This window comes from Lissotriton vulgaris, chromosome 6 (genome assembly GCF_964263255.1).
Source record: "Lissotriton vulgaris chromosome 6, aLisVul1.2, whole genome shotgun sequence".
In the NCBI taxonomy this organism is placed as follows: domain Eukaryota; kingdom Metazoa; phylum Chordata; class Amphibia; order Caudata; family Salamandridae; genus Lissotriton; species Lissotriton vulgaris.
In genome coordinates this window covers 464,906,117-465,482,832 of record NC_141694.1, presented here as the reverse complement: position 1 = coordinate 465,482,832, position 576,716 = coordinate 464,906,117, and positions in this window count along the sequence as shown.

Below are 576,716 nucleotides of genomic sequence, written 5' to 3'. Positions count from 1 at the left end.
TGGCCCAGAGTAGTCTGTGCTCCATTTTTCCACTATCTTTGCTGGATAGTAACACTATTGATCATTTAAATGTGTCATGTTTATGCACACCATAAATGATGATGTGGTTGAACCACATCACCCCTGAGTGGCACTAAATATGGCATTTTGGGTGTTGTGGTTGCTGGTGGGTGCTACACTCATGAAGGGCGCAGGGTGGAAAGGGAGCCTGAGTAGCCTGCTTTCTCCAGTGGATTCTGAGGTAACCATGTATTAGGAGGGTACTTTATTTTTGGCAACAACAACGTCTCAACAGATATCAATAAAAAGACAAATAAACATGTATGTACAAAATATTATTGGAAGGAAAGAGGGAGACTCATAGTAAGCTTTTCAAAAGTGCTCTTGGCATCAAATATTCAGAATAACAATGTATTCAAGGGCAGTTATATTAGCACTGTGGGCATAAATTGCAAGGGCAACCCAAGGAGAAATGGATGCACTATTGTGCTCTTGAAACAAGTGACGCCGCAAGTGACAAGTGAGAGAACAGCGAAGGGCACAATGTGACAAGGTGATGAAAAAGATATATACAGAAGAAAAATGGTTCAACAGAAAATATTATTTATAGTGATTGGTCATAGATTAGACATTTATGTGAACCACAAATGTGCGCTATAAGTTTGCGCTGGTAAATTGGTCAATGGTGTTTCGATCCTATTTAATCAGGATAATCATCAGGACTGGGTTGCCAGTTAGGTAAGGGAGCTTTGGGGGACAGGGGCATGTATCGGGGGCAGTCAGGCTTATCCGGAGACAGGACAATGTTCCAGAGGGGATGGCGTGAGCCAAGGATGAGGTGCAGAGGAGAGGGGTGTCTGCGTGAAGATAGGAATTAGATTTCCTAGAGGTACCGTGTGGCCAAACAAATTGGAACTGGCTTAGAAGAAGAAACAGGGTCAGAGCTCTGATCTGCTGTTAGTTGGTAGTGTTCCAAATTGGAATGCCGTGTTGGAGGCAGTTGTTTCGATCTGTGGAATAAATCCAGGGACAGGATACGTCTTTTTAAAAAAAAAAAAAAATCTTTTATTTTCTACAACATCAAACATCTGACATTTGTTGTACAATAATATTGTACAGTATAAACCTCAATATAAGTTCTATTTGGTTATGTTGGACAGATTTGGTTAGAGTGGTTAGCAAAACATTTTCCGCCATTACCTACTCATCTGTTATGCCCCATCAACCTAGGAATATCCTGAAATCATATTTATGTGTATTCTCCGCCTGTTTTTCTAAACAGGCATCTATGATTGTACCGAACTTCGGATGTATGTTCATCAGAAAAGGCAGTCACATTCACATAATCTCCCCCTCCTTTTGCCACCGATGTATTCAGTGTACGCACAAAGGAAATTACAATATGTTGGTCCATTCTAGGTGAGTGTAGTACTTCAACCTCCAGCCTGCTCACTCCAATCTGACATTCCCCAATTTTATAGCAATGTCCCCCAAGAATGCTAGGAGCTCCCCTTATTCTCGTCAGTTTGGGATGCCCTCAGTGGTTCGCTCAGTGTTGACTCACTGTCTGACTCCGCCTCCAGAGTCTTGTAATGTCACCACCAAGGCCTCCCACACCCTCGCAGTCTCCAGCGCTTTATCATTATTAGACATCTTAGCTTGCCGGAACTGAACTGTGCTCTCGCTGGCTGCCCACTTAAGTAATTCTGTCTTCTATCCAATAATGCTGGACCCTCGCCTAGATTTCCAGTTTGACGTAAGTTCCCTTTTGGCGAACAGCAACCCCAAGGCAAAAAATGTACTCGTAACTTTTGTCCTAGATGTATGCGGAAACCAGTGTAATAAGCACGTACCATGTCCAGCTCTATCTGTCGGTCCGTAATCTAACAGAACATGTTAACCACCTCCTCCCAATACGTTCCCAACTGCGGGCAACTCCACATCATATGGTGAAACAGTGCCCCCACCAAACTACAATGTGGGCATTGCACTGTATCCACTGTAAAGTATCTGTTGATCTTTTCCGGGGTTAAATAGGCCCTATGTAGGACATACAAATGAATCAATTGAAACCTGGTATTGCGCATGCCCTTCCACGCTCTTTCAACTAGTCGGGCACACGTTGTCTCTGGAATCTCCGTGCCAAGATCTGCCTCCCACTTCTGTTGCAACTGGGTTAGGGGTTTCGTCTTTTTGCGCACCATTCATCTATGAAGACATGTAATAGCTTTAAAGGTTCCCGCTGCCATCGCCACATTGGCACACGTGCAATGACTTTGGTTCCAACAACCCCCCTCCACAATGATGCTGAATTGCTGACACTAAGGCTGGATGCCATAAGAAATCATCCCTGGGGAGGTCATATCTATCCTGCAAAGCCTGGTACAATATAAGAGTACCATCTTCATAAAGATCTCCCAGTACTTGTATTTCTAGGTCCTCCCACATAGCCAGAGCAGTCCAATTCCCCCCCATGTGGGAGAGCAGTACACATACCAAGAGGAATCTCCGGGGCTTATGGTCGGGCAATCCCACCTCTGGTGCGGCTCCGATTCCAGCATAACTACAGCATACGTTCGTCATGGGTTAGCGACCCAAGGTGTAATCGCTGCTGAAGTATAATAAAAGACAACACATGCTGTGGTATCCATCGACCCACCCGCCCATCAGGGCCGCTAAACTCCCTAGCCACTGCCTTCGTAAGCCACTGCAGCTGGGCCACCAGGTAGTACAGTTCAAAGTCAGGGACTGCTCATCCCCCTCAGCCCGCGGTCGCATCATTGTGACCGGGCCACCGGCCGTCTGCCAGTCCCCCACAAGAATCCACCCACCAGTGATCTCATCGTTTTGAAGAATGAGCTCGGTATCCAAATCGGCAACGTTCTAAAATAATATAGCAATTGGGGAAGCGCCACCATCTTCAGGAGTGCCACTGGGCCTGCTACTGATATTGGCAGAGTACTCCAGAAAGCCAAACTGGTCCTTAGATCCTCTCATAGCTCTAACAGGATACGTGCTATCAATAGCACTGGGCCGCCACAGATGTGTGCGGTGCAAGCAGGTGTTGGAGACCGCCCATCTCCGATGCGCCTCATCCGTGGTTCACATCATCCCCTCTGGAACATTGTCCTGTCTGTGTACAAGCCTGTCTACCTCAACCATCATTCTTCATTACAGACTTGATTTCCATGAGATCCAGAAGTAGCTGTGTTAAGATTCTTGGTCATTCAAATAATTATTGTGTGAATATTTTGTTCAATAAGTCAACAGTGTGTCTTTGCGATGCTGTAAATGTTTCTTTCTTCATGTTTCTGTATGAATGTCCCCAAATCAGCACTGATCATCCGAGGTGCAACCTCAATAGTAGGAAAGGCGACATTCAAGAGATACAAGAGAGAAATCACTTGAACAATTGGTATCATTCGTCACTGCGCCACATCTCTCCTGTCTTGATGCATTTCTAACGTGGTGGCTGAGGGATTAAGCCTAGGAGCTTGGAATAGGCAACAGAATGAGGTAAAGATCGATCACAATGCATAGCATTAAAGCTGGAGTGTAAGGTATCTAGGAAAATCCTGGGACATGTTTTCAGCTAGTGCGTCAAAGAGTGTCTATCTGGATTGTGAATGTACACAAAATAAGCAATATAAGGAGAAAAACGTTATTTTGTAATGGGAATGACCTGATTCCTTTAAAGTCTTTACTTATGGAGTGGTGTGGCTCACTGGTGTGGAGTGGTGTGGCTCACTGGTTAGAGGCGGCAGACCCGAGAACGGCCTTGACCAGGGTTCGATTCCCGAGGCGGCAGGGTCTTGGACCAGGATCAGCGGACTTGATAATTCTCACCTTGGTGCCTACTCTAATCAGGGAACACAGTCGGCAACTCTGGGCATTAAGCTTGCATCATCTCCACAACGCTGGGGATGCCTGGTTTCACCTTGTAGACTCCCAGGAGGGACTATCTCACAAGGAAAGCCAGGACGGGTGCCCCAGCGGTCTATAGCGCTCCGAGGCCTGCGGTGCAGGTAGCAGTGCGCTTTACAAGACACTTAATTAATTAATACCCCAACTATTTCTTTGGTATACACTGGACAGCAAGTGGATCGATTTCAATGAAATAGCACTTATCCCTGTTTAGCGGTTAGTTGTTTTACAGAAAAAAACATGTCTAATTATATTTTAAAAATATGTACACCTGCAATGATGTTAACTATATTCTTGCTGCTTACTATATATATCCTATATAACTATTCCGGACAATAATTTCTCGAAATATGCTTAACCACTTGGATGCTAATGACAAGGGTAACTTGTCATGCACTGCCCATTCATTTCAATGGAAATCTCATTATATGAGCCTTCCAAGCCTTAGCGTCCAAGTGGTTAAACCCCACTTCTGTTACATAAAAAAACATTGGTGAGAACTACAGATGTTTTTCATTCGACTTTACAAATCACATGTCATCTGTGAAGTCTCATAAACGTTTGGGTGCACATTTCATGGGTGTCCAATGTGCGTTCAGAATTTAAATGAATACATACCTCGAGGTGCCTTAGCCAAACATATTTGCAATATTCAAGCTTCTTTATGCAGTTCCTGAAGTAAATAAATACTGATGAGCTACGCATTCCCTGTATTATCACAGATATTGTGATGGCCGCAGTTTATTCGTCTGGAATAAAGCTGACATCTCAACAATAGTTTTTTAAGGGTTTCATTACTGGGCGCACTGCCTAGTGGAATCTAGAGTGATGTGTATCTCTCATGCATTATTGAATCGCTGAGAGACACCATCCACCCCAGGACAGATGAGATCAGCACTGCCGTTCAGCTCAAACAGAGAAGATGCACCGAGGCAGTCCTGCAGCCAGCCGACTGAAACTCTTTTGATTCTTTCTTTTTGATATGTTTCCCCAGCAGAAACTACATGTTTGAACTGCTACTCTGGCAGAAAATGTATTTTCTTCAGACTAACGGTTGCATATCAATCTATACTCATACCACCATCACTGTGATCTCTCATCTTACCTTCATTTGGGATTCGCAATCTCAGTTGTTACCAATGCTTTTGTTGGGAAGAAATGCGTGAATTTTCCTTAGGTATTAACGTTGTTTCCAATAAAACCTGAATCTGATGCTTGATATGCTTTCCTATACACGCAAATCATTGTTTTGTACTTCAGTGCACCGTCTATTGTGGTAATGTTTTTACTATAATAATTGAATATCAGCGCCGCATTCTGGGGCAGATTTATGCAGGGCTTGCGCCACGTTTACGCCGCCGTTGCGTGATGCAACGGCATGGAAACGTGGCGCCTCCCTGCACCCTATTTACAACGTGACGCATCTAGGAGATGCGTCACGTTGTACAGCACTGCGCCATGAGGAGGCGTTCCTGCGCAGGGGGGGGCGTTCCTGCGCAGGAACCCCTCCTGAAAGTGGCTGAGTAAAATCTATGAGATTTCACTCAGTCACTTTCAGGGCAATGCTGCGTCAAAACCCTGCGCCTGCTTGAAGCAGGCGTAAGGCTTGAGGCAGCATTGAAAGAATAGGCCCCCCCAGAGCATTGCTGGAGCTGCGTCGCGCTTGCGACGCAACTCCAGCAATGCGCCACATTTCCGGCACAGATGCGTCACGCATCTGTGCCGTTTTTGTCCCATGGTGCGCCGCATCATAAATGCGGCGCACCATGGGTGGCGTAGCTGCGGCGCACTGTGGCGCACGTTAACTAGCGCATCCCTGGGGATGCGCCAGTTAACATAAATCTGCCCCTCTATATTTTGTTTACTAACAGGATAGGTAGGAGGAGAGAATCATGTTTGCTCCAAATTCATTCGCTGTTGTATGGCTATTGGCACCAAAGCCATGGTATTCTCAAGCGTCCCTATACAGAATCCGCCGCATGAAACTAAAATGTTCGTAGTAATATGACACCAAGCTTGAACGTAACAATGAAGGCGTCACAAAATGCTGTCAGTCTCTTGATGAAATTGACCTGTTGTGTCATGTAGATACACAGGTTGCAACCAGTGTATTTGGACATCTACGTAACTGTTATTGGCAAAAATTGTGTCAATTCCAAATACATCATGGAACGTCTTCCTAATTTTTGTTTTCTGACAACTGAGACCTCTCTTCGCATGCAGATTTCCTTTCAGGTGAGCCAAAGAGGTGGAGTTCAGACACAGAGCGCTATCGGTGTGATCCCTAGGGGTCTCAGAGTATCGGTCCAGGACAAAGAGGAAAGGAGAAAGGTCCTTACATAGCATCGAGGAGTTTGCTCAGCGGTAGGGGTACTATGTGGGGGTGCTAATTTGTAACTTTGCAAATGGACTGAGCCAGCTTCCTCAGAGAGATGATAAGATGGGGTAATATTGAGGCTTGTTTTTCTTTTGTTTTTGTTCGTTTAAAGAGACATTAGCGAAGCAGGAGTATTGGGAGTGGGGTCAGGCCTATGAGGGATCGCAGCCCTTTTTTCTTGCTAGCATTATTACCAAAGCGCAGGGATCAAGGCTGAAGCAATAGGGCATGAGAGATTAAACTTTCCCCCCTTATATTTATGATTGTTTTTACACAAAGAGGCACACAGCCTGCTTTGGGCATCAGGCTTAGGAGTGATGGCACATTTGAGTGGACAACAGACAGGCTGCTTTGCAGGGCTGGGGAATCATTAGTGATGCAAGTGCAGTGACATCAGCGTTCAGGGAAGTAAAAGGCCATCTAAACTCAAATTATGGTTGTTTTGATATCCTTTCTTGCTTGCACTAGGGCCTAGTACTCATTTTTCTTGGCACCATTGCTTTGGCTTTGACCTACAGGATAGGTGAAATTGAAGGCAAGGAAATATCTTAGCAGGACCTCAGAGAGATGGCAGAGAGAGGAATGGGGCAATATGGTGAGTGTCCAAGAAATGAAAAAATGGCAGAGGAGACTGCCCACTTTGCAAGACAGTAGGTATTATTAGTGAAGCAAGGGCAGTGGGTAAAGGGCCCAAAACTGTGGAAGTCCCACTGCATAACAATTATTTGTGTCTGCCTTTTCAAAATGGGCAGTATGGTCTAATATTCTTGTAAATGTTAGGAGTGAGGGAACCTGTGCTGTAAAAATGGGGCAACACATGGAAGCTAATTTTTATTCTGAAAGAGACAGGGTCTGTTTCGAGATTGGAGCGATGGCCAGGCATGACGGGGAAGGGAAACAGCAGTAAAGGAAAAAGCCTGATTCTCAGGGCCACAGTTATAATTAGAGCAGTAAGTGCAGTTGCATTGGGTCAAAAGTGTTGGAGCGGCTCACATCATCCCAATTATGGGGCATAGTTTTTTTTGGTCCATATCTAATTTTATTTGATATATTTGATATATTTGCCCTTTCATAAGTGCTACATTTAGTGTGGATCATGAGTTATAGAAAGGTACCCATTAAATAATTTCATAAGCTCCAACTCCTGATCTTAGCCCTGCCACTTCGTTTCCCCCTACTCTTGCCATAATATTTTGTATGGAGGTTTCAAAACATTTCGCTTAAGGGGACCCAGAGCAATAAATATATATATATATACTAGCAGCCAGTCCCGACCTTGTCCGGGAGCAACAGGCTTCCCTGACACCCGCCAGCCCTGACATTGTCCAGCAGCCCAGGCCCCAACCTGCCCCGACCCCTGACTGCCTCGACCCCCGACTGCCCTGACCCCTGCCTGCCCCGACATGGGTCCCCTTACCTCAGCCGCCGCTCCTCCCGCCTGTCCGCTGCTCGCACCGCCACTGGCCTGTCCGCTGCTCCTCACGTCACCGCTCCTCCCATCACCGCTCCTCTCCCGCGCCATGTCCACCTCTCCCTTACCTCAGCCGCCGCTCCTCCAGCCTGTCTGCTGCTTGCACCGCCGCTGGCTTGTCCGCTTCTCCTCACATCACTACCCCTCCCCCGCGCCATGTCCACCACTCCTCGTCGCGCTCCTGGACGCCGCTCCTCCCCGCGCTCCTGACGTGAGCACGCACATCGCGGCCGGCGCTACTTCGGAGGGACTACTTTTTTTTACTGTACATTTTAAAAAGAACGTTTTAAAAAAAAAATTATTTAGCCTATAACTATCTACACACCCTGACGATTCCAACGGTGTATCGGGTGTGTGGATTGGCGCTGTGGTTCCTGAGTTTACCCGCCTCAAAGGCTGAAAGTTTTTCCTTTATAATAGTGGTATAGATATATATATAAAGCCTCTAACTTAGGGAGATCTACACCACAATTGCAGAAGCCTCTGCCCAGTATGTGGAATTTAAAATACAGTTGTAAACTTACTACTAATAGTAACTTTATAATCGAGTATGACTTTTTTACTGACTCCACTCCATGCTGCAGGGGGTGATGAAATATAAGTCTACATTAACACTGGTAAATGGTTAATAGTCAAAGGTAATAAAGTTACTCCAAACTGTCATCGTAAACATGCACATGTTGATTAACTCATGTGTAAGTTTACCTTTGTGAATAGTAAGAAGTGAGTAGAGAAGAGTGAATGAATAATTATACAAGACTTACTGGCACCAGGTGAAATGCATTACGGTGTGGTAACATCCAATAGGGGCGGTCCCTCTAATCCAGAACCTGGGGCCAATAAATATTGTGAAAACCACATTGGTTCCAGAAGAAATAATTTCCCAAATATTAAGTATAACAGAAAAACAACAAGGAAAAGAGGTGCCAAGTGCCAACATGGAGACTTTCAAAACAGTAAAATTATTATAGAGTTTGTTTTTTTAAACCAAGCATCATAAAAAATATATACACACTAGCAATCTGTGCTCCTATTGTTACAGTAAGCAAACATATAGAGACCATCCAGTAAAGTTGTCTGTTTTAAAGCAGGAACAGAACACAATCAATGCTTTATCCCAGTTTGCCACAGGTGCATTAATGGATTTTCGACCCTTGCAAATTATTTGTTAACATCCGGACAAAGAATTAGTTTTTAAGCACCCTAAAACATAAAATCTGAAAACAAAAAAATTAATTATATATATATTTTTTTCTGCACCTCGTTTTACCTCCTTCACGCACTCCCATGCGGGTGCTTTTCCCGGGTGGTGCGCCCACACTTATAACAGCTCCAAACTCCGTATTACTCCTTAAACACAAAGAAAGCACTCTTGGAGCGAGTCCAGAGCATTTATTTCACGGACTCATGGCAACCAGGCGCGTTTCGGCAAATGCCTTTATTGATGGTAACATGGTGCACCTGAAACGGCCCTCTTTAATGTCAATTACAATTAACTAGACACTAAGAAAGGCATTTCCAGCCGAAAATGCCAGACATCTTGTAATGTACATAAAAACGTTTCTTACATATTTTAACGATACAGTTGTCCCGAATAATTGTACAACTCAAAATTGTGTTGCCACTCTGTGAAATAGATGAATACATTTGTCGCCCACAGATGGACCCAGCTGCAATCATCAAACTTTATGTACGTTTGACAATTTTATAAATATCAAAACTTCACATTTCATCCTTAAAATCTGCCCTGAAAGGGCCTTCAAAACAAAGGTTTTAGCCTCAGTACATTCAACAAATTTTTCTCAGTGAACCCATCATTCATCCCCAAATTTTTTTTTATATAATCAAACCCAGAATATTATCAGAATTTTAAAATTATTGTTATATTATTAGTACATTCAACAAAACAAAGTCTTCTCAGTGAACCCATCATTCATCCAAAACATTTTCTTTACATAATCAAACCCAGAATATTATCAGAATTTCAAAATTATGGTTATATTCTTAGTACATTCAACAAAACAAAGTCTTCTCAGTGAACCCATCATTCATCCAAAACATTTTCTTTCCATAATTAAACCCAGAATATTATCGAAATTTCAAAATTTCATGAGGTTTAAAATCAGATCCTAATCCAGATTACTAATACTCCCATCGCCATGAAATTTCACAGCTAATCCCCCAGATCTACAGTGAGTTCCTCAAGAGAATTAAGGCCAGCAGGTACTTTCGTCTGAAGATCAATAATGTACCAAGATTCTAGTCTTCTCAGAACGCTGACCCTATCTCCACCTCTTGGATTTACCGGTACATGATCCAGAACAAAGAATGTTACGAGGGACCTATTGCTATTATGTTTCACCTTAAAATGGCAAGCTACCAGGTACGTCAAATCTCCATTCTTGATAGCCTTTGAATGTTCTAAGATCTGCATCGTAGTCTGATGGATTGTGCTCCCAATGTACTTGAGCCCACAAGGGCAAACAAGGCAATATACCATATATGGGGTACTACATATGAGTGATGAAGCGTATATCGAAATAAATTCACACTAATGGATTGAAAAGTGTACTGGAAATCGTTTTTTTTTCACAAGTGAAAAAAATTGTTTTGGATTACTGTGAGTCGCAACCCCGTCTGGGCCCGCGGCTGCTAGTGGCAGTGGTTTTTGCACAGAGGAAAGAGGCTGAATATATATATATATATTCCTCCGTACTCTCCCTCGTGCAGTAACGGCCACCACCAGAATGAAGGTTGCGTTGTCGAAAGGACCCCGCAAGAGCAGGTCCCGTTAAATCCAACTTACTCCTTGAAAAAAGGAAGATAATGCCATGTGCCATTTTCAGAATGTATTCTCGGCCACCATTAAACTCGTTTTGACTGCACAGCAGTCTTGCTCACTGATACTGAATTATTGAGCGCGGTTATTTTTTAAATATACTTCCGTGATTCAACCGTGTCACATGACAACTGCACGCATTTTGCTAGTGAAGACAGACTTGTAGTTTTTCACTTTTTAGCGGCGTTTGCAACATCGTATTTCACAATTATTTTCCTGCCAGTTGATGTGAAATGCGTAAACTGTAATAATTAATTTCCTTAAATAGCATTTATTATAAACTAGCATTAATCAATCTAGATAAGGTATTCAACATTATAGCGCAATATTGATGTAAATATATAATTTACCGTCTTAATTTCTATGCAGGTAAGTACTTAATCAATAATAACTCAAATCGGAAAGAAAAAACCAGAGTCCGTGGTGTTAGAGTTCTTAGGGGTTTTATTCCTCAAAAAGGAATGGTCAAGACCAGGATATCATGTTCTTCCCACCACAGGGGTGGAAGAAGGGATAGAGCGCTACATTTTATTGACAATACATAGCTTATATACTTAATTCATGTCATAGAAAGCAATGCAGTAGGCGTAACAGCTGAGAGAAGACAAGATAACAGTATCCACGTGTTACTAGTACGTAATCAGAAGGCGTGGACTAGGCGTGAACTGGAGGTGTGTGCTAGGAACGTCACAGGTAGGTGTCACAAAGGGGGGTGGCACTAACATAAATGTTGCAATGTCAGCAGAAATCGGAAGCTTGGATGCGCGCGCAGCTGCATGACGTGTGATTGACGTGAAACTAGAGGGTGCAGGGGACTTGACATTTACACTAACGGAAAGAGACAGAAGTCTGGCATGTCAGATCAACTCGTACTTCTATCATATCTGATATCTGATGTTTGGGAACCATATTATCTGGACGGAAAGGTCTCTGGGGCAGAAGCCATTCTATACTGACTGTGAGTGCGTGTATATGCGCCTGAGTGTCTGCATGAGAAGCGTGGGGCATGGGGCCTTCCATGATAGCATGGTAACAGAGGCTATGAATTACTTGCACTGAGACAGGTCAGCCCTTTGGCTCTGTAGCTGAGGGGGATGTTTACTGAAGCTAGTAGGCAGGAATGTATTTTCGAGGAGCGGAACAGATAACTCGAAGGTTATAGTCAGTCTTGGCAGGCAGCAGGCTGAGCGGAGTGCGGTGGGCCGCGCTGGAAGTAAGTCAGGGTTCACGGGTACAGAGGCAGCCTGGGCTGAGGCTTTCAGAGTCAGAAGCCAGAAAAAAGGCTCGATGGCAGAAATTCAGGGCCTACTTTGCCAGAGCAGAAAAACATGTAAAGTACACTACAAAAAGACAGTGGCATAGCATACTTAGGAACAGACTAATTAACCCATTCAGGGTGGGTCTGAAAGAGGACATGTTGACGTTGGACGCAAATGTATTTGCGTCTTCATAGCTGGCGCAGGAGGGAAGTTACATGCACTTTAAGCTGGTACATGGAGACGGTGGGGTACGCGCTAGGGAACACAACCTGACCATAAAATTTATATTTCCTCATTCCCTCCTTGTTCCCTAGGGACCCTTCATGATATATCGATCCTCATGAACCGATCAGTTTGTTCTTGTAACATCATTTGCTCCTCTTTCTTTCTTTTGCGTTTTGAAAGGAAACTAGAATGTTCAATGCATTACGTGGCACACAGTCCACAAATCGCTGGCCCACACTGCAGGCACAGGCAGCAACTGAATACTAGGACTAGGCCAATGCCTAGGAAGGATAGGATCTTCCATCCACAAGCTGTTAACGTTGTCCAGAACCAACCGGACCAAGTCCAGGTGCCTGGATTCTGATGTATCAGATTAGCAATTTTATGAAGACGTGTAATAGCTTTGTATACAGATGGCGCGTTTTCTGGAATGAAAACACAGCAACTTGACCCGATGACCTTACAGGCTCCACCTCTATCTGCCAAGATGACGTCAATAACAAGACGATTCTGAAGGACAACAACCCGCATGGCGGACTGCTCTTCGGTTAAGTTACCTAGGGCGGAGGCAGTTTCATTCACTACTGCTTCAAGTGTTCTAGTTAATCTACGTATTAGTTTACTATTTGAACAGGTCCTAAAAAGAAAAAGAATCCTTTATTAAAATCGGTGTACTGTTCCCATGCCGTTTCTGTGTAGTCGACAAGTGGGATATCTCTTCTGAGTCTATTCTTTACTAGATTTGTATTTCTGTGGTAATCAGGAGGAGCTAGAAAAACAGGTGGCAGAAGGAATGCAATATAACAGGTACCATCCCAGTCTGGAGGTAGGCGTATGTATGCGGTATGACCACAAACAAAATAGGAATGACGGATAGCTTTAAAGGACGATTTACCATGATCACTGAATTCGACCACAGTAGTACATTTACTATGACCTAAGTGTACTGAACCTTTCTTCCTGATACATAATTCACCAGTAACGGGTAATACTGACATGGCGGGCAGAACTGGTGCAGCTTCGGACTCAACAGTAAGAATCATAAGGTTAATTGTGTAATTACCTAATCCATACACTTCATTTTCTAGATCAGTTCCTATTCGAGTGGGGAGTCCCTCTTTATCAGGGTAACAGACGTCGAGCAGGACCAAGTTCAAGTTTCCCCAAACCCAGCCCCCGTCGAAAACAGCAATGTCAGGATCTAAGGAGTTAATTATTTTAAACCATGCACCACAGGAGCCATTGTGAGTGAACGGGTACGGAAAGAGGGGCAGAGCTCCCTTGTAATTCTGGTAGGGAGGGAGTCGGCCACATATCCAGCAGTTTGTAGCATTGTTAGTCTGATGGGAATGATGTAGCATAATAATGAAAGTGTTGTTGCGCAGCGCAAGTCTGTAGGAGAGTTCATGTGGAGGTAACTCGCTAAAAGAATGTTCAGCAGAAACATTGTAAGCAGATTGTTCACGCTTGAAAATAGGGTAATAGATAGGGAGAAGTATACTTGCAACTATTATCAGAAGACTTAGAAAAAACATTATTAACAATGTCACTATACAGTGACTACGCAGTGATTTGCAGTATGTACGTTTCTTGAATTGTCTCTCTCTATCTCGATCTAGGGGATACATGTCAGAAACTATTTAACCGATTCACCTAGGGGAGGACTTAAACAATTAAACTGTCTGACTTGCTAGATCGAAGCTTGAGTCGGTACTCCTCTTGGGGAGTTTTCTCTCGTTCGGAAACTTTAAAGTCACTGGGCTCGATACAGTCTTTGGAAGGGGTGGATGAGCCTGGGTCGGATTTCAGTTCATTGCACAGTTTAACATGGCTCATGTGGACCCACCCCTTCCTGCCCTCAACTTTCACCGCTGTCCTCGTAGTAAGTAGAACGGTCTTCGACGATTTCCAGCGGGGCTCCAGCGGACTTTTCCGATCAAAGTTTCTTTTAAGAATCAGATCGCCTGGACGGACATCATGCGGCTTTACATCAGTGTTGTCAGGGAAGGCTGCGGCAACCTGTGAACGACATGATTGGAGTGCAGACATCAAGGAGGCAAGGTAATCTGTCAACATATTGCAATCAACATCAGTAATCTTCTTAGGAATGGGCGTCCCCCACATATTCGGTGGTCTACCAAAGACCACTTCGTACGGGGATAGTCCTGATCTCGAATGGGCAACCATTCTCATATAGAACAGTGCCACTGGCAGGGCGACTATCCAGTCGACCCCTTTCTCTTGACATATTTTAGCAAGACGGGTCTTTAATGTCTGATTATGCCTCTCTACAAGGCCTGCGGCTTCGGGATGTCGGACACAATGGAATTTCCATTGATATCCTAGCAGTAAGGAAACCTGCTTCATTAATTCGGAGGAGAATGGCTGACCGTTATCTGAATACACGACACAAGGCATGCCGTATGGTGGGAAGAATTCACGAACCAACTGCCTGGCAGTGGTCGGGGCAGTATAATCTGGGACTGGATATGCTTCGGTCCAACGGGACAGAGCACAAACAATTACGAGGACATATTTGAATCCTCGACAACGGTCCATCTGGATATAATCCATCTGGAGGACTTCAAAAGGGTGATCGGGAGGATGAAATCCACCTTGCTCTACAGGGACGCTTTTACCTGGATTGAACTGACAACAGATCATGCAAGTACGCACTTTCTGTTTTGCTGCTGCTCGTAAGTGTTTATTGCTCCAAAGATTTTGTAAACTGTCTAACATCGCTTTTTCTCCTAGATGTGCTGGACTATGTGCTGTATTAATCATGACTTGAACCATAGAGTCAGGGAGAAACCATGTAGATTTTCCCTTAGTCATCCAACCTTGATCTGTCTGGATCCCTCCTAGTTCAATCCATTTCTTTATTTCTTCTGGGGTAGCATGTGTCTGAATATCGATAACGTCTAGTGTGGGATCCCTGACTGTCATGCAATTTGTCGGTCCTATTGTCTTTGTTATGTCAGTTGTCTGAGTGTGAGTCAATGCTGTATGTTTTGCTGTCTGGTCTGCCAGGTCGTTACCCTGGGAAACAGAATCTGTAACTTTAGTATGTGCTTTACACTTCATGACGGATATGCCTGAAGGCAGATGTATTGCTTCTAACAGTGCTTGAATGAGGGGACCGTGTTGGATCTTGGCAACATGAGAGGTCAGGAAACCTCGTTCTTGCCATAACATGCCGAAGTCGTGTACAACTCCGAACGCATAACGGGAATCAGTGTATATGTTGACATTTCTGTTCTTGGCTAGAATACAGGCTCGGGTCAGAGCAATAAGCTCTGCCGCTTGAGCAGACAGTGTGTCAATACGATGTGTTTCTTTTACTTCGGTTTCAGTGGTCACTGCATATGCGGCCACTAATTCTCCTGTACTTGTTCGCATACATGAACCATCCACATAAAGTGTCAGGTCTGGATTTGTCAATGGAACATCTGTTAAGTCTCGTCCGGGCTTTGTTACTGCATTAATGATCTCTATGCAATCATGCGGGGCTGGATCGGTCATAATTGTAGGTAACAGTGTTGCGGGGTTCAGAATGCTGCAGCGTCTGATTTCTATGTGTGGCTGGAATAGTGTTAATTCGTAACCTGTCAGTCGTGCTATAGTCAAGCGTTGAGTCTGGGTTCTGTTTAACAGAACCTCTACAGAGTGTGGAACTTGTACTGTTAACTGATGTCCTAAAACAATTGAATCGCTCTGTCTTATTGCTAACGCTGTTGCTGCTACTGACTTTAAGCACGCAGGGAGTGCCTGGGCTACTGAATCCAATGTACTTGAAAAATAAGCGCAAGGTTTATGTGAAGCTGCTCGGTCTTGAGTGAGGACCGACAATGCTGTACCATCGCGTTCTGTAACAAAAAGTGTAAACGGTTTGCTGTAGCATGGTGTCGCTAAAACTGGTGCTTGACATAATGCTTTCTTTAATTCCTCAAAGGCTTGTGTATGTTCCTGAGTCCAAGGGAGGACAGTCGAAGTCGCTGCCTCCTGCGTCGTTAACTGGATGTGTGGTTTAGCTAGAAATCCATATTGAGGAATCCATTGTCTGCAGTACGAGGTGAGGCCTATGAAGGCCCGCACTTCCTTTTGTGTCTGGGGTCGTGGCATATTTACAATTAACTGAATGCGATCGGGAGTGAGCTGTCTCCCCACTTTGGACAGCAAGTGACCCAAGTACACAACTTGCTGAACACAGAATTGAAGCTTCGAAGGAGACACCTTGTGTCCCTTGTCGGCCAGAAAATGCAAAACTGTCAATGATGCTTGTTCACATTCGGGCTCACTTTGTGCGGTGATCAATAGATCATCGACGTATTGCAGTAAAGCGGTGTTAACTGGCATTTGAATACAATCCAGTTGTCTTTTCAGTGCTTGACTATAGATGCTGGGGCTTTCTGTGAATCCTTGAGGTGCGCGGGAAAATTTGAAGCTTCGTCCATTTAAACTGAATCCGAAGAGATATTGGCTCTCTGGATCAATAGGTACACTGAAGAAAGCGTTCTTGAGATCAATTACAGTAAAGAACGTTGCTTCTGAATCAATAGCAGTCAATAGGGAAGAGATATCGGGGACCACAGGGTACTGTGGTACAATACATTTATTCAGCTCTCGAAGATCAATCACCAGCCGATATACTGGCGGTGCATTGGGGTCAGTACGTTTAAGAATTGGAATGATGGATGAATTACAGATATTGGAGTCGGTCTCTACGACCACTCCTTGGGCTATGAGCTCTTCAATGATTTCCAGTAAAGCCACTACAGCATCGGGGGGTAACTTGTATTGTCTGATTCGTGGTAGAACAACTCCTGTCTTGAGTGTAACACGGTATGGTGTGATATGCATACAACCTACATCAGTTGGGCCTTTTGCCCTCAGGTGATCTGGTACATTTTTTAATCTGACATCGAATTCTCGCAACACATAATGACCCTTGAAATCCCGCAGAAAGAGTCTAACCCCCTCCGGGGAACAGCAGATTATAGCTCCTAGAGCCTTCAATGTTTTAATTCCTAACAGATTTTCTGGACATGATTTTGTAAGTAACAAGTCTGTAACTCGTGATAATGGACCCACAGCCAAGGGTACTGGTTCTGATACTTCATTTACAATGGGCTGTCCTGAAAAACCAAGGGAAACATTCTGTGAGCCTGAGAGGGGTGCCCCTGGGACTTCATTATGACTGATCGTTGTGCGGCTTGCCCCTGTGTCAATTAAAAACTTTCTGTCTTTTCCCAATACTTGACTGTGTACATAAGGACCTTCTTGATCTACAGGAATTTCAATAAGAGGCAAGCCAAACTCCCTCTCTAGGCTGTTTCATGTGTATCGTTGATACTCAGGGTAAGCAGATTGGGCATACTGGTACATCTGTTGGGAAACTTGTTGAGTCGTGGCAGTGGGCTGTGGTACTGCTACTGTCTGCGCTGTATGAGATGTAGCATGCATAGGCTGTGTGTTCTGCATGGGCTGTACATTCTGTGAGGTCTGTTGCTGGACCTGATCTTGTCTAGGTGGATGCGGTCTCTCTTTAGTTTTACCTGTAGCTATGTTATGTTTCAGGACTGGACATTCATGTACGTAGTGACCTGGCTGCTTGCAATAATTGCATGTCCCTTTAACGGGACCTGCGGCGTGACCTGTCTGGTTCGTACCCTTTCTGTTTCCGTCGGTATGGACCGACTGGGCTACTAACATTTTCATTTTCGTGTCTTTCATACGTTTTTGTTCCTGATCTTGTTCTTCTCTAATTCTATTCTGATGGTATTGTAACATTTGTAACATCTGGGATGGCGTATTTGCTTGCCATGTACTCTCAACCTTGTATACACGATTTTTGACTGCTAACAGGGAATTCTCAACTAACTTTGATACAAAAAGATGCGGGTATGACTCGCTACTTGGTTTAAGACCACTATTAATAATAAAACATTTCTCGAATCTTGAATAAAAGTCGCTAGTATCTTCGTCGGGTTTCTGTTTACATGCTGAAATTGCATCCCAGTCTTCTTTTCTAGTTGTCAATAATCTTGGCAGAACCTGTACTATCAAACCTGGTAATGCTTTAGTTTTGTCCCCAAGGCCTACCCCCGGGACACGTTTGTTCTCTTCGTCTTCTATTTCTGCCCATACAATCTTTTTCTCTCCCACCTCCCATTCCTTTTCCTTCAGTTTCTCGTAGATGCCCGTGGGCAGCAGTACCTTTAACATTTTCATGATATCTTCATAGGTGTAATCCCCCATCAGTAACATGTCTTTAAGCTCTCTGTGAAAACCTGCAGGGTCTTTATCATGGCTCGGGACTAGTTTCTTCATTTCTAACAGTTCTAACTTAGTCAGTGGCGTGTGTACATATACACGTTTCAAGAGATGATCCTCACCCATAACTGGGTGCACTTCTCGTAAGGGGTTCTGACTTTCAATGCCACTCAGGCGTTGCATTTGATACATTTTCCTTTCTGGGGGCGGAGCGGGAACATATTCAGAGCTTATGAAAGCGTTATATCTATGTCGTTGTTCTAGAATTATTTGTATTAACTTGGTACTGAGACCTCTCCATCTATCCATGAGTAGTGCTTCTAATGTTTCATGTAAGGGACCTGGATCAGAATGTTGGTCTCTGTATTTCGTGAGGAGGTGCTGAATCATGTATACACCTGCTAATTTCTGCTCGTCTGGGGAGAGGTTCAGAAATGTCTGCGCTACTGTGTCATCATTATACATATCCGGGTTTTCAGCCCATAATATGGCTGACCGGGCTAGTTCTTGTTCATCCATCGAATTGAGTATGTGGTACCCCACTCGGTCTCGGAGTCTTTTATCAGTCTCCTGGAACTGATGTTCCGAAGAATTCGGGTTTGTTAAGGCAGAGAGAAAAACTCTCTTGCTTTCCGGACGGATACCTTTCCTAAGGTAAGTTCCCTTACCTACATACGCTATAGTATCTGTAGTCTTTTCTGGTTCTTCAAGTTCTTCTTTCTCCTCGGAGGAAGCCTTTTCTTTCTCTTTTTGGTGTATTTCTATCACTGCTTTTCTAATTTTCTTGTACATACTGGCTATACAAGTCCCCTTATCATGTTTTCCTTCAGATATATTTTGACCCCACTTGTTTAGTGCATCTAATTCACTCTGATCTGTCCCAGGCCTGTCTCGTTCTCTTATTAGGCAATTTATGAAAAAACGTAGTATCTGTGCTTGAACGTCAACTTTCTGACGCTCCATGGCCTCCTGAATACTGTCAGGGTCTTTCCCCGTCTGAACAAACTCATATATTCTATCTAGGCGCTCCTTCATTCCTGCATAGCACAGCAGGAAATCAGTAGCAGATCTTAACCGTAGTGATGCCATCATCATTATATTGTCTTTACCGGGTACTGGATCATATCTGCAAACTGAAAGGTTTTCCTTGAATATGTCAAGGCGGGGTGACTTGAACGTAAAAGGATTCCGCAAATCCCCGAGCTGTAACCTGCGTGTTAACGGCGGTGTTTGGAGACCCCCTGCCGCACCCCCTGAGGCGGAAGCTTGGGCATTATCTCTCGGCGGAGTCTGTATCTGAGCTTGAATTTGTCTTTTAGTAGGATCAGGTAGAAGTGGTTTCGGTAGATCAACTTTAGGTGCGGGAAGTGGTGGTGGAGCAGGAGCATTCTGTTGTGGTACTGGCGGAATATGATCTTGGGGCGGGTTACCCCCCCCGTCCCTGTCGTTAGGCAGGGCGCGGACAGGGAGGTTGGTGTAAGCGGGTGCTACATCCTCTAGATAGGAATTCAGGAATATGTCTTTAGTAGTCTTATGCATTACTTTAGTTGGAACTAATGGTGGCGGCAGATTTTTCGGTATTTCAGAAATGGCCTCAGGCGAACCCTCGGCCGCGAGATACATACCGTTTACGAGGTAATTTCGTGCGCGGTCTACTTGCTCTGATTTTACTCGGATGCCCTCGGTAACTAACTCGTTTTCTTGGGCCTTGTCTGATTCTTTAAGTCTGTTTTCTCCACGTAGTGCTTTTTCAGCACGCTTGTGTGATTCCTTACGCCAAAACTCTATGGCGTCTTTCTGAGATTGTCTGGCTTTCTTTTTCCATTGTGCTTCCTCTACCTTCATGATGCACTCGGCATCCCATGTTCCGGTAACAGGCCATCTGTGTCTTTCGTCTAGATGCTTAGTATAGTCAGCCCATAAATCTAGATATAATATGGCATCTATGCCATGCTTGTGGTACATAAAGTTTCCTGGAGTGTCCCTAAGGGGGATAGGAATTTCTTCCTCTAGTATCCCTTTCCTAGTTCCTATCTGCTTTAACTTGTTGAAAAACGGCATCTTGTTTACTTGGTACTGAAGGCTCAATCCTAACTACTTAATACTGGATACAGCTAGTTATACAAGAACACAATAATGCACATTAAAAACGGTCTCATTCATACCACAACATTTATCACATGAAAAGACATTTGAGACATATATGACTACCCTCTATACTGGATGTACTGCTAAACAGTACAGATACACTGGTGAAACAGTGCAGGAATTCAGAATACTAGATATACTGCTAAACAGTACAGATACACTGCCTAAAAACAGTGCAGACCGGACTTGTGTACCCAAACCCGTCTAGATACGTCCCAGCAATGGTACTCACCGGGAAGCACGGAAACAGAAGGCCTCGGAAAACTCGACTGGACTCGACTCGACACTTTGGAAAACTTCGGAAAACTTCGGAAAACTGGTGGGCCTCTTGACACCTCGGACCTTGCTTCTTTCGGCTAGGCTCTGGTCGGGATCCTCCGCACTCCTCACCGCCTCGTCTGGGTACTGATCGCAGTCTTCATCACCTCCGTGGGCCAGAGGGAGATGCAGGAAATCCTGCCGGTACGCGTAGTTTTCGTCTAACTGATGGCAGGGGACAGAGCTTGCAACGCACCAACCGGCGCGTGAGGTGGGGGAGGGGTCCCTATTCGGGCGCCAAAATGATGTAAATATATAATTTACCGTCTTAATTTCTATGCAGGTAAGTACTTAATCAATAATAACTCAAATCGGAAAGAAAAAACCAGAGTCCGTGGTGTTAGAGTTCTTAGGGGTTTTATTCCTCAAAAAGGAATGGTCAAGACCAGGATATCATGTTCTTCCCACCACAGGGGTGGAAGAAGGGATAGAGCGCTACATTTTATTGACAATACATAGCTTATATACTTAATTCATGTCATAGAAAGCACTGCAGTAGGCGTAACAGCTGAGAGAAGACAAGATAACAGTATCCACGTGTTACTAGTACGTAATCAGAAGGCGTGGGCTAGGCGTGAACTGGAGGTGTGTGCTAGGAACGTCACAGGTAGGTGTCACAAAGGGGGGTGGCACTAACAGAAATGTTGCAATGTCAGCAGAAATCGGAAGCTTGGATGCGCGCGCAGCTGCATGACGTGTGATTGACGTGAAACTAGAGGGTGCAGGGGACTTGACATTTACACTAACGGAAAGAGACAGAAGTCTGGCATGTCAGATCAACTCGTACTTCTATCATATCTGATATCTGATGTTTGGGAACCATATTATCTGGACGGAAAGGTCTCTGGGGCAGAAGCCATTCTATACTGACTGTGAGTGCGTGTATATGCGCCTGAGTGTCTGCATGAGAAGCGTGGGGCATGGGGCCTTCCATGGGAGCATGGTAACAGAGGCTATGAATTACTTGCACTGAGACAGGTCAGCCCTTTGGCTCTGTAGCTGAGGGGGATGTTTACTGAAGCTAGTAGGCAGGAATGTATTTTCGAGGAGCGGAACAGATAACTCGAAGGTTATAGTCAGTCTTGGCAGGCAGCAGGCTGAGCGGAGCGCGGTGGGCCGCGCTGGAAGTAAGTCAGAGTTCACGGGTACAGAGGCAGCCTGGGCTGAGGCTTTCAGAGTCAGAAGCCAGAAAAAAGGCTCGATGGCAGAAATTCAGGGCCTACTTTGCCAGAGCAGAAAAACATGTAAAGTACACTACAAAAAGACGGTGGCATAGCATACTTAGGAACGGACTAATTAACCCATTCAGGGTGGGTCTGAAAGAGGACATGTTGACGTTGGACGCAAATGTATTTGCGTCTTCATAGCTGGCGCAGGAGGGAAGTTACATGCACTTTAAGCTGGTACATGGAGACGGTGGGGTACGCGCTAGGGAACACAACCTGACCATAAAATTTATATTTCCTCAATATTATGCACATGATTTTGTTTTCCATTACACTCAAATGAGTCTATGCTGACATTTAATGTATGGCATTATAGTACCATAAACGTTAAATGAAATCATTTAATTTTTTTAAATTATGGAAAAGAGTTTATGCAATTTACGTTTTTCACCAATAATGCCCCAGTGGGCTTACTATTCCTGTTGACTCAACATGGACAAATGGTATTTTATTTTCAGTTTTTTTATGTCTAGCCATAGTGGGCATTTCACAGTTTAACTCTTAGTTATATCAACTTGATGTGTGTTTCTACAAGTCTGTGATAAAAAAATCACCTAATTTACAATTACAAAAGTCTCCTACTAAACCTTTCAAGGCACGAAATCAATGTTCAAACATGCTACAGATGTGTGTGTAAATCTTCTTCCACATTCAGACCACTTGGTTGTTTAGAATCTAATTCTATAATATAGAGAGATTCTAATCTCCTTAGTGTTTTCTATCTGTTCCCACCTCTAATATTCACTGCCACAGCATCTATCACAAAGTATGTTAATCCCCCAGCATCGTTATTATGGAACCTCTCGAAGTGGCGAGCAACAGTATATGTCTAATCGCCAATTATGGACCTTAGATGCTGCAGGACCCTTTTGAGAACTTCCAAAATTGTGCTTCCAACGTACTGCAAGCCACATGGGCATTGCAGCATGTAGATAGCATAACTTGTCTTACAGGTATATTTTCCTTTGATGGTGTTTATCTTATTAGTTAGGCCTGATTTATATTGATCCATGTTTACACTGTGTGCAAGCTTTACACTTTTCACATTTTATAAAACTTTGTTGTTTACTCAACCAAGTTGCTTTTGGCTACAGTTTTCTTAAGTTGTTGCCTGTTTGAAGGACCTAGCCCTGCAAAATGTGATCTGTGGTCTACATGAACAGCTTTGCATAGGAGTGGATCATTCTTGATAATATGCCAGTGCCTGTTCAAGATGATTTTCAATTTATCCAGCTGTTTGCTGAAGGTTGGAATGAACCTACACTGATCTTCTTTTTCCTTCATTATCTTTTTGTCTTTTCCAAACAGTATTTCCTCTCTCTTTCTTTTAGATGCCCTGTTCATAGCAGTATTAATCCATTCTTCTGGATAACCTCTGGTCTTAAACATTCTTTTTAGAAAACTGAGCTCTTTAGTAGTTTCTATTTCTTCACTGCAATTTTGTTTAGCGCAAAGACATTCTCCTTAGGGAATACTTCGTTTTAAATTGCTCGGAAGAAAACTCTTTGCATGCAACAGTGTATTCCCTGATGTTGGCTTCATGTATAATTTTGTTTCCACTTTTCCTCAAATGATATATACAGTGAGGTCAAGAAAGTTTGCACTGGTTTTACTAATGTCACTAGTGAAGATTTGATTAAGATCATGTATCTGTATTTTATTGATGAGGTTCTTTACCTCTTCTTCTGTGCCTTTCCATACCAGACTTACATTTCAATAAAACAACTCCAGTGCATTATGTGGCCCTCCCATTATTTTTGATACTGAGTTTGGAGCACCGGCTCCTCCCACCAGCCCACATGCAAATTAGCATAGCTGGGGGCGAAGCAGGTGCCCATCGCAGTTCCATATATCTGGTGGAACAGTTCGCAATTGAACAAGAAAAAGTTGCTTGTTAAAACTTTCTCAATCATTCTATTATTATTATTATGTTTCTTATATAGCGCCTGAATCGACCCCCGAAGGGGTATCTCCGCGCTTGCCTTGGGAACCCGTCCTGGCTTTTCCCTGTGAGATAGCCCCTACAGGGCATCCCCAAGGTGAAAGCCAGGCATCCCGCCGCGGGGGGCCGTTGTGGAGATTAAGCAAGCTTAATGCCCAGAGTTGCAGAGTGTGAACCCATGATTAGGTCAGGCACCGAAGCGAGAATTATCGAGTCCATGGACATTTGAGCTCAAGGCCCTGCCGCGTCGGGAATTGAACCTTGGTCCCGGGTCTGACCTCTGCTTCAGGGTCTGCCTGCTCTAACCAGTGAGCCACACTTCTCCACACACTTCTTCTAACAAATATTGCTGTATCTGCCCAAAATCCTATTGGTCTAGCTCCTAAAAAGTATCTGGCAGCTCTTAAGCCATCACTAAGCCTGATGCTAGTATACAGTATTGATACATCAATAGTGACCAATAAGTAGTGTTCTTCCCAGAGTAGATCATAGATCCTCCTGAGGAAGTCCCCTGTATCCTGGATGTAAGAGGGCAAGGTTTTTACCTTAGGATTAAAGAATGAATCAACATATTTAGATGTGTGTTCTAGGGCACTTCTATTGATGAAATTATAGGGCACCCTGGCGGATTCACTACATCTTTATGAATCTTCAGAATCAGGTAAAACACTGGTGTGACTGGCTGTTCAAATTTCGTAAATACAAATTCATCATGGCTTAGCAATCTTTGCTCATACCATTGTTTAATTTCAATAATAACGTTTTCATGATTTAAAACCTTAAAATTGTAATTGATTTTTATATATCAATTTCTGTTGTTTAATTGCTTATATGCTTCAGTTAAATATTTCTGTTGATCCCAAAGGACAACATTGCCCCCCTTATCGGCATTTCGTACAAAGCAGTTGTCGCTATCTGACAGTTTCTTAATTAAAGTCTGATAGGCTCTTTTGTTTTGCAAGATTAGATCTATTCTTCCTCATTTTACTTTTACTAGTCTCAGTGCTCAGATTTTTCAATTGATTAGTGACCAAATCATTGAATACACCAGACACATCCCTTGTTATCATAGGTACAAAGCAAGAGTTGGGTATGAAATTTGTTGGTGCTTCTTCAAAGATATTTAAACGTTCCTCCCGAGCCACTGTTTCAGCATTATTTCCACTTCTTTCTGTGGAGTTATCTGCATCCATTTCTCTCAGTTCCAATAATAAATTAATAACATCAACTGCCGGTCCACTCTCCCCAACTATGGGCACATTTATTACTTTCAATGATCTTGGCATTGGATTTGAAAGGAACAGTTTTTTCAATGTTAGCATCCTGCTAAATTTAAAGAAATCTATTCTCAATTGAACATAGTCCAAATCAATTTCTGGGCAGAGTGACAGTCCCAGCTGCAAGGTTTCTTTTTCTTGATCCGTGCGTGTGACACTTGTTAAATTTATTATAGAGGCTTCATTGTCAACCTCTATTTCTTGTTCCCTTCCTTCTTCTCTTGCACACCTTCAACAGGCTGCCCCCTTCCGCCTCTATGTCCTCTGCCTTTTCCTTTTTGCGGTTTCGGGATCTGTATTTCTGGCCTTGGTCTCAAACTGAACCTCCGTTCTTTGTGTAAAAAAATGAATTCCTGAATGACGGATTGTATTTGCCTTTGTGCACTTAGATCTTCCTCCAGATCCATATAAACCTCCGAACTTTGAATGCTACTTTGTTCTGAGTGGATTTCTTGTGTAGGTCTACTGGCTTTTGTCATTTTTTGCCTTTTTATTGTTTTGAATTTCTTGGCAAATGTAAAGATCTGACCCATGTCATAATCTTCTTTATATCCTATAAACTTCTGGTCTTTCTTCTCTTTTATCGAGCCTTCCAATTTCTTTATTCTCTCTTTCATTTCATTTTTGAATTGCATGATTGCATCTTGTTCTGCCTACTTGCTTAATATTTCAGAGAGGGCCTCTATTTCCACCAGGTTTTTCTGTCTGTCAATATACGCATATTTTATGAGGATGCCTAACATTCTGCTTGAGGCATAATTGTTGTTCATTGCCCACGCTCGTTTTTTTAAGTGAAAAAAAAGGAGGATGCGCCATTGAAAAAGAAAAAATACATTTCAAAAAGCTGGCATCACGGTTATACCACGCCCCCTCCCTGAGCCCTCAGGGTGTGCGTTTGCACCGTGGTGCAGGGAGGGGGTGTGGCCTGATTTGACAAGTGTGCAAATGCTCCCTATGATGTGCTTTAAGTTAGGGAATTAAGTCACCTTGAATCCTGAGGGTCCCTGGGGGCCAACTAACACACCAGGTATGTCCAATAGGTGCCACAGAGTTGCATAGCACAGACGTGTTAAAAGGAGCGCAGTCTTGGACCACCTCTCTGCAACGCAGCTCTGTGGCACTTACAGGAGGTACCTGGTAGGCTAGTTGGCCCCAGGGACCCTCAGGATTCAAGGGAAATTAATCCCCCAACTTAAAATCCACCAGGGCGCTTGTTTGCACAGTGATGACTGGAGGGGGCGGGCCTGAGGTGACATGTGTGTACTTATTAGATCACTCTGTCAAAACCCAAGCACTTATACATTCACCATGGACTCTCCTTGCAGCACTCTACCACCCAGTCACCCATGCACTCATGCAATGAACCATGCACTAACTCATGCACTGCTACCATATACTGAGCAGTACCCATGCAGTCCAGCCATCAGCCTGTCACTACTCATGAACTCCTCCAATCACATAGCCAGCACCATGTACTTATCCAATCACTCCACCAAGACCCACGCACTAATAAATTCACCATGCACTCTCCTTGCATTACTCTAATCTTCCAGTCAGTACCCATGTACTCATGGAATGACCCAGGAACTAACACATGCACTGCTACAATCCCCTGTGCACTACCCATACAGATCTCTAACCACCTACACAGTACTGATTCACTCCTCCAATTATCCAGGTTATACCCATGCACTCCAGAAATCCCTGTGTCACTACCCATGCACTCCTCAAATCAACCATCCAGCATCATGTACTTATCAAATCACTCCACCAAAACCCAAGCCCTTACACATTCACCATGCACTGTTCTTGCAGCATTCTAATCATCAAGTCACTACCCATGTGCTCATACAATGACTCAGGCATTAACACATGCAATGCTACAATCACCTAAGCACTACTGATGCAGTCCAGCCATCTACTCGTCACTAGCCATACACTCCTCAAATCACCCAGCGAGCACAATGTACTTATCCAATCACTCCACCAAAACCTAAGCCCTTATAAATCCACTGTGCACTCTTCTTGTAGTACTCTAATCATCCACTCAGTATCCATGTTTTCAAGCATTGACCCCAGCACTAACTCATGGCAAATACAGAGGCGGTCATGCTAATCACAGGGGTGCCCCAAAGCATAGTGTTCCCTAGAGCATGTAGGTGTTTTCACTGTATTCTAAGTGTCTTTTAGCATTGCATTGGCTCCAGTCCTGGTTGGTCAGTCAGTTTCCACCAGTACCCGTCTGTAAAAAGTTGGGGGCACAGGAGGACTTTCTGCTCCTCTGTTGGTTCTTTCTGCACATCTCTCGCTTCTTCCTGCACTTGCCTTCGTCTTTCCGGACTTCTGTAGCCTCTTTCTGTATTCGACTTGCTTCTTTCTGCACTTTTCTTCCTCTTTCTTCACATGTCCTACCTTTTAAGGCATAGTTAGAAATTAGCATTTAAAAAACCATTGAAATTTACTGAAAAAATCATAGGTTTCAGGCACGTTATAGTTAGAAATTAGCATTTCGAAAAAAACATTGAAATTCACTGGAAAAAACAGGTTTCTTGCACGTAATAGTTCGAAATTAGCATTTAAAAAACCTTACAAATTCACTGAAAAAACCATAGGTTTCAGGGACGTTATAGTTAGTTGCACATTTCACTCGTACAAAACCATATAAATTCCCCTGTTATAGTTAGCTAACTATAATGCCCTCTCATAGAAAACAACAGTGTCACAGGGGTAGGTACCCCGGGACACTGCAGGAGCCAGCTCTGAGTGGTGGCGGTTCCCAGGGCCCTCGAGGGCTCCCGGAGGGGGGCCACACAGCCCCTCTCCTACAATACGGAAAGCGCTGGGGGGGTTGGGCCTGTGGGCTTGGGAGGTCGTTGAGGCCCCCTACCTCTAATTTTGCCGGGGGGGCCTTAGAGCTCCCCCAACCCTTTATTTTATCGCCCCAGGGGTGTCTCTCACTCCTGCATAGCAAACAGCAATGTTGAAAAACAAAGGATGTTGATGTCCATTTTTGTCGTTTTTGGTGTAGTTTGCTGCCGTTAAAGCGGCAACAATTTTAACGCTGTCTTTGTAAATATTAATAAACACCACTGGGTATGGGCTCCCAAGCAGCAAGGCCAAGCCACTGCCTTATGTACTATATAATAGAAAAATGCCAATGCTGCCTATCTCAATTCACTGTCTATTGTTCATCTCACCTTTGACTGAAACATAACATAAAGTGAGGGGACATTAGTTTCTTGAATCAATCCTAAGTTTTATTTTATTTTACTGCATTTGAACTACTTTGATCATTTTTTATCAGATTTTTACATTTCAAAAGAACTTATGACATATAATATAGGAAATAACATTCTGTACAATAAAACATTCCCCTCCAAACAATCACACTCACTATCACTACAAATGTCAGTCAAGCACTCTCAGACATACTTTCAATCATACCATTCCTGTTTACATTTATTGATCCAATAATTTTTCACAAAACAAACTTTTTTTATATATAGATATAGATTATAATGTAAACATGACTCTATAATCTACAAAATTCCATTCATTAGTTGATGTTTTTATGGCTTTGATAAACACAAGGTCTACGCATTCCGAACTCTTCTTATTGTGGAGTACTCATCGGGACCACTCACTCCAGATATTGAAACAAATAAAACACAGCATTGGCGTTTTTCTATTTATATAGTATATAAGTCTTTGTAAATATGCCCTTAAGTTTTGTAATGTCAACAATCCTGTCTCCCATTTAAATAGGCACAAAGTATTTATTGAAGTGCATTGTGAATCGTGAAGCAACACTGTTTTAATTGTGATCGATAAAGAATTGAAAGAGTTGTGTATTTCTTTTGCTCATAATGTGCATAGGGGGAGATTTACAAGTTCATTGCGTTGCTATTGCATCGATTTTAAGATGGAAAAAGTGACGCAAAAGTGGCGCAAGGGGCTTGTAAATCTGCTACAGAGTGTTCTGTCTTACTTTGCTTTCCTTTCTTTCATGTAAAGGATCCTCTGTAAATATAACGGTTTCTGTACAGTCAGTACCTTGCAACCCTACCTTGAAACTGCTTACTGCTGTTACCATAGTAACAGTTCATGGAACACTTAAGTGAGCACAGAGGTTTGAAGTTCATCACACACTGTTACTAATCGAAACAGTTACTGTGCTGGAGTTTTAAAAGTTTTCCATAGGAACTGTTAGTCTTAGCTATAGACTCTGTTAAAGAGCTGGTAAAGAATTAGCCTCAGTATTATACTTCTACTTATACATATCATTTCTATTCTAAATGTTTTCTAACTATATGATTATCACACTAAATAATAGTGAAATGTTGCTAGAAAAAGAAGACGTATATACTTTTTTAGCCAATAAATAACTAGAAACGTAACTTTAATAAAACAATATAATAAACAAAATGTGGTATGGACTCCAATAGTAGTAGGGTAGGTAACCTGCAAAACAAAAATTAACATAAGTGTTTAATATTAGATTGATGTGACTGAAGGAGGTCAAAGATTACAAGTTAATGTTATACTTAGCAATATTTGTTAATTGACATGTCTGCAGTGTGCCTGATACATTCCACCTCTCTTATAGCCTTGCATTCAAAGGGTGTCTGTAGGGGAGTGCCTACTGCATCAGATTTACAGTATGGACCAACAGGTCCTTAAAATGATTCAGAGATGAGCTAGAATTAGGGGAGAGAGCAAGTCATTATGCAGGACAATATTCTTTGGGGTTTATTTACATGTCCCTTGCACCACTTTTGTGTTACTTTTTCCATGTTAAAAGTGACGCAAAAGTGGTGCAAGGGGCTTATAAATAAGCCCCTTTATTTCTAACACATTTAATGGTAGGTATTTTGTATCTAGGCCACTCTGCTTACCTTCTGTAAACACTGTGGCAAACAGAGTTCACAACTTGAACTCAGCTTTGGTTGTACACTGCAGACTGTATTACAATAAGCCTTGTTTTTTTTATCAGCAGAGTGGACAGCAGCATCCATAACTTTAAAAGAGAACGAGAAATGATAGGAGAGAGAGTGAAAGAAAGAAAGAGAGAAAAAACGACATTAAAACTGTGAGAGAGAGTAAGGTATAGATGGAGCAGTTAATACTGGAGAAAATCATTTTGCCTACATTGTGTGTCCAAGCACGTACCGGTTCATAGTGCACCCTCTAGTTTAGTGATCTGAAAGATAGTATAGAGTTAGTAATAGCAGAGTATATACAACTGTACATGTATAATTTCACTTTATGTCTTTGTAAAGGCAGGATACTGTATTTCATCAACTTCCACTGTAAGGAGGTGTCTGTGCGCTGTTTTTCTTCCAAAATACTATATCCCATGCACTCCCTCTGCATAGCTGTGAGTTCTCAATACTGCATACCCAGACTGTTGCACCCCATTGACTCCCAGAGTCCGGAGGTGAGTGCTTTTTCTGGAGCACTCAGAGGCAGATTTACAAGCTCCTTGTACCACTTTTTCCCATGTTAAATGTGACACAAAAGTTGTGCAAGGGGCTTGTAAAGCTGCCCCTCAGACTGTTGTAACCTTTCTATTCCCACTGCTTGGAGGTAATTGTACATTCCTACGCAGTGAAGCTGCTGCACACTACCCACTCTCTCCGTCCACAGATGACTTGTCATTGTTTTGGAAACAAGCTTCTTTGCTCACCTAGTGTCATTGGCATGATTCAAAGAGGGTGCACCACTTGTTGAAGCAGCCTTCTTAGATGTTGTTACGATGGCCAAGCATCATCCCAGAATTCACGAACGTTAAACTTTGGAGGTGTTTGGGGGAACGCCAATTTGTGAAACACAACCTGTAAGATAAAAAGGAAGTTAACATTGTGAGTTATTTTTTATCAAAGGAGAGAGGAAGTGAGAGACTGCCTTAAAAGAATATTTGCAGCTCACCTTTCTGTCACCGGTGTGTTTTTCACCACGTGCCAGGACATAATGTACCCTGAATCTCTACATCTAAAAGATAGTAAAAGAAAGATGCTATGATTGGTGGAGAAGTGTGGCTCACTGTTTAGAGCAGGCAAACCCTGAAGCAGAGGTCAGACCCGGGACCAGGGTTCAATTCCCGACGCGGCAGGGTCTTGAGCTCAAATGTCCATGGACTCGATAATTCTCGCTTCGGTGCCTGACCTAATCATGGGTTCACACTCTGCAACTCTGGGCATTAAGCTTGCTTAATCTCCACAACGGCCCCCCGCGGTGGGATGCCTGGCTTTCACCTTGGGGATGCCCTGTAGGGGCTATCTCACAGGGAAAAGCCAGGACGGGTTCCCAAGGCAAGCGCGGAGATACCCCTTCGGGGGTCGATTCAGGCGCTATATAAGAAACATAATAATATAATAATAATTGGTAATTGTTACTATCTTAATGTGGAGTAGAATTGCATTGCCCTTTCACACACCTTCCCTCACACATTTTAAAAATACTATTTGTACAGTTCCAACTTGTTTAATAGGCTTCAATCTTTTAATAAATACTGAAGTAGTAATTTTTTTATCCGGTTGTGAAAGCAAGTGGTGCGAAGTGATACATGTGGCTTCGATCATCACGAGCGTCGTACATTTGACCGATTATAAAAACTTTCCTGCTATTGGAAAAAAATATATAAATGCAATAAGATACGGTATTAAGGACTGCGTATGCCTAAATCGCTGCGCCGCCTTTTTGTTTCCAGTCTGCTGCTCCCCATCGACTCCCTCCGATGCGCACCCAGGCCTCATTATCACCTTTTTGTGAACAGGACACCTTCTACATCATGCAGTACTGCTCTTCCACCAAGAAGTCTGACATATGGTGCTGAGCCTTGATATTGTTATGGGAAAGGACATACTCCTGCACCTATCTTCATCGCAGGTTCCTCACCCGCTCAGTCCTTGCGGAACTAATAACTCAGTGATCAAAGAGGACATGCACGTAGTGGTGGGCCCCCTACTCGCTGGTTTGGGCCTACATGAGGCATCCAAACCACTAGGATGGGCCATCACAGCGCTTCCGATGGGAGAAACTGTAAAATGGCATAGAGCACGTGCGCCCCCCTTTTTTTTATTGGTAGGGTCACGTGTGTAGTGACGCATGTGCCTGATGGGTGTGGTGTGGGTGTATAGCAGGCATGAGGAAGTGTGTGTGTGCCGTTCTGACAACTAGACCTGGAACTAAGAAATCAGTACAATGGAAATCTGGGCAATGTTGTGTGTTTTTTTTTCCTGGAAGCGTAAGCGGAGTGGGCTGGCCTGATGTATGCCAGTACTGCGCGAGGCTCTGAACCATGATTCCGTAGCAATGAGCGAGGTTCCGTCATGAGCTATATGAGTGATTCGGGTATTCGTCTTGTAGTGCTGATGTCACCCGGGTCTTAAACGCAAATGTGTTATTATATCTATAATGTTCCACAACATGTCCAAAATGGATGGTACGGGGTATCACTGACTCTATATTCATTCATAGTTGCATACATAAACATTAGTGGACCTGACGCATTTCAGTGGAGTGTTGTAGCTATAGTAATACACGGCTGTGAAAGGTTTAAGTTGCAGTTTTGGCACATGAAATGCAGATAATATATATACGTATGTTGTCATTCAGATATATTGTTGAACTTGGTGCTGAAAACCAGTGTTCCAGGCTCAGAGTCCTGCTATTGTAGAGTAATGATGTAATCCACGCGTGCCTGAAAATGTACTGTAAATACGATGCTCATGTAAATTGCTGATATAGTTTGGGTTGATTTTGCGCTATATAAATATGCTAAAAAAAAATGTTAAAGGAGGATTAGCCCACATTTTCTGTCATAATTAAGATGGTTGTATATGTTATTTATATCACAATATAATATGGTAGGGCGTAGGAGCAGCATTTTACAATCATAATAAATACACAGACACAAATAGATAGTTGAAGTGTGTACGGGCACGTGTGCTCGACTCCAATTTATTACATTGCTGTTGATAACAAGTAGAATAGTAATCATGATATCATACATAGACATTCAATTGTAAATGGTTTATGATTTCTGCAGTACAAAGGTAGGAGCACTACATGTGAAATAATACACAGAAGATTCTATTGTAAAGGGTTCATGATTTGTGGTGCACTAAGGTAGGGTCCGTTTTGTGTGGAACATGCGATGATGTGTGGTTCAGACAGACAGACTGCTAAGAATGTCTTTTAGCTACTGAATTTTACCTTAATAAGGCCATGTGGCAATTATTTATGGTGCACTGAGTTAGTGGTACGTCTGGTAGTCAGCATGTTGCCTACTGGACAGCATATTTTGTAATCACAATTGAAAATAAAAGATGAAACGTGTATGTTTCAGGGACATTATAGTTCAAGTTGTGACCTGTGCTGTCCGCAGTGTAGACTGCCATTGAGTGTGCCTTTGCACTTGCAGCGTGAATTTTGTTTTTCAGCAAATCCTAGAACTGATATAAAAGATGTTTTTGAAGGAAGGCTACTAAAGGGATATTGTTTAGGGCTTAAAAGACTTTTTTTTAGTTTGGTACTGCACTCTGCAAATAATGAGTGAAGAGTCAGTTGAATTCTATCCGAATATGGCCACGTGGTGATGATTTATGGTGCACTGAGTTAGTAGTACCTTTGGGACTGTGCGCGTACGTAACCTGCGATGACGCGTGGTCTGGACAGGTTGCACTGTGGGTATTGTTTTTTGACGACTGAATTTTCACTTAATAAATCCTTGGGCGATCATTTATGGTGTAATGAGTTAGTGGTACATCTGGTGTTTAGCGTGTGCTCACCCATGTGAGCCCTACTGTTCGCAGTATAAACAGGAGGCAGTCGTCAGGCAGGGCCCACAGCCATGTGGCATTGACTTGAGATGTATAGAGTTAATAGTAGGTGTGGCTCTGAACATCTACGCAGCCAGCGATGATGCGTGGTGTGGGTCAGCCGAACTGGGAGCAACGTTTTTTGCCTAAAGAATTCTGTCTTAATAATGCCATGGGGAGCTGACTTGTGATGCAGTGATGCGTGGTCTGAACGGGTTGCACTCAAAGCATTGAATGTTGCATACTGGATTGCATGTACTTTGAGGGGAAAAAATAAAATACCATTGATGGTTATGAATTGTTCTGCAAACTAGGTCTACTGATTGCTCCCTATAACAAATTAAACGATTGCACTTCACGCAGTGCATTATAACTTTCTCAAAATGGGGACGTATGTCTGGTGGCGATGTTGCAGATTGGGAGCATTTGGTTTCCTTAACCGAATATAGTCTCTTGCACAATTTGCATTGGTACTAATTTTGAAATGTGAGCCCTACTGTTCGCAGAATAGACAGGAGGCAGTCGTCAGGAAGGGCCCTCAGCCATGTGGCATTGACTTGAGCTGTATAGAGTTAATGGTAGGTGTGGCTCTGAGCGTCTACGCAGCCAGCGATGATGCGTGGTGTGGGTCAGTCGAACTGGGAGCAAAGTTTTTTGCCTAAAGAATTCTGTCTTAATAAGGCCATGGGGAGCTGACTTGTGATGCAGTGAGTTAGTGATACCTGGAGAACTCAGCGTGTGTGCACCCTACGATGATTCGTGGTTCGGGCAGGTCGCACTGGTACAATGTCTCTTGCCTACTGGAATGCGTCATGTGGAATCGCCATTCCAACTGAATCGTGAGCCCTCACAATGTATATCGAAAGCCGTAGTCATCACAAACATCAAGAAATTCTTTTTGTCCTATCCTTCAACAAAATCTGAGGACATAAAGTACAATTATCTCTACCTTAAATAAATCAAGGCGAAATTTCATGCTGTCCGTAGTATTTATTCAAAGCTGAATTAAAGTTGTGAACCCTGCTGTCCACACTGTAGATCGAAGGCAGTACGGAGCACAGATATGGATGAATGATTTTTGTCTCTTATTTTAACAAAAGCTGAACACATACAGTACAATTGTCTCTGCAATAAATAAATCAAGGGTGAATTCCCTACTGTACGTAGTGTAGATGCAAAGTTGAATTCAAGTTGTGAACCCTGCTGTCGGCAGTGTACATTGAAGGCAGTACTCGACACAAACATCGATGAATGCTTTTTTGTCACAGTTAACAAACTGAGGACACAGTAAAATTGTCTCTGCCTTAAATAAATCAAGAATGAATTTAATGTTGTATGTAGTGCTGATACGCCACAGGTATCAAGTGGCAAACTCTGTTGATGGCTGTGTACATTTGAAATCAGTGCTCAGTACAGATATTGAGAAATTTTTTTTTGTCGCATCTTTTAACAAAATTGTCTCTGGCTTACATAAATGAAGGCTACCTTGAATGCTGTCCGTAGTGTAGATGGAAAGCTGAATTGAAGTTGTGAACCCTGTTGTCTGCAGTGTAGATCGAAGGCAGCATTTGACACAGACATGGAGGAATGCTTTTTGTCACTTATTTAAACAAAATCTTAAGACATATAGTAGAATTGTCTCTGCATTAAATACATTAAGGCTGAATTTCCTAGTGTTGATACTTTAACAAAATTTGAGGACATAGTACAATGGTCTTTCCTTTAAATAAATCGAGACTGAATTCAATGTTGTCTGGCTACTGGTATCAAGTTGTAAACTCTACTGACCGCGCTGTAGATTGAAGGCAGGAGTCACCACAGATGCTGACAAAGATTTTTTATCACTTATTTTAACAAAGTCTGAGGACATAGAGTAGAATTGTCTCTGCCTTACATAAATGAAGGATAACTTCAATGCTGTGCGTAATGTAGATCCAAAGCTGAATTCAAGTTGTGAACCCTGCTGTCAGCAGTGTAGATCGAAGGCAGTAGTCGCTGCAGACAAAGGTCTGCAGTGCTGTTGTACTGAGTTCGCAATCGGCCTGTATCATGGCGGCAGCCACGTGGCAGCGTGAGGACCTTCGCTGTGGCAGAGGCTTTTATCTTTGCAGAAGTGAACCACGCCCAAGACGTAGGGTAATTATCTATACTCTTACGCTGGAGTTGCATACGTTGGATCAGCCCACTCCATTTCTGCTTAAAGGGGGGGAGACAACACAGCAACATGACCGCGATATTTGCCAGAGTCTGAGATAATATGGTGGCATCCACAATGCAGTACACATGTATCAATGGTATATCTACAAATGGAAAAGTTGTTAGTTTCTATAGTGAGTTGTGTATAGCATTTCACTGGTAGTCTAGGCATTGTGTAAATTATTGTTGACGTGCAAGTTTGTCCCTTATACATAGTTGGTTACCACATCTCTGAACATAGAGTTTATGTTTATGTTTATTAAAACTTTTATAGCGCGCTCTGTTACCACGGGGTATCCTGGCGCGGTGAGTGGATTGAGAACAAAAGTGCAGGAGCAAGACCTGGATGAACTATACGAGAGGGACATTGAACAAATGGGTCTTGAGATCCTTCTTAAACACAGTAATGGTTGGCGAGGCTCTGAGGGAAAAGGGGAGAGCATTCCAGGCAGAAGCTGCTTTAACTGAAATGGATTGACCTCCCAAACAGGCATATTTGAATTTAGGGGTGGCTAGTAAACATAGATTGGCCGATCGTAGGGCACGGTTGGGAGTGTAGAATGAAAACCGTTTCTGCAGATATGTTGGTCCCTGGCCGTGAACTGCTCTGAATGCCAACACAAGAATTTTAAACAGAATTCGATGTGGTACTGGTAGCCAGTGCAAACTACGTAGGTGGCTACGCACACTCGACCTCCTAGGGAGAGAGAAAAGCAAACGTACTGCAGCGTTTTGTATCACCTGTAGGCGATGAACCATGTACGCAGGTAGACCACTAAATAAGGCATTGGCGTAATCGAGCCGAGATAAGATCAGAGCTCGAAGAACAGACTCCTTGGCTGCCCTAGGCAGAAGAGGAAAAAATTTCCTCAGGGCTCGCAAGGTACCAAAGCAAATGCCAAATAGAGTTAGTGTGCTGTTGATGGAATACATTATCTTGGAAAGGTCAGTTGTCCTGTTTTGCGCTGCCTCTGAGGTAGTAGAGGGAAAGGGGTGAGGAGGGGTGGTTGTAGTGGTGGTGACACTGGGTATTGTGATTTTGTTTGGTGTTGGAAGTGTATAATTCGTACCTCTATCACTTATTGCTCTTTAAATATGGGTATGAGTTGGATGTAATTCCTGCAGTAGATAGTCGACGTCCTTACACTAGTTAAATGTTGTAGTTAATTTGTTAGTGGTAAGTGAAACTATTACTTGTTTTTTTAGGTAGCATTGCATATTTGGTTTCTTGTTGAAAATATGGGGAAGTGTTCAACATTATAATTAGGAATTGTCATTCAAAAAACCTTTGCAATTTAATGAGAAAAAACATAGGTTTCAGGCAGGGTATAGTTATGAATTATCATTTAAAAAACCTTTGAAATTCACTGAAAAAACCTTAGGTTTCAAGCAGGTTATAGTTAGGAATTATCAATTAAAAAACCTTAGAAATTCACTGAAAAAACTATAGGTTTCAGGGGTGTTATAGTTAGCTGGAGAAGTGTGGCTCACTGGTTAGAGGCGGCAGACCTGGAAGCAGAGGTCAGCCCGGGACCAGGGTTCAATTCCCGGCTCGGAGGGGTCTTGAGTCCTAAAAATGTCCATGGACTTGACAATTCTCGCTTCGGTGCCTTCTCGATTTACGGGTTCACACTCTGCGACTCTGGGCAATAGCTTGCTTAATCTCCACAACGGCCCCTCGTGGCAGGATGCCAGGCTTTCATCTTGCGGATACCCTGCTGGGGTTATCTCACAGGGGAATACCAGGACGGGTTCCCTAAGCAAGCGCTTGGAAACCGCTTGGTGATGTGCGCTATGTAAATTCCTGTACATTTCACTAATGCAAAACCATTGAAATTCCTCTGTTATAGTTAGTTCTGCTAACAATAACTTGCGCGCTCACAATGCACTCCTGATGATATCACATATTACAACATTCATGACATGCTCAGTGATATCACTGATGACATTACTGATGACATCACTGATGACATCATCCACGTGACAATCTGATACATCTCGTCATACACTAATATAACCTTTTATCACTCACTGTAAAATACAGAGTACCATATTTGAAACCATTAACACACCAATACCAGTTATTACATACCCACTCACCGATTCCTAAGTTTACACACACAACTATCCTTTCAAATACAGAATCAATTATTCATGCAGTCACTAATTAATAGAACACTATGAAATGCACTTAGACAAATATATAGACATTGACACATCAGCAGTCATCTTATTGGATTATGCAGTAATTCTACTCTCTCATGAAAAAAATTAATCTACTTACATTTACTCACTTACACAATTCTACACACAACACCTCATTTATTCAAACACATAGTAATTCATAGTTAATATGTTAAAAAATTATACACTCATTCATATAGTTACTCTCAAAATAACTGACTCTTACATATACTTATTTATATACACCAAGTCTCACATACAATGCTGTTTATTTTTTTACTTTGTTGAAGATGTACAATTAAAACATATATTTGGTCACCAACACACAAATAAATACACTCAGTCACCCAAACAACTGTTTCCATATGCACTCCTAAACCTAGTCAATCAACCATTCACACATTTATACATAGAGTTACACACAACCCATCCAACCACATACACAAACTCAGTGTCCCATACAAATACTCACCTAACTAATCAATTACTAATAAACACAATCATGTAGTTAGTGACCAACTGATGCAGCATGTTATACAACAACAGATACAGTGATGTACACATTCACATTGTTTAGTTACTAATCCATGTATTACGTGAGACACTTTTAATTACTCAATTAAACAGACAGTCAGACAGCTAGTAAATCTTCCAACCAGACAGTTATATATCTACTCAATCTTCAATACAGATTTATATATATATATAATACATATTTAAATTTCAAACTAAACCACATTCACTGGATGATGTCATCAGTGTTGTCATCAATGATGTCATTTGAGATGTCATCAGTGATGTCATCAGTGATGTCACTGACCATGTAATGAACGATGTAATATGTGACATCATCAGCAGTGCATTGCGGGGGCGCGAGGTATAGTTAGCAGAACTAACTATAACGGGGAAATTTAAATGGTTAAATGGAAATTTCAATGGCAGGAATGAGTGCAGCGCCCAGATGCAAACAAAGTTTCTTTTGAGCCTGAATGCCGACGCGTTTCTGGAGATGTTTCTCCCTTCCTCATGGCAGACTCGGGAGGCTAAATCCAGCTGCCTCACAGTGTCGTTTAAATGTTAGTTCAAAGTCCCACCCTCTGGGCGTGCTTCTAAGTAGCATTATGGTCGTTGTAGTGTGAGGTAAGTATTATCCCATAGTGGGGCAGGCAGCTGTCTTTTTACCTTCCACAATCACTTCCCTTCGGGTTGCTGTCACCCCATGACGCCACACGCATTGCTTTTCTTGTGCCAAGAAGACAGGCAACGTTGTTCCTCTCAGGTATTCTCAGAAGTAAAACACCCGGACCTGTAATGTCAACAGGGGGGCTGCTTCGTGACCGGAGCGGGCCACTTAATATTCAAACACGAGAGTTGCTCTCTAAATGAAGCGCCCACATGACGTTGTTTTCTCTTCGCCTTTTAATATCTTCAATGGCAGGAATGAGTGCAGCGCCCAGATGCAAACAAAGTTTCTTTTGAGCCTGAATGCCGACGCGTTTCTGGAGATGTTTCTCCCTTCCCCATGGCAGACTCGGGAGGCTAAATCCAGCTGTCTCACATTGTCGTTTAAATTTTAGTTCAAAGTCCCGCCCTCTGGGCGTGCTTCTAAGTAGCATTACGGTTGTTGTAGTGTGAGGTAAGTATTATCCCATAGTGGGGCAGGCAGCTGTCTTTTTACCTTCCAAAATCACTTCCCTTCGGGTTGCTGTCACCCCATGACGCCACACGCATTGCTTTTCTTGCGCCAAGAAGACAGGCAACGTTGTTCCTCTCAGGTATTCTCAGAAGTAAAACACCCGGACCTGTACCGTCAACAGGGGGGCTGCTTCGTGACCGGAGCGGGCCACTTAATATTCAAACACGAGAGTTGCTCTCTAAATGAAGCGCCCACACAACGTTGTTTTCTCATCGCCTTTTAATATCTTCAATGGCAGGAATGAGTGCACCGCCCAGATGCAAACAAAGTTTCTTTTGAGCCTGAATGCCGACGCGTTTCTGGAGATGTCTCTCCCTTCCTCATGGCAGACTCGGGAGGCTAAATCCAGCTGCCTCACATTGTCGTTTAAATGTTAGTTCAAAGTCCCGCCCTCTGGGCGTGCTTCTAAGTAGCATTATGGTCGTTGTAGTGTGAGGTAAGTATTATCCCATAGTGGGGCAGGCAGCTGTCTTTTTACCTTCCACATTCACTTCCCTTTGGGTTGCTGTCACCCCAGCAATGTGGAGTCTAAATGAGGATCCATTAATAAGAAAGAGGAATGGAAGATGACTGAGAGTGAGTGAAGGGGAGTCACAGAGTGAAGGGATGAAAGGAATGAGGTTAATATAGAACGATAGAGGAAAACGGAGTGAGAAAGTAAGTACACAGAAAGACAAAGGGAAGGACTGAGTGAACTGCAGTACAATGAGTGAAGAAAGGAAAAAGAGTAAAGGAGCAAAAGAAGGAAAGATAGGGGAAGAGAACTAAAGCAGTGGCACTGGGAGAATGTGAGAAAGCTGAAAAGTGGTGCAAGGGAGAGAGGAAATGCAGACAGTTGAAATTGGATGGAGGAGTTGTGAAAGAAGTGGAGTAAAGGAACAGCGATGAAACAAAGTGAAAGAAAGACAGTGTAAGTGAGTAAAGAGAGCTAAATAAGGGTGGAAAAAGGAAAATGAGTGTGAGACAATGGGAATACAATATAAATTACACAATGCAAACTATAGAATGACTTATACAATATGTTACATGGTTTATTTTTGCTGTTCTCAGAATATATTGACTTTCACTTAAATTAGTGAGTTCAAACTCTTCATCATATAACAGCGGGAAAAAAACCACAATCTAAAAGATTGTGTTTAAAAAAAACATAAAAACTTACAAATCATATATTTACACTAATCTTTGATTCACTTACTTTTCCTTGAGGCCAAATAGTAGATAGTGAAGATCCTTTTGGTGGAAAAAAGTCTGCTGTTCTCAATAACTTCCATTTCATCGACTTCCTATGAAAAAAGATCTAAGAACATCATACCTTACACTTTCCTTACGGCCAAATAGTGTCAGATATATGAGTATTTTTTTAAATTTCTCTAATTAAACTCTGAAATTACTGTTTACCCAAAGTTTTCAAAGAAAAGCTCATATAACATTTTCACAATCTTTAGATATTCATATTCCCTTTTTTGATCACTCATGTTCAACATTTCCTATAAAACTGATATCACTTACTATGAGATCCACTTACAGTACCTATATGGGATAAATAATTTTAAACATTAGACTAATTAACTAACTAACTAACTAACTTTTATTAACTACTCCCGTCTTCAAAGGCCAATTACCTTTACTAAAACTTTGGTTTCAAAAACACTAGGTAAGAATTTTTAAAGTCATAAGGCAAACGTTGTTTATAAGTCAAATGAGAATCATTACAGTAACTCCAACCTTTTTGACATTTTAAGTAGCATGTATAATGTCCTGATGTTGTCGAAGGGCCGTCATGATAAATAATAGCTACAGTTATTAAGGTTCTTCCTGAAAGTGATAACTGAGAAGCCACAACATTTTTGATACAAGTTGTCAATTTAGTTCCATAAGGTCTACATCGTTGGAAAACTAAAATGATATACTGACCATAACTTTGTATAAATAATGTGGATAGCATTGGACACTTACGTTGGGTACACACCATATTATGATCTGCTGCTTTAAATAGATTATTAAATGACACTGATTTACAGTCTGGTAAAGTCAAATATATAAATCTTTCAGTGTCTATTCTAGTAGTACTTGATGAACTACAGTTGTGGCAGTCATGCTGCCATTGGATAAGAAAGGCTAAAAAGATTATCTACATCTACACCTTCATCTTCCAAAACACCAAACATATACATTAAAAATTCCTGACAATCCTGCTGAATGTTCTGTGAAAATCTATCTTGACCAGAACACATATCTAAAATGTTTCGAATTTCTGTTATACTTTCTATTTTTGCTCTATCACTGCTACATTTCTCAAATACAGAATTCAATAAACAACACAATCTTTGATCCTGATTTTCAACAATCTGTTCTTGTAAAGTTTGAAGAAAAAAAACAACATTAACCACTACATTAGCATAGCAGTTGACACCAGAACTGTTTTCAAACTGAAATCCAACAACATTTTTATCAGAATACTCTTTCTTTCTGTTTTGAATTACAGTTTCATCTACTTTTTGTCTTTTTGCTACTACCTCACTGCAATTATTCTCATTTCTTCTTTTTCGGCCTACCACACGTTTTTCAAACAGAGGATATTGAGGCAAATGTGGAGCATACTCTCTTCTTAACCTATTGTATTCTTTAACACAATCTAGATCTTCAAAAATCTTTGTCTCATCACACTCCATCAAGTACAATCCTGATAAAGTTCTGACTCGTGATAATGCCACATATGCCATACCCTCTTTAAACACAGATCTTCCAATGTTCACCAAAGCACTATCTACACTTAAATCTTGAGATTTATGAATTGTCACTGCATATGCCAAACAAACAGGAAACTGTTTTCGGCGAACATATAAGTCTTTTACAAGCAAAAATCTAGCAGAACAATGACTGATTTGTTGTACTTGCTCAATGCCATCAAATTTTATTTTTAAAAATTCAATTCTATCTCTATTTCTATAATTCACAAAATCAACAACATAACCCATTGCTCCATTTACCAGACCTCTTTCAACATTTAAAATTCCTTCTCAAAATGATACGACAATTTAAACACACATTCAGAGTCTTTTCAAAACCAGCTGTTTTAGAAATACTTTTCTCTAATGAATCCAATTTTGTTTTCAAATTTTTTGACAAAATAATTGTTGCACCCATATGCTCTATTTTAACTTTTGCTTCCAGTTTCACAATTTCTTCATTTTCTAACTTTAACATTTTGTTGTTGAAGATGGAACATTCTTGCAGAGTTGGCATCAAACATATCCCAGATTTCTTCTCAGTTATTTTTTTAAAAATATTCTCTGGAAGAATGTTTTCATTTGGATACAAATTTGAAATTAATCAAGCATATAAAGCTTCTTTCCCAAGCTCACTTACTTTTCCGATTCATACATCTTATAGAATATTTTTATAATCTTCATCCTTTGACCTTTCGCATATTTTGAAGCAGTTCAGCATAATTAAGATTTAACCATATATTAACGTTTCCAATGCTTCCAAGGGACTTCCTGGTATCTTCATGCGTAAGCATTTTAAACACTGGTTGTCCTTTTACTGGAGTCAACTGCAGTAGATCTCCAAAAACAATAATGTGTTTTCCTCCAAATAACACATCATACTCTGTTCTAAGAATTTCTTGCATTCTCAAATGCACAAAAGCAAGCATTAGATTTGAGACCATGCTTACTTCATCAATGATAAGAAGTTTCATTTTCTTCAAAACTTTGGAAACTTCAGAACACGCATCTCCAGATAGCTTGTTGTAATGCAATTTATTATCATGCTCAACTGGCAGCATCAGTAAACGATGTAGAGTAATCCCTTTAATGTTATGTGCTTCCAGTCCAGTTGGAGCGGTTACAACACAAGACAGCGGTGATTCAGTCCTTTTCTGCAAATAAGTTGCAATGGCTTTAATCAGAAAACTTTTTCCTGTTCCCGCTTCTCCACTTACGTACAGTCGAACATGCTTAAATGATGTACATGAGCACACTTTTTTCTCATGTCTGAATCCATGTTCAATCTGTTCTGTGACTTCGTCATATATCTTTTTCTGCTCAACGTTTAGTGGCTTTACCAAATCTTTTAAGTTAACTACATCTTCTTGAGCTTGTTCCATAGCTCTTTCCACCTCATCCATGGCAGTTGCAGCTTCATTTTGGATAATTGGTCCTCCTAGTGGATCCTGACTCACTGAAGTAGAACTCTGACTGTCTTGAGAACTGTCTCTAGCAATCTCTTCAGCAATTGTGGTTTCTTGCTCTTTTTCTTCGTTCAACATTTGCAGATAATATGGAAAAACAGGACATTCTATGGTATCCTTAGTTGCATTAAAAGAGTCTTCATAACAGAGAAAATCTCCAAGTAGTTCCTCTTCTGTACGCCATGGCTTAAAGAGTAGCAAAAGAGCTAAATAGTAAAATTCTCTTTTGTCTGGAGCTTCGCAACTCAATTTTCGATGATTAATCAAATGGCCTTTTCTCTGCTTCACTAGACATCCTTCATACCCAATGACAGCATATTTTCCATTATTGATATCTTCTGTGATGTTCCTCTTATAACTGTAGTTTTGCAGAACTTCATACAAACATGTGTTCTCAAGGTGAGTACTTCTATTTGGATAGTAAGTATCCAACATGTTTGTCTTCAAAATATCTGTACTGTTTGGTTCTTTCTCCGCCAAATATTCAATTTCTTGTACAGATTTCAAAACTCGGTTTCGTGTTGCAGCAAGACCTAGACTCACCCAAATGATTGTTCTTGATTTGGAATAGAGACTTGCTGATGATAACCGATCAGAACATTCATATGCTCCAATTTCTCGATGCGACAACATCTTCAGACTGAAACTGTATAATTTCTTGCTTAGACTCTTTTCATGTGAAATGTCCTTCCACATTTCCTTCACTTCTGTCTTTTCTTTTTTTGTGATGTAAGATGTCACATATCGAGCCACAGCAATAGAGTTGTCAGCAACGAACTGAATATCCATGTTAGCATTCCACATGGACAAAATAACTGGGTTGTAGTCGTTGATGTACTTGGACTCTTCGTTTCTTTTTAAATTATATGTATTTTTGAGTGATTTCCTCGTCACAGTATGTCGTAGAGATGACATCAAATTATTTACTCTTCCCTTAGAAATCACTGGTCGTGGAAACGCAAAACGACATTTCGTGTAATACTTTTCCTTGTTTTTGAATTTTCGACAACAGTACTTTCCACAACGATGAGATTGAAAACGTTAAACTTGTTGCCTTAAACTGTTTTCTTCAGTAGTTTTCGGAACAGCACATGTTGAATATTCTTCAATGAAACTCATAACTGTGTCATCCAAATCAATTCCAAATTTGGGTGCATCTTTAATCCATAACAACATATGTATATGAGGAGCACCTCTCGCTTGATATTCCTTCCTCCAAAAGAAATCCAAAACCTCTCCAAGGGGAGGATTTTTTTTGTCGGTAATAAAAGACATCATAGCTTCAAATCTATGATTAAAATATCTGCAAACATTCACTGGATCCAAAGAACACAGTTCTCCAGGTGTTTTCAATTCTATATTTTGTATGTTTCCATTTGCCTCTCGTAGAAATTGAAGTAAGTCGTCCCATGCATACTCAGCACAGCTAAGAGTGAGGAACCATGTAGGAGTTCCTAAGTTTCTTAGCATACATTTCAATTCCACATGACGACGGAACCAATACTCGTTTGTTCCACGCTGACATGCCATGAGATTGATTAGCTGGGATTCCAAAATACTGTCTTGCAGATTGACTTTCTCCATAAAGTCCCTCGCCGAAACATTTTGCAGATGAGCCCTACTTTTCAGTATATGATTAACTGCATAAGAAAGCCCAGACAAATCACTTTCATACAGTAGATGAACAAATACGGAATGCATTGACGAAACCTTGGATCTTTAGCATATAATCTTAAAGTCCGGTATTCAGCTGCAGGAATTTGAACTGGTCGTTCGTCATATCGTCCACCTCGACCTGTTGGAAATGACTGTCGAAAACAACGAGCTTCCAAACTTTCTTCGCATACACTAATAGAACTTCCTTTTGCTGCTTTTATTTGAAACAAGTCAATTGCATTCCCCATTACTTCTTTGGAATGCAAAGGATGAACAGTATAATGTTCATATATTTCTTCACTTCTAGACACATCAACTTTTTCAATTTGGCCAACTGAACAATCACTGTCTTCTTCTGTAGCTGTTTCCTCTGCTCCAACACTTACATCTTTATAGTACTCATTGTTTTTGACCAAATACAACGTTGCCTTTTTGACTTTCCTAACATCCACTAAATCTTGCCTGATTTTCTTACTCTTTGTCGGAACCCCATTAACTAGAATAACCAGAGGATCATCTTCTACTCTTTCTACACCAATTGTATCAATATTTTTCTTGACATCTAGATGCAAATAAACAACTCTTCCCTTTAATCCTCTTTGTAAATCTGTAGGAGGTAATTTCCCTATCTTAGGCTCCATGCGAACAATAGCTTGAAAAGGATGGGCACATTGAATCAAAATTGATTCATAAGTATTTAAATCCATCAATTCAGAAGGAATATCTATCAACTGAAGATTATTATGAGCAGCTCTAGCAGGCATTCTATTTTCATTTAATTTTTTCAAACAATAATTACAAATACGCTGATCAAAACTCAAATCAAAAGAATTCTCCACCAACAAATAACTTACAAAATCCTTCCATTCACTATTATTTTCCAATTCACATTTTGCATATAAATCAACTAACCTAGTCTAAATCTTATAATGAGTCCGTCGACAACACACACAAGTTAAATTAGGCCTTTCACTTGATTTCACCTTAAACTTGGTAATTTCCTCGTCAAACTTTTCTGTACTTGAAATCTGTACATTGTCTTCCACATTACCATCCATTACCATATCCATTTCAACACTGTCCTCTTTGTTCCCAAAATAACAAAACTCAATTTCTTCACAAATAGTCTTCACATCTACTTCAGATCCATGCAAAAGAGCACTGTTTAACTGTTTAAGCTTAAGAGCTGGACTTTTTGCATAATACAACCTTCTCACTAATTTCCTCACCTTATTATGATGCAGTGCTAACATCCTAAAATGATGAAAAACACTCTGACATACTTTTCTAGAAAGACAAGCCAGTGAATGCCCATGCAAACCTGTGTTTTCTCTCACTCTGCAAGGATCTAACTCTTGCAAGATCTTCACTTTCTGTTTTACACTTTTCTTACTATATGTACGTAAGAAATTTCGAAGCAAATTGATTGAATCCTGTCGCACACTACAAATACTACTGCACTTCCATGTGTACACTGGACCCTTAGTACATCTCCCTAAAACTTCATCAGCTAACACCTCTTCTGCATCTCTAGACACAAGTTTCTCTTTTTCCATCACACAACCATCTTTCACCTCATATGCTCGACCACTGGTGTCAACTGCATGCACCAAATCATTTTCCTGAAAGAAACTCTCCTCATTAAAAAATGGCTCTGAACTTGAACTATGCATCCGTTCTCCAGAAAATACTTCACAAAAATTAGTCCGATTAATTATTCTTTTCCATCTACTGTTCGATTTGAAAACATCAATTGCCTTATTAAGTATCCTAATTCTATTGATTACTAAAATAAATAATTTTTTCTTAACTTCAAAAGCCTGATCAACAATCTTCTCAACACTTTTCTTTTTCTTGTAAAAAGCAGCTCTCTGTTTACCTTTCTTTTCATTTTTTAGCAAATTTAAAACTACCCTATTTCGAAACATTCGTCTACGAATATCCCTAAATTGATTTAACCTTCTACTGCTATCCATATTCTTCTCTCCTGCTCCAATAGAGACATTTTTTAGGGCCTCTCCTTCCTTTTCAAATTTGCTCTCTCCTTCTGGATCTTCACATTACCGTTAACATTTGTTTTTGTTTTACATATGTTGAGAAAAAAAGACTTAGTTGTCTTACCAGGACTTTTTTGGGTGTTTTTTGAAGTACTTGTTGTAGAGGATTCCTTTACTTCAGTTGCTAATTTTGTAATTTTCCGTATGGTATTTTTTCTTTTCCTTTGCCCTGACGGCATTTTTGCTTACTTTTTAAATGTTGATTTCAATCTGTGGTAAAGAAAAAATAACACATTATAGACCACTATTAGCAAACAACAAAGCAATCACAATAAGCAAACAATATAAACACTAATTTGCAATATATCTAAGTTTATACCACAGCAACTATATAACTAGGAGTAAGACAAAGAAAAACAGCTAGAGGGAGTAACATAAAAACACAGAGAGACTCAGACAAAGAAACAGGTAGAGGGAGTAAAACATACAAAAGGACTAAGACAAAGAGAGTGTATAATATTTTGAAAGACAGAAAAAGGATGTAATAGGGAAAGGAAGTAAGTCAAAAAAGGGAGTAAATCAGAAAAAGGATGTAACAGGGTATAAAACAGAGAAAGGGTGTAACAGGAACTAACACAGAGAGAGGGTGTTAGAAGAGAAAAGGTTGTAAAAGAGACTAAAACAGAGAGAGCTTGTAAAGGAAGAGACAGAGAGTAAGTTTCAGAGAGGATGTAAGAGGAAGTAAATCAGAGACAGGATGTTACAAGAAATAGGACAGACAGAGGGTGTAACAGGAAGAGAGAAAAAAAGTCAGAAAGAAAAAGAGAAACAGTATAAAACAGACAAAAGGTGTAATAGAGAGTAACTCAAGACTAGAATATTACAAAGAAAAAGGTTGATTAGATAGTATCTGCATGATTCAAGAAATATATATTAACACATTTCAAAATCATGTCATCTATGTTTCCTCAGATTACTCATATTTTTGCATAATGCTTGGTTAAAACATTTTGCTGGTTAGAGAAATGATCTTTTTAGAAACACAGCACAAGACCTATGTACAAGCATTCAATTTCAGTACTGAAACCTCACTGTTTCACAAAATACAAATCCCCTATCTTTCAAATGTTCATAGCAAGCATTATCAAAAGCAAGACACAAACCAACAGCAAAGGAACTCAGGGCCTTATTTATGAAGGCCTTGTGCCACCGGTGCATCACTTCTTTCCCATGTTAAAAGTGACGAACCAGCGCCACAAGGCAGTCATAAATAAGGTCCAAATGTAAATACTATTGATTTGCCACCAAAATCGTTTTTGGAATAACATTTAAGAAACATAGCACAGGACCTATGTACAAGCATTCAATTTCACTACTGAAACCTCACTGTTTCACAAAATACAAATCCCCTATCTTGCAAATGTTCATAGCAAGCATTATCAAAAGCAAGACACAAACCAACAGCAAAGAAACTCAGGGCCTTATTTATGAAGGCCTTGTGCCACCGTTGCGTCACTTCTTTCCCATGTTAAAAGTGACGCACCAGCGCCACAACACAATCATAAATAAGGTCCAAATGTAAATACCATTGATTTGCCACCAAAATCGTTTTTGGAATAACATTTAAGAAACACAGCACAGGACCTATGTACAAGCATTCAATTTCACTACTGAAACCTCACTGTTTCACAAAATACAAATCTCCTATCTTGCAAATGTTCATAGCAAGCATTATCAAAAAGCAAGACACAAACCAACAGCAAAGAAAATCAGGGCCTTATTTATGAAGGCCTTGCACCACCGGTGCGTCATTTTTTTCCCATGTTAAAAGTGACGCACCGGCGCCACAAGGCAATCATAAATAACACCCAAATGTAAATACCATTGATTTGCCCCCACAATCGTTTTTTGAATAACATTTTAGAAACACAGCGCAGGACCTAAGTACAAGCATTCAATTTCACTACTGAAACCTCACTGTTTCACAAAATACAAATCCCCTATCTTTCAAATATACATAGGAAGCATTATCAAAAAGCAAGACAGAAACCAACAGCAAAGAAACTCAGGGCCTTATTTATGAAGGCCTTCCACCACCGGTGCATCACTATTTTCCCATGTTAAAATTGACGTACTGGCGCCACAAGGCGATCATAAATAAGGCACAAATGTAAATACCATTGATTTGCCCCCAAAATCGTTTTTTGAATAACATTCTAGAAACACAGCGTAGGACCTATGTACAAGCATTCAATTTCACTACTGAAACCCCACTGTTTCACAAAATAGAAATCCTCTATCTTGCAAATGTTCATAGCAAGCATTATCAAACAGCAAGACAGAAATCAACAGCAAAGAAACTCAGGACCTTATTTATGAAGGCCTTCCACCACCGGTGCATCACTTTTTTCCCATGTTAAAAGTGACGCTCCAGCGCCACAACACAATCATAAATAAGGCCCAAATGTAAATACCATTGATTTGCCACCAAAATCGTTTTTGAAATAACATTTAAAAAACACAGCGCAGGACCTATGTACAAGCATTCAATTTCACTACTGAAACCTCACTGTTTCACAAAATACAAATCCCCTATCTTACAAATGTTCATAGCAAGCATTATCAAAAAGCAAGACACAACTCAACAGCAAAGAAACTCAGGGCCTTATTTATGAAGGCCTTGCACCACCGGTGCGTCACTTTTTTCCCATGTTAAAAGTGACGCACCGGCGCCACAAGGCAATCATAAATAACACCCAAATGTAAATACCAATGATTTGCCCCCAAAATCGTTTTTTGAATAACATTGTACAAACACAGCGCAGGTCCTATGTACAAGCATTTCATTTCACTACTGAAACCTCACTGTTTCACAAAAGACAATTCCTCTATCTTGCATATTTTAATATCAAGCATTTCCAAAAAATATGCCACAAACCAACAAGAAAAAATCTCAATCTGCTTCCTAATTTGAGGTAACGCAGGTGACATAATTCTAAAACATTCAAATATATTTCTTTACAGAGGCAGACACCAATAATTGTTTCTGAAAAAAATAAAAGCCATTATTTTACCCCAAAATGTTTTTTAAATAACTTTTTACAAACACAGCACAAGTCCTATGTACAAGCATTCAATTTTACTACTGAAACTTCACTATCTGCTTCCAAATCTTCTCCATAGAGCAAATAATTCTCTATCTAACTTAAATGAATCATTACTTACCTTTACAAATGCTTTGGGAGATTAAGAACAGTGTCAGACACACACACCAATGTTTCTTTAGCAGAGCAAAATGTGTGCACTCAATACACTGAAACCAAGACTGGCAGAGAAAACCTCCAATTCTACACACATATGCCACATTTCAACCAATCAAAACTCTTCCCTCACTTTTTTCAAACCAACACCCTTCCCCCTCTCAGACCTTTCTATCTGTTACCATAGCAACTCCCTCCTAACTGAACTCTCAGGTTCAAAAGTTTATTCTACAATGTTGCAAATTAAGTCAGCAAGAATGTTTGACCTCTCAATACACCAGCTTATCCAGGGCATTATTGCTTTTAGTGACTTTTTCTTAACCATTCAAATTGCTTCTTTCACAAAACACAACCATGCACCCTAACTTTCAGTTTTCAACTATCTGAATCCACCAATCATTGTTGTGATTCAAGAGCAGAAAAACTCCACAATTATTCTTTTGTAAAATCCTACTGTTCCAACTGCCATTTCATTCCCACACTTCATCTGACTGCACCAGAACCTTCTCTCATCATGAATTCTGTGTGGATTATTGGACATAGCTACATCCACTGGGCTCAAAGGTATGCAGCTAGCAGACATTTTCACAACCTTGATTTATCAAATGTGGAAATCAAGTGGATTGGCCAGAGAGGATTGAGATGTCACCAATTGATACCATTGGTGAAAACTTTTATGCATCTGCCAGAACCTGACCTTATAATTGTGCACTGTGGTGGGAACGATCTAGGCACATTGACTGGGGTAGGTCTGGAAATGCTTTTAAAGGACACTTTTGATCAATTGATGACACTTTTTTCACAAACTGCCTTGGTATATTCCAATATCTGCCAAAGACAGAAATGGAACTGGTCCAACCAATTTTTATTTATTTTTTCTATTTTTTTTATAGCCTCATTTGCGTACATGGCTCCAATCTATCAAAACAAAAAACTGCAGCAGAGCAGAAAATCAGGCAGTGCCTCTGTACTGTCTCAGCGTCAGCTGGCAGGGATAGCGTAGAAGGGATGGTGGCCGGATCCCACCAGTAACATCTGGCAAGCCATGAAACTCTAGCATGCGGGCTGTTTTGTTGGACAATAGTGCCCGAGGTACCAGGGCCCTTAAAGCACCGCCACTACTGTAGCAGAACCAGAAGGTGAGCCATGTCTGCGTTAATCATGGTCCAACCAATTTTGTCCACAATTTGAGAAAGCACAGAAACATGTGAATAAATCTGTTTCTGCTTACATGAGAGACTATGGAATGGGTTCAATATACAACAATAACTTGTGTTACAACATGCAAGACATCTACAGAGGAGATGGTATGCACTTCTCAGATGAGGGGAATGGAATATTCCTCCTGAATTTAAGACTGTGCATTGGAACCTACTTGTAGGTACTTAAATCAGCCACAGAACCCAAAAGCTCTTTTCAGGGCTACCCTACCTCTGATCACTCATAATGATATTCTTTTTCTAACTTTTTTCACTATTTTTCACCAGAGTACGCTCCCTGGTACGCTTCCCGGTGTGCGTAACGGGCGCTCAGCCCGTGAAAAATTTTAAAATGTTTATTTGGGAGGGGACATAAATGGGCCTCCTAAACTCCCCTCAGAAAACCTAGATGGTCAGGAAGTGTCTACCGTGCCCCCTTCTTCCCATTCCCAACATTGTTTGTCCTCCATCTTGTGTCTCAAATTTACAGAAACACAAAATGGCGGACTTCTGTAGCGCTTCCGGTGCGCGTACTGGGGCGCGCACCGGTAAGCGCCCCCAAAAAAATGTGGGAAAGTAATTTACATAAAAACCACTGGAGACACTTACACCAAATATAGAATAGGCCCTACTACATAGCAGTCCCTACCATTTACCCGAATTTGGTGGTATTCCATTGAGCCATTTGGGCGGTAGCCCTGTCTAAATATCCTGAGGTAAATTACATGACAAAAACACATATGAAACTGTTTGAATTTTCAACCAATTAAAATGTTACTTACATTTTGTACTTTTATGTGCTGACATTTGATTGGTTAAGTACATGAATATATATGAAAAATGAGAGGGAAACACAGCCATTTTGACTAACACTACCTAAGGTACATTTGGAAAGAATTTTGACAGAAAACTTCAACTACTTTCAAATAGGTAAGTTGTTAATTTGAAAGGAGAACTATGTTATACACTTTAAATTAATTTTTGAAAATGTTTTCAGATAGTTATATACTGTCCCTTTGTAAGAGTTAGAGATTGAGATAGGCTTCTCTGTTATAATTATGGATTGAGTTAGGCTTCTCTGGTATAATTATGAATTTACTTAGGCTTCATCACAGGCACTATTTAATAGTTCTACTTCCTGCCTGAAACCATACACTGCCCAAAGATACCTTCACTGTTAAAAACTCACAAGTACCTGACTAAACTTAAACCCAACAGTGCCCTATCTCTACTGATATATTTATTTTTTATGCAATTTACAGCAACAAAATGGAAGGAAAACAGAATATTTCTTTCGAAATTGTTTTGGACAACAACCCTGAAGAAAAAATTGCTGAGAATGATAACTTTGATTTTATGGATGAGTCTCTGGACCATCAATTAGTTCAGTGTGTGGAATCAATAGAATCACAGAATGAAAATGAGGACATTCCAGACAATATATTGTTAGAAGTTTTATTAAATTTTGAAAAAGAATCAGAAAAATAAATGTATATTTAATAATCAAAAATTGTAGAAGACATTATTCATTTTTATATGTAATTCATCAAGTAGTTCCAAATGTTTATAATATTAAGTGAGACTTATAGTATACTGTGCAGCTTTTTTGTGTTACATAGTAAGTTTGCTCATAGTTACTTCCTTTCTCCCAGTATATTATCTCCAATGTGTATTTAACATCTCTTTATCATCTCCTGCCTCCATGTTGTTTCTGCTTTCCTGACAGACTATGGTATGAATTCCATATACCACAATAACTTCTGTAACAACATGCAAGATATCTACAAAGGAGACGGTGTATATTACATTTTAGACTCTGCATTGGTACCTACATGTTGGTACTTAATAGAAAAAAAAACAACAAAAAGAACAATTAATAAACATACAATTTTTGAAAAGTCTGTCATTCTTTTTTCCCCATGGTACGCTCCCCGGTACGCTCCCCAGTCCGCTCCCCGGTGCGCGTACCGGGCGCTCCCCCCGCGCAAAACGGAAAAAAAAATGTTTTTGCCCCGCGGGGCCCTTTTAAACCTAGGGGTTCAGGGGGGTCTACCCTGCCCCCTTATGGTCATTTCCCCCTTTGTTTTGGCCACCTCTTGTGTCTCGATCCTACCGAGACACAAGATGGCGGCCACTCCAGACTGTTTCGAATGTTTACAGACACCTGAGAGCCAATCAGCTTTCCGTGCGCAAGTCGCGTGGCGCGCCCGGTGCACTCCCCATAGATATATAGGTTTTTTTAACCTAAATTACTCAAAATCCACTGGAGCATATATCTTGAGACATAGCAAAGGCACTAAGGGTGGGCGTAAAATCCGTTTCGCGGGTGAATTGGCGGATTTTCCGCAATTTCGCGATCCGCTAATCTCGCGAAATCGCGGTAAAATCCGCAAATCAGCGGGGACGAATTTTCAGCCAAGCAAGGGTTACAGCAGCAGGTGCAAAAGTTGAACCTAAGTTCTTTGTAACGTTTTACAAAAGGGTTACAAACAAATTAACTTCAACTTGGACACCTGCTGCTAATTGCTTCCTGGCGCCTCGTTGCCTACTTGCAACTATTCTCTGACCCTGCTCTGACCCTTGAAGCAGGGTCAGAGAATAGTTACAAGTAGGCAACGAGGCACCTGTCCAAGGAATTAAACCTCATCAGGAAGCACTTAAAGATATAAAAAACAGGAAGAAGGGAGAGGATGGCAAAGACACCCATTTTGAGTTGTCAGGAGGGGTTAAACTAAAAGAGACCTTTACAGCACCATTTTCATATGCATTTTGCTAAAAATAAAAAGCTGTATGTTCTGTAGGGGCAACTCAGGAATCTGGCCCTTCAGAGATCCGGCCTCTCTTTCTTTCTCTCGTTCTCTCTCTCCCTCTCTCTTTCCCTCTCTCTCTATCTATCTATCCATCTATCTATCTATCTATCTATCTATCTATCTATCTATCTATCTATCTATCTATCTATCTATCTATCTATCTATCTATCTATCTATCTATCTTTCTATCTATCTATCTATCTATCTCTCTCTCCCTCTCCCATAAACGACTGCATGGGTAACTTCGCTATGCAAGCGGCTCGTGAAGACGCAAAAATCCCTGCAAACACGCAAAAAAACCCACGAACACGCAAAAAAGCAAAAACCCGCAAATTCGCACAAATTCGCGAATTTTGCGGATCGCTAATTCGCGAATTCGCAAATACGCAAATTCGCAAATTCGCGAATTCGCAAAATTCGCCCATGCTTAAAAGGCACATCGGGCTACCAGTCCCTACAATTTTGCCAAGTTTGGTGGAAATCCATTCAGCCGTTCGGGCTAAAGGTTAGTTCGACCGCCCTATGGAAATTAAAATGGGGAAAACACATTTTGGGACCCCCCTCTTACCCTGCTCGATGACCGGAGCTTGACGAGGCAAATTAGAGGAAATTTTCAGGCAGATTCGTCAACCAGCGTTAAAGTTATTCCAAATAGAATTTTGAGATTTTGCATTGAAAAAAATCCTAACTATAACTACCTACTGGCGACCGCCAGTAGGTAATATATATATATATATATATATATATATATATATATAACTACCTACTGGCGGTCGCCAGTAGGTAGTTATAGTTAGGATTTTTTTCAATGCAAAATCTCAAAATTCTATTTGGAATAACTTTAACGCTGGTTGACGAATCTGCCTGAAAATTTCCTGAAAATGGCCTCGTGGAGCTCCGGACCTTCCCTGAAAGTTTAGGGGGGATACGTCATGCGGGGGCCGAGATAAAAGGGGGGTCCCAAAACGCATTTTCCCCATGTTAATTTCCATAGGGCGGTCAATTTCACTTTTAGCCCGAACGGCTGAATGGATTTACACCAAACTTGGCAAAATTGTAGGGACTGGTAGCCCGATGTGCCTTTGCTATGTCTGAAGATATGTGCTCCAGTGGATTTTGAGTAATTTAGGTTCAAAAAAATATATATATCTATAGGCGCTCTCCGGTGCGCGCACTTGAGTGCGCTCCCGGCGCGACACGCGACTTGCGCGCAGAAAGCTGATTGGCTCTTGGGTGTCTGTAAACATTCTAAACAGTCTGGAGCGGCCGCCATCTTGTGTCTCGGTAAAATCGAGACACAAGGGGTTTGAAAAAAAAAGGGGCAAATGACCATAAGGGGGAAGAGTAGACCCCCTCTGACCCCCTAGGTTTGATGTAGGGACTAAAATAGGGTCCTGCAGGGCATCAAAAAATTTTTTTCGTTTTGCGCGGGGGAAGCGCATGGTACGCGCACCGGCGAAGCACGGGGAAAATCCAGGACCATATTTATGAAGGACTTGCGCTGTTAGTTTTGCGCCTCCTGTGCGTCAATTTTTGTGACGCACCAGCGGTGTAAAAAAATGCGCATTGTTATGCAATATTTAAAAAGTGACGCATCTATCTAGATGCGTCACTTTTTAAATATAGTGCAACGAGGTACATTTTATTACACTGCTGGTGTTATGCGTCACTTTTCTGTGCGCACTCCTTATGACATTCCAGATGTGTCATATTTAATGTATGACGAATCATGTTGCAAGGAGTTACAGATACGTCAGTATTTCTGACATATCTGTAAACATAAAAGTGATGCGAGGTAGGTGCAAGATTTTGACGCAACAGCATCCTAAAAGTGACGCAGAGAAATCTTATAGATTTCAGTACGTCGTTATTACCAAGCTTTTTGCGGGGGAATGCCCCCTTTGCATACATTATACCTGACGCAGATATAATGTGGCGCAGAGTTTTAAAAAGTGACCCATGTACCTAGATGCGTCACTTTTTAAAAATAGCGTCAGGTATAATGCATGCAGAGGGGGTGTTCTCCCGCAAAAAGCTTTGTAATAGCGACGCAGTGAAATCTTTGAGATTTCACTGCGTCAGTTTTAGGATGCTGTTGCGTCAAAATCTTGTGCCTGCTTTACAGCAGGTGTTAGACTGAGGCAATACCTTTCACATGCTGCTTTTTACCCATTTGAAAGGACACATTACTGGAGTTGCGTCACTTTTGTGACGCACTCCAGCAATGCGTTACTTGGAATGTCATAAGGAGTGCGCACAGAAAAGTGACGCATCGCACCAGTGGTGTAAAAAAATGTGCCTCGTTGCGTTATATTTAAAAAGTGATGTATCTAGGTAGATGGGTCACTTTTTAAAATCAAGCGCCACATTATATCTGCGTGAGGTATAATGCATGCAGAGGGGGTGTTCCCCCGCAAAAAGCTTGGGTGTCTGTAAACATTCTAAACAGTCTGGAGCGGCCGCCATCTTGTGTCTCGGTAAAATCGAGACACAAGGGGTTTGAAAAAAAAAGGGGCAAATGACCATAAGGGGGAAGAGTAGACCCCCTCTGACCCCCTAGGTTTGATGTAGGGACTAAAATAGGGTCCTGCAGGGCATTAAAAAATTTTTTTCGTTTTGCGCGGGGGAAGCGCATGGTACGCGCACCGGCGAAGCACGGGGAAAATCCAGGACCATATTTATGAAGGACTTGCGCTGTTAGTTTTGCGCCTCCTGTGCGTCAATTTTTGTGACGCACCAGCGGTGTAAAAAAATGCGCATTGTTATGCAATATTTAAAAAGTGACGCATCTATCTAGATGCGTCACTTTTTAAATATAGTGCAACGAGGTACATTTTATTACACTGCTGGTGTTATGCGTCACTTTTCTGTGCGCACTCCTTATGACATTCCAGATGTGTCATATTTAATGTATGACGAATCATGTTGCAAGGAGTTACAGATACGTCAGTATTTCTGACATATCTGTAAACATAAAAGTGATGCGAGGCCGGCGCAAGATTTTGACGCAACAGCATCCTAAAAGTGACGCAGAGAAATCTCATAGATTTCAGTACGTCGTTATTACCAAGCTTTTTGCGAGGGATTGCCCCCTCTGCATACATTATACCTGATGCAGATACAATATGGCGCAGAGTTTTAAAAAGTGACCCATGTACCTAGATGCGTCACTTTTTAAAAAATAGTGTCAGGTATAATGCATGCCGAGGGGGTGTTCCTTGCAAAAAGCTTGGTAATAATGACGCAGTGCGTCACTTTTAGGATGCTGTTGCGCCAAAATCTTGCGCCTGCTTCACAGCAAACCTTTCACATGGTGCTTTTTCCATGTGAAAGGACACATTACTGGAGTTGCGTCACTTTTGTGACGCACTCCTGCAATGCGTTACTTTTGTGTTTACAGATATGTCAGAAATACTGACATATCTGTAACTCCTTGCGAATTGATTAGTCATATATTAAATATGACATATCTGGAATGTCATAAGGAGTGCGTCCAGAAAAGTGACGCATCGCTGTTTTCACGTAGCGATGCGTCACTTTTCAGAAATGAGGCCTCCAGTTTATTCACTGTGTCATAACTTTCTTTTCTAACACTCACCTTCTTTCATTCCTCCTACTTCACTTCCTTTCACCTCTCATACCTTTCTGTTCTTTCTTACTCATTCTCCTTTCAATTATCAATGCACTATATTTCACTTACTCTTCATTTTTTAAGATTATAGCTCTTTGATGAGAATTGGAGGTAGTTCTGAAAAGAACTTTTGGTTTTCTTCTTTTAACTGAACAGGAACAAAAACAGGGAATAGAAACTGCTCAACAGGAGCAAAAAGAAAAGAAAAAAATTAGGGGTGGGAAGGGCAGTGATGGTTCTCCAATGCCCGAACCATGAGCAGGACACTTTGCTCCCCATAGGTGAGGAGTTGATTGCAGTATCTGCATCTGACGACCCCATGGTTAAATGCAGGTTGAATGTTTGCTACCTGCCCCTGTGATTGTTCTCTTCCAGAAGAAGTTGCTCCTCCTGTTGATGTAGAGGCCCCATCTCTGGGAACCTCTTGTGCCAGAGCCCTGACACTTTCCCGGGCAAAATTCTGGGGGTGCCTCCTCTCCACATGGCGAATCATGGTGAAGTTGCCAAAAGAGTATTTTTTGGGGGGGTTACCCCGTGACAGGACCTGTTTGCAGATCCTGCACTCTACTTTTGGTGCATTCACCTTCTTCTGGTCTGCTGGAAACTTAAAAAATTTCCAGATGAAATGTTCTTTGACCTTCGGCTGAGGAGGCTCTTCATCAATGAAATCATTGGAGTCATCTTCACTGCTGGATGGTCTGGCAGCCATGATGAATCCAGGAATATGGAGCAGCAAAAAAGGCAGGTCTTTCAGTCACAAAAGTGAAAGAAGAAGTGAAGGAAATGGGTGGGGATTTTATTCATTGTAAAAAAAAACTGTTAGCAACCAATGAAAAGTGTTATTTTAGGGTCACATGACCCGACGCGTTTACGCTGCGCGCTCCGGAGCACTTCCGGTGCGTTTACGCAGCACGATCGTAGGCGCTTCCGGGGCGCAAACGTGGCGCGATCGTAGGCGCTTTTGCGTGCGTTTATGCGCCGTGCACGTAGGCGCTTCCGAGGGCACTTACGTTGCGCGCCGAAGTGACGTCATCAATCTTTTATAGAAATGCATAATCATTTTCCTTATTAAAAAAAACAAATTTTATTTGTATGGTACGAAATGTTTTGCATTATTATTAACTTTTCATTCATATTTTTTTTCACGAACGACAGTTGCGCTCTGGGTGCGCTTTGAGATGAGCTCTCGGAAAAGCTTACCGGAGAGCTTAGCTGAAAGCTTCCCGGAGCGCGCACCCAGAGCGCAAAAGAAAAAAAATTATATAAAAAAAATGAATACTTAAAAAAAAACAGCAAATTGTAAAAAAAAAAAAAAGGTTAGAAACTCGATATACAAAGGAATTAGCATTTAAAAAACCTATGAAATTCACTGAAAAAACCATAGGTTTCACACCAGTTATAGTTAGGAATTAGCATTTAAAAAACCTATTAAATTCACTGAAAAAACCATAGGTTTCACACCAGTTATAGTTAGCTGGAAATTTTACTGATATAAAACCATTGAAATTCCCACGTTATAGTTAGATGGACTCACTATAACTTGCGCGTGCAATGCACTGCTGATGATGTCTTATTAAGCTAGTTAACCAATCAATTTTTAAAAACCATCCATTTAGACACTTATTTAAACATTTATTCTTCCATCAACTTTTACATATACATATATAAAATATATTTATTTTTCAGAAAGACACACATTCACTGGATGGTGTCATCAGTGATGTCATGAGTGATGTCACTGACCATGTCATGAGTGATGTAATATGTGACGTCATCAGCAGTGCATTGCACGCGCAAGTTATAGTGAGTCCATCTAACTATAACGTGGGAATTTCAATGGTTTTATATCAGTAAAATTTCCAGCTAACTATAACTGGTGTGAAACCTATGGTTTTTTCAGTGAATTTAATAGGTTTTTTAAATGCTAATTCCTAACTATAACTGGTGTGAAACCTATGGTTTTTTCAGTGAATATATATATATGTATGTATATATATATATATCGTTCACCAAAAAGAATTAATGTCCGCACTCGCTCAGTTACGTTTGTTTGGTTTATTAAACCAGAGACTCATATGTAGCCCCCTTCACCTACGCGTTTCGACCGCAGGTCTTGTTCACAGTGTTGCCACTAGTTCTCATCCTTATTAGCGATGGCCCGTTGGTGCTCTAATATCCTTAGCTTCACTGCTTTTGTTGTACTCCCTACGTAACGGTGTCCGCAGGGACATTTCAGGCAGTACACTACATACGTGGTAGAGCAGGTTATAAATTTAGGGATTTTGATCTTAGCTCCCTTGCTGGGTACCTGCTATGATAGCACCCTCTGGCTGGTGCTACAAGCCTTGCATTTGCCACATGGGTACGATCCATGCATGGCATGTAGTTCTGCTTTAGATATTTCTTTGGACAATTGGCTTTGTACTAACTTGTCCTTTAGGGACTTGGTTTTCCTGAACGCTATCATTGGATGATCTGGTGGATCCTTGCCAATGACAGCATCTGATTTGAGAATGTCCCAATTCCTTAGTATAATGGCTCTCACCCTATTCGCTGCCACCGAATAGTTGGTGATTACCACCCTTCCTTGCTCTGCTCTGCCTCTTAATCAAGAGTGTCTGCCTGTCAGTAGCTAACACTTTGCCTTTTGCTTGCTGGAGCACCGTATGAGAATAGCCACGTGATTTGAAAAGTGTTATGCTTTTCTCAGCTGCCTCCTCAAAGTCCTTATCCAGAGAACTGTTGTATTTTATTCTCAAAAATTCCCCGAAGGGGATACTTTTCACGAGGGATCCGGGGTGACTGCTCCGTCCATGGAGAATAGAGTTCCCCGCTGTCTCCTTTCTGTAAAGCGCAGTTTGAATTGTGCCTGAGTCCACAAAGACCCTAAGGTCCAGAAAATTGACCTCTTTCCTTCTCATGTTGTGGGTGAAATCCAGATTCAGATCATTGATGTTTAGGGCTGCTATGTATTCTTCTGCTGAGGATTACGATCCTTCCAAATAAGGAAGAGATCGTTGATATATCTCCTCCAACAGATTACCCTGTCCACCCATTCGGCCTTGTCATCCGCCCAAGCCACCTGCTTCTCCCACCAGCCCAAAAATAAATTCGGGTAGCTGGGGGCGAAGCAGGTGTAGAAGACGGTGGTAATGGATTTGTTGTGATTCAAAGTTTATAACTAGAACAACAGACACACAAATAAAGGAAAAAAGGGAGGAAGACAGTAAGTGCAAGCCTAATTGTCGAGAAAATATAGCTTGTCCTCAAACTCTGGGGGTTCAGCCAGTTTTAGGCAATCATGATGTGACACACTACTTCCGTCACCTGAGCCGCTGTCCTTATCTTTCTCGCTTGACTCATGTATTGTGTAATTCGGTGGTATGAAGTGCTGATTCATTTTGATAATTGTTAACCTCCCCATGTTTTTGGGCGAGAGACTGACCCTTCTCACTGTTACAATGGAACCAGCAGCACTAAAAACACTATCCGAAGAGACACTTCCAACAGGGCAAGGAAGATAGCTTATCACCAGCCTGCTGAGCAGAGGCCATTCAGACCTTTTCCTATACCAATACTGCAATGGGTTTTGACCAATATAAACCTCTGTTGGGTCGTCCAGATAGGCCTGGACCATTCGCTCAATGTTCAGGGGTGCTGCTGTTAACCTTTCGGGCTCTATTATCTGTTTATCAGCACTGTGCGTATTAATGCCTAACTGTAAATACCAATCGTGTAATGATTCTACTGGGCCTAATGATCCAGTTATTGTTGCTGTTGTTGATAGTTGTGGTGAGTGTTGTGAGCCAAGCGCACTGCCCTCAGCCTCCGAAGTTGCACTTGATGCTGCATGCCCTGCTGCAGTACTTCTTGTGGGTTGATCTTGCAGGTTTTTAATTAGCAGCAGTTCATTTTCCAACTTACTTGCTGCCTCAGCTATCCAAGTTTTGTAGCGGGCAACATCCATCTCTTCAGTCCCAATTTTGCCTCTGTATCCAGAATTGTGGCAGAGATGTAATGTTCTTGTGACAAAATCTTATTGTGCACCCTTGTATTTTCAGCTAAGTGACGGGCTAAGCTGTCCACCAAGTCAAAGGCTTCCTTTCTTTCCTCTACACTTTTGTATGATTCAGACACCTTCTTCAGATGATGCTCTAGCATTTGCGATAATGGGATAGCTTGGCGCATTGTACAGTCCTCCTTGCTGACTTCATGTGTGAAGACCTCAAAAGGACGAAGCATCTCAGTCTTGCATTTAACTAGGCACCATTGATCCATCTGAAGGGGTATGCCTTTCGCAGTAGCATCCAGTCTTTGCATGACATATTTATTGAGTGGCCTTTATTGCTCAAATAGACGATCAAGCATGTAAAACGTTGAGTCCCAACGTGTTGCCAACTTGCCACCTCCTGGATGAGGGCTTTGACTGGCATCTTATATTCACGTTGAATGATCATCAGCTGCTTCCGAACTTTAAAAAATTGATGAAATTAGTGCATATTCTTTGACAGATGGTCAATAAGTTGCTGACTACGGGTTCTTTTTTCAGAAAGTCTTGAACTATAATGTTTATGCAGTGTGCCAAACACGGACCCCTGAAATAGGAACAAAGGTCCATGGCCTTAAGTACATTACTGCCATTATCTGTGACAACACAACCAATACTAGGCCCTCCTGGGCGCAGCCATTCAAAAACCATACTGTGAAACTCTTGCAAAATGTTTACAGCAGTATGAGATTTGTCCATGGTGAACATGGCTACAGTTGCATATTTCCGAGTAGCTTTAAAAATCTCAGCTGTGTCAACATCACTTTGTTCAGATAGCTTATCTCTAACCCCCACAAAAGAGACCCAGTGTGCAGTGATGCACATGTAATCTGTAGCTTGGCAACTGGTCCACATGTCTGTTGTCAGGTGGATATTGTGAACTGCAAAGCTTGTCCAACCAATTCCAGCACATCATTATGTAGTGCCAGAACAGCAATTCTTACAAAATAGGAACGGCTTTGAACCTTAAATTTAGGGCATATGGCTGACACAAATTCAAGGAAACCCACCCCTTCCACAAATGAAATAGGGAGAAGGTCTAGTGTTAACATTTTAGCCAGCTTCGCATTGTACAACCCTGCCATTGGGTGGTTGCATTGGAACTGCCCCTCCAACCTAAGTATGCTCTCAATGGTAGGCTGGATTATTTTCCTTTGTGGTGCTGTTGTTTTCATTAACCCACTTAAGCTCAACAATGCAGTTTGTCCCATTCCGGTACTCGGTCGCCTTGGTGTCTCAGCCTGACTCGGAGTATGGCTCTTACTGCGGTGCCACTCAGATGTTACAGAGGAGGATGTAGGCAGTACCACTACACTACTGGGGACAGGGCTAGAAATGCCTCCCTCTTCTTCACCTTCCACCACAATAATATCATCCCCTGATTCTTCTTGACCAACTTCAATGGGTTGAGTTTTTCTACTTTGTTATAAGTGAAGTAGGTGTTTCTCCCACACAATAGTGTGTTGTATTCTGAGATGACTTGCTTGGCCTCCGGTACCATAGTTTGTACCAAGCTTACCCCGCCGAACACCTTGTCAACAAATTGACCATAGAGTAACGTTCTCCTCCTTGGTACTAACAGAAAAGAAGTCTGAAACTAGAGAGGAGAACTTTCTGGCACTGCTGGATGTGCCACTTTCAATACCGGATGAACTGGAGGGTGTGCTTGGAATGTGACTCTGTGCAGCTACACTGTGACTTTCACTACCACTACCTACTCAGATGGTTGAGCTGGATGTAGGTCCCTGCCGGGCCTTGGAAAGTATGGCAGCTGGAGGTCGCAGTGGTGTAACCTGTGTTGGTGGTATCCGTGCTACATCCCGCTCAGTAGCAGCCTTTCTGGATAGGGTGAGAATGTCGGGCTCCATCCCCTTTGGGGGGGAGAATGTGTGTCATGACTGGCTATTCTTCATCAACATCATCCCCCTCTTCTACATCTACCTCCATAACTCTATGATTTTCTGGAACCTTCCTTTTCAGAAGCATTGTCTTGTGGTGTGCATCACTCTCAGACTGAGCTGGTGGTTCCCAAATGGCATCACGATCATCAGAAACAGGGCTTGAAGAATAAGATGATGGACTAAGCCTCCTTTTCCTTGCTGGTGGTCTGGAAGGCAATAGATCTTTAGAAACAGTGGTTTGCTCCACTTTGTCTGTAGGAAGCTTGATTTCCTGAAATGCCCCTACTTCAGGAGCAACAACTACTATTGTGGGCTGTTCTTGCTGCTGCTGTTCTTGCGGCTTCTGCTGCTGTTCTTGTGGCAGCTGCAGCTGTTCTGGCAGCTGCACAATTATCTGCTCAGTTTCGGCCTGCGTTGGTTGTGTAGTTCTTTGCGATAATGACATTTCAACATTGCTGTTCGTTAGTGTACTGGCTACCTCTGTGACACTCAAGAGCTTGGGCCTAGGTTGGTGGGGTTGGACCGCTGGTGCGGAGGTGCTGCTCCCAGCTTGGTTCACAGACAACACTGCTGCAGGCGTAACTTTTTTGGACCCAAAAAAAACATTGGCCGGCACACCAGTCGTGGTTAAGTGCACTTCCTTTTTCTGTTCCTTCGTCTCCCTGGTAACTTTCTTGGTACTGGACCTGGTACCTTTCTTTGGGGCTATCTTCTTTGGATGTCAGGCAGGACGCAGGTGCACAAGTTGCAGAGATGTTGGTGGTCACACGTGGACGTGATGTGGTGAGAACCGCAGCAGGACTTCTGTCTGGCAGTACAACGGGTGATGATGATGACACCTCCTTCTCGGTCTTTTTGTGCACCTAAAAGCAAATAAGCCAGGAGAAGAACATCAGTGAAATGTTGCATTTGTTGTTGTGGTTCAGTCCACTTAGTGTACTAGTGCAAACAAAAGATATATTCTAGCCATTTCTTAGACTTTGTCAACAAGGGCTATGTTATACTACTGTGTACACAGACTACACTTCCAGGAAGGATAGGAAAGAGAATAAGAACCTCCAAAATAAAAATGTAATGGAAGTGGGGTGTACCCTATTTGCCATTAAATTATTTGAGCATCACATCATTCATGGAGCTGCTGCTGGCAAAGGGTGTGGATGGATGGAAGCAGTAAGCCAATAGGAAAACCATGCAGGCCTATATGGCAAAAGCAGGACACTAATACCTCCCAACACAAAAAAAGGCCACCAGTCGCATGGACACTCACAAATCACAAGCGACAAGCAGGGGGTCTAGCAAACACCAGGAGCTGACAAAACGCCTATAAAATCCAGGCAAATGATTCATGCTAAAGCACACTGCTCTGCCTTTTTAATGCAAAAAAATGCAAATACGAAAATTAACAGGCCCCAAAAAGGTCTGCAGGGTGTGCATGCATTGCACACCAACACACACCAGACATACACAAGAAAGGCATGTCTTTAAGATGCCCATCATCAGAAATCCTACCCCAAAATAACACACTTCCTAACTCAATCCAATTCCATCCATGCCCTAAATGATTTCTAATTTGAACAGACCACATAGAAACACTTGAATAATAAAGCTGTGGCTACCTGCTCTGAGCCTACTGGATGAAAGCAGGCCTGTTGGCAGACAATGCCAGACACACTTGCAGGCCCAGGCTTCAAAATGGCCACCAGCCACATGGCCAGGCCCAACAACATCAGAAAGCACATCCAAAAAAAACACACTTCTCAACTCAATCCAATTCTATCCATGCCCTAAATGATGTCCAAATTCAACAGACCACACTGAAAAACTTGATTATTAAAGATGTGGCTACCTGCTCTGAGCCTACTGGATGGAAGCTGGCCTGTTGGCAGACAAGGCCAGACAAACTTGCAGGCCTATGCTTCAAAATGGCCACCAGCCACATGTCAAGGTCCAAAAACATCAGAAAGTCCACCCCCCAAAAAACACATTTTCCCAACTCAATCCAATGCCATCTATGCCCTAAATTATGTCTAAATTCAACAGACCACAAAGAAACACTTGATTATTAAAGCTGTGGCTACCTGCTCTGAGCCTACTGGACAAAAGCAGGCCTGTTGGCAGACAAGGTCAGACAAGCTTGCAGGTCTATGCTTCAAAATGGCCACCAGCCACATGGCCAGGCCCAACAACATCAGAAAGCCCACCCCAACAAACCACTCTTCCCAACTCAATCCAATGCCATCCATGCCCTGAATGATGTCTATCCAACAGACCGCACAGAAAAACTTGATTAATAAAGCTGTGGCTTCCTGCTCTGAGCCTACTGGATGAAAGCAGGCATCGTGGCAGACAACAAGGCCAGACAAGCTGCAACCTAGGCTTTAAATTGGCCACTAGCCACATGGCCAAGCCCAACATCCGAAAGCCCACCCCCCCAAAAAAACACTTCCCACCTCAATCCAATGCCATCCATGCCCTATATGATGTCTAAATTCAACAGTCCACACAGAAACACTTGATTAATAAAGCCGTGGCTTCCTACTCTGAACCTATTGGCTGAAAGCAGGCCTGTTGGCAGACAAGGCCATATACGCTTGCAGGCTTAGGCTTCAAAATGGCCACCAGCCACATCAGAAAGCCCACCCCAAAAAACACACTTCACAGCTCAATCCAACGCCATCCATGGCCTAAATGATATCTAAATTCAACAGACAACACAGAAACACTTGATTAATAAAGCTGTGGCTACCTGCTCTAAGCCTACTGGATGGAAGCAGGCCTGTTGGCAGACAAGGCTAGACAAACTTGCAGGCCTAGGCTTCTAAATGGCCACCAGCCACAAGGCCAGGCCCAACAACAGAAAGCCCACCCCAAAAAAACACATTTCCCAACTCAATCCAATGCCATCCAGGCCCTAAATGATGCTTGAAAATGAAATACATTAAAAAAACACCAAAGGAACAGTTGCTTCATCATGCGCACATCCACAAGGCCATGACTAGGTCAGGCCTACCGACTACTATTCTACTACCCACAACATTTTTTAAAAAAGGAATGATAGTTACCAAAATTAAATTGTAGTTGCAACAACTGCAATGCCCCCCAATCAAACAGACACAACAACCACTTACTTGTAAAAAATATAATTGCAAATATGCAGCAGACAAAAAGAGTGATCTTTCCTGCTCAAAATCCAAAGGCAATATGATCAGGAGATGGACAAAGCACTGGGAGGAGCCTGCTGAACAGGAACAGGAAGTGGCACTTCTTCCCTCTCCCCAACTTTAAAAAAAAGGACTCCTTGCACAAAAAAGGACAGAATTTTCTTTTTTTTTATCCAGATCATCATTTGCAGAAAGTTTCATGCTGCTAGAGCTAATATTCTTCTCCAAATTGAAAATTTTACATGTTCGAGATTCACATTACTTATGCTGGATGTCGATGGCACGTCCAAAATGACGTGATCGCATTCTCTCTTTCCCTGTCACGTTGGATATGACGTGTTTGGGGTCTCTGGCTCCTTGTCGTGTTTGATATGACTTGTCCGCGTCCTCGCGCTCTCGCTCGCGGTGGAGAATGACATGTTCGAGATCTCATACTCTCGTGGTACATCATCGCAAGACAAATGACGTAATCGCGAGACGAATGACGTGATCGCGGGCTAGCTAAAATGGCTACCAGCAATCCAACATCTCGTGGAGAACGCAACCGGACGGGAAAACTTGTCGGCGAACGCGGGGGTTCAGGTAAGGCGATCGCGTGCGCAAGAACATATTTTTACAGCGCAATCAAGAAAAAAAATTTCGGGACGATGCGGATTGCGGAAATTTTGACATTTTCGCAATTTCCGTGAGCCGAACGGATTTTGACGCCCAGGCCTATTTTTAAGGGTTGCATAGATTTCTGTCCTAAGTATGTTTCTACTTGTATATGTATTTTCATATGTTTTATACATTTTAAGGTGCATAATGTATAACAAACAGCTGTTTTTGCTTTTTATGTGGTAGGGTCAAGACTGGGAGTACTAGTAAAATGGTGATGATGCAGGACAAAAGTGTGGTTTGATGTTCTTTCTGCACTGCTCTGTCTTCTTCCTGCACCTGTGTTCCAAAATGGTTGCATCACTCTTCCTTTTTTCTGCACCAGTCTTCCCTCTTTCTGCACCTCCATTGCCTCACTCTGCCCACCTGTTCCCTCTATCTGCACCTCTTTTGCAGGTTTCTCAAACGTTGTTGCCTCTTTCTACAGTTCTCTTGCTTCCTTCTTTACCTCATTTGCCTGTTTTTGCACCTCAGTTGATTCTTTTGCACTGCTCATGCTTCTTTCTGCACCTCTCTTGAAAATTTCTGAACTCGTCTCATACAGGTATAGTAGTCGGCATGCAGTCTTACAATGCTGCAGGCACTGGATATGTAGTGCTGTAATCAATCAGGCATTACTGCTGCAATTTTCTTTCAGCACCCCTCTTCACTTATTGTGCAGCTCAGGTATAATTATTACCATATTACAAAAACAAACCATAAATGCAATTGTTTGTCGCTTTTAAATAGAAAGTGTGTCTTTAGTAAAAGATAAGACTATTTGTATATAATTATTTTAATAGTATTACATTATTTTTAAAATTGTTTTTTTCAGATATTCTGCATTATTATTAAGAAAGATTTACCATGACTAAAAAAGCGCAAAAGATAAAACAAGAAAAATACAATACTATTTAAAGAAGAAACAAAAGCAACATTACATGAACTACAACATGTGGCAAAAAAGAATAAGTCTTGTGGTAAGGGAACAAAAGAATGTATTAAAAGAATATCAAGGACTGGAAAGGATTTTGGAAATGCTGAAAATAGAAAGAATACTCATAGATTGAAGCAGAATGAAATGAAAAAATGACAAATTAATGTACATTCAGGAAATGAGAAAACAATCTATGTTTTTAAGAAGGATTAAACAATATCATTATATTTGGAAACATATGTATAATAGGAGAATACAACAAAATGTATTGAAAGATGGCAAGAAATATAATAGAAGATCTACATTTTATAAAAAGAAAAAAGAGATTGAAAGTATAGTCGAAAAGGCCTTTGAATTGAAGTTTAGTTTTAAAGAGAATGCGAACATTAGATAAACCAATGCATTCTATAAAGAAGAAAGGTAAAAGGAAAAGACTAATAAACAGAACTAACTTTTGTAAAAATGTTTTGGGTGAAAGGAAGCATACTTCAAGTTCAGAACCTTTTTTTAAAGAAGAGAGCTATTTTCAAAGCAATACATTAGTTCACAAAGTTGATACCAGTGGTCTTGCTTATGAAGTGAAGAACGGTTGTGCCATTGAAAAAGAAAAGATGGTGCCCAGAAATGTGGAAGAAGTGATAGCTGAAGAAGTTCTAGGGATACGTACACAAGCTACAGTGTTTACATGGGATTGTAGAAGTATTTGTAGTATACAACAGGAGTCTATTGATATTTTACAAAATTTCCTACGACAGTATACTAAAAATAGTATTGAACAAAATATTAAGAGGTTGCAAGGACTAGATCCTTGTAAAGTGAAAAAATACTGGCTTTCGAAGTCATTCTCTGGCTTGTCTTTCTAGAAAAGTGGGTCAAAGTGTTTTTCATAATTTGAGAATGTTAGCAGTACATCACTTTGCAATGCGGACGTTAGTAAGAAGATTGTACTTTGTAAAAAGTCCTACATTATTTTTAAGTGAAATAAATACTGCTCTTTTGCATGGGACAGTATTGGATGTAAAAAAAGTTTGTGATGATATAGAGTTTCATTTCTTTAGTACTGGAGAAGAGTGTACACAAAGTGAGAATTTGGTAAGTGTAGGTATTGAAGAGGAGGTGGAAGATAGTACTACTGAGAAGTCTGTGGAGGAAATTACAAACTTTGTGTTGTGGTAATTTGTTCTGAAAAAACAAACTATGGGGCTGATTAGGATGGAGGATTTTCCGCATCCTCCGGGCCGGCGGAAGACACCGCCGGCCTGGAGGATGCGGAAAATCCTCGTCAGACCCACCAAGACCCACCACCACATTAGGATGGCTGGTGGGTCCTTGTTTCCGTCCACAGCTTTTCCTCCGCGGTTGGCTTACAACCGCGGCGGAAAAGCACTAATATGGTGACGGTGTCTCTCAGACACCGTCAGCCAGATTAGGATGTGCTTGGAAACATGCTTTTCCGCTGCGTCTTTTCCGCAGTGGAAAAGCATGTGTAACTTCACTGCGGGGGCCCGTTGCTGGCCCCCTAGGTGAAGGGGGGTGGGGGGTGCACATGGGGGGTACCTATGGTACCCCCCTGCATTTGTATGCGGTAAGCGGCAGGCACCGCATGGTGCCTGCCACTTTCTACATACAAATGCAATGCGTGCATTTTTAACATTGCTGCGGGTGCAGCTTGAAGCTCCACCCGCCGCAATGTTAAAAATAGAGGATGTGACCGCCACCCTGGTGGTCACATCCTAATCTGCACTGAGGGAACGCCGCAGCCCATGCGGACGTTCCCTCCTACTCAGGGGTCGCAGACGGACTTTGAAGTACTCACTATAGAAATCAAGCTGGAAATGTTGATCTGTATTTAAAAAAGTGAAAAGGAAAACAATGATAAGTGGGAGGAATTTGGTGCTTATTTGTTGGTGGAAGATCGGTTTGAGTTGGGTAGTGATCTATGTATTTGTAAATATTTTTACTGCAAACTAGAAGAGAACAAAATGCCAGCTAGAGATGTACATAATAACCTAGAGTTGGAACCTATTCCTTTCAGAACTGGTAGATTTAAATGCGTATCAGTCCATTCTGATACAATCTGTGCACCCTTTTCAGGCTATTGTTCTTATGGAGCCTAAAACAGGTAAGCTGCCTCCATTAGATTTACAAAGAAGATTAAAAGGAAGAGTTATGTTTTTACCTTTAGATTTAAAGAATCATATTGAAACTGTTGGTGTAGAGAGAGAGGCAACTGAACCTGTAGTTATTCTAGTTAATGGTGTTCCAACAATGAGTCGAAAATATGGCAAGAGTTAGTAGATGTAGGCAAAGTTCAAAAGGCTACGTTTTATTTAATAAAAAAATAATCTTTATTGCAAAAATGTATATCTAGAATAAGAAGAAATAGTCATAGGAGATGATAGTGAAATTTCAAGTGGCCAAATCGAAAAAGTGGACATCTCCAGGAGTGATGAAATTTATGAACATTATAGGGTGAATCATTTACATTCAAAGGAAGTGATTGGAAATTCTATTGAATTATTCCAAACGAAGAAAGTGAAGTGAACTCCTATGAGTGTTTAGGAAAGAAGTTTAGAAGCCCGTTGTTTTCCACAGCTCTTCCCCACTGGAAAAGGTGGATGATATGATGAATGACCCGTGCAGATTCCTGCTTCGGAATATAGTACAAGATTGTACTCAGAAGATCCAAGATTTTGACAATGTATTCCACCTAAATTACATCTTTTGTTTTAGAGTGACTTGTCTGGACTTTCATATGCAGTGAACCACATATTAAAAACAGGAGTTCATCTTCAACATGTTTCTGCAAAGGAATTCATGGACAAAGTGGAACAGAGAGATGATAATTTAGAATCTAAGGGTGGGTGGAGTATGCGTAGTGCTGCTCGTGTAGTTCCACAGAGCAAAAAAAAACTCAGTGGGACTACACGGAGCTCCGCTCCACCCCGGCACCAAAAAGTAGGATCAAAAATTTAAAAAACACCACTTATCTTGGCTTCTGCCTGCCTTGCTCCTTGCTGTGGTATCTCTCTTCTTCCTGCATCATCCTCCTTGGGTCCGTGTAGGAGTTACGTCTTGCGTGAACTGCGCATGTGCAGTGTTCACATTGTCCACTTATGATACAATACCTACAGAGACGTGAGGAGGCCGATGCGGGAAGAAGGGATACACCACGGCGAGGAAGAGGGCAGGCAGAAGACAAGGTGAGTGGTGTGTATTTGGGTGGGGCTAGCCACGTACTCTGCTCCACCACGGAGGTAGAGTTTTGCCCAACTTTGCGTTCCCAGCGGAGCACGGAGTTGATATTTCTCCGCAAACTCAGCTGTTGGAGCGGAGTACGATGCCCAGGGTTAGTGGAATCTCAATTGATTAATTTGATGGTGTGTCAATGTGGGACTAATGAGTATTGGTATCGTCGTCACGGAGAACATAAATGTACGTTAAGGAACTTAGGAACCCCTACATGGTTTGCCACGCTAAGCTGTGCTGAATACGCATGGGAGGATGAAGTTGAATTTCTTCAAGAAGCAAATTCAAATATTAAAAACATTGAATTCATGACAGCTGGATCCTTGGATCCTGTAAATGTGGGCAGATATTTTAATCATCGGTTTCAAGCTATGATGTTTTTTATTTGCAATAAAATACAACCCACCTCTTGGAGAAGGTATTGATTGGAGAAAGGAGTACCAAGCTATAGGTGCTCCTCGTATACATATGCTTTTATGGATCAAGGATGCGCCTAAATTTGGAACTGATTCTGATGAGACTGTTTTATCTTTCATCGAAGACTATGTTACATGTAATATTCTAAAAACAGGAGAAGAAAATACCTTAAGACAACAAGTTTTATGGTTTCAAATTCATCGATGTGGGAAGTATTGTCGACGGAAATACAAGTCAAAGAAATCATTTGATACAAAAAGACATTTTGCATTCCCACATCCAGTCATTTCCAAAGGAAGAGTCAACAGTTTCATGTCAGCAGTGAGGCATACTATAACTCGAAAATCTCCAAAGAATACTTACAATATAAAAAGAAGTGATTTTTCAAAGTATATTAATGATTACAATCCAGTGATTTTGATGATGTGGAATGTAAGTATGGATATCCAGTATGTTGCAGATATGTTACGTCATGCATAAAAAACTCTGAAAAGACGGCGTTGAAAGGAATGTGGGAAGAAATTTCACAAGGGAAAAATCTTAGTAACAAATTGTACAGTTTTAGTTTGAAGATGCTTTCTCATCGAGAGATTGGATTCTACTAATTTTCAGATCGGTTGACATCTGCAAGTTTATATTCAAAGTCAAGAAAAATCATTTTGGTAAGTCTAGGTCTTGCTTCAACACAAAATCGAGTATTGAAATCTACACAAGAAATAGAATACTTAGCATTAAATGACCCGGAAGGTACAGATATTGTTAACACAAACATGTTGGATATGTACTATCCTAAAGAAGTCCACATCTTGAAAACATATGTCTTTATGAAGTACTGTGTTATTACAGCTTGAAGAGAAATTTTACAGAAAATATAATTTAAGAAAACTATGCAGTTATTGGATGTGATAAATATGTATTGAAACATACCAAAGGAAATATCATTAAACACAGGAAACTCAGTTGTGATACTCCGATAAAACAGATTTTTTCTATTTAGCACTTCTGCAACACTTCAAGCCTTAGTGTACTGAAATGGAATTACTTGGAGATTTTCAGTGCTATGAAGATACTTTTAATGCATGAAAAGATAGCATTGAATGCACAGTTTTTTCAAAATATCTACAAATGTTGAATGAAGAGATTGAACAAGAAACTACTATTGCAGCTGAAATTGCTAGAGACAGTTCTCAAGATAGTCAAAGTTCTGCTCACTGAGTCAAGATCCACTAGGAGAAACAATTCTTGAAAATGTAGCAGCAATAGCCATGAGTGAAGTAGAAATGGCAATGCAGCAAGCACAACATGATTTTATGGAGTTGATAAACTTGGAAGAACAACTAAATATTGAACAGAAAGAAATATCTCAGCAGGTTACACAACTGATAGACCATGGTTTACTTCATGAAAAAAAATAATGAAAATGCACATCATTCAAACCTATTCAAATGCATATCTGTGGTCAAGCTGGTACAGGAAAAAGTTTCTTAATTAAAGTTTTGACCAGTTATGTACAGACAACCACTGAATCACATGTATTTTGTTTGTAACTGCTCCATCTGGGTTAGCAGCATACAACATTAAAGAGATTACATTACATTGTTTACAGATGCTACCAGTTGAACATGAAAAATGGTTGGAATATCACAAGCTATCTGGAGAAGCTTGTTATGAAGTTTCAAGAGTACTAAAGAAAATGAAACTTCTGATCTTTGATGAGGTGAGCATGGTCTCAAACGTAATGCTTGCCTTTGTACATTTAAGAATTCATCAGATTAAAAAAACATATGTTGATGTTTATTTGGAGGAAATATGTAATTGTATTCGGCGACCTACTACAATTTACTCCTGTAAAAGGACAACCAGTTTTTAAATCATTTGTGCACGAAGACACCAGGAAACCTGTAGGAAGTATTGGAAATGTTAACATTTTGTCTCATTTTGAATATAAAGAACTTTTGAAGAATATGTGACAAGCAATTGATGAACATTATAGAAGCATTCTTCAACATATAAGAATTGGTTTTTTGACAAACCATGGTAAAGAAACCTTGCAAAGACGACTACTTACAAACTTGTTTCCAAATGAAAATATTGGTCCTGAAATAGTTTACAAAAAGATTGGAGAGAAGAAATCTATAATTTGCCTTATGCCAACACTGCCAACACTGCAAATGTGTTCTACATTCAATCAAGAACTTTCGAAGGTGTAAAAACAACAAATAATGAAAATGAAACCATTGATAAAATAGAAAATGAAGGAATTACTATTATTTTGTCAGAAACATTAAGATCAAAATGTAATTCTTTGGAAAAGTGTATATCCAAGGCTGCTGGTTTAGAAAATATTTAGTATACTTGTGAAAACTGTCGGGTAATTTTACAGCATAATTTGGATATAGAAAAAGGTTTAGTAAATGGCGCAATGGGGAAAGTTGTTGATTTTTTTAATTATCCAAAAAATGATGGAATTGAATTTTTGAAGATTAAATTAGATCTGGATTGTATTTTAATGATTTTGATGAGATAAAACAAATGCAAATTGTGTAATAGAGTCTAATCGGTTAAGAAGATTGTATGTTCCCAATTTAGCTGAATATCCTGTATATGAAAAGTGTGTATTATGTCCAAAACAAACATGAGAAACACTGTAGTGAAGTTGGAAAGTACAAAAAAATCAAGAGAATGTTCAGGCTCCAAAGAAAGTGAAAATGGACACAGTTGATGTTATTGTAGGATGCCAGTTAGAAAATAGTTTAGGTATAAACTGTTATGCTAATGTAATTGTGAACGTCATGTTTTTTCTAGAAAATCTTCATCATTAAATTATGGAGAATTGAGAAAAAAGATTTTCTTCTTTGTTGCATTATATTTTTGAAAAATTGACAACTGTTAATACCAAAATCCAAACTGGTTCTGGCATTCGGCATCTTTTTGAATATATGTTCTGGTTCTTCACAATTTACACTTAGAGGACAGCAAGAGGCTCAAGAATGTCTTAAGTTTATGCTTGCAGTATTGGAAGGGGAAGCAATACAAACTGAAAATCTGTTATTTAGTACATTACAGATAGGATCATAATTGTGAAGGCTGTTCATTTTCTTCTACCACTGAAATAGACACTGAAAAATTCATATACTTGACAATACTAGATTGCAAAACAGTGTCTTTTAACAAATAATTAAAATCAGCTGAACAAAATATGGAATCTACTCAATCCAAACCTGAAATGTTGTCAACATTATTTATTGAAAGATTTGGACAATATGTAATTTTAATGCTACAACGTTGTAGAGCAGATGGAACAAAATTGGAAACCAAAATAATGTATTTTGTAGCAAGTGAATTTCAGGAAGAACCTTTAAAGCAGTGGCTAATATTTTCCACAATGGACCTTCTACAACATTTGGAAACTATACTGTGTATTTAAAGTGCAATAAAGAACGGACAAATTGTAATGATGCCCATTTGGAATTCCAATGGCGGTTGCCTAATGAATTTCTGAATTCATATCTGATATTTTTGGTGCAGAGGTTTTGAAAATATCATTTGGCCTACTGGGAAGACTTAAACTTCAATTAACAAGTTTATAAAGAAGGTAACCAAGCAATACCTATGCACTTAGAAAATCATGCTGACACTGCTCCAATTACCCGTGCACTACCCCTTGCACTCCTACAATCACCCAGCCAGAACCATGTACTTAACCAATCAGTCCGCCAATACCCAAACACTTATAAAATCACCATGCATTAGCCTTGCATTCCTCTAATCATCCAGGCAGAACCCATGTACTCATGCAATGACCCAGGCACTAACCATATGTTCAACCAATCCTCCGGACATTACCTATAAACTCATTTAATTACCCAGGCATTAAGCATGCACTCATAAAATCAACCAAGCTATACCCTTGCACTTAGAACATCATGCAGGTACTACATATGTACACCTGCTATCACTGAGGCACTACTCATGCACTTATGCAATAACCCAAGTAATACCCATGTGCTGCTCCAATCACCTGTGCACTACCCCATGCAGCCCTCAAATCACCTAGACACTACTCATTCACTCCTTTAATTACCCAGGCACTACCCATGCACTCCAGCAATCACCCTGTCACTACCCATACACTTCTTGTTAAAGCATGTTTTTTTTAGGGTAAGTAAGATGGACACACACAAAGGCTTCAAGAGTGGCTCTTTATTGCCAATGAACTGCAGTTGAGGCGATTTTCCAGTAGGACTGCAAAGAGATCTAGTTTTACAGAAAGGAAATCAGTCCTTATATACATTTTACAGAACATGGATATATTAATCATTAACACCAACATCATGGTGTGAGCATTTCACAAATATGTCCACGTGTACATGGACACATTAATCATTAACAACAACATCATGGTGTGAGCATTTCATAAATATGTCCACGTGTACATTTACCTTATACATGACGCATATGACCATGCTAATATTTAGCCGATCTCTTACGCTACTGCCTCCTGACCTAGAGCCTAAGTCTGTTATCTTGCTTTTGTCAAACATGCACTGTTTGAGGTAGTCAGCAGATGCTTGTGGTCTCTGCTTTCTACGCACAATTTCCACACACGATATTTGTCCTAAGCAAACACTTTAACCAAGCAAGGGCAGAGCAGATTGCAAGTGAATTTCAGGAAGAACCTTTAAAGCAGTGGCTAATATTTTCCACAATGGACCTTCTACAACATTTGGACACTATACTGTGTATTTAAAGTGCAATAAATAACGGACAAATTGTAATGATGCCCATTTGGAATTCGAATGTCGGTTGCCTAATGAATTTCTGAATTCATATCTGATATTTTTGGTGCAAAAGTTTTGAAAACATCATTTGGCCTACTGGGAAGACTTAAACTTCAATTAACAAGTTTATAAAGAAGGTAACCAAGCAATACCTATGCACTTAGAAAATCATGCTGACACTGCTCCAATAACCCGTGCACTACCCCTTGCACTCCTACAATCACCCAGCCAGTACCATGTACTTAACCAATCAGTCCGCTAATACCCAAACACTTATAAAATCACCATGCATTAGCCTTGCATTCCTCTAATCATCCAGGCAGTATCCATGTACTCATGCAATGACCCAGGCACTAACCATATGTTCAACCAATCCTCCAGACATTACCTATAAACTCATTTAATTACCCAGGCATTAAGCATGCACTCATAAAATCAACCAAGCTATACCCTTGCACTTAGAAAACCATGCAGGTACTACATATGTACACCTGCTATCACTGAGGCACTACTCATGCACTTATGCAATAACCCATGTACTGCTCCAATCACCTGTGCACTACCCAATGCAGTCCTCTAATCACCTAGACACTACTTATTCACTCCAGCAATTACCCAGGTACTACCCATGCACTCCAGCAATCGCCCTGTCACTACCCATACACTTCTTGTTAAAGCACGTTTTTTTTAAGGGTAAGTAAGATGGACACACACAAAGGCTTCAAGAGTGGCTCTTTATTGGCAATGAACTGCAGTTGAGACAATTTTCCAGTAGGACTGCAAAGAGATCTAGTTTTACAGAAAGGAAATCAGTCCTTATATACATTTTACAGAACCTGGATACATTATTCATTAACACCAACATCAATGGTGTGAGCATTTCACAAATATGTCCAAGTGTACGTGGACACATTAATCATTAACAACCACATCATGGTGTGAGCATTTCACAAATATGTCCACGTGTACATTTACCTTATACATGACGCACATGACCAATCCATAGAAAATTGCTTACAGAAGGTTACAGGGATATTAACACATGACAAATCCATAGAAAATTGCTTACAGAAGGTTACAGGGATATTAAAATTAGGAAATAGTTTTAAAAAAACACAGACATTCAGTGAAAAAATCATGCTTGGATTGGGGCAAGATGGCGGCTGCGTGAGGTTCTGCAACTCACCACCCATATGACTCCTGGGAAAACTATGAGATGACACCAGGTAGAGTGCATTAGAAAGCATTAGATGACCACGCATTGCTTGATACACGGGCTGAGGCGAGTACTGGAGAGATTGCATAACAAAGTGAGCATCTTGGCTTACCTGCTTATCCAGACTACAGTGAGGGTACTTTCGGCAGCTGGCTGCCAGGGCCGTCACCCTCGACGAATCAACATCTCAGCCAAAGCACCCAAATCCCTATGGGATCATGGAGGCTTCAAAAGACTCAAAAGGCTCTAAGTGGAAAGAAGGCAGGAGACGCTACTCCCACAGCGGCAGAAAGTGCGGAGGCAGCCCTCACAAAAGTGAAAGCTAAAAAATCAGCTTCTAGGGTAGGAGGCAGGCTCTGCATCAGGCAAACTACGGGTGATTCCGGGAATGTTTTCTGGCTGTGGGAAGATCCAGGAGAAAGGCAAACAGAGCTCTGAAATTGCTGCAAAGAGTAACATTGAAGATACACAAGGGATGGCTGCAAATAGTGAGAGTCATAAGAATGGCGAACAGTGTGCTGGAACTGCTGCAAAAAGCAACACTGAAGCTTCAAAAGTGATGGCCGCTAGCGGTGAGTGTCTTACAACCTCGGCTACTGTAAGTACGGGACTTGTCCCCCTTTTACCAACAAACTCAGACCAAGGGGTAACTATACAGGGGGAACTCCAACATGTGGAGGCAAATGGATGGTTGGGAGAACATGGGAGTATGGAATTGGAGCAGGTCTCTAAGGATGTTTTTTGTGCTAACCATAGACCCTTTCTGGTACAATATAAATAGTAGAAAACCCCTCTTTTCCCTCAATGAGGACTCAGAGCCTTGTAATGCTAGTGCTGGTGGCGATGAGATTTATTTGCTGGAGGAGTCGGTGGCGGATTCGAACAGCTCTCGTTCTAACCTCAGCACACAAAAGCGGCTTCTCACTCAGACATGGCAGAGCTAAAAAAAAGGGGGAAAAAAGAAAAGTATGCAATCTGATTCAGCTCAAAGTCAATCAGTGCAATTAAAATGGGACTACTCTAGTACGCATTTTGATATTGACAATGGGCTGACACCTGATGTTGGCACTCCAAGGAAAAACTATTTACCTACTGAGGCTTCCCCCTCAATAGATCTTATACATTGAACTCTTAAGCAGATTCAATCTGAGGCTCAACAGGAGCACAAGAGGGTTCACCATGCAACTAAACTGATACAAGGGGGCCTTCCGGAAATCAACAAAACTTGTACAGAATTTGCTGAAAGAACAACAGTTCTGGAAGAGCGAGTGTTGACATTAGAGACAGGAGCAGAGAACATTGCCCAATAAGTGACATCGAAAGTATCCAGGATTACAGATGTCATGTGAAAGCTTGAAGATTTAGAAAAACACCAGCAGCGCAATAATCTAAGGTTACTGAGCATTCTGGGAAACAATGAGGTGGAAGACATCCAAGGGTTTGTGCTACGATTGCTGAAGGGCGGCTTTCCCAAACTTTCACGTTGGGATTGGGATTCAGAAGTACAACGTGTACATTGTTTTCAACTCAAGTGGAAGAAAGGGAAGAGTCAAATGGAAGGGGACAACAAACCCAGAGCTATACTAATTTGGGGCAATTTTTTGCTACTACAAGCAATTTTTGACAAAGCACGCCCGGAAGCAAGATTCTCAGGGGAGGGACACTCCTTTTTGTCCGGCCGGACTTCTGCCATGCTTAGGTGGAAAGGAGGTGGAGGTTTACGTCAGTTTATTGCTCCCTTCCAAAAGGTCGGCTGTGAAGTTTACTTGTTGAGCCCAGCCCACCCTAAGGTTATTCATCAGGGAAACTCAAAGGTCCTTTCTTCAGAGATACAAGCACAAGATTTTCTACAAGAGTTATCAGGAGCCTCTGGTCATAAGGAATCTTTAGGCTGAAATACTCGGATAATAAATACATTTATTTTCTGGTGTTGGTACCATGGAGTTTGATGGGTGGTGGTGGGAAGCCGTATCATGCAGGAGGCATCTCAAGGGTTTTTGGACCTTTCTTGCCACAAGGTAGGGTGGGGGAGGGAGGTCGTGTGGGGTTTCTTCTGGAGTCATGGCTGGTCCACTGGGTCAAGGTATATGCAATGGCATGGAGATCATATGGTATGTTAAATGAATTTTTATTTAAGAATGTTGTAAATTGTAAGGGGTATGATATGAATTGCCTCAGTTACCATTTGTGAATTGAATTGTATTGAAAAACGCAGAGTTAATAAGGATATTCAGCATCTTAATGCAGATATATGTCTACAGGAGACACATACTGAAGCGGGGAGGCAACAGTTGGCAGAATTAGCAGGCTATCAGCTAATTTCCTCTACATCACAAGGCACACGTACAAAGGGGGTAGCTATCATGGCTCATAGAAAGAGTTTTAATTTTTCATGCTCTATGGCGGATCCCTTTGTGCAGATGGTTTCTTACTTTATGTAATGCGAATAACATTTACTTCACGCTCAGCTTAGTTTATGGTTTAGTGCTGGATGAAGCAACTCTGTTTAATTGGTTAAATATGGAACTTGTTGGGTTGCCGCTGCCGATTATCATTAGTGGGGACTTCAATCTCATCTGAGAACTAACATGATGAAGCTGGGGCTGAGCTTATACAGAGGACGCAAACCCAAAGTCTTCAAATTACTGTTGGATCTATGTCAGACTCATGGGCTTATTGATGCCTGGACTTCTCAAGAACCCCATGACTATGGCTTCACCTTTTTTTCAGCCGAACACCAGACACATGCTAGGCTTGATTATTTCTTTGCGTCCCAGAGTCTTTCGATTAACTGCCAGATTTCTAAATTCCTTCGGGTTATGTCTGACAACAACCCGTAAGTCTGTGAGATTCCACTCCAGGCCCTAAAGAAGGATGTACCATGGTGGACCTTTGATATAGCACTCCTCTATGATCAAGAGTACATCACACATATGAGAACATGGATTCCTAGATTTATATCTGAGGATAAGGGAAGCACCCGGATGGATATCGTATGGGATACTCTGAAAGCAGGGATAAGGAGGGAAACTTCAAGGTATGGCTGGAGGTCTCAAAAAGCGGCTACACTCTGTCTACAGGAACTTAATGATAAATTAGGGGACGCAGAGACGCAATTGGTCAAAGCTATTATGAATATTTGAGAGGTGGTCCAGGTACAAACTAGGGTCGCACTAGCCAAATCTACAATTTTAGAAGTTTCAACAAAGAAAGCGGCAAGGAAATATGTGGCATGGAGATCTAAAATGTATGAATGTAGTGAGAGAGTCGGACAGACGGTGAAACAGGGAGCTATTTTAGCAATCAACAATCTTCAAGGTGGGAAAGTCTCGGAGGCTTCAGACATTCGGGCTGTATTCCAACACTTCAACCAACTACTCCACACTGAAGATACAACAGGAAGCGAGGAAGACATTTGGGATTATCTAGCAGAGCTGCGGGGCGAAAGACTAACCAGGGAGGAAAGAGAAGCATTAGAGGTACCCTTTACGGCTGAAGAGTTTACATTTGTCATTAGTTCCTTCGCTAACAGGAAAGGACGGGCTCCGATTTTATTCCAGGGGTATTTTATAAAAAAACTGTCTCCCTGTTTACTAGAATTATTGATTGATGTCTTTCTAAAAGCCCAGTCTGGTCAGAGGGCACCCGACTCTTGGGGATCGACCAATATGGTGTCTTTCCCAAAAACAGGGAAAACGATTAAAGAGTATAGGCCTAAAACACTAATAAACTGCAATGTCAAGATCTATGCCTAGATTTTGGCAAATCAGTTAGCCGCAGTGATTAAAAACTGGTCTCTCCTCATGGGTTTGTTCCAGGTAGTAGCACAATCAATCATATCCAGAGGGTGACTGCTCTCTTTGAGGCGGCTGAGATTACGGGAGACCCTATCGGGCTAATCTTGCTTGACACGGAGAAAGCCTTTGATAGGGTCTCCTGACTGTTCTTATGAACAACTCTCGAGAGCAGAGGGTTTGGTGCTGGCTTCATAAGCCTATCTAAATAATGTAAAACAACCCAGTGGCCAGAATCGCTATTATGGGGGAACTGTCAGGTCCTATGTCCATTAGCAGGGGGATGTGCCAGGGGTGCCCCTACTCGCCCATGCTAATCACTTTGTACATTGACCCTCTGGTCAGGAAAATTATGGATAACAATCAGATCTTAGCATTACATTGCGATGGAGGGAGCACAAAGATCTTGGCGTATGACGACGATTTAGCCATCATGACCCCTAACCCACTTGGTGCACTAGCTGACATTGAAAGGGTAGCAGAGATTTTTGGGCACATCTCAGGTTATCGACTCAACTCCAACAAAACTCTTGTTGTAGTTGGTAAGGGACTCCAGGTTAATGATCCTTGGGTCATACAGAAAACAACTTATCTGGGGATCGAGATAATGGCAGAAGTGTCTAAGATTGTGGAACCTAACCTGGATCCATTGCTTCCAAACTTTAAAGCAGATTTTCATTGTATAGATAATCTTAAATTAAGTCTTGTGGGGAGGTACAATGTTTTCAAAATGGTGTTTTACCTAGAATCTTATATTTTTTTAGGGCAATTCTGCTGGCTATTATTACTTGTTTTACAATTATGAATTTACTATCCACTAAATTTCTCTGGGCCAATTGTGGAAGCCCTAAAGTTTTTGATGCTACCCAGGGATCGAGGAGGATGGGCGGTTCCGAACCTTCAACTATACCACTGGGCAACCATATTATTTAAAATAGGAAGCTTAATTGGAGTGGAACCTGATCAAATGAAGGAAGCGGGTCCCGCATCTATCTATGATTTATTGTTGGGGTCTGGGGATAGGGGCTGTCTCCTACATTATACTGATTTTAAGTACTACAAAAGAGAAGTTCAAGACACTAATGTGTGCTTTTAAAACCTGGGTTTCTGTTCGAGAAAGGCTCAGTATGGGCCTAATTTATGCTTATACCCCATTGTATGTTAATAAATCATTCCCCAGTATTTTTAAAGATGGATTTATGAAAAAATTGGAATGACAGAGGAGTTAGGATGGTTGGGGACATCATGGATAAAACAGGGGTGATTACCATTGACACGATTAAAGATACTTTTGGGGTTGATAATAGGCAATTCTTTAAATATCTCCAGATAAGAGATTTCATAGGGAGGAATGCTGGAGGCAGCAGTGGCTTCGATCGGGTGACGTCGATTGAGATGCTACTCAACGGGTTTGGCACACTTGGTGGGATCTATAAAAACTAAATGAAAACAATGACTGATGATTTACCCAAACATCTAGAACAATGGCATGAACAGCTACAGGTTGAAGTGGGGAGGCAGAAGATTCCTTAAATGTGGTTTTAAGACCTGGTTTAATCTTTACATAACACCAGGGAATATTTCTAAATGGGGAGAAGGTGCAGGAACAACATGTCCACGTTGTAGCTATCCAGCAGCAGAATGTGTGCACATGTTTACCTCCTGCCCAGATCTGGGCTTGATTAAAAGGGAAGTTGGTACCATCCGTAAATCCCATCTGGGACAGCGAGTAGAGATGACATCCCAGCTGATAGTATTGGGAGTGAGCAGCTCTCACCTACCAGTTCGGGTTGAGATCTTTCTTTTTGTTGCTGTGACATTTTTTTGATTCTGTTTGGCCACTCACTGGCTTGATCCTGTACCTCCTATGCACAACAAGGGCCAAGGAGATTCCTGGCTGTTTTAAGGTTAGAAACTGCAGTATATGCTAAAAGAGGGCAGAGATCAAGAGTCAAAGGGATGGACATATGGGCTCCTTAGACAAGATGGTTGGAAAATAGCTAAGCTGACGGGATTGGGAAGTCAAGTATATGCGTATTGTTTATGTACCAACTTGGTGCTTTATTAAGGGCTAGATATTGTTTGTCTCCATTTTTGGATGGTGTTTTCTCGCTTAATGTGCCTTTTTTCTTCTTTTTCCCCTTTTCCGTCCCTTTTTCTTCTGTCCTTTTCTCATACCAGAGGTTAAATGCATTTAACCTCAGGATAAACCATTGTTTCTCTTCTTTTCTTTAGTTTTTTCCTCTCTCTTTATGGACCAGCCAGGGTTGGGTGGATGGGAAGATTCTTAGGGGTGGGAAATATGATACACCTGTATTTCTTTATATGCTGTATATTCTTGGTTATGAAAATTCAATAAAGAACTTTAAAAAGAAGAAAAAATACAAAGGTGTTATAATTAGGCTCAGATTTCACTCATACAATACCATTGACATGCAGCAGTTACAGTTAGTTACCTGAGCTAACTATAACTTACACCCCACAATACACTGCTTATGACCTCCCATATGATATCCGTCATGATATGGTCAGTGATATAGCCACTCATACAATTAGTTACTCAACCACACAGCCATTCACACTATATGTATATGTTGGAGGAATGGAGAGACAAGGGGCTCATTGAGTGGGAAGGGTATCTGTTTTTAAGATGTACCTATCCCAAAGTTTCTATATAAAAATAATTTCTTGCCCCCAGGGACACTCAAGAGGTAAGGGGACTTCATCCCTCCAACAAAAGAATGCAAGGAGGCACATTTGCAGAGTGGTGGAGAAAGGGGGCATGGCCTGCAACCACCTCTCAGCAATCCCACTGTGTGGGGCTTACTGGAAGTAACAAGTAGGCTAGTTGGTCCCTAAGGACCCCCCAGCAGTGAAGGGGACTTCATCCCCCAACCTAAAGTGTGCCAGGAGAAGAATTTGTAGAGTGATGGACAAAGGGCATGGCGTGGTGTCAAACTCAGCAATCCTGCTGTGTGGGATGTCCTTGGGGGCTAACTACCCCTCCTGTTATCTCCAGTAAGTCTCACACAGTGGGATTGCTGAGAGGTTTTCAGAGGTCACATCCCCCTTTCTCCACTACTCTGTAAACACACCTAGTGGTGCACTACTGGTTGGGGGATGACGTCTACTTTACTCCTGAGGGACCTTCGATCCAAGAAACCCTCCTGGTACCTTCTGAAGTCCTACGCAGCAGAATTTGTGAGTGCTGTTCCTAATGAATGTGAGAGTTTTTAAAAAAGTTTATGAGTGTTAAATATATATATATATATAATATATACCAAGGTGCATTGGTGAATCAGTGGGTTTATGAGTGACTGTATAGATGACTTAGTGTGTGCGTGGCTGACTGTATAAGGGAGTGATTAGGTGTCTCAGTGAATGTATGGGTGAGTGACTGGTTGTATGAATGTGTGTATCTGTCTCTGAGTTAATGTCTTTGTGGGTGTATGAGTGTGTTAGTGGATACATGAATTTCTAGATGGGTTATTGATTGGTTGTCTGACTAAGTCTACGGTTATCTGGGTGTCAGTGAGTGGGTGAGTCAGTGGCTGTTTGGGGTACTCTTGCATGTGTGGAAAGTTGTAAGAGTGACTGGGGGGCATATGTACAACTGAAGTGGTGGAGTGAGGTGTTAGCCATTATGGCTTAATGTCACACTCCGCTACTTCATAAACGCAAGGCTGCATAATATTTATGAGAATATGGTGCAGCCTTGCATTCCCCTCCTGTGCTTGGCGCTACACTTAGCAGTGTAGCACCAGCGCAGGCACCAGTTCACCATAGTGCAAGGGTATCTGCATGCAGGGGAAAGATTGTTTATGTACAGGAAGGTGATCCTTCCTGTACATAACAATCTTTAAATGACAAGTTGTCACTTCTATGTGTGCTGCTTATTGTAGTACACATGGAAGTCACAGAACTTCATTTTTGTTTACGGATTGTTTATGTGCAGGAAGTATCACCATCCTGTACATAAACAATCCAAGGCTTTTTGCTTTTTCCATGTGTGCTGCACAAAGCAGCAAACATGGTCTTAATTTTGGCGCTGCCTCCTATTTACGCTGTAAATAGGGGGCAGCATCAAAATCAATGCGTGTTGCAGTGGAATGCCCACCACAACATCCACTGCCCACCCCTTTCATGCTCAGCATTGCAAGACAGGGGGCCTTATTTACAAGGCAGCGTTAAGTCATGTTAAGTGGCTTAATGCTGCCTTGTAAATATTATCACCAATGGAATGTAGCGTTCCTGTGGCAATAGGGGCTTGTACTTATACCCCTGAGTGTCTGAATGCCTGTGTCGGTCACTGAGTGCATGTGTCAGCATAGGTGAGTAACTGATTATGTGAAAGACAGTTTACATGAGGGACAGGGTATTTGAGTGACTGTATGCATGAGTGAGTGAACGTGAGAGTGGCTTTATAAATGAGTGCATGCTTCTGTCTGTGACTGTATGCATGAGTGAGTGAATGTGTTTCTAATTCTATAAGTAAGTAACTGGGTGGATGTCGAGCAGTCTGGGTGAGCAGATGGCTGTATGATTGACTGTATGGGTGAGTCTCTAGGTGTGTGAGTAGTTGGATAGGTGACTCAGTCAGTGAGTCAACACCTGTATACCTGTATGAGTGATGTCAATGGCTGTATTAATGAGTAAGTGGGTGTATGAGTGGCAGTATGGGTGAGTGAGTGGATGTGTGTAAAGATCAATGAATCAGTGAGTAGGTATGTTAGTACTGGTATGGCTTTGTGAATGGGTTTGTGAATGGTTGTGTAGGAATGGCAGTAGGTGTATACAATATTCTACAGTGGTGTGAGTGGTACATCTTTGTAAACATGGTGAGACATACAACAGTGACATGGGAAGGGTTGTTGTTTCTTATTCAGCTATGCCCAACAATCTGAGTAGCACGCTACTCACCCTTCAGGATGTCAAGGCGCTGGTGGTGGGGGTTAGCAAGTCTGCTTAGCCAAAGAGCCAGGTTTTGAGGGTCTTCTTGGAGGTGTTCAGGGAAGGGGCTGTCTGAACTCTGCCAGAGAAAAGTGACGTTTAAGACATGTTGGCAGAGGGATTAGGCTACTTCATATGAGTCTTCAGAAAGGTACACTTGAAGTAGGCTATATAAATATAGGTGTGTGCTTGCATTTAAAGTGTAATGGTCGCATTCTCTTTTGATTTAGGTATGTGTCTACTTGTACATGTATTCCGACACTGCTGTGCGTCTGAAGATCCTAGGCAAAAACCTGGTAGCTTCTCACACAGGTGCACAAATCTTCTCAGTTCTGCTCCATCATTCGGTTATGGAGTAATACCTTTTTACCTATGTAGGTGTCACAGGACCCCTCAAATACACTGTTAACAACCCATGTGCCCTGTATTATGAGCAAAAAGAAATACCCCTTCTTAGGTAGAAACGTAGAGAGCATGCAGTCTGAAACACAGGTATTCTACTATTTTTAGGTTTCTTTTTATGTATCATGTCTCTAGGAAAAGGCACAGGCACACATTGAAATGGGAAACATGGTGAGACTTACAACAGTGACAAGGGAAGGCTTGCTGTTTTATATTTGGCTAGGCCCAACATTCTGAGCAGCCGGTGAACAGTGAAGCTGCCAGAGGGAAGTGTGGTTTAAGACATGTTGGCAGAGGGATTAGCATACTTTGTATGAGTCTCTGGATAGGTACACTTAAAGTAGCCCATATAAATGGAGCTGTGTGCTTGCATTGGGAAGTGCACTCTCTAAAATGTAATGGTCTGCATTCTCTTGTGACTCAGTAATGTGTCTAGTTGTACATGCATTCTGACACGTGCTTCGCATCTGAAGATGCTAGCTTAAAAACCTGGTAGCAACCTGGTTGCATATGGGTGAAAAAATCTTCTCAGTTCTGTTCCATCATTTGGTCCCAGACGTGTTCTACCTATGTAAGTTTCACAGAACCCCTCAAATAGACTGTTGAATACCCATGTGCCCTGCATTATGAGTAGAAAGGAATACTTTCACCTTCTTCTATAGAAACTTAGAGAGCATGTGTTCTGAAACACAGGTATTTCACTATTTCTAGGTTTCCTTTTACGTATCATGTCACTAGGAAAAGACACATACACATGCATTGATGCCTTTGAAACATGGTGAGACTTACAACTGTGACATGGGAAGGGTTGCTGGTGAATATGTGGCTAGGCCTAACATTCTGAGCAGTTAGTGAATAGTGAAGCTGCCAGAGAAAAGGCTCTGCTATTAAACTCAATCACTGAATCTTGCACTCAGTCATTCACTTAGATACTACCCATGTACTCATCCAATAACTCATGCACTATCCTTGTACTAAACCAAGAAGTGCGGCTCCGCGGCTAGGATGACTGACTCCGGAATCTGGGGATCACGGTTCGATCCCTAGCACCAGCGGCAGATTAGCCCAGCACCATGTGACTCTGGGCAATAGCTTGCTTAATCTTCCCGACGGCCCCCAGTGCCTAGAGACCCTTACGGGTGATTGTGCGCTTTACAAATAATGATTATTATTATTATTATTATAACCATTCGTTCAGGCGCTATGTATACACTCCTGTATTCTTTCAGGTATAACCCATGCACTTATTCAGTTACCTGGGCAATTCCCATGCACACATCTAATCACTCAAGTACTACCAATGCACTCATCCAATCATTCAGGCACGACCCATGTACTCATCTAATCACCCAGGTACTATCCTTGCACTCATCCTTTCACTCAGGCAAAATGCATATACTCCTGCATTTATTTATTTATTTATTTATTTTATTTTTGCAATTTTTAAAGCGCGCAAATACCCATACGGGTGTCTCGGCACTAGTGTATACAGAGCTCACTGATGGTGTGACGGGGGAGTTAGGAAGAAGAGAACAGCCATGTTTTAAGGCTCTTTCTGAATTTGAGGAGCGTGGGGGCAGTTTTGATATGGAGTGGTAGGGTGTTCCACAGTTTGGCCGTGGCGGTTGTGAAACATCTGTCTCCCCAGCTGGCCTTTCTTGTCCTAGGGACGTTCAGCAGGTAGGCAGAGGAAGATCGAAGGGTCCTGCGTTGTTCCAGTGGGCGGAGAGCTCTTTTTAGAAACTGTGGTCCTGCATTATTCAGAGTTTTATAGGCTATGCACAGAGCCTTAAATTTGATTCGGCTCCTAACCGGAAGCCAATGTAGTTCTTTGATATGAGCGGAGGTTGAAGTGAACTTAGGAATGGATAGTAGAGTTCTGGCCGCCACGTTTTGTACTGTCTGGAGCTTGTTGAGAACCTTTTCTTGAGCATTCAGGAGAAGAGAGTTACAATAGTCGGTTCTTGAGAACACTAAGGTGCTGATGAGTGTTTTGCCCGTGGACTGTGGTAGGTAAGGAAGTAATTTTTTTATTTTTTTAGAGTGTAGAAGGCAGATGATACAACAGCATTGGCGTGGTGGATGAAAGTAAGTTTATTGTCAAAAATTACTCCGAGATTTCGGACCTTGACCACCGGTTGGGGGGGGGGGCCCATCTGAGGTGGCCACCATTGAGGGGACCATGCTGGGTGCAAGCTCCCGAATGTCATCACCTCCGTTTTGTCGGAGTTAAGTTTGAGGCAGTTTGATGACATCCAGGAGCTTATCGCCTTCATTCCCTCTTGAAAGTTGGCGGCGATAGATGCTCCGTTGTTGTGCACCGATAATACTAATTGGGTATCGTCGGCGTAAGTTGTAAGGGCAATTCCATAAGATTTTATCACCCTCGCTAAGTCCGATACATAGATATTAAAAAGCGTTGGACTTAGCGAGGAGCCCTGTGGAACGCCGCATGGGAGGGAGAAGGTCTGGGAGGTGAAATTACCCATCTTGACAGTCTGGGGGCGATTGGCTAGGAAAGAGGCAATCAGGTCTTTAGCTTTGCCTCTAATTCCTAGAGCTGAGACACGGTCGATCAGAGTGACATGATCGACCTTGTCGAAAGCCGCAGAAAGATCTAGGAGTATTAGGACTGCCGCTCCTCCCATATCCATTGTCGTTCGAATTTCGTCAGCGGCCTTTAACAGTGCTGTCTCCGTCCCGTGTCCCTGTCTGAAGCCAAACTGAGTGTCATCAAGTAGATTGTTGTCATTGATGAATTTCGAAAGTTGAATGTTCATGGTTTTTTCGAAGGGCTTGGCTGGGAAGGGGAGACATGCAATGGGTCTGTAACTGGAGGGGAGCAGAGGGTCCAGGGTTGGCTTTTTTAGAAGTGGCTTGATGATAGCCTCCTTCCAAACTGAGGGATATATTCCTGTTGAAAACATGGCATTGCAGATGGTAGTCAACGCGGGGGAAATAGCTTCTGGAATGAGGTTCAGGATAGCAGGGGGACATGGGTCTAGGGGGGATCCGGATTTAGTACTGGTTATCAGACGTTGAATATGCTTCTGGTCAATGGTGTCGAAAACTGATAGAATGGGCAAAGTATTCATGGGGAGTGCCATAGGCGAAGGTGAAGGGGAGGAATGAGAGAGGGTAAGGAAAATGGAACTGACTTTTTCCTCAAAGAAGCGGGCCAGAGCATCTGCTAAAGACTGGGAACCTTCTAGGCGCGGGGCAGGGGGGTTAGACAAAGTGGTAACCACCCGAAATAGTTCTCCAGCTGAATTTTTCGCCTGATCGATTTGGGAAGTATAGTAGAGACTTTTTTCAGCAACTATTAGTCTTTTGTAGATGGAGAGGGCATTTTTGTAGGTCGTTTTGTCTGCGGAGTTGTAATTGCGACGCCACTGCCTTTAAAGATTCCTGCAGTATTGTTTCTGCGTCCGGAGGGCTTCAGTGAACCACGGGGCTGAAGGTATTTTCCTGTTTCGATGGGAGGATTTTATCGGAGCTAGTATTTTACAGGCCGTATCTAGATTCGTCAGATAATTGGAGGACGCTATAATGGGGTCCTGCTCATCGGGAATATGATTCTTCTGCATCCTCTCTGCTAACTGAGTTGTGTCGAGGTTTTTCCAGTCTCTATAGGAAGAGTGATTGGGGGCAGTGGGAGTAGGTTTGGTATGGTTTGTTTCAACCGTAAAACAAATCGCTGCATGGTCTGTCCAAATGAGGGGGATAGTTTGGGTGACAGTTACAAGGGGACTATTGGTAAATATACCATCTAGTGTGTGGCCTGCCTGGTGCGTAGGAGAGTTTATCAGTTGTATCAGGCCTTGACTCATTTACTACCCACGTACATATCCAAAGATGCATATACTACCCATGCACTCATCCATTCTCTCAGACAATACCCATGCACTCATCTAGTCAATAAACTACTACCCATGCACTCATCTAACTACTCAGGCATTACCCGTGAACTCAGGCAGTCTCTCAGGCACTACGTATGCACTCATCCAATCACCCAAGCACCACAAATGCATTCATATAATCACTCAGACACTACCCATGCACTAATCCAATCACTGAAGCATCACTCTTTACCTCAAGCATTCACTCAGGCACAATAGAACGTATGCATTCTCTCAGGCACTATGCTTGTACTCATCCAATCACCCAGACACTGCATGCACTCATCCAATCACACAGACACTACCCATGTACTCATCCATTTACTCAAGCACAGCCCATGCATTCATTCAATCACTCACATACTTCCATGCACTCATAAAATTACCCAGGAACTACCCCTTCACTCAACAATTCAATCAGGTACCATCCATGCACTCATCCATTCTCCCAGGCATTACCCTGTAGTGTAGTTCCTATTTTCCCAATAGGCTCTGCGCATTGGAATAATATATTCAGCAGTGTAGACGTAGGACTGCGGTCGACTAGGTCTCTACTGACTGTATTAGACTTAAGGTTTGCCACCTAGCTCAGAGGTCACTATAAACGTTCTCAAATAAACGAGGAGGAGTTTAACCTCCCTGGATAGGCAAGAAGGGATTAGCTTCTGACAACCATATAACATGACAACTTTGCTCCCTCAGAATAGGAGTGTATCTCTAGAGTCGTGTGAAAACAATAGACAGCTATTTCACTCAGTCAATTGTGCGTACTTAGTTTCACCAGAGTGCAGAGAAAAGAGAGACGGGCATTTTCAATAAAAAGGTGTAATTTATAGAGCAGTCTTCTTTCTCATGCAAGAGAAATGAATTGCCATAATTGCAATACTTAATGTAAAGTAAAGTGCGTACAGTAAAAAGAGTATCATGAAATAATACTGTAAAAGCATTAATATGGTTTCTTAGCCATAAGATACTTTAAAATGGATAAAAGAATCTGACTCAAGAAATCTCTTTAAGGATCTAGTCAGCTCCGTACCTGGGTAATAGAATGCAGGAGGTCTGGTATCTCTCTTTCAGGACTCGATATCCCAGCAGCCCCCGAAGGCGGCTGAGAACACTGGAGCTGGATTTCTCGGCAGGAGAAAAGACAGCGTCTCTCTCAGTGTGTCAAAAGAGAGGGGCAGCGTCCGTGGGCTCTCGCATCAGCTAGGCTCTCAGGCAAGTAGATAGTTGCTCGGCTCCAAAACCACCACGTGTGTTTGCTTAAGGCAACGTTGGTATATTTACACCTGAAAGGTGCAGAGTTTTACGTAAGGTTTGGACATAAGACGTCAATAAAGATGTCACTAAGAACTGACTGTTCTTTTAGTGTTCGCAGGAGTTCAATGACAAATCAAAACAAAAGCAAATGGGGATTTCCCAGGTTGCTGGAGGTTTGGTGTGTCAAAAGAACTTGTTGTCCTCTCTAGGAATCTAAGGAAGTAGCTTTGCCGTGCTTTGGACTGCAAGGGCTATTTACTAAATATGTATCTGATTCTTATGCATTATAGGGATATTATTGATTATAGCCGTACAAGGGCATAAAATAGCAATATTGATTTAGGTTCCTAGATAAAAACACAATAAGCCATGCACTTATGCAGTGACACAGGCACTGCCCATGCACTCATCGATTCACTCAAGTACTGCCCATGCACTCATTCAATCTCCAAGGCACTTCTTTTGCACTCATGAATTCACTGAGACACAACACATGCACTCATCCAGTCATTCAAACACTATCCTTGCACTCATCCATTCTTTTAGACACTACACATACACTCTTCCTTTCTCTCAGGCACTATCCATGCACTCATCCAATCAACCAGCCACTAAGAATGTACTCATGCAATCACACACACACTAGTTATGCTGTCATCCAATTACCTAGGCACTACTATTAAAGTCAACCATTTACTCAGGCAGTACCCATGCACTCATCCAATGAGCCAGGTAGTGCCCTTGCAATAATGCATTAATCTATATACTCAGGCACTACCCATGCACTCATTCAATCATTCAGGCACTACCCATGCACTCAGCCAATCACTCAGGCATAAGCTTTGCACTCATCATTTCACTCAGGCACTTCCCATGCATTCATCCAGTCACACAGGCAGGACCCATGCACTCATCCTATGAGCCAGGCACTACCCATGCACTCATCCAACCATTCAGGCAATATCCTTGCACACTCCTATTTATTCGAGCACTACCTATGCATTCATCTAATCACTCAGGCACTACTCATGCACTCATAAAATCACCCAGGCAGTACCCATGCACTCATCCAATCATCCCCTGTATCATGGCAATGCAGCATCTTGCAGCCCATTTTTATATTGAAAAATACCTATTTACTGCATATATGCATAACTGATATAAAAAATGTATCGAAATACATTACAATATATTAAACAAATCTTTTTTGTATAGGTCTATATATATATTCACTAAAAAACAGGTTTCAGGGACGCTATAGTTAGCAATTAGCATTTAAAAAACCTTTGAATTTCACTAAAAAACCACAGGTTTCAGAGACGTTATAGTTAGCAATTAGCATTTAAAAAACATTTGGAAGTCACTGAAAAAAACACCGTTTTCAGGGACGTTATAGTTAGAAATTAGCATTTAAAAAACCTTAGATATTAAAAAAAATAGGTTACAGCAATGTTATAGTTAGGCTGACATTTCACTCATTCAAAACCAGAGAAATTCAGCCATTATAATTAGCTGAGCTAAACTTGAGCCGCCGCAATGTGTTGCTTATGATGTCACATATCACATCACTCAGGACAAGTTCAGGGACACCACTGATGACATCACTGATATTCAAGCATATTTTTATTGCAATTTGTGTTCCTGTTTGAGACCTGCCACTCCACAGTGCTATGTTGTGGCACATATTTCTTGGGTCACAAAGAGGTCCCAACTCCCACGTTTTCAAACATAATATCCAAATATATACATAGACATTGTTAATTTCCATAAAAGGGAAGGAGTTTCACTAATACTATATTAAAACTAGAACATCTAGAGATATCTTGTGCAATTAAAAATGGTTTAATATATTTTGTGTGGTTGCAGCCCAGGCACTAAGTGCCACCCCATGTGAAATGTATTTGATTGGTGTAACTCCATTCAAGTCCCACCTGTTTCGAGACTTTTCAGGCAGTTTATCACTATTCCTCTACTGTCCTTTGGATAGGTAGCAAGGAGGTTATGCTTGGTGGGTTTGTGTGTAATTTTTTGAATATCATAGAGGGCATCAACATTACAGCAACAAGAGGATGAAGAGCTGACTTTGTAGGAGTGGGCAGAAGTAGCACCCAGGAAAAAAGAAGAGTATTGTCTGGCAATTTTTTGCCGTGCCAAAGGGAGAAAATAAAGTAAATGCTAGAAAACTGTGGTGCACCTTGGGTAAAACAGCTCTTTCCCAACGGAGTGAGCGCAAGTACTCCTTTAGCATGTCAGGTATATACAAACATTTACTTACCATACACAGCACCCATTTGGCTTGTGAAAAGATAGAGAGGCTGAAGAAAAAGCAGCAAGGAAGTGATGCTGCTAGGTCCTTTTCTGCTGGTAGTCATATAACTAATGTTCCAGTTCCCATTCCTGTGTTTGGCCTTATTGCCCAAAATGCAACACTTTGTTAAGTGTGGGAGAGCAGGCTGTTGCAACACTGATCCAAATAATCAATGCACACCTACTCATTTCTTTTTTCTAAAGCCCAGTTTGTTTGCTTATGTGCTTCTTCTGAAAAGGAAATTGCTTTTCAGAAAATAGCAAATAAATCCCCAATTTAATGAAAGAAAATATATATTTTGAATGTCTTTTGTAAGAATTTCAATATATGTTGGTAAGTTTCTTAGTATGTTATTGAGTGTTTATATGAGTTTATATTTCTGGAACATATTGTAAGTGGTTAGATAGTAGGTGAGTGGGTGTGTTACAATATGAATGTATCAGTGAGTATCTATGACAGTGACTGCATAAGTGTGTGAATAAGTGTGTATGTTTATGTATATTTTTGGGAAAGGGTGTGTGCTTGTCTGTATGGGTGAGTGAGCTGTCGTATCAGTGGTTCCATACCTGAGTGAGTGGATGTCTGACTATTTGTATATATGAGTGAGTGGGTGTGTATGTGACTTGCTGAATTAGTGAATGAGTATATCAATGTTTCTATGCATGAGTGACTGAGTATATAAGTTGTGTATGGATGTCAGTGAGTATTTTATAGATTTCATACATGAGTGAGTTGGTGTGTGATTTTTTTTTGTATTGATAAGTGACTGGGGGCCCGATGTAGGTCAACAAATACCGGTCAGTAACGGCCAAATTCGGCCGTTACCGACCGGTATTTGGTGATTGAGATGTAGGGGCATTATTTTACAGAATCGGTAAATTTACCGAATAGGTACATTTACCGATTCTGTAAAATACCGAATCGGTAATTTTACTGATTCAGTAACTCCCAGATGTAGGTAGCACTGTTTACAGTGCTACAGGCCTTCAGAATTCTGTAGTTTACCACCCAATACAATTGGGTGGTAAAATACCGAATTCAGGTGTACATGCACATCTGGGCATATACCCCCGTGCCATGTGACACACAGACATGCCCTTAGGGCATGTATATGTGCCACATGTCACACAAACCTGTACTTGGGGTGCTAGAGGGTGTCAAAGTGACACCCCCTGCACCCTTGCAGGATTCGGTATTTACCGATTCGGTAAATTCCGAATCGGTATTTCCCCTTGATTCCTATGGGCTTCAAGGCCCATAGGAATCAATGGGCAATACCGATTCGGTATTTACAGAATCAGTAAATACCGAATCCTACCGAATCGGTAATTCAAATATAAGAATTACCTGCATCTGCCTACTTCCGATTTACTGACTCTTAAATACCGAATCGGTATGATTCGGTTTTTAAGAGTCGGTAAATCGGATTTACCTACATGGGGCCCTGGGTGAGTTGCTGCAGGTATGAGTAAGTGTGTGGCAGTGTGAGTTTGTGCATGGTGACCAAATGGGTGTATGAGTGTTCGTATTTGTCAGTGAGTGGGTGTGTGAGTATTGATGTGGCGGAGTAAATGAGTTTGTGAGAGAGTATATGGAAGGGTATGTGTTTGTCTGTGTGATTGTGTATGTGAGTAAGTATGTTTGTTAGTATATGTATGAGTAAGTGAATGGGTGTGTGCCTAACTGTATGGGTATGTAAACAACTTTGTGAATGATTCTATGGATTAGTGAGCAGGTATGTTATTAGCTGAGTAGCTGAATGATTCACATTGTGAGTGGTTGTGTAGGTGTATGACTGGGTGTATGAATGTTTATCTGTGTGGATGTGTAAGTCACTGTATTGGTTAATTAGCATGTCTGCGAGTAGCTTTGAATGTGTATTAGTGGTTGATTTGTGGCTGTATAGATGAGCTGAAGTATAAGTGGGGGTATGGATCACTGCAAGCATGTTTACAAATATTTGTATGTTGTCCAAGATGGCACCCGTGTGGTAACAGAATCAGGGAGTTCTGCCACGCTGGAGTGGTGTTTAGCAGTACCCGGGTGGGGCTGCAGCCCCCAACCTGCAGGAATGATAGTGGAAGGTCTGTGGAGTGGGTTCAAGAACCCAGGAACCTAGGCGGTACATCTAGGACTGCCGCAGACTAGTGTTTAAGATCACCCTGGTGGTGAATGGGACAAAATGGTGGACACTTAGACCTTGGGGCTGCGGAGTCCTGGGACAGCGGCAGTGGTTGTAAAGCTGCATCACTTTCTCTGCCTGTGGCGACCGGCTTCGACATGGTGAGATCTTGCGCTGAGGACTGCGCAGAGCTGTTGGCAGTGCCTGGGACTGGCTGGGGCACCTCGGCATCCGGACCAGGAAGCGGAGAGCAATCCATCCTGGCAGGTGTCCCAGGAGCCCCGCTTCATGGTGAGGTGATTGCGGGGGAGCAGTGATCCTGAGAGCGCCTGGGGGGCGTGATGGCTTTCCTCACCGCATTACCCCTGAATAGCTGTTTCAGTGGGAGGGGCCAGCCCACACACACGTGGACCTCGTGGCAGGTAGGAGCAAGTCCCCTCAGGCAGACTTTGTGGCTTGCCTCCTGGTGGATTCAGATGCCAGGCTGGGGCTGTAGGAAGTGATCCTGAAGTGGAAACCTTGGGTGAGTGTCCCCCTAGGCAGGGGAGTCCCTCTTGTGGGAGTTGTCAGAGGGCACAGTTAAGTGCCTAAATCGTGGGACATAGCAGTTTGGCCACCGTTGTCTACCTGTCCTTTTCATCACAAGGGTCCCGCGGCGATGTGCCTTGTGGTTGGACTGTGGTGGGCGTTGCAGCATTGTCACTGGTTCTGGCCTGTGGAAAGCTCACCAGGGACTGGTTGCAAAGACTCTCCACATGGCATTGTGGGCAGTGCTGGCCTCTGGTTCAGGACTCTTCGCATAGCGAGGCTATGCCCCTTTGCTGGGGGACACCTGGATATTGCATTCACAGTAGCCCTCTCAGCACTGGGCCCACCTGGAGTGGGGCATTTGCAGAGCCCTCTCTGCCCCATCATAGCTTCTTCACAATCCAAGAAGGACTTGGCTACTATTAAGGACCTCCTGTGTAAAGGCGCTATCAAGAAGGGGGTCCTATGGCGGTTCCTCAGGGGGCGAGTGGCGCGCACTCACTGGCCTGTCAGGACGCTGATGACCAGGCCCGATAACCAAAGGCTTTATGGAGGCACTTTTCAGTACGCTTTTTTACTTTACCGGTTGCGGCGGAGGTGGTAGTTGCTACTCTTCCACTCCTATCCCGTTGACCACCGGTGACATGGACCCTCTCTACACAATCGCAAGTTGTGCACCACTAGGTGCTTTGTTCCTTTTTGTTGTTCTTGTTATAATGTTTTCGGAAAAGTTTTTGTGCTCTTTTTTCTTTCCAGCAGGCTCACTGTATTACGGGATTTGGGGTGGAGATGTGCGGGATGGGTCGGGAGCTCTTACGGCGATCTTGCAATTGCTGAACTATTGTGAAGGTGTTTAGCATGAATGTATGGGGTCTCAACTCGCCAGCCAAAAGAGTAGCGGTTCTCAACATCCTTAGGTCAGCCCGCTGCGAATATTTGTCTTCTACAAGAAATGCATCTGGTGAAACAGGACTGCCATAGAAAGAGTCTGAGATGGTTTGATCGCCAGTACTAGTGCCCCGGTCAAGGGAAGAAGGCAGGGGTTATGATTCTTGTGGCCATACACTTTCAAGGTAGGGTTTAAGGAGTACAATCTGAGATTCCTGGGCGGATGCTATCTTTGAGGATGTCCTCGGCACACTTTAAACTCACCATAGCCACCCACTATGCCCCTATGAGCGACAGGACTCCTTTATGCAACAGGCCTCAGGTGAGTAACTATCGTCTCCCGATTCCGATTTATTATTGGTGGGGATTTTCATTTAATCATAGATGCAGCTATAGATAGGCTCCCTCCACGTTCAGTGTCTGCGGGGATTTTTTCTTCACAGGGGGTCAGCTGGTTAGCGGAAGCAGGACTCACTTACATTTAGCGGGTATTGCATCCACAGTTGTGCTTCTACTACTTCTCCCCTGCGGCACAGCAATCCCACGCTAGATTCGATTACTTCTTAACCTCGGCCTCCTTATGTCCATGAATAATAGGGGCCATGATTGATGTAGCAGCCATATCGGACCATGCTCCGAACCAGTTAGTTATTAGTCTTTAGACTACTCACCAGACAGCAGAATGTGGAGGCTCAATCCTCGGTTATTGACTTATGATGCTGCGGTGAAGGAGGTAGAGAAGGCCATTGTAGAATATCTCTCCATAACTGATACACCAGACCCTGCCATCACAACACTTTGGGAGGCCTTTAAGGCAGTTATTAGACAGACATATATTGCAATAGCGTCCAGACTTAATAGGGAGCGGGCCGCAAAGCGCACCACACTTAAGGCCAATGTCAAGGACCTGGAGGAAGAATCAAGGCGGGTAGCTACACAGAAAAATCGGCGAAAATTGAATGTAGTGCAGAAACAACTTAGAGCGTTAGATAAGAATGCAGCTGTGCATGTCCTGTTGCGAACACAGCAGAAGTGTTATGCTGGAGGCAACAAAGCAGGGAAATTGCTGGTGCATGAGTTGAGGTCTCAGACACACTCAAGGCATGTACAAACAGTTCTGGATAGTGGGGAAAACCTCTTACGAGGGACAAAGATATAGAAGCAGGATTCGGCCGCTTTTACACACAAATGTACACTGCTGATGACATTCCCCAAATAATTTTACAAAATGGGGTAACCCTGTGTCCCTCAGAACCTGGGTATATGTGATTGACAAAAAAGTGGTTATGTTCAAAAGTAAAACTTTTGAACATTTGAACGTTCCCCATCCCCATCGCTGTTCCCTCATCGCGGAGGCACCAACGCATATGTTTGCATATCGAGGGTTGACCAACGGGCTACCCTCTGGAACGCATTAACTTTTGAACATTCCCCATCACCCTTCTGTCTTGATAAAGACCCGCCGCGACCACCAACTGGGGCTCAACCTGGGTCGAAACGTCGACGCTCTTCCTTTTTGGCCAAGATAATCCCAGGAATATGGACAATAATTCCTTGCTTTCCTTGGAACTTTTACTTTGATGAAACTGGCTACAAAATGATAAAAAAACATATCGTTCTACCCTTTCCCTTCCCTTTGTTGCAAAGTGTATTGATTTAACGTTCTTGTATATAAGTGTCACTACATGTTTCACATTTGTCACTGAAATCACCACAGTCACTGCACTTATGTTTGTTAGCAATGTAGTGGAATGAAGTAATTCCATCTTACTGTTTCATTGGTCTTTGTTTTTAATATATATAAAAACTTTGGATATCAGAGAGTTTTGCTTGTTTGTGTTTTAGAGCTATCTTTAGCCTAACCAAAAGAGATTGTACATTACCCGACAGAACCACTTTTTTGTCGATGACATTCCCCAGGCAGCTGCACACCATACATTGGACAGGCTCCCATCACAAGACTGCTGCCCTTTCACGCGGACCAGTTAGATACAGACATAACGTCTAGGGAGGTGCTGGATGCTAAGGGTCGCTGACAAGTAGAAAAAGCATCGGGTCAAGACGGGTTAATCGCGGCCTTTTGTAAATAATACGCATCTTTGTTGGCCCTCATTCTGACGTGCCTTTATAACTCCTATAGCGACTCAGGGGATCTCTCTGATTCGATGCGCAAGGCAGTCATCACGGTGTTACCAAAACACAGGAAAGAACCTCAATTGTGCACCTTTTACAGCCCTATATCCCTCTTGAAATTCAATGCAAAGATTTTCACTGGGATCTTAGAAGGGGCGATTAGGCAGGATAAGATTGGGCGTTCTCGAGTCCCAACGCTGTTTCTGTCCATTGATGCAGAAATGGCCTTTGACCGTGTGCATTGGCCTTTTTTACACAGCGTGCTGGAGGCAATTGGTTTCGGTCCCATGTTTTGGAGATGGGTTGGGGCGGGCTATGTTGCTCCTAAAGCGCGGGTCTGGGTGAATAACACCTTATATCAGATTTTTCCAGTTCCCCTTCCCCCTTCTATTTGCGCTGTAGATGGAGCCCCTGGCAGAATGCATCCGTCACCACCAGCAAATTGACAGTGTTTGTATGGGGGGCCAATCTCATAAAATAGAGCTGTACGCAGATGACTCTTTGCTGACTCTCACTAACCCGCGTGGTTCCCTACCTCCTCTCCTAGAGGATCAGGCCCGTTGGGATAGGTTTCTTGTTTTAAAGTAAACACCACTAAAACACAAGACCCAAACATCACCATCCCTCGAGAGGAACAAGCCCATCTAGAATCCACGTTCCCCTTCCAGTGGTCACAACAAGGAATTCCATACCTGTGCATTCACATACTGCCCACGGTAGAAGGCTAGAGCAGCCACAACTACATGGCCTTGTTGTGTACTGTGCGATCTCTTATACAGTCGTAGCAGGGGGGGTCCTCTCTCCTGGGTGGGCCATATTGAAGTGGTAAAGATGACCTTGCTGCTGAATATCCTATACCTCATGCAGGTGATGCCACTGCCACCTCCCCCGGCCATCCTGAGGCAATTGCAGGAGGCACTAGAAACCTTCATTTGGGTGGATAAGTGGGCTCAATTTGCGAGACAGCGTACCTATTTGCCAGTGGCCAAGGGGGGACGGGCAATACATAATCTGAACAAATACTATAAGGCAGACCAGCTGCGATATATCATTAAGTGGCAGTGCCTGCTGACAGAAAAGCATTGGTGCTCCTGGACCAGGCCTTAGCGGTCATTCATATTTGGAAAATTCCGGTGTTTCCCTCCGGGTGTTTATTTCTCAACAGTGGCCCGAGCAACTGTTGGGGTCTGGGACGCAGTGCATTTCACCCACCAGTTATCCACAAATATCTCCCCTCTCCCGCCAATCATTGGAAACCCAGATTTTCCCCAAGCAATGTCTGAGAAAGCGTTTGCACCCTGGCAGGAGGCAAAATGTAAGCGGATTGGAGACCTGTTTGATGTGAATGGGCTGAGGGACTTTACATACCAAGTGAAATATCCCGATACACTGGGCCCCAAAATCCACGATGTGAAGATATTAGGTAACTTTCTTTCGAATCCAAAACTATTAGGTTAATCACTAGGGGTGTCGACCTATTTTTGTTGGATCCTAAACAATATATATGCTGACAGTTTTCCCTTGATGAGTTTCTTTCTCCATGTTCTTCTTAGCCACAGTGATATTCAGCCGATATTTATACAAACAATACTGAACCTCTTTTGAGTACTCTATTTTCTTTATATAGCACATTATGACATGCATGTGAAGAATTAGTTGGAATAGGTGAAGAAGTAGCTGTAACAGGTAGTTCAGTGACCATGTAACTATATCATCTTCTGCGCTATACTTACCAGTCCCAGAAATCCTTATATCTTCTTCATTAAATACAACCTTGACCGCATCTAGTTATACATTGAATGGCTCATTGTGTTCAAAGTGTCTTCATTCATTTACAACCATGTTGTTGATTATTATATATTTTGTTTGATCAGGTATTAGCCTTTATCAAGTGGCCCTGTGTATTTTTTTAAAGAAGTTATCATCGATCCCTTTAAACTAGTGAATTGAAAGACAACACTGCAAATGTAAGTTGATTGATTTATATCATGATGTTTCACAGTAAGATCTCAATATGTTATTCTCTATCAGCTCCTTTGTTGAAGAATCTACTCAGAAACACCCTTAAATGTACTAAAGATATCCAACCTTGACCTATATAAGTAATGAACCCTACATGACTTGTTGACCATTTATCCTCCGTCTAGCTAAGTACTGCACTGACATTGTATACTTATCTGTCTATCATATGACAATAAGTGACCAAATTTTATGTCTAGACCTGCTAGGTAGAATAAGTGTTTTCGAATTCTGATTTGTGTAAAAAATAAATGTTTATGCAGTTAGTAATATGTATTAACTATGTGAAATAATATATGTATTGTGATTTATAATATTCTTCCTATAATGTTCTTTCAGAGTTTCACCTATGACTCCTAAGGAAGGTGTTTTTTTCTCTGCCGAAACGCGCGTCGAGTCTTTATAATTAATTTCGCAGTATTTCTTATGTCATTTTTGGATTCTGAATGTATAATCATTTGCAATTCGTTGTGATTTATAATGTTAATATGATGTATATGTTTTTTACTTATTGTCTTTTGTGATTTTTATATGTTACTATTTTAGTGTATCATATAGTTTGACTTATATGTTTGAGTCTCTATATGATTTTTATCTATGTTAAATTAAATATATATTTTTTTAATATACACACCATTTTTCGATAATTCTTTTCTTCACTGGTCCTAGACTCTCTGGTCACTCACTCTGCGGATGGCCTAGGATTTTCTACCCACACTGAGGGACTTTTCAGCCATTATACAGGATTTTGGGCTCCCAGAGTCGGAATATTGGCACTACTTGGCGGTTCGACACTGGGTATCTCTGCCTGCGGTTCAACCTCATGCAATTAGGAAACTGACGTTGGAACGTTGGCTCTTAACTCGGATGGACGATTCTCATCTTTTATCCGACATCTATTCCTTTTTAAATACCCTGCCTGTGCTGCTACACACCCCCAGCTAGAAAGAGATGAGAGCGGGATTGTGAATGCAGTTTCATGGACAAGGAGTGATGAGATATATTACACAGGGCACGCACAGGCCGAGAAACTCTCCTAAAGCTGGCGCACTCCTGGTATTACACCCCGGCTTGTTGGTCTCGTGGCAGAGGGGAGACCTGGTGAGTGCTAGAGACACTGCGCCCACTCAGGCATGCTTAACCACTTATTATGGCTCTTCCCCAAACTTCACGGGTACTGGGAGGAAGTTTTAACAGATATCGACACAATGTTCAACAACGAAATACCACACTTTCCAGCTTATATTCTCCTAGGGTTAGCCAATGCCTTAACTTTTCCCCTACACTCAGAGTGGGGCAAGGCCATTACATTGGCATTATGCGCAGCAAAGCAGGTCTTGCTGGCTAAATGGGGCGCTGATGTGGTACCGACCCACTCCAATTGGCTCCATAAAGCCTGGGTTCTCCTAGGGATGGAGAAATTAACAGCCATGGTTAATCATGCCTTACCTAAGTTCAATAAAAGATGGGGCTCCTGTAACACACACCTAGCAGGAGACTTTCAACAAGTGACCTGCCCGATATACCTAGGTATACTGCACATAACTTCCCCCACGCACTCCGCAGACTCAAGTGAGAAGGAAAAGTGAAATCCACGCATTAACATCATGAGCACATGTTCTTTCTCTTCAGTTCCAGGTTGGAAGTGATATTGAAGTATGTTTCCCTTCCCCTTTTCTCCAACACCCCCTCCCCTCTCTTATTTTTTGTTAAGCATACCGTACCGTCCACTGGATGTAGGTGCAGGATACTATAATTTGAACTTAAAATGCTACTGTGTATTCCTTGCCAGCCACTGGATGTCGGTGCATGCTGATGTTTCCTGCCCCCCTTTCCCTCCGAAACTAAGAAAAATTACAATCCTAACAATGTTTGTATGGGTCTGTAAATGACTGTGTCAGTGGTTGTGTGACAGTGGGAGTATGAGAGCTAGGTGTCTCTATGCATTTATGAGCTTTTTAGTGAGTTAGGTTTGTCGTGACTAAATGACTGTGTCTGTGAATATATGTAAGACTGTCTTCATAAATGCCCTAGGTAGGCCTTAATAAAAATGATGTATTTGTAAATCTCAATGACTCATTAGTAGGTATTATCAGTGAGCTGTTTAGTGTATTAGTGATTCTGTCCTTTTTTAGATTGTTAATTACAATGTGACTGTCAGCCTTGATATATAAATTGGCTTAGGGTATGACTATTAGATACATAGAAGTTGGATGTGTGTGAGTGAGTGAATCTTTAGATACTTCTTATACTGTTTCCGGGGGGTATCTCCTTTTGCTTATGGTTATATGAGTGGAGAGTGGATATAAAACTGACATAGCTCAGTGAAACGTCTATCTGCATGTATTAGCTTTTATGTACAAAGGAGTGTACCCTATGGTCTATCTACAGGCTACCTTATCTATACATGTGATTTAATGTTTAGATGCAGGAAACAGTGCCTGAGTGGGTTTACTAGTAGCTTTCCACTTTTGTATGTGCTTATATGAGATTCAAATTAGGATGAAAGACTGCATGTTTAACTAAACCATTCAGACCTGTAATTGTGCAGGTAGCTTAGTGCAAATTCAAAGGTACATGTGTTAGCTTTAATGCACTTAATAGTGTTACTTATGGACTAACTACAGGCTAACTTTTTGGAGGGTTATATGTGATAGAACAGGAGGTTAAGGCTTCTAAAGGAGAACTGCTTACACAGGTTTACCAGACCCTTGGCATATTTCAAAGGCTATTTCTCTGGATGGTTTACTTTGTACTGCCAACTGTTTACTATATATCTGAATGATTGTCTCAATATCGATGTGGGTGTATGTTTCTATGTGCACAAAAGTTTCTTAGTACATCGTTGGCTCTGTTTGTAACTGTATGGCACTGTAAATCTATATGTAAGGGGTGGAATTGATTTACTGTTTGGTGAGTCAGTCACAAATGGGTGATTTAAGTGAATGTCTCACTGCCTCCATGAGTGCTAGATAAATCATAGTTGTGTCTGTGCATCTGATTGAATGTTTAGATGCCTCTGACACTTTGTCAGGAGATGTATTAGTGGTTCTCTCTTGTTGCATGTACTTATAACAGATTCAAATTAGGGTGGGAGAGTGGAAGTATAACTGAGCATATGGGCCTGTAATTTGAAAAAACCTAATTGAAAACATGTGTTATCCTTTATGCACTTTCGAGAGTATGGTAAGGACTAGATACAAGCTACCTTAGGGGTGAATTATATGTGGTGAAGAGCAGGATAAGGCTTGTAAAAGTGTTATAATGCCAAGTCGGCCTAGCAGTGGAACTTCATGCGCAAGTGTATTAGGACTGAGACATGTTTAAAGCATTACTTTTCAGGATGAGTGACTTAATAGTCTCAGATCTTCAGTAGACATCTGAATTGGTGTCTGTGTCCATATGTAGGGATGTGTTTCCATATGTAAGTGAGGTTGTTGTAATACTCTGTAAGGGAATGTATTAGTAGCTCTCCCCTTTCTTATGTGCTTATTAAGCATTCAAATAAAGGTGGAATACTGGATGTATAAATCAGCATATGGGCCTCAAAATGTGTGTGTTGTAAACTTAAAACATAAACTACATGTGTTAGCATTTATGCACATAGGAAAATACCCTTGAGTACAGCTACAGGCTACCAAAATGGCTTCGAATGCCAAGACGGACTAGCAGTAGAACTGAAAGCAGAGCCTCAAGTGTACAAGGCCTGAGACTTGTTTAAAGGGTTACATCTCTGGATGGGTGACTTTGGTAAATATCAGAATGAGTATATATGTGGGGATTTGCTTCCTTATTTACCAGATTTTGTAACACATTCCTAGCTCGAATTATAACTATATGGGTTTGTAAATACACATTTGATGTGGAATGCATCTTGGGTGTGTTAGTCACTATTGGCTCATTTAACTGATTGTGTCAGAGCCTTCCTTACTACTAGATACATAAGAGTTGTGTATCTGCGTGTGAGGTAATGTGTAGATGCTTATGATATTGCTGATGGAGTATATTAGTGGTTGCCCTCTTTTTTCACCTTATATGAGATTCTCATCAGGATGAAATACTAGGGAGGATTATTTACAAACTCCTTGCACCACTGTGGTGTCATTTGTATTATGGGAAAAAGTAATGTACTGGTAGTGCAAGTGGTTTGTAAATATGCCCCTGGATGTATAATTTAGCACATCAGTCTTTAATGGCCAGATGTATCCACATTCCCTTTTGCGATTCCTAAATAGCGATTTTTAAGGAATCGCTATTTAGAAATTGCAAAATGGTATGTATGTAGAAATTCGCTTTTTTTTTGCGATTTCTTAAAATTCCTTAATTGCGATTAGCAAATTGCTAATCGCAATTAAGGAATCATTTCCCATTCATTTCTATGGGCCAGGAGGCCCATAGGAATGAATGTGAAATGATTCTCAATTTGCTATTCGCAAATTGAGAATAATTTCAAGGGCGCAGGGGTGTCTCAAGAACACCCAGCTACACTCCTGAAAATGACATGTGTGCGCATATGGCGCATATACATGCCCTAAGGGCATGTATGAGCGTCACATGGCACCTTTACAAATTGCATAAAGTGCATTTGTAATAGAAATCGCAAATTAGCACCAACTACAAGTTAGTGGTAATTTGCGATTCCTTAAGGGCATTTTGGTTTTTTTTTTGGTTCATACATTGCATTTAAGGAATCGCAAAATTTGCGATTCCTTATTTTGCACCCAAATTCTTTCATACCTACCATTTTGTGAAAATTTGTTCGTAAAAACCAAAATTCTGCGAATTTCAGCGTTTGCGAACCCATTTGGCCTTGATACATATGGCCCCAAGTGTTTAAGTCTTTAAGAGTGAAAATAGCTCATTCAAACATCTAACTACATGTGTTAGCTTTTGTGACATAGGATCATAGCCTATAGCCTCACTACAGGCTACTTTAGGGCTCAGTTACATGTGGTAGAACAGCAAGTTAAGGGTCCTAAATGTGTAGCTGACCTAGCAGTAGAACTGGATGCACTGACTCAGTGTACCAGGCTTAACACATATTGAAAGGGCTACTTTTCTGGATGATTAATCTGGTAGTGTCAGTTCTTTACTAGATATCTGAATGAGTGTTTCAGTCCGTGTGTGACGTTCTGTTTCTACATGTATGAAAATTTTTTTTATACATCACTGCCTCTATTTCTGACAGTATGGCTCTGTAAATCGTTATGTAACTACATGTCTTTGCTTTTATACATTTAGTAGAGTAGCTTGTGCTAGTGTCAGAACCGTGTAAATATTCAGTCACGTGAAAAGCGAGGACTTCTTTGTATCTACTAGGAATGCAGATTAACAGAAATGACCCTATACAAACTAAGAGACCCAGGAGACTATCCATGCTGCTCCCTACAGATAGATTTACAGGCGCGTACAGTAACAAAGTTAGGAAGTGGTGTACCAGTAAAGTTAGTTATATATAGAAAGACAATGTGACAAAGAAACAGACACACCAATTTAGATATTTACTAAAGAACTGGCACTACCAAGTCATCCATCCAGCTCTGGTACATTTAAGCTTGTGTATGTAGGTAATCTGCTAGGACGTTTTCGTGTTTACTCACAAAATAGGCAAAAATGTAATGAGAAGAGTACACTTCATATATAAAAACCTTTCCATCAATAGCTTTAACTAATATGCTTATGATACAAAAAGTATTCTGCAGCATCTTAGAATGTTGAACTGTAGCCACTATAAAAAAGACATATAACTATATTAGTATGTGATCTTGAAAAATACAGTATTGTAACAATACATTTTTCCTATACCCTACCACTGTATTGCAATGTGATATAAGTATTAGTTTTCCTTTTTTAATGTGCTCAGTTTTCATACTAATTTACCATGCAGTGTAGTTTGCATGTAGTATTATTTCTGAACAGTGTATGAAAAAACCATTGCATGGATTGTAAAAAAAAACAGAACTGCACAGTACATCATTGTAAACATGTTACTATTCTTTGCACTCACTACAATTTGCTAATCACTTGTTTTACCTACTCTAGTAATGTAAACAAATGCATCTGAAAACCTTTTCTATTATTATTATACCTGGTACAGTACTACCAATAAATGTACACCACAGTTGAGTTTTACAGATGTTTTTTCAAAATATTACCCCTAATGTCTATCTCATGTTCTGTGCCAATAAAATACAATAGATTTGTTTTCTTGTAGAAATAGTACATAGAACTGTGATTGAAGCAAGAAATCAGAACAGTTTCATACTTCCAAAGACATTTTTGGTTTATTTATTTATTTTTTATTTATTTTGAAGGTTTTAAATAGCGCGAACATGACCCTTATGGGTAACAGAGCACTTTACAAGTAAGGTAGTTAAATAAAAGAGACAAGGTACAAAGAAACATAGTATTTCAAGGTAAAGACTTATGTTACAGCTGGTTGTTCTACTTGTACGAAATAATGTTCAAGTAAATTTTGTCATGAGAAGAGATTTCACTTTTTTTTAAGGAGGCAGTTGATGGGTTGAGTCTGATTTCTGGGGGTAGTGTATTCCAAATCCTTGGCGCAATTCCAGAGAATGCACAATTATATGTTTTCTTCTTGCCAAATCTTTGAGGCTTCAAAAGAAGGTTGTTGGAGGATCTGTTTCTACACGAGAGCTCCAGTTTCTGGGTCAGGTACCTCGTGGTGTTGTGATGTAGGGCTTTGTGTGTCATGCAAGGGAATTTTTAGATTAATTCTTGCTTCGAAGGGTAGCCAGTTAAGCGCTTTGAAGTCGGGGAAAATGTGGCAATGTCTTTTGGAGCCAGTGATGAGCCTGGCCGCCGAGAGGAGTGATGCTCTTAGCGGGGCAGTTGTCGATCTAGGGAGTTCACAGAGAGTTGCACTACTATATTCTAGTCTGTGAATTACTAGTGCTCAGACTGCTAGTTTGAAAGCATTTACTGGAAGGAAGGGTTTTAATTTTCTCAGGGTGTGCATCTGAAAGTTTGCACCTTTTGCTGTGACACTGATATGTTTTTGCATGTTTAGGTTACTATCCAGAGTTACTTCCAGTGATTATGCTGAATCTATAATAAGAGGTTGGCAGTTGAGCACTGTAAGATGTTTAAGCCATTCTTGTATGATGTCTGTTTGGTTAGGGGGGCGATTAGTAAGAATTCGGTTTTGATGGCATTTAATTTGAGGTAGTTTTCAGTCAACCTAGACTGAGTTTTTTGTAGAGTTAGATCGAGAGCTTTGATGTCATCTGGAGAGTTTATCTTTAAATATAGTTGTGTGTCATCTACGTACATGTGAAAGAGGATATTTGCTGAGTAGAAGATCTCAGTGAGTGGCTCCATGAATATGTTGAACAGTGTAGGTGGAGGGAGGAGCCCTGCTTAACACCTAATGTGACTGGGACGGTCCGGGACAGGGATTGGTTGACCTTTACCCTTTGGGATCTATTACGGAGGATAGAGGTAAACCAATTTAGAACTGACCCTGATAGGCCCATTATGTGTTGCAAGAAGTCTAGTAGATTATCATGTTTGACAGTATCAAATGCCGAAGATAAGTCAAGTAAGATGAGTAGGCAGGCTTCGTTCTGATCTAGGATTTTTAGTGCATCGTTTACTATGTGGGTCATGGCCGACTCTGTATTATGACCTGCCCGGAAGTCAGATTGAAATTTATTGAGCAGGTTGAAGTTGGTGATGTGGTTGTCTAACTGTCTGAGAACACATTTTTCTAGGAGTTTAGCCGGATTTGGGATGTTGGAAATTGGTCGGTAGTTGTTCCTCTGGGTCTGCAGTTGTTTTTTTCAGGATGGGGGAAACTTGTCCCAATTTGAGAACATCCGGAATAACTCCTTGGACTAAGGAAGCATTGATGATCTTTGTCCAAAGTGGCATTAGCACTGGCATGAGATGTTTGAGGAAGTTAGCAGGGAGGGGGTCAGGGAAGTGGTTAGAGGGGTCTAAGGACATGGGTAATTTTAGGATTGTATCTTCGTTGTAGGTAGTGAAGGAGGCCCAGGAGGAGTTGTTTTTGAGGGCGAGCTTAGCTGTGCAGGTACTTGGGGTTGCTAGCATGTGAGATGGCCTGGTCTTCCGATAGTCAATCTGAGCTAATGAGACCTTAAGTGGGTCAGTTTTCAGGAGTTTGGTCTTTCTCGTGAAGAAGGAAGAAAATTCATCGCAGTTGGGTGTAGAACATAAACCATCTTGGTGAGGGTGAGCTACACCAAGAGATTGAGTTTTTACTAGTTCAAATAGTTTCTTGGGTCTCTTCTTGGCTTGGTCTAGCTCATTTTTAAAATAATTTTTGAGTGTCTGATCTGTCTATAATACGAGTTTCTGGAGGATCTGAGAGGTTTAAGGTGGTCTGTGGATGGTGATGACCTCCTTCTCCATTCAACTAATCTTAGGGCTCGTCTATCCTCATTGAGTCTACCATCATACCAAGGTTTAGAGTCTTTTGTGGAGAGCCTCTTCAGCTGTAGAGGTGCAGTTGTAGGATGCTGTAATTACATTCTGTTCTTCAAGTTTTACAATGTTAATATACATTATTATATATACATATTATATGAACGCCTATGCAGTAGATAAATGACTGTTGTATTGTAGACTAACTTTGAAGGACATCACCATTAATAGGCCGAATGATGTCCTGAGGTAAGGGTAGGACTTGTAGATGGAAGAGTCCAGCAGCAACAGACAAATTTCAAAACGTCTTTTGTGTCCCTGAGACTTCAGAAAACAGGAAGAAAGCCCTTGGAGTCACTCTGGGCTCAAGTGAGATGGGTCCAATTCTCATCATCAGCAGGCAGCAGGGCAGCTCATCAAAGCAGAGAAGTAGTTCTTCAGAACAGTCAGTCCAGGCAAAGTGGCAATATTTGCAGCACAGTGGAGTTATTCCTAAGTCCAATGGTTTACTGATTTGGTAGGGTCATAGGCTCAGTACGTATACCCATATGTGCATTTGAAGTGGGGAGTGAATTCAGAACAGCACATTGAAGTGCACAGGTCCCCTTTCATCCCATCCCTGACTGCAAGTCTGCCTGTTGGGGGCAATCAGTCTGTTGTGTGGAGACAGAACACAGCTTATTAAATGTAAGTGTTAGCTCCTTCTCCCCTCTTCCTGCAAGAAAGGCTATCAGAATGCTTATAAAAGCAGCTGAGTTCTCTGTCACACCTAGACCTCCTCTATTTGTGGCTGTCTAGAGTGACATGTATTGGAGACAGGCTGCAGGCACACAGAGCTAAATTAAGAGCAGAGAAATGTTCACTTTCTAAATGTGGCATTTCTAAAATAGCGATGTTAAATCCAACTTTACCACTAAAGAGGATTTATCATTACCATACCAAAGAGATATTAACCTGATTTAGGTACCCGTTTTCACAGCTTTAAAGTGTTTTAAGGAGCTCCCAATACCAGCCTGAAAGGAGTAGGACTCACAGTATTGAAAAACAAATGTAGCCTGTTGTCACTACAAAGACATGTAGAACTTAAAAGTGCAAGTCCTACCTTTTGCTCACATAGCACCTTGCCCTTAGGGCCACATAGTGCCTACCTTCAGGGTGACCTATGTGTAATAAAAGGGGAGTTTAAGGCTTGGCAAGTGATTTTAAATGCCAAATCAACGTGGAAGTAAACTGCACACACAGGCCTTGTGGTGGCAGGTCTGAGAGAAGCTTGAAAGGCTTGAAAGTGCTGAAAGCCCACTAGTAGCAATTAATGTCCAGGCCCTAGGGATATTGTATACCACTTTACAATGGACTTATAAGTAAAAGAAATATTCCAAACAAGTGTAAACCAATTATAACATGTTTAGAGAAGAGAGTACATGAACTTAGCAGTGGTAAAGTTCTCAGAAATCTAGAGCCAACAAAATGAAGGTCTGAAAAATTAGAAGGAAGGCAAAAGTTTGTGGTGACTCTTCAGACAGGACCATTTTCCAACAGAAGTGCATCGTTACCCTTAGTCCCCATATCGCTCACACAGGGAGGCACAGTATGCAGCATGCTGAAGTATTGTTGGGTTGGTGAATTTCAGTAGACAGTAGAGAATATCCAACAAAAAAGTGGAGGTTTAGAGTATTGGGGTGAAAAGTAAAGTGGGGGATTTTGATTAAAAATGGTGAAAATCTTATGTGCGGCTCTTAGGAGATTAAAAGAGGGTACATGGAAAATGTGTGATATTGAACAACAATTGGCTACGGGCAGACTGATAAGACAGCTCTCTTTAAGTGTACATCAGTCAAGCTTTTTCTATGATCTCACTGCAATATTAATAAGTTTTCCATTAGTTCAAACTAAATTCAACTATATTCATTGTCATCTTCTTCCACTCAGTACTAAATTTCAATATTGTTTGTACATATTAATTTTATTTTGTGATACTGATCAATGTATCTCAAACCCTTTTCATTCTCTGTGTGCCGTCCAATTCACAATGATATAGGTCAGTTAGCTTTGTTACATTGTTTTCAGGTCTCCTTCAGTGCTGAGTAAGCATGGGCGAATTTTGCGAATCTGGCGTTCGCAAATTTTGCGAATTTGCGAACTCGCAATCTGCAAAATCCGCGAATTCTCGTGAATTTGCGGATTTTTTTTTTGTTCGCAAGGATTTCTGCCAGTTTGCAAGGATTTCTGACAGTTCGCGAGGGTTTTGTAACGGTTCGCAATCGCGAACTTACATGTCGGCTCGCAACGGTCACAATTATGTTGTTTCTACGTCTCGTTCATCATCATAGGTTCCCAGCACCCTCTGTTTCACCCCTGCCACCCTCTGTTTTACCCATGCCACCCTCTGGTACATCAATGCCTTATGCCACCCCCTGGTTCATCATCACTGTAGATTATGGGGGGAAAAAAGCAAGCACACCTGCCTGCTTCAACTGACATGAATTAATTTGGGGTTGATTTATTAATGTGTCACTGTTTTAAAATTCCAGTCTGGCACCTGCATCCTTATCTGTAATTTGCTTTCTGTTGCAGTGCAATTTTTTTTCCAGGACCTTTGTGGCCTACTTGTAGCTATTGTATGAGCCTGCTGTGAGGGTCAGAGCAGGGTCATACAATTGTTGCAACTAGCAACTGAACAATTGTTGCAACTAGCAACTGAACTTTGGAGGGGCCCTTGTCAGGAAGCACTACAGGGAACGGTTACTAATGATGAGTTTGAACTTTTGAACCTGCTTTCACTTTTGCAAAACTCGTTTTTCTGCAGAGCAGCATTACAGCAACTTTAATGCCCCACCAAGCTTATATGAGAAAGTTGATTTCTAATCCAAAAGTTATCCAAAGAAAATCAAAAGGCCTCAAATCTAAAAAAGTGCAGGCAAATGTCAACCTGAGGAGTTATTCTGATAAAAATAATCATTTTCAGAAGGTCTATGCTGCTTGCTAGTAGATTTCTTGTGCTGAATTGCAATTTTTGTAATTTCGCGAGTGCGAGATTGTTGCTGCCCGCCGCACCTACATGTTCGCAATTGCTAACTTACACCGCAAAGAAAAAAAATCCGCTGCGTGCGAATTTGCGGATTTTGTGGGAAATTCGCGAATCTCGCGGATTGCGAATTTACCGAAAATCCGCAAAATCCGCGAGCATAACGGATTTTCCGCCCATGCTTAGTACTGAGCTCCTCTCAGAAACAACAACAATTGTCTTCATTGCTGTTCCATTTTGCTGATCTGTATGCATCTACTGCAACATACCAAGCTTCACATCACAACAAATGTACAGCAGCAACAGCACAACCTTCCCTAAAATACAGAATATGTAAAAGGCAATTCCCAGAAACAGCAGGGAGATCACATGGTTCTCTATCACAGACAAAACAGGTACAACACTCACTAAAGGAGTGAGAGTAGTTAAAGTTATGTGGTACACTGGCAATGAACACACATACACATGTACAAGCTACAACAGTCCTGGACAAAACGGTAATCCTCTCATGGGATTACCATACATTCAAGTGTTCACATAGGACGATGAAACCTCACCTACCTAGTGTAGTATGATTCATCAATGGGTGGCATATCTAGCATGTGGTAGCCTCCAAGCATTCTACTGTTCACTGGTAACTATATTAAAATTGGTGCATGAGCGAGCTAAGAAATGTTTTTTACAGGTGTCTCCCTACCATAAGATTCAAAACAGGAGAGTTGAGCAACATCCCTTATCTTTGTTGGGACCATCATTCAATGTTTGAATATTTTCCCTACTGGATGAGACTCCTTCCTCGGGACTAAAGGTCTTAATATTTCACATCAAACATTGTCTCTGATTCATAGGACATGTTATACAAATGCAATCAAAATAGACTTTTTGGGGGGCAATACCAGTGGAAACATCCCTTGTTCATAGACCAGGCACATCTTGGGCAGAAACAGTACAAGCTTCATTCTGTCAGAGGACAGGTAAATCTACAGCAGTGGCAGCACATGTTTTCCCCAATACAAGGCATGTCCAAATCAGGTAGGACCAGTGCAAGTTTTCCTTCCTTACTGAACAGGTAAGGCATGGCCGTCGCAAAGCAATCTTCTTGCTCCAGCAGAACGCAGCAAGTGCAATCTTCCAAGCAATGCTCACGAAATTCAGTATGGCAAACTAATTCAAGCTTTTATTGCACATAGAACATGAACATTTAAGGCATAAGTGACATGGGGTTTACAGGTGGATGAGTGAGCAATTTTACAAGTACTGACACTATTCTCATATAAGTGATATTCCAGTTCAGAATCCTGCACGTCCTGCTGCTGCCACTTGGAAACCTGCTGTCACTGCTGTGACTACTAGTGTAATATTTTGCAGAAGTGTTCTCCCTTCCTGCAGGTTGAATTGCTGTCATTCAAATGCACTTTTGGCAAAGGCTTTGACTTGCTATACCAGTACATAATCCTTCTCTTATATTGTGTGAATGGGGATGCAGGGAACAACATACGCTCAGTATGGCTAGTTTGCAAGAAATATAAAAAATGAAAATATTTGTATAAATTATTGCCACTTCTGTCTCTATATCCTTCCTTTCTCTATTAGATATTCCTCACTCTCTAGCAAGCCTAATCTACATCTATCCATTCCCTCCTATCCATCCATCCTTCTAATCTCTTTCTCTCTCATTTTCTTTCCCTCCATCTCTCTCATGAGCACCTTTTTAGCTTACATTTCTATATCTTCTTATTTTCTCTTACTTCACCTTCACCTTTAATGCTTATTTCAAATCTGCCACCATTACGCCCTTGACTATCCCTCTTAAATATTAGATGCATACTTGTGTCATGTTTCCATTGTTCCCACTCTAGCTCTCACATACCACCTCTCTTTCTTAATTGTCTCTTCAAGATCTATCACAGTCTGCCCTAAACTAGGGACAGCTCAAAGTCTGCCATCCCTGGTTCAAGGCTCATTTTATGGTACCACTTTCTCTAGCAATACTACCACATTTGATCCTTGTACTGGAAATATGACATGTCTAGCTGGTGGCAGCCTAGGCATCTACCTAGTGTTCTTTTCTCCCAAAATTGCCCCAGCTCTCTTGTGTCTCACACTATCCTTTCTTTTTGCAGATTCTCTCTTGAACTCTTTTAGCATTCATCTACTTTATTGGTTTAAATGCATGAGTCTCACTCTTTTTCCTTCTCCACCCTGCACTTCTCTTTCTCTATTTCAGATACCATCCTCATACACGTTTTACATGTCCACACATTTCTGTCCATCCTCTGATACCCTGCTCTCTCTATTCTTCTCACTTCTCTCGAGCGATTAGTCTTCCATCTTATTTCATTATAATTTCCCATACATTCCTTTGTCACATCGTCCTTTCACAAATCTACTAGTTTCACCTTTTCCTAGCACAATTCTCTTAAAAGACACTCTTCCCTGTACCACACAGTCTTCTTACAGTCCCATTTTTATTGACATTAACCCCCTCCTTCACCTCTCAGTGAAATGCTCCTCTCATTAACACATGCACACATTCCATTCTCTCTTTTAAATCCACCTTTCCCTTGCAACCCCCACTTACTTGCCTTCTTTCTCCACTCCTAATCTCCCTGCCACTGAGACTTCTCTTCCTCATATCATTCTCTTTCCCGACTCCTATGTCCCTCATGTACGTTCACTTTTTCATTCTTTCTCAGAATTCGACGGCTGCGTTTTTAATTGTTCCTGTAACCAGATTGAATGTTAATCATTATTTTTTAAACTTGCCCTGCTGCAAACCAATCTCTGTTCCACAATTTGGTAGTGCCAACGTGAAGGCACTGCTAAGATCTGAAAAGAACATCCCATGAAGTATTGTACACTTACATCGATGCAGTGATGGTTTCAAGCTAAAGCATGGATATATAGCTGAGGAACAACTCCAAAATGAAAGTTTGAGGCCCTTACAAATTATTGCAGTTTGTGTTGATTCTTTGGTTCACCACATAGTGAGAAGTATTTAGTAGGACATTGTTATTGAGGACTTCCCGGTCACACTCTAAATGATTATGCTCTAAAAAAGGTACACTGGTTTTGAATGTCCTTGTACCAGGCACTGTGCTGCACCTGTTTAAATATTTGAGTCACTCATCATTTCCAAACTACATTCACATCAACTTGCTCAGATTTTACTGTAAATAACACAGGAACTTGGAGATGTACATCAAATATTGTTCGCACACTACTTATCTCCATGAGCCGTTGTGTAATGCTCCTAATTTTCATGTTTGTCATTTAATAGCTGATCCAACACAGTGGTATATTTGCCTATTCATCATGATCTTAAAGCAGGTTCTGATTATCAAAAAGAAGAACAGTGAGGCTCAGCAATCAGAAGCAGTTTAAGTTTAATTAAACAATAAGGGACGGAAATAACAGCCACATCTCTTACAGGTGCATGCTGGAATTCAATTTGCATTAGGTACATGGCATGCTTTAAACTGCACAGTGAGTGCAATAACGTGAAATTTGTCTCCCGTTATACTGCAAATACTGCTACAGTGAGTCATAAATTGTGTGTTTAGATGTTTGATCCCACTGATATAAGGGGCCATAAAAACCAATGGGAAGTCACCATCTGAGGTGGTCCAGTTGATCAGGTGTGTCATGTGTGTTATCTAGGGTCATGCTTACTCCTGGGTATTTTTTGGGCTTTATTTGATTAGTGCAACTGACTGGCTGCTCTGGCATTGTGTCTTTGGGCTGGATGTTTCTTGAAATAGGAAATATTTGTGTTTATGAATGTGTGCATCTGACTAATTTCTTTAGATATTACATCCTAATTCATATGTGAATTACTGCGGCAATGTTCCCGGCGTTTTTGAGGACTGTTCCATAACTGGTGTCCCCATTGCAAGAAGCGCTAAGGGTAAACAGAGGGCAGCTGTGTTATTTTGAATTAATAAGGGTGAGTCTGAAACCATAACTAGTGTGTTATTATGAGTTTGGGTAGCGTAAGCAACAGTTGTTCCTTGGTGTGCCGGACTCCTAAGAACGAGGCCTTTCTATTAATGAATCTTACAACGTTATTGTAGAAGCCTTGTAAAATAGGAATTCTAGGAGTCTGCCATTTTTAAAATAATTGGATGACATGAATATTACTTCAAATGTCCGTATCTGATAGCTTCCTTCCACAAATTGACTTTATCCAAGGGGAAACAACCATTACAATGCGTCTGTTTCCCCACATGCCACTACATTCCAAGCATTGTAAAAGCACATGCGATGTAACAACTCATAACCATTACTACGCATTTTCTTATATCACATGTGCTTTTACAACTCTTGCGATGTAAAAAAGAAATGGCGCTCCACCTCGTTGTGAGAAAACAGAGGCTCTTCTGTTTTCTCACAACAACGTGCACTGCCCCTCAGAGCCGAAATGAAGCAAGAACCATCAGGAGAGAGGAACCACCAGGAGAGAGAGGTAAGGGGAATTGTACCTGGGGTGGGGTTACCTTTTTAGGGTAAAAGGGTTCCTGGTGGGGTGTGCGTGTAGTGCTAGGTAGTGTTTTAGGGTTAAGGGTAGTGTCGGGGGTCGTGCAGAGTAGTGTTTAAGTGTAGGTAGTGGATGGGGTCGGGGTAGGGTCATGCTGGGTGTAGTGTTTTTGGGTTTAGGGTAGTATTGGGGGGTCATGCAGGGTAGTGTTTAAGTGTAGGGAGAGGACAAGGGGGTTGTGGGAGTGTCATGCAAGGGGTAGTGTTTTAGGGTTGAGGGCAGTGTTGGGGGGCATGCAGAGTGGTGCTTAAGTGTAGTGAGAGGACTGGGGGTCGAGGGAGGGTCGAGCAGGGGGTAGTGGTTTAGGGTAGTGTCAGGGGGTCATGCAAGGTAGTGTTTAACCCCTTGGACGCTCATGACGAGCTCAGCTCCTCAAGAGCCAAAGTGCTTGTGTGCTCATGACGAGCTGAGCTTTTCATGACCGTTGGAACGCTCGCACGCTGGGCTAATTCCCCTGCTCTGCGAGCGTTCTAAAGAAACGGGTGTGGTCACGAGGAGCTCAGCTCGTCATGAGCACACGACCACTGTGGCTCATGATGAGCTGAGCTTGTCATGAGCACCGGGGCTCTGTGTGCGCCCACCCCTCCCCCCAGCACAGTGGGGGAATGATCCCTGCATGCAAGGGGTTGAGTGTTTTAGGGCTTAGGGTAGTGTTGGGGGTTGTGCAGGTTAGTGTTCAAGTGTAGCGTGAGGACTGGGGGTCAGGGGAGGGTGATGCAGGGGTAGTGTTTTAGGGTTTGGGGTAGTGTTGGGGGTCGTGCAGGGTAGTCTGTTAGGATATGGAGAGGACTGGGAGTCGGGTCGTGAAGGGAGTAGTAATTCTGGGTTTAGGGTAGTGTTGGAGGTTCGTGCAGGGTAGTGTTTTAGGATAGGGAGAAGAATGGGGGTGGGGAGGGTCATGCAGAATTACTAAATTAGGGTTTAGGGTAGGGCAGGGTAGTGTAACTTACCTTTCATACTTTTACCATGAGTATACCTCTACACGCATGCCTCTGCATTGTAATGGCATGAATGGTAAAGGCATATTGGTGGTAAAAGATTGCGATGTAATGGTAGGCTGTTGTAATTGACAACTCGCAGTAATACCCGCGTTGTAATTGCACGCGTGGTATTAGTATGCGTTGTAATGAGTCATATTCAATCTAAGTTCCCTTTTATAGAAAAAATTGTATACATCCTTCTTGTTTTGTTTCTGTGTAGCTAAGCCAGGGTACAAAAAACACAAACTGCTTAATTATTTAAGAGCGCGTTTTTTTAAACAATCTTTTTAACAGACTCACTCATAATTATACATCACCACTATTTTGCAGTTGGGTAATGTTGCATTCAAGAATATTACTACATTTGCTTATCTAATTAGAAAGGTATTACATTGAGATAATTGCAACTATTCACGGTTTGCATGCTCTCCGATTCTTGTGACTTACAAGGCAAACTCTTTTTTAAGGGATCTTGGCTGTTCATGTTTTTGCTCATTCTTTTTTCTGTTTCGCAAACATTTTCAGAGGTTGGTGCATCAATCATACTAACGCGCAAGCTCTCAACTGAAGCACGCTTGATTCTCACAATGGGGTGCAGAGTTGTCTGAAATAAGGTGATCAATTTTGTCCCATGAGCTCTGTTCAGACCTCTAAGAGCTTAAAAGAGCTCACAGCATATCATGAATAAAACACTCGGTTTATCCATCCATGCAGGCCACTTGTCCTTCTGTCTTGAGAATTGTATAAAAAGATAAATCAGCATGAAACAGAAGCCTTGAAACAGTCTTCTGTTTCCAAAATAGCAGCAAAATGATGTCACTTTATTTGAACATCACATACCCTTGATGGTACGAAAAATGTTTCCACAACCGCTTTAAAAGAAGTTTCGTTATTAGTACGTCTTCAGTACACCTCTATTTCTAATTGTGAAACTCGTGTTTTATTTCGCAAACTAGCTACATACGTTAGTGGTATCCCCTCTTGTATTTATCCCAAAGTTAAGAGGTTAAAAGACTGTCTTGCATTAAATTTGATCTCCTTCCATATATCTTGTAAGAAGGATACTATGATTACATGTTGCTATATATTGAACCTCGAAGAGTTAACTCTGAATTGATCCAGATGTGCAATTCGCAAACCTATCTCATCTTTTCTCCCTTTTAGGTATCACGGCTGCAGACCTGTTAATCTCTGTGGCTCCTACAGCATTAGAATCCTTTGACCTCTCCTGACTTTCTGAAGAGCGTTAAGCCTTCTTAAGAGTTTTCAAACATACTTTTTAAAACATATTTGCTCATCATAACAGAAAGAAACCTTATATTTCAAGTCGCCAATTAAACTGCCTAAAAGAGATAAAGAACGTAATATCAATGCGTGTTCGTGTCCCAAATCTCAATGTGGTCATCAAGGATGACAGCTTTACTAGACTCTATTAACCATTAGTTAAATTACCCATAAGTTTTCAACATTATCGGCTAATTGCTGTGTGAGTCTGAGGCAACTCCGGAGTGTGCTACAGCCTCGGATCACTATAATAGGATTTTATTTCACAGCACTGTATCACAAAATTTTGATAAATGACTTATCTGTAGAAGCTGTTTGCACTTTTACAAAAATTACAAAGAAAGACTGATGGCATAATCGGTCTGATTCATGTATACTTCTGAAGGAGCTAACCTCCTTTTGAGGGGGATGTTTAGTGAGACAATTTTCAAACAACAGCCATTTTCAATGACTAAAATCCCTTTTTAGACCTATTGGAGCGGAAAGAACATGCTTTATCTGCACATGGTGTCATCTAAGTACACCCTACTGCCATTTATTTGTTAGTCAGTGAACATGACTATAATAATTACTTATCACTGCTTTCTTTATCCTTAATTAATTTAAGATTCACAGTAATCGAAATAGATAAACTACAGGCCAAGTAGTAACACAATATTTACTAGTTTACAAAGTCAGTGGATACCAAGTATTTAAATTGAAAGATTCATAAATGTGACCGTTTTTTACACCTTACCAGGGGCCAATATTACCAGAGTATTGGTAAATGATGCACAATGTTTAGTTGCTGTATGATTTGTGAGGTGTCCAAGTGTCTGTCATGATCAAGAGGAGTTAGAACAAACATAGTAACACATGCTCTGTGCTTAAGTTCTATCTATTGGTCAAAATACTGTACAATTCAATCATTAGATTACTCAAGATTTTTCATAGGGTTGTGCAGTTTAACGATAGAGGTGTAGGATAAAATCAACCCTTAAGATGGGTGCTCAATTTGTCCTAAAGCATTTTAAGAGATTATACCAGAGTAAATACCACACATGGGCACAAATTACATACCAAATTCTGGTTCTCTTGAAAAAACTAATCTTGCAGGATTGGCACTTTGCTATTATTTGCTGTGTTTTATGCATACAAGTTTTTAACGTTTATATTGCTAGCTCCCTTTCTTGAATGTAAATTATTTTGGTGTTATTTGGTGTCATTGTCAGTGAAGTGCTTCACCTCCCACTCAGCTCCGCCGAAGTAGTTGCTGCCCCTGACACTAGCTGGTCAGAATTTAAGGTCCTCGTCCACCTGCAGGCACCCACCTGCACCTTACCCTTGGTCATCCCGTAGGGAGCTTTGCTGCTCTGCCCTCTGTCTCTCTGCTTTCTGGTCTTGGTTTTCCTTTTTCCTTCTATTTGCAACTTTTAACTTGTTTATCTTTATCTGCCTCTGCTCTCCTGCCTCTCTTGGGTGTTTTCTCACATGCCCCTGCTTGCCTCCTGCACTGCCCCCTCCAGTGCTGCTTCCTGCTTCGCTTACCTGCCTCCGAGCTGTCCAGCCCTTTCCCTCAAACTACTTATTGCAGCTGCTGAGCGGGGGAAGGAGCACACTCAGTGACCTTGTTTGTGAAATGTTTCACCTCCCAAGCAGAATCCGCCGAACTATCTGTTGCCCCTGAAAATTGTTGGTCAGACTTTAAAGACCTCTTCCACACACAGGCAGCAGTCTGCACCTCATCCCTAGTGGTCCTGTGGACCGCTTCTCTGCTCTGCCGTTGTTCTGACTATTTTTAACTTTTTCTGCTTCTGCTCTCTTGCCTCTATAGTTTTTTCCCCATGCCCCTGCCCACAGCTCCCCCCTCCAGTGCTAATTCCTGATTCCCATTTTCTCACCTCCCAGCTGTCCAGCACACCCCTCACATTACTTATGGTGGCCACGCAGGAGATGCGCGCAGCAGTCACGCCTGAACCCTGCCTATTGCCATGGACCCTAGTTCTTGAATCCTCTATCACTACAATGCCAGCAACATCCACACTGGCAACACCGGACGCCACACCCCCTGCCGCCAGATATCGCGGAAGGACACCCAAGGCCCTTTTTCCTGCCGGGACTGCAGCAACACCTTCACCCGTCATCTCACACCAACCCCCCAACTCATAACCCACAAAAACCGGACTCGCCCACCTCTACTGCATCTTGCTCAACACATGCTTTCTCCACAAACATGCTGTGGAGATTTGGGAACAGATCAACACTGTAGATTCCGTCATTGTGTTCCTCAGGGAAACCTGGATAAACCCCACATCCACCCGAGACAACGCCACCGCCATCCTGAACAGCTACAAGATCACACATAAGGACTGTGTCAACAAACTGGTAGAGATATCACCATCGTACACAAAAGCACCTTCTGCCTAACCCATAATGCAGACGATACCCAGCCAACAAGGAGCACCTCCACTTCCATGCCCCAACCAATTCAAACACCACCCTCTACTGCACCCTACTCTACAGACCCCCCTAGGCCCCTCCCACCCTTAGGCGAGTCCGACCTCGACTTCATTGCACCCCGACTCTTGCCTCCACATACTACATCCTCCTCAGCAACCAAAACAGCTCGTCCCTGCTGGAGATAATTGCCACCATTGGCTAAATAAACTGGTCGCCAATCCACTCAGCAGGACACATGCTCGACACCATGTTCTCTGCCAGTGACAATATCAACTTCAGCCACACCACCAAGCTCCAGTGGGCCGACCACCATTTCGTCCACTTCACATTCACCAAACCCACTGTATACCAACACATTGACTGCTGCCCTTGTAGAAGCTGGAACAAAGAACAGCTCACCACCACCCTCAGCAAAACCTCTCCACTGATATCCACAGATGCCAACACCGCTACACATAAACTCTACCTATGGAACTCTGACTGCACCCACACCTTGGCTACCCTAAAGAAAGCCCAAAGCAAGCAACACTCCCAGGAAGCCAGCTGGTTCTCTCCCACCTTCATGAGTACAGGCGCAGCTCTAGACAGCTTGAGAAGAGATTGAAGAGCAGCAAGCCCCAGAAGACCACTCAGCCTTGAAAGACCACTGTCAGCACACACCACAACCTCATCAGAACAATGATGAAATCAGCCCTACAAGAAGAGATTGAAGCCAATGCACTCAAAAGCATGGAACTTTATGATGTGGTCAAATAATTTGCCAGACCCAGCATATAGACAGCAGACATCCCCCTCCCAAGACCTCTGCAACATCCTCGATACCTACTTCCACCACAAGATCAGGGAGATTTACAACAGCATTGACAGCCTTACTACCCAAGACCCTCCCACCCCACCTCATCCATAACCACTGCACCCTATGACTTTGTACCCCAACAGAGCCTACTCCGCTGGACCCCCTCACAGTGGACAACACCCTCAAGATCAAGAAGAGCATCCACTCCAGACCTCCCTTGGACCGGCTGAACACAGAGAGTCAGACTGCTTCCATTCCTCTCAGAACACACAGAGATCAGCTGCAGAGTGCCTCAGGGCACCTCCTTGAGCCTCTTGCTTTTCAACATCAACATGGCCCCGCTCACAGCCATCGCCAGAAACAACAGACTAAACATAGTCTCCTATGCCAATGACAACAATCTTATTCTCTCCCTCACCAACAAATAGTCGCCAAGAACAACTTTCATGATGGGATGACGTTTGTCTTGCTTGAATGAAGAGCAGCTGCCTCAAGCTCAACTCTGAGGAGACTGAATTCCGATCGTGGGCTCCACCCACTCTGCTTGGGACTTGGAACTTCCCCCACACCCACAGACCAAGTGCCGGACATCAGCATCATGCTGGATTTCCTTACTCACCATGAGCCAGCAGATCAGACGTATCATCATCCTGCTTTCACACACTACGCCTGCTCTGAAACATCTTCAAATGGATCTCCACCGAGTCCAGAAAGACGGTCACCCACACACGTCAGCAGCAGATTCGACTATGGAAATGCGCTCTACGCCAGCATCACACAGAAATTCCTCAAGAAATGGCAGAACATTCAGAACGCCTCTACCAGATTCATCCCGAACATCCCTGCCTCACCCACAACACCAGCCACCTAAGAGACCTCCACTGGCTCCCAGTCAACATAAAATCACCTTCAACTTGTCACACACACACCTACAAAGCCCTACATGAAAAGGGCCCTGCATACCTTAACAACCGCCTTGCATTTCTTGTACCCACCAGAGACCTCCGCTTCACCCAATTGGCCCTAGCTACCATGCCGCATATCTACGAGACTACAGCTGGAGGAAGATCCTTCTTCGACCGCATTGCAAAGACCTGGAACACCCTGCCTCTGCCCCACAAGCAATCATCATCACTGCGCAATTCAGGAAGGACTTCAAGACCAGGCTCTTCGGCTGAACAACAGTGCCTCGCTAGACCAACAGCTGTCCCCCTCGCATCTTAAGACCCTTACGGATGAGTAACCATGCTCTACAAGACACTGATTTATTGATTAATTGATTTTTCTAATTTTAATTTTCTTTATTTTTAGAAATTGGCTGAAGTGTTTTACTGTGTTGTGTTTTTACTTTTGATAGCTTCAGTACTGATAAATACTTAACACGTGTTCTCAATGTTAAGCACGTCTCCTCTCTGCACTAGATAGTTGCTTGTGATACGCAGCACCAGAACTTATTTGTCAACACCAAGACTTAAGCCAGTGGTGGCGCTATTTTGAAAATTTATAAAAGAGCAAAACAGCAGTTGTTTATTAATACAATATACATTAAACATGACTAATACCTGCATCTAAAGCTATTCCTGTTGGTGACCTGGAATAGTCAGAATTCTCACATTTGTAGAAGTGTGATGGTTAGTAGTTGTGTTTGGAATTGTCATTGGCAGTGATGTCAGTGGCAATGGGTGGTGCAAGCTGCAGCGCTCATTGTTCCATGCACTAAAGTTGCACTTTAAAGGAGGTCTCAGGCCTACTCTTGCAGCCTGTATGGAAGTTTTAAAATGCCATTTCGACCTGTCAAAATCAATCATTTCTCAAATCAAACAACACTTCTTAAAATATATATGTAGCCCTTCCATTAGTCCCTAAAGGTCCATAGGGTACAGTGTATTCTATTTAAAAGGTGTGACATGTGGGTTTAGGTTTTACATGTCCTGGTAGTGAAAAGCTCAAATCAATTTTCTCTACTGCAAGGCCTACCTCTCCCTTAGACTTACATTGTGTTGCCTTATTACATTTTTACGGCTGCTAACTTTTGAATGGGAGAAGATAGAAATGTCATGTTTAGACACAAATAAGCTAGAGTTTAAAATCCTCTTCAATGGTAAAAGCTAAATTTTAAGTCACAATTCTGAAAATGTCATTATAGAAAGTTGGCATTTTCTTGTCCCACCTAATTGCCATCTGCAGTATCCTTAGTCACATGACTGTGAATGGCTCTGCTGTTGGGATTTGTGTATTCCTCCTAGACAATGAGACAATTGGACTAGGTTTGGGCAGCATGGGCCAACCTGCCAGGATGGCTGGGGGAAGATATGTTCCCTGCCCCACTTAAACTTGTCTCCAGCACACACAGAGGAGCCAGACACTAAACGTTTGTCACCCCAGACTCCTTGGATTTTAGACAAAAGAAGAGAAGAACTTTCTAGAACCAGATTTGGGGTTAATATGCCAACTTCATCACTCAAAGGCTGGCACCATGTATAAATATTGGACTGCCTGAGCCACCCATCAGTGCACTCTTGGACGTGTGGAAGACTTCGGAGGGACTACCTTTACTACTGGAGGACTACTCACCTGCTACTAGAGAACTGGCAGTTTGCTGGAAGGTCTGCCTTGCTGCTTGAAGGAGAACAGTACCATCTCCTTAAACAGGGTGTGCATACCAGCCATTCTGCCCAAGGTGCGTTGCAGTTAGGTCTGACTTTGTCTAAGACCAAAGGTAAAAATCTTCACTGGGCTCGAGGGTGACCAGCTCACCATTGATGATGACACACTCCTTGTCTCGGAAATCCAACTTTTCCCCTCTGATCTTTTCCCTGCTATCACCAACGGCTTCAAGTAGGCTTTATCCAGCATCACCCCAGCAACAACTCGTCCTACTATTCTTCAGACCCAGTCTTCTGCCTTGCCCCACTGGAACTCTACCTTCTCCTGGAATTTTTTCAAGAAATGTTCTAAGGGCCAAGTTCTCAAGCTACCAGATAGGCACGGTTAGTGTTTCATCTTCACATTGCTATTTCGCACAAAAAAGTTTAAAATGTCATAACTCTGGTTCTACTGATTGGATTTAATTAATTGTTGTGCAATTTTATTTACTACAATATTTCTCTAAATTGGTTTAGGAATTATCTTGTGCTGTGTTTTCACTTTATTGCTGTTTACACTTCATACATTGCCTCTAAGTTAAACCTGAATGCTTTTGTGTCAAGCTACCAGATGGATAAGCACAGGTTAATACAGAGACTTTTGGAATTCACCCTGACAAGGATTGTGGTTGTTGCTTGAGTGGGGCTACCACCCCTCCCCCCACTCTTTAAAAAATAACCCAATTTCTTAGAAGAAATATAATTTGTCTAATAAGGCAAATAACATATATCAAACAAACGTGTTTGTCTGCAACAAAAATAGCTGCGGGAAGTGAAAGAGCCTACACCTCAGAGGAATGTTGGTCAAAGTTACCTTTTAAGCAACATGTTTGTAATCTCTTGCTGCTCTTCTGAATCTGGAAATGAATCACATACATGATACCATCATATGTGCTAGCCCTGGACAAAATGCTCACAACTGTCCCCTTGTAATGGCACGGTTTCAGTCACCATCAGATGGTCCTGAAGATCATTATAATTAAGAAAAAGAGTGGTTCAACCGGACCCAAGAATGTAAATCATTTTGTATTTTTGAGAGTATCATTTGGTAAGAGGTGACCTAATTTTTCTTTGATAGCAAATAGAGCGAGTTAAAACAACATATGAGTATAAGGTAGATTAAGGCAAAATAAATTCATCATATAAACCAAGACTTTAAATAATCCCCAATTTTACCCCAGATACGATGGAATCTAACAGTTGACCTTTGTGTTTTAGCTATCTGGAGTTCAAGTTCATATACTTTTATGATTTCCTTCCACCATTCCACATACATGGACACATATTCAAATATCCATTTTCTGGCAATCATTGGCCTTGCAATGGTTAAAACATAGAAAGCCCAATCTTCCACCCATATAGCAAGCAAAATCATTTTAGAAGTAAATGAGACTCACATATGTTGTATAGTGGCTATCTGCAGCAGAATCGAGGATCACAATGAATCAAGTTTATTGCATGTGACAAACATATGAATATTATTGGCCACTGCAATTAGACAGTGTTGGCAATAGTGAGGGGTGTTGTATCACATTCATAACTTTGAAGGGCTTATATAGAATTCAAATAAAGTGTGATAGACCTGGTCAAGCAATCTGGTAGATATAATAATCGTACAAAAGCGAGCTGTTGCTCTGTGACAAGCTTATCTAAGCTTATAGATCATTTATCTTCCCATACTCCTACATCACTTTTTAAGTATTGGTTTATACATCTATACATGTCTGGAATAGTAGATTGACAAGGGTTGAAAATCAAAATAGCAAATTAACACTGGGCCAGCGGCATTGTTTTTCTAGAAGTACTACTAAGTAGAACTTTCTGATCCATAACTGTTTAAGGAACTCATTGTGATGTAGTGAGAATTCAATAGACAGGTCTAAGAGCGATTTAACCCCCTGATCATCTACCTTCTTGGCTAGGAATCTAACTCTGGCCTGGTGTCAAGTGCCGAAATACGGAGACGAAAAGCAGTCAGGTTCAATATTATCAAGTAGTAAAGTGTATGCATGGATCGGATTAATTCCTAAGAACTTTCTTAAATTCACCCAGATCATATCAAGGGATTCAGTGGTCTTCCATCTCGTCTTCTTGAAGAATGTCTTGCTGCTAAATTTGCCCCAGTAATATGGAGATTCTTATTAAAAGAAATGGCATCAAAGCAACTATCTGACCTGTGGTCATATGACATTTAAATAAAATTAGCCATACTAGCCCAATAAAACAGACACCTATCATGGAGTGCCCCCCAACCCAAATTATAGGAACTTTTAGAAACATGGTCTTCCTCAATACTTTCTTCCATTTCCAGATAAATTTGGTTACTATAAAATCAAGCTATTTAATGTATTTATTGAGAATTAAGAGAAGTAATGCGTTAAAAAATATAAAGTTTTAAGGAGAATATTCATTTTTACTAAGTTGATTCGATCAATTAAAGAGATAGGGAGATTCAACCACTTAGCCATCAGTGCACTGATCTGTTTTAGTTGTGTGATATAGTTATATTCATAACAAAGTTTACAAGAAAGAACAATAGGAAATCCTAGATACTTACCTTAAGAAGCCAATCAGGGATCTTGACTGGTTGCTCCGCCTGTCAATTTAATTTGAGTTTTAAGAGCGTTCAATTTGAAGCTGATCACATTGCCAAAATCAAGGGCTGCCTGCTTAATAATATTCAATGTAGTATCAATGCAATGTGAAAATACTAATACATTGTCAGCATATACAGCAAGGGAAACATCTAGCAGTAAGTTTGAACTGCTGGGAATGTTCTTTCATAAAACCCTGATCTATGGCTCCATATGCAAGGGACACAAGGCATATGACAGAAGGCAACCTTGTTGAGTTCCTCATGTAATAGAGATAGAGGAAGTAAGCTCTTCTTGTATGTGAGAAGTTGGCCTGGCATATGCTGTCCACTAGTTATAGTGGGCACCTTGCAGCAGTACAAACAACCCCTTAGAGGTGATAGGTTAAAGACAACCTTTATTGAAAACTATCCTAGTGGTAGCTATGGAGAGCAGCCTTCAGGCTAAGTCTTGAAGTAATATAAAGCAGTTATTTTACCAGCCTATAATCTCTTGAATGGAAAAATGAAAGGAGAACCATACCAGGTATATATATCAAATATATGTATTTATTCTAAACACACCCTACTAGTCTCTTTGTGAGGCTAGAGGTAAAAGCACATACGTTACACATAATATCACACAGTAAATTAGCACAATATATACGTTGAGCCCTAGGAGCATACCAAACCATATATTAAGAAAATGGTATAAGAACCACGACTTGACTAGGCACAAGGCCTGGAGCCTGGAGCCTGTAGAATCGCCACCCAAGGTAGTGATACAGGTGACCCACGGGGTTAAAGATTAAGGACACTTAGGAGTGGACTTTAAGCAAACCCCTTTAGATTTAAGGGGATCTAGGGCCAACAATCAGGGGAGCACCCGAGTACTCGAGTTACCTCACCCAGTGAAGCCAGGTGCATAGGTGTCTTTTGGTGTTCAGAATCGTCATCGTTTGCAATGGCGATCTACTGCAAAGTGCTGCTGACGTTGAAGTGGAAAGTGTCCGGTGTGATCCAAGCCTGGATCGAAGATGTGAAGAACCTGAAAGCAGAGGGGACAGAGTCTGGGTCACTTGCCAGTGACCAGGGGCACGATAGTCGAATGCCCACCGATTTTGGGTGATTTCAGGTTGAAGAGGTGAAGATTGACTCTGCAGCCACAATGACCAGGTTGTTTTGATGACAAAAGGAGCTGAATTTGAGCTGTCCCATAAAGGATGTGGAGTGCTGCAGCATCGGTGCCTGGATTGGACTCAACAAGCCTTGGTAACAGCAACCAATGCAGGAATTGAAGAAATGCTTTGGTGCGTACCAGCAAAGTCCGAGGGACTCACCAAGTTGTGGAGAGTCGGGGCAAGCCTGGAGCAACCAGGAAAATCCACAGAAAGTAAAAGTTACCTTTTCAGGGACCCACCAGTCAATGGACCACGGATTGCAAAGGTACCTCAAGCTGAAATGCAAAGAGCGGGCTCACAGAACACTTGTGGAGTGTATGCCCACAATCTTTAGTGCAAAAGGTGCTCGGGTTTGAGCTACAAGTAACCCAATCCACAGCCTTGAGAGTCATCAGGAAGCTGATGCACTTGTTGTGAACGTATCTAGGACCCTAATTAAATATTCCCAATTTATGCCCTTATGTGGTTATAACAAATCATATCCATATAAAGGCATAAGAGTCATATCCATATTTAGTCATAGCCAATGCAGTCCAAATGCGGCAAGGCTACTTCCCTAGACTCCTAGAAAGTACAACGCATTCTTTAAACAAACCAACCCTCCAGCATCCTGGGAATTCCCCCAGCTTCTTTTTTGATTTGTCCATGAACTCCTGAAAGAACTGACAGTTCTTAGTGACGTCTTATGTCCAACCTTACGTCAAACACGGCACCTTCCAGGTGTAAATGTACCATCATTTTCCTTAAGCAAACACACAGTGGTTTGGAGCGGAGCGGCTTACCCAAAGCCCAGCTAATGCGAGTACCGAAGGAAGCCGACCCTCCCATTTGACGCACTGAGAGAGACGCTGTCTTTTCTCCTGCCGAGAAATCCAGCTCAGTGTTTACATTCACCCTTGCGGGTTGCTGGGAGATCGAGTCCTGAGAAAGAGATACAAGACCTCCTTCATTCTAAAACCAAGGTACAGAGCTGATTAGATCCTTAGAGAATTCTTGATTCAGATTCTTGGCAAAAATAACTTAACTTAAACTGCAGCTCACTTACTCCTTTCCACGTACTAGGCTTAGATTAGGTACACTGGGGTAGGCGTATTTTAGAAGCACCAGTTGAGTACGTTTAGTCAACTTTTATCATTGTATGTATTGTATATATTTTATTTGTTTTAAGTATCATATGGCTCAGAAACCATATAAATGCTTTTACAGTATTATTCCATAATACTCCTTTTACTGTATGCACTTTAACTTTATGATAAGAATTGCAATTTTGGCAATTCATTTCTCTTGCATGAGAAAGAAGACTGCTCCATAAATAACAAATTTTATTTAAAACCCCCGTCTCTATTTCTCTGCACTCTGGTGAAACTAAGCCTGCACGATTGACAGAGTGAAATAGCTATCTATTGTTTTCACACAACTCTGGAGATATACTCCTTATTCTGGAGAGAGCAAAGTTGTCATATTTATGCGGTTGTCAGAAACTAATCCCTTCTTGTCTAATCAGGAAAGTTAACTCCGTCCTGTTCATTCGAGAAAGTTTCTAGTGACCTCTGAGATAGCTGGCATACCTAATAAAGGGGTCGATTAGGATGGCGGACGGACTTGCGTCCGTCCGCCACCCCTGAGTAGGAGGGACCGTCCGCATGGGCAGCGGCGGTCCCTCCATGGTGTTTAGGATGTGACTGCCACCCTGGCGGTCACATCCTGTATGTTTTACATTGCGGCGGGTGCTGCTTGAAGCAGCACCCGCCGCAATGTAAAAAATGAAAGCAGTGCATTTGCATGCACAAAGCGGCAGGCACCGCGCGGTGCCTGCCGCTTCGTGCACGCAAAGGCAGGGGGGTACCATAGGTACCCCCCCATGTGCACCCCCCATGCAACCTTCACCCAGGGGGCCCACAACGGGCCCCCAAAGTGAATGTCCGTATGCTTTTCCACGGCGGAAAAGCCGCCGCGGAAAAGCATTACTTTCCCTACATCCTAATATGGCTGGCGGTGTCTGATAGACACCGCCAGCCATGTTAGTGCTTTTCCGCCGTGGTCGCCTTCCGACCACGGCGGAAAAGTGGAGGACAGATTGTGAGACCCACCAGCCATCCTAATTTGGTGGTGGGTCTTTCAGGCCTCCTCGGCGGATTCCTCGCATACTCCGGGCCGGCGGTGGCTTCCGCCGGCCCGGAGTATGCGGGGAATCCGCCATCATAATGACCCCCTAAGTCTAACATATTCAGTAGAGACCTAGTCGACCTCAGTCCTACGTCTAAACTATTGTTTATGTTATTCCAATCCGCAGAGCCTATTGGGAACATAGGAACTACACTACATGGCGCCCAACGTTTGGTAAGGCGATAATCTAACGCAAGATACTAGAGTAACTCAGTCGTGCTTTTCACACATACCCCTTTTTCCCGTAAAAACTCCAATAGACGTCTGGAGTGGGTAAAAGGTTAATGTCCGCCAGAACTTAGTAGGAAGAGATTCCTGTGTATTAGTTTTTGGTTTAGTCAACGTTGAAGGATACAGTGTTCCAAAATATTGTGCACCTAATCTTTGTTTCCTTGAAACTCGCTCTGCAAACTTTCTGTCAGCAGAACTCTTAGTGGATGACACAATTATCCAAAATGACGACCCGAATGCTATAATCATCCCGGTCAATATAAGAGGAATACTCTTCTTTCGAGGAAGTTGAAATTCCACTAACATACCAAGAGCACCTGCTCTGGTTTAATGGCGCCCTAAAACATCAAAACCACATTACCAGGCTCGGTCCACTAGGTAGACCAGGAGCCACATGGCCGGTTCTAGCCAGCTATACACCACACCCCGACATTGAAAAAGTGTCAAGCGGAAAACTTTTAGTTCAGCTAAAACAACTAAATAAAACACATAGACAATTGGTCCAATATGTCATGCGGACTTCAACAGTCCAACCTGCAATTAAAATTCCACAGAACACCCCTCAACAGGGGAACACAAATAAAATTACACCACAGAATATACAATCATGTATAGGTAAAATACCTGCAAAACGGGAACACATTCCATTCTGGTTAGCTCAAAAAATCACTCAAATAGAGGCAGTAATTCCTGATACTACCCCTCACGAAAAACACAGTATTCTGACTATCTGTCTTCCAATGGGGATGGCACCACATGTGGAGGACTGTGCCACTTGGGGCACAGACGTTTGCTTCTATCTACACAAAAACATATGGAGTTCCTTCTATGGCGGTTATAACAGACATACTAGACAGATTCAAAATGATTATGGTCCAGAACCTGCTTTAACTCTAGGTATGAAATTACTGAAAGAATTAAGCAGGTCTTGGCTATATTGTTAGCCAACATAAAAGGAGAAGCAGCATCTGTGGCGATCTGCCAAAAATGGAAAGAAACAGATATATTATTATTATTATTATTATTCCGAGTTTTGTATAGCGCCTGGTTACCAATAGGCATCCCAGCGCTTATCAGAACATAACAGTGCTAATAGGAAACAGGGATTAAATGGAGAACAAAAAAGTTTTTAAAAGTTTACGGAACCTGAGAAGACTAGCTTCGGAGCGCAGTTGTAGGGGCAATGAGTTCCACAAGGAGGCCACATTGATTGAAAACCTTCTGCCCCCGGTTCTTGCCTTTTTCACCCTGCCAACCTGAAGGAGGTGTTGGTGGTCAGAGCGAAGGGAACGAGAGGCCTTGTAGGGCTGGACCATATAGCAGACCAACCTTTTGAACTTGCCAGAAAAATTGAAAAATCCTATGAAGAATTAGGTAGAGTTAAACCAGTAAAACCACAACTAATAGAAAATCCTGAAAAAACGTTCATTAAAAATAATCTTAACTCTCAAAAGCAGAAGTTGGAGGGTAATAAGCAAACCTCTCCCAGAGAAAAACAATTTCAGTCAGAGGAAGGTCTCCCCAACGAAGAAATAGATCTCCAGATTGGGGGGGGGGGGCAAGTCTCCACAACGGGAGCCCTCTGAAAAGAGATAAAACCTTAGAAATAGGGACAATTGGAGAAAACCTGACAGATATCAAGATATTGATACACGTCCCTGTTAGACCTGGCATCTTTGGCGTGGTTTTCCCCTATCTTTTTGCCTCTCCCTCCTGTATTTTTGATGCTGTGCTGGATTTCGTTTTTGCTGGTTTAGATGCTTTGGACACTCTGCCACTGCTGATCAGTGCTAGAGTGTAAGTGTTCCCTATGTAAAGTGTTATCATGATTGGATATACATGTTTGGCATATTTGCATCACCAAGAAGTCCCTAGTAAAGTGCCCTGGGTGTGCCAGGGCTGGTGATGGCAAATGCTACCAGTGGGACTGCAGCACTGATTGTGCCACCCACAGGAGTAGATCTAAAATGGTGTCTCAGGCCTGCCACTGCAGTGCCTATGGGCAGTTTAGAAACTGCCATGTCCTCCTGGTCAGTGTCCCCACTGACCAGGCGTAAACCTTACCTTTTGTGCACATCAGTCACCCCTATGGAAGGCCCAAGGTACCCCCCTGGGCAGGGTGCAGTGTATGTAAAAGGTAGAGCATGTACTAGTGCAGGTGACATGCTCTGATAGTGAATGGCAGCCATTTTTGTTTTTCACTATTGTAAGGCTATCTTGCTCTGTAGGTTAACATGGGGGATGCTGGCTACAGTGGTTAACGGCATTTCTTCCCATAGGAACAAGATAGGACATAAGTATCTAGTATCCCTGAAAACAGAATTTGATAACACATCTTTTAGGAAAGGTTGTTTTTAAATACTGTGTTTGAGAACAGCACTTTTAGAACGTTGCTGTTCTCTTGTCTGACCCTTCTGTGTGCCTAGGCCTGTTTGTGTAGTGCCTGTTTGGTTTGAGAGTGACAGGGGCTGAGGATTCCCCAGGAGGCTGGCTGAGTCAGCCCTAGGCTGAATGACTGCATTTGCAACCTGAGTGGTGGGAGGTGTTAGCACCTGGGCCTGAAAGGGCTGTGCCTGCCTTCCACAATGCTGGCTCCACCTCCTGCTGGGCGGCTGATGACCCTGCCCCTCACTCTGAAAGGAAAGCAGAAGCCAGCAAAACAAAGTACTCAGGAAACACCCAGAACTGGTTCAGACCGGGCTCAGGGCCCACATGCACAGAGAGAACAAAGACTTTAGGAGTATAAGTACAGGACCCCTGACAACAGAACATTAGATCATCCTGGAATCAAGAAGGAACCTCTGCCAAGGAGAAAGCTGACTCTGAAGAAGGAAGACTGTCTTGCTGTTGCTCTGCTGGACTGACCTGCTGTTGCTTTGCTGCCAAGGAGAGGGGAAGAACTTTGCTGTGTGCTGTGTCCCCTGTCTTGAAGGAATCTCCAAGGGCCTGAGAAGAGCTGCTCCCTGTTCTGAAGTCCCAGGAACAATAGGACTTCACCCCCAGCTTCCCTGAACTCTGCTGAGAGAGTTCTGTCCTTCCTAGAGTGCTTGATCCAGTTTTGGAGCCTCTGGAAGTTGTACCTGTGCTAGGAAGCTTGAAACTAAGCTTGAGAGACTTTTGCAATTGAAAAGTGTTGCATCGCTCGCTTGCGGAGCGCATCCCTGACAGTGCGAGAAGTTTCCCGCCACTATGAAGGTTGAAATCGTCGCAGCGCCTGACGCCGCTGCCAGAGCCGATGCATCCTTCATTTGCGGAACGCACCAGACCGGTGTGGGAAAGTTGAACATCGCTGCGAGTGTCGTCGCAGAGCCTGTCGCCGATGGGTGAGATCACCGCACCGCTTGCTTGCGGACCGCATCACGTCGTTGCGAGCATCGTCGCAGAACCATCGCATCGAAGAGCTGCAAGAGAGAGGATCACCGCTGGACCGCGCATCGTCGCCCCGGATATCATCGCAGCCCCTTCGAGATCTTCGCATCGTGCCTTTGCGAGAACAAACCTCCTACGGAACCTACGCACCGGAATCCATACAAGTGGCCTTCCTCCCAATACAGACCGGATTTGTCGCAACACGCCAGCTGCTGCAGCGGGGTTGTCGCATCGCCTCCCCAGGGTCTCAGGAGCAACGCATCGCTTGTTTTCGACCGCACCAGCTTCTGCTTTTGGAACTTTGTTGCAACTAAAACGTACTGTGAGTAAACGTGGCACAACTGTGAACTTTTCACGCATCTGTGGATTATTCTATCGCAACTTAAAGAACTTTGATTACAACCTTAAGAACTCTTTTGAAACCATATTCTTGAACTGTGTATGTTGTATTTTTGCCGTTTTGGACTTGTGTAGTTTAGATTAAATACCTTTATTTTTCTAAACTGTTGTGGAGTCAGTTTGGGGTGTTTTCACTGTGTTACTGTGAGTGTTGGTACAAATACTTTGCGCATTGCCTCTGGTTAGCCTAGACTGCTCGTGCCAAGCTACCTAGAGGGTGAGCAGGGGTTATCTCAGAGGGTTATCTCCTTGCCCTGACTAGAAGCAAGGGTCCTTATTTGGACAGTGGTACCTACCTCTGCCAACTAGAGACCCCCAGTTCTAACAGTCCCTCTCGATCTTTTCAGACTTCCTCACAGAAATCGGAAAGAAGAGGGCGGTCAGAACATAAAGAAGAACACGTCAAGTCCAAAGACAAGGAACCTGCTCATCAAAGTAAAAAATTACAATTTCCCAGAAAGAAGGTAGCCAGTATTAAAGTAAAACATGCTGACAATTCTGAGGACACAACAGAAAAACGGAGAGTGGGCCCAGACAATGCTAGACAGAGTAGCAGAAGTGACCATAGCTCGCAAGATCCTGATGAATGTTCTGGAGACAGTGGACACAAATGAATACATTCAGGTGGAAACTGCAGACACCAGAGTTAGCGTACCCCATAAATTATATGAAATAACATTACATATAGAGGGGGACAAAACTAGGAAAATAAGAGTTTTTTGGGGGAGAATCTATCTAAAGGCTATTATGTCCTTCTAGCAGAGAAAGACTGGCCACCAGAGTTTGTCAGGGAGTGCCCACATGGCGAAGAAATGAGTATGCCTGCCTTCTCAAATCACATTCCAATTCATAAAAAATACACATTTGCTAGAAAATGGGCAGTGGCCCAAGCCCCTGCATTATATAAAAATCATGTAGGATGGGATGAGGATTCTCCTCACCATAAAATCCAGTTAAAAAATCAACCTACTGCACAGAGGCAGTATCCTGTTAAGCAAGACGCTAAAAAACAAGTCAGAAATCTTAGATCAACTTGAATATTAAGGGGTAATTGAAACATACACCTCACAAATTAACAATCCTTTGTTTCCTGTCTCCAAGCCAGACGATTCATATCGTCTAGTTTTGGACTACAGACACCTAAACTCCTGCTGTAAAACCTTTGCAGTACAAAACTCACACAGTGCAGCACTAATGAATAATATCGTTCGCAAAAATTATAAAACGACATTAGATATTTCAAATGGTTTCTTCTGTCAAAACATAGCACCTGAAAGAAGATATTTGACCGCTTTCTCCAGCATGGGGACCCAAAAACAATTTTGTCAGGGATTCAAGAACAGCCCAGGATTATTTTCAGCCAGGGTAACAGAGCTACTACAAATATATGATGATGAGGTATTACCTTATGTCGATGACATCTATCTTACAGACGATGACCTGGAGACTCACATGAAAAGAGTGAACACCATCATACTTGGGTTCGCATCTGAAGGGTAGAAATTTAACTTTAAAAAATCATGAATTGCCCATCTAACTGTCCTATTTTTAGGATATGAATTATCAAGTGAAGGCAAAAGCCTAGCAGACAACTTCTTAGAGAAGTGTGCAGTACTACAAGCTCCAAAATAGCGAAAAAGTCACAATCAATTCTAGGTTTCCTGAATTTCGGAAGAACATACATTCTAAATTAGGCAGAGAGTGTTAAACCTCTCTACGAACTAATAAAACCTGATTTTGAACAAATTAATTGGACTCAGAAACACACAGAAATTTTACGATCATTACAAACAGACATCTTAACTAAAACAAAACTACAAACACGCGCAAACGAACGCAACCTTGTAATCCGAGTCATCCCAGGAAGATGCGGATTTACATACCTGACCTCTAATGAGGGAGAAATGGTACCAATAGCTTACAAATCACACTGGTACACACAAGCTGAAATGAAAATTCAGTTCTACTGAACAAATTCTAACTGCGGTTCAAACGGCTGTAGCAAAAGAAAAACCCCTAGCTCATGGGAAGAGGATATATGTTTTAACAGCAGTATCAGCCCTTGAAGCGGTAACAAGACCGAGCATTACAAATGTTTTGGCATTAGATCCAAAATGGATACAATGGGGTAATTCACTTGATACAACTGACGTAATACACGCATTTGATCCCAAAATGAAAAAACTAGAAGATCTGGAATACGAACATGAATGTCCTCTGTCAATTGAAATTCTGCCTCTCGAACAGTACACCTGTGTAATCTACACGGACAGATTTGCACAACACTACGTTGTGGAAAAACAAATTTACAATGGAGCGTGCGCGATTGTTAAGGGTCGCTGGCGCTTAGGTAAATTTAGACCGATGGTCACTAAAACTGAATCAATCAGAAACTGTACAGCTCAGCGAGTTGAAATAAGATCTCTAAAGATGGCGCTTTAAAATGCTGATCGGGAATTTCCCACACTGATAGTGTGCAATCCGCATTACTGCGTCCAGTCTTATAATAATTCCATGCAGACATGGATAAAAAAACTGTCACAAAGATGAGACAGGTGCCACAATAAAGCATAAAAAACTATGGGAACAAGTAGTTCTTTTGCAGAGAGAACTACGAAAGACTCACGTGATACATACCCAGAGTCTTCAACGTGATGGGCTTCACGTTGCAGGGAATTCATTGGCTGACAGAGCCACAGCAGCAGCTGGTCAACCGGCTTCCGTAGCTACAAAAAAGAGTACGAAAAAACAAATATACGGTGAAACGCTACTAGCAGTAAAAGCCTCAATTGAAGGCAATTATGCGGCGTTACCTCTAAACTATCCACTCGGAAATACATACATAATTGATCCGAACTTCGTTCCGTTTGCTCAAATCCCTGGAGGGGGGGATAGAGTAATTCCAAACACGAACCAGACAGTCTTCTTGATTGAAGAAGCACACATGGGATTGGGTCGGAGGCTCCAAGAGATCCTGAAATCTCTAATAGAATTACAATCACGATACTGGTGGACGGGGATGAGCGTGCAAATTTATAACTGTCAGAACTGCAACAGAGATCACAGTTGTGAACCGGACCAGACACCTGCCCAGACACCTCTACTAGACAGCATCAGGCTATCTATACGCAGATATCCAGACCGAAGAATGCGATCCCATAATTATTGAGACGAGATTCATTTGGATGTGGCCCCAGCGCTCGGCTGACAACAGAACTGTTATGAAAGATTTGCGAGTCTTTATCGGCACATACGCAATTGGCATGCTACATTCTGACCAGGATCCTGTGTTTAGCTCTCGGGCTTACAAGGAGGCCATGACCAGCATGGGCATTGCATTGCGGTATTCTAGTCCATTCCATCCCGAAGAAAATGAGGTAGTGGATGGAAAAAAACGTGACAAAAAGCAATTTATAACAGCGAGGGTTTTTTTTAATTTTCGGGTGACAGGTGGGTCAAACATCTAATAAGTGTCCAACGTAGTCTTAATAATCTGCCAAGAAATTCTCTAGGAGGCATCACTCCGTACAAACTTCTGTTTGGTACAAGAATGATCATTCATGATCCCGATTTTCACACTTCAGTGGTGAAACAAAAAACTTTTTATATCAAAGATCGTTTTGCTGTTTTACAGGACTTGAAGGAAACAAGAAAAACACTAAGGAACGAAAAGCTAAAGCCAACGACCACTGAGGAAAAACCACCTGTCCCAGCAATACCTGACTGGATTCCAAACATTGGGCATCTGGTCAGAGAAAAGATCGCGGTGAAGAAGGAATTTGGGCCTTCTTACAGAAAAGCAGTACCTGTCTTAACTGTCAGCGGAACAAGATCAGTTGTACTACCGCCCCTTGCTGGTAAAAAGGAGAGCCGAGTTGTATCAATCGACCTGGTGAAACCACAACCATGTGGCCAATAATAAGAAGTAGGCCCAGTGGACTCCCAAGAAGTAGCAGAAGACCAAATCTTGCTACAATCCAAGAGGTTCAAACTGAGAGACGAATCACATTTGATAAACCTGCAATGAATAAAAAAGGACTATGCAACAAAGCCATGGAACTTGTGCCTCTTGAAACCCAAATTGCAACAGTTCATCAAGAAACACCTGTCTACAATGATGTAGCATCTGAACATACATATTGAAAGATAAATGAAAATCTGGAAGCAATTCCACCAATTGACGGAACTGCATCTGGCTACTTTATCAACTTCGATGACTTTTCTGTTGATCCAAGTGAACATGAAGAAACGCCAGCAAATAAAACTTTCAAAAAGAAATTTACAGAGCTCTTTCATCAACTTAGAAACATGTCTAATTTCACCATAGATTGAATTATGGTTTGTGTTAGGTGTACTTTTCCTCCTTCTGTGGCTCATCTTGGTTTTAAGCTCGGGTAGATTTATTGATGGAAAATATAGTACAATGAACACAGCAAGTCAGAACATCAACTTGGTCCTGAAACCACACAGATCTTCTCACATCGAAAAAAGAGAACTATCATCAGTGAACATCACAGCCATCCCTATACCTCGAGGTATAGTATGAGACAAAACTGTATATGAAACCTATGGCCCAGTTGAACTCTTGGAATATCCACATCAATTCAAGATCTCCTTAAGTGACTTTGTATCACCTAGTACTTTCTCTGCTGATTGGGACTTTGAAAATATTAATAATATGATGTCAGATTTAGAAATGTCAGAAAAATTTACAGAACATGATTATTTACAGGGTTCTTTGAATTATGAAGAAATGTATTACTTCAATCACTTTGGGCATCATAATCTGCATAAATCTGCTAATCCTAGAAAGGTTTTCAGTTATAATCAGTGGGAACAGCGAAGAGGCCAGATGCATCTTGGATTCGGGAGGATCAGTGTTACTGATCCTCCTGGATCTAAGCGCTGCATTCGACACGGTGGATCACAGAACTCTGATTAAGCGCCTCTTCAGTCTGGGAGTGAGGGGCATACCCCTTAGCTGGCTCTCATCATTTTTAAAAGACAGAACATTCCAGGTCTGCGAAGGGAATGTGCGATCCGACATTCTCCCTCTCCAGTGTGGGGTCCCCCAGGGCTCTTCATTGAGCCCTACACTTTTTAATACATACATGGCCCCCCTGGAAGATGTGGTCTCCCCTTCTGGGATAAAAGCTGTCACATATGCTGACGACACCCAAATGATCGTATCATTCTCACTTGAAGAGGATAAGCTCAAAAATCTCCATGACTGTCTAGAAGGAATTCATGCTTGGATGTCCACCTCAAGGCTCAAGCTCAATGGCTCGAAAACTGAGCTCATGCTGTTGGGAAACATAATATCATCTCTTCCCTCTGCCATGTGGCCAGCATGCTTAGGCCCTCTCCCACAACCCAAGACTGAATTAAAAAGTCTGGGTTTTTGGCTTGAACAAGACCTATCCCTGAAAACGCAAGCAAAAAAAACAGCTGGTACATGTGTGGGGTTACTGCGTTCCACCAGAAAGATCCTCCCATTACTTCCGGGTCCCTCACAGAAATTGCTAATGCAAGGTCTAGTCTTATCAAGACTGGACTATTGTAATGCTCTCTTTCTGGCGGCCCTGGAATCTACGATCAACATCCTTCAAAGAACACAGAATGCTGCGGCTAGGATCCTCACAGGGACCTCCCGTAAAGCCTCAGCCAAACCTGCCCTTAAGGCACTACATTGGCTGCCGATCCGCGAAAGGGTCAAATTTAAGGCCCTGTGTACCACTCATAAAGCCATGCAAAACCAAGGGCCTCCAATGCTAAAAGCGATGATCTTCCCATATAGACCCAACAGGCCCCTACGCTCAGCCCAAGATCATCTAGCCACAGTCCACAGAACCAAAAAAGCCCGAACTGGAGGACGTCGCTTCTCGGTCACAGCGGCTACCATCTGGAAGGCTCTGCCATCTCATCTTCGTTCCGAAACTAATCATATGAAATTTAGGAAGCTTCTTAAAACGCATCTCTTTCCGCAATAATTATCCTCCCTACCACCGGCCTCCACCCCCAGAGGTTCTGCAATCTTCAGCGCTGGGACGCTCACGGGCAGCCATGCGCTATAGAAAACCCAAATTTCATTTAATTTCATTTCATTTCAACATTGTCCAACTCTGCCAAAAGGCAGATCGAAAACATTTCCATACTTCTCAGGGTTTAATTACACTAATCCAGAAACGTTTTATTTTAAAATTATGAATAAGACAGGAATGAAAAACATGCTGGCAAATACTAAATTGATTTATTATGAAAAATGTTATGAAAAAATGTCTACATTTGGTTTTTAATTTTGGAAGAACAACATTGAGGCAAAAACCATCTGGGGTACAAAAGAGTGGCAGGTACAAGGTTTAGAATCATTATTTAGAGCCTGCATGATCCCAGAATAAATGATGTTCCTGAATGACAACATTCAACAAACAACCTGTCTTGGCCTAGCCAAGATAAAAGATTTAAACAACCTGTCTATACGGAAGCCTATGCCTGATAGAAACAACACTACAGATAAGGGGTTGGACATGTCCAATATTTTAAAACAAAACAGAACAATTCCTGATTGGAACAAATGGTTGATCTGGCCCACAGACACTAATAACTGTCAAGATAGATTCCTGAACAAAACACAGGGGTTCAGCCAGAACAGGCCAGACCCAAGATATTCCCAGAGACAACATACATGGATAGTTATAACATATAGTGTAGGAAAACTATGCCTCGAATAGCTACAGAGATCCACACTTCCTGAAATTAAGCAACACTTAACTTTACTTAAAGAAGGTGCTGACTTGCGAGATTTCATAATGGGACCTCGAAAACAGCGTCAAAATGTTTCATATACGCCAGTGTATGCGCAGCTTACAATGAAGCTTGGAAAATAACACAAATTGAAACTGTCAAAAAAATACGAGAAATTGATTGTATTAATTTGGAAAAATCACTTTCTGTAGTGGACAATGGGTTAACGACTCTGTCCTCCAGAATGTACTCACTGGACAGCATTGTATCATCTGCTATTGATATAATAGAACAGGATATGCTAATGTTACAACATGGTCAATCCCAATTGCGTTCTATTGTACAGCTAGGCTGGACGTTACAAAACCTCCGTTCAGGCTACCTGCCATGGCGTTTAATCAACACAACGTCATTATTTTCTATCTTTAACCTTAATGATAGACAAATCTCGTTGGCACAAAAAGGAGCAGACTATACGGTGCTGAGCAATGAAAAACTAGAAAAATTACCATTGACAATGTCAGAACGACCAGTCATTGAATGGATAATACATGGCACCATTACAATCCCGATAACAACTTTCCAGTTTCAATATTGCCAAAAGTATATACCAGCAGGCCTGTATGAAAGGTTGGGTAAAGGATACATCAAGTCAACCTGGAATTTGACTTATACACATAGATGTTGGAGTAGGGGCAAGAAAGAATTATTTCTTAGGGTAACAACTGTAAAAAATCACTAAGCGGTACACTTCTGTGTCAAGGTATTAACTTGCATGGAGCCTGCGTAGGTTCATCAAACAACCTTTCATGTCATCTGCACGGCACCCCTGCTGCACAGATAGAGCCCTTTTTCAGACAACTTTCCAACGGTAGCAACGTTATAATAAGTGACCACAGCTGTTGTGGCATGATGCCAGGAAAAGCCTATCTCGTGAGCGTTACTACCTGGGTCATTTGTTGTACGCAAGTATTGTATCCAAACAGCAATCCAGACGTGGAGGCAGCAATATGGATTTCTGTGAATATCTTTTCTATTCGAATTGATACTTTAAGCAGAATGAAGTCTATTCTTTTACAGACAACTGTGCCTTTGACCTCGTCCAAAGAGACGTATGATCTGCAAGTTGCAAGGACAGCGGCAGAGATACATACCCTATTATCGACAATTTGACCCGTGCATTTTGTAGAAATGTTAAGCCAAATCTTAAACATGTCAGATACCAGTGGCATCACACATGTATTTAAGACAATTTTTTCGGGACTGTTAGCACCCTTTGAAACAGTTCTGGGCATCTTCCCGAATTTTGTGCATTCTCTATTCGGTGGCCTGCCTCTTATTTTGGGACTCGTACCAGGAATTGTATTTTTGTGCCTTCTGCTCCAATATGGCAAGCCAAGTCACAGACAAAACTAAGGCTACGATGGAAGAAATGATCCTAGCAATACGATACCGAGAACGGATCACTAAAGTCCTCGGATTGGCCCGGCTAAGAGATCTGAATACTACCTGGTTTCTTTCATTCAGACCAATCTGGCAAGATTGCATCTTACCTGTGCTTCGATGTCTGCTATGCGGAGAAGTATGCGTGTTGGACGTCTGTCTTACACTACCATCAGCACTACCAATGGATATCGATGCTTTGCTTGGTTTGGTAACGGCTCATGCAACGTGTTGTCCCCAGCGGCTACCTATTCTGATGACGGCATTCGTTGAGACTTCACCATTACATTTATGTGGCGGTGAAGTACGAGATGAAAGCAGCAACACATAGGTAAAACCTTCCATGACCATTGCTGATCTAAACACCGATGATGGCAAGGAAACTCACATATCCACTATTTCAACTTTTTCGGAGTTGGCCCAACTTTCACCTACTGTTGTAGACAAATTTTTTGCCGGCCTATCTGAGGTAATGTTCTCTCCTAACAACGGGAATAATATTTGAAATAGCGAGCACACAGCGTTCCCTGAACTCTGAATTCGGCTTTCAGTTTTTATAAACAACAATACTGAAAACATTTGGAACTATTCTTTCCCATGAAAGCAAAATTATTTTTTCCCAATTTCCAAAATATTTACTTTTTTGGCACATGGTACTCTGCTTAAAGTAGAACTATTCTTAGAGAACAGAACTTCTATTTTTAGAGACTCTAGAGACAATATTTCGAATCAGCCTCTAGCACATGTACAATCTTGTATAAATATGTGATGAAATGGTCTCGACCTTTTCTTCTTTATTAAAAGCCATTTCATAAATGTAAATTTTGTGATTCATTCAGTGAAGATTATAATACACTACAAAAATGTTATCTGAATGATACCACTGCTTGAAAACGTACAGTATAATACTCATTTTCGTGTATCTATACCATTTCAAATGCATTTAATGTATTTTGGGGTGGGCTGGAAAACACATGCATACTTATATGTTTATATATTGCTTAGTATTTAGTAATGATGGACATTATACGTGGAGTGGGTGTTGTGAACGTATCTAGGACCCTAATTAAATATTCCCAATTTATGCCCTTATGTGGTTATAACAAATCATATCCTTATAAAGGCATAAGAATCATATCCATATTTAGTCATAGCCAATGCAGTCCAAATACAGCAAGGCTACTTCCCTAGACTCCTAGAAAGTACAACTCGTTCTTTAAACAAACTAAAAACCTCCAGCAGCCTGGGATTTCCCCCTGCTTCTGTTTTGATTTGTCCATGAACTCCTGAGAGTCCTGAAAGAACTGCCAGTTCTTAGTGACAGTTCTTAGTGACGTCTTATGTCCAACCTTACGTCAAACACGGCACCTTCTAGGTATAAATATACCAGCATTTGCCTTAAGCAATCACACAGTGGTTTGGAGCAGAGCGGCTATCTACTTACCCAAAGCCCATCTGATGCGAGTGCCGAAGGAAGCCAACCCTCCCATTTGACGCACTGAGAGAGACGCTGTCTTTTCTCCTGCCGAGAAATCCAGCTTCAGTGTTTCCAGTCACCCTTGCGGGTTGCTAGGAGATCGAGTCCTGAGAAAGAGATACAAGACCTCCTTCATTCTAAAACTAAGGTACGGAGCTGATTAGATCCTTAGAGAATTCTTGATTCAGATTCTTGGCAAAAATAACTTAACTTAAACTGTAGCTCACTTACTCCTTCCCACGTACTAGGCTTAGGTTAGGTACACTGGGGAAGGCGTATTTTAGAAGCACCAGTTGAGTACGTTTAGTCAACTTTTATCATTTTATGTATTGTATATATTTTATCCGTTTTAAGTATCATATGGCTCAGAAACCATGTAAATGCTTTTACAGTATTATTCCATTATACTCCTTTTACTGTACGCACTTTTAATTTATGATAAGTATTGCAATTGTGGCAATTCATTTCTCTTGCATGAGAAAGAAGACTGCTCAATAAATAACAACTTTTATTGAAAACGCCTGTCTCTCTATTTCTCTGCACTCTGGTGAAACTAATCATGCATGATTGACAGAGTGAAATTGCTATCTATTGTTTTCACACAACACTGGAGATATACTCATTATTCTGGAAGGAGCAACGTTGTCATGTTTATGCGGTTGTCAGAAACTAGTCCCTTCTTGTCTAATCAGGAAAGTTAACTCCTTCCTGTTCATTCGATAAAGTTTCTAGTGACCTCTGAGCTAGCTGGCATACCTAATTAAGTCTAACATATTCAGTAGAGACCTAGTCGACCTCATTCCTACGTCTAAACTATTGTTTGTTATTCCAATGCGCAGAGCCTATTTGGAATATAGGAACTACACTACACACTTACAAATGAGCCTGGTGCCCAGGTGTTCCAGTTCCATGGTACCCATGAGCACTATGGGTCTCAGCTTTGCTGAGGACTCGGATTCAGCCTCACGAAAGTTTGGAAATCCACCTCTGGTGTTGCAAAGTCTTCCGCATCTGGCGGGAGCTTCGGAGATGAAGACTGGTCAGATGCCTCTTTGGTGCCTGCCAGCAAAAGACACACAATATATGGACGGAATGCAGAACAAATCAAAACATTCACCCCCAGTGAAGAGATCTGGGTAAAATCCATCCTTCTTTTGCTCAACATGCCCCCCAGTTTAGACCTGGCCATATGCAAATCAGTCTTGACCCTGTGCCTCATGGGAACAGTCCAGCCTGAACTGCCAAGCCAGGTCCTCCTTGGACCGGAAACAATTATCCTAGGACCGGTTTCAGAGTTTCACCCATCTTCAGCCAGGACAGCTTGAATCCAGTGCCCAGTGAGACTGGTACCCACGTCTGGGCATAGCCGGCGCACTTAGGTCAAGAAAGCAAAAGACACACAATTGATGGACGGAATGAGATTATTTGCATATGGCTGGGTTCAAACTGGAATAGCATGGTGAGCAAAAAAACTATGGATTTAGGCCCAGATCTCTGTACTGGGGTGAATGTATGACATTGTTCTGCATTGTGTCCATCAATTGTTGTTTTTGCTCTTTGGTGCCTGCCAAGCAGGGGAGTAACTCCTTTACTACAAGGGAGATTCTTCAGTCATCTAGTCGTGTAGATCATCGACGTTCCAGCATATCTGTAGAAGAGTTTTGTCCAGGTGTAATCTAAAGTCCTGTAGTCAGAGGTTCCTTTCTTATACCCAAGGAAGGGGTTGGACTTACTCTGGGGACCCTCCTATGGCAGGGTTTGGAAAGAGGGGTGGCTACACCCATTTCCTTTGTCCAGTTTCACCCCAGACCAGAATCCCCTGGCACCGGTTTGAACTGGGCTATGCACAGGGATGCCAGGACTGGCGGGGATAAGATTCCAAACTGTTAGACACCAAACACGACTTGTTTCAATGTAGCCATTCCAAAGTTAGCATTTACCGTGAGGTTATAATGCACTTAAGAGAATATGGTCTGGGTGCATCACAGAACAGCCCCAGAGAACAGGTTCCGAAGGCTGCAGAGGGGCCCTGTTCTTGCATGGGCACCCTCTCACACAAAACCAAGCACCTTGCCTTCAGGATGAATAAGGCTTGTCATAGGGGTGACTGATAGGTTTATATGTACTGTGATTTAAGGTAGATATAGGTAGCCTATATCTAAGTAAGGGGTGCATGCACTACCTAACGCAGGCTGCATTAGCAGTCCTGTGGTGTCATTTTGGAAGGCTTCCCAGGGGTGGCATATTACATGCAGCAACTCCTGGTAGGCCCCTGTGGTACCAATGCCATTAGTAACTGGTGTACCATATACTTGGGACTCACAAGGGTGCCCCAGTAACCAAATTGGAGTGTACCTAAAGTACTTGCAATTAATTTAGAGAGTAAGAAGCTAGGTTGGGGTCCTGGATAGCAGGGCCCCAGCCAGACTAAAGCCAAAAAACAGTGAAACATCAGCAAAACGTGGGGGTAACCATAAGAGATGATCCTACTCTCCTACATTGTATATTTATACGAGCCTTGGGTGCTTGATATACAGATTGAATCAGTTTGATCATTTGTGGGCTGATATTAAATTGTTCAAAAAATAAACTGATGAGATCCTGTTGAATGCCGTCTCAGCATCTAGAATAATGATATTTAAGGTTGCTGTAAGGTTTCAGCTCGATCTAGTCATGCAATGATAAAAGTTGTATGTGACACAGTGTCTTTAACTGGATGAATGAACCCGATGGAGCTTGATTATTTAATTGAGTTTTTGCTCAATCGATTCCTGCTCATTGGGTGTGATACTAATACATACTTAAGAAACATGACTAACATTTTGTCTCGTGAAACACATGAAAGTTTAAAACTGCATTGTAAAACCATGCAGAAGTGTCAAAGTCTCGTGAAACACATGAACGTTTAAAACAGCATCGTAAAAGCATGCAGAAGGGTCGCCAAACTGGTTTGAGACTAAGTTGTTAATAACTGAGAGAGAAAAACTGCTAATGTCTCCCCTCCCTCTCCTCCCCCTCAACAGGATCACAAATCTTATAGCGCGGGGATGCCCTTGGGTCACCAGGCGCTTTAGAAATCGTTATTAAATTAAATTAAATTAAATTAATGTACTAAAACGATAATGTGTAGTGTATTAATAAGAACTATACGTTTTTAGCAAAATGATTATGAAAATATTCTATTCAAATGATATCTGCTTATGTTTTTCCAGCATATAAATCTGATAGAAAATGCTTGTTTGATTATTAATGACATCGTAAACAGACTATGCTTATAAGCATAATGAAATGGTGTACTGATATTAATTTCTAAAGCATTTCTATTTCTCTAAATGTTTGCGAATACGTGTTTTTCTTTAGAAAATGGCGATTTAGCTTTCCATTGTAGGCCTCAAAAATGTATTTTGTCCTTCATAATTTTCTCTGAAAAGACTACAAATGCTGACCTGGATGCATTATAGCTACACGTATTATCGTTGGAGTTTCTTTCCTACTTTTTGAATAATGGACATTCTCTCTGTTGATATAAATTGTGACAACATTGTTGCAAGCTCGGAAGAGAGTGTGTGGAGCGAACATGTTAAGTTACAAGTGTATTTTCCTATTTCTGAGGGGAAATGATATTGCGCATTCTTAAAAGCAGTGAACAGTGAATAAAGATATTACCTATGGGTTCCAGATGATTTTGGGATCAAAAACGATCATACCAAGATCAAGCTATGTATTTTGACCAATAGAAAACCTGCAAACTGCACAAAAGTTACTTTGTGAGCAGGAGCTGTGAACCTTTGGCGGTATAATAGCCCTGTGGGAAAAGGATCTATGCAGCTATTTTCTTGCAAACTCTAAGCCTGACATGCTGTCAGTCTGAACTCTGATTCCCCGCAAATAAACTCTCCTCTTTTCCTCTGCACTTTATCGGCTGATAAAGTCAAGCAGACCAAACCATTTCGGCAGAAGGGTTGATGACTTTAGCTTTCGCAAGCTGTGCTCTGGTGTCCTACTAGGTCCATCACGTGTCCTGGTCATGTTAAATCTATAACTGAATTATTTGGTTTGTATATTTCTAAATTGCATACTGTATCTCCTTCTCACCCTCTCACCAGGTTTTACATTTGTGATGTATTTGCTCTGAACTGTAATTTCTTTTATGTTACCTGCATACAGATGAATAACTGTTATTAAATGATTTCTAATGTATTTTTGGGGTTTGACCATTCACCTTGAAGTTTGGATAAATGTTTCTTTTTAACTATTTCATATGTTTGTCATTACTACTTTGTTTCGTAAACAATTTTTATTGGGGTTTACAGAATTTTCGAGAAATCATCATTTATCATGTATTCTGATATGAAGTTGCTGGACTCTGATATGTACAGCTCCACATTACAACAACAGGAAAGAGGCTCAGGTCCTTGCTGTGCTCATGAGACCCCCTTCCTCCCACAGTTATAAAATGGTCAGGGTTCATGTGCGTTCAGTTCGGTGCACAGTCTAAATATCGATTCCTAAATATCAACCTACAGTAATATCGAGATGGAGATATCGAAGGTACAGAATATCGAGGTCAAGAATATTGTTGGACAGAATATTAAAGGTAAGTGATATAAAAAAAATTAAATCGATGTAAGTAATATCGAAGTTAGTAATATCGATGTCAAATATATCGATGTTACTAATCTCGATGTTGCTAATATCTATATTTGTATTATTGTTCTGTATTTTATTAGATATTTAATATGTATGTGTTATATGTTTTTTGTTAAGTATTTTACTTGTTTTAAATTATATGTGTACTATTTTTATATATCAATATTTGTTATTTTTAAGTCAATTGTATGTTTAAGTAACGGAGCTAGTTGTTATATAGGGAAATAGGGTGGGAAGTAATTAAATTATACTAAATTAATTATTAATTTTTAGGAATTATTCATTAATTTTAATTCATTTTTGTGTTTAAGCTCTATAGCGGGTTGTGGGTTTATAGGGGAATTGGGTGGGAAGTAAATGTAAATGTAAATACTGGCATTTGTAGAGCGCACAGCTACCTCCAACAGAAGTGTCCCAGCGCTGTCCGTATACCGCTTAGGAACCCTTCCTGGTTTTTCCATGTGAGATGTACACTCCTGGGCACCCCCAAGGTGAAGCCAGGCATCCCAGCGCTGTTGGGACCGTTGTGGAGATTAGGCAAGCTATTGCCCAGAGTTTCAGAGTGGGACCCATGATTAGAATAGGCACCAAGGCGAGAATTATCAGGTCCGAGGAAATTGAGCCCAAGACTCGCCGAGGCGGGGTATTGAACTCTGGTCCCGGGCCAGACCTCTGCATCAGGGTCTGCCGCTCTAACCATTGAGCCACACTTCTACACAGTAATTTAATTGTAATAAGTAATGATTTATTTTTATTTATTGGTATTGATAATTATTTTATTTTTAATTAATTAATAATTGCTAATTGATTATTTTAATTGGTAATTATTTTTCTAATTGGTAATTAATTCTTTTAATTGGCAATTAATATTTTCAATTGGTAAATATTTTGTATTAATTGGTAATTATTTTTTATTAATTGGTCATTAATATTTCATAAAAAGTAAATTTGGATATAACACTTTTTTTATTGTTTAATATTTTTTAATTGTTAATCAATTTTTAATAATGTATCTGTTTTTGGTATGGAAAATATGTTATTGTTTAATATTTATTATTTGGTAACTAATATGTAGTAATTAATATTTATTGGTATTTATTGTTAAATATTGTTAAATACCAGCCATGAGGGGAAAGGCCATCAGTGTCCATCTGCGGGGGCTATAACGCAAGCCAGAAGTGCTCTGCTGTGCCAGCCCCTACCTTTGCCTTCACTGCCTGCTTCCAGAGGGGGAGCCGATCCACCAGGGTACACGCGAGGTCCAGGACCACAATACCCAGGGGGCCTCGCGCGATGTGCTGTCAGTGACGTGTGCGCAGTGCGACAGAAGACCACAAACCGCCCAGGCCCTCCTGCAGAGTGGGAGGCAAACTCACTGGAGCCAGCCGTGAGGGGAACGGCCATCAGTGTCCATCTGTGGGGGGCTATACCGCGAGCCAAAAGTGCTCCGCTTTTCCAGCCCCTACCTTTGCCTTCATTGCCTGCTTCCAGAGTGGGAGCTGATCCACCAGGGTGCACTCGAGGCCCAGGACCACAATACCCAGGGGGCCTCGCGTGAAGCGCTATCAGTGATGTGTGCGCAGTGCGACAGAAGTTTACAAAACCACCCAGGCCCTCCCGCAGCGCTGGATGCAAACTCGCCGGAGCCAGCCGTGAGGGGAACGGCCATCAGTGTCCATCTGCGGGGGCTATAACACGAGCCAGAAGTGCTCTGCTGCGCCAACCCCTACTGTTGCCTTCACTTCCTTCTTCCAGAGGGGGAGCTGATCCTCCAGGGTACACGCGTGGCCCAGGACCACAATACCCAAGGGGCCTCGCGTGACCCACTGTCAGTGACGTATGCCCAGAGCGACAGAAGACCACAAAACCGCCCAGGCCCTCCCGCAGCACGGGACGTGCGCGGGCATGCCCAGGCGCTGCCCGGGCAAAGCACGGACCAAGGCGGGCCCGTCCGCACCCGTCAAAGGCCGGAAGAGGCTGGGCTGGGCCATCCCCCCTTCATCTAATATTGGTGTGTTGATAACAAGGTACTGTTATTACGACTATTCACCAATATTTTTATGTGGCTCCAATTGAAATTTTTAAAGGATGATAACAGACCAGCACCAGGCTAGAACTGTATGATTGGACTGAAAGGACTAAAGCGCACTACAAATAGACTGGTGTGTTGCTGTATATTGTAATAGTTTGGTTGGGGATCTTAAATACAGTACAGACAGAATGGGGAAAAGAGCCTGTGTAGAGAAGAAACAGGCACTGCTTAAACCATCATTAAAACCTACCCCTATTCATAAGATGTTAGAAAAGGCACTGTGTGCTGTTACATCTGAAATAGTCTGTCATTGACCCCCAACTTAGAAATCCTCTCACCAGATCCTGTGACAGCTCAATCTTCAGGGGCCATAATGCCGGACATCTCTGATGATCAATTACTAACAAATGAAGTCACCTTGCAAAGTGATACCAGGGTCTCTCCACAAGTCCAACCTGGTAGAAATAGTAAAACAAAAACAAAATTGAATCAAGTTGTTAGACACAGGGTTATCCAATGGACAAGGGGAAATTAGGGGTGGGAAATCAGCTAGGGGTTAATATGGAAATGGTTAGTGAACAGCCAGTGTGGATTACTAAATTGATAGTAGACCTACAGTGCCAAATGAGGGATATTGTAAAAGATGAACTTAAGTTTCTCCAAGAGAAAGTAGAGAGGTTGACTAAGCAATTTAATGACTGGATACAGAGAGGCACTACATCTGGCCCTGCTAGTGTTGAGAATGGGCCACCAACCTCCCCAAGAGTTGTTCCAGATAGTGTTAACCCAAAATCCAGTGTCCAAGTAGTATCATAAACTAGAAGGGGGGCACAGCACGTAATGGAGGCCAATATGGTCCATACGGCTTAATTTCCTGAGGTCACCCCAATCCAACCTATAACCTTACCTCCGCAGATTATCCCTGCAGAGCACCAATTAGTAAACCTTGGGCAGGCAGGGGGTTGTGCCCCTAAGACAATAGATGACACTAATGGTCCGTACACCCCAAGAGTTATTAACCTCCCCCCATACATTCTTATACTAGCATGTGTTCCGAACTCAGAAAGGAGCAGTCTGAGTCTCATCAGGACCGAAGGAACAAGTGTGTCCACCGGTTGGTAAATATTTGTCATTTTAGATATGAGAATGTGCAGGAAATTTTGACAACACGCAGGGTGGGTTGGCTCGGAAAATGCCGGAAAGACATAGTCAGGGACTGTATAATAATTAATTTTAGAAATCCTAGGATGACCAAAAATATTTTATGTCGAGAAACAGGAATATCATCTAATGGCATCCAGGCACTCCTATTAGGGTATTTGTATTCCCCCAATTCCCATTCCTACGATTTTTACCAAAGGGAACAGCAAAGAAGAAACAATTATAACATTTTTGGACCACCTCACCCAGATCTGTACTGGCAGGGAAAGCCCACATATTCTATACCCACAGCAAATAGATACAGCTGCCTAGAAGGAGTGGATTGATTAAGGGATGAGTCACCCACTACTATAATACGATCTGCTCAAGTGCAACAAGAAATAAATATGGAGGGATTAGCGTAGAGCCACGTTCTACTTCGAGAGGGGAATATGACAGAGGGAGCATGAGCGGCTCTCCTGCCTGCCCCCAAATCAAAGGAGAACCTGCTAGGCAAGCTAATACCATAATCACATTATCACCTGGTTTTAATCCCATGGCAAATCTTGGGACTACGAAAGTAACAACGCCTCTATCCGGTACAGAATCCTTATTACTGAAACCTACTAACCCGCCAAAAATAAGAATCATATTTTGGAATGTGGCGGGCTGAATAATAAAATGGAGGACCCCTCTTTGGGTCCCTTCACCGACGATTTCGACATCTGCGTGTTCCAAGAAACTTGGGTTAGAGGGGTGACCTCCAGGTTAGGCTTTAACATCCTAGCAACCACTGAAGGTAGGGGGAGACCATCAGGGGGCCTTACTACGAGGGTGGGTGCTCATTTAGGATGTCGAGCTGAGCAGATAAAAACAGGGTCAAACGATATATTAGGTGTTCTATTATATTTCCCCCCAAGGATTTCTGTGGCCCTCATTAATGTATATTCAAGACCCACAGCTCTAGCGAAAGAGTAACAAACCCTGGAGGAATTATCCAACTTTCTAGGCACCATTATTGGTCAGCATATACTGATCCTGGGTGGGGATTTTAACTGCCAGTTTGAACCACTGATGGGACTAAATAAGGAGGGATTATCTGAAGAGGATAATTACTGGACAATTCCTGAGACCAGTTGCCCACCAGTAAAAAAATGGTCTCCCTTGCGAACTGTGACAGCTCCGGTAGTCGGCCGGGCCTTGATGGGGATCTTCTCCCGGGTGGGCTTTCCCCGAGAAGTCGTCAGCGACCGAGGCACAAACTTTATTTCAAAATACATGAAATCCCCCTGGCAACAGTGTGGGGTCACCTACCGATTCACGACCCCCTATCACCCTCAAGGAAACGGACTAGTCGAGCGGTTTAACCGCAGCTCAAAGGGATGATTGGGGGGTTGGAAGAGCCCCTCCGTCGCCAGTGGGATGTGCTACTGCCGTGCCTCCTCTTTGCATATCGAGAAGTCCCCCAGAAGTCCCTTGGCTTCAGCCCGTTCGAACTCTTATACGGACACCCTGTGCGAGGGCCCCTCAGCCTAGTCAAAGAAGATTGGGAGATGCCCCCTCTGAAGACCCCTCCAGATGTCTTCAAGTCCCTCCTGACCCTACGCAATCAGACCAGGCGATTCAGAGAAATGGCGAAAGCAAATCTTGATGCCAGTCAGGAGGACATGAAGAAGTGGTACAATCAAAATGCCTCCTCCATCGAATTCGAACCTGGCCAACAAGTGTGGGTGATGTCCCCCACCGAACCATGCGCCTTACAGGACAAGTGGACGGGGCCCTTCAAAGTGGTCGAGCACAAGAGCCCCGTCACCTATCTTATCGATATGGAATCTTCACGGAACCCCCTCCGGGTCCTCCACGCCAATAGACTCAAACCCCACTTTGTGCGCTCGGAGCTCAGCCTCCTGATGGCTACAGACACCGGAACAGAAGAAGACTCCGAGCCCCTTCCTGATCTCCTAAGGACCCGGGAGAAAGATGGTTCCATGGACGGGGTCCGACTCTCAGAGGCCCTCACCCCGGAACAGCGCCAAGGCTGCCGGGACCTCCTGCTGCAGTTTGCAACTCTGTTTTCCCTCACTCCAGGGGTCACCCCCTGGTGCTTGCACGACGTGGACACTGGGGACAGTCCCCCTATCCGACATCGGGCATACCGCGTACCAGATCGGGTACGGGCCTGCATCCAAGAGGAGGTGTCCAAGATGCTCACGCTCGGGGTCATCGAGCCCTCAGACAGCCCCTGGGCGAGCCCAGTGGGACTGGTCCCCAAAGCTGCCGCCCCCGGCCCCACTCCAGAGCTCCGATTCTGCGTCGACTACCGGGGCTTGAACGCTGTCACCAGAACCGACGCTCATCCCATCCCCCGAGCAGATAACCTAATCGACCGCATGGGAGCTGCCCGCTACCTCAGCATCTTCGACCTGACAGCGGGCTACTGGCAGATCGGTCTCACACCCAGGGCCCAAGAACGATCCGCCTTTTCCACCCCTGATGGCCACTACCACTTCAAGGTCATGCCATTCGGCATGAAAAATGCCCCAGCTACTTTTCAGCGACTAGTGAACCAGGTCTTGGCGGGACTCGAGGAATTCAGCGCCGCCTACCTGGACGATATCGCTGTGTACAGCCGCCACTGGTCCGACCACCTCCACCACCTCCGAGAGGTCCTGCAGGCCCTCCAACGGGCCGGCCTCACGATCAAGGTCAGCAAATGCCAAATAGGTCAGGGGTCCGTGACCTATCTCGGACACCAAGTAGGAAGCGGTCTGGTGGCCCCTCTTCAACTCAAGATCGCTGCCATCCAGTCCTGGCAGCCCCCCATCACACAGACCGAGGTCCGCGCCTTCTTGGGGCTCACCGGCTACTACCGGCGGTTCGTGAGGGACTATGGCAGCATTGTGGGGCCTCTCACGGAACTCACATCCTAGAATCACCCAAAGAAGGTCAACTGGACCCCCGACTGCCAAGTGGCCTTCGAGAAGCTGAAGGCCGCCATGTGCTCTGCCCCTGTGCTCCAGGCCCCCGACTACAGTCGGGAATTCATCGTCCAAACGGATGCCTCCGACCACGGCATTGGGGCAGTCCTTTCCCAGTTAAACCCCGAAGGACTTGACCAACCAGTGGCCTTCATCAGCAGACGCCTTCTGGCCCGAGAACAACGCTGGAGCACCATCGAGAGAGAGGCCTTCGCAGTGGTGTGGGCCCTCAAAAAGCTCCGGCCTTATCTCTTTGGTACCCACTTCCGGGTGCAGACAGATCATCGGCCCCTGCAGTGGCTCATGCAGATGCGGGGGGAAAACCCAAAACTATTGCGTTGGTCCATCTCCCTGCAGGGAATGGACTTAACGGTGGAACATCGACCTGGGCAAGACCACGCCAACGCAGATGGCCTGTCACGCTTTTTCCGCCTCGACGAGGAGAGTCCCCAAGAGGATGGGTGACTCTCCCCGCCTTCAGCTGGGGGGGACGCATGTTGGACAGGCCACGTGAAGGGCTTGCTTCCTCCCCGCATGACAGGGCCCGAGCCCGGCCCTCCAGGTGTTACCCACAGAACCAACCCGCACCCCGTCTCATACGGGACTCCTGCCCCCGGACATCTCCGCATCATGGGCCCGAATCGCTACCAGCTCCCTCGCCCGGCCCGGCCGCCATCTTGGACACTGCACCACGAGGCCGCGTGGCCTCAGATCGACCCTAACCCTGGGCCTGGCCAGGCCCCGACATCCCGGCACCACCATCCACCCAGGAGGTGAGCGGCCCACTTGGCAGGTCAATGGGAGAAAGAAGTGTCGATGGCTCTCCCCCGCCAGGTGCCGATCGCCCCCAGCTCCCCCGGGCGCTGGCTCCACCCCCCTGCTGGGTGTCTGGACTCCCTCATCCCGGACCTCCCGACCTCCAAGTGCGAGGGTCCGGACATCAAAGGACGCCAGACCTATAACTGGGGCAGCTCCAGAGCAGGAAGGCAGTTGTATGCTGGAGTCGAGAGACACCGTGACGAACTCATCCTAGACGGACTACTGGCGCTGCCGTAGCCCTGCCTTGTGAACTACTGTCCTGCCTGCTGGCGCTGCCGCAAACCTTCTGAACCGTTCATCTTCACCGGGACCTGCTGGCGCCGCCGCGGACCGTCGCTACCTACGATCATCTCTGGACCTGCTGGCTCCGCCGCGGCCCGACCATCCAAGAACGCCGAGCTCGAGGATTGTGAGCTATCCATCTATCATCGCATCTACCAGATTGGTAACAAGACTGTCCCGCTACCCCCTTTCCGCCCAAGAGACTAGAATCGAGGGGACCCCTGAGTCCAGACCTCCTTGTACCATTCTACCGTACTTAAAGATTGCTTATAAAGAACGTTAAACCTTATCCTTGTGTGGTGTACGTCTGTGGGGGGGGGAGTTATTCATCTGTACGATCGCTGGAGACGGCTCTCCCCGGAGACCTCTCCTCTTGTCCTCGGCCGACCCTCCCGGTCCGTCTAACAGCCAGAAATCACTGAGTCCGGCCATTGAAATCTATAAAGTCCAAGCACTGGGTAGGGCGTTATATGGTGCAGAGCTTTGGGGGCATGTAAATCATGAGAATCTTATTCAAGCAGAGAACAGTTTCTTGAGACAGTTAGTAAACCTCCCAAAGAGCACTCCACCTATTCCCTTACGCCTAGATCTAGGTCTCATAGCCATCACGAACACAATAGCTCTGAAACCCCTACTCTATTGGTGTAGATTATGGGCTACTCCAGAACTATCATCATATAGAGAGGAAGTAAGGGAAATAATGCACCTGAGAGGGGCTGCGAGACTCCTGTGGTTCTCTCATATTAAACAGTGGCTGGTTCGACTTGGATTGGATGAGCTGTGGTTCCATCCTGACACCTATGGTCCCAGCCTTCCAAGGTAAGCATTGAAAGTATACCTTGACGAGTATAAATCAGCCCAACTCCAGAGCTGCTCTCGACTTGGCCGATTAACATCAGTTTTCCTTGAACTCAAACACAGGCACAGTTTTGAACCAATTTTAGATTAAACTAAACCGACTGGGGCTAGGAAGCTATATTTCCAGTTCAGATACGGGACCATCCCTGTAAGATGTTTTACACATAAATGGGGGGACGCGCAAACTGCAAATTGCCCTGTGTGAATCTAGTGAGGAGACTATTCCACATGTTTTATTTACCTGTCCTGCATACCAAAATGCAAGGAAACGTTGGTTGGTCAAGATTTGTAAGAACCTAGGCACGAGATGTTGTTCTGAGGCCCTTAGGATACTGAAGCATGATACTAGTATGCCAATAGTGTACTCAGTCACAGGGCTCCTACCTTTTATGTGGCACCTGTGCCGAAAACATTTGAAAGTGTGAGAGAAGAGACACTGGGCCTTTTTCCCCTCTTGTATGTGACTCACTCAACCTGGAGCAGGACATTAATTATACTGTATGAGTCTGTTATTTTTAATTAGGTTGCACAGATACCAGAAAAAAGCATGAGTGCTGTTGGTCTTAGACCCTGGGGTAGGAAACTTTCTTACTCATGGGTTCCACGTCTGAGGAACAATAGAACAATGGTCATCCTCCTGTTGTATTTTTGTAAAGTAAATGTTTTTAGGTAATTTATTGATTTATTTAGCATATTTGCACTTCCGACTATGTAATCCCATAGACTGCCACGAACAAACCCCAGCCGTTTGTACTTTTCTATGACAAATCTATATGATAAGCATTCTTTCCTTCTTTTTATTGTCACAATTCTAACAATGCATTGCTTTCTTTTATGATTGTACTTTTTGAGGTTATTTTAACCGAAATAAAGTTTGTTGTGATGATGATGTTACTTTATTGTTAATTAATTATTCAATTGTAATTATGTTTTTACTAATTACTAATGGGTATTTGTAAATGATGTAGAGTTATTTAAAAATTACGCTTTCCCTACTGCTGTAGATGCTTTTTTAATGTATATTTTTTTTAAATAATTTATACGTTATTACTATTAAAATATTCATTAAAACTTATCATTAAGTAAGTATATATTATATATTGTATGTATATGTTTAATTATTATTTTATTATTATATATGTATTATTTATTAATTGTAAACATTATTAAATATTTTTCACTATGTTCATTTTATTTATAAGCATTATTTACTTTATTTTACAATTTTTTTTAACAGAAAAAAAAACGATATTTTTAATTAAGATAGTTTTTAACATTGATATTTTGGTTTTGATATTTTTGTACTTACCATGTTTAGATATAATGTTGATATTCTTGCCTTCGATATTCCTGTGTCGATATTTCTGTAGGTCGATATTTTGTAGGTCGATATTCTGTCAGTGATTCATTCAGTTCTGGGATTATTACATATATCGACATACTCCACTTCAAACTCCCACCAGCCAATAACCCCACCTCTCTTCCCTCCCCCAGACGTGTCACTTATATACAAATTGCACATTTGTGATAAACTTCTGGTTCAGGCTGTGCTTTGCGATTGTCAGAGGTACTCCTTTAGGAACCCTTGACCTATGAGAATGGTGGTGCACTATGGTTGCTACCCAAAGCCCTGGGACTATTTTGTGGTCCGGGGTGCATAGGGCCTAATTTATCCCTACTAGTGGCTCTCCAATCGATTCTTCATCTTCAGCATTGTCTGGGACCCATGAGTTAGACAACCAGAGTTTCCCATGCTCTTGCTGCTTCAAGCTCCTTCTCGCTTTTCGTTTGTTTTGCAATTTGCATCCTAATTATTCCTTCACACTCAGCCCTTTTAAGAAGTTCTTTCTTCCATCTGGTTATATTTGGACCTTATTTTTCTTTCCAGTTCATGATTATATCTCTTTTGGCTAGTACTAAGACCATATCTATGCATTTGCTCAATATTTTGTTTGTCGTAGTGTGTGGGAACCAATGTAACAGGCAATATCCCTGTGATGCCTCGACTTCCCTGTCAGTGATATCTGCCAACAGCATATTTCACTCTTCCCAGAAGCTACCCAGCTGTGGGAAATCCCAGAGCATATGTCTAAAACCAACTCCCTTCCTATTGCATCACGGACAAGCCAACTCCTGAGAATAAAAATACTGATTGATCTTCTCAGGGGTAAGATATGCCCTGTGTAAGATATGAAAATGCAGCAATTGTAATCTGGTGTTTCTGGTGCTCTTCCAAGCCATCTCTACTAACTCCCCCCTGTTTTTTTCTGGAATAACCTCACCGATGTCTGCTTTCCATTTCAATCAGAGCTCCATTAAGGGCAGCAATGTTTCCTGCTTTATTCGCCAGTATATACACGTGACCGCCTTAACAGTCCCTGCCACCATTACCACATACTGACATTCTAGTGACGTCGGGGGGTGAGTGAGTCTCTCCCCCCAATGTTTTCCCATGGCTGTGGTGAGGGCAGAGTGTAATAGGAAGTCATTGATCAGATCATTTAACAGGATCATGGTGCCATCCTCATATAGGTCACCTGGAGTATACAGCCCTGCTCCAACAAAGCCGCCAGTCTATGCCAACAACTGGCAAGGCCTTGCTTATAAGTAGTGGGATTTCCAAAGCATAAGGACATCTAATGTTGGCACGTCTCAGGTACCTGTGCCAATACTGGAAGGCAGTGTGTAGTTCCAGGGGGAGGGCTGAAGATCGAACAGGCACTCTCAAAGAAATTTTGGATATCACTTTTAGGGTCACTGAGTCCTCTCTTGACTCCTCCAATCTCCAAATGCCGCTTACTGCCAATTTTTGTGCAGATGTGCTGAAAGGCAGTAGGCCTCAAAGTCGGGCATCACCAACCCTCCCTCTGCTCTCGGACGCATGAAAATGCTAAGTGCCACTCTTTGCCTACCATTCCCCCACAGAAACCCCCAGACCAAAGACTCAAGTTGGGTGAAGTAACTTGTTGGTATCCAGACCATCAGGGTTCCAAAGTAATACAGTAATCTCGCCGGAGTCACCATCTTAAGTAGAGCCACTCCACCAGCGTACGACAATGGCAAAGAACCCCAGAAATCAAAATTACTTTTGGTGCCCCTGAGAGCTCTCCCTATGTTACCCTTCAGGATGTCTCCCTGAGTGTGGTATATTTGAGTACCTAGGTACGTCAGGCTCCTATTCTCCCATCTCACTCCCTCAGTTTCTTGTGGGCGTATCCTACCCTCCATTGCTGGGAACAAACAGGACTTTGTCCAATTTACGATCAGCCCCGCTACTTCACTTAGGGCATGTAGCAAGCATTTTGCACCCAGGAGCGCCTACCCGAGTCTGCCACAAACAGCAGTAGATCATCTGCGTAGAGCGTAATGTGGTGGATCTGCCCAGGAACATTTAGGCCATGATAGTGTAGCCCTGTTCTAGCCCGGGCTGCCAACATTTCCATTGCTAGGGCAAATAGATGGTGGCAGAGCGGGCACCCATGTCGTGTTCCCAGTCCCACATTACAGGTGTCCGATATTAGCCCCCCTGTTTTAACTCTAGCAGTAGAGTTAGAATATAACAGAGAAATCCAGCCCACAAACCTCTCGTGCAGACCAACCTTCTCCATCACATGAAATAAATATGGCCATTCCAGGCTATCAAATGCCTTCTCCATATCCACTTAGAAGACCGTTGCCACCTCTTTTTTCATAAGTGTCTGCCTCTAGTATACATATGAGGCGTCGGACAGTAAGGGCTGTGTTTCTGGTGGGTATAAACCCGGATTGGTCTCTGTGTATAAGGGCTGTCATATGTGGGAGCATGCAAATGGCCAGTATACGACTCAGGATGTTGTAGTCCTGATTAAGCATAGCGAGCGGGAGGTAAGCTGCTCTATCCCAGGATGATTTCCCTGGTTTAAGCAGGGGTATGATAATCGCCTCCCTGGTCGAGACAGGAAGGTGTCCCACTTGCCTCGCATCATTGTACAGCTGTACCAGTCTAAGGGCTAGAAAGTCAATGTATGTTAGATAAAATTCGATGGGTAGGCCATCTGTTCCCGGTGTTTTATTTTGTGCCATATTTTTAATAGCTCCCCTTACTTCTCCAATCTAGAAACAGGTTGTTGATACCCTGCTGGTCATACCTCACCATTCTTCTCTCTGATTTCCAATTTGACCGAACCCCTCCTGGCTGGGTTGGCCAGCCAAGCCAGCAGAGCTCTCGACTTATCCCTCTCCATGTGAGCTCGGGTTACATACTTTCTTATAGTCAAAGCAGCGAAGGTGCTCCACTTGCACCGCGACTGCTTCTCTAGCCTCCAGGAGCTCCCCCTGCTTATCAGTGTTCTCTGGTCTTTCCTTCTCTAGTTCTCTTAGGCGCTGGTCTGCCCTCTGTATGCCCTCCAGTAAGGTCTTCTGCATTTCCACCATTCCCGATATACAGTGCCCTCTGATGACTGATTTTTAACCCGTCCCACTCCACCAGGGAACTTTATGCTGAATTAGCATTGTTGTGAAAATGGTGTTCAATGGCTGCACTAATCGCTTCATGAAACACCTGGTCCTCTAGGGCCTCGGTCTCAAATGCCTTGTGGGTATTTTGGACCTCTGACAAGACCACTACATGCTTAACAACTCTAGGTTGTGATCAGAGATTGTCTGGGAGAGGTATTTACTATTGTGTACCCCTTCATGTATGTCAGAAGAGCACAATATGGCATCTAAATGAACATGGAGTTCATGTATTGCCACAAAGAAGGAGTAATCCTATCCAGGGGTCCACCAATCCCCACCTCTGCTGCTAGTTCCGCAGTGACTCTCCTATTTTATTTGGGAGGGCGTCAGGGAGTGGCTGTCGTGGCCTGGAATCCTCAGGATCGTATGTTGCTTAGAATGGTGCATCTCTCGACACCACCACAGTCTGAAAGTATATACACAGACTCCATGGAGTGGTCAAGTGGGGGAAGGTAAGGAAGATGACAGCAGGGAGGGAGACCTGGAAAAGGAACATAAACAAATAGGGAAACAGTACAGTACTTTCCCGTCCTACCCTGACCCCTCTGAACTTATAAACAGAATTCTAAGAGTTGTACCTGTAAAGAAAGAAAACCTTCTCTTTGAATTCTGTGAGTCTTACTGGCCTGTCGTAGTACTCAGCTAAATCTGGTGAAAGAATACCATAATCATCAGTTATATCAACACCACGTAACATCAAAGTTTGAGGGTTTACATAGTCCTCTACATTCCATATGAACAAACCAGTATGCTGAGACAGGGGTGTGGAAGAGCCGTTCTCCTGCTCACTCTCAATACCACTGCTATTGGACACACAAAGAAAAAAACATGACTCCAATAATTATGATACGAATATTAGAAACAACAGGAAACAATTCCGTCCCTCTGGCACAATGTGTCTTGCTTAGAGGCCATGATCCTTTGGGTACAATCCGTATGTCCAAGGAGATTTCAAGACAGTCTCTATCCTTAGTTATACAAGGATTATTCCCCTTCTTATGAGGCAATAGGTACCCCACACATGAAGTTCACATGATTCAAAAATCATATGAGAATAACTGCCAATTGCTCCTGATGTTGTATAATAGGCAACCAACACCTGGTAAAGGTGATGAACAAAAAATAGCATTTTCCCCGCGAGAACTGATGGTGGTTCACCAACAGGTGAAAATGTGTCGGGGCTTGCTTGCCCCTCTATACCAAGGAAGTAGCATTTTCCCCGCAAGCACCGATGGCGGTTTACCAACAGGGAAAACATGTCTGCGCTTGCCTGCCCCTATATACCAAGGAAGTTCTTTACACAGAATTTGCACACCATAGAGTAGGACCCCTAAAGGAACAGCAAGGGTCTCTCCCTCTGTGTGTGCCAGAATAGGACTCCGCTGGGAAGTTGCTCCGCAAGGAACCGGCAAAGTGGTTCCGCCAATGGAGCACCAAAAGGAGCAGTGCGGATCCCCCAAAACTGCCACAGCTAGGAAATGAGCGTGGCTTCGACCAAGAGGAATGGAACAAAAGAGTCGGTGCACGAGCACCCTTACCAGCCTCCTTGATCTAGCAGTGTGGCTCCTCGAAGAAAAGTAAGCAGCTTTGTTCCGATGCCCCGGAAAAGTTTTAAAAGAGACGCCTCTGGCGCGTATTGGCGTCGTCCAACGTCACAAATGTCGAGGCTCATGAGATTTGTAGTTTTCGCGGGCAGGTTAGCCTGTTTTAGCACGCCGCGTCAGTGTTCTCCTGGTGCCCCTCCGGTGGGCTACAACAGTGGCAGATGTATGTGATCCAGAGCAACATCAGTAATGGAATTAAAGTCCCCTCCTAATAGTACTGAGTCTTGTCAGAATAGAGGCCAATTGCCCAGAGAGATGTGAAAGGAAGGCTGGTTGATCGAGTTAGGGGCATAACTACTCCCAGTCTTATGTCCCTGCCATTCAGTTTCCTGGAAACCACCACATATCTACCTTCCGGGTCTATAATTTGTCTGTTGCATTGAAAGGGTACCGCAGCCCTCACCCAGACCAGTACCCCTTGTGCAAATGCAGAGTAGTTGGTATAGAATGCTTGGCAATCCATCTATGCTGCAATGCTGCTCCTTCAGCCGCCATAATGTAGGTCTCATGGAGCAGGCAATCTGGACCCACCTACGGAACAAGTATGCATGAATTTTATGATGCTGTATCATTGAGTATATCCCCGTACATTCATGTAATACATTTGAGATCTCGTGGGGGTCCCATTGCATGTGGTATACCTTCCCTCTACTATATTCTGCCATTGTTCCCAAATAACATCACAGTGACCAAAATAAACCCCCAACTCTCCCTCCCCAGGACAGTCCCCAGTGAACTAGTTCCCATCCAAACTTTACTTAAACACCCAAAGTCCACTAGTGGTTGCAGGGATGATCAGCTTACAGTTGTGGTTCCAGATCCCTGCCCACCGCCCTCCCGGTACCTGCAGCAGTTACATCGCCCCGGTACAGACATCTGAGGTCCCTCAATGCCCCGAAACCAGCAACAGGGTCCTTTATTCGCCCTCTCAGGCGAAGTCTGCAGCATTTTTTTGATGTCTACAGTTTAGGGAATCCGATCTACTCCATCAGACAATGTGGTGAACCAACCAATCGATCTGCATCTATTCTGCTTTTACTTGAAGTGGGAATGGTGCTCTGTTGGCTATGCTTAGCTACTTCCTGCAGCAGTCTGCGATGCTCCAAACTGAGTTCTCTAGGAGATGGAGCTCTGTTTTGGTGCTGCAAATGCTCTGTAGCAAAGAGTTTGATGGGGAGTTGTGACGCTCTGGTGATCTCCGCGTGTCCAGCCATTCCCAGGTCTCCTGAGGTGTGGTGAAAAATTGTGGGCCCGCAGCATCCGCCCCTCAAAGCCACGCAGGAAAAAGCATTGCATGCCGCAAAAGTAGCTGGCGAAAGGATGCTCTGTTACTCGGAACTTCCCTTGTGAAGTCCAGAAAGATCATTACTGCGTTTTTGCTGATTTGCAATCCTTGTTTTTGGCGAGCTCGCTGTAGAATGTGGTCCCTGTCTCTAAAATGCAGTGGCCATGCTACTATCGTGCGAGGAGGGGCTCCAGTTTAGGCAGCCTTGCTGGGACTCTGTAGATCCAGCACTTTAACTTTAGTTTCCAGGTCCGTTAGCGACTTCTGCACTGCCATCAACTTCTTTGGGGGGCCGCCTAGTTCCTTCCCTGTAGCTACCACCTGGTCCTTGAGCTTCCGGTGGTCATCTTTTAACAAGCTTAAGTCTGTGCCTATCGCTCCAATATTCTCCTCCAGGGATTCTCTGGAATCTGTGATCGCCTGTATGATATTTCAGATAATTTCAGCTGGAGATCACACATTGATACAAGCATTGGAAATGCAATAGACTCCGGATTTATTTGAGTTAGAGCTAATGGCATTGTAAATGGCAATGTCTTTTAGCCATGTGTTATGGAGTGTATGCACTTAGTGTGTAATGAAATTATGTGGTTTGGATTGGAATTGTTCACCCTGCACACTCACAAACTGTTCACCTTGAACACTCACAAACTGTTCACCCTGCACACTCACACACTGATCACTCTACACACTCACACACTGCTCACCCTACACACTCACACACTGCTCACCATACACACTCACACTTCACACTCTGCACTCACACTGTGCACTCACAACTCTGCACTCTGCACACTCACTCTGCACGCTCACTACTCACTCTGCGCACTCACTACTCTGCACTCACTACTCTGCACTCACTACTCTGCACCCACTACTCTGCACCCACTACTCTGCACCCACTACTCTGCACTCACTACTCTGCACTCACTACTCTGCACTACCTACTATGCACTCACTACTCTGCACTCACTACTCTGCACTCACTACTCTGAACTCTGCACTCACTACTCTGCACTCACTACTCTGCACTCACTACTCTGCACTCTGCACTCACTACTCTGCACTCACTACTATGACCTCTGCAATCACTACTCTGCACTCTGCACACTGCACTCACTACTCACTACTCTGCACTCACTACTATGCACTCACTACTCACAACTCTGCACTCACTACTCTGCACTCACTACTCTGCACTCTGCACTCACTACTCACTACTCTGCACTCACTACTCTGCACTCACTACTCACTACTCACTACTCTGCACTCTCTACTCACAACTCTGCACTCACTACTCTGCACACACCACTCTGCACTCACCACTCTGCACTCACCACTCACTACTCACTACTCTGCACTCACTACTCTGCATTGTTAGACGGGGACCTGGAGGGTCGGCCAAGGATAGGGGGAGAGGCCTCCAGTGAGGGCCGTCTCCAGCGATCGTACAGACAAGTAACTTCCCCCACACAGATGGACACCACACGAGGATGAGATCAACACACTTTATATACGGTTCTTGAAGCAAGGTTATCAGCGATACAGGGAGGTTTGGACACAAGGTTCCTCTCAATTCTAGTCTCTGTACGGAAGGGGGTAGCGGGACAGTCTTGGTACCGGTCCGGTACAGGTGTGGTAAGAAGGAAGCTCACAATCCTCGAGCTTAGGGGTCTGCAAGGTCGGGCCGCGGCAGCGCCAGCCGGCTTGGATGATAGTTCTCGAAGGAGGGCCGCGGCAGCGCCAGCAGGCTTGGTTGATGGATCTCGAAGGAGGGCCGCGGCAGCGCCAGCAGGCTTGGATGATAGTTCTCGAAAGAGGGCCGTGGCAGCACCAGCAGGCTTGGATGATAGTTCTCGAAGGAGGGCCGCATCAGCGCCAGCAGGCTTGGACGAGGGTTCACGTTGCAGAGGGCCGCGGCAGCGCCAGCAGGCTTCAGAGGTAGTTTCACAAGGCAGGGCTGCGGCAGCGCCAGCAGTCCGTCAGGGATGAGTTCCTCAAGGTGTCTCTCGACTCCAGGATACAACTGCCTTCCTGCTATGGAGCTGCCCCAGTTATAGGTCTGGCCCCCTTTGATGTCTGGACCCTCGCGCTTGGAGGTCGGGAGGTCCGGGATGAGGGAGTCCAGACACCCAGCAGGGGGGTGGAGCCAGCGCCCGGGGAGGCTGGGGGCGATCGGCACCTGGCGGGGGAGAGCCATCGACACTCCTTTCTCCCATTGACCTGCCAAGTGGTCTCTTCACCTCCCGGGTGGATGTTGGTGCCTTGATGTCGGGGCCTGGCCAGGCCCAGCTTTGGGGTTGAGCCGTGGCCACGCGGCCTCGTGGTGCAGTGCCCAAGATGGCGGCTGGGCCGGGGCAATGTTGCTGATGGAGGCCCGGGCCAGCCAATAGCGGGGTGTGCGGGAGAAGTCGCCCCGTCGGGGACGGGTTGCGGGTTGCCTCGGTGGGTTGCTGGGATGATTCTTTCTGAGGATACAGGGAGAGCCGGTATCCAGGCCCTATCATGCGGGGAGGGAGCGGGCCTTCCACGAGGCCTGTCCAACATGCGTCCCCCCCAGCTGAAGGCAGGGAGAGTCACCCATCTTCTTGGGTACTCTCCTCGCCGAGGCGGAAAAAACGTGACAGGCCGTCCGCATTGGCATGATCCTGGCCAGGGCGATGCTCCACAGTGAAGTCCATCCCCTGTAAGGAGATGGACCATCGTAACAGCTTTGGGTTTTCCCCCCGCATTTGCATCAGCCACTGCAGGGGTCGGTGGTCTGTCTGTACCCTGAAGTGAGTACCGAAGAGGTAGGGCCGGAGTTTCTTGAGGGCCCAGACCACTGCGAAGGCCTCCCGCTCGATGGTGCTCCAGCACTGTTCTCGAGCCAGCAGGCGTCGGCTGATGAAGGCCACTGGCTGATCGACTCCCTCGGCGTTGAGTTGAGAGAGGACTGCCCCAACGCCATGATCTGAGGCGTCCGTCTGGACTATGAATTCCCGGCTGTAGTCGGGGGCCTTGAGCACGGGGGCGGTGCACATGGCGGCCTTCAACTTCTCGAAGGCCGTTTGACAGTCTGAAGTCCAGTTGACTGTTTTGGGGCTTTTCTTGGATGTGAGTTCCGTGAGGGGCCCCACAATGCTGCCATAGTCCTTTACAAACCGCCGGTAGTATCCGGTGAGCCCCAGGAAGGCTCGGACCTCGGTTTGGGTGGCAGGGGGTTGCCAGGACTGGATGGCAGCGATCTTGAGCTGAAGGGGTGCCACCAGACCGCTCCCCACTTGGTGTCCGAGGTAGGTCACGGATCCTTGGCCAACCTGGTATTTGCTGGCTTTTATGGTGAGGCTGCCTGCTGGAGGGCGTGCAGGACTTCTCGGAGGTGGTGGAGGTGGTCTGCCTAGTGGCGACTGTACACAGCAATATCGTCCAGGTAGGCGGCGCTGAAATCTTCGAGGCCCGCCAGTACCTGGTTCACGAGTCGCTGGAAGGTAGCTGGAGCGTTTTTCATGCCGAATGGCATCACTTTGAAGTGGTAGTGGCCATCCGGGGTAGAGAAGGCGGATCGTTCTTGGGCCCTGGGAGTGAGGCCGATTTGCCAGTAGCCCGCTGTTAGATCGAAGATGCTCAAGAAGCGGGCCGCCCCCATGCGGTCAACTAGCTCAACTGCCCGGGGGATGGGGTGAGCGTCGGTTCTGGTAACGGCGTTCAGGCCCCGATAGTCCACACAGAACCGGAGCTCGGGAGCAACGCCCGGGGCGGCAGCCTTGGGGACCAGTACGACTGGGCTGGCCCAGGGGCTGTCGGATGGTTCGATCACTCCTAGCGCCAGCATCTTGGTGACTTCGTTCTGGATGCAGGCGCGCACCCGATCTGGCACCCGGTATGCCCTGTGTCGAATAGGTGGACTATCCCCGGTGTCCACGTCGTGAAGGCACCAGGGGGTGACCCCGGGGGTGAGGGAGAACAAGTTTGCAAATTGTAGCCGGAGAGCTTGACAGTCTTGGCGCTGCTCCGGGGTTAAAGCGTCGGAGAGTCTGACCCATTCCACTGAGCCATCCTGTTCACGGGTTCTCAGTAGGTCAGGGAGGGGCTCGGAGTCTTCCTCCGTCCCACTGTCTGTTGCTATCAGTAGGCTGAGTTCCGAGCGTACGAAGTGGGGCTTGAGTCTGTTGGCGTGGAGGACCCGTAGAGGGTTCCGGGGAGATTCCATGTCGATCAGGTAGGTGACGGGGCCCTTGCGCTCTATCACCTTGAAGGGTCCTGTCCATTTGTCCTGCAGGGCACAGGGTTCGATCGGCGACATCACCCAGACTTGCTGTCCCGGTTCAAACTCGATGGAGGAGGCATGCTGATCGTACCATTTCTTCATGTCCTCCTGGCTGGCCTCAAGGTTGACTCTGGCAAGCTCCCTGAATTGCCGGGTCTGGTTGCGGAGGGTCAGGAGATACTTATACACATCTGGAGGAGTCTTTTGGGGGGCCATCTCCCATCCTTCCTTGACCAGGCTGAGGGGACCCCGGACTGGGTGTCCGTACAGGAGCTCAAAGGGGCTGAAGCCGAGGGATTTCTGTGGGACTTCTCGATAGGCAAATAGGAGGCACGGGAGCAGCACGTCCCATTGTCGACGTAGGGGCTCTTCCAGGCCCATGATCATTCCTTTGAGAGTGCGGTTAAACCGCTCGACCAGTCCATTTCCTTGCGGGTGATAAGGGGTCGTGAATTTGTAGGTGACCCCGCACTGCTGCCAGAGCGACCTCATGTACTTTGAGATAAAGTTTGTGCCCCTGTCGCTGACGACTTCCCGGGGGAAGCCCACTCGAGAGAAGATCCCCATCAGGGCTCGGCCTACCACAGGTGCTGTCACGGTCCGGAGAGGAATGGCCTTGGGGTAGCGGGTGGCGTGGTCCACCAGGACCAGGATGAATCGGTGCCCCTGTGCCGTGCGGGGGTCCAGGGGCCCCACAATGTCTATTCCCACCCGTTCGAACGGGGTGGTGACAACGGGAAAGGGTTGCAGGGGTGCTTTGATCTTCCGGTCGCTCTTCCCGCTGGCCTGGCAGGTGGGGCAGGCCCGGCAGTGGTTGGAGACATCGTTTCGCATTTTGGGCCAGTAGAAGTGAGTTACCAAGCGGTTGTACGTTTTGTCTTGCCCCAGGTGCCCAGCCAGGGGGACATCATGTGCCAAGTTCAAAAGGAAGTCTCTGAAGCGGAGGGGTACCACCAGTACCCGACTGGCCCCTAGCTCAGCGATTCTTTGCTCACTGTAGAGCAGGTCATTGTCCGAATAAATCCAGTGGGCCCCGGAGGTGTCTCCTGCGCTCTGGGCGATGGCTTGCTGCCGGAGTCCCTCGAGGGAAGGACAGGCTCTTTGTTCCTGGCGGAATTGTTCCGGGGTGGGACCACCCTCTTGACGCCACTGGGCCAGTTCGGGAAGGTCCTGGAGTTGAACGGGCCCGTCTTCATCTTGTTCTGGGGGATTGGCTCCTAGGGCGGCTCCCTCTGGTATGATCGGTGGAGGAGGCTCTGGCCATTCCGGTTCTTCGGGACTGGGGATGGCGCGGGCGGCCATGGACCGGGTCGTTATGCAGGCCCATTCAGGGAGGCCCAACATCCCCAGGTGCTCTCTTCTTTCGACGGCGGCCCAGGGGGAACTTTCGAGGTCGTTTCACAGGAGGCAGTCCACTGGGCATCATCGCGGACAGTCACTTTCAGCATACCGGACACTCCTCCCCACTCGAAGGGGACGCAGGCCATCCGACACAGGCTTTCTGAGTTGTCGGCTGACCGGACGGGGCAAAGGATGTTTGGCAAAATCTGATCCGGGGTCACCAGATGACAGCGGACTGCTGTCACACTCGCCCCGGTGTCGCGTAAGGCTTCAGCCCGGCGCCCATTAATGTTGACCCACTGGCTGTATTTCTGCGTGCTGGCGGGTAGGGGGGCCCGCAGGATCATGTCTCTTTCCCCTAGGCAGACCAGGGACATGGCGGCTGGTTCCCACTCGGGCTGGTCGGCCTCGTACTCCTCAGGGTCTTCTGGAGTTTGCTCTTCCCCCAGGGCGGCGGCAGCGACCTGGCGGGGCATCGGGTTCTGGTTCTTAGGGCAATTAGGATCATTGGCGTAGTGGCCAGGTCGCTGGCATCGGTGGCAGGTAACGTTGGCTCGAAAACCTGGACGCATCGGGGGGTTTCCCCTGCCAACCGGGGGCGGGGCGTTGCTGGCGGGAGCCACCGGGACGGTGTCTCTGCCCCGACCCTGGCCTCCTCCTCCCCCTCGGGGACGATGAGGTCCTTGGGTGGTTCTGTTCGGCTCGCTGGGCCCGCTTCGGGCAACTCGGGTGCTTTCCCATCGGTCAGCTTCGGCGGCGAGCTGCCGAGGTTCAGTTAGTTTAGTGTCGAGGAGGTGCTGCCTGAGCTCGACGAAACAATTGTTAGAGAGGTGCTCCCACACAATAAGGTCAAAGAGTTGCTCGTAAGTGGTCACCTTGCTGCCCTTGATCCACCCCTCGAAGGCTCTGCTGAAGAAGTTCACGTACTCCACCCAAGTCGTACCCGGGATCCGTTTGCAGTCGCGGAACCGCTGGCGGTACATCTCGGGCGTGAGTCCGTATCGAGTGAGGAGTGCGGCTTTCATGTGGTCGTAGGATGTCATCTGGTGGTCCGGGAGTTGCAGTAGGGCGTCTCGCCCCTCGTTGACGAACCTCCCCCATAGCCCGGCTCCCCAGTCGCTCCGGGGAATCCGGTGGGAGGTCATGGCTACCTCATAGGCTTTGAACCATTGCTGGATGTCATTGTTCCGGTAATACTCTCTGACGACATCCTTGGAGATGTGGACTTTAGGGTCTGTAGTAGCAGGAGTGTTCGGGCGTTCGGGAACCCCGAGATCTTTGTTCTGTTTCCGAAGCTCTATTTCTTTTAGGTTGCGCTCATGTTCGTAGGCTAGCTTTTTCTCTTCTAACTCTCTCTGTCTTTGTTTTTCTTCCCGCTCCTCTCGGAGCCGCAGGTGTTCCAACGTTATTTTTTGTTCTGCCAATTTCAGTTCACCATCTAACCGAAGTCGAGCTAGATCCAATTCGTGGAGCCTGCTTTTTTCTCGTTCTCGGATCTCCTCTGGGGAGAGACCCGATCTTCTCTCTTCGGTCGGAGTGGTGCTCGTTTCCGGTGCCTCGCGGTTTTGGTTTTGGGGTACGGCCGTACCTGTCTCTGCCCAAGATTCCAGGGCCTTTTTGAAGTCTTCTTTCGTGCTCCGTCTGGTGGTAGCAATGCCTAGTTCTATGCAAAATTGTTTCAGTTCTCTGTGGTTGTACTCTTCTAGTTTCTCCATCTGGAAGTTTTCTGTGGTTCCTCTCTCTTTTGTTGTCATTGTGGTTGAGTCCTGGGGTGTGTTACTCTCTGTACGATTACGCGTTGGTTCGGATCGCGCCGCTGGCCACCAATGTTAGACGGGGACCTGGAGGGTCGGCCGAGGATAGGGGGAGAGGCCTCCAGTGAGGACCGTCTCGAGCGATCGTACAGACAAGTAACTTCCCCCCCACAGATGGACACCACACGAGGATGAGATCAACACACTTTATATACGGTTCTTGAAGCAAGGTTATTAGCGATACAGGGAGGTTTGGAAACGAGGGTCCTCTCAATTCTAGTCTCTGTAGGGAAGGGGGTAGCGGGACAGTCTTGGTACCGGTCCGGTACAGGTGTGGTAAGAAGGAAGCTCACAATCCTCGAGCTTAGGGGTCTGCAAGGTCGGGCCGCGGCAGCGCCAGCCGGCTTGGATGATAGTTCTCGAAGGAGGGCCGTGGCAGCGCCAGCAGGCTTGGTTGATGGATCTCGAAGGAGGGCTGCGGCAGCGCCAGCAGGCTTGGATGATAGTTCTCGAAAGAGGGCCGCGGCAGTGCCAGCAGGCTTGGATGATAGTTCTAGAAGGAGGGCCGCGGCAGCGCCAGCAGGCTTGGACGAGGGTTCATGTTGCAGAGGGCCGCGGCAGCGCCAGCAGGCTTCAGAGGTAGTTTCACAAGGCAGGGCTGCGGCAGCACCAGCAGTCCGTCAGGGATGAGTTCTTCAAGGTGTCTCTCGACTCCAGGATACAACTGCCTTCCTGCTCTGGAGCTGCCCCAGTTATAGGTCTGGCCCCCTTTGATGTCCGGACCCTCGCGCTTGGAGGTCGGGAGGTCCGGGATGAGGGAGTCCAGACACCCAGCAGGGGGGTGGAGCCAGTGCCCGGGGAGGCTGGGGGCGATCGGCACCTGGCGGAGGAGGGCAATCGACACTCCTTTCTCCCATTGACCTGCCAAGTGGTCTCTTCACCTCCCGGGTGGATGTTGGTGCCTCGATGTCGGGGCCTGGCCAGGCCCAGGGTTGGGGTCGAGCCGTGGCCACGCGGCCTCGTGGTGCAGTGCCCAAGATGGGGGCTGGGCCGGGGCAATGTTGCTGATGGAGGCCCGGGCCAGCCGATAGCGGGGTGTGCGGGAGAAGTCGCCCCGTCGGGGATGGGTTGCGGGTTGCCTCGGTGGGTTGCTGGGATGATTCTTTCTGAGGATACAGGGAGAGCCGGTATCCGGGCCCTATCATGCGGGGAGGGAGCGGGGCTTCCACGAGGCCTGTCCAACATGCATTCACTACTCTGCACTCACTACTCACTACTCTGCACTCACTACTCACTACTCACTATTCTGCACTCACTACTCACTACTCTGCACTCACTACTCACTACTCTGCACTCTCTACTCTGCACTCACTACTCTGCACTCACTACTCACTACTCTGCACTCACTACTCTGCACTCACTACTCACTACTCTGCACTTACTACTCACTATCTGCACTCACTACTCTGCCCTCACTACTAACTACTCTGCACTCACTTCTCACTACTCTGCACTCACTACTCTGCACTCACTACTCTGTACTCACTTCTCACTACTCTACACTCACTACTCTGCACTCACTACTCACTACTCAGCACTCACTACTCTGCACTCACTACTCTTCAGTCACTACTATGCACTCACTACTCACCACTCTGCACTCACCACTCTGTACTCACCACTCTGCACTCACCACTCTACACTCACTACTCTGCACTCACTACTCTGCACTCACCACTCTGCACTCACTACTCACCACTCTGCACTCACTACTCACTACCCTGCACTCACTACTCTGCAATCACTACTCTGCACTCACTACTCTGCACTCTGCACTCACTACTCTGCACTCTGCACTCACTACTCTGCACTCACTACTCACTACTCTGCACTCACCAATCTGCACTCACCACTCTGCACTCACCACTCTGCACTCACTACTCTGCACTCACTACTCACTACTCACTACTCTGCACTCACTACTCTACACTCACTACTCACTACTCACTACTCTGAACTCACTACTCTGCACTCACCACTCTGCACTCACTACTCACTACTCACTACTCTGCACTCACTACTCACGACTCTGCACTCACTACTCTGCAATCACTACTCTGCACTCACTACTCTGCACTCACTACTCACTACTCTGCACTCACTACTCACTACTATACACTCACTACTCACTACTCTGCACTCACTACTCACTACTCTGCACTCACCACACTGCACTCACCACTCACTACTCTGCAGTTACTACTCTGCATTCACTACTCTGCACTCACTACTCACTACTCTGCACTCACTACTCACTACTCACTACTCTGTACTCACTACTCTGCACTCACTACTCACTACTCACTACTCTGCACTCTCTACTCACTACTCTGCACTCACTACTCTGCTCACACCACTCAGCACTCACCACTCACTACTCACTACTCTGCACTCACTACTCTGCATTCACTACTCTGCACTCACTACTCACTACTCTGCACTCACTACTCATTACTCTGCACTCACTACTCTGCACTCACTACTCACTACTCTGCACTCACTACTCACTACACTGCACTCACTACTCACTACTCTGCACTCACTATTCACTACTCACTATTCACTACTCTGCACTCACTACTCACACTCTGCACTCACACTGTGCACTCACAACTCTGCACTCTGCACACTCACTCTGCACACTCACTCTGCACACTCACTACTCTGCACTCACTACTCTGCACTCACTACTCTGCACCCACTACTCTGCACCCACTACTCTGCACCCACTACTCTGCACTCACTACTCTGCACTCACTACTCTGCACTACCTACTATGCACTCACTACTCTGCACTCACTACTCTGCACTCACTACTCTGAACTCTGCACTCACTACTCTGCACTCTGCACTCACTACTCTGCACTCACTACTCTGCACTCTGCACTCACAACTCTGCACTCACTACTATGCACTCTGCAATCACTACTCTGCACTCTGCACACTGCACTCACTACTCACTACTCTGCACTCACTACTATGCACTCACTACTCTGCACTCTGCACTCACTACTCACTACTCTGCACTCACCACTCTGCACTCACCACTCTGCACTCACCACTCTGCACTCACTACTCTGCACTCACTACTCACTACTCTGCACTCACTACTCTGCACTCACTACTCACTACTCACTACTCTGCACTCACTACTCTGTTCTCACTGCTCACTACTCACTACTCACTACTCTGTACTCACTGCTCACTACTCTGCACTCACTACTCTGCACTCACTACTCTGCCCTTACTACTCACTATTATGCACTCACTACTCAAAACTCTGCACTAACTACTCACTACTCTGCACTCACTACTCACTTCTCTGCACTCACCATGCTGTACACACCACTCTGCACTCACCACTCACTACTCACTACTCTGCACTCACTACTCTGCATTCACTACTCTGCACTGACTACTCACTACTCTGCACTCACTACTCACTACTCTGCACTCACTCCTATGCACTCACTACTCACTACTCACTACTCTGCACTCTCTACTCACAACTCTGAACTCACTACTCTGCACACACCACTCTCCACTCACCACTCACTACTCACTACTCTGCACTCACTACTCTGCATTCACTACTCTGCACTCACTACTCACTACTCTGCACTCACTACTCACTACTCTGCACTCACTACTCACTACTCACTACTCCGCACTCACTACTCACTACTCTGCACTCACTACTCTGTACTCATTACTCACTACTCTGCACTCACTACTCACTACTCTGCACTCTCTGCTCTGCATTCACTACTCTGCACTCACTACTCTGCACTCACTACTCACTACTCTGCACTCACTACTCTGCACTCACTTCTCTGCACTCACTGTACTCACTACTCACTACTCTGCACTCACTACTCTGCACTCACTACTCACTACTCTGCACTTACTACTCACTACTCCGCACTCACTACTCTGAACTCACTACTCTGCCCTCACTACTAACTACTCTGCACTCACTACTCACTACTCTGCACTCACTACTCTGCGCTCACTACTCTGCACTCACTTCTCACTACTCTACACTCACGACTCTGCACTCACTACTCACTACTCAGCACGCACTACTCTGCACTCACTACTCTTCAGTCACTACTATGCACTCACTGCTCACCACTCTGCACTCACCACTCTGTACTCACCACTCTGCACTCACCACTCTACAATCACTACTCTCCACTCACTACTCTGCACTCACTACTCACCACTCTGCACTCACTACTCACTACTCTGCACTCACTACTCTGCACTCACTACTCTGCACTCTGCACTCACTACTCCGCACTCACTACTCTGCACTCACTACTCTGCACTACCTACTATGCACTCACTACTCTGCACTCACTACTCTGCACTCACTACTCTGAACTCTGCACTCACTACTCTGCACTCTGCACTCACTACTCTGCACTCACTACTCTGCACTCACTACTCTGCACTCTGCACTCACAACTCTGCACTCACTACTATGCACTCTGCAATCACTACTCTGCACTCTGCACACTGCACTCACTACTCACTACTCTGCACTCACTACTATGCACTCACTACTCTGCACTCTGCACTCACTACTCACTACTCTGCACTCACCACTCTGCACTCACCACTCTGCACTCACCACTCTGCACTCACTACTCTGCACTCACTACTCACTACTCTGCACTCACTACTCTGCACTCACTACTCACTACTCACTACTCTGCACTCACTACTCTGTTCTCACTGCTCACTACTCACTACTCACTACTCTGTACTCACTGCTCACTACTCTGCACTCACTACTCTGCACTCACTACTCTGCCCTTACTACTCACTATTATGCACTCACTACTCAAAACTCTGCACTAACTACTCACTACTCTGCACTCACTACTCACTTCTCTGCACTCACCATGCTGTACACACCACTCTGCACTCACCACTCACTACTCACTACTCTGCACTCACTACTCTGCATTCACTACTCTGCACTGACTACTCACTACTCTGCACTCACTACTCACTACTCTGCACTCACTCCTATGCACTCACTACTCACTACTCACTACTCTGCACTCTCTACTCACAACTCTGAACTCACTACTCTGCACACACCACTCTCCACTCACCACTCACTACTCACTACTCTGCACTCACTACTCTGCATTCACTACTCTGCACTCACTACTCACTACTCTGCACTCACTACTCACTACTCTGCACTCACTACTCACTACTCACTACTCCGCACTCACTACTCACTACTCTGCACTCACTACTCTGTACTCATTACTCACTACTCTGCACTCACTACTCACTACTCTGCACTCTCTGCTCTGCATTCACTACTCTGCACTCACTACTCTGCACTCACTACTCTGCACTCACTTCTCTGCACTCACTGTACTCACTACTCACTACTCTGCACTCACTACTCTGCACTCACTACTCACTACTCTGCACTTACTACTCACTACTCCGCACTCACTACTCTGAACTCACTACTCTGCCCTCACTACTAACTACTCTGCACTCACTACTCACTACTCTGCACTCACTACTCTGCGCTCACTACTCTGCACTCACTTCTCACTACTCTACACTCACGACTCTGCACTCACTACTCACTACTCAGCACGCACTACTCTGCACTCACTACTCTTCAGTCACTACTATGCACTCACTGCTCACCACTCTGCACTCACCACTCTGTACTCACCACTCTGCACTCACCACTCTACAATCACTACTCTCCACTCACTACTCTGCACTCACTACTCACCACTCTGCACTCACTACTCACTACTCTGCACTCACTACTCTGCACTCACTACTCTGCACTCTGCACTCACTACTCCGCACTCACTACTCTGCACTCTGCACTCACTACTCTGCACTCACTACTCACTACTCACTACTCTGAACTCACTACTCTGCACTCACCACTCTGCACTCACTACTCACTACTCACCACTCTGCACTCACTACTCACTATTCTGCACTCACAACTCTGCACTCACTACTCTGCACTCACTACTCACTACTCTGCACTCACTACTCACTACTATGCACTCACTACTCACTACTCTGCACTCACTACTCACTACTCTGCACTCACCACTCTGCACTCACCACTCACTACTCTGCAGTTACTACTCTGCATTCACTACTCTGCACTCACTACTCACTACTCTTCACTCACTACTCACTACTCACTACTCTGTACTCACTACTCTGCACTCACTACTCACTACTCTGCACTCTCTACTCACTACTCTGCACTCACTACTCTGCTCACACCACTCTGCACTCACCACTCACTACTCACTACTCTGCACTCACTACTCTGCATTCACTACTCTGCACTCACTACTCACTACTTTGCACTCACTTCTCACTACTCTGCACTCACTACTCACTACTCTGCACTCACTACTCACTACTCTGCACTCACTACTCTGCACTCACTACTCACTACTCTGCACTCACTACTCACTACACTGCACTCACTACTCACTACTCTGCACTCACTATTCACTACTCACTACTCTGCACTCACTACTCTGCACTCTGCACTCACTACTCTGCACTCACTACTATGCACTCTGCACACTGCACTCACTACTCACTACTCTGCACTCACTACTATGCACTCACTACTCTGCACTCTGCACTCACTACTCACTACTCTGCACTCACCACTCTGCACTCACCACTCTGCACTCACCACTCTGCACTCACTACTCTGCACTCACTACTCACTACTCTGCACTCACTACTCTGCACTCACTACTCACTAATCACTACTCTGCACTCACTACTCTGTACTCACTGCTCACTACTCACTACTCACTACTCTGTACTCACTGCTCACTAGTCTGCACTCACTACTCACTACTCTGCACTCACTACACTGCCCTTACTACTCACTATTCTGCACTCACTACTCAAAACTCTGCACTAACTACTCACTACTCTGCACTCTCTACTCACAACTCTGAACTCACTACTCTGCACACACCACTCTGCACTCACCACTCACTACTCACTACTCTGCACTCACTACTCTGCATTCACTACTCTGCACTGACTACTCACTACTCTGCACTCACTACTCACTACTCTGCACTCACTACTCACTTCTCCGCACTCACTACTCACTACTCTGCACTCACTACTCTGCACTCAGTACTCTGCACTCACTACTCACTACTCTGCACTCACTACTCACTACTCACTACTCTGCACTCACTACTCACTACTCCGCACTCACTACTCACTACTCTGCACTCACTACTCTGTACTCATTACTCACTACTCTGCACTCACTACTCACTACTCTGCACTCTCTACTCTGCATTCACTACTCAGCACTCACTACTCTGCACTCACTACTCACTACTCTGCACTCACTACTCTGCACTCTGCACTCAGTACTCTGCACTCACTACTCTGCATTCACTACTCTGCACTCACTACTCACTACTCTGCACTCACTACTCACTACTCTGCACTCACTACTCACTACTCCGCACTCACTACTCACTACTCTGCACTCACTACTCTGTACTCATTACTCACTACTCTGCACTCACTACTCACTACTCTGCACTCTCTACTCTGCACTCACTACTCTGCACTCACTACTCTGCACTCACTACTCACTACTCTGCACTCACTACTCTGCACTCACTGCTCTGCACTCACTGTACTCACTACTCACTACTCTGCACTCACTACTCTGCACTCACTACTCACTACTCTGAACTCACTACTCTGCCCTCACAACTAACTACTCTGCACTCACTACTCACTACTCTGCACTCACTACTCTGCGCTCACTACTCTGCACTCACTTCTCACTACTCTACACTCACGACTCTGCACTCACTACTCACTACTCAGCACTCACTACTCTGCACTCACTACTCTTCAGTCACTACTATGCACTCACTGCTCACCACTCTGCACTCACCACTCTGTACTCACCACTCTGCACTCACCACTCTACACTCACTACTCTCCACTCACTACTCTGCACTCACTACTCTGCACTCACCACTCTGCACTCACTACTCACCACTCTGCACTCACTACTCACTACTCTGCACTCACTACTCTGCACTCACTACTCTGCACTCTGCACTCACTACTCCGCACTCACTACTCTGCACTCTGCACTCACTACTCTGCGCTCACTACTCACTACTCTGCACTCACCACTCTGCACTCACCACTCTGCACTTACCACTCTGCACTCACTACTCTGCACTCACTACTCACTACTCGCTACTCTGCACTCACTACTCTGCACTCACTACTCACTACTCACTACTCTGAACTCACTACTCTGCACTCACCACTCTGCACTCACTACTCACTACTCTGCACTCACTACTCTGCACTCACTACTCACTACTCTGCACTCACTACTCACTACTATGCACTCACTACTCACTACTCTGCACTCACTACTCACTACTCTACACTCACCACTCTGCACTCACCACTCACTACTCTGCAGTTACTACTCTGCATTCACTACTCTGCACTCACTACTCACTACTCTGCACTCACTACTCACTACTCACTACTCTGTACTCACTACTCTGCACTCACTACTCACTACTCACTACTCTGCACTCTCTACTCACTACTCTGCACTCACTACTCTGCTCACACCACTCTGCACTCACCACTCACTACTCACTACTCTGCACTCACTACTCTGCATTCACTACTCTGCACTCACTACTCACTACTTTGCACTCACTTCTCACTACTCTGCACTCACTACTCACTACTCTGCACTCACTACTCACTACTCTGCACTCACTACTCTGCACTCACTACTCACTACTCTGCACTCACTACTCACTACACTGCACTCACTACTCACTACTCTGCACTCACTATTCACTACTCACTACTCTGCACTCACTACTCTGCACTCTGCACTCACTACTCTGCACTCACTACTATTCACTCTGCAATCACTACTCTGCACTCTGCACACTGCACTCACTACTCACTACTCTGCACTCACTACTATGCACTCACTACTCTGCACTCTGCACTCACTACTCACTACTCTGCACTCACCACTCTGCACTCACCACTCTGCACTCACCACTCTGCACTCACTACTCTGCACTCACTACTCACTACTCTGCACTCACTACTCTGCACTCACTACTCACTACTCACTACTCTGCACTCACTACTCTGTACTCACTGCTCACTACTCACTACTCACTACTCTGTACTCACTGCTCACTACTCTGCACTCACTACTCACTACTCTGCACGCACTACACTGCCCTTACTACTCAATATTCTGCACTCACTACTCAAAACTCTGCACTAACTACTCACTTCTCTGCACTCTCTACTCACAACTCTGAACTCACTACTCTGCACACACCACTCTGCACTCACCACTCACTACTCACTCCTCTGCACTCACTACTCTGCATTCACCACTCTGCACTGACTACTCACTACTCTGCACTCACTACTCACTACTCTGCACTCACTACTCACTACTCCGCACTCACTACTCACTACTCTGCACTCACTACTCTGTACTCATTACTCACTACTCTGCACTCACTACTCACTACTCTGCACTCTCTACTCTGCACTCACTACTCTGCACACACTACTCACTACTCTGCACTCACTACTCACTACTCACTACTCTGCACTCACTACTCACTACTCCGCACTCACTACTCACTACTCTGCACTCACTACTCTGTACTCATTACTCACTACTCTGCACTCACTACTCACTACTCTGCACTCTCTACTCTGCACTCACTACTCAGCACTCACTACTCTGCACTCACTACTCACTACTCTGCACTCACTACTCTGCACTCACTGCTCTGCACTCACTGTACTCACTACTCACTACTCTGCACTCACTACTCTGCACTCACTACTCTTCAGTCACGACTATGCACTCACTGCTCACCACTCTGCACTCACCACTCTGTACTCACCACTCTGCACTCACCACTCTACACTCACTACTCTCCACTCACTACTCTGCACTCACTACTCTGCACTCACCACTCTGCACTCACTACTCACCACTCTGCACTCACTACTCTGCACTCACTACTCTGCACTCACTACTCTGCACTCTGTACTCACTACTCCGCACTCACTATTCTGCACTCTGCACTCACTACTCTGCACTCACTACTCACTACTCTGCACTCACCACTCTGCACTCACCACTCTGCACTCACCACTCTGCACTCACTACTCTGCACTCACTACTCACTACTCGCTACTCTGCACTCACTACTCTGCACTCACTACTCACTACTCACTACTCTGAACTCACTACTCTGCACTCACCACTCTGCACTCACTACTCACCACTCTGCACTCACTACTCAATACTCTGCACTCACTACTCTGCACTCACTACTCTGCACTCACTACTCACTACTCTGCACTCACTACTCACTACTATGCACTCACTACTAACTACTCTTCACTCACTACTCACTACTCTGCACTCACCACTCTGCACTCACCACTCACTACTCTGCAGTTACTACTCTGCATTCACTACTCTGCACTCACTACTCACTACTCTGCACTCACTACTCACTACTCACTACTCTGCACTCACTACTCTGCACTCACTACTCACTACTCACTACTCTGCACTCTCTACTCACTACTCTGCACTCACTACTCTGCTCACACCACTCTGCACTCATCACTCACTACTCACTACTCTGCACTCACTACTCTGCATTCACTACTCTGCACTCACTACTCACTACTTTGCACTCACTTCTCACTACTCTGCACTCACTACTTACTACTCTGCACCCACTACTCACTACTCTGCACTCACTACTCTGCACTCACTACTCACTACTCTGCACTCACTACTCACTACACTTCACTCACTACTCACTACTCTGCACTCACTATTCACTACTCACTACTCACTACTCTGCACTCACTACTCACACTCTGCACTCACACTGTGCACTCACAACTCTGCACTCTGCACACTCACTCTGCACACTCACTCTGCGCACTCACTACTCTGCACTCACTACTCTGCACTCACTACTCTGCACCCACTACTCTGCACCCACTACTCTGCACCCACTACTCTGCACTTACTACTCTGCACTCACTACTCTGCACTACCTACTATGCACTCACTACTCTGCACTCACTACTCTGCACTCACTACTCTGAACTCTGCACTCACTACTCTGCACTCTGCACTCACTACTCTGCACTCACTACTCTGCACTCACTACTCTGCACTCTGCACTCACTACTCTGCACTCACTACTATGCACTCTGCAATCACTACTCTGCACTCTGCACACTGCACTCACTACTCACTACTCTGCACTCACTACTATGCACTCACTACTCACTACTCTGCACTCACTACTCTGCACTCACTACTCTGCACTCACTACTCTGCACTCTGCACTCACTACTCACTACTCTGCACTCACCACTCTGCACTCACCACTCTGCACTCACCACTCTGCACTAACCACTCTGCACTCACTACTCACTACTCTGCACTCACTACTCTGCACTCACTACTCACTACTCACTACTCTGCACTCACTACTCTGTACTCACTGCTCACTACTCACTACTCACTACTCTGTACTCACTGCTCACTACTCTGCACTCACTACTCACTACTCTGCACTCACTACTCTGCCCTTACTACTCACTATTCTGCACTCACTACTGAAAACTCTGCACTAACTACTCACTACTCTGCACTCACTACTCACTTCTCTGCATTCACCATGCTGCACACACCACTCTGCACTCACCACTCACTACTCACTACTCTGCACTCACTACTCTGCATTCACTACTCTGCACTGACTACTCACTACTCTGCACTCACTACTCACTACTCTGCACTCACTCCTCTGCACTCACTACTCACTACTCACTACTCTGCACTCTCTACTCACAACTCTGAACTCACTACTCTGCACACACCACTCTGCACTCACCACTCACTACTCACTACTCTGCACTCACTACTTTGCATTCACTACTCTGCACTCACTACTCACTACTCTGCACTCACTACTCACTACTCACTACTCTGCACTCACTACTCACTACTCTGCACTCACTACTCACCACTCTGCACTCACTACTCACTACTCCGCACTCACTACTCACTAATTTGCACTCACTACTCTGTACTCATTAATCACTACTCTGCACTCACTACTCACTACTCTGCACTCTCTACTCTGCACTCACTACTCTGCACTCACTACTCTGCACTCACTACTCACTACTCTGCACTCACTACTCTGCACTCACTTCTCTGCACTCACTGTACTCACTACTCACTACTCTGCACTCACTACTCTGCACTCACTACTCACTACTCTGCACTTACTACTCACTACTCCGCACTCACTACTCTGAACTCACTACTCTGCCCTCACTACTAACTACTCTGCACTCACTTCTCACTACTCTACACTCACGACTCTGCACTCACTACTCACTACTCAGCACTCACTACTCTGCACTCACTACTCTTCAGTCACTACTATGCACTCACTGCTCATCACTCTGCACTCACCACTCTGTACTCACCACTCTGCACTCACCACTCTACAATCACTACTCTCCACTCACTACTCTGCACTCACTACTCTGCACTCACCACTCTGCACTCACTACTCACCACTCTGCACTCACTACTCACTACTCTGCACTCACTACTCTGCACTCTGCACTCACTACTCCGCACTCACTACTCTGCACTCTGCACTCACTACTCTGCACTCACTACTCACTACTCTGCACTCACCACTCTGCACTCACCACTCTGCACTCACCACTCTGCACTCACTACTCTGCACTCACTACTCACTACTCGCTACTCTGCACTCACTACTCTGCACTTACTACTCACTACTCACTACTCTGAACTCACTACTCTGCACTCACCACTCTGCACTCACTACTCACTACTCACCACTCTGCACTCACTACTCACTACTCTGCACTCACTACTCTGCACTCACTACTCTGCACTCACTACTCACTACTCTGCACTCACTACTCACTACTATGCACTCACTACTCACTACTCTGCACTCACTACTCACTACTCTGCACTCACCACTCTGCACTCACCACTCACTACTCTGCAGTTACTACTCTGCATTCACTACTCTGCACTCACTACTCACTACTCTGCACTCACTACTCACTACTCACTACTCTGTACTCACTACTCTGCACTCACTACTCACTACTCACTACTCTGCACTCTCTACTCACTACTCTGCACTCACTACTCTGCTCACACCACTCTGCACTCACCACTCACTACTCACTACTCTGCACTCACTACTCTGCATTCACTACTCTGCACTCACTACTCACTACTTTGCACTCACTTCTCACTACTCTGCACTCACTACTCACTACTCTGCACTCACTACTCACTACTCTGCACTCACTACTCACTACACTGCACTCACTACTCACTACTCTGCACTCACTATTCACTACTCACTACTCTGCACTCACTACTCTGCACTCTGCACTCACTACTCTGCACTCACTACTATGCACTCTGCAATCACTACTCTGCACTCTGCACACTGCACTCACTACTCACTACTCTGCACTCACTACTATGCACTCACTACTCTGCACTCTGCACTCACTACTCACTACTCTGCACTCACCACTCTGCACACACCACTCTGCACTCACCACTCTGCACTCACTACTCTGCACTCACTACTCACTACTCTGCACTCACTACTCTGCACTCACTACTCACTAATCACTACTCTGCACTCACTACTCTGTACTCACTGCTCACTACTCTGCACTCACTACTCACTACTCTGCACTCACTACTCTGCACTCACCACTCTGCACTCACTACTCACTACTCTGCACTCACTACTCTGCACTCACTACTCACTACTCTGCACTCACTACTCACTACTATGCACTCACTACTCACTACTCTGCACTCACTACTGTTGGACAGGCCACATGAAGGGCCGCTCTCCCCCGGCTCAACCAGGCCCGAGCCCGGTCCCGCAAGTACCACACACCACCATTGCACGTCCTCCGTCCCCTCAGGGACCCCTGCCCCCGAGCACGTTAACCTCGTGGATCCGATCCACTGCCGGCCCACGCGCCCAGCCCGGGCCGCCATCTTGGACACTTCACCACGAGGCCGCCTGGCCCCCGATCGACCTCAACCCGGGGCCTAGCCCGGCCTCAGACATTCCGGCACCACCCTCCCCCCAGGAGGTGAGCGGGCTACTTGGCAAGTCAATGGGAGAAAGAGGTGCCGATGGCTCTCCCCCGCCAAGTGCCGCTCGCCCATCGCCTCCCCGGGCGCTGGCTCCACCCCCCTGCTGGGTGTCTGGACTCCCTCATCCCGGACCTCCCGACCTCCAAGTGCGAGGGTCCGGACATCAAAGCACACCAGCCCTATAACTGGGGCAGCTCCAGAGCAGGAAGGCAGTTGTATCTTGGAGTCGAGAGACGTAAAGAGGAACTCATCCTGGACGGACTACTGGCGCTGCCATAGCTCTGTCCTGTGCACCATCGTCCTGCCTGTTGGCGCTGCCACAGCCGTCGTAACCTTCATCCTTCATCGTCGTCGGGATCTGCTGGCGTGGCCGCGGACCGTTGTAACCGTCATCTTTCACCGGGACCTGCAGGCTCCGCCGCGGACCGTCGTCCTTCCTTCATCCATCTCGGGACCTGCTTGGCTCCTCCACGGCCCGATCATCAAGAACGCCGAGCTCGAGGATTGAGAGCTATTTTGTACTCATTGGTAACTAAGACTGTCCCGCTACCCCCTTCCTCAACCAAAGACTAGAACCGAGGGGACCCCTGAGTCCAGACCTCCTTGTATCATACCACGTAACCTAAGAATTGCATATAAAGTCTCGTTAACCTTCAATCTTGTATGGTGTCCGTCTGTGGGGGGGAAGTTACTTGTCTGTACAGTCGTTGGAGACGGCTCTCCCTGGAGACCTCTCCCCGTAATCTCGGCCGACCCTTCCGGTCCGTCTAACATTGGTGGCAGCGGTGGGATCCGAATCACCGCATAAACGTACAGAGAGTAGCTCACCCCACGACGAAGTCACAATGACCACGAAAGAGAGCGGATCAACCGAGAAATTCCAAATGGAGAAATTGGAGGAGTACAACCATCGTGAACTAAAACAATTCTGCATCGAACTGGGTATCGCTACCACCGGACTGAGTACCAAGGACGATTTTAAGCATGCCCTAGAATCTTGGGCAGAGACCGGGGCTGCCGGAACCCCTGATCAAAGCACCGCAGAAAAAACGACCACGGCCCCTGAAGGACAAAGAACGGGTCTCTCGCAAGACGAGATCCAGGAAAGAGAAAGAACCCGACTACACGAACTAGAAATGGCCCGACTCAAAATGGACGTTGAACTTAAATTGGCCGAACAAAAAATCAACTTAGAGCACCTGCGTCTCCGAGAAGAAAGAGAGGAGAAACAGAGACAAAGGGAGCTCGAGGAAAAGAAACTAGCGTACGAACACGAACGGAACCTAGCCGAGATCAACCTACGCAAGCAGAATAAAGAAGCAGGGGTGCCCGAACGACCCCCCCACCTCAGGGGCCACAGACAAAAAGGTACACATCCCCAAGGATGTTGTCCGAGAATATTTCAGAGAGGACGACATCCAGCAATGGTTTAAGGCCTATGAAATCGCTATGACTGCACACCGGATCGATAGAAGCGACTGGGGAGCCGGTCTCTGGGGAAGATTCCTCAATGAGGGCCGCGACACCCTGCTACAGCTCCCGGACCACCAGATGACCTCCTACGACCATATGAAAGCGGCACTCCTCACCCGCTATGGTCTCACACCCGAGATGTACCGTCAGAGGTTCCGAGACTGCACCCGCATCCCGGGTACAACTTGGGTGGACTATGTAACATACTTTAGCCGAGCCTTCGAGGGCTGGATCCGGGGAAGCAACGTCACGACCTACGAGCAACTATTTAATCTGATGGTATGGGAGCATCTGTCGAACAATTGCTTCATTGAACTCCGCCAGCACCTCCTCGACAGCAAGTTAACCGATCCCCGGCAGCTCGCAGCCGAAGCTGACCGGTGGGAGATCACCAGAGTGGGCCGGAATGGGTCCTACGAGCAGAACAGGAACCACAATGGTCACCACCGACCCAGAGGAGGAGGAGGGGGCCAAGGACGAGGAAGAGACAACACTCCGGCCGCCCCCGTTACCAGCACCACCCCCCCGGCCAACCGGGGCAGCACCCCGGCGCGACCGGGGTACAGAGCCAATGTCACGTGTCACCGATGCCAACGAGTCGGCCACTATGCAAACGACCCAAGCTGCCCGCAGTATCAGAGTCCAAAACCCCGCCATGTGGCCGCCGCGGCACTAGGGGAAGAACAGATCTCCGAGGAACAAGAAACAGACGAGCAAGAGTATCAAGAGTGGGAGCCAGCCGCCATGACTCTCGCGTGCTTAGGGGGAAGAGACATGGTCCCGCGGGTCCCCCTACCCGCTAACACCCAGAAGTACAGCCAATGGGTGAGCATCAATGGACAACGGGCCGAAGCCCTTCGGGACACCGGGGCCAGTGTGACAGCCGTCCGCTGTCACCTGGTGACCCCAGAACAATATCTACCGAACATTCTCTGCCCTGTGCGATCAGCCGACAACTCGGAAAGTCTGTGTCGGATGGCCTGCGTCCCCTTTGAATGGGGAGGGGTCTCCGGCATGTTGAAGGTGACGGTCCGAGACGACGCCCCCGTGGACTGCCTCCTCGGAAATGACCTGGAGAGCTCCCCGTGGGCAGCCGTGGAGCGAAAAGAACACTTGGGGATGTTGGGCGTCCCGGACTGGGCGTGCGTCACCACCCGGTCCATGGCCGCCCGTGCCAACCATCACCCGGAAGAACCAGAATGGCCGGCGCCACCGCCTCCGGTCGCCCCAGCCGAGACCCCCGACCATGACACCCCCCTCGAACCTGCTCAACCTTCCGACCTCGCTAACCTTGACCAGTGGGCCCAAGAGGGGGGACCCACACAAGAACAATTTCGCCAGGAACAGAAGACCTGTCCCTCCCTCGAGGGACTCCGCCAACAAGCGCTCGCCCAAAGCGCAGGGGATACCTCCGGAACTCATTGGGTCTACTGGGACAATGATCTGTTGTACAGCGAGCAACGAATCGCCGAGCTGGGGGCCAACCGAGTACTAGTAGTGCCCCTCCGCTTTAGAGACTTCCTGCTAAACCTGGCCCACGATGTCCCCCTGGCAGGGCACCTGGGACAAGATAAAACCTACAGTCGCCTAGTGACCCACTTCTTCTGGCCCAAAATGAGAAACGATGTGCACCAGCATTGCCGATCTTGCCCCACGTGCCAAGCCAGTGGGAAGAGCGGCCGCAAACTAAAGGCCCCCTTGCAACCTTTTCCAGTAGTCACGACCCCATTTGAGAGGGTCGGAATAGACATTGTGGGACCCCTGGACCCGCGTACAAAACAAGGCCATCGCTTCATTCTGGTGCTAGTGGACCACGCCACCCGCTACCCTGAGGCTGTTCCTCTCCGGACCGTGACAGCCCCAGTGGTCGGCCGGGCCCTGATGGGGATCTTCTCCCGTGTGGGGTTCCCCCGAGAAGTCGTCAGCGACAGAGGCACGAACTTTATCTCTAAATACATGAAATCCCTCTGGCAACAGTGTGGGGTCACCTACCGATTCACGACCCCCTATCACCCCCAAGGGAACGGACTTGTTGAGCGGTTCAACCGCACGCTAAAAGGGATGATCGGGGGATTGGAAGAGCCCCTCCGTCGCCAGTGGGATGTGCTGCTGCCGTGCCTCCTCTTCGCCTACCGAGAGGTCCCACAGAAATCCCTAGGCTTCAGCCCATTCGAACTGCTATATGGGCACCCAGTGCGGGGGCCGCTCAGCCTGATCAAAGAAGGCTGGGAGATGCCTCCGGCCAAGAGCCCTCCAGATGTCTTCCGGTACCTCCTCACCCTCCGCAACCAGTCCCGGCGGTTCAGAGACCTAGCAAAAGCCAACCTAGAGGCCAGTCAAGAGGACATGAAAAAATGGTATGACCAGAACGCCTCATCCATTGAATTCGAGCCGGGGCAACAGGTATGGGTAATGTCCCCCACGGAGCCCTGCGCTCTCCAAGACAAATGGACGGGACCCTTCAAGGTAATCGAGCGCAAGGGTCCTGCCACCTATCTGATCGATATGGAGTCCTCCCGGAACCCACTCCGAGTCCTCCACACCAACAGACTGAAACCCCACTTTGCACGAACAGAACTCAGCCTGCTGATGGCCACAGACAATGGGGTTGAAGACGACTCCGAGCCTCTCCCTGACCTCCTGCGGACCCAGGAGCAAGACGGCTCCGTGGATGGGGTCCGACTCTCGGAGACCCTCACCAGAGAACAACGCCAAGAGTGCCAAGCCCTCCTGTCACGGTTCGCCAGTCTGTTCTCCCTCACCCCAGGTGTCACTTCCTGGTGTGTGCACGATGTGGACACCGGAGACAGCCCTCCTATCCGCCACCGGGCCTACCGCGTACCTGATCGGGTACGGGCCTGCATCCAGGCGGAAGTGGCTAAGATGCTCACGCTCGGGGTCATCGAGCCCTCAGACAGTCCATGGGCCAGCCCGGTCGTACTGGTCCCCAAAGCAGCCGCCCCCGGAACCACACCAGAACTCCGGTTCTGCGTCGACTACCGGGGCCTGAATGAAGTCACCAGAACGGACGCACATCCCATCCCCCGGGCAGATGAACTGGTCGACCGAATGGGAGCTGCCCGCTACCTCAGCATCTTCGACCTGACAGCAGGTTATTGGCAGATCGGCCTCACACCCCGAGCACAAGAACGTTCGGCCTTCTCCACCCCCGATGGCCACTACCATTTTACGGTCATGCCCTTCGGCATGAAGAATGCCCCAGCGACTTTCCAACGGCTCGTCAATCAGGTCCTGGCGGGGCTCGAAGGGTTCAGCGCCGCCTACCTAGACGACATCGCTGTGTACAGCCACCATTGGACCGAGCACCTCCACCACCTCCGAGCAGTACTGCAAGCCCTTCAGCGAGCTGGCCTCACGATCAAGGCCAGCAAGTGTCAAATTGGACAAGGGTCTGTGACCTACCTCGGACACCAGGTGGGAAGCGGCCTAGTGGCCCCTCTACAGCTGAAAATTGCCGCCATCCAGGACTGGCAGCCCCCTATCACCCAAACCGAAGTACGAGCCTTCCTGGGCCTCACGGGCTATTACCGAAGGTTCGTGAAAGACTATGGTACCATAGTGGGGCCTCTCACCGAACTCACGTCAAAGAATCAGCCCAAGAAGGTGAACTGGACCCCAGAGTGTCAAGCGGCATTCGAACAGTTGAAGGCCGCCATGTGTTCCGCTCCTGTGCTCCAGGCCCCAGACTTCAGCCGGGAGTTCGTCGTCCAGACGGACGCCTCCGACCAGGGCATTGGGGCGGTCCTGTCTCAAGTGAACACCGAAGGCCTTGATCAACCGGTGGCCTTCATCAGCCGGAGACTCCTACCACGGGAGCAACGCTGGAGCACCATAGAGAGGGAAGCCTTCGCTGTGGTATGGGCCCTCAAGAAGCTCCGGCCCTACCTTTTTGGCACCCACTTTCGGGTGCAGACCGACCACCGACCCCTGCAGTGGCTGATGCATATGCGGGGGGAAAACCCAAAGTTGCTACGCTGGTCCATCTCCTTGCAAGGTATGGACTTCACAGTCGAACACCGGCCTGGGTCAGACCACGCCAACGCGGATGGCCTGTCCCGGTTTTTCCGCCTCGACGAGGAGAGTCCCCAAGAGGATGGGTAACTCTCCCCGCCTTCAGCTGGGGGGGACGCATGTTGGACAGGCCACATGAAGGGCCGCTCTCCCCCGGCTCAACCAGGCCCGAGCCCGGTCCCGCAAGTACCACACACCACCATTGCACGTCCTCCGTCCCCTCAGGGACCCCTGCCCCCGAGCACGTTAACCTCGTGGATCCGATCCACTGCCGGCCCACGCGCCCAGCCCGGGCCGCCATCTTGGACACTTCACCACGAGGCCGCCTGGCCCCCGATCGACCTCAACCCGGGGCCTAGCCCGGCCTCAGACATTCCGGCACCACCCTCCCCCCAGGAGGTGAGCGGGCTACTTGGCAAGTCAATGGGAGAAAGAGGTGCCGATGGCTCTCCCCCGCCAAGTGCCGCTCGCCCATCGCCTCCCCGGGCGCTGGCTCCACCCCCCTGCTGGGTGTCTGGACTCCCTCATCCCGGACCTCCCGACCTCCAAGTGCGAGGGTCCGGACATCAAAGCACACCAGCCCTATAACTGGGGCAGCTCCAGAGCAGGAAGGCAGTTGTATCTTGGAGTCGAGAGACGTAAAGAGGAACTCATCCTGGACGGACTACTGGCGCTGCCATAGCTCTGTCCTGTGCACCATCGTCCTGCCTGTTGGCGCTGCCACAGCCGTCGTAACCTTCATCCTTCATCGTCGTCGGGATCTGCTGGCGTGGCCGCGGACCGTTGTAACCGTCATCTTTCACCGGGACCTGCAGGCTCCGCCGCGGACCGTCGTCCTTCCTTCATCCATCTCGGGACCTGCTTGGCTCCTCCACGGCCCGATCATCAAGAACGCCGAGCTCGAGGATTGAGAGCTATTTTGTACTCATTGGTAACTAAGACTGTCCCGCTACCCCCTTCCTCAACCAAAGACTAGAACCGAGGGGACCCCTGAGTCCAGACCTCCTTGTATCATACCACGTAACCTAAGAATTGCATATAAAGTCTCGTTAACCTTCAATCTTGTATGGTGTCCGTCTGTGGGGGGGAAGTTACTTGTCTGTACAGTCGTTGGAGACGGCTCTCCCTGGAGACCTCTCCCCGTAATCTCGGCCGACCCTTCCGGTCCGTCTAACAACTACTCACTACTCTACACTCACCACTCTGCACTCACCACTCACTACTCTGCAGTTACTACTCTGCATTCACTACTCTGCACTCACTACTCACTACTCTGCACTCACTACTCACTACTCACTACTCTGTACTCACTACTCTGCACTCACTACTCACTACTCACTACTCTGCACTCTCTACTCACTACTCTGCACTCACTACTCTGCTCACACCACTCTGCACTCACCACTCACTACTCACTACTCTGCACTCACTACTCTGCATTCACTACTCTGCACTCACTACTCACTACTTTGCACTCACTTCTCACTACTCTGCACTCACTACTCACTACTCTGCACTCACTACTCACTACTCTGCACTCACTACTCTGCACTCACTACTCACTACTCTGCACTCACTACTCTGCACTCTGCATTCACTACTCTGCACTCACTACTATTCACTCTGCAATCACTACTCTGCACTCTGCACACTGCACTCACTACTCACTACTCTGCACTCACTACTATGCACTCACTACTCTGCACTCTGCACTCACTACTCACTACTCTGCACTCACCACTCTGCACTCACCACTCTGCACTCACCACTCTGCACTCACTACTCTGCACTCACTACTCACTACTCTGCACTCACTACTCTGCACTCACTACTCACTACTCACTACTCTGCACTCACTACTCTGTACTCACTGCTCACTACTCACTACTCACTACTCTGTACTCACTGCTCACTACTCTGCACTCACTACTCACTACTCTGCACGCACTACACTGCCCTTACTACTCAATATTCTGCACTCACTACTCAAAACTCTGCACTAACTACTCACTTCTCTGCACTCTCTACTCACAACTCTGAACTCACTACTCTGCACACACCACTGTGCACTCACCACTCACTACTCACTCCTCTGCACTCACTACTCTGCATTCACCACTCTGCACTGACTACTCACTACTCTGCACTCAGTACTCACTACTCTGCACTCACTACTCACTACTCCGCACTCACTACTCACTACTCTGCACTCACTACTCTGTACTCATTACTCACTACTCTGCACTCACTACTCACTACTCTGCACTCTCTACTCTGCACTCACTACTCCGCACACACTACTCACTACTCTGCACTCACTACTCACTACTCACTACTCTGCACTCACTACTCACTACTCCGCACTCACTACTCACTACTCTGCACTCACTACTCTGTACTCATTACTCACTACTCTGCACTCACTACTCACTACTCTGCACTCTCTACTCTGCACTCACTACTCAGCACTCACTACTCTGCACTCACTACTCACTACTCTGCACTCACTACTCTGCACTCACTGCTCTGCACTCACTGTACTCACTACTCACTACTCTGCACTCACTACTCTGCACTCACTACTCTTCAGTCACTACTATGCACTCACTGCTCACCACTCTGCACTCACCACTCTGTACTCACCACTCTGCACTCACCACTCTACACTCACTACTCTCCACTCACTACTCTGCACTCACTACTCTGCACTCACCACTCTGCACTCACTACTCACCACTCTGCACTCACTACTCACTACTCTGCACTCACTACTCTGCACTCACTACTCTGCACTCTGTACTCACTACTCCGCACTCACTATTCTGCACTCTGCACTCACTACTCTGCACTCACTACTCACTACTCTGCACTCACCACTCTGCACTCACCACTCTGCACTCACCACTCTGCACTCACTACTCTGCACTCACTACTCACTACTCGCTACTCTGCACTCACTACTCTGCACTCACTACTCACTACTCACTACTCTGAACTCACTACTCTGCACTCACCACTCTGCACTCACTACTCACCACTCTGCACTCACTACTCAATACTCTGCACTCACTACTCTGCACTCACTACTCTGCACTCACTACTCTGCACTCACTACTCACTACTCTGCACTCACTACTCACTACTATGCACTCACTACTAACTACTCTGCACTCACTACTCACTACTCTGCACTCACCACTCTGCACTCACCACTCACTACTCTGCAGTTACTACTCTGCATTCACTACTCTGCACTCACTACTCACTACTCTGCACTCACTACTCACTACTCACTACTCTGCACTCACTACTCTGCACTCACTACTCACTACTCACTACTCTGCACTCTCTACTCACTACTCTGCACTCACTACTCTGCTCACACCACTCTGCACTCATCACTCACTACTCACTACTCTGCACTCACTACTCTGCATTCACTACTCTGCACTCACTACTCACTACTTTGCACTCACTTCTCACTACTCTGCACTCACTACTTACTACTCTGCACCCACTACTCACTACTCTGCACTCACTACTCTGCACTCACTACTCTGCACTCACTACTCACTACACTTCACTCACTACTCACTACTCTGCACTCACTATTCACTACTCACTACTCACTACTCTGCACTCACTACTCACACTCTGCACTCACACTGTGCACTCACAACTCTGCACTCTGCACACTCACTCTGCACACTCACTCTGCGCACTCACTACTCTGCACTCACTACTCTGCACTCACTACTCTGCACCCACTACTCTGCACCCACTACTCTGCACCCACTACTCTGCACTTACTACTCTGCACTCACTACTGTGCACTACCTACTATGCACTCACTACTCTGCACTCACTACTCTGCACTCACTACTCTGAACTCTGCACTCACTACTCTGCACTCTGCACTCACTACTCTGCACTCACTACTCTGCACTCACTACTCTGCACTCTGCACTCACTACTCTGCACTCACTACTATGCACTCTGCAATCACTACTCTGCACTCTGCACACTGCACTCACTACTCACTACTCTGCACTCACAACTATGCACTCACTACTCACTACTCTGCACTCACTACTCTGCACTCACTACTCTGCACTCACTACTCTGCACTCTGCACTCACTACTCACTACTCTGCACTCACCACTCTGCACTCACCACTCTGCACTCACCACTCTGCACTAACTACTCTGCACTCACTACTCACTACTCTGCACTCACTACTCTGCACTCACTACTCACTACTCACTACTCTGCACTCACTACTCTGTACTCACTGCTCACTACTCACTACTCACTACTCTGTACTCACTGCTCACTACTCTGCACTCACTACTCACTACTCTGCACTCACTACTCTGCCCTTACTACTCACTATTCTGCACTCACTACTGAAAACTCTGCACTAACTACTCACTACTCTGCACTCACTACTCACTTCTCTGCATTCACCATGCTGCACACACCACTCTGCACTCACCACTCACTACTCACTACTCTGCACTCACTACTCTGCATTCACTACTCTGCACTGACTACTCACTACTCTGCACTCACTACTCACTACTCTGCACTCACTCCTCTGCACTCACTACTCACTACTCACTACTCTGCACTCTCTACTCACAACTCTGAACTCACTACTCTGCACACACCACTCTGCACTCACCACTCACTACTCACTACTCTGCACTCACTACTTTGCATTCACTACTCTGCACTCACTACTCACTAGTCTGCACTCACTACTCACTACTCTGCACTCACTACTCACTACTCTGCACTCACTACTCACCACTCTGCACTCACTACTCACTACTCCGCACTCACTACTCACTAATTTGCACTCACTACTCTGTACTCATTAATCACTACTCTGCACTCACTACTCACTACTCTGCACTCTCTACTCTGCACTCACTACTCTGCACTCACTACTCTGCACTCACTACTCACTACTCTGCACTCACTACTCTGCACTCACTTCTCTGCACTCACTGTACTCACTACTCACTACTCTGCACTCACTACTCTGCACTCACTACTCACTACTCTGCACTTACTACTCACTACTCCGCACTCACTACTCTGAACTCACTACTCTGCCCTCACTACTAACTACTCTGCACTCACTTCTCACTACTCTACACTCACGACTCTGCACTCACTACTCACTACTCAGCACTCACTACTCTGCACTCACTACTCTTCAGTCACTACTATGCACTCACTGCTCATCACTCTGCACTCACCACTCTGTACTCACCACTCTGCACTCACCACTCTACAATCACTACTCTCCACTCACTACTCTGCACTCACTACTCTGCACTCACCACTCTGCACTCACTACTCACCACTCTGCACTCACTACTCACTACTCTGCACTCACTACTCTGCACTCACTACTCTGCACTCTGCACTCACTACTCCGCACTCACTACTCTGCACTCTGCACTCACTACTCTGCACTCACTACTCACTACTCTGCACTCACCACTCTGCACACACCACTCTGCACTCACCACTCTGCACTCACTACTCTGCACTCACTACTCACTACTCGCTACTCTGCACTCACTACTCTGCACTCACTACTCACTACTCACTACTCTGAACTCACTACTCTGCACTCACCACTCTGCACTCACTACTCACTACTCACCACTCTGCACTCACTACTCACTACTCTGCACTCACTACTCACTACTCTGCACTCACTACTCACTACTATGCACTCACTACTCACTACTCTGCACTCACTACTCACTACTCTGCACTCACCACTCTGCACTCACCACTCACTACTCTGCAGTTACTACTCTGCATTCACTACTCTGCACTCACTACTCACTACTCACTACTCTGTACTCACTACTCTGCACTCACTACTCACTACTCACTACTCTGCACTCTCTACTCACTACTCTGCACTCACTACTCTGCTCACACCACTCTGCACTCACCACTCACTACTCACTACTCTGCACTCACTACTCACTACTCTGCACTCACTACTCTGCACTCACTACTCACTACTCACTACTCTGAACTCACTACTCTGCACTCACCACTCTGCACTCACTACTCACTACTCACCACTCTGCACTCACTACTCACTACTCTGCACTCACTACTCACTACTCTGCACTCACTACTCACTACTATGCACTCACTACTCACTACTCTGCACTCACTACTCACTACTCTGCACTCACCACTCTGCACTCACCACTCACTACTCTGCAGTTACTACTCTGCATTCACTACTCTGCACTCACTACTCACTACTCACTACTCTGTACTCACTACTCTGCACTCACTACTCACTACTCACTACTCTGCACTCTCTACTCACTACTCTGCACTCACTACTCTGCTCACACCACTCTGCACTCACCACTCACTACTCACTACTCTGCACTCACTACTCTGCATTCACTACTCTGCACTCACTACTCACTACTTTGCACTCACTTCTCACTACTCTGCACTCACTACTCACTACTCTGCACTCACTACTCACTACTCTGCACTCACTACTCTGCACTCACTACTCACTACTCTGCACTCACTACTCACTACACTGCACTCACTACTCACTACTCTGCACTCACTATTCACTACTCACTACTCTGCACTCACTACTCTGCACTCTGCACTCACTACTCTGCACTCACTACTATTCACTCTGCAATCACTACTCTGCACTCTGCACACTGCACTCACTACTCACTACTCTGCACTCACTACTATGCACTCACTACTCTGCACTCTGCACTCACTACTCACTACTCTGCACTCACCACTCTGCACTCACCACTCTGCACTCACCACTCTGCACTCACTACTCTGCACTCACTACTCACTACTCTGCACTCACTACTCTGCACTCACTACTCACTACTCACTACTCTGCACTCACTACTCTGTACTCACTGCTCACTACTCACTACTCACTACTCTGTACTCACTGCTCACTACTCTGCACTCACTACTCACTACTCTGCACGCACTACACTGCCCTTACTACTCAATATTCTGCACTCACTACTCAAAACTCTGCACTAACTACTCACTTCTCTGCACTCTCTACTCACAACTCTGAACTCACTACTCTGCACACACCACTCTGCACTCACCACTCACTACTCACTCCTCTGCACTCACTACTCTGCATTCACCACTCTGCATTGACTACTCACTACTCTGCACTCACTACTCACTACTCTGCACTCACTACTCACTACTCCGCACTCACTACTCACTACTCTGCACTCACTACTCTGTACTCATTACTCACTACTCTGCACTCACTACTCACTACTCTGCACTCTCTACTCTGCACTCACTACTCTGCACACACTACTCACTACACTGCACTCACTACTCACTACTCACTACTCTGCACTCACTACTCACTACTCCGCACTCACTACTCACTACTCTGCACTCACTACTCTGTACTCATTACTCACTACTCTGCACTCACTACTCACTACTCTGCACTCTCTACTCTGCACTCACTACTCAGCACTCACTACTCTGCACTCACTACTCACTACTCTGCACTCACTACTCTGCACTCACTGCTCTGCACTCACTGTACTCACTACTCACTACTCTGCACTCACTACTCTGCACTCACTACTCTTCAGTCACTACTATGCACTCACTGCTCACCACTCTGCACTCACCACTCTGTACTCACCACTCTGCACTCACCACTCTACACTCACTACTCTCCACTCACTACTCTGCACTCACTACTCTGCACTCACCACTCTGCACTCACTACTCACCACTCTGCACTCACTACTCACTACTCTGCACTCACTACTCTGCACTCACTACTCTGCACTCTGTACTCACTACTCCGCACTCACTATTCTGCACTCTGCACTCACTACTCTGCACTCACTACTCACTACTCTGCACTCACCACTCTGCACTCACCACTCTGCACTCACCACTCTGCACTCACTACTCTGCACTCACTACTCACTACTCGCTACTCTGCACTCACTACTCTGCACTCACTACTCACTACTCACTACTCTGAACTCACTACTCTGCACTCACCACTCTGCACTCACTACTCACCACTCTGCACTCACTACTCAATACTCTGCACTCACTACTCTGCACTCACTACTCTGCACTCACTACTCTGCACTCACTACTCACTACTCTGCACTCACTACTCACTACTATGCACTCACTACTAACTACTCTGCACTCACTACTCACTACTCTGCACTCACCACTCTGCACTCACCACTCACTACTCTGCAGTTACTACTCTGCATTCACTACTCTGCACTCACTACTCACTACTCTGCACTCACTACTCACTACTCACTACTCTGCACTCACTACTCTGCACTCACTACTCACTACTCACTACTCTGCACTCTCTACTCACTACTCTGCACTCACTACTCTGCTCACACCACTCTGCACTCATCACTCACTACTCACTACTCTGCACTCACTACTCTGCATTCACTACTCTGCACTCACTACTCACTACTTTGCACTCACTTCTCACTACTCTGCACTCACTACTTACTACTCTGCACCCACTACTCACTACTCTGCACTCACTACTCTGCACTCACTACTCACTACTCTGCACTCACTACTCACTACACTTCACTCACTACTCACTACTCTGCACTCACTATTCACTACTCACTACTCACTACTCTGCACTCACTACTCACACTCTGCACTCACACTGTGCACTCACAACTCTGCACTCTGCACACTCACTCTGCACACTCACTCTGCGCACTCACTACTCTGCACTCACTACTCTGCACTCACTACTCTGCACCCACTACTCTGCACCCACTACTCTGCACCCACTACTCTGCACTTACTACTCTGCACTCACTACTCTGCACTACCTACTATGCACTCACTACTCTGCACTCACTACTCTGCACTCACTACTCTGCACTCTGCACTCACTACTCTGCACTCACTACTCTGCACTCACTACTCTGCACTCTGCACTCACTACTCACTACTCTGCACTCACCACTCTGCACTCACCACTCTGCACTCACCACTCTGCACTAACTACTCTGCACTCACTACTCACTACTCTGCACTCACTACTCTGCACTCACTACTCACTACTCACTACTCTGCACTCACTACTCTGTACTCACTGCTCACTACTCACTACTCACTACTCTGTACTCACTGCTCACTACTCTGCACTCACTACTCACTACTCTGCACTCACTACTCTGCCCTTACTACTCACTATTCTGCACTCACTACTGAAAACTCTGCACTAACTACTCACTACTCTGCACTCACTACTCACTTCTCTGCATTCACCATGCTGCACACACCACTCTGCACTCACCACTCACTACTCACTACTCTGCACGCACTACTCTGCATTCACTACTCTGCACTGACTACTCACTACTCTGCACTCACTACTCACTACTCTGCACTCACTCCTCTGCACTCACTACTCACTACTCACTACTCTGCACTCACTACTCACTACTCACTACTCTGAACTCACTACTCTGCACTCACCACTCTGCACTCACTACTCACCACTCTGCACTCACTACTCAATACTCTGCACTCACTACTCTGCACTCACTACTCTGCACTCACTACTCACTACTCTGCACTCACTACTCACTACTATGCACTCACTACTAACTACTCTGCACTCACTACTCACTACTCTGCACTCACCACTCTGCACTCACCACTCACTACTCTGCAGTTACTACTCTGCATTCACTACTCTGCACTCACTACTCACTACTCTGCACTCACTACTCACTACTCACTACTCTGCACTCACTACTCTGCACTCACTACTCACTACTCACTACTCTGCACTCTCTACTCACTACTCTGCACTCACTACTCTGCTCACACCACTCTGCACTCATCACTCACTACTCACTACTCTGCACTCACTACTCTGCATTCACTACTCTGCACTCACTACTCACTACTTTGCACTCACTTCTCACTACTCTGCACTCACTACTTACTACTCTGCACCCACTACTCACTACTCTGCACTCACTACTCTGCACTCACTACTCACTACTCTGCACTCACTACTCACTACACTTCACTCACTACTCACTACTCTGCACTCACTATTCACTACTCACTACTCACTACTCTGCACTCACTACTCACACTCTGCACTCACACTGTGCACTCACAACTCTGCACTCTGCACACTCACTCTGCACACTCACTCTGCGCACTCACTACTCTGCACTCACTACTCTGCACTCACTACTCTGCACCCACTACTCTGCACCCACTACTCTGCACCCACTACTCTGCACTTACTACTCTGCACTCACTACTCTGCACTACCTACTATGCACTCACTACTCTGCACTCACTACTCTGCACTCACTACTCTGAACTCTGCACTCACTACTCTGCACTCTGCACTCACTACTCTGCACTCACTACTCTGCACTCACTACTCTGCACTCTGCACTCACTACTCTGCACTCACTACTATGCACTCTGCAATCACTACTCTGCACTCTGCACACTGCACTCACTACTCACTACTCTGCACTCACTACTATGCACTCACTACTCACTACTCTGCACTCACTACTCTGCACTCACTACTCTGCACTCACTACTCTGCACTCTGCACTCACTACTCACTACTCTGCACTCACCACTCTGCACTCACCACTCTGCACTCACCACTCTGCACTAACCACTCTGCACTCACTACTCACTACTCTGCACTCACTACTCTGCACTCACTACTCACTACTCACTACTCTGCACTCACTACTCTGTACTCACTGCTCACTACTCACTACTCACTACTCTGTACTCACTGCTCACTACTCTGCACTCACTACTCACTACTCTGCACTCACTACTCTGCCCTTACTACTCACTATTCTGCACTCACTACTGAAAACTCTGCACTAACTACTCACTACTCTGCACTCACTACTCACTTCTCTGCATTCACCATGCTGCACACACCACTCTGCACTCACCACTCACTACTCACTACTCTGCACTCACTACTCTGCATTCACTACTCTGCACTGACTACTCACTACTCTGCACTCACTACTCACTACTCTGCACTCACTCCTCTGCACTCACTACTCACTACTCACTACTCTGCACTCTCTACTCACAACTCTGAACTCACTACTCTGCACACACCACTCTGCACTCACCACTCACTACTCACTACTCTGCACTCACTACTTTGCATTCACTACTCTGCACTCACTACTCACTACTCTGCACTCACTACTCACTACTCACTACTCTGCACTCACTACTCACTACTCTGCACTCACTACTCACCACTCTGCACTCACTACTCACTACTCCGCACTCACTACTCACTAATTTGCACTCACTACTCTGTACTCATTAATCACTACTCTGCACTCACTACTCACTACTCTGCACTCTCTACTCTGCACTCACTACTCTGCACTCACTACTCTGCACTCACTACTCACTACTCTGCACTCACTACTCTGCACTCACTTCTCTGCACTCACTGTACTCACTACTCACTACTCTGCACTCACTACTCTGCACTCACTACTCACTACTCTGCACTTACTACTCACTACTCCGCACTCACTACTCTGAACTCACTACTCTGCCCTCACTACTAACTACTCTGCACTCACTTCTCACTACTCTACACTCACGACTCTGCACTCACTACTCACTACTCAGCACTCACTACTCTGCACTCACTACTCTTCAGTCACTACTATGCACTCACTGCTCATCACTCTGCACTCACCACTCTGTACTCACCACTCTGCACTCACCACTCTACAATCACTACTCTCCACTCACTACTCTGCACTCACTACTCTGCACTCACCACTCTGCACTCACTACTCACCACTCTGCACTCACTACTCACTACTCTGCACTCACTACTCTGCACTCTGCACTCACTACTCCGCACTCACTACTCTGCACTCTGCACTCACTACTCTGCACTCACTACTCACTACTCTGCACTCACCACTCTGCACTCACCACTCTGCACTCACCACTCTGCACTCACTACTCTGCACTCACTACTCACTACTCGCTACTCTGCACTCACTACTCTGCACTTACTACTCACTACTCACTACTCTGAACTCACTACTCTGCACTCACCACTCTGCACTCACTACTCACTACTCACCACTCTGCACTCACTACTCACTACTCTGCACTCACTACTCTGCACTCACTACTCTGCACTCACTACTCACTACTCTGCACTCACTACTCACTACTATGCACTCACTACTCACTACTCTGCACTCACTACTCACTACTCTGCACTCACCACTCTGCACTCACCACTCACTACTCTGCAGTTACTACTCTGCATTCACTACTCTGCACTCACTACTCACTACTCTGCACTCACTACTCACTACTCACTACTCTGTACTCACTACTCTGCACTCACTACTCACTACTCACTACTCTGCACTCTCTACTCACTACTCTGCACTCACTACTCTGCTCACACCACTCTGCACTCACCACTCACTACTCACTACTCTGCACTCACTACTCTGCATTCACTACTCTGCACTCACTACTCACTACTTTGCACTCACTTCTCACTACTCTGCACTCACTACTCACTACTCTGCACTCACTACTCACTACTCTGCACTCACTACTCACTACACTGCACTCACTACTCACTACTCTGCACTCACTATTCACTACTCACTACTCTGCACTCACTACTCTGCACTCTGCACTCACTACTCTGCACTCACTACTATGCACTCTGCAATCACTACTCTGCACTCTGCACACTGCACTCACTACTCACTACTCTGCACTCACTACTATGCACTCACTACTCTGCACTCTGCACTCACTACTCACTACTCTGCACTCACCACTCTGCACACACCACTCTGCACTCACCACTCTGCACTCACTACTCTGCACTCACTACTCACTACTCTGCACTCACTACTCTGCACTCACTACTCACTAATCACTACTCTGCACTCACTACTCTGTACTCACTGCTCACTACTCTGCACTCACTACTCACTACTCTGCACTCACTACTCTGCACTCACCACTCTGCACTCACTACTCACTACTCTGCACTCACTACTCTGCACTCACTACTCACTACTCTGCACTCACTACTCACTACTATGCACTCACTACTCACTACTCTGCACTCACTACTGTTGGACAGGCCACATGAAGGGCCGCTCTCCCCCGGCTCAACCAGGCCCGAGCCCGGTCCCGCAAGTACCACACACCACCATTGCACGTCCTCCGTCCCCTCAGGGACCCCTGCCCCCGAGCACGTTAACCTCGTGGATCCGATCCACTGCCGGCCCACGCGCCCAGCCCGGGCCGCCATCTTGGACACTTCACCACGAGGCCGCCTGGCCCCCGATCGACCTCAACCCGGCGCCTAGCCCGGCCTCAGACATTCCGGCACCACCCTCCCCCCAGGAGGTGAGCGGGCTACTTGGCAAGTCAATGGGAGAAAGAGGTGCCGATGGCTCTCCCCCGCCAAGTGCCGCTCGCCCATCGCCTCCCCGGGCGCTGGCTCCACCCCCCTGCTGGGTGTCTGGACTCCCTCATCCCGGACCTCCCGACCTCCAAGTGCGAGGGTCCGGACATCAAAGCACACCAGCCCTATAACTGGGGCAGCTCCAGAGCAGGAAGGCAGTTGTATCTTGGAGTCGAGAGACGTAAAGAGGAACTCATCCTGGACGGACTACTGGCGCTGCCATAGCTCTGTCCTGTGCACCATCGTCCTGCCTGTTGGCGCTGCCACAGCCGTCGTAACCTTCATCCTTCATCGTCGTCGGGATCTGCTGGCGTGGCCGCGGACCGTTGTAACCGTCATCTTTCACCGGGACCTGCAGGCTCCGCCGCGGACCGTCGTCCTTCCTTCATCCATCTCGGGACCTGCTTGGCTCCTCCACGGCCCGATCATCAAGAACGCCGAGCTCGAGGATTGAGAGCTATTTTGTACTCATTGGTAACTAAGACTGTCCCGCTACCCCCTTCCTCAACCAAAGACTAGAACCGAGGGGACCCCTGAGTCCAGACCTCCTTGTATCATACCACGTAACCTAAGAATTGCATATAAAGTCTCGTTAACCTTCAATCTTGTATGGTGTCCGTCTGTGGGGGGGAAGTTACTTGTCTGTACAGTCGTTGGAGACGGCTCTCCCTGGAGACCTCTCCCCGTAATCTCGGCCGACCCTTCCGGTCCGTCTAACATTGGTGGCAGCGGTGGGATCCGAATCACCGCATAAACGTACAGAGAGTAGCTCACCCCACGACGAAGTCACAATGACCACGAAAGAGAGCGGATCAACCGAGAAATTCCAAATGGAGAAATTGGAGGAGTACAACCATCGTGAACTAAAACAATTCTGCATCGAACTGGGTATCGCTACCACCGGACTGAGTACCAAGGACGATTTTAAGCATGCCCTAGAATCTTGGGCAGAGACCGGGGCTGCCGGAACCCCTGATCAAAGCACCGCAGAAAAAACGACCACGGCCCCTGAAGGACAAAGAACGGGTCTCTCGCAAGACGAGATCCAGGAAAGAGAAAGAACCCGACTACACGAACTAGAAATGGCCCGACTCAAAATGGACGTTGAACTTAAATTGGCCGAACAAAAAATCAACTTAGAGCACCTGCGTCTCCGAGAAGAAAGAGAGGAGAAACAGAGACAAAGGGAGCTCGAGGAAAAGAAACTAGCGTACGAACACGAACGGAACCTAGCCGAGATCAACCTACGCAAGCAGAATAAAGAAGCAGGGGTGCCCGAACGACCCCCCCACCTCAGGGGCCACAGACAAAAAGGTACACATCCCCAAGGATGTTGTCCGAGAATATTTCAGAGAGGACGACATCCAGCAATGGTTTAAGGCCTATGAAATCGCTATGACTGCACACCGGATCGATAGAAGCGACTGGGGAGCCGGTCTCTGGGGAAGATTCCTCAATGAGGGCCGCGACACCCTGCTACAGCTCCCGGACCACCAGATGACCTCCTACGACCATATGAAAGCGGCACTCCTCACCCGCTATGGTCTCACACCCGAGATGTACCGTCAGAGGTTCCGAGACTGCACCCGCATCCCGGGTACAACTTGGGTGGACTATGTAACATACTTTAGCCGAGCCTTCGAGGGCTGGATCCGGGGAAGCAACGTCACGACCTACGAGCAACTATTTAATCTGATGGTATGGGAGCATCTGTCGAACAATTGCTTCATTGAACTCCGCCAGCACCTCCTCGACAGCAAGTTAACCGATCCCCGGCAGCTCGCAGCCGAAGCTGACCGGTGGGAGATCACCAGAGTGGGCCGGAATGGGTCCTACGAGCAGAACAGGAACCACAATGGTCACCACCGACCCAGAGGAGGAGGAGGGGGCCAAGGACGAGGAAGAGACAACACTCCGGCCGCCCCCGTTACCAGCACCACCCCCCCGGCCAACCGGGGCAGCACCCCGGCGCGACCGGGGTACAGAGCCAATGTCACGTGTCACCGATGCCAACGAGTCGGCCACTATGCAAACGACCCAAGCTGCCCGCAGTATCAGAGTCCAAAACCCCGCCATGTGGCCGCCGCGGCACTAGGGGAAGAACAGATCTCCGAGGAACAAGAAACAGACGAGCAAGAGTATCAAGAGTGGGAGCCAGCCGCCATGACTCTCGCGTGCTTAGGGGGAAGAGACATGGTCCCGCGGGTCCCCCTACCCGCTAACACCCAGAAGTACAGCCAATGGGTGAGCATCAATGGACAACGGGCCGAAGCCCTTCGGGACACCGGGGCCAGTGTGACAGCCGTCCGCTGTCACCTGGTGACCCCAGAACAATATCTACCGAACATTCTCTGCCCTGTGCGATCAGCCGACAACTCGGAAAGTCTGTGTCGGATGGCCTGCGTCCCCTTTGAATGGGGAGGGGTCTCCGGCATGTTGAAGGTGACGGTCCGAGACGACGCCCCCGTGGACTGCCTCCTCGGAAATGACCTGGAGAGCTCCCCGTGGGCAGCCGTGGAGCGAAAAGAACACTTGGGGATGTTGGGCGTCCCGGACTGGGCGTGCGTCACCACCCGGTCCATGGCCGCCCGTGCCAACCATCACCCGGAAGAACCAGAATGGCCGGCGCCACCGCCTCCGGTCGCCCCAGCCGAGACCCCCGACCATGACACCCCCCTCGAACCTGCTCAACCTTCCGACCTCGCTAACCTTGACCAGTGGGCCCAAGAGGGGGGACCCACACAAGAACAATTTCGCCAGGAACAGAAGACCTGTCCCTCCCTCGAGGGACTCCGCCAACAAGCGCTCGCCCAAAGCGCAGGGGATACCTCCGGAACTCATTGGGTCTACTGGGACAATGATCTGTTGTACAGCGAGCAACGAATCGCCGAGCTGGGGGCCAACCGAGTACTAGTAGTGCCCCTCCGCTTTAGAGACTTCCTGCTAAACCTGGCCCACGATGTCCCCCTGGCAGGGCACCTGGGACAAGATAAAACCTACAGTCGCCTAGTGACCCACTTCTTCTGGCCCAAAATGAGAAACGATGTGCACCAGCATTGCCGATCTTGCCCCACGTGCCAAGCCAGTGGGAAGAGCGGCCGCAAACTAAAGGCCCCCTTGCAACCTTTTCCAGTAGTCACGACCCCATTTGAGAGGGTCGGAATAGACATTGTGGGACCCCTGGACCCGCGTACAAAACAAGGCCATCGCTTCATTCTGGTGCTAGTGGACCATGCCACCCGCTACCCTGAGGCTGTTCCTCTCCGGACCGTGACAGCCCCAGTGGTCGGCCGGGCCCTGATGGGGATCTTCTCCCGTGTGGGGTTCCCCCGAGAAGTCGTCAGCGACAGAGGCACGAACTTTATCTCTAAATACATGAAATCCCTCTGGCAACAGTGTGGGGTCACCTACCGATTCACGACCCCCTATCACCCCCAAGGGAACGGACTTGTTGAGCGGTTCAACCGCACGCTAAAAGGGATGATCGGGGGATTGGAAGAGCCCCTCCGTCGCCAGTGGGATGTGCTGCTGCCGTGCCTCCTCTTCGCCTACCGAGAGGTCCCACAGAAATCCCTAGGCTTCAGCCCATTCGAACTGCTATATGGGCACCCAGTGCGGGGGCCGCTCAGCCTGATCAAAGAAGGCTGGGAGATGCCTCCGGCCAAGAGCCCTCCAGATGTCTTCCGGTACCTCCTCACCCTCCGCAACCAGTCCCGGCGGTTCAGAGACCTAGCAAAAGCCAACCTAGAGGCCAGTCAAGAGGACATGAAAAAATGGTATGACCAGAACGCCTCATCCATTGAATTCGAGCCGGGGCAACAGGTATGGGTAATGTCCCCCACGGAGCCCTGCGCTCTCCAAGACAAATGGACGGGACCCTTCAAGGTAATCGAGCGCAAGGGTCCTGCCACCTATCTGATCGATATGGAGTCCTCCCGGAACCCACTCCGAGTCCTCCACACCAACAGACTGAAACCCCACTTTGCACGAACAGAACTCAGCCTGCTGATGGCCACAGACAATGGGGTTGAAGACGACTCCGAGCCTCTCCCTGACCTCCTGCGGACCCAGGAGCAAGACGGCTCCGTGGATGGGGTCCGACTCTCGGAGACCCTCACCAGAGAACAACGCCAAGAGTGCCAAGCCCTCCTGTCACGGTTCGCCAGTCTGTTCTCCCTCACCCCAGGTGTCACTTCCTGGTGTGTGCACGATGTGGACACCGGAGACAGCCCTCCTATCCGCCACCGGGCCTACCGCGTACCTGATCGGGTACGGGCCTGCATCCAGGCGGAAGTGGCTAAGATGCTCACGCTCGGGGTCATCGAGCCCTCAGACAGTCCATGGGCCAGCCCGGTCGTACTGGTCCCCAAAGCAGCCGCCCCCGGAACCACACCAGAACTCCGGTTCTGCGTCGACTACCGGGGCCTGAATGAAGTCACCAGAACGGACGCACATCCCATCCCCCGGGCAGATGAACTGGTCGACCGAATGGGAGCTGCCCGCTACCTCAGCATCTTCGACCTGACAGCAGGTTATTGGCAGATCGGCCTCACACCCCGAGCACAAGAACGTTCGGCCTTCTCCACCCCCGATGGCCACTACCATTTTACGGTCATGCCCTTCGGCATGAAGAATGCCCCAGCGACTTTCCAACGGCTCGTCAATCAGGTCCTGGCGGGGCTCGAAGGGTTCAGCGCCGCCTACCTAGACGACATCGCTGTGTACAGCCACCATTGGACCGAGCACCTCCACCACCTCCGAGCAGTACTGCAAGCCCTTCAGCGAGCTGGCCTCACGATCAAGGCCAGCAAGTGTCAAATTGGACAAGGGTCTGTGACCTACCTCGGACACCAGGTGGGAAGCGGCCTAGTGGCCCCTCTACAGCTGAAAATTGCCGCCATCCAGGACTGGCAGCCCCCTATCACCCAAACCGAAGTACGAGCCTTCCTGGGCCTCACGGGCTATTACCGAAGGTTCGTGAAAGACTATGGTACCATAGTGGGGCCTCTCACCGAACTCACGTCAAAGAATCAGCCCAAGAAGGTGAACTGGACCCCAGAGTGTCAAGCGGCATTCGAACAGTTGAAGGCCGCCATGTGTTCCGCTCCTGTGCTCCAGGCCCCAGACTTCAGCCGGGAGTTCGTCGTCCAGACGGACGCCTCCGACCAGGGCATTGGGGCGGTCCTGTCTCAAGTGAACACCGAAGGCCTTGATCAACCGGTGGCCTTCATCAGCCGGAGACTCCTACCACGGGAGCAACGCTGGAGCACCATAGAGAGGGAAGCCTTCGCTGTGGTATGGGCCCTCAAGAAGCTCCGGCCCTACCTTTTTGGCACCCACTTTCGGGTGCAGACCGACCACCGACCCCTGCAGTGGCTGATGCATATGCGGGGGGAAAACCCAAAGTTGCTACGCTGGTCCATCTCCTTGCAAGGTATGGACTTCACAGTCGAACACCGGCCTGGGTCAGACCACGCCAACGCGGATGGCCTGTCCCGGTTTTTCCGCCTCGACGAGGAGAGTCCCCAAGAGGATGGGTAACTCTCCCCGCCTTCAGCTGGGGGGGACGCATGTTGGACAGGCCACATGAAGGGCCGCTCTCCCCCGGCTCAACCAGGCCCGAGCCCGGTCCCGCAAGTACCACACACCACCATTGCACGTCCTCCGTCCCCTCAGGGACCCCTGCCCCCGAGCACGTTAACCTCGTGGATCCGATCCACTGCCGGCCCACGCGCCCAGCCCGGGCCGCCATCTTGGACACTTCACCACGAGGCCGCCTGGCCCCCGATCGACCTCAACCCGGGGCCTAGCCCGGCCTCAGACATTCCGGCACCACCCTCCCCCCAGGAGGTGAGCGGGCTACTTGGCAAGTCAATGGGAGAAAGAGGTGCCGATGGCTCTCCCCCGCCAAGTGCCGCTCGCCCATCGCCTCCCCGGGCGCTGGCTCCACCCCCCTGCTGGGTGTCTGGACTCCCTCATCCCGGACCTCCCGACCTCCAAGTGCGAGGGTCCGGACATCAAAGCACACCAGCCCTATAACTGGGGCAGCTCCAGAGCAGGAAGGCAGTTGTATCTTGGAGTCGAGAGACGTAAAGAGGAACTCATCCTGGACGGACTACTGGCGCTGCCATAGCTCTGTCCTGTGCACCATCGTCCTGCCTGTTGGCGCTGCCACAGCCGTCGTAACCTTCATCCTTCATCGTCGTCGGGATCTGCTGGCGTGGCCGCGGACCGTTGTAACCGTCATCTTTCACCGGGACCTGCAGGCTCCGCCGCGGACCGTCGTCCTTCCTTCATCCATCTCGGGACCTGCTTGGCTCCTCCACGGCCCGATCATCAAGAACGCCGAGCTCGAGGATTGAGAGCTATTTTGTACTCATTGGTAACTAAGACTGTCCCGCTACCCCCTTCCTCAACCAAAGACTAGAACCGAGGGGACCCCTGAGTCCAGACCTCCTTGTATCATACCACGTAACCTAAGAATTGCATATAAAGTCTCGTTAACCTTCAATCTTGTATGGTGTCCGTCTGTGGGGGGGAAGTTACTTGTCTGTACAGTCGTTGGAGACGGCTCTCCCTGGAGACCTCTCCCCGTAATCTCGGCCGACCCTTCCGGTCCGTCTAACAACTACTCACTACTCTACACTCACCACTCTGCACTCACCACTCACTACTCTGCAGTTACTACTCTGCATTCACTACTCTGCACTCACTACTCACTACTCTGCACTCACTACTCACTACTCACTACTCTGTACTCACTACTCTGCACTCACTACTCACTACTCACTACTCTGCACTCTCTACTCACTACTCTGCACTCACTACTCTGCTCACACCACTCTGCACTCACCACTCACTACTCACTACTCTGCACTCACTACTCTGCATTCACTACTCTGCACTCACTACTCACTACTTTGCACTCACTTCTCACTACTCTGCACTCACTACTCACTACTCTGCACTCACTACTCACTACTCTGCACTCACTACTCTGCACTCACTACTCACTACTCTGCACTCACTACTCTGCACTCTGCATTCACTACTCTGCACTCACTACTATTCACTCTGCAATCACTACTCTGCACTCTGCACACTGCACTCACTACTCACTACTCTGCACTCACTACTATGCACTCACTACTCTGCACTCTGCACTCACTACTCACTACTCTGCACTCACCACTCTGCACTCACCACTCTGCACTCACCACTCTGCACTCACTACTCTGCACTCACTACTCACTACTCTGCACTCACTACTCTGCACTCACTACTCACTACTCACTACTCTGCACTCACTACTCTGTACTCACTGCTCACTACTCACTACTCACTACTCTGTACTCACTGCTCACTACTCTGCACTCACTACTCACTACTCTGCACGCACTACACTGCCCTTACTACTCAATATTCTGCACTCACTACTCAAAACTCTGCACTAACTACTCACTTCTCTGCACTCTCTACTCACAACTCTGAACTCACTACTCTGCACACACCACTGTGCACTCACCACTCACTACTCACTCCTCTGCACTCACTACTCTGCATTCACCACTCTGCACTGACTACTCACTACTCTGCACTCAGTACTCACTACTCTGCACTCACTACTCACTACTCCGCACTCACTACTCACTACTCTGCACTCACTACTCTGTACTCATTACTCACTACTCTGCACTCACTACTCACTACTCTGCACTCTCTACTCTGCACTCACTACTCCGCACACACTACTCACTACTCTGCACTCACTACTCACTACTCACTACTCTGCACTCACTACTCACTACTCCGCACTCACTACTCACTACTCTGCACTCACTACTCTGTACTCATTACTCACTACTCTGCACTCACTACTCACTACTCTGCACTCTCTACTCTGCACTCACTACTCAGCACTCACTACTCTGCACTCACTACTCACTACTCTGCACTCACTACTCTGCACTCACTGCTCTGCACTCACTGTACTCACTACTCACTACTCTGCACTCACTACTCTGCACTCACTACTCTTCAGTCACTACTATGCACTCACTGCTCACCACTCTGCACTCACCACTCTGTACTCACCACTCTGCACTCACCACTCTACACTCACTACTCTCCACTCACTACTCTGCACTCACTACTCTGCACTCACCACTCTGCACTCACTACTCACCACTCTGCACTCACTACTCACTACTCTGCACTCACTACTCTGCACTCACTACTCTGCACTCTGTACTCACTACTCCGCACTCACTATTCTGCACTCTGCACTCACTACTCTGCACTCACTACTCACTACTCTGCACTCACCACTCTGCACTCACCACTCTGCACTCACCACTCTGCACTCACTACTCTGCACTCACTACTCACTACTCGCTACTCTGCACTCACTACTCTGCACTCACTACTCACTACTCACTACTCTGAACTCACTACTCTGCACTCACCACTCTGCACTCACTACTCACCACTCTGCACTCACTACTCAATACTCTGCACTCACTACTCTGCACTCACTACTCTGCACTCACTACTCTGCACTCACTACTCACTACTCTGCACTCACTACTCACTACTATGCACTCACTACTAACTACTCTGCACTCACTACTCACTACTCTGCACTCACCACTCTGCACTCACCACTCACTACTCTGCAGTTACTACTCTGCATTCACTACTCTGCACTCACTACTCACTACTCTGCACTCACTACTCACTACTCACTACTCTGCACTCACTACTCTGCACTCACTACTCACTACTCACTACTCTGCACTCTCTACTCACTACTCTGCACTCACTACTCTGCTCACACCACTCTGCACTCATCACTCACTACTCACTACTCTGCACTCACTACTCTGCATTCACTACTCTGCACTCACTACTCACTACTTTGCACTCACTTCTCACTACTCTGCACTCACTACTTACTACTCTGCACCCACTACTCACTACTCTGCACTCACTACTCTGCACTCACTACTCTGCACTCACTACTCACTACACTTCACTCACTACTCACTACTCTGCACTCACTATTCACTACTCACTACTCACTACTCTGCACTCACTACTCACACTCTGCACTCACACTGTGCACTCACAACTCTGCACTCTGCACACTCACTCTGCACACTCACTCTGCGCACTCACTACTCTGCACTCACTACTCTGCACTCACTACTCTGCACCCACTACTCTGCACCCACTACTCTGCACCCACTACTCTGCACTTACTACTCTGCACTCACTACTCTGCACTACCTACTATGCACTCACTACTCTGCACTCACTACTCTGCACTCACTACTCTGAACTCTGCACTCACTACTCTGCACTCTGCACTCACTACTCTGCACTCACTACTCTGCACTCACTACTCTGCACTCTGCACTCACTACTCTGCACTCACTACTATGCACTCTGCAATCACTACTCTGCACTCTGCACACTGCACTCACTACTCACTACTCTGCACTCACAACTATGCACTCACTACTCACTACTCTGCACTCACTACTCTGCACTCACTACTCTGCACTCACTACTCTGCACTCTGCACTCACTACTCACTACTCTGCACTCACCACTCTGCACTCACCACTCTGCACTCACCACTCTGCACTAACTACTCTGCACTCACTACTCACTACTCTGCACTCACTACTCTGCACTCACTACTCACTACTCACTACTCTGCACTCACTACTCTGTACTCACTGCTCACTACTCACTACTCACTACTCTGTACTCACTGCTCACTACTCCGCACTCACTACTCACTACTCTGCACTCACTACTCTGCCCTTACTACTCACTATTCTGCACTCACTACTGAAAACTCTGCACTAACTACTCACTACTCTGCACTCACTACTCACTTCTCTGCATTCACCATGCTGCACACACCACTCTGCACTCACCACTCACTACTCACTACTCTGCACTCACTACTCTGCATTCACTACTCTGCACTGACTACTCACTACTCTGCACTCACTACTCACTACTCTGCACTCACTCCTCTGCACTCACTACTCACTACTCACTACTCTGCACTCTCTACTCACAACTCTGAACTCACTACTCTGCACACACCACTCTGCACTCACCACTCACTACTCACTACTCTGCACTCACTACTTTGCATTCACTACTCTGCACTCACTACTCACTAGTCTGCACTCACTACTCACTACTCTGCACTCACTACTCACTACTCTGCACTCACTACTCACCACTCTGCACTCACTACTCACTACTCCGCACTCACTACTCACTAATTTGCACTCACTACTCTGTACTCATTAATCACTACTCTGCACTCACTACTCACTACTCTGCACTCTCTACTCTGCACTCACTACTCTGCACTCACTACTCTGCACTCACTACTCACTACTCTGCACTCACTACTCTGCACTCACTTCTCTGCACTCACTGTACTCACTACTCACTACTCTGCACTCACTACTCTGCACTCACTACTCACTACTCTGCACTTACTACTCACTACTCCGCACTCACTACTCTGAACTCACTACTCTGCCCTCACTACTAACTACTCTGCACTCACTTCTCACTACTCTACAATCACGACTCTGCACTCACTACTCACTACTCAGCACTCACTACTCTGCACTCACTACTCTTCAGTCACTACTATGCACTCACTGCTCATCACTCTGCACTCACCACTCTGTACTCACCACTCTGCACTCACCACTCTACAATCACTACTCTCCACTCACTACTCTGCACTCACTACTCTGCACTCACCACTCTGCACTCACTACTCACCACTCTGCACTCACTACTCACTACTCTGCACTCACTACTCTGCACTCACTACTCTGCACTCTGCACTCACTACTCCGCACTCACTACTCTGCACTCTGCACTCACTACTCTGCACTCACTACTCACTACTCTGCACTCACCACTCTGCACACACCACTCTGCACTCACCACTCTGCACTCACTACTCTGCACTCACTACTCACTACTCGCTACTCTGCACTCACTACTCTGCACTCACTACTCACTACTCACTACTCTGAACTCACTACTCTGCACTCACCACTCTGCACTCACTACTCACTACTCACCACTCTGCACTCACTACTCACTACTCTGCACTCACTACTCACTACTCTGCACTCACTACTCACTACTATGCACTCACTACTCACTACTCTGCACTCACTACTCACTACTCTGCACTCACCACTCTGCACTCACCACTCACTACTCTGCAGTTACTACTCTGCATTCACTACTCTGCACTCACTACTCACTACTCACTACTCTGTACTCACTACTCTGCACTCACTACTCACTACTCACTACTCTGCACTCTCTACTCACTACTCTGCACTCACTACTCTGCTCACACCACTCTGCACTCACCACTCACTACTCACTACTCTGCACTCACTACTCTGCATTCACTACTCTGCACTCACTACTCACTACTTTGCACTCACTTCTCACTACTCTGCACTCACTACTCACTACTCTGCACTCACTACTCACTACTCTGCACTCACTACTCTGCACTCACTACTCACTACTCTGCACTCACTACTCACTACACTGCACTCACTACTCACTACTCTGCACTCACTATTCACTACTCACTACTCTGCACTCACTACTCTGCACTCTGCACTCACTACTCTGCACTCACTACTATTCACTCTGCAATCACTACTCTGCACTCTGCACACTGCACTCACTACTCACTACTCTGCACTCACTACTATGCACTCACTACTCTGCACTCTGCACTCACTACTCACTACTCTGCACTCACCACTCTGCACTCACCACTCTGCACTCACCACTCTGCACTCACTACTCTGCACTCACTACTCACTACTCTGCACTCACTACTCTGCACTCACTACTCACTACTCACTACTCTGCACTCACTACTCTGTACTCACTGCTCACTACTCACTACTCACTACTCTGTACTCACTGCTCACTACTCTGCACTCACTACTCACTACTCTGCACGCACTACACTGCCCTTACTACTCAATATTCTGCACTCACTACTCAAAACTCTGCACTAACTACTCACTTCTCTGCACTCTCTACTCACAACTCTGAACTCACTACTCTGCACACACCACTCTGCACTCACCACTCACTACTCACTCCTCTGCACTCACTACTCTGCATTCACCACTCTGCATTGACTACTCACTACTCTGCACTCACTACTCACTACTCTGCACTCACTACTCACTACTCCGCACTCACTACTCACTACTCTGCACTCACTACTCTGTACTCATTACTCACTACTCTGCACTCACTACTCACTACTCTGCACTCTCTACTCTGCACTCACTACTCTGCACACACTACTCACTACTCTGCACTCACTACTCACTACTCACTACTCTGCACTCACTACTCACTACTCCGCACTCACTACTCACTACTCTGCACTCACTACTCTGTACTCATTACTCACTACTCTGCACTCACTACTCACTACTCTGCACTCTCTACTCTGCACTCACTACTCAGCACTCACTACTCTGCACTCACTACTCACTACTCTGCACTCACTACTCTGCACTCACTGCTCTGCACTCACTGTACTCACTACTCACTACTCTGCACTCACTACTCTGCACTCACTACTCTTCAGTCACTACTATGCACTCACTGCTCACCACTCTGCACTCACCACTCTGTACTCACCACTCTGCACTCACCACTCTACACTCACTACTCTCCACTCACTACTCTGCACTCACTACTCTGCACTCACCACTCTGCACTCACTACTCACCACTCTGCACTCACTACTCACTACTCTGCACTCACTACTCTGCACTCACTACTCTGCACTCTGTACTCACTACTCCGCACTCACTATTCTGCACTCTGCACTCACTACTCTGCACTCACTACTCACTACTCTGCACTCACCACTCTGCACTCACCACTCTGCACTCACCACTCTGCACTCACTACTCTGCACTCACTACTCACTACTCGCTACTCTGCACTCACTACTCTGCACTCACTACTCACTACTCACTACTCTGAACTCACTACTCTGCACTCACCACTCTGCACTCACTACTCACCACTCTGCACTCACTACTCAATACTCTGCACTCACTACTCTGCACTCACTACTCTGCACTCACTACTCTGCACTCACTACTCACTACTCTGCACTCACTACTCACTACTATGCACTCACTACTAACTACTCTGCACTCACTACTCACTACTCTGCACTCACCACTCTGCACTCACCACTCACTACTCTGCAGTTACTACTCTGCATTCACTACTCTGCACTCACTACTCACTACTCTGCACTCACTACTCACTACTCACTACTCTGCACTCACTACTCTGCACTCACTACTCACTACTCACTACTCTGCACTCTCTACTCACTACTCTGCACTCACTACTCTGCTCACACCACTCTGCACTCATCACTCACTACTCACTACTCTGCACTCACTACTCTGCATTCACTACTCTGCACTCACTACTCACTACTTTGCACTCACTTCTCACTACTCTGCACTCACTACTTACTACTCTGCACCCACTACTCACTACTCTGCACTCACTACTCTGCACTCACTACTCACTACTCTGCACTCACTACTCACTACACTTCACTCACTACTCACTACTCTGCACTCACTATTCACTACTCACTACTCACTACTCTGCACTCACTACTCACACTCTGCACTCACACTGTGCACTCACAACTCTGCACTCTGCACACTCACTCTGCACACTCACTCTGCGCACTCACTACTCTGCACTCACTACTCTGCACTCACTACTCTGCACCCACTACTCTGCACCCACTACTCTGCACCCACTACTCTGCACTTACTACTCTGCACTCACTACTCTGCACTACCTACTATGCACTCACTACTCTGCACTCACTACTCTGCACTCACTACTCTGCACTCTGCACTCACTACTCTGCACTCACTACTCTGCACTCACTACTCTGCACTCTGCACTCACTACTCACTACTCTGCACTCACCACTCTGCACTCACCACTCTGCACTCACCACTCTGCACTAACTACTCTGCACTCACTACTCACTACTCTGCACTCACTACTCTGCACTCACTACTCACTACTCACTACTCTGCACTCACTACTCTGTACTCACTGCTCACTACTCACTACTCACTACTCTGTACTCACTGCTCACTACTCTGCACTCACTACTCACTACTCTGCACTCACTACTCTGCCCTTACTACTCACTATTCTGCACTCACTACTGAAAACTCTGCACTAACTACTCACTACTCTGCACTCACTACTCACTTCTCTGCATTCACCATGCTGCACACACCACTCTGCACTCACCACTCACTACTCACTACTCTGCACTCACTACTCTGCATTCACTACTCTGCACTGACTACTCACTACTCTGCACTCACTACTCACTACTCTGCACTCACTCCTCTGCACTCACTACTCACTACTCACTACTCTGCACTCTCTACTCACAACTCTGAACTCACTACTCTGCACACACCACTCTGCACTCACTACTCACTACTCTGCACTCACTACTTTGCATTCACTACTCTGCACTCACTACTCACTACTCTGCACTCACTACTCACTACTCACTACTCTGCACTCACTACTCACCACTCTGCACTCACTACTCACTACTCCGCACTCACTACTCACTAATTTGCACTCACTACTCTGTACTCATTAATCACTACTCTGCACTCACTACTCACTACTCTGCACTCTCTACTCTGCACTCACTACTCTGCACTCACTACTCTGCACTCACTACTCACTACTCTGCACTCACTACTCTGCACCCACTTCTCTGCACTCACTGTACTCACTACTCACTACTCTGCACTCACTACTCTGCACTCACTACTCACTACTCTGCACTTACTACTCACTACTCCGCACTCACTACTCTGAACTCACTACTCTGCCCTCACTACTAACTACTCTGCACTCACTTCTCACTACTCTACACTCACGACTCTGCACTCACTACTCACTACTCAGCACTCACTACTCTGCACTCACTACTCTTCAGTCACTACTATGCACTCACTGCTCATCACTCTGCACTCACCACTCTGTACTCACCACTCTGCACTCACCACTCTACAATCACTACTCTCCACTCACTACTCTGCACTCACTACTCTGCACTCACCACTCTGCACTCACTACTCACCACTCTGCACTCACTACTCACTACTCTGCACTCACTACTCTGCACTCACTACTCTGCACTCTGCACTCACTACTCCGCACTCACTACTCTGCACTCTGCACTCACTACTCTGCACTCACTACTCACTACTCTGCACTCACCACTCTGCACTCACCACTCTGCACTCACCACTCTGCACTCACTACTCTGCACTCACTACTCACGACTCGCTACTCTGCACTCACTACTCTGGACTCACTACTCACTACTCACTACTCTGAACTCACTACTCTGCACTCACCACTCTGCACTCACTACTCACTACTCACCACTCTGCACTCACTACTCACTACTCTGCACTCACTACTCTGCACTCACTACTCTGCACTCACTACTCACTACTCTGCACTCACTACTCACTACTATGCACTCACTACTCACTACTCTGCACTCACTACTCACTACTCTGCACTCACCACTCTGCACTCACCACTCACTACTCTGCAGTTACTACTCTGCATTCACTACTCTGCACTCACTACTCACTACTCTGCACTCACTACTCACTACTCACTACTCTGTACTCACTACTCTGCACTCACTACTCACTACTCACTACTCTGCACTCTCTACTCACTACTCTGCACTCACTACTCTGCTCACACCACTCTGCACTCACCACTCACTACTCACTACTCTGCACTCACTACTCTGCATTCACTACTCTGCACTCACTACTCACTACTTTGCACTCACTTCTCACTACTCTGCACTCACTACTCACTACTTTGCACTCACTACTCACTACTCTGCACTCACTACTCACTACACTGCACTCACTACTCACTACTCTGCACTCACTATTCACTACTCACTACTCTGCACTCACTACTCTGCACTCTGCACTCACTACTCTGCACTCACTACTATGCACTCTGCAATCACTACTCTGCACTCTGCACACTGCACTCACTACTCACTACTCTGCACTCACTACTATGCACTCACTACTCTGCACTCTGCACTCACTACTCACTACTCTGCACTCACCACTCTGCACACACCACTCTGCACTCACCACTCTGCACTCACTACTCTGCACTCACTACTCACTACTCTGCACTCACTACTCTGCACTCACTACTCACTAATCACTACTCTGCACTCACTACTCTGTACTCACTGCTCACTACTCTGCACTCACTACTCACTACTCTGCACTCACTACTCTGCACTCACCACTCTGCACTCACTACTCACTACTCTGCACTCACTACTCTGCACTCACTACTCACTACTCTGCACTCACTACTCACTACTATGCACTCACTACTCACTACTCTGCACTCACTACTCACTACTCTACACTCACCACTCTGCACTCACCACTCACTACTCTGCAGTTACTACTCTGCATTCACTACTCTGCACTCACTACTCACTACTCTGCACTCACTACTCACTACTCACTACTCTGTACTCACTACTCTGCACTCACTACTCACTACTCACTACTCTGCACTCTCTACTCACTACTCTGCACTCACTACTCTGCTCACACCACTCTGCACTCACCGCTCACTACTCACTACTCTGCACTCACTACTCTGCATTCACTACTCTGCACTCACTACTCACTACTTTGCACTCACTTCTCACTACTCTGCACTCACTACTCACTACTCTGCACTCACTACTCACTACTCTGCACTCACTACTCTGCACTCACTACTCACTACTCTGCACTCACTACTCACTACACTGCACTCACTACTCACTACTCTGCACTCACTATTCACTACTCACTACTCTGCACTCACTACTCTGCACTCTGCACTCACTACTCTGCACTCACTACTATTCACTCTGCAATCACTACTCTGCACTCTGCACACTGCACTCACTACTCACTACTCTGCACTCACTACTATGCACTCACTACTCTGCACTCTGCACTCACTACTCACTACTCTGCACTCACCACTCTGCACTCACCACTCTGCATTCACCACTCTGCACTCACTACTCTGCACTCACTACTCACTACTCTGCACTCACTACTCTGCACTCACTACTCACTACTCACTACTCTGCACTCACTACTCTGTACTCACTGCTCACTACTCACTACTCACTACTCTGTACTCACTGCTCACTACTCTGCACTCACTACTCTGCACGCACTACACTGCCCTTACTACTCAATATTCTGCACTCACTACTCAAAACTCTGCACTAACTACTCACTTCTCTGCACTCTCTACTCACAACTCTGAACTCACTACTCTGCACACACCACTCTGCACTCACCACTCACTACTCACTCCTCTGCACTCACTACTCTGCATTCACCACTCTGCACTGACTACTCACTACTCTGCACTCACTACTCACTACTCTGCACTCACTACTCACTACTCCGCACTCACTACTCACTACTCTGCACTCACTACTCTGTACTCATTACTCACTACTCTGCACTCACTACTCACTACTCTGCACTCTCTACTCTGCACACACTACTCACTACTCTGCACTCACTACTCACTACTCACTACTCTGCACTCACTACTCACTACTCCGCACTCACTACTCACTACTCTGCACTCACTACTCTGTACTCATTACTCACTACTCTGCACTCACTACTCACTACTCTGCACTCTCTACTCTGCACTCACTACTCAGCACTCACTACTCTGCACTCACTACTCACTACTCTGCACTCACTACTCTGCACTCACTGCTCTGCACTCACTGTACTCACTACTCACTACTCTGCACTCACTACTCTGCACTCACTACTCTTCAGTCACTACTATGCACTCACTGCTCACCACTCTGCACTCACCACTCTGTACTCACCACTCTGCACTCACCACTCTACACTCACTACTCTCCACTCACTACTCTGCACTCACTACTCTGCACTCACCACTCTGCACTCACTACTCACCACTCTGCACTCACTACTCACTACTCTGCACTCACTACTCTGCACTCACTACTCTGCACTCTGTACTCATGTTGGACTTGGCCCTTCTGGCAGGTTCACCCCTGAACTTTTTGCCTAGTGACTTCTGGTCTTTGCGCACTTTGACACTGTGGCGCAGTGTAAAGTGCGTCCTCTCCCTGAGTGCGTGTGTGAGATTGGCCTGCTCTCCCATAGGAATGCATGGGGAATGTCTGTGTCCCTGGTAGTTCCTGAGGCGTGAGGCGTGCATGGTCAAGTTTGGTATGTGCGAACTCGGGAGAGTGAATGCTTCGCAACGATGTATGTGACATGGTTGTGTCTTGTGCGGAAGTGCTACTTCTAGACATGACTGTGTATGTGCTGTGAAGGTGTTGGCGTGTGATTGGCTGGAGCTGGCTGGGATGCCAGGCTCCAGGAAGTCTGTGTGGGTCTGCCCTGGTGGTGAATGGAGAGATTAGCATGCTGATGTGAGGGAGGGGCTGCGCCTGTGTCCTGAATGAGGCTGGGTTTCCCCCACACAATGCTGGCTCCGCCCCCTGTGGTGCGACTGATGACCCTAGCCTGCCTGATGAATGAAAGGGGTGGTTGAGCCATCAACAGTGCTCTCAGACCAGCTGCGACTGGTTCTGCCCCCACCCTGCACCTACAGACAAAAGGGAAAAGGTGTATAAAAGAGGGGCTGTGACCCCATGAAGATGTTCTTGTTCTGACACTTGAATCCTGCCAGGGGCATGCTGCTGCTTGGGCCCAGGGGAAGGCTTGCCCCCCCTGGGCCCTGCCCAGCCCCTGGACTACTGCAGCCCTTGGACCCCTGAAGGACTTTTTGTTGCTCTCTGTGCCTTCCTAGCGCCTGGGAGCGCTGTATTTCTTTCCTAGCGCCTGGGGGCCCTGGATTCCTTCACAAAGTGCCTGGAAGCGCTTTTTCTTTACTCTAGCGCTTGGGAGCGCTCTATCTAGCCCTTAGCGCTGAAGGCGCTTTATTTTGCTTTGCAGGTGCCACCCTGCTTATGGCTGCCCACGGCTCATTTTGCCGATTTTCGGAGCGGGTGCCACCCCGCTTATTTGCCCTTTAATGGACCTCTAGCGAGTGCCCACCTCGCTGTACAATTTAATTAAAGCCGGTGCCCACCCAGCATTGCCCCGTGTTCACCGCCGCAGCCGCGGGCAAAACAGGAAGTCAGGCGGCGTCGCGCCTGACTGTAGGCGGGACTTCCGGTTTGCTAAAGGAAGTCCCGCCCGCTGCCGTCCTCTGATTGGCCGTGGCGCCCGGCCGGAGAAGAGGAGCCCGGAGCCTTGAGGGCTCCACCTGCCAAGTCCCGGTCCCGAGATGGGGGACCGGGTGAAGATGCCGGATGTTGCGTGACGGGGCTCCCAGAAGTGAGGGGAGCCCCGGAGGCGGAGTCCTGCGCTGTCCCCGGAGAGGGGACACAGAGAGAAGGGACGCCCGGAGCCGGTAAGGAGGGGGGCCTCGGGACTGTCCCTGGTTGTTCTTCGAGCGGCCCCACATGATAGCGGGCCGCTCCAACGATGTGGCCATACCTGTTCCCAGTGGCCCGTCACCCCGGCACTATTTATTTAGAGCCCACGAGGCTCATTGGGCATGTGTACTTCGAGCCTGAGAGGCTCCACCCGTATCTTAACTCCTCGAGCCCTGAGAGGCTCCCCTGGGCCCCACATTGCTTCAAAGCCCATGAGAGGCTCGTTGCCCAGTTTGGCCATGTCGAGTCCCCAGAGGGGGGACTCCGCTTGCCCCCGCCTTGTCCTCGAGCCCTGAGAGGCTCCAACGTTGGCTGCAGTTCATGGAGAGCCCGAGAGGCTCAGGGGGCATTTCCTGTCTTACGAGCCCAGAGAGGCTCAAGTGCCAGACCTTTGTTTTGAGAGCCCTGAGAGGCTCTCCCTTTGCATATTTATTCCTCAGAGCCTGCGAGGCTCCCACGATGCCCAGTTGCCCAGCACTTTGTGGGCAGCTGCCACGTTTAGGTTTTGGCGCAGTGGCGCACCCTGGACTTTGATGTAAGTTCTGGCTAATGTGATTCTGGCGCATTTATGATTGATGTGCTAATGTGATTTATGCGAAGTGTTCTTTGCTGCACCTCTGAATGTGTTGTAGATGCATCATGTGCCTTGTTCCTTGCACCGCTGAATGTGTTGTTGATACATCATGTGCCTTGTTTCTCTTGCACCTCTGAATGTGTTTTTATGCGTCATGTGCTTTGTCCTTTTACACCGCTGAATGTATTGTGATGCATCATGTGTTTCCTTTCTTACACCCCTACAGGTATTGTAATACTTAGGTGGTTGTTTTCTCCCTAGTGCAGGTGGTACTAGCGAGGCCCAGGTCCCTAGTGTAATCTCCTAAGATAGTGAGGGTTGCATAGGTGGTGCTCACCTGGTACCAGTAGTGACTGGTTGTATGTTATCTTTGTGCTACAGTTTTACATCCTAAGTGCTATTTTTAAAAGTGTTACTTCTAAAAGTGCTGATTCCTGACAGTGGTCCAGGTGGCCCTGTCTTGTAAATATCCCCCTGTAAATTCTGCCCGTGCCTCTGGCACTTTGTAAAGTGTGTGTTTTATCTAATGTGTTTTGGTGTAATACAAAGGCTATTTTTATATAACCTTGTGTGGAGTTTCCTTTGTGGTGGGCCTTGGGTGTTGTTGCTGGGGTGCGTGCGCAAATACTTAACTCATACCGCCTCCAAGTTTAGCCTTGCTGCTCGCGCCACGTTACCTAGAGGGCGAGTAGGGGTTATCTTGGCGTGTAACTCCCTTGCCCTGACCTTAGGAATGGTGATCCCTGACTGACCTCGACGCGAGTCTTGGCCAGCCAGGGTCCCGTTTCTAACATTGGCGGCAAGCGGTGAGGATAAGAATTTGTGTTTGCGTTGTACCACAGTAGCAACTGGCCACTACAAAGCTCTGCATTTTAGATGACCACATTTTTGGGGATTATTGTATGGTGCTTTTGCTAAAAATGTCATTTCTGTGGAAATGTGTTTCTTGTGCACTTTGAGTTAGGTGTCCCTAGCTCGGGAGGGTAGATCATCCCCCTAAGTGCAGTGTGTTTTCTGGATTCACCATGAGGGCGGGATCTAGTGGTGGCAGCATAAGTGTGTTCAGTGCATGTGTCCCCCGTCCCTGCCCTGGAGTTATGGTACCTGTGTCACGTGTGGTCAGGTTGAGAAATCAGGGGTGGTAGAAACTGCCTTACCAGTCTGGGGAGGGGTGTGTGTGGATGAATGGTGTGTGGCACTGGACGTGTGTGTGAGTTCTCTGGAGGGGAGCTTGCTGAATGCTTGTGTACTCTTGTTTTGCTCAGATACTTAAGTTCCGTGTGTTAAACTTTTCCCAAGAACGTCTGCAGACAGTGGAGCTGGCTTTTGATTTCTGTGGTCTATTTAGAGACAGATGTTTGGAGTTGGTAATGTTCTGGGAGGAGAGAGGCATAGGGGATGGAGTGATTCCAAAAGGAGTGGCTGAGGTGTCTTCCAGCCCAGTGTGGTGGAAGAGGTTAAGTGTAGCCCAGCTAGGTCTCGGTGTAGGGGCTCACGTCCTGTCTCAAGAGGAGAAGGAGTGGGTGGGACTGCATGTCTCCAGGTGCCCGAAACCCAGTGTCAGGGCCTAGAATGTTTCTGAAGGGAACGTCAGGTCGGGGGCCTAGGCTGTACCAATAGGTCATTTGAGGAAGATCTCCCAGAGTGTTTGAAGAATGTAGAACATCAGTGAACAGGATTTCATGGGTGGGCCTGAAGCTCATGGGAGTTTCCCCTGCCCCTGTGCTATTGTGTTAATTGTTGGGGAGTGACCCTAAGGAAAGGTTCTGGTCTTCCAGCCCAGTGTGGTGGAAGTGGCTCGGAGGAGCACAAGCCTGGTCTTCGTAGTCTGGGTGTTTTTTTTCTTAGGAACACCAGGTGAGGGAGCCTAGCATGTCCGTATGGAGCGTCCTTGTAGGGAGATTTCCCAGCGTGGAGAGAACGTGGAGCGCCTGTAAGCAGGGCTCTAGTAGTTCTGTTATCTGGCAGTACCGCTCCAGTTGGGAGGGTGCAGAAGTCCAGATGGAGGGGTGCGAGGGGGATAGATTCCCCAGTGGAGTAACCAGTGGGTCAGGGGCCAACCAGAAGGGTTGTGTCGCCAGGGAGTGACCAGGGTGATGCCACTTCTGTCCTGAGTGTCAGGAAGACTTGTACACGACACATTAGTTATGTGTCACCCTCAAGGAAGTCCTGGTGCGCCAGGCATCTGACCAAAGGGGTACGTCCCTCGGTTGGGGAGCCAGTAGCCGGTGTGTCCGGATCTGGACGTAAGGGCAACTGTATGTAGTGTCCTGAAGGAACTCCTGCCTGAAGAGAAGGAACCGGGTAAGCTGTATGGGGGATTGACCTGCAGTGGTTGCCTTGCTGCTGAAGGAGGAGTGAATTCGAATCCCAGGTGGTAGACCAGTTAAGGGAGCTGTGACTCTGTCATGACCAGCCTGGTGTCCTGTAGGCACCGCACTGAGCCGCGTCTGCCTTCGGCCGCGCAGCCTATGCCGCTTGCCGTCCCCGTCTCGACGCGGTCCGCGAGCCGCTGCCTGCGCCGCATCTGGCAACCCGCAAAGTGCAACGCCTCACTACACCGATCTTGTGCTGGTCCGACCGTGGTCACTGCTGCTGAGGGAGTAAAGGTCCCGAACTGGTGGGAGAGTTGTGTTCTGGAGGGTGCTTCAGAAGTAGAGGTAGGGTGGGGCATTCTTGCCCGTGACCTCTGGTCAGCCTGAGGGTGCGGACCCTAGGTTGAAGAATCAGTGGTAGTTTGGAACTACACTGAGAAAGGGAGTGGAGAATGGCTATTGTAGGCCAGGGGTTACTACCCCCCACTCTATGTATTGGCAGGGACCAGTGGTATCTGGATGGCCTAGGGCCTGGTCCTAGCCGTGGACAACTAAGGAGTACCAGTGGGGTAGCCTAGTTGGGCCTGTTTTTTTTTAAAGTATGTGCTTGTCTTATGGATCAACGTGGCGTAGAACCGGAGGGTGTCCCTGCAGTGCGGGCCCGCGTCCGTGTTCTATCGCCCCAAGCAGGGAAGTCCATCACGGTGGTGATTGTTCTCCCCTGCGTTTTGGCTGGAAGGGGGTTGTGTTGGACTTGGCCCTTCTGGCAGGTTCACCCCTGAACTTTTTGCCTAGTGACTTCTGGTCTTTGCGCACTTTGACACTGTGGCGCAGTGTAAAGTGCGTCCTCTCCCTGAGTGCGTGTGTGAGATTGGCCTGCTCTCCCATAGGAATGCATGGTGTTAGACGGACCGGGAGGGTCGGCCGAGATTACGGGGAGAGGTCTCCAGGGAGAGCCGTCTCCAACGACTGTACAGATAAGTAACTTCCCCCCCCACAGACGGACACCACACAAGATTGAAGGTTAACGAGACTTTATATGCACTTCTTAGGTTACGTTGATATAATACAAGGAGGTCTGGACTCAGGGGTCCCCTCGGTTCTGATCTCTGGTTGAGGAAAAGGGTAGCGGGACAGTCTTAGTTACCAATGAGTTCAATAGCTCTCAATCCTCGAGCTCGGCGTGGTTGCTGATCGGGCCGTGGAGGAGCCAAGCAGGTCCCGAGATGGGGGAAGGGTGGTCGACGGGCCGTGGAGAAGCCAAGCAGGTCCCGAGATGGATGAAGGATGGTCGACGGGCCGTGGAGAAGCCAAGCAGGTCCCGATGCAGATGACAGTTACAACGGTCCGCGGCCTTGCCAGCAGATCCGGACGACGGTGAAGGATGAAGGTTACGACGGCTGTGGCAGCGCCACCAGGCAGGATGATGGTGCACAGGACAGAGCTACGGCAGCGCCAGTAGTCCGTCCAGGATGAGTTCTTCTTTCGTCTCTCGACTCCAAGATACAACTGCCTTCCTGTTCTGGAGCTGCCCCAGTTATAGGGCTGGCGTGCTTTGATGTCCGGACCCTCGCACTTGGAGGTCGGGAGGTCCGGGATGAGGGAGTCCAGACACCCAGCAGGGGGGTGGAGCCAGCGCCCGGGGAGGCGATGGGCGAGCGGCACTGGCCGGGGGAGAACCATCGACACCTCTTTCTCCCATTGACTGGCCAAGTAGCTCGCTCACCTCCTGGGTGGAGGGTGGTGCCGGAATGTCTGAGGCCGGGCTAGGCCCAGGGTTGAGGTCGATCGGGGGCCAGGCGGCCTCGTGGCGAAGTGTCCAAGATGGCGGCCCGGGCTGGGCGCGTGGGTCGGCCGTGGATCGGACCCACGAGGTTATCATGCTCGGGGGCAGGTGTCCCTGAGGGGACGTAGGACGTGCAATGGTGGGGTGTGGTGCTTGTATGACTGGCTCGGGCTTGGTCGAGCCGGGGGAGAGCGGCCCGTCACGTGGCCTGTCCAACATGCGTCCCCCCCAGCTGAAGGCGGGGAGAGTTACCCATCCTCTTGGGGACTCTCTTCGTCGAGGCGGAAAAACCGGGACAGGCCATCCGCGTTGGCGTGGTCAGACCCAGGCCGGTGTTCAACGGTAAAGTCCATACCTTGCAAGGAGATGGACCAGCGTAGCAGTTTTGGGTTTTCCCCCCGCATATGCATCAACCACTGCAGGGGTCGGTGGTCAGTCTGCACCCGGAAGTGGGTGCCAAAAAGGTAGGGTCGGAGCTTCTTGAGGGCCCATACCACAGCGAAGGCTTCCCTCTCTATGGTGCTCCAGCGTTGCTCCCGTGGTAGGAGTCTCCGGCTGATGAAGGCCACCGGTTGATCAAGGCCTTCGGTGTTCACCTGGGACAGGACCGCCCCAATGCCCTGGTCGGAGGCGTCCGTCTGGACGACGAACTCCCGGCTGTAGTCTGGGGCCTGGAGTACAGGAGCGGAACACATGGCGGCCTTTAGCTGTTCGAAGGCCGCTTGACACTCTGGGGTCCAGTTCACCTTCTTGGGCTGATTTTTCGACGTGAGTTCGGTGAGAGGCCCCACGATGGTACCATAGTCTTTCACGAACCTTCGGTAGTAGCCCGTGAGGCCCAGGAAGGCTCGCACCTCAGTTTGAGTGTTAGGGGGTTGCCAGTTCTGGATGGCGGCAATTTTCAGTTGAAGAGGGGCCACTAGACCGCTTCCCACTTGGTGTCCGAGGTAGGTCACTGACCCTTGTCCAATTTGACATTTGCTGGCCTTGATCGTGAGGCCAGCTCGCTGAAGGGCTTGCAACACTGCCTGGAGGTGGTGGAGGTGCTCGGTCCAGTGGTGGCTGTACACAGCGATGTCGTCCAGGTAGGCGGCGCTGAACTCTTCGAGCCCCGCCAGGACCTGATTGACGAGCCGTTGGAAAGTCGCTGGGGCATTTTTCATGCCGAAGGGCATGACCGTGAAGTGATAGTGGCCATCGGGGGTGGAGAAGGCAGAACGTTCTTGTGCTCGGGGTGTGAGGCCGATCTGCCAATAGCCTGCCGTTAGATCGAAGATGCTGAGGTAACGGGCAGCGCCCATTCGGTCGACCAGTTCATCTGCCCGGGGGATGGGGTGTGCGTCCGTTCTGGTGACTTCATTCAGGCCCCGGTAGTCGACACAGAACCGGAGTTCGGGTGTGGTTCCGGGGGCGGCTGCTTTGGGGACCAGTACGACCGGGCTGGCCCATGGACTGTCGGAGGGCTCGATGACCCCGAGCGTGAGCATCTTAGTTACTTCCGCCTGGATGCAGGCCCGTACCCGATCAGGTACGCGGTAGGCCCGGTGGCGGATAGGAGGGCTGTCTCCGGTGTCCACATCGTGCACACACCAGGAAGTGACACCTGGGGTGAGGGAGAACAGGCTGGCAAATCGTGATAGGAGGGCTTGGCACTCTTGGCGTTGTTCCTGGGTGAGGGTCTCCGAGAGTCGGACCCCATCCACGGAGCCGTCTTGCTCCTGGGTCCGCAAGAGGTCAGGGAGAGGCTCGGAGTCGTCCTCAACCCCGTTGTCTGTGGCCATCAAGAGGCTGAGTTCTGTTCGTGCAAAGTGGGGTTTCAGTCTGTTGGTGTGGAGGACTCGGAGCGGATTCCGGGCGGACTCCATATCGATCAGATAGGTGGCGGGTCCCTTGCGCTCGATTACCTTGAAGGGTCCCGTCCATTTGTCTTGGAGAGCGCACGGTTCTGTGGGGGACATTACCCAGACCTGTTGCCCCGGCTCGAATTCAATAGATGAGGCGTTCTGGTCATACCATCTCTTCATGTCCTCTTGACTGGCCTCTAGGTTGGCTTTCGCTAGGTCTCTGAACCGCTGGGACTGGTTGCGGAGGGTGAGGAGGTACCGGAAGACATCTGGAGGACTCTTGGCCGGAGGCAACTCCCAGCCTTCTTTGATCAGGCTGAGTGGCCCCCGTACTGGGTGCCCATAGAGCAGCTCGAATGGGCTGAAGCCTAGGGACTTCTGTGGGACCTCCCGGTAGGCGAAGAGGAGGCACGGCAGCAGCACGTCCCACTGGCGACGGAGGGGTTCTTCCAATCCCCCGATCATCCCTTTTAGTGTGCGATTGAACCGTTCAACAAGTCCGTTTCCTTGGGGGTGATAGGGGGTCGTGAAGCGGTAGGTGACCCCACACTGTTGCCAGAGGGACTTCATGTATTTGGAAATAAAGTTCGTGCCTCTGTCACTGACGACTTCTCGGGGGAACCCCACACGGGAGAAGATCCCCATCAGGGCCCTGCCGACCACTGGGGCTGTGACGGTCCGGAGAGGAATAGCCTCAGGGCAGCGGGTGGCGTGGTCCACTAGTACTAGGATGAAGCGATGGCCTTGTCTTGTACGTGGGTCTAGGGGTCCCACAATGTCTATTCCGACCCTCTCAAATGGGGTTGTGACTACGGGAAAGGGTTGCAGGGGGGCCTTTAATTTGCGGCCGCTCTTCCCACTGGCTTGGCACGTGGGACAAGATCGGCAATGCTGGTGCACATCGTTTCTCATTTTTGGCCAGAAGAAGTGGGTCACTAGGCGGCTGTAGGTTTTATCTTGTCCCAGGTGCCCTGCCAGGGGGACATCGTGGGCCAGATTTAGCAGGAAGTCTCTAAAGCGGAGTGGCACCACTAGTACTCGGTTGGCCCCCAGCTCGGCGATTCGTTGCTCGCTGTACAGTAGGTCATTGTCCCAGTAGACCCAATGAGCTCCGGAGGTATCCCCTGCGCTTTGGGCGAGCGCTTGTTGTCGGAGTCCCTCAAGGGAGGGACAGGTCTTCTGCTCCTGACGAAATTGTTCTTGTGTGGGCCCCCCTTCTTGAGCCCACTGGTCGAGATTAGCAAGGTCGGAAGGTTGAGCAGGTTCGAGGGGGATGCACTGGTCGGGGGTCTCGGCGGGGGCGACCGGAGGCGGAGGCGCCGGCCATTCTGGTTCTTCCGGGTGATGGTTGGCACGGGCGGCCATAGACCGGGTGGTGACGCACGCCCAGTCTGGGACGCCCAACATCCCCAAGTGTTCTTTTCGCTCCACGGCTGCCCACGGGGAGCTTTCCAGGTCATTTCCGAGGAGGCAGTCCACGGGGGCGTCGTCTCGGACCGTTACTTTCAACATGCCGGAGACCCCTCCCCATTCAAAGGGGACGCAGGCCATCCGACACAGACTCTCCGAGTTGTCGGCTGATCGTACAGGGCAGAGAATGTTCGGTAGATATTGCTCTGGGGTCACCAGATGACAGCGGACGGCTGTCACACTGGCCCCGGTGTCTCGAAGGGCTTCGGCCCGTTGTCCATTGATGCTCACCCATTGGCCGTACTTCTGGGTGTTAGCGGGTAGGGGGACCCGCGGGACCATGTCTCTTCCCCCTAAGCACGCGAGAGTCATGGCGGCTGGCTCCCACCCTTGATACTCTTGCTCGTCTGTTTCTTGTTCCTCGGAGATCTGTTCTTCCCCTAGTGCCGCGGCGGTCACCTGGCGGGGTCTTGGGCTCTGATACTGCGGGCAGCTTGGGTCATTTGCATAGTGGCCGACTCGTTGGCATCGGTGACATGTAACATTGGCTCTGTATCCCGGTCGCGCCGGGGTGCTGCCCCGGTTGGCCGGGGGGGTGGTGCTGGTAGTGGGGGCGGCCGGAGTGTTGTCTCTTCCTCGTCCTTGGCCCCCTCCTCCTCCTCTGGATCGGTGGTGACCATTGTTGTTCCTGTTCTGCTCGTAGGACCCATTCCGGCCCACTCGGGTGATCTCCCACCGGTCAGCTTCGGCTGCGAGCTGCCGGGGATCGGTTAACTTGCTGTCGAGGAGGTGTTGGCGTAGTTCAATGAAGCAGTTGTTGGACAGATGCTCCCATACCATCAGATTGAACAACTGCTCGTAGGTCGTGACGTTGTTCCCTCTGATCCAGCCTTCGAAGGCTCGGCTAAAGTACGTTACATAGTCCACCCAAGTTGTACCTGGAATGCGTGTGCAGTCTCGGAACCTCTGACGGTACATCTCGGGCGTGAGGCCATAGCGAGTGAGGAGGGCCGCTTTCATATGGTCGTAGGAGGTCATCTGGTGGTCTGGGAGCTGTAACAGAGTATCGCGGCCCTCATTGAGGAATTTGCCCCATAGGCCGGCTCCCCAGTCGGCTCTATCGATCCGGTGCGCAGTCATCGCGATTTCATATGCTTTAAACCATTGCTGGATGTCGTCTTCTCGAAAATATTCTCGGACCACATCCTTGGGGATGTGCACTTTTTTGTCCGTGGTCCCGGGGGTGGACGGTCTGTCGGGCACCCCTAATTCTTTATTCTGTTTGCGCAGGTTGATCTCGGCTAGGTTCCGCTCGTGCTCGTACGTTAGTCTTTTTTCCTCGAGCTCCCTTTGCCTCTGTTTCTCCTCTCTTTCTTCTCGGAGGCGAAGGTGCTCTAAGTTTATTTTTTGCTCGGCCAATTTGAGTTCTATGTCCATCTTGAGTCGGGCCATTTCAAGTTCGTGTAGTCGGGCTTTTTCTCTTTCTTGGATCTCGTCTTGCGAGAGACCCGTTCTTTGCTCTTCAGGGGCCGTGTTGGTCTTTTTCGCGGTGCTTTGCTCCGGGGCTTCGACATCCCCGGTCTCTGCCCAAGATTCTAGGGCATGCTTAAAATCGTCCTTGGTACTTAGTCCGGTGGTAGCGATACCTAGTTCGATGCAGAACTGCTTTAGTTCACGATGGCTGTATTCCTCTAGCTTTTCCATTTGGAACTTCTCAGTTGATCCGCTCTCTTTAGTCGACATTGTTGTTCGTTGTGGGGTGAGCTACTCTCTGTACGTTATGCGGTGATTCGGATCGCGCCGCTGGCCACCAATGTTAGACGGACCGGGAGGGTCGGCCGAGATTACGGGGAGAGGTCTCCAGGGAGAGCCGTCTCCAACGACTGTACAGATAAGTAACTTCCCCCCCCACAGACGGACACCACACAAGATTGAAGGTTAACGAGACTTTATATGCACTTCTTAGGTTACGTTGATATAATACAAGGAGGTCTGGACTCAGGGGTCCCCTCGGTTCTGATCTCTGGTTGAGGAAAAGGGTAGCGGGACAGTCTTAGTTACCAATGAGTTCAATAGCTCTCAATCCTCGAGCTCGGCGTGGTTGCTGATCGGGCCGTGGAGGAGCCAAGCAGGTCCCGAGATGGGGGAAGGGTGGTCGACGGGCCGTGGAGAAGCCAAGCAGGTCCCGAGATGGATGAAGGATGGTCGACGGGCCGTGGAGAAGCCAAGCAGGTCCCGATGCAGATGACAGTTACAACGGTCCGCGGCCTTGCCAGCAGATCCGGACGACGGTGAAGGATGAAGGTTACGACGGCTGTGGCAGCGCCACCAGGCAGGATGATGGTGCACAGGACAGAGCTACGGCAGCGCCAGTAGTCCGTCCAGGATGAGTTCTTCTTTCGTCTCTCGACTCCAAGATACAACTGCCTTCCTGTTCTGGAGCTGCCCCAGTTATAGGGCTGGCGTGCTTTGATGTCCGGACCCTCGCACTTGGAGGTCGGGAGGTCCGGGATGAGGGAGTCCAGACACCCAGCAGGGGGGTGGAGCCAGCGCCCGGGGAGGCGATGGGCGAGCGGCACTGGCCGGGGGAGAACCATCGACACCTCTTTCTCCCATTGACTGGCCAAGTAGCTCGCTCACCTCCTGGGTGGAGGGTGGTGCCGGAATGTCTGAGGCCGGGCTAGGCCCAGGGTTGAGGTCGATCGGGGGCCAGGCGGCCTCGTGGCGAAGTGTCCAAGATGGCGGCCCGGGCTGGGCGCGTGGGTCGGCCGTGGATCGGACCCACGAGGTTATCATGCTCGGGGGCAGGTGTCCCTGAGGGGACGTAGGACGTGCAATGGTGGGGTGTGGTGCTTGTATGACTGGCTCGGGCTTGGTCGAGCCGGGGGAGAGCGGCCCGTCACGTGGCCTGTCCAACACATGGGGAATGTCTGTGTCCCTGGTAGTTCCTGAGGCGTGAGGCGTGCATGGTCAAGTTTGGTATGTGCGAACTCGGGAGAGTGAATGCTTCGCAACGATGTATGTGACATGGTTGTGTCTTGTGCGGAAGTGCTACTTCTAGACATGACTGTGTATGTGCTGTGAAGGTGTTGGCGTGTGATTGGCTGGAGCTGGCTGGGATGCCAGGCTCCAGGAAGTCTGTGTGGGTCTGCCCTGGTGGTGAATGGAGAGATTAGCATGCTGATGTGAGGGAGGGGCTGCGCCTGTGTCCTGAATGAGGCTGGGTTTCCCCCACACAATGCTGGCTCCGCCCCCTGTGGTGCGACTGATGACCCTAGCCTGCCTGATGAATGAAAGGGGTGGTTGAGCCATCAACAGTGCTCTCAGACCAGCTGCGACTGGTTCTGCCCCCACCCTGCACCTACAGACAAAAGGGAAAAGGTGTATAAAAGAGGGGCTGTGACCCCATGAAGATGTTCTTGTTCTGACACTTGAATCCTGCCAGGGGCATGCTGCTGCTTGGGCCCAGGGGAAGGCTTGCCCCCCCTGGGCCCTGCCCAGCCCCTGGACTACTGCAGCCCTTGGACCCCTGAAGGACTTTTTGTTGCTCTCTGTGCCTTCCTAGCGCCTGGGAGCGCTGTATTTCTTTCCTAGCGCCTGGGGGCCCTGGATTCCTTCACAAAGTGCCTGGAAGCGCTTTTTCTTTACTCTAGCGCTTGGGAGCGCTCTATCTAGCCCTTAGCGCTGAAGGCGCTTTATTTTGCTTTGCAGGTGCCACCCTGCTTATGGCTGCCCACGGCTCATTTTGCCGATTTTCGGAGCGGGTGCCACCCCGCTTATTTGCCCTTTAATGGACCTCTAGCGAGTGCCCACCTCGCTGTACAATTTAATTAAAGCCGGTGCCCACCCAGCATTGCCCCGTGTTCACCGCCGCAGCCGCGGGCAAAACAGGAAGTCAGGCGGCGTCGCGCCTGACTGTAGGCGGGACTTCCGGTTTGCTAAAGGAAGTCCCGCCCGCTGCCGTCCTCTGATTGGCCGTGGCGCCCGGCCGGAGAAGAGGAGCCCGGAGCCTTGAGGGCTCCACCTGCCAAGTCCCGGTCCCGAGATGGGGGACCGGGTGAAGATGCCGGATGTTGCGTGACGGGGCTCCCAGAAGTGAGGGGAGCCCCGGAGGCGGAGTCCTGCGCTGTCCCCGGAGAGGGGACACAGAGAGAAGGGACGCCCGGAGCCGGTAAGGAGGGGGGCCTCGGGACTGTCCCTGGTTGTTCTTCGAGCGGCCCCACATGATAGCGGGCCGCTCCAACGATGTGGCCATACCTGTTCCCAGTGGCCCGTCACCCCGGCACTATTTATTTAGAGCCCACGAGGCTCATTGGGCATGTGTACTTCGAGCCTGAGAGGCTCCACCCGTATCTTAACTCCTCGAGCCCTGAGAGGCTCCCCTGGGCCCCACATTGCTTCAAAGCCCATGAGAGGCTCGTTGCCCAGTTTGGCCATGTCGAGTCCCCAGAGGGGGGACTCCGCTTGCCCCCGCCTTGTCCTCGAGCCCTGAGAGGCTCCAACGTTGGCTGCAGTTCATGGAGAGCCCGAGAGGCTCAGGGGGCATTTCCTGTCTTACGAGCCCAGAGAGGCTCAAGTGCCAGACCTTTGTTTTGAGAGCCCTGAGAGGCTCTCCCTTTGCATATTTATTCCTCAGAGCCTGCGAGGCTCCCACGATGCCCAGTTGCCCAGCACTTTGTGGGCAGCTGCCACGTTTAGGTTTTGGCGCAGTGGCGCACCCTGGACTTTGATGTAAGTTCTGGCTAATGTGATTCTGGCGCATTTATGATTGATGTGCTAATGTGATTTATGCGAAGTGTTCTTTGCTGCACCTCTGAATGTGTTGTAGATGCATCATGTGCCTTGTTCCTTGCACCGCTGAATGTGTTGTTGATACATCATGTGCCTTGTTTCTCTTGCACCTCTGAATGTGTTTTTATGCGTCATGTGCTTTGTCCTTTTACACCGCTGAATGTATTGTGATGCATCATGTGTTTCCTTTCTTACACCCCTACAGGTATTGTAATACTTAGGTGGTTGTTTTCTCCCTAGTGCAGGTGGTACTAGCGAGGCCCAGGTCCCTAGTGTAATCTCCTAAGATAGTGAGGGTTGCATAGGTGGTGCTCACCTGGTACCAGTAGTGACTGGTTGTATGTTATCTTTGTGCTACAGTTTTACATCCTAAGTGCTATTTTTAAAAGTGTTACTTCTAAAAGTGCTGATTCCTGACAGTGGTCCAGGTGGCCCTGTCTTGTAAATATCCCCCTGTAAATTCTGCCCGTGCCTCTGGCACTTTGTAAAGTGTGTGTTTTATCTAATGTGTTTTGGTGTAATACAAAGGCTATTTTTATATAACCTTGTGTGGAGTTTCCTTTGTGGTGGGCCTTGGGTGTTGTTGCTGGGGTGCGTGCGCAAATACTTAACTCATACCGCCTCCAAGTTTAGCCTTGCTGCTCGCGCCACGTTACCTAGAGGGCGAGTAGGGGTTATCTTGGCGTGTAACTCCCTTGCCCTGACCTTAGGAATGGTGATCCCTGACTGACCTCGACGCGAGTCTTGGCCAGCCAGGGTCCCGTTTCTAACAACTCACTACTCCGCACTCACTATTCTGCACTCTGCACTCACTACTCTGCACTCACTACTCACTACTCTGCACTCACCACTCTGCACTCACCACTCTGCACTCACCACTCTGCACTCACTACTCTGCACTCACTACTCACTACTCGCTACTCTGCACTCACTACTCTGCACTCACTACTCACTACTCACTACTCTGAACTCACTACTCTGCACTCACCACTCTGCACTCACTACTCACCACTCTGCACTCACTACTCAATACTCTGCACTCACTACTCTGCACTCACTACTCTGCACTCACTACTCTGCACTCACTACTCACTACTCTGCACTCACTACTCACTACTATGCACTCACTACTAACTACTCTGCACTCACTACTCACTACTCTGCACTCACCACTCTGCACTCACCACTCACTACTCTGCAGTTACTACTCTGCATTCACTACTCTGCACTCACTACTCACTACTCTGCACTCACTACTCACTACTCTGCACTCACTACTCTGCACTCACTACTCACTACTCACTACTCTGCACTCTCTACTCACTACTCTGCACTCACTACTCTGCTCACACCACTCTGCACTCATCACTCACTACTCACTACTCTGCACTCACTACTCTGCATTCACTACTCTGCACTCACTACTCACTACTTTGCACTCACTTCTCACTACTCTGCACTCACTACTTACTACTCTGCACCCACTACTCACTACTCTGCACTCACTACTCTGCACTCACTACTCACTACTCTGCACTCACTACTCACTACACTTCACTCACTACTCTGCACTCACTATTCACTACTCACTACTCACTACTCTGCACTCACTACTCACACTCTGCACTCACACTGTGCACTCACAACTCTGCACTCTGCACACTCACTCTGCACACTCACTCTGCGCACTCACTACTCTGCACTCACTACTCTGCACTCACTACTCTGCACCCACTACTCTGCACCCACTACTCTGCACCCACTACTCTGCACTTACTACTCTGCACTCACTACTCTGCACTACCTACTATGCACTCACTACTCTGCACTCACTACTCTGCACTCACTACTCTGAACTCTGCACTCACTACTCTGCACTCTGCACTCACTACTCTGCACTCACTACTCTGCACTCACTACTCTGCACTCTGCACTCACTACTCTGCACTCACTACTATGCACTCTGCAATCACTACTCTGCACTCTGCACACTGCACTCACTACTCACTACTCTTCAGTCACTACTATGCACTCACTGCTCATCACTCTGCACTCACCACTCTGTACTCACCACTCTGCACTCACCACTCTACAATCACTACTCTCCACTCACTACTCTGCACTCACTACTCTGCACTCACCACTCTGCACTCACTACTCACCACTCTGCACTCACTACTCACTACTCTGCACTCACTACTCTGCACTTACTACTCTGCACTCTGCACTCACTACTCCGCACTCACTACTCTGCACTCTGCACTCACTACTCTGCACTCACTACTCACTACTCTGCACTCACCACTCTGCACACACCACTCTGCACTCACCACTCTGCACTCACTACTCTGCACTCACTACTCACTACTCGCTACTCTGCACTCACTACTCTGCACTCACTACTCACTACTCACTACTCTGAACTCACTACTCTGCACTCACCACTCTGCACTCACTACTCACTACTCACCACTCTGCACTCACTACTCACTACTCTGCACTCACTACTCACTACTCTGCACTCACTACTCACTACTATGCACTCACTACTCACTACTCTGCACTCACTACTCACTACTCTGCACTCACCACTCTGCACTCACCACTCACTACTCTGCAGTTACTACTCTGCATTCACTACTCTGCACTCACTACTCACTACTCACTACTCTGTACTCACTACTCTGCACTCACTACTCACTACTCACTACTCTGCACTCTCTACTCACTACTCTGCACTCACTACTCTGCTCACACCACTCTGCACTCACCACTCACTACTCACTACTCTGCACTCACTACTCTGCATTCACTACTCTGCACTCACTACTCACTACTTTGCACTCACTTCTCACTACTCTGCACTCACTACTCACTACTCTGCACTCACTACTCACTACTCTGCACTCACTACTCTGCACTCACTACTCACTACTCTGCACTCACTACTCACTACACTGCACTCACTACTCACTACTCTGCACTCACTATTCACTACTCACTACTCTGCACTCACTACTCTGCACTCTGCACTCACTACTCTGCACTCACTACTATTCACTCTGCAATCACTACTCTGCACTCTGCACACTGCACTCACTACTCACTACTCTGCACTCACTACTATGCACTCACTACTCTGCACTCTGCACTCACTACTCACTACTCTGCACTCACCACTCTGCACTCACCACTCTGCACTCACCACTCTGCACTCACTACTCTGCACTCACTACTCACTACTCTGCACTCACTACTCTGCACTCACTACTCACTACTCACTACTCTGCACTCACTACTCTGTACTCACTGCTCACTACTCACTACTCACTACTCTGTACTCACTGCTCACTACTCTGCACTCACTACTCACTACTCTGCACGCACTACACTGCCCTTACTACTCAATATTCTGCACTCACTACTCAAAACTCTGCACTAACTACTCACTTCTCTGCACTCTCTACTCACAACTCTGAACTCACTACTCTGCACACACCACTCTGCACTCACCACTCACTACTCACTCCTCTGCACTCACTACTCTGCATTCACCACTCTGCATTGACTACTCACTACTCTGCACTCACTACTCACTACTCTGCACTCACTACTCACTACTCCGCACTCACTACTCACTACTCTGCACTCACTACTCTGTACTCATTACTCACTACTCTGCACTCACTACTCACTACTCTGCACTCTCTACTCTGCACTCACTACTCTGCACACACTACTCACTACTCTGCACTCACTACTCACTACTCACTACTCTGCACTCACTACTCACTACTCCGCACTCACTACTCACTACTCTGCACTCACTACTCTGTACTCATTACTCACTACTCTGCACTCACTACTCACTACTCTGCACTCTCTACTCTGCACTCACTACTCAGCACTCACTACTCTGCACTCACTACTCACTACTCTGCACTCACTACTCTGCACTCACTGCTCTGCACTCACTGTACTCACTACTCACTACTCTGCACTCACTACTCTGCACTCACTACTCTTCAGTCACTACTATGCACTCACTGCTCACCACTCTGCACTCACCACTCTGTACTCACCACTCTGCACTCACCACTCTACACTCACTACTCTCCACTCACTACTCTGCACTCACTACTCTGCACTCACCACTCTGCACTCACTACTCACCACTCTGCACTCACTACTCACTACTCTGCACTCACTACTCTGCACTCACTACTCTGCACTCTGTACTCACTACTCCGCACTCACTATTCTGCACTCTGCACTCACTACTCTGCACTCACTACTCACTACTCTGCACTCACCACTCTGCACTCACCACTCTGCACTCACCACTCTGCACTCACTACTCTGCACTCACTACTCACTACTCGCTACTCTGCACTCACTACTCTGCACTCACTACTCACTACTCACTACTCTGAACTCACTACTCTGCACTCACCACTCTGCACTCACTACTCACCACTCTGCACTCACTACTCAATACTCTGCACTCACTACTCTGCACTCACTACTCTGCACTCACTACTCTGCACTCACTACTCACTACTCTGCACTCACTACTCACTACTATGCACTCACTACTAACTACTCTGCACTCACTACTCACTACTCTGCACTCACCACTCTGCACTCACCACTCACTACTCTGCAGTTACTACTCTGCATTCACTACTCTGCACTCACTACTCACTACTCTGCACTCACTACTCACTACTCACTACTCTGCACTCACTACTCTGCACTCACTACTCACTACTCACTACTCTGCACTCTCTACTCACTACTCTGCACTCACTACTCTGCTCACACCACTCTGCACTCATCACTCACTACTCACTACTCTGCACTCACTACTCTGCATTCACTACTCTGCACTCACTACTCACTACTTTGCACTCACTTCTCACTACTCTGCACTCACTACTTACTACTCTGCACCCACTACTCACTACTCTGCACTCACTACTCTGCACTCACTACTCACTACTCTGCACTCACTACTCACTACACTTCACTCACTACTCACTACTCTGCACTCACTATTCACTACTCACTACTCACTACTCTGCACTCACTACTCACACTCTGCACTCACACTGTGCACTCACAACTCTGCACTCTGCACACTCACTCTGCACACTCACTCTGCGCACTCACTACTCTGCACTCACTACTCTGCACTCACTACTCTGCACCCACTACTCTGCACCCACTACTCTGCACCCACTACTCTGCACTTACTACTCTGCACTCACTACTCTGCACTACCTACTATGCACTCACTACTCTGCACTCACTACTCTGCACTCACTACTCTGCACTATGCACTCACTACTCTGCACTCACTACTCTGCACTCACTACTCTGCACTCTGCACTCACTACTCACTACTCTGCACTCACCACTCTGCACTCACCACTCTGCACTCACCACTCTGCACTAACTACTCTGCACTCACTACTCACTACTCTGCACTCACTACTCTGCACTCACTACTCACTACTCACTACTCTGCACTCACTACTCTGTACTCACTGCTCACTACTCACTACTCACTACTCTGTACTCACTGCTCACTACTCTGCACTCACTACTCACTACTCTGCACTCACTACTCTGCCCTTACTACTCACTATTCTGCACTCACTACTGAAAACTCTGCACTAACTACTCACTACTCTGCACTCACTACTCACTTCTCTGCATTCACCATGCTGCACACACCACTCTGCACTCACCACTCACTACTCACTACTCTGCACTCACTACTCTGCATTCACTACTCTGCACTGACTACTCACTACTCTGCACTCACTACTCACTACTCTGCACTCACTCCTCTGCACTCACTACTCACTACTCACTACTCTGCACTCTCTACTCACAACTCTGAACTCACTACTCTGCACACACCACTCTGCACTCACTACTCACTACTCTGCACTCACTACTTTGCATTCACTACTCTGCACTCACTACTCACTACTCTGCACTCACTACTCACTACTCACTACTCTGCACTCACTACTCACCACTCTGCACTCACTACTCACTACTCCGCACTCACTACTCACTAATTTGCACTCACTACTCTGTACTCATTAATCACTACTCTGCACTCACTACTCACTACTCTGCACTCTCTACTCTGCACTCACTACTCTGCACTCACTACTCTGCACTCACTACTCACTACTCTGCACTCACTACTCTGCACCCACTTCTCTGCACTCACTGTACTCACTACTCACTACTCTGCACTCACTACTCTGCACTCACTACTCACTACTCTGCACTTACTACTCACTACTCCGCACTCACTACTCTGAACTCACTACTCTGCCCTCACTACTAACTACTCTGCACTCACTTCTCACTACTCTACACTCACGACTCTGCACTCACTACTCACTACTCAGCACTCACTACTCTGCACTCACTACTCTTCAGTCACTACTATGCACTCACTGCTCATCACTCTGCACTCACCACTCTGTACTCACCACTCTGCACTCACCACTCTACAATCACTACTCTCCACTCACTACTCTGCACTCACTACTCTGCACTCACCACTCTGCACTCACTACTCACCACTCTGCACTCACTACTCACTACTCTGCACTCACTACTCTGCACTCACTACTCTGCACTCTGCACTCACTACTCCGCACTCACTACTCTGCACTCTGCACTCACTACTCTGCACTCACTACTCACTACTCTGCACTCACCACTCTGCACTCACCACTCTGCACTCACCACTCTGCACTCACTACTCTGCACTCACTACTCACGACTCGCTACTCTGCACTCACTACTCTGGACTCACTACTCACTACTCACTACTCTGAACTCACTACTCTGCACTCACCACTCTGCACTCACTACTCACTACTCACCACTCTGCACTCACTACTCACTACTCTGCACTCACTACTCTGCACTCACTACTCTGCACTCACTACTCACTACTCTGCACTCACTACTCACTACTATGCACTCACTACTCACTACTCTGCACTCACTACTCACTACTCTGCACTCACCACTCTGCACTCACCACTCACTACTCTGCAGTTACTACTCTGCATTCACTACTCTGCACTCACTACTCACTACTCTGCACTCACTACTCACTACTCACTACTCTGTACTCACTACTCTGCACTCACTACTCACTACTCACTACTCTGCACTCTCTACTCACTACTCTGCACTCACTACTCTGCTCACACCACTCTGCACTCACCACTCACTACTCACTACTCTGCACTCACTACTCTGCATTCACTACTCTGCACTCACTACTCACTACTTTGCACTCACTTCTCACTACTCTGCACTCACTACTCACTACTCTGCACTCACTACTCACTACTCTGCACTCACTACTCACTACACTGCACTCACTACTCACTACTCTGCACTCACTATTCACTACTCACTACTCTGCACTCACTACTCTGCACTCTGCACTCACTACTCTGCACTCACTACTATGCACTCTGCAATCACTACTCTGCACTCTGCACACTGCACTCACTACTCACTACTCTGCACTCACTACTATGCACTCACTACTCTGCACTCTGCACTCACTACTCACTACTCTGCACTCACCACTCTGCACACACCACTCTGCACTCACCACTCTGCACTCACTACTCTGCACTCACTACTCACTACTCTGCACTCACTACTCTGCACTCACTACTCACTAATCACTACTCTGCACTCACTACTCTGTACTCACTGCTCACTACTCTGCACTCACTACTCACTACTCTGCACTCACTACTCTGCACTCACCACTCTGCACTCACTACTCACTACTCTGCACTCACTACTCTGCACTCACTACTCACTACTCTGCACTCACTACTCACTACTATGCACTCACTACTCACTACTCTGCACTCACTACTCACTACTCTACACTCACCACTCTGCACTCACCACTCACTACTCTGCAGTTACTACTCTGCATTCACTACTCTGCACTCACTACTCACTACTCTGCACTCACTACTCACTACTCACTACTCTGTACTCACTACTCTGCACTCACTACTCACTACTCACTACTCTGCACTCTCTACTCACTACTCTGCACTCACTACTCTGCTCACACCACTCTGCACTCACCGCTCACTACTCACTACTCTGCACTCACTACTCTGCATTCACTACTCTGCACTCACTACTCACTACTTTGCACTCACTTCTCACTACTCTGCACTCACTACTCACTACTCTGCACTCACTACTCACTACTCTGCACTCACTACTCTGCACTCACTACTCACTACTCTGCACTCACTACTCACTACACTGCACTCACTACTCACTACTCTGCACTCACTATTCACTACTCACTACTCTGCACTCACTACTCTGCACTCTGCACTCACTACTCTGCACTCACTACTATTCACTCTGCAATCACTACTCTGCACTCTGCACACTGCACTCACTACTCACTACTCTGCACTCACTACTATGCACTCACTACTCTGCACTCTGCACTCACTACTCACTACTCTGCACTCACCACTCTGCACTCACCACTCTGCATTCACCACTCTGCACTCACTACTCTGCACTCACTACTCACTACTCTGCACTCACTACTCTGCACTCACTACTCACTACTCACTACTCTGCACTCACTACTCTGTACTCACTGCTCACTACTCACTACTCACTACTCTGTACTCACTGCTCACTACTCTGCACTCACTACTCTGCACGCACTACACTGCCCTTACTACTCAATATTCTGCACTCACTACTCAAAACTCTGCACTAACTACTCACTTCTCTGCACTCTCTACTCACAACTCTGAACTCACTACTCTGCACACACCACTCTGCACTCACCACTCACTACTCACTCCTCTGCACTCACTACTCTGCATTCACCACTCTGCACTGACTACTCACTACTCTGCACTCACTACTCACTACTCTGCACTCACTACTCACTACTCCGCACTCACTACTCACTACTCTGCACTCACTACTCTGTACTCATTACTCACTACTCTGCACTCACTACTCACTACTCTGCACTCTCTACTCTGCACACACTACTCACTACTCTGCACTCACTACTCACTACTCACTACTCTGCACTCACTACTCACTACTCCGCACTCACTACTCACTACTCTGCACTCACTACTCTGTACTCATTACTCACTACTCTGCACTCACTACTCACTACTCTGCACTCTCTACTCTGCACTCACTACTCAGCACTCACTACTCTGCACTCACTACTCACTACTCTGCACTCACTACTCTGCACTCACTGCTCTGCACTCACTGTACTCACTACTCACTACTCTGCACTCACTACTCTGCACTCACTACTCTTCAGTCACTACTATGCACTCACTGCTCACCACTCTGCACTCACCACTCTGTACTCACCACTCTGCACTCACCACTCTACACTCACTACTCTCCACTCACTACTCTGCACTCACTACTCTGCACTCACCACTCTGCACTCACTACTCACCACTCTGCACTCACTACTCACTACTCTGCACTCACTACTCTGCACTCACTACTCTGCACTCTGTACTCACTACTCCGCACTCACTATTCTGCACTCTGCACTCACTACTCTGCACTCACTACTCACTACTCTGCACTCACCACTCTGCACTCACCACTCTGCACTCACCACTCTGCACTCACTACTCTGCACTCACTACTCACTACTCGCTACTCTGCACTCACTACTCTGCACTCACTACTCACTACTCACTACTCTGAACTCACTACTCTGCACTCACCACTCTGCACTCACTACTCACCACTCTGCACTCACTACTCAATACTCTGCACTCACTACTCTGCACTCACTACTCTGCACTCACTACTCTGCACTCACTACTCACTACTCTGCACTCACTACTCACTACTATGCACTCACTACTAACTACTCTGCACTCACTACTCACTACTCTGCACTCACCACTCTGCACTCACCACTCACTACTCTGCAGTTACTACTCTGCATTCACTACTCTGCACTCACTACTCACTACTCTGCACTCACTACTCACTACTCTGCACTCACTACTCTGCACTCACTACTCACTACTCACTACTCTGCACTCTCTACTCACTACTCTGCACTCACTACTCTGCTCACACCACTCTGCACTCATCACTCACTACTCACTACTCTGCACTCACTACTCTGCATTCACTACTCTGCACTCACTACTCACTACTTTGCACTCACTTCTCACTACTCTGCACTCACTACTTACTACTCTGCACCCACTACTCACTACTCTGCACTCACTACTCTGCACTCACTACTCACTACTCTGCACTCACTACTCACTACACTTCACTCACTACTCTGCACTCACTATTCACTACTCACTACTCACTACTCTGCACTCACTACTCACACTCTGCACTCACACTGTGCACTCACAACTCTGCACTCTGCACACTCACTCTGCACACTCACTCTGCGCACTCACTACTCTGCACTCACTACTCTGCACTCACTACTCTGCACCCACTACTCTGCACCCACTACTCTGCACCCACTACTCTGCACTTACTACTCTGCACTCACTACTCTGCACTACCTACTATGCACTCACTACTCTGCACTCACTACTCTGCACTCACTACTCTGAACTCTGCACTCACTACTCTGCACTCTGCACTCACTACTCTGCACTCACTACTCTGCACTCACTACTCTGCACTCTGCACTCACTACTCTGCACTCACTACTATGCACTCTGTACTCACTACTCCGCACTCACTATTCTGCACTCTGCACTCACTACTCTGCACTCACTACTCACTACTCTGCACTCACCACTCTGCACTCACCACTCTGCACTCACCACTCTGCACTCACTACTCTGCACTCACTACTCACTACTCGCTACTCTGCACTCACTACTCTGCACTCACTACTCACTACTCACTACTCTGAACTCACTACTCTGCACTCACCACTCTGCACTCACTACTCACCACTCTGCACTCACTACTCAATACTCTGCACTCACTACTCTGCACTCACTACTCTGCACTCACTACTCTGCACTCACTACTCACTACTCTGCACTCACTACTCACTACTATGCACTCACTACTAACTACTCTGCACTCACTACTCACTACTCTGCACTCACCACTCTGCACTCACCACTCACTACTCTGCAGTTACTACTCTGCATTCACTACTCTGCACTCACTACTCACTACTCTGCACTCACTACTCACTACTCTGCACTCACTACTCTGCACTCACTACTCACTACTCACTACTCTGCACTCTCTACTCACTACTCTGCACTCACTACTCTGCTCACACCACTCTGCACTCATCACTCACTACTCACTACTCTGCACTCACTACTCTGCATTCACTACTCTGCACTCACTACTCACTACTTTGCACTCACTTCTCACTACTCTGCACTCACTACTTACTACTCTGCACCCACTACTCACTACTCTGCACTCACTACTCTGCACTCACTACTCACTACTCTGCACTCACTACTCACTACACTTCACTCACTACTCTGCACTCACTATTCACTACTCACTACTCACTACTCTGCACTCACTACTCACACTCTGCACTCACACTGTGCACTCACAACTCTGCACTCTGCACACTCACTCTGCACACTCACTCTGCGCACTCACTACTCTGCACTCACTACTCTGCACTCACTACTCTGCACCCACTACTCTGCACCCACTACTCTGCACCCACTACTCTGCACTTACTACTCTGCACTCACTACTCTGCACTACCTACTATGCACTCACTACTCTGCACTCACTACTCTGCACTCACTACTCTGAACTCTGCACTCACTACTCTGCACTCTGCACTCACTACTCTGCACTCACTACTCTGCACTCACTACTCTGCACTCTGCACTCACTACTCTGCACTCACTACTATGCACTCTGCAATCACTACTCTGCACTCTGCACACTGCACTCACTACTCACTACTCTGCACTCACTACTATGCACTCACTACTCACTACTCTGCACTCACTACTCTGCACTCACTACTCTGCACTCACTACTCTGCACTCTGCACTCACTACTCACTACTCTGCACTCACCACTCTGCACTCACCACTCTGCACTCACCACTCTGCACTAACTACTCTGCACTCACTACTCACTACTCTGCACTCACTACTCTGCACTCACTACTCACTACTCACTACTCTGCACTCACTACTCTGTACTCACTGCTCACTACTCACTACTCACTACTCTGTACTCACTGCTCACTACTCTGCACTCACTACTCACTACTCTGCACTCACTACTCTGCCCTTACTACTCACTATTCTGCACTCACTACTGAAAACTCTGCACTAACTACTCACTACTCTGCACTCACTACTCACTTCTCTGCATTCACCATGCTGCACACACCACTCTGCACTCACCACTCACTACTCACTACTCTGCACTCACTACTCTGCATTCACTACTCTGCACTGACTACTCACTACTCTGCACTCACTACTCACTACTCTGCACTCACTCCTCTGCACTCACTACTCACTACTCACTACTCTGCACTCTCTACTCACAACTCTGAACTCACTACTCTGCACACACCACTCTGCACTCACCACTCACTACTCACTACTCTGCACTCACTACTTTGCATTCACTACTCTGCACTCACTACTCACTACTCTGCACTCACTACTCACTACTCACTACTCTGCACTCACTACTCACTACTCTGCACTCACTACTCACCACTCTGCACTCACTACTCACTACTCACTACTCCGCACTCACTACTCACTAATTTGCACTCACTACTCTGTACTCATTAATCACTACTCTGCACTCACTACTCACTACTCTGCACTCTCTACTCTGCACTCACTACTCTGCACTCACTACTCTGCACTCACTACTCACTACTCTGCACTCACTACTCTGCACTCACTTCTCTGCACTCACTGTACTCACTACTCACTACTCTGCACTCACTACTCTGCACTCACTACTCACTACTCTGCACTTACTACTCACTACTCCGCACTCACTACTCTGAACTCACTACTCTGCCCTCACTACTAACTACTCTGCACTCACTTCTCACTACTCTACACTCACGACTCTGCACTCACTACTCACTACTCAGCACTCACTACTCTGCACTCACTACTCTTCAGTCACTACTATGCACTCACTGCTCATCACTCTGCACTCACCACTCTGTACTCACCACTCTGCACTCACCACTCTACAATCACTACTCTCCACTCACTACTCTGCACTCACTACTCTGCACTCACCACTCTGCACTCACTACTCACCACTCTGCACTCACTACTCACTACTCTGCACTCACTACTCTGCACTCACTACTCTGCACTCTGCACTCACTACTCCGCACTCACTACTCTGCACTCTGCACTCACTACTCTGCACTCACTACTCACTACTCTGCACTCACCACTCTGCACTCACCACTCTGCACTCACTACTCTGCACTCACTACTCACTACTCGCTACTCTGCACTCACTACTCTGCACTCACTACTCACTACTCACTACTCTGAACTCACTACTCTGCACTCACCACTCTGCACTCACTACTCACTACTCACCACTCTGCACTCACTACTCACTACTCTGCACTCACTACTCTGCACTCACTACTCTGCACTCACTACTCACTACTCTGCACTCACTACTCACTACTATGCACTCACTACTCACTACTCTGCACTCACTACTCACTACTCTGCACTCACCACTCTGCACTCACCACTCACTACTCTGCAGTTACTACTCTGCATTCACTACTCTGCACTCACTACTCACTACTCTGCACTCACTACTCACTACTCACTACTCACTACTCTGTACTCACTACTCTGCACTCACTACTCACTACTCACTACTCTGCACTCTCTACTCACTACTCTGCACTCACTACTCTGCTCACACCACTCTGCACTCACCACTCACTACTCACTACTCTGCACTCACTACTCTGCATTCACTACTCTGCACTCACTACTCACTACTTTGCACTCACTTCTCACTTCTCACTACTCTGCACTCACTACTCACTACTCTGCACTCACTACTCACTACTCTGCACTCACTACTCACTACACTGCACTCACTACTCACTACTCTGCACTCACTATTCACTACTCACTACTCTGCACTCACTATTCTGCACTCTGCACTCACTACTCTGCACTCACTACTATGCACTCTGCAATCACTACTCTGCACTCTGCACACTGCACTCACTACTCACTACTCTGCACTCACTACTATGCACTCACTACTCTGCACTCTGCACTCACTACTCACTACTCTGCACTCACCACTCTGCACTCACCACTCTGCACTCACCACTCTGCACTCACTACTCTGCACTCACTACTCACTACTCTGCACTCACTACTCTGCACTCACTACTCACTAATCACTACTCTGCACTCACTACTCTGTACTCACTGCTCACTACTCTGCACTCACTACTCACTACTCTGCACTCACTACACTGCCCTTACTACTCACTATTCTGCACTCACTACTCAAAACTCTGCACTAACTACTCACTACTCTGCACTCTCTACTCACAACTCTGAACTCACTACTCTGCACACACCACTCTGCACTCACCACTCACTACTCACTGCTCTGCACTCACTACTCTGCATTCACTACTCTGCACTGACTACTCACTACTCTGCACTCACTACTCACTACTCTGCACTCACTACTCACTACTCCGCACTCACTACTCACTACTCTGCACTCACTACTCTGTACTCATTACTCACTACTCTGCACTCACTACTCACTACTCTGCACTCTCTACTCTGCACTCACTACTCTGCACTCACTACTCTGCACTCACTACTCTGCACTCACTACTCACTACTCGGCACTCACTACTCACTACTCACTACTCTGCACTCACTACTCACTACTCCGCACTCACTACTCACTACTCTGCACTCACTACTCTGTACTCATTACTCACTACTCTGCACTCACTACTCACTACTCTGCACTCTCTACTCTGCACTCACTACTCAGCACTCACTACTCTGCACTCACTACTCACTACTCTGCACTCACTACTCTGCACTCTGCACTCAGTACTCTGCACTCACTACTCTGCATTCACTACTCTGCACTCACTACTCACTACTCTGCACTCACTACTCACTACTCTGCACTCACTACTCACTACTCCGCACTCACTACTCACTACTCTGCACTCACTACTCTGTACTCATTACTCACTACTCTGCACTCACTACTCACAACTCTGCACTCTCTACTCTGCACTCACTACTCTGCACTCACTACTCTGCACTCACTACTCACTACTCTGCACTCACTACTCTGCACTCACTGCTCTGCACTCACTGTACTCACTACTCACTACTCTGCACTCACTACTCCGCACTCACTACTCACTACTCCGAACTCACTACTCTGCCCTCACTACTAACTACTCTGCACTCACTACTCACTATTCTGCACTCACTTCTCACTACTCTACACTCACGACTCTGCACTCACTACTCACTACTCAGCACTCACTACTCTGCACTCACTACTCTTCAGTCACTACTATGCACTCACTGCTCACCACTCTGCACTCACCACTCTGTACTCACCACTCTGCACTCACCACTCTACACTCACTACTCTCCACTCACTACTCTGCACTCACTACTCTGCACTCACCACTCTGCACTCACTACTCACCACTCTGCACTCACTACTCACTACTCCGCACTCACTACTCACTACTCTGCACTCACTACTCTGTACTCATTACTCACTACTCTGCACTCACTACTCACTACTCTGCACTCTCTACTCTGCACTCACTACTCTGCACTCACTACTCTGCACTCACTACTCTGCACTCACTACTCACTACTCGGCACTCACTACTCACTACTCACTACTCTGCACTCACTACTCACTACTCCGCACTCACTACTCACTACTCTGCACTCACTACTCTGTACTCATTACTCACTACTCTGCACTCACTACTCACTACTCTGCACTCTCTACTCTGCACTCACTACTCAGCACTCACTACTCTGCACTCACTACTCACTACTCTGCACTCACTACTCTGCACTCTGCACTCAGTACTCTGCACTCACTACTCTGCATTCACTACTCTGCACTCACTACTCACTACTCTGCACTCACTACTCACTACTCTGCACTCACTACTCACTACTCCGCACTCACTACTCACTACTCTGCACTCCCTACTCTGTACTCATTACTCACTACTCTGCACTCACTACTCACTACTCTGCACTCTCTACTCTGCACTCACTACTCTGCACTGACTACTCTGCACTCACTACTCACTACTCTGCACTCACTACTCTGAACCCACTACTCTGCACACACCACTCTGCACTCACCACTCACTACTCACTCCTCTGCACTCACTACTCTGCATTCACCACTCTGCACTGACTACTCACTACTCTGCACTCACTACTCACTACTCTGCACTCACTACTCACTACTCCGCACTCACTACTCACTACTCTGCACTCACTACTCTGTACTCATTACTCACTACTCTGCACTCACTACTCACTACTCTGCACTCTCTACTCTGCACTCACTACTCTGCACACACTACTCACTACTCTGCACTCACTACTCACTACTCACTACTCTGCACTCACTACTCACTACTCCGCACTCACTACTCACTACTCTGCACTCACTACTCTGCACTCACTACTCTGCACTCACTACTCTTCAGTCACTACTATGCACTCACTGCTCACCACTCTGCACTCACCACTCTGTACTCACCACTCTGCACTCACCACTCTACACTCACTACTTTCCACTCACTACTCTGCACTCACTACTCTGCACTCACCACTCTGCACTCACTACTCACCACTCTGCACTCACTACTCACTACTCTGCACTCACTACTCTGCACTCACTACTCTGCACTCTGTACTCACTACTCCGCACTCACTATTCTGCACTCTGCACTCACTACTCTGCACTCACTACTCACTACTCTGCACTCACCACTCTGCACTCACCACTCTGCACTCACCACTCTGCACTCACTACTCTGCACTCACTACTCACTACTCGCTACTCTGCACTCACTACTCTGCACTCACTACTCACTACTCACTACTCTGAACTCACTACTCTGCACTCACCACTCTGCACTCACTACTCACCACTCTGCACTCACTACTCAATACTCTTCACTCACTACTCTGCACTCACTACTCTGCACTCACTACTCTGCACTCACTACTCACTACTCTGCACTCACTACTCACTACTATGCACTCACTACTAACTACTCTGCACTCACTACTCACTACTCTGCACTCACCACTCTGCACTCACCACTCACTACTCTGCAGTTACTACTCTGCATTCACTACTCTGCACTCACTACTCACTACTCTGCACTCACTACTCACTACTCACTACTCTGCACTCACTACTCTGCACTCACTACTCACTACTCACTACTCTGCACTCTCTACTCACTACTCTGCACTCACTACTCTGCTCACACCACTCTGCACTCATCACTCACTACTCACTACTCTGCACTCACTACTCTGCATTCACTACTCTGCACTCACTACTCACTACTTTGCACTCACTTCTCACTACTCTGCACTCACTACTTACTACTCTGCACCCACTACTCACTACTCTGCACTCACTACTCTGCACTCACTACTCACTACTCTGCACTCACTACTCACTACACTTCACTCACTACTCACTACTCTGCACTCACTATTCACTACTCACTACTCACTACTCTGCACTCACTACTCACACTCTGCACTCACACTGTGCACTCACAACTCTGCACTCTGCACACTCACTCTGCACACTCACTCTGCGCACTCACTACTCTGCACTCACTACTCTGCACTCACTACTCTGCACCCACTACTCTGCACCCACTACTCTGCACCCACTACTCTGCACTTACTACTCTGCACTCACTACTCTGCACTACCTACTATGCACTCACTACTCTGCACTCACTACTCTGCACTCACTACTCTGAACTCTGCACTCACTACTCTGCACTCTGCACTCACTACTCTGCACTCACTACTCTGCACTCACTACTCTGCACTCTGCACTCATTACTCTGCACTCACTACTATGCACTCTGCAATCACTACTCTGCACTCTGCACACTGCACTCACTACTCACTACTCTGCACTCACTACTATGCACTCACTACTCACTACTCTGCACTCACTACTCTGCACTCACTACTCTGCACTCACTACTCTGCACTCTGCACTCACTACTCACTACTCTGCACTCACCACTCTGCACTCACCACTCTGCACTCACCACTCTGCACTAACTACTCTGCACTCACTACTGTTAGACGGACCGGGAGGGTCGGCCGAGATTACGGGGAGAGGTCTCCAGGGAGAGCCGTCTCCAACGACTGTACAGATAAGTAACTTCCCCCCCACAGACGGACACCACACAAGATTGAAGGTTAACGAGACTTTATATGCACTTCTTAGGTTACGTTGATATAATACAAGGAGGTCTGGACTCAGGGGTCCCCTCGGTTCTGATCTCTGGTTGAGGAAAAGGGTAGCGGGACAGTCTTAGTTACCAATGAGTTCAATAGCTCTCAATCCTCGAGCTCGGCGTGGTTGCTGATCGGGCCGTGGAGGAGCCAAGCAGGTCCCGAGATGGATGAAGGATGGTCGACGGGCCGTGGAGAAGCCAAGCAGGTCCCGAGATGGATGAAGGATGGTCGACGGGCCGTGGAGAAGCCAAGCAGGTCCCGATGCAGATGACAGTTACAACGGTCCGCGGCCTCGCCAGCAGATCCGGACGACGGTGAAGGATGAAGGTTACGACGGCTGTGGCAGCGCCACCAGGCAGGATGATGGTGCACAGGACAGAGCTACGGCAGCGCCAGTAGTCCGTCCAGGATGAGTTCTTCTTTCGTCTCTCGACTCCAAGATACAACTGCCTTCCTGTTCTGGAGCTGCCCCAGTTATAGGGCTGGCGTGCTTTGATGTCCGGACCCTCGCACTTGGAGGTCGGGAGGTCCGGGATGAGGGAGTCCAGACACCCAGCAGGGGGGTGGAGCCAGCGCCCGGGGAGGCGATGGGCGAGCGGCACTGGCCGGGGGAGAACCATCGACACCTCTTTCTCCCATTGACTGGCCAAGTAGCTCGCTCACCTCCTGGGTGGAGGGTGGTGCCGGAATGTCTGAGGCCGGGCTAGGCCCAGGGTTGAGGTCGATCGGGGGCCAGGCGGCCTCGTGGCGAAGTGTCCAAGATGGCGGCCCGGGCTGGGCGCGTGGGCCGGCCGTGGATCGGACCCACGAGGTTATCATGCTCGGGGGCAGGTGTCCCTGAGGGGACGTAGGACGTGCAATGGTGGGGTGTGGTGCTTGTATGACTGGCTCGGGCTTGGTCGAGCCGGGGGAGAGCGGCCCGTCACGTGGCCTGTCCAACATGCGTCCCCCCCAGCTGAAGGCGGGGAGAGTTACCCATCCTCTTGGGGACTCTCTTCGTCGAGGCGGAAAAACCGGGACAGGCCATCCGCGTTGGCGTGGTCAGACCCAGGCCGGTGTTCAACGGTAAAGTCCATACCTTGCAAGGAGATGGACCAGCGTAGCAGTTTTGGGTTTTCCCCCCGCATATGCATCAACCACTGCAGGGGTCGGTGGTCAGTCTGCACCCGGAAGTGGGTGCCAAAAAGGTAGGGTCGGAGCTTCTTGAGGGCCCATACCACAGCGAAGGCTTCCCTCTCTATGGTGCTCCAGCGTTGCTCCCGTGGTAGGAGTCTCCGGCTGATGAAGGCCACCGGTTGATCAAGGCCTTCGGTGTTCACCTGGGACAGGACCGCCCCAATGCCCTGGTCGGAGGCGTCCGTCTGGACGACGAACTCCCGGCTGTAGTCTGGGGCCTGGAGTACAGGAGCGGAACACATGGCGGCCTTTAGCTGTTCGAAGGCCGCTTGACACTCTGGGGTCCAGTTCACCTTCTTGGGCTGATTTTTCGACGTGAGTTCGGTGAGAGGCCCCACGATGGTACCATAGTCTTTCACGAACCTTCGGTAGTAGCCCGTGAGGCCCAGGAAGGCTCGCACCTCAGTTTGAGTGTTAGGGGGTTGCCAGTTCTGGATGGCGGCAATTTTCAGTTGAAGAGGGGCCACTAGACCGCTTCCCACTTGGTGTCCGAGGTAGGTCACTGACCCTTGTCCAATTTGACATTTGCTGGCCTTGATCGTGAGGCCAGCTCGCTGAAGGGCTTGCAACACTGCCTGGAGGTGGTGGAGGTGCTCGGTCCAGTGGTGGCTGTACACAGCGATGTCGTCCAGGTAGGCGGCGCTGAACTCTTCGAGCCCCGCCAGGACCTGATTGACGAGCCGTTGGAAAGTCGCTGGGGCATTTTTCATGCCGAAGGGCATGACCGTGAAGTGATAGTGGCCATCGGGGGTGGAGAAGGCAGAACGTTCTTGTGCTCGGGGTGTGAGGCCGATTTGCCAATAGCCTGCCGTTAGATCGAAGATGCTGAGGTAACGGGCAGCGCCCATTCGGTCGACCAGTTCATCTGCCCGGGGGATGGGGTGTGCGTCCGTTCTGGTGACTTCATTCAGGCCCCGGTAGTCGACACAGAACCGGAGTTCGGGTGTGGTTCCGGGGGCGGCTGCTTTGGGGACCAGTACGACCGGGCTGGCCCATGGACTGTCGGAGGGCTCGATGACCCCGAGCGTGAGCATCTTAGTTACTTCCGCCTGGATGCAGGCCCGTACCCGATCAGGTACGCGGTAGGCCCGGTGGCGGATAGGAGGGCTGTCTCCGGTGTCCACATCGTGCACACACCAGGAAGTGACACCTGGGGTGAGGGAGAACAGGCTGGCAAATCGTGATAGGAGGGCTTGGCACTCTTGGCGTTGTTCCTGGGTGAGGGTCTCCGAGAGTCGGACCCCATCCACGGAGCCGTCTTGCTCCTGGGTCCGCAAGAGGTCAGGGAGAGGCTCGGAGTCGTCCTCAACCCCGTTGTCTGTGGCCATCAAGAGGCTGAGTTCTGTTCGTGCAAAGTGGGGTTTCAGTCTGTTGGTGTGGAGGACTCGGAGCGGATTCCGGGCGGACTCCATATCGATCAGATAGGTGGCGGGTCCCTTGCGCTCGATTACCTTGAAGGGTCCCGTCCATTTGTCTTGGAGAGCGCACGGTTCTGTGGGGGACATTACCCAGACCTGTTGCCCCGGCTCGAATTCAATAGATGAGGCGTTCTGGTCATACCATCTCTTCATGTCCTCTTGACTGGCCTCTAGGTTGGCTTTCGCTAGGTCTCTGAACCGCTGGGACTGGTTGCGGAGGGTGAGGAGGTACCGGAAGACATCTGGAGGACTCTTGGCCGGAGGCAACTCCCAGCCTTCTTTGATCAGGCTGAGTGGCCCCCGTACTGGGTGCCCATAGAGCAGCTCGAATGGGCTGAAGCCTAGGGACTTCTGTGGGACCTCCCGGTAGGCGAAGAGGAGGCACGGCAGCAGCACGTCCCACTGGCGACGGAGGGGTTCTTCCAATCCCCCGATCATCCCTTTTAGTGTGCGATTGAACCGTTCAACAAGTCCGTTTCCTTGGGGGTGATAGGGGGTCGTGAAGCGGTAGGTGACCCCACACTGTTGCCAGAGGGACTTCATGTATTTGGAAATAAAGTTCGTGCCTCTGTCACTGACGACTTCTCGGGGGAACCCCACACGGGAGAAGATCCCCATCAGGGCCCTGCCGACCACTGGGGCTGTGACGGTCCGGAGAGGAATAGCCTCAGGGTAGCGGGTGGCGTGGTCCACTAGTACTAGGATGAAGCGATGGCCTTGTCTTGTACGTGGGTCTAGGGGTCCCACAATGTCTATTCCGACCCTCTCAAATGGGGTTGTGACTACGGGAAAGGGTTGCAGGGGGGCCTTTAATTTGCGGCCGCTCTTCCCACTGGCTTGGCACGTGGGGCAAGATCGGCAATGCTGGTGCACATCGTTTCTCATTTTTGGCCAGAAGAAGTGGGTCACTAGGCGGCTGTAGGTTTTATCTTGTCCCAGGTGCCCTGCCAGGGGGACATCGTGGGCCAGATTTAGCAGGAAGTCTCTAAAGCGGAGTGGCACCACTAGTACTCGGTTGGCCCCCAGCTCGGCGATTCGTTGCTCGCTGTACAGTAGGTCATTGTCCCAGTAGACCCAATGAGCTCCGGAGGTATCCCCTGCGCTTTGGGCGAGCGCTTGTTGTCGGAGTCCCTCAAGGGAGGGACAGGTCTTCTGCTCCTGACGAAATTGTTCTTGTGTGGGCCCCCCTTCTTGAGCCCACTGGTCGAGATTAGCAAGGTCGGAAGGTTGAGCAGGTTCGAGGGGGATGCACTGGTCGGGGGTCTCGGCGGGGGCGACCGGAGGCGGAGGCGCCGGCCATTCTGGTTCTTCCGGGTGATGGTTGGCACGGGCGGCCATAGACCGGGTGGTGACGCACGCCCAGTCTGGGACGCCCAACATCCCCAAGTGTTCTTTTCGCTCCACGGCTGCCCACGGGGAGCTTTCCAGGTCATTTCCGAGGAGGCAGTCCACGGGGGCGTCGTCTCGGACCGTTACTTTCAACATGCCGGAGACCCCTCCCCATTCAAAGGGGACGCAGGCCATCCGACACAGACTCTCCGAGTTGTCGGCTGATCGTACAGGGCAGAGAATGTTCGGTAGATATTGCTCTGGGGTCACCAGATGACAGCGGACGGCTGTCACACTGGCCCCGGTGTCTCGAAGGGCTTCGGCCCGTTGTCCATTGATGCTCACCCATTGGCCGTACTTCTGGGTGTTAGCGGGTAGGGGGACCCGCGGGACCATGTCTCTTCCCCCTAAGCACGCGAGAGTCATGGCGGCTGGCTCCCACCCTTGATACTCTTGCTCGTCTGTTTCTTGTTCCTCGGAGATCTGTTCTTCCCCTAGTGCCGCGGCGGTCACCTGGCGGGGTCTTGGGCTCTGATACTGCGGGCAGCTTGGGTCATTTGCATAGTGGCCGACTCGTTGGCATCGGTGACATGTAACATTGGCTCTGTATCCCGGTCGCGCCGGGGTGCTGCCCCGGTTGGCCGGGGGGGTGGTGCTGGTAGTGGGGGCGGCCGGAGTGTTGTCTCTTCCTCGTCCTTGGCCCCCTCCTCCTCCTCTGGATCGGTGGTGACCATTGTTGTTCCTGTTCTGCTCGTAGGACCCATTCCGGCCCACTCGGGTGATCTCCCACCGGTCAGCTTCGGCTGCGAGCTGCCGGGGATCGGTTAACTTGCTGTCGAGGAGGTGTTGGCGTAGTTCAATGAAGCAGTTGTTGGACAGATGCTCCCATACCATCAGATTGAACAACTGCTCGTAGGTCGTGACGTTGTTCCCTCTGATCCAGCCTTCGAAGGCTCGGCTAAAGTACGTTACATAGTCCACCCAAGTTGTACCTGGAATGCGTGTGCAGTCTCGGAACCTCTGACGGTACATCTCGGGCGTGAGGCCATAGCGAGTGAGGAGGGCCGCTTTCATATTGAGGTTCCGTGACGGTTCCGTGACGACTTGAACCCGTGTTTTCAAGTTTGTCGGAAATACATAAAATTAGTATCAGCGAACCGCAAATGATCCATTTAGCATATCCTGGTGTTTTCGCTACGCTACGAGCAAGAGCACTCCTTCCATTGACATATTTCTGATATACCCACGGCATCCATCTTAGATCGTGGCCGCCATTTTGTGGTTCCTTGCCCTCACATATGCAATAGCCTCTGATCATTTCATTTACTTCACTTTGATTAAGGACACGTAGCCTTAGCCGGAGATTCACCTCTTACATGACACGTGCACCTTAAACCAGATCACGCTGAAGCTGCATGACTCGACAAAGGCTGCCTCCTCTGCCCGAGGCCAGCCCACCTGAACTGGTTTTCCTGTCCATTGTACCTGATCATGATTAGGCGGCCGAAGCCGGTAGCCTTGCCCATTTACAACCCACAAACATCTCTTATCCCGCTTTTCTATCTTCTGCACCTGGCTCTGCTCCTTTCCTTCTGGGCCTTTATTAGGGGGAGGTAACGAACTTTACGATGAGGCGGTCCGGGTCTTGAATGCAATATTGACAAGGGATTGTGATGGACTGGTGGGAACCCCTCTTCGTGATGTTTGGTATCAGATATTATCGACAGTTCCTGTGTAACGCCAAATATTTATTGTTTAGAGACACAAAGGTTTGGGAATGTACCGACATGTGAAATATTTGCCTAGAGCACAATTTTTGGTATATAAGGAGCAACCCACTTTGTACAAATCGAACAGTCTCCTAGATTCTGCCCGTGTGTAGATTCTGTGATTTCTGTGTCCCTGCAGTAATAAACCTTTGGTCTTTGACGCCACCATCGAGAAGCCCGTGTTTCTGTTCATTTGTGCACCAAGGCAGGTGGGACTCCGGGGTCTTTGGGTGTTGTACCCTGACACCTCTGGACGGAACCAAAAAGTCCAGAACTCCAATTGGCGCCCAACGTGGGGCGACGTCATTCGGTACCGGTCCAAAAGCCTGAAGAGTTCGAGAAGCTTCGTGTGAAGATTCCTGAGGGAGGCGCCCCACTTCATCGATCCCGGCATATCGCAAAAGTGGCCCTGAAGTTCTCTTCCACGAGGGTTCCCGTTCAGGACGGCTGCAGTGGGCCGTTGCCTTGACCGTCGCCCTGTCTTGGACCCGAAGTGGTGCAGTCCTTAGTACGGCGAAACGTGACGGGTTTCTCCTTGGTGACGTCTTCAGTGCCTCAGTTAAGTATTTAGTGATAGCTAGCTGGTTACTTTTGTGAGGATTGTTAAAAATCCTTGATCGGTTCTTGGTTTGGTTTGGTTTTGTAAGATTATCACTAGTTGTTCTGGTTACGATAATCTATTTGGTTCAGTTTTGGGTATCGATACATCAGTTCGTTTTGGTAGGCCTAAGTTCTTGGTTCAAGTGCACAATTTGTTTCGTGTTTTGTTTGTTTTGTGTTCCGGACTGAGAATGGTAAGTCGGAAAATGTTGTCTTGTTTTAGTTGCAACAGTGACTCACAATTAGAGGATTCTTGTCTGGTTCCTCCGATTGGGACTCCCCTATATGACCTATATTGTAAGTATGGTGTGGGTCCTATAACTTATAATGAGATATGGGTCCGTTATTGTAAGAAGGATGGTGTCCTTAGTTGGCCACTGCATGGTAGTTTTGAACAAGAGATTCTCGACAATTTAGAAGCGAAATTGTTTAGGAAGAAAGCCCGGCCGGCAATGTTTGACTCTTTTCGTTATTGGCGGAAAGAATCCAAACAGAGAGAAATGAAAAGGTTGAAAAAAGAGCAAAAAGAACTAGAAGAGTTAACTCTAGAGCAAGCGACTAAGCAGTTGCAGGCTGACGAGTGTGAGAAAGCCATAGATGTAGCCATTAGAGAGCGTAACTTAGCGATTGACAAGTGCTATCCTGCCTTGCCATCGAAAATGGCTAAGATACTGGAGGATTCCGAAAACGATCCTCTGCTATCTTATCTGTTACGGTCGCCTCCACCGTATGCACAAGGTGCTGCGGCTCCACTTATACCGAATGTTCAATTGCCGGTTGCTGGACAACCTGGTGTTCTTGTTCCTCAGAATCAAGTTCCTATACCTCCTGTGGTGAATGTAAATGTTCCTACAGCTCCTCCTCTTCCTGCACTGCCCGCTCCTATACCTACCACTGTACCTATTGGTCCTCAAACTATTTTCCTCGATACTCCTACTGTTTCGTCATCTATTCCTACCTCTACTGCGTTCTCTATGTCTGCGAGTGTACTAACTCCACTTTCTGTTCGTCGAAGAATTACTGATTCTGTTACTAATATGCTGTCTCCTATATATAAAACCTTGATTAAGACTCCTACTCCTGACTCTGTTCAGAGACGGAGTCAGCTTCCAAGTACTGAGGAACGGGGAGTTTTAGACTCCACGGCTCTCAGATGGATTACAAAAGTTAGAAGATATAGTACGAAAGATGTGTTAGAGACATTTATGCAATGGGGAGAGCCAACACAGCGATACGTCTTCGACGAGATGTGCTCGTTGTTGCGTGAGGAAATAGAAGAAGACGATGTCGAATCAGATTTGGAAGATTTAATTAAGATTCAAAAAGAGTTTGCTGCTGGAATGATAGTGGGCGATAATATAAAGGAAGCGATGGAACTCATTTTGAGTTTTAGGATTGATCCATCTCTTCGCTCGCCGAGAGATTTAGAGAAAGGTAGAATGAAGCTAAGTCGCCAATATCCTATGAGGGAGGTTCCTCCAATTTGGCGCGAAGCAGTACAACGTGATGATAATGCGGGTATTGCAGCTGCTCCAGCACAGTTCCAAAGAGTATGGATACATATTCCGTGGAAGCGAGCAGAAGTGTTAGCAGTGAAACAGGCCTTGCCAGATCCACGTAAGAATCCAGCCGGATATTACAAGGAATTGACACAGACAGTTGAGGCTTGTATAATGAACTTAGCCGACATTGATATGTTGTTCGGTAATGTAGTTCCACAACCAGTGTGGGCTAAAATTCGTAGAGAGGATCATCAGGCTGCTTTAGGTGGTGATTGGGCAGCTATCACTGCAGCAGATGCTCAACAAATAGGTGGTGCGAAACCCGAACCCCTAATTGCTAATCTGCCAGGCAGAATAATAGATTTAATGAAGACTCTGATGCCAGCATTGCGTGTTAATTGGGATAAATTATCCGCATGCAAGCAGAAGAAAGACGAAAGTGTCTCCGACTTCTTCACGAGGTTCGAAGAGACTTTTGTGGATCATAGTGGTCAGGACATGAGCACTGAAGGAGGACAGAGATTGTTTGTCGATAAATTTGTGCATAATTTGTTACCCGAATTATGCAATAAATTGAAAGACTCAGAAAGTGCGTGGGCTGTATCTACGACAGCGCAAATACTTGCGACTGCACAGTACTATGAAAATAGGGATAAAGAGGAAAAGGAGAAATCAGAGAAGAAAACGAAAGATTTAAAGACTAAAGTTCTTTTACAGCAGGCGTATCCGCCTCGCACGAATCAGACTAATATGCAACAGAATTCGTATCAAAAGACAGATTATAATTCGACCAGGCCTCAATACCAGTGGAATCAGTGTGCGTACTGTAAGAAAGAGGGTCACTATAAAAATGATTGTCAGATTTTAGCGCAAAATAATGCGGCAGCAGCTCAGAGAGGTCGTGGTGGTTTTGCACAGAATTCTAGAGGTCGGGGACGAGGTGCTATGCCTCCACAAACTAATGATCGTCCTTCTAATCACTTTGATCAGCGAAATGTACAGTCAGCTCAACAGAATAGATCTCAGCAATATCTTGTTGAGGATTATTGTGAAGTTGAAGAGGGATTTCAACAAAATGGGTACTAGGACAGCCATGGACAGAGAGAGGGAGTAGTATCAGTTCCAGTGGATCAGAGTGGGCCTTATGTCGCAGTAGCAACATCAGGTGTAGTCGAACCGTTTCTGTTGGATACTGGTGCCGCAAAAAGTTCTATCATGCATGCGAAACTCCCTGGCGCACCTTTGTCTGGCTCAACAAATGTTTCCGTAGGTTTTTCAGGCGCCCCTGTGTACAACCCGATATCTGGTCCTTTGTCTATTTCTGTTGGACCGTGTCAATTGAAAGCACCCTTAATTTTGACGACAGGTTGTAATGAAAATCTGCTTGGTTTAGATTTGTTAAAACGACTATATGCGACATTGTACTGTTCTCCGGAAGGAGTACAGCTTACTTTGGGTAAAAGACTCACCTCTCCGATGTACTTGTCTATGGACGCACTCCCGCCGGAGCTACGTTCACTCCCTGATTCTCTTTGGGCGACTGGTCCCAATGATGTAGGTCTACTAGAGATTCCACCGTATGTAGTAACTTTGAAAGCGAATGTGAAATTTCCAAGAATTCCTCAATATAAAATATCGAATGAAGGTGAGCGTGCACTCTTATTGATTGTGCAAGATTTGATTAAAAAAGGTGTGGTTGAAGAAACGCGAGGAAATGTTTGTAATAGTCCTGTATTGCCGATTTTGAAACGAACAGATCCTACAAAGCCTCCAGTTTATAGGTTTGTCATAGACCTTAGAGAAGTTAATAAGATTGTAATTCCGCAGTTTCCTGTAGTGCCAGACATTACTGCTTTGTTAACATTGATTCCTGCTACAGCTACATGGTTCTCAGTCATCGACTTGAAGAATGCCTTTTTCAGCATTCCGATAGCCGAGGAAAGCAGAGATATTTTTGGCTTCTGTTTAGGAGGTCGGAGTTTCAGATTTAAACGCGCTCCACAAGGCTATTGTGAAAGTCCATCTATTTACAGTCAAGCTTTAAAAAGCCAATTAGATTCTTTTGTCCTTCCTCCAGGTTCTGCCCTAGTACAGTACGTAGACGATCTTTTGGTGGCTGCCGATGACAAGGAAACTTGCAAGGCAGCTACAATTTCACTATTGCATCATTTGTCTAATTTGAATCATAAGGTGTCACCTTCCAAAATGCAATATTGCTGCCAAGAAGTAACCTACCTAGGTCACCTCTTATCAAAGGAGGGAAGGAAGTTGACCCCAGAAAGAATAAAAGCAATTACGCAGATGAGTGTTCCACGCACACAGAGGGAAGTACGTGCCTTTCTAGGTATTACCTCTTACTGTAGGCAATGGATTCCAAATTTTTCACTTTTAGCAAAGCCGTTGGTAGCTTTGACTGGGAAAAATGTTCCGAGTCCGGTGCCATGGTCTGATGAATGTCAAGAGAGTTTTGCTGAATTACGAAAAGCTTTGTGTTCAGCTCCTGTATTGGGCACACCTGATTACAGTAAGCCATTCACGCTCTACGTTCACGAAAGAGAAGGTTGCGCGTTGAGTGTCTTGACACAGAAGTTTGGTGATAAACAACGCCCTTGTGCGTATTTCTCATCAACATTAGATCCGGTAGCTAGAGCATTGCCTAGTTGTTTGAGGGCTACAGCGGCAGCTGCAGCTTCCATTCGACAATCTGCTGGTTTGGTGATGAACAATATGCTAGTGGTCATGGTTCCTCATGCAGTGGACACACTCATGAACCGAACGAAGACACAACACCTTACTAGTGCGAGATTATCTGGTTACGAGCTGACGTTATTAGCGAGTCATATTCAGATCAAAAGATGCAATGTATTGAATCCAGCAACATTGTTGCCGACTGATCAAGAGTCGAGTGATTCTGAGCCACATGACTGTTATTTCAAAACGGAGGAAGAGACAAAAGGTCGTATCGACTTGAGAGATACTCCTCTATCCGACCCAGATGGTACGCTGTATGTGGACGGGTCATGTTTTAAATTGGAGAATGGTGATGTGACTGCTGCCTACGCGGTAACGACTTTGAAGACGATTGTGGAGACTGCAAGAGTGAGTCAGAATTCTGCCCAAGCTGCAGAGTTAATAGCTCTTACGAGAGCGTGTGTTTTAGCTGAGGGAAAGAGAGTGAATGTGTTTACAGATAGTCAGTACGCATTTGGCGTGGCCCATAGTTTTGGCCGGTTGTGGAGAGAAAGGGGTTTCATTACGTCCCATGGGACTAAGATTCAACATGGTCAGCTAGTTAACGACTTGTTAGAATCTCTAACCTTACCGACTGAAGTTGCGATTGTGAAGTGCAGTGCTCATAAAGCAATCACGGATGATGTTGGTCGGGGAAATGCCTTTGCTGATGAAACCGCTAAACAGACAGCTAGAGACATGATGAGTAGAATGTATGTTGCTACGTCTGCAAGATGGATTGCTGAGTCTGGAATGTGTGAGGACACAATGGAAAGTGTGAAAGAGATTCAGAAAGAAGCGACTGAGGAAGAGAAACGCGTATGGAGAGAAAGTACGGGCAAATTGGACTCGAATGGATGTTGGATCGATTTGACAGAACAGCAGCGTTGGATGTTGCCTGATGCGTATGTGCTTGCAGTAGTGACGATGGCGCATGGAGTGGCGCACATAAGTTCTAAAGGGATATGTAAGATGTTAGCTCCGGTTTGGAAGAATGAGGGAATCAGTAAGTGTGCAGAGAGAGTGGTGAAAAATTGTATGGTGTGCTTGATGCATAATCCTGGCAAGGGAACTCCAACTCCAGCTGGTCATTTTGCTCCTCCTTCCTGTCCCTTTGAAGTAATACAGTTAGACTTCATTCACATGGAACGCTGCAACAATTTAAAATACGTCCTGGTGGTGGTTTGTGCTTTTTCCAGGTGGATAGAAGCATACCCACTAAAGGACAACACTGCTTTATCAACTGCCAAAATTCTTCTCAAAGAATTTTTCCCTAGGTTTGGAATGCCACGGATTGTATGGTCAGATAACGGAAGTGAGTTTATAGGGAAAGTTATGCAGAGTGTGTGTGCTGGTCTAGGATTGAAACAAAAATTTCATAGTGCGAACCATCCCCAGTCTGCTGGTTTAGTCGAGGGTTACAATGGCACCCTCAAGCTTAAAATAGCCAAAATTCAAGCATCCACAGGTTTGGCTTGGCCAGACGCACTTCCTTTGGCCTTGTTATCAACGAGAGCAACAGTGCATTCTAGAATAGGGCTTTCTCCATATGAGATTGTATTTGGCCGCCCGGCAAATGTCTGGGGTGTGCCAAGGCCTAAACAATTCTGCTCCATTGAATATCCTATGTTGATAGACTATCTTTACGACTTGACTGCTAAATTAAGTCTTATTCATCAACAGGTCTTTGATGCTTTGCCAAAACCTCCGGAGAGTCCAGGGCATCAGCTGAAACCCGGCGACCACGTGGTGGTCAGAAATTTTGCGAGGACAAAGAATCTTCAGCCTCGCTACATCGGCCCCTTCCAAATCCTGCTGGCGACGAGGACAGCTGTACGTGTTGCTGGTCGCAAGCACTGGATCCACGCTTCTCACGTAAAGCGTGTTCCACTGCCGCTGCCCTACGACGACTGGGTGAAGAAGGGAATTGGTGCCTCCGAAGCTGAAACAACTCCGAAATTTGTCCCTTTCAGCGATGCCGATTTGATTTCTGACACTTTGAAACGTGACTCTCCTCTTGAAAAGACTGCTTTGAACATTGAACATTTGTCTCCAGCATCAGAAGAAACTTTGCCATCTGCGAACGTAAACTCTGCAACAGCTGCTAGTGATACACTATTCTCCGATCAGACAGTACCAGCGAAGCAGAAATACAACCTTAGAAGCCATAAAAAGGACTAATAAAGCAGGCAACTGCATACTGTGATTTTGATATATATATATATTTTGAACTTTTGCCTTCAGCCAGGAAGTTTGTTATTGTTTATTGTTTTTAAAATTGCCTTGCCGTCTGGGTAGCCGTAGGGTCGTGGCTGTGTGCCTAGTTTGAATTTGCAGGGGTCTGACACAAGGTCGATCTTTCTGTTAGTACTGGGAACTCCCAGGGCTGACAGAGGCATTTTCATCTACGTACACATCATCAGTGGTCGCGAGCGGATTGTAGAAGATGGAACTTCCTGCGCTGCAACGAGAAAATGTGATTTACGTTCGCAGAAACAGACTAAATAGAATTCTTCATAGCAAATGTTTCTTGATGCAATGTGCCATTACATTTTTGATTGTTTTAGCAACATTGGTGGGTGGAATTGTCTTTAGCATAAATTTGATTTTTGTGCCAGTATCTACAGTACCTCCCCTTGATCCTGCTATTTCTACTGTTTCTTCTATACACTCTTTTCACTCGTTTCCGGAACATGAGCAAGCTCGACGCTCAGAATTCATTAATAATACTTTTGTACAGCTCTTGCACCAACACCAACTGGTAGTTAACACGACAGACTGTTGGGTGTGTGGCTTGATACCTCACACTATGGATAAAGGTATTCCCTATCTGGTTTTGCCTTTCAGCTACAATGGATCATTTCAGGCCCTTCAAACCATCTTTGCTTATGCTCTTGAGACCTATCCTCCACGTCCACCACGTTCCACTAAATATAACTCTGCCAACAAAGCTTTAGTCCAGGGAATTATTGACATGGTCAAAGACGTCAATAATACTCCATCATACCCTAGAGACGAATTGCGAGTATATTTAAGTTGGAATACTTCAGAGTATCGCCTTAGTTTAGGAGAAAGCAAGCGTAAAAGCTCAACTCCAATCTGGGTCGTACCTCACCGAGGTCAGGTCTGTTTGCAAGGTAATGGGAGAAATCCGAGAGCTCAGCTAGGGAGGAGTGAGTGCGTAGAGACTTATGTGTTTCCGGCTAACTCTTCCCCTGCCTTCCTTACTGCTAGGGGTACCTACTTCATTTGTCGAGACAGAGCTTATACATGGTTGCCTGCCGACTTCTCAGGATCATGTTATATTGCTCGATTATTGCCTCCGACATACACTGCTTCACCTGATTACCACAGAACAAGAGTAGCAAGAGGTGTCTTCAGCAAGGAAGATACCGCTGGTCAGGAAGCTGGAGACTTCTTCAAAGGCTTCCTTCCGTTCTGGGGGCCTATGGCCAATAGTAGAAACATACGTCAGCTAACACGGGTAGTTGAATCTACTATTACCGAAACTGCTGGTGCCCTTAGCAATCTGACAGCTGAGCTTCAGGCGGATAGGCTCATGACATTGCAGAACCGTATGGTTCTAGATGTTATACTTGCAGATCGAGGTGGGGTATGCAGAATGATCCAATCGAGCTGCTGTGTCTTTATTCCTAATAATGCTCCAACAGTTTACGAGGCGATCTCTAAGTTGCACAAGATTTCGGACTCCATACATGTAGATGAGGGAAACTGGTCCTTTATGGAGTGGGTTTGGACTCTGATCTCAGCGTGGGGATGGAAGGTTCTAATGGTCATTGGTGTCATCCTAGTATTCCTATTCTCATGTTGTCTGATTATCCAGTGTGGTCCTGCTCTGTGTAGTCTTTGTGCTACAACCTGTTTTAGGAAACCACCTGCGTTTGGAGAAAAGACACGAGAAAGGATGATGATACAACAGCATGTCACTGACCTGATGAGCATAGAACTAGATTCAGACATAGATTGAGTAATTGCCTATGTAAGGGCAAAAGGAGGGTCTGAGGTTCCGTGACGGTTCCGTGACGACTTGAACCCGTGTTTTCAAGTTTGTCGGAAATACATAAAATTAGTATCAGCGAACCGCAAATGATCCATTTAGCATATCCTGGTGTTTTCGCTACGCTACGAGCAAGAGCACTCCTTCCATTGACATATTTCTGATATACCCACGGCATCCATCTTAGATCGTGGCCGCCATTTTGTGGTTCCTTGCCCTCACATATGCAATAGCCTCTGATCATTTCATTTACTTCACTTTGATTAAGGACACGTAGCCTTAGCCGGAGATTCACCTCTTACATGACACGTGCACCTTAAACCAGATCACGCTGAAGCTGCATGACTCGACAAAGGCTGCCTCCTCTGCCCGAGGCCAGCCCACCTGAACTGGTTTTCCTGTCCATTGTACCTGATCATGATTAGGCGGCCGAAGCCGGTAGCCTTGCCCATTTACAACCCACAAACATCTCTTATCCCGCTTTTCTATCTTCTGCACCTGGCTCTGCTCCTTTCCTTCTGGGCCTTTATTAGGGGGAGGTAACGAACTTTACGATGAGGCGGTCCGGGTCTTGAATGCAATATTGACAAGGGATTGTGATGGACTGGTGGGAACCCCTCTTCGTGATGTTTGGTATCAGATATTATCGACAGTTCCTGTGTAACGCCAAATATTTATTGTTTAGAGACACAAAGGTTTGGGAATGTACCGACATGTGAAATATTTGCCTAGAGCACAATTTTTGGTATATAAGGAGCAACCCACTTTGTACAAATCGAACAGTCTCCTAGATTCTGCCCGTGTGTAGATTCTGTGATTTCTGTGTCCCTGCAGTAATAAACCTTTGGTCTTTGACGCCACCATCGAGAAGCCCGTGTTTCTGTTCATTTGTGCACCAAGGCAGGTGGGACTCCGGGGTCTTTGGGTGTTGTACCCTGACACCTCTGGACGGAACCAAAAAGTCCAGAACTCCAATATGGTCGTAGGAGGTCATCTGGTGGTCTGGGAGCTGTAACAGAGTATCGCGGCCCTCATTGAGGAATTTGCCCCATAGGCCGGCTCCCCAGTCGGCTCTATCGATCCGGTGCGCAGTCATCGCGATTTCATATGCTTTAAACCATTGCTGGATGTCGTCTTCTCGAAAATATTCTCGGACCACATCCTTGGGGATGTGCACTTTTTTGTCCGTGGTCCCGGGGGTGGACGGTCTGTCGGGCACCCCTAATTCTTTATTCTGTTTGCGCAGGTTGATCTCGGCTAGGTTCCGCTCGTGCTCGTACGTTAGTCTTTTTTCCTCGAGCTCCCTTTGCCTCTGTTTCTCCTCTCTTTCTTCTCGGAGGCGAAGGTGCTCTAAGTTTATTTTTTGCTCGGCCAATTTGAGTTCTATGTCCATCTTGAGTCGGGCCATTTCAAGTTCGTGTAGTCGGGCTTTTTCTCTTTCTTGGATCTCGTCTTGCGAGAGACCCGTTCTTTGCTCTTCAGGGGCCGTGTTGGTCTTTTTCGCGGTGCTTTGCTCCGGGGCTTCGACATCCCCGGTCTCTGCCCAAGATTCTAGGGCATGCTTAAAATCGTCCTTGGTACTTAGTCCGGTGGTAGCGATACCTAGTTCGATGCAGAACTGCTTTAGTTCACGATGGCTGTATTCCTCTAGCTTTTCCATTTGGAACTTCTCAGTTGATCCGCTCTCTTTAGTCGACATTGTTGTTCGTTGTGGGGTGAGCTACTCTCTGTACGTTATGCGGTGATTCGGATCGCGCCGCTGGCCACCAATGTTAGACGGACCGGGAGGGTCGGCCGAGATTACGGGGAGAGGTCTCCAGGGAGAGCCGTCTCCAACGACTGTACAGATAAGTAACTTCCCCCCCACAGACGGACACCACACAAGATTGAAGGTTAACGAGACTTTATATGCACTTCTTAGGTTACGTTGATATAATACAAGGAGGTCTGGACTCAGGGGTCCCCTCGGTTCTGATCTCTGGTTGAGGAAAAGGGTAGCGGGACAGTCTTAGTTACCAATGAGTTCAATAGCTCTCAATCCTCGAGCTCGGCGTGGTTGCTGATCGGGCCGTGGAGGAGCCAAGCAGGTCCCGAGATGGATGAAGGATGGTCGACGGGCCGTGGAGAAGCCAAGCAGGTCCCGAGATGGATGAAGGATGGTCGACGGGCCGTGGAGAAGCCAAGCAGGTCCCGATGCAGATGACAGTTACAACGGTCCGCGGCCTCGCCAGCAGATCCGGACGACGGTGAAGGATGAAGGTTACGACGGCTGTGGCAGCGCCACCAGGCAGGATGATGGTGCACAGGACAGAGCTACGGCAGCGCCAGTAGTCCGTCCAGGATGAGTTCTTCTTTCGTCTCTCGACTCCAAGATACAACTGCCTTCCTGTTCTGGAGCTGCCCCAGTTATAGGGCTGGCGTGCTTTGATGTCCGGACCCTCGCACTTGGAGGTCGGGAGGTCCGGGATGAGGGAGTCCAGACACCCAGCAGGGGGGTGGAGCCAGCGCCCGGGGAGGCGATGGGCGAGCGGCACTGGCCGGGGGAGAACCATCGACACCTCTTTCTCCCATTGACTGGCCAAGTAGCTCGCTCACCTCCTGGGTGGAGGGTGGTGCCGGAATGTCTGAGGCCGGGCTAGGCCCAGGGTTGAGGTCGATCGGGGGCCAGGCGGCCTCGTGGCGAAGTGTCCAAGATGGCGGCCCGGGCTGGGCGCGTGGGCCGGCCGTGGATCGGACCCACGAGGTTATCATGCTCGGGGGCAGGTGTCCCTGAGGGGACGTAGGACGTGCAATGGTGGGGTGTGGTGCTTGTATGACTGGCTCGGGCTTGGTCGAGCCGGGGGAGAGCGGCCCGTCACGTGGCCTGTCCAACAACTACTCACTACTCTGCACTCACTACTCTGCACTCACTACTCACTACTCTGCACTCACTACTCTGTACTCACTGCTCACTACTCACTACTCTGTACTCACTGCTCACTACTCTGCACTCACTACTCACTACTTTGCACTCACTACTCTGCCCTTACTACTCACTATTCTGCACTCACTACTGAAAACTCTGCACTAACTACTCACTACTCTGCACTCACTACTCACTTCTCTGCATTCACCATGCTGCACACACCACTCTGCACTCACCACTCACTACTCTTCAGTCACTACTATGCACTCACTGCTCATCACTCTGCACTCACCACTCTGTACTCACCACTCTGCACTCACCACTCTACAATCACTACTCTCCACTCACTACTCTGCACTCACTACTCTGCACTCACCACTCTGCACTCACTACTCACCACTCTGCACTCACTGCTCACTACTCTGCACTCACTACTCTGCACTCACTACTCTGCACTCTGCACTCACTACTCCGCACTCACTACTCTGCACTCTGCACTCACTACTCCGCACTCACTACTCACTACTCTGCACTCACCACTCTGCACTCACCACTCTGCACTCACCACTCTGCACTCACTACTCTGCACTCACTACTCACTACTCGCTACTCTGCACTCACTACTCTGCACTCACTACTCACTACTCACTACTCTGAACTCACTACTCTGCACTCACCACTCTGCACTCACTACTCACTACTCACCACTCTGCACTCACTACTCACTACTCTGCACTCACTACTCTGCACTCACTACTCTGCACTCACTACTCACTACTCTGCACTCACTACTCACTACTATGCACTCACTACTCACTACTCTGCACTCACTACTCACTACTCTGCACTCACCACTCTGCACTCACCACTCACTACTCTGCAGTTACTACTCTGCATTCACTACTCTGCACTCACTACTCACTACTCTGCACTCACTACTCACTACTCACTACTCACTACTCTGTACTCACTACTCTGCACTCACTACTCACTACTCACTACTCTGCACTCTCTACTCACTACTCTGCACTCACTACTCTGCTCACACCACTCTGCACTCACCACTCACTACTCACTACTCTGCACTCACTACTCTGCATTCACTACTCTGCACTCACTACTCACTACTTTGCACTCACTTCTCACTACTCTGCACTCACTACTCACTACTCTGCACTCACTACTCACTACTCTGCACTCACTACTCACTACACTGCACTCACTACTCACTACTCTGCACTCACTATTCACTACTCACTACTCTGCACTCACTACTCTGCACTCTGCACTCACTACTCTGCACTCACTACTATGCACTCTGCAATCACTACTCTGCACTCTGCACACTGCACTCACTACTCACTACTCTGCACTCACTACTATGCACTCTCTACTCTGCACTCTGCACTCACTACTCACTACTCTGCACTCACCACTCTGCACTCACCACTCTGCACTCACCACTCTGCACTCACTACTCTGCACTCACTACTCACTACTCTGCACTCACTACTCTGCACTCACTACTCACTAATCACTACTCTGCACTCACTACTCTGTACTCACTGCTCACTACTCTGCACTCACTACTCACTACTCTGCACTCACTACACTGCCCTTACTACTCACTATTCTGCACTCACTACTCAAAACTCTGCACTAACTACTCACTACTCTGCACTCTCTACTCACAACTCTGAACTCACTACTCTGTACTCATTACTCACTACTCTGCACTCACTACTCACTACTCTGCACTCTCTACTCTGCACTCACTACTCTGCACTCACTACTCTGCACTCACCACTCTGCACTCACCACTCACTACTCACTGCTCTGCACTCACTACTCTGCATTCACTACTCTGCACTGACTACTCACTACTCTGCACTCACTACTCACTACTCTGCACTCACTACTCACTACTCCGCACTCACTACTCACTACTCTGCACTCACTACTCTGTACTCATTACTCACTACTCTGCACTCACTACTCACTACTCTGCACTCTCTACTCTGCACTCACTACTCTGCACTCACTACTCTGCACTCACTACTCTGCACTCACTACTCACTACTCGGCACTCACTACTCACTACTCACTACTCTGCACTCACTACTCACTACTCCGCACTCACTACTCACTACTCTGCACTCACTACTCTGTACTCATTACTCACTACTCTGCACTCACTACTCACTACTCTGCACTCTCTACTCTGCACTCACTACTCAGCACTCACTACTCTGCACTCACTACTCACTACTCTGCACTCACTACTCTGCACTCTGCACTCAGTACTCTGCACTCACTACTCTGCATTCACTACTCTGCACTCACTACTCACTACTCTGCACTCACTACTCACTACTCTGCACTCACTACTCACTACTCCGCACTCACTACTCACTACTCTGCACTCACTACTCTGTACTCATTACTCACTACTCTGCACTCACTACTCACTACTCTGCACTCTCTACTCTGCACTCACTACTCTGCACTCACTACTCTGCACTCACTACTCACTACTCTGCACTCACTACTCTGCACTCACTGCTCTGCACTCACTGTACTCACTACTCACTACTCTGCACTCACTACTCCGCACTCACTACTCACTACTCCGAACTCACTACTCTGCCCTCACTACTAACTACTCTGCACTCACTACTCACTACTCTGCACTCACTTCTCACTACTCTACACTCACGACTCTGCACTCACTACTCACTACTCAGCACTCACTACTCTGCACTCACTACTCTTCAGTCACTACTATGCACTCACTGCTCACCACTCTGCACTCACCACTCTGTACTCACCACTCTGCACTCACCACTCTACACTCACTACTCTCCACTCACTACTCTGCACTCACTACTCTGCACTCACCACTCTGCACTCACTACTCACCACTCTGCACTCACTACTCACTACTCTGCACTCACTACTCTGCACTCACTACTCTGCACTCTGCACTCACTACTCCGCACTCACTACTCTGCACTCTGCACTCACTACTCTGCACTCACTACTCACTACTCTGCACTCACCACTCTGCACTCACCACTCTGCACTCACCACTCTGCACTCACTACTCTGCACTCACTACTCACTACTCGCTACTCTGCACTCACTACTCTGCACTCACTACTCACTACTCACTACTCTGAACTCACAACTCTGCACTCACCACTCTGCACTCACTACTCACTACTCACCACTCTGCACTCACTACTCACTACTCTGCACTCACTACTCTGCACTCACTACTCACTACTCACCACTCTGCACTCACTACTCTGCACTCACTACTCACTACTCGCTACTCTGCACTCACCACTCTGCACTCACCACTCACTACTCACTACTCTGCACTCACTACTCTGCATTCACTACTCTGCACTCACTACTCACTACTTTGCACTCACTTCTCACTACTTTGCACTCACTACTCACTACTCTGCACTCACTACTCACTACTCTGCACTCACTACTCTGCACTCTGCACTCACTACTCTGCACTCACTACTATGCACTCTGCAATCACTACTCTGCACTCTGCACACTGCACTCACTACTCACTACTCTGCACTCACTACTATGCACTCACTACTCTGCACTCTGCACTCACTACTCACTACTCTGCACTCACCACTCTTCACTCACCACTCTGCACTCACCACTCTGCACTCACTACTCTGCACTCACTACTCACTACTCTGCACTCACTACTCTGCACTCACTACTTACTACTCACTACTCTGCACTCACTACTCTGTACTCACTGCTCACTACTCACTACTCACTACTCTGTACTCACTGCTCACTACTCTGCACTCACTACTGACTACTCTGCACTCACTACACTGCCCTTACTACTCACTATTCTGCACTCACTACTCAAAACTCTGCACTAACTACTCACTACTCTGCACTCTCTACTCACAACTCTGAACTCACTACTCTGCACACACCACTCTGCACTCACCACTCACTACTCACTCCTCTGCACTCACTACTCTGCATTCACTACTCTGCACTGACTACTCACTACTCTGCACTCACTACTCACTACTCTGCACTCACTACTCACTACTCCGCACTCACTACTCACTACTCTGCATTCACTACTCTGTACTCATTACTCACTACTCTGCACTCACTACTCCCTACTCTGCACTCTCTACTCTGCACTCACTACTCTGCACTCACTACTCACTACTCTGCACTCACTACTCACTACTCACTACTCTGCACTCACTACTCACTACTCCGCACTCACTACTCACTACTCTGCACTCACTACTCTGTACTCATTACTCACTACTCTGCACTCACTACTCACTACTCTGCACTCTCTACTCTGCACTCACTACTCTGCACTCACTACTCACTACTCTGCACTCACTACTCTGCACTCACTGCTCTGCACTCACTGTACTCACTACTCACTACTCTGCACTCACTACTCCGCACTCACTACTCACTACTCCGAACTCACTACTCTGCCCTCACTACTAACTACTCTGCACTCACTACTCACTACTCTGCACTCACTTCTCACTACTCTACACTCACGACTCTGCACTCACTACTCACTACTCAGCACTCACTACTCTGCACTCACTACTCTTCAGTCACTACTCTGCACTCACTACTCACTACTCTGCACTCTCTACTCTGCACTCACTACTCTGCACACACTACTCACTACTCTGCACTCACTACTCACTACTCACTACTCTGCACTCACTACTCACTACTCCGCACTCACTACTCACTACTCTGCACTCACTACTCTGTACTCATTACTCACTACTCTGCACTCACTACTCACTACTCTGCACTCTCTACTCTGCACTCACTACTCAGCACTCACTACTCTGCACTCACTACTCACTACTCTGCACTCACTACTCTGCACTCACTGCTCTGCACTCACTGTACTCACTACTCACTACTCTGCACTCACTACTCTGCACTCACTACTCTTCAGTCACTACTATGCACTCACTGCTCACCACTCTGCACTCACCACTCTGTACTCACCACTCTGCACTCACCACTCTACACTCACTACTCTCCACTCACTACTCTGCACTCACTACTCTGCACTCACCACTCTGCACTCACTACTCACCACTCTGCACTCACTACTCACTACTCTGCACTCACTACTCTGCACTCACTACTCTGCACTCTGTACTCACTACTCCGCACTCACTATTCTGCACTCTGCACTCACTACTCTGCACTCACTACTCACTACTCTGCACTCACCACTCTGCACTCACCACTCTGCACTCACCACTCTGCACTCACTACTCTGCACTCACTACTCACTACTCGCTACTCTGCACTCACTACTCTGCACTCACTACTCACTACTCACTACTCTGAACTCACTACTCTGCACTCACCACTCTGCACTCACTACTCACCACTCTGCACTCACTACTCAATACTCTGCACTCACTACTCTGCACTCACTACTCTGCACTCACTACTCTGCACTCACTACTCACTACTCTGCACTCACTACTCACTACTATGCACTCACTACTAACTACTCTGCACTCACTACTCACTACTCTGCACTCACCACTCTGCACTCACCACTCACTACTCTGCAGTTACTACTCTGCATTCACTACTCTGCACTCACTACTCACTACTCTGCACTCACTACTCACTACTCACTACTCTGCACTCACTACTCTGCACTCACTACTCACTACTCACTACTCTGCACTCTCTACTCACTACTCTGCACTCACTACTCTGCTCACACCACTCTGCACTCATCACTCACTACTCACTACTCTGCATTCACTACTCTGCACTCACTACTCACTACTTTGCACTCACTTCTCACTACTCTGCACTCACTACTTACTACTCTGCACCCACTACTCACTACTCTGCACTCACTACTCTGCACTCACTACTCACTACTCTGCACTCACTACTCACTACACTTCACTCACTACTCACTACTCTGCACTCACTATTCACTACTCACTACTCTGCACTCACTACTCACACTCTGCACTCACACTGTGCACTCACAACTCTGCACTCTGCACACTCACTCTGCACACTCACTCTGCGCACTCACTACTCTGCACTCACTACTCTGCACTCACTACTCTGCACCCACTACTCTGCACCCACTACTCTGCACCCACTACTCTGCACTTACTACTCTGCACTCACTACTCTGCACTACCTACTATGCACTCACTACTCTGCACTCACTACTCTGCACTCACTACTCTGAACTCTGCACTCACTACTCTGCACTCTGCACTCACTACTCTGCACTCACTACTCTGCACTCACTACTCTGCACTCTGCACTCACTACTCTGCACTCACTACTATGCACTCTGCAATCACTACTCTGCACTCTGCACTCTGCACACTGCACTCACTACTCACTACTCTGCACTCACTACTATGCACTCACTACTCACTACTCTGCACTCACTACTCTGCACTCACTACTCTGCACTCACTACTCTGCACTCACTACTCACTACTCACTACTCTGCACTCTCTACTCACTACTCTGCACTCACTACTCTGCTCACACCACTCTGCACTCATCACTCACTACTCACTACTCTGCACTCACTACTCTGCATTCACTACTCTGCACTCACTACTCACTACTTTGCACTCACTTCTCACTACTCTGCACTCACTACTTACTACTCTGCACCCACTACTCACTACTCTGCACTCACTACTCTGCACTCACTACTCACTACTCTGCACTCACTACTCACTACACTTCACTCACTACTCACTACTCTGCACTCACTATTCACTACTCACTACTCTGCACTCACTACTCACACTCTGCACTCACACTGTGCACTCACAACTCTGCACTCTGCACACTCACTCTGCACACTCACTCTGCGCACTCACTACTCTGCACTCACTACTCTGCACTCACTACTCTGCACCCACTACTCTGCACCCACTACTCTGCACCCACTACTCTGCACTTACTACTCTGCACTCACTACTCTGCACTACCTACTATGCACTCACTACTCTGCACTCACTACTCTGCACTCACTACTCTGAACTCTGCACTCACTACTCTGCACTCTGCACTCACTACTCTGCACTCAATACTCTGCACTCACTACTCTGCACACTGCACTCACTACTCTGCACTCACTACTATGCACTCTGCAATCACTACTCTGCACTCTGCACACTGCACTCACTACTCACTACTCTGCACTCACTACTATGCACTCACTACTCACTACTCTGCACTCACTACTCTGCACTCACTACTCTGCACTCACTACTCTGCACTCTGCACTCACTACTCACTACTCTGCACTCACCACTCTGCACTCACCACTCTGCACTCACCACTCTGCACTAACTACTCTGCACTCACTACTCACTACTCTGCACTCACTACTCTGCACTCACTACTCACTACTCACTACTCTGCACTCACTTCTCTGTACTCACTGCTCACTACTCACTACTCACTACTCTGTACTCACTGCTCACTACTCTGCACTCACTACTCACTACTCTGCACTCACTACTCTGCCCTTACTACTCACTATTCTGCACTCACTACTGAAAACTCTGCACTAACTACTCACTACTCTGCACTCACTACTCACTTCTCTGCATTCACCATGCTGCACACACCACTCTGCACTCACCACTCACTACTCACTACTCTGCACTCACTACTCTGCATTCACTACTCTGCACTGACTACTCACTACTCTGCACTCACTACTCACTACTCTGCACTCACTCCTCTGCACTCACTACTCACTACTCACTACTCTGCACTCTCTACTCACAACTCTGAACACACTACTCTGCACACACCACTCTGCACTCACCACTCACTACTCACTACTCTGCACTCACTACTTTGCATTCACTACTCTGCACTCACTACTCACTACTCTGCACTCACTTCTCACTACTCACTACTCTGCACTCACTACTCACTACTCTGCACTCACTACTCACCACTCTGCACTCACTACTCACTACTCCGCACTCACTACTCACTAATTTGCACTCACTACTCTGTACTCATTAATCACTACTCTGCACTCACTACTCACTACTCTGCACTCTCTACTCTGCACTCACTACTCTGCACTCACTACTCTGCACTCACTACTCACTACTCTGCACTCACTACTCTGCACTCACTTCTCTGCACTCATTGTACTCACTACTCACTACTCTGCACTCACTACTCTGCACTCACTACTCACTACTCTGCACTTACTACTCACTACTCCGCACTCACTACTCTGAACTCACTACTCTGCCCTCACTACTAACTACTCTGCACTCACTTCTCACTACTCTACACTCACGACTCTGCACTCACTACTCACTACTCAGCACTCACTACTCTGCACTCACTACTCTTCAGTCACTACTATGCACTCACTGCTCATCACTCTGCACTCACCACTCTGTACTCACCACTCTGCACTCACCACTCTACAATCACTACTCTCCACTCACTACTCTGCACTCACTACTCTGCACTCACCACTCTGCACTCACTACTCACCACTCTGCACTCACTACTCACTACTCTGCACTCACTACTCAGCACTCACTACTCTGCACTCTGCACTCACTACTCCACACTCACTACTCTGCACTCTGCACTCACTACTCTGCACTCACTACTCACTACTCTGCACTCACCACTCTGCACTCACCACTCTGCACTCACCACTCTGCACTCACTACTCTGCACTCACTACTCACTACTCACTACTCTGCACTCACTACTCTGCACTCACTACTCACTACTCACTACTCTGAACTCACTACTCTGCACTCACCACTCTGCACTCACTACTCACTACTCACCACTCTGCACTCACTACTCACTACTCTGCACTCATTACTCTGCACTCACTACTCTGCACTCACTACTCACTACTCTGCACTCACTACTCACTACTATGCACTCACTACTCACTACTCTGCACTCACTACTCACTACTCTGCACTCACCACTCTGCACTCACCACTCACTACTCTGCAGTTACTACTCTGCATTCACTACTCTGCACTCACTACTCACTACTCTGCACTCACTACTCACTACTCACTACTCACTACTCTGTACTCACTACTCTGCACTCACTACTCACTACTCACTACTCTGCACTCTCTACTCACTACTCTGCACTCACTACTCTGCTCACACCACTCTGCACTCACCACTCACTACTCACTACTCTGCACTCACTACTCTGCATTCACTACTCTGCACTCACTACTCACTACTTTGCACTCACTTCTCACTACTCTGCACTCACTACTCACTACTCTGCACTCACTACTCACTACTCTGCACTCACTACTCACTACACTGCACTCACTACTCACTACTCTGCACTCACTATTCACTACTCACTACTCTGCACTCACTACTCTGCACTCTGCACTCACTACTCTGCACTCACTACTATGCACTCTGCAATCACTACTCTGCACTCTGCACACTGCACTCACTACTCACTACTCTGCACTCACTACTATGCACTCACTACTCTGCACTCTGCACTCACTACTCACTACTCTGCACTCACCACTCTGCACTCACCACTCTGCACTCACCACTCTGCACTCACTACTCTGCACTCACTACTCACTACTCTGCACTCACTACTCTGCACTCACTACTCACTAATCACTACTCTGCACTCACTACTCTGTACTCACTGCTCACTACTCTGCACTCACTACTCACTACTCTGCACTCACTACACTGCCCTTACTACTCACTATTCTGCACTCACTACTCAAAACTCTGCACTAACTACTCACTACTCTGCACTCTCTACTCACAACTCTGAACTCACTACTCTGCACACACCACTCTGCACTCACCACTCACTACTCACTGCTCTGCACTCACTACTCTGCATTCACTACTCTGCACTGACTACTCACTACTCTGCACTCACTACTCACTACTCTGCACTCACTACTCACTACTCCGCACTCACTACTCACTACTCTGCACTCACTACTCTGTACTCATTACTCACTACTCTGCACTCACTACTCACTACTCTGCACTCTCTACTCTGCACTCACTACTCTGCACTCACTACTCTGCACTCACTACTCTGCACTCACTACTCACTACTCGGCACTCACTACTCACTACTCACTACTCTGCACTCACTACTCACTACTCCGCACTCACTACTCACTACTATGCACTCACTACTCTGTACTCATTACTCACTACTCTGCACTCACTACTCACTACTCTGCACTCTCTACTCTGCACTCACTACTCTTCAGTCACTACTCTGCACTCACTACTCACTACTCTGCACTCTCTACTCTGCACTCACTACTCTGCACACACTACTCACTACTCTGCACTCACTACTCACTACTCACTACTCTGCACTCACTACTCACTACTCCGCACTCACTACTCACTACTCTGCACTCACTACTCTGTACTCATTACTCACTACTCTGCACTCACTACTCACTACTCTGCACTCTCTACTCTGCACTCACTACTCAGCACTCACTACTCTGCACTCACTACTCACTACTCTGCACTCACTACTCTGCACTCACTGCTCTGCACTCACTGTACTCACTACTCACTACTCTGCACTCACTACTCTGCACTCACTACTCTTCAGTCACTACTATGCACTCACTGCTCACCACTCTGCACTCACCACTCTGTACTCACCACTCTGCACTCACCACTCTACACTCACTACTCTCCACTCACTACTCTGCACTCACTACTCTGCACTCACCACTCTGCACTCACTACTCACCACTCTGCACTCACTACTCACTACTCTGCACTCACTACTCTGCACTCACTACTCTGCACTCTGTACTCACTACTCCGCACTCACTATTCTGCACTCTGCACTCACTACTCTGCACTCACTACTCACTACTCTGCACTCACCACTCTGCACTCACCACTCTGCACTCACCACTCTGCACTCACTACTCTGCACTCACTACTCACTACTCGCTACTCTGCACTCACTACTCTGCACTCACTACTCACTACTCACTACTCTGAACTCACTACTCTGCACTCACCACTCTGCACTCACTACTCACCACTCTGCACTCACTACTCAATACTCTGCACTCACTACTCTGCACTCACTACTCTGCACTCACTACTCTGCACTCACTACTCACTACTCTGCACTCACTACTCACTACTATGCACTCACTACTAACTACTCTGCACTCACTACTCACTACTCTGCACTCACCACTCTGCACTCACCACTCACTACTCTGCAGTTACTACTCTGCATTCACTACTCTGCACTCACTACTCACTACTCTGCACTCACTACTCACTACTCACTACTCTGCACTCACTACTCTGCACTCACTACTCACTACTCACTACTCTGCACTCTCTACTCACTACTCTGCACTCACTACTCTGCTCACACCACTCTGCACTCATCACTCACTACTCACTACTCTGCATTCACTACTCTGCACTCACTACTCACTACTTTGCACTCACTTCTCACTACTCTGCACTCACTACTTACTACTCTGCACCCACTACTCACTACTCTGCACTCACTACTCTGCACTCACTACTCACTACTCTGCACTCACTACTCACTACACTTCACTCACTACTCACTACTCTGCACTCACTATTCACTACTCACTACTCTGCACTCACTACTCACACTCTGCACTCACACTGTGCACTCACAACTCTGCACTCTGCACACTCACTCTGCACACTCACTCTGCGCACTCACTACTCTGCACTCACTACTCTGCACTCACTACTCTGCACCCACTACTCTGCACCCACTACTCTGCACCCACTACTCTGCACTTACTACTCTGCACTCACTACTCTGCACTACCTACTATGCACTCACTACTCTGCACTCACTACTCTGCACTCACTACTCTGAACTCTGCACTCACTACTCTGCACTCTGCACTCACTACTCTGCACTCACTACTCTGCACTCACTACTCTGCACTCTGCACTCACTACTCTGCACTCACTACTATGCACTCTGCAATCACTACTCTGCACTCTGCACTCTGCACACTGCACTCACTACTCACTACTCTGCACTCACTACTATGCACTCACTACTCACTACTCTGCACTCACTACTCTGCACTCACTACTCTGCACTCACTACTCTGCACTCACTACTCACTACTCACTACTCTGCACTCTCTACTCACTACTCTGCACTCACTACTCTGCTCACACCACTCTGCACTCATCACTCACTACTCACTACTCTGCACTCACTACTCTGCATTCACTACTCTGCACTCACTACTCACTACTTTGCACTCACTTCTCACTACTCTGCACTCACTACTTACTACTCTGCACCCACTACTCACTACTCTGCACTCACTACTCTGCACTCACTACTCACTACTCTGCACTCACTACTCACTACACTTCACTCACTACTCACTACTCTGCACTCACTATTCACTACTCACTACTCTGCACTCACTACTCACACTCTGCACTCACACTGTGCACTCACAACTCTGCACTCTGCACACTCACTCTGCACACTCACTCTGCGCACTCACTACTCTGCACTCACTACTCTGCACTCACTACTCTGCACCCACTACTCTGCACCCACTACTCTGCACCCACTACTCTGCACTTACTACTCTGCACTCACTACTCTGCACTACCTACTATGCACTCACTACTCTGCACTCACTACTCTGCACTCACTACTCTGAACTCTGCACTCACTACTCTGCACTCTGCACTCACTACTCTGCACTCAATACTCTGCACTCACTACTCTGCACACTGCACTCACTACTCTGCACTCACTACTATGCACTCTGCAATCACTACTCTGCACTCTGCACACTGCACTCACTACTCACTACTCTGCACTCACTACTATGCACTCACTACTCACTACTCTGCACTCACTACTCTGCACTCACTACTCTGCACTCACTACTCTGCACTCTGCACTCACTACTCACTACTCTGCACTCACCACTCTGCACTCACCACTCTGCACTCACCACTCTGCACTAACTACTCTGCACTCACTACTCACTACTCTGCACTCACTACTCTGCACTCACTACTCACTACTCACTACTCTGCACTCACTTCTCTGTACTCACTGCTCACTACTCACTACTCACTACTCTGTACTCACTGCTCACTACTCTGCACTCACTACTCACTACTCTGCACTCACTACTCTGCCCTTACTACTCACTATTCTGCACTCACTACTGAAAACTCTGCACTAACTACTCACTACTCTGCACTCACTACTCACTTCTCTGCATTCACCATGCTGCACACACCACTCTGCACTCACCACTCACTACTCACTACTCTGCACTCACTACTCTGCATTCACTACTCTGCACTGACTACTCACTACTCTGCACTCACTACTCACTACTCTGCACTCACTCCTCTGCACTCACTACTCACTACTCACTACTCTGCACTCTCTACTCACAACTCTGAACACACTACTCTGCACACACCACTCTGCACTCACCACTCACTACTCACTACTCTGCACTCACTACTTTGCATTCACTACTCTGCACTCACTACTCACTACTCTGCACTCACTTCTCACTACTCACTACTCTGCACTCACTACTCACTACTCTGCACTCACTACTCACCACTCTGCACTCACTACTCACTACTCCGCACTCACTACTCACTAATTTGCACTCACTACTCTGTACTCATTAATCACTACTCTGCACTCACTACTCACTACTCTGCACTCTCTACTCTGCACTCACTACTCTGCACTCACTACTCTGCACTCACTACTCACTACTCTGCACTCACTACTCTGCACTCACTTCTCTGCACTCATTGTACTCACTACTCACTACTCTGCACTCACTACTCTGCACTCACTACTCACTACTCTGCACTTACTACTCACTACTCCGCACTCACTACTCTGAACTCACTACTCTGCCCTCACTACTAACTACTCTGCACTCACTTCTCACTACTCTACACTCACGACTCTGCACTCACTACTCACTACTCAGCACTCACTACTCTGCACTCACTACTCTTCAGTCACTACTATGCACTCACTGCTCATCACTCTGCACTCACCACTCTGTACTCACCACTCTGCACTCACCACTCTACAATCACTACTCTCCACTCACTACTCTGCACTCACTACTCTGCACTCACCACTCTGCACTCACTACTCACCACTCTGCACTCACTACTCACTACTCTGCACTCACTACTCAGCACTCACTACTCTGCACTCTGCACTCACTACTCCACACTCACTACTCTGCACTCTGCACTCACTACTCTGCACTCACTACTCACTACTCTGCACTCACCACTCTGCACTCACCACTCTGCACTCACCACTCTGCACTCACTACTCTGCACTCACTACTCACTACTCACTACTCTGCACTCACTACTCTGCACTCACTACTCACTACTCACTACTCTGAACTCACTACTCTGCACTCACCACTCTGCACTCACTACTCACTACTCACCACTCTGCACTCACTACTCACTACTCTGCACTCATTACTCTGCACTCACTACTCTGCACTCACTACTCACTACTCTGCACTCACTACTCACTACTATGCACTCACTACTCACTACTCTGCACTCACTACTCACTACTCTGCACTCACCACTCTGCACTCACCACTCACTACTCTGCAGTTACTACTCTGCATTCACTACTCTGCACTCACTACTCACTACTCTGCACTCACTACTCACTACTCACTACTCACTACTCTGTACTCACTACTCTGCACTCACTACTCACTACTCACTACTCTGCACTCTCTACTCACTACTCTGCACTCACTACTCTGCTCACACCACTCTGCACTCACCACTCACTACTCACTACTCTGCACTCACTACTCTGCATTCACTACTCTGCACTCACTACTCACTACTTTGCACTCACTTCTCACTACTCTGCACTCACTACTCACTACTCTGCACTCACTACTCACTACTCTGCACTCACTACTCACTACACTGCACTCACTACTCACTACTCTGCACTCACTATTCACTACTCACTACTCTGCACTCACTACTCTGCACTCTGCACTCACTACTCTGCACTCACTACTATGCACTCTGCAATCACTACTCTGCACTCTGCACACTGCACTCACTACTCACTACTCTGCACTCACTACTATGCACTCACTACTCTGCACTCTGCACTCACTACTCACTACTCTGCACTCACCACTCTGCACTCACCACTCTGCACTCACCACTCTGCACTCACTACTCTGCACTCACTACTCACTACTCTGCACTCACTACTCTGCACTCACTACTCACTAATCACTACTCTGCACTCACTACTCTGTACTCACTGCTCACTACTCTGCACTCACTACTCACTACTCTGCACTCACTACACTGCCCTTACTACTCACTATTCTGCACTCACTACTCAAAACTCTGCACTAACTACTCACTACTCTGCACTCTCTACTCACAACTCTGAACTCACTACTCTGCACACACCACTCTGCACTCACCACTCACTACTCACTGCTCTGCACTCACTACTCTGCATTCACTACTCTGCACTGACTACTCACTACTCTGCACTCACTACTCACTACTCTGCACTCACTACTCACTACTCCGCACTCACTACTCACTACTCTGCACTCACTACTCTGTACTCATTACTCACTACTCTGCACTCACTACTCACTACTCTGCACTCTCTACTCTGCACTCACTACTCTGCACTCACTACTCTGCACTCACTACTCTGCACTCACTACTCACTACTCGGCACTCACTACTCACTACTCACTACTCTGCACTCACTACTCACTACTCCGCACTCACTACTCACTACTATGCACTCACTACTCTGTACTCATTACTCACTACTCTGCACTCACTACTCACTACTCTGCACTCTCTACTCTGCACTCACTACTCAGCACTCACTACTCTGCACTCACTACTCACTACTCTGCACTCACTACTCTGCACTCTGCACTCAGTACTCTGCACTCACTACTCTGCATTCACTACTCTGCACTCACTACTCACTACTCTGCACTCACTACTCACTACTCTGCACTCACTACTCACTACTCCGCACTCACTACTCACTACTCTGCACTCACTACTCTGTACTCATTACTCACTACTCTGCACTCACTACTCACTACTCTGCACTCTCTACTCTGCACTCACTACTCTGCACTCACTACTCTGCACTCACTACTCACTACTCTGCACTCACTACTCTGCACTCACTGCTCTGCACTCACTGTACTCACTACTCACTACTCTGCACTCACTACTCCGCACTCACTACTCACTACTCCGAACTCACTACTCTGCCCTCACTACTAACTACTCTGCACTCACTACTCACTACTCTGCACTCACTTCTCACTACTCTACACTCACGACTCTGCACTCACTACTCACTACTCAGCACTCACTACTCTGCACTCACTACTCTTCAGTCACTACTATGCACTCACTGCTCACCACTCTGCACTCACCACTCTGTACTCACCACTCTGCACTCACCACTCTACACTCACTACTCTCCACTCACTACTCTGCACTCACTACTCTGCACTCACCACTCTGCACTCACTACTCACCACTCTGCACTCACTACTCACTACTCTGCACTCACTACTCTGCACTCACTACTCTGCACTCTGCACTCACTACTCCACACTCACTACTCTGCACTCTGCACTCACTACTCTGCACTCACTACTCACTACTCTGCACTCACCACTCTGCACTCACCACTCTGCACTCACCACTCTGCACTCACTACTCTGCACTCACTACTCACTACTCGCTACTCTGCACTCACTACTCTGCACTCACTACTCACTACTCTGAACTCACAACTCTGCACTCACCACTCTGCACTCACTACTCACTACTCACCACTCTGCACTCACTACTCACTACTCTGCACTCACTACTCTGCACTCACTACTCACTACTCTGTACTCACTACTCTGCACTCACTACTCACTACTCACTACTCTGCACTCTCTACTCACTACTCTGCACTCACTACTCTGCTCACACCACTCTGCACTCACCACTCACTACTCACTACTCTGCACTCACTACTCTGCATTCACTACTCTGCACTCACTACTCACTACTTTGCACTCACTTCTCACTACTCTGCGCTCACTACTCACTACTCTGCACTCACTACTCACTACTCTGCACTCACTACTCTGCACTCTGCACTCACTACTCTGCACTCACTACTATGCACTCTGCAATCACTACTCTGCACTCTGCACACTGCACTCACTACTCACTACTCTGCACTCACTACTATGCACTCACTACTCTGCACTCTGCACTCACTACTCACTACTCTGCACTCACCACTCTTCACTCACCACTCTGCACTCACCACTCTGCACTCACTACTCTGCACTCACTACTCACTACTCTGCACTCACTACTCTGCACTCACTACTCACTACTCACTACTCTGCACTCACTACTCTGTACTCACTGCTCACTACTCACTACTCACTACTCTGTACTCACTGCTCACTACTCTGCAGTCACTACTGACTACTCTGCACTCACTACACTGCCCTTACTACTCACTATTCTGCACTCACTACTCAAAACTCTGCACTAACTACTCACTACTCTGCACTCTCTACTCACAACTCTGAACTCACTACTCTGCACACACCACTCTGCACTCACCACTCACTACTCACTCCTCTGCACTCACTACTCTGCATTCACTACTCTGCACTGACTACTCACTACTCTGCACTCACTACTCACTACTCTGCACTCACTACTCACTACTCCGCACTCACTACTCACTACTCTGCACTCACTACTCTGTACTCATTACTCACTACTCTGCACTCACTACTCCCTACTCTGCACTCTCTACTCTGCACTCACTACTCTGCACTCACTACTCACTACTCTGCACTCACTACCCACTACTCACTACTCTGCACTCACTACTCACTACTCCGCACTCACTACTCACTACTCTGCACTCACTACTCTGTACTCATTACTCACTACTCTGCACTCACTACTCACTACTCTGCACTCTCTACTCTGCACTCACTACTCTGCACTCACTACTCTGCACTCACTACTCACTACTCTGCACTCACTACTCTGCACTCACTGCTCTGCACTCACTGTACTCACTACTCACTACTCTGCACTCACTACTCCGCACTCACTACTCACTACTCCGAACTCACTACTCTGCCCTCACTACTAACTACTCTGCACTCACTACTCACTACTCTGCACTCACTTCTCACTACTCTACACTCACGACTCTGCACTCACTACTCACTACTCAGCACTCACTACTCTGCACTCACTACTCTTCAGTCACTACTATGCACTCACTGCTCACCACTCTGCACTCACCACTCTGTACTCACCACTCTGCACTCACCACTCTACACTCACTACTCTCCACTCACTACTCTGCACTCACTACTCTGCACTCACCACTCTGCACTCACTACTCACCACTCTGCACTCACTACTCACTACTCTGCACTCACTACTCTGCACTCACTACTCTGCACTCTGCACTCACTACTCCGCACTCACTACTCTGCACTCTGCACTCACTACTCTGCACTCACTACTCACTACTCTGCACTCACCACTCTGCACTCACCACTCTGCACTCACCACTCTGCACTCACTACTCTGCACTCACTACTCACTACTCGCTACTCTGAACTCACAACTCTGCACTCACCACTCTGCACTCACTACTCACTACTCACCACTCTGCACTCACTACTCACTACTCTGCACTCACTACTCTGCACTCACTACTCACTACTCTGTACTCACTACTCTGCACTCACTACTCACTACTCACTACTCTGCACTCTCTACTCACTACTCTGCACTCACTACTCTGCTCACACCACTCTGCACTCACCACTCACTACTCACTACTCTGCACTCACTACTCTGCATTCACTACTCTGCACTCACTACTCACTACTTTGCACTCACTTCTCACTACTCTGCACTCACTACTCACTACTCTGCACTCACTACTCACTACTCTGCACTCACTACTCTGCACTCTGCACTCACTACTCTGCACTCACTACTATGCACTCTGCAATCACTACTCTGCACTCTGCACACTGCACTCACTACTCACTACTCTGCACTCACTACTATGCACTCACTACTCTGCACTCACTACTCACTACTCTGCACTCACCACTCTTCACTCACCACTCTGCACTCACCACTCTGCACTCACTACTCTGCACTCACTACTCACTACTCTGCACTCACTACTCTGCACTCACTACTCACTACTCACTACTCTGCACTCACTACTCTGTACTCACTGCTCACTACTCACTACTCACTACTCTGTACTCACTGCTCACTACTCTGCACTCACTACTGACTACTCTGCACTCACTACACTGCCCTTACTACTCACTATTCTGAACTCACTACTCAAAACTCTGCACTAACTACTCACTACTCTGCACTCTCTACTCACAACTCTGAACTCACTACTCTGCACACACCACTCTGCACTCACCACTCACTACTCACTCCTCTGCACTCACTACTCTGCATTCACTACTCTGCACTGACTACTCACTACTCTGCACTCACTACTCACTACTCTGCACTCACTACTCACTACTCCGCACTCACTACTCACTACTCTGCACTCACTACTCTGTACTCATTACTCACTACTCTGCACTCACTACTCACTACTCTGCACTCTCTACTCTGCACTCACTACTCTGCACTCACTACTCACTACTCTGCACTCACTACCCACTACTCACTACTCTGCACTCACTACTCACTACTCCGCACTCACTACTCACTACTCTGCACTCACTACTCTGTACTCATTACTCACTACTCTGCACTCACTACTCACTACTCTGCACTCTCTACTCTGCACTCACTACTCAGCACTCACTACTCTGCACTCACACTCACTACTCTGCACTCACTACTCTGCACTCACTGCTCTGCACTCACTGTACTCACTACTCACTACTCTGCACTCACTACTCTGCACTCACTACTCTTCAGTCACTACTATGCACTCACTGCTCACCACTCTGCACTCACCACTCTGTACTCACCACTCTGCACTCACCACTCTACACTTGCTGCTGGGTGTCTGGACTCCCTCATCCCGGACCTCCCGACCTCCAAGTGCGAGGGTCCGGACATCAAAGGGCGCCAGACCTATAACTGGGGCAGCTCCAGAGCAGGAAGGCAGTTGTATCCTGGAGTCGAGAGACACCGTGAAGAACTCATCCTTGACGGCTGGCGCTGCCGCAGCCCTGCCTTGTGAACTGTCGTCCTGCCGCTGGCGCTGCCGCGGCCCTCTGCAATCTACCATCTTCGTTGGGACCTGCTGGCGCTGCCGCGATCCGTTGTGACTACTGTAAAGATGATCAATAGTGACATGCAGCAGGTGTGCTCAGTGAAACTTTTGTTTATTGATGTACAAGAATCTAGACTCCGAGGAGCGCCGGCCGGCGCTCTGCTCCGTGCAGTTATCAGCGCGCTAATGGATGCGCGCGCATCCGGCGCCAACATGGCCGCCGCACGTCACGTAAGCGTGACGTGCATCAACTAGAACGCTACATATCTCCCCCTTTTCCCAATGTCTTAATAGTCACTTACACTTCGTTGTCCAGCTCAAAGTCTCGAAATCTGGAGGGTCTTACCACCTGCCTTCCGCTCCTGGTTACTCTACCAGTGTTCTCTTGAGTGCCTTGAAACTGCGTTCCGGTTCCTTCCATACCTTCACTTGCTGCTCCATCACCGTTCGTATTTCCTCCCAACTGGTCCATCTCAGCTCCTTGATTCTCGATCACTTCTTCACCTTCTCTCGCCCTCGCTGCACTTGCTCCATCGCATTGTTCACTTCCGCTTTGCCCACTCTCCACGTTCACTTCATCCATGTCTTCACATTCCGTTCCAAGTCGTTCCCACCTCAATACCTTGTTGCACCGGGCCATGCGGTCCTGTGACCACACATTACCATCACTCAGCAGAGCCGCTCGATCGAATATGTTGGACAGGCCACATGAAGGGCCCGCTCCCCCTCTGCATGACCAGGCCCGAGCCCGGCTCCTCAAGTGTTACACGCCACCACTCCACATTTTCCGTCCCCTCTGGGACCCCTGCCTCTGAACATCTCGACCTCATGGGCCCGATCCCCTACCGGATGGTGAACTCAAGTTGGCCGAACAGAAACTGAACTTAGAACATCTGAGGCTCCGAGAAGAAAGAGAGGAAAAACAGAGACAAAGAGAGCTCGAGGAAAAAAGACTGGCATATGAACATGAGCGCAAATTAGCTGAGATAGACTTACGCAAGCAGAACAAAGAATTAGGGGTGCCCGAGCAACCCCGCACCCCAGGGGCAACAGATAAGAAGGTACACATCCCCAAGGATGTCGTTCGAGAATACTTCCGAGAGGACGACATCCAACAATGGTTCAAGGCCTACGAAATAGCTATGACCTCCCACCGGATCGATCGAAGCGACTGGGGAGCCGGTCTATGGGGGAGATTCCTCAATGAGGGCCGCGATGCCCTGCTACAGCTCCCGGACCATCTGATGACCTCCTATGACCACATGAAAGCTGCCCTCCTCACCCGCTATGGGCTCACACCCGAGATGTACCGTCAGAGGTTCAGAGACTGCACCCGCATCCCGGGTACAACTTGGGTGGAGTACGTGAACTATTTCAGCCGAGCCTTCGAGGGTTGGATCAAAGGAAGCAATGTCACAACTTACGAACAGCTCTTCAATCTCATGGTGTGGGAGCATCTGTCAAACAATTGCTTCATCGAGCTCCGGCAGCACCTCCTCGACAGCAAATTGACTGATCCACGGCAGCTCGCAGCCGAGGCTGACCGGTGGGAAATCACCAGAGTGGGCCGAAATGGGTCCTATGAACAGAACCGGAGCCACCACGGTCAGCACCGTCCCCGAGGAGGAGGAGGAGGGGGCCAAGGACGAGGAAGAGACAACGCTCCGGCCGCCCCCGCTACCAGCACCACCCCCCCGGCCAACCGGGGCAGCACCCCGGCACGACCGGGATATAGAGCCAATGTCACGTGTCACCGATGCCAGCGAGTCGGCCACTACGCAAACGACCCAAATTGCCCACAGAACCAGAGCCCGAGACCCCGCCAGGTGGCTGCTGCTGCCCTGGGGGAAGAACAGATCTCCGAGGAACAGGAAGAATATGAGCAAGAACACCAAGAATGGGAGCCAGCCGCCATGGCTCTAGCATGCTTAGGGGGGAAAGACATGGTCCCGCGGGTCCCCCTACCCGCTAACACCCGGAAGTACAGTCAATGGGTGAGCATCAATGGACGCCGGGCCGAAGCCCTCCGTGACACCGGGGCCAGTGTAACAGCCGTCCGCTGTCACCTGGTGACCCCAGAACAGATCCTACCAAACATTCTCTGCCCTGTCCGTTCAGCCGATAATTCGGAGAGTCTGTGTCGGATGGCCTGCGTCCCCTTCGAATGGGGAGGAGTCTCCGGCATGTTGAAGGTGACAGTCCGAGATGACGCTCCCGCAGACTGCCTCCTGGGAAATGACCTTGAAAGCTCTCCGTGGGCAGCCGTAGAACGAAGAGAACACCTGTGAATGTTGGGCATCCCGGACTGGGCGTGCGTCACCACCCGGTCCATGGCCGCCCGTGCCAATCTCCGACCCGAAGAACCTGAATGGCCGGCACCTCCTCCCCCGGTCGCTCCAGTAGAAGACACCGACCGTGCCGTCCCCCCAGAACAAGCTCCCGAGGGACTCGCTCAACCTCTGGACCTCTCCGGCCTGGATCAGTGGCATCAAGAGGGGGGGCCCACCCAGGAGCAGTTTCGCCAAGAACAGAAGACCTGTCCCTCCCTCGAGGGACTCCGCCAACAAGCCCTCGCTCAGAGCGCAGGGGATACTTCCGGAACACATTGGGTCTATTGGGACAATGATCTGCTATACAGTGAACAAAGAATCGCGGAGTTAGGGGCCAGTCGAGTGCTAGTAGTGCCCCTCCGTTTTAGAGACTTCTTGCTAAACCTGGCCCACGATGTCCCCCTGGCTGGCCACCTGGGTCAGGATAAAACCTACAGCCGCCTGGTGACCCACTTCTTCTGGCCTAAGATGAGGAATGATGTACTCCAGCACTGCCGATCTTGCCCCACGTGCCAAGCCAGTGGGAAGAGCGGCCGCAAACTGAAAGCCCCCCTGCAACCATTTCCAGTGGTCACCACCCCGTTCGAGAGGGTGGGGATAGACATTGTGGGGCCCCTCGACCCCCGTACAGCACAAGGACATCGGTTCATCCTGGTACTGGTGGACCACGCCACCCGCTACCCTGAGGCTGTTCCCCTGCGAACTGTGACAGCTCCGGTAGTCGGCCGGGCCCTGATGGGGATCTTCTCCCGTGTGGGCTTCCCCCGGGAAGTCGTCAGTGACCGGGGCACAAACTTTATTTCAAAATACATGAAGTCCCTCTGGCAACAGTGTGGGGTCACCTACCGATTCACGACCCCCTATCACCCTCAAGGAAACGGACTCGTTGAGCGGTTCAACCGCACGCTCAAAGGGATGATTGGGGGGTTGGAAGAGCCCCTCCGTCGCCAGTGGGATGTGCTGCTACCGTGCCTTCTCTTTGCCTACCGAGAAGTCCCCCAGAAGTCCCTCGGCTTCAGCCCGTTTGAACTGTTGTATGGACACCCGGTACGAGGGCCGCTCAGCCTAGTCAAGGAAGGCTGGGAAATGCCCCCTCTAAAGAACCCTCCAGATGTCTTCAAATACCTCCTAACCCTCCGCAACCAGACCCGACGATTCAGGGAGATGGCGAAAGCAAACTTGGAGGCCAGTCAAGAGGACATGAAAAGGTGGTATGACCAAAATGCCTCCTCCATCGAATTTGAACCCGGCCAACAAGTATGGGTAATGTCCCCCACCGAACCATGCGCCCTGCAAGATAAATGGACGGGGCCCTTCAAAGTAATCAAGCGCAAGGGCCCTGTCACCTATCTCATCGATATGGAATCTTCACGGAACCCCCTCCGGGTTCTCCACGCTAATAGACTGAAACCCCATTTCGTGCGTTCAGAACTCAGCCTCCTGATGGCCACAGACAATGGAGCCGAGGAAGACTCCGAACCCCTCCCTGACCTCCTACGGACTCGGGAGAAAGACGGCTCCGTGGACGGGGTCTGACTCTCGGAGGCCCTCACCCTGGAACAACGCCAAGAATGTCGAGACCTTCTGCTGCAGTTCGCCAGCCTGTTCTCCCTCACCCCAGGGGTCACCTCCTGGTGTGTACACGACGTGGACACGGGGGACAGTCCCCCTATCCGCCACCGGGCCTACCGCGTGCCAGATCGGGTACGGGCCTGCATCCAAGAGGAGGTGGCCAAAATGCTCACGCTCGGGGTCATTGAGCCCTCAGACAGCCCCTGGGCCAGCCCAGTAGTACTGGTCCCCAAAGCGGCCGCCCCCAGCATCACACCGGAACTCCGGTTCTGCGTCGACTACCGGGGCTTGAATGCGGTCACCAGAACAGACGCACATCCCATCCCCCGGGCAGATGAACTAATCGACCGCATGGGAGCTGCCCGCTACCTCAGCATTTTCGACCTGACAGCGGGCTACTGGCAGATCGGCCTCACATCCCGGGCCCAGGAACGATCTGCGTTTTCCACTCCTGATGGCCATTATCATTTCAAGGTCATGCCCTTCGGCATGAAGAATGCCCCAGCAACGTTTCAGCGACTAGTTAATCAGGTCCTGGCAGGACTCGAAGGATTCAGTGCCGCCTACCTAGTCGACATCGCTGTATACAGCCACCACTGGTCCGACCACCTCCACCACCTCCGAGAGGTGCTACAGGCCCTTCAGCGAGCTGGCCTCACGATCAAGGCCAGCAAATGCCAAATTGGTCAGGGGTCCGTGACCTACCTCGGACACCAGGTGGGAAGCGGCCTGGTGGCCCCTCTGCAGCTCAAGATCGCCGCCATCCAGTCCTGGCAGCCCCCCATCACCCAGACCGAGGTACGCGCCTTTTTGGGACTCACAGGCTATTACCGACGGTTCGTGAAAGACTATGGTAGCATAGTGGGGCCCCTCACGGAACTCACGTCCAAAAATCAACCAAAGAAGGTGAACTGGACCCCAGATTGTCAAGCAGCCTTCGAGCAACTGAAGGCCGCCATGTGCTCCGCCCCTGTGCTCCAGGCCCCCGACTACAGCTGGGAATTCATCGTCCAGACGGATGCCTCCGACCATGGCATTGGGGCGGTCCTGTCTCAATTGAACCCCGAAGGCCTTGATCAGCCAGTGGCTTTCATCAGCAGGCGACTCCTGCCCCGAGAACAACGCTGGAGCACCATCGAGAGGGAGGCCTTCGCCGTGGTATGGGCCCTCAAAAAGCTCCGGCCCTATCTCTTCGGCACACACTTTCGGGTACAGACCGATCATCGACCCCTGCAGTGGCTGATGCAGATGCGGGGGGGAAACCCTAAACTACTACGTTGGTCCATCTCCCTACAGGGGATGGACTTCACTGTGGAACATCGACCTGGGCAAGACCACGCCAACGCGGATGGCCTGTCACGCTTTTTCCGCCTCGACGAGGAGAGTCCCCAAGAGGATGGGTGACTCTCCCCGCCTTCAGCTGGGGGGGACGCATGTTGGACAGGCCACATGAAGGGCCCGCTCCCCCTCTGCACGACCAGGCCCGAGCCCGGCTCCTCAAGTGTTACACGCCACCACTCCACGTTTTCCGTCCCCTCTGGGACCCCTGCCTCTGAACATCTCGACCTCATGGGCCCGATCCCCTACCGGCCCTCGCGACCGACCTGGGCGCCATCTTGGACACTGCACCACGAGGCCGCGTGGCCTCCGATCGACCCTTACCCTGGGCCTGGCCAGGCCTCCGACATCCCGGCACCACCATCCACCCAGGAGGTGAGCGGACTACTTGGCAGGTCAATGGGAGAAAGAGGTGTCGATGGCTCTCCCCCGCCAGGTGCCAATCGCCCCCAGCCTCCCCGGGCACTGGCTCCACCCCCCTGCTGGGTGTCTGGACTCCCTCATCCCGGACCTCCCGACCTCCAAGTGCGAGGGTCCGGACATCAAAGGGCGCCAGACCTATAACTGGGGCAGCTCCAGAGCAGGAAGGCAGTTGTATCCTGGAGTCGAGAGACGCAGAGAAGACCTCATCCTTGACGGACTACTGGCGCTGCCGTAGCCCTGCCTTGTGAACTATCGTCCTGCCTGCTGGCGCTGCCGCAACCTTCGTAAACCTTCATCGTCGTCGGGACCTGCTGGCGTGGCCGCGGACCGTTTGTAACCACCATCTTCATCGGGACCTGCTGGCTCCGCCGCGGCCCGATCATCTAGAACGCCGAGCTCGAGGATTGAGAGCTATTTCATCCATTCAATTGGTAACAAGACTGTCCCGCTACCCTTTTCCCAAACCAGAGACCAGAACCGAGGGGACCCCTGAGTCCAGACCTCCTTGTATCATTTTACCGTACTCGAAGAATTGCTTATAAAGTATCGTTGAACCTTATCCTTGTGTGGTGTCCGTCTGTGGGGGGGAAGTTACTTGTCTGTACGATCGCTGGAGACGGCTCTCCCCGGAGACCTCTCCCCTTATCCTCGGCCGACCCTCTCGGTCTGTCTAACAGAATACTTCCTTGACTTGCATCGGCTTGCTATACTTGCTGTCTCCTTTCTTTTGTAGGGTGGCTAGCTTTACTCTCACCCACTCTCCCTTTTCCAGGCCAGTCTCTTTCACATTCCTCCGTTTGTTGTAGTGGTTTGTGTAGATTGTTTGTGCTCTTTCCAGGTTGGCCCTTACCACTGCAGGGGACCACTCACTGGTTACCACTTTTTCCTTCCAGATCCTGTTGTCATGCGTGAAGGGTTCACGTCCTCTCAATATTTGGAACGGGCTGTACCCCGTGCCTGTGGGGGTTATTCTGTAGGCCCACACCATGTTCTCCAGTGCTTTTTCCCAGTCTTTGTTGCTGGATATGGCCGCTTGTATGGCTCCCATCACTACCCTATTAAATCGTTCTACTAGGCCATTTCCAGCTGGGTGGTAAATTGCCGTGTGTCTGATGGTGATGCCATTTCTTGCCATAAATTGGTTCCATCTCTCCGACGTGAATTGGGGGCCATTGTCGCTTAATATGGACTTGGGGATTCCTTCCCTTGTGAACGTTTCGGACAGGAACTTCAGGATGTTCGCGGTGTCCATGGACTCGCCCACCTTCAACTCTGGCCACTTGGAGTACCGATCAATGAGTACGCACACGTACTTCTGCGTGCCTTGATCGTCTAGTACAGGTCCTAAAATGTCTATGGACAGCTCTTCCCACGGGTTGGAGGGGGAATCAAACTTCCCAAGGGCTGGACGTAGTGGTTTCAATGTCTTGTCAGCTCCTTGGCATTGTGAACACTCCCTGACGTGCCTCTCCGCTCTTATGTCCATACCTGGCCACCAGTAATTTTGTTTCGATCTGGCCTTGAGTTTCCCTATGCCCAAATGGCCTTCGTGTAGCAGGTCCAACAATTTGTTAGTGAGGTTCCTTGGGGGGATCACCTTGTCTCCTCTATAGAGGAATATCCCTTTGTTTCCTACTGACAGTTCCTCCCTCACTTCGTAGTATGGTCTAAGGCTCGTTTTCACATTTCTCTTGTCTGGCCATCCTTGTATGCTGTGCATCTTCACTTCCTTGATGTCGGTATCCTCCTCATACGCTTCAGTCCATTCTTGTATGCTGATTAGTTTCTCCGGGTCTTCTATGAGGGCTACCATCTCCCCTCTGTCCACGGGGTCTTCCTCCCCGGGCTCCATGGCAGCTGCTCTACTCAGGTAGTCCGCTACTCGGTTCCGGTTCCCCGGGATGTATTCCACGTCGTATCTGAACTCAAATAACTTTAAGGACACCTTGGATATCCTAGGTGTGGCACTGGCATGTCCACTCGACGTCAATACTTTTACCAACGGCTTGTGGTCTGTCTTGAGCAGAAATCGGGTCCCCCACAGGAACTGCCGGAACCTCGCCATGGCCCATACCACCGCCAGCATCTCCTTTTCAATCACACTGTATTTGCTTTCAGTATCCGTCAATGACCTGGATGCGAAGCTGATTGTCTCCATGTCTCCTCTTCCTCGGTCTTGCATGAGCACAGCGCCCAGACCCCTGTCACTGGCATCGGTTGTGAGCACTGTGGTGCCTTGTGGGTCATAGCCTTTGAGCGGTATGGCTCCTGTGACATCCTTTTTGATAAGTTCAAACTCTGCTTGGGCTTCCGGTGTCCACTGGAACGCCATGCTCTCCCTGGTCAGCAACCTCATGTTGTAGGTCTTTGAGGCAAAGTGTACCACAAATTTACTATAGTACTCCGCCATTCCCAAGAACGACCTGACTTCTTCCTTGTTCTTGGGGGGCGGTGCTTCGGCGATGGCCTTTACGTTCTCCGCCTTTGGTGTGACCCCTTGTCGTCCAATTTCATGGCCTAGGTACGTCACCGATTGCAGGCCCAACCGACACTTTGTCCATTCTGCTGTAAGGCCCTTGACTTCCAGAGTCTATAGTACCTTTTCCAATTTCCGATCATGATCCAGCCTGTCACTCCCCATCACTAAGATGTCATCCTGAAAATACTGGACACCTTCACAGTCTCTGAATAGTTGGTGCATCATTTTTTGAAAGACTGCAGCCGCCGAGGCCAGCCCGAACCGCATGCGACAGAACCGGTAGCACCCGAATGGGGTGATGAAGGAAGTGAGGCTTTTGCTGTCTGGATGCAGTGCTATTTGGTGATAGGCCGAAGTCAAGTCAATAGTGGAGTACCACCTTACTCCTCTGGTCTTGGCCAACATCTCCTCGATCCTGGGAAGGGGAAATTTCTCCACTACGATGTTTTTATTCAGTTCTCTCAGGTCCACACATAGCCTGACCTTCCCGTTGGGCTTCATTACGACCACTAAGGGCGCCAGCCATTCAGCGCAGGTGATTGGTTCAATTATGCCCTTCCTCTCCAGTTCTTGGAGTTCCGTCTGGACTGCTTCTCTCACTGCAATGGGTACGTTTCTCACCTTGTGAGCTACTGGGACGGCTCCTTCCTTGAGCACGATCTTGTGTTGGAATTTCTCCATTCTCCCCACCGTGCCGCCAAACACCTTCGGGTAGTTCTCCTTCCATTTGTTCATGTCCGGCCATTCCTCCTGTTCAGTCAGTAGTATTTGCTCCTTCCCTCCAGGGTCTAGTTTAATTCCGAGGTCGCCCTGGTCTAGCCATCCTAGGATGGAGGGTCCTTTTTCCGCGACGTATAGTTTGCACCACGCCGATCGGCCTCTGAACTCAAATAGGAGGTGTCGGAATCCCAACATGGGAATGCGATCCCCGTTGTAGGTGACCGGCCGAATGTCTAATTTCTTCAATTCTGGGCCCAACTTGGGTTGGAACTCTACTTCCCATACTGCCCGTTGTACAATGGTGAATGGAGATCCGGTGTCTGCCACTACTGTGATGGTGATACCGCCCATGGACATGTCTAGGATAGGTTTGGTTGACCTCTTCCCATCCACGCTCAGTACCTGGTCGTATGCATAAGACGGTGACCACTTCTTCTTCTGCGACTTCCTCCTGGTCTTCTTCATCTTTTTTTTTTAATTATTTTTTTTTTATTTATTTTTATTGTTTTTTCTGTGGCAGAGGCATAATACATACAAGGACGGAACAGCATTTGATCAATGGCAGTCGTTCACATAGTTGCTAATACATTACTGGCTAAATAAGAAGAAAAAAAAAAAAGGAAAGACAAAACGTATAGCATGTAAAATATATCTTTGCAAATGCAGTCATTATTAAATTAGATCCAATTGTCAATAGGAGACCATATCTTCCTAGCAAAGATCTTCTTTTTCTGTCCTTTCAGTTTATAAACTGCTTTGTCCATTCTATAAACATTTAGCAACTTTCCCAACCATTGCTCACATGATGGTGGATCTATGTCTAGCCATCTAGAAGTAATACAAAAACGGTAAACAGACATTCCAATGAAAAGAAAGTGTTCTTGATCAGCAGATAAACTCTCGGATGGAAAATAGATACCAAAAATAATCACAGAAGGACATAGCTTAATATTGACATTGAGCAAGTTGGTCAGAAACTTTTCAATTTTATCTATGTATACCACCAGTTTAAGACAGCTATAAAACATGTGACATGAGTCCGCTGCTAGGGTTCCACAACGACTACAGTTAATGCCTTTCGTGGCTTTCCATTTGGCCAGCTTAGCAGGTGTGTAGTAGAGATCTAGAGTAGACATATAATATTGGCTTTTAAGAGAGCTATTGATTAATGTTTTGTTACTTATCTCAAAAACCCTTACCAAATCTATCCCTTCTATACACAATTTTCTTTGCCATTTATGGGCTTGTTGATCAAGATCATCATGCAGCCTATTGACCATTAATTGATAAATTGTGCCAATACGGTTATCCTTCCTACAGCTCTCTAAAATATCGTTAGTCTCCATGGCATCACTATATAAGAGGTTTTTTTTTCCAAGAAGCTACGGATCTGTAAATATTTGAAAAATTCATTCCTGGAAAGGCCAAATGTTTCTTGAAGTTCAGAGAAGGACATAAAAACCCCATTTTGATACAGTTGCCCAATTGAGTGGATCTGTCCCATACGCCATCGATATGTAGGAATGTCTTGAAAAATCCCTGATAGTGAAATATTACAACAAATAGGTGTATAAAAATTGAATTTTGAAGCTATCCGTAAAGTTTTGTTGATCTGTCTCCAAACTAAAAAGGCAGAAAGAAGCACCTTAAATTTTGTTTTTTTGTAATAGCTGGGTTCCATGAATTTCAATAAGCATTGACGCGCATGAGCACCCATAAGCATTTCAAAAATAGAGGGTGCCATAGAGGTTTCGGTAACATGGTCATGGAATAGTAGGACCTTAATTGTTTTAAGAGTGATAGCCCAATAATACATTCTGAAGTTCGGAAATCCCAACCCAGCACGCTCTTGCGGAAGAGTACACCACTTTAAAGATCTTCTTGAGCGGCGGTACCCCCACAGAAATCTGGACAACATCCTGTCTATTTTATTGAAAAGAGACATAGAAAAGAATAGAGGAATGGTGTGTAAAAGATAAAGACATTTTGGGAAGATCATCATCTTGATGACATTGGTTCGTCCAAATAAAGATAAGTGTAAATTGTTTATCCTTTCTAAAGTTCTGTTGGTGGATATGAGTAAAGGATCCAAATTTAGTCCAACAATGTCATCAATTTTAGGGGATATAGTTACACCGAGGTATGTGCCAGTAGAATTTAATGGAATATCAGTGGGTGTACCAGTTTTAGCGTGTATAATCTGGGTTTTTGAGATATTAAGCTTATATCCAGAGAATTTACCAAATTCTCTAGCAACTTCAATTATTTTAGGTAGGGCGGTAGAAGAATCAGAGGTTACAATGGCCAAATCGTCTGCGTATGCTAAAACTTTGTGGTCAACCTCATGAAGTTGGACTGGTGGGATGCCAGGTTCTGTAATTAATCTGTCCAAATAGGGTTCTAAATAAAGGGTGAATAAAAGCGGAGAACAGGGGCAACCTTGTCTGGTCCCCCTAGTGATTGAGAATGGTCTAGAGGTATCAGTGCCTAGTCTTATTACACCCTTGGAATTAGAATAAAGTGATTGTACAGCTTTAATAAATTGTGACGGGAAGCCCTTCCATTCTAATACAATCCAAAGGAATCCCCAGTCTACTCTGTCAAACGCTTTTTCAGCATCGAGTAGGATCACCCCGACTGGGGATTCCTTCGCTTGAGCCCAATCCAATAATGCAATAACACGTTTGACATGATCTGTAGTATCCCTATGTCTGATGAACCCATGTTGAATATGAGAGACCAAGCCTACCATAACGTCATTTAGTCTATTTGCAAGGATTTTAGAATAGATCTTACTATCTGCGGTGATAAGAGCGATAGGGCGATAAGAACCTAGTTCCTTTGGGTCCTTGTTCTTTTTTACAAAAACAACTATAGTGGCAGTAGACCAAGAGTCAGGAGATTTACCTTGAAATGCTATATTGAAGATTTTTAACAGCTCTGGTTTCAACATATGTCTAAATGTCCGATAAAATTCAAGGGGTATCTGGTCGGGCCCCATAGCTTTACCGGCCGCAAGACTCATGATGGCCTTTTCGATCTCATCCCAGCTTATTGGCCTAGCAAATAAGTCTTTATCTTCTGGACACAAAGAAAGTTGGTTAGCATTTTGAAGATAATTTGTGGGATTAAGAGTCTTATCAACTTCATTATTGTGGTCATTATACAGTGTCTTATAGAAACCATGAAATGCCTCTAATATTCCTTCCCTGCTTTCGTGAGAGACACCATTCATATCTCTAACACACTGTATTTCATTAATGGAAGATTTTTGTCGTAAGCGCTGTGCTAAAATTTTCCCAGTGCGCTCGCTAAATTCATAACGTTCAGTTTTATATTGCTTAAATTTTGCTGCTACTTCATCGGCAATATGAATACGCAGACCAGAGCGTTCAGTGATTAGACGTAATTGTGCATCCTCTATTCCAGCGTTATTTTTACATGCAGTAGATAAGTCCATCTCGGCTGTCCTAATCTTATTTAACCTCTCCTTAAAATCTGTTTGGATTTTTTTCCTCTTATAATTTGCAAAGCTAATTGTCTCTCCCCGTACAATAGATTTAAAAGAGTCCCAAACTACTTGTGGAGAGGCAGTATCATTATTTATTGGAAAATAGTCTTTAATAATTGTAGCCATAAATTGAAGATAGTCTTCGTCTAATAACAGATTTCTCTGGAATGACCAGGATCTAGTTGGGTTTTGACAATCAGTGGGAAACTGAATCTCAGCAATTATGGGGTCATGATCTGAGAAAACTTGCGGTAATATTTCGATATGGATTTTCTCCAAAAACACAGAGGATACAAAAAAGTAATCTAGGCGGACAAATTTCCGATGAGGAATAGAAAAAATAGTATATCCTGGGTCTTTATAGTAGAACTTATTCCAAACATCAGTTAGCCCATTATTTAGCACCAGATCTCTAAGTGATTTATAAGTTCTAATCTTACGACCCGTATATCTCCTCCCTGATTTGATATTCCAGTCAGCTGACATATGAATATTTAGGTCCCCACATACTATTATTGGTTGTGTCCAAGTAGCCAGCTCTATATTCATAGTGTTGAACAGTTCTGCATCATCCAGATTGGGGCCATACATACAACATATGGTAAATTTACGGCTTCCAATTATTAATTCAGCAAGCCCCCATCTGCCCCATTTGTCAGCTGATGTTTTTAAGCACTTCCCGACTCCCTTTCGCATGCAGATTGCAACGCCTCTTTTAATACCCATTTGTCTAGACGTAAGCAAGACTTCCAATCCCAAATTATCCAAAAGAAAACGTTTGTCCCATGAGATATGAGTTTCCTGGATACATAATAAATCAATATATAGAGTTTGGAGCATTGTTCGAAACATAGCGATCTTTTTTAGATCATTAAGACCATTAATATTGATTGTACATATTTTCACCTTTTTATCCATGTCGAAAATAGTAAGAAAAAAAAGAAATGTTAACCATCATCAACACTATATACTCTTCAGTGTTATCATTTGAACGCCTTGTATTCATCCTTGTATTAGACGCCTCTGCCTTACACCCCCACCACCAACCCTTGCCCTTACCCACCCCCACCCTTTTTCCCAGAACCCCTCCCCCCACCCTCCCCACTATAGGAGGCACAGGAACTATCAGTTCCTGAAACGAATGGGTGCCGTGTCCCTGGCCCATAACGTCCTAACGAAGAGAAAAGAGAAAGGAGAAGGAAAAATAGAAGAGAGAAGAGAAATAGGTAAAATAGAGAAAAAAAAAAAAGCACAGCGATCCTGCTTCTTTAGGTAATTATTAAACAATGCGATTTCTAAACTCAGAGTCTTGAAGTCTAAATTTATCAAACTATGCATCAAAGTTCTTCATGGTTATTCAAAGAGAATCCAGATATTCCTTGGCTTTAATTGTGGAGATAAAGTATTTTACTTGGCCTTTGAATATAGTCTTTAATTTGGCAGCACCTTGGAGAAACACTGCTACTTCTTTCTTTTGGAAATCAGGAATTAATTGCCTCAGTTGCCATCGTTGAGCCACAGTAGCTTGGCAATATTCTGGTCGCACAAAGAACTGACAGCCGAGTCCATCCGCTTTCTTATCTGGTCTTGCGTTTACATAAATGGCTTCACGGGCAAGGAAGTTATTGAATGACACCAAAATGGCCCTAGGATAATTTTCTTGACCTTGTCGTGGTTTCCTCACTGTGAAGGGAAATCTGTGTGCACGTTGTATTTCCCGTGCCCAGTCCCAATCGGTAATCTTGGGAAAAGCATCATTTAATAAATTAATGATGAACCTCCTCGGGTCAGTTCCTTCTTTATTTTCAGGGATCCCCAAAAAGCGCAGGTTGCTTCTACGGGCCTGATTCTCCAAATTGGCTAACTTATCGGATAAATCCTCCTTTTGAGCTTTGAAATCGCCCACTTCTTGTCTTTGGGCCATACATTCTTCTTCTAGAACAGATATCCTGGGCTCTGCTTCGGTGACCCAGTCAGCGGTCTCTGAACATAGTTTAATTGCACGTCGTACTGCGTTTTTAACTTTAGCACAAGTCACCTGCGTGCGTTGGTTCTCAGCTTTACTTTCTGCCCTGTGGCTCATCATGGTGTCGAAGATTGTTTTCAATGTAATCTCTTCGCTGTTTTCTTGTGGCAGAGTAGGATCAGGTACAGAATTATGACTGGACCCCAGAGTATCATTAGCAATAGAAGCGGTAGCTGCTGGGTTAGGAGATAAGGAGTTCACACCATTTGGTGGGTTAGGAACGGTCTCTTTACTCGCTGCATGAGGAGATCTCTTCTTCCTCATCTTCTTTTTGATGATAGTGGCCGTGTTGGTATTATCAGGGCTCATGCTAATCTCACCATCAGAAGATAGACTCTGGCAACTAAAGTCTGCCCAATCTTTATTTAAGCCAGTCGCTTCATCAGATGAAAGTTCTGATAAGGAGTAGAAATTTTCGGGAAGCTCCTGATTATGCTGCTGCACAATAGCTTCTTTACCATTTTGTAAGTCAGTTGCCGATAGTGATAGTGATACTAATGAAGGAAGAGAGCATGCTCGATTGGCAATAGTTCCGCCTGAAACTGCAACTCCCATAATGCCCTTCCTCAAAGGATCAGTCGGTATCAGAGTTGTAGGATTATTCTGGCTATCAACACTTGTAGTCGGTTGATTAAATGATTGAGTTACAGTCGTATCAGTGTTTTGATTATTACTATCAATTATTTTCTTTTTAGCAGCGTGCTTCACAAACAGATCAGGCAATGTTTGTAGCGCCATATTCTTTATACTTGATACTTCATTAGATTTTAGAGCGACCCCTTTATTAGGGTTCTTACCCTGTTTTGTAACGGTTTTGCCAGGAGTCAATGGTGCTGCCTCTGCCATCTCGATCTCCTCGGTATCCAGCTCCACACCTCTCAAATCAATCCCAGCACCGTCTTTCTTGTTGCTACGTGTGGCAATGGAGGGTGGTAGCGGCGTCCTCTTTTTCTTGCGTGAGCCGCCTCTACCAGGGAAAACGCTACTCTGCACCCAGAACAAGCAGAGTGTAGCGCGCCACAGCGGGGACCGCCGATTAAACTCGAAGAAGTTCAGCAACATTCGTGAACTCCGTCCGTCACGAGGATAATTAGTAGCAAGTTGTTGCCACCGTATGCTATTGTAGCACAGCGTAGTTAGCTCTGCTCCGCTTCAGCTCAGCTCAATTCCGCTAGTATTAGTCCCAGAACGCTCTCCTCGGCGCCCTGACCCGACCGGGAAACGGTCAGCGCCTCCGTGTAACTCCGTATCTCGGGCTCCAATCAACCCAGACACAGGGCAGAAAGCAGGCGTTGACTCTGCTCCGCTCAACTCAGCTACGCTGGTGTTAGTTTTAAAAAAAAACGCCTGGTCTTCTTCATCTTGATCAACATATTTCACCATTCCCTTTTGTTGTTTCTTCCGGCACACCTTTTCGTAGTGGCCTATGATGCCGCAGTGTAGACATTTGGCTCGAAATGCCGGACATCTTCTGTCGTGTGCTTCATGAGACCAACTTCCACACCTGTAGCACGTCTTCTTGCTCTCATTGTTCGCTTGCTTCCCTTGCCATCTGTTGGTTCCTTTGGTCCCTGGTGGCTTGCTTCTTTGGTCTTTGCGGTGTTCCTCTTCTTGTATTCTGTTTACCATGGTCGGGGCGGCCACTTCTTTCTTGGTTGCGTTTGCACACCTCCGTGCGAGTTCCGCCCTCTTCACGATAACCATTACATCTTTGAGTGTGGTGTCGCCACTCGCCCACAGCTTTTCTTGTACATTTGCGCTCGTGGTGTGCATGACAATCTGGTCTTTGATGAACTCGTCCTCCCATAGTGCGTATTTGCACGGGGCCGCCAGTTTCCTCAGGGCCGCTACGTATTCTTCAATAGTTTCTCCCGCCTTTTGTTTCCTTTGCTGGAAATTGTATCTGTCCACTGAGACGCAGATGGTGGGGCGATAGCGTTCATCTAGGTCTTCCACTGCATGTGCATACACGTCGTCGTCGGTGTCTTCTCTCTTTTTCGGTACCAAACTTTTGTAGATCCTGAGTCCCTCCGGACCCAGATTCAGCAACAGAATACGTTTCTTTCTTTGAGGGGGGAACTTTTCTTCATTTTCATCCTCCAGGACCCCTATGAAATTGTCTATGTATTCTTTCCAGTCCTCCCACTTCATCAGTGGTTCTCCGGGTTTCGGCAGGAATTGCACTGGTGCTATTGCATACCCCGCCGGTGTGCTCATCTTCACTTCCCTGGTGACTATAATGTCGGTGCTTTTGCCGGTGGGGCTGCCTGGGGTGTTGTCCTTGAACCCTATGCTTTTATCTTCCTGGGGACTCTTGGTGCTGGTCCCCACCTCCTCCTCTTTGGTAGCCAGCGCTACACTTCCCTGGCGTCGGTTATCAGGAATGCTAAACGTGTGACCTGTTGCCTGTGGGGTGGTTGCGCCGCTGCTCTGGCCTATTCGCCGCTTCTGTGATTAGCTGTGGCACTGCCACGCTCCTCGGAATCCCCGTACCTCTAGTGTGTCCTGCCGTGTCTCGGTGCCTCGTTTCGTCGGCTGGGCAGTGCCAGGAAGGTCTTCCCCGTGTCTGGGTGGGCCAGGTGGCTGTGTCTGGGTCCTTCTGCTCCTTGTGGCTGCCACGTGGAGCCGACGATTTTATTTGTCTTCTTGTGGTCGTCTGGCTGTGCCTCCCGACCTCGTCGCCACTGTAAAGATGATCAATTTTGACATGCAGCAGGTGTGCTCAGTGAAACTCTTGTTTATTGATGCACAAGAATCTAGACTCCGAGGAGCGCCGGCCGGCGCTCTGCTCCGTCCAGTTATCAGCGCGCTAATGGATGCGCGCGCATCCGGCGCCAACATGGCCGCCGCACGTCACGTAAGCGTGACGTGCATAAACTAGAAAGCTACAACTACCATCTTCGTTGGGACCTGCTGGCGCTGCAGCGACCCGTTGTAACTACCATCTTCGTCGGGACCTGCTGGCACTGCCGCGGACCGTTGCCACCTCCGACCACTCCGGGATCTGCTGGCGCTGCCGCAACCCGTCCTTCAAGAACGCTGAGCTCGAGGATTGTGAGCTACCCACCATCTCATCGTAACTACCAGATTGGTAATAAGTCTGTCCCGCTACCCCTTTCCCATCCAAGAGACTAAAATCGAGGGGACCCCTGAGTCCAGACCTCCTTGTACCATCCTACCGTACTTCAAGATTACTTATAAAGAACGTTAAATCTTATCCTTGTGTGGTGCCTATTCTGTGGGGGGGAAGTTACTTGTCTGTACGATCGCTGGAGACGGCTCTCCCCGGAGACCTCTCCCCTTGTCCTCGGCCGACCCTCCAGGTCCCGTCTAACATTGGTGGCCAGCGGCGCGATCCGAACCAACGCGTAATCGTACAGAAAGCAACTCACCCCACGACTAAACCACAATGCCGGCCCAAGAGAGCGGGTCTACAGAGAAATTCCAAATGGACAAGCTGGAGGAGTACAACCATCGAGAATTAAAACAATTTTGTATAGAACTGGGCATTGCTACCACCGGTCTGAGCACAAAAGATGACTTTAAACACGCCCTAGAATCATGGGCAGAGGTAAACACCGCTGGTCCCCGGGACCAACACAGCAAAGCCCCGGAAACTGACCCCGCTCCTTCCGAGGAAAGGAGAGCAGGTCTCTCCCGGGAAGAGATCCAAGAGCGAGAGAAAACCAGACTGCATGAATTAGAGTTGGCACGGCTCAAAATGGATGGAGAACCAAAACTAGCGGAACAAAAATTGAACCTAGAACACTTACGGCTCCGAGAAAGAGCGGGAGGAAAAACAAAGACAAAGAGAGCTTGAAGAAAAAAGACTGGCATATGAACACGAGCGCAAACTAGCCGAAATAGAACTACGTAAGCAAGGCAAGGACCTGGGGGTGCCCGAGCGACCACGCACCCCAGGAACTTCAGAATCAAAGGTCCACATTCCCAAAGATGTCGTCCGAGAGTTCTACCGAAACGACGACATACAGCAGTGGTTCAAGGCCTATGAGATCGCCATGTCCTCTCACCGGATCGATCGAAGTGACTGGGGAGCCGGTCTATGGGGGAGGTTTGTCAACGAAGGCCGTGATGCCCTGTTACAGCTCCCGGATCACCAAATGACGTCCTATGATCACATGAAGGCCGCCCTCCTCACTCGATATGGGCTGACACCCGAAATGTACCGCCAGAGGTTCCGCGACTGCACCCGAATCCCGGGTACAACTTGGGTGGAATATGTGAACTATTTCAGCCGAGCCCTCGAGGGGTGGATCAAGGGGAGCAACGTAATGACCTACGAGCAGCTTTTTAACCTTGTTGTGTTGGAGCACCTCTCCAATAACTGCTTTGTCGAGCTCAGGCAGCACCTCCTCGACAGTAAAATGACTGATCCACGGCAGCTCGCCGCCGAGGCTGACCGATGGGAGAGCACCCGAGGGGGCCGGGGTGGCCCGAACGAGCAGAACAGGAACAACCAAGGCCATCACCGCCCCCGAGGAGGAGACACCGTCCCGGCCGCTCCCGCCACCAGCACCCCGCCCCCGGCCAACAGGGGCAACCCCCCGATGCGCCCGGGGTTCAGAGCCAATGTCACGTGTCACCGATGCCAGCGAGTCGGTCACTACGCCAGTGACCCGAACTGTCCACAGAACCAGACTCCGAGGCCCCGCCAGGTAGCGGCCGCCGCCCTCGGAGAAGAGCAAGCCTCCGAGGACCAGGAAGAGTACGAACACGAGCAACAAGAGTGGGAGCCGGCTGCCATGGTCCTGGCGTGCCTGGGGGGGAGAGACATGGTCCCGCGGGCTCCCCTACCCGCCAACACCAGAAAGTATAGTCAGTGGGTGAACATCAATGGACGCAAGGCCGAAGCCCTACGTGACACAGGGGCCAGTGTGACGGCCGTTCGCTGTCACCTGGTGACCCCCGAGCAAATAATACCGAACATTCTCGGCCCCATCCGGTCAGCCGACAATTCAGAGAGCATGTGTCGGATGGCCTGCGTCCCCTTCGAGTGGGGAGGAGTATCCGGCATGCTGAAGGTGACGGTCCGCGATGATGCCCCCATGGACTGTCTCCTGGGGAACGATCTCGAGAGTTCCCCATGGGCCGCCGTAGAAAGAAGAGAGCACCTGGGGATGTTGGGCCTGCCGGACTGGGCGTGCGTAACCACCCGGTCCATGGCGGCCCGCACCATCCCCCGACCAGAAGAACCCGAATGGCCAGCACCTCCTCCCCCGATCGCTCCAGTGGGGGGCGCCGACACCGTCGACCCCCCAGAACAAACCCAAGAAGAACTTGTTCAGCCCCAGGATCTCCCAGACCTGGCTCAGTGGCGTCAAGAAGGGGGACCCACACAGGAGCAATTCCGTCAAGAACAGAAGACATGTCCCACCCTCGAGGGACTACGACAACAAGCCCTCGCCCAGAGCGCGGGAGATACCGCCGGGGCCCACTGGATCTATTGGGACAATGATTTGTTGTACAGTGAACAGAGAATCTCCTAGTTGGGGGCCAGTCGAGTGTTAGTGGTGCCCCTCCGTTTTAGAGACTTCCTGCTGAACTTGGCCCACGATGTCCCCCTGGCCGGCCACTTGGGTCAGGACAAAACCTACAACCGCCTGGTGACCCACTTTTACTGGCCCAAAATGAGAAATGACGTGCTCAACCACTGCCGGTCCTGTCCCACTTGTCAGGCCAGCGGGAAGAGCGGCCGCAAACTCAAGGCACCCCTGCAGCCCTTTCCAGTGGTTACCACCCTGTTTGAAAAAGTGGGAATAGACATTTTGGGGCCCCTGGACCCCCGAACAGCACAAGGACATCGTTTTATCCTGGTACTGGTGGACCATGCCACCCGCTATCCCGAGGCCATCCCCCTTCGAACTGTAACCGCACCGGTGGTCGGCCGAGCCTTAATGGGGATCTTCTCCCGAGTGGGCTTCCCCCGGGAAGTCGTCAGCGACAGAGGCACGAACTTCATTTCGAAATACATGAAATCCCTCTGGCAGCAGTGCGGGGTCACCTACTGATTCACAACCCCCTATCACCCACAGGGGAACGGACTGGTTGAGCGGTTCAACCGTACACTCAAGGGAATGATTATGGGGTTAGAAGAGCCCCTCCGCCGCCAGTGGGATGTGCTTCTCCCGTGCCTCCTCTTCGCCTACCGAGAAGTCCCTCAGAAGTCCCTCGGCTTCAGCCCCTTCGAACTCTTGTACGGGCACCCTGTTCGAGGGCCCCTCAGCCTAGTCAAGGAAGGTTGGGAGATGGCCCCCCTGAAAACCCCTCCAGACGTCTACAAGTACCTCCTGACCCTCCGCAATCAGACCAGGCGGTTCCGAGAAATCGCCAAAGCCAATCTTGAAGCAAGTCAGGAGGACATGAAGAAATGGTACAATCAGAACGCCTCCTCCATAGAGTTCGTACCTGGCCAGCAAGTATGTGTGATGTCCCCCACCGAACCTTGTGCCCTGCAAGATAAGTGGACGGGGCCCTTCAAGGTGGTCGAGCGCAAGAGCCCCGTCACCTATCTCATCGACATGGAATCTTCCCGGAACGCCCTCCGGGTCCTCCACGCCAACAGACTCAAGCCTCACTTTGTGCGCTCGGAGCTCAGCCTATTGATGGCTACAGACAGTGGGACAGAAGAAGACTCCGAGCCCCTCCCTGACCTACTGAGGACACGTGAAAAGGATGGTTCGGTAGACGGGGTCCGGCTGTCAGATGCCCTGACCTCAGAGCAGCGCCAAGACTGTCGGGCGCTCCTGCTGCAGTTCGCAGCTCTCTTTTCCCTCACCCCAGGGGTCACCCCCTGGTGCCTACACGACGTGGACACGGGGGACAGTCCCCCCATCAGACATCGGGCATACCGCGTGCCAGATCGGGTACGTGCCTGCATCCAAGAAGAAGTCTCCAAGATACTCACCCTCGGAGTCATCGAACCCTTGGACAGCCCCTGGGCCAGCCCAGTTGTACTGGTCCCCAAAGCTGCTGCCCCCGGCACCACCCTTGAGCTCCGATTCTGTGTTGACTATCGGGGTCTGAACGCTGTCACCTGAACCGACGCTCACCCCATTCCCCGAGCAGATGAGCTGATCGACCGCATGGGGGCTGCCCGCTACCTCAACATCTTCGACCTGACAGCGGGGTACTGGCAGATCGGCCTCACCCCCAGGGCCCAAGAACGATCCGCTTTCTCCACCCCGGAAGGCCACTACCAATTCAAAGTGATGCCATTTGGCATGAAAAATGCTCAAGCCACTTTCCAGCGACTGGTGAACCAGGTATTGGCGGGCCTCGAAGACTTCAGCGCCGCCTACCTGGACGATATCGCAGTGTACAGCCGCCACTGGTCAGACCACCTCAACCACCTCCGAGAGGTCCTGCAGGCCCTCCAACAGGCCGGCCTCACAATCAAGGCCAGCAAATGCCAGATTGGCCAGGGGTCCGTGACCTACCTCGGACACCAAGTGGGGAGCGGTCTGGTGGCCCCCTCCAGCTCAAGATCGCTGCCATCCAGTCCTGGCAACCACCCATCACCCAAACCGAGGTCCGAGCCTTCTTGGGGCTCACCGGATACTACCGGCGGTTTGTGAAGGACTATGGCAGCATTGTGGGGCCCCTCACGGCACTTACATCCAAGAACCAGCCGAAAAGAGTCAACTGGAGTCATGACTGTCAAGCGGCCTTCGAGAAGCTGAAGGCCGCCATGTGCACCGCCCCTGTGCTCCAGGCTCCCAACTACAGCCGAGAGTTCATCGTCCAGACTGATGCCTCCGACCATGGCATTGGGGACGTCCTCTCCCAACTGAACCCCGAGGGAGTCGACCAACATCAGCAGACGCCTACTGGACCCGGAACAGCGCTGGAGCACCATCGAGAGGAAAGCCTTCGCAGTAGTGTGGGCCCTCAAGAAGCTCCGGCCCTACCTCTTCGGTACCCACTTTCGGGTGCAAACAGATCATCACCCCCTGCAATGGTTAATGCAGATGCGGGGGGAGAATCCCAAGCTGTTGCGATGGTCCATCTCCCTGCAGGGGATGGACTTCACTGTGGAGCACCGCCCTGGCCAGGATCACGCCAACGCGGATGGCCTGTCACGCTTTTTCCGCCTCGACGAGGAAAGTCCCCAAGAAGATGGGTGACTCTCCCCGCCTTCAGCTGGGGGGGACGCATGTTGGACAGGCCACATGAAGGGCTCGCTCCCTCCCCGCACGACAGGGCCCGGGCACCGGCTCTCCAGGTGCTACCCACAGAAGCAACTCACAAACCATCCCCTACGGGACCCCTTCTCCCGGACATCTCTGTATTACCAGCCCGGGCCACCGTCAGCACCATTACCCGGCCCAGCCGCCATCTTAGACACTGCACCACGAGGCCGCGTGGCCTCAGCTCGACCCCAACCCTGGGCCTGGCCAGGCCCCGACAGCCCGCCACCACCATCCACCCAGGAGGTGAACGGACCACTTGGCAGGTCAATGAGAGGAAGAAGTGTCGATGGCTCTCCCCCGCCAGGTGCCGATCGCCCCCAGCCTCCCCGGGCGCTGGCTCCACCCCCCTGCTGGGTGTCTGGACTCCCTCATCCCGGACCTCCCGACCTCCAAGTGCGAGGGTCCGGACATCAAAGGGCGCCAGACCTATAACTGGGGCAGCTCCAGAGCAGGAAGGCAGTTGTATCCTGGAGTCGAGAGACACCATGAAGAACTCATCCTTGACGGACTGCTGGCGCTGCCGCAGCCCTGCCTTGTGAACTGTCGTCCTGCCGCTGGCGCTGCCGCGGCCCTCTGCAATCTACCATCTTTGTTGGGACCTGCTGGCGCTGCCGCGATCCGTTGTGACTACCATCTTCGTTGGGACCTGCTGGCGCTGCCGCGACCCGTTGTAACTACCATCTTCGTCGGGACCAGCTGGCGCTGCCGCGGACCGTTGCCACCTTCGACCACTCCGGGATCTGCTGGCGCTGCCGCAACCCGTCCTTCAAGAACGCCGAGCTCGAGGATTGTGAGCTACCCACCATCTCATCGTAACTACCAGATTGGTAATACGTCTGTCCCGCTACCCCTTTCCCATCCAAGAGACTAAAATCGAGGGGACCCCTGAGTCCAGACCTCCTTGTACCATCCTACCGTACTTCAAGATTACTTATAAAGAACGTTAAATCTTATCCTTGTGTGGTGCCTATTCTGTGGGGGGGAAGTTACTTGTCTGTACGATAGCTGGAGACGGCTCTCCCCGGAGACCTCTCCCCTTGTCCTCGGCCAACCCTCCAGGTCCCGTCTAACAACTACTCACTACTCGCTACTCTGCACTCACTACTCTGCACTCACTACTCACTACTCTGAACTCACTACTCTGCACTCACCACTCTGCACTCACTACTCACTACTCTGCACTCACTACTCTGCACTCACTACTCACTACTCTGCACTCACTACTCACTACTATGCACTCACTACTCACTACTCTGCACTCACTACTCACTACTCTGCACTCACCACTCTGCACTCACCACTCACTACTCTGCAGTTACTACTCTGCATTCACTACTCTGCACTCACTACTCACTACTCTGCACTCACTACTCACTACTCACTACTCACTACTCTGCACTCACTACTCTGCACTCACTACTCACTACACACTTTTCTGCACTGTCTACTCACTACTCTGCACTCACTACTCTGCTCACACCACTCTGCACTCACCACTCACTACTCACTACTCTGCACTCACTACTCTGCATTCACTACTCTGCACTCACTACTCACTACTTTGCACTCACTACTCACTACTCTGCACTCACTACTCTGCACACAATACTCACTACTCTGCACTCACTCCTCTGCACTCACTACTCACTACTCTGCACTCACTACTCACTACACTGCACTCACTACTCACTACTCTGCACTCACTATTCACTACTCACTACTCACTACTCTGCACTCACTACTCACACTCTGCACTCACAATGTGCACTCACAACTCTGCACTCTGCACACTCACTCTGCGCACTCACTACTCTGCACTCACTACTCTGCACCCACTACCCTGCACCCACTACTCTGCACCCACTACTCTGCACTCACTACTCAGCACTACCTACTATGCACTCACTACTCTGCGCTCACTACTCTGAACTCTGCACTCACTACTCTGCACTCACTACTCTGCACTCACTACTCTGCACTCACTACTCTGCACTCTGTGCACTCACTACTCTGCACTCACTACTATGCACTCTGCAATCACTACTCTGCACTCTGCACACTGCACTCACTACTCACTACTCTGCACTCACTACTATGCACTCACTACTCACTACTCTGCACTCACTACTCTGCACGCACTACTCTGCACTCACTACTCTGCACTCTGCACTCACTACTCACTACTCTGCACTCACCACTCTGCACTCACCACTCTGCACTCACCACTCTGCACTCACTACTCTGCACTCACTACTCACTACTCTGCACTCACTACTCTGCACTCACTACTCACTACTCTGCACTCACTACTCTGCACTCACTGCTCACTACTCACTACTCACTACTCTGCACTCACTGCTCACTACTCTGCACTCACTACTCACTACTCTGCACTCACTACTCTGCACTTACTACTCACTATTCTGCACTCACTACTCAAAACTCTGCACTAACTACTCACTTTTCTGCACTCACTACTCACTTCTCTGCACTCACCACGCTGCACACACCACTCTGCACTCACCACTCACTACTCACTACTCTGCACTCACTACTCTGCATTCACTACTCTGCACTGACTACTCACTACTCTGCACTCACTACTCACTACTCTGCACTCACTACTCTGCGCTCACTACTCACTACTCACTACTTTGCACTCTCTACTCACAACTCTGCACTCACTACTCTGCACACACCACTCTGCACTCACCACTCACTACTCACTACTCTGCACTCACTACTCTGCATTCACTACTCTGCACTCACTACTCACTACTCTGCACTCACTACTCACTACTCACTACTCTGCACTCACTACTCACTACTCTGCACTCACTACTCACTACTCTGCACTCACTACTCTGCACTCACTACTCACTACTCTGCACTCACTACTCACTTCTCTGTGCTCTCTACTCTGCACTCACTACTCTGCACTCACTACTCTGCACTCACTACTCACTACTCTGCACTCACTACTCTGCACTTACTGCTCTGCACTCACTACTCACTACTCACTACTCTGCACTCACTACTCTGCACTCACTACTCACTTTTCTGCACTCTCTACTCACTACTCTGCACTCACTACTCTGCTCACACCACTCTGCACTCACCACTCACTACTCACTACTCTGCACTCACTACTCTGCATTCACTACTCTGCACTCACTACTCACTACTTTGCACTCACTACTCACTACTCGGCACTCACTACTCACTACTCTGCACCCACTACTCACTACTCTGCACTCACTACTCTGCACTCACTACTCACTACTCTGCACTCACTACTCACTACACTGCACTCACTACTCACTACTCTGCACTCACTATTCACTACTCACTACTCACTACTCTGCACTCACTACTCACACTCTGCACTCACACTGTGCACTCACAACTCTGCACTCTGCACACTCACTCTGCGCACTCACTACTCTGCACTCACTACTCTGCACCCACTACTCTGCACCCACTACTCTGCACCCACTACTCTGCACTCACTACTCAGCACTACCTACTAGGCATTCACTACTCTGCACTGACTAGTCACTACTCTGCACTCACTACTCACTACTCTGCACTCACTACTCTGCACTCACTACTCACTACTCACTACTTTGCACTCTCTACTCACAACTCTGCACTCACTACTCTGCACACACTACTCTGCACTCACCACTCACTACTCACTACTCTGCACGCACTACTCTGCATTCACTACTCTGCACTCACTACTCACTACTCTGCACTCACTACTCACTACTCTGCACTCACTACTCTGCACTCACTACTCACTTCTCTGCACTCTCTACTCTGCACTCACTACTCTGCACTCACTTCTCTGCACTCAATACTCACTACTCTGCACTCACTACTCTGCACTTACTGCTCTGCACTCACTGTACTCACTACTCACTACTCTGCACTCACTACTCTGCACTCACTACTCTGCACTCACTACTCACTACTCTGCACTTCCTACTGACTACTCTGCACTCACTACTCTGCACTCACTACTCTGCCCTCACTACTAACTACTCTGCACTCACTACTCACTACTCTGCACTCACTACTCTGCACTCACTACTCTGCACTCACTTCTCACTACTATACACTCACTACTCTGCACTCACTACTCACTACTCAGCACTCACTACTCTGCACTCACTACTCTACACTCACTACTCTTCAGTCACTACTATGCACTCACTACTCACCACTCTGCACTCACCACTCTGTACTCACCACTCTGCACTCACCACTCTACACTCACTACTCTGCACTCACTACTCTGCACTCACTACTCTGCACTCACCACTCTGCACTCACTACTCACCACTCTGCACTCACAACTCATTACTCTGCGCTCACTACTCTGCACTCACTACTCTACACTCACTACTCTCCACTCTGCACTCACTACTCTGCACTCACTACTCTGCACTCTGCACTCTGCACTCATTACTCTGCACTCACTACTCTGCACTCACCACTCTGCACTCACCACTCTACACTCACCACTCACTACTCTGCACTCACTACTCACTACTCACTACTCTGCACTCACTACTGTGCACTCACTACTCACTACTCACTACTCTGAACTCACTACTCTGCACTCACCACTCTGCACTCACTATTCACTACTCTGCACTCACTACTCACTACTCTGCACTCACTACTCTGCACTCACTACTCTGCACTCACTACTCACTACTCTGCACTCACTACTATGCACTCACTACTCACTACTCTGCACTCACTACTCACTACTCTGCACTCACCACTCTGCACTCACCACTCACTACTCTGCAGTTACTACTCTGCATTCACTACTCTGCACTCACTACTCACTACTCACTACTCTGCACTCACTACTCTACACTCACTTATCACTACTCACTACTCTGCACTCTCTACTCAATACTCTGCACTCACTACTCTGCTCACACCACTCTGCACTCACCACTCACTACTCACTACTCTGCACTCACTACTCTGCATTCACTACTCTGCACTCACTACTCACTACTTTGCACTCACTACTCACTACTCTGCACTCACTACTCACTACTCTGCACTCACTACTCACTACTCTGCACTCACTACTCTGCACTCACTACTCACTACTCTGCACTCACTACTCACTACACTGCACTCACTACTCACTACTCTGCACTCACTATTCACTACTCACTACTTACTACTCTGCACTCACTACTCACACTCTGCACTCACACTGTGCACCCACAACTCTGCACTCTGCACTCACTACTCTGCACTCACTACTCTGCACTCACTACTATGCACTCTGCAATCACTACTCTGCACTCTGCACACTGCACTCACTACTCACTACTCTGCACTCACTACTATGCACTCACTACTCACTACTCTGCACTCACTACTCTGCACTCACTACTCTGCACTCACTACTCTGCACTCTGCACTCACTACTCACTACTCTGCACTCACCACTCTGCACTCACCACTCTGCACTCACCACTCTGCACTCACTACTCTTCACTCACTACTCACTACTCTGCACTCACTACTCACTACTCTGCACTCACTACTCTATAATCACTGCTCAATACTCACTACTCACTACTCTGTACTCACTGCTCACTACTCTGCACTCTCTACTCACTACTCTGCACTCACTACTCTGCACTTACTACTCACTATTCTGCACTCACTACTCAAAACTCTGCACTAACTACTCACTACTCTGCACTCACTACTCACTTCTCTGCACTCACCATGCTGCACACACCATTCTGCACTCACCACTCACTACTCACTACTCTGCACTCACTACTCTGCATTCACTACTCTGCACTGACTACTCACTACTCTGCACTGACTACTCACTACTCCGCACCCACTACTCTGCACTCACTACTCACTACTCTGCACTCTCTACTCACAAGTCTGAACTCACTACTCTGCACACACCACTCTGCACTCACCACTCACTACTCACTACTCTGCACTCACTACTCTGCATTCACTACTCTGCACTCACTACTCACTACTCTGCACTCACTACTCACTACTCTGCACTCACTACTCACTACTCTGCACTCTCTACTCTGCACTCACTACTCTGCACTCACTACTCACTACTCTGCACTCACTACTCTGCACTCTCTGCTCTGCACTCACTGTACTCACTACTCACTACTCTGCACTCACTACTCTGCACTCACTACTCACTACTCTGCACTTACTACTCACTACTCTGCACTCACTACTCTGAACTCACTACTCTGCCCCCACTACTAACTACTCTGCACTCACTACTCACTACTCTGCACTCACTACTCTGCACTCACTACTCTGCACTCAATTCTCACTACTCTACACTCACTACTCTGCACTCACTACTCACTACTCAGCACTCACTACTCTGCACTCACTACTCTGCACTCACTACTCCTCAGTCACTACTATGCACTCACTACTCACCACTCTGCACTCACCACTCTGTACTCACCACTCTGCACTCACCACTCTACACACACTACTCTGCACTCACTACTCTGCACTCACTACTCTGCACTCTCTACTCACTACTCTGCACTCACTACTCTGCTCACACCACTCTGCACTCACCACTCACTACTCACTACTCTGCACTCACTACTCTGCATTCACTACTCTGCACTCACTACTCACTACTTTGCACTCACTACTCACTACTCTGCACTCACTACTCACTACTCTGCACTCACTACTCTGCACTCACTACTCACTACTCTGCACTCACTACTCACTACACTGCACCCACTACTCACTACTCTGCACTCACTATTCACTACTCACTACTCACTACTCTGCACTCACTACTCACTACTCTGCACTCACTACTCACTACTCTGCACTCACTACTCACTACTCTGCACTCACTACTCACTACTCTGCACTCACTACTCTGCACTCACTACTCTGCACTCACTACTCACTACACTGCACCCACTACTCACTACTCTGCACTCACTATTCACTACTCACTACTCACTACTCACTACTCACTACTCTGCGCTCACTACTCACACTCTGCACTCACACTGTGCACCCACAACTCTGCACTCTGCACACTCACTCTGCACACTCACTCTGCGCACTCACTACTCTGCACTCACTACTCTGCACCCACTACTCTGCACCCACTAGTCTGCACCCACTACTCTGCACTCACTACTCTGCACTCACTACTCTGCACTACCTACTATGCACTCACTACTCTGCACTCACTACTCTGCACTCACTACTCTGCACTCTGCACTCACTACTCTGCACTCACTACTCTGCACTCTGCCCTCACTACTCTGCACTCACTACTATGCACTCTGCAATCACTACTCTGCACTCTGCACACTGCACTCACTACTCACTACTCTGCACTCACTACTATGCACTCACTACTCTGCACTCACTACTCTGCACTCACTACTCTGCACTCTGCACTCACTACTCACTACTCTGCACTCACCACTCTGCACTCACCACTCTGCACTCACCACTCTGCACTCACTACTCTGCACTCACTACTCACTACCCTGCACTCACTACTCTGCACTCACTACTCACTACTCACTACTCTGGACTCACTACTCTGTAATCACTGCTCACTACTCACTACTCTGCACTCACTACTCTGCATTCACTACTCTGCACTCACTACTCACTACTCTGCACTCACTACTCACTACTCTGCACTCACTACTCACTACTCTGCACTCACTACTCACTACTCTGCACTCACTACTCTGCACTCACTACTCACTACTCTGCACTCACTACTCACTACTCTGCACTCTCTACTCTGCACTCACTACTCTGCACTCACTACTCTGCACTCACTACTCACTTCTCTGCACTCACTACTCTGCACTCACTGCTCTGCACTCACTGTACTCACTACTCACTACTCTGCACTCACTACTCTGCACTCACTACTCACTACTCTGCACTTACTACTAACTACTCTGCACTCACTACTCTGAACTCACTACTCTGCCCTCACTACTAACTACTCTGCACTCACTACTCACTACTCTGCACTCACTACTCTGCACTCACTACTCTGCACTCACTTCCCACTACTCTACACTCACTACTCTGCACTCACTACTCACTACTCAGCACTCACTACTCTGCACTCACTACTCTGCACTCACAAATCTTCAGTCACTACTATGCACTCACTACTCACCACTCTGCACTCACCACTTAGTACTCACCACTCTGCACTCACCACTCTACACTCACTACTCTGCACTCGCTACTCTGCACTCACTACTCTGCACTCACCACTCTGCACTCACTACTCACCACTCTGCACTCACTACTCACTACTCTGCACTCACTACTCTGCACTCACTACTCTGCACTCTGCACTCACTACTCTGCACTCACTACTCTGCACTCACTACTCACTACTCTGCACTCACCACTCTGCACTCACCACTCTGCACTCACTACTCTGCACTCACTACTCACTACTCACTACTCGCTACTCTGCATTCACTACTAACTACTCTGAACTCACTACTCTGCACTCACCACTCTGCACTCACTACTCACTACTCACCACTCTGCACTCACTACTCACTACTCTGCACTCACTACTCTTCACTCACTACTCTGCACTCACTACTCACTACTCTGCACTCACTACTCACTACTATGCACTCACTACTCACTACTCTGCACTCACCACTCTGCACTCACCACTCACTACTCTGCAATTACTACTCTGCATTCACTACTCTGCACTCAATACTCACTACTCTGCACTCACTACTCACTACTCACTACTCACTATTCTGCACTCACTACACTGCACTCACTACTCACTACTCACTTTTCCGCACTCTCTACTCACTACTCTGCACTCACTACTCTGCTCACACCACTCTGCACTCACCACTCACTACTCACTACTCTGCACTCACTACTCTGCATTCACTACTCTGCACTCACTACTCACTACTTTGCACTCACTACTCACTACTCTGCACTCACTACTCACTACTCTGCACTCACTACTCACTACTCTGCACTCACTACTCTGCACTCACTACTCACTACTCACTACACTGCACTCACTACTCACCACTCACTATTCACTACTCACTACTCACTACTCTGCACTCACTACTCACACTCTGCACTCACTACTCACTACTCTGCACTCACTATTCTGCACTCACTACTCTGCACTCTGCACTCACTACTCTGCACTCACTACTCTGCACTCACTACTCACTACTCTGCACTCACCACTCTGCACTCACCACTCTGCACTCACTACTCTGCACTCACTACTCACTACTCACTACTCGCTACTCTGCACTCACTACTCTGCACTCACTACTCACTACTCTGAACTCACTACTCTGCACTCACCACTCTGCACTCACTACTCACTACTCACCACTCTGCACTCACTACTCACTACTCTGCACTCACTACTCTTCACTCACTACTCTGCACTCACTACTCACTACTCTGCACTCACTACTCACTACTATGCACTCACTACTCACTACTCTGCACTCACCACTCTGCACTCACCACTCACTACTCTGCAATTACTACTCTGCATTCACTACTCTGCACTCAATACTCACTACTCTGCACTCACTACTCACTACTCACTATTCTGCACTCACTACACTGCACTCACTACTCACTACTCACTTTTCTGCACTCTCTACTCACTACTCTGCACTCACTACTCTGCACACACCACTCTGCACTCACCACTCACTACTCACTACTCTGCACTCACTACTCTGCATTCACTACTCTGCACTCACTACTCACTACTTTGCACTCACTACTCACTACTCTGCACTCACTACTCACTACTCACTACACTGCACTCACTACTCACTACTCTGCACTCACTATTCACTACTCACTACTCACTACTCTGCACTCACTACTCACACTCTGCACTCACACTGTGCACTCACAACTCTGCACTCTGCACACTCACTCTGCACACTCAATCTGCGCACTCACTACTCTGCACTCACTACTCTGCACCCACTACTCTACACCCACTACTCTGCACCCACTACTCTGCACTCACTACTCAGCACTACCTACTATGCATTCACTACTCTGCACTGACTACTCACTACTCTGCACTCACTACTCACTACTCTGCACTCACTACTCTGCACTCACTACTCACTTCTCACTACTTTGCACTCTCTACTCACAACTCTGCACTCAATACTCTGCACACACCACTCTGCACTCACCACTCACTACTCACTACTCTGCACGCACTACTCTGCATTCACTACTCTGCACTCACTACTCTGCACTCACTACTCTGCACTCACTACTCACTACTCTGCACTCACTACTCACTACTCTGCACTCACTACTCACTACTCTGCACTCACTACTCTGCACTCACTACTCACTACTCTGCACTCACTACTCACTTCTCTGCACTCTCTACTCTGCACTCACTACTCTGCACTCACTACTCTGCACTCACTACTCACTACTCTGCACTCACTACTCTGCACTTACTGCTCTGCACTCACTGTACTCACTACTCACTGCTCTGCACTCACTACTCTGCACTGACTACTCACTACTCTGCACTTCCTACTGACTACTCTGCACTCACTACTCTGCACTCACTACTCTGCCCTCACTACTAACTACTCTGCACTCACTACTTACTACTCTGCACTCACTACTCTGCACTCACTACTCTGCACTCACTTCTCACTACTCTACACTCACTACTCTGCACTCACTACTCAGCACTCACTACTCTTCACTCACTACTCTGCACTCACTACTCTTCAGTCACTACTATGCACTCACTACTCACCACTCTGCACTAACCACTCTGTACTCACCACTCTGCACTCACCACTCTACACTCACTACTCTGCACTCACTACTCTGCACTCACTACTCTGCACTCACCACTCTGCACTCACTACTCACCACTCTGCACTCACAACTCATTACTCTGCGCTCACTACTCTGCACTCACTACTCTACACTCACTACTCTGCACTCTGCACTCACTACTCTGCACTCACTACTCTGCACTCTGCACTCACTACTCTGCACTCACCACTCTGCACTCACCACTCTGCACTCACCACTCACTACTCTGCACTCACTACTCACTACTCACTTCTCTGAACTCACTACTCTGCACTCACCACTCTGCACTCACCACTCACTACTCTGCAGTTACTACTCTGCATTCACTACTCTGCACTCACTACTCACTACTCTGCACTCACTACTCACTACTCACTACTCTGCACTCACTACTCTACACTCACTACTCACTACTCACTACTCTGCACTCTCTACTCACTACTCTGCACTCACTACTCTGCTCACACCACTCTGCACTCACCACTCACTACTCACTACTCTGCACTCACTACTCTGCATTCACTACTCTGCACTCACTACTCTGCACTTACTACTCACTATTCTGCACTCACTACTCAAAACTCTGCACTAACTACTCACTACTCTGCACTCACTACTCACTTCCCTGCACTCACCATGCTGCACACACCACTCTGCACTCACCACTCACTACTCACTACTCTGCACTCACTACTCTGCATTCACTACTCTGCACTGACTACTCACTACTCTGCACTGACTACTCACTACCCTGCACTCACTACTCTGCACTCACTACCCTGCACCCACTACTCTGCACCCACTACTCTGCACCCACTACTCTGCACTCACTACTCAGCACTACCTACTATGCATTCACTACTCTGCACTGACTACTCACTACTCTGCACTCACTACTCACTGCTCTACACTCACTACTCTGCACTCACTACTCACTACTCACTACTTTGCACTCTATACTCACAACTCTGCACTCACTACTCTGCACACACCACTCTGCACTCACCACTCACTACTCACTACTCTGCACGCACTACTGTGCATTCACTACTCTGGACTCACTACTCACTACTCTGCACTCACTACTCTGCACTCACTACTCACTACTCTGCACTCACTACTCACTTCTCTGCACTCTCTACTCTGCACTCACTACTCTGCACTCACTACTCTGCACTCACTACTCACTACTCTGTACTCACTACTCTGCACTTACTGCTCTGCACTCACTGTACTCACTACTCACTGCTCTGCACTCACTACTCTGCACTGACTACTCATGTTGGACAGGCCACATGAAGGGCCGCTCCCCCCTCGGCCCGACCAGGCCCGAGCCCGGTCACACAAGTGCCACACACCACCACTGCTCGTCTTCCGTCCCCTCCGGGACCCCGGCCCCTGAACATATCGACCTCGTGGGCCCGACCCACTACTGGCCCGCGCGCCCAGCCTGGGCGCCATCTTGGACACTCCACCACGAGGCCGCCTGGCCCCCGATCAACCTCAACCCTGGGCCTAGCCAGGCCTCAGACATCCCGGCACCACCATCCACCCAGGAGGTGAGCGGGCTACTTGGCAAGTCAATGGGAGAAAGAGGCGTCGATGGCTCTCCCCCGCCAAGTGCCGCTCGCCCATCGCCTCCCCGGGCGCTGGCTCCCCCCCCCTGCTGGGTGTCTGGACTCCCTCATCCCGGACCTCCCGACCTCCAAGTGCGAGGGTCCGGACATCAAAGGGCACCAGCCCTATAACTGGGGCAGCTCCAGAGCAGGAAGGCAGTTGTATCCTGGAGTCGAGAGACGCAGAGAAGAACTCATCCTTGACGGACTACTGGCGCTGCCGTAGCTCTGCCTTGCGCATCATCGTCCTGCCTGCTGGCGCTGCCGCAACCTTCGTAACCTTCGTAAACCTTCATCGTCGTCGGGACCTGCTGGCGTGGCCGCGGACCGTTTGTAACTACCATCTTCATCGGGACCTGCTGGCTCCGCCGCGGACCGTCGCTTCCTTCGTCCATCTCGGGACCTGCTGGCTCCGCCGCGGCTCGATCATCTAGAACGCCGAGCTCGAGGATTGAGAGCTATTCCCATCTTTTCGTAACAAGACTGTCCCGCTACCCTTCTCCCAAACCAGAGACCAGAATCGAGGGGACCCCTGAGTCCAGACCTCCTTGTACCATTCATCGTACTTAAAGAATTGCCTATAAAGTATCGTTGAACTTTACCCTTGTGTGGTGTCCGTCTGTGGGGGGGAAGTTACTTGTCTGTACGATCGTCGGAGACGGCTCTCCCCGGAGACCTCTCCCCTTATCCTCGGCCGACCCTCCCGGTCCGTCTAACATTGGTGGCCAGCGGCGCGATCCGAATCACCGCATTATCGTACAGAGAGTAGCTCACCCCACGACGAAATCACGATGTCAAACAAAGAAAGCGGATCCACCGAGAAATTTCAGATGGAGAAATTGGACGAGTACAGCCATCGTGAATTAAAACAATTCTGCATCGAACTAGGTATCGCTACCACCGGTCTAAGTACCAAGGACGATTTCAAGCATGCCCTAGAGTCTTGGGCAGAAACCGGGGCTGCCGGAACCCCCGATCAAAACATCGCAGCAATAGAAAAACAAACCACAGCCCCTGAAGAGCGAAGAACGGGTCTCTCGCAAGACGAGATCCAGGAACGAGAAAAAACCCGACTACACGAGCTGGAAATGGCCCGGCTCAAAATGGATGTTGAACTTAAGTTGGCCGAACAAAAAATAAACTTAGAGCACCTGCGTCTCCGAGAAGAAAGAGAGGAAAAACAGAGACAAAGGGAGCTCGAGGAGAAGAAATTGGCATATGAACACGAGCGAAAATTAGCGGAGATCGACCTACGCAAGCAGAATAAAGAAGTAGGGGTGCCCGAGCAACCCCACGCCCCAGGGGCAACAGAGAAAAAGGTACACATCCCCAAGGATGTCGTTCGAGAGTACTTCCGAGAGGACCACATCCAGCAATGGTTTAAGGCCTACGAAATCGCTATGACCGCCCACCGGATCGATAGAAGCGACTGGGGAGCCGGTCTATGGGGGAGATTCCTCAACGAGGGCCGCGACGCCCTGCTACAGCTCCCGGACCACCAGATGACCTCCTATGACCATATGAAAGCTGCACTCCTCACCCGCTATGGCCTCACACCCGAGATGTACCGTCAGAGGTTCCGAGACTGCACCCGCATCCCGGGTACAACTTGGGTGGACTATGTAAACTATTTTAGCCGAGCCTTCGAGGGCTGGATCAAAGGAAGCAAGGTCACAACTTACGAACAACTCTTCAATCTCATGGTATGGGAGCATCTATCGAACAATTGCTTCATTGAGCTCCGCCAGCACCTCCTCGACAGCAAATTGACCGATCCCCGGCAGCTCGCAGCCGAAGCTGACCGGTGGGAAATCACCAGAGTGGGCCGGAATGGGTCCTATGAACAGAGCCGGAACAACAACGGTCAGCACCGTCCCCGAGGAGGAGGAGGAGGCCAAGGACGTGGAAGAGACAACGCTCCGGTCGCCCCCGCTACCAGCACCACCCCCCCGGCCAACCGGGGCAGCACCCCGGCGCAACCGGGATATCGAGCCAATGTTACGTGCCATCGATGCCAACGAGTCGGCCACTATGCGAACGACCCAAACTGCCCCCAGTATCAGAGCCCAAGACCCCGCCAAGTAGCCGCTGCTGCTCTGGGGGAGGAACAGATCTCAGAGGAACAAGAAGAATATGAGCAAGAGCATCAAGAATGGGAGCCAGCCGCCATGGCTCTAGCCTGCTTAGGGGGGAAAGACATGGTCCCGCGGGTCCCCCTACCCGCTAACACCCAGAAGTACAGCCAATGGGTGAGCATCAATGGACGCCGGGCCGAAGCCCTCCGTGACACCGGGGCCAGTGTGACAGCCGTCCGCTGTCACCTGGTGGCCCCAGAACAGTTCCTACCAAACATTCTCTGCCCTGTCCGTTCAGCCGATAACTCAGAGAGTCTGTGTCGGATGGCCTGCGTCCCTTTCGAATGGGGAGGGGTCTCCGGCATGTTGAAAGTAACGGTCCGAGACGATGCCCCCGTGGACTGCCTCCTGGGGAATGACCTTGAAAGCTCTCCGTGGGCAGCCGTAGAACGACGAGAACACCTGGGGATGTTAGGCATCCCGGACTGGGCATGCGTCACCACCCGGTCCATGGCCGCCCGTGCCAAGCCCCGACCCGAGGAACCCGAATGGCCGGCGCCTCCGCCTCCGGTCGCCCCAGCCGAAACCACCGACCGTGACGTCCCCCCAGAACCAGCTCAACCTCCAGACCTCGCTAACCTCGACCAGTGGCCTCAAGAGGGGGGGCCCACGCAAGAACAGTTTCGCCAAGAACAGAAGACCTGTCCCTCCCTCGAGGGACTCCGCCAACAAGCCCTCGCCCAAAGCGCAGGGGATACCTCCGGAACACATTGGACCTACTGGGACAATGATCTGCTATACAGTGAACAAAGAAACGCGGAGTTGGGGGCCAGCCGAGTGCTAGTGGTGCCCCTCCGTTTTAGAGGCTTTCTGCTAAACCTGGCCCACGATGTCCCCCTGGCTGGACACCTGGGTCAAGATAAAACCTACAGCCGCCTGGTGACCCACTTCTTCTGGCCCAAAATGAGGAACAATGTACACCAGCATTGCCGATCTTGCCCCACGTGCCAAGCCAGTGGAAAGAGCGGCAGCAAACTAAAAGCCCCCCTGCAACCTTTTCCCGTAGTCACCACCCCGTTCGAGAGGGTCGGAATAGACATTGTGGGGCCCCTGGACCCGCGTACAAAACAAGGCCATCGGTTCATCCTGGTGCTAGTGGACCACGCCACCCGCTACCCCGAGGCTGTTCCCCTGCGGACTGTGACAGCCCCGGTAGTCGGCCGGGCTCTGATGGGAATCTTCTCCCGTGTGGGCTTCCCCCGAGAAGTCGTCAGCGACAGAGGCACGAACTTTATTTCCAAATATATGAAGTCCCTCTGGCAACAATGTGGGGTTACCTACCGATTCACGACCCCCTATCACCCTCAAGGAAACGGACTCGTTGAGCGGTTCAACCGCACGCTCAAAGGGATGATTGGGGGGTTGGAAGAGCCCCTCCGTCGCCAGTGGGATGTGCTGCTGCCGTGCCTCCTCTTCGCATATCGGGAGGTCCCCCAGAAGTCCCTCGGCTTCAGCCCGTTTGAACTGCTGTATGGACATCCAGTACGGGGGCCACTCAGCCTAGTCAAGGAAGGCTGGGAGATGCCCCCTCTAAAGAACCCCCCAGATGTTTTCCGATACCTCCTAACCCTCCGCAACCAGACCCGGCGGTTCCGAGAGCTGGCAAAAGCCAACCTAGAGGCCAGTCAAGAGGACATGAAAAAGTGGTATGACCGGAATGCCTCCTCCATCGAATTTGAACCTGGGCAACAGGTATGGGTGATGTCCACCACCGAACCCTGCGCCCTGCAAGACAAATGGACGGGGCCCTTCAAAGTAGTCGAGCGCAAGGGCCCTGCCACCTATCTCATCGACATGGAATCTGCCCGGAACCCCCTCCGGGTCCTCCACGCTAATAGACTGAAACCCCACTTTGTGCGTTCAGAACTCAGCCTCCTGATGGCCACAGACAATGGGGCCGAAGAAGACTCCGAGCCCCTCCCTGACCTCCTACGGACTCGGGAGAAAGACGGCTCCGTGGATGGGGTCCGACTCTCGGAGGCCCTCACCCGGGAACAACGCCGGGAGTGTCGAGACCTTCTGTTGCAGTTCGCCAGCCTGTTTTCCCTCACCCCAGGTGTCACTTCCTGGTGTGTGCACGACGTGGACACGGGGGACAACCCCCCTATCCGCCACCGGGCCTACCGCGTGCCAGATCGGGTACGGGCCTGCATCCAGGAAGAAGTAACCAAAATGCTCACGCTCGGGGTCATCGAGCCCTCAGACAGCCCCTGGGCCAGCCCTGTAGTCCTGGTCCCCAAAGCAGCCGCTCCCGGCACCACACCAGAACTCCGGTTCTGCGTCGACTACCGGGGCTTGAATGCGGTCACCCGAACAGACGCACATCCCATCCCCCGGGCAGACGAACTAATCGACCGCATGGGAGCTGCCCCCTACCTCAGTATTTTCGACCTGACGGCGGGCTACTGGCAGATCGGCCTCACACCCCGGGCCCAAGAACGTTCTGCCTTTTCCACCCCTGATGGCCATTACCATTTCAAGGTCATGCCCTTTGGCATGAAGAATGCTCCAGCAACATTTCAGCGGCTCGTCAACCAGGTCCTGGCAGGGCTCGAAGGATTCAGCGCCGCCTACCTAGACGACATCGCTGTATACAGCCACCATTGGCCCGAGCACCTCCACCACCTCCAAGCGGTGCTACAGGCCCTCCAGCGGGCTGGCCTCACGATTAAGGCCAGCAAATGCCAAATTGGCCAGGGGTCCGTAACCTACCTCGGACACCAGGTGGGAAGCGGTCTGGTGGCCCCTCTGCAGCTCAAGATTGCCGCCATCCAGTCCTGGCAGCCCCCCATCACCCAGACCGAGGTACGCGCCTTCCTGGGCCTCACGGGCTATTACCGAAGGTTCGTGAAAGACTATGGTACCATAGTGGGGCCCCTCACAGAACTCACGTCCAAAAATCAACCCAAGAAAGTCAACTGGACCCCGGATTGTCAAACAGCCTTCGAACAATTGAAGGCCGCCATGTGCTCCGCCCCTGTGCTCCAGGCCCCCGACTACAGCCGGGAGTTCGTCGTCCAGACGGATGCCTCCGACCATGGCATTGGGGCAGTCCTGTCTCAGGTGAACACCGAAGGCCTTGATCAGCCCGTGGCCTTCATCAGCAGGCGACTCCTACCCCGAGAACAACGCTGGAGCACCATAGAGAGGGAGGCCTTCGCTGTGGTATGGGCCCTCAAAAAGCTCCGGCCCTACCTCTTTGGCACACACTTTCGGGTGCAGACCGACCATCGACCCCTGCAGTGGCTGATGCAGATGCGGGGGGAAAACCCGAAACTACTACGTTGGTCCATCTCCCTACAAGGGATGGACTTCACTGTGGAGCACCGGCCTGGGCCAGATCACGCCAACGCGGATGGCCTGTCCCGGTTTTTCCGCCTCGACGAGGAGAGTCCCCAAGAGGATGGGTGACTCTCCCCGCCTTCAGCTGGGGGGGACGCATGTTGGACAGGCCACATGAAGGGCCGCTCCCCCCTCGGCCCGACCAGGCCCGAGCCCGGTCACACAAGTGCCACACACCACCACTGCTCGTCTTCCGTCCCCTCCGGGACCCCGGCCCCTGAACATATCGACCTCGTGGGCCCGACCCACTACTGGCCCGCGCGCCCAGCCTGGGCGCCATCTTGGACACTCCACCACGAGGCCGCCTGGCCCCCGATCGACCTCAACCCTGGGCCTAGCCAGGCCTCAGACATCCCGGCACCACCATCCACCCAGGAGGTGAGCGGGCTACTTGGCAAGTCAATGGGAGAAAGAGGCGTCGATGGCTCTCCCCCGCCAAGTGCCGCTCGCCCATCGCCTCCCCGGGCGCTGGCTCCACCCCCCTGCTGGGTGTCTGGACTCCCTCATCCCGGACCTCCCGACCTCCAAGTGCGAGGGTCCGGACATCAAAGGGCACCAGCCCTATAACTGGGGCAGCTCCAGAGCAGGAAGGCAGTTGTATCCTGGAGTCGAGAGACGCAGAGAAGAACTCATCCTTGACGGACTACTGGCGCTGCCGTAGCTCTGCCTTGCGCATCATCGTCCTGCCTGCTGGCGCTGCCGCAACCTTCGTAACCTTCGTAAACCTTCATCGTCGTCGGGACCTGCTGGCGTGGCCGCGGACCGTTTGTAACTACCATCTTCATCGGGACCTGCTGGCTCCGCCGCGGACCGTCGCTTCCTTCGTCCATCTCGGGACCTGCTGGCTCCGCCGCGGCCCGATCATCTAGAACGCCGAGCTCGAGGATTGAGAGCTATTCCCATCTTTTGGTAACAAGACTGTCCCGCTACCCCTCTCCCAAACCAGAGACCAGAATCGAGGGGACCCCTGAGTCCAGACCTCCTTGTACCATTCATCGTACTTAAAGAATTGCCTATAAAGTATCGTTGAACTTTACCCTTGTGTGGTGTCCGTCTGTGGGGGGGAAGTTACTTGTCTGTACGATCGTCGGAGACGGCTCTCCCCGGAGACCTCTCCCCTTATCCTCGGCCGACCCTCCCGGTCCGTCTAACAACTCACTACTCTGCACTTCCTACTGACTACTCTGCACTCACTACTCTGCACTCACTACTCTGCCCTCACTACTAACTACTCTGCACTCACTACTCACTACTCTGCACTCACTACTCACTACTCTGCACTCACTACTCTGCACTCACTACTCACTACTCTGCACTCACTACTCACTACTCTGCACTCTCTACTCTGTACTCACTACTCTGCACTCACTACTCTGCACTCACTAATCACTACTCTGCACTCACTACTCTGCACTCACTGCTCTGCACTCACTGTACTCACTACTCACTACTCTGCACTCACTACTCTGCCCTCACTACTCACTACTCTGCACTTACTACTCACTACTCTGCACTCACTACTCTGCCTGCACTCACTACTCTGCCCTCACTACTAACTACTCTGCACTCACTACTCACTACTCTGCACTCACTACTCTGCACTCACTTCTCACTACTCTACACTCACTTTTGGAACTCCGTGGAGATCCACATATTACAATACAAGTTAAACATAATAAAATAAGGCCACAGGTTTATCAACCTCTTAACAGTGATGTACCAAATTTCATGCCATTCAACTAATACAGTTCTAAAAAACATTAAAAAAAATTAAAAATTCTGTTACAGAAAATTACATTCGGGGGACAAACAATTGCATCCGTCAAAGATTTAGCGGCTAAAATACCGAACTGGATACATACAGGTTTTACCCATTGCCGACGGTGTGTCATTAGTGCTGGGCAGACTAACAAAACATGTAAGGAGTCTTGGACTGCACTGTTGCAAAAATTACATCTATTGGAAATACCATACCATTTGGCTAGCAGTTTATTCAATGGGAGTATATCATGCCTAAGGAGTAGCCAGAAGCGGCGCAAGCCATGGGGCATGTTCCAGGTGACATATGGTTGTATTTGTCTTACCAGACAAGAATCAACAACTTGGTTTGTCCCCTTTTTTTGAAAAATCAGATTGCGGTCCCTTTCGTAGCTTAACTTCCAGGTGGCATGCTTTAGTGTAAGCTTTAATTGTTGTGTAGAAAGGGCTAGGAGGGAAGCTTCCTCCAAATCCAAGAGTTTGAGGGCCTTCCTATAGTTCTTTATGAGCAATGAGTACTCTTTTAATGGGCCCATCAACTCTTTTTTAATTAGGAATCTTAGTGTTGACGGCCTTCCCTTGATAAGACAAATTGCCCAGCGAATGACTCCTGCCAAGGCCTGAACCCAGCTACTTCTTAGCCCAAGTTCCAAACGAAGGGCAGCAGTACTGCAGCTATTATTAACTGATGTTAAGCTTCTCAAGAGGGATCCCTCAACAGTGTCTAAGAAACCCCATTCAGTTAGTTCAATAAACTCTATGCCGTAAAGCAGAGTTGGGGGGATTTTTGCCCGGAAAGCCTCCAACAGATATTTAAAGTGCCTTTTACCAGTCGACTTATATAGTGCTCTTAAGCCATTTCCCTGTGATTTTGCCTTGTGAATGCTATTTTCAATATGGGATTTATTACTTAAATTACTGTTCACAACCTTGCCCAAAAATACATAGGATGACACTCTTTCTAATTTTTTCCCTCCCAATTCCCAGCTGATGTTTTCTAACTTTAGTTTTTTTCTCCCCTCCATGCACATTACCTTACTTTTAGAGATATTTATTTTCAGGTAATGCTCTTCGGAGAATGCATGTAGTAATTGGAGACGATTATTGAGTCCCTTTGGGGTGAGGTCTAAGATCAATATATCATCCGCATACATTAGGCAGGAGATGTGTGAATCTCCCAAGCGTGGGGCGATGCCTTCACCTGCTGATAATCTATGGGGAAGATCACTTACATATAGGGAAAATAATAGGGGGGCTAAAAGACAGCCCTGTTTGAGGCCATTTGCAGATGGTATGAGCTGGGATAAGCCTCTTTCCCCCCCCAATAGCACTCTACACCATGTAGTGTCGTGTAGGTCCTGAACCAAACCTAAGAGACCATGGGGCATTCCTAGATCATGTAGCTTTCTCCACAGTAGCTGTCGGTCGACCTTATCGAAAGCCGTAGAGAAATCTATGAATGCCACATAGACTCTCCCCTTTCTGGCACAGATGTATTTGTCTGTTATCACCTGAAGGGCTGCTAAATTGTCCAGGGTCCCGTGATTTTTTCTGAAGCCTGTCTGCTCAAGTGGAAGGACACCCGAGTACTCCACCCAAATATTTATCCGCTTGAGCAGACATCTTGTGAAGACTTTGCCGATTGCGTCCAGCAATGCAATCTGGCGATAATTCTGGGGGGATAGACGATCTCCTTTTTTAAACAACGGTACCAGGATACTTCCCTTCCAGGAAGGTAAAACCTTACCTCTTGATAGACAAATATTAAAAACAGGACAGAGTAACTTGCACCATTTCGCCCTATTCTGTTTTAAAACATTAATGGGCACCTCATCCGGGCCCATTGCCCCTGAATGTCGCATTTCACTTATTGCCAAATCTATGTCCTTTTCTGTAAATGGATCTGGTGGTTCCCTCGTGTCTATTCGCCACATTTGGGAATTCGCCTCGCTATTACTTGCATAGAGGTTGATGACAAAATCCCTCCATATTTGTTCCTCAATGGCAATGGGGGCGGGACTTGTTCTCATTCCACAACCTTCGCCTATGAGGGACCAAAATTGCCTCATTTCCCCATGGATCGCTGCTTCTCTTATTTTTACCCATAAGGTATCCTCCTTTTCTTTGCGTAGCCTAGACAATAACCTTCTCCTTTTCCTTTTTAGTTTAGTTATTTTTTGTGCTGCATCCAACGATCTATTCAGGTATTGGGCCCTTACTAATTTATTTATTTCTATGTTTAGAGTTCTCAAAGGGCTAGGAGAAATTCTATTAAATTTTGTCCTGTTAAGTTTTTTTGTCCCTGCTTCCACTGACTTCATGAAGACGCAGAAGTTTTCAATTTCAGAGCCATTCCAGGACGGGAGCTCAGAGATTGCTATATCTAGCATTACCTCCAAATTTCGATACGCCCTCGCTTTCCAATAACATCTACCTGATTTAGAGTGGAAGTTTGTTTGGTCATTATTCAGTGCCCATTGATCACATCTTGGAGGCTTTATATTCAACGAGATGGAAAGGATTTTGTGGTCACTTAACGGAGTATCAATAACATTGAGATCCTTCAACAGCTCGAATGATTGGATCCCCGTTATTACATAGTCCAGAATCGATTTCCCTCTATATGATTTGTGTGTAAAGTTAGCCGGGGAATCAGATGGAAGTCTCCCATTGGCTATGAGCCCGTCCATCTCTGCCAACTCCTTTAGTATTATTTTACCACGTTTATTTGTTTTTATACTTTCAGGAAACACTGCCTGGGGAATACGGAGAGTTTCCTCTCTTAATTTGTCACTGAATAAGTTTAAGCTTAGATTGGAAATCTTACTATTTAGGTCCCCAACTAAGATTATGTCTGTCATCGGATCTTTCTCCTTAATACCCTGGATATGTATAAAGACCTTTCTAAGAGTGGCGTTGAAACCACTTTCAGCGGGGATGTAAGCATTAATCAGGGCCAGACGGTTAGTAGTTCTTAAGTTTTCTGACCCGAGTATAGTAACTACTTGGAACAGTTTGCTGGGGTCCAGGTAATGTTCATAGTTCCAATTTATGTTGTTTGCTAAAAGGCAGGCTATCCCCCCACTCGCGTGACCTTTTTTGTTCGAGGTAGCACTGCCTTCCAAGACGTAGTAATCCTTCCCTAGTTGTATTTTATCTGGGCACCATGTCTCTTGGATGCATATTATATTTTGCTCCAGAGATAAGAGAAAAGACAGTTTCTCCGGACTATTTTTTAGGCCCGCTGCATTCCAAGAGATTATGGTTAGATTTGTGCTAAAGATCCTGATTATTTAAATGGTTGTTTGAGGGTTTTTCTGCCAAGACTCGGGGGAGCCAATTCCATTGGACACTTTCGTTTCCTGAGTCTGGTTGGTAAGATAACGGAGAGGGGGCAGGATAGGACACCATTCGGGAGTCCTTAGACTTGCATATTTTAAGCTCTGTTAGTTCGCCTGACTTATTTATACACCCTGTTGCTGCTTGCAGCAGGGAGAATGGGGGTTTCTTGGAGGGTTTAGAAGAAACTTTGGTTTGACTTGTATGCTCTAATATCGGGATTACGTCTATCCCTCTGCTCTGCAAATCTTCTGAGCGTTGTAGTATCAGGTTGGCTACTAACTTAGAGTAGAACCTCACCCTAGTTGTCATCCCCACTTCAGATTTTAATATATGTACTCTGTCTAAATCAGCCGATTGTATCAGTTTCAAGTTGGCTGATTCTTGAAAGTATTTAAGTAGGAGGGATCTGTTCAAAATGCATTCTGTATCGAACAGGGGGGCAAATTCCACCCATGTAGTATCTATACATTTTTCTTTAGGCTCAGCCGATATAGTACCTCTCGCTGCTATTCTCGAAAAAGATGGTGCCAGGGGATTAAGTATTGGGCCCACTTTACTCGGAGGTTTGTGATCCTGACCTAGAAATAAAGGTATATTGGGCCCTGTTAAATCCCTATTAACAGGAACTTGTTGAGAGTTAACATTTGGGTCAACTGTTAATAAGGGAGGAAGAACAGGAGTCAGGGATATTGCGGGCGTAACCAAAGGCAGGGGTGTAATATTTTCCCTATTGTTCTTAATTTCAGTGTTATTCTCCTTTACAGCCACCATCTCAATTTGGGGAACCCCATTGTTTATGGATAAATTAAGGTGTTTTCTAAACAAAATTTTCCTCCGCCTATTCTTTTCTATCCGTCTCAGCAATTTTCTTTTATTTTTTCCATTCTTTTTTATGTCCTGTAACTTCCCTTTGTTACCAATCTCTTCTGAAACCTCACCGACTTCTCTATCTCCTTCGCCCAATTGCTTCTTAAAGATCGGGAAGAGGTCGGTCTCTGATTTTGGAAGGGGATTTTCATTGGGATTTACTTCTAAATCATTGACACTTAAATTTCCGTCTACATGTACTTCAATTGCAGTATTGATGGATTTAGAGTGCTGAACTTTTATATCTGTCCCATTTGGTACTAGAGGAGGGGAGGGCTGTACTTGGACTATATCCTTCTCTTTTTGAGTGCCCAATAAGACCTTTAAGATTTTAGTCACCGTATCTAAGACACAGTCAGATCCCCCCACAAATTTTTCCAATAGTTGTAGGATGGATGATAGTAAGTATTCTAGAATATGTAGGGAATCAGAAATGGGTTTGTCATTCCCCTGGCCTTGTAGTACATCCATCCCAGTCAAATTTAAGTTAGGGCTAATGGAAAAATTTGAGTGAGAGGATCTGGAGGGAGTACTACTATACAACTTCAGACCGGCGTGGGTCGATGTTAGCGGAGTTTTTAGGTCCATTTCTGCTTTGACCGGGTCATTTTCTATATATCTTTGACAAAGGTCATTATCCAGCAACAATGGGGACAGCCCATTATTGAAGGAAACTTTTGTCTGAGATATGTTTAGACTGTGGTGGGCGTCCACTAGCGGGGTTTCCCCTATATGCGTCATAACCTCTTCTACACCCTTCCCAGTTTTTATAATTACTTCTGGCACTAATTCGATATTGTTTTTCGCTGTGGAACATACGGGAGGAGAGAAAACACTCTCGACTGTCAAGGGGGCTACTTTTGATTCTACTTTACTAATAACCTCAGTTTCCTTTCCATTTTCAGACAATTCTCTTGGAGCGTTGGTTAATCTATCTGAGAGAATGTCTCTGGATTCGTTGAGGACCGCTGATTTGTTACCCTCCATTGCGGTTTTAGTCTTGCCCTTTTCCCACAAATTGAAAATCTGACAAGTGCTTTTCAAATTAGAGGCCTGACCAAGCTTGTTTCGGAGGGGGTTTGATCTGGTTTTGGAGTAAGATCTTCCTACCAGTATTCTCCCAGACCTCAATTTCTTTGTCATCATCCCACTCCAGTAGTATCGTAAAAAGGACAGATAGGATAGTAGTAGAAAACGTCTACCAATTTATAAGCCTAAGATGAAACAGCCTAACTGTTCATCAATACTGAGGGGAATGGGTGGGATTGGATCTAAAGTGCACAAATTAAAAGTGCAAATCCTAAGGGGAAGGCCTCTGTCATCTAATACGATATTCTTATGCGGCGGGGAGGTCACGGGCCGTGGCCAGATGGTTTGTAAAACTTATGGGGGGAAGATGTTGGAGGGGGGCCTAGCCTGGCCTTCTCGTGCCTCTGAGGGCCTCAGAGGGCCCGCCCTTGTCCCGGGCTTCTCCCGGGCGCTACCCGCGCGCTCCCGCGCAGCGGTATACTAACACTCTAATTATTGGGTGCCGGTGAAGAGGGGCGTGGCCTACAGGGAGAGCGTCACCAGGTGGGATCGGTGATGGCAGCTGCTGGGACTCTTGGGAGTTTGAGTCCAGCAGTATGCTCGCTCGCAGCCCTGTTCGCCTGAAGCCCTTGGTGCAGTAAACTTAATGTCCAGCAAGATGCAGCTCCGATGAAGCGGGACCCGCGGAGCGGGTCCGGCGGAAAGTAGCGCTTTGCAATGCGCTTCTGATGATCCACAGGACGCTTCCTCAGTCCTCCAGCGCTTGGCTCAATCACAAAACTCGACAAAAGGAAATGGCAAGAAATCCACAGGTGTTGCAAGTCCGGCGCCTTTTACCGGACAACAGGGGGCGTGGCCTACAGGGAGAGCGTCACCAGGTGGGATCGGTGATGGCGGCTGCTGGGACTCTTGGGAGTTTGAGTCCAGCAGTATGCTCGCTCGCAGCCCTGTTCGCCTGAAGCCCTTGGTGCAGTAAACTTAATGTCCAGCAAGATGCAGCTCCGATGAAGCGGGACCCGCGGAGCGGGTCCGGCGGAAAGTAGCGCTTTGCAATGCGCTTCTGATGATCCACAGGACGCTTCCTCAGTCCTCCAGCGCTTGGCTCAATCACAAAACTCGACAAAAGGAAATGGCAAGAAATCCACAGGTGTTGCAAGTCGGGCGCCTTTTACCGGACAACAGGGGGCATGGCCTACAGGGAGAGCGTCACCAGGTGGGATCGGTGATGGCAGCTGCTGGGACTCTTGGGAGTTTGAGTCCAGCAGTATGCTCGCTCGCAGCCCTGTTCGCCTGAAGCCCTTGGTGCAGTAAACTTAATGTCCAGCAAGATGCAGCTCCGATGAAGCGGGACCCGCGGAGCGGGTCCGGCGGAAAGTAGCGCTTTGCAATGCGCTTCTGATGATCCACAGGACGCTTCCTCAGTCCTCCAGCGCTTGGCTCAATCACAAAACTCGACAAAAGGAAATGGCAAGAAATCCACAGGTGTTGCAAGTCCGGCGCCTTTTACCGGACAACAGGGGGCGTGGCCTACAGGGAGAGCGTCACCAGGTGGGATCGGTGATGGCAGCTGCTGGGACTCTTGGGAGTTTGAGTCCAGCAGTATGCTCGCTCGCAGCCCTGTTCGCCTGAAGCCCTTGGTGCAGTAAACTTAATGTCCAGCAAGATGCAGCTCCGATGAAGCGGGACCCGCGGAGCGGGTCCGGCGGAAAGTAGCGCTTTGCAATGCGCTTCTGATGATCCACAGGACGCTTCCTCAGTCCTCCAGCGCTTGGCTCAATCACAAAACTCGACAAAAGGAAATGGCAAGAAATGCACTCACTACTCTGCACTCACTACTCTTCAGTCACTACTATGCACTCACTACTCACCACTCTGCACTAACCACTCTGTACTCACCACTCTGCACTCACCACTCTACACTCACTACTCTGCACTCACTACTCTGCACTCACTACTCTGCACTCACCACTCTGCACTCACTACTCACCACTCTGCACTCACAACTCATTACTCTGCGCTCACTACTCTGCACTCACTACTCTACACTCACTACTCTGCACTCTGCACTCACTACTCTGCACTCACTACTCTGCACTCTGCACTCACTACTCTGCACTCACTACTCTGCACTCACCACTCTGCACTCACCACTCTGCACTCACCACTCACTACTCTGCACTCACTACTCACTACTCACTACTCACTACTCTGCACTCACTACTCTGCACTCACTACTCACTACTCACTTCTCTGAACTCACTACTCTGCACTCACCACTCTGCACTCACTACTCACTACTCACTACTCTGCACTCACTACTCACTACTCTGCACTCACTACTCTGCACTCACTACTCTGCACTCACTACTCACTACTCTGCACTCACTACTCACTACTATGCACTCACCACTCACTACTCTGCACTCACTACTCTGCACTCACCACTCTGCACTCACCACTCACTACTCTGCAGTTACTACTCTGCATTCACTACTCTGCACTCACTACTCACTACTCTGCACTCACTACTCACTACTCACTACTCTACACTCACTACTCACTGCTCACTACTCTGCACTCTCTACTCACTACTCTGCACTCACTACTCTGCTCACACCACTCTGCACTCACCACTCACTACTCACTACTCTGCACTCACTACTCTGCATTCACTACTCTGCACTCACTACTCTGCACTTACTACTCACTATTCTGCACTCACTACTCAAAACTCTGCACTAACTACTCAAAACTCTGCACTCACTACTCACTTCTCTGCACTCACCATGCTGCACACACCACTCTGCACTCACCACTCACTACTCAGTACTCTGCACTCACTACTCTGCATTCACTACTCTGCACTGACTACTCACTACTCTGCACTGACTACTCACTACTCTGCACTCACTACTCTGCACTCACTACTCACTACTCACTACTCTGCACTCTCTACTCACAAGTCTGAACTCACTACTCTGCACACACCACTCTGCACTCACCACTCACTACTCGCTACTCTGCACTAACTACTCTGCATTCACTACTCTGCACTCACTACTCACTACTCTGCACTCACTACTCACTACTCTGCACTCACTACTCACTACTCTGCACTCACTACTCACTACTCTGAACTCACTACTCTGCCCTCACTACTAACTACTCTGCACTCACTACTCACTACTCTGCACTCACTACTCTGCACTCACTACTCTGCACTCACTTCTCACTACTCTACACTCACTACTCTGCACTCACTACTCACTACTCAGCACTCACAACTTTGCACTCACTACTCTGCTCTCACTACTCTTCAGTCACTACTATGCACTCACTACTCACCACTCTGCACTCACCACTCTGTACTCACCACTCTGCACTCACCACTCTACACTCACTACTCTGCACTAACTACTCTGCACTCACTACTCTGCACTCACCACTCTGCACTCACTACTCACCACTCTGCACTCACTACTCACTACTCTGCACTCACTACTCTGCACTCACTACTCTGCACTCTGCACTCACTACTCTGCACTTACTACTCTGCACTCACTACTCACTACTCTGCACTCACCACTCTGCACTCACCACTCTGCACTCACTACTCTGCACTCACTACTCACTGCTCGCTACTCTGCACTCACTACTCTGCACTCACTACTCACTACTCACTACTCTGAACTCACTACTCTGCACTCACCACTCTGCACTCACTACTCACTACTCACCACTCTGCACTCACTACTCTGCACTCACTACTCACTACTCACTACTCTACACTCACTACTCACTGCTCACTACTCTGCACTCTCTACTCACTACTCTGCACTCACTACTCTGCTCACACCACTCTGCACTCACCACTCACTACTCACTACTCTGCACTCACTACTCTGCATTCACTACTCTGCACTCACTACTCTGCACTTACTACTCACTATTCTGCACTCACTACTCAAAACTCTGCACTAACTACTCAAAACTCTGCACTCACTACTCACTTCTCTGCACTCACCATGCTGCACACACCACTCTGCACTCACCACTCACTACTCAGTACTCTGCACTCACTACTCTGCATTCACTACTCTGCACTGACTACTCACTACTCTGCACTGACTACTCACTACTCTGCACTCACTACTCTGCACTCACTACTCACTACTCACTACTCTGCACTCTCTACTCACAAGTCTGAACTCACTACTCTGCACACACCACTCTGCACTCACCACTCACTACTCGCTACTCTGCACTAACTACTCTGCATTCACTACTCTGCACTCACTACTCACTACTCTGCACTCACTACTCACTACTCTGCACTCACTACTCACTACTCTGCACTCACTACTCACTACTCTGAACTCACTACTCTGCCCTCACTACTAACTACTCTGCACTCACTACTCACTACTCTGCACTCACTACTCTGCACTCACTACTCTGCACTCACTTCTCACTACTCTACACTCACTACTCTGCACTCACTACTCACTACTCAGCACTCACTACTTTGCACTCACTACTCTGCTCTCACTACTCTTCAGTCACTACTATGCACTCACTACTCACCACTCTGCACTCACCACTCTGTACTCACCACTCTGCACTCACCACTCTACACTCACTACTCTGCACTAACTACTCTGCACTCACTACTCTGCACTCACCACTCTGCACTCACTACTCACCACTCTGCACTCACTACTCACTACTCTGCACTCACTACTCTGCACTCACTACTCTGCACTCTGCACTCACTACTCTGCACTCACTACTCTGCACTCACTACTCACTACTCTGCACTCACCACTCTGCACTCACCACTCTGCACTCACTACTCTGCACTCACTACTCACTACTCGCTACTCTGCACTCACTACTCTGCACTCACTACTCACTACTCACTACTCTGAACTCACTACTCTGCACTCACTACTCACTACTCACCACTCTGCACTCACTACTCTGCAATCACTACTCTGCACTCACTACTCTGCACTCACTACTCTGCATTCACTACTCTGCACTCACTACTCACTACTTTGCACTCACTACTCACTACTCTGCACTCACTACTCACTACTCTGCACTCACTACTCACTACTCTGCACTCACTACTCTGCACTCACTACTCACTACTCACTACACTGCACTCACTACTCACTACTATGCACTCACTATTCACTACTCACTACTCACTGCTCTGCACTCACTACTCACACTCTGCACTCACACTGTGCACTCACAACTCTGCACTCTGCACACTCACTCTGCACACTCACTCTGCGCACTCACTACTCTGCACTCACTACTCTGCACCCACTACTCTGCACCCACTACTCTGCACCCACTACTCTGCACTCACTACTCAGCACTACCTACTATGCATTCACTACTCTGCACTGACTACTCACTACTCTGCACTCACTACTCTGCACTCACTACTCTGCACTCCCTACTCACTACTCACTACTTTGCATTCTCTACTCACAACTCTGCACTCACTACTCTGCACACACCACTCTGCACTCACCACTCACTACTCACTACTCTGCACGCACTACTCTGCATTCACTTCTCTGCACTCACTACTCACTACTCTGCACTCACTACTCACTACTCACTACTCTGCACTCACTACTCACTACTCTGCACTCACTACTCACTACTCTGCACTCACTACTCTGCACTCACTACTCACTACTCTGCACTCACTACTCACTTCTCTGCACTCTCTACTCTGCACTCACTACTCTGCACGCACTACTTTGCACTCACTACTCACTACTTGCGCTCACTACTCTGCACTTACTGCTCTGCACTAACTGTACTCACTACTCACTACTCTGCACTCACTACTCTGCACTGACTACTCACTACTCTGCACTTCCTACTGACTACTCTGCACTCACTACTCTGCACTCACTACTCTGCCCTCACTACTAACTACTCTGCACTCACTACTCACTACTCTGCACTCACTACTCTGCACTCACTACTCTGCACTCACTTCTCACTACTCTGGACTCACTACTCTGCACTCACTACTCACTACTCAGCACTCACTACTCACTACTCAGCACTCACCACTCACTACTCTGCACTCACTACTCTTCAGTCACTACTATGCACTCACTACTCACCACTCTGCACTAACCACTCTGTACTCACCACTCTGCACTCACCACTCTACACTCACTACTCTGCACTCACTACTCTGCACTCACTACTCTGCACTCAACACTCTGCACTCACTACTCACCACTCTGCACTCACAACTCATTACTCTGCGCTCACTACTCTGCACTCACTACTCTACACTCACTACTCTGCACTCTGCACTCAATACTCTGCATTCACTACTCTGCACTCTGCACTCACTACTCTGCACTCACTACTCTGCACTCACCACTCTGCACTCACCACTCTGCACTCACCACTCACTACTCTGCACTCACTACTCACTACTCACTACTCTGCACTCACTACTCTGCACTCACTACTCACTACTCACTTCTCTGAACTCACTACTCTGCACTCACCACTCTGCACTCACTACTCACTACTCACTACTCTGCACTCACTACTCACTACTCTGCACTCACTACTCTGCACTCACTACTCTGCACTCACTACTCTGCACTCACTACTCACTACTCTGCACTCACTACACACTACTATGCACTCACTACTCACTACTCTGCACTCACTACTCTGCACTCACCACTCTGCACTCACCACTCACCACTCTGCAGTTACTACTCTGCATTCACTACTCTGCACTCACTACTCACTACTCTGCACTCACTACTCACTACTCACTGTTCACTACTCTGCACTCACTACTCTACACTCACTACTCACTACTCACTACTCTGCACTCTCTACTCACTACTCTGCACTCACTACTCTGCTCACACCACTCTGCACTCACCACTCACTACTCACTACTCTGCACTCACTACTACTCTGCACTCACTACTCTGCACTTACTACTCACTATTCTGCACTCACTACTCAAAACTCTGCACTAACTACTCACTACTCTGCACTCACTACTCACTTCTCTGCACTCACCATGCTGCACACACCACTCTGCACTCACCATTCACTACTCACTACTCTGCACTCACTACTCTGCATTCACTACTCTGAACTGACTACTCACTACTCTGCACTGACTACTCACTACTCTGCACTCACTACTCTGCACTCACTACTCACTACTCACTACTATGCACTCTCTACTCACAAGTCTGAACTCACTACTCTGCACACACCACTCTGCACTCACCACTCACTACTCACTACTCTGCAATAACTACTCTGCATTCACTACTCTGCACTTGTTGGACAGGCCACATGAACGGCCGCTCTCCCCCGGCTCAACCAGGCCCGAGCCCGGTCCCGCAAGTACCACACACCACCATTGCACGTCCTCCGTCCCCTCAGGGACCCCTGCCCCCGAGCACGTTAACCTCGTGGATCCGATCCACTGCCGGCCCACGCGCCCAGCCCGGGCCGCCATCTTGGACACTTCACCACGAGGCCGCCTGGCCCCCGATCGACCTCAACCCTGGGCCTGGCCAGGCCTCAGACATCCCGGCACCACCATCCACCCAGGAGGTGAGCGGGCTACTTGGCAAGTCAATGGGAGAAAGAGGTGTCGATGGCTCTCCCCCGCCAAGTGCCGCTCGCCCATCGCCTCCCCGGGCGCTGGCTCCACCCCCCTGCTGGGTGTCTGGACTCCCTCATCCCGGACCTCCCGACCTCCAAGTGCGAGGGTCCGGACATCAAAGCACACCAGCCCTATAACTGGGGCAGCTCCAGAGCAGGAAGGCAGTTGTATCTTGGAGTCGAGAGACGTAAAGAGGAACTCATCCTGGACGGACTACTGGCGCTGCCATAGCTCTGTCCTGTGCACCATCGTCCTGCCTGTTGGCGCTGCCACAGCCGTCGTAACCTCCATCCTTCATCGTCGTCGGGATCTGCTGGCGTGGCCGCGGACCGTTGTAACCGTCATCTTTCACCGGGACCTGCAGGCTCCGCCGCGGACCGTCGTCCTTCCTTCATCCATCTCGGGACCTGCTTGGCTCCTCCACGGCCCGATCATCTAGAACGCCGAGCTCGAGGATTGAGAGCTATTTTGTACTCATTGGTAACTAAGACTGTCCCGCTACCCCTTTCCTCAACCAAAGACTAGAACCGAGGGGACCCCTGAGTCCAGACCTCCTTGTATCATACCACGTAACCTAAGAATTGCATATAAAGTCTCGTTAACCTTCAATCTTGTGTGGTGTCCGTCTGTGGGGGGGAAGTTACTTGTCTGTACAGTCGTTGGAGACGGCTCTCCCTGGAGACCTCTCCCCGTAATCTCGGCCGACCCTCCCGGTCCGTCTAACATTGGTGGCCAGCGGCGCGATCCGAATCACCGCATAACGTACAGAGAGTAGCTCACCCCACAACGAACCACAATGACAACTAAAGAGAGTGGATCAACTGAGAAGTTCCAAATGGAAAAACTAGAGGAGTACAGCCATCGCGAACTAAAGCAGTTCTGCATCGAACTAGGTATCGCTACCACCGGACTGAGTACCAAGGACGATTTTAAGCATGCCCTAGAATCTTGGGCAGAGACCGGGGCTGCCGGAACCCCTGATCAAAGCACCGCAGAAAAAACGACCACGGCCCCTGAAGGACAAAGAACGGGTCTCTCGCAAGACGAGATCCAAGAAAGAGAAAGAACCCGACTACACGAACTAGAAATGGCCCGACTCAAAATGGACGTTGAACTTAAATTGGCCGAACAAAAAATCAACTTAGAGCACCTGCGTCTCCGAGAAGAAAGAGAGGAGAAACAGAGACAAAGGGAGCTCGAGGAAAAGAAACTAGCGTACGAACACGAACGGAACCTAGCCGAGATCAACCTACGCAAGCAGAATAAAGAAGCAGGGGTGCCCGAGCGACCCCCCACCTCAGGGGCCACAGACAAAAAGGTACACATCCCCAAGGATGTTGTCCGAGAATATTTCAGAGAGGACGACATCCAGCAATGGTTTAAAGCTTATGAAATCGCTATGACTGCACACCGGATCGATAGAAGCGACTGGGGAGCCGGTCTCTGGGGAAGATTCCTCAATGAGGGCCGCGACACCCTGCTACAGCTCCCGGACCACCAGATGACCTCCTACGACCATATGAAAGCGGCACTCCTCACCCGCTATGGTCTCACACCCGAGATGTACCGTCAGAGGTTCCGAGACTGCACCCGCATCCCGGGTACAACTTGGGTGGACTATGTAACATACTTTAGCCGAGCCTTCGAGGGCTGGATCCGGGGAAGCAACGTCACGACCTACGAGCAACTATTTAATCTGATGGTATGGGAGCATCTGTCGAACAATTGCTTCATTGAACTCCGCCAGCACCTCCTCGACAGCAAGTTAACCGATCCCCGGCAGCTCGCAGCCGAAGCTGACCGGTGGGAGATCACCAGAGTGGGCCGGAATGGGTCCTACGAGCAGAACAGGAACCACAATGGTCACCACCGACCCAGAGGAGGAGGAGGGGGCCAAGGACGAGGAAGAGACAACACTCCGGCCGCCCCCGTTACCAGCACCACCCCCCCGGCCAACCGGGGCAGCACCCCGGCGCGACCGGGGTACAGAGCCAATGTCACGTGTCACCGATGCCAACGAGTCGGCCACTATGCAAACGACCCAAGCTGCCCGCAGTATCAGAGTCCAAAACCCCGCCATGTGGCCGCCGCGGCACTAGGGGAAGAACAGATCTCCGAGGAACAAGAAACAGACGAGCAAGAGTATCAAGAGTGGGAGCCAGCCGCCATGACTCTCGCGTGCTTAGGGGGAAGAGACATGGTCCCGCGGGTCCCCCTACCCGCTAACACCCAGAAGTACAGCCAATGGGTGAGCATCAATGGACAACGGGCCGAAGCCCTTCGGGACACCGGGGCCAGTGTGACAGCCGTCCGCTGTCACCTGGTGACCCCAGAACAATATCTACCGAACATTCTCTGCCCTGTGCGATCAGCCGACAACTCGGAAAGTCTGTGTCGGATGGCCTGCGTCCCCTTTGAATGGGGAGGGGTCTCCGGCATGTTGAAGGTGACGGTCCGAGACGACGCCCCCGTGGACTGCCTCCTCGGAAATGACCTGGAGAGCTCCCCGTGGGCAGCCGTGGAGCGAAAAGAACACTTGGGGATGTTGGGCGTCCCGGACTGGGCGTGCGTCACCACCCGGTCCATGGCCGCCCGTGCCAACCATCACCCGGAAGAACCAGAATGGCCGGCGCCACCACCTCCGGTCGCCCCAGCCGAGACCCCCGACCATGACACCCCCCTCGAACCTGCTCAACCTTCCGACCTCGCTAACCTTGACCAGTGGGCCCAAGAGGGGGGACCCACACAAGAACAATTTTGCCAGGAACAGAAGACCTGTCCCTCCCTCGAGGGACTCCGCCAACAAGCGCTCGCCCAAAGCGCAGGGGATACCTCCGGAACGCATTGGGTCTACTGGGACAATGATCTGTTATACAGCGAGCAACGAATCGCCGAGCTGGGGGCCAACCGAGTACTAGTAGTGCCCCTCCGCTTTAGAGACTTCCTGCTAAACCTGGCCCACGATGTCCCCCTGGCAGGGCACCTGGGACAAGATAAAACCTACAGTCGCCTAGTGACCCACTTCTTCTGGCCCAAAATGAGAAACGATGTGCACCAGCACTGCCGATCTTGCCCCACGTGCCAAGCCAGTGGGAAGAGCGGCCGCAAACTAAAGGCCCCCTTGCAACCTTTTCCAGTAGTCACGACCCCATTTGAGAGGGTCGGAATAGACATTGTGGGACCCCTGGACCCGCGTACAAAACAAGGCCATCGCTTCATTCTGGTGCTAGTGGACCACGCCACCCGCTACCCTGAGGCTGTTCCTCTCCGGACCGTGACAGCCCCAGTGGTCGGCCGGGCCCTGATGGGGATCTTCTCCCGTGTGGGGTTCCCCCGAGAAGTCGTCAGCGACAGAGGCACGAACTTTATCTCTAAATACATGAGATCCCTCTGGCAACAGTGTGGGGTCACCTACCGATTCACGACCCCCTATCACCCCCAAGGGAACGGACTTGTTGAGCGGTTCAACCGCACGCTAAAAGGGATGATCGGGGGATTGGAAGAGCCCCTCCGTCGCCAGTGGGATGTGCTGCTGCCGTGCCTCCTCTTCGCCTACCGAGAGGTCCCACAGAAATCCCTAGGCTTCAGCCCATTCGAACTGCTATATGGGCACCCAGTGCGGGGGCCGCTTAGCCTGATCAAAGAAGGCTGGGAGATGCCTCCGGCCAAGAGCCCTCCAGATGTCTTCCGGTACCTCCTCACCCTCCGCAACCAGTCCCGGCGGTTCAGAGACCTAGCAAAAGCCAACCTAGAGGCCAGTCAAGAGGACATGAAAAAATGGTATGACCAGAACGCCTCATCCATTGAATTCGAGCCGGGGCAACAGGTATGGGTAATGTCCCCCACGGAGCCATGCGCTCTCCAAGACAAATGGACGGGACCCTTCAAGGTAATCGAGCGCAAGGGTCCTGCCACCTATCTGATCGATATGGAGTCCTCCCGGAATCCACTCCGAGTCCTCCACACCAACAGACTGAAACCCCACTTTGCACGAACAGAACTCAGCCTGCTGATGGCCACAGACAATGGGGTTGAAGACGACTCCGAGCCTCTCCCTGACCTCCTGCGGACCCAGGAGCAAGACGGCTCCGTGGATGGGGTCCGACTCTCGGAGACCCTCACCAGAGAACAACGCCAAGAGTGCCAAGCCCTCCTGTCACGGTTCGCCAGTCTGTTCTCCCTCACCCCAGGTGTCACTTCCTGGTGTGTGCACGATGTGGACACCGGAGACAGCCCTCCTATCCGCCACCGGGCCTACCGCGTACCTGATCGGGTACGGGCCTGCATCCAGGCGGAAGTGGCTAAGATGCTCACGCTCGGGGTCATCGAGCCATCAGACAGTCCATGGGCCAGCCCGGTCGTACTGGTCCCCAAAGCAGCCGCCCCCGGGACCACACCAGAACTCCGGTTCTGCGTCGACTACCGGGGCCTGAATGAAGTAACCAGAACGGACGCACATCCCATCCCCCGGGCAGATGAACTGGTCGACCGAATGGGAGCTGCCCGCTACCTCAGCATCTTCGACCTGACAGCAGGTTATTGGCAGATCGGCCTCACACCCCGAGCACAAGAACGTTCTGCCTTCTCCACCCCCGATGGCCACTACCATTTTACGGTCATGCCCTTCGGCATGAAGAATGCCCCAGCAACTTTCCAACGGCTCGTCAATCAGGTCCTGGCGGGGCTCGAAGGGTTCAGCGCCGCCTACCTAGACGACATCGCTGTGTACAGCCACCATTGGACCGAGCACCTCCACCACCTCCGAGCCGTACTGCAAGCCCTTCAGCGAGCTGGCCTCACGATCAAGGCCAGCAAGTGTCAAATTGGACAAGGGTCTGTGACCTACCTCGGACACCAGGTGGGAAGCGGCCTAGTGGCCCCTCTACAGCTGAAAATTGCCGCCATCCAGGACTGGCAGCCCCCTATCACCCAAACCGAGGTACGAGCCTTCCTGGGCCTCACGGGCTATTACCGAAGGTTCGTGAAAGACTATGGTACCATAGTGGGGCCTCTCACCGAACTCACATCAAAGAATCAGCCCAAGAAGGTGAACTGGACCCCAGAGTGTCAAGCGGCATTCGAACAGTTGAAGGCCGCCATGTGTTCCGCCCCTGTGCTCCAGGCCCCAGACTACAGCCGGGAGTTCGTCGTCCAGACGGACGCCTCCGACCAGGGCATTGGGGCGGTCCTGTCTCAAGTGAACACCGAAGGCCTTGATCAACCGGTGGCCTTCATCAGCCGGAGACTCCTACCACGGGAGCAACGCTGGAGCACCATAGAGAGGGAAGCCTTCGCTGTGGTATGGGCCCTCAAGAAGCTCCGGCCCTACCTTTTTGGCACCCACTTTCGGGTGCAGACCGACCACCGACCCCTGCAGTGGCTGATGCATATGCGGGGGGAAAACTCAAAGTTGCTACGCTGGTCCATCTCCTTGCAAGGTATGGACTTCACAGTCGAACACCGGCCTGGGTCAGACCACGCCAACGCGGATGGCCTGTCCCGGTTTTTCCGCCTCGACGAGGAGAGTCCCCAAGAGGATGGGTAACTCTCCCCGCCTTCAGCTGGGGGGGACGCATGTTGGACAGGCCACATGAAGGGCCGCTCTCCCCCGGCTCAACCAGGCCCGAGCCCGGTCCCGCAAGTACCACACACCACCATTGCACGTCCTCCGTCCCCTCAGGGACCCCTGCCCCCGAGCACGTTAACCTCGTGGATCCGATCCACTGCCGGCCCACGCGCCCAGCCCGGGCCGCCATCTTGGACACTTCACCACGAGGCCGCCTGGCCCCCGATCGACCTCAACCCTGGGCCTGGCCAGGCCTCAGACATCCCGGCACCACCATCCACCCAGGAGGTGAGCGGGCTACTTGGCAAGTCAATGGGAGAAAGAGGTGTCGATGGCTCTCCCCCGCCAAGTGCCGCTCGCCCATCGCCTCCCCGGGCGCTGGCTCCACCCCCCTGCTGGGTGTCTGGACTCCCTCATCCCGGACCTCCCGACCTCCAAGTGCGAGGGTCCGGACATCAAAGCACACCAGCCCTATAACTGGGGCAGCTCCAGAGCAGGAAGGCAGTTGTATCTTGGAGTCGAGAGACGTAAAGAGGAACTCATCCTGGACGGACTACTGGCGCTGCCATAGCTCTGTCCTGTGCACCATCGTCCTGCCTGTTGGCGCTGCCACAGCCGTCGTAACCTCCATCCTTCATCGTCGTCGGGATCTGCTGGCGTGGCCGCGGACCGTTGTAACCGTCATCTTTCACCGGGACCTGCAGGCTCCGCCGCGGACCGTCGTCCTTCCTTCATCCATCTCGGGACCTGCTTGGCTCCTCCACGGCCCGATCATCTAGAACGCCGAGCTCGAGGATTGAGAGCTATTTTGTACTCATTGGTAACTAAGACTGTCCCGCTACCCCTTTCCTCAACCAAAGACTAGAACCAAGGGGACCCCTGAGTCCAGACCTCCTTGTATCATACCACGTAACCTAAGAATTGCATATAAAGTCTTGTTAACCTTCAATCTTGTGTGGTGTCCGTCTGTGGGGGGGAAGTTACTTGTCTGTACAGTCGTTGGAGACGGCTCTCCCTGGAGACCTCTCCCCGTAATCTCAGCCGACCCTCCCGGTCCGTCTAACAGCACTCACTACTCACTACTCTGCACTCACTACTCACTACTCTGCACTCACTACTCACTACTCTGCACTCACTACTCTGCACTCACTACTCACTACTCTGCACTCACTACTCACTACTCTGCACTCTCTACTCTGCACTCACTACTCTGCACTCACTACTCTGCACTCACTACTCTGCACTCACCACTCTGCACTCACTACTCACCACTCTGCACTCACAACTCATTACTCTGCGCTCACTACTCTGCACTCACTACTCTGCACTCTGCACTCACTACTCTGCACTCACTACTCTGCACTCTGCACTCACTACTCTGCACTCACCACTCTGCACTCACCACTCTGCACTCACCACTCACTACTCTGCACTCACTACTCACTACTCACTACTTACTACTCTGCACTCACTACTCTGCACTCACTACTCACTACTCACTTCTCTGAACTCACTACTCTGCACTCACCACTCTGCACTCACTACTCACTACTCACTACTCTGCACTCACTACTCACTACTCTGCACTCACTACTCTGCACTCACTACTCTGCACTCACTACTCACTACTCTGCACTCACTACTCACTACTATGCACTCACTACTCACTACTCTGCACTCACTACTCTGCACTCACCACTCTGCACTCACCACTCACTACTCTGCAGTTACTACTCTGCATTCACTACTCTGCACTCACTACTCACTACTCTGCACTCACTACTCACTACTCTACACTCACTACTCACTACTCTGCACTCTCTACTCACTACTCTGCACTCACTACTCTGCTCACACCACTCTGCACTCACCACTCACTACTCACTACTCTGCACTCACTACTCTGCATTCAGTACTCTGCACTCACTATTCTGCACTCACTACTCACTATTCTGCACTCACTACTCAAAACTCTGCACTAACTACTCACTACTCTGCACTCACTACTCACTTCTCTGCACTCACCATGCTGCACACACCACTCTGCACTCACCACTCACTACTCACTACTCTGCACTCACTACTCTGCATTCACTACTCTGCACTGACTACTCACTACTCTGCACTGACTACTCACTACTCTGCACTCACTACTCTGCACTCACTACTCACTACTCTGCACTCTCTACTCACAAGTCTGAACTCACTACTATGCACACACCACTCTGCACTCACCACTCACTACTCACTACTCTGCACTAACTACTCTGCATTCACTACTCTGCACTCACTACTCACTACTCTGCACTCACTACTCACTACTCTGCACTCACTACTCACTACTCTGCACTCTCTACTCTGCACTCACTACTCTGCACTCACTACTCTGCACTCACTACTCACTACTCTGCACTCTCTACTCTGCACTCACTACTCTGCACTCACTACTCTGCACTCACTACTCACTACTCTGCACTCACTACTCTGCATTCACTACTCTGCACTCACTACTCACTACTTTGCACTCACTACTCACTACTCTGCACTCACTACTCACTACTCTGCACTCACTACTCACTACTCTGCACTCACTACTCTGCACTCACTACTCACTACTCACTACACTGCACTCACTACTCACTACTCTGCACTCACTATTCACTACTCACTACTCACTGCTCTGCACTCACTACTCACACTCTGCACTCACACTGTGCACTCACAACTCTGCACTCTGCACACTCACTCTGCACACTCACTCTGCGCACTCACTACTCTGCACTCACTACTCTGCACCCACTACTCTGCACCCACTACTCTGCACCCACTACTCTGCACTCACTACTCAGCACTACCTACTATGCATTCACTACTCTGCACTGACTACTCACTACTCTGCACTCACTACTCTGCACTCACTACTCTGCACTCCCTACTCACTACTCACTACTTTGCACTCTCTACTCACAACTCTGCACTCACTACTCTGCACACACCACGCTGCACTCACCACTCACTACTCACTACTCTGCACGCACTACTCTGCATTCACTTCTCTGCACTCACTACTCACTACTCTGCACTCACTACTCACTACTCACTACTCTGCACTCACTACTCACTACTCTGCACTCACTACTCTTTACTCTGCACTCACTACTCTGCACTCACTACTCACTACTCTGCACTCACTACTCACTTCTCTGCACTCTCTACTCTGCACTCACTACTCTGCACGCACTACTTTGCACTCACTACTCACTACTTGCGCTCACTACTCTGCACTTACTGCTCTGCACTAACTGTACTCACTACTCACTACTCTGCACTCACTACTCTGCACTGACTACTCACTACTCTGCACTTCCTACTGACTACTCTGCACTCACTACTCTGCACTCACTACTCTGCCCTCACTACTAACTACTCTGCACTCACTACTCACTACTCTGCACTCACTACTCTGCACTCACTACTCTGCACTCACTTCTCACTACTCTGGACTCACTACTCTGCACTCACTACTCACTACTCAGCACTCACTACTCTGCACTCACTACTCTGCACTCACTACTCTTCAGTCACTACTATGCACTCACTACTCACCACTCTGCACTAACCACTCTGTACTCACCACTCTGCACTCACCACTCTACACTCACTACTCTGCACTCACTACTCTGCACTCACTACTCTGCACTCAACACTCTGCACTCACTACTCACCACTCTGCACTCACAACTCATTACTCTGCGCTCACTACTCTGCACTCACTACTCTACACTCACTACTCTGCACTCTGCACTCAATACTCTGCATTCACTACTCTGCACTCTGCACTCACTACTCTGCACTCACTACTCTGCACTCACCACTCTGCACTCACCACTCTGCACTCACCACTCACTACTCTGCACTCACTACTCACTACTCACTACTCTGCACTCACTACTCTGCACTCACTACTCACTACTCACTTCTCTGAACTCACTACTCTGCACTCACCACTCTGCACTCACTACTCACTACTCACTACTCTGCACTCACTACTCACTACTCTGCACTCACTACTCTGCACTCACTACTCTGCACTCACTACTCTGCACTCACTACTCACTACTCTGCACTCACTACACACTACTATGCACTCACTACTCACTACTCTGCACTCACTACTCTGCACTCACCACTCTGCACTCACCACTCACCACTCTGCAGTTACTACTCTGCATTCACTACTCTGCACTCACTACTCACTACTCTGCACTCACTACTCACTACTCACTGTTCACTACTCTGCACTCACTACTCTACACTCACTACTCACTACTCTGCACTCTCTACTCACTACTCTGCACTCACTACTCTGCTCACACCACTCTGCACTCACCACTCACTACTCACTACTCTGCACTCACTACTACTCTGCACTCACTACTCTGCACTTACTACTCACTATTCTGCACTCACTACTCAAAACTCTGCACTAACTACTCACTACTCTGCACTCACTACTCACTTCTCTGCACTCACCATGCTGCACACACCACTCTGCACTCACCATTCACTACTCACTACTCTGCACTCACTACTCTGCATTCACTACTCTGAACTGACTACTCACTACTCTGCACTGACTACTCACTACTCTGCACTCACTACTCTGCACTCACTACTCACTACTCACTACTCTGCACTCTCTACTCACAAGTCTGAACTCACTACTCTGCACACACCACTCTGCACTCACCACTCACTACTCACTACTCTGCACTAACTACTCTGCATTCACTACTCTGCACTCACTACTCACTACTCTGCACTCACTACTCACTACTCTGCACTCACTACTCACTACTCTGCACTCACTACTCTGCACTCACTACTCACTACTCTGCACTCACTACTCACTACTCTGCACTCTCTACTCTGCACTCACTACTCTGCACTCACTACTCTGCACTCACTACTCTGCACTCACCACTCTGCACTCACTACTCACCACTCTGCACTCACAACTCATTACTCTGCGCTCACTACTCTGCACTCACTACTCTGCACTCTGCACTCACTACTCTGCACTCACTACTCTGCACTCTGCACTCACTACTCTGCACTCACCACTCTGCACTCACCACTCTGCACTCACCACTCACTACTCTGCACTCACTACTCACTACTCACTACTCACTACTCTGCACTCACTACTCTGCACTCACTACTCACTACTCACTTCTCTGAACTCACTACTCTGCACTCACCACTCTGCACTCACTACTCACTACTCACTACTCTGCACTCACTACTCACTACTCTGCACTCACTACTCTGCACTCACTACTCTGCACTCACTACTCTGCACTCACTACTCACTACTCTGCACTCACTACTCACTACTATGCACTCACTACTCACTACTCTGCACTCACTACTCTGCACTCACCACTCTGCACTCACCACTCACTACTCTGCAGTTACTACTCTGCATTCACTACTCTGCACTCACTACTCACTACTCTGCACTCACTACTCACTACTCTACACTCACTACTCACTACTCTGCACTCTCTACTCACTACTCTGCACTCACTACTCTGCTCACACCACTCTGCACTCACCACTCACTACTCACTACTCTGCACTCACTACTCTGCATTCAGTACTCTGCACTCACTATTCTGCACTCACTACTCACTATTCTGCACTCACTACTCAAAACTCTGCACTAACTACTCACTACTCTGCACTCACTACTCACTTCTCTGCACTCACCATGCTGCACACACCACTCTGCACTCACCACTCACTACTCACTACTCTGCACTCACTACTCTGCATTCACTACTCTGCACTGACTACTCACTACTCTGCACTGACTACTCACTACTCTGCACTCACTACTCTGCACTCACTACTCACTACTCACTACTCTGCACTCTCTACTCACAAGTCTGAACTCACTACTATGCACACACCACTCTGCACTCACCACTCACTACTCACTACTCTGCACTAACTACTCTGCATTCACTACTCTGCACTCACTACTCACTACTCTGCACTCACTACTCACTACTCTGCACTCACTACTCACTACTCTGCACTCTCTACTCTGCACTCACTACTCTGCACTCACTACTCTGCACTCACTACTCACTACTCTGCACTCTCTACTCTGCACTCACTACTCTGCACTCACTACTCTGCACTCACTACTCACTACTCTGCACTCACTACTCTGCACTCACTGCTCTGCACTCACTGTACTCACTACTCACTACTCTGCACTCACTACTCTGCACTCACTACTCACTACTCTGCACTTACTACTAACTACTCTGCACTCACTACTCACTACTCTGCACTCACTACTCTGCACTCACTACTCTGCACTCACTTCTCACTACTCTACACTCACTACTCTGCACTCACTATTCACTGCTCAGCACTCACTACTCTGCACTCACTACTCTGCACTCAATACTCTTCAGTCACTACTATGCACTCACTACTCACCACTCTGCACTAACCACTCTGTACTCACCACTCTGCACTCACCACTCTACACTCACTACTCTGCACTCACTACTCTGCACTCACTACTCTGCACTCACTACTCTGCACTCACTACTCTGCACTCACTACTCACTACTCTGCACTCACTACTCACTACTATGCACTCACTACTCACTACTCTGCACTCACTACTCTGCACTCACCACTCTGCACTCACCACTCACTACTCTGCAGTTACTACTCTGCATTCACTACTCTGCACTCACTACTCACTACTCTGCACTCACTACTCACTACTCTACACTCACTACTCACTACTCTGCACTCTCTACTCACTACTCTGCACTCACTACTCTGCTCACACCACTCTGCACTCACCACTCACTACTCACTACTCTGCACTCACTACTCTGCATTCAGTACTCTGCACTCACTATTCTGCACTCACTACTCACTATTCTGCACTCACTACTCAAAACTCTGCACTAACTACTCACTACTCTGCACTCACTACTCACTTCTCTGCACTCACCATGCTGCACACACCACTCTGCACTCACCACTCACTACTCACTACTCTGCACTCACTACTCTGCATTCACTACTCTGCACTGACTACTCACTACTCTGCACTGACTACTCACTACTCTGCACTCACTACTCTGCACTCACTACTCACTACTCACTACTCTGCACTCTCTACTCACAAGTCTGAACTCACTACTATGCACACACCACTCTGCACTCACCACTCACTACTCACTACTCTGCACTAACTACTCTGCATTCACTACTCTGCACTCACTACTCACTACTCTGCACTCACTACTCACTACTCTGCACTCACTACTCACTACTCTGCACTCTCTACTCTGCACTCACTACTCTGCACTCACTACTCTGCACTCACTACTCACTACTCTGCACTCTCTACTCTGCACTCACTACTCTGCACTCACTACTCTGCACTCACTACTCACTACTCTGCACTCACTACTCTGCATTCACTACTCTGCACTCACTACTCACTACTTTGCACTCACTACTCACTACTCTGCACTCACTACTCACTACTCTGCACTCACTACTCACTACTCTGCACTCACTACTCTGCACTCACTACTCACTACTCACTACACTGCACTCACTACTCACTACTCTGCACTCACTATTCACTACTCACTACTCACTGCTCTGCACTCACTACTCACACTCTGCACTCACACTGTGCACTCACAACTCTGCACTCTGCACACTCACTCTGCACACTCACTCTGCGCACTCACTACTCTGCACTCACTACTCTGCACCCACTACTCTGCACCCACTACTCTGCACCCACTACTCTGCACTCACTACTCAGCACTACCTACTATGCATTCACTACTCTGCACTGACTACTCACTACTCTGCACTCACTACTCTGCACTCACTACTCTGCACTCCCTACTCACTACTCACTACTTTGCACTCTCTACTCACAACTCTGCACTCACTACTCTGCACACACCACGCTGCACTCACCACTCACTACTCACTACTCTGCACGCACTACTCTGCATTCACTTCTCTGCACTCACTACTCACTACTCTGCACTCACTACTCACTACTCACTACTCTGCACTCACTACTCACTACTCTGCACTCACTACTCACTACTCTGCACTCACTACTCTGCACTCACTACTCACTACTCTGCACTCACTACTCACTTCTCTGTACTCTCTACTCTGCACTCACTACTCTGCACGCACTACTTTGCACTCACTACTCACTACTTGCGCTCACTACTCTGCACTTACTGCTCTGCACTAACTGTACTCACTACTCACTACTCTGCACTCACTACTCTGCACTGACTACTCACTACTCTGCACTTCCTACTGACTACTCTGCACTCACTACTCTGCACTCACTACTCTGCCCTCACTACTAACTACTCTGCACTCACTACTCACTACTCTGCACTCACTACTCTGCACTCACTACTCTGCACTCACTTCTCACTACTCTGGACTCACTACTCTGCACTCACTACTCACTACTCAGCACTCACTACTCTGCACTCACTACTCTGCACTCACTACTCTTCAGTCACTACTATGCACTCACTACTCACCACTCTGCACTAACCACTCTGTACTCACCACTCTGCACTCACCACTCTACACTCACTACTCTGCACTCACTACTCTGCACTCACTACTCTGCACTCAACACTCTGCACTCACTACTCACCACTCTGCACTCACAACTCATTACTCTGCGCTCACTACTCTGCACTCACTACTCTACACTCACTACTCTGCACTCTGCACTCAATACTCTGCATTCACTACTCTGCACTCTGCACTCACTACTCTGCACTCACTACTCTGCACTCACCACTCTGCACTCACCACTCTGCACTCACCACTCACTACTCTGCACTCACTACTCACTACTCACTACTCTGCACTCACTACTCTGCACTCACTACTCACTACTCACTTCTCTGAACTCACTACTCTGCACTCACCACTCTGCACTCACTACTCACTACTCACTACTCTGCACTCACTACTCACTACTCTGCACTCACTACTCTGCACTCACTACTCTGCACTCACTACTCTGCACTCACTACTCACTACTCTGCACTCACTACACACTACTATGCACTCACTACTCACTACTCTGCACTCACTACTCTGCACTCACCACTCACCACTCTGCAGTTACTACTCTGCATTCACTACTCTGCACTCACTACTCACTACTCTGCACTCACTACTCACTACTCACTGTTCACTACTCTGCACTCACTACTCTACACTCACTACTCACTACTCACTACTCTGCACTCTCTACTCACTACTCTGCACTCACTACTCTGCTCACACCACTCTGCACTCACCACTCACTACTCACTACTCTGCACTCACTACTACTCTGCACTCACTACTCTGCACTTACTACTCACTATTCTGCACTCACTACTCAAAACTCTGCACTAACTACTCACTACTCTGCACTCACTACTCACTTCTCTGCACTCACCATGCTGCACACACCACTCTGCACTCACCATTCACTACTCACTACTCTGCACTCACTACTCTGCATTCACTACTCTGAACTGACTACTCACTACTCTGCACTGACTACTCACTACTCTGCACTCACTACTCTGCACTCACTACTCACTACTCACTACTCTGCACTCTCTACTCACAAGTCTGAACTCACTACTCTGCACACACCACTCTGCACTCACCACTCACTACTCACTACTCTGCACTAACTACTCTGCATTCACTACTCTGCACTCACTACTCACTACTCTGCACTCACTACTCACTACTCTGCACTCACTACTCACTACTCTGCACTCACTACTCTGCACTCACTACTCACTACTCTGCACTCACTACTCACTACTCTGCACTCTCTACTCTGCACTCACTACTCTGCACTCACTACTCTGCACTCACTACTCTGCACTCACCACTCTGCACTCACTACTCACCACTCTGCACTCACAACTCATTACTCTGCGCTCACTACTCTGCACTCACTACTCTGCACTCTGCACTCACTACTCTGCACTCACTACTCTGCACTCTGCACTCACTACTCTGCACTCACCACTCTGCACTCACCACTCTGCACTCACCACTCACTACTCTGCACTCACTACTCACTACTCACTACTCACTACTCTGCACTCACTACTCTGCACTCACTACTCACTACTCACTTCTCTGAACTCACTACTCTGCACTCACCACTCTGCACTCACTACTCACTACTCACTACTCTGCACTCACTACTCACTACTCTGCACTCACTACTCTGCACTCACTACTCTGCACTCACTACTCTGCACTCACTACTCACTACTCTGCACTCACTACTCACTACTATGCACTCACTACTCACTACTCTGCACTCACTACTCTGCACTCACCACTCTGCACTCACCACTCACTACTCTGCAGTTACTACTCTGCATTCACTACTCTGCACTCACTACTCACTACTCTGCACTCACTACTCACTACTCTACACTCACTACTCACTACTCTGCACTCTCTACTCACTACTCTGCACTCACTACTCTGCTCACACCACTCTGCACTCACCACTCACTACTCACTACTCTGCACTCACTACTCTGCATTCAGTACTCTGCACTCACTATTCTGCACTCACTACTCACTATTCTGCACTCACTACTCAAAACTCTGCACTAACTACTCACTACTCTGCACTCACTACTCACTTCTCTGCACTCACCATGCTGCACACACCACTCTGCACTCACCACTCACTACTCACTACTCTGCACTCACTACTCTGCATTCACTACTCTGCACTGACTACTCACTACTCTGCACTGACTACTCACTACTCTGCACTCACTACTCTGCACTCACTACTCACTACTCACTACTCTGCACTCTCTACTCACAAGTCTGAACTCACTACTATGCACACACCACTCTGCACTCACCACTCACTACTCACTACTCTGCACTAACTACTCTGCATTCACTACTCTGCACTCACTACTCACTACTCTGCACTCACTACTCACTACTCTGCACTCACTACTCACTACTCTGCACTCTCTACTCTGCACTCACTACTCTGCACTCACTACTCTGCACTCACTACTCACTACTCTGCACTCTCTACTCTGCACTCACTACTCTGCACTCACTACTCTGCACTCACTACTCACTACTCTGCACTCACTACTCTGCACTCACTGCTCTGCACTCACTGTACTCACTACTCACTACTCTGCACTCACTACTCTGCACTCACTACTCACTACTCTGCACTTACTACTAACTACTCTGCACTCACTACTCACTACTCTGCACTCACTACTCTGCACTCACTACTCTGCACTCACTTCTCACTACTCTACACTCACTACTCTGCACTCACTATTCACTGCTCAGCACTCACTACTCTGCACTCACTACTCTGCACTCAATACTCTTCAGTCACTACTATGCACTCACTACTCACCACTCTGCACTAACCACTCTGTACTCACCACTCTGCACTCACCACTCTACACTCACTACTCTGCACTCACTACTCTGCACTCACTACTCTGCACTCAACACTCTGCACTCACTACTTACCACTCTGCACTCACAACTCATTACTCTGCGCTCACTACTCTGCACTCACTACTCTACACTCACTACTCTGCACTCTGCACTCACTACTCTGCACTCACTACTCTGCACTCTGCACTCACTACTCTGCACTCACTACTCTGCACTCACCACTCTGCACTCACCACTCTGCACTCACCACTCACTACTCTGCACTCACTACTCACTACTCACTACTCTGCACTCACTACTCTGCACTCACTACTCACTACTCACTTCTCTGAACTCACTACTCTGCACTCACCACTCTGCACTCACTACTCACTACTCACTACTCTGCACTCACTACTCACTACTCTGCACTCACTACTCTGCACTCACTACTCTGCACTCACTACTCACTACTCTGCACTCACTACTCACTACTATGCACTCACTACTCACTACTCTGCACTCACTACTCTGCACTCACCACTCTGCACTCACCACTCACTACTCTGCAGTTACTACTCTGCATTCACTACTCTGCACTCACTACTCACTACTCTGCACTCACTACTCACTACTCTGCACTCACTACTCTACACTCACTACTCACTACTCACTACTCTGCACTCTCTACTCACTACTCTGCACTCACTACTCTGCTCACACCACTCTGCACTCACCACTCACTACTCACTACTCTGCACTCACTACTCTGCATTCACTACTCTGCACTCACTACTCTGCACTTACTACTCACTATTCTGCACTCACTACTCAAAACTCTGCACTAACTACTCACTACTCTGCACTCACTACTCACTTCTCTGCACTCACCATGCTGCACACACCACTCTGCACTCACCATTCACTACTCACTACTCTGCACTCACTACTCTGCATTCACTACTCTGCACTGACTACTCACTACTCTGCACTGACTACTCACTACTCTGTACTCACTACTCTGCACTCACTACTCACTACTCACTACTCTGCACTCTCTACTCACTACTCTGCACACACCACTCTGCACTCACCACTCACTACTCACTACTCTGCACTAACTACTCTGCATTCACTACTCTGCACTCACTATTCACTACTCTGCACTCACTACTCACTACTCTGCACTCACTACTCTGCACTCACTACTCTGCACTCACTACTCACTACTCTGCACTCACTACTCACTACTCTGCACTCTCTACTCTGCACTCACTACTCTGCACTCACTACTCTGCACTCACTACTCTGCACTCACCACTCTGCACTCACTACTCACCACTCTGCACTCACAACTCATTACTCTGTGCTCACTACTCTGCACTCACTACTCTACACTCACTACTCTGCACTCTGCACTCACTACTCTGCACTCACTACTCTGCACTCTGCACTCACTACTCTGCACTCACTACTCTGCACTCACCACTCTGCACTCACCACTCTGCACTCACCACTCACTACTCTGCACTCACTACTCACTACTCACTACTCACTACTCTGCACTCACTACTCTGCACTCACTACTCACTACTCACTTCTCTGAACTCACTACTCTGCACTCACCACTCTGTACTCACTACTCACTACTCACTACTCTACACTCACTACTCACTACTCTGCACTCTCTACTCACTACTCTGCACTCACTACTCTGCTCACACCACTCTGCACTCACCACTCACTACTCACTACTCTGCACTCACTACTCTGCATTCAGTACTCTGCACTCACTATTCTGCACTCACTACTCACTATTCTGCACTCACTACTCAAAACTCTGCACTAACTACTCACTACTCTGCACTCACTACTCACTTCTCTGCACTCACCATGCTGCACACACCACTCTGCACTCACCACTCACTACTCACTACTCTGCACTCACTACTCTGCATTCACTACTCTGCACTGACTACTCACTACTCTGCACTGACTACTCACTACTCTGCACTCACTACTCTGCACTCACTACTCACTACTCACTACTCTGCACTCTCTACTCACAAGTCTGAACTCACTACTCTGCACACACCACTCTGCACTCACCACTCACTACTCACTACTCTGCACTAACTACTCTGCATTCACTACTCTGCACTCACTACTCACTACTCTGCACTCACTACTCACTACTCTGCACTCACTACTCTGCACTCACTACTCACTACTCTGCACTCTCTACTCTGCACTCACTACTCTGCACTCACTACTCACTACTCTGCACTCACTACTCTGCACTCACTGCTCTGCACTCACTGTACTCACTACTCACTACTCTGCACTCACTACTCTGCACTCACTACTCACTACTCTGCACTTACTACTAACTACTCTGCACTCACTACTCACTACTCTGCACTCACTACTCTGCACTCACTACTCTGCACTCACTACTCTGCACTCACTTCTCACTACTCTACACTCACTACTCTGCACTCACTATTCACTGCTCAGCACTCACTACTCTGCACTCACTACTCTGCACTCACTACTCTTCAGTCACTACTATGCACTCACTACTCACCACTCTGCACTAACCACTCTGTACTCACCACTCTGCACTCACCACTCTACACTCACTACTCTGCACTCACTACTCTGCACTCACTACTCTGCACTCAACACTCTGCACTCACTACTTACCACTCTGCACTCACAACTCATTACTCTGCGCTCACTACTCTGCACTCACTACTCTACACTCACTACTCTGCACTCTGCACTCACTACTCTGCACTCACTACTCTGCACTCTGCACTCACTACTCTGCACTCACTACTCTGCACTCACTACTCACTACTCACTACTCTGCACTCTCTACTCACTACTCTGCACACACCACTCTGCACTCACCACTCACTACTCACTACTCTGCACTAACCACTCTGCATTCACTACTCTGCACTCACTATTCACTACTCTGCACTCACTACTCACTACTCTGCACTCACTACTCACTACTCTGCACTCACTACTCTGCACTCACTACTCACTACTCTGCACTCACTACTCACTACTCTGCACTCTCTACTCTGCACTCACTACTCTGCACTCACTACTCTGCACTCACTACTCTGCACACACCACTCTGCACTCACTACTCACCACTCTGCACTCACAACTCATTACTCTGCGCTCACTACTCTGCACTCACTACTCTACACTCACTACTCTGCACTCTGCACTCACTACTCTGCACTCACTACTCTGCACTCTGCACTCACTACTCTGCACTCACTACTCTGCACTCACCACTCTGCACTCACCACTCTGCACTCACCACTCACTACTCTGCACTCACTACTCACTACTCACTACTCTGCACTCACTACTCTGCACTCACTACTCACTACTCACTTCTCTGAACTCACTACTCTGCACTCACCACTCTGCACTCACTACTCACTACTCACTTCTCTGCACTCACTACTCACTACTCTGCACTCACTTCTCTGCACTCACTACTCTGCACTCACTACTCTGCACTCACTACTCACTACTCTGCACTCACTACTCACTACTATGCACTCACTACTCACTACTCTGCACTCACTACTCTGCACTCACCACTCTGCACTCACCACTCACTACTCTGCAGTTACTACTCTGCATTCACTACTCTGCACTCACTACTCACTACTCTACACTCACTACTCACTACTCACTACTCTGCACTCACTACTCTACACTCACTACTCACTACTCACTACTCTGCACTCTCTACTCACTACTCTGCACTCACTACTCTGCTCACACCACTCTGCACTCACCACTCACTACTCACTACTCTGCACTCACTACTCTGCATTCACTACTCTGCACTCAATACTCTGCACTCACTACTCACTATTCTGCACTCACTACTCAAAACTCTGCACTAACTACTCACTACTCTGCACTCACTACTCACTTCTCTGCACTCACCATGCTGCACACACCACTCTGCACTCACCACTCACTACTCACTACTCTGCACTCACTACTCTGCATTCACTACTCTGCACTGACTACTCACTACTCTGCACTGACTACTCACTACTCTGCACTCACTACTCTGCACTCACTACTCACTACTCACTACTCTGCACTCTCTACTCACAAGTCTGAACTCACTACTCTGCACACACCACTCTGCACTCACCACTCACTACTCACTACTCTGCACTAACTACTCTGCATTCACTACTCTGCACTCACTACTCACTACTCTGCACTCACTACTCACTACTCTGCACTCACTACTCACTACTCTGCACTCACTACTCTGCACTCACTACTCACTACTCTGCACTCACTACTCACTACTCTGCACTCTCTACTCTGCACTCACTACTCTGCACTCACTACTCTGCACTCACTACTCACTACTCTGCACTCACTACTCTGCACTCACTGCTCTGCACTCACTGTACTCACTACTCACTACTCTGCACTCACTACTCTGCACTCACTACTCACTACTCTGCACTTACTACTCACTACTCTGCACTCACTACTCTGAACTCACTACTCTGCCCTCACTACTAACTACTCTGCACTCACTACTCACTACTCTGCACTCACTACTTTGCACTCACTACTCTGCACTCACTTCTCACTACTCTACACTCACTACTCTGCACTCACTACTCACTACTCAGTACTCACTACTCTGCACTCACTACTCTGCACTCACTACTCTTCAGTCACTACTATGCACTCACTACTCACCACTCTGCACTCACCACTCTGTACTCACCACTCTGCACTCACAACTCTACACTCACTACTCTGCACTAACTACTCTGCACTCACTACTCTGCACTCACCACTCTGCACTCACTACTCACCGCTCTGCACTCACTACTCACTACTCTGCACTCACTACTCTGCACTCACTACTCTGCACTCTGCACTCACTACTCTGCACTTACTACTCTGCACTCACTACTCACTACTCTGCACTCACCACTCTGCACTCACCACTCTGCACTCACTACTCTGCACTCACTACTCACTACTCACTACTCGCTACTCTGCACTCACTACTCTGCACTCACTACTCACTACTCACTACTCTGAACTCACTACTCTGCACTCACCACTCTGCACTCACTACTCACTACTCACCACTCTGCACTCACTACTCTGCACTCACTACTCTGCACTCACCACTCTGCACTCACTACTCACTACTCACCACTCTGCACTCACTACTCTGCACTCACTACTCTGCACTCACTACGTTGCACTCACTACTCACTACTCTGCACTCACTACTCACTACTCTGCACTCACTACTCTGCACTCACTACTCACTACTCACTACTCTGCACTCACTACTCACTACTCTGCACTCACTATTCACTACTCACTACTCACTACTCTGCACTCACTACTCACACTCTGCACTCACACTGTGCACTCACAACTCTGCACTCTGCACACTCACTCTGCACACTCACTCTGCGCACTCACTACTCTGCACTCACTACTCTGCACCCACTACTCTGCACCCACTACTCTGCACCCACTACTCTGCACTCACTACTCAGCACTACCTACTATGCATTTACTACTCTGCACTGACTACTCACTACTCTGCACTCACTACTCACTACTCTGCACTCACTACTCTGCACTCACTACTCACTACTCACTACTTTGCACTCTCTACTCACAACTCTGCACTCACTACTCTGCACACACCACTCTGCACTCACCACTCACTACTCACTACTCTGCACGCACTACTCTGCATTCACTACTCTGCACTCAGCACTCACTACTCACTACTCACTACTCCGCACTCACTACTCACTACTCTGCACTCACTACTCACTACTCTGCACTCACTACTCTGCACTCACTACTCACTACTCTACACTCACTACTCTGCACTCACTACTCACTACTCAGTACTCACTACTCTGCACTCACTACTCTGCACTCACTACTCTTCAGTCACTACTATGCACTCACTACTCACCACTCTGCACTCACCACTCTGTACTCACCACTCTGCACTCACAACTCTACACTCACTACTCTGCACTAACTACTCTGCACTCACTACTCTGCACTCACCACTCTGCACTCACTACTCACCGCTCTGCACTCACTACTCACTACTCTGCACTCACTACTCTGCACTCACTACTCTGCACTCTGCACTCACTACTCTGCACTTACTACTCTGCACTCACTACTCACTACTCTGCACTCACCACTCTGCACTCACCACTCTGCACTCACTACTCTGCACTCACTACTCACTACTCACTACTCGCTACTCTGCACTCACTACTCTGCACTCACTACTCACTACTCACTACTCTGAACTCACTACTCTGCACTCACCACTCTGCACTCACTACTCACTACTCACCACTCTGCACTCACTACTCTGCACTCACTACTCTGCACTCACCACTCTGCACTCACTACTCACTACTCACCACTCTGCACTCACTACTCTGCACTCACTACTCTGCACTCACTACGTTGCACTCACTACTCACTACTCTGCACTCACTACTCACTACTCTGCACTCACTACTCTGCACTCACTACTCACTACTCACTACTCTGCACTCACTACTCACTACTCTGCACTCACTATTCACTACTCACTACTCACTACTCTGCACTCACTACTCACACTCTGCACTCACACTGTGCACTCACAACTCTGCACTCTGCACACTCACTCTGCACACTCACTCTGCGCACTCACTACTCTGCACTCACTACTCTGCACCCACTACTCTGCACCCACTACTCTGCACCCACTACTCTGCACTCACTACTCAGCACTACCTACTATGCATTTACTACTCTGCACTGACTACTCACTACTCTGCACTCACTACTCACTACTCTGCACTCACTACTCTGCACTCACTACTCACTACTCACTACTTTGCACTCTCTACTCACAACTCTGCACTCACTACTCTGCACACACCACTCTGCACTCACCACTCACTACTCACTACTCTGCACGCACTACTCTGCATTCACTACTCTGCACTCAGCACTCACTACTCACTACTCACTACTCCGCACTCACTACTCACTACTCTGCACTCACTACTCACTACTCTGCACTCACTACTCTGCACTCACTACTCACTACTCTGCACTCACTACTCACTTCTCTGCACTCTCTACTCTGCAGTCACTACTCTGCACTCACTACTCTGCACTCACTGCTCACTACTCTGCACTCACTACTCTGCACTTACTGCTCTGCACTCACTGTTCTCACTACTCACTACTCTGCACTCACTACTCTGCACTGACTACTCACTACTCTGCACTTCCTACTGACTACTCTGCACTCACTACTCTGCACTCACTACTCTGCCCTCACTACTAACTACTCTGCACTCACTACTCTGCACTCACTACTCTGCACTCACTACTCTGCACTCACTTCTCACTACTCTACACTCACTACTCTGCACTCACTTCTCACTACTCAGCACTCACTACTCTGCACTCACTACTCTGCACTCACTACTCTTCAGTCACTACTATGCACTCACTACTCACCACTCTGCACTAACCACTCTGTACTCACCACTCTGCACTCACCACTCTACACTCACTACTCTGCACTCACTACTCTGCACTCACTACTCTGCACTCAACACTCTGCACTCACTACTCACCACTCTGCACTCACAACTCATTACTCTGCGCTCACTACTCTGCACTCACTACTCTGCACTCACTACTCTGCACTCTGCACTCACTACTCTGCACTCACTACTCTGCACTCACCACTCTGCACTCACCACTCTGCACTCACCACTCACTACTCTGCACTCACTACTCACTACTCACTACTCTGCACTCACTACTCTGCACTCACTACTCACTACTCACTTCTCTGAACTCACTACTCTGCACTCACCACTCTGCACTCACTACTCACTACTCACTGCTCTGCACTCACTACTCACTACTCTGCACTCACTACTCTGCACTCACTACTCTGCACTCACTACTCTGCACTCACTACTCACTACTCTGCACTCACTACTCACTACTATGCACTCACTACTCACTACTCTGCACTCACTACTCTGCACTCACCACTCTGCACTCACCACTCACTACTCTGCAGTTACTACTCTGCATTCACTACTCTGCACTCACTACTCACTACTCTGCACTCACTACTCACTACTCACTACTCTGCACTCACTACTCTACACTCACTACTCACTACTCTGCACTCTCTACTCACTACTCTGCACTCACTACTCTGCTCACACCACTCTGCACTCACCACTCACTACTCACTACTCTGCACTCACTACTCTGTATTCACTACTCTGCACTCACTACTCTGCACTTACTACTCACTATTCTGCACTCACTACTCAAAACTCTGCACTAACTACTCACTACTCTGCACTCACTACTCACTTCTCTGCACTCACCATGCTGCACACACCACTCTGCACTCACCATTCACTACTCACTACTCTGCACTCACTACTCTGCATTCACTACTCTGCACTGACTACTCACTACTCTGCACTGACTACTCACTACTCTGCACTCACTACTCTGCACTCACTACTCACTACTCACTACTCTGCACTCTCTACTCACAAGTCTGAACTCACTACTCTGCACACACCACTCTGCACTCACCACTCACTACTCACTACTCTGCACTAACTACTCTGCATTCACTACTCTGCACTCACTACTCACTACTCTGCACTCACTACTCACTACTCTGCACTCACTACTCACTACTCTGCACTCACTACTCTGCACTCACTACTCACTACTCTGCACTCACCACTCTGCACTCACCACTCACTACTCTGCAGTTACTACTCTGCATTCACTACTCTGCACTCAATACTCACTACTCTGCACTCACTACTCACTACTCACTATTCTGCACTCACTACACTGCACTCACTACTCACTACTCACTTTTCTGCACTCTCTACTCACTACTCTGCACTCACTACTCTGCTCACACCACTCTGCACTCACCACTCACTACTCACTACTCTGCACTCACTACTCTGCATTCACTACTCTGCACTCACTACTCACTACTTTGCACTCACTACTCACTACTCTGCACTCACTACTCACTACTCTGCACTCACTACTCACTACTCTGCACTCACTACTCTGCACTCACTACTCACTACTCACTACACTGCACTCACTACTCTGCACTCACTATTCACTACTCACTACTCACTACTCTGCACTCACTACTCACACTCTGCACTCACACTGTGCACTCACAACTCTGCACTCTGCACACTCACTCTGCACACTCACTCTGTGCACTCACTACTCTGCACTCACTACTCTGCACCCACTACCCTGCACCCACTACACTGCACCCACTACTCTGCACTCACTACTCTGCACTCACTACTCTGCACTACCTACTATGCACTCACTACTCTGCACTCACTACTCTGAACTCTGCACTCACTACTCTGCACTCTGCACTCACTACTCTGCACTCACTACTCTGCACTCACTACTCTGCACTCTGCACTCACTACTCTGCACTCACTACTATGCACTCTGCAATCACTACTCTGCACTCTGCACACTGCACTCACTACTCACTACTCTGCACTCACTACTATGCACTCACTACTCACTACTCTGCACTCACTACTCTGCACTCACCACTCTGCACTCTGCACACTCACTCTGCACACTCACTCTGCGCACTCACTACTCTGCACTCACCACTCTGCACTCACCACTCTGCACTCACTACTCTGCACTCACTACTCACTACTCTGCACTCACTACTCTGCACTCACTACTCAATACTCTGCACTCACTACTCTGCACTCACTGCTCACTACTCACTACTCACTACTCTGCACTCACTGCTCTGCACTCACTACTCACTACTCAGCACTCACTACTCTGCACTCACTACTCTGCACTCACTACTCTTCAGTCACTACTATGCACTCACTACTCACCACTCTGCACTCACCACTCTGTACTCACCACTCTGCACTCACCACTCTACACTCACTACTCTGCACTCACTACTCTGCACTCTGCACTCACTACTCTGCACTCACTACTATGCACTCTGCAATCACTACTCTGCACTCTGCACACTGCACTCACTACTCACTACTCTGCACTCACTACTATGCACTCACTACTCACTACTCTGCACTCACTACTCTGCACTCACTACTCTGCACTCACTACTCTGCACTCTGCACTCTGCACTCACTACTCACTACTCTGCACTCACCACTCTGCACTCACCACTCTGCACTCACCACTCTACACTCACCACTGACCAGATCTCCACATCACTCCTCCAAACCTCCCCAGCCCTCTCTTCTAACGCCAACGAAGCCGCCGCCAACCTCACCCTATGGCTATCCAACACTGCCGACACCTTAGCACCACTGAAAAAACGTCAACACAAACCTGGCATCAAGAAGGCCTCATGGTTCAACGATGACCTCAAGAATTCCAAGAAACTGTGCCGCTCCCTTGAAAAGGCCTGGAAAAAAGACCCATCCACCAACACCAAAGACGCCTTCAAAAGCGCCATCCGTACTCACCACCAACTGATCCGAAAAGCCAAGAAAACAGCATTCAAGGATCGACTTGACAACAACGCCCACAACAGCAAGGAACTTTTCAACATCGTCAAGGAATTTTCCAACCCCTCGGCCAACTCCAACGACATCACCCCCTCTCAAACCCTCTGCGATTCCCTAGCCTCTTTTTTCCACAACAAGATTGCTGACATCCACAACAGCTTTGACAACCAACCCGGAAGCCAACCCACCCTACCATCAGCCGACCATCTTCCCCTCGTTAACACCCTTAACGCCTGGAACCCAATCTCCACTGAGGACACCATCCGCCTGATGAATTCCATCCACTCTGGATCCCCCACAGACCCATGCCCTCGCCACATCTTCAACAAAGCAGACTCCGTCATAGCTCCGCACCTCCGAGACGTCATCAACTGTTCCTTCAACTCCGCTACCTTCCCAGAAGACTGGAAACACGCTGAACTCACCGCCCTTCTGAAAAAACCAACAGCAGACCCCACCGAACTCAAAAACTACCGCCCCATCTCGCTTCTTCCATTCCCGGCCAAAGTCATCGAGAAAGCTGTCAACAACCAGCTCGCCGCCTTCCTCGAAGCCAACAAATCACTCGATCCCTCACAATCTGGCTTCCGAGCCAAACACAGCACTGAGACCGCCCTCATCGCAGCAACAGACGACATTCGAACTCTACTGGACAATGGAGACACAGTCACCCTCATCCTCCTCGACCTCTCTGCAGCCTTCGACACAGTCTGCCACAGCACCCTTTTACAACGCCTCAGAAACATCGGAATCCAAGGAAAGGCACTGGAATGGATCACCTCGTTCCTCACCGGAAGAACTCAGAGAGTCCGCCTCCCACCATTCAAGTCCGAAGCCTCCGAAATCATCTGCGGCGTACCACAAGGATCCTCACTCAGTCCCACCCTCTTCAACGTATACATGAGCCCCCTCGCGGCCATCGCCCGCCAACACAACCTCAACATCATCTCTTACGCGGATGACACTCAACTGATCCTATCTCTCACCAAGGACCCCAGCACCGCCAAAACTAACCTACACGAAGGAATGAAAGAAGTCGCCGAATGGATGAAACAAAGCCGTCTGAAACTGAACTCAGACAAAACAGAAGTCCTCATCTTAGGTAAATCCCCCTCTGCATGGGACGACTCCTGGTGGCCGGAAGCCCTCGGAAATGCACCCATCCCGACAGACCACGCACGGAACCTTGGCGTCATCCTGGATTCTTCACTCTCTATGAACAGACAAGTCAGCGCCGTATCCTCTTCCTGCTTTAACATTCTTCGCATGCTCAGAAAAACTTTTCGCTGGATCCCCACCGAAACAAGGAAAACAGTCACCCATGCCCTGGTCACGAGCCGACTGGACTACGGAAACACCCTCTACGCAGGTACCACCGCTAAACTCCAGAAGAAACTACAACGAATCCAAAACGCCTCAGCCAGGCTCATATTAGACATCCCACGCAACGAACACATCTCTGGTCACCTCAAAGACCTCCACTGGCTACCCGTCAATAAGAGGATTACTTTCCGTCTGCTTACCCACGCACACAAATCACTCTACGACATCGGACCAGATTGCCTCAACTCTCGACTGTCCTTCTACACCCCCTCCCGCCAACTTCGCTCTTCCAGCCAAGACCTCGCCACTGTACCTCGCATCAACAAGACCACCATGGGAGGCAGATCCTTTTCATACCTGGCTGCCAGAACATGGAACTCACTCCCCGCTTACCTTCGCCTCACCCAGAATCACCTAGCGTTCAGAAAACAGCTTAAAACGTGGATTTTTGACAAATAATCATCCCCCCCTTCCTAAGCGCCTTGAAACCCTCTGGGTATGTAGTGCGCTATATAAATTTTATGACTTGACTTGACTCTGCACTCACTACTCACTACTCTGCACTCACTACTCTGCACTTACTATTCACTATTCTGCACTCATTACTCAAAACTCTGCACTAACTACTCACTACTCTGCACTCACTACTCACTTCTCTGCACTCACCACGCTGCACACACCACTCTGCACTCACCACTCACTACTCACTACTCTGCACTCACTACTCTGCATTCACTACTCTGCACAGACTACTCACTACTCTGCACTCACTACTCACTACTCTGCACTCACTACTCTGCACTCACTACTCACTACTCTGCACTCTCTACTCACAACTCTGCACTCACTACTCTACACACACCACTCTGCACTCACCACTCACTACTCACTACTCTGCACTCACTACTCTGCATTCACTACTCTGCACTCACTACTCACTACTATGCACTCACTACTCACTACTCACTACTCTGCACTCACTACTCACTACTCTACACTCACTACTCACTACTCTGCACTCTCTACTCTGTACTCACTACTCTGCACTCACTACTCTGCACTCACTAATCACTACTCTGCACTCACTACTCTGCACTCACTGCTCTGCACTCACTGTACTCACTACTCACTACTCTGCACTCACTACTCTGCCCTCACTACTCACTACTCTGCACTTACTACTCACTACTCTGCACTCACTACTCTGCCTGCACTCACTACTCTGCCCTCACTACTAACTACTCTGCACTCACTACTCACTACTCTGCACTCACTACTCTGCACTCACTTCTCACTACTCTACACTCACTACTCTGCACTCACTACTCACTACTCAGCACTTACTACTCTGCACTCACTACTCTGCACTCACTACTCTTCAGTCACTACTATGCACTCACTACTCACCACTCTGCACTCACCACTCTGTACTCACCACTCTGCACTCACCACTCTACACTCACTACTATGCACTCACTACTCTGCACTCACTACTCTGCACTCACCACTCTGCACTCACTACTCACCACTCTGCACTCAAAACTCATTACTCTGCACTCACTACTCTGCACTCACTACTCTGCACTCTGCACTCACTACTCTGCACTCACTACTCTGCACTCTGCACTCACTACTCTGCACTCACTACTCACTACTCTGCACTCACCACTCTGCACTCACCACTCTGCACTCACCACTCTGCACTCACTACTCTGCACTCACTACTCACCACTCACTACTCTGAACTCACTACTCTGCACTCACCACTCTGCACTCACTTCTCACTACTCACTACTCTGCACTCACTACTCACTACTATGCACTCACTACTAACTACTCTGCACTCACTACTCACTACTCTGCACTCACCACTCTGCACTCACCACTCACTACTCTGCAGTTACTACTCTGCATTCACTACTCTGCCCTCACTACTCACTACTCTGCACTCACCACTCACTACTCACTACTCACTACTCTGCACTCACTACTCTACACTCACTACTCTCTACTCACTACTCTGCACTCACTACTCTGCTCACACCACTCTGCACTCACCACTAACTACTCACTACTCTGCACTCACTACTCTGCATTCACTACTCTGCACTCACTACTCACTACTTTGCACTCACTACTCTGCACTCACTACTCACTACTCTGCACTCACTACTCTGCATTCACTACTCTGCACTCAGTACTCACTACTATGCACTCACTACTCACTACTCACTACTTTGCACTCACTACTCACTACTCTGCACTCACTACTCACTACTCTGCACTCACTACTCTGCACTCACTACTCACTACTCTGCACTCACTACTCACTACTCTGCACTCTCTACTCTGTACTCACTACTCTGCACTCACTACTCTGCACTCACTAATCACTACTCTGCACTCACTACTCTGCACTCACTGCTCTGCACTCACTGTACTCACTACTCACTACTCTGCACTCACTACTCTGCCCTCACTACTCACTACTCTGCACTTACTACTCACCACTCTGCACTCACTACTCTGCCTGCACTCACTACTCTGCCCTCACTACTAACTACTCTGCACTCACTACTCACTACTCTGCACTCACTACTCTGCACTCACTTCTCACTACTCTACACTCACTACTCTGCACTCACTACTCACTACTCAGCACTCACTACTCTGCACTCACTACTCTGCACTCACTACTCTTCAGTCACTACTATGCACTCACTACTCACCACTCTGCACTCACCACTCTGTACTCACCACTCTGCACTCACCACTCTACACTCACTACTATGCACTCACTACTCTGCACTCACTACTCTGCACTCACCACTCTGCACTCACTACTCACCACTCTGCACTCACAACTCATTACTCTGCACTCACTACTCTGCACTCACTACTCTGCACTCACTACTCTTCAGTCACTACTATGCACTCACTACTCACCACTCTGCACTCACCACTCTGTACTCACCACTCTGCACTCACCACTCTACACTCACTACTATGCACTCACTACTCTGCACTCACTACTCTGCATTCACCACTCTGCACTCACTACTCACCACTCTGCACTCAAAACTCATTACTCTGCACTCACTACTCTGCACTCACTACTCTGCACTCTGCACTCACTACTCTGCACTCACTACTCTGCACTCTGCACTCACTACTCTGCACTCACTACTCACTACTCTGCACTCACCACTCTGCACTCACCACTCTGCACTCACTACTATGCACTCACTACTCACCACTCTGCACTCACCACTCTGTACTCACCACTCTGCACTCACCACTCTACACTCACTACTATGCACTCACTACTCTGCACTCACTACTCTGCACTCACCACTCTGCACTCACTACTCACCACTCTGCACTCACAACTCATTACTCTGCACTCACTACTCTGCACTCACTACTCTGCACTCACTACTCTTCAGTCACTACTATGCACTCACTACTCACCACTCTGCACTCACCACTCTGTACTCACCACTCTGCACTCACCACTCTACACTCACTACTATGCACTCACTACTCTGCACTCACTACTCTGCACTCACCACTCTGCACTCACTACTCACCACTCTGCACTCAAAACTCATTACTCTGCACTCACTACTCTGCACTCACTACTCTGCACTCTGCACTCACTACTCTGCACTCACTACTCTGCACTCTGCACTCACTACTCTGCACTCACTACTCACTACTCTGCACTCACCACTCTGCACTCACCACTCTGCACTCACCACTCTGCACTCACTACTCTGCACTCACTACTCACTACTCTGCACTCACCACTCTGCACTCACCACTCTGCACTCACCACTCTGCACTCACTACTCTGCACTCACTACTCACTACTCACTACTCTGAACTCACTACTCTGCACTCACCACTCTGCACTCACTTCTCACTACTCACTACTCTGCACTCACTACTCACTACTATGCACTCACTACTAACTACTCTGCACTCACTACTCACTACTCTGCACTCACCACTCTGCACTCACCACTCACTACTCTGCAGTTACTACTCTGCATTCACTACTCTGCCCTCACTACTCACTACTCTGCACTCACCACTCACTACTCACTACTCACTACTCTGCACTCACTACTCTACACTCACTACTCTCTACTCACTACTCTGCACTCACTACTCTGCTCACACCACTCTGCACTCACCACTAACTACTCACTACTCTGCACTCACTACTCTGCATTCACTACTCTGCACTCACTACTCACTACTTTGCACTCACTACTCTGCACTCACTACTCACTACTCTGCACTCACTACTCTGCATTCACTACTCTGCACTCACTACTCACTACTATGCACTCACTACTCACTACTCACTACTTTGCACTCACTACTCACTACTCTGCACTCACTACTCACTACTCTGCACTCACTACTCTGCACTCACTACTCACTACTCTGCACTCACTACTCACTACTCTGCACTCTCTACTCTGTACTCACTACTCTGCACTCACTACTCTGCACTCACTAATCACTACTCTGCACTCACTACTCTGCACTCACTGCTCTGCACTCACTGTACTCACTACTCACTACTCTGCACTCACCACTCTGCACTCACCACTCTGCACTCACCACTCTGCACTCACTACTCTGCACTCACTACTCACTACTCACTACTCTGAACTCACTACTCTGCACTCACCACTCTGCACTCACTTCTCACTACTCACTACTCTGCACTCACTACTCACTACTATGCACTCACTACTAACTACTCTGCACTCACTACTCACTACTCTGCACTCACCACTCTGCACTCACCACTCACTACTCTGCAGTTACTACTCTGCATTCACTACTCTGCCCTCACTACTCACTACTCTGCACTCACCACTCACTACTCACTACTCACTACTCTGCACTCACTACTCTACACTCACTACTCTCTACTCACTACTCTGCACTCACTACTCTGCTCACACCACTCTGCACTCACCACTAACTACTCACTACTCTGCACTCACTACTCTGCATTCACTACTCTGCACTCACTACTCACTACTTTGCACTCACTACTCTGCACTCACTACTCACTACTCTGCACTCACTACTCTGCATTCACTACTCTGCACTCACTACTCACTACTATGCACTCACTACTCACTACTCACTACTTTGCACTCACTACTCACTACTCTGCACTCACTACTCACTACTCTGCACTCACTACTCTGCACTCACTACTCACTACTCTGCACTCACTACTCACTACTCTGCACTCTCTACTCTGTACTCACTACTCTGCACTCACTACTCTGCACTCACTAATCACTACTCTGCACTCACTACTCTGCCCTCACTACTCACTACTCTGCACTTACTACTCACTACTCTGCACTCACTACTCTGCCTGCACTCACTACTCTGCCCTCACTACTAACTACTCTGCACTCACTACTCACTACTCTGCACTCACTAATCTGCACTCACTTCTCACTACTCTACACTCACTACTCTGCACTCACTACTCACTACTCAGCACTCACTACTCTGCACTCACTACTCTGCACTCACTACTCTTCAGTCACTACTATGCACTCACTACTCACCACTCTGCACTCACCACTCTGTACTCACCACTCACCACTCTGCACTCACCACTCTACACTCACTACTATGCACTCACTACTCTGCACTCACTACTCTGCACTCACCACTCTGCACTCACTACTCACCACTCTGCACTCACAACTCATTACTCTGTACTCACTACTCTGCACTTACTACTCTGCATTCTGCACTCACTACTCTGCACTCACTACTCTGCACTCTGCACTCACTACTCTGCACACACTACTCACTACTCTGCACTCACCACTCTGCACTCACCACTCTGCACACACCACTCTGCACTCACTACTCTGCACTCACTACTCACTACTCACTACTCTGAACTCACTACTCTGCACTCACCACTCTGCACTCACTTCTCACTACTCACTACTGTGCACTCACTACTCACTACTATGCACTCACTACTAACTACTCTGCACTCACTACTCACTACTCTGCACTCACCACTCTGCACTCACCACTCACTACTCTGCAGTTACTACTCTGCATTCACTACTCTGCCCTCACTACTCACTACTCTGCACTCACCACTCACTACTCACTACTCACTACTCTGCACTCACTACTCTACACTCACTACTCTCTACTCACTACTCTGCACTCACTACTCTGCTCACACCACTCTGCACTCACCACTAACTACTCACTACTCTGCACTCACTACTCTGCATTCACTACTCTGCACTCACTACTCACTACTTTGCACTCACTACTCTGCACTCACTACTCACTACTCTGCACTCACTACTCTGCATTCACTACTCTGCACTCACTACTCACTACTATGCACTCACTACTCACTACTCACTACTTTGCACTCACTACTCACTACTCTGCACTCACTACTCACTACTCTGCACTCACTACTCTGCACTCACTACTCACTACTCTGCACTCACTACTCACTACTCTGCACTCTCTACTCTGTACTCACTACTCTGCACTCACTACTCTGCACTCACTAATCACTACTCTGCACTCACTACTCTGCACTCACTGCTCTGCACTCACTGTACTCACTACTCACTACTCTGCACTCACTACTCTGCCCTCACTACTCACTACTCTGCACTTACTACTCACTACTCTGCACTCACTACTCTGCCTGCACTCACTACTCTGCCCTCACTACTAACTACTCTGCACTCACTACTCACTACTCTGCACTCACTACTCTGCACTCACTTCTCACTACTCTACACTCACTACTCCGCACTCACTACTCACTACTCAGCACTCACTACTCTGCACTCACTACTCTGCACTCACTACTCTTCAGTCACTACTATGCACTCACTACTCACCACTCTGCACTCACCACTCTGTACTCACCACTCTGCACTCACCACTCTACACTCACTACTATGCACTCACTACTCTGCACTCACTACTCTGCACTCACCACTCTGCACTCACTACTCACCACTCTGCACTCACAACTCATTACTCTGTACTCACTACTCTGCACTCACTACTCTGCACTCTGCACTCACTACTCTGCACTCACTACTCTGCACTCTGCACTCACTACTCTGCACTCACTACTCACTACTCTGCACTCACCACTCTGCACTCACCACTCTGCACTCACCACTCTGCACTCACTACTCTGCACTCACTACTCACTACTCACTACTCTGAACTCACTACTCTGCACTCACCACTCTGCACTCACTTCTCACTACTCACTACTCTGCACTCACTACTCACTACTATGCACTCACTACTAACTACTCTGCACTCACTACTCACTACTCTGCACTCACCACTCTGCACTCACCACTCACTACTCTGCAGTTACTACTCTGCATTCACTACTCTGCCCTCACTACTCACTACTCTGCACTCACCACTCACTACTCACTACTCACTACTCTGCACTCACTACTCTACACTCACTACTCTCTACTCACTACTCTGCACTCACTACTCTGCTCACACCACTCTGCACTCACCACTAACTACTCACTACTCTGCACTCACTACTCTGCATTCACTACTCTGCACTCACTACTCACTACTTTGCACTCACTACTCTGCACTCACTACTCACTACTCTGCACTCACTACTCTGCATTCACTACTCTGCACTCACTACTCACTACTATGCACTCACTACTCACTACTCACTACTCTGCACTCACTACTCACTACTCTGCACTCACTACTCACTACTCTGCACTCACTACTCTGCACTCACTACTCTGCACTCACTACTCACTACTCTGCACTCTCTACTCTGTACTTACTACTCTGCACTCACTACTCTGCACTCACTAATCACTACTCTGCACTCACCACTCTGCACTCACTTCTCACTACTCACTACTCTGCACTCACTACTCACTACTCTGCACTCACTACTCTGCACTCACTACTCTGCACTCACTACTCTGCACTCACTACTCACTACTCTGCACTCACTACTCACTACTATGCACTCACTACTCACTACTCTACACTCACTACTCACTACTCTGCACTCACCACTCTGCACTCACCACTCACTACTCTGCAGTTACTACTCTGCATTCACTACTCTGCCCTCACTACTCACTACTCTGCACTCACCACTCACTACTCACTACTCTGCACTCACTACTCTACACTCACTACTCACTACTCACTACTCTGCACTCTCTACTTACTACTCTGCACTCACTACTCTGCTCACACCACTCTGCACTCACCACTAACTACTCACTACTCTGTACTCACTACTCTGCATTCACTACTCTGCACTCACTACTCACTACTTTGCACTCACTACTCTGCACTCACTACTCACTACTCTGCACTCACTACTCACTACTCTGCACTCACTACTCACTACACTGCACTCACTACTCACTACTCTGCACTCACTATTCACTACTCACTACTCACTACTCTGCACTCACTACTCACTACTCTGCACTCACTACTCACTACTCTGCACTCACCACTCTGCACTCACAACTCACTACACACTACTCTGCACTCACCACTCTGCACTCACTACTCACTACTCTGCACTCACTACTCACTACTCTGCACTCATTACTCACTACTCTCCACTCACTACTCACTACTCTGCACTCACTACTCACTACTCTGCACTCTCTGCTCTGCACTCACTACTCATTACTCTGCACTCACTACTCTAAACTCATTACTCTGCACTCACTACTCTGCCCTCACTACTCACTACTCCGCACTCACTACACTGCACTCACTACTCACTACTCTGCACTCACTACTCACTACACTGCACTCACTACTCACTACTCTGCACTCACTATTCACTACTCACTACTCTGCACTCACTACTCACTACTCTGAACTCACTACTCACTACTCTGCACTCACTACTCTGCACTCAGTACTCTGCACTCACTACTCTTCACTCACTACTCACTACTCACTACTCTGCACTCACTACTCACTACTCTGCGCTCACTACTCACTACTCTGCACTTACTACTCACTACTCACTACTCTGCACTCACCACTCACCACTCTGCACTCACCACTCTGCACTCACTACTCACTACTCTGCACTCACTACTCTGCACTCACTACTAACTACTCTGCACTCACTACTCACTACTCTGCACTCACTACTCACTACTCTGCACTCACTACTCTGCACTCACTACTCTGCACTCACTACTCACCACTTTGCACTCACCACTCTGTACTCACCACTCTGCACTCGCCACTCTGCACTCACCACTTTGCACTCACTACTCACTACTCTGCACTCACTACTCTGCACTCACTACTCTGCACTCACCAATCTCTGCATGCACCACTCTGCACTCACCACTCACTACTCACTACTCTGCACTCACTACTCACTACTCTGCACTCACCACTCACAACTCTGCGCTCACTACTGTGCACTCACTACTCTGCACTCACTACTCTTCACTCAATACTCACTACTATGCACTCACTACTCACTACTCTGCACTCACTACTAACCACTCTGCACTCACTACTCACCACTCTGCACTCACTACTCACTACTCTGCACTCCCTGCTCTGCACTCACTACTCACTACTCTGCACTCACTACTCTGCACTCATTACTTTGTACTCACTACTCTTCCCTCACTACTCACTACTCCGCACTCACTACTCTGCACTCACTACTCACTACTCTGCACTCACTACTCACTACACGGCACTCATTACTCACAACTCTGCACTCCCTATTGACTACTCACTACTCACTTCTCTGCACTCTCTGCTCACTACTCTGAACTCACTACTCACTACTCTGCACTCACTACTCTGCACTCACCACTCTGCACTCACTACTCACTACTCTGCACTCACTACTTACTACTCTGCACTCATTACTCACTACTCTGCACTCACTTCTCATTACTCAGCACTCACTACTCCCTACTCACTACTCTGCACTCCCTGCTCTGCACTCACTACTCACTACTCTGCACTCACTACTCTGCATTCACTAGTCTGCACTCACTACTCTGCGCTCAATACTCACTACTCTGCACTCACTACTCACTACTCAGCACTCACTACTCATTACTCTGCACTCACTACTGTGCACTCACTACTCTGCACTCACTACTCTGCACTCACTACTCTTCACTCACTACTCACTACTCTGCACTCACTACTCACTACTCTGCACTCACTACTCACTACTCTGCACTCACTACTCACTACTCTGCACTCACTTCTCTGCACTCACCACTCTGCACTCACCACTCTGCACTCACTACTCACTAGTCACTACTCTGCACTCACTACTCACTACTCACTACTCTGCACTCACTACTCTGCACTCACGGCTCACTACTCTGCACTCTCTACTCTGCACTCACTACTCTGCACTCACTACTCTGCACTCAGTACTCTGCACTCACTACTCTTCACTCACTACTCACTACTCTGCACTCACTACTGTTAGACGGGACCTGGAGGGTCGGCCGAGGACAAGGGGAGAGGTCTCCGGGGAGAGCCGTCTCCAGCGATCGTACAGACAAGTAACTTCCCCCCCACAGAATAGGCACCACATAAGGATAAAATTTAACGTTCTTTATAAGTAATCTTGAAGTACGGTAGAATGGTACAAGGAGGTCTGGACTCAGGGGTCCCCTCGATTCTAGTCTCTTGGATGGGTAAGGGGTGCGGGACAGTCTTATTACCAATCTGGTAGTTACGATGAGATGATGGGTAGCTCACAATCCTCGAGCTCGACGTTCTTGAAGGACGGGTTGCGGCAGCGCCAGCAGATCCTGGAGTGGTCGCAGGTGGCAACGGTCCGCGGCAGCGCCAGCAGGTCCCGACAAAGATGGTAGTTACAACGGGTCGCGGCAGCGCCAGCAGGTCCCAACGAAGATGGTAGTCACAACGGGTCGCGGCAGCGCCAGCAGGTCCCAACGAAGATGGTAGATTGCAGAGGGCCGCGGCAGCGCCAGCGGCAGGACGACAGTTCACAAGGCAGGGCTGCGGCAGCGCCGGCAGTCCGTCAAGGATGAGTTCTTCTAGGTGTCTCTCGACTCCAGGATACAACTGGCTTTCTGCTCTGGAGCTGCCCCAGTTATAGGTCTGGCACCCATTGATGTCCGGACCCTCGCACTTGGAGGTCGGGAGGTCCGGGATGAGGGAGTCCAGACACCCAGCAGGGGGGTGGAGCCAGCGCCCAGGGAGGCTGGGGGCGATCGGCACCTGGCGGGGGAGAGCCATCGACACTTCTTTCTCCCATTGACCTGCCAAGTGGTCCGTTCACCTCCTGGGTGGATGGTGGTGCCGGGCTGTCGGGGCCTGGCCAGGCACAGGGTTGGGGTCAAGCTGAGGCCACGCGGCCTCGTGGTGCAGTGTCTAAGATGGCGGCCGGGCCGGGCAATGGTACTGACGGTGGCCCGGGCCGGTAATACAGAGATGTCCGGGAGCAGGGGTCCCGTAGGGGACGGTTTGCGAGTTGCTTCTCTGGGTAGCACCTGGAGAGCTGGTGCCCGGGCCCTGTCGTGCGGGGAGGGAGCGAGCCCTTCATGTGGCCTGTCCAACATGTGTCCCCCCCAGCTGAAGGCGGGGAGAGTCACCCATCTTCTTGGGAACTTTCCTCGTCGAGGCGGAAAAAGCGTGACAGCCCATCCGCGTTGGCGTGATCCTGGCCAGGGCGGTGCTCCACAGTGAAGTCCATCCCCTGCAGGGAGATGGACCATCGCAACAGCTTGGGATTCTCCCCCCGCATCTGCATTAACCATTGCAGGGGGCAATGATCTGTTTGCACCCGAAAGTGGGTACCGAAGAGGTAGGGCCGGAGCTTCTTGAGGGCCCACACTACTGTGAAGGCCTCCCTCTCGATGGTGCTCCAGCGCTGTTCCCGGTCCAGTAGGCGTCTGCTGATGAAGACCACTGGTTGGTCGACTCCCTCGGGGTTCAGTTGGGAGAGGACGGCCCCAATGCCATGGTCGGAGGCATCAGTCTGAACGATGAACTCTCGGCTGTAGTCGGGAGCCTGGAGCACAGGGGCGGTGCACATGGCGGCCTTCAGCTTCTCCAAGGCCGCTTGACAGTCAGGAGTCCAGTTGACTCTTTTTGGCTGGTTCTTGGATGTAAGTGCCGTGAGGGGCCCCACAATGCTGCCATAGTCCTTCACAAACCGCCGGTAGTATCCGGTGAGCCCCAAGAAGGCTCGGACCTCGGTTTGGGTGATGGGTGGTTGCCAGGACTGGATGGCAGCGATCTTGAGCTGGAGGGGGGCCACCAGACCGCTCCCCACTTGGTGTCCGAGGTAGGTCACGGACCCCTGGCCAATCTGGCATTTGCTGGCCTTGATTGTGAGGCCAGCCTGTTGGAGGCCTGCAGGACCTCTCGGAGGTTGTTGAGGTGGTCTGACCAGTGGCGGCTGTACACTGCAATATCGTCCAGGTAGGCGGCGCTGAAGTCTTCGAGGCCCGCCAATACCTGGTTCACCAGTCGCTGGAAAGTGGCTGGAGCATTTTTCATGCCGAATGGCATCACTTTGAATTGGTAGTGGCCATCCCGGGTGGAGAAAGCGGATCGTTCTTGGGCTCTGGGGGTGAGGCCGATCTGCCAGTACCCCGCTGTCAGGTCGAAGATGCTGAGGTAGCGGGCAGCCCCCATGCGGTCGATCAGCTCATCTGCTCGGGGAATGGGGTGAGCGTCGGTTCGGGTGACAGCGTTCAGACCCCGATAGTCAACACAGAATCGGAGCTCAGGGGTGGTGCCGGGGGCAGCAGCTTTGGGGACCAGTATGACTGGGCTGGCCCAGGGGCTGTCCGAGGGTTCGATGACTCCGAGGGTGAGCATCTTGGAAACTTCTTCTTGGATGCAGGCACGTACCCGATCTGGCACGCGGTACGCCCGATGTCTGATGGGGGGACAGTCCCCCGTGTCCACGTCGTGTAGGCACCAGGGGGTGACCCCTGGGGTGAGGGAAAAGAGAGCTGCGAACTGCAGCAGGAGCGCCCGACAGTCTTGGCGCTGGTCTGAGGTCAGGGCATCTGACAGCCGGACCCCGTCTACCGAACCATCCTTTTCACGTGTCCTCAGTAGGTCAGGGAGGGGCTCGGAGTCTTCTTCTGTCCCACTGTCTGTAGCCATCAATAGGCTGAGCTCCGAGCACACAAAGTGAGGCTTGAGTCTGTTGGCGTGGAGGACCCGGAGGGGGTTCCGGGAAGATTCCATGTCGATGAGATAGGTGACGGGGCTCTTGCGCTCGACCACCTTGAAGGGCCCCGTCCACTTATCTTGCAGGGCACAAGGTTCGGTGAGGGACATCACCCATACTTGCTGGCCAGGTACGAACTCTATGGAGGAGGCGTTCTGATCGTACCATTTCTTCATGTCCTCCTGACTGGCTTCAAGATTGGCTTTGGCGATTTCTCGGAACCGCCTGGTCTGATTGCGGAGGGTCAGGAGGTACTTGTAGACGTCTGGAGGGGTTTTCACGGGGGCCATCTCCCAACCTTCCTTGACTAGGCTGAGGGGCCCTCGAACATGGTGCCTGTACAAGAGTTCGAAGGGGCTGAAGCCGAGGGACTTCTGAGGGACTTCTCGGTAGGCGAAGAGAAGGCACGGGAGAAGCACATCCCACTGGCGGCGGAGGTCTCTCTTCTAACCCCATAATCATTCCCTTGAGTGTACGGTTGAACCGCTCAACCAGTCCGTTCCCCTGTGGGTGATAGGGGGTTGTGAATCGGTAGGTGACCCCGCACTGCTGCCAGAGGGATTTCATGTATTTCGAAATGAAGTTCGTGCCTCTGTCGCTGACGACTTCCCGGGGGAAGCCCACTCGGGAGAAGATCCCCATTAAGGCTCGGCCGACCACCGTTGCGGTTACAGTTCGAAGGGGGATGGCCTCGGGATAGCGGGTGAAATGGTCCACCAGTACCAGGATAAAACGATGTCCTTGTGCTGTTCGGGGGTCCAGGGGCCCCACAATGTCTATTCCCACTTTTTCAAACGGGGTGGTAACCACTGGAAAGGGCTGCAGGGGTGCCTTGAGTTTGCGGCCGCTCTTCCCGCTGGCCTGACAAGTGGGACAGGACCGGCAGTGGTTGAGCACGTCATTTCTCATTTTGGGCCAGTAAAAGTGGGTCACCAGGCGGTTGTAGGTTTTGTCCTGACCCAAGTGGCCGGCCAGGGGGACATCGTGGGCCAAGTTCAGCAGGAAGTCTCTAAAACGGAGGGGCACCACTAACACTCGACTGGCCCCCAACTCGGCGATTCTCTGTTCACTGTACAATAGATCATTGTCCCAATAGATCCAGTGGGCCCCGGCGGTATCTCCCGCGCTCTGGGCGAGGGCTTGTTGTCGTAGTCCCTCGAGGGAGGGACATGTCTTCTGTTCTTGACGGAATTGCTCCTGTGTGGGTCCCCCTTCTTGACGCCACTGAGCCAGGTCTGGGAGATCCTGGGGCTGAACAAGTTCTTCTTGGGTTTGTTCTGGGGGGTCGACGGTGTCGGCGTCCCCCACTGGAGCGATCGGGGGAGGAGGTGCTGGCCATTCGGGTTCTTCTGGTCGGGGGATGGTGCGGGCCGCCATGGACCGGGTGGTTACGCACGCCCAGTCCGGAAGGCCCAACATCCCCAGGTGTTCTCTTCTTTCTATGGCGGCCCATGGGGAACTCTCGAGATCGTTCCCCAGGAGACAGTCCACGGGGGCATCATCGCGGACCGTCACCTTCAGCATGCCGGATACTCCTCCCACTCGAAGGGGATGCAGGCCATCCAACACATGCTCTCTGAAATGTCGGCTGACCGGACGGGGCAGAGAATGTTCGGTATTATTTGTTCGGGGGTCACCAGGTGACAGCGGGCGGCCGTCACACTGGCCCCTGTGTCACGTAGGGCTTCGGCCTTGCGCCCATTGATGCTCACCCGCTGACTATACTTTCTGGTGTTGGCGGGTAGGGGAGCCCGCGGGACCATGTCTCTCACCCCCAGGCACGCCAGGACCATGGCGGCGGCTCCCACTCTTGCTGCTCGTGTTCGTACTCTTCCTGGTCCTCGGAGACTTGCTCTTCTCTGAGGGCGGCGGCCGCTACCTGGCGGGGCCTCGGAGTCTGGTTCTGTGGACAGTTCGGGTCATTGGCGTAGTGACCGACTCGCTGGCATCGGTGACACGTGACATTGGCTCTGAACCCCGGGCGCATCGGGGGGTTGCCCCTGTTGGCCGGGGGCAGGGTGCTGGTGGCGGGAGCGGCCGGGACGGTGTCTTTTCCCCGGCCCTAGCCTCCTCCTCCTCCTCGGGGGCGGTGATGGCCTTGGTTGTTCCTGTTCAGCTCGTTCGGGCCACCCCGGCCCACTCGGGTGCTCTCCCATCGGTCAGCTTCGGCGGCGAGCTGCCGTGGATCAGTCATTTTACTGTCGAGGAGGTGCTGCCTGAGCTCGACAAAGCAGTTATTGGAGAGGTGCTCCCACACAACAAGGTTAAAAAGCTGCTCGTAGGTCGTTACATTGCTCCCCTTGATCCACCCTTCGAGGGCTCGGCTCAATGTTAGACGGGACCTGGAGGGTCGGCCGAGGACAAGGGGAGAGGTCTCCGGGGAGAGCCGTCTCCAGCGATCGTACAGACAAGTAACTTCCCCCCCACAGAATAGGCACCACACAAGGATAAGATTTAACGTTCTTTATAAGTAATCTTGAAGTACAGTAGAATGGTACAAGGAGGTCTGGGCTCAGGGGTCCCCTCGATTCTAGTCTCTTGGATGGGTAAGGGGTGCGGGACAGTCTTATTACCAATCTGGTAGTTACGGTGAGATGATGGGTAGCTCACAATCCTCGAGCTCGGCGTTCTTGAAGGACGGGTTGCGGCAGCGCCAGCAGATCCCGGAGTGGTCGCAAGTGGCAACGGTCCGCGGCAGCGCCAGCAGGTCCCGACGAAGATGGTAGTTACAACAGGTTGCGGCAGCGCCAGCAGGTCCCAACGAAGATGGTAGTCACAACGGGTCGCGGCAGCGCCAGCAGGTCCCAACGAAGATGGTAGATTGCAGAGGGCCGCGGCAGCACCAGCGGCAGGATGACAGTTCACAAGGCAGGGCTGCGACAGCGCCGGCAGTCCGTCAAGGATGAGTTCTTCTAGGTGTCTCTCGACTCCAGGATACAACTGGCTTCCTGCTCTGGAGCTGCCCCAGTTATAGGTCTGGCGCCCTTTGATGTCCGGACCCTCGCACTTGGAGGTCGGGAGGTCCGGGATGAGGGAGTCCAGACACCCAGCAGGGGGGTGGAGCCAGCGCCCGGGGAGGCTGGGGGCGATCGGCACCCAGCGGGGGAGAGCCATCGACACTTCTTTCTCCCATTGACCTGCCAAGTGGTCCGTTCACCTCCTGGGTGGATGGTGGTGCCGGGCTGTCGGGGCCTGGCCAGGCCCAGGGTTGGGGTCGAGCTGAGGCCACGCGGCCTCGTGGTGCAGTGTCTAAGATGGCGGCCGGGCCGTGCAATGGTACTGACGGTGGCCCGGGCCGGTACTACAGAGATGTCCGGGAGCAGGGGTCCCGTAGGGGACGGTTTGCGAGTTGCTTCTGTGGGTAGCACCTGGAGAGCCAGTGCCCGGGCCCTGTCGTGCGGGGAGGGAGCGAGCCCTTCATGTGGCCTGTCCAACAACTACTCACTACTCTGCACTCACTACTCACTACTCTGCACTCACTACTCACTACTCACTACTCTGCACTCACCACTCACCACTCTGCACTCACCACTCTGCACTCACTACTCACTACTCTGCACTCACTACTCACTACTCTGCACTCACTACTCTGCACTCACTACTAACTACTCTGCACTCACTACTCACTACTCTGCACTCGCTACTCACTACTCTGCACTCACTACTCTGCACTCACTACTCATCACTTTGCACTCTCCACTCTGTACTCACCACTCTGCACTCGCCACTCTGCACTCACCACTTTGCACTCACTACTCACTACTCTGCACTCACTACTCTGCATTCAATACTCACTACTCTGCACTCTCTACTCACTACTCTGCACTCACTACTCTGCACTCACTACTCTGCACTCACTACTCACCACTCTGCACTCACCACTCTGCACTCACCACTCTGCACTCACTACTCACTACTCTGCACTCACTACTCTGCACTCACTACTCTGTACTCACTACTCACTACTCACCACTCTGCACTCACCACTCTGTACTCACCACTCTGCACTCACTACTCTGCACTCACTACTCAGTACTCTGCACTCACTACTCAGTACTCTGCACTCACTACTCTGCACTCACTACTCTGCACTCACCACTCTGCACTCACCACTCTGCACTCACCACTCTGCACTCACTACTCTGCACTCACTACTCAGTACTCTGCACTCACTACTCTGCACTCACTACTCTGCACTCACCACTCTGCACTCACCACTCTGCAATCACTACTCACTACTCACCACTCTGCACTCACCTCTCTGCACTCACCTCTCTGCACTCACCACTCTGCACTCACCACTTTGCACTCACTACTCCGCACTTACTACTCAGTACTCTGTACTCAGTACTCTGCTCTCACCACTCTGCACTCACCACTCTGCACTCACCACTCTGCATTCACCACTCTGCACTCACCACTCTGCACACACTACTCTGCACTCACAACTCACTACTCTGTACTCACTACTCTGCACTCACTACTCTACACTCACTACTAACTACTCTGCACTCACTACTCACTACTCTGCACTCACTACTCACTACTCTGCACTCACTACTCTGCACTCACTACTCACCACTTTGCACTCTCCACTCTGTACTCACCACTCTGCACTCGCCACTCTGCACTCACCACTTTGCACTCACTACTCACTACTCTGCACTCACTACTCTGCACTCACGACTCACTACTCTGCACTCTCTACTCACTACTCTGCACTCACTACTCTGCACTCACTACTCTGCACTCACTACTCACCACTCTGCACTCACCACTCTGCATTCACCACTCTGCACTCACTACTCACTCCTCTGCACTCACTACTCTGCACTCACTACTCTGTACTCACTACTCACTACTCACCACTCTGCACTCACCACTCTGTACTCACCACTCTGCACTCACTACTCTGCACTCACTACTCAGTACTCTGCACTCACTACTCAGTACTCTGCACTCACTACTCTGCACTCACTACTCTGCACTCACCACTCTGCACTCACCACTCTGCACTCACCACTCTGCACTCACTACTCTGCACTCACTACTCAGTACTCTGCACTCACTACTCTGCACTCACTACTCTGCACTCACCACTCTGCACTCACCACTCTGCACTCACCACTCTGAACTCACTACTCTGCACTCACTACTCACTACTATGCACTCACTACTCTGCACTCACTACTCTGCACTCACTACTCACTACTCACCACTCTGCACTCACCACTCTGCACTCACCACTCTGCACTCACTACTCACTACTCTGCACTCACTGCTCTGCACTCACCACTCTGCACTCACTACTCACCAATCTGCACTCACTACTCACCACTCTGCACTCACTACTCACCTCTCTGCACTCACTACTCACTACTCACTACTCTGCACTCACTACTCACTACTCTGCACTCACTACTCAGCACTCACTACTCTGCACTCACTACTCTGCACTTACTACTCTGTACTCACTACTCACTACTCACCACTCTGCAGTCACTACTCACTTCTCTGCACTCACTACTTTCCACTCACTACTCTGCACTCACCACTGCACTCACCACTCTGCACTCACCACTCTGCACTCACCACTCTGCACTCACTACTCATTACTCTGCACTCACTACTCACTACTCTGCACTCACTACTCACTACTCTGCACACACTACTCTGCACTCACTACGCTGCAATCACTACTCACTACTCACCACTCTGCACTCACCTCTCTGCACTCACCTCTCTGCACTCACCACTCTGCACTCACCACTTTGCACTCACTACTCCGCACTTACTACTCAGTACTCTGTACTCAGTACTCTGCTCTCACCACTCTGCACTCACCACTCTGCACTCACCACTCTGCATTCACCACTCTGCACTCACCACTCTGCACTCACTACTCTGCACTCACAACTCACTACTCTGTACTCACTACTCTGCACTCACTACTCTACACTCACTACTCTGCACTCACAACTCTGCACTCACTACTCTGCACTCACTACTCAGTACTCTGCACTCACTACTCAGTACTCTGCACTCACTACTCTGCACTCACTACTCTGCACTCACTACTCTGCACTCACCACTCTGCACTCACCACTCTGAACTCACCACTCTGCACTCACTACTCTGCACTCACGACTCAGTACTCTGCACTCACTACTCTACACTCACTACTCTGCACTCACCACTCTGCACTCACCACTCTGCACTCACTACTCACTACTCTGCACTCACTACTCACTACTATGCACTCACTACTCTGCACTCACTACTCTGCACTCACTACTCTGCACTCACTACTCACTACTCACTACTCACCACTCTGCACTCACTACTCTGCACTCACGGCTCACTACTCTGCACTCTCTACTCTGCACTCACTACTCTGCACTCACTACTCTGCACTCAGTACTCTGCACTCACTACTCTTCACTCACTACTCACTACTCTGCACTCACTACTGTTAGACGGGACCTGGAGGGTCGGCCGAGGACAAGGGGAGAGGTCTCCGGGGAGAGCCGTCTCCAGCGATCGTACAGACAAGTAACTTCCCCCCCACAGAATAGGCACCACATAAGGATAAAATTTAACGTTCTTTATAAGTAATCTTGAAGTACGGTAGAATGGTACAAGGAGGTCTGGACTCAGGGGTCCCCTCGATTCTAGTCTCTTGGATGGGTAAGGGGTGCGGGACAGTCTTATTACCAATCTGGTAGTTACGATGAGATGATGGGTAGCTCACAATCCTCGAGCTCGACGTTCTTGAAGGACGGGTTGCGGCAGCGCCAGCAGATCCTGGAGTGGTCGCAGGTGGCAACGGTCCGCGGCAGCGCCAGCAGGTCCCGACAAAGATGGTAGTTACAACGGGTCGCGGCAGCGCCAGCAGGTCCCAACGAAGATGGTAGTCACAACGGGTCGCGGCAGCGCCAGCAGGTCCCAACGAAGATGGTAGATTGCAGAGGGCCGCGGCAGCGCCAGCGGCAGGACGACAGTTCACAAGGCAGGGCTGCGGCAGCGCCGGCAGTCCGTCAAGGATGAGTTCTTCTAGGTGTCTCTCGACTCCAGGATACAACTGGCTTTCTGCTCTGGAGCTGCCCCAGTTATAGGTCTGGCACCCATTGATGTCCGGACCCTCGCACTTGGAGGTCGGGAGGTCCGGGATGAGGGAGTCCAGACACCCAGCAGGGGGGTGGAGCCAGCGCCCAGGGAGGCTGGGGGCGATCGGCACCTGGCGGGGGAGAGCCATCGACACTTCTTTCTCCCATTGACCTGCCAAGTGGTCCGTTCACCTCCTGGGTGGATGGTGGTGCCGGGCTGTCGGGGCCTGGCCAGGCACAGGGTTGGGGTCAAGCTGAGGCCACGCGGCCTCGTGGTGCAGTGTCTAAGATGGCGGCCGGGCCGGGCAATGGTACTGACGGTGGCCCGGGCCGGTAATACAGAGATGTCCGGGAGCAGGGGTCCCGTAGGGGACGGTTTGCGAGTTGCTTCTCTGGGTAGCACCTGGAGAGCTGGTGCCCGGGCCCTGTCGTGCGGGGAGGGAGCGAGCCCTTCATGTGGCCTGTCCAACATGCATCCCCCCCAGCTGAAGGCGGGGAGAGTCACCCATCTTCTTGGGAACTTTCCTCGTCGAGGCGGAAAAAGCGTGACAGCCCATCCGCGTTGGCGTGATCCTGGCCAGGGCGGTGCTCCACAGTGAAGTCCATCCCCTGCAGGGAGATGGACCATCGCAACAGCTTGGGATTCTCCCCCCGCATCTGCAATAACCATTGCAGGGGGCAATGATCTGTTTGCACCCGAAAGTGGGTACCGAAGAGGTAGGGCCGGAGCTTCTTGAGGGCCCACACTACTGTGAAGGCCTCCCTCTCGATGGTGCTCCAGCGCTGTTCCCGGTCCAGTAGGCGTCTGCTGATGAAGACCACTGGTTGGTCGACTCCCTCGGGGTTCAGTTGGGAGAGGACGGCCCCAATGCCATGGTCGGAGGCATCAGTCTGAACGATGAACTCTCGGCTGTAGTCGGGAGCCTGGAGCACAGGGGCGGTGCACATGGCGGCCTTCAGCTTCTCCAAGGCCGCTTGACAGTCAGGAGTCCAGTTGACTCTTTTTGGCTGGTTCTTGGATGTAAGTGCCGTGAGGGGCCCCACAATGCTGCCATAGTCCTTCACAAACCGCCGGTAGTATCCGGTGAGCCCCAAGAAGGCTCGGACCTCGGTTTGGGTGATGGGTGGTTGCCAGGACTGGATGGCAGCGATCTTGAGCTGGAGGGGGGCCACCAGACCGCTCCCCACTTGGTGTCCGAGGTAGGTCACGGACCCCTGGCCAATCTGGCATTTGCTGGCCTTGATTGTGAGGCCAGCCTGTTGGAGGCCTGCAGGACCTCTCGGAGGTTGTTGAGGTGGTCTGACCAGTGGCGGCTGTACACTGCAATATCGTCCAGGTAGGCGGCGCTGAAGTCTTCGAGGCCCGCCAATACCTGGTTCACCAGTCGCTGGAAAGTGGCTGGAGCATTTTTCATGCCGAATGGCATCACTTTGAATTGGTAGTGGCCATCCCGGGTGGAGAAAGCGGATCGTTCTTGGGCCCTGGGGGTGAGGCCGATCTGCCAGTACCCCGCTGTCAGGTCGAAGATGCTGAGGTAGCGGGCAGCCCCCATGCGGTCGATCAGCTCATCTGCTCGGGGAATGGGGTGAGCGTCGGTTCGGGTGACAGCGTTCAGACCCCGATAGTCAACACAGAATCGGAGCTCAGGGGTGGTGCCGGGGGCAGCAGCTTTGGGGACCAGTACGACTGGGCTGGCCCAGGGGCTGTCCGAGGGTTCGATGACTCCGAGGGTGAGCATCTTGGAAACTTCTTCTTGGATGCAGGCACGTACCCGATCTGGCACGCGGTACGCCCGATGTCTGATGGGGGGACAGTCCCCCGTGTCCACGTCGTGTAGGCACCAGGGGGTGACCCCTGGGGTGAGGGAAAAGAGAGCTGCGAACTGCAGCAGGAGCGCCCGACAGTCTTGGCGCTGGTCTGAGGTCAGGGCATCTGACAGCCGGACCCCGTCTACCGAACCATCCTTTTCACGTGTCCTCAGTAGGTCAGGGAGGGGCTCGGAGTCTTCTTCTGTCCCACTGTCTGTAGCCATCAATAGGCTGAGCTCCGAGCACACAAAGTGAGGCTTGAGTCTGTTGGCGTGGAGGACCCGGAGGGGGTTCCGGGAAGATTCCATGTCGATGAGATAGGTGACGGGGCTCTTGCGCTCGACCACCTTGAAGGGCCCCGTCCACTTATCTTGCAGGGCACAAGGTTCGGTGAGGGACATCACCCATACTTGCTGGCCAGGTACGAACTCTATGGAGGAGGCGTTCTGATCGTACCATTTCTTCATGTCCTCCTGACTGGCTTCAAGATTGGCTTTGGCGATTTCTCGGAACCGCCTGGTCTGATTGCGGAGGGTCAGGAGGTACTTGTAGACGTCTGGAGGGGTTTTCACGGGGGCCATCTCCCAACCTTCCTTGACTAGGCTGAGGGGCCCTCGAACATGGTGCCTGTACAAGAGTTCGAAGGGGCTGAAGCCGAGGGACTTCTGAGGGACTTCTCGGTAGGCGAAGAGAAGGCACGGGAGAAGCACATCCCACTGGCGGCGGAGGTCTCTCTTCTAACCCCATAATCATTCCCTTGAGTGTACGGTTGAACCGCTCAACCAGTCCGTTCCCCTGTGGGTGATAGGGGGTTGTGAATCGGTAGGTGACCCCGCACTGCTGCCAGAGGGATTTCATGTATTTCGAAATGAAGTTCGTGCCTCTGTCGCTGACGACTTCCCGGGGGAAGCCCACTCGGGAGAAGATCCCCATTAAGGCTCGGCCGACCACCGTTGCGGTTACAGTTCGAAGGGGGATGGCCTCGGGATAGCGGGTGAAATGGTCCACCAGTACCAGGATAAAACGATGTCCTTGTGCTGTTCGGGGGTCCAGGGGCCCCACAATGTCTATTCCCACTTTTTCAAACGGGGTGGTAACCACTGGAAAGGGCTGCAGGGGTGCCTTGAGTTTGCGGCCGCTCTTCCCGCTGGCCTGACAAGTGGGACAGGACCGGCAGTGGTTGAGCACGTCATTTCTCATTTTGGGCCAGTAAAAGTGGGTCACCAGGCGGTTGTAGGTTTTGTCCTGACCCAAGTGGCCGGCCAGGGGGACATCGTGGGCCAAGTTCAGCAGGAAGTCTCTAAAACGGAGGGGCACCACTAACACTCGACTGGCCCCCAACTCGGCGATTCTCTGTTCACTGTACAATAGATCATTGTCCCAATAGATCCAGTGGGCCCCGGCGGTATCTCCCGCGCTCTGGGCGAGGGCTTGTTGTCGTAGTCCCTCGAGGGAGGGACATGTCTTCTGTTCTTGACGGAATTGCTCCTGTGTGGGTCCCCCTTCTTGACGCCACTGAGCCAGGTCTGGGAGATCCTGGGGCTGAACGAGTTCTTCTTGGGTTTGTTCTGGGGGGTCGACGGTGTCGGCGTCCCCCACTGGAGCGATCGGGGGAGGAGGTGCTGGCCATTCGGGTTCTTCTGGTCGGGGGATGGTGCGGGCCGCCATGGACCGGGTGGTTACGCACGCCCAGTCCGGAAGGCCCAACATCCCCAGGTGTTCTCTTCTTTCTATGGCGGCCCATGGGGAACTCTCGAGATCGTTCCCCAGGAGACAGTCCACGGGGGCATCATCGCGGACCGTCACCTTCAGCATGCCGGATACTCCTCCCACTCGAAGGGGATGCAGGCCATCCAACACATGCTCTCTGAAATGTCGGCTGACCGGACGGGGCAGAGAATGTTCGGTATTATTTGTTCGGGGGTCACCAGGTGACAGCGGGCGGCCGTCACACTGGCCCCTGTGTCACGTAGGGCTTCGGCCTTGCGCCCATTGATGCTCACCCGCTGACTATACTTTCTGGTGTTGGCGGGTGGGGGAGCCCGCGGGACCATGTCTCTCACCCCCAGGCACGCCAGGACCATGGCGGCGGCTCCCACTCTTGCTGCTCGTGTTCGTACTCTTCCTGGTCCTCGGAGACTTGCTCTTCTCTGAGGGCGGCGGCCGCTACCTGGCGGGGCCTCGGAGTCTGGTTCTGTGGACAGTTCGGGTCATTGGCGTAGTGACCGACTCGCTGGCATCGGTGACACGTGACATTGGCTCTGAACCCCGGGCGCATCGGGGGGTTGCCCCTGTTGGCCGGGGGCAGGGTGCTGGTGGCGGGAGCGGCCGGGACGGTGTCTTTTCCCCGGCCCTAGCCTCCTCCTCCTCCTCGGGGGCGGTGATGGCCTTGGTTGTTCCTGTTCAGCTCGTTCGGGCCACCCCGGCCCACTCGGGTGCTCTCCCATCGGTCAGCTTCGGCGGCGAGCTGCCGTGGATCAGTCATTTTACTGTCGAGGAGGTGCTGCCTGAGCTCGACAAAGCAGTTATTGGAGAGGTGCTCCCACACAACAAGGTTAAAAAGCTGCTCGTAGGTCGTTACATTGCTCCCCTTGATCCACCCTTCGAGGGCTCGGCTCAATGTTAGACGGGACCTGGAGGGTCGGCCGAGGACAAGGGGAGAGGTCTCCGGGGAGAGCCGTCTCCAGCGATCGTACAGACAAGTAACTTCCCCCCCACAGAATAGGCACCACACAAGGATAAGATTTAACGTTCTTTATAAGTAATCTTGAAGTACAGTAGAATGGTACAAGGAGGTCTGGGCTCAGGGGTCCCCTCGATTCTAGTCTCTTGGATGGGTAAGGGGTGCGGGACAGTCTTATTACCAATCTGGTAGTTACGGTGAGATGATGGGTAGCTCACAATCCTCGAGCTCGGCGTTCTTGAAGGACGGGTTGCGGCAGCGCCAGCAGATCCCGGAGTGGTCGCAAGTGGCAACGGTCCGCGGCAGCGCCAGCAGGTCCCGACGAAGATGGTAGTTACAACGGGTTGCGGCAGCGCCAGCAGGTCCCACCGAAGATGGTAGTCACAACGGGTCGCGGCAGCGCCAGCAGGTCCCAACGAAGATGGTAGATTGCAGAGGGCCGCGGCAGCACCAGCGGCAGGATGACAGTTCACAAGGCAGGGCTGCGGCAGCGCCGGCAGTCCGTCAAGGATGAGTTCTTCTAGGTGTCTCTCGACTCCAGGATACAACTGGCTTCCTGCTCTGGAGCTGCCCCAGTTATAGGTCTGGCGCCCTTTGATGTCCGGACCCTCGCACTTGGAGGTCGGGAGGTCCGGGATGAGGGAGTCCAGACACCCAGCAGGGGGGTGGAGCCAGCGCCCGGGGAGGCTGGGGGCGATCGGCACCCAGCGGGGGAGAGCCATCGACACTTCTTTCTCCCATTGACCTGCCAAGTGGTCCGTTCACCTCCTGGGTGGATGGTGGTGCCGGGCTGTCGGGGCCTGGCCAGGCCCAGGGTTGGGGTCGAGCTGAGGCCACGCGGCCTCGTGGTGCAGTGTCTAAGATGGCGGCCGGGCCGTGCAATGGTACTGACGGTGGCCCGGGCCGGTAATACAGAGATGTCCGGGAGCAGGGGTCCCGTAGGGGACGGTTTGCGAGTTGCTTCTGTGGGTAGCACCTGGAGAGCCAGTGCCCGGGCCCTGTCGTGCGGGGAGGGAGCGAGCCCTTCATGTGGCCTGTCCAACAACTACTCACTACTCTGCACTCACTACTCACTACTCTGCACTCACTACTCACTACTCACTACTCTGCACTCACCACTCACCACTCTGCACTCACCACTCTGCACTCACTACTCACTACTCTGCACTCACTACTCACTACTCTGCACTCACTACTCTGCACTCACTACTAACTACTCTGCACTCACTACTCACTACTCTGCACTCGCTACTCACTACTCTGCACTCACTACTCTGCACTCACTACTCACCACTTTGCACTCTCCACTCTGTACTCACCACTCTGCACTCGCCACTCTGCACTCACCACTTTGCACTCACTACTCACTACTCTGCACTCACTACTCTGCATTCAATACTCACTACTCTGCACTCTCTACTCACTACTCTGCACTCACTACTCTGCACTCACTACTCTGCACTCACTACTCACCACTCTGCACTCACCACTCTGCACTCACCACTCTGCACTCACTACTCACTACTCTGCACTCACTACTCTGCACTCACTACTCTGTACTCACTACTCACTACTCACCACTCTGCACTCACCACTCTGTACTCACAACTCTGCACTCACTACTCTGCACTCACTACTCAGTACTCTGCACTCACTACTCAGTACTCTGCACTCACTACTCTGCACTCACTACTCTGCACTCACCACTCTGCACTCACCACTCTGCACTCACCACTCTGCACTCACTACTCTGCACTCACTACTCAGTACTCTGCACTCACTACTCTGCACTCACTACTCTGCACTCACCACTCTGCACTCACCACTCTGCAATCACTACTCACTACTCACCACTCTGCACTCACCTCTCTGCACTCACCTCTCTGCACTCACCACTCTGCACTCACCACTTTGCACTCACTACTCCGCACTTACTACTCAGTACTCTGTACTCAGTACTCTGCTCTCACCACTCTGCACTCACCACTCTGCACTCACCACTCTGCATTCACCACTCTGCACTCACCACTCTGCACACACTACTCTGCACTCACAACTCACTACTCTGTACTCACTACTCTGCACTCACTACTCTACACTCACTACTAACTACTCTGCACTCACTACTCACTACTCTGCACTCACTACTCACTACTCTGCACTCACTACTCTGCACTCACTACTCACCACTTTGCACTCTCCACTCTGTACTCACCACTCTGCACTCGCCACTCTGCACTCACCACTTTGCACTCACTACTCACTACTCTGCACTCACTACTCTGCACTCACTACTCACTACTCTGCACTCTCTACTCACTACTCTGCACTCACTACTCTGCACTCACTACTCTGCACTCACTACTCACCACTCTGCACTCACCACTCTGCATTCACCACTCTGCACTCACTACTCACTCCTCTGCACTCACTACTCTGCACTCACTACTCTGTACTCACTACTCACTACTCACCACTCTGCACTCACCACTCTGTACTCACCACTCTGCACTCACTACTCTGCACACACTACTCAGTACTCTGCACTCACTACTCAGTACTCTGCACTCACTACTCTGCACTCACTACTCTGCACTCACCACTCTGCACTCACCACTCTGCACTCACTACTCTGCACTCACTACTCAGTACTCTGCACTCACTACTCTGCACTCACTACTCTGCACTCACCACTCTGCACTCACCACTCTGCACTCACCACTCTGAACTCACTACTCTGCACTCACTACTCACTACTATGCACTCACTACTCTGCACTCACTACTCTGCACTCACTACTCACTACTCACTACTCACCACTCTGCACTCACCACTCTGCACTCACCACTCTGCACTCACTACTCACTACTCTGCACTCACTGCTCTGCACTCACCACTCTGCACTCACTACTCACCAATCTGCACTCACTACTCACCACTCTGCACTCACTACTCACCTCTCTGCACTCACTACTCACTACTCACTACTCTGCACTCACTACTCACTACTCTGCACTCACTACTCAGCACTCACTACTCTGCACTCACTACTCTGCACTTACTACTATGTACTCACTACTCACTACTCACCACTCTGCAGTCACTACTCACTTCTCTGCACTCACTACTTTCCACTCACTACTCTGCACTCACCACTGCACTCACCACTCTGCACTCACCACTCTGCACTCACTACTCATTACTCTGCACTCACTACTCACTACTCTGCACTCACTACTCACTACTCTGCACACACTACTCTGCACTCACTACGCTGCAATCACTACTCACTACTCACCACTCTGCACTCACCTCTCTGCACTCACCTCTCTGCACTCACCACTCTGCACTCACCACTTTGCACTCACTACTCCGCACTTACTACTCAGTACTCTGTACTCAGTACTCTGCTCTCACCACTCTGCACTCACCACTCTGCACTCACCACTCTGCATTCACCACTCTGCACTCACCACTCTGCACTCACTACTCTGCACTCACAACTCACTACTCTGCACTCACAACTCTGCACTCACTACTCTGCACTCACTACTCAGTACTCTGCACTCACTACTCAGTACTCTGCACTCACTACTCTGCACTCACTACTCTGCACTCACTACTCTGCACTCACCACTCTGCACTCACCACTCTGAACTCACCACTCTGCACTCACTACTCTGCACTCACGACTCAGTACTCTGCACTCACTACTCTACACTCACTACTCTGCACTCACCACTCTGCACTCACCACTCTGCACTCACCACTCTGCACTCACTACTCTGCACTCACTACTCACTACTCTGCACTCACTACTCACTACTATGCACTCACTACTCTGCACTCACTACTCTGCACTCACTACTCTGCACTCACTACTCACTACTCACTACTCACCACTCTGCACTCACCACTCTGCACTCACCACTCTGCACTCACTACTCACTACTCTGCACTCACTACTCTGCACTCACCACTCTGCACTCACTACTCACCAATCTGCACTCACTACTCACCACTCTGCACTCACTACTCACCTCTCTGCACTCACTACTCACTACTCACTACTCTGCACTCACTACTCACTACTCTGCACTCACTACTCTGCACTCACTACTCTGCGCTCACTACTCTGCACTTACTACTCTGTACTCACTACTCACTACTCACCACTCTGCAGTCACTACTCACTACTCTGCACTCACTACTTTCCACTCACTACTCTGCACTCACCACTGCACTCACCACTCTGCACTCACCACTCTGCTCTCACCAATCTGCACTCACTACTCATTACTCTGCACTCACTACTCACTACTCTGTACTCACTACTCACTACTCTGCACACACTACTCTGCACTCACTATTCTGCAATCACTACTCACTACTCACCACTCTGCACTCACCTCTCTGCACTCACCTCTCTGCACTCACCACTCTGCACTCACCACTTTGCACTCACTACTCCGCACTTACTACTCAGTACTCTGTACTCAGTACTCTGCTCTCACCACTCTGCACTCACCACTCTGCACTCACCACTCTGCATTCACCACTTTGCACTCACCACTCTGCACTCACTACTCTGCACTCACAACTCACTACTCTGTACTCACTACTCTGCACTCACTACTCTACACTCACTACTCTGCACTCACAACTCTGCACTCACTACTCTGCACTCACTACTCAGTACTCTGCACTCACTACTCAGTACTCTGCACTCACTACTCTGCACTCACTACTCTGCACTCACTACTCTGCACTCACCACTCTGCACTCACCACTCTGCACTCACCACTCTGCACTCACTACTCTGCACTCACTACTCAGTACTCTGAACTCACCACTCTGCACTCACTACTCTGCACTCACTACTCAGTACTCTGCACTCACTACTCTACACTCACTACTCTGCACTCACCACTCTGCACTCACCACTCTGCACTCACCACTCTGCACTCACTACTCTGCACTCACTACTCACTACTCTGCACTCACTACTCACTACTATGCACTCACTACTCTGCACTCACTACTCTGCACTCACTACTCTGCACTCACTACTCACTACTCACCACTCTGCACTCACCACTCTGCACTCACCACTCTGCACTCACTACTCACTACTCTGCACTCACTACTCTGCACTCACCACTCTGCACTCACCACTCTACACTCACTACTCTCCACTCACTACTCTGCACTCACTACTCTGCACTCACCACTCTGCACTCACTACTCACTACTCTGCACTCACTACTTTGCATTCACTACTCTGCACTCACTACTCACTACTCTGCACTCACTACTCACTACTCACCAATCTGCACTCACTACTCACCACTCTGCACTCACTACTCACCTCTCTGCACTCACTACTCACTACTCACTACTCTGCACTCACTACTCACTACTCTGCACTCACTACTCTGCACTCACTACTCTGCACTCACTATTCTGCACTTACTACTCTGTACTCACTACTCACTACTCACCACTCTGCAGTCACTACTCACTACTCTGCACTCACTACTTTCCACTCACCACTCTGCTCTCACCAATCTGCACTCACTACTCATTACTCTGCACTCACTACTCACTACTCTGCACTCACTACTCACTACTCTGCACACACCACTCTGCACTCACTACTCTGCACTCACTACTCACTACTCACCACTCTGCACTCACCTCTCTGCACTCACCTCTCTGCACTCACCACTCTGCACTCACCACTCTGCACTCACTACTCTGCACTTACTACTCAGTACTCTGTACTCAGTACTCTGCTCTCACCACTCTGCACTCACCACTCTGCACTCACCACTCTGCATTCACCACTCTGCACTCACCACTCTGCACTCACTACTCTGCACTCACAACTCACTACTCTGCACTCACTACTCTGCACTCACTACTCTACACTCACTACTCTGCACTCACTACTCTGCTCTCACTACTCTGCACTCACCACTCTGCACTCACCACTCTGCACTCACTACTCACTACTCTGGACTCACTACTCTGCACTCACTACTCACCACTCTGCACTCACTACTCACCACTCTGCACTCACTGCTCACCACTCTGCACTCACTGCTCACCACTCTGCACTCACTACTCACTACTCTGCACTCACTACTCACTACTCTGCACTCGCTACTCTGCACTCCTTACTCTGCACTCACTACTCACCACTCTGCACTCACCACTCTGCATGCACCACTCTGCACTCACCACTCTGCACTCACTACTCTGCACTCACTACTCACTACTCTGCACTCACTACTCTGCACTCACTACTCTGCACTCACCACTCCGCACTCAACACTCTGCACTCACCACTCTGCACTCACTACTCACTACTCTGCACTCACTACTCTGCACTCACTACTCTACAATCACTACTCACTACTCACCACTCTGCACTCACCTCTCTGCACTCAACTCTCTGCACTCACCACTCTGCACTCACCACTTTGCACTCACTACTCCGCACTTACTACTCAGTACTCTGTACTCAGTACTCTGCTCTCACCACTCTGCACTCACCACTCTGCACTCACCACTCTGCATTCACCACTTTGCACTCACCACTCTGCACTCACTACTCTGCACTCACAACTCACTACTCTGTACTCACTACTCTGCACTCACTACTCTACACTCACTACTCTGCACTCACAACTCTGCACTCACTACTCTGCACTCACTACTCAGTACTCTGCACTCACTACTCAGTACTCTGCACTCACTACTCTGCACTCACTACTCTGCACTCACTACTCTGCACTCACCACTCTGCACTCACCACTCTGAACTCACCACTCTGCACTCACTACTCTGCACTCACTACTCAGTACTCTGCACTCACTACTCTACACTCACTACTCTGCACTCACCACTCTGCACTCACCACTCTGCACTCACCACTCTGCACTCACTACTCACTACTCTGCACTCACTACTCACTACTATGCACTCACTTCGCTGCACTCACTACTCTGCACTCACTACTCTGCACTCACTACTCACTACTCACCACTCTGCACTCACCACTCTGCACTCACTACTCACTACTCTGCACTCACTACTCTGCACTCACCACTCTGCACTCACTACTCACCAATCTGCACTCACTACTCACCACTCTTTACTCACTACTCACCTCTCTGCACTCACTACTCACTACTCACTACTCTGCACTCACTACTCACTACTCTGCACTCACTACTCTGCACTCACTACTCTGCACTCACTACTCTGCACTTACTACTCTGTACTCACTACTCACTACTCACCACTCTGCAGTCACTACTCACTACTCTGCACTCACTACTTTCCACTCACTACTCTGCACTCACCACTGCACTCACCACTCTGCACTCACCACTCTGCTCTCACCAATCTGCACTCACTACTCATTACTCTGCACTCACTACTCACTACTCTGCACTCACTACTCACTACTCTGCACACACCACTCTGCACTCACTACTCTGCACTCACTACTCACTACTCACCACTCTGCACTCACCTCTCTGCACTCACCTCTCTGCACTCACCACTCTGCACTCACCACTCTGCACTCACTACTCTGCACTTACTACTCAGTACTCTGTACTCAGTACTCTGCTCTCACCACTCTGCACTCACCACTCTGCACTCACCACTCTGCATTCACCACTCTGCACTCACCACTCTGCACTCACTACTCTGCACTCACAACTCACTACTCTGCACTCACTACTCTGCACTCACTACTCTACACTCACTACTCTGCACTCACTACTCTGCTCTCACTACTCTGCACTCACCACTCTGCACTCACCACTCTGCACTCACTACTCACTGCTCTGGACTCACTACTCTGCACTCACTACTCACCACTCTGCACTCACTACTCACCACTCTGCACTCACTGCTCACCACTCTGCACTCACTGCTCACCACTCTGCACTCACTACTCACTACTCTGCACTCACTACTCACTACTCTGCACTCGCTACTCTGCACTCCTTACTCTGCACTCACTACTCACCACTCTGCACTCACCACTCTGCATGCACCACTCTGCACTCACCACTCTGCACTCACTACTCTGCACTCACTACTCACTACTCTGCACTCACTACTCTGCACTCACTACTCACCACTCTGCACTCACTACTCACCACTCTGCACTCACTACTCACTACTCACTACTCACTACTCTGCACTCACTACTCACTACTCTGCACTCACTACTCTGCACTCTCTACTCTGCAGCACTCACTACTCTGCAGCACTCACTACTCTGCACTCACTACTCTGCACTCACTACTCAGTACTCTGTACTCACTACTCTGCACTCACCACTCTGCACTCACCACTCTGCACTCACCACTCTGCACTCACCACTCTGCACTCACTACTCACTACTCTGCACTCACTACTCTGCACTTACTACTCTACACTCACTACTCTGAACTCACTACTCTGCTCTCACTACTCTGCACTCACTACTCTGCACTCACCACTCACCACTCTGCACTCACCACTCTGCACTCACTACTCACTACTCTGCACTCACTACTCTGCACTCACTACTCTGCACTCACTACTCACCACTCTGCACTCACTACTCACCACTCTGCACTCACTACTCACCACTCTGCACTCACTACTCACTACTCTGCACTCACTACTCACTACTCTGCACTCACTACTCTGCACTCACTACTCACCACTCTGCACTCACCACTCTGCACTCACCACTCTGCACGCACCACTCCACTCACTACTCACCACTCTGCACTCACCACTCTGCACGCACCACTCTGCACTCACCACTCTGCATTCACTACTCTGCACTCACTACTCACTACTCTGCACTCACTACTCTGCACTCACTACTCTGCACTCACCACTCTGCACTCACCACTCTGCACTCACTACTCACTACTCTGCACTCACTACTCACCACTCTGCACTCACTACTCACCACTCTGCACTCACTACTCACCACTCTGCACTCACTACTCACTACTCACTACTCTGCACTCACTACTCACTACTCTGCACTCACTACTCTGCACACACTACTCTGCAGCACTCACTACTCTGCACTCACCACTCTGCACTCACCACTCTGCACTCACCACTCTGCACTCACTACTCACTACTCTGCACTCACTACTCTGCACTTACTACTCTACACTCACTACTCTGAACTCACTACTCTGCTCTCACCACTCTGCACTCACCACTCTGCACTCACTACTCACTACTCTGCACTCACTACTCTGCACTCACTACTCACTACTCACCACTCTGCACTCACCACTCTGTTCTCACCACTCTGCACTCACCACTCTACACTCAAGTCCATGCAATTAGAGGACATAACATTCTGAACAAGCACCTACCTCATAGTGCCCTCACTGCCTTGCGAAACTTCTCGATGCCGGCCAGGAAGAGAGCAGTGATCGGCGTGCAGCGGGGACGCTGGCGCCGTGAGCGTGCACACGACTGAATCCGCGCATGGCCAGCAAGTGTCGCTCCCTCTCCCATTAGGATTGCTGGGCGTGTGCCCAGCTCTTGTCTCCTTTTGTCGGCTTTGGCGGCTGACATGATTACAATAGTTCTCTGCCGGAAACGCGCTTTGCGCGTCTCTAGGCCGAGGCCTAAAAATGGCCCTGAATCACAAGCGGGTCGTGAGTGCGATAGGAAGAGAACATCGCGCTTCAAAATCCAGGCCAATTGCTCCTGCCCTTGAGATCTATGCTGCCAGGGCCTTAGGTTCAGCACTATATGATGCTGAACTCTGGGGTTTTGATAAAGTTGATGATATCGTAAAGGCGGAAAACAAATTCTTTAGAGAATTGGTCTCACTCCCACAGGGAACACCCACTAAGCCACTATTGAGCGACTTGGGACGCCCCTCAATGAAGGATCTTGTTATCTTACGTCCACTCCTCTATTGGGCCCGTCTCCGGTGCACACCTGAGTTATCTAAATACGCCGACGGCCTAAGAGAAGTGATAAATCTTGAGGTATCCTATAAGATTAGCTGGCTAACAAATATAAAAAAGTTCCTTATAGTATTGGGATTCAAAGCAGCCTGGGAGTTAGGGACTCCCTTGGCCAAGTTAGATATTAAGGGAGCCTACTGGGCATGGGTTGACAGCCAGGAAAATAGAAATCCTAGCCCAGGTAGATTGACTGACTAGTTTCGTCAGCACAAACAGGCCCCCAGCTTTAATTCCTATTTAGATTTTATCGAGAAACCCAGCGACAGGGCCCTTTATATTCAGTTTAGATTGGGCACGCTCCCTGTTTGTGAACACACAAATAAATGGAAGCCTCCCCATCAAACACTCCGAACTGTGAAGGAGTGGTTGAAAGCGTCCCGCATCTTCTGTTCACATGCCCTGCTTACATTAAACCAAGAATTAGATGGTTAAAACCTATCTGCTGGCAATTAGGAACCAGGAATTACTGCAAGGTGCTTAGAATATTGCAAGCTGATACCAATACAACTCTGGCTTGCGGTGTGGCCAAATTCCTTAGTTGGGCTTGGGTGATTAGATCAAAAGCGCTATGTCCTGGTTGAAGGCTCTTCTCAAATTCGCTCTCATTCTGCATCAAAGTTGAGATAGTTTAATTCACCTTTTAATTTTCCCTCGCAGGCTTTTCTCCATTTTATCATTTTTATCTTTTAACAAGTTGTTATTTATTGATGGAATGATTACACGAAATTAATTTTCCAGGTTATGGTATGCAGTCTATTATCTGTTTAAAATTTAGAATAGGTTTTCTACTGTTTTTGTAAAGCAATTTGCACTCCCCGAATGATGTTTTTAAGATTTTTTAACCTGTCTTCTTTGCGTAATTATTACAAACTGTACCTTTTTTATATAATTTGTAAAATGCTTTTAGGATATTTTTATATCAAAATAAAGCTTTGATGATGATGATATCTGCCAGCGTTGGTTTCCTAGGAGTAGTGACGCTTCTTGTTTCCAGTACCTCTTCTTCATTGTTAGTCTGGGCACCAATAGCTTTTACGTTGAGGACTGTATATCCTCTTATCTTTTGGGTTCTCCCCGTCGCCTCGGGTAGATTCTGGCATCTCCTCTCTATTTCGGACAATCTTTTCACAGCAGTGGTCAATCACGTGATATTGCGGTGGGTGCTTGTCTTTTTTGCGCCTCCAGTGGCCCCTCGCAGCTGCCCTTTTCGCTAATGCTGCAATGGACTCTTCAGGGGACTACCCCCTCTTTGTTACCGACTGCAATTGTCTCTGGAAGCACTTAGGTCAGGCTCCTTTATGCGCACATACAGTGGTCACTGGTTAGGCGGCTTCGACCGTGGATAGACCCAACGTAGCTCCACAGCCCTTGGCCCTCAGAATTATGCAGTTGAGCAATGGGCTGTCTGTTTGTCCTCGCAAGCCTCCCTGCTTTGTCTGCGCCCCTATTTCTCAGTATCTCCACTGCCTACAAGGTGCGCACAGCCTACTTCGTGTTGCAGCTGTTTCCCTGTAGTCGCTGCTCACTAGGGGCCTTATTTATGAAGGACTTGCGCCGCCGGTGCGTCACTTTTTCCCATGTTAAAAGTGACGCACCGGTGGCGCAAGTCCTTCATAAATAAGGCCCTAGGCCTTTATCCCTCCGACCAAAGCATTCAGCTCCTTTGGATCAACCCAGAAGCTCTGTCCAGGCTGCTTCAGGTCCATTCTCTCTGCCGGAGGACCCAGTAAGAAATGCCGGGGTGTGCCCTTGTTTATCGCTGCCACCCCGGAATAGCTGCTGGAATGTCTAACTCTTGCATGGGCCTGCACTGTCTGTGAGGGTTCTTCACTACCTCGCGAGGAGCAGCACCATCATAAGGCCTTATGGTAGACTGGAGGCGATAGGTCTCTCCGCGCCGGGTATCCCTTGGGCTCACCTGTTCTCATTATCCTGTTCCATCCACTGCGGTCCGCAGTTGTTTAGCATGGACCATTATTGCGAGGTGCCATCTTTCCTCCTTCCCCTCCCTACTCCTGTGTTCCAGTTTCACAGGGCGGGCCAGCCGGGTCAGGACTGCACGTATATGCTGTGGCCTCTATCTTCCCACCAGTGTGGCCATGCTGCAGGTAAACTTCTCCACTTTGCCAGAAGACAGTCCCTGTCTTACTGGCCCGCTCAGTACAAGCTGAGTCGACTGTTTAGCGCGGCCGTCATTTTGCTGCAAGATTCATAGCACCGAAATTTGCCACGAGCTTGGTAAATATCTTAGAATCATTGTTAAACAGCAATATGGGCTTATATTAGCTCTCTGTTGAGTCTTTTATCCTTTTTTTAATACAGTTTTTGTAGCTTCGTTCTAAGAAGAAGGATCGCAGCCCATACTACGGATTTCCCCTAAAATCTCTAACAGCGACGGACAAATTATAGATGCCAGAATTCTGTATATTTCAGTCTGAATGTCGTCAGGACTGGAGGCTTTCCCTATCGGTATTTCTGAAATGGTAGCAGCCACCTCATTGCGCTGAATATTTGGCATTCATTTTATTGTTTTTGCAAGCATTTAATTCAGGCACTTTTCGAGGTCTTAAAAGCTCACAATGGGTTCCTGGGGGCGACACTCGCAGAGTGTTCGCCCCCGGGCGATTTCGGGCATTGGTACGCCCTTCGCCTTGTGCCGGTGAGCAGCTGTTTTTGGAGCAGGGGCGCGAGACGCGGAGGCCGGCTCTGACATCACCGCTAATCACACAGGTGGTGCAGGGCGCGAGAGCCGGCTTTCCTGCGTCATCGTGTTTAGAGGTAGCCTTTTCCTCACAGAGGTCCGAAGGGAGCTGAATTCTTTGGGGCAGACAGTTATGTCGCAGTAGAAAGGGCACGCCGGAAAGTTAACCGCGACATGCAACGTTTTTGTTTTGTGCGTAAACTTTTTTGGTTACTCCATGATGAGATTCACACTGCTGACTTCAATTTTTCAGACACGACGGGGTCCACCTGTCTTTCATAGGGAATGAGATATATCTGTTGAACATTAAGGACATGTTGTCACGAATACTGAACATTAACCCATGGTGCTAACTGATATTGTTACAGCAAAGAGATGGGTATTTTTTGTAGTTGTTGCTATGGTTGCATTCTTAGTCTTTTTTGCTAGGTTTTCCTCTTTCTACTCCTTCCACTTTCCTTTCCTTTTTTCCCCTTTTTTGTCACCCTGTTTTTCCTTGTAGCTCTTTCCTTCCTCAATGTAACTATACTGCTCGTTTTTCTTGAGAACATTTTGGGGAATGGGGAGTTTTTTGGTTATGGGTTTTTAAGTGCATTGCATTTCTGTGTTTTTACGCTGTTTTTGAGGCAGTATACTTTGCTTACATTTGATTACATTTTCTTATGGCAATAATTTTTTTTCCTGTTTGGCGACAGTGGTTTGGTGATCTTTTTTCACGAATGGCGTTTTGGGGGGGTACAGGAAAAACACCCGTGATGGGGTTTTTCCTGGTGGCAGATTTGGAGGGAAGCAAGACAGGCAGGAAGGTTTGGGGGCATTAGGAATAGGTTTGGGCTGAGGGAAAAAAGGGGAGAGTAGTTGGACACAAGAGGTAGGCAGAAGACGGAGTTAGGCGTTAGGGGAGGAGCTTTGGGATGTCTTAGCTTAGGGGAGGGGGGTGTTAGGGGGGAAATGTATATATATGATATGTATGCCATATTGTTGTTCTGCCTAACTGTCCAATAAAGCGGCCTTTTACCCCACTTTGGCGTGTGGCGTGGTTATTGCCCGATGGGTTCCTGGGGGCGACACTCGCAGAGTGTTCGCCCCCGGGCTATTTCGGGCATTGGTACGCTCTTCGCCTCGTGCCGGTGAGCAGCTGTTTTTGGAGCAGGGGCGCGAGACGCGGAGGCCGGCTCTGACGTTACCGCTAATCACACAGGTGGTGCAGGGCGCGAGAGCCGGCTTTCCTGCATCATCGTGTTTAGAGGTAGCCTTTTCCTCACAGAGGTCCGAAGGGAGCTGAATTCTTTGGCCCTCCCTCCCACCCTCTTTTGTTTTGCAATTGTTACATTAATGTAGTTATATCTTTCTTATTGTTAATAATGTTTTTTGTATACTGGTTTGTTGTCGCTTGGACAGGTGGCAGATTTGGAGGGAAGAGAGACAGGCCGGAAGGTTTGGGGGCATTAGGAATAGGTTTGGGCTGAGGGAAAAAAGGGGAGAGTAGTTGGACACAAGAGGTAGGCAGGTGACGGAGTTAGGCGTTAGGGGAGGAGCTTTGGGATGTCTTAGCTTAGGGGAGGGGGGTGTTAGGGGGAAATGTATATATATGATATGTATACCATATTGTTGTTCTGCCTACCTGTCCAATAAAGCGGCCTTTTACCCCACTTTGGCGTGTGGCGTGGTTATTGCCCGATTGTGTTTTGCGCTTTGTCTCTTCTTGATATAATGCAGAATAATATGTAGTAAAAATTGTCAGAATCTCGGAACGTTGAGTACGGATCTCCCCTGTTTTATCCTTTATCTAGGAGATTATGATTTTGCACATATCTCAGTAACACACCAGTAGTTTCTATAAGTTTTCATCTATTGCACAAACCCCAGCATAAGACTGAAAGGACATTTTGTTATATGGGAAAGTTAATAATGCAGAGATGCAGCTTCAGAGTCCCTAGATTTGCACATGCATTGAGTTCTCCTCTCTGGTAAGAGGAACACGCAATAAATGGAAAATTGAGTGTAGCAATAATGTCTTAAACATCTTAGAAAGTAATACCAGTTCAGGCAATGAAGGACCAATATACAGTTGAAATTGGAAATAGTGATGTTCTGCTCAGTGCTAAAGGGGAAATCACATAATGTGTTTCGATAATATGAAAAAAAACTTGTGAAATAGAAAACGTATGACTGTAGGTGTATCTACAGTTGTTTATACCAATTAATAAAATATAACAATTTGATGTTACATGAATTTGTATTCTTGGTTGACATGTACTATTAGTGACAGAGTTTCAACTTTTTGTCACTAAATGGGTTTCATAATATATGACCTCTCCGTATCCATCACAACTCTCCCAACCTTCTCCCATTTGGGAAAAAGCTGAGGGCAAACCTCTTTACCGAACACTATGGCATGATGCAGTAGCAATCTAATTTCACTCTTAGAAAATGGCTATTCCCCCAGTCACACTTTGAATGTACATTTTCCTTGGACACTGTGCAGTGCTTGCTGCTTTTAAACTAAGTTCACGTTATATGAATACCACAAACATACATACTTACAGGCAGAAAATTGAAAGCAAGCCTATTATGTTCTAGAAAAAAAACATCAGCGCTGTTAAGGCAGTTTCTCAAGGAATTATAAAAGGACTGCTGTACAATGGTAAAGAATTTTACATGGATGTGCATGGAAAGGCTAAACTGCCCTAAGCATTAAAAAGAGAGATTAGTTATTATTGAATAGAAATTACAACAAAAGTAAAGAGCGCCACACAAAAGTGAATGGGTACCTATATGATTGAAGAATTAACTTATGAATTGATTGTAAAAATGAAATATTAGCTGTAAAGGAATTTTTACTAGCAAAACTACAGAACAGCCTAAGACTGGAAGCTTACCAGTCAATCATCAGAGAATGGAGGCTGCATTGACATGCCACAACTGAGAAGGCATGGTGCCATGCATCAGCAAATTATCAAAAGTGAATGCAGTCTGAGTGAAAATAGGCCAACAGCGAGGGGAAATATGGGGCCTCTGGCACAAGGCTAATTGTGTAACGGCTTGACTTGAAAAATCTGTTGCGATTGAATGCACAGGGCAGGCGACTGCAGTGTGACCATCACTGTCAGTGCGTCATGAATCAGTTTGATACACATCGTTGAATGGGTTGAAGTAAAATGATGCCAGAGAGGCATAACATGAAGGGGAAATTAAGAGGATCAGTTATAGAGGGCAAGTGAGGGAAATCCACCTTTTCTGCATGGTCTTCCCAGATTTTTTACTTTTTGCAGGACCTTATATTTTTGCTGACTTTAGAACTCTATGGAACTTACTCTTCTAAGAAGTAATAAACTGATTGGGCTCCCCCTTTAAAAATGTTTGAAGAAATTAGGTATTTGTTGGTTTGGTTAGACCCCTGAGAAATACTACCTTAAGTTAAGGAATACCCAGACACAGTAATTCTATTGCTGGGTGGATTTTTTGAGCTTCTTCTAGCAAGGCATTAGACGGTTTGTTAAGGGAAGCAAAGTAACAATGAGGATGGGCTGTACAACTTGGTTATAAAATATTTTGTTTTAAGTTATTTTGCAGAGTGCCAGCACCTGCTAGACACTAAACTCGCTCTGCCCAGAGATTATTAAGAAGGAAGCTAACCTCTGGATTAGCACCAAAGTATCGGAGAAGGTACCCAAAAATGACCACAGAAAGGATGGTTCTGCTCCCCCTCTCACAGAGGGAAATCGGAGCCCAAGACGAGAGAAGTTCCAATAAGGACCAAAAGATTTTCATGGATGGACTTCAAGACCTCTTCAGAGCACTGAAGGGGGGCTTTTGAAGGGCAGAATCCCATTGTGCCCTTTCACCCACCTAGGGTTATTACTGCCTCTAGTCACTGCAGAAGAAGTTGGACTCTGTATGTCGTCCACATATGGCCAATCCACAAGGATAGGTTATGGAGCCCCAGGGGAAAGTTATTCTCAGCAGGAAAAGGTAGAAAATGCCTTAGTATCCCATAGTTATGAGGCAGATCCTTGGTGTTGACCTCTGTGGGCAGTAGCCATCACATCTGAGAAAGTCACAGTGAGTGAATCCCCGTCGCTGATCTGTGGTCTGCATCCTTGGCAATGAGCTTCCACTGGTGAGAAAAAGCAAGGAGGAGTCGCCATTTAGGTGGCTCCAAAAGCAAAGATTCCTAGGGATACTGTCCCTAAACAGAGGATACTGATGCCCAGATGAAGAGTAAGAGATAATAGATGGATGTCATCTACAGTGGGTGGATCAGAGATTCATGGGTTACCGGTTTTGAGAGGAGAGCACCCCAAGACTGTCCCTGGTGTTGCCACTTATTTATTTATTTTATTTATTTAAAAGGTTTTTTATAGCGCTGCTGGACCCAAGAGTATCAGAGCGCTTTACATAGTGATAAACATGAACATATTAAGATACAATATATACTTGACAATGAACATTAAAATTAAAAAGATAAAAACATTGCGTTACATGAGTGATGGTGGAAAGGAAAAGAGGAATAGTAGAGGGGACAGGGGCAGTTGAAATGGAGCTATAGAGGGAGTGAAGTGAGGGAGAGTGAGACGGAAGGGGAGAGGGGCTGGGTGAAAGAGGGAATCAGAGCAGAGAGGTAATTAGCAGGGTCAACGTCAGTAGCATTAAGAACCCCAATATTTATTGAGGAGAAGTACGGTGAGTCTTCTTTTGAAGAGAGGGAAAGAGGGGTTTCAGCGAAGGGCTTTGGGGAGTGAATTCCAGATCATAGGGGCATTACCAGAGAATGCACGTGATTGGGTCTTTTTACATTTAAGTTTAGGAGGGATAAGGACAAGGGAGTTTGTGCTCCTCAGGGACCTAGAGCACCCTGCTTTTTGTAGTTTACTTGAAAGGTAAGAGGGGGTGTTTTGGTGAAGGGCTTTATGCGTAATGCAAGCAATCTTGTAGGTGGATCGACCTTCAATAGGGAGCCAGTTTAGGTGTTTGAGGACAGGAGAGATGTAGTCACATTTTTTACAGTCAGAAATAGGTCCGGCAGCTAGGTTAAGGACAGATTTAATCGTTGCCAGATGGACTTTAGGGGTGCCTTCCAGAGTGGCGTTACCATAGTCAATCCTTGATAGGACAAGAGATTGGACAACGATTTTGAAATCATCAGCTGGAATGAAAGGTTTAACTTTTTTGAGGTGGTGCAGGGTGAAAAGAGCACTTTTTGCTGCATTTTTAATGTGGGGGATGAGAGTAAGATTTTGATTGATGCTGATACCTAGGGATCTGACATAATTGGCGGTGGAGAGGAAGCAATTAAGTGCATTGATATCATTGATCCAAAGTTGAATGGGCAGGGAATTGTTTTTGGGAGTGAAAAGGATGATTTCGTTTTTTTTTTAGGGTTAAGTTTTAGATGATTAAGATGGAAACAGGATTGGACTTTAATCAGAGTGTCATTGAGGTGAAGGATGTCATTGTGGGATTTATTCTTGTAGTATAGTTGAGTATCATCAGCATGGAGGTGAGAGCTGATTTTGGGTAGTTTGAGAATGAGGTTGATTGGTTCCATAAAAAGATTGAATAGGGTTGGAGAGAGGATAGACCCTTGTGGGACCCCGAGTGAGACAGGTTGTGGTTTGGATAGGCAGTGACTGAGCTTAATTTGTTGTGATCTATTTTGGAGGAACGAGGAGTACCATTTGAGTACAGTGCCTTCAAAACCAAATCAATCTTCGAGGGTGTTAAGTAGGGTGGGATGGTGTACAGTATCAAAGGCAGCCGAGAGATCAAGGAGGATTAGTAGTGAGAATTTACCTTTGTCAAGAGAGCAATAAATGTCATCAATAATATTGAGCATAGCTGTTTCGCTGCTGCATCCCTTTCTGGAACCAGATTGGAAAGCGTGAAGGAGATTGAAGGAGAGGATATGGTTGTCTAACTGAGAGAGGGCACATTTTTCAAGGGCTTTCGAGAGGAAGGGAAGGTTAGAGATAGGGCAAAGATAGTTCAGGTCATTAGGGTCAGAGGTAGAGTTTTTAAGAATGGGTTGATTTTACCTAGCTGCAGGGAGGCGGGAACACAGCCAGAGGAAAGTGAGGAGTTGATCATTTAAGTCCATAATGGGGCAATGATGTATTTGAGTTCTTGAACTAAATGGGCGAAGAGAGGATCATTAGAATGTGAGGATGGTTTGAGTTTAGAGATGATGTTGATGATAGAGGTTTCAGAAATTGGACTAAATTCCCTCCATGAAGCCTTGATTTTAGGAAGGTGTTCGGTCCGGGATGAGTCAGGATGGGTGAGAGTAGGGGGGGTTGGGAGGGGTCGAGGTGTAGGGAGGAGGAGGAAAAAAGGTAATTTAGGAATATTAGGGAGGGTGTATTGGATGGGGGGCGGTTGGAGAGAGAGATGAGGGGAAGAGAAGGATAGTTCAATGGTGTTGACTTTATTTGAAAAGAAGCAGGCAATTTCTTTGCATTTTTCCACTGAGGCTGCTAATTTAGGAGGGACAGAGAAAGTTTTTTTTTTAACGATGTTAAACAGTTCTCTGGAGCAGTTTCTGGCCTGGTCAAGTTGTGACCAGAGAAAGGAGGCCTTTTCGTTAAAGATGTGTTTTTTGTAAAGGGCTCTATTGGTTCTCAGGAGAGCCAGGTTATCAGAGGAGGGATGACTCCTCCAAGCACGTTCTGATTGTCTGAGGTCTTGTCTTTCATTGTTGAGTTTGGCATTGAACCAGGACTTGGGAGGGATTTCTTTTTTGTTTTATAGTTTAATTGGGGAAATTAGATCAAGGGCGCCAAGAATAGAATTGTTGTAATGGTCGGTAAAGCCGTTGGTGCTAAGAGACGGGGGAGAAGTAAGCGAGTTCTAATAGTGGATTCCAATTTGTCATGAGGAATGAGGTGAAGGATTTGAGTGGGTTTCATAGGTAAAGTGCTAATTGGGGCGGGACGAGTAGAGGGGCTGTTCAAGGTGAAGAGGATGAGGTGGTGATCAGACCAGTCTGCAGGAAGTATATTAGAGAGAGAGGCAATGTCCTTGTTCATCAAAATAGCATCAAGGGTGGCGCCCTTGATGTGAGTTTCGGCAAGGCAGAGTTGGATCAAGTCAGTGATGTCTAAGGTTTCATTAAAAGTGGGGACCGCAGGGTTATCATTTTTGTTCCAGTGGAAGTTGTAATCACCAAGGAAGAGATTCTTGTGAGTGGGAGAGCTTGAATAATAAGATCAGTCATCTCTTCGGTAAAGGGGAGGCAGTTTCCAGGGAGGTGGTAAATGGTGTGTAGCCAAGTGGTGGGAGAGCCAGGAATAGAGAGGTCAGCGCAAAGGTATTCAAAGGATGAGGGGTCTTGGAGCTGGACGAATGAGATGTCGAGTTTCTCATTAAAGACCCCTCTACTACACAGCCAGAGAGTGTGTCTACCCGGAAAGTCATGGACTGCTTGGCACATGTTCAATGTTGATGTACAGACCTTGAGCAGAGGAGCCAATCTCTGGGCGCAACCACTTAGACGGTGGATGTAAGAGTGGAAGGCCCCTCTCTAAGAAATCTCAGAGGACAAAAGGACCACAGGAGCAAGTGGGGCACAGCTGGAAGTGAGGCCTATCCAAGGCTCCAGATTGGAGCCTCTACTTGGAATAGGATGGCCAGAGGCCTTGTTGCTGCTACTTACAGATGTCAGTGGCCTCTGTTGGTTTTTAGCCTTTTGGGACGGGTTTTCACTGGGATGGGCACAGACATCCGACATAGGAAGCAGAATGGACTGCATCAACTTGTTGACCATGATTGATACTGTCTGCTTACTATGATGCATCTGTGAGCAAGCTATGGTGAGTTGCATAACAGATGGGGTATGCAGATGGGAAGGGTTCCCCATGGACAGGGTATTGTTAGGAAAGATTTTAACAGAGGGACACAGGTAGGTACAGAGGAGCATCGAATAGACAAGTGCTGCTACAGAGGCAAATTGTACATGTTCTATCACCTGAACAGGGAAGTCAATCAAGGAATTGATTAGACTACTCTAGCTCTTGGCCTGGGCTAGCCAGAGTATAAAATCCCATTTTTCTGCAGGCTCACCCCAGATAGCTCACCTTTTGATGGACCCTATATTTTTACTGGCCTTGGAACTTTGTACACCTTGCTAACCAGTAATAATGTGTGCGTTGTCCTCCACGCTCTCTACACTGGCAGAGACCACCGCTGCTTCCAGACTGCCCCGAAACACACCCACGGACCCTCCTCCTGCCACGCCAGCAACTTCACCTGCAACAGAACCACCCGGCCTCTAAGAACCGGACCCAACCACCTTCAATGCATACTCCTCAACACCCGCTCTGCACGCAAACACGCTTTCGAGCTCTGGGACCTGTCTACACCTCCGCCCCAGACGTTGCCTTCCTAACCGAAACCTGGTGGAACGATTCCTCGGCACTGGACATCGCCATAGCCATCCCGGACGGCTACAAGATCTCCCGCAGAGACCGCACCAATGGAATCGCAGGAGGAATAGCCATCGTCCACAAGTCCACCAACCAGGTCCACACCCTCACAGACGACTTTCACAACTCGGCCGAACACCTCCATTTCCGGATCTACACCGACCCCAACACCACCCTCAGAGGAACACTCATCTACAGACCCCCCAGACCACAGGCCCCATTCAGCGACTCCATCGCCGACCCTGCCAGCACCCGTGCTCTCACCTCCACGGACTACATCCTCCTCGGGGATCTGAACTTCCACCTCGAGAACAACAATGATGCCAACTCCACCACCCTGATCGACAACCTCGCCAACCTTGGCCTCAGACAGCTCGTTACCGAACCCACCCTTGCCGCGGGCCACACACTCGATGCCGTCTTCTCCACAAGCACCCACATCTCCTTCAAGAACACCTCCGAACTCCACTGGACCGACCACCGCTGCATCTACTTCACCTTCATGAAACCAACAACGTACCACCGCACCCAACAGCTGGATCGCCGCCGCTGGAGCAAAGTCACAGAGGACCAGCTGACCTCTACCCTCTCCCAGAACCAACCCAACGACCCAGACACTGCCGCTTGTAACTTCAGACAGTGGATCGACTACTGCTCCAACACTCTCGCCCTGCTCAAGAAACCCTCCATCAACCACCCCAGCAAGAAAGCCCCCTGGTTCACTGAAGAACTCCAGACCTCCAAACGTACATGCCGGAAGCTGGAGAAGAAATGGCTGCACGACCGCACACCAAACAGCCACGTAGCCCACAAGGATGCCATCCGCAGACACCACCATCTCATCAGAACAGCCAAGAGATCGTCCTTCAAATCCCGAATCGATAACAACGCACACGACAGCAAAGAACTTTTCAACATAGTGAAGGAACTCTCCAACCCCAGCGCCAACGCTAACGACATCCCGCCCTCCCAGGAACTGTGCAATTCACTGGACACCTTTTTCCATCTCAAGATCGCCGACATCCATGACAGCCTCAACTTCTTATCCCCCCAGACCGCAAAATACCACCCCCCTAACGCCACCTGCACCAACAATCTGACCTCCTGGACTCACGTCAACGACGAAGAGACACACAAGATCATGAACTCAATCCACTCGGGATCACCATCTGACCCCTGCCCACACCACATCTTCAACAAAGCTAATGCAACCATCGCACCCCAACTGCGAAAAAAATCATCAACATCTCGTTCGACACCGCGACAATCCTGGAAAGCTGGAAGCATGCCGAAATCAACGCACTCGTCAAAAAACCAAAAGCGGACTCCAAAGACCTAAAGAACTTCCGGCCCATCTCCCTGCTCCTCTTCCCGGTGAAGGTCATCGAGAAAATCACCAACATGCAGCTGACCCAGCACCTCGAGGACAACAGCATCCTAGACCCATCCCAGTCCGAATTCAGAAGCAAACATAGCATCGAGACTGCCCTTATCGCCGCCACAGACGACATCCCTATTGTACCGCTTTTGGCCACCATAAGTGTGGCAGGGTATGCTCAGATATGAGTCCCTTGCTCACTTTGCCACTGGATTCAAGCAAGCCAGGCTGAAGACGGCTGGAATGCCAGAAACCGATCCTCGGAAGCTTGTTTCCAGTCCAGGGAAGACATGGCTTGTCTGTTCGGGCTGGACTGTTCCCATGAGGCACAGGGTCAGACTGATTTGCATGTAGCCATGTCTGAACTGGGGTGGCAGAGTAGGCTAAAGAACGGTGATGGATTAAACCAAGATCTTTTGACTTGGTGTGAGTGTTTGATTGATTCAGATGCTCCGTCCATCACTACCCCCTTTTGTACCGCTTTTGGCCGCCATAAGTGTGGCAGGGTATGCTCAGACATGAGTCCCTTGCTCACTTTGCCACTGGATTCAAGCAAGCCGGGCTGAAGACGGCTGGAATGCCAGAAACCGGTCCTCGGAAGCTTGTTTCCGGTCCAGGGAAGAAATGGCGTGGCAGTTTGGGCTGGACTGTTCCCATGAGGCACAGGGTCAGACTGATTTGCATATAGCCATGTCTGAACTGGGGTGGCAGAGTGGGCTAAAGAACGGTGATGGATTAAACCCAGATCTTTTGACTTGGTGTGAGTGTTTGATTGATTCAGATGCTCTGTCCATCACCACCCCCTTTTGTACCGCTTTTGGCCGCCATAAGTGTGGCAGGGTATGCTCAGACGTGAGTCCCTTGCTCACTTTGCCGCTGGATTCAAGCAAGCCGGGCTGAAGACGGCTGGAATGCCAAAAACCGGTCCTCGGAAGCTTGTTTCCGGTCCAGAGAAGACATGGCGTGGCAGTTTGGGCTGGACTGTTCCCATGAGGCACAGGGTCAGACTGATTTGTATATAGCCATGTCTGAACTGGGGTCGCAGAGTGGGCTAAAGAACGGTGATGGATTAAACCCAGATCTTTTGACTTGGTGTGAGTGTTTGATTGATTTAGATGCTCCGTCCATCACCAGCCCCTTTTGTACCGCATCAGGCGTTAGCAGGGCAATGGCGAAACCTCAGCCCTCATCCTCCTGGACCTATCAGCCGCCTTCGACACGGTCTGCCACCGCACACTCAGAACACGCCTCCAAGAAGCCGGAATCCAGAAGAAGAACCTCGACTGGACCACGTCCTTCCTCTCCGGCAGAACCCAGAGAGTCCGGCTCCTGCCCTACCGCTCTGAAGCCACCAGCATCATCTGCGAATGAAGTCAGTTGCCGTAAAGATGAGGAGCAGCCGTCTGAAACTGAACTTGGACAAAATGGAGGTCCTCATCCTAGGTCCCACCCCCTCGGTCTGGGATGACTCCTGGTGGCCGATTCTACTGGGAACAGTTCTGACACCCATGAATTACGCACCCAGCCTGGGATTCATCCACGACTCCCCCTCTCCATGTCAAAGCAGGTCAACAGCATCTCCTCCTCCTGCTACAACACCCTCCGCATGCTCCACAGGATCTATAAGTGGATCCCAACCGAAACAGGAAGAACGGTTACCCAGGCCCTCGTCAGCAGCAGGCTGGATTATGGCGGCGCACTCTACGCAGGAATACCAGCCAAACACCTGCAATGACTACAACGCATCCAGAACGCCTCAGCCCGACTGATCCTCAACGTCCCCCGCCGCAGCCACATCTCCTCCTAACTAAGAGACCTGCACTGGCTTCCCGTCACAAAATGATCACCTTCAGACTCCTCACCCATGCACACAAAAAATTCCACAACGCCGGACCAGCCTACCTGAACAACAGACTCAACTTCTACACCCCGCCCACCAGTTCCACTCCACCAGCCTCGCCCTCGCCACCATACCGCGCATCCAACAAACTACCTACAGTGGCAGATCCTTCTCCTACCTCGCCGCCAAGACCTGGAACACCCTCCCCACCCACATAGTTCTGACCCAAGACCTGCTCACCTTCAGACGGGTCCTCAAGACCTGGCTCTTCAAACAGTAGCAGCCCCCCCCTCTCAGCGCCTTGAGACCCTCACGGGTAAGTAGTTTACAAATCCCTGATTGATTGAATGTGCATGTATTTCCACTGTAAATATGGTTGAATTGTTATTCTCTTAATTGGCATAATAACTTGCCTATAAATCCCTAGTGTATGGTCATAGCTGTACCCTAGGTCTGGCAGTTAAATGCCACTACTGTGCAGCACCTATTGTGCCATCCACTAGAGGGGCAGTGAAAGCATGCCTTGCATGTCCTTACAGTGACAAGCACCCGAAAGCTATTTTCTCTAAGGCTAAATTAGCTATGTAGAAAACCTGTTTACAGATTAAAATACTAATGCTGTATTTTGGGAATAGGACCAGCTATAAAAAATATTAAACAATTATTGTAATAATCAATAAATATCCACTTAAATTGTGAGGTCAGATACCTAATAAATATAAAGGAAACATAACTTTGAAAATGTAAAATTTTTCTAGCCTGATGTTCCTGAAAGCTAATGTGCATTGGCTCTCCAGCATCTACCTGCCAGTAACTTGCATAGAATGGATGAGAAATGCCTCCCAGGAGAAAAAAATAGGCAGATACGAATGGGCTGTGATGATTCCTTGGAACCGTACATGTATGTAAGGTGGTGGCTATGGATATCTTTTTTGACACTACAGTGTCAATTTCTTCTTGGGTGTCGAATACTGGCTAATGGATCTGCTTGTTTTACAGATAATCCTCAGGGCACACATGAAAGGGGAGCAAACCGGTTGCCAAAACAATTCCTGTGGATCCACTGTTTGGTTGCTGAGGGACTTTGCTTTGCTTCTGCCAGACCAAAGTTTGTTTGGGTTTAGTGACTGTTTCAAACTGGATTTTATTGTTTGAAGTGGGAGAACACTGGATCTAATATAGTACACTATTTCCATATACCATCATCCCTCAGAACCCAGTTTTAGTGTGGTTGAAGACTTTTGCCATCTTGAAAATGTCCACAGTAAGTAGTAGGGTTGGGACCAGGAGCTTTTACCCTATTGGTTAGGGTGTGGCCATGTGTCACCCCACCTCTTAGCTGGTTCCAGCTATAAATGTGGTTCCTCCAGGCACCCACAGCAGAACACTTGCTGAATCTGTGCAAAATGAGAGGAGGGCAGGCCTGTGGTCTGTGAAATGAGAAGGACCCTGAAGGACTGTACCTTCTCCCGCTTTGTACCCACTGTAGTGAAGCAGGCCCCAATGTTCATATGAATGACCTCCTATTCAAGCTGCAGGAATACAACTTGATACAGGTCTTTTCTAGTAGCAATTGGACTAGGACTGGATCCTCCTGGTAGTCTCCATTTGACGCTCTGAAAGTCTCCCCATGCTTCCCTAAGGTTAAGATAGGGTTTTAGAAAGGTAATCCTGTGGTCCATTGGAACTTAAAGAACTAAGCACCAGATTTATAATCCGGCAGATGGTCAGTTTTTCAGCCAGGGAGATGGAGAAAATGACATTGTCGCTTTGATGGAGGTACCGTTCACCAAATTTAGAAATGACTGCCAAGAGGCAGTCATTTCTTAAGCATTGCAAGGAACTGCAGTCACTGCAGTTCTTTTCAATGTCTTTTACCATTTTTTGCAGGGTTCCATTAACATAACAGAGCTCTGCACCAAACGTTTTTCTTTTTTATTTGCCTGAAGAGGGATTTGCTTTTTGAAAATGAAAAAAAAGCTCTGCTCACCAAGTGAGTCCTCTCTCAAGGCGAGGGAAGTTGTTAACAATCTTCACTGCCCCTTAGTGCCAAGGTTTTTCTGGTGGTAATAGGCCGTCAAACTTGGCCTCTAATTCTGCCCATCTAGTTTAGATGGGCGGGATAAGTAGTCTGTCTCTGATGGCCCTTACACCACAGGATCATTGGAATTGTTTCATCATGGTAAAGACAGAGTTGTCACTGCCATGATTAATCCCAAGTTTTGCCCACATATTAATTTGGCAGGTGAACCATTATGTTGACAATAATCTTGCTCTGATGATGGTTCAACAGAGTATGCTTATGGCCAACATATAAATCTTACTGTAAATTAGAAGGTAAAGTCTTTGATGAGAATGACGCTGGTTGTTTTTACCATTCCACCATCGATTGTGGTTAGCCTCAAATTATGTGTAAGTCCTACTCTACCATACCCAGTGACTATCATTGCTGCTTTCTGCTTTTTGGTGCTATTTCTATGAACTTAAAAAAAATCACATTTCCCGGTACCCTGAATGAGTGTCATTTTATTTATTACATTTAAAAAAAATCTTTATTTTGCACTTTTGCTTTGTTTTGGTATTGCACAAATGCTTTACCCATTTCTGAGCTAAGCTCTTTCCAATAGCAAAAGGAAGGTTGACTTTAAGTGTTCGCCCTAACTAGGGTTCTGATTTTTCATTGAGGTGGTGGTCACCAGTTTCAAATAATAATCCAATTTCTCAACTGGGGTGTATACATTTCTATAAAATGTAAAAGTCCAAAATAGGTGAAGACCAACAATATAAACAAAGGTGCTATGTAATCTCTTGTAATGTTTTTATAGAGATAGAAAGAGCTTTTTGTGAACTAGAAGCATATAAGTAGGGACAGAAATTGTCCATAGTATGAGATAAAATAAAAATGTGTAGACAGGCTAGCTCATATGGATATAACTGTTTTACCATCTTCATTTACTATCTTCATCTGAAATAAATCCAGATTTGCAGATTCCAGAATAGTTAAAGCATATTATCTCTTTGGCAGAATGAAGGGCATATTTTTTGCCTATGCACCAACTATGAGTTGCGCAGTACTGGGGTGGATTTACTGCACTGTACATTTTCATGGGAGTTTACTTTCACCATGTGGTAAACACATCCATGATCATGCAATAACAAGTTAAACCCCATAGAATGGGGAATTACCCCGTGGTTCTGTGTTTTCCAGCAATAAACCCAAACAGAATTCTCAGTTCCATGGGGTTGAACACATAAAATTATGATCTGCTTTGAGCAAGTGGTTAATGTATGCTGGGTGGGCTCAGCGCTTATTAATGCCTCAATGAGACCCGGGGGACCCCATCACTTGAACGACATCCCCTAGGGGCACATCTGAGCTGGCAGAATGAAAATAAAAATATAGGAGCTGTGGATGGGCACCAGGGCACCCAAAATAAAATAGGTAAAATAAAATAAGTGAGTGGCAGAAACGGCTCATTTCATTTTCTCTGTTATAAGTCACTGCTCCTGCAATGAGCGTCCATTACTGTCCTAATACTTTTTTGAATGATATATATATTTTTTCTTTTGCTGGTGGTGTCCCTAGAATGAGAAGGAGCACCACATTTTTTTAAATGTTGTGGGGGGGCTGCAGGTAGTACAACAACTCCCAACAACATAACAAAAATTACAGTACACCCCGGTCATTGAATCCAGGAGAGCTTACCATATTTTTTGAAGCAATACAAGCTGGAGCTCATTGCTCTTCAGTTGAAGTATGGAGACAGCCAGAGGTTGGTTTTACGGTTGCACTTTATGACTCAAAATAAAAGCTAAAAACAAATAACAGAACATGTTAATATGTTTTAAAGAGCTTTATTGAAAACATTTTATCACACTCACTAATATTAAGCATAGCAATGAGTGAATTTATGAAATATACATTTCATTATGATTATTAGTGTTCTGTTTTAGATATGTTGATATATTGACCCCTTCACGTATCCTATAGGCTCAGCCACTGATGTTTAGTTTTTTGAGCATTTGATAAAGCCAGTAGGTCTGCATTACTTAACTTGGCACTTTCATATTATTACATGATATTGCTGCACGGATATTAGTTTATCTTGAGAAAACAAAAAGACAAGTGGCGAAAACAGGAACATGTTGGTTTAATTAAATGTAGTGGCCGAGAGCGCATCAACAGAGTCACATTTGAAGACAGTCTCAATGTATAGAAGATTTGACCGAGCATATGTAAAGTTTGTGAGGTACACTAAAACAATTTCAAATTCTTAGAGAGCATGTGGATACAATCATCTGATAGTGGGGACACAGATGGCTCTCGACCACAGGGAAAGGTAGTGTGGGCCAGGGCCAGTGTATCTTCATCCAGATGTCTGGCATGGGAAACGCTTGATCACCATGGGCGGTGTCCATGCTGGTTCCTGATTGGCCGAGTGCTCCTAACTACATGTAACATTTAGCTTTGTGTTAATTTGGGAACATGAGCTGTAGTGTAGTTCCTATTTTCCCTATAGGCCCTGCTCATTGGAATAACATAAAACAGCAGTGTAGACGTAGGACTGCGGTCTTCTAGGTCTCTACTGACTATGTTAGACTTAATTTAGGTTTCCGCCAGCTAGCTCAGAGGTCACTGGAATCTTTCTTGACTGAATAGGAAGTGATCAGCTTCCCTGGCTCAGAAAAAAAGGGATTCAGCTTCCGACAACCGCATAAACATGACAACTTTGCTCCCCAGAATAAGAGTCAATCTCTAGAGTCGTGTGAAACAATAGACAGCTATTTCACTCAGTCAGTTGTGCAGATTTAATTTCACCAGGGTGCAGAGAATAGAGAGACAGGCGTTTTCAATAAAAGATATTATTTATTGAGCAGTCTTCTTTCTCATGCAAGAAAAATGAATTGCCACAATTGCAAGACTTGTTATATTGAAAAGTGCGTACAGTAAAAGGAGTATTACGAAATAATACTGTAAAAGCATTGATATGGTTTCTTAGCCATAAGATAGTTAAAATGAATAAAATATATATACATTCATATATACATTGGCTAACGACCTCAACTGGTGCTTCTAACTACGCCTATCCCGGTGTACCTGACCTAAGCCTAATACATGGGAGGGAGTAAGTAAGTAGCAGTTTAAGTTAAGTTGGTTTTGCCAAGAGTTTGATTCAAGAATTCTCTCTAAGGGTTTAGTCAGCACCGTACCTCTGGAATAGAATGTAGGAGGCCTGGTATCTCCCTCTCAGGACCAGATATCCCAGTCACCCAAAAGGGTAGGCTGGAAACGCCGGAGCTGGATTTTCTCGGCAGGAGAAAAGACAGCGTCTTTCTCAGCACGTGAAAGAGGAGGGGCAGCGTCCGTGGGCTTCTCGCATCTGCTGGGCTCTCTGCAAGGGGACAGCTGTTCTGCTCCAGTATTCACCACCACCGTGTTTTCTTAAGGCAACGTTGGTATATTTATACCTGAAAGGTGCCGAGTATGACATAAGTTTTTGGACATAAGACGTCAATAAAGATGTCACTAAGAACTGGCCGTTCTTACAGTGCTCACAGGAGTTCTATTACTAATCAAAACAAAACAAGCAGGGCTTTCCCAGGTTGCTGGGGGTTTGGTATGTCAAAAGAACTTGGTGTGCTATCTAGGAATCTAAGGAAGTGGCTTCTGCTGTGTAATGGACTGCAGAGGCGAGTTACTGAAATATGGCTATGATTATTATGCCATTATAGGGATATGTATTGATTATAGCCGTATAGGGGCATGAGGTCACAATATTGATCGGGGTCCTAGATAAAACACATCAGAGCCTTTGGACAAAAGTGTTTTATTGGGGCCAATTTCCTTGGACCTGTGTTTTGTAGCTGCCTATTTGTGGTATCAATCAGGATTTTCCATCATTGCTCATTAGTCTTCGGGCTGAGTGTAACCCCACCTGTGGGCATGGGTTTGAGCCGCAGTGTCAGTCTGAACATGTATCTCTGATTCAAGGTTGATGGGGAGGTCATCTGTGTGAATTTGACAGCAACAATACAGGTTTGTTATTGCGTTATATAGAATATGGCATACGGCAAGATCAAATTTATTGGAATTGCTACTTTTGCCTGCATATTTCATGGTGTACATTGTCATCAAATTCATAGATATTAAAAATATAGCCAGCCATGTGTACGATATGACGCTTGAAGATGGGCGTGGCATTGGGGGCCAACAGGGGGTGGCGCTCAAGGCCTGTCTGCAGGCATGGTCTTGTGCCCAATCTCACATTTCACATATACATTAAAAAAACATAGAAATTAACTGGAAAAAAACTAAGGTTAAAGTGTCAGGTATAGTTAGATGTAAAGAAAAAAACTTTAGAATTCACAAAAAAAAATGTTAAAGGGTTGTTATAGTTAGGTGGAAATGTCAGTTAAAACATTATGGGCCAGATGTAGGTAATTCTTATTTACCGACTCTTAAATACTGAATTTTACCGATTCGGTATTTAAGAGTCGGTAAATAGGAAGGGGGGAGATGTAGGTAATTCGAATTTAAGAATTACCGAATCGGTAGGATTCGGTATTTACCTATTCGGTAAATACCGAATCGGTATTGCCCATTGATTCCTATGGTCCTTGAAGCCCATAGGAATCAATGGGCAATACCGATTTGGTATTTACTGAATCGGTAAATACTGAATCCTTCAAGGGTGCTGGGGGTGTCACTTTGACACCCTCTAGCACCGCAATTCCGGACTTGTGTGCCATGTGGCACACAGACATGCCCTAAGGGCATGTCTGTGTGTCACATTGCACAGGTGTGCATGCACAGATGTGCATGCACACCTGAATTCAGTATTTTACCACACAATAGGATTGTGTGGTAAAATACCGACTCTTAAGGGCCTGTGGCACTCTCAGGAGTGCCACCTACATGTGGATTTACCGAATCGGTAAATATACCGATTCAGTATTTTACCGATTCTGTAAATTTACCGATTCGGTAAAATATAGGCACCCTACATCTGAAAACCCTAATACCGGTCGGTAACGGCCGAATTCGGCCGTTACTGACCGGTATTAGGGCTCCTACATCTGGTCCTAAATTCCAACAGAACAAAACCACTGACATTCACCAGTTACATTTATCTCAAGTAACCTTCAAGTAACCACATCTCGCACCCTCACTGGGCACTGTTAATTACCTCACATATTCTACCACTCACAGCCTCTTCTATGACATCATTGATAACATCTCTGCAACATCTCAAATGACATCATGGATAACACCACTGTGCATGACTCACAGTGGTATGAAGGCCCACATTTCTAAATTCTGTCACATTAATTAATTAATAAAAACTGGGCCTGCATTAGGGAATATGGCTTTGAGAAGGGTGTAGACAGAGGCAGTGAAGAGGATGTGAGGACTGAGGTTCTGTGAGAATCATAATGACGTTTTTGACTTGTTCGAATATGAACGAGTTTGGTATCTATGAACCGCAAATGACGAGTTTAGTGGGTGTACGCGTTTTCGCTACTCTACTTTGCACCATTCGTCTTATTCGTGGGTTTCTTCATCTGAACCCACGGGTTCAATTTTAGATACAGCATCCATTTTGTTTCTTGCCCTCAAGTAGCCAGTGAACGGACACTGTTCGCTTCGTGACCCTGGGGTTCCCAAACTCTTGCGGAAGACGCATGTTCCTTTGAGGGTGTCTTTATGACAAGGGGGATGACACGGCAAAGGCAGATGGCTACGCTCGAGGCTAATCTTGCCGTGCCGGTCTATTGTTTCAGCCGTGCATGCATTAGGCACGAATCCTTTGATCCTGCAATCATGCTTCCGATATTGCCCCCTACACTCTTTTTCAATCTGTTGTCTGTCTTTGTCTTCCTTACAACTGTTTCTGTCTCTTCTCTTAGCTCGTTTACAGCCTGAATGGAATGTGCCTAATGGTGGGATAACGTGCTTTTACAGTTGGGAACCAGCGATGTTACTGTAATCATGTTCCGGGCTTCTGAAAACATGAATGCAACCCTTTTGAAGTCTACTGTGGGAACTGAGTTATAACCTTTTCTTTACCATGTTGTGCAATGACGAAAATGTGTATAAAAGGAGCGATCCACTTTTGCAATTCGAAGCAGTCTCTCAGAACCTACACTCTGTGTACTTCTTGCGATCTCTGTATCCCTGCAGTAAATAAATGCTGATCATTGACGCCGAAGGAAGTGTCCCGAGTCTCTGTGATTTGTACGCCAAAACAGGTAATCCACGAAGGTTTCAGGTGTTGTCCCCTGGCACCGCTGGGCCTTAGAATAGCCCAGTCCTTCAGAACATGCAGCAATGCAGCGGAACATTACATGTAGCATTGAAAGGACACACACTCCAGTGCATTTGCATGGGAGATCAGGAACAATACAAGGGTGATCAGAAACAGATGACAACTGAAGGGAAATTCAATGTTATGCTAAGGATGAGAGCAGGTATATTCATTAATATGACGTGTGACTCACAAGTCCCAAATAATCTAATCGACAAAGGATAACTTGTTTCTCTGAGGAATCCCTGGATCACTGCCAATACCACAGGACATCTGTCACTGCCTTCCCCAGTGAAAATACACAAACTATCTGTTGGTCAAGTATTATTATGAAATAAAGAATTTATTAAGGTAATTAAGATAAGAAACCAATAAATAAGAACAATCAAATAAACATAAAAGAAAGCCATCTGTATTGATAATTAGTTATAATGACACTCCATAAACACCATTGAAAAGCGTTATTTGTATTCTATGGGAAACAGAAAAAAAGAAAGAAAATTTTGAATTGTCTTCTAAGGAGTTTTCTAGGAGGAAGTTGCTCTTTGTGGCTGCCATACATGTTACAATTGATATGAATATAGGAATTACAAGAAAGTAAATTATTAACAGGGGTGGATTGGGGTCCAAACTAGTCATAAGATCACTAACCTGTTAGGTCCAGGCACAGGTTTAAAATGTTTTAACTAAGCTAAACTCCTGGTAGATATGGGACAGAGCAGGAAGACTCAAGTTAGTCGAAATGTGTGAAGAATTGTGTTGGGGCAGTGTTGAAAGAACAGTTATGCAACACAATAAAGCAGACACACATTTTATAGGCAATATTACGCCAAAAAAGAAAAATCCAGTAAGGGGTGAACGAAGATGTGTATTTTTAATGAACAAAGAAAAAAGCACCAAACTTTAATGATAATATATGATCTCAGTAAACATGTCTGCTGTGTCGAAAGTGGCAAATTGTTTACACAACATGAAACAGTCTGTCTACGCAGACGGCGGTTGAGCCAACACATATCGAAATATGGGGGCTGGGATTCCGTCAGCTTAGCGGAGTACTTGGATACTCCACAATAGAGGAATGAAGGTAGTCCCGTCAAGATCTAAATCAGGCCCCTAGTCTGTTTTTCATAGCTCAGAATCCTCAAACGGGGCAAGGTTACAGGTGGAATCATTTGATGAGTTCCATGAGGCCAGATACCTTCTTGCTCAGGCCCTGATGAAAATGATTTGCTCCTGCCACACAATCTTCAGGTATGAGAAACCAGTTTCTTCAGCTAGTGAAGTCGCACCTTGGGTGGGTTGTTTGAACATGAAATACCTTGAAAAAACAATAGGCAGGAGGCATGTGGCAAAACAGGCCGAGTTTTTTTTAATTCAATAATGCGGACAGTTGTCCAGTTACAGGCATTGAGTTTGAGAACTGTCTCAACTTACAATTAGATTGTGTTATGTGAGGGATGAGCTTCTGGGGTTCATGCACAACCAGACAAGACCCAAATCTTGGTAGGGCAAAAAACCTGTCAGTTGGGTACACCCAATTTCACCAATTTAGAGAAATAATTGTGCTTAAGACAGGTTGTGGCCTATTGTATATATGTAAAGTCCTGGGATTAATGCCCAATTTCCAGAAAGGTGAAATCTCTGCTGATGACTGCAATGAGACTGCTGCAATTTTCAACTCTCTAGCCTGTCATTTGGACAACCATTGGATATTTATATTTTATAAAGACTCTGTGCCTTGAGAAAGCTTTTGACATATGATCCAAATGGGTGATACATGTGTCGGCTATTTGCTGTCTTGTTTTTGTTTTGGCTATTAATACATACGGAGTGAAAAAAATGATGATAAGTCTGGATATTGGGGCATTAATCCCAGGAATTTACATTAATACAATTGGCACAACCTGTCTTCTGCACAATTTTTTAACTTACCATCAGGCTGGAATGGTTTTATTTACAATTAATTGAATGACTTAAAAAGTTCCTTGTATAGTAAGAAATATGAACCGCTGCCTTTGGAGTCATAAATTAATACATTTGATGATGAATTCAGGTGGGCTTCAACCTTGCGTGGACACAAAGTGGCCAGTGCATATTGTGTACAGATGTCCATCAAGGGGAGCGTGTGCTTACTGTTGAATTGCCAACTACACTATTTTACCCGTAGTTCATGACAATTACTTTATTGGGAATTTGTTGTTATTTAATTTCAACAATTATTGCTTTCCTAGTTATTTGCATTTTACCCAGCTTGAGGATTGTATTTTTAAAGCAAGTAATCCCAAAAAGCAAGAACACAATGATAGCTGGCAACAATAATGTGCACAGTCTAAAGATCTACCAGGGGAGCCAGGAGAACAAATTCAAGAACCACTCCTGCTTGGGGGTACCACCCTGCTCACTCAGAAGGATGCACCGATTTTGGCACTCACCCCTCCCTCCATGACGGTCATTAAGTCTACCACATAACAATGCTGCACCACCATGATGCGGATTGCTCTCAGTTCTTCCTTGAATGAATTGAGGCCAATCTCAGTGCTGTTCATCATTTTAGGCATCTCCCACCTGATTGTTTATAACCAGCGGGTTGCTTGCTTCTGCCTGTAGCGTAAAAAAAGGCGTTGACCCTCCTGCTGATACTTGTGTGTCTGTGAACAGTCTGAATACTTCTGGAACGTCCTTGAACTGAGTCCAGCCAGAATAATCTGTAGTTCTATTTCCACACGCCTTATGCATCAAGGTTTTCTTCTTCCTTAGAGAGTGCAAGTACAAATCTGACAGTTCCTCTACGGGAATGACCAGGGTCAGGGTGTGTATGGTGACCAGGGAACAAAGTCCACACCATCCAGGGATGAGTTGAGTGTAGGCATGTATATTTACGTCAGTATGGGTGATAGTGATACGTTTTGCGAGGCGAACAGGGTTGTCAAACTCCTTAGGTAAAATTATTTACCGAGCATGCTGGTTAATGAGGTATCCCAAGAGAAGGAGTGGGAGGGATAATAATGAGGCAACAAATATAGTCCTTTCCGTAGTTTAGTATTCACACTAATGACATATGATTTAGCACCTGGTTATAACTGAGGGAAGTTAAAAGGTCCGATAATACAAAGCTCCTGTGATCAACAAAAGGAGAGACGTGCGTTGGCGCATGGTGGAGAATTCAAGTGGTATCTAACTACTTGTTTAGCTATACTGACATGGGGTATAATTTGAGGGCTTACAAGTGAAGATATACACATGTCACGGTGAGTGCTTTGTGATTATTAAAGTAAATAGCGTGCAATAGGGGTCGTGTGGGTAATTATGAGTGACAAATACTATGACAAATAGGATTTTCAGAAATCCTGTTGCTCAGGTTGTATCAGCTAGCCAGTGGAATACGAACTGTTAGTGTTGCCTAAACGCAGAAAATACAAGTAGAACAGTCTGTTTAGAAACTGTGGGTTTAAGAAAATGCAGTGTGGTACAGTCCCAATGAATTTTGCATTAACGACGAGAGGAAGACAGACAAATGTATAATGAGGTAGTCACTAGACATGTAACATATCTAAACTGATGGTTATTATTATTTATTTATTTTTGTATTATAGATGCCTCTGAGGAAGGGAAGTATCCCGAAATGCATTGGGTTTTAAATAAAGAAGTGGCATGTGGAAAAGGACGTAGTTCCTGTGGATGCATGGAGAATTCTGTATTTACATGGAAATGAGTAAAATTAATTGATTACATATGAATTTAACAAGGAGAAAAGTGAAGGAGAAAACAGAAAAAAGTGAAGATTAAACTAATACATTTCGATTTATTGGATTCATTCAGTGAGGAATTTTGCTGGGCACCTTGAAAAGGAATCAGATGAAGTTCCTTCGCATTTCGTTCAGTTACACAGCGCTAATAGGGCGGGGCGCGAAGCAAGTGAGCATGCCATTACAAATCTGAAACAGTTTGTTTACATTGGAGTACATTGGTGTGCATCTCACCATCTTTGAAACATTTTAAACTCACTGCACTGCCAGTAAAAATCCATCAGCGTGGATGTGCCCCATTGCATATCCAGAATGTGCATAATCGTGCTGCAGTTCTCATTTGTGCCCCGTGGAAGTTTTCCTTTACCTCTGAAACACAAGCAATACATTGTAGGTTTCCATACAATCAGGAGTTGCCCTTTCCCTTCTAACCAAGTATATCCACCCACCTCAGTATCCCAGATATCCTGACATGGGGTGGCCATGCTCTCATTCAATCCTCCCCATGTGACTTATTCCCCTTTTTCCCCTCGAGCTGGATGGCCCTACACAGACACTCCATGTCTGTGTAGGGCCACTTCTTGTTCGAGAAGATCACCACAGATACACTAAGAGCCTCCCTTGGACCGCAAATGGAAGGAGGAGTGGATGTGTTTGTGCATTGAATTGGGGGTTTCACTACCTCTAAGAAGTCACAAGACCAAACAGTATCCTCCCAGATGCTGCTCTTTCTGTGCATCCTGTCCAGATTAGTTTGTATATCTCTAGGCTCGGTGAAATGGAATAGAGCCCCATTGGATTGGTTTCATATTGTGCCAGATTTATTACTGCTCTGTGGGGTTCTACTTTGATGGTTTGGATTGGAAGAAGGCAATTTGCTTTTTCGGGGGCTATCTCACGGGATAAGTAAAGTCTACCTGTGCCTTCTGCATGCAGTATCAGTGAACAGACATAACATGACTTGGCTAATGTTTAGGAACCCTCTGTGGTCATGTGCTGATACCACGTGCTGTATAAGAGGGTACTGCGTAGTACTTGTGGGATGCTAATGTTTGGTTTGGAATAATTGTAAGTTTTTTAATGTATTTTTTATTTATAGAGTTTTATATAGCGCAGGCTTGACCCTTGGGTATCAGAGCATTTAACATTTACATTTTAAACATCATTTTGAAACAATTGAAATACATAGCAAAAAGCAACATTATTATAAATAGTATTCCTGTACATGTCTTTCTTGTCATTTTCAGCAAACATAAATTTTTACACTGTTTAACAGTATTTCTATCCACACGGTTCTGATGTGCTTCCGTTATTTCTCCCGCAGAACCGATTCATGATCGAGCGGTTATGTCATAGACATGATGATAAAGTGTGAAGTCGTCTATGGAAGGAACTTGCTCATTACGAAGTTCTTTGCTTCCTTATTGAATGTGCTATGTTTGGATTTTTTCTAATGTTTGAAGGGAGTGAGATCCAGATTCTGGGGGCTGCTCCGGAGAAAGCTCTGTCGTATGTTTTCTTCTTTTGGAAGATGGGTGGTTTCAATAGCAGATCTCTGGCACTCCTAGCTGGTCTGCTTCTCCCTGAGAGCTCTATTTTCTGCACTAAATAGCTTGGAGATTTGTAGTGGAGCGCTTTGTGTGTAGTACATGCCAGTTTGAATTGAATTCTGGCTTCGTATGGTAGCCAGTTTAATGCTTTCAGGTGAGGGGAGATATGGTCATATTTTCTGGTTCCAGTAATGAGTCTTGCTGCCGCATTTAGACATGCTTTTAGTGGAGCTGTGGAAATCTTCAATCGACCTGCTAGTATTGTACATCCATTTTCGATCTTTGAAATAACTAATGACTGAACTGCCAGTTTGAGGTCCGCCATAGAGATGAGTGGTTTAACTTTTTTAATATAGCTCAGGTGAAACCGGACACTTTTTGTCATTGACTTGATGTGGGCTTTCATGTCAAGGTTCTTATCAAGCTTGATTCCTAGTGATTTTGCAGATTCGACTAGTATAGGGGTGCAATTTAGTGCTGTGATCAATTTGGTCCATTCCTTAACTTCTGTGGGTTTCTTAGGAGGTGAAATTAATAGGAATTCTGTTTTTTGTGCGTTTAGTTTCAGATGATTACTAGTTAACCAGTGTAGTGACATTCTCAAGGCCTCATTCATTTTCTTTAAGTCTTCCAGTGCTGTTATCTTGATGTAGATCTGAATGTCATCTGCGTACATGTGATAGGATATGTTTTCGTCTCTGAGAATTTCTGTGAGGGGTTCAACCTCGCGGTTGAATAGTGAAGGGGATATTGTAGATCCTTGAGGGACTCCAATCGAATTCAGGCAAGATGAGGAAAGCGACTGGTTGAGTATGAATCTTTGGGTTCTGTTCTGGAGAAAGGATTCAAACCTTTTCAGAATAATTCCAGATAGTCCCATCCTGTGTTAAAGTCTGGCTAGCAATTCTTCCTGGTTTACCATGTCAAAGGCAGACAACAGGTCAAGAAGGACTAGTAGGCAAGGTTGATTGTGAACTAGGGCCTGCAGCGCATCATCCACTATGTGTAAGATTGCTGATTCTGTACTGTGGCCTGATCTGAATTCCGATTGGCAGTCGTCTAGCAGCTTGAAATAGGCGATGTGCTTGCTCAGTTGATTTTGTACCCATTTCTCGATTAGTTTGGCAAGTATAGGAATATTGGTTAGTGGGCAAAAGTTATTCGGGTCTGTTGGGTCCGCTGTAGGTTTTTTGATGATGGGGATGACTTGACCAGTTTTTAGACATTCAGGAAGGTTCCCTTTGTGATAGTGAGGCATTTATTATTTTTGTCCATACTGGGACGACAATATGATTATTTTTTTTCAGGCATTTAGAGGGGAGGGTGTATTTCTTGTGGTTATTAGGTTTGATATCTGATATCGTTTTGTCAATGGTATTCTGGTCATATACCTCGAAGGGTGCCCATTGTGCATTGTTTTTCAATCTGTCCTGATCGTTTGTCGTGGTAACAATGTTTTGTGTTGGTGGTTGTCTAGGAAGGTTGTCAGCTGCCAACCTGAGCTCTCTTCTCTCTTTCTAGCATGTTAGCCTCATCATTGAAGAAAGTTGAGAATTCTTCCCAGCTCAATTGAGTTTTAGTGGTTTCTTGTCCAGATTTAGCCAATTTGTTTGATTGTTGTTTTAACATCTCAAATAGTTCCTGTGGTCTGTTTTTGGTGCTGTCTTGTTCGGATCTAAAGAATTCCTTCTTGGAATAGAGTACTTTTTTCTTGTACTCATTTCAGATCTTTCTGAGTGTTTTAAGTTGGGGGTATGATGGATGCTGTCTCCATTTTCTTTCTGTCAATCTCAGTTTATGCCTATCTTCATTCAAAGACTCATTAAACTATGGATTTTTATCCTTGTCAGATATTCTTTTTAGTTTTAGCGGCATGGTAGAGTTGACTAAATTGGTCATTGTTTTAGTGTAGTGCTCAGTGAGTTCGTTAGCGTTCACTAAGCTGTTGGGCGGATTTAGTTCCTTCTCACATCTTGCTTTTAGTGCCATGATCTGTTTGTCCTTATTTTCATCCCAGTGTAAATTGAAGTCGCTGAGGAATATATTATTGGTGTGACTGTTAGAGTTGGCAGTGATGATCTCCATTAGCTGCTCAGTGAAATTAGCGTTATTTCCTGGTGGATGGTAAAGCGCATGCAAGTTGTATCTTTGATTGTTTGCTGTTCCTACGTTGAGGCATAGGTATTAACAAGATTCGAGAGGGTCGGATTGTATTTGGTTGATCTCTCTCTCCGATCGGTGAATGCAGGCTATACTGCCACCTGTCTTTTTTCATCTGTCTAATCTGACAATGTTATAAAGAGGTGGAACCAGAAGATCCATGAACAGGGAAGAGGATTCTGTGAGCCATGTTTCTGTTAGGATTGCTACTCCTACATCCCTGTGCAAGTGCTGTGACAGTGTTTGAACAAACACCATTTGGGCAGGCTGTTCTCTATGCCAATCCACTTTAAGCCACTATAATCTACTCGACCCCACTGCATTCTACTACAGTGTACTCTACATCACTGTACTCTATGCCACTGCACTCTGTGCCATTTCACCTTACTTTGAAACAATCTACTCTATGCCACTTTATTCCACTGTGTACCATTCCACTCTATGCCACTTCACTCTGCACCACTGCAATCTACCCTGTACCACTCTATGTCACTGCACTCTACTCCGCACCGTTCTAAGCTACTGCACTGTACGTCAGTGCACTCTACGCAACTATAGTCTACGCCAATCCACTCTAGGCTAATCCACTCTATGCCACTCTCATCTATAGTGCACCACTGCACTCTATAACACTGCAATGTATGCCACTGCCTGCTACCCCATTCTACTATGCATCACTGCATTCTTTACCACTGCACCACTGTACTGTGCATCTCTACACTCTATGCCAATGCAGTCTATGCCAGTAGACTCCACGACATGCACTCCATGCCACTGCACTCTAGTCTACTCTTCATCACTCCAACCTTTCCTACTCCAATCTATTCTGCACCACTGCACACCATACCGCCACACTCTACACCACTCTACTCAACACTTCTGCACTCTATCCTGCACCACTCCACTCTAACCTGAAATAATCTACTCTAGGTCACTGCACTCCATGCCACCTCACTCCACTTCACTTTACACCATTGCACACTTCACCGTCTCAATCTACTCTGCATCACTCTACTCTACGTCACTGTGCTCTACTCCAATGGACTCTATGCCACTTTGCTCAAAACCATCACACTCTATGGCAATCTACTTTTCACCACTGGAATATACACCACTCCACTGTATTATAGTCTATGATGCTCTGCTCCATTAAGCTCTACTCCACTCTATGGCAATGTACTCCACTCTATGCAACTCCCCTCTACAACACTTTACTCCACTCTATGCCACTTTATGACACCACTCCGATTAATGATGCTCCCCCTATGTCAAAACATGTCACTATACTCCAATCTATCCTATGACACTTTACTCCACTCTTCCACTCTAGACCGATCCACTCCACTCAGAAATTGTGCCGCCGGTGCATCACCTTTATTGACACTCCAGCAGCACTATGAGCTTGTCCATATTAACAAGGCCACTGAAAGTCACCCTGCATGACTTTTCATTGCCTTGTAAATATGGTCCCCTTAAACATATTAATCTGCTTGAAAGGAGCATTCCATAGGTGTTGCTGTGGGTGTTCCTATGCAACACCCATGGATTCTGAAGCATTGCCAGATTTACATTTTAAAAAGCTGGGAATGCACAACAGAATTATATGTCTCCCCAGGGGAGGTGTTGGAGAGGTGCAACGAGGAGAAATACTTGTATTACTCCTCATATTTTCCTCTTTTTATGGATGCTGCATTGTGCAGCATGTATAGAGCGAGGAAATTGCCATCAATGATTGTTTTTGTGCAGGATGGTGTCTGTTTCTGCACAAAAACATTCATCCCAGCAAGGTAGGCACCCATGCAACATGACGCACGGGGACCTGCATTGGTGCATGACTTCTGTTTGTGCGGTGGTGCCAGGGAGAAGGGCAATAATACATTGTATCTTGTAGATAAAACACATTCCTGCCATTTTATTTTGAAGCATGGCAGCGCTGCAGTAAGGCTTGCTGAACTGCAGTGTGTCAAAATATAGTAAATGAGGCCCGTACGTTTTTGCTCACATCCAGCTGTCAGGCAATGTTTCTGACGAACGGTAGAAGCTGACAAGAGAATGATTTTGATTGTCATTTACTGCCATGTATCATCCAAGACCCTGGCCTGACGCAGCTGGTTCTTTGATGAGGGTCATTACCATGCAACAAATATATGTTGGCTTTGAATGTTTGAAAACAGAATAACACACTTGTGACTGGGCGAGAGCCACACGACTACACATTGCATGCATGCTAGTAGCCTTGGTTATGGTTATTTTTGCCAGGACCCAGGAATCTATGCATACCAATGTTCATTATTTGCATATCTGCTTTGATATTTTGCTCCACTCCTGGAGATAAGACTCTAAATGAAAGTGTACATTGCACTCCCTTTTATTCAATTGAGACTACTTCCACTTCAAGTTAAAAAAAAACTCCCAGGCAGTTTCTATTTCACGAAGCTCTATCAGGACAATGACATCCCAAGCCAGACGGGCACAGGATCTTGTCATGCCATCATTCATCCTTGACTACATTCTGGGAGAGTTAAAGGCAATTAAACTCTCCATTACAGGAGTGGAACAAGCAACATCGGACACCAATAGGAAATTAAAAAACATACGTGCTGACCTGGCCACTTTCAAATCTCAACTTGACTAAGCAGATGGGCAAATTACAGACTTGAAGTAAAGCCTTGCAATGGCAAGTGATTGAGCATGGACATCTGGAATATTAAACATAAAGTTAAGTGTTGAAAGACAGCAGGAGGTAGAACAATGGCCACATTTATGTCATACCTTAAACAGAAGGTGATGATGTAAAGTCGTTTTTGACTCCCTGGCTGCTGAAGTTGCTACGAGTAAAATTTGACCAGTCTACACAATTCAAAAGGGCCAATAGGAGGCCTTCCTGACACCAGGCTCCCTTAGATGCCCCATGACCGATAATAGCCTGCTTACTGTGACATTGCCCCATAAGAGCAATGTGAATGCTCTCAAGGCAACACAGTACCTTCCAATACAGCAGACATATAAATGTAACAGATTTTCACATGAAACCAATTCTAAAGCAAAGAAAATTCTGTTGCTGCAGTCATTGCAGAAACTGAGAAGCATTGAGATCTTTACTGAGAAGGAGATCTTTAAAATAGTGGATGACTTCCTAAATCCAAAGATTACCAGACATCCCCCACTCTCAGACCCTTTGCGACTCCATTGCGAACTATTTTGAGGCAAAGGTCCAGGAGCTCACAAAAGCCTTCCCAACACCATTGATGGGACATAAAGTAGGAACTTTAGACCCAGATACCAGAAGGGCGGAGTTGACTGAATTTCTGCCAATTAGTTTGGAAGACAGCCGTCAGGCAATCCTGACTGGAAGATCCGGTTCTCCTTTTGATCCGTGCCCCCCCAAGATATTACACTCTCTGATTGATCTAGTGAACCCGATTATTAATAACATGATAAATTCCTCGCTTGCATCAGCCAAAATCCCTCAGGAATGGAAATTAGCGGCAGTTAAACCCCTACAGAAGAAAGCGATGGCCGATCCCACCTCTCTATCAAACCTACGGCCAATCTCATTGCTACCATTCCTTTTTAAGCTCACTGAGGCAGTTGTAAACAAACAACTGACCAAATTTCTGGAGGATGAGGATCTGTTACACCACAACCAATCGGGTTTTAGAGCCTCCCACTCAACGGTATCAGCTCTCCTCTACACAACTGAGACACTGAGGGCCGCCATGGATCAGGGGGACAGGGCTGTCCTAGTTCTCCTGGATCTGTCGGCGGCCTTCGACATGATCTTGCATGAGATACTGATCAACCGTCTAGCTACAGTGGGCATAAGGGGCACGGCCTTGGCATGGATGGAAAATCTCCTTGTGGACAGGAAACAGATTACTGTCCTCGGACAGTATTTATCAGCAAAAAAATCAAATCCAACAGGTGTACCCCAGGGATCAAGGCTAAGCCCGGTGCTTTTTAATTTATATATGACACCTTTAGTTGAGTTAATATCATCATTTAACATCAATACAGTATCATACGCAGATGATACTCAGCTCATCTTAGTTTTAGACAGCAAGTCCACAAGTGCGGAGGAGAATCTTGGAAAATGCCTCACTGCAACCTTCAATTGGATGAAGATTAACCATCTGAAATGCAACACGGGCAAGACTGAAATTCTACCTGTGGGTCCCCAAAATCTGTTTTCCCCCCAGCTGTGGTGGCCCCCAAATGAGGAAATTCCGCCAAAAACAGTACTATCCGCACGTAACCTGGGAGTCAGATTTGATGAAAAACTCTGGTTTAAACAGCAAGTCTTCGAAAGTTTTTTTAACTTTATCCCATTAGAAGCAAAGAAGACAGTTGCAGTGGCATTAATTTCATCACACTTGGACTACTGCAATAGCATATATGCAGGAGTGAATAGATCTACCCTACATAGGCTGCAGGTTGTCCAAAATGCTGCTGCACGCCTGGTGCTTAATCTTCCAAGGAGATCTTCTGCTTCCGCTGCCTTAAAACAGTTACACTGGCTCCCCATACATAAGCGAGTGCTCTTTAAGATACTGGTAATTACTTTTAGAGCGTACCACAAAAAAGGGCCTAAATATCTGCTCCCACGGTTCAAGCCATACATACCAGGTCGGAACCTGAGGTCATCAGACATGTCTTCTAACGATCCCCAGATTTAGATTAGCCACCAAAGGAGGAAGATCCCTGGCCGTCCTTGGTACTAAAGCCTGGAATAAACTCCCACAAAGCCTACGGCAAATCTCCACTGAATTCGAATTCAGGAAGGCCCTGAAAACCTGGATTTTTAATTTACCAGACACGGTTAGCAAACAGCTAGTCTAAGCTCTAAACATCCCTCAGGTACTATGAAATTGATGTGAGTAGTGTTTACCGGCCCACCATTCTAGGCTACGGACTACAGCGCCAAGATGCTCCTTGGAGCGATAGTATGCGCTCTATAAAAACTATCTTACAATTACAATTACAATTACAATTGATATGGAGTACCGGAGTCCGCCATCATGAAATCCCATAATGGACGTCCACACCAAGGATTTAAATGACCCTTCTACTCTTTAAGCAGTTCGGAATAACAATCAAGAAAGAAAACATGGATATTGCTGCAGTGCCCTCCTAGAGTGAGAAACACTTTAACAAAGAATCCATGGAAGAAGATTTCCAGGCAGGTCAGAACGCTTCAAGTGATAGTTGTCACAGGTATGAAACGCGAAACAAAATTAAACCCCAAAGTAATGCGACAGATCAAAGTCCCCTCTGAAACCAAAATCAGCTGGCAGTTAGGTCCTCATTACGATGTCAGGCGGAATCACCAGTCGGCGGTCCTGACTGCCTCATTAAGATAAGACCGAACAATGCTCAGTCGTATTCCTATATTTTACCATGGGAGCATGTATTATGGCCGTAAACGGGCCATAATGCATGCTTCCTAGTAAAATGGGAGGTGCAGTTCATCCCTGCACCCCGTGGCAGGCACTTCAATCTGGCTGCTACAAGGTTCAAGGATCAACAGGGTGGCACCATAGGTGTGCCCTTGGCCTTCAACTGGAGGCCATGCACCAAACGGGGCCCTGATGGGGGCCCCAAAGAATGCTTTCTGGCATGGTTTCCATGTCAGACAGACTGGCATGGACACCAGGTCGGAAACCATCATTGTAATCTCAAGGGCGGAAAGGTCCACCGTTGAGTTTACTTGACGCATTCCAACTGGCGGACGGGCTCTTTGAGCCTGTCAGAAGCCATCTGGAATAACCTGTCTGATTCCTTTCCCACTGCCTACATCAAAATGAGGCGGTTGGAAAGGAATCCGACTGGCACAATACAGTGCAGTTCGGAAGGCTCATACGGATGATGTGAGCCTACTGAACTGCATCGTTTTTGGCCCTATAATTTCACAATTTATGGTGCTCACTTTGAAACAGGTATAACCAATGGACTGAGGAAGCTAGGGTGAACCAGTTAGTAAGTTTGAGGTACAAAAGCCCTACCTTGGCTTTTCATTGACACGAAATTATTGATTTAGGAGAAATTATGTTTCATTAGATCAAGCAACAACAGCATCTTTTTATTAATTAAATAATCCCAGTTGCCTCTTCCTTAGGCAGATTCAGAACATCCTTAACAGCACATGCCCCAGGACCTTAAGGACTGAATATTGCATGATTGAAAATGAGAGGACTGAATACATATATAAAATGATAAAAAAGTGCTCTCCTTCTTAGCAACTAAAAATCCAGATTTTGCTTTTTTTCACGAACCCCACCTGTTCACCACAGTCTGTAAAATTACAAAAATATTTGTCGAGAAGGCAATCCGCTCACTAGGTTACGAATATAGAAAAGGTGCCACTGCAAATCTACTCATCAAACACTTGATGGCTCATTTAGGCAAGATTTGGACTGACCTGGTATGTTATGTTATGTTATGTTATGTATTTGATTAAGCGCAAACAGCTGCCCCAGCAACGAGGCGTCCCGGCGCTAAGAACCACAAAAACTACTGTGGGGACAGAGGGGTGAAGGGAGATGGCCTAAGACAATGGAAACAGATGAGTTTTAATAGCCTTCCGGAAAACTGACAGGTTTTCCAAGGAGATAATGTTTAATGGCAGGGAGTTCCAGAGTTTTGCACCCAGAACTTTGAAAGAATGGCCGCCAATACGGCAGAGCTTAGTCCGAGGAATTGTCACAAGGTGCTGACCTAGGGAGCGCAAATTGCGTTGAGGGGCATAAGGTACTAAGAGCGGGCGTAGGAGTTCAGGACATTCCGATTTAAGGATTTTGAAAGCAATGGTGAGGGTCTTAAATTGAATACGAGATTCAATAGGTAGCCAATGTAGTCTTTGAATAGTAGCTCTGACGGAACATCTGCGAGGGAGGCCCACCACGGCTCTTGCCGCTGAGTTCTGTACACGTTGCAGCCGCGCTATCTCTGCTTTATTGGCGCCTAAAAATAGGACAATGGCATAGTCTAACCGGGAGAGAATGATGGATTGAACGATGAGCTGATGAGTTTTGGAATCAAAGAAACCGAGTATCGGGTTGAGGCTCCTCAGCAGGCCCACACAAGTAGCTGCCACTTTCTTTGTGTGGGTCTGAAAGCTAAGCGAGGAGTCCAGCCAGACGCCCAAGTTTTTCACCAGGGATTTCGGTGGTGGAATGGGGCCCAGCAAAGAGGGCCACCAGTGTTCACTCCAATAGCTGGATTTTTTTCCGAGGATCAGCACCTCCGTTTTACCTGCGCCACTGGGCAACTGAAGCCAAGCCATCCCTAAATTTTGTGGCCGAGATGGAAGGGCCTTCAGTGAGAGTGATGACCAGCTGCATGTCGTCGGCGTACGACACCAGCGTTAGGTCCCACTCTTTGGCCACTGCTGCAAGTGGCTGCACATAAAGATTAAAAAGGGATGGACTGAGTGCAGAGCCCTGGGGAACTCCTTGGCCGATGGAGTGGGACTGGGAGATAAAAGGGGGGGCTGAAACTCGGATCTGTCCTTCAGAAATGAACGGAACCAATCAAGGGCAAGACCAATGATCCCTATTGCCTCGAGGCGTTTTAACAAGATGTTATGGGAGACCGTATCAAAGGCTGCGCTGAGATCAAGCAAAATCAGCGCAGCACTCTGACCGGCATCGAGTATATTCCGGAGGTGTTCAGTGGTGGACAGAAGGGCATATTCGGTACTATGTCCTGGCCTGAACCCGTTCTGAGATGGGTCCAAGATGTTGTTTTGGAGCATGTGGTGGGACAGCACATTATTTACATGGGCTTCTGCCAGTTTAGACACCCATGGAAGCAGCGAGATGGGTCTAAAATTTTCTAGCTTTGTGGGGTCTAAAGTAGGCTTTTTGATAATGGGAGAGACCCATGCTTGTTTCCAACAAATTGGGACCTCAGCTGAAGAGAAGGAGAGATTAAGTATCGTGGTCAAGGAAGGAATGAAGAAATCTAAAGATTGAAGAAATTGGGCCTGCCTCATGGGGTCTGTTGGAGAACCAGACTTAACCTTCCTACAATGTTTGGCTAGATCGTCATGAGAAATTTCAGGTATGAGTGTCAGCATAGTGCCATTGATGAATGGATTGGAGGGGTTGGGTAGTTCAGGAAGGTACTGCGTAAAAGCACTGTAAATTTTTCTCACCTTTTCTATAAAGAAAGCAGCGAGATCCTCGCACTGCTGTGTGGAGGTAATACAGGAAGCTGGATAACTACTGTTCTGTAGTTCTTGCACCAATTTAAAAATAATTTTTGTAGGATTTGTGCTGGAATTCATTTCTTTCGCGTAGAAGGACGCACGTGCAGCGCGGATGGCTTTGTGATAGAGTTTTAATTTGGACCGGTAGAGAACTTTATCCCTGTCTTTGTACTCCTTCTCCAGCTACGCTCAGCTATGTTGCATTCTTTCCGCATGGTTTTCAGAGTTTCATTATACCATGGGTTGGAGAGGGAACTACGTCCTTTAGTCCATTTGGCTGGTATAAGGGTATCAAGTCCTTTTGTAATCCAGTCATGGAAAGCCGCATATAACATATTAATATCCTATTTGCTTTATGGTGGAATTCTCCTAGAATGGTGTGCAGAGCACTAATTAGCAGTTTGTGCCATGGTCTCTTAAGACGTCGCATTGACACTTCTTTATTGGGCGATTCTCTTACCATCATTGTAATTCTGATGAGAAAGTGGTCAGTCCAACCCATGGGTTTGGGTGGGTCAGCCCTGGCCTCCAGGATGTTCGTGAAGACGGGGTCTAGTAAATGTCCAGCGGAATGTGTGGTGGTATGAATTAGCGCATTTAATTGTAAGGCTGTGAAGTCTGCCAGGAGATTTTTGATGGTGGGGTCTAGAGTGGAATCGAAGTGGAGATTAAGATCTCCCACTATTGTGAAGTTAGCCGAAGTCACTACTAAGGCATTAGCAACCTCTAGGAGTGCCTCAATAAACTTGGAGGGGGATCCAGGGGATCAATAGATATAGAGCCCAGACATGACCAAGTGGGGACCCGTGATCTTAAAGCGAGCGCTTTCACAGCCCCAGATGCCTTCCTTTGAAAAGAACAGGTATATAGCTTTCTATAGATAACTGCTATGCCACCACATCTAGAGTCTCTATTGATAGTCTTCATTAAGAAGCCTACTGGCAACGTGAGGCTCGGGACGCTGGTCAGATCATCATGGAGCCAGGTTTCACATAAAAATAGAATATCAGGATTCTCATCAGTTAAGAGGGTGTTAACTTCAAGGTGGTGTTTTACGAGTGACCTAACATTCAACTGGAGGACTGTGAGGGGAGTGTATTTTAGCACAGTAGCTCTGTGCCCAGATAGGCAGGGTTTGAGTGTAACAAAGTTACAGGACTTACATTGTAGGCATGTCTGTCCAAGGCAGCCTAATAGCTTGTCACATCTCTGGACCGGATTCAGGGCGAGGAGACGCTCCCTATCATAATGATGTAAGTTCTGTGGAGTTTGGCCAGGGGGACAGGCAAGAGGCGATGTCTTGGCGATGATGGGCGCAGACGAGCTTGCCTTAGGCGCGCCTTTGGCGCTTCCGACAGATGCTCATGGTTTATAGGAAGAGGGAAGGCGCTAGGGGGGCGTCTCCTCGAAGGGGCGTGGCCTCGGTGCCCGGCGGTAATGGCGGCAGCAAGTGTTGCTTTAGTGAAGTCCTCGGCAGCGTTAAAATCCCCTGCGTGGGTTGTCAGGGTGTAGGCTTCTGCCCCAGATATCAGCAGAGAGTGAGGTGAGTTAGGATGTGAAATATTTGCTAAATTTTACATACAATCCTCACACATCATAATCAGAAATATTTATCCTCCCAATTGAACCAAATAATCCTAGTTCCCCAAATTGAATAGACGACTCCTGTGTTTTCAATAATCCAAGTTCAAAGCAGGAGTAGGCTGGAACTTTACTTGTGATCTAGTCCTCAACTGCACTAGTCCATAGGATACAAGTGATAACAAAAAACAGACAGTCATTAAAACACTACACTTTTTTACTCCCATCCGCACGGCATTGAAATGAAGATTTATTGTTCTCTGAGTTTTTTACTCACTATCTTTCAATCTCTCCTCATTTGAGTTGTTGGACAACAGAATCTCAGATCATTCAATCATACAGATAGAGCTGCATTTGTGAGTTGTCACTTCTGCTAACAGTGGATAAAGAATGCATCTCTGGAGGTTCAACAACCTTGAAGCTAAAAAAGATCAAAAATATACTTACACAAAACTTTATGGCAAACAAAATTGATTCTGTTAATTTACAACAGATCTTATGGACAGGATGTAAGGCATATATGAGAAGTCAAATAATGAAATAATAGAGCCCCACTCGAAAAAGAACGCAGCTCACCAGCAAAACTTAGAACACTAATTTTGCCTCCTGACTGAGCAGTATTGACTTTTCTGTGTCAACGGAAAAACTTAGGTATCTTGCACAGGCCACGGTGGACCTTAATTACTAATTTACGTTCTTTCCTGAAAAGTCGTTTGGGAAGGTTAAGAGTATATCACTATGAACAAGGTGTAAAAACTGCATGGCTTTTAGCCCAAAACTGAAATTAAAGGAAACTTAATATTTTATAATGGCTATTCAAATTTCAGCTGGTCTGGTTACTAATACAATACAAGTTACTAATAAATGTGCAACTTTTTATATATTGTAATAATGTTGTGTCGCTCTTTGGAACAAATTACCGAAAATTACTTGAATATGCCCATTCATATAATTTAGAGAAATCAAGGGGAAAATGCCAACTCTTAGAGCATTCAGATCATGAGCAATTGCTGCTTGTAACGCGCTGTTTGCAATTTGCGCTAGGGTGCATTTTTGTGCTGAGAAAACATCGATAAATGCAGTGTTATTCCTCTCTCATTCTTCTACGAAGGCTTACAGTTTTTAAGTAATTTCACGTAATTATGATGGATCAGATTACATAAATTACGCCCACTCCTACATTTTATGCATAGCTAGACTCCTCGGAAACCATTGATGATTTCAGGCAGACAGAATCAACTTGTTCTATAAACTAAAACTCTCTAGCCTGCATGATGAAGAAGCAGAAAACCTTTTGACTGATATCACTTATAAGGAGATCTCGGAAGTCATAAAAACATGCCTCGGGAAAGCTTCGAGAGATGATGGATTTGAATACCATAAAAGTAATGTGCAGACCCCGGTGCCAAAATTATGCTAAATCTTTAAAGAGATGTGCGAAAAAGATCTTTTATTATGTTAAATGATTTTTATTAAGGAAATAACCACAGAAAATACAAAAACAACTAGTATGTTCAAATAGTGCAGTAAATAAATATCTTATCAGAACTATAAATGAAAAAATAGTGAAGGTAAGGATATAATAATAAACGATTACATGAACTTGTGAAAAATAATCATAATAAAACAACTGATGGTAAGGAATAAGGCAGAGTGAGAGAATTAAACAAAAAAACATTTCTGTGGAAGAACTAGTAGATAACATAACTATCTTAAGACATTTGTATTATAAAAAAGGAGAGAGGAAGGAAAAAGAGGGGCAAAGGATGAAAAGGAGGAAAAGTGATAGCAAAAGAGAAGAAAATTAGGAGAGAAAAAGGGAATAGAAGAGGAAAGAGGCAATTATGTAAAACGCAAGTTCGAAGATAAATAAGCAGTAAACAGTAATCATAGCATATCAGATTTGGTCTTTAAGTGTGTTGAGGTATAAGAAATTGAAGCAATTCTGTGTTCATTACAAATGAGATTCCACTAATGCAAAACAGACAATTTAGAATTATCTTTCTAATAAGTTAATATGACCTTAAAAGCGACAGCAAGAAACAAATTCAATAAAATAGATTTGGGAAAAACCTGGTCTAAATCTGGAGACATGGTGCCTAGAAATATATTATGGATATTAAAAGGAATATTATATGAAAAAATCAATAAACATTTTGACCAAATATTTCTCCCAAAAGAATTAACCTTTGTACAATGGAAGAGTAGATAAATTAATGAGCCTTCAACAAGAAGGCATGACCAACAAGAGGCTGAAATTGAGTGAGTGAATTTGTGAAGGAGAGAAAGAGTAATAAGAACTCTATTATAGATAAAATATAGAGATTGTGTTAGGTTGGCAGCCTTGGAGGTTTTAAATAGTTTCAGCCATAGTTTGTCCCATTGAGGAATAGATAAAGTGTGGGATAAGTCGTGTTCCCATTCAAGTTCAACCTTAGACTTACTATGAGGACGGGATACAGTAGATAATATTTTATATATAAATGAGGCGCTGGGTATAATGTTAGAAGAAACATCATAAAGAGGAGTATCAGGTGAAAGTGAGAGCGGAAAAGGCTGAGAATTGAACTTCAGGATAGAGTTTTGGAGAGATGTAACCAGAGCAGTATATTGTTGAATACATGAATCGGGTAGGTTATAGTTCTCTTGCAGTTTATGGAAAGGTAAAATCACATCAATAGCGAACAGTTGATAAACATAAAAAATATCCTTTTCTTTCCAATGTTTGTAGTAGAAGGATTTGTGTCTGTACCAGCTAAGAAACAGACCAATGCGGGCCCTAAATGGTTTGACCAGTAATGCTCAAAAACAGCAAGAAGTCTAAGGGTAACCTTAGCTTCTAACCGTAGAGTGCAAGCTGAAGTATTAGTCTGTCGCAGGGACTATAAAATAGCGCTAGCCAAACGTAAGGAGACCTTAAGGAATGAGGCATGGAATGAGTTATTGGATCCTGAAACTCTCAAGAATAGTTCCAAGTTTTGGAGTATATTAAAAAAAACATTTCTTGTCCAGGAGATAGAAGGTGGTCTTGAATGTCACATATCCAAGGAGGATTGGGAGGCTCATTTTGAGCAAATGTATGCTTGCCCCCTGGTAAGGAGTGACACACTGGTACCTGACTCTAATGACAAAAAAATTATAATTGACAAGGGTGAAATACTTGAAGTAATTCTAGGCTTAACAGCCAGGAAAGCACCTGGCCTGATGGGATTCCCCCAGACTTATTTAAGTCTGACCGTTCTTTCTGGGCTCCAATTTTGGAATGCGTTTTTAACGCTGCGATTCAATGTTTCCACTATTGTACCTGTTTTTAAAAAAGTAGACAAAAGCAGTCCGCACTGCTATAGACCCATATCACTGATAGACTCCATGGTGAAAGTATTTGGAAGGGTTCTCCTGCAGAGACTTACAGCATGGGTTGAAGGCAATAACATCATGTCCGCCTCCCAGTAAGGTTTCTGTAGGGGACGATCCACAACTACCCAATGCCTTAACCTTTTTTTGATACTAAGTAAGTATACAATGGCATATAAGGGGACCATCCACCTTGACTTCATGGACCTGTCCTCAGCTTTTGACTGTGTGAACAGAGAGAAGCTGTGGCGGTTCATGAGGGCAAAGGGGATTGACGTTGGTATCGTAGCAGATTTACATAGACATACCAGAGCAAATGTAAGATTTTCTCAAGATCTGAGTGTGACAAAGGATTGTAATATCAAAAGGGGAGTCACACAAGGATGTATTCTGGCTCCCTTTTTGTTTAATTTTTATATTAATGACTTAAATAGTGATTTGCAGGAGGTGGGGGCTGACTGCCCCAGAGTTGGACGTCGGGGTATTCCGGTCCTATTATATGCGGACGATGCGGTCCTCATATCTAGCACCGAAAGAGGCCTTCAAGCTCTTTTAACTGCTTTCGAGTCCTTCATGACAGACAGGGAGTTAACAATAAACAACTCTAAATCATTTATCATTCAGGTAGGCAAGCTGCCAAGAAGGAATTTCCAATTTAATGTGGGTGATGCAATAATTCCCATATCTAGCACGTTCTCCTTTCTTTGGAGTCCTCTTTGATAACAAACTAAAATGGGGCCCGCATGTTTCAAAAAATAAAGGGGTCGTTGCAAGGGTGAATGCATCAATATTTAATTTTTGCATCTAAACTGGGAAAAAGGCTTACTAATGTTGCAACCATATAATGCCAAATCAGTGGCCACAGCAACTTTTGGAAGTGAAATTTGGGGGTATATTCGGGGTGATCAACTTCAGTCTGTGGAGAACGTCTACTGTGTCTCCCGCAAGGTACGCCTACTTTAACTGTCCATGAAGAACTAGGGGTCCAGTATGTCAGTGATATGTTTTCCTTCCGCCCACTGTCCTGCTGGTTAAAACTGTGGCTAAACCTTGATATCCCCTCACACACTTGATTTTAAGAGACTGTCTGTCTTTGGACAACTCATCTGCTATACCCTGGCTGAAATATCTGAAGACAAATTTTTTAAGCCTTGGGCGTGGTGAGTTATTTGAAACTCCTGATTGTATCACCAAGAAGGATGTGAAGGCAATAAAAACGGCATTTCTCATGGAAAAGAGAATGATAAGGGATGCAATAGAGGTTCAGAAACCGAGTTTCAGGACATATGTTATGTTAAAAACAACTCCATATATTGAGCCATATTTAATGGGCTCTCTGACCTCACACGAGAAATTTCTATTAACCCGATTGTGACTGAATCAATTTTATTTTCTGCTTGTTAGGCCACAAAAAAATATTTTTAGTAACAAAGCAGCTCCCTGCGGCTGCGACGGAAAGTCTCCGCAGGACATGCTGCATTTTATGTTTTTATGTAAATCATATGAATTTCCCCGCAAACGCTATCTGGTGCCACTTTTAAAGAAACTCAATTTTTATCAGATCAGACCAGCCATGATGTATTTACAATTATTACACAGTGATAGTATCCTTTTTGTATTAGAATTTTTTAAATCAATTGTAAAGTACAGAAAATGTTTGGATCTGTAATGAGTTTAACTAAAATCCTTTTGCACTTGTATTTAATACATTTTAGCATGATTTGTATTATTATAAACGGCTGCTAAATTTGTATTTGTGTATCTTGATGATGGTTTTTTCTTTCTTTTGAATTCTGTATTGCCATATCTTGCACTTTTATGGTTTGCAAACAAAACTGAAATAATGTTTTTATTGATTGATTGATTTGTGACGAAATCTAATGTGTCTATTAACCCATAATGAGGAAGTCAGAAAGGGTAATCGTCAAAAGGTGTTCGTAATATGTGATTTCAAAATTGGATATTGAGAAATAAAAGTACGATTGGACATAAATATCACATCCTGAAAAGAAAAATCATTTAACAGTGAACTTTCAACGGAAACCCATGAAGGTTTAGATACATCTTGATAATCTTTAGACAAAGCATAAAATTGGTGAATTAAAAATGTATTTAGATACAATCTAAAGTCAGGAAATCGGATAACAGATTTATGACGGGACAATTTGGAAAGTGCAATACGGGCACGCTTATTGTTCCAAAGGAACTTAGTACAAATAGAATTAATCTGAGACAAATATTAATTTTAAAAGGTAACATTGACAAAATACATAATATCTGAGGTACAATCATCATTTTACTTGCATCAAGTCTACCCCACCAGGATAAAAATAAGGGAGACCAAGAGGATAGCAAATTAGTAACTTTAAGTTTAAGGGCAGTAAAATTATGGGACAGTGTGTCACGGATATTAGAGGAAAACCAAATTCCTAAATATTTAACTTTTTGGGGACAACAAGTAAAATTAGTGGAATCAAGCATATGTTGATAACAGGAATCATTCAATGGCAACATTTCCGTTTTGGAGAAGTTTAGTTTGTATCCAGAAACGTGAGAGAATGAGGACATTTCTTGTACAAAATGTGGGAGAAAGGGTACAGGGTCAGACATATAAATAAGAATATCACCTGCATATGCAGATCATTTAATATGATGGGATTTTAGCTTATAACCAGAAATCTGCGAGCTATTCCTGATTCGTTGAAGAAAAGGTTCCAGACATTATAGAAAGAGTAAAGGGGAAAGGGGACAACCTTGGCATGTAATTCTTTGTAGGCAAAAATAGGGAGAATAGAGACCATTAACACATACACATGCTTTCGGATCTGTATATAACAATCCAACATAAGAAATAAACTTGGTACCAAAAGCAAGCCATTGCAAAGTATGTATCATAAAATCCCAATTAATCCGGTCAAAAGCTTTTTCAGCATCTAGTGATAGAGTTGCTAAGGGGGAAGGGTATTTTTTGCTGAGAGTGAGAATATTATAAAGCATTCTGACATTATCAGAGGCCAAACGACCTTTGCAAAAGCAGACTGATCTGGATTAATAAGAGTAGGTATAACAGTCTCCAATCTGGTGGCTAGAATTTTAGCGAAAACCTTACAATCATAATTGATTAAAGATATAGGGCGAAAATTCTTACATAGGGAAGGATCTTTATTTGGTTTGGGAATAACTATAATAAGTGCTTCTAAACAGCTTCAAAAGCTTTCCAATTGGATAGAAAGGAATTTAAAAGTTCCAATAATTTAGGAGCAAAGATTGATGAAAAAGTGGAAAATAATTCTACTGAAAAACCATCAGGACCAGGGGCTTTCGACCTTTTCAGAGACTGAAGAGCAACAGTGATTTCCTGAAGAGAGATATCTTCCTCAAGAGGGGAAACAATGTCAGAAGGGGTAGCAGGTTTGGGAATGCTTTGAAAAAAAGATGTGAAATCCCCCTCAGTTGGGCTAGTTTTTTCTGTATATAGGTTATTATAATAGGATTGAAAAGTACCAATAATGTCACAGTCAGAGGAGAGAATTTGATTTATTTCTGAACGGATGATGCCAATATTTTTTCGTTCAGATTTAATTTTTAAATAATTTGCCAACATTCTCCCGGCTTTATTTTGACCCCAATGATATTTTGATTTGATTTTAAGAAGAATGTTGCATGCATCAACAGTGGCAATTTTATTTAACATAGATTTAGCTTTAATTAGTTCTTGTAACGAAGAGGGAGATTTAGATGAGAAGTAACTATGTTCCAAAGTTTTGATTAAACTAAGCGTGTCTTTATATTCTTTACTCAACAATTTTTTCTTCATAGCTGAATAAACAATAGTAAAGGCTCTGAAAGATGCTTTAAAGGCATCCCAATTGTTGTGTATTGAGGTTTCAAGAGAGTTATTGAGTTCAAACAATTAAAAGAGGTCGCTTCTGAAATAAAGGTACGGTCAGATAAAAGGTAATTATTAAAACGCCAGTGACCCTGTTTGAGAGGAGATAGGGGTGTATCAATACGGGTAGAAACAGGAGCATGGTCAGAGATAAAAATAGAACCAATGTTAGATGATTGGAGACAAGGCAACAATGATTTGGAAATTAAAATATAATCAATACGAGAATTTTTTTTTAACAGGAGAGAAAATGGTCAATTCAGAGGCATCAGGGTTACATGTTTTCCAAGAGTCAAACAGGGAATGGGAGGAAATGGCTGACTGAAATGATTTATGGGTCTTGTCAGGTTTACATTTATAATTTGATACTCCATCAGAGAAGGAATCTAACCAATTTTAAAAAAAATCACCACCATTTATCACATTAGGGTTAGAGATAGACATCAATTTCATTTTATCGAATGCCAAAATTCAGGGTCTGGTTTCACAGGTCCATAGATATTGAAAAAAGTAATGAGTGTTTTGTTGATGGTAGCGTCAACTATCACCCAACGACCATTAGAATCAATGTCAGATGATACAATTTGAGCCTGAATTGATTTGTGAAATAATATGCCAACACCACCATGATGATCAATAACTGGCGAGAAAACAATTTGACTAACCCAATGGCGCTTATGTTTTAGAGATTTAACATCATTACAGTGGGTTTCCTGCTAAAAAGCAACTTGAGCATTAAGTTTAGCTAGGTGAGATAATACCTTTTGATGTTTGATAGGTTGACCTAGACCACGTGCATCCCACTAGACTACATTAACCATGGTGTTAGTTTAGGAAATATGGAAGGAAATGGGATCAAAGAGGAAAATCCAGATCTGAAGAAAGAGAGAAATACAAGTTAAGAGAAGCATGGTGACAGCGAAGAACACGGATACCCATAAGAAAATAGTAACACAAAAAGAATATCAAGAAGACCAAAGATAACCAGCAACTAGAAAAATATTATGCAATTCAGAAATATTGGAGATAAGACAACAACCCTGGAAAGGAACAGTAGATTATACAGTCAGCGAACAAGAAAAAGGAACCATTAGTTATTAGTCTCTATGCCATGCAATGAAATTGTATCGAGGAAAACTTCAGTTTCGTAAGATCATCAAAGGAACATGACCGACAATCATGCGTGATTTTACAAATGCAGGGGTGAAGAATTCCATACTTGATGTAGAGTTGCCTCATTTGTGGGCATAGGGCAAGAAACTCTTTGCGACAGGCATTAGTAGCATTAGAAACATCCTGGGAGATAAAGATGTTGTGACCTGACCAAGTTAGATGACGTTTAAGTCTCACTGCCCTCAAGACATGCATAAGTTCTGTAAATTCCAAAAAGAGCATTATGATGCCATGCGGCTTGTTAGACGTAGGATTGAGACAGCCCAAGTGATGTGCCCTTTGAATGTTGAGAGGAGAAGACGTAGCTTGAAGATCCAGCAATTCAGGAAGAAACTTCTGTAGAAATGCAACCAAGTTAGTCCCTTCAATATTTTCCGGAACACCAATTCTTTGATTACGATTTTCAAGATCCTCCATGTGAAGTTTTAATTAAATACTGACTGGAAAGCTTGAGGACCAGTATTCCCGAAATTCCCCTTACAGAGATGGCAGTGAGCACTGTTATGAACACCTTACAACCAGTGGAACATAAGAAGCCAGACTGTAGTGGAAAGACCTTCTGTCAGTGGACAATGCCTCCCTATAAAACATGAAGAAAGCATACAACACCTTACATATAGAATACAAGAACTAGCTTCCACTGTTCTGCTATACTTTTCAATCCATGAATGAGTTGAAACAAGCAAGTAACTGGTCTGCGTACTCAGTGCCTCAATTAATACAGTTCAGCTTAAAATTCTCAATATCTTCTCGCTCTGCTATTAAAGTCTTCACCAGTATGTCTTCAAAGCTTCCTTTTTCCATCAATATAATGACTGAAGGGGATGTCAGTACATTGTCCATAGCAAACAGGCAAAAAATGCCATAATATTAACAATAATATTGTGCAGGCAAAGTTCCATTTAAAAAAGAAATGAATTCTGCGGCAGAGCGCAAAACAGCAGGTAAAGCTGCAATAATAAACAAATGCGAGCGCAAGCACCGCGGTAGGAAATGGCAGCCGCTCGCATGACGCTTAGGAGATAATGCCGCAATGAAAAAACTCAGCTTGAGAGCGAGGAATTGCCAAGCGCAGCACTCCAGTCGACTCACCCCTCCTTCACATGTCAGCAGGCACCGGAGGAAAGACAGAGTACGGGCGAAAGAGGTTCCAAATATCGCACCGAGTTCCGTGAGGAAATGGAGCTCACTCTGGGTACGCCATGTCGCTTCGGCGGCCAATCCACGCCCCTGTGCGAGAAAGATCTAATGCTTCAGGAATTCAATTGTGCCACAGCCCCTCTCCTTCTAAAACCCAACAAAGATCCATTGCAATGAAGCAGCTAGAGGCCCATCTTTTTTGAGAATTACAATAAAATATTAGCTAAGCGGCTAGCAACAAGACTGCAGAGGTACATCCCTTCCTTGGTGCATGGAAATCAAGTTGGCTTTTAGCCAAGACGCTCACCCATACATCACATGAGATTGTTGTCTCACATAAACTGGCAGGCCCTTAAAGAATGGGCCAGTAAAATAGCAAGTTCGCTAACAGCTCAAAACGCATTCAGTAGGGTTGAATGGTTCTATCTGTTCAGAGTTCGTTCGAGAGCATGCTTCAAAGGCCGCTATCTGCAAAAGATCAGATTACTTTATGGCTCTCCTTTCGTAGTCATAACATCCAATAGTTTTAGGTCAAGGCAATTGAATATCAATGGAGGACCACACCAAGGCTGCCCGTCACCGGCCATTTTCTTCCTATTGCCATTAGAGACTTTAGCAGACAAAATCATGGCCTCTGCTCCAACTGCTGTATTCAAACTGCAACAAAAGGCGAAGTAAAGCTGCTCCTTATGCTGATGACATTTCATTGCTTCTAAGGAAACCTGAAACCTCTTTACTCAAACCAGTAAAATAATACGACTATTTGGGCAATTGTCCGGAGGAAAATTAATTGGAGTAACAGCAAGTTTTACTTTTAAGTATGATTACTCCACCTTTCATTAAAGCAGGAGTACCAGTACATGGTCGCCCACAACTATAACATATTTAGCCATTTACATTGTAAGTTACTTATAAGAAATAGTAATTAAAATCATGGATCTTTTGCTCATTGAAGCATTGACGTACATTACTAATATGGGCACACTTGAAACTCTCACTATGGAAGTGAGTACAAGCAATCAAAATGGTGACGGCGCCCCGGATTACTGACCTTTGAGGCATATTAAAAGGGCATTGCGCCACAGGAGCATCATGTTTTCGGATGCTCCAGTGGCACAATGCACTACTCCATAATTGCAAGGCGCTGCTAAGCCACATTGCGTGGCTAAACGTTACCTTGTAAACACAGGCCTTGTCGCCGCAGTTGTCTGCGACAAAGGGGCATGCAATGGGTGTTGCTGTGGGTGTGCCCACGCAACACCCATTGTTTTTTGACAATACCCCAGATTTACAAGGATCTGTAAATCTGAGGCAGCTCCAAAATGAATGCCTTTGAAACGGAGGCGTTAGAGTGGCGCAACACAGAGATATACTTTAATTTCTCCTCTGCCGTAGTCTTCACAATACGGCAAATCCCTGTGTTTTTTAAAACACCCAGGGCTGCTAAATTGCTTGCAGTGCTGCACCATTTATTTGTAAATTTGCACCTATCTATTAGGAAAGTTTCTGATTTGCTTTCCAAAATTCAAGTTACTTAAATTGAACAAAATGAGCTAAGATTATATTTGGGGTGAAAAAAACTTTGCCTCTAAATCTCAAGGTAATAAGTGGATATGTTATCTAGTGAGCTATGCCTACCTAATATGAACCTTTACTATAATGCACAAAACCCTGTGCATCTATTTCCCAAGAACTGGAAATACTAGAATGGGAACCCATAGAGAAATATCATTTAGAAAGGAAATCTTGGACTACTAAATGGAGGAATTAATACATTGGAGGACCACAGGAATCCTGTGATCATTGAAAGGAAGCGTACGTGGGCCTTGGTCCAAAAACAGGTTAAGCTCATGCATATCTGCATGAACAAGAACCAATCTGAAATAACACTGGAATTCAAATCAACATGATACAAATTGACTGGAAACAGTTATTAGAGAATCAATTTCTCTCATTCGGTTATTTTTTTAATGGAAGCGTATGAAACCCTTTGCAAAACTTCAGGATGACTTTCACTTAGAATCAAAAAAGTATTGGAGGTTGATGTACTGTCTCACTGTGGGTGCTTTCCCCACTAGGTTACCTCCTTCCCAATGCCACACACGGAGTAATCTCTGGTCCGTATAAAACCCTTTCTTGAAGTGTGTTAGACGGGGGTCCCTAGTTGGCAGAGGTTGGTACCACCAACCAAATAGGGACCCTTGCTTCTAGCCAGGGTAGAGAGGATACACTCCTTAGATAACCCCTGCTAACCCCCTTGGTAGCTTAGCACGAGCAGTCAGGCTTATCAAAGGCAATGCGTAAAGTATTTGTACCAACACTCACAGTAACACAGTGAAAACACCACAAAGTAACTCCACAACAGTTTAGAAAAATAAGGGTATTTAATCAAAACTACACAAGACCAAAACGACAAAAATCCAACCTACACAGTTCAATAATATGGTTTCAAAAGTGTTCTTAAGGTAGCGTTAAAATAATCCACAGTTGCGTCACGTTTTAGCCAACAGTACCTTTAGATGCGACAAAAAGTTCCAAGTGAAAGCTGTAGCATTGAAAAACAAGTATGCGTCACTCCTGAGACCCTGGGGAGGCAATGCGACAATGCCGCTGGATGTAGCGGATGTGTTGCGGTTACTCCGGTCTGTATTGGGAGGGATGCGATACCTTGTGTGGATGCCAGTGCACAGGTTTCGGTGGAAGCGGCTCGCAAAACGAATAATGCGATGATCTTCAGGGCGGCGACGATCTCCGGTGCAGCGACGATGTGTGGCTCAGCGGCGATCTTCTCTTGCGGCCCCTCGGTGCGATGGCTCTGCAACGACTCTCGCAGCGATGTGATGCGGTCCACAAGCAAGCAGTGCACGATCTCACCCAGTGACGACAGGCTCTGCGACGATACTCGCAGCAATGGTCATTTTCCCGCACCGGACTGGTTCATCCCGCAAATGAAGGATGCGATGTTTCCGGCAGCGGCAACAGGCGCTGAGACGATCTCGACCCTCGCGGTTGCGGGAATTTCCTCGCACTGACGGGGATGCCCTCCGCAAGCGAGCAATGTGATAAAACTTGCAGAAAGTCTATACAATTTTGGTTTCCAGCTTCTCAACACAGGTACAACTTCCAGAGGCACCACAACTGGCGCAAGCACTTTGGGAAGGACAGAACTCTCTCAGCAGAGTTCAGGGAAGCTGGGGTGAAGTCCTTTTGTTCCTGGGACTTCTCAACAGGGAGCCAGCTCTTCTCAGGCCCTTGGAGATTCCTTCAAGCAAGGGGACACAGCACAAAGCAAAGGCCTTCCCCTCTCCTTGGCAGCAAAGCAACAGCAGGTCAGTCCAGCAGAGCAACAGCAGGACTGTCTTCTTTCTTCAGTTTCAGCTTTCTCCTTGGCAGAGGTTCCTTCTTGATTCCAGGATGATCTCATTTTCTGTAGTCTGGGGTCCTATACTTATACCCCTAAAAGTATTTGTTCTCTTTGTTCATGAGGGCTCTGAGCCCGGTCTGAACCAGCTCTGGGTGTTCTTTGAGCACTTTGTTTTCCTGGACTCTCCTTTCCTTTCAGAGAGAGGGGCATGGTCGTCAGCTGCCCAGCAGGAGGTGGAGCCAGCATTGTGGAAGGCAGGCACAGCCCTATTTAGGCCCAGGTGCTACCCCCTCCCACTACTCTAGATTCAGATGGAGCTATTCAGCCCAAGGATGGCCACTCAGACTCTGGGAGCCACCCAGCCCCTGTCACTCACAAACCAGACAGTCAATTCACAAACATGCCAAGGCACACAGAAAGGTCAGACAAGAGAACAGTCACTTTATAAAAGTGCTGTTCTCAAATGCAGGATTTAAAAACCACCTTTCCTAAAAGATGTGTTATTAAATTCAGGTTCAGGGATACCAGACTTTTATGTCCTATCTTGCTCCTATGGGAAGATATGCAGGTAACCACTGTACACAGCATTCCGATGATAGCCTATGGGCAAGATAGCCTTACAATAATGAAAACCGAAAATGGCTGTAATTCACTATCAGAGCATGTCACCTGCACTAGTACATGCTCTACCTTTCACATACACTGCACCCTTCCCAAGGGGGTACCTTGGGCCTTCCATAGGGGTGACCAATGTGTACAGAAAGGGAATGGTTAGGCCTGGTCAGTGGGGACACTGGCCAGGTTGACATGACAGTTCACAGACTACCCACAGGCACTGCAGTGGCAGGCCTGAGACACCATTTTAGGGCTACTCATGTGGGTGGCACAATCAGTGCTGCAGTCCCACTGGTAGCATTTGAATCACCAGCCCTAGCACACTCAGTGTACTTACTAGGGACTTCTTGGTGATACAAATGCCAATCATGGATAACCGATTACAAAAACAATTTACAAAGAGAGCATATGCACATTAGCACTGATCAGCAGTGGTAATGTGCCCAGAGTCCTGTTGTCAATAACCACAGGTCTGGAAAAACAAGGGAGGAAGACGCAAAAAGTTTGGGGATAACCCTGCAAAAAGGGCCATTTCCAACACAACACCGTTCCAACCTAAAGCCCGGGTAGACCAAACGATACCTTGATGGGATTACCTGCTTACGGCAATAGAACACAGAAACTGGCCCAAACAGTAGGGCACTATTCCTGTTCTAGGCCATCCTGAACCCAGTTGGATCACTCTATCCATACTCTCAGGGTGCACCATGCCAACCCATGTGGAACCCTTCTCCTCACCTGTGGACACCATCTGTGCAGCACCTAAACTTAACTTGCTCACAGGTGTGTCCCAACAGACAGACAGCAAGCCACAGTGGCCACCAACAGTGGTCAGGGATGAGACCCGGGCCTTATGCCTCTCAGGGCTCTCAAACCCTTATGGCGTCAGAGGTGGGGGGCAATAGCCCCAGGTGCTCGGCACCCTTTGTCCACTCTCCCTCCTGTCAGTTCAGGTCTGACATCCTGGTACTGACCTACCAATCCAGGACCTGTATCCAGTGGCTGGACAGGAGGCTGGGGTAGGCTTCTCCACACCCGATCCTCCTCCTCCTCCTCCTTGGGGCTCTGTACCCTCCCACCTGGAGCAGAACCCCCTTATAGAATAGTCAGGGCACCTGTGGCAGGTGTCTTGCACCATTGACCCACCAGTTATGGGGTACTATCCTGCTACTGAGATTCCAGGTCAGGGGGGACAACCCGGACCTGGCCCTCAAACCTAGGGTCCAAAGCCTCCTGGTCAGGCAGCACCTGAACTTGGCTTCCCCTCCAAGGAACCAAGCCCTGTGGTTGCCCACCTTCCTGGCACATCAGGACTTCTGGGGACTCGCACATTACCCACCAGGCCAACACAACGGTATGGCCCAGTCCACCCCCAGGGTGTGGCTTCTGCTCCCTTCCAGGGGCAACCCTGTCCACCAGGACAACCAGCCACAGGGGCCACTGACAACTGTCAGTGATGAGAGCATGGCCGCATGCTGTCAGGCCTCTCTAACCTCTGTGGTTTAAGAGAGTGGGGGCAGTAGCCCCAGGTGCCTGGCACCTTTCTTCCACTCTCCCTCTTGCCAAGTCAGGTAGGGTATCCTGACACTGGCCTGCCAGCCCAGGACCTGTACCCTCAGACTGACCAGAGGTCACGGGCAAGGCTCTTCTCCCCCTACCTCTCCTTCTGAGGTCCTGCCCTCTCCTCCCAGGGGAGTCACCCACAGAACGCAAATCTCCCACCAGTTCAGGACCTCTCTCCAGCAACAGGTCTCTCAACCTAGTGTCTAAACCCCCAGGTTGCACCGGGGTTAGAGCCGAGGACTCACTCCCTCTGCACCCCCTTCCAGAGCGCTGCACCCTCCCTACTGGAGGGATATCCCTGAAAGCCAAACTGGTCAGGACGCTGGTTACAGATGTCCTTCCTTCCAGGTCAGGCAGATCCTGAATCTGGTCTCCCATCCCAGGGACCAATGCCTGCAGTTGTACACTTGCCTGGCACACCAGGACTTCATTGTGAGCACATATGCCCCCCTGAGGGTGACACACAACTCAGGTGTCATGTGACAGTCTGCCTGGCGCAGATCTCCCGACCCCTGTCCATCTGACAGAGCAGGAAGATCCCCCAGGTCAGAAGTGAGGTCACCATGGTCACTCACCAGTGACACAGCCTTTCTGGCTGTCCCCTGACCCACTGGTTCTCCCACTGGGGAGTCCTTCCCCCTCTCACCCCTCAGTCTGGACTTCTGCACCCTCCCAACTGGAGTGTAACTACCAGACACCACAACTGATTGAGGCCTACTTACAGTCACTCCCCGTTTACCAGACACTAGGAGATCCTCCTCAAATGGCCTACTAGCACCCTCTAGGCCCCAAACCTGGTGTTCCCTTAAGGAACCCTCCAGGCCCTGAGACTGGGTTTCGGGCACCTTGGGAAATGCAGTCCCACACTCGTTCCATCTCCACTGAGACAGGACTTGAGCCCCTACACTCCTCCCACTACACTGGGACCTAACTGGGCTACACTGAACCTCTACCACCTCACAGGTCTGGAAGATATCTGAGCTACTCCTTTTGGGATCACTCCCCAATGCCTCTTCAGATTCTCTGGAATCCACCAAGAGGTCTGCTTCCAATGCAAGCTCTCTGGAATCAGAGAACTCACACTCCACCGGGTGTTGGCATAGCTCTGGAAAACAGGAACTTAAAATATGCTCTCCAACAAATGAATCACACAGCCCCCCCACAGTTGTTAACCAAGCTACCCTTTGCCTCACCCTTCAGTGCCTCACACAAGTACCCCACATCTCTCCTGAGATTGGCAAGACAGTGAACTACTGTCTCTGTCACACAACCCACAATCTTCTGGCTGGTCTTCAAACTCACACATCAAGGTTTCTACCATGGGGGAACCCCTCTAACTCCACCTCTCATCTAGAGTCTCCCTCCCACCACTAGTAATATGATACCCTGTGTCAGTCCCTCAATCTAGTTCACGGACACTACACAGCACAGGGGTTATCTCATAAACCTGAACCCCCTGGTGTATGTCAACCCCCTCCCTCAAGTCAGGCACCACATCTCTGGGTGCTTGTATCTTTCTCTCAGCACTGCAAACTATATTGTTACTGCCACCATGTGAGCTGGACTCCACCTCCAAATCAACAAAGCTCACCTCTTGAGGGATGTACGTTGTTACAACGCATGCTTTTACCACGCATGCCTTTACAACGCAGGTTTTTCAACGCAAGTCATTACAACGACTTGCGTTGGGGGGTGTTGGAAGTGAATAGTTTAATTTACCATTCCAACTCCAGTCCCCGTGGATAGTAGGCAAGGTGTTGGATAGTAAATTAAACTATTACCTATCCTACAGCACCCCTCAGCGCAATTTGTTGTAATGACTTGCGTTGAAAAACCTGCGTTGTAAAGGCACTGCGTGGTAAAAGTTGCGTCGTGAAGGATGTTTCCCCCTCTTGAACTGCCCATGTTTCTTCTTATCTGAGACACTCATGGCCTCAAGCCTCTCGAGCTCCAAATCAAGCTTCCTCATTCTCAATTCATGGGCCAAGGTCAATTTCAATTCCTCCAGGGCACTGGCATTTTTGCTCTCCTCCGCCGCCCTTTCTCTCTCTTCCTCCATTTGCTTCATCTTCAATTCAAGCCTCAACGTTTCTAATTTATGAACTCTAGCCCTTTGGTTTTCCTCCAACTCCTCGGGGGGAAAACTTTCAGCTTAATGGTTGCTGCCAGCCCTGGCGGCTGCTCTGGACACAAGCAGATCCTGTAACCTGTAACCATCCCTTTCTGTATCCTCCTCCACTTCTGCACAATCTGTCTTGCCAGCATCTTTTGTCTCACACCAGGCCCTTAAGGCCTTCTGTAGCTCCTCCTTCTTGGAGCGGCGCTTCATGGGGCATCCAAGGATCCTGCAGAACTGCTTGAGTTGACCTACTTTGTAATCACTTAACATTTCAATATCAGGGCGTGGCCAGCAACATGGCCAAGTAGGACGTGCGTCTCTGCTGCTCCGGCAAGCGGCAATGATCCGACGCAGTATCTGGTGGCCAGTGGTCCCTATACCTGATTTAAGCATACTTCTGAGGGTCCCCACACGACCTGGGGACAGGCAGCAGTGAGAAAGCGGCGCAGAGTACCTGAAACTGGTGGCGACTGAGGCTGGAGCACAGGCCGCAAGGAGACATCCAAGATGGCGCCGCAGTATTGCTGGGAGGAGAAGCGGCGGGCCGAAGACATCAGCGGCAGTGAGGGGCTTTAAGTGCCCGGCGGAGTGTCCCCCGCTCTGCCGGCGGGGTTGCGTGAAGTGAGGAGCAGCAGCGGAGCTCGACGTGGGCTCCGGACAGCACACCTGACATTTGGGGGAGGAGCTGCGGTGGCCAGAACCCGATTACCGGATCACTGACTTCGGCCAAGGCGGCTTGACGAGAGCGTCTGGCCGTGTGGGGCAAGGCGAGGTGGCTGCAATGTGCGGCACTGCGGAGTTCCCCTTGCCCGCTCTGGGCCCACGGCTGTGCTGCAGCTCTGCTGCAGAGGGCGGGCTGAGAGACGTGGCGCCTCCGGAGGCTGATGTCGGCTATGGAAGATGGGTCTGGCGTGAGTGACTAAGAGGCCGCCGAGACCGCTGCCCAGCGGAGGCAGGAAGCAGAGTGTGTGGCGCTGGGAGGGAGCTGCGGAGGGGACAAATGAGTACCATAGACGTTTTACAAGAAATAAGCAGCCTGGAAGCCCCCCCCCCCCCTGGGTCCACTGTGATAGCGTGGGCCGGTGCTCAGCCTGAATAGAGGAAAGGCCCTGGAGGACTACATGGGATGAGGAGAGGCCTAGAGAGCCGGTCGGCCTGAGAGAAAGGAAGGTGCCTTATTCCTGAGCATCCTGCTGGCTCATATCTCCTGTACAGGGGCTGGAGTGGGAGAAACTGCCAAGATGCCACGTCGTAGTGAGACGCAACAGGGTCATCCATACCGGGCCTGCTTTGCTTTGCTTGGCCCTGCAGTTTTATCTGGCTGAGAAGACCACTGGAGTAGGTGGAGGGGCGGCGAGAACCGGAGTGGACTGTGGATAGTAGGACCTCGGCTGAACCCTTGATAGTGAACAGCACACCAGGGCAAGAAAGATAAAGAACCTAGGCCCCCCGGCAGGGGACTCTAGACCGATACACTAAGGAACTGCTCCCCCCAGAGACAGACTCACCGGGAGTGCGTTCAGACAGGGCCCTATTGATGGAGGCCATACAAGCGTCCCGAGAGGACATACAGGCGTCCCGTGCAGCCCTGGAAACCAAGATAGGGGAGGTGGGCTCCGAGGTCACGTTTCTAGGGCAGGACTTTCAAAACTTAATGGAGCATGTGACAGCGGCGGAGACTAGACTAGGGAGGGCCGAGGACACCATTCAAGACCTGATGAAGGGCATGGCGGAGCTCCAATCTTCGCATAAACAGCTCCAGTGGAAGGTGGATGACGCAGAAAACAGATCCCGGTGCAACAACCTCCATTTTGTGGGTTTTAGGGAAGTAATTGAAGGGGCCAATATGGCGGAGTTCCTGCACTCCTGGCTGATGCGAACTTTTCCAAAAGATGAGTTCTCTACCTGCTTTGTGATAGAATGGGCACATTGGGCACTGCTGGCGAAACCGCCAGTGGGGGCAAGGCCATGGCCAGTCATTGCCCGTGTCCTGAATATTGTGGACTATATATTGTGGACTATAGCCAGGAAGAGCAGAAGCAGAGGCGCTCCTTTGACGCGTTGAAGGCTAAACTGAAGGAACTTTGCATTCTGTACATGCTTCTCTTCCCTGCAAAGCTAAAAGTCATCTACAAGGAGAGAACGTATTTTTTTCCACATCCGGAAGATGCGTGGCAGCAGCTGGAGGAGCGTCCCCCCTGACAAGACTTGCGGCCGGGGCGTGGATGAAAGCGGAGGCCGGAAATCACACAGAGACCCCGAGAGGGTCACCAAAGCCGCAGAGACTGAGACAAACGCGTGGTGGCAGAAATGTGGTGACAACTCCTTACCATGTACAAGGATCAATACGGCGCAGCGGTGGAGCTCGGCCTCCTTGGACCCTGGCCAGCTGCCGGGCTCCAGATTTCGCTGCCTAGCTGGGAAAGTACGGTCAGAGGGGGAGGAAGAGCCTGGTAGTACTTCTACGGAGGGTGATGCCGCGGAGGAGCAATCACTGCACCCCTTGGTAGTGGCAATCAACGACTTGGAGCAAGAATCAGTTCAGGAGGTGGGAGCATCACAAGGGCACCCCTGGGACTCTAATTTCTGAAGAGGGGACGCACTGGACAGACCAAATATGGACTCTGTGGCCGGGGAGCACGCAAGTTGGACAACCCCCTACAATTTGCTCTGTACTCTGGTTTAATGTGCTTTATTGTTCGTACCTGATTGAGAGTATACCTCTGTATGTTTCTTAGTAAAAGGTTTTGGAGCGGGTTTCTGGTGGGCAATATTGGGAGGGCGACAGACCTTCTTCACCTGGAAGTTCTAATCTCTGTCTTGAATTGCCATGGGACTGGTTGGGGAAGGGCGGTGGGGTGGGGGAAGGGAGGGAAGTTACTCCTTTCTCGGGGTTAAGAGGGGAGGCAGAACTATATGAATCAACGTTCTGGTTGGGGTTTTTTTGTTGGGTGGGGTCGTTTCAGCATGTCATGGTGGGGACTGTCATCCACACCTGGGATACAGGAGCCTTACATCCTCTGCAATTGAGAGACCTATGCTACGATGCCCTGTACACTGATAGATAGTCATGACACCGTAGCCCCAGCTCGGGGGGGACAAAAACTTTAACTTGGAACGTGAATGGCCTGGGCAACAAAGTTAAATGAAGTCTGGTACAAGCCTATGTAACATTACCTCTCCTTGTGCACCAAAGAAATGTTCATGATTTAGAAGGAAACACACCCTTAGGGCACCAAATGTGGCTTCTTGGCGAGGGGGCCTTACAGAGTACTAGCGCATGCGGGATATACTATGGGCTCTAGGGGGGTAGCCATACTGATTAAGAAGACTCCTCCCTTTGTGGTTGTGCAGACTTGGATACACCCTCTGGGGACCTACGTGGGGGTGCGAGGATTGTGGGGACGACAGGAGTATACAATCATTTCCGTATATGCACCGCCAAAACTGTAGGCCGGGACGCTGTCGAGAGTCACAGACATTCTACTGAACACATCGGAGACTCTACAGGTGGTGAGGGGGACTTTAATGATGTCATGTCTCCGGCGCAGGACAGATCAGGAGGTAGGCCTAGGGACTCGACCCCAACTCTTCTGGCCAGAACTGTCTCCACCCTGGGATTAGTGGAGTAAATGGAGGTGGCTCCACCCAGAAGCAAGCACGGACTTGTACTTCTCCGGGTCTCATAGGGTGTACTCCATACTAAACTACATCTTTCTGTCCAGGCAGACACTAAGTGTGGAGGATGCAGCAAAGTATCAGGCGAGAGGTATATCAGACCACTCGCCTCTCTTGGTACAGTTGGGGGCCGACGGGCGGGGGGGACTAAGAAGTGGAGACTGATGGCCAAGGATTTACAGCATAAAGATCTACTAAAGGGCCTAAGAGCAGATGTGAAGGTCTACCTGACCAAAAACGAGGGTTCGGTCTTGTCAGGGATGGTCCTCTGGGAAGCCTTAAGGCGGTCCTGCGGGACAGGGCCCGGTATAGACTGGCATGGGAAAAGAGGAAAGTGCTGGAGGAGGTCCGAACTTTGGAAGCCCAGATTCTGGACTTGGATCTCGATCATGTAGTCAATAAAGACTTACAGACTCTTCGACGACTTCTGGATGAGCAGCGACAATACAGGGATATGTTGATGGGAGAGGCAAAAGCACAGGCGCTTGCGACGTTACATCAGCTGTACAATGTGGGGGATAAGTACGGGAGGCTCTTGGCGTGGCTGAGCAGGAAAGGGAGGGATGCGCGGAGGGTGGAGCAGGTAAGGGACGAACAGGGGCAGTTGCGGCAGACAGACGCGCAAATAGCTCAGACCTTTGCTGACTACTACAGGGCCTTTTATGAGGCTAGTGACCTGGGTACACAGGATGACGCGTTAAGGTACATGGCCCAAATTGACATCCCTGTGCTCTCAGAAGACGACCAGAGGGACCTGGAGGGGGGATAACAGTAGATGAAATTAAGGAAGCCTTGTGTAAACTTCGTCCAGGGAAATCCCCTGGCCCCAACGGGTTTACCGCTGAATTCTTTAAAAAAACAGCGGACCTCCTTGCAAGCCAACCTCCTGGCTCTGTTCGAGGAAGTGACAGAGTAGGGTGTGCTGCCGCCTGATTTACGCATGGCCACAATTATTTCGATATATAAGAGGACTGCGCGCCGTACCGCCCCATATCGCTTCTGAACGTGGAGGTTAAACTCTTAGCAACAATCTTAGCTCTCCGATTACAGCGGGTGATCCCGGATCTGGTTCATTTGGACCAGACAGGCTTTCTACCGGATAGGGCTACCAGACTGAACCTTGGAAGGAACCACAATTGGTTGATGGAGGTGCGTGCTCGGTAGGACCCCCACCTGTTTTTATCCCTGGACCCAGAAAAGGTGTTTGACGCGGTGCACTGGCCTTTTCTCGAAGGAGTGTTGTCCAGATTCGGCTTCGGACCTAAGTTCAGGCAGTGGGTGCGGTTGCTGAATACAGATCCCAGAGCCAAAGTTAAGGTCAACGGGGTGGTGTCTGAGGACTTCCCCATAAGAAGGGGGACCCGACAGGGGTGCCCCCTGTCCCCATTGCTTTTCGCTCTAACCATAGAAGTAGTGGCATGCGCGGCCCAGCAGAATGGGGTTTTTAGGGGCTTTAGAATTAACCAGTCTGACCCACACGAAGTAAAAATATCTCTGTACGCGGACGACGTCCTCCTGTACATCACCCACCCCGTCACCACTGTCCCGGCCCTGTTCTAGGTGCTGGACCGATATGGAGCTTACGCGGGCTATCAGATTAATTGGCATAGGTCAATTCTCTACGACCCCGGGGGGGAGAGGACTGGTCCTACTTGCCGGGTCAGCTGAGAACAACGGAGGAGGGGTTCATGTGTCTCGGGGTGTATCTGACTTTGGATAGCAACCTCTCATACGAGAAGAATGTCAAGCAGGTGTTGAATAACTTCGCTGAGGATGCTGCTGGGGGGAAGGTGCTCCCCCTCGCGATCTTGGGCCGTGCAGCCATGTTTAAAATGATTGCGCTGTTGAGGTTCCTGTACGCCTTACAGAATGAGTACTTTCCGCTTTCTCGCCATGCGTTTCATGATATAATCCAGAGCTGCGATCTTTGTTGTGGCTGGGGAAACAGTCCAGGGTGGTGCTGGGAACCCTGCAGCATAATCAGTATAATGGTGGTATTTCCCTGCCAAACATCGAAGCCTATTACTGGGCGGAACATCTCATCCCACTTATGGCCTGGAGAGGAGAACCATGGCACGGCGCACCTGCCTATACTATCTTTATGGAGGCAAGGGGAAGGAACGTTTGCATTCCGCCACCACAGTCACCACAGTCACCCTGGGGATATGGGAGAAGGCGACTAGGGCAATAGGATGGATGCACACACAGATGAAACAGACACCAATATGGCACTGCTCCTGGTTGAAGGAGCTACACAAACTATGTGAGTTCCAGAGATGGGACGACATAGGTATCTCCGTACTGGGGGACCTGGTGAAGAGAGGGGAACTAAAGCCATCCATGTTTTGCGGGCAAAATATGGGCTGCAACACACACAGTATTAGAGATATGTGCAACTGCGACATGCATGACGGGCGGAGGAGGCATTGGTGGGGCCCCTGCCGGAGTATGCACCACCGGAGGGACTCCTGTTGCAGTAACATGTCCCGTGTAAGGCAGTCTCCCTGTCGTATAAAACACTGATCAATAACACACCGGGTGGGTTAGTGAAACTTAAAGACACCTGGGAGCAGGATGTAGGGGAGATGGATACGGTGGACTGGGACACAGCCCTGATGCACCAGAAGGGAGTTGCCATTAAGTCCCGCCTTTTCGGATTATTCAGTATAACATTTTGCACAGGGTCTATTACGACAGGGTACGCCTACACCGTATGGGGAGGGCTAGTGACTGGAAGTGCCTCAGGTGTGGTCAGGAGAGGGGGGATTTCTACCACACTACTTGGCTGTGCCCCGTCATACAGAACTATTGGACGGAGGTCTTGAGGGAGCTGGGGATGGTCCTGGAGGTCACCCTGACGCTCGACCCCAAACTGGTCCTGCTGGGCATGACAAATGATGTCAACCTGAGCCGCCCACTTTTGATCTTTGTAGTCCTGGCCCTGATGGTAGATAAGAGGGATATGGCGAAGGCAAGGGGGGCCCCTACCCCGCCAAGGCTGGACGAGTGGATGAGTGGCATGGACCTATACATGGCAGCAGAGAGGGTCACATACAAGGCATGGGGGTGTCCTGAGAAGTTCAATAGAGAGTGGGGGAAATGGCGCAGGTATCATGGCCTGGATGGAGGACCTTGAACCAAGGGGGTGGGGTGTTTGCTGGCTTTGGTGGAGGGGGAAATTTAGCAGGGAGTGTGTCCTAGTATCTTGGGGTCCTTGGAGGAGTAATGTACAGCCCGTTGGAGCGGAGGATGGTAGCAGGATTTTGTGGGAGGGGGAAAGAGGGTGGAGGATGAAGGGTGGTGTTTGATGCTCTATTGTGACATGCCTGTTGTATTACTGCATTGTAAAAAGCAAATAAAAATATTTTTTAAAAAGAACATTTCAATATCAAACTCTAGTTCTGCAACCTCACTTGCTGATTTATCATTCTGGAACATGATGCTTGCATTCTTTCAGGTCAAAAATAGAACCAAAAACAAAAAACTCAACTGTAGTATGCGTGGGGTAATGGTCTGCACTCACTAGTGTTGTACACCAGTCACTGTGGGTCTAGTACAAATACAAGTTCAAATCCCACTGCTGACCAACAATGTTAGAACTGGGGGTCCCTAGTTGGCAGAGGTAGGTACCACTGTCCAAATAGGGACCCTTGCTTCTAGTCAGGACAAGAAGGATACACTCTTTAGATAACCCCTGCTCACCCCCTTGGTAGCTTGGCACGAGCAGTCAGGCTTATCAAAGGCAATGTGTAAAGTATGTGTACCAACACTCACAGTGACACAGTGAAAACACCACAAACTGACTCCACAACCATATAGAAAAATAAAGGTATTTAATCTGAACTACACAAGACCAAAACAACAAAAATCCAACATACACAATTCAAGAATATGGTTTCAAGAGTGTTCTTAAGGTTGCGTTAAAATATTCCACAGTTGCGTCACTTTTCAGCCAACAGTACCTTTAGATGTGACAAAAAGTTCCAAGTGAAAGCTGTAGCATTGAAAAGCAAGCAATGTGTCACTCCTGAGACCCTGGGGAGGCGACAACCCCACTGGATGTAGCGGGCGTGTTGCAGTGACTCCGGTCTGTATGGGGAGGGATGCACACGTTTCGGTGGAAGCGGCTCGCAGAAGGTACGATGCAACGATCCTCGGGGTGGCAACGATCTTCGGTGTGGCGACGATGCGGAGCTCAGTAGCGACCTTCTCCTCTCGCGGCCCCTCGGTGCGATGGCTCTGCGATGACTCTCGCATTGATGTGATGCGGTCAGCTAGCAAGCGGTGCGACAATCTCACCCAGTTTCGAAAGGCTCTGTGACAATACTCGCAGCAATGGTAATCTTCCCGCACCAGACTGGTGCGTCCCGCAAATGAAGGATGCGAGGATGCTGGCAGCGGCAACAGGCGTTGTGACGATCTAGACCCTCGCAGCGGTGGGAATTTCCTTGTACTGACGGGGATGCGCTCCGCAAGCGAGCGATGTGATAAAACTTGCAGAAAGTCTTTAGAATCTTGGATTCCAGGTTCGCAACACAGGTACAACTTCCGGAGGTACAACAACTGGCCCAAGCACTCTAGGAAGGACAGAACTCTCTCAGAAGAGTTCAGGGGAGCTGGGGGTGAAGTCCTTTTGTTCCTGGGACTTCTTAACAGGGAGCCAGCTCTTCTCAGGCCCTTGGCGATTCCTTCAAGCAAGGGGACACAGCACAAAGCAAAGCCCTTCCCCTCTCCTTGGCAGCAAAGTAACAGCAGGTCCACCCAGCAGAGCAACAGCAGGACAGATTTCCTTTTTCAGTTTAAGCTTTCTCCTTTTGCAGAGCTTCCTTCTTGATTCCAGGATGATCTAATTTTCTGTAGTCTGGGGTCCTATACTTATACCCCTAAAAGTCTTTGTTCCTTTTGTGCAGGAGGGCTCTGAGCCCAGTCTGAACCAGTTCTGGGTATTCCTTGAGCACTTTGTTTTCCTGGACTCTCCTTTCCTTTCAGAGAGAGGGGCAGGGTCATCAACAGCCCAGCAGGAGGTGGAGCCAGCATTGTGGAAGGCAGGCGCAGCCCTATTCAGGCCCCGGTCTATTCTATTCAGCCCAGGGATGGTCACTCAGCCTCTGGGAGCCACCCAGCCCCTGTCACTCACAAACCAGACAGTCAATTCACAAACAGGCCAAGGCACACAGAAAGGTCAGACAAGAGAACAGTCACTTTCTAAAAGTGCTGTTCTCAAACACAGGATTTAAAAACTACCATTCCTAAAAGATGTGTCATTAAATTCTGAGTTCAGGGATAACAGACTTGTATGCCCTATCTTGCTCCTATGGGAAGATATGCAGGTAACCACTGTACACAGCATTCCCCATGATAGCCTATTGGCAAGATAGCCTTACAATAGTGAAAAACAAAAATGGCTTTAATTCTCTACCAGAGCATGCTCTACCTTTCACATACACTGCACCCTGCCCAAGGGGGTACGTTGGGCCTTCCATAGGGTTGACCAATGTGTACAGAATGGGAAGGATTAGGCCTTGTCAGTGGGGACACTGGCCAGGTTGACACGGCAGTTCAGGTTGACACAGCAGCCGACTGCCCACAGGCACTGCGGTGGCAGGCATGAGACACAATTTTAGGGCTACTAATGTGGGTGGCACAATCAGTGCTGCAGGCCCACTAGTACATTTGAATCACCAGCCCTGGCACACTCAGTGCAATTTACTAGGGACTTCTTGGTGATACAAATGCCAATCATGGATAACCAATTATAATAACAATTTACACAGAGAGCATATTCACTTTAGCACTGAAACGCCTACTTCAGGAAAATCAAGCGCACAAAATCAGATTTCTTCAGCCTCCAGCTCAACCAAGCAAAAAACCGGCCAAGAAAACTGTTTGAACTAATCAAAACACAATCCAAGGCACAACCCCAACAATCACATAGCACAATGGGTGATATACCATCCTGTGAAGGCTTCTCTGCTTTCTTTAATCTAAAGACTGATAACATAAGGAGCGATCTCCTCAATGGCGTAGGCATTTACTCCAACCCCCACAGCATAACACCCACTGAACCAAAAAACAATGCTGCATGGTCATCCTTTGACACCTACTCAGAAGAAACAATTGACAAACTGCTCAGCACATTGAAACCTTCTAATTACCTCAAAGACCCCCTTCCTGCTAACGCTGTACAGGACTTCATCCCATTGCTCCTCCCACTCTGGACCAAAATTATTACCAGTTCACTTCAGCAAGGACTCATCTCTGACTCCCTCAAAGTTGGACAAGTCACACCTATACTCAAGAAACCAACAGCTGACCCTACTGACCTAAACAATTACAGTCCTATTACCAATATTCCCACCATTGGCAAACTGTTGGAAAAATGCGTACAAATCCAATTGACAAAACACATTGATCAGTTTGACCTCCTCAACCCTCATCAATCTTGCTTCTGAGCAGGGCACATTACTGAAACTGCTATGACACACACAATTGATGACGCCCTCCAAATCATAGATCAAAACGATACCTGTCTCCTCCTCCTTCTTGATCTCTACTCAGCATTTGACACAGTCAAACATGAGAACTTACTCGAGCTGTTAAACACCAGAATGGGTCTATCTGGGACGGATGTATGTCGATACCACGCATACCGTTACAACGCGGTATGTTACAACGTGGTTTTAACAACGCAAGTCATTATGTCGACTTGCACTGGAGGGTGCTGGATTTAGGAATAGTGCGAATAACTATTCCAACTCCAGCCTACGTACAGTAGGGAAGGTGTTGGAATAGTAATTCACACTATTACTTAGTCTAGAGCGCCCTCCAGTGCAAGTCGACATAATGACTTGCGTTGTTAAAACCATGTTGTTACATACCGCGTTGTAACGGTTGCGTGGTAAAGGTTGTTTCCCATCTGGGACTGTTCTCAAGTGGTTCACTTCCTTTCTGCATAACCGATCTCAGAAATTCAAGAGCAACAACTTGATGTCCCCACCAGTGCCTGTTACATTAGGCATCCGACAAGGATCTTCCCTATCCCCAACATTGTTCAACCTGGTCATGGAACCTCTCACTACCTTGTTACAAGCATCTAATGTACACTTTCACATGTACGCCAACGACACAATCCCCCCAAAGACATCAAACTTCTGAACTCAACGCTCAGAAACACCCAATCATGGCTTGCTGATAATCACCTCAAACTCAATGCTCTGAAAACTGAGTTCCTTCTGATCTCACCTCCTGCGAAAATCTCCACCACTCAAACTTGGCTTAAGCACCTAACTGCACTCAATGTCCAACCTACCATCGTGGACTCAGCTAAATCTTTAGGCATAACACTTGACGCCAATATCAACATGCAGCAGCATATCAGCAAGGCAACTAAGGGAGCTAATTTCCAAATCAATACCTTGAGGAAACTTAAACCCTTCCTCCCAGCCAAAGACTTCCAAACTGCAGTACAAGCCCTAGTCATTCCTCGATTAGTCTACGGTAGCGTCGCCCTCTGCGGACTCCCCCTATCTACAACTGCACCCCTGAGAGCCTCTTTGAACGCTGCAGCGAGACTCATCACTGGATAGAAAAAACACTCGCATATTTCACCTGACCTAAAATACCTGAACTGGCTGCCTTTTGAAGCCAGAATACATCTGAAAATTGCCTGCATGACACACAGGGCTGTACATCATCACTCACCCGGCTACCTCACTCAGAAGCTGACAATATCTGGTAGCTCAAGAACCACTAGAAGTACAAAGAATCTTCTTCTGAAACCTCATAGATTCCAGAAGGAAAAAACATATAAACGCTCCTTTTCTGGAATGGCACCCAGGATCTGGAATTCACTCCCTCCAGAAACCAGGCTTATCTCCTCCACTACATTTTTTAAGAAAAAAGAAAAAGCTATCCTCATGGCTAAATTCACCTGAACTTTTACTTTGGATCTATTTGAGACTCTGCACCGATTTGGACTATTCATTTATCTGATTGTCTATTTGTATTATTGGTTTAGCTGATTGACTATGCTCCCTCATGTACCTACCCTATTTTGCTACTCATTTATTACCTACAACTATTCTTTGCTCAAAAGTCTGTTAATCACGCTCTTGTTTTCTTACCCCTTGTTTTTGTAAAGTGCTCTGATATCTGCAAAGATCTTGTTCGCACTATATAAAACTTTCAAAATAAATAAATACATAAAATCAGCAGTGGTAAAGTGCCCAGAGTCCTATTGTCAACAACCACAGGTCAGGAAAAACAAGGGAGGAAGAAGCAAAAAGTTTGGGGATAACCCTGCAAAAAGGGCCATTTCCAACAAAGTGTTTCAGTCCCAAACCCCTTGAGCACTTCACCAGGCTAAATGGCACCATAATGTGAGAAAACAATATCCAGAGATGGACTGTGCTGACCTGCTTGAAATTCCCGAACATGGCCCCAAGGCAACAAGACTGAAACTTAGTTTCCTTAAATGGATTCATAATTGGCTTTGGACCCCTCAAATACTATGTATTGCCAGTCTGACCCACATGTATATCTGCTGGAGATATGGAACCAGAATTGTGATAAATAATGTTTGATACTGTCATGCCCATCACTCCTACATCTATGGAAAATGTAATATGTACAATTAACTCCACTAATACACCAACCTTGCAATCTACCCCATAACTCATTTATATGTATGATACTATTGATATGCCGATATGAACTGACATGTGAAAAGGTGGGCCAACAGAGCTTTATTGGTCGCTGAGATGTATAGCCTGCACCCCTGAATACAGTGTGCTCCTCCTACTCATGATGTCTGGCTTCACAACATAGTCTTAGAAAATCTTATGAACAAATGATACTTTGCTTAAAGGACTACATTCACATCTTCATCTTTATCTGAAGCCCTTTCATTACAGGGAACATCCCACGACTAGAATAGTTTTGGTAATCCCTTGCCCTACAGAAGGTTTTGACTGGCTAGCTCCTGACACACTTTAAGACATGAGTCATGTTATTTGTGAGGAAGAGGCCCCCTTTCTGTTTCTTATGTATGGAATACAGTGATAAATAGTTTACAATGACTCTACTCTCGCTTTTTGTTCTCCTTTTCAAAATCTTGGATGCTATCACCTATTATTTCCACATTGGTTTTGATCAATGTCTTAAACTTGCTCTACAAGCTGCCAGGTATGGGTTATTATGTGCACTTCACTTAACGGTATACAGATTATACATTTGATATTGATTATGTGTATTATAGTGATGGTTCCCACCCTCTCTTTTTCTATCTAAAAAAATCTTAAGAGAAATTAACAATAAAAATATGTTTAATTTGTTCAATGACAATCATAGACGTGGTGGTCTGCTGACCCTTGCACACCACACTCCCGATGACTGTGGATAAGTGAACTAAGGTGCAATTTAGAATTTGCCTCATGAACATTATTGAGGTAGTCAGGATTGCGACCCACCCTGAAATGCAATTTTGTGAACAGACTCATTAGCACATGCTTCAATTTGAAAGTTGGCCTATCAGAATAACAAACCTATTGATTTTTACAAGACGTTATGCATGATACAAAACTCATTTTCAAGCATCAAAACAAGAATATTCAAGTACTGAAAATGTATAAAGAAGGAAAAGTATTTATGTTAACACAAAAGTAGATTCGTTGAGAGAAAAAACTGATGAAAATACCAGCGAACGGTATGAAAGGAGACAACTGGCAAAGATGAATACGAATGATAATAACATAACAATAAATAGCTGGATATGTAATGCGACTATAGCTATATACCAAATAGAAACTAGCTGAAATGATCAACCTTGGGATCTTCATAATTACTATCTAAATCGTATTTCATCTACAAATCACTGTATCTTTAAAGCGAGAAAAATGAAAATCTGGTTATACATTTTACAGCTAAAGAGAAATTACTGTGTCTAGTCAGTGTGTGTTGTAGCTGTTTTAGGGGTGCAAGATCATGATTATGTGTTCCTACGAATAAGGCCTTAGCATAATGAATTAGGGAACTCACAATCGGTTCGATTAAGTTAATGACATAAGATTGATTTAGCAAAGTTTTGACTCTTTTTAAAGAGAAAAAGACCAACCACAGCTAATGTTGCAGTGTGCCTCATGGACACTTTCATGGAGAGGTTTGTGTTGATCCAAAAGTCAGGGAATTTGACTTCTTGGGCAAGATTGGGCAAACAGGATTACATCACAGGTAGAGTGTTTACCTTCACAGGTAGAGTGTTTACCTTTGCGAAGCGCTTTGATGCTCTTATTACCAATGATACGCTAAGTAAGGATAAGAAAATGTCATCCATGAGTAGTATCAATACTGTCTCATCCAGCAGTGTGTCTGTGAGTGGAGATGAAGGGGCCACCAATGTTAATGAAGAACAAGCAGGCAGTAGTGCATCTTCTTTTTTAAAGGAGATGCAGAGAATTCGGATTGGCATTTCGAGACAGAGAGAGCAAAGGCTAGAACTATCGTAAATCCAAGAGAGGACAAAGGGGTGGCCGGAAATGAAGGAGAAGGGGTACAGTACCAGACAGGATTTTGGAAGGCCAATCAGAAAAGGTAGATAGTACTAGTGACATTCAGGTCATTAATTTGTTCAGTAAAGAGATCTCTAAAGAAACATGGTCTGTCCTCAAGAAGGGATTAAACTTTTGTCCTACGAGCAAATGTGATTTAAATGATGTTAGAATTGATGTCTATAAATGTATTAGACAATTGAAAATAAAGAAATTCTTTGCAACAAATGGTATTGACAAAAATCTATCCTCACAAGCAGTGTGTGGTGAGGTAACTATTCAGGATGTACATGCTACCAGGTTGTTACTTTCAATTACAGAAAATGAAAATTATCCTATTACACTGCATCAGATCTTACAAGAGCTAGACTGTTGTACTAATCTAAGTGAAGACAGTGGACTGAAGACCAAGTCCAAATGGACCCCTCAAATGATGTGTGGCAATAATATTGATGCCTTCCATAAGATTGTCAACAAAGAATTAGATATATTGGAAGAGAATATCAACAAGACCAAGCCATCACACTTTAACAGTAACTTGACATCTAGAGAAAAGATTGCCCTTAAAAATCTTGCAAACGATTCCTCCCTTGTAGTTGAGGAGGCAGACAAGGGAAGCAATGTCGTCTTTATGGACAAGAGTAAATATGATGATGAGATCTTGAGCCAACTTGGCAATAAAGTTTGGTATGCTAAATTACCATATAATCCCATCTTTATGATTATTGCAAAAAAAATGAGCATCTTAAACGATGGCACCAGGAGACAATTCTTACTAGCAATGAATTTAAATATCTGACTGTACATCGACCAGGTTTCCCGTGTCTTTATACCTTACCGAAGGTGCATAAGGATGCCCTTTCACCACCTGGTAGGCCCATAGTATCGGGCACAGGGGGCCTAACCGAGAAACTGTCGGAATTCGTTGACATTTTCCTGCACCCATATGTGTCAAATTTACCATCCTATATTAAAAATACGAAGGATGTCCTTAATATTTTGAATGATATTATTTGGGAGCCGGATGTGATGCTTGTTACGATGGACATGTCAGCACTGTTTCAGGGAGTCAAGAATGCGAGCACTTTGCCACAAGAGGGACGCGGTCATGTAGTCTGTGAATTATGATTGCCCCCGGAATACGTATGAGACGTTATGCTTTTAGAATAAGATGTTGATTAAGAGTTTTTACTTAGAATGGACCTACGGGGACATCTCCATATTATTTCACTAAGATGGCGGTCACATTTCAGGCAAACATACAGATTAGTCCGTCTACTATGCCAGTTGAGAGTCAAGCACTTATGAGTTACACCAATATGGCGCTGGTGCTACACGCCACGGAATTGTGTTTTGCTAGTCGATTTCACATCGTACAGGAAGGTGAGTGTCCATGTTAGACTATGCTGTATATGTTTCCGCCTACACTTTGGATTTTTAGAAGTGCTCAAACATAATTGGGTTGAGGTTTCGTAATTGACTTAGAAATGGGAAGACTTGCCCTGCATGCGCTAGTGGTTTTTGGAATAACGTTCCCAGAATAAATATAAGTTATGCTGTACTCATGGTATAAATCATTAATTGCATGGATGTATTTTTGATAATAAAGAGTGTGGTAATATGCATTCGGAATAATATTTCTGGCTGTCTTATAAGAATGTTCTCAGAATAGAGATTTGTTGCGCTGACTGATGGCTTGATTTATTAATAACATGGGTATTTTTTTAAATTGAATATAGTATGACGCAAGTGGACTAAATCTCCCGGCATTTTTAACTAAGAGATATTTATCTTTGGATATATGACATTATTGGTGTCTTCTCAATGTGCACAGACTCTTCAGTACACCGAATAGAGGTGACTATATATATGATTTTGTTGAATTATTATCTTTTGTGCATCAGGATACCTGGGGCTCGTTTATTACTTCGCAGTTTTTCAACTATATCAAGAGTGACTGGGGAGCTTCCAGTAAAATAGTGAGTGATTTTGCTTTGGCGATTCATAATTAGTGACATTAATGTATATTATCTGCTCATTTGACAATGATAAACTCACATTGTCTTGCGCCTTTTCTGTCATAGATTATTATCGACCGCTTTTATTACTTGTGGAGGTTACATACTGAGCTCACCTATTGATTTTAGCCATAGGTGAGTTTTTTTTTACTTTTTCCTGATCACATTTTTTCAAAATGTATCCTTTTGGCTTAATATTTAGCCTCTGCTTTGCATCATGCTTTATCTTTTGGCATGCACTTTTTTATTGCTTTTCTTTCTTCCTTTTATATTTTCGGTTATGGATCAAGTGGGACTTTGGATTCCTTTCAAACTTTATGACATATTCAGCCTGATTCATGAACGGGCCGTTTTGCGAGGCTCAAATAGCGAATCATAAGGAATCACTATTTGAGACTCGCAAAACGGTATTCATGTAGGAATCGCAATAGTAATTGCGATTCCCACTGATTCCTTCTTTGCGATTAGCTAATTGCTAATCGCAAATAAGGAATAACTCCCCATGCATTCCTATGGGCCAAAAGGCCCATAGGAATGCATGGGGAGTCATTCCTCATTTGCGATTAGCAATTAGCTAATCGCAAATGAGATTGCGAGTACAAGGGTGCCAGGGGTGTCCAAAGGACACCCTGTAGCACCCCTGCATGGAAATTAACACAGGTGTTGCACACACACATGTCCAAAGGACATGTGTGTGTGTAACGTGCAACTCAGAAAAATGCATTTAAATGCATTTTTCTGAGTTTTCGCAATTTACCCCGAGGTTTGACCTCGCGGTAAATTGCGGCCCGAAATTGCGATTTCGCAATTGTAAAATGGATGATGAATTACATTTAAGGAATCTCAAATAGAGATTCCTTAAATGTAAATCCTCGCAAATATGCGAATTAGCAAATAGCGATTTTTGCATTTGGGATGTTGAATCCCAAATGCAAATATCGCACTCGCAAAGGGCCAGATTCTCAGAATCTGGCCCTTTGCGAGCCGATTCAGCCTTGATGAATAAGGCTGATTGTTTTTCGCTCACCTCCTTCACTTTCCCCTTTGTGGATGTGGAGCTGATGCCTTTTCTTTTATTTTTCTTCTCACACTTTGGATATCACAAGATTGTTTTGGGTTAGGTTGGTGTTGAGCCACTTATCTTGTTGGACATGTGGTATTGATTTGTGCAAACTGCTACACATCAGAAGCAGTGATGATGTCTTTTATCTGTGTTAAAAAGATTCGTTTGAGTTTTTTATTATGTATATTATGACGTTTTAGCCCTGAAGAAGTCTATGGTTCACTGACCAAGACGAAACACGTGTTGGCGGCTAGTTTGTTTCAAGAAGAACAACGACTTAATAAAAGAAGTTATGATGACCATTTCTCTCTCAAGACTTATTTGATGAAATCTCATTGGCCTTGATGTTTAGCTCAGAATATACTCTGTTTTTTTAAACAGCCTTCGATTTGCAGATTAATATGCTGATTACTAGATAAATGTGGGTGGCGGTGCAAAATTATGAGGATAAAAGTAGTCTTCCTTTGGTTTAGGATAAGTATGTTTAAAGGCACTAATTTTAGAGTTATAATTGAGTACTATCTGTTTACTAATGTATGAACACACCTGTGTCTGCCATCACAACCCTCAGCACACTCATGTGAATGAATAACACTGTTTTGGTAAATACATAGTCCTAAATAACCTTGATTGTTGCTGTGTCCTGGGCAGAACGGGTATTTTCCATTCACATAAACTGCAAGGGGTTACTGAGGAAAAGATGTGTGCCCTTGAATCCTATAACAGGTTTGAGGAACTCAGGTGTCTCTGATTATCAATTGTGTCCAAGACTACTGAGATGTCAGGAAGAGCACGAAAGAATATATATTCATAATTCGTTGTCAAATACATGAGGGATATCAACCAAATGTTGATTGAAGGAGTTTGTAGGATGTATAATTGATATGCCGTGAGTAGGTTGGTTCAATTGTCTATGACAGAGGTTATTAGGAAATTTGAATCCAGGGAAATTGCTAGCAATTTGATGGTTACTAGTTCGTGATATCTTTAAGAGTGAATTCTAATTGCAGATTTTTTTTCTCGCAAGTTGTTGTTTTCACTTTGGTGTCTGTTTAGTAAGCCAAAATGTGTTCCAGACTACTGTTTTGTGATATGCAACCTACATTAAAACTACATTGTTGACACACAAAAAATATTTTATAGTTTAAAAATTGTTGTCCCTAGGATAAGCACCGTTGAAAGTGACATCAGTAAACAAATGCATACGCGCGTATCTGTCAAACAAAAGCCCTTCGCACTTGCAACTAATCCACAGCTGATCTTCACAGGGCAGCCGTGGCCACCCACACAGATTGGTGAAGCAGATTTCCAAATCAACACATGGTCAGAAAATGTTAAATTAGCGCTCCATACGACGTATCACATTAATGAATATGCTCCTCTTTTAGAAACATTATGTGTAAAATGTAAGGGGAAAACGAGAAAATGTCAGATTGCAAAAGTAAATTAATTACTTGTTTAATATCAGCAAATGTACGTAAAAAAATACACAGTTCTGAAAAAGATTTTACCCTTTTTAGGTAGAGAGATGCATAATTTCTGATTTGCATTATCGACACAGGCAAACAAATACTGAGCTTGCACAGTTATATATACCACCACGAGGTTGATGGCAAGGCAAAATCTGTGGGCAATGTGTTAATTGCTATGAGAACAACTACATGGTAAAATTAAGCCTAATTCAAATACAGGGCCATATTTACAAGCCCTGTTGTCATCACAACGTCACTCTTAGTGATGTTGTTATGGCAATAGGGGCAACGCCTTATTTACAAGGCAGCTTTAAGCCAAATAACGTGGTTTACAGCTGCCTTGTAAATAAGGCCCCCTTTCATGCTATGCTTAGCGTGAAAGGGGAGGGCAATGGGTGTTGCTGTGGGCGTTCCACTGCAACACCCATTGATTCTGACGCTAACTCCTATTTACAAGGGAGGCGTAAATAGGAGGTAATGCCGGAGTTAAGATCAGGGAAAACCTGGTCTTACCCTGGTGCAATAAGGATAAATGTTTCATTTCTCCTCGTTTATGCTGTACATAAACAATCATTGGCAAAAGGCCAATGCTTGTTTATGTACAGGACCGTCCCCCTTCCTGCACATAAGCAATCATTTTTTTATAAATGCCGTTTTACAACTTCTGTGTGTGCTGCATTAAGCTCCACACATAGAAGTTAGAAAGCAGCATTTAAAGATTGTTTATGTTCAGGAAGACGTACATTCCTGTACATAAACAAGTATCTCCTGAACACAGACACCCTAGTACTATGGTGCAAGGGTGCTTGCTTTGGGGCTAGGCTGCTAAACCTAGTGCCAGCGCATAGGGTGCAGCGCAGTGTTTCAGAAGTGCCGGAGCGTGTTGCTAATCCAAGGAGGCTAACGACATGCTCCACCACTTCTTAGTAAGTATGCCCCATAGTGCTCTGTACCAAGGCACATAATCATGTAATATCTGTTGCACCAGAGAAGTCAGAGAAACGGTGAGAGAACGGAAAAACATGTTTGTAGACTCAATGAAGCTAGCAGTACTTTTCCAAGTAAAAAGTATTATAACGTTCCAAAATACCTGGGAAGGAAAATGGCAACAGTTCAAAATATAGAAAAATAAAACGACAAAGAAACAAGAATCAGGAGGCTAAAAAAACTATCATCTAAACGCAGAGACTTTTTCAGATGTTAACAATGGACAAGGAAAAACATAATGTATTAGAACAATGGAATATTGAAAGCTCCAATGAAGTCAATGGAGCAGAAGCTGCCTTCATAAACTGATATTGGCCTGCTGCTCTCAAAATTTCAATTTCCCAATCCACAGCCTCTGCCTCTCCAAAATATATAGATTAGTCTAATCCAGGGAACGCAAAAGCAGAGCCTTTGCAGCAGGGTACACTAGAGCCTTTCCAACTCTCTCCTCGCATAGATCAGAGTGTTACTGGAACCTCAGCGGGAGTGGGGAATGCTTCTTTTTACACCTGAAATATTTTGTGTCATTTTTCCTCAAAGATGGTGCCTTCTCTCCTCCTGTTTTCCTGAATTTGTTTTTGTTGATGTTACTTTCTGGTTGGCTAGGGCATGCGCCAAAGCCAGGCAGAAACCACTACTCTAGTCAGGGCAAGGGAGGTACATGCTGAAGATAACCTCTGCTCACCCCCTTGATAGCTTGACAGAGCAGGCAGGCCTATCACAGAGGCAATGTGTAAAGCGTTTGTGCAACACACTCACAGCGCAATGACACACTAGGCACACCACAAAAGAAACTCCACACCAGGTTACGTAAAAATAGCCTTTGTATTATCCATAAAACACATTAGAACATAATCACATATATACACTGTGCCACCTGGCACATGTCATGCCTTTACAGGGATTATATGCACTACAGGGCCAATCGGGCCACTGTCATAACCATCAAAATTCACAGTTAGTAAAAACAACCAGTAACTACTGGTAAGGGTGTACTGAGCACAAACAAATTATGCATAAACCATCAGTAGCAGTGAACACGTCGTAGTCACAAACATTACAGTTGTCCCTACCCAGTAAACACTGGTAGAAGTACAGTTAGTATATTATTTTAGGCATACATCCTAATTAGCAACAGTGCCCCAGTTACTGTTTGTTGCATGTGCAGAACATGGGAGGAACCTCCCAAAACATCCCCACATGGGGCACACAGCCTCGTCCTGTGTTACAGCAAATCCCCTCATTTTAGGAAGGGTAACAAGGTTGTGGCACGTTAAATCTGGGGGCCCCTACAGGGCTCGCCCCGTACTGCCACTGAACGGAATTACCCCCTGCAGTCAGCAATTGTGTGGCTACCCGCATCCATGCGTGCAGCTGCACGGCATCAGAAAATGCGGGGATGATGTTGTTGCTATCAATACACCGAAGTGAAATTGGCCAATAGCCCCTGGGGCCAGAGATGGACAGCGTGGCCTATGACAAGAGGCACCCGTCCCCCAAGGCACTAACCCGGTCTCCTCAGGGATGGTCTCATAGGGCAAGTGGAGCTCTTTGCTTCCCCCATGTCTCCAGTAGAACACTATGGGTGGGTGACCTAACCTCCCTCGCTCAGGAGACAGACTGGCTTTTCCTTCTACGGAGCAAAGCCTCTGTCGTCCTGACTCCTCTTGTCGTAGTGGGCTCTGCCCACAATTAGGCAAAGACTTTGCCTGACTTCTGGTGGGCCTCCCACAGTAGTTGGCCCACCCCAAATGATGACAGACAACACCTGCGGGACTCTCCCCTTCCTCACGGGAACACCACCCATGGTCAGGCATCATGTGACCTTGCTTCCTGTTCGCCTTGGAGGCTGCTTTTGGCGTGCTTATGATTAGATCAACCTCTCGGGCCCCGTTGGCAAAACATTGCAGTGACCCGACTGTGCTTCTGGTGTGTGGACATCACAGAGCCCACATGCCTCAGGCTTCCAGGATCAATTCCCCGCCCACAACCAGGCAACACAGATAAATCCCAGGTTTGGGATTCCTTCTTGTCAGGAAACTCTCACCCTGGTGTGAATGCGCACAGCACCCGCTGCTTTTTGGGGAAGAGCCCACCATGCGCTTCAGATAGCATTTTGAAACACTAGCACTCATCATGCACTGAGTCCCAAAATCCAACAGGGCGGAGCTGGGCCCAGACAGGCAAGCTCACAGAGCTCTCCAGGAGAGGGAAGTCCCTTGTGCTGGTTCCTCCTAGAGCCCAGCAGTCCTCAGGTAACCACCAGTTCAGTGACTACAGCGAGTACATGGGGTCACTGCCCCAATATTTATATCCCTCAAGTCGTTCCTGGGCCCTGGCAAAGGGCCTTAGACCAAGTCCAAACCAGTTCTGGGGGGCACTTGACAAGTGCACAACAGTCCTTATTGTTATTGTAGGCTCTGGGCCAAGACACACAACAGGGGGCGGAGCCAGCATTGTGGAAGGCAGGCACAGTCCTATTCAGGTTCATTTGCTACTCCTCTCACTACTCTAAACACAGATCAAGCCTATTCAGCCTGGCACTGACTCACCTAGGCCTTTTGGAGCCACTGCACTTCCCCAGCTTCTGTCATCCAGTCATGCAATACACAACAGGCAGGCACAAAGACACATAGCACACAGAAATGCCCACTTCTAAAAGTGTAATTTCTAAAATAGTTAGAATAAATCTGTGAACACCATTATTCAGCATTTATTGCCACTATTCCAAACATACCAAACTTGATCACAGCACCCCTTTCCTAAAAGGAATTACCACTGAAACACGTATCAGGGAATCCCAATGCATTCATATGAGAGGGTAATCTCACAGCCGTGAGAAACCAAATAGGCTGTTTGTCACTACCGAAAAATGCCACATAGTTAGGGCACATGTCCTACTTTTTACCTACACTGCACCCTGCTCATAGGGCTAGCTAGGGCCTACCTTAGGGGTGACTGATCTGTAGCAAAAGGAGAGTCACAGATGTGGCAACCCCTTTATGTGCCACGTCACAGTGGCAGTAAACTGTGCGTGAAGGCCCTGCAATCGCAGAGTCCTGCAACAGATTTCAAAGGTTACATTGTTGGGTGACACAAGCAGCGCTGCAAGCCCAGCAGTAGCATTTAATTTACTGGCCCTGGGTATATGAGATACCACTGAACAAAGGACTGAAAGGTAAATTAAATATGCCAAACAGGTGTAGACCAATCTTACCAAGTTTACCATGGAGAGCATATGCATTTTAATACCTTGCCTGCCGCAGGAATTCCAGACCGGTGGTGGACATTCCAATCGTTGGCTTGGTCGTGGCAGAACCATGCCGTCATGAGCGCAGCCCAACCGTGACTCATGACGGCATGGTTCGGTCATGAGCATCGAAGCGGTTAACACTGAACTGCAGTGATAAAGTGCCCAGAGTACTAAAACCACCAAAAACAGGTCCGAAAACATACCGGAGGAAGGCAAAAGTCCAAGAGTTGACCATGGGACTCTGCACACTTTACAACAGCTAACTAGTGCTAACATGCTTTTATTCTCCTCTAAATATTGTAAAATTGGCTTACATCCAATCGGCACATTTAATTTTCCTATATCACCTCTAGTAAAGCAGTACTATATGTACCCAGGGCCTGTAAATTAACTACTACTAGTGAGCCTGCATTGTTTATTGTGCCTTTCACTTAATTAGCCTTCTTAAACATGCCCAGGCCTGCTATTGAAGCCTTTCTGATGTTTTAAACTGCCCTTTCGACTAGATAAAATAGTGCTTTTGCCAGGCTAAACCATTCATTTTAATACATATAAGAAACCTCTAATTTAGGCCCCTAACAGCCCTTAGGCAGGGTGCACTGTATTTAGACTGTTGGGCTTGTACTTTAAATTTTACATGTCCTGGTATTCAAACACTCTTAAATTAATGTTTCCCTACTGAAAGGCCTCTCCTTCCCATTGGATAACATTGGATTACCTTATTAAATTTAATAAGTGAAAACTTGTGCTTGGAAACAGGTAGAAATGTCATGTTTGGTCTCTAATGAATTGTAATTTAAAACCCCCTTTAAAGGTAAAACTGGATTTAAGTTATAATTCTGAAAATGAGACTTCAAGAATGCTGGCATTTTCTTGTTTGACTTACTATTCAGAGCCTGCTGCCTGTATACCAGATCATGTGTCTATGTGTCTAGGTGTAGTTGCCAGTTCGGCTTTTTGTGTTCTTCCCAAAGGGGGATTAAGTATTGCCAGGATGCACCATCTTGTCAGGATGGAAGAGGCAGAGCTTTCATCTACTACACTTGCACCTCAAAGGGGCTGACTCTGGACACTCACAAAGGACGTCACATTAGACTATTGTCACTCCAGACACCATTGAAGCCAGGCCTGGTGAAAAAAATACATTTCAGAACTAGATATATTGTACGTCTTGATGTTTCTCATACATCAAGCTGGCACCAGCTATAAACATTGAACCATTAGATTAACTCTTTAATACATTCCTGGACCTGTGGACATATTCAAAGAAGGACTTCCCTGCTGCCAGAGGACTGCCCTGCTATATGAGGCCTGTCCTCTCTCTGATAAGGAATACTGGATCTGCTCCTTTCATCCCAGACTGATTGACTCCAGGGGTCATCTGACTGACCTTCTGTTCTGAGCTACTGGGACACAGTAAGATTCAGAGGACTCCCTGCAACTCTCCAGCTGACCTTCTGCAATGGACCTACCTGGACCTGTAACTGAACCTGCCAAAGCCCTACAAGGCACTGCTGGTGTGAGTTCTTCATCTCTAAGAGGTGCGTTCACAGTTCCATCAAATCTGGAGCAAAATCTGTCCCGTATTGATTATTTCCTTACACTGGGGGGTGGCCGGCTCACGATAAATGATGTACAGATAAGACCTCGAGGTATTTCGGATCATTCCCCCTTGACCATGACCATGTCCTGCACAGCGATAGCCCGTAAGAGAATCTACCCAATTTACCCCGGATATCTCAAGATTCCTCACGTCCGTAAAGACTTAAAGAAAGCGATTAAGCACTATTTTGAGGAAAACTCAGGCTCAGTGTCCTCCCCGACGACCTTCTAGGAAGCATATAAAACAGTGTTGAGGGGGCAGGCGATTGGGACAATAACAAGACATAAACGTGAGCAGAAACGAGAACTGCTAGCTCTGGAACTAAAACTGGAGCAAGCTAATGAGGCCCATATGGCACACCCGTCGGAAGATACACGTCACTCACTCCACCTTTGCCAACAGTTACATGGAGATCTTCTCAGACGACGGACAGTAAAAAACATTGAGACGACTGCGCATAGGGTCTATGATGTAGGGGACAAAGCCAACAAACTACTGGCTTGGCTAGATAAAAAAAGTGAGGGCAGCAGACACATTTTACAATTGAAGGATCCAGAAGGGACATCTCATACACATCCCTCTGAGATTATAGAAATCTTAGCTGACCACTTCCAAGCAGTCTACACCCCAAAAGATGTGGTTACGGCTGAGGCGGCGATGTCGGCGCTTCAGGATATACAGGACGAAACTCTACCACCGGAGGCGGTGACTGAACTGGAGGCAGATCTGATGGAGGATGAGATCCGAACAGCAATTGGTGCGTTACACACTGGTAAAGCACTAGGCCCTAACGGAATTCCGATTGAGTGGTTCCAGGCAGTATCTGACACCCTGAGATCACCACTGTTAGCCATGTTCACAGAGTGTCAGGAAGCAGGGGTTCTGCCCCTGGATCAACGAGTAGCAACCATAGTGACCATCCCAAAACCAGGTAAATCGCCCACGGACTGTGCGTCGTACCGCCCAATTTCGCTGCTTAATGCAGAAGCAAAAATTCTGGCAAAACTGATTGCGAACAGATTGACCCCGCACTTAAAACATCTGATTCACCTGGATCAGTCGGGCTTCATGCCACACAGAAGCACGGCACTGAACCTCCGGCATGTGTACGGGGCACTGGCACGAGCCCATTTGCTGTTGGAGCCGGCGGCCATTCTGTCACTAGATGCCAGAATGGCTTTTGATATGGTAGAGTGGCAATACTTATTCGCAGTCCTGGCTCATATGGGCTTTGGTCCCAAATTTATTTCCTGGATTAAACTATTGTACGCGAACCCGGTGGCGCATGTAGCAGCAAATGGTCACATCTCCCGAGCGATCCCCCTGGCCAGAGGGACGCGTCAGGGGTGTCCACTATCCCCCCTACTATTTGCACTGGTACTGAAACCGCTAGCAACTGTCATTAGGACTACACCACTGCTGAAAGGACTAACATGGGGAGACGCCTGGGAGGATAGGGTATCCCTGTATGCTGACGACATGCTAATTTACTTATCCAACCCGGAGGCGGGCATCCCGAAACTGTTGGCAATCTGTGATACGCATGGTCTGAACTCCGGATACATGATCAACTGGACAAAGTCAGTCATTTACGTACTGAAGGGTCCTGCGCCAATCCTCCCCGACAATTGTCCGCTGATAATAGCCGATACCTCATTTAGATATTTGGGCATACACGTCACTGATGACGCGGATGTGTTTTACGATCAAAACTTGACACCCCCGCTCACTTGTCTGAGGGCGGATGTATGACACTGGAAAGCCCTGCCCCTTACACTGCTGGGACGCGTGGCATTGTTTAAAATGATGGCACTGCCGCGCCTCTTGTATGTGCTGGAGAACACCCCAGTCCTGATTCCACCTTCCTATTTCCGAAAGGTGACGGCGGTGATGACCGATCTGTTATGGGGAGAGCGTCCACCCAGAATAGCGCACGCTAAACTCAATCGCGGGTGGTACGACGGAGGGATAGCTTTGCCGAACATGCAGCTTTCTTACTGGGCGTCACAGCTCAAAGTCATTAATCAATGGTTCCACGCCCCACATGAAGACCCGGCATATCTAGCGGATAGAGCGCAATTGGGAACACACAGTTTGCTGGCCCCGCTGTATAACCGAGGCCTAACGAAGAAACTAATCGTTCCTACCAAACACACAGTATCACTATGGCACAGGGCACTGACACGGCTTAAGTGGAAAGGGGTCATAACCAAACTTACTCCACTGTGGGACACTAAACAATTAGGCTGTTTCAGATCCAGTAAAGGTTTTACCCAATGGGACAATATTGGAATCACGACGGTGGGAGACCTGTGGACCTCTACTGGAATGGTCCCTTTCCCACACCTGCAGCAACAATATGCATTAGGCCCCACTGAAACTTACAGATATATACAAATAAGGCATGCACTAATGGCAGTAATTGAGCCAGGGTCCACTGTCCCGGAGTCCTCACCTCTGGAGGACCGACTTCTCACAGACTTCATGCAAACACGTGCCACCTCACTCACATACCGCAAATTGCTGAACAATCTCCCGGATCCCTTGCAACGGCTAAAAGAGAAATGGGAAACTGAGTTAGGTACCATGGATGAGACAGACTGGAATGCTGCACTGGCAACACCACGGGAGGCGGGTGTTTCAGCCCGGTTCAGGCTAATACAACTCAAAATAATGCATAGAGTATACTACACCAGGACCTCTCTGCACAAAATGCACAGGGCGGAATCCCCGTATTGTCTTAGAGGGTGTGGGGAGGAGGGGACACTGCTGCACACGCTTTGGGAATGCCCGGCCATCTTGTGCTATTGGCGGCAAATCATGCGCAACATTTCCCAGACCCTTGACACTTCATTAAAACCAGATCCGCGTGTCTGCCTATTGAATGTATGGGATGGAACTGACTTGACGCACCGGAAACAGCAATGGGTCACTATTGGGACTATGGTGGCCAAACACGACATTGCACAGAGGTGGAGAGTGGCGGAAACGCCTACACTAGCACTGTGGTGTAGGACGATGGATAGACTTATGATGACCGAACGTGCAGTGTACAAAATGAGAGCCAACCCTCGCAAATGGAACAAGGTCTGGGAGGCATGGAATAGGTACAGGGGGGATCTGTGCGAGCCGCTTCCGGAGGAAGAAGACGACAGCTAAGAAGATGACGAAGAGCTAGATGAGTGAGACATTGGGGAGTGTGTAGACGAACAGAGGAGGGTAGGGATCGGATATTGGGGATACCACTTAGTCTGGTGTCCAGAGGGGGAGGGGTAGTAGCCTGGTAACCTGGAACCGGCAAGTGACAATGGGAATAACTGTGATGCTTAACTGTGACTATATATTCTGCAGGAGTCAAAATTTTGGTTTCAGTTATAAAAACCAAAAAAGTAAGACGACACATACTCTGTCAATGTATCATGAATGCCTTTTGTATTATGCAATCGTTTACTGCCGGACCGGAAGGTTGTGGGCTGAATAGCTGTGTACTAGTATAGAACTGAGGATGAATACGAAACGTTTCCTTATGATATGCTGTACAAGTACTGTAATGATGGCAAATTTAAATAAAGTCTTACACCAAAAAAAAAAAAAAAATCTGGAGCAAAATGACACAAAGCCCCACTAAGGCTTGCTTCACAGCCGCAAGCTTCATCAGAACCAATGCTAGAAAATGCGAAGCCTTATACAGCACCGTTGGGCACCAAGGACATAAGGTTCAATCCTTAGCAGATCAAACCTGTTCCAGTGCCTGTGTTCCATCATGGTTGGCCCAAGACTGTGACTTTGTTCTGTTACAGTACAACCAGATACCCACAGTTGATGATTTGCTCCTTAAAATTGCACATCTCCAGTTCAATTGTTGATTTTTGTCATTTGTTCTTTAATTATTTAATAAGTCATAATCTATTGTGCTAAATTGTTTTATTGTGTTGTGTTTTAACTTAGTTGCAGGTTAACAAGTGAAGCTTGTCTGGATTTGTGCCAAGCTTCCAGAGGATTAAACACAGGTAAATATAGTGAATTTATTTTGTATTTCAGCCCGACCAGCATTGAGGTTGTTGCTTGTAAAGGGTTAACAGCTCTCTCAACCAATAACCCAGTTTCTCAACCTGCTTAGCTCATGGGTCTCCTACACTCAGCTGACTGATCAAAAACTGTTTAAGTCGAGTCCAAGGGAAATTCAGCCTCTTTTAACCGTTGTTCCTGTGACTGTTCAAATGCTAACAGCTGTGGCCTGTTGAGCATTAATAGCAACACCTATGGAACAAAGGCTGCGCAGCCGCATTTAGGATTTCAACCCTCTTGGGCACTGAGAGATCCCTGTGTTTTTTAATTAGGGCATCCTGCCCTCATGGAGACAAGTGTTCTAATACTCTTATAACCTGCTGTTGTGGGCTATCCTGTCCAATAAAGGCCTGCTCCCTTGTTAAAGGCCCTCACCTTTGGCTCTGGATTTTCACTCTGGAGTAGGTCTTTAATGGCTGTCATAGTAAGGACATCAAAGTGGGCTGCCCTATTTAGAGCATACTCTCTAATGTGGCTCTAAATAGGGCAGCCCCCTTTGATGTCCTTACTATGACAGCCATTAAAGACCTATATTTGCTAGGAATACCCTGATTGTGCTGGACAGAAGAAAAAGAAAAAGACAACCTATACTCTTTAAAGAACTCCCATGGGGGTTGGACTCACAACTTTTTAGTTTTTCAAAAACAAACTCCCAAATCGGAGTTTGTTTTTGAAACACAAACAAAGTTTAGTGCTCTGCTGCCTGAATGATGGCAGCTGGGAACCAAACTTGCAGTTACCCTGAAGGTATGGATAACACAGTTGGGCTGGTGGTCATCTCTAAATATTGTGGAAAGAGGGTTGTTAATACTGCTCGTCCTCATTAACTGTTGTTCAATAACTTTAGAATGAATTAGACATGCAATGTGGAACATTTTATTACTGCTGCATTAGTGAAAGACTTTAGGGTTCTCATAATCTAGCCCATCCTAAGATACTAGAGGTTTAACCCATATGGGGCAGGATAGATGTAATTGCAAAATAAGTCATTTAAACACGTAAATAAGAGTCAGATCGATGTTATAATCATGTATGAGGATAATTATTTATCACTTGTTTATTTATTTATTTATTTATTTATTTTAGTGTTGTATAGAGTGGGAACTTGACCCGTCAGGGTATCGGAGCGCTTTACAGATTCAAAGAGTCATACAATAGGCAGGATTTCACAAGAGTACTGTAAATTAGGGACGAGGGGGTGCTGGGTACAAGAGGGATGGGAGTATACAAGGATAGTCAATAATACAGTTGCTAAAGACAGACCCCCGGTTTCTTTGTGGGGCGAGGTCGCAGGATGAAGGCAGTAGTCTCTGAGGTGATTTAGAATGGGTTTAGCCTAGAAATGTACCCATGAGGAAGGATTTAGCCTCCTTTTTGGGGATCCTTGAGATCGTTCCAGTGCAGATTGAAATCTCAGAGGAAGATGTCTTTGGTGTTGGAGGAGCTCTTTGCTGTGATAATTTCCATGAGGTGGTCCGTGAAGGGGTCATTCATGCCTGGGGGGTGGTAAAAGATGTTCAAGTTGCATAGCTGGGTGGTGTTACTGCAGATTGAGAGGGCTAGATATTCGCAGGAATCGTTAGTATCTACCAGAAGCTCTGTGACAAGGAGGTTAGAGTGATGGATGCTGGCGAAGCCACCACCTTTCTTGTTATGTGGTCTGTCTAGCCTAACGATGTTAAAGTTGGGGGGAATAAGAGGTCAAGGCATGGGTATGAGGAATCATTAAGCCATGATTCTGTTAGAATAGCTAAGTCAGAGTTATTGTTCAGAATGAGAGCAGCAACATCAGCGGCATGCTTTACTGACGATCGCCAGTTAATTAATAGACCAGTCAGGGAGGGTAGGGAGGTGGTGTCGGGAGACGGGGCAGACAGGTGTACAGGCACTAGATTGCTTCTGATCACCCTTCTGTTACAGACGGGAGCTGATCAGCAGGGGTTGATAGCGACCCTGCAGATGGGGTGTCCAGAACTCACGTCTGATAGACAAGGAGTGATTTGAGCAGCATTATGGTCCTGGAGAATGTCATGAATTTCCTTTTCAGTGAGGTCTAGCGGATTTGTTGTGACGAGGGAAAGGTTGTAGTAGAGGGCAAGGTCAAGGGTTTCCTCCTCTGATAGGCAGCTAGGGTGCTTACGAGGGCGTAAATGCCTCAAGGATGTCGGTAGTGGGTGTTTGGGGAGCTCTGGGATAGTAGGGGAAGAGGCTTGAGGCTAACGAAGGAGAGTTTGGCGAGGTTAAGGAGGTTCGTTAGATCCAGGATGGGGAAATGGATGCTCTGAATTATTTTGGTGGCTCTGGCGTGCAGAGTGTGGGTATCTGTGTAGGGGGGGCAAGGTAGAGGAGCTGGGAGGGTTAGGATAGATAGTGTTAGTGGCCATAGAAGGGGTGGATTGAGTGTTAGTGGGGCTAGCTTGACCTGCATCAGCAAAAGTTGTTGGAGGCATACTGGTCTTAGAGTCTGAGTGGGGAGCATGAAGGGAGGAGACCAAGGGTCCCGGGTCGATTCCGTTTGGGAGGGTGGTATGAGGGCTGGGGAAATTAGGGTGTGCTGTGTTAGAAACCGTGGAGTCCGAGTGGGGAGCATGAAGGGAGGAGATCAAGGGTCTCAGGTCAAGGGTCTCGGGGTTACAATCTAATACAACAATAAAAAACTGGTTGGATTCAATTAAAAAAATTACAATTAAAAAGTTAAAAACAGTTGACGCAGCGTTCCGGTGTACAGTTGTTTCCACCTTCATCAGGACATTACGGATTCTTTATTACACTTTTATTTAATTTAGAAGGCTATGTCTTATCACTTTCATAGTCCTTGATGCGCTTCAATGAGTAACTTCACTTATTATATAGAAGTATGTGCCATCTAATGTAGGCCCATTAGGGAGGCCCCAAGTACATGATTCATTTTTATGAATAAAACAAGTTTTTAGCAAATTTTCTAGAAGTGGTTGTAATATGTATATTGACCTAAAAACTGATGTTTAAGACTGCTTGTTTTTTGCCCAAATGTTAGCCAGCCTGTGTCAATACTTAACAGGCGACCCTTTTGTCAGTTAGAATACGTTTGAATGTATATTAGAACAGTACAGGCAACAGGTCTTTTTAAAGTTTGCATATAACCCCTCCCTGTAATTACCTATAGGGGTAGCTTCCTCTGGCTTTTTGAACAAAGAAACATTAGAATGTTGGAGCTCTGGGCGTATACCAGCCATTTTAAGCCCGGAGATCTCCATTGTTTTCAATGGAGCTACCAACATTCAAATGTTCTAATTAAGCTTGTTCTACATAAGGAATAAGTTTATGCATTCAATATACTTTTCATATAAGTTAAATAATCACTAATGCTTTAGAAAAGTGAGAGTTTGCTGATGAAACAGGGTTTGACATTCATTCGTTTTTTGGGATGTCTTACTATTTTAGTGCATCATAAAAGAAAGAATTACTTTATAGAGCTCAGAACATAAAACATAGCATGGTCTATTCACAAACTGTACTGCAATGAATGAATGAAGTACATTTAGTAGTACTGCAATAGTTCTACTTATATGATAGAAAATACCTTTTACTAACCTACTGGTTGATGTTCTTTTTGTCTATAAATCGGCACCCAAGTCTGAAGTCACCGTACACATACACATATGTTTTAGTATTGAATTCAGAAGTGGGCGGGTCAAGAATTTGGAATACCTACTACAAAATGGGAAGGATTTAGGGCTGGGTAAGGAAAGTTAAGGGTGGCTAAGGTGGGGTTTAAGGAAAGACATGCACCCACCCACTAAAGAGTAAGGAATTGATTTGACAAACTGCATTCCTAAAGTTACTACTTCCAAAACGGTCCCAAACAGCAGTAAATGTGCTCCAACATAGCCTTTGAGCAAGTCCTCACATGGTCAATCACTGGTAGTGCAACACATGGCCATAGAAAATATTGGAACTACCAAATAACAACAGTAATACATCGGACAATGTAGAATTTTGTTTTACTTTGTGAAAATCCTAATTGCTGAAATTACTGAGTATTTTTTGTATACAGTTTTTTATTTTTTTTATGCAAACACCATTTAATTGTATACCTAGGAATTTATTTATTTAATTAGTATAGCGTGAACATGACCCTTTGGGTATCAGACCACTTTACAGCAATAGCAAGTTATTTACAAGAGTAATAGCAAGTTAAATACAAGATTGGAGCAGGCGAACATGAGAAAACAGTGCAGAAAACAGTGCAGACATAACAGGCTATTTACAGGGAGTAGGAATGGCAATCAAGATTACAGTTGGAGGAGATAGCAAGAGGACGTTGGCAGAAGCAGAGGAAGACTGCATAGCACCAGCCTTTACCACGAAAATGACAGTGAGGCAAAAAAGATGCAGAGTGGTAAGCAATGTCAATGGAAAAATAATCACGTAGTTTACATATATGAGAACAAAGTTGGCAACCCTCGTAGAGTTCAAGTACAGAACAGTTGCTGGGCTGCTGAATCAGTAGCAACAATGAGAGAGTTTAGGGTAGGAATTTGCCTATTAGGAAAGTCTTTGCTTTCTTTTTGAATCTTAATAGAGCTGGTATTCTTCTGATGTAGGCCGGCAGCGAGTTCCAGATTTTGGGTGCAGCCCCTGAGACAGCTCTGTTGTATATTTTCTTCTTCCGGAAGAGGGATGGTTTGAACACAAAATTCCTGGCACCTGGGGAGTGCCTACCTCCTCTGGAAACCACAATTTTCTGAGCAAGTTATGCATGAGACTTAGAGTGTACCGATTTCTGAGTGATACAGGCCAGTTTGAGTTGGATTCTGGCTTCCTACGGAAGCCAGTTCAGCACCTTCAGGTACCGTGAAATGTGGTCACATTTTTTTGAGCCTGTTAGGAGTCTTGCTGCTGCATTAAGACAGGCTTCCAGGGGAGCCGTTGAGATCTTGGGTAGGCCAGATAAGGTTGAGCATCGTATTCAATCCTAGAGACTAAAGCCTGAACTACCATTTTTAGGTCTGTTGTATCTAGGAATGGTTTGAGATTTCTCAGGTAGCTTAGGGGAATCCTGGCATTTTTGACCAGTGTTTTGATGGGGGCTTGTATAGTCAGGCTTTTGTCCAGTGTGATTCTTATTAATTTGGACGGGGTGCAGTTCAGCTGAGTGATTTAGTTGGTCCATTCAAGTATGTAAGGGGAGCTTTTCAGAGGGAAAGTTAATAAAAATGTGTTTTTTTGCACATTAAGGGGTCCATTAGGTTAGCGGGCGGATCACCGCTGCCCGTATGGCGGTGACGATCCACCCACTAAAAACCACTGCCCGCTCTTCATTTCCCGCCGCCACATTATTATGGCGGGGGACCCGGTGGACGGAAAGACTGGGTGCAGCTGAGTGTTGAAGCCTTGATCGGTGATCAGGTGGGGTCTGCTACTAATGGCTGCGCTTCAGTGTCCCCGGAGCTTCAGGCGGCGCCTCCCAATGGCAGGTAGGAGGGCTAAGGCCGTTTTAGAACAATCTGTAAAAGTAAGATTTACTAGCTATTTCTTTTCTTAAATTGTGTGGTAAAGAGCAGTTTAGTGCCATGTTTTCTGAATCCATCGAAAACTGCAGACGTATCATCATCATCTTGAACTAAGCCTTCCTCTCAAAGGGATTTTTGTCTTTGGCCTGAGTCCTTTTTAATTTTAACGGGGCTAGTGAGTCAATTATATCAGACTTTGTTGAGTTGTATTGGTCTGTAAGTTCACTGACAGTTGATAGTTTGGGGGTATGGAGGAGATCCATCTTGCATTGTGCTGCCAGCTTCTTGTAGTCTAGGCTTTTAGTGTCCCAAACCATAATTTTGGTTTCACTAATTGCCCTGATCTTTTCTTAGGTATGTCCAGTACTTGGAAGGAAATACCGTGGTGGTCCGACCAGTCACAAGGAGCAATTGTTTAGCCTGACCTCCATTTCCTTTTAGATGATCCAGTCCAGCGTTGTGCCTTTTGATTGTGTAGGTAGTGTGCAGACTTGAGTAAGTGATTGGTCACTTGGGAAGTCTTTATGGATGTTGACCTGAACGTCATCGAGGTAATTCCAATGAAGATTAAAGTCTCTTAGGAATATTTCATTGGTCGGGGGGGAGGCATTTGCTCTAATGATTTCCATGAAGGGGTCAATGAATCGGTCATTTTTGCCTGGGGGTTGGTAGAAGGTGTGCAGTTTGCACAAATGATTAGAGTTGTTACTTATGGAGAGTGCTAGGAATTCACAAAAGACAAGAAGGTCGAAGCGGAACTGGGTAACAGAGAGGTCAGAGCTATAGATGCCAGCGATACCTCCCCTTTTTTTATATGTTTTTCAAGCCTTATAATGTTATAGTTTGGAGGAACCAGTAGATCCATGCAGGGTGATGAAGCTTCATTGAGCCCTAATTTGGTTAAGATTGCCACATCAATTTCTTGTTTGGCAATGCCGGAGGCATGCTTCACTGCTGATCGGCAGTTATGAAGGAGACCAGAGAGTGGAGAGGCGGAGTTATGTTGTGGGTAGGGGTGTGTAGCGGTACTTGTTTTAGATAACTGCTGTTTACCCCTCTGGTTCTGCATATGTAAAATATGTTCGTGTTGATTGAGACCATATTAATTTTGTTTTCACCTTCCTTGTCAGGGAGATTGGAGGTGGCAGGTGTCTCCTTGTAGGATAGTATAAGAGCTAGTGTTTCATTCTCTTATAGATAGTTAAGGTGATTGCGAGGGTGATGGTTTCTATTAGCCAGCAACAGTGGTTGATGGTAAGGCTTATTTGTGGGTAAATTATTGATTTTTGACTATGCTTGATTTTAGCGAAGGAGTGTTCTGTAAGGGGTAGGAGGTTCCTCAAATCGAAAGTCGCATTATGGATGCTCTGAACTAGGCTGACTGTTCTGAGGTTCAGAGCTTCAAGGTCCATTAGTGAATGGTGTACTAGAGGCGAAGGGACAAAGGAATCAGGGCTTGGTGTAGGAAAGTTGGGGATCCTGGTATGGGCATTAGAGCTCAGTCTCCTCGTGGCTGTATTTCTGTGTGGAGAGGTGAGCTGACGGCCTGTTTTGCCATGCAGGGTGGTCGAGGGGGCTTTAGGTGGATTAGGCAATAAGATCTGGAAGGTCTGAGTGCTTTCCACTGAGTATGTGGGATGGAGACGATGAGTGACTGGTGTGGTTACAGGCGTTGCCTTTTTGAGGGGTTGATGTGGTGAGGTAGGTGGTGTTCTATTGGATTTATTAAGAGATTGAGGTGGTGAGATAGGTGGTACTCTATTGGATTTGGGGGAGAAGGTGCCCTAAGTTCCGTGCTGTAGGGACATCACAATGGGGAGATTAGTGCCTGACCATTCTCTTGGAGAGGGTGTTGTAGAGCGAAGGTAGCGAAAAGAGATAGCTTGTGTTTTGGTAGTCATGGGCGGAAGTCCCTTACCATCTGGAGCTAACTTTGAGCTGTAGTGATCACTGCTCCAAAGTGCGTTAGGTTGAGACAGGGGTGTGTTAAAGGGTGGGAGGCCTTCACCTGCTCTTTTAGGGGGGGATGGACATCACATTTTTGGAGATCCTTGTAAGGAGCTTGGATCAGAACTGTGCCATTTTGATAGTTTGTGATGTTGAGGTCAGCTCTTAGGTATTGTGAGGGACCGATCATTATTTTGGTGTCATACAGAATATTTCTGGTTTCAATAACATTTAGTAAGTTTATTATGGTTGCTTGCCATAGTGTACTTTTCCTGGTGTAGAATATTAGATCATTCACAATGATGCCCTTTTCCAGGTTGTAGTGCTGGTCAGATATCAGTGTCTCAGGGTGTCTTCTCAGGAGATTGTGTTTGAAGTTTTGTGATGCGGACTTAGGTAGGTTATAAGGGTAGGGGATTGTGTAGGAGTTACATCCTTCAGCTTTCAGGCATGGTGAGATTTGTTCAAGGTTGGTGGAAAGGAAATTTCTATCCACTTTCTCAGTAAATTTTCCTGGACAGAGGAGATTGGGAGGGAGTTATGCAAAGTAGATGGGTCTATCCACTATCACAGTGATGTTCCCATATCACTAGTTGGGATGTCTAAGTGCATTGAAGAAGTGTGGGTGGGCTCATCAGAGAGTAAATATAGGAGTTAGGAGGCTGCTATTCTGCTGAAATCCCTTCATGTGTTGTAGGAGGTTATCAGGAATTCACTATGTTATGTAGGGTACACGCATATATTTTTTCTCTCAAGGGTCCGAGGTGGGAGGACCTCATTACCAGACTCTAGGCTCTCTAGCTTGTAAACGAGGATGTTTAAAGAAGACCGCTTCTATTTAAGGTTTTTATTTCATTAAGGCCATTTCTTTATTACAAGTAGATTTTGTTTAATTTCATAAATAATGTTTTACTCTTCATAGCCTATTTTTTCCATTAGAGCAAATCAGGTTGCATTTTATAGTAATGCTTACAATGTTTGTAGTAGACCCAGTAATGCAAGAAATGATTGTTCCAAAATACACCACCGTTCCACAGGTGAAACATGTTTCAACAACAGCTGATCATAGCTGGACTACCCACATAAGAAATTAACTCATACACAAAACAACTTTTTTTGCCTTCACTATCTCAGTGAATGTTTTTGTTGCTTTTCCCCTCATTTTGAGGAACAATTACATGAGGGAGAAAGAGAGGGTTTACAGGCAAAGGATCAAATTCCTTGGCATGGTCAGGGAAGTAATGTTTGCTAGACACCGTTTCTCAACTAATGCAAACCTTGCAGACTGGGAGCAGGAGCTTGATTCACTTACAGCTCGCATCCAGGATAGCCATGCCTAAATACTAATAATTGCCGCACTCCATTTATTGGCCACTATATATTTCCTGCGAGTCACCTCTGACAATGATTGTATCTCACAGGGAAGTCAATCTTGATGCTTGAATGAGGTAATGAACTATATAAACAGAAGTGCACAACAGTTTACCTCCATCTCACTGGAAAAAAGGCAAATGGTGTCAAGGGAATTGTGTGCTTATGAACACTTCCTTCATGTGGTAGGTGCCACTCGCTGCAGCTATCCAGTGCGTCAACATTCTCACCCCACACCACACCTTTTACACATCAGACCCTGCTTGTATTAAATCAACGTACAAGCTGTCTGCAAAGCCTGGGGTTGTTTCACTGATGTTCCTGCTCCCTTTTCTCGAACCACGCATGACAACTACACCTTTTATTAGCCATCTGTTGCACATCTTTTAGTTGCTGGGGATTTCGGTAATATATGGCTCACTGATAAACATCCACATATCACAGTAGGGCTATATGTGCATTTGGGGTTGTCACTCAAATGTAATCATTATTCTGAATACAATACACATCCACTATCTTCTAACCCATTGAATGTATGTAAACATGACAGAGTACATTTAGAATGAAGGGCCATTTTAAAAAAACTTAACAGTTGATAGTAGGTATGCTTCTTCTCTACATATCCTTATATTCTACAGATGTACAACCTCAGTACTTCAGCAGAGGTAAATTAGGGCACATAAAAGCACATAACCCATTGCTAGATCTACATTTTAGATCCTTAAGTCACAGTTCAGATATTCTGACCATACAGGGGATGTAGAAGTACTTCCAAGAAATTATGTGCAAGATTGTTGGAACCTATTATGTGTTGCACAACTTCGTTATGCGACAGAACTTAGGGCCTGATTTAGATCTTGGAAATAATGAGATTTATATTTAGCAGATGTGATATCCGTCACCGTTGAGATGGAATAACCTGTCCATAGGGAACTAAATCAGGCCCTTGACCATGATCTGCATCTACATTCATGTACCTAGGGTGGCTTACAGAATAACAGTCTGGATATTCAGGTGCAAGATTGGCAATAATTTTCAGTTTTTCTTTAGCTGCTAGTTTGACTGATGCATTTATGTAATAGGACAGTCTTGTGTCAATAATGAATGGTGGACTACTACCGAGCTGTCACTATACCACTATGAGACAACTTTGTTCAATTACCATAATGTCATCATTACATATGTTGTTCTGTAGTGAAAAATAAATAGCATCTTTATTTTCTAGAATATTCAAATATTTTTGTACGAAAATTGGTGACTGGTTGAGGGGGATAAAACCCTACTCAAGGAGCAATCACAACTTGGTTCAAGGTGAAAACACATTTTTTGCGCAGAGCACGGGCTTGAAGTGAGCGTGGGGAAAACGAAACTAATGGCCTTTACCCCACGTCGCAGAATATATCCCAAGGTAACCCTAAATAATAGCAGGTTAGATACAGTTAAGGAGTTCACATATTTAGGGGTACAGATAGCAGAGGGCGCCGGCTGGTCGCATCATTTGGAAAAAGTGGCCATAAAACATCAACAGCTTTCAGGTGCTTTGAGGGGGGAACACCGCAAATCCAAGACAAAACCGATCAAACCCGCACTTATAGTGTACGATGCAAAGGTCTTAGGTGCCACATTATATGGTGCGGAGTTATGGGCTTGGGACAATCTTGCGGCCCTACAGACATCCAAAAACAAGTTCCTCAGAGGGATTACAGGACTCCCACAGAGAACCCCTGTTGGGCTTGGCCCGTCTGGCAGGTCCACCCCTGAAGTTTTGTGCTCATTATATGTGTCCGGGGAATGGTGATGCCCCTTCTGAGTGTGTGTGTGGTGAGAGAGACCTGCCTCCCATAGGAATGCATGGGGAATGTATGTGGCTCGGGTAGTTCCTGGTGCGTGGGGCGTGCCGGGTCGTGTTTGGTATGTATGCGCTCGTGAGGTTGAATGCTACAAGATGATGTATGTGGCAGGTGTGTGACTAGAAGGGAAGTGCCACTTCTTGACTTTGGTGTGTGTGTGCAGTAGGTGTGCTGGCGCCTGATTGGCTGAGGCTGGCCGGGCCTTCCCCCACCAGGCTGGCTCCACCCCCCTGGGGTGCGTCCAGTGTCCCTGGCCTGGCCAGTAACCTGAAACTCCTTATAACCAGTTCTGGCTGGTTCTCTCCCTGCCTGCCCCTTTGGGAGACAAAGGAAGCTCCTGTATAAAAGGAGGGTGGGCCCTCTTCTCTCTCTCTTCTTCTTCCTGCTTGGGACCCTGCCTGGGTCGTGCTGCTGCATGGGCTCAGGGAAGGGCGTGCCCCCCTGGGCCCTGCTCTGCTCCTGAACTACGGACCTCCCGAACTTCCTATGGCTTCTGCTTTCCGTGCCCTAGCCCGTGGGAGCGCTTCCCTGCGGTCCTAGCGCCCTGGGGCGCTTCATCTATGCTCCTAGCGCTCGGGAGCACTCTCTTGCGCCTTGGGGTGCTTCATTCATGCCCTCGCGCTGGGAGCGCTATATCCAACAAGACCGGTGCCCACCCGGCGTCTGCCTCGTGCTACAGAGGCTATGCAACCCCAGCGAGTGCCTACCTCGCTTTATCTCCTTCCTGGCTGCCTTATCGAGGGAGCCGGGCCCTCGTCAATTTCCCCTGTGTGTCACCGCCGCAGCCCGGGACCCCGCGTGAAGCCCGCCCCCGGGCCGCGCTCTGATTGGCTGGCGGCCCGGGCTGAACTGATGACGTTTCCCCGGGCCGCGCTCTGATTGGCCGGCGGCCCGGGGAGCTGTGGAGAGAGCCGCGAAGGCAGGGGTCTGCGGGAGCCTACTCCGCGCCCCTGCGTCCCACCAGGACCACTGCCGCTTCCCCCCAGGGGCCCCCAGGAGCGAGAGGGTGCCCCGGAGAGCGAGGAGGACCGGCGCGTCTGCCCGCCACCGGTGAGTGCTGCAGGAGGGGAGGCGGGGCGTCGGAGCACATTGTCGGTGCTCGCCCCTCCCCTCCGGCACGAGCACGCATGCGCCTCAGGGCCCGAGGGGCCCCCAGTAATGCCGGGTCCCCCGAGGGGGGGGCCCCGCCTGCCCACAGTGCTTGTCCTGAGCCCCGAGGAGGCTCCAACGTATCTGGGCCCCGAGAGGCCCCACCACGTGTCCTTACCCCTGGGCCCCGAGAGGCCCCACCAGTTGCCCCTGAGCCCCGAGGAGGCTCCAACGTGTCCCTGGCCCTGCCTGGGCCCGAGAGGCCCCACCACGTGTCCCTGACCCTGCGAGAGGCTTCACCATTGCCCCCCTGTCCCCCCGAGCCTGCAGGGCTGTGTCCAAGTCCCTCAGCGGCCCAGCACTTAGTGGGCCGCTGCCACATTTAGGTTTGCCCCGGGCCCCTTACAGCCCACTCCGGACATCGAGACTCTCAGGCGCCCTCGCCCAGGAAGGCCATCGGGCCTAGGGGGCGCTACTGACTATTACCAATGGGATGCTGAGAATTCTTTTGTGTTGCCCTGCTGATGGGGGCCTCTGTTGTGTTATGTACCTTGCCTCATGTATGTCTATGCTGGTTAGAGTGAGTTCTATTGCTCATCCTATGAGACCCCGGGGCGTGACGTATTCTAATGCTAAGCTCCTGGCGATTATGTGTCTAGTCCTAGTCCGAGGAAACTCCCAGTTGTTATATGTTCTAAATGCCAACTCCATCATGTGCACCTTCCTGGCAGTGGCCCCTTGGCCCTGGCCTGTACCTTTTCCCTTGTAACCCCTGCCGTGCCTCGAGCCCATTGTAAAGTGTATGTTCCTATGGGCCCTTCTTAATACAAAGACTATTTTCATATATACTTGGTGTGGAGTTCCTTTTGTGGGAGGCCTGGGAGGTTGCTGTTGGTGGGTGCGTGCGCAAATGCTTCACACATGCCCTCCGAGATAGGCCTGGCTGCCCGCGCCGCGTTACCTGGAGGGCGAGCAGGGGACGACTTTATATAGGAGTGGCGGTCTCTGACTGGCTGTGGCGCAAGCCCTGGTCGGCCGGGGGTCCCATTTCCTACACTGGTGGCTAGCGGTGGGATCCGGACTTGTGTTTGCGCAGTACCACAACGATAACTGGCCTCTCTACAAAACTCTGCATGGTAAATGGTCGCAAAGAAAGGAGATTATTGTTTTTATGAGGTTACTTAAATGTCCGTTCTGTGAAAAATGTATTCTGGTACGCTATGACTAGGTGGCCCTAGCTCGGGAGGGTAGATCAACTCCCTAGTGCAATGTGTTTTCTGGATTCACCAGAAGGGTGGGATCCAGTGGTGGCAGCGTGATTGTGTTCAAGGTGTATGGTCCCTGTCCCTTCCCTGGAGTAATGATACCTGCGCCACATGGGTCAGGTCAGGTTGCTAAAAAAAAATGTCTGTTCTGTGGAAATGTTTAATGATTAATAGAAGTACCCGTTCGGTGGAAAGTTTTTTAAGGTTACTTAAATGTCCGTTCGGGGGAAAAATGTGTGCGTATACACTGTGAGTTAGGTGTCCCTAGCTTGGGAGGGTAAATAATCTCCCTAGTACAATATGGTTTTCTGAATTCACCAGAAGGGTGGGATCCAGTAGTAAGTAGTGTAACTGTTTTCAATGTGTATGGTCAGGTTGCTAAAAATGTCTGTTCTGTGGAAATGTTTAATGATTATTAGAAATACCTGTACTGTGGAAAGTTTTAAAGGTTGCTTAAATGTCTGTTCTGTGGAAAAAGTGTGCGGGTACACTGTTAGTTAGGTGCCCCTAGCTTGGGAGGGTAAATCATCTCCCTAGTACAATATGGTTTTCTGGATTCACCAGAAGGGTGGGATCCAGTGGTGACTGCGACGTTGTGTTCAAATGTGTATGGTCCTTGTCCCTTCCCTAGAGTAATGGTACCTGTGCCACAAGGGTCAGGTTGAGGAATCAGGGGCGGTGGAAAACTGTCTTACCAGTCTAGGGGACGGGGTGTGGATGAATGCTGAGGTGTGCTGAGGAATGGAGTGTAAGTTCTCTGGGATGGGGAGCTTGCTGAATCAACGACAATAGTGTCCTTCCCTACCCCGCTGAATGTGTTGGATGAATCATGTGTTCCGTACACCGCTGAATGTGTTTGATGCGTCAGGTGTCCCCCCCTCTTCCCCGCTAAATGTGTTTGACGCATCATGTCTTCCTTACCCCGCTGAATGTGTTTACGGCGTCAGATGTCGCCCTGGCTGAATTTAGGTTGAGTTGTATCCCGGACAAGGAAGACCTGCTGGCGCTGCCGCGGCTTGCCTTGGGGAGAGCTGAACACTGAGACCTGCTGGCGCTGCCGCGGCTCATCTTCTTGTGTTTTAGGTGTCAGGTGTCGCCCTGGCTGAATTTATGTTGAGTTGTATCCCGGACAAGGAAGACCTGCTGGCGCTGCCGCGGCTTGCCTTGGGGAGAGCTGAACACTGAGACCTGCTGGCGCTGCCGCGGCTCATCTTCTTGTGTTTTAGGTGTCAGGTGTCGCCCTGGCTGAATTTATGTTGAGTTGTATCCCGGACAAGGAAGACCTGCTGGCGCTGCCGCGGCTTGCCTTGGGGAGAGCTGAACACTGAGACCTGCTGGCGCTGCCGCGGCTCATCTTGTTGTGTTTTAGGCGTCAGGTGTCGCCCTGGCTGAATTTATGTTAAGTGGTATCCCTGTTGTGTTTTAGGCGTCAGGTGTCGCCCTGGCTGAATTGATGTTAAGTGGTATCCGGGTCAAGGAAGACCTGCTGGCTCGGCCGCGGCTTGCTTTAGGGGAAAGCTAAACGCTTAGTTCCCATGTGGAAGACCAGTGGAGGGAGGAAGTTCCAAGACTGGTAGGAAAGTGTGTTCTGAGGGTGTTTCTCCTGGGAGAACGCGGAACCTCAGAAGTAGAGGTAGGGTGGGGCATTCTTGCCCGTGACCTCTGGCAAACCTGAGGGTGCGGACCCTAGGTGGAAGGAACAGTGGTAGTTGTGGCTACACTGAGAAAGGGAGTGGAGAATGGCTATTGTGGGCCAGGGGTTACCACCCCCCACTTCGGATTAGCAGGGACCAGTGGTATCTGGATGGCTTAGGGCCTGGTCCTAGTCATGGACAACTAAGGAGTACCAGGTGGGTAGCCTGGTTGGGCCCATGTCTTCATTTTTTTGTATTTTTTTTGTTGTGTGTGGTTGTAACTTTTATTATTTTCAGTTTGTGTATGTCTATCGGTCCGGCGGTGCGGGCCGCGTCCACGTTCTATCGCCCTGCAGCAGGGAAGTCCATCACGGTAGTGATTGGTCTGCCCTGCGTTTGGGCTGGGAGGGGCATGTGTTGGACTTGGCCCGTCTGGCAGGTCCACCCCTGAAGTTTTGTGCTCATTATATGTGTCCGGGGAATGTTGATTCCCCTTCTGAGTGTGTGTGTGGTGAGAGAGACCTGCCTCCCATAGGAATGCATGGTGAATGTATGTGGCTCGGGTAGTTCCTGGTGCGTGGGGCGTGCCGGGTCGTGTTTGGTATGTATGCGCTCGTGAGGTTGAATGCTACAAGATGATGTATGCGGCAGGTGTGTGACTAGAAGGGAAGTGCCACTTCTAGACTTTGGTGTGTGTGTGCAGTAGGTGTGCTGGCGCCTGATTGGCTGAGGCTGGCCGGGCCTTCCCCCACCAGGCTGGCTCCACCCCCCTGGGGTGCGTCCAGTGTCCCTGGCCTGGCCAGTAACCTGAAACTCCTTATAACCAGTTCTGGCTGGTTCTCTCCCTGCCTGCCCCTTTGGGAGACAAAGGAAGCTCCTGTATAAAAGGAGGGTGGGCCCTCTTCTCTCTCTCTTCTTCTTCCTGCTTGGGACCCTGCCTGGGTCGTGCTGCTGCATGGGCTCAGGGAAGGGCGTGCCCCCCTGGGCCCTGCTCTGCTCCTGAACTACGGACCTCCCGAACTTCCTATGGCTTCTGCTTTCCGTGCCCTAGCCCGTGGGAGCGCTTCCCTGCGGTCCTAGCGCCCTGGGGCGCTTCATCTATGCTCCTAGCGCTCGGGAGCACTCTCTTGTGCCTTGGGGCGCTTCATTCATGCCCTCGCGCTGGGAGCGCTATATCCAACAAGACCGGTGCCCACCCGGCGTCTGCCTCGTGCTACACAGGCTCTGCAACCCCAGCGAGTGCCTACCTCGCTTTATCTCCTTCCTGGCTGCCTTATCGAGGGAGCCGGGCCCTCGTCAATTTCCCCTGTGTGTCACTGCCGCAGCCCGGGACCCCGCGTGAAGCCCGCCCCCGGGCCGCGCTCTGATTGGCTGGCGGCCCGGGCTGAACTGATGACGTTTCCCCGGGCCGCGCTCTGATTGGCCGGCGGCCCGGGGAGCTGTGGAGAGAGCCGCGAAGGCAGGGGTCGGCGGGAGCCTACTCCGCGCCCCTGCGTCCCACCAGGACCACTGCCGCTTCCCCCCTGGGCCCCCAGGAGCGAGAGGGAGCCCCGGAGAGCGAGGAGGACCGGCGCGTCTGCCCGCCACCGGTGAGTGCTGCAGGAGGGGAGGCGGGACGTCGGAGCACATTGTCGGTGCTCGCCCCTCCCCTCCGGCGCGAGCACGCATGCGCCTCAGGGCCCGAGGGGCCCCCAGTAATGCCGGGTCCCCCGAGGGGGGGGCCCCGCCTGCCCACAGTGCTTGTCCTGAGCCCCGAGGAGGCTCCAACGTATCTGGGCCCCGAGAGGCCCCACCACGTGTCCTTACCCCTGGGCCCCGAGAGGCCCCACCAGTTGCCCCTGAGCCCCGAGGAGGCTCCAACGTGTCCCTGGCCCTGCCTGGGCCCGAGAGGCCCCACCACGTGTCCCTGACCCTGCGAGAGGCTTCACCATTGCCCCCCTGTCCCCCCGAGCCTGCAGGGCTGTGTCCAAGTCCCTCAGCGGCCCAGCACTTAGTGGGCCGCTGCCACGTTTAGGTTTGCCCCGGGCCCCTTACAGCCCACTCCGGACATCGAGACTCTCAGGCGCCCTCGCCCAGGAAGGCCATCGGGCCTAGGGGGCGCTACTGACTATTACCAATGGGATGCTGAGAATTCTTTTGTGTTGCCCTGCTGATGGGGGCCTCTGTTGTGTTATGTACCTTGCCTCATGTATGTCTATGCTGGTTAGAGTGAGTTCTATTGCTCATCCTATGAGACCCCGGGGCGTGACGTATTCTAATGCTAAGCTCCTGGCGATTATGTGTCTAGTCCTAGTCCGAGGAAACTCCCAGTTGTTATATGTTCTAAATGCCAACTCCATCATGTGCACCTTCCTGGCAGTGGCCCCTTGGCCCTGGCCTGTACCTTTTCCCTTGTAACCCCTGCCGTGCCTCGAGCCCATTGTAAAGTGTATGTTCCTATGGGCCCTTCTTAATACAAAGACTATTTTCATATATACTTGGTGTGGAGTTCCTTTTGTGGGAGGCCTGGGAGGTTGCTGTTGGTGGGTGCGTGCGCAAATGCTTCACACATGCCCTCCGAGATAGGCCTGGCTGCCCGCGCCGCGTTACCTGGAGGGCGAGCAGGGGACGACTTTATATAGGAGTGGCGGTCTCTGACTGGCTGTGGCGCAAGCCCTGGTCGGCCGGGGGTCCCATTTCCTACACTGGTGGCTAGCGGTGGGATCCGGACTTGTGTTTGCGCAGTACCACAACGATAACTGGCCTCTCTACAAAACTCTGCATGGTAAATGGTCGCAAAGAAAGGAGATTATTGTTTTTATGAGGTTACTTAAATGTCCGTTCTGTGAAAAATGTATTCTGGTACGCTATGACTAGGTGGCCCTAGCTCGGGAGGGTAGATCAACTCCCTAGTGCAATGTGTTTTCTGGATTCACCAGAAGGGTGGGATCCAGTGGTGGCAGCGTGATTGTGTTCAAGGTGTATGGTCCCTGTCCCTTCCCTGGAGTAATGATACCTGCGCCACATGGGTCAGGTCAGGTTGCTAAAAAAAAATGTCTGTTCTGTGGAAATGTTTAATGATTAATAGAAGTACCCGTTCGGTGGAAAGTTTTTTAAGGTTACTTAAATGTCCGTTCGGGGGAAAAATGTGTGCGTATACACTGTGAGTTAGGTGTCCCTAGCTTGGGAGGGTAAATAATCTCCCTAGTACAATATGGTTTTCTGAATTCACCAGAAGGGTGGGATCCAGTAGTAAGTAGTGTAACTGTTTTCAATGTGTATGGTCAGGTTGCTAAAAATGTCTGTTCTGTGGAAATGTTTAATGATTATTAGAAATACCTGTACTGTGGAAAGTTTTAAAGGTTGCTTAAATGTCTGTTCTGTGGAAAAAGTGTGCGGGTACACTGTTAGTTAGGTGCCCCTAGCTTGGGAGGGTAAATCATCTCCCTAGTACAATATGGTTTTCTGGATTCACCAGAAGGGTGGGATCCAGTGGTGACTGCGACGTTGTGTTCAAATGTGTATGGTCCTTGTCCCTTCCCTAGAGTAATGGTACCTGTGCCACAAGGGTCAGGTTGAGGAATCAGGGGCGGTGGAAAACTGTCTTACCAGTCTAGGGGACGGGGTGTGGATGAATGCTGAGGTGTGCTGAGGAATGGAGTGTAAGTTCTCTGGGATGGGGAGCTTGCTGAATCAACGACAATAGTGTCCTTCCCTACCCCGCTGAATGTGTTGGATGAATCATGTGTTCCGTACACCGCTGAATGTGTTTGATGCGTCAGGTGTCCCCCCCTCTTCCCCGCTAAATGTGTTTGACGCATCATGTCTTCCTTACCCCGCTGAATGTGTTTACGGCGTCAGATGTCGCCCTGGCTGAATTTAGGTTGAGTTGTATCCCGGACAAGGAAGACCTGCTGGCGCTGCCGCGGCTTGCCTTGGGGAGAGCTGAACACTGAGACCTGCTGGCGCTGCCGCGGCTCATCTTCTTGTGTTTTAGGTGTCAGGTGTCGCCCTGGCTGAATTTATGTTGAGTTGTATCCCGGACAAGGAAGACCTGCTGGCGCTGCCGCGGCTTACCTTGGGGAGAGCTGAACACTGAGACCTGCTGGCGCTGCCGCGGCTCATCTTGATTGTGTTTTAGGCGTCAGGTGTCGCCCTGGCTGAACTTATGTTGAAGTTGTATCCCGGACAAGGAAGACCTGCTGGCGCTGCCGCGGCTTGCCTTGGGGAGAGCTGAACACTGAGACCTGCTGGCGCTGCCGCGGCTCATCTTCTTGTGTTTTAGGTGTCAGGTGTCGCCCTGGCTGAATTTATGTTGAGTTGTATCCCGGACAAGGAAGACCTGCTGGCGCTGCCGCGGCTTGCCTTGGGGAGAGCTGAACACTGAGACCTGCTGGCGCTGCCGCGGCTCATCTTGTTGTGTTTTAGGCGTCAGGTGTCGCCCTGGCTGAATTTATGTTAAGTGGTATCCCTGTTGTGTTTTAGGCGTCAGGTGTCGCCCTGGCTGAATTGATGTTAAGTGGTATCCGGGTCAAGGAAGACCTGCTGGCTCGGCCGCGGCTTGCTTTAGGGGAAAGCTAAACGCTTAGTTCCCATGTGGAAGACCAGTGGAGGGAGGAAGTTCCAAGACTGGTAGGAAAGTGTGTTCTGAGGGTGTTTCTCCTGGGAGAACGCGGAACCTCAGAAGTAGAGGTAGGGTGGGGCATTCTTGCCCGTGACCTCTGGCAAACCTGAGGGTGCGGACCCTAGGTGGAAGGAACAGTGGTAGTTGTGGCTACACTGAGAAAGGGAGTGGAGAATGGCTATTGTGGGCCAGGGGTTACCACCCCCCACTTCGGATTAGCAGGGACCAGTGGTATCTGGATGGCTTAGGGCCTGGTCCTAGTCATGGACAACTAAGGAGTACCAGGTGGGTAGCCTGGTTGGGCCCATGTCTTCATTTTTTTGTATTTTTTTTGTTGTGTGTGGTTGTAACTTTTATTATTTTCAGTTTGTGTATGTCTATCGGTCCGGCGGTGCGGGCCGCGTCCACGTTCTATCGCCCTGCAGCAGGGAAGTCCATCACGGTAGTGATTGGTCTGCCCTGCGTTTGGGCTGGGAGGGGCATGTGTTGGACTTGGCCCGTCTGGCAGGTCCACCCCTGAAGTTTTGTGCTCATTATATGTGTCCGGGGAATGGTGATTCCCCTTCTGAGTGTGTGTGTGGTGAGAGAGACCTGCCTCCCATAGGAATGCATGGTGAATGTATGTGGCTCGGGTAGTTCTGGTGCGTGGGGCGTGCCGGGTCGTGTTTGGTATGTATGCGCTCGTGAGGTTGAATGCTACAAGATGATGTATGCGGCAGGTGTGTGACTAGAAGGGAAGTGCCACTTCTAGACTTTGGTGTGTGTGTGCAGTAGGTGTGCTGGCGCCTGATTGGCTGAGGCTGGCCGGGCCTTCCCCCACCAGGCTGGCTCCACCCCCCTGGGGTGCGTCCAGTGTCCCTGGCCTGGCCAGTAACCTGAAACTCCTTATAACCAGTTCTGGCTGGTTCTCTCCCTGCCTGCCCCTTTGGGAGACAAAGGAAGCTCCTGTATAAAAGGAGGGTGGGCCCTCTTCTCTCTCTCTTCTTCTTCCTGCTTGGGACCCTGCCTGGGTCGTGCTGCTGCATGGGCTCAGGGAAGGGCGTGCCCCCCTGGGCCCTGCTCTGCTCCTGAACTACGGACCTCCCGAACTTCCTATGGCTTCTGCTTTCCGTGCCCTAGCCCGTGGGAGCGCTTCCCTGCGGTCCTAGCGCCCTGGGGCGCTTCATCTATGCTCCTAGCGCTCGGGAGCACTCTCTTGTGCCTTGGGGCGCTTCATTCATGCCCTCGCGCTGGGAGCGCTATATCCAACAAGACCGGTGCCCACCCGGCGTCTGCCTCGTGCTACACAGGCTCTGCAACCCCAGCGAGTGCCTACCTCGCTTTATCTCCTTCCTGGCTGCCTTATCGAGGGAGCCGGGCCCTCGTCAATTTCCCCTGTGTGTCACTGCCGCAGCCCGGGACCCCGCGTGAAGCCCGCCCCCGGGCCGCGCTCTGATTGGCTGGCGGCCCGGGCTGAACTGATGACGTTTCCCCGGGCCGCGCTCTGATTGGCCGGCGGCCCGGGGAGCTGTGGAGAGAGCCGCGAAGGCAGGGGTCGGCGGGAGCCTACTCCGCGCCCCTGCGTCCCACCAGGACCACTGCCGCTTCCCCCCTGGGCCCCCAGGAGCGAGAGGGAGCCCCGGAGAGCGAGGAGGACCGGCGCGTCTGCCCGCCACCGGTGAGTGCTGCAGGAGGGGAGGCGGGACGTCGGAGCACATTGTCGGTGCTCGCCCCTCCCCTCCGGCGCGAGCACGCATGCGCCTCAGGGCCCGAGGGGCCCCCAGTGATGCCAGGTCCCCCGAGGGGGGGGGGGCCCACCTGCCCACAGTGCTTGTCCTGAGCCCCGAGGAGGCTCCAACGTACCTGGGCCCCGAGAGGCCCCACCACGTGTCCTTACCCCTGGGCCCCGAGAGGCCCCACCAGTTGCCCCTGAGCCCCGAGGAGGCTCCAACGTGTCCCTGGCCCTGCCTGGGCCCCGAGAGGCCCCACCACGTGTCCCTGACCCTGCGAGAGGCTTCACCATTGCCCCCCTGTCCCCCCGAGCCTGCAGGGCTGTGTCCAAGTCCCTCAGCGGCCCAGCACTTAGTGGGCCGCTGCCACGTTTAGGTTTGCCCCGGGCCCCTTACAGCCCACTCCGGACATCGAGACTCTCAGGCGCCCTCGCCCAGGAAGGCCATCGGGCCTAGGGGGCGCTACTGACTATTACCAATGGGATGCTGAGAATTCTTATGTGTTGCCCTGCTGATGGGGGCCTCTGTTGTGTTATGTACCTTGCCTCATGTATGTCTATGCTGGTTAGAGTGAGTTCTATTGCTAATCCTATGAGACCCCGGGGCATGACGTATTCTAATGCTAAGCTCCTGGCGATTATGTGTCTAGTCCTAGTCCGAGGAAACTCCCAGTTGTTATATGTTCTAAATGCCAACTCCATCATGTGCACCTTCCTGGCAGTGGCCCTTTGGCCCTGGCCTGTACCTTTTTCCTTGTAACCCCTGCCGTGCCTCGAGCCCATTGTAAAGTGTATGTTCCTATGGGCCCTTCTTAATACAAAGACTATTTTCATATATACTTGGTGTGGAGTTCCTTTTGTGGGAGGCCTGGGAGGTTGCTGTTGGTGGGTGCGTGCGCAATTGCTTCACACATGTCCTCCGAGATAGGCCTGGCTGCCCGCGCCGCGTTACCTGGAGGGCGAGCAGGGGTCGACTTTATATAGGAGTGGCGGTCTCTGACTGGCTGTGGCGCAAGCCCTGGCCGGCCGGGGGTCCCATTTCCTACAACCCCCTTAATCCCACTGTTCCTGGAGCTGGGTAGACGCCCAATTGCCGACAGAGCACGACTGCGCCCTGTCCTTTATTGGAGACGTCTCTGGACGACTCCAGAGATCAGACAATATGCGGAGGGTTTTCTTTGGATAATTAAGGAAGATATCTTCCACAAGATAAAATGGCTTAAAAATCTAAGGGCCATGCTAATTAACCTGGGGTTCTCCAATCTTTGGAATAACCCTGTGGAAGAAGACTTCCCAAGCAAAGAAGCCCTCAAATCACAATATTGGGATTGGGTGGGTGGTAATCTGTTGAAAGACGCTAGGTCTGACTCTATGGCTGGTCGCTACCTGGAGACAAAAAAATTTCCTATCCTAGAAAATTACTGGGATACTGTTACGGTACCAATGGATAGAAAGCTTGTCTTCCAGCTAAGATCAGGATCTATTCCCCTAAAGAAACTGACGGCAGGTTGGCATAAATCGACCAATAGGTTATGTCCAGCCTGTGAAAATGCTGTGGAGAGTGTAGGCCACTTTCTATTTGTATGTAAAGCATAATCATCACCCAGGAGAATATGGCTTACGCCTGTATGCAAAAACCTTGGGACACGTGACAGTGCAGTGGCTTTAAGAATTTTGTGTACAACAACTCAGGAATCGATAGTTATTGGGGTAGCCAAATACTTGGGATGGGCCTGGGCAATCAGGCGACGATCTCTGGGGGGGATTAGATAATCAGGTTTTCCTTCTAATTCTATGGTCTAAAATGTATAACCATATGCCATATGTAAATTTTATTACGCTAATATTGTATGAGCTGCACAGAATGCCTATATGAATTTATATCTGTAAATGTTATGTTTTATTCTGCAAAGTCTTAAATTTTATACTGTGCTTTCATGAGAAATTATCTCGAATAAAGCTTATACAAACAAAAAAAAAAAAAAAAGAAGAAAACACAAGCAAACTCTAAATTAACCTATGCTTAACCATCTGGTAGCTTAACACAAAGTAGTCAGTAGCTTGGAGGCAATGAATGATGTATATTTGTAGCACTTGAAACAGTAATAAATCATTACACAAGAAAACCCTGATCCAATTTAGGAAAATACAGTGAAATGTAACATTTATTTGAGAAGAAAAGGACAAAAATCTATTCAGTAATACTGGATGTAAAATATTTAAATAAAATAGTGCTTGAGCACAAAGCTTCAACTGTGAATATCTGGCTGTGCTTGACCGGGACAAAGTCACAAGTTCAGGCCAACTACAATGGAGTTCTTTTTAGATACAGGAATCAAACTAGGCTTGTTGAACAAAGTACCTTAACTCATGGTTTGTAGAGAGGTGGGAAATCCTGCATTGAGGGTGCGTCATGCAGTAGCGGTTCCGAGGAGCTGTGGGACTCCAATGCAATCGATGAGGAGATTGCAATGCAAAGTTCTGTGCCGAAGATGCATTATGCAACAGTGAATCCTAAGAGGCTCTGGGCTGTGATACGGACTCCTGCATCATCGACGATGGCATGGATGAGGGGCCTGCGATGCACAGGTTGCATCGAGAATGCATCATGATGCAGCATTTCCAAGGAGACTGCTGGCTGCAATGCATGGTCCAGCACCAGGAATGCGTCATGCTGGGGTGGTTATGATGTGACTGTGAGTAGATGTGATGGTTTGTGTAGTGGCATTTCTGAGGAGACTGTGGGCAGCGATGCAAATTCCAGCATCCAGGAGGGGACACGCTGCGGTGGTTCCGCTGCAAGAAGATATATCACATCACATCATCAATTTTGCTTACAGGACCTCAGCAGGGCTGGTAGAGCACATTCAGACCCACTTCCAAGAGTAAAAAAGTTACCCCAATGTTATTATATGAGAGAGGCAGGCCTTACAGTAGTAAAAAAAAAAAAAATTAAGAGTTCCACTAACATGACATGTAAAACTTAAAAATATATGTACAACTTTTTCAAAACACTGACTTCTGCCCTATTACTATTTAGCGACCTTCTGTTGTGGACTTATACGTATTAAATTGGAAGATTTAGGCTTGCTGAAAGGCTGATTTAGCCACGTTGAAATAAATGACAGTTTAATAATACACACAGACTCCAATGGTAGGCCTGAAACATGTTTAAAAATACTACTTAAGTGGGTGGCACAATTAGTGTTAAAGGCCCACTTGGGGTGACGAATGCAAAAAGAACAATTGATGGACGGAATGCAGAATAATGTCATACATTCACCCCAGTACAGAGATCTGAGCCTAAATCCATTGTTTGTTTGGTCACCATGCCATACCAGTTTGGACCAAGCCATGTGCAAATTAGTCTTGAATCTGCACACAATGGGAACAGTCCAGAGCAACTACCAGGCCAGGTCCTACCTGGACTGGAAACAAGCATCCTAGGACCGGTTTCAGGGTTTCACCCCCCCCCCTATCAACCAGGATAGCTTGACTCCAGTATCATGGAGAGCATGGGACCCACTTCTGGGCATACTCATCCTACTCGGGGTGACAAATGCAAAAAGAACAATTGATGGAGCAAAAAAATGGGGGAAGACCACACCACAGGATATTGATTACTTTTATTTGATTTGGTTTAAATCATAAAAAGAGCGGATTAACCGCTAAAAACACGTTAACGCTTGTAACTTAAAATTCGTGAGTAAAATAGACATTAATTAATGACTTCACATTAAAACCTTTTTGATCAGTGAAACAAAGGAAGCAAAGAAAAACAGCAGAGCAATTGGTCCTTTTAGTCTTATGATAATTGTTCTAGTTTGTGATGACTGTTTCTTATTCTTGAATTGGCTCAAGATGATTAGCTAATCGTTTTTCAAAATCAAGTTCCGTCTCTTTCTTTTCTAGTGCTTTTGCCGCCAGGCTTAGGAACTTTAATGATTTGCATGCCAATGGCACTGTTGATCCTCCTAAACATTTTATTACTGCGGATCTGCAGGTCCTTATCTGCTCTTTTTTCATTAACGGCCGCAGCAGTTCTTTCCGGTTGGAGGATAGTACCGAACAAATACAAAGTAAGTGGAGCACTGATTCTTTTCCTTGTCCACAGAGGCGGCAGTCCATTGAAGGCCAGGTGTGTTTCCAAATTGGTGTTAAATCTTTAGTCGGGTACACTCCCAGTCTCATTAAAATTAGTTGCTGTTTCATTCGGTTTGCAAAGTGTTCCGAAAGATATGATTAGGGCTTTAGCTTTTTATATGTTGGCAGCACCATCCATGCATGTGTTTTCTTGGACAACGTGGCTTTATCCTGTTCTTGGGACCTTTGATTAATAATTTTGTTGACCAATTGTTTAAACTCTGGATAGGCCGGTATGGTGTGCCATGCTTCCTCCAGCTTTAAAGCCTCGATCGATTTCTTCAGGATTGGATAAATGGAATTAGTCAATTTGGATTGTTTTTCGACCTCCAGCCAAAAATAATGTGCCAGAGAGTCGTCCTTTGCTGCCCGCATTCTCCAGTAGTATTTTACCAGCGCTCCTTGTCTTGAGATGATTTGATTTTTTAGCCCAAATTCCAGTCTAATCCGATCTTGAGAGAAGTGGCGTGGAATATTAAACAATTTTTTGAAAAGGCTGGTTTGGGCGATATTCAGGGATGTTGCATCCTTTAAGTTTAAAAGTTCGGAACCATATGTAATTGCGGGCAGAAATTTTGATGCCACAACCTTTAGTAAGTGAGTGGTAGAACTATCACTGAGTTTCTTTTGCAAAGTTTTAAATGCAAATAGTAGCTGTTTGGCTTTTGTTTTTCGCTGTTCTTGGTGTGGTTTGTAGTTAAGATGACAATCCAAAGTAAATCCCAAATACTTGTATGTCCCCTCACGGTCCAAACGGTTGCTGTCGATCGTCCAAATGATTTTTGGTATTTTTTTCAGTGGTCTAGAAAAACACATGATCTTTGCTTTTTTTAAATTTATCTGTAGTTGGTTTAGATCTGTGTATTCTACTAATTTGTTGATCAGCCGTTGTAGCCCGCGAGGCGTTTGGGAGAGCAGCACAATATCATCTGCATATTGTAAGCTTACTATTCTCACATTGCCTAGTTTTGGGGGGTCACCTAATGATGAACGTAGGTTGTGGTCTAGATCAGCTGTGTATATATTGAATAGACAGGGGGCCAGAACGCACCCCTGTTTTAGGCCATTGATGGTTGTAATTTGTTAGTTAGCGTTCGGCCATCTCCCATTTTTGCTTGAACCCATGTTTTTGAATAAAGGTTGATTATCGCATTCAGTAGATTTGTCGGTGCACCCCAAGATTTCATTTTTTCCCACAAGGCTTGTCTGGGGACCTTATCAAAGGCCGCCTTGAGGTCTATGAAACATGCGTACAATACTTTTGAGTTTACAATAGCTTGGTTGGCCAGGAGTGTTACGGCGGATATGTTTGTTAGGGCACCCATTCCGGCTCGAAAGCCCGTTTGTGTATTGGGAATCAGTTTGATGTTCTCTACCCAATCTTCTAGATCTTTAAGCAAGTTTGCTGCGTACATTTTTGCCTTGACATCTATAAGGGCTATTAGCCTATAATTTGCGGGGTTTGCGCGAGCCCCAGATTTATATATTGGGTGAAGAATACTTCCTCGCCAGGAATCGGGGATAGTATGGGATTCAAAAATATTCTCAAACAGTATGGCTAGATGGTTGATAGATAGTTTTTGGAAGATAGTTTTTGGAGTTCTTTGTGACTAACAGGACTAATTAGTTCAGTCTCTTGGGGATTTTTAAGAGGTGATACGTTTGTCTTACTTTGACTGGGCGTCTGCGTCAGGTACTGTGCCATTAGTGGTTGCTTGAGCCGTAGATTCAAGTTTGTAGGAGGATGTTCCTGTGCATTAATTGTTTGACTCCCTTTCTGAGCTAGGAGTGGCTCAAGTTGTGGGTCTACAGGTGTGCTTGGTATAGCGCAGGAGCTGTCGAAGCTGTCTTGCCCGAGCGCTAAGTTGTCCTCTTCGCTGTACCGTCTCGCGGGTTGTTGGACCATTAGCAGTCGTTGGTTTTGCTGCCTCAGGTTTTTTGTTTGGGCTTGGCTGATCCATTGTATTGGTGTGTGTACTGACTCCTGTTTGGTTTCATGTTCTTTGTGGACTTTGTGGACTACTGCCTGAATGGCCTGTTGATGGGGTCCATGGTGAGCCGATAGTAGGCTCTGAATAATGTTGGTGCAACTTGCATCCTCTAACGCAAGCGGGTTAAGGACCTTATGTTCTGCATCTTTTGCATCCTCTGTATTTGTTTGCATGCTGACCTCGTCCTTGTCCTTGTGTGTCTCCTTGTCCACACAGTCCCCCTTATGCTTGTACTTTTCAGCTTCTCTTGCCTCCTTTGCTTCCTTGACTGCCTTATGCGTTTTTTGCTTGCCTGGGGATAGGCTGCGACATACTTTTAGGAAGTCCGTGATGAGAGCCCGTTTGCTGCTTTTATTGCTGGCTTTGATGGGGGAACTGGTTGCCCTGATGGGGGTGTGATTAAGTGGTTGGGTGTTGTCCTTTTCTATTTTACCCCCCGAGCCATTTTCCTGTTTGGGGTCAAAATCCAAACACTGTTCCTGCTCCCTGTCTTTCAGCTTTCTGGGCATTTCCGATTCTGATTTGTCCTCTGTTTAAGCCTCTGTTGGCTCTGTTGGATCCTCTGTTAACTTCTTTCCCTCCATTCCCTCTTTTTCTGGCTTTAATTGCTGGTCGCCTGGTGCCCCCTGATTTTCCCCGATCTCATGGTGAACTGTACACTGTGCTAGTTCTTGGGGTCTTGGTATTGGGGTATTTGGGTCCGGAATTAGGGTTAAGGACTGTTGACTTGTTATTGCTGCTTGTTACAGGTTGCAGGTGATTTTGCGAGCCCTTGACTCCTACTGTAGGTTAGTATGGTGGTTCGAGGTTATTGAGCTCTCCCACCGCCACACTGCTCTGCGCGGCTGCTCTGCTCTGCGCGGCTCCCGGCTGCTTGCTGTCTCAACCGCTGTGGACTCGGAGCTTGGGGATCGCGGCTCCTGCTGCTGTTGTTGACTCGCGGGTAAGATTGGCACACGCAGCTCCTGCCGCTGCACAACGCCACACTCGCGGCGGTTGGAGGCTCGAGGCCCGCGGCTCCTGCCGCCGGTAAGGGGCTGTGGAGAAACTCCTGAGCACTGTATGCAGTGTGATAGTGCTCGCGGCTCACCGCTCACCGCTGACGAGGAACTGTGGGGGAACTGTGGGGGTGTGGAATTGCGGAGCGCAGCTACACCCAGGCTGTGATGCCGCCGCCGCCGCTACTAAGACCCACAGGCTAGGGGGCCGAACAGCGGGGGTCAACCACAGAACCACGGGGGCGCCCTCCTCACCTCCTTGCCTCCTCGCCTCCTCGCACCTTGCTCGCTGCTTCCGCGCTCATGCTCGTTTCGTGCTCGAAGACCACACCAAAATTGTCAGGTCCAACACTTTTCCTTAACAACACTGAAACCATCACCTAGTTCGCTCATCTTTTTTAAATATACTTAAACATTACTTTTCCCAAATACATTAGGTAATTAATTTTGTAATCCTATTAATAGTTTTGGACTATCTCTACATGCAAGTGTCACCCTGCTGCATGTAAAGATAGATAATTTGCATGCACAGGATTCTCTCCCACATGAAGAGTCTCGGCACTGCATACTAATGGCCTCATTTATGATGTTTTGCCATAGGGAAGCACTGAAAGCCTTCCAGCTGTGCTGTCCTATGGCAAAAGAAAAAGGCAGAAATGAACTTTATCTATCAGATACAGCGCATTCCTGTACTGCTCCCTTGCACCGGCTCACAATGGGCTGCCTTGCGCCAATGCAGGCATCTTCTCACCATGGTGCAGGGGTGTGTGCATTGCAGGAATTTATATTTTGGGCAGGAAGGTATACCTTCCTGCACAAAAAAAATCGCAGGATGATTTTTTCTCTTTTAAGCAGAATGTAGCACACATAGAAAAAGGAAAAGCAAGGAGAAATAAAGATATTGCTTCTCGTTGTGCCTCCCTTATGCCTCTCCTGTAGAGGCGTAAGTTGTTAGCGCTGCCTCAAAGTTATGACCCCAGCTACACCCATGGCACGCCCCTGTAATGCAGAAAGCTGTGATAAAGGGAATATATTTTATGAGGCTGCGTTAAGACAAAACAGTGACTTAGTGCTACCTGGTCAATAGGAAACAGGCTCCTGAGCCACAGAACATCACAAAAAATGATGCACCATTGGTGCAAGGAGCCTCATAAATGAGGCCCTAAGTCTCTGCCCTGCATGCAGGGCAGTGACTCTTCAGTAAAGGTAGAAATCTCCACTTAGGACATCAAGCAGGGAACTACATACAGAAAGAGGAAGTCATGAATGGTGTGGTCATTCTGAGCCATACTCTTAACACCACAATGCCACAATGCCATCCTCCTCCATGCTGCTGCTCCTTTTAATAATCAAACCCGCAACATGGCTGAGAGACAAAATGAGAGGGCCCACCCATTCACAGATGAAGATTTTCTTTTAGGTGTCATCCTCAGCTTTGCAATGTGGCCCCAAATATAGAGAGAAATCTCAATGTGCTGTGGTGCAATGGGTGACCATAACTAGCTGGGGAAGATCTGCTGATTGCACTGGGAGGTTATTATTTCTAGACCCATTCAGAGGAGTAAATTATTCTGGGATTGTCCCTGCAGCCACATAATTGTCTTCCAAGCATGGCACCACTGCCTATGAGGGTCTGAAGAGTAGCCTAGCCTACCATCCATGCTCAGCTAGAAGAGTTTGAGCAGTAGACAGGTGGTAAGTGTAGTACCTGCTTATTCAGGCCAGAGAGGTCATCTCCAAAAACAACACAGCATCCAGTGGGAGGCGCACCTAAGTAACATCCAGAAAGCCAAAAGTAGAAATCCAAACTGATATTGCATCTGATGACGAGGAGCTGATCGTGCAGGGGGAGGTAAAGAAGGGAGAGACATTTTTTCTGGTACACACAGTACCCCTGGCAGTAGCACTGCAGTGGTAGCGCCAACATCCCCTACCCCAGCAACATCTAGGTGGCACAGTAAGAGTCTGGTAGAGACCCCAATGCGAAAAAGTAAATCAATGAGCCTAACTGTGTTGAAGAAGTCTGGATCATCATCACATATGAAGATGGTCCAGACCACCATTAAAAGCATGTTTTGGTCAGAGGCTCCATTGGAACGCAACCACCCAACGGCACGTCTGTATAATGCAACGCTGGCTAAAATGTAATTGCTGGACCTTCTCCCTTTTTCTTAAGTGGAAGGGGTGGGTTTTCTAGAATTTGTGGCAACAGTCTGCTCTAAATGGAAGGTTCCTAGCTGGTCCTATTTTGCCAGAGTTGCGGTCCCAGCACTACATCAAGATGTGCTGGAGATGATTGGGGCAGCTTTGCAGAAGAGTGCTGTTCACAATATCCACCTGACAACAGACATGTGGACCAGTTGCCAAGCTGTTGATTACATGTGCATCACTGCACACTGGGTCTCTTTTGCGGGGGTTAGAGAGAAGATAACTGCAGGTGTTGAGAGTGTCACAATTTTTCAAGCTACTCGAAAACATGCAACATGATATCCTTCCACAACAGATGATTTCCCCCCTTCTTTGTAAAGTTTCTTCGGGCTCTTCAGATAGGTTATACTATGAGAGGCAGATGGGAGCATATCTCCTTCCGAATGATAAATTAGACAGGCAAAAAAGTATGGCATAGATCGTAAACTTTCCGCCCCTCTATTAATTTCCCCCCTTCTTTTCTTCCTATCCCTCCCAACCCCCCCTTTTTTCCCCATTTTCTTTCTCTTTCTTTCTGTGTGTTTTTTTTCTCTCTCCTTTCTCTTTCCTTTCTTTCTGCTTTTCTCTCTCTCTTCTTTCTTGTTCTCCTCTTTTCTAGCCCTAAAACATAGTGAAAATAAGTTATTGATTTGTTTACACAAATGTTTTAGTTAATTTTTGTGTAAATTTATGTATATTTTCCACAGCTCCCTCACAGGAAACAAATGGGTCGCACTCCACGGGTTATCTTTTGCAGTTTTTTATTTTTCCATTACATTCCACAGGCAGATGTTCCGATCTACGCGTTTCGGTATTTCAAATACCTTGCTCACGATCGTGAGCAAGGTATTTGAAATACCGAAACGGAAATATATGTGTATAGGAAATATATTAGTCTGAATGGTCTCTCTAGCGATGTATCATGTTATATATATATGTATGTATATTTTTTCATGTCTGACGACAAATGGTAATACCACTGTATATAGTAATAAGGCATTAATTGTGACTGACATAAGGAGATGTTGTGACTCTTTGTTTGTTTAAACCTTAGAATTTTGCTGATATTGTCCTGAGGAAGGCACAAAAAGGTGTGTCGAAACGCGTTGACAGAAATCAGCATCCTCAACATTTTCCGGGCATTATCATTATGCTGATAACATTTTTGTGACCTATGTATATTTCTCTGGAGTAACAGCTTATTTTATAAAAATCTATTTTTTCATCCTCTCAGTTTTAATCATGTGTATCAATGAATATGTTCATATCAATTTTTTATTAATGTAATTAAACTTTCCACTTTATCATATAATATTTTTTCTTGAGTCCCTTTTCTCCTTATGGTGTGTCCTTCTTCCTGTTTTTGTCAGACTTTGTATTTTTGGCCTGGGCCTTTACCCTTGCATATGTTTGCTTAACCCTGACCCAGGAAATGTATCCCTTTCATGGGGTCCCTGTTACCTCACCAAAACAGTAGCCATGTTTGCCATGGAGAAATCTCATTCTGCAGTAAACATTTTAGAGGAGTTTAACAGTAAGGTCTTTGAATGGCAGCAGCCAAGAAGGCGCATATTGGTTATGTTTCCACTGATAATGGCAGTAATATAGTTAAGGCCATGGCTGATGGAGGCTATTTTAGAGTACCGTGTTTAGCGCACAGCATTACCATTATTGTTCAAGATTTCTTGAAAAAAGAAAACACAGTCAGCAAGTTACTGACCACCTGCCGAAGAATCTGCACACATTTCAGCCATTTTTTTAAGGACCGAAAGCAGCTGAGGGTCATTCAGCGTGACCGTAGAGTGCCAGTCAGAGGACTCATCCAGGAGGCGGCAATACGTCTGAACTCAACCTTCTACATGCTTGAGCGTCTGTTTGAGCAGTACTTGGTAATCAATGAGTATGTCTTTCATGCACGGGGTGCTTCTATGAGAGACATCAGGCTAGAGGTGGAGGAATGGGACCTAATTAAAAGCCTTACAGACATGCTTTGTCCTTTTGAGGTCTTCACGCATGAAGTCAGCAGGGATGACTGTACTTTGGGCAAAGGTATCCCATTGTTGCGCATGCTAGAGCACCAACTGAAGGCGGTGTCAACGTTCCGAGTTGATGCTGAAAAACAAGACGCATATCAGTTGGCGGAGAGCTTATTAAGCCACCTAGTTGAAAATGCAGGGCTTCAAGCAATACATTCAGAACAACATTACATTTGTGCCACTATTCTGGATCCACAATAAAAAAAGGCACTGGCCAGCAATACATTAATTCCTTTTTCTGAAGCAGATGTTTCCAAGTACAAACATTGGCTAGCTCTGTCAGCCACTCGCTTTGAAAAAGAGCGGCAGGAGATTGAACAAACCACCACAAGTACTACTGAAGCAGTAGGCCATCCGGCGTCAAGGTCCACTTCTGTGGCCGAAGGCAGTCACTTTCCCTCAGAGCTGTTACCGATACCAGCAACCGTATCATCACCTGCACCAAGCCCAGCCATAATATTGTCAGAAGCACATTGGATAACTCATCAAGGTATTGATGCAAAGGCAACAGATGGTACACAAAGTGGAGCACCCCTGGAGGACCTTGAGTGGATGGTGCAGGCCTATCTGGATGACCCAACAGAGGTCTTCTTTGATCAGAACACATTGGTGTATTGGTATGGGAAAAGGCCTCAATGGCTCTGATCACCAAGGTGGCTATAAATGATTTGCCTTGCCCACTTGCAAGTGTGTATTCTGAACATGTTTTCAGTGCTGCTGGTGCCATTGTTACTTCAAAAAGGACCCGCCTCTCGCCCAAAAATGTGGAGAGGTTAACAATGATCAAGATGAATCAGCACTTCATACCACCAGATTTTAAAATACGTGAATCCACGCAGGAAGATGAGGACACCGATTTAGGTGACTTAAGTTCTTCTCTGTTAGCTGACCTACTCCTAGTTCAATTCACAGAGTTTGATGACGAGCTCTGCTTATCTGTCACCTAGGTTTGAAAGACTTTTTTTTTCCGTCCTTATTCACTGTTATTACAGTGTGTCTTTCTTTGTTTTGCAGCTTTTAGCACAACAAAACTTTAATCACATCAAATCCATCAGCAGCACTGTCTTTGTCTTATTTCTATTTTGAATGTGCCACTGTCTGGATTCCTGAAGTTCACAAGTTCACAACCCAGTCATGCTCCTTTATCCTCCTCCTCCAGACTCCCCCTATCCATTTCCTTCAAGGCAGATGGCCAGATTACGCAGAATCAAGAAACTGTTGCTTCGTAGACGAGTCCCTCCAAAAGAAGTGGTACTGGAATGACTGACTATGCTGACTATTACTTCTGAAATTGACACGAGAGGCTGTCCTGTGGCCCTTCACCTAAGAATAAGATGCTGACAAAAAGTGGAACAGGTAATGAATGATGAGATGGCATGCAGTGGACAATACTGGCTGTCTGTTCTGATGATAGCAATTGCTGTTTGTTTATTGTGCATAAAATGAATACTATGTGTTCTGTTATTATTTAATCTTTTACACACTAAGGGGCTCATTAGGATTGCGTTTTTTCCGCATCATCGGGGCCGGCGGAAGCCACCGCCGGCCCAGAGGATGCGGAAAAACCGCAGTGGACTGACCAAAGACCCACCGCCACATTAGGATGGCTGGTGGGTCCTGGTTTCCGTCTGCAGCTTTTCCGCCACGGTTGGCTTACAACCGCGGCGGAAAAGCTCCAATCTGGTGACGGTGTCTCTCAGACACCGTCAGGCAGATTAGGATGGGATGTAAAACATGCTTTTCCGCGGCAGCTTTTCCGCCGTGGAAAAGCATGTGTAACTTCACTGCGGGGCCCGTTGTGGGCCCCCTAGGTGAAGGGGATGTGGGGGGTGCACATGGGGGGGACCTATGGTACCCCCCTGCATTTGTATGCAGAAAGCGGCAGGCACCGCAAGGTGCCTGCCTCTCTCTGCATGCAAATGCAATGACTGCAATTTTAACATTGCCGCGGGTGCAGCTTGAAGCCGCACCCGCCGCAATGTTAAAAATAGAGGATGTGACCGCCAGGGTGGCGGTCACATCCTAATCGCACAGGAGGGGACTCAGCAGCCCATGCGGACGTCCCCTCCTCCTCAGTGATCGCGGACGGACGCAAGTCCGTCCGCGATCATAATCGGCCCCTAAATGTAACTCTAGTCTACTCTGTTTACCTTGTTTAATACAAATTGTACTTCTACTGCAGGGGCCACTACGTTGCATTTTTTTATATGGAAAATGTCCTTGGACTCACTGTGTGTAGACTGCGACTGCTTGAACAACATTGAGTTTGCCAACACCATGATGATGATGAGTCATGATGACCAAAGTTACATAATATCTTCACAGTCACTCACTGGGATGGATGGATCATCATCGTCGATTTACGGAAGAACTATGGCCATTTCATGAGTGGCAAACAGGTAAACAAGTCAACAACAACCACAGCAGGACTACATGTATGTCTAGTAGTGGTATGGAGTGGTGGAGCCAGTGTAGTGTTATACCAGAGCTCAGACAGCGGTACATGTAAAATTGCAGCTAAGTGGCTTGCTGTATAAAATTAGATCTACTTTGTCAGTCTGTGTCAAAGAGGTATGATACATGGAGGTTGGTTGTACTGCCTTGACCGTCTGCATGGCCCTGGCCTGCTGTGTGCTAAATATTATCCTGAAAACAGAGACCCAGAGTAGGCACTTTAGAAATGATGCATGTATTTAATACTGTCGCCTCTAAAAGTGAAATTGTTATTTTTGCACTACACATTGTACCCTATAATTTTCCTCCAGGGTGTTTTAATATTCCTTTCTGTTTTTCCATAGACAGTTACAGGCCGGCACTTACCCTGTGCGATGGGAAAAACATTAACTCAGGCTTACCATAGCAGTCCGCAATTCCGCATCCGCCAGGCAGGCAGTGGACAGTGTGGTCACCAAGAATGATCAACAGAGCACCCGATGGAATGGAGGAGTACCGCAAATAGGAGGAATGGCTGGATGCATGCACCTTCCCAATTTGACCAGGACAACTACAACAATCAGTTACAGTATCCACTTCGATTGTCCTTATCTTTTAAATAATGTTATTGTTGTGAACTTCTATGAGTGCCACTATGTGCATTTGCTCTCTGCTTCAAATTCATCCCTACAGCTATATGATAAGTTTCTTTGCTATTTTCAAAACTAATGTAATGTACTACTAAGTGTTTATTCTCTCTGAGGGCAGATAGGCAAGTGAAATTGCTTAAGTACTGCAGCCCTGTACTGTCTAATTGTTTAGTACTATTTAGTAAGTTGTAGTACGTACTACTTTTCAGTAACCTAACCATCCATTTAGCAAACAACTTCATGCATGCACTTCCTTTATGTCCATTAAAAGATTTATGGAAATATTCGAATCCAAAGGTTTGTTTTTCTTCATTTGTTGTTTTCACATTGTGTAATGTGTTTTTTTCCCATCCATTTTTTAAACCATAACCCTCTTCCCCGGGGCTGTGTGGTTTTCATTGAGGTGTGACTAAATGACACGAATATTTCCACACGCTTGCTGGGGAGGATAAGGTCAAAAGCAACAGAACTCAATTTCAAGGCAGGTCAAGGAATCCAATGATATATTCTTATTCTGCTTGACACACACCCATGAGTATTTGCAAATCAATTCAGAATTTCATGTCTGCCATCGAGTGGATTCATCATCAACAACATCCTCCTACACGTGACTATAGCTTATGCTGCTGTGTCATTCAGTACTAGTTCTTGTAGTAGCCATAATCCACACAACTAGTAGTTAACTTTTGATTGAATACTTTAGCATTACTTAGGCTTTAATTTATGGTACTGTTTTTGTGTACTGTACTATCGTGCTATTCTAATGCTCCTCTCAGGCCACTCAATGTCTCATTTCCTTTTTTTTCATATGCTGCTACTGCCAGTGTGTACCACTACTACTACCACCACAACGATGCCATTTTATCCTTCCAGGATTCCATAGCCAACCTTAATATCCATTTGCCATGCAGCCAGCCCTGTACCTAGCCCTATTCTCAAACACGAATCACAGGTAAGATAAGCATTTTGGAGCAGGAAGAATAATGGAGTAGGAGGAGAGGAGAGACTGACGGTAGAACTAGTAAAGTAGTAGGACAATTGAATTAACTAACTCTGTCAGTGGCACTTTTGTACACATTTGGGTGATTACTTAGACAATTTGAATCAACCAGCCAGTTACATTTCAGGAAAACAAACGTACAGTTAACCCCCCCTGCCTCCCCCACAAAACAGTAAAAACGCGTATGCTATGTTTAAGTGGAAAATAAATAATTATATAGACTCTAACAAAAATAAACTATCCCACAAGACCCGACCCACCCCCGTCCCTAACCCCAACCAATGTCCATGAAATAAATGTCCGCAAAAGTTCGAAAACCCCAACGCCCAATTCCCACCACCCCTAAAGTCTTTAAAAAAGGGGCAAGGGACAGTCTCTACTTTGGCCTGCAGTGTCCTGTGGCCAGGTGGTTCCTTAGCTCTTTACGGAGGGCATTGAGCAGGACTTTCTGCCTCTCCTCCTCCTGCTCAAGGTAAGCCACTAGCAGGGTTAGGCGGTGTAACACGCTCCTTGCATGTACTGTGGGGGGCAGCTGTTGGTTGTGCTGCTCGGCGGCGGCGGGTGGTAGCCGGACCATGGCGCTGTACCCCTGGAGGATTACGCTGGCTGGATGATTCAGGGGCAGTGGAGGAGGAGGATGTAGCTGTTGCTGTTGACTGAGACTCCTCCTCCTCCTCCTGAGCCGCCAGCTGCCGATATTTGGCGACAATTGCCTCAAGCTTCCGGCGCCTGGCCCGGATAGCCAACTCCTTCCTCAATAGTATAGAAGGAGTATCTATATGAAGAAAGAAAAAAAACTGTAACCAATACTCTTTAAGATTAACACAAGATAATTCAACAGAAAGTTATGTCACAGTAGCACTAGCAACTTGCAAGCATACTACATAACATTTGTGGCATGTATCTATCTAACCTCCCACTTTGTCAGCCACTGCTCTAACATTAGTGGGAGTTTCAGGAATTCTACTAGCACTATGGACTTACTACATTAGACTCAGACAGTACACCAGTCTTCTTCTTCTCTCTTGTTTAGCGAAATTAGTGTACATAAACTTGTGGAAGCCGGCATAACGCCAGCGCAGTCAGCTTGCACCCAAGAAAAACAGACGCAAACAATGATGACGCAGACTCGTGTTACTGTTACCAGTACATGCAGGTGGGGAAGCTCTTACTTTTCTGTTACAGGTGGCACTGGCCATACTCTGTTACAACAAGGGCTACTTCTCAATTAATTTAACTTTCACCCTGCCCTGCCCCTGGCTCCTACAAAAGGAAAATGAAGAAGATAATATGATCATATATCCCTTCACATGATATTTGCTTATATGAAGGAATTACTTTAGGTGCTTTGTTTATATTGATTAAGTGAACACCGATAGGCCACACATGAATGACAGAGTTGAAAGCTGCGGCACACGTGGGAGACCTGCATACTAGGCCTGTACAAGAGAACGAAACTAAATAAAGTCCTTCTAGATTTTGGGACCTTGGGCTAATCATGGCGAAGAGGCTAATCACTAAACATTGGAAACGCAGCGAACCCCACAGGCAATATACTGGCGCAATTCCTTTTATAAATGGGCAAGGGCGGAAAGTGTATTTCTTCATAGAGAGGAAACTGCGTGATCACGAAAGTACCCAATTGCGCAAATCTGGGATGACACCCTAAAGTCCTTCCACCGAGCATGCCTCAGCAGAGGAATCGACCAGACACAACTGCTTCGGACCTCGCCAGGCAGGCAGGAGGGATAGAGGCGCTATATAAGCTTCCACGATTGGTACATAGCTGGTATCTACATACAGCCCTTCTCAACCACGGCATGCAGCCACGCGACAGATCCACTCACTGAACTCTACGGCCCCGCGGGACACTAGCCTAAATCTCCTCTAAGAGATACATGATAGTAGCAGAATTCCTGATCTCCCGGTCCCCGCACTAGTCCCCCCCCGGAACTGAGGACACACGTTTACACTACCAAACAAATGTGCCACACGCGCGCCCACTTTGTCTTTGTTTCTTTTTCTTTCAAGGTTATATTCTAGTGGTTTATTATTTCTTTCACAGTTTTTTCTAGTTGTTAAGATGCTATGAATATCAACCTATCTGAATCTTACTTCTTTATATATCAACGCTCACCAATGACACTACCTGCAACGCTGGATCGCGTGCCCGCTTTCCAGCATAGACGGAGAGGAATACACAGCTAGGCCATTACACCCTACTGACATGCGCCCACTAGGCCTGAGAAGCGAAAGTTTTATATCTATAAGGATGTACACTCTCGAAAAGTAATTATAGCACACACACCTTTTCTATTTGCACAGATTGTGCAAGGGGCCCTGACTCACAAAAGACCCTTTCTATTTACCATGGAGTTACCTCTTTTGAGACACATGACTCATCCTGGTTATGATAGGGTCCTTGTGAATGCAAACTTTTCTTTTTCTTTTTTTTTCTTGTCTCTTCTTATTGCTTTATGTGATATGACACAAGGGAGATGCTCAGTAGCAACTCATTGTTTTCTTTCCCTTTTTTTCTGCATCATTTTGAACGATTGCAAGATGCCATATTGTATTACCTCGCTTAAACTGCTGTTGTATATTGTGAGTGAATAAATAAAAATCAATAAAGATATTCAAACGAAAAAATGAATGACAGGGTTAAAAAAAAAATTATTAACATAGGCAGTGAGTGGTCCCCGTAATCGCTGGAGAAAGGAACTTGTGACTTGACTTGATAATGTGAACAATACAATATAGATACACAATATATGCTGTGCTTGTAAACTACTGTTAGTCAAGGGAGTATTCTTCAAAATTACAACTTCTACTTTCCTTGGCTTTGCTACTCTGGCAAGGACGTGTGGTGTTACATGCTCTTCAAACTAACACTCTTCATCCAGGGACCGTCTACTCTGTCTACTCTACATAAGCCTATGCTATCTATGAGGAAGATACCATCCAGGCATCCATCCATTCAAATAAATGCCAATCATTCTTCCTAATGTCTCAACTGGAAAAACCTTACTTTTTCCAACCGACAAAAACACCCTTTTTTTTTTATTCTGTAAACCACCAACCATGCATCCGTGCTTGACTTGCATTTGAATTTGACCCAAAGAATATATTATGCAAACATACAGTTTTTGTTTCACCCACCCAGGCAGTCCGCTTTTCTTTCTCCTTCCACCCATCCTTGCTTCAACCGGCCATGCATCAGATTCCTACCCGACACCTCTGCCTGCATTCAAAAGCATGTATCATTCTTTGCCAGTCATTAATTTAACTTGCTCTTTCTTCCTCCTTCCTTACACCCTTCTTTCCCTTTCCGTTCATCCCTGAGGTTATACGCCAAGAACTTGATACGGGAGGCACGGCGGCACTCATCCTTTTAGATTTGAGTGCCGCATTCGACACCATATGCCACACAACCCTCATCAAGTGCCTGGAAGACATTGGAATTAGAGGGAAAGCACTGAAATGGTTGGAGCAATTTCTCCTGCATCGTACTTATCAGGTCTTCTCTAAAAGCAATCGGTCAGAAGTACATAAGTCCCCCTAAGGAGTGCCCCAGGGCTCTATATTGAGCCCCCTCCTTTTTAATGTGTATGTCACTCCCCTAGCTAAAATTGCTGAAGAGATGGACCTCACCCTTTATTCATACGTGGACGACACACAACTTGTGTTCTCCCTTACATCTTCAGAACAATCTGACATCTCTCCCCTTCGATCTGGACTACTCAGAATGGCCAATTGGCTCCACTCTAAAAAATTAAAGCTGAATGAGGATAAAACAGAGCTACTCATTTTTGGCAATCAAAAGAATCTCTGGGGCCCAACTCACTGGCCCACTGAAATGGGCGCTACATCGACCGCGGTTCAATCCGCACGCAATCTAGGGATAATAATCGATGATAAGCTGTCCATGTGGACACACACAGCTAAAACTGCCTCCACATGCTTTCTCATCCTCAAATGGCTGAGAAAAATATTGTGGCAACTGCCAGATGGGGCTCAGAGGACTGTCATACAGGCATTAATTACGTTTAGATTAGACTACGGTAACGTCCTATTCTTAAGAGTTACGAATAGCACTCTGAACCAACTGCAAGTAGTCCAGAACTCCACGGCCAGAATGCTCCTTAATCACCCAGGACGCACGAGGATGACAGAACATCTTAAAAATCTACACTGGCTGAGAGTGACCAGCAGAGTAAAGTTCAAAGCACTGTGCTACATGTACAGGATCATTTCAGGGGCAGCCCCGGAGTACCTATGCAAAATGGTCCAGAAATACCTACCTGCGCGTAACTTACGCTCAATGAATCAAGCGAAATTCATTGTGCCCAGGGTAAAAAGGGCTCGACTAGGAGGTCGCTCTTTTTCCTTTTTAGCACCGGCACTATGGAACTCACTCCCCTCCAACTACGGCTAGAACTATGTTATCTACGCTTTCACAAGGGAGTGAAATCATGGCTGTTTAATCAATAATTGTCCCCTGCTTCCTTACCAGGAATACAGATCCAGGGCGCCGGGAAACCCTCAGGGTAGCTGTTGCGCCATACAAATGCAATAAATAAATAACATAAATAAATAAATAAATCCCATCCTTCAAGTTCATCTCTAATCTGACTTGGCTTCTCAATCAAACTTTCACAGCTGAGTTGAAGTCAAATTTAGAGGAAGCCATTGGTTACTCGTCAACTCTCGCCGCTAATGCTATTGCTAATGCGAAGTCAAGGGTGACTGTCTTCTACCTGGTTGACAAAAACTTAGTTGTAAATTTGTAAGTCTTCTTAACAGTAAATTGTACTTGTACTGTACAACATACTACCATGCAGCGAGCCTACTCTGCAATCTCAATAAGTAAGGAATATGATAGCTTACCACTGCCCGCCATTACTGAGGCATCTCCCACAGCAGTTCCTGCTGGCACTGGTGGTACCGCATCCACCCCTGGAGTGACCACCTCCGTTCTGGCCCTGGCACTGGTGGTTGTGCCGATGGTGTTCCGCCTAGAAAAAACATTTCATATTTAAAGATACCATATACACCACTCCCTATTTGGTCTAGAAATAAAAATAAATGTTACTACATAAACAAATTTAATTATTTGTGACTCTCTAGTCTAAACTAAAAATTGCCCTTTCGGAAGGTAGAGTGTTTTTATTTATGCATAGCCATAACATGCTACACTTTTTGGCACAACTGATGAATGCTTGCTTTTTAATGCGCACCATTTTTCTCATAACAGACAGAAGATTCCCTTCTAAGAACAAGAGCAATATGTTACTCCTCATCATCACCGCCAGTACTTTAAGTTCCAACAAGGTGAGGGGTCTCCCACAATTAATGTGTAAATCAGCCAATGTTCAGTTGTCATGAGTTAACTGTTTCTCTTCTATGAAGTTGATTTTAATAAATGTTTTTATATAATTCACAATTGAAAATTAATATACAGGGTAGACACAGAGCTAGTTGTTTTACTTTTAATAAAGCTTTAAAACTTACATAGACTCTGTGATTTTTAATTATGAGTGAGTGAGCGAAAGGGTTTGCAATTTGCAATCATGATTCCATGACACTGAGAGGTTGGGACTCTGACTCCGTAGTCTTATGTTCTGGGTTGTATAATCATTGGGGATCATCACTGCATTCGGGAGCTAAATAATGACTCTGACACACTAGCTAGTCAGTAAGGAGATTGGGGGTTCAATTTCTTTTATGACTGAGGTATGTGGAAAGTCTAACTGCGCCTATTATCACCAATGCCAATCACCAAAGAAGATCAAAGACGATTTAGGAAAAAATAGAATTATGATGAACGTTTGGAATAAATAGGTGCTGTAAAAGTTAGGGAAGTATAATTATTAATATTCAAGGACAACTTACTGGGGCCAGCAGAAGAGCCCTCGGTGGACCGATCCTGGCCTTCCTGCTCTGCCGGCACCGCTGCCTCTGTCCTCTTGCCCCTGGGAGGGGCTGATGTACATGAAAGAAAGACACAAACATGAATGATTGTTGTCAACAAAATCAAACATTTCAAAAAAACAATAAAAAATTATTTTGGGGAAATAAAACACATTTGCACTAAATTGATTGCCCTATCTGATGTGGTCTACTAGGATATTAGTATTGCTGGATTTGCGGACCGTCTGCTTGGAAAGTTATGTAACTCACTAAACCAACTACAAAAAGGTTCTACTAGGACTGGCAGCACTCAGCCGCAAGAGAAGTGACAAACACAGTCCGTCATGATTGCAGACCACTAAAAATTGTCCTACTAAACAACAAGTCATAATATACTCAACCTATCAATCCACCACCACTATCTCTTCTTAGTGGCATGAGTACAAAGGAAGAACTGGACTTGAGTCTCTAGTCTCTAGAATCACGCAGTTCTGTAAAGTACACTCATACATAATCACTCAGGCCAAATGAGCAGAAAATTGAAAACAAATAAGCATTGCAGCACCGCCACTGAGCAGGCGAGCACCTGCAATCACAGAAGCTTTTGAAACTTAATTTGAATGCATTGTAATCTGCAGCATTCTTGCTCTTCGGAAAAAACATATATTTGCAATATAACACAGAGCATAAGAAAACAAGGTAGCTATTAAATAGCTACTAGTACTCACCAAGCCCAGGGATCTCGACGCCAATCAGGTCGAGCAGGTCTTGTACTGGGTCCAGTATGTCGGACTGTTGTAATTTGGCAGCGATAAGGTTAGCATTAGCAGAAGTCATCCTGCATTTAGACACTATCTTGTCCGTTTTGTGGAATCCATTTTGTATTTCTGTCAGCCATTTTGTTTGCCATGTGCTACCATGTGCTTGCCATGTGCTCTGTCCTACCTTCCGGTTAATTGCTTTTGAAATCTGCCTAGAGATGAGATATATTTAGCCTTTTCTGCTTTGCACATGCTCAGTTGAGCTTGCAGCTGTCCTTGCAGCTGTCCCCAGTCTGTAACTGTCAGGATGTGTTCACCAGAATTAGCAACCAATAGCTCCTCCCACTTGTTGACTGTGCATTTTCTGTATGACCTTCTATGTACCTAAAACCAGCATTTTGTGCTTGTACCGCCTTCATTTGAGCCCCTGTGTGGGTATAAAAGGACCAATCTCCTTCCATTTAGTATGCTACTTCATACATTATGAAGAAATCCTGGGAACACGTATAGACTTAAAGGTTAATACAATCTTTAACAGTCTTTAAGTCTATACGTGTGCCCAGGATTTGTTCATATTTGTTTGGCAAAGGGCTTTAGGCTCTTTCCTCATAGATGGGGTTTTGGGTCCACCTCTGACCTGGCAGCACCACATGGTTTTGTTCTTCATTCTGTCAACACCTGACAAGGTTAACTGCACGTGCGCCGCTTCCTGCTACCTTAAAACCCTGTGCAGAAACTACTTCATACATTACCGAAGGGTGCTGTGTGAATGTAGTTCCACCTCATGAGGTTTAATGAACTCTGTATTTTCTATTCCAGCTTCTGTGCCAACTTATTCCTATTGGTCTGAGGACTCTGTGCAGAGAAGGGAGAACCCCTAAAACTGGTAGGCCTTGCTGAGGCTCACCAACACAAATTGGCACCCACAGTGGGGCTCATCGGCGACTCGGATGCCCGAAGGACCGGTCAAAACGAAGTATTGGAATTTCGCTTTGGATGCGATCGCTGCCTGAGGAGACTCGAGTCTTGGCAACCACAACGTTTTTCCTTTCTTTCTGATCTGACCATCAGGTGGCGCCAATCCTCGACTGAGATCTCTTCTGTTGATTCGCTGTGCAGTGACCATTTGGTCGATTTGAGAACTGGGCAGTTGGAACCTGGACACCATTTGATTGGTAAGAGTCTTTCTGCGGCACTTGCGGTTGGTTTTTAATTCCTTGGATTGGTAAGGTAGTTTAGTAACACTTACTGCGGCTTATGATTTGTATGACTGGCCAGTATTTGTATGTGTATGTATGTGATATATATGAATTGCAATTTATATAGGCAGGTAATGAGGATATTTTTCTCTATTTGAATTAGTTTGAATGGCACAATGTACGAAGAGTACCTTAAGCGCTACTTTGATTATAATACTGCATATTTTGCACGATTTTTGGCATGCCTGTTTCTAGCACACTTCGTAGGATGCGTTGCTTTTGTAGAGGTACCAGTTTGAGACTCGATGAAGCACAACCGGCACCCCCGGAGGGGACGCCTAATAGGGACATGTATATTAAGTATGGTGTTTCTTCCATAATGTACAGCAGGTTATGGAATAAATACACTCGTAAGGATCCAGAGTTGCGTTGGCCTCTGCATGGGTCATTTGATTTGTGAAAGATTCAGTATGTGGAACAATGTATGTTTAAACGAAAGACTAGGCAAGATATATTTGACTGTGTGCGAATGTGGGAAAAAGATGTGCATGAACGAATGAAGCGTGAGCAAGCCTTGATTGAAAAAGAACTGCAAAACAACATTTAAGCAAATGCATTAGAGTTAAAAAACAAGGAAATAAAAAAATTAAAAGAAAGAGAGGATAGGGAGCGCCATTTACAGGTAACTGGCCAATACGCTGTTAGGCAACCCCTTTATCCTATTCTTAATAAACCCCAAGATGATTTTTTGTTATTAGATCGTTCTCCACCTCCGTATATTCTTTCCTCTGCCCCTCATGAGTCAGATGAGGATTCTCCTACAGAGCAGGTGAAAGCACGAGAAACTCATACTATGCTGCCCACCCAGCATTCGTCTGAGCTTAGCTCTGCTGCCTGAAAAGCCCTTCGCAGTACCACACCTGCTTCTGAGCTTTTAGAGGAGATGGAAAATTGGCAGGAAAAAGAGCCAATATATTTTACCGAGGTATTTGCCGCAGAAGTCGTTGAGCGGTTTAGGAAACATTCTGATGAATTGGAGCCTGATGATGTAGCACAGGATTGTAAACAAATACGTGATGGTCTTTTTGTCTTTTCTCAGGTGGCTGATACAATCAGGCATTTGGTTAAATTACTTGTTGAGGCAGTCCGTTTGCGAGAGGAGAAAAAGGCAGCAGACGCAGCTGCACAACATCTCAGACCGGCGTGGCACAAGCTTCTATCTTCGGAACAGATAAGACTATGATAGTTCATGCGAAACCTATGCAGGAAGCCACACCTTTGTATGTTCCTCCTAAAGAAGCGGGTACGAGTGATGACAAGACTTCTGTTGATGCAAAGGGTTACTTTATTTATAATTGGGTTTACACTCCTTTGAATAGAGGGGATGTTATTGCCCTTAAAAATGCCTTGCCTGATCCGCGCAAAAATCCAGCAACTTTTTATGAGGACGTTGAGTGTGCTATTAGCTCTTGTACCATGATATTGATTTGTTTTTTGGATTGATATTGCCGCCTGACATGTGGAGAACTGTGCGTAAAGTTGATGATCGTGCAACTTTTTGGGGCATTATGGAAAGAGTTAAAACAAATGGATGTAGAGCTGGAGCCTGCATAGAAACCGTGTAAATTGATTTCAGATATCCCTACAGCTATATTAGTTAAGTTAAAGACTATTATTCCCCCTAAAAAGATAGATTGGACTGTATTAGGATTGTATGAGCAAAAGGCAGATGAATTGGTTTCAGATTTCTTTACACGCTTTGAGGAGGCATTCCACGATTTTAGTGGCCAGTCATTGACAGATGACACGGGTAGGCATCTGTTTGTTGATAAATATGTGCCAAACCTTTTGCCAGGAACAGCTAGTCGCCTAAAGGCCAGTGAGAGTTCATGGACTACCTCTTCTCCGGTTTCTCTTTTGACTATTGCTCAGTATTATGAACGCCAGGAATTAGAAGCGATGGGTAATGAGGATAAAAAGACTAAAGAGTTGAATACAAAGGTTATGTTGGCTCAGGCTTATGGTCCGCCTTCTAGAGGTAATGATAGAGGTGGACGTAGATCTTATGGTTTGTCCTTTCCTTCCTATACTCGTTCAAATTTGTCTTTTGACCAGTGTGCGTACTGCAAGAAATTTGGACATTGGATTTCTGATTGTCCAGTGCTGCGTGCTCAGCAGAGTCCACGTAGTCGGGGACAAATGAGAAGTCGTTCAGGATATTAAGGGCCTAGAGAAATCACGAATGATCGTGCTAGGTTTGATGCTAATACACGTGGGCAGGATGGGTTTAACACTTTTGATAGAAGGAACCAATATAAAATGTCCAACTATGTGCCGTCTGATTTTCAAGATTCTGTTTATGCATAGGATTGCCTAGGATGGGGTAAGGAATCAGTTGAAGTTCCAGTAGATCAGAGGGGTCCCTACATCATAGCACATGTTTTGGGTTCTACTGATCAGTTTCTGGTTGATACAGGAGCTACTCGTAGCGCCTCATCTAAACAATTGGTTCCAAGGGCTCCCCTGTCTGGCTCAACTATTACATCGATAGGGTTCGATGGAACGCCTTCCCTTAGCCCATTGTCACACCACTCACATTCCATGTTGATAAGTTTACTGCTCCATGTCCATCTTTGCACTCTCCAAACACACCAGACAATATTGTGGGTCTTGATATGCTTAAGTATATCAGGGCTACAATACGATGTTCTCCTGAAGGAGTGCGTGTAATTTTGAATGACAACTACCATGTGATTGAGAGATCCTGTCTTGTTAAAGAGGATCCTGCATTAGATTCACTACCTTGTGCTTTGTGGGCTACTTCAGACACTGATGTAGGACAAATGGTTATTCCACCAGTGCACATTAGTGTCAAGGAGGGCGCTTCATTGCCATGATTGCCTCAATATAAAATTTCTCAGGTAGGTGAAAAAGCACTCATTCGTATTGTTCATGATTTGATTAAAGTGGGGGTTGTGAAAGAAGTTACTCACAATGTTTGCAATAGTCCTATTCTTCCTATTTTGAGAAAAGATACTGACACAGGATTTACAGATTCATCATTGATTTGAGGGAAGTCAACAAGATTGTAGTATCACAGTACCCTGTGGTTTCTGACATACAACACTACTTACTTTGGTTCCCCCAACAGCGACTACATTTTCTATGATCCATTTGAAGAATGCTTTCTTCTCGATTCCTATTCATCCTGATAGCCGATATTTGTTCAGTTTTACTTTGAATAATCGATCATACAGATTTTGTAGAGTTCCTAACGGGTACACTGAGACTCCAAGTATTTATAGTCAAGCCTTAAAATGACAACTTGATTCCTTTATTTTGCCTGAAGGAGTGGCTCTCATACAATATGTCGATGACATCTTGTTGGCAGCCGATACGCCTGAACTATGTGAAGAGTGTACTTTGTTTCTACTTTCTTTTCTTGCTACAAACTATCATAAAGTATCACAGTAGAAATTGCAATATTGTCGACCGAAGGTAACCTACTTAGGTCACCTTCTTTCTAAGGAGGGTAGTGCACTTACACCAGATCGCATACAAGCAATTTTAGACACACCAGTACCTTCCACCCAGAAAGATGTCTTTGCATTCATTGGTTTGACTTCGTTTTGTTGCCAATAGAGATTGGGTTTTTCACACATTGTTAAACCTCGGCTAGCGCTTTTGACTAAAGACACTCCGATCCTCCTTCCATGGACAGATGAATGTCAAAATGCTTTTTGTCAGTTAAGACAAGCTTTTTGTTCTGCACCAGTGTTAGGAACTCCAGATTACACTAAGGCATTTATACTCTATGTACACGAGAAAGATGGATGTGCATTAGCAGTTCTAGTACAAACACACGGTGACAAGCAGCGTCCCTGTGCATATTTTTCAGCCGTCCTTGATCCTGTTGCTCATGAATTGCCTGGGTGTATTCGTTCAGTTGCAGCAACAACTGTGTCCATACGTCAGAGTGAAGGGATAGTTTTGTCACACAAACTGTTGGTGCTGGTACCTGATGCAGTAGTTGCCCTTTCGAATCAGACCAAGACACAACACTTGACTAGTGCCTGTTTGACAGGATACAAATTGACACTGTTAGCACCTCATATTGCCTTAAAGAGATGCGCGACACTGAACCCAGCCACTTTGTTGCCATATCCTGTAACCGAGTCTCAATCAAAAGAGCCTCACGATTGTATATTCCTTACTGAGGAACAGATGAAGGGTCGCGTCGATTTACAAGATACGCCCCTTACAGATGTAGATGGGGAACTATGGGTTGATGGGTCCTGTTTGAAGTTGCCAGATGGCATGACTTCAGCTGCATATGCAATCACAAAACTTGAGACAGTAGTGGAAACATCTCGCAAACCACAGAAGTCAGCTCAAGCAGCTGAACTAATATCTTTGACACGAGCGTGTGAACTTAGCAATGACTTGTGTGTGAACATCTACACGGATAGCCGCTATGCTTTTGGAGTGGTTCATGATTTTGGACTACTCTGCAATGAAAGAGTCTTTCTGACATCCAACAGGATGCAGGAAATACATGGAGAATTAGTACATAATCTCTTGACTGCACTTACATACCCAAAGAAAATTGCTATTATGAAGTGTAGCGCACACAAGACAATCATTAACAAAATAGGACAAGGCAATGCCTTTGCAGACCGCTTAGCTCGAGAGACTGCAATGCTTCCATGTACGTAGTGAAGTCTCAAGCTGAGCAATGGCATGATGCAAGACAGGAGTGTTAGATGTACAGAGATCTGCTTCTTTAGCAGAACTTGAGCAATGGGCTAAAGAAGGAATATTGGACGATGAGGGTTGTTGGCGCAACAAAGATATGGATAAATGAAAATTGCCTGCAGCCTATTTACAACCTATGGTTCAAATGGCACATGGGCTGGCACATGTTGGAGCTCTAGCAATAACTAAATTGCTTACACAAGTTTGGGAGCATCCTGAAATTGCCAGCACAGATAAAAGTGTAGTACAGTCCTGTTTGATCTGTTGGCAGTATAATCCTCGTAAAGGGACATGGACTCCCAGAGGAGGGTTTGCTACACCAACCGCACCTTTTGAAGTTTTGCAGATGGATTACATCCAACTCGAATGCTGCAATAATCTGAAATACGTCCTAGTGGTATTATGTGCCTTCAGTAAATGGATAGAGGCATACCCTACAAAGGATAATACTGCTCTCACCACAGCGAAGGTGCTTCTAAAGGAGTTTTTCCCTAGAAATGGTGTTTGTAAACTTTTGTGAAGTGACAATGGACCTCCTTTTATTGGACAAGTTGTTGAGCATGTCCTGAAAGGATTAGGGATCAAGCAAGAATTCCAAGCAGTCTTACACCCGCAATCAGCAGGATTAGTGGAGAGGTACAACGCTAACTTGAAATTAAAGTGGCGAAAATACTGGCTTCCACGTCTTTGAAGTGGCCAGATGCACTACCCTTGGCATTGCTGTCCATAAGATCGGTGCCACATTCATGATCTGGCTTTACCCCATATGAAGTGGTCTTTGGGAGACCAATGAACATTTGGGGAGTTCCTAAGCCACGCCCCATACATGATGTTCCATGTGTTCTGATTAATGATTATTTGGCACAGTTAACCAACAGTTTGATCTCTATTCATCAACAAGTTCAAGAAGCTCTTCCTGACAGATCTTCAGGTGAGGCCCATGAGCTCCGTCCTGGCAACCATGTGATGGTCAAGGGCTTGGACAGATCGAGGTGGCAAGGACCGGAGCAGGTGCTCCTAGCAACAAGGACAGCAGTTCGAGTGACGAACAAGAAGAACTGGGTCCATAGCACACACTGCAAATGTGTGTAGCCTGCCTTGGTGGAACCTGCTGTGTTGACCGACCATCGAGAGATTCTGGAGACGGAGAAAGGAATAAGCTATCTCACCTGACGACTCTGCGGATGTCTTCCTGGACCACACGATCGCTGGAGATTCCCGATATCAGCTGTGACCAAGGAAAGAATCTGCTTTGCCAAAAAAAGACTGGTTGAGCTACCGCCCTGGGTAAGGGAAAAGGAACGCCGATGTGGCAAGGGGGATCAGTCCTGCGTAGTGTAGTGACACCCGTCTTGGCCCATGGTGAAGTAATCAAAGTCTGCCCAGGGATAAGAGCTCCAACGATTGTTTCAACAAGTTTGTTGAAAGATCAATTATCACTGTTGCTAAAATGCATAACAAAAGAATCATTTGTGCTGTAGGGTTTGTTGTTGCTCTGGTTGTTATGGCAATAATCACCTGGTTTGTTGAGAAAGTGGCTCCTGCTCGACAGCGTTTTGTTGCCACTACTTCAGCGCCAGTGGAACATCATTACTTCACACTTCCGTACCATGAGCAGAAGTATCGACAATCCTACTTAAACAACACTTTTTTTCAAATGTGCATCATACACATAATGCCACGAATACCACCAACTGTTGGGTGTGTGGGATGATACCTGCACATCAAAAGAAAGGAGGAACACCTTTTATTCCTCTGCCATTTTCCCATAATAGTTCATGTCAAGCTTGGTATGAACTTTTGTTTGCTTCTGGAAAGCCTTCAGTAGGTGGGATTAACTTCCGTCTGAATAAAGTATGCTATCAAGATACAGATGGTTATCCTCAAGCTAAAGGGACTAAATGGGAATGGGAAGAGCACTTACAAAGGATAATACTGCTCTCACCACAGCGAAGGTGCTTCTAAAGGAGTTTTTCCCTAGATATAGTGTTTGTAAACTTTTGTGGAGTGACAACGGACCTCCTTTTATTGGGCAAGTTGTTGAGCATGTCCTGAAAGGATTAGGGATCAAGCAGAAATTCCAAGAAGTCTTCCACCCGCAATCAGCAGGATTAGTGGATAGGTACAACGCTACCTTGACAACTTTGAAGTGGCCAGATGCACTACCCTTGGCATTGTTGTCCTTAAAGTCGGCGCCACATTCACGATCTGGCTTTACCCCTTATGAAGTGGTCTTTGGGAGACCAATGAACATTTGGGGAGTTCCTAAGCCACGCCACATATCAGCCTGGAAATATTTCGACACCATATGTCTTTAAGAACATGAGAAATATTAAAAATAATGGACTTTTTGTGATTTCTTTAACTAGAGCTAAAGCAGATTTATGTATTAGTAGTGTTGGGAGAATTCCAGTAGTAAGGAGTGAGTGTACAGTACTTCTGACCATTCAAGGTGCTAATAACATCAGTTTTACTTCTTCACATAATACTTATTTTTGTGTGTGGAAATAAGGGATACTATCAACTACCTGTTGGGTAGTCAGGGATCTGCTATGTGTCCTTTCTATTGCCCCCTGTGTTTTGGCACCTGCGTCATATCACCTCAACTTCAAATTGTACAATGACATTTCCAAGAACAGAAATAAGAGGACAATAAGTACTGAAGAAGTGGATCAAACTGACACTGCTCTACAACAATATGTCAATTTTAACTTAGGATTGTTCTTTGTGGGTGCTGCATTGAATAGCAGAAAGATAAGGCGATTGACTCGTGTTGTGGAAGCTGTCACCAATCAAACAGCTATGGCACTTGGGAACATTACAGAGAAGCTGCAAGTTGCGAGGATTGTAGCACTCCAGAATCGCATGGTATTAGATATGATTCTGGCTGATCGAGGTGGTGCATGCCGCATCATTGGCAGCAGCTGTTGTGTCTTCATTCCGGATCACTCGCCTTCAGTATATGATGCAATATCTAAACTGCATAAGATTTTCTCAAGAAATTCACCCAGAGAGTGGTACATGGACATTCTCGAACTGGATATGGACACTCTTTATCACTTGGGGCTGGAAGCTACTGACTATTTTATGTATACCATTGATGATATTTACATGCTGTGTATGTATACAATGTGGTCCTATGCTTTGCTCCATATGCATCACTGCTTGTACACCTGCCAAAACAAAATATTGCAGAAATAGAAGCACAGCAAATGTTAAATAAAGAGATCACTGAGATGATGAGCATCAATGTACAGGATGCATATCTAGATTACTCCAGATGAACAACTGTCTTCAGCTAATGCTCAAAGGGCCGTCTGTTGTAATTTGGCAGCGATTACGTTAGTATTGGCAGAAGTCATCCTGCATTTAGAGACTATCTTGTCCGTTTTGTGGAATTCATTTTGTATTTCTGTCAGCCATTTTGTTTGCCATGTGCTACCATGTGCTCGCCATGTGCTCTGTCCTACCTTCCTGTTAACTGCTCTTGAAATCTGCCTAGAGATGAGATATATTTAGCCTTTTCTGCTTCGCACATGCTCAGTTGAGCTTGCAGCTGTCCTTGCAGCTGTCCCCAGTCTGTAACTATCAGGATGTGTTCACCAGAATTAGCAACTGTTAGCTCCTCCCACTTGTTGACTGTGCATTTTCTGTATGACCTTATATGTACCTAAAACCAGCATTTTGTACTTGTACCTCCTTCATTTGAGCCCCTGTGTGGGTATAAAAGGACCAAGCTCTTCCATTCAGTGTGCTACTTCATACATTACCGAAGGGTGCTGTGTGAATGTAGTTCCACCTCAAGAGGTTTAATAAATTCAGTATTTTCTATTCCAGCTTCTGTGCCAACTTCTTTCTATTGGTCTGAGGACTCTGTACAGAGAAGGGAGAACCCCTAGCTCTGGTAGGCCTTGCTGAGGCTCACCACCACAGGACCACCGGTGCGTCACCTGGTTGTAGGTGCGCCAGACCCCTGACTCCCGATACATGTCCCGTCACACCTCACCCCATAGCTGATGACACTCCTGGAGGCTGTACCCGGTACCGGGCCTGCCACCTGCTGCAATGGTCTTGGGGAGGTGGCGCTGCACAAAGAAGACAAGTACGGCCACCTCTACCGCGCTGAAGATCTCCCTGGGAATTACAGATGCCCCCCCTCAAACGCCCGCAATGGAGCCGGCTTTGAGGTGCGGGATTCTTCCCCTTGGAGTTCTTGCCGGCTCCCTTTTCCATGGTCATGGGTTTAAGAAAAAATAGGAAAGAATAGGGAAAAAGTAAATAAAGGAAAAGAGAGTTATAAAAAAAGTAGTTATTAAAGCAACAAAAAGTCGTTAAAAACACCAAATAAAGATGTACAAAAATAGAGAGATAGCTAATGAGTAAAAAAAGATTTAAAAAAACTTCAAACAAACAAAGAATTACAGAGATTGAAGCAGGATAGAAAAGGCATGCCCAGAACCATAGCAATGAATGAAAAGCAAGATGGCCGTGCCCATTGCAACCGTGTGGGTATGTTCGCGCAATATTTTCCTAGCGAGCATGCAAAAACAGACGCAAACACGCAACTGCGACCCGGAACAGAAAATGCGCAATGCGAGCATGCAACTCGCGACCGGAAATGGAAATACGCAATGCGAACAGTGAAAAACAAGTTGGCCGCGCCCATGTACGACTGCATGGGTAACTTTGCGGTAGCCGCGGTGAAAATAGATCTTTTGCACTCGCAAAAATAAAAAATCTGCATTCTCACGAACGTTCGCGTATTTTGTGAACTGCGAGTACGCTTCACGCGAATTTGCATACCGTGATTTCGCAAAATTCGCCCATACTTAGTCAGAATAAAGACCATAGGGAGGCTTCCTGAAGGCAAAAGCAAGGTTGGAGAGGTAAGTTGGGATGCAGGGGATGCCTGGACACCATTACTTGGGCCACCCAAGGTCATAGGGCATTGAGTGAACTGGTGTCTTTAGGAATCGGGTTTCCTTATCAACTCCTATTGCAGTCAGGAGGATCCTCCAGGTAAAGTATCAGGCATCGTCAGGAGGTTTGAGGTAGGTCAGGGATCGCCAGATCCCAGGTCAAGTTTGTTGGGGGACCTCCTCTTGGTGTTGGGCCACTCGAACTCAGTCCATGGGCATTGGGTGCAGAGTTTTGCAGAATCTTGGATTTGGTTGGAGCTAGATTCTGGTTCTTGGGCAAGTCCTTGCTCTCGGGAGACAGAGTGTTTGCAGGGAAGGCATGGCAGGTCCTCCAGGTTCTGAGGGGCTTTTGGCTGCTGGACAAGCTGGTGTTCAGCTGGAGCAGGTTGAGGTTGGAACAGGCCAGTAGGGCTGTTGATGTCCTCCTCTTCTTCCTTCAGTACAGCTCTTCGGTCCTTCTTCTTCTTCTTGCTTGTCTGAGGATGCAAGGTTCAGAGTCACCCCTAAATCTACATTTAGGGGTGTTTCAGGTAGTTAACAGTCAAAATCAATGGGTTCCTTCCTTGGGGTGTGTGTACCCCTATTTTAGCACCCAATGTGAGGGGGGGGCAGAAGCCTCGCTCTGGTTGACTGGGTCCCCCATTTCAATATAGTGGGGACTGAGAAATGTGCTTCATACCGCCTCCTTCACCTCTCCTCCTATCTTGGTTTTTCCACCAATTTTCCCTCCCAAAATAGGGATTAGAAATGGTGGGGGCCTTTTGTTGGGAGCAGCAAAAGATAGGGTCAGCAATTACAATCAGGAGCTTCCACTTCATGGACTCTGCCCATCTTTGGGGAGAAGGATTGGCAACTCTGCCCAGGATGTACTTTTTTTAGCATCCCGGTAGTGGGAGGCTTTTGAGCCAGGGGTCCAGAAACATGTTTGGGGTGGCAGCTGGTGAAGACCCATTTAGCCAGGACACCTGAGTTAGCTCATTTTTTAGGAAGCATTTCTAAGATGCCTTCTGAATGCATTTGACATTGCATCCAACACTGGCATCAGTGTGGGTTTAATGGGCCGAGAAGTTTGATACCAAACTTCTTAGTCTTCAGTAAAGCCATCATGGAGCTGTGGAGTTCAGGGTGCCAAACTCCCAGACCATGGTTTAAAAATGACTTTATTGCACTTACAATGCCTGTGAATGGCACAGGAACTTTAGAGGCCCAGGGCTCAGGCCACTGTGGTATAGAGCACCCTGCCTTAGAGCTGCTAGAGGTGTGACTGACCTATGCCACAGGCAGTGTTTTCGTGGGCATGGCACAGAGGTCTGTGTGCCATGTCCGCTTGCATTTTTAGGGTCTCCCCCTTGCACATAGACTGCACTGGCAGTATGTATAGATCAAGGGAGGAGTCTCTGCGGGTGGTGAAATATATGCCTCAGCCCTTAGAGACTTTCTCTGGCTACTAGTTCCCTGGTACCCTAGGCACCTTTTACATGGAATTCATATGTAGGTCAGAGGAGTATCAATGTGGGAGCAAAGTTACAGTTTCTGAGATAGAACACACTTCCTGGGTACCTGATTAGCAGGAACCCAGGGCACACATAGTCAAGAAGCATCGAACATCAGGCACAAAGTGGGGGGCAACCATGCAAAAAAGGACACTTTCCTAGATCTAACTTTACTACTTCCCGGTATTCACAAAGGAAAACTTAGATCAAAAGTTTAACTTTACTACATTTTGGGACTTTTAGTCTAAGTTTCCCTTTGTGAATAATGAAAAGTAGTAAAGCTAGACTTTTTGTCTAAGCTCACCTATGTGAATACCGAAAAGTAGCAAAGTTAGGCTTTTGGTCTAAATTCACTTTTGTGAATACCAAAAAATAGTAAAGTTTGACTATTGGTCTAAGTTAACCTTTGTGAGTATCGAAAAGTAGTACATGTACAGAAAAGTGTAAGTTTACATTTGTGAATCAGACCCTGAATAGTAAACCCAATAATCCCCCACGCAATTGGTCATGAACCTTTAACCATACAAAAAGCACTCCTGATGGGTCAAGTTTTAGGGAAGCAACTAGAAAAATAGCAAAAATAGTCTATACAGCAGTAGTGTATACTGAAGAAACCAATGTAAATGTAACAATATGGGTGAACGAAGGTGTATTCTTTGTAAAACAGCATCACATTTGAAAAGTTTATTCAAATAAACATTTCTTTTATGCAAAAAAAGCAGGTAGTAGTGCCATTAAAATCCTTCATAATGCCTTGTACAAATACACTCTATTCTCTGATAGACAAAAGAAAATGTAGCAAAACATCTTTTAATGCTTTATGCACAGTATTACTCCTAGACAAAAGACAACTTTGCAAAACCCTTTCTCCTCCTTTGAATGTATGTTTCCAAAAATATTTTGGTGAAGGAAATATTCTGAAAAATGAATTCACAAACATTAAATTAAAGGACTGTACAATATCAGTTAATGTCTTTCGGGATGTAACATAGCTTTTGAATAAAATACATATGAAATGCAGTATTGAAAATATCACATTTAACTGTTTCTCTTTTTAAATATTTGTTTTCACTTGGGCAGGCTGGCCAAGGATCACCCCAGCAAGACTGGGGGAAGGAAGAAGATTCTAAACTGGGAAGTGAGCATGACCACTCAATACCATAGCAAGAACAATGAAGGCACCATAAGCAGGGTGAGTGTGACACCCAGATATGTCACCAAAAGACCTCCCACCACATCTACCACAGAGCCGCAGACATCATTGCCACTGAACTGCAAAGAATCATCAACCGCTCCTTCGAGACCACCTCCATCCATGATGACTGGAAACATGCTGAGATCAACCCTCTCCTGTGAAAACCCTTGGCGGACCCCATCTACCTCAAGAACTACAGACTAATCTCCTTACTTCAGTACCTTGCAAAAGACATTGAAAAAGCCAACCAGCCTCCTTCATCTGTGAGAACAACATCCTCGACTCCTGCCTCGACAGAGAAGAGACTGTGGCCCTCACCCTCCTGGACCTCTCCGTGCCCTTCCACACAGTCTCACACTGTATTCTAGCCCACAGACTCCTCAATGCAGGAATCCGTAACAAAGCCCTTGACTGGATCCACTCATTCCTCTCTGGCAGAAAGCAGCAGGTCAGACTCCCTCCTTTCCTCTCAAAATCCACACGACCACCTCTAGAGTCCCCCAAGGATTTTCCATCAGCCCCATTCTTTTCAACATCTACATGGCCCCACTCGCATCCTTTCTCAGATCACACAGACTCAATTGCATATCGTACACAGACAACACTCAACTCATCCTCTCTCAATCCTACAAATCCAACATTTACAAACACAACTTTCAAGGAGGAATGGAAGTTGTCACCAGTTGAATTAGGAACAGCTGCCTACAACTGAACACAGACAAAACAAAGTACTCATCATAGACCCACATCCCAAATGCTGGAACAACACCTGGTGGCCCCGCATTGGCAGGAACCCACCCCTACCCACGAACCTCAAAATCCTCCTGGACTCCAAAATCAAAATGGCCTGCCAGCTCAATGCCGACACCTCTTCCTGTTTTCACACCCTCCATCGCCTACGAAAAACTTTCAACTGGATTCCCCTCAAAGGCAGGAAAAATATCACCCATTCCCTCATCAGCAGCAGACTAGACTACAGCAATGCACTCTACACTGTGTTCAACAAGAACCTCATTCACAAACTTCATAACATCCAGAATCCCTACGCCAGACTTGACCCTAACCTACAGCCCCTCTGCCACATCACCCAACACCAGACTCACTCCTTTCCTCTCAAAACCCGCACGACCACCTCTGGAGTCCCCCAAGGATTTTCCATCAGCCCCATTATTTTCAACATATACATGGCCCCACTCGCATCCTTTCTCAGATCCCACAGACTCAATTGCATATCGTACACAGACAACACTCAACTCATCCTCTCTCAATCCAACAAATCAAACATTTACAAACACAACTTTCAAGAAGGAATGGAAGTTGTCACCAGTTGAATTAAGAACAGCTGCCTACAACTGAACAGTAGCTTGTCTCCTTTCTGGTGAAGAATTGGCTTGGTAGTTTAGTCTGCCCTGTTCCCATGATGCACTGGGCCAGGGACAGACTGATTTGCATATAGCCAGGTTCTGAGCTGGGATGGGGCAGTGAGATAAATAACGGTGATGGATCAAGCCCTGATCTTTGGACTGGGTAAGAGTGATCTGTTTAACTCAGACACTCTGTTCATCACCACCCCCTTTTCTAAATCGTTTTTGGCCACTATAGGTGTGGCAGGGTATACTCAGACATGAGTCCCTTTCTCACTGCTCCATCAGGATTCAAGCAAGCCGGGCCGAAGAAGGCTGAAATGCCAGAAACCGGTCCCCGGTAGCTTGTCTCCTTTCTGGTGAAGAATTGGCTTGGTAGTTTAGTCTGCCCTGTTCCTGTCGTAATTGGCCCGTCCGTGTTAGCGATTAGCTGAACCTACACGTTGTCCTCCTTAACTTGACTATATACGATGAACGCCATTTTGAATGTTGCGGCGGCCATCTTAGCTCATGAGCGGCCTCGTGGCCGACGTGCCCTTTAGTCCTTTGTCCGTTCCGCTGACCACTCACATCTGCCCAGCAACAGGCTATTTTTAGTACTGGTCAAGCCACACATGCGCAGTCCTTATTAACCCGTAAACCTTCAGGAATGTGCCGCAAACTGACCAGTGGGTTTGAAACCCTCCAATAAGCTGGCAGTATTCCAAAACATGACCATATATGTCTCTAAAACTGTGTCTTAACTTGTGCCGCCTGTCTTTTATTGCCCCAAAAGTGTATATAAAACGGGGTCACACCGGTGTTCGGTGTGATACCTCTTGCAATACCGAAGGGTGCTGTTTGAGTGTACCACCACCCCATGGGGTTTTAATAAACTTGCTCTTTGCCTTTTACAGCTTCCGTGCCAACAGTTCTTTTGTGTATGTGGGTAATCTCTGGAGCGTGTAGGCCTTGGGAACCCCAAAATACTTCAATTGGCGACCACGAAGGGACTCATCGGCGACTCGGATGCCCGAAGGAGAGGTCGTGACGAAGGCTTGGAAACTCGCCATGGACGCGCACTGCCACGAGTGACCCGAGTCTTGGCTGCCAAGGTGTTTTTTCCTTTCCTTCCGATCTGACCTTCCAGGTGGCGCCGGTCCCCGACTGAGTTTTCGAGTGTCCGCTTCACTGAGAAAGCGCCGTTTGGCTGATTTGGCTTACAAAACCTTGGCAGTTGGAATCTGGACTTTTGAGAATTGGTAAGCTTTGTGTTCGGTAAGGTAGTCTTCGGACGCTTACTGAAGTCTTGAGATTTGTGATCGGTGAGGTAGTCTTCTGACGCTCGCCGAAATTTGTGAACTTTGATTTGAGTTAGCTAACAGTTTGAATTTGTGATCTTTGAACTTATATGTGTAGTGCACTTCACATAGGCAGGCATGTAGAGATGTTTCTCTAACTCTGTTGTTTTTTTTTTCCTTTGAGCGGCACAATCGTGTGAAGAACTGTAAGTGCCATTTGGTTTGGTGTCACGCTTTTGTGATACTCTTTGAACATGCCTGTTTTCAGCAAACTCCGGGGAATGTGTTGCTTAGGAGATGATGCATCAATTAGGTTAGCGGAATCACAGCCGGCTCCCCCAGAGGGAACGCCAAATAGGGAAATGTATATCAAGCTCGGCCTTCCACCTATTATGTACAGTAAATTATGGCATAAGTATACTAAGGCCGATCCCGAATTGCAATGGCCCCTACATGGGTCATACGATTTGAGTAAAATCCAATTTGTCGAGCAATGTATGTTTCAACGTAGGTCCAGACAAAATATGTTTGATTGCGTGCGAATGTGGGAGAAAGCGGCGCGTGAACGAATGAAGCGTGAGGTTGCCTTGGCGGACAAAGAGCAGCGCAAGGCTGCTTGGGATAAGGCTTTACAGCTTGAGGAGAAGGAGGCTCAGGAGAAGAAAGAGAGGGAGGAACGGGAACGCAAATTGCAAACGACTGGTCAGTTTCCTATTCGCCGACCGCTCTATCCTGTCCTTAATAATGAAATTGATGATTTTTCTTTGTTAGATCGGTCACCGCCTCCGTACGTTTCACCGACGGCTCTGACTGCGGATTCCGAGGATGATGGGCAGGTTCAAGTGAGCCAGAAAGGGGTATCGGCTCTCAGGTTTACCGCGGAGAGGTCCGCTCATTTGCGTAGTTGGGCTCGTAAAGTGAATAAGCATTGTGTTACTCAGGAACAGTTGGTAACAGAGAAAAAGGGGTGGTCGGATCTTGAATTAATGTATTTCTTGTCCACTTTAGCGGATGAAGTTGTAAATGCATATCGTGAAGTTTCTGAAACGTTAGAGCCTAAAGTTTTGTCGGTATATCGTGAGAATTTAGCTAAAGGTGATTTTGATCTTACAGATGTGGATGACCTGTTCAAACAGTTGATCGCGCTGCGGGATGAGACAACCTATTTGCGACAGGAGCTGAAAAGGAGGAAAAAGGAGTCCGAGCCGGGAAACGACGGGGCGGTTAAGGAGTGTTCTCTTCGTGGTTCAGATAAGAGCTCTGCGTTGCATGTTATGCCTATGCGTGAAGCCGCGCCTTTGTATGTTCCACCAAAAGGGGACGGTACGGATGATGATAAATTGTCAAAGGATGCGAAGGGATATTTTGTGTATAATTGGGTGTATACACCATGGAATAGGGCAGATGTCATGGCACTTAAAAATTCTTTACCTGATCTCCGAAAGAATCCAGCGGCATTTTATGAGGGGGTGGAGGGGGCTATATCGTCTTGTGTGATGACTCTTGTAGATATAGATTTGTTTTTTGGGTTGATATTACCACCTGACATGTGGCGGCAGATTCGTAAAAATAATGATGAGACAATATTGGGAGGGACATGGAAAGAAATAAATGTTGCAGATTTAGATAGGGAACCAGCATGTAAGCCTTGTCAGCTAATCCTAGAACTCCCGGCAGCTATTTTGCGTAAATTGAAAACGCTTGTTCCCGCCAAAAAGATTGATTGGACCATGTTAACGTCGTGCAAGCAGAAACATGATGAAACGGTTTCAGATTTCTTTACGCGCTTCGAGGAGGCCTTTCATGATTACAGTGGTCAATCTTTAACAGACGATACGGGTCGGCATCTGTTTGTAGATAAGTACGTAGCTAATCTCCTACCGGAGATTGCTAAGCGATTGAAATCGAGCGAAAGTTCCTGGGCCACGGCGACCCCTGCGTCTTTGTTAACTATGGCTCAGTATTATGAGCGGCAGGAGGTGGAAGCTAAAGAAAGTGTGGAGAAAAAGGCGAAGGAATTGAAAACGAAGGTGATGTTGGCGCAGGTTCGGGGAACACAGAGCAGAGGGAATGATAGAGGTAGACGAGGTGGAGGAAATGCGTCGTATGGTCGTACGGACATTGCGGAGGATCAGTGTGCTTATTGTAAGGAGTTTGGGCATTGGGCCGACGATTGTCCGGTACTTCGTGAGCAGCGTAGTCAGCGTGGTCGAGGCAGTGGAAGGTCAAGAGGAGGTTATACTGGAGTGAGAGGTGGCGGAGGAGATCGTAGACAGGTTGAGGAGGGGGGCCGTGGCCAGGGCGAACGAAACACGTTTGATAGACGGAATCAATATCAGATTTCGGAAGGAGAGAATGTGGAACACCAGGATTATGTGCATGCATAGGATTGCGTAGGATGGGGTAAGGAATCAGTTGAAGTGCGGGTAGATCAGCAAGGTCCATATGTAACGGCGGATATTTTGGGCTCTACTGATAAATTTTTAGTCGACACAGGAGCTACTCGTAGCGCTCTGTCGAAAAACTTGGTTCCGAGGGCTCCCCTGTCTGGCGAAATGATTACGTGTGTAGGGTTCGATGGCACACCCTCCCCCAGCCCATTGTCCAAGCCCCTTGCACTATGCATTGACAAATATTTTAGCTTTGGCCAATTTTTGTTATCACCTCATACCCCAGACAATATCCTGGGCATTGATTTACTTAAATATTTTCGAGCAACAATACGTTGCGCTCCAGAGGGAGTGCGGGTTATCTTGAATGACAACTACCCTGACCCTGATGATTGTATTGAGCCCGACAGATTTTATGCCATATTGGATATCCCTGCTTTGGCCTCCCTGCCGCACACATTGTGGGCGACATCGGATACGGATGTGGGAGAGAAGCGCATTCCACCAATACGCATTACTGTTAAGGAAGGGGCCCCTCTACCACGAGTGCCACAGTACAAGATCTCAAAGGAAGGTGAAATTGCACTCACACACATTGTTCAGGACTTGATTTCTGCAGGGGTGGTGGAGGAGGTCCCTTATAATGTTTGTAATAGCCCTATTCTACCGATTCTAAAAAGAGATTCAGATGGCAAGATCTATCGATTTATAATGGATTTGCGTGAAGTCAACAAAATTGTCATTCCCCAATATCCAGTGGTGTCCGATATCACGACCTTGCTCACTTTGGTTCCCCCGACGGCCACCACTTTTACTGTTATTGATCTAAAGAATGCGTTCTTTTCTATCCCTGTTCATCCAGATAGTAGATATCTGTTTGGTTTTACGCTCAATAATAAATCATATAGATTTTGTCGTGTTCCTCAAGGATATACTGAGAGCCCTAGCATCTACAGCCAGGCTTTGAAACGACAATTAGATTCCTTTGAATTGCAGTCTGGCGTTGCGCTCATCCAGTACGTGGATGACCTTTTGCTTGCCGCCGACACCTATGCACAATGCGAACAGAGTACACTTGCATTACTTTCCTTTTTGGCACAGAACAATCACAAGGTTTCCAAGAAAAAGCTTCAATATTGTAGACCCCAGGTGACCTACCTTGGTCATCTGTTGTCTAAGGAGGGGCGGGCATTAACATCTGATCGAATTCAGGCGATTTTAGATACACCAGTCCCCCGCACGCAGAGAGATGTGCGTGTCTTTATAGGGTTGACATCCTTTTGTAGGCAATGGATCATGGGTTTCTCACGCATCATAAAACCTTTGCTAGCATTATTGTCAAAGACCACACCAATGCCTCTTGAGTGGACAGATGAATGTCAGGAAGCTTTCGAACAGTTAAGACAGGCCCTTTGTTCCGCACCCGTGTTGGGAACACCAGACTACACAAAACTTTTCACCTTATATGTACATGAGAATGATGGGTGTGCATTGTCAGTGTTAGTGCAGTTACACGGGGATAGGCAGAGACCATGTGCATACTTCTCTGCCATCTTGGACCCTGTAGCACGAGGGCTGCCTGGGTGTTTTCGAGCAGTAGCGGCAACAGCAGTAGCCATACGACAGAGTGAGGGCATAGTGCTGTCACACAAATTGCTGGTGTTAGTCCCCCACGCAGTAGATGCCCTGCTAAACCAAACTAAGACCCAATATCTTACGAGTGCACGACTCACAGGATATGAGCTGACGCTCTTAGCGCCACATATAACGTTAAAAAGATGCGCTACTTTGAACCCTGCCACCTTGTTGCCTGATCCGGCCGAGGAAGGTCAGGAAGAAAAACATCATGACTGTGTTTTCCTGACTGAGGAACAGACAAAGGGTCGTGTTGACTTACAGGATGTGCCACTTCCCGATGTGGATGGGGAGCTGTGGGTTGATGGATCGTGCATACGGCTGCCAGATGGTACGACTTCCGCAGCATATGCGATCACGACTCTTAAAAGGGTGGTAGAAACAGCTAGGATACCACAGAAATCGGCTCAGGCAGCAGAGCTGATAGCTTTAACAAGAGCCTGCGAATTGAGTGCTGGCCTATGTGTGAACATATACACGGACAGCCGGTACACCTTTGGAGTGGCCCATGACTTCGGCCTTCTTTGGAGGGAACGTGGGTTTCTGACATCACACGGGGAGCATATTATGCACGGAGAGTTAGTGCGTGATCTCCTAAATGCGTTGCTTGGCCCTAAAAAAGTAGCGATAGTGAAGTGCAGTGCCCATAAGAAAGTTACGGATAAGGTGGGCCAAGGAAATGCCTTTGCAGACAGCATAGCAAGGCAAACGGCTATGTCTCGAACTAGCTCCCCCATGTACGTGGTACAATCACAGGCTGAACGATGGAGTGATGCTAGAGCAGAGATACGGGATATACAAAATTCAGCTACAGAATCTGAGCTTGCGGCTTGGGCAGCAGATGGGGTACTAGATGACGAGGGGTGTTGGAGAAGCAAAGACATGGAGAAGTGGAAATTGCCTGCGGCTTACTTACAGGCGATGGTCCAGATGACACATGGACTGGCTCATGTTGGAGCTCTTGCAATCACTCGGCTTTTAACACGAGTTTGGGAACATTCCGAGATTGCGAACACTGCAAAGAGAGTAGTGCAGACCTGCCTGGTATGTTTGCAACACAATCCTGGAAAGGGGGCCTATACTCCGAAAGGAGGGTTCGTTCCACCTTCTGCACCGTTTGAAGTCCTTCAAATGGATTACATCCAACTCGAGCGCTGCAATAACCTGAAGTACGTCTTAGTGGTGGTGTGTGCTTTTAGCAAATGGGTTGAGGCCTACCCCACGAAAGACAATACGGCTTTGACAACAGCTAAGGTGTTGCTTAAGGAATTCTTTCCTCGCTTTGGAGTTTGCAAATTTTTGTGGAGCGATAATGGGCCCCATTTTGTCGGAAAGATTGTGGAGTATGTACTGAAGGGGTTAGGGATTCAGCAAAAGTTCCACGCTGTATTCCACCCTCAGTCAGCAGGTTTGGTCGAGCGGTACAATGCAACGTTGAAGCTTAAGCTGGCCAAAATTGTGGCGTCTACATCATTGAAGTGGCCAGATGCGTTGCCGCTAGCACTACTGTCTCTTAGATCAGTACCCCATTCACGAACTGGCCTTACACCTTATGAGGTGGTGTTTGGCCGCCCCATGAATATCTGGGGAGTGCCCAAGCCGCGATTGATACATGATGTGCCTTGTGTTATGATGAATGATTATTTGGCACGATTAACAAATGATTTGCTCTCCATTCATCAACAGGTTCGAGAAGCGCTCCCTGACAACTCTACTGGAGAAGGCCACGATCTTCGTCCTGGGGATCATGTGATGATCCGTTCGTTTGAAAGAGCAAGCAGTTTGGAGCCCAGGTGGAAGGGCCCCAAGCAGGTCCTTCTGGCAACCCGCACCGCCGTACGAGTGACCAACAGGAAGCGGTGGGTGCATTCGACTCACTGTCGTCGAGTCTCTCCGGATCTGGTGACTCCTGCTGTGCTTACTGATTATAAAGAGATCTTGGAGAAAGAAAAGAGCCCAGCTGTGACGTCGGCCGAAGTAGAGGGAGCCTTCCCGGACCAATCTGCTACTGGAAGAGAGCGCTACAATCTACGACCGCGATAAAAGAAGATTTTTGTTCCTTTTTGAACTGGTTGGTAACCGCTCCAGGTTTGTGAAACGGAATCCGGGAATTCCAAGGGGGGGGGATCAGTTCTGCCAGAGTAGCGACACCCGTCTTGGCCCGGAGAAGAAAACAACGGCTACCTCGGAGTTCAGCACCGCATTTTTCTTTTTTTTTAGGTATACACGTACGTGTATCAGAGACCACTTGTGAGAAACTGTGAACAATTTGTGTTATTTGAGACTTTGCACAGAACTTTCTTGAACTATGGCATCAACGGCATCGCGTGATAAGAAAATACTGGGTGCCTTTCTTTTTGTTTTCACGATTGTGGTGATAGCTGTTATAGCCTGGGTAGTCGAACTCGTAGTGCCTGTACGTGAACATTTGCTGCCGACTACCCCGGCACCGTCTGAACATTTCCATTTTACATTGCCTTTTCATGAAGAGCGCCACCGTCAAACGTACTTAAATAACAGCTTCATTCAGATTCTTCACCACACACATAATATGACCAATACCTCTAATTGCTGGGTGTGTGGAATGTTGCCTGGGCACCAGAAGAGAGGGGGCACCCCACTTATTCCACTCCCGTTTTCGCATAATGGGTCTTGCAACGCTTGGTACACCCTCCTCTTTACCCTGAGATGGCCAACCAAAGGGGGGGTGCTTTTCCGCCTCAATAAAGAATGTCCCCATGACAAGGATGGGTTTCCACGGGCTGAGGGTACACGTTTTGAATGGGAAGAGTATAAGCCCGACAATGTGTCTGCTCCACGAATATACAGCAATCAGAGAAATGTGAATGTATCAAGTGCTCATGTTATAAATGTCATTGCTACAAAAGCTGATTTATGTATCCGAAATAAGGGCACGATTGCAGTGGGGAAAAGTGAATGTAACGTTACTCTCACGTTCGATAGCCCGAATGGCATTTCATTTGTTGCATCCAGAAACACCTACTTCATCTGTGGAACGAAGGGGTACCATCAGCTTCCAGTGGGGTGGTTGGGCACATGTTATGTATCGTTTGTGCTACCTCCTGTATTCATTGCCCCACCGATGTATCACAACGACTATACTCTGTACCACGATTTTGTTTTGAACAGAGTTAAGCGAACTGTTGTTTTAGAGGACATTGATCAAACGGACTCTGCGTTGCAACAATATGTGGACTTTAATCTGGGACTGTTCTCCTTTGTGGGGGCTGCATTGAACAGTCGGAAAATCAGACGGCTGACTCGCGTTGTCGAGGCTGTTGCGAATGACACTGCTATTGCCCTGGGAAATATCACCGAAGAACTGCAGATTTCTAGAATTGTCACCCTCCAAAACAGGATGGTGTTGGATGTTGTTTTGGCTGATCGTGGGGGGGCATGTAGAATTATCGGAAGCAGCTGTTGTGTTTACGTGCCTGATAACTCTCCATCTGTGTATGATGCGATTTCCAAGCTGCACAAAATAGCTGCCGAAATACATCCGGACAATGGAACTTGGACACTTTCTGGATGGTTCTGGTCCATGATTGCAACTTGGGGCTGGAAACTGCTGACAATTCTCTGTATACTTGTGGGAGCAATGTTTTTTATCTGCTTGTGTATCCAATGTGGTCCTGCATTGTGTTCAATGTGCCTATCGGCCTGTTTGCCATCGAGACGAGCTCTTGCCTACGATAAAATGATGCTACATAAGGAGGTGACACAAATTATGTTAATTGACATCGAGGACGAACATCCGGACTATGTTCACTATGAGGTAGATTCAGCTAAACGCTAAAAGGGTCGTCTGTCGTAATTGGCCCGTCCGTGTTAGCGATTAGCTGAACCTACACGTTGTCCTCCTTAACTTGACTATATACGATGAACGCCATTTTGAATGTTGCGGCGGCCATCTTAGCTCATGAGCGGCCTCGTGGCCGACGTGCCCTTTAGTCCTTTGTCCGTTCCGCTGACCACTCACATCTGCCCAGCAACAGGCTATTTTTAGTACTGGTCAAGCCACACATGCGCAGTCCTTATTAACCTGTAAACCTTCAGGAATGTGCCGCAAACTGACCAGTGGGTTTGAAACCCTCCAATAAGCTGGCAGTATTCCAAAACATGACCATATATGTCTCTAAAACTGTGTCTTAACTTGTGCCGCCTGTCTTTTATTGCCCCAAAAGTGTATATAAAACGGGGTCACACCGGTGTTCGGTGTGATACCTCTTGCAATACCGAAGGGTGCTGTTTGAGTGTACCACCACCCCATGGGGTTTTAATAAACTTGTTCTTTGCCTTTTACAGCTTCCGTGCCAACAGTTCTTTTGTGTATGTGGGTAATCTCTGGAGCGTGTAGGCCTTGGGAACCCCAAAATACTTCATTCCCATGATGCACTGGGCCAGGGACAGACTGATTTGCATATAGCCAGGTTCTGAGCTGGGATGGGGCAGTGAGATAAATAACGGTGATGGATCAAGCCCTGATCTTTGGACTGGGTAAGAGTGATCTGTTTAACTCAGACACTCTGTTCATCACCACCCCCATTTTCTAAATCGTTTTTGGCCACTATAGGTGTGGCAGGGTATACTCAGACATGAGTCCCTTTCTCACTGCTCCATCAGGATTCAAGCAAGCCGGGCCGAAGAAGGCTGAAATGCCAGAAACCGGTCCCCGGTAGCTTGTCTCCTTTCTGGTGAAGAATTGGCTTGGTAGTTTAGTCTGCCCTGTTCCCATGATGCACTGGGCCAGGGACAGACTGATTTGCATATAGCCAGGTTCTGAGCTGGGATGGGGCAGTGAGATAAATAACGGTGATGGATCAAGCCCTGATCTTTGGACTGGGTAAGAGTGATCTGTTTAACTCAGACACTCTGTTCATCACCACCCCCTTTTCTAAATCGTTTTTGGCCACTATAGGTGTGGCAGGGTATACTCAGACATGAGTCCCTTTCTCACTGCTCCATCAGGATTCAAGCAAGCCGGGCCGAAGAAGGCTGAAATGCCAGAAACCGGTCCCCGGTAGCTTGTCTCCTTTCTGGTGAAGAATTGGCTTGGTAGTTTAGTCTGCCCTGTTCCCATGATGCACTGGGCCAGGGACAGTCTGATTTGCATATAGCCAGGTTCTGAGCTGGGATGGGGCAGTGAGATAAATAACGGTGATGGATCAAGCCCTGATCTTTGGACTGGGTAAGAGTGATCTGTTTAACTCAGACACTCTGTTCATCACCACCCCCTTTTCTAAATCGTTTTTGGCCACTATAGGTGTGGCAGGGTATACTCAGACATGAGTCCCTTTCTCACTGCTCCATCAGGATTCAAGCAAGCCGGGCCGAAGAAGGCTGAAATGCCAGAAACCGGTCCCCGGTAGCTTGTCTCCTTTCTGGTGAAGAATTGGCTTGGTAGTTTAGTCTGCCCTGTTCCCATGATGCACTGGGCCAGGGACAGACTGATTTGCATATAGCCAGGTTCTGAGCTGGGATGGGGCAGTGAGATAAATAACGGTGATTGATCAAGCCCTGATCTTTGGACTGGGTAAGAGTGATCTGTTTAACTCAGACACTCTGTTCTTCACCACCCCCTTTTCTAAATCGTTTTTGGCCACTATAGGTGTGGCAGGGTATACTCAGACATGAGTCCCTTTCTCACTGCTCCATCAGGATTCAAGCAAGCCGGGCCGAAGAAGGCTGAAATGCCAGAAACCGATCCCCGGTAGCTTGTCTCCTTTCTGGTGAAGAATTGGCTTGGTAGTTTAGTCTGCCCTGTTCCCATGATGCACTGGGCCAGGGACAGACTGATTTGCATATAGCCAGGTTCTGAGCTGGGATGGGGCAGTGAGATAAGTAACGGTGATGGATCAAGCCCTGATCTTTGGACTGGGTAAGAGTGATCTGTTTAACTCAGACACTCTGTTCATCACCACCCCCTTTTCTAAATCGTTTTTGGCCACTATAGGTGTGGCAGGGTATACTCAGACATGAGTCCCTTTCTCACTGCTCCATCAGGATTCAAGCAAGCCGGGCCGAAGAAGGCTGAAATGCCAGAAACCGGTCCCCGGTAGCTTGTCTCCTTTCTGGTGAAGAATTGGCTTGGTAGTTTAGTCTGCCCTGTTCCCATGATGCACTGGGCCAGGGACAGACTGATTTGCATATAGCCAGGTTCCGAGCTGGGATGGGGCAGTGAGATAAATAACGGTGATGGATCAAGCCCTGATCTTTGGACTGGGTAAGAGTGATCTGTTTAACTCAGACACTCTGTTCATCACCACCCCTTTTCTAAATCGTTTTTGGCCACTATAGGTGTGGCAGGGTATACTCAGACATGAGTCCCTTTCTCACTGCTCCATCAGGATTCAAGCAAGCCGGGCCGAAGAAGGCTGAAATGCCAGAAACCGGTCCCCGGTAGCTTGTCTCCTTTCTGGTGAAGAATTGGCTTGGTAGTTTAGTCTGCCCTGTTCCCATGATGCACTGGGCCAGGGACAAACTGATTTGCATATAGCCAGGTTCTGAGCTGGGATGGGGCAGTGAGATAAATAACGGTGATGGATCAAGCCCTGATCTTTGGACTGGGTAAGAGTGATCTGTTTAACTCAGACACTCTGTTCATCACCACCCCCTTTTCTAAATCGTTTTTGGCCACTATAGGTGTGGCAGGGTATACTCAGACATGAGTCCCTTTCTCACTGCTCCATCAGGATTAAAGCAAGCCGGGCCGAAGAAGGCTGAAATGCCAGAAACCGGTCCCCGGTAGCTTGTCTCCTTTCTGGTGAAGAATTGGCTTGGTAGTTTAGTCTGCCCTGTTCCCATGATGCACTGGGCCAGGGACAGACTGATTTGCATATAGCCAGGTTCTGAGCTGGGATGGGGCAGTGAGATAAATAACGGTGATGGATCAAGCCCTGATCTTTGGACTGGGTAAGAGTGATCTGTTTAACTCAGACACTCTGTTCATCACCACCCCCTTTTCTAAATCGTTTTTGGCCACTATAGGTGTGGCAGGGTATACTCAGACATGAGTCCCTTTCTCACTGCTCCATCAGGATTCAAGCAAGCCGGGCCGAAGAAGGCTGAAATGCCTGAAACCGGTCCCCGGTAGCTTGTCTCCTTTCTGGTGAAGAATTGGCTTGGTAGTTTAGTCTGCCCTGTTCCCATGATGCACTGGGCCAGGGACAGACTGATTTGCATATAGCCAGGTTCTGAGCTGGGATGGGGCAGTGAGATAAATAACGGTGATGGATCAAGCCCTGATCTTTGGACTGGGTAAGAGTGATCTGTTTAACTCAGACACTCTGTTCATCACCACCCCCTTTTCTAAATCGTTTTTGGCCACTATAGGTGTGGCAGGGTATACTCAGACATGAGTCCCTTTCTCACTGCTCCATCAGGATTCAAGCAAGCCGGGCCGAAGAAGGCTGAAATGCCAGAAACCGATCCCCGGTAGCTTGTCTCCTTTCTGGTGAAGAATTGGCTTGGTAGTTTAGTCTGCCCTGTTCCCATGATGCACTGGGCCAGGGACAGACTGATTTGCATATAGCCAGGTTCTGAGCTGGGATGGGGCAGTGAGATAAGTAACGGTGATGGATCAAGCCCTGATCTTTGGACTGGGTAAGAGTGATCTGTTTAACTCAGACACTCTGTTCATCACCACCCCCTTTTCTAAATCGTTTTTGGCCACTATAGGTGTGGCAGGGTATACTCAGACATGAGTCCCTTTCTCACTGCTCCATCAGGATTCAAGCAAGCCGGGCCGAAGAAGGCTGAAATGCCAGAAACGGGTCCCCGGTAGCTTGTCTCCTTTCTGGTGAAGAATTGGCTTGGTAGTTTAGTCTGCCCTGTTCCCATGATGCACTGGGCCAGGGACAGACTGATTTGCATATAGCCAGGTTCCGAGCTGGGATGGGGCAGTGAGATAAATAACGGTGATGGATCAAGCCCTGATCTTTGGACTGGGTAAGAGTGATCTGTTTAACTCAGACACTCTGTTCATCACCACCCCTTTTCTAAATCGTTTTTGGCCAATATAGGTGTGGCAGGGTATACTCAGACATGAGTCCCTTTCTCACTGCTCCATCAGGATTCAAGCAAGCCGGGCCGAAGAAGGCTGAAATGCCAGAAACCGGTCCCCGGTAGCTTGTCTCCTTTCTGGTGAAGAATTGGCTTGGTAGTTTAGTCTGCCCTGTTCCCATGATGCACTGGGCCAGGGACAAACTGATTTGCATATAGCCAGGTTCTGAGCTGGGATGGGGCAGTGAGATAAATAACGGTGATGGATCAAGCCCTGATCTTTGGACTGGGTAAGAGTGATCTGTTTAACTCAGACACTCTGTTCATCACCACCCCCTTTTCTAAATCGTTTTTGGCCACTATAGGTGTGGCAGGGTATACTCAGACATGAGTCCCTTTCTCACTGCTCCATCAGGATTAAAGCAAGCCGGGCCGAAGAAGGCTGAAATGCCAGAAACCGGTCCCCGGTAGCTTGTCTCCTTTCTGGTGAAGAATTGGCTTGGTAGTTTAGTCTGCCCTGTTCCCATGATGCACTGGGCCAGGGACAGACTGATTTGCATATAGCCAGGTTCTGAGCTGGGATGGGGCAGTGAGATAAATAACGGTGATGGATCAAGCCCTGATCTTTGGACTGGGTAAGAGTGATCTGTTTAACTCAGACACTCTGTTCATCACCACCCCCTTTTCTAAATCGTTTTTGGCCACTATAGGTGTGGCAGGGTATACTCAAACATGAGTCCCTTTCTCACTGCTCCATCAGGATTCAAGCAAGCCGGGCCGAATAAGGCTGAAATGCCAGAAACCGGTCCCCGGTAGCTTGTCTCCTTTCTGGTGAAGAATTGGCTTGGTAGTTTAGTCTGCCCTGTTCCCATGATGCACTGGGCCAGGGACAGACTGATTTGCATATAGCCAGGTTCTGAGCTGGGATGGGGCAGTGAGATAAATAACGGTGATGGATCAAGCCCTTATCTTTGGACTGGGTAAGAGTGATCTGTTTAACTCAGACACTCTGTTCATCACCACCCCCTTTTCTAAATCGTTTTTGGCCACTATAGGTGTGGCAGGGTATACTCAGACATGAGTCCCTTTCTCACTGCTCCATCAGGATTCAAGCAAGCCGGGCCGAAGAAGGCTGAAATGCCAGAAACCGGTCCCCGGTAGCTTGTCTCCTTTCTGGTGAAGAATTGGCTTGGTAGTTTAGTCTGCCCTGTTCCCATGATGCACTGGGCCAGGGACAGACTGATTTGCATATAGCCAGGTTCTGAGCTGGGATGGGGCAGTGAGATAAATAACGGTGATGGATCAAGCCCTGATCTTTGGACTGGGTAAGAGTGATCTGTTTAACTCAGACACTCTGTTCATCACCACCCCCTTTTCTAAATCGTTTTTGGCCACTATAGGTGTGGCAGGGTATACTCCGACATGAGTCCCTTTCTCACTGCTCCATCAGGATTCAAGCAAGCCGGGCCGAAGAAGGCTGAAATGCCAGAAACCGGTCCCCGGTAGCTTGTCTCCTTTCTGGTGAAGAATAGGCTTGGTAGTTTAGTCTGCCCTGTTCCCATGATGCACTGGGCCAGGGACAGACTGATTTGCATATAGCCAGGTTCTGAGCTGGGATGGGGCAGTGAGATAAATAACGGTGATGGATCAAGCCCTGATCTTTGGACTGGGTAAGAGTGATCTGTTTAACTCAGACACTCTGTTCATCACCACCCCCTTTTCTAAATCGTACAACTGAACACAGACAAAACAAAGTACTCATCATAGACCCACATCCCAAATCCTGGAACAACACCTGGTGGCCCCGCATTGGCAGGAACCCACCCCTACCCACGAACCTCAAAATCCTCCTGGACTCCAAAATCAAAATGGACTGCCAGCTCAATGCCGACACCTCTTCCTGTTTTCACACCCTCCATGGCCTACGAAAAATTTTCAACTGGATTCCCCTCAAAGACAGGAAAACCATCACCCATTCCCTCATCATCAGCAGACTAGACTACAGCAATGCACTCTACACTGTGATCAACAAGAACCTCATTCACAAACTTCATAACATCCAGAATCCCTACGCCAGACTTGACCCTAACCTACAGCCCCTCTGCCACATCACCCAACACCTGTGGGCACTACACTGGCTTGCTGTTCAAAAGAGAATCACCTCCAAGCTGCTCAACCACACCCACACAGCCCTCCACGACACCTGCCCGGCCTACATGATCCACCGCCTCTCGTTCCACACAACCCAAAGATCCCACTGCTCAGCCCAGCTTTCCCTCGCGACGGTGCCATGCATCAAGAAGACCAGAACACTAGGCCACTCCTTCTCCCTCCTCATTGCCAAGTCATGGAACACGCTCCCTCTCCACCTCTGCAAGTTCCTGAAGGACCTCAAGACCTGGCTCTCTGACAGATTACCACCAGCGTCCGGCAACTGCACAAACCCTGGTGGGCACTGGAAGACCTCAAGACCTACTTGGCCTTCGACAAAATACAGTGGGTGCCCAGGAGCTGCCCCCCCCTTAGCGCCTTGAGACCCTTCCAGGTGAGTAGTTGCGCTTTAAAATCCTGTGACTGATTAATTGACCTTTTGACCATCTCCCACTGCATCCTAATCACAAAACTCCACAACACCGGCATCCAAAACAAGGCTTTGGCACTGGATCCACTAATTCCTTACCGGCCGGACCCAGTAAGTTAGTCTACCTCCTTCCCTTTCAGAACCCACTGAGATCAGCTGTGGAGTATCCCAGGGCTCCTCCTTGAGCCCCACCCTCTTCAACGTTTAGATGGCCCCCCTCGCAGCCATCATCAGAAGCCAATGACTTGACATTGTCTACTACACTTTCCATACCCAGCTGATCCTCTCCATCACCAATGAACCCACAACAGCCAGAACAAACTTCC